At 38.8% G+C, this 576,716-nt stretch overlaps 22 protein-coding genes, 6 long non-coding RNA genes and 14 pseudogenes across 65 annotated transcripts, besides 26 other annotated features; 22 read left to right on the forward strand and 20 right to left on the reverse strand.

Moving 5' to 3' along the window:
• On the forward strand, window positions 1,919-2,863 carry OR52B5P (olfactory receptor family 52 subfamily B member 5 pseudogene; annotated as a pseudogene).
• Window positions 7,602-8,567, reverse strand: OR52T1P (olfactory receptor family 52 subfamily T member 1 pseudogene; annotated as a pseudogene).
• HNRNPA1P53 (heterogeneous nuclear ribonucleoprotein A1 pseudogene 53) lies at window positions 11,867-13,205 on the reverse strand (annotated as a pseudogene).
• On the forward strand, window positions 21,829-22,836 carry OR52B6 (olfactory receptor family 52 subfamily B member 6). Its single transcript, NM_001005162.2, has one exon. The coding sequence runs from the start codon at window positions 21,829-21,831 to the stop codon at window positions 22,834-22,836; it is 1,008 nt and encodes a 335-aa protein (NP_001005162.2).
• Window positions 22,071-22,365: a silencer, noted in NCBI's record as "tiled region #4920; K562 Repressive DNase matched - State 8:EnhW". NCBI's record gives its function as "weakly represses a minimal TATA promoter and a strong SV40 promoter by Sharpr-MPRA in K562 cells {active_cell/tissue: K562}" and the evidence as "EXISTENCE:reporter gene assay evidence [ECO:0000049][PMID:27701403]".
• Window positions 22,071-22,365: an enhancer, noted in NCBI's record as "tiled region #4920; HepG2 Activating non-DNase unmatched - State 24:Quies". NCBI's record gives its function as "activates a minimal TATA promoter and a strong SV40 promoter by Sharpr-MPRA in HepG2 cells {active_cell/tissue: HepG2}" and the evidence as "EXISTENCE:reporter gene assay evidence [ECO:0000049][PMID:27701403]".
• TRIM5 (tripartite motif containing 5) lies at window positions 29,587-126,026 on the reverse strand. Of its 19 annotated transcripts, XR_001748014.3 has the most exons (10): window positions 125,820-126,026; window positions 120,713-121,190; window positions 120,026-120,121; window positions 119,156-119,386; window positions 108,641-108,663; window positions 106,933-107,033; window positions 106,608-106,634; window positions 86,637-86,815; window positions 36,184-36,302; window positions 29,587-31,975 (listed from the first exon to the last, which is right to left on the reverse strand). XR_001748014.3 is itself a non-coding variant. In XM_005253183.4 (8 exons), the coding sequence occupies exons 2-8, from the start codon at window positions 121,127-121,129 to the stop codon at window positions 105,761-105,763; spliced, it is 1,482 nt and encodes a 493-aa protein (XP_005253240.1). In that variant the 5' UTR covers window positions 121,130-121,190; window positions 125,968-126,026; the 3' UTR covers window positions 104,147-105,760. The 19 variants fall into 19 exon arrangements, 12 of the variants coding, with proteins under 12 accessions (XP_047283739.1, XP_047283740.1, XP_005253240.1 ...); XR_007062518.1 differs by lacking the exon at window positions 106,933-107,033 and having other exon boundaries at window positions 125,968-126,026; XR_007062519.1 differs by lacking the exon at window positions 108,641-108,663.
• Window positions 36,911-37,205: an enhancer, noted in NCBI's record as "tiled region #11830; HepG2 Activating non-DNase unmatched - State 10:DNaseD". NCBI's record gives its function as "activates a minimal TATA promoter and a strong SV40 promoter by Sharpr-MPRA in HepG2 cells {active_cell/tissue: HepG2}" and the evidence as "EXISTENCE:reporter gene assay evidence [ECO:0000049][PMID:27701403]".
• On the forward strand, window positions 37,063-53,904 carry TRIM6 (tripartite motif containing 6). 4 transcript variants are annotated; one of them, NM_058166.5, is made up of 8 exons: window positions 37,063-37,133; window positions 44,198-44,687; window positions 45,486-45,581; window positions 46,289-46,519; window positions 49,324-49,346; window positions 51,097-51,197; window positions 51,487-51,513; window positions 51,729-53,904. In NM_058166.5, exons 2-8 carry the CDS (start codon window positions 44,265-44,267, stop codon window positions 52,292-52,294), a joined length of 1,467 nt encoding a protein of 488 aa, NP_477514.1. In that variant the 5' UTR covers window positions 37,063-37,133; window positions 44,198-44,264; the 3' UTR covers window positions 52,295-53,904. The 4 variants fall into 4 exon arrangements, with proteins under 4 accessions (NP_477514.1, NP_001003818.1, NP_001185573.1 ...); NM_001003818.3 differs by lacking the exon at window positions 37,063-37,133 and adding an exon at window positions 37,589-37,866; NM_001198644.2 differs by lacking the exons at window positions 37,063-37,133; window positions 44,198-44,687 and adding an exon at window positions 37,589-37,866.
• Window positions 37,360-38,277: an enhancer, noted in NCBI's record as "NANOG-H3K27ac-H3K4me1 hESC enhancer chr11:5617638-5618555 (GRCh37/hg19 assembly coordinates)". NCBI's record gives its function as "activates a minimal SCP1, AML or CMV promoter by ChIP-STARR-seq in naive H9 embryonic stem cells {active_cell/tissue: H9 hESC(naive)}" and the evidence as "EXISTENCE:reporter gene assay evidence [ECO:0000049][PMID:30033119]".
• Window positions 37,524-37,573: an enhancer, noted in NCBI's record as "active region_4326". NCBI's record gives its function as "activates an Ori minimal core promoter by ATAC-STARR-seq in GM12878 lymphoblastoid cells {active_cell/tissue: GM12878}" and the evidence as "EXISTENCE:reporter gene assay evidence [ECO:0000049][PMID:35858748]".
• On the forward strand, window positions 37,589-85,350 carry TRIM6-TRIM34 (TRIM6-TRIM34 readthrough). Its single transcript, NM_001003819.4, has 14 exons — window positions 37,589-37,866; window positions 44,198-44,687; window positions 45,486-45,581; window positions 46,289-46,519; window positions 49,324-49,346; window positions 51,097-51,197; window positions 51,487-51,513; window positions 73,207-73,706; window positions 74,756-74,851; window positions 75,583-75,813; window positions 82,119-82,141; window positions 83,358-83,458; window positions 83,769-83,795; window positions 84,096-85,350. Exons 1-14 carry the CDS (start codon window positions 37,850-37,852, stop codon window positions 84,659-84,661), a joined length of 2,529 nt encoding a protein of 842 aa, NP_001003819.1. The 5' UTR covers window positions 37,589-37,849; the 3' UTR covers window positions 84,662-85,350.
• Window positions 41,311-41,605: an enhancer, noted in NCBI's record as "tiled region #4679; K562 Activating DNase matched - State 5:Enh". NCBI's record gives its function as "activates a minimal TATA promoter and a strong SV40 promoter by Sharpr-MPRA in K562 cells {active_cell/tissue: K562}" and the evidence as "EXISTENCE:reporter gene assay evidence [ECO:0000049][PMID:27701403]".
• On the forward strand, window positions 60,896-85,350 carry TRIM34 (tripartite motif containing 34). 3 transcript variants are annotated; one of them, NM_001003827.1, is made up of 8 exons: window positions 60,896-60,975; window positions 73,207-73,706; window positions 74,756-74,851; window positions 75,583-75,813; window positions 82,119-82,141; window positions 83,358-83,458; window positions 83,769-83,795; window positions 84,096-85,350. In NM_001003827.1, the coding sequence occupies exons 2-8, from the start codon at window positions 73,284-73,286 to the stop codon at window positions 84,659-84,661; spliced, it is 1,467 nt and encodes a 488-aa protein (NP_001003827.1). In that variant the 5' UTR covers window positions 60,896-60,975; window positions 73,207-73,283; the 3' UTR covers window positions 84,662-85,350. The 3 variants fall into 3 exon arrangements, with proteins under 3 accessions (NP_001003827.1, NP_067629.2, NP_569074.2); NM_021616.6 differs by lacking the exon at window positions 60,896-60,975 and adding an exon at window positions 65,953-66,012; NM_130390.2 differs by lacking the exons at window positions 60,896-60,975; window positions 83,358-83,458; window positions 83,769-83,795; window positions 84,096-85,350 and having other exon boundaries at window positions 82,119-82,250.
• Window positions 62,385-62,993: an enhancer, noted in NCBI's record as "NANOG hESC enhancer chr11:5642663-5643271 (GRCh37/hg19 assembly coordinates)". NCBI's record gives its function as "activates a minimal SCP1, AML or CMV promoter by ChIP-STARR-seq in naive H9 embryonic stem cells {active_cell/tissue: H9 hESC(naive)}" and the evidence as "EXISTENCE:reporter gene assay evidence [ECO:0000049][PMID:30033119]".
• Window positions 65,562-65,641: an enhancer, noted in NCBI's record as "active region_4327". NCBI's record gives its function as "activates an Ori minimal core promoter by ATAC-STARR-seq in GM12878 lymphoblastoid cells {active_cell/tissue: GM12878}" and the evidence as "EXISTENCE:reporter gene assay evidence [ECO:0000049][PMID:35858748]".
• Window positions 65,732-66,001: an enhancer, noted in NCBI's record as "active region_4328". NCBI's record gives its function as "activates an Ori minimal core promoter by ATAC-STARR-seq in GM12878 lymphoblastoid cells {active_cell/tissue: GM12878}" and the evidence as "EXISTENCE:reporter gene assay evidence [ECO:0000049][PMID:35858748]".
• Window positions 66,372-66,471: an enhancer, noted in NCBI's record as "active region_4329". NCBI's record gives its function as "activates an Ori minimal core promoter by ATAC-STARR-seq in GM12878 lymphoblastoid cells {active_cell/tissue: GM12878}" and the evidence as "EXISTENCE:reporter gene assay evidence [ECO:0000049][PMID:35858748]".
• Window positions 73,129-73,368: an enhancer, noted in NCBI's record as "active region_4330". NCBI's record gives its function as "activates an Ori minimal core promoter by ATAC-STARR-seq in GM12878 lymphoblastoid cells {active_cell/tissue: GM12878}" and the evidence as "EXISTENCE:reporter gene assay evidence [ECO:0000049][PMID:35858748]".
• On the reverse strand, window positions 96,447-101,784 carry LOC107984302 (uncharacterized). The gene is made up of 2 exons (XR_001748100.1): window positions 100,162-101,784; window positions 96,447-96,641 (listed from the first exon to the last, which is right to left on the reverse strand). It is a non-coding gene; the product is annotated as an uncharacterized LOC107984302 (long non-coding RNA).
• Window positions 119,753-120,952: an enhancer, noted in NCBI's record as "BRD4-independent group 4 enhancer chr11:5700031-5701230 (GRCh37/hg19 assembly coordinates)". NCBI's record gives its function as "activates an origin of replication core promoter dependent on BRD2, P300/CBP, MED14 and CDK7 cofactors, and independent of BRD4, by STARR-seq in HCT116 cells {active_cell/tissue: HCT116}" and the evidence as "EXISTENCE:reporter gene assay evidence [ECO:0000049][PMID:35650434]".
• Window positions 125,784-126,033: an enhancer, noted in NCBI's record as "active region_4331". NCBI's record gives its function as "activates an Ori minimal core promoter by ATAC-STARR-seq in GM12878 lymphoblastoid cells {active_cell/tissue: GM12878}" and the evidence as "EXISTENCE:reporter gene assay evidence [ECO:0000049][PMID:35858748]".
• Window positions 130,422-131,414: an enhancer, noted in NCBI's record as "NANOG-H3K27ac hESC enhancer chr11:5710700-5711692 (GRCh37/hg19 assembly coordinates)". NCBI's record gives its function as "activates a minimal SCP1, AML or CMV promoter by ChIP-STARR-seq in naive H9 embryonic stem cells {active_cell/tissue: H9 hESC(naive)}" and the evidence as "EXISTENCE:reporter gene assay evidence [ECO:0000049][PMID:30033119]".
• Window positions 130,422-132,046: a biological region, named in NCBI's record as "MED14-independent group 3 enhancer GRCh37_chr11:5711125-5712324".
• Window positions 130,536-130,875: an enhancer, noted in NCBI's record as "active region_4332". NCBI's record gives its function as "activates an Ori minimal core promoter by ATAC-STARR-seq in GM12878 lymphoblastoid cells {active_cell/tissue: GM12878}" and the evidence as "EXISTENCE:reporter gene assay evidence [ECO:0000049][PMID:35858748]".
• On the forward strand, window positions 130,742-151,815 carry TRIM22 (tripartite motif containing 22). Of its 2 annotated transcripts, none has more exons than NM_006074.5 (8): window positions 130,742-130,851; window positions 137,119-137,607; window positions 138,200-138,295; window positions 139,267-139,497; window positions 147,546-147,568; window positions 149,125-149,225; window positions 149,529-149,555; window positions 150,005-151,815. In NM_006074.5, exons 2-8 carry the CDS (start codon window positions 137,185-137,187, stop codon window positions 150,598-150,600), a joined length of 1,497 nt encoding a protein of 498 aa, NP_006065.2. In that variant the 5' UTR covers window positions 130,742-130,851; window positions 137,119-137,184; the 3' UTR covers window positions 150,601-151,815. The 2 variants fall into 2 exon arrangements, with proteins under 2 accessions (NP_006065.2, NP_001186502.1); NM_001199573.2 differs by having other exon boundaries at window positions 139,279-139,497.
• Window positions 130,847-132,046: an enhancer, noted in NCBI's record as "MED14-independent group 3 enhancer chr11:5711125-5712324 (GRCh37/hg19 assembly coordinates)". NCBI's record gives its function as "activates an origin of replication core promoter dependent on BRD2, BRD4, P300/CBP and CDK7 cofactors, and independent of MED14, by STARR-seq in HCT116 cells {active_cell/tissue: HCT116}" and the evidence as "EXISTENCE:reporter gene assay evidence [ECO:0000049][PMID:35650434]".
• Window positions 131,179-133,706, reverse strand: LOC124902620 (uncharacterized). Its single transcript, XR_007062561.1, has 2 exons — window positions 131,630-133,706; window positions 131,179-131,248 (listed from the first exon to the last, which is right to left on the reverse strand). It is a non-coding gene; the product is annotated as an uncharacterized LOC124902620 (long non-coding RNA).
• Window positions 131,462-131,561: an enhancer, noted in NCBI's record as "active region_4333". NCBI's record gives its function as "activates an Ori minimal core promoter by ATAC-STARR-seq in GM12878 lymphoblastoid cells {active_cell/tissue: GM12878}" and the evidence as "EXISTENCE:reporter gene assay evidence [ECO:0000049][PMID:35858748]".
• OR52U1P (olfactory receptor family 52 subfamily U member 1 pseudogene) lies at window positions 160,242-161,218 on the forward strand (annotated as a pseudogene).
• On the forward strand, window positions 167,424-196,910 carry OR52N4 (olfactory receptor family 52 subfamily N member 4). Of its 3 annotated transcripts, XM_017017711.3 has the most exons (5): window positions 167,424-167,515; window positions 175,134-175,187; window positions 176,948-176,983; window positions 189,720-189,751; window positions 195,645-196,910. In XM_017017711.3, the coding sequence occupies exon 5, from the start codon at window positions 195,693-195,695 to the stop codon at window positions 196,656-196,658; it is 966 nt and encodes a 321-aa protein (XP_016873200.1). In that variant the 5' UTR covers window positions 167,424-167,515; window positions 175,134-175,187; window positions 176,948-176,983; window positions 189,720-189,751; window positions 195,645-195,692; the 3' UTR covers window positions 196,659-196,910. The 3 variants fall into 3 exon arrangements, with proteins under 3 accessions (XP_016873200.1, XP_016873202.1, NP_001005175.3); XM_017017713.3 differs by lacking the exon at window positions 189,720-189,751; NM_001005175.5 differs by lacking the exons at window positions 167,424-167,515; window positions 175,134-175,187; window positions 176,948-176,983; window positions 189,720-189,751 and adding an exon at window positions 195,195-195,257.
• On the forward strand, window positions 167,454-168,416 carry OR52P1 (olfactory receptor family 52 subfamily P member 1 (gene/pseudogene); annotated as a pseudogene). The gene has a single exon (NR_172915.1). The product of NR_172915.1 is annotated as an olfactory receptor family 52 subfamily P member 1 (gene/pseudogene) (transcript).
• Window positions 175,117-175,317: a silencer, noted in NCBI's record as "peak1182 fragment used in MPRA reporter construct". NCBI's record gives its function as "represses an SCP1 promoter by STARR-seq MPRAs in K562 erythroleukemia cells {active_cell/tissue: K562}" and the evidence as "EXISTENCE:reporter gene assay evidence [ECO:0000049][PMID:32103011]".
• Window positions 177,400-179,475, forward strand: OR56B1 (olfactory receptor family 56 subfamily B member 1). Its single transcript, NM_001005180.3, has one exon. The coding sequence runs from the start codon at window positions 177,469-177,471 to the stop codon at window positions 178,441-178,443; it is 975 nt and encodes a 324-aa protein (NP_001005180.1). The 5' UTR covers window positions 177,400-177,468; the 3' UTR covers window positions 178,444-179,475.
• A 5,194-nt stretch (window positions 196,911-202,104) lies between the features above and the next one.
• Window positions 202,105-210,032, forward strand: OR56B2 (olfactory receptor family 56 subfamily B member 2). Its single transcript, NM_001396057.1, has 2 exons — window positions 202,105-202,191; window positions 206,052-210,032. Coding segments are annotated over exons 1-2 (951 nt in total). The 5' UTR covers window positions 202,105-202,190; the 3' UTR covers window positions 207,002-210,032.
• A 7,084-nt stretch (window positions 210,033-217,116) lies between these two features.
• OR52N5 (olfactory receptor family 52 subfamily N member 5) lies at window positions 217,117-224,307 on the reverse strand. Of its 2 annotated transcripts, NM_001385662.1 has the most exons (3): window positions 224,247-224,307; window positions 222,485-222,708; window positions 217,117-219,609 (listed from the first exon to the last, which is right to left on the reverse strand). In NM_001385662.1, the coding sequence occupies exon 3, from the start codon at window positions 219,584-219,586 to the stop codon at window positions 218,612-218,614; it is 975 nt and encodes a 324-aa protein (NP_001372591.1). In that variant the 5' UTR covers window positions 219,587-219,609; window positions 222,485-222,708; window positions 224,247-224,307; the 3' UTR covers window positions 217,117-218,611. The 2 variants fall into 2 exon arrangements, with proteins under 2 accessions (NP_001372591.1, NP_001001922.2); NM_001001922.2 differs by lacking the exons at window positions 222,485-222,708; window positions 224,247-224,307 and having other exon boundaries at window positions 218,586-219,619.
• Window positions 224,308-227,422: 3,115 nt separating this feature from the next.
• Window positions 227,423-232,217, reverse strand: OR52N1 (olfactory receptor family 52 subfamily N member 1). The gene is made up of 2 exons (NM_001001913.2): window positions 232,063-232,217; window positions 227,423-229,812 (listed from the first exon to the last, which is right to left on the reverse strand). The coding sequence occupies exon 2, from the start codon at window positions 229,766-229,768 to the stop codon at window positions 228,806-228,808; it is 963 nt and encodes a 320-aa protein (NP_001001913.1). The 5' UTR covers window positions 229,769-229,812; window positions 232,063-232,217; the 3' UTR covers window positions 227,423-228,805.
• On the forward strand, window positions 241,316-242,273 carry OR52N3P (olfactory receptor family 52 subfamily N member 3 pseudogene; annotated as a pseudogene).
• Window positions 249,876-262,435, forward strand: OR52N2 (olfactory receptor family 52 subfamily N member 2). Its single transcript, NM_001005174.3, has 2 exons — window positions 249,876-250,006; window positions 261,234-262,435. The coding sequence occupies exon 2, from the start codon at window positions 261,288-261,290 to the stop codon at window positions 262,251-262,253; it is 966 nt and encodes a 321-aa protein (NP_001005174.1). The 5' UTR covers window positions 249,876-250,006; window positions 261,234-261,287; the 3' UTR covers window positions 262,254-262,435.
• Window positions 266,953-267,522: an enhancer, noted in NCBI's record as "NANOG hESC enhancer chr11:5847231-5847800 (GRCh37/hg19 assembly coordinates)". NCBI's record gives its function as "activates a minimal SCP1, AML or CMV promoter by ChIP-STARR-seq in naive H9 embryonic stem cells {active_cell/tissue: H9 hESC(naive)}" and the evidence as "EXISTENCE:reporter gene assay evidence [ECO:0000049][PMID:30033119]".
• OR52E6 (olfactory receptor family 52 subfamily E member 6) lies at window positions 281,880-282,849 on the reverse strand. The gene has a single exon (NM_001005167.2). The coding sequence runs from the start codon at window positions 282,847-282,849 to the stop codon at window positions 281,908-281,910; it is 942 nt and encodes a 313-aa protein (NP_001005167.1). The 3' UTR covers window positions 281,880-281,907.
• A 14,851-nt stretch (window positions 282,850-297,700) lies between these two features.
• On the reverse strand, window positions 297,701-298,642 carry OR52E8 (olfactory receptor family 52 subfamily E member 8). The gene has a single exon (NM_001005168.3). It carries the CDS (start codon window positions 298,640-298,642, stop codon window positions 297,701-297,703), a length of 942 nt encoding a protein of 313 aa, NP_001005168.2.
• Window positions 314,912-315,840, forward strand: OR52E7P (olfactory receptor family 52 subfamily E member 7 pseudogene; annotated as a pseudogene).
• Window positions 321,581-328,031, forward strand: OR52E4 (olfactory receptor family 52 subfamily E member 4). The gene is made up of 2 exons (NM_001005165.2): window positions 321,581-321,666; window positions 325,171-328,031. The coding sequence occupies exon 2, from the start codon at window positions 325,245-325,247 to the stop codon at window positions 326,181-326,183; it is 939 nt and encodes a 312-aa protein (NP_001005165.1). The 5' UTR covers window positions 321,581-321,666; window positions 325,171-325,244; the 3' UTR covers window positions 326,184-328,031.
• On the reverse strand, window positions 322,047-379,573 carry LOC112268071 (uncharacterized). Of its 7 annotated transcripts, none has more exons than XR_002957231.2 (3): window positions 379,312-379,573; window positions 378,353-378,454; window positions 322,047-322,381 (listed from the first exon to the last, which is right to left on the reverse strand). It is a non-coding gene; the product is annotated as an uncharacterized LOC112268071 (long non-coding RNA). The 7 variants fall into 7 exon arrangements; XR_002957230.2 differs by having other exon boundaries at window positions 378,353-378,457; XR_002957232.2 differs by lacking the exon at window positions 379,312-379,573 and adding an exon at window positions 379,017-379,298.
• OR52E5 (olfactory receptor family 52 subfamily E member 5) lies at window positions 334,160-343,682 on the forward strand. The gene is made up of 3 exons (NM_001005166.5): window positions 334,160-334,222; window positions 336,584-336,665; window positions 341,584-343,682. Exon 3 carries the CDS (start codon window positions 341,729-341,731, stop codon window positions 342,710-342,712), a length of 984 nt encoding a protein of 327 aa, NP_001005166.3. The 5' UTR covers window positions 334,160-334,222; window positions 336,584-336,665; window positions 341,584-341,728; the 3' UTR covers window positions 342,713-343,682.
• OR52Q1P (olfactory receptor family 52 subfamily Q member 1 pseudogene) lies at window positions 344,588-345,431 on the forward strand (annotated as a pseudogene).
• Window positions 363,642-364,841: an enhancer, noted in NCBI's record as "P300/CBP strongly-dependent group 1 enhancer chr11:5943920-5945119 (GRCh37/hg19 assembly coordinates)". NCBI's record gives its function as "activates an origin of replication core promoter dependent on BRD2, BRD4, P300/CBP, MED14 and CDK7 cofactors, with strong dependence on P300/CBP, by STARR-seq in HCT116 cells {active_cell/tissue: HCT116}" and the evidence as "EXISTENCE:reporter gene assay evidence [ECO:0000049][PMID:35650434]".
• Window positions 364,087-364,276: an enhancer, noted in NCBI's record as "active region_4334". NCBI's record gives its function as "activates an Ori minimal core promoter by ATAC-STARR-seq in GM12878 lymphoblastoid cells {active_cell/tissue: GM12878}" and the evidence as "EXISTENCE:reporter gene assay evidence [ECO:0000049][PMID:35858748]".
• Window positions 368,842-370,041: an enhancer, noted in NCBI's record as "CDK7 strongly-dependent group 2 enhancer chr11:5949120-5950319 (GRCh37/hg19 assembly coordinates)". NCBI's record gives its function as "activates an origin of replication core promoter dependent on BRD2, BRD4, P300/CBP, MED14 and CDK7 cofactors, with strong dependence on CDK7, by STARR-seq in HCT116 cells {active_cell/tissue: HCT116}" and the evidence as "EXISTENCE:reporter gene assay evidence [ECO:0000049][PMID:35650434]".
• Window positions 378,359-379,558: an enhancer, noted in NCBI's record as "BRD4-independent group 4 enhancer chr11:5958637-5959836 (GRCh37/hg19 assembly coordinates)". NCBI's record gives its function as "activates an origin of replication core promoter dependent on BRD2, P300/CBP, MED14 and CDK7 cofactors, and independent of BRD4, by STARR-seq in HCT116 cells {active_cell/tissue: HCT116}" and the evidence as "EXISTENCE:reporter gene assay evidence [ECO:0000049][PMID:35650434]".
• Window positions 383,203-462,962, forward strand: OR56A3 (olfactory receptor family 56 subfamily A member 3). Of its 3 annotated transcripts, XM_047426926.1 has the most exons (6): window positions 383,203-383,326; window positions 385,758-386,034; window positions 388,263-389,714; window positions 444,672-444,813; window positions 445,395-445,463; window positions 462,876-462,956. In XM_047426926.1, exon 3 carries the CDS (start codon window positions 388,299-388,301, stop codon window positions 389,244-389,246), a length of 948 nt encoding a protein of 315 aa, XP_047282882.1. In that variant the 5' UTR covers window positions 383,203-383,326; window positions 385,758-386,034; window positions 388,263-388,298; the 3' UTR covers window positions 389,247-389,714; window positions 444,672-444,813; window positions 445,395-445,463; window positions 462,876-462,956. The 3 variants fall into 3 exon arrangements, 2 of the variants coding, with proteins under 2 accessions (XP_047282882.1, NP_001003443.2); NM_001003443.3 differs by lacking the exons at window positions 444,672-444,813; window positions 445,395-445,463; window positions 462,876-462,956 and having other exon boundaries at window positions 388,263-392,299; XR_007062481.1 differs by lacking the exons at window positions 383,203-383,326; window positions 385,758-386,034; window positions 388,263-389,714; window positions 444,672-444,813; window positions 445,395-445,463 and adding an exon at window positions 447,347-447,700 and having other exon boundaries at window positions 462,876-462,962.
• Window positions 408,505-409,446, reverse strand: OR56A5 (olfactory receptor family 56 subfamily A member 5). Its single transcript, NM_001146033.1, has one exon. The coding sequence runs from the start codon at window positions 409,444-409,446 to the stop codon at window positions 408,505-408,507; it is 942 nt and encodes a 313-aa protein (NP_001139505.1).
• LOC124902621 (uncharacterized) lies at window positions 425,318-426,028 on the reverse strand. Its single transcript, XR_007062564.1, has 2 exons — window positions 425,859-426,028; window positions 425,318-425,475 (listed from the first exon to the last, which is right to left on the reverse strand). It is a non-coding gene; the product is annotated as an uncharacterized LOC124902621 (long non-coding RNA).
• Window positions 426,844-427,937, reverse strand: OR52L1 (olfactory receptor family 52 subfamily L member 1). The gene has a single exon (NM_001005173.3). It carries the CDS (start codon window positions 427,880-427,882, stop codon window positions 426,893-426,895), a length of 990 nt encoding a protein of 329 aa, NP_001005173.3. The 5' UTR covers window positions 427,883-427,937; the 3' UTR covers window positions 426,844-426,892.
• Window positions 434,772-436,161, reverse strand: KRT18P58 (keratin 18 pseudogene 58; annotated as a pseudogene).
• OR56A4 (olfactory receptor family 56 subfamily A member 4) lies at window positions 440,397-447,898 on the reverse strand. The gene is made up of 3 exons (NM_001005179.4): window positions 447,870-447,898; window positions 447,201-447,355; window positions 440,397-443,980 (listed from the first exon to the last, which is right to left on the reverse strand). The coding sequence occupies exon 3, from the start codon at window positions 443,942-443,944 to the stop codon at window positions 443,003-443,005; it is 942 nt and encodes a 313-aa protein (NP_001005179.3). The 5' UTR covers window positions 443,945-443,980; window positions 447,201-447,355; window positions 447,870-447,898; the 3' UTR covers window positions 440,397-443,002.
• Window positions 457,948-458,066, forward strand: RNA5SP329 (RNA, 5S ribosomal pseudogene 329; annotated as a pseudogene).
• On the reverse strand, window positions 460,288-475,290 carry OR56A1 (olfactory receptor family 56 subfamily A member 1). 2 transcript variants are annotated; one of them, NM_001001917.5, is made up of 2 exons: window positions 475,236-475,290; window positions 460,288-468,678 (listed from the first exon to the last, which is right to left on the reverse strand). In NM_001001917.5, the coding sequence occupies exon 2, from the start codon at window positions 468,642-468,644 to the stop codon at window positions 467,700-467,702; it is 945 nt and encodes a 314-aa protein (NP_001001917.3). In that variant the 5' UTR covers window positions 468,645-468,678; window positions 475,236-475,290; the 3' UTR covers window positions 460,288-467,699. The 2 variants fall into 2 exon arrangements, with proteins under 2 accessions (NP_001001917.3, NP_001375417.1); NM_001388488.1 differs by lacking the exon at window positions 475,236-475,290 and adding an exon at window positions 471,654-471,710.
• LOC107984303 (uncharacterized) lies at window positions 462,952-479,342 on the forward strand. The gene is made up of 4 exons (XR_001748102.2): window positions 462,952-463,040; window positions 474,008-474,268; window positions 475,359-475,449; window positions 479,258-479,342. It is a non-coding gene; the product is annotated as an uncharacterized LOC107984303 (long non-coding RNA).
• On the reverse strand, window positions 486,761-487,698 carry OR56A7P (olfactory receptor family 56 subfamily A member 7 pseudogene; annotated as a pseudogene).
• Window positions 498,171-499,282, reverse strand: OR52L2P (olfactory receptor family 52 subfamily L member 2 pseudogene; annotated as a pseudogene).
• On the reverse strand, window positions 507,665-508,844 carry OR52X1P (olfactory receptor family 52 subfamily X member 1 pseudogene; annotated as a pseudogene).
• Window positions 510,941-511,512: an enhancer, noted in NCBI's record as "OCT4-NANOG-H3K27ac hESC enhancer chr11:6091219-6091790 (GRCh37/hg19 assembly coordinates)". NCBI's record gives its function as "activates a minimal SCP1, AML or CMV promoter by ChIP-STARR-seq in naive H9 embryonic stem cells {active_cell/tissue: H9 hESC(naive)}" and the evidence as "EXISTENCE:reporter gene assay evidence [ECO:0000049][PMID:30033119]".
• Window positions 517,477-518,018: an enhancer, noted in NCBI's record as "OCT4-NANOG hESC enhancer chr11:6097755-6098296 (GRCh37/hg19 assembly coordinates)". NCBI's record gives its function as "activates a minimal SCP1, AML or CMV promoter by ChIP-STARR-seq in primed H9 embryonic stem cells {active_cell/tissue: H9 hESC(primed)}" and the evidence as "EXISTENCE:reporter gene assay evidence [ECO:0000049][PMID:30033119]".
• LOC124902622 (uncharacterized) lies at window positions 544,939-553,001 on the reverse strand. The gene is made up of 3 exons (XR_007062565.1): window positions 552,893-553,001; window positions 551,216-551,300; window positions 544,939-545,689 (listed from the first exon to the last, which is right to left on the reverse strand). It is a non-coding gene; the product is annotated as an uncharacterized LOC124902622 (long non-coding RNA).
• OR56B4 (olfactory receptor family 56 subfamily B member 4) lies at window positions 548,636-549,787 on the forward strand. The gene has a single exon (NM_001005181.2). The coding sequence runs from the start codon at window positions 548,731-548,733 to the stop codon at window positions 549,688-549,690; it is 960 nt and encodes a 319-aa protein (NP_001005181.1). The 5' UTR covers window positions 548,636-548,730; the 3' UTR covers window positions 549,691-549,787.
• On the forward strand, window positions 569,562-570,505 carry OR56B3P (olfactory receptor family 56 subfamily B member 3 pseudogene; annotated as a pseudogene).

Raw genomic sequence — 576,716 nt, forward strand, 5'->3', positions numbered from 1 at the left:
TGTAAGTGTTCCTTTTTCTCCACAACCTTGCCAGCATCTGTTATTTCTTGACTTTTTAATAAAAGCCATTCTGACTGGTGTTAGATGGTGTCTTACTGTGGTTTTGATTTGCATTTCGCTAATGATCAATAATTTTCTTTTTAATGAACATAATTAGCTATTTAAAATAATGGCTGGGTTGGGGATTTATTTTTCTTCTTTAGAGAGTATTTCATTATATGGCCCCTTTTCAGGGATAAAACCCATTTAGCATGGGTGTGGTTGCACAAAAATTACTGGGAGGGAAGATTTGAAGAAAGTCAATCACACTATGCTCCTTAAAGAAAAAAAAAAAAATTGCCAGGCGCGGTGGCTCACGCCTGTAATCCCAGCACTTTGGGAGGCCGAGGCGGGCAGATCATGAGGTCAGGAGATCGAGACCATCCTAGCTAACACGGTGAAACCCCGTCTCTACTAACTATACAAAAAATTAGCCGGGCATAGTGTCAGGCGCCTGTAGTCCCAGTTACTCAGGAGGCTGAGGCAGGAGAATGGCGTGAACCCGAGCGGCGGAGCTTGCAGCGAGCCACGAGAGCCTGGGCGACAGAGCGAGACTCCGTCTCAAAAAAAAAAAAAATTGGTTTACACTTTTCATTCAAATTCAGTTCTGCAGATATAAAGAAAACCGGAAACCTAATTTACTTGTTTTGGGGAAGGCAATAAATATTTTAACCATAATTCTGCTAGCCTAAAAAAATAAACCCCAAAACAAAACAAAAACCACTTGAAGCCTGGATTTAATGCAGGGGCCTGGATGTGATTGTTAAGATCTTCTCCTACTACAGGAACATGAGTGTAATAAAGGTAAAACAAACAAATTTGGTTCTGGCACACACACACACGAAACCTTTACATAATTAAAAACTAACAAAGAAATTATTAAATGTATTTTAAGTAAGAAGAGTTTAAATAAGTGGTTGATATACATATCCAATTATACTGACAACTTATATTTTGATAATTGCTCAAGCTACTTACTTCTGACAGTGTTTCTTTAAAGTCATGAAGTTTAGATGTATTAACAAGTAAAACTGAAATACAAATAATAGTTTTTAAAAGTCTGGGTAGACTTTGGTTCAGAATCTCATCCTGCATTTCAGGAAAGATAATCATCTTGTGCCACTGCTGCAGCTCCACCCATTCTCAAATAGCAGCATCCCCAAGTGTACTCGTAGTTCTTAATAATGTAATAAAATATTTCAAAAAAATTCATTTTTAATTAATGGATACTCATTTATTATATAGAGAAACAGACAGACAGCTATATTGTAGAACTATGGTTTTCATACATTATAATTCTATGTGAAGGATTTCTGTTTTGAAAGCTTTTACATTCATTTTTCCCTTTCCTGCCCATGTTGATTTTTCTGTACATATTATAGATGATCAATAAATGCTTAATCAATTAATAGTTGGTTAGGTAAATGTGTGTGCTAGATAACAGAATTGTTTAATTCAATAAGAAAAAACCTTTTGGTTTCTATTTTTTCCTGATATTCTTTATAAAAATTGATAATTTTCTCTCTTAAAATGTTTAGTTGCAGACTACAATTATTATTAAAGATTTTACAGTTTTGGATGGTCATAATTTTAATTTTATGTCAATTTTATGAGAAAATAGTACTGGCTTCAGGATTTTCTTTTGAAGCATCTGTTTAAAATTATGTGATCTTATTTTAAATTTTTAGAATATTTCTCTTCAAGGCTGAATACTACACATATTTAGGTCAGTAGTTAACAAAACTGAGTAGGTAAGACTTGTTAACCTGAGCTCATTGAGGGTTAATAAATATATGCTAATTGATTATGACCAATTGACTCTCTACTTTCTTTCACATTAGACAGAAAAGTGGTGAAAGTTCCTTACCATAATTCTGGCATGTCAGCTCCCAACCACTCCACTGCCAATCATGATATGTTTGTCCTCATTGGCGTTCCTGGCCTGAAGGAGCTGCACGTGTGGATCTCCATCCCCTTCTGTCTGATGTACCTGGTGGCTGTGTCAGGAAATGGTCTCCTTGTCTGTGTGGTGGCAGTGGAGCACAGTCTTCATGAACCTATGTACCTTTTCCTCTCCATGCTGGCATTTTGGGATCTGATTCTATCCACATCTGCAGTACCCAAAGCCTTGAGCATTTTCTGGTTTGATGATGTGGACATCTCCTTTGGTGGCTGTGTCACTCAGCTCTTTTTTATGCATTTTGCCTTTGTAGCGGAGTCAGGCATTCTCTTGACCATGGCTTTCGACCGCTATGTGGCCATCTGCTACCCATTGAGGTATAGCACCATCCTTAGCCACAGTGTTATTGGCAAAATTGGGGGTGTCGTGGTGTTCAGGAGTTTTGCAACTGTCTTCTCCATCGTCTTCCTTGTGAAGCGTCTGCCCTTCTGCCGGACAAACATCATTGCCCACACCTTCTGTGAACACATGGGGCTGGCAAAGCTAGGTTGTTCTGAAATCACCATCAATATTTGGTATGGAATCTCTGTACCACTACTCAGTGTTACGTTAGATATGGTGACAATAGTCATCTCCTAGGGGCTCATAGTTCAAGCAGTCTTCAGGCTGCCCTCCCTTGGTGCTTGGATGAAAGCACTCAGCACCTGTGGTTCCCATGGCAGTGTCATCCTCATGTTCTGCCTTCCAGGAATTTTCACTGTCATTGTTCAGCGCTTTGCCTGAAAATTTCCCAAGTATGTCCACATCCTGCTGGCCAATCTCTATGTTCTTGTTCCCCCCATGATGAACCCAATTATCTATGGAGTAAAGACTAAACAGATTCAGAAAGGGGTTGCCCTTGTGTTTTCTCCAAAAGGAAAATGTTGCTGAGGGTGACTGGATCTTACTGTGGCTTTTTAAAGAAGAGGAGGAGCGTCCTATTAGATGATAAGAAACGTTTGCCATGTATTTTTTCATGAAATAGGGATGACGCAAATTATATAAGTCTCTTATTTCAAAGGGAAGTAGGTTCTCAAAGGTTTGTTATTCACAGAGATAAACATTATTATTTTAAATATCGATAGGTTTTTTTAGTATTTAATGACAACATAATATTTCTACTTCTACCAAACAAATGTAAAATCAATATATAACACTTCTCTAATATTTAAATTTTAGATATCTCTGTGTCCTCCCGAACAGCTATTATAAATACAATTAGAAATAGTGAACCCCCAAATTGGATAAAAATAGGGAAAAGGTAGAGGCTTCCCCTTCTATCTAACTTTATTTGCAAACAAACGAGAATATCTGATAATACTAGATAGTGCCATTCACATATATGATATAATATTACAGTGTTATAAATATGTGATTTGGGAGAAAAAAGATCACATAATTAGATCAATCATTTTTGAGATATAAACTGCCCTGAGTGCTGGGTGTTCTAAGAGAGTTTCCTAAGCATTAAGCATCCCCTCTTCTTTAACTCCTTAACATCTTTCTCACAGGGTTGTTTAAAAATCCAATGAGAAAGTGAATATTAAAGTGCTTTAGAAGTTATAAAATTGTATCACTTTTTTATAAATGTGCTGTGTCATTATTATTAGTGTGATTATGTTTCCTGGTATGAGGTTTCATTCTCATTATGGTCAAAATTAAATTCAGGCCAGGTGCAGTGGCTCACGCCTGTAATCCCAGCACTTTGGAAGGCCGAGGCGGGTAGATCACCTGAGGTCAGGAGTTCCAGACCAGCCTGGCCAACATGGTGAAACCTCATCTCTACTAGAAATACAAAAATTAGCTGGGCATGGTGACGTGCACCTGTAGTGCCAACTATTTGGGAGGCTGAGGCAGGAGAAATGCTCAAACCCGGGAGGCAGAGGTTGCAGTGAGCCCAGATCATGCCACTGCACTCCAGCCTAAGCCACAGAGCAAGACTCATTCTCAAAAATAAAAAAATAAAAATAAAAAGTTAAATGTAAAACAGCAAAAACCTTATCCTTTGTCTACAGCCAAGTCCTCCTATCACCCTCCTTCTTTCTTTTCCCACCAGGGATCACTTAGCTATGGTGAAGTGTCCTCCTGTAGCTTTTCCCTATCAGTTGACTCTGAATGGAGGATGACAACACACTATTCGGCTGCTCTATCTGCACTGCTACTATACCAAGTGGTGTGACTGGCTGATGCCTCTTTGCACTTCCCATCCTCCAGAAACCCCTGTAAGGATTTTCAAAGAAATTTTACCTTGCTCCAGAACTATGGGACCTCCTTCTTCTCAGTTGTCTGTTCAGACTCTTGGCATCTTGTAGGGAGTAGAGGAATTACTTTTGTGTTTGTCCTGTGTTGGGGATGTTTGGATTAATTTTGCCAAAAACTTGGGATGCTTGGCTAACAGCAAGCCTCGGACATTGAATTTACAACTACACAGACATTGAGAGAACTCCAGAGGGATTTACCTAACTTCAGAAGTGTGGAGACATTTCGGGGTTGTGAAGCTTGTGAGAAAGGTCTTATTTTTTTCTGGAAAATTTATACCCTGGTAATATCTAAGGAAACATTCTGGGAAGGAGGGAGGTATGTGTATGGGGGTGGGTCTAGGGAATAGTCTCTCTGGCTTTCGTGAGCAAAGAAAATATATATTTCTTCATTCTTTGCTTATGATGCGCATATAGCATGCCATAGGACATTTGACCTGGCCTTCATTGCATTGTCTCAGGAGCAAGAATCAGCTGTGGGGGACCACACAGTTATTATTGTCTTTATAATTGAATAATAACAGTGTATCTTGTCCAGAATAATTTGTGTGTTCCTTCAAGATGAAATTGATAAAATGAATCTTCAAAACACAATATAATTCAGTGCAAACTTCTAATGTAAATGATCTTCAACTTTCACATAATTCAACCCTGTATATTTTGAGTGACCATTGTCCCTATGCTAATTCCTGAATCTTCTTCCCACTCTCCTTTCTTCTTCACTCCCTATAGTAATACAAAGCTATATACTTAAAAAGTTATATCTAAATCACAATAAAATAATGTGTTATCAAACTACTCTCAAAAATACGATCAAGTTTAGGAATATGAAAGGTCGTTGGGGTAAAACTAACCAAGGGGACATAAAAATCAGAGTTCAAAAGAAAAGAGCCAGTGAAGCGGTTGAAGCTCAAGTGCAGCCTTATAAGGCCTGCAGTCGTGGCCTGAGCCACACTCAGGCTTGTGAATTGGGCTTCAAGAGGACTATGGCCAGTGGTAAGCTGATGAATGCTTAACAGCCAATTCTTGGGGCTTGATTGTAGAGCAGCTGATTGAGAAAATGTAGATATTTCCACTATAGCTGACTTCAAGCTACCAATTTGATGTTGACCTGCTTGCAAAAGTCCTGAAAGTTAACATGTGGCTCTCATGAGCCAGTGGGAGCAGCCTCTAGCACATGACTCTTGTGACTCTAGTTAGACCTGACACACTGGGATTAGAATGATGTAACTCAAAAAGGATGTGATAATGAAGTCTCTGGGCTACAGAAATCCTGACTCATTCTGAGGTAGAATAGTGAGTAGGTAAGAACAAAAATTTTGGAATGAAATTGACTTATTTTCTATATATCATCATATATTTCTTGCATGATAATGAGCATATTGTTTAACTTTTATTAAGGTAAGATTCACATGACATAAAATTCTCCACTTTAAAGTATGTAATTTAGTAGCTTTTAGTACATTTCTAATGTTGTGTAACCATCACCAAAGTCTAATTTCAGGCCTTTTTATCACCCCAAAAAGAAAACCCATATTCACTAACTAGTCACTCTCCACTTCCTTTTCCTGCATTAACGTACTTCCTGTCTCTACAAATGTATCTCTTCTAGACATTTAATGTAAATGAAATTATGCAACATGTCAGCCATTTCTGTCTGATTCCTTTCACTTAACATATTTTCAAGATTCATTCATATTTCAGCATGTATTGAAACTTTATTCCTTTTTGTGGCTGAATATATTTTATTGTATAATTATACCACATTCATCAGTTGATATATATTTTACTTATTTTTACTTCTATTTTTGCTACTATGAATAATGGTCTTATAAGCAACCATTTACAAGTTTTTATGTGAACACCTGTTTCAGTTCTCTTGGGTATATACCTAGGAGTAGAATTGCTAGGTCAAATGGTATTTCTACATTTAACTTTTTGAGGAACACCCAAACTGTTTTCCATAGAGGCTGCACCATTTTACATTCCCACTACCAATGTATCAGGGTTCTAATTTCTCCTCATCCTCACTTGTTATTTTCCTTTTCATATATATATGAAATATATATATATGAAACATATCTATGAAATATATATATATATCACTGTCCTAGTGGATGTGAAGTAGGACAAAGTATTTTATGGAAAAAGATTACAAAATCATTTCCTCTTCTCCTCCTTGTTACCCAAGTTCAAGCTAAGCTTCATTTTCCAGAGGGAATAGCATGTATAAAGGTCCAAGTGGAAAGAAAACATACTTTGTTTGAAAAACTAAAAGAAATATGGTATGATTGTAACATAAGGGCATGTAAGAGTAAGAGAAAAGAAGGAGGTTGGGGCTAGTGGACACCAGACAATGACTGGTTGGCATCGAAATACTATAAAAGGCTTTGAAAACATACACGTTAGGAAATTTGGATTGTATTCAAAGCAAATAGATCTACTGTTGAATGATTTAAAGTAGAAGAGTGAGTCGATCTAGGTTTGAGTTTAGTAAGACCATGATATTTTCTGAGTAGCAAGTGGATGGGAGAGAAAAAAAGACTGGAGGTAGCAAATTCCTAAATTAGGGTATGGAAAACTTGGGAGAGAGAGACAATAGTGATCATATTTTAATGTGAAGTGTGTGGATAAATTCAAAGCATATTTAGAAAACATAATAAATAATAAACATATTTTTAAATAATTAAATAATTAAAATAAATAAGAAAAATAGACTTTGACATGGAAAACTAGTTAAATTTTATACTGTTTAGTAAGAGAGAATTCAAGATGATTTGTGGATCATGAAGCAAATAAGGAGAGAAAATGGTAATTTTTATTTGAACATGTTGATTTTGAAGTTTCAGTGGGAAATATAAGAGTAGACATCAAATAGGAAGTTGGCTATAGGGTCATATAAGGAATTTGATGTACAGCTTTAGACTTGGTAATTTTCAGCATAAATATGCTTACTGAATTTATGAGCTTGCTACATCTTAAACACACTGAGCCTCACAAGCCTATAAATTAATTTGTTTCTTTATTTGAAAAAGAGAAAATTGAAACAGGATGAAAGAACTAAAAGAAGGGTAAAAGTTTCTGCATTTATTTATGATTTGAAATAAGCAACACCTCATTTTAGGCCATTGAATGAGTGCTTCCCATATTTATGTTTTTGATGGTAGAAAATTAGAATGCCTCCATTTGATGCCTATTATTTTCTTGCAACTCGAATAATCTTTATCTCTCTTATCTCCTAATTCCTTTAATTGTACTGAGTTTCTCCAATAGCACTGAAATCTTAAAATTCATAAAAATTGGATCTCTCATTGGAAGACTTTCTGCTAGTGATTTACATAAGAATTCTTTTAAATTTTTCACAGCCCATTTATCCATATTCTCATCCTCATATCACTGCATCCCTTTAAGAAAGAATAATTCCAATCTGCTTTGTTTTTACTCCATAATTATGGAATTGAGTACAGGAGGGATTGCCCTATAGAGGCCCACAAACATAATGTAAAAAGTGCAAGAGATACTCTGGCCAAAGTGATGAGTAAGGGCAGAAAGCATGGCTGGTGTGTACAACATGAGAATGACACTGACATGAGAACCACCGGTGCTTAGGGCCTTCAGAAGGGCATCACTGGATGGAAGGTGGAAAACAGCATGAAGGGTGAGGGTGTAGGAAATATCAGTGAGGATCAGATCTGAGATAATAGTCATTACCAATATAGTAAAGTCATACCAGATATTGATGGAGATATCAGCATAGGAAAGCAGGGCCACACCTATGTGCTCACAGTATGTGTTAGAATTAATGTGTGTTCTGCAGAAGGGCAAATGCTTCCCCAGGAAATCAATGGGCAAAATGTTATTAAACCTTCAATCAATGCTCACCACAATCTTGCCAAGTGTCGAGGTGTCAAGCCACTGGTGTATCTCAGAAGGAAACCAATGGTCATGTAATGATCAAATGCCAGACCCAACAAGATGGCCAAGTCCAGAAAAAAAGCTAAAGTGAAGTAGACCAAAAAAAAAAAACCTGGTGAAGCATCCAGGAAATATTATTTTCTGAGCTTTCAGCTAGAATATCCCAAATGTTTTGGGGAAATATGTAATGCATAATATGAGGTTTGCAGAGGCCGGTATAGAGAGGAAGGAAAACATGGGTTTATGGAGGTTGTGTTCCACAGTGATAAGGTAGAGAAGGATGACATTCCCTACAAGGGAGACAAGGTAACTGGTAAAGGAGAGAATTCCCATCCAGATGCAGAACCACTCCAGCCCTGGGATCCCCAACAGAATGAAGAGTCCTGGATTGAAGCTACTTAAATTCAATGTGGCCATCGTGGTGATTGCCATTCACTGAGGACAAAATGTCACATTTGATTCTGAGACTGACTGGCCTTGAATCCATTTAAGTCTTTTTTATAACTTGGATCCCTTTGCCTTTATCATGTAACAAACACGAAGAAAAACACAATCTATCTATTGTCATAACCTTTACATCATTTATCAAAGGCTGACAAAAGGTATTAATTAAACCCACTATTTCCTGCCTATAGCCATTACCATGACCACCTTGTTAGTATATCTGGACCATGTCCCACCAGACCCATAACCTGAGAGAATACTGGCCCTTTGTTGTCAACTAAAATTCCAAGACTGTTTTCCTCTCACTAACTAATTCAGTCTGAAATTTCTCAAGGATGTAATCTGAGGGTTGACTATGACTCTTCCTCCTCCTTCAAACCCAGTATTTTCTTTTCCTACTTCTGTGATTTTCTTTTGGAACCCCTCTTTTATCTGCCTACTCCATTTCTTCACCACTGCCTCACTTGAACCCATCCTGATTATTAATTGGAACTGTAGAATGAGAATGCTGATTCTTATTCTGGTTCTGTCAATATTTTGCAAACCTTTACCTAATTGTGCTACCTTATTGGTCCCTGAAAACAGGAAACTATCAAGTCACTCACAATCTTGTGTAAAAGCACATAACTATTCCCTTTATGCCTACAGAATACATTTTATTTCCCTGCTCAACAGGCAATCTCTTTCCCGTATATATGGGTTCTACCTATGTGAATGTGTCTAAAACTCTCCCCTAAAGCATATCCATATAGGACTTCATATATTCTCCATCATTCTTACATCTCACTGCTTATATTTTACTCCAAAAGTGCAATCTTGCCTTCTCTCAATGTCTAAATTCTACCTATTATTTATGATTCTCGAAAGTGCTAATGTCCTCTGAAAACCTTCTCCAGGATTACTTAACCATGTTTTGAAAAGGACTGACATATCTGTGGGAATCCAGAAGTTCAGGTGCTTGTGAAGAGCTGCGAGGAGGCCCTATTCTTTCACCTGTTGCTCTCCTTAATACTCTGCAAAAGCAGGAAATGGAGGCAAAGAAAGGGTTGTAAACTGCACTGCTAAGTGTTTAATGTGTGCCTCAAAATGCCAGTGAAGCCCTTCAGCAACCTGGGACATTGATTGTTCACAAATATTTAAGAAAATCTCTGTTCATTAGCTGACCGCTAAGATAACTGAGTAGAAAATTCAGTGGCTGTACATGACAAACAAGAAAACCTTTACAGAAATAGTCCAAAAAGTGACTTAAAAAAGAAAAACCTATAATAATTAGCAACAACAGCAAATCCTGGGAATGGAGGAGAATCTACTTTCCAGGGTTATCACTTTACATTGTTTAAATTTTCCAGTTTTAACAAAAAAAATTATGAGACATTCAAAGATATAAGACATGTGATCTATACACGGGAAAAAGAAAAGTCAATAAAATCTGTCCCTGAAAAAACCCAGATGTTAGACTTATTACACAAAGACTAAATGAGCTGGCTTAAATATATTCAAAAAGCTAAAGGAAATCATGTCTATACAACTAAAGGAAAATATGAGAAAAACATCACACCAAATATTAAATATCAACAAACAATTTATAAAAAGAAGTCAAATAGACATTCTGGTGTTAAAATTTGGAAAAACTGAAGGGTGGCTGGCACGATGGCCGAATAGTAACAGCTCCGGTTTGCAGCTCCCAGCGAGATCAGTGTAGAAGGTGGGTGATTTCTGCATTTCCAACTGAGGTACCCGGCTTATCTCATTGGAACTGACTAGACAGTGGGTGCATCCCACAGAGGGCAAACCAAAGCAGGGTGGGGCATCACCTCACCCAGGAAGCGCAAGGGGTTGGTGAACTCCCTCCCCTAGCCAAGGGAAGCCATGAGGGACTGTGCCATGAGGAACAGTGCATTTCGACCCAGATACTATGCTTTTCCCACAGTCTTCACAACCTGCAGACCAGGGGATTCCCTCGGGTGCCTACACCACCAGGGCCCTGGGTTTCAAGCACAAAACTGGGTGGCCGTTTGGGCAGACACTGAGCTAGTTGCAGGAAGATATGAAATGATATGAACAGACACTTCTCAAAAGAAGACATTTATGCAGCCAACACACATATGAAAAAAAGCTCATCAACCCTGGTCATTAGAGAAATGCAAATCAAAACTACAGTGAGATACCATCTCATGCCAGTTAGAATGGTGATCATTAAAAAGTCAGGATGCAGTGAGCCGAGATTGCGCCATTGCACTCCAGCCTGGGTGACAGAGCGAGACTCCGTCTCAAAAAAAAAAAAAAAAAAAGGTCAGGAAACAACAGATGCTGAAGAGGATGTGGAGAAATAGGAACGCTTTTACACTGTTGGTGGGAGTGTAAATTTGTTCAACCATTGTGGAAGACAGTGTGGCGATTCCTCAAAGATCTAGAACCAGAAATACCATTTGACCCAGCAATCCCATTACTGAGTATACACCCAAAGGATTATAAATCATTCCACTATAAAGACACATGCACACGTATGTTTGTTGCAGCACTGTTCACAATAGCAAAGACTTGGAACCAACCCAAATGCCCATCAATAGATTATCCAATATGAAGAATTGAAAGAAAAAGACAAAAAATAAACAGAGACTCAGAAACATTTGGGACATACCCAAGTATACCACCATATTCATAGTGAGAGTCCTAGAAAGGGAGGCAAGAGAGAAAGATGCAGAAAGAATATTGCAAAACTAATGGCAAAAAAAACTCCCTAAATTTGATTTTTTTAATATGACTCTACACATTCAAGAAGCTCAAAGAACTCCACGTAGGATAAACTAGATATCCACATCATAATAATGAAAATGTTGAAAGCCAATAGCAAAAAGAAAATCTTGAAAGCATCAAGAGAGAAGTGAGTTTGTTCCAAAGCTTCTGAGCACATTTCCTTTAGAATCATTTTTATATGAAAATGCTTTCAAATAGTTCCTATTCCTCCTAAATTATTTGTCTTAATTGCCTTAGTGCCAGAGCTGGCACATAGTAAGCACTCTGGCATGGCAGTATTCACTTTCCATCTCAAAGAAGTAAAGCATTTAAATAAAATGTGTCACCTCTTTGGTAAAAAATAAAAAGTATAGACTTAAAAAAAATCGATAGGCTCATAATTCTTTGACCTTTGCTAGCTTGGTGGGTATATTCTATTTCTAGTGAGGTTGAAAATTTTTCCACACATTTCTTAGCCATTTTATTATCATTTTTATTATATTTTATAATTTCTAGTTATTTCCAGTCTTTTTTTAAGATATTTATTCAGCGTCACAATCAGACTATTACATTTAGAATTCAACAGCATAGGTGCAAAAAAAGTTAAAAATCTACACTATAACCCTTTGTTGGAATGCTTTACACTTTCCGCAGAACAGAAACTAAAATAACCTGTTATACAATTAGTCACAAATACAGTCCTCGAGTTTTTTGCCCATAAACATGAGTATTTGTCTAAAACATGTCTTCTTTGTAGCAGCTAGGCCCTGCCACCACTGTGCTTGGCTGAGTTCACAAATCTATTGTAACCTGTAGCTTCCCTGTCACTTCTCTTGCTCTCTTCTCCTGATAAGCTTTGTTTCCTAATTAAAATCTTCTGCCACTGCCATAGCTACTGCTACTACTAGAACCACCATAGCCACTTTAGTTTCGAGGTTTGGCAAAATATTGGCCTCCACCACCATAGGGGCCAGGGCTTCTGCCTCCAAAGTTTCCTCCCTTCATGGGTCTGAAATTTGAAGACTGATTGTTGTAATTGCCAAAATCACTGTAGCTTCCACCACCTCCAAAATTGCTTTCATTATTACCAAATCCGTTATAGCCATCCCCACTGCCACCATATCCACCAGCACCATGGTTGCCACCAAAGCCACCACAACCACTGAAGTTTCCTCCATGACCAAAGTTGTCATTCCCACCGAAACCACCTCCATACCACCATCAAAGTTTCCAGAACCACTTTGACCTCTTTGGCTGGCTGAAGCACTAGCCATCTCTTGCTTTCACAGGGCTTTCCTAACTTCACAGTTGTGGCCATTCACAGTGTGGTATTTCTGAATGACAATCTTATCCACAGAGTCATGGTTGTCAAAGGTTACAAAGGCAAAGCCCCTTTTCTTGCCAATGCCTCAGTCAATCACTTCAATTTTTCCATACTGGTCAAAATAATCTCTTAGGTGATGTTCTTCAGTGTCTTCTTTAATGCCACCAACAAATAACTTTTTCACAGTTAAGTGGGTCTTTGAGAATCTTCTCTTGAGACAGCTCTCTTTGGTTCCACGACTCTTCCATCCACCGTGTGTGGCCTTGCATTCATGGCTGCATCCACCTCCTCCACAGTGGCATATGTGACAAACCCAAAGCCCCTGGAGCACTTGGTGTTTGGGTCTCTCATTACCACACAATCCATGAGTGTTCCCATTGCTCAAAATGGCTCCTTCCTCAGCCTCTCATCGGTTGTTTCAAAGCTCAACCCTCCAATGAACAGTTTCCTCAGCTGTTCAGGCTCTTTAGGAGACTCTGACTTAGACATGAGGGAAGGGAGAAGAGAGACTTTGATGATGCTTCTTCGGCGGCATCCACAAGCAGAAAGGCATTTTCCGTTATTATTATTTTTTAAATTTTTTGGTTTTTTTAGACAGACTTTCACTCTTGTTGCTCAGGCTACAGTGCAATGGCATGATCTCGGCTCACCTCAACCTCCGCCTCCTGGGTTCAAGCGATTCTCCTGCCTCAGCCTCCCAAGTAGCTGGGATTACAGGCATGGACCACCACGCCCAGCTAATTTTGTATTTTTAGTAGAGAGGGGGTTTCCCCATGTTGGTCAGGCTGGTCTCGAACTCCCAACCTCAGGTGATCCGCCCGCCTCGGCCTCCCAAAGTGCTAGGATTACAGGAGGCATTTCCATTATTCATATACCTCTTAGTAAAACAGCAGCACCTTATTTTAAAAAGAGAGAGGAAAGAGAGAAGTGACTCATTATGTGCAAGGGATCCTGAATAAGATTAATGCTGATAGCACATGAGAAACCCTGAAGGTGAGCAGGCAGTGGGATGACATATTTAAAATGCTGAAAGAAAATAAATTGCCAGCTAAGAACTCCGTATCTGGCAAAATTATCCTTCAAATAGAAGATAATCTTCAAAAGAAGACACTCAACAAATTAGTATAGAATAAAACTCTCATAACCTGGTAAAGGTCATCTATGAAAAATTCACAGCTCAAATAAAAGAAAATAAAAGACACCAAGAATTGAAAATAGTAAATAAGATTATCTCTACTCACAGATGGCCTGATCTTATATATAGAAAGTGCTGGCCAGGTGCGGTGGCTCACGCCTGTAATCCCAGCACTTTGGGAGGCCGAGTTGGGTGGATCACGATGTCAGGAGATTGAGACCAGCCTGACCAACATGGAGAAACCCCATCTCTACTAAAAATACAAAATTAGCCAGGCGTGGTGGCGGGCGCCTGTAGTCCCAGCTACTAGGGAGGCTGAGGCAGGAGAATGGAGTGAACCCAGGAGGCGGAGCTTGCAGTGAGCCGAGATCGCGCCACTGCACTCCAGCCTGGGCGACAGAGCGAGACTCCATCTCAAAAAAAAAAAAAAAAAGAAAGTGCTAAATGATACACTTAAAAAATACTATTAGAACTAATAAATGAGTCCAACAATGTTGCAGATCAATATATAACACTCAGTCAATACACAAAACAAAGAGCAAAAATTATAAAACTCTTACAAGAAAACATAATGGGAGACCATCATGACCTTGGATTTGGCAAAGTATTCTTAGAAATGACACCAAAAGCATGAGCAACAAAAGAAAATATAAATTGTACTTCATCAAAATTAAAAAATAAATTGTTCTTCAAGGGACACCACTAAGAAAGTGAAAAAAAAATGACAGAATGAAAAAAAAATTGCAAATCATATATTTGATAAGGATCTTATATCTAGAATTAATAAGCAATCTTTGCCATCTTTAAAATTCAATAATAAAAAGGCAAATATCCAAAATAAGCAAAAAATTTGCATAGATATTTCTCAAAGCAGGTATGGAAATGACAAGTGAACCCATAAACAGATGATCAAAGAAATGCAAATCAAAACCACAATGAGATATCACCTCACACTTACTAAAAGATCTAGATTTAAAGTGTCAGGTAACAGCACGTGTTGGTGAGGATGTGGAGAAATTATAATCCTCATACACTGTTGGTGGGAAGGTAAAATGGTATAGCCACTTTTAAAAACAGTCTAGCATTCCTCAAACAATTAAACTCAATTTGAGTTAACATATAATTCAGCAATTCCACTTCTAGATCTATACCCAGGAGACATAAAAACATATCCACACAGAAACTGGCACACAAATGTTTTACGGCATCACAATTTATAATAGTAACCCCCAAATGAAAATAAACCAAATGTTCATCAATCCAAGGGTGGATCAATAAAATGCATTCTATCCATGCAATCAGATATTTGGCCATACAAAGGAATGAAGTACTGGCACATGCTACGAAATAGGTGAACATTGAAAACAGGTTGCTTAGTTAAAGAAACCACATTGAAAGATCACAATTGTGTGATTTGATTTAGATGAAATGTCCAGAATAGGAAAATCTATAGAGACAGATCATGGATTAGTGGTTTCCAGAGGCCAATGGGGAGGGAAGTATGTGGTGTGACGGCTAATAAGCAGGGAGATTCTCTTTGGGGTATAAAAAATGATCTGGAATTAGTAGTCATAGTTGAAAAACCTAGTGAATAAACCAGAAGCCACTGAATTTTACACTTTAAAAAAGTAAATTTTATGGTGAGTGAATTATCTATAAAAAAAAGAAAGAAAAACTAAGTTAAGCCTGGCCCAGAAAAATGAGTCATCTTAATTTTGAAAGATTCTGAGACAGATTGATACAATTTATTGTACCCTGAATACTAGTCTTTACTATTTCTGCCCTGGTTCTAATGTTATTATTTTCTTCTTACCCCTTAATCTATATTCTTGAAAGCATTGCCATTGTCATTTATTTCATCTTTAAAGTCCTTTCGTATTCATTGTTTCAATTAAGCACTCACAATAACCTTACATACTCTCTCTCTCTCTAGTACTAACTACAATTTGATACTCTTCGAAGCCTCCCCTAGCTATACCAGATGAATTATTTATCTGGATTCTGGACTCACAGCAAGTTGCACTCACTGCTGTATTGTGATTAATGGTAACTGTTCATGGTAAGGAGACATGATTTCTTCAACTATTGACCTCAAATGCTGACCCAATGAAGGGATCAATCAAGAATTGTCAAATGTTTCAGTGAGCAAGACAGGGGTAATAATCCCTGTACCTCCCTCCCTTTAGAATAATATATGAATGTAATAGATGTTTAGGGGCAGTGGAGGGGTAAATTAAAAGCTCTAAGGTAAAAAAGAAACATGGGTTTTCAGACAGACACAAAGAAGGTGATAAATTTAAAAACCCCAAGAGAAAAAGACTTTACGAAGGACACTAGGAAGAGAGAAACAAAGGTGGAATTGAAGACATGGAAAAGAACTAGTGTTGGAACAGGAAATGCAAAAACAAATTTAATGAACACTGTCAGGCCAAGAGCCTCTGAGTTGTTGCTGAGCCCTTCCCTTCTTCATATATTAAGAGTGTCTATCAATAATCTCTTCTATCTGGCTCTATGCCAAAGCATATACCATGTGCCTTAGGTCCTTGCGTTGAATGGGAGGGGGAAATCAGCCCTGATGGCGGGGGAGGGAATTGGAGCTGAGAAAGGGAAAGATACACAGAGGGAGGAGAATCCCTGCTCCCAGAAGAGAGGAGGGAATAAACACTGTATGAGGCAAGACCTGAGATTCGATTCTATATATTAAGGAAGACTGGCTGTGTATGAATTGTGGAATTGAGAAGCCGTGAATCTGAGCAGGTGACATCAGGGAGGTAAGTCTGGGTCAGATATTTTTAGGATGAAGAGGAAGTATTAATATGGAGGAATAGGATGAGAAATGGGCAATGTTCAAAGAGGGGCAGAGAGAATAATGGGTAGCTGGAATGAATTGTGTTTTCCTGAGGGGTGGAGTGGAAGAAGGGCAGTTTGGAGGGACACTTTCTAGGTAAGGTTGGAGAGACTGGATGAGTAAATAATCCTTTGCTCTCAAGGAGGATGCAAGAATCATAAATTACAGATAGATTATGTCCTGAGACACTGAGGAACAGTGGAAAGAAAACTACAGCATATGGGAGATCATGCATAAGGGATAAATGGGTCAAGTTCCTGGACAGAGGAGTCAGGTAAAGGATTCAAAAACAGGTGGTAGAAATTTACTAAAATAGCAGAAGCGATAATTTCTCCCATTAAAAAAAAATGAAAGAGAATTAGAGGATGAAGGAGGATTGCCAGAGTACAGAGAAAAGAAGATAAAGGAATGTTTGCTTGATGGTCTAGATTTCTCCGTCATTGCAGAGATTAGCCCATCTGCTGTATTGGGTCTTAGAGGAGAGGAAGGAAGAGAAGGTTTGGAACTAACATTCATATTTTGGGAACCCAATAAGGGATAAGTCAACAGATGACAAAAAAAGTTCTAATAGAAACTGCCTAGATTTGTAATAGATCGTATATATGAATTTATCAAACAAAGTATACTGCCTAAGAATGAAAACTAGGAATACAAGCCAGGATAAGGAATTGTTAGTGACTGAGGGAATTAAATGTGGTCAGTATTACTCAAGTTTCCAACCAAGGAACTCAGGCTTGCAGAGTTGAAGCCTAAAGCCAAGTGAAAGTAAATAAAATCTGCTTCCATTCTTGTAGTTAATGTATTTAATTTTGTATTTAACTTTGAATAGTCTATCTCTGACCTGATTCTACTCTAAAACATGTAAATTTCCATGGTGGCCAAGAGATGTTTAATTGGAAAAGATATATTAGAAAAGATAGGAGGTTCCAAAGATATCTGAAGGAGGAACTCGTGGACAAGGGGGTTAAGTATATATGGAGTGGAAGGTTTTTTTTACAAAGAGCTGCCAGATGGACACTTAAAGTGGCGTTACTCAGTTTTGAGGTGTGAAGACTTTAACGGATGCCTGAATTGGAGTGAAAACAGAAATTACTGGGATGGAGAACAGGGAGACACCAGATGGACACAGGCTACCTTGGAGGTTCATTATTTAGGAGGAGAACTGAAGTCAAGTTGGAGAAGAAAGATGTTTGCAAGCGCTGATGTCACCCACAAAGGTGGGAACATGTAGCAGAGGATGAACGTGATGAGTGATGGGTGCTGTGGGAAGAATGAGCACAATGGTGGCACCAACTACAGACACGAAGAGAACATGAGAACAGAAGATCTATGATAAGAAACCTGTGATTTTTGTGGTACTGGTGTGTGTTGTTGTCAGTGTAAACTTACATACATGGCTGAGTAAGTGGGAATGTACCTCCTCCACCTACTTTTGAACATTCATTAAGTGTAAATTCTAACCCAGTCAATAGCAAATGAGGCACAGTCCTGGCTCACAGAGAGCTCACAATATATTGGGACTGAAAATATTTTAGTGCAGTAAGTACAGATAGGGAGAAAGAGAGATGGCTGCAGGGGAATGCAATAGTACAGAGAAAGTTGCTGATCCAGCCATTTGGAGGGATGAGAAAAATCTTTCTGGATGAGAAATATAGACTGGCTATGTTAAAGAGGAGGATGGAAGTAGAAGAAGCAGAATGTATAAAAGACCACAGGAAAAAAAGAGTAGCTTCAGGGGCATACATGCTTTCCAGTATGAGCAAAGAAAAGAGAAAGCAGGGAGGGGGAGAGAGAGAGAGAGACAGAGAGAGAGAGAGAGAGTGTGTGTGTGTGTGTGTGTGTGTTAGTTGCATGAATCTTTCAGGCAACGGGCAGTTATTATCCTTAATCAAGATAGTGCATATGCAAAATTATCTTTTGGGAACATTGTTTAATTATGAGGAATGGTTTAGAGACTAGAAGAACTGCAGACTAGGAGACCAGTTGGGAGGGCTTTGGATAAGTGGATCTAGAGCCTGGAAAGCAACATAAATGGCAATGTAGATTTGGGAGATATTAGCACATGAAGGCTAAATGGAGCCAAGGTAGTAGACAAGATTGGTCAGAGAGAGGAAAGAGTGAGAAGAGGATTGCTACAGACCATTAGGAAACACAAACAGTAAACCATTCTGCAGGGAGAGAGATGACTTTAATGAGAGCAGGATCAGACCAGGGTACAAGAGAAGAACTGGTGGAAGGTAGAGAAATCAAAGTCAAAAGTGGTCTTTCATGGAAGAATGATTTTTAAAGGAAAGAAGAGAGACAAAACAGTAATTTAAAAGAGAGTTTAGTAGAATAAAATGTTTTTATTATAGCTGTTGTTAATTTTTTGCTTGTCTTCAAGTTAAAAATATTTGAATATTCTTTAATAAAGATCCAGGAAATCAGGAGAAGCTGAAGATAAAGACAGAGAATAATTGATGAAACAAAGTCCCTGAATTGGTAGGAAAGAAAGGTAATTCAGAGAATAGATGGGGAAATTATTCTTGACGATACAGCTACATACATTCATACACATAAACACATGTATATACATGCATATGTATATATGTACACATATGAATGCATGCATGTAAGTATGCATATGTATGTTTGTGTGTGTATAAGGTTGTTTTAAAAACAATCTAATATGTTAAATATTCATACACGAGGCCCTAGGTTCATTTCCCAGCACCTCAAAAAATAACTCAAGAAACTTGTCTTATATTTAGGTAAAGTAAAATATGTTCCAGCTATGACAAAAGAAACATTGGAAAATAGGAAAGATACTGGCACCTCTTTCTCTGGGACTGGAGGAAATGAGGGGAGGATGGATGCAGAGATAAATAAATGTACAGGAAAGGAATAATATGAGGGATATGTTCCTGATAGTCCTGAAATGTGAGTTACAAAAGAGAAACATTCAGTGGAGAGAGAAAAACAGAATTTGGGCAGTGATAAAAGTCGTATATGCCAGGTGTGGTGGCTCACATATGGGAGCCACCAGCACTTTGGGAGGCCAATGCCAGCATTTTGGGAGGCCAAGGCAGCTGGATCACTTGAGGTCAGGAGTTCAAGACCAGCCTGGCCAACATGATGAAACCCCATCTCTACTAAAAATACAAAAAAAAAATTAGCTGGGCATGGTGGTGGGCGCCTGTAATCCCAGTTATTTGGGAGGCTGAGACAGGAGAATCACTTGAACCCAGGAGGCAGAGGTTGCAGTGAGCGGAGATCACGTCATTGCACTCTAGGCAGGGAGACAGAGTGAGACTCCATCTCAAAAAAAAAAAAAAAGTCGTATATTCATTGTGAGAATAGTTCAATAGGACTAAGGAGGAATCATGTGTCCTAATATGTACTAAAGACTACTTATGTGATTGTGTCATTTTTTCACATCCTGACTATGTAAGCTGAGGATAACACTAGTTAGATTTAGTTGAAGTCTGAGAATTTACAGATGCAGGGGAAACCAATGGATACTAAAAGGTAATGATCCTGGTGGAACTGATAGACATCTAGAGTAGATAGGGAAGAAAGTTCAAAAAGTTCTTACATCAGTGGCTCACAAACTTCAGCATGAATCAGAATCACCTAGAGAGCTTGCTAAAACACAGAATGTTATCCCAACTCTAGGTTTTCTCATCCGTAGGTTTGTGGTAGGGCCGAAGAATTTACAAGTTCCCTGATGGTGCTGTGGAGACCAAGCTTCAGAAGCATTGTTCTACACCTTCCTTTCTGCTCTGGATGACAGTGCCACATTTCACAGCCACAGAGGTGACTCAGGAAGTCACACGCAATTTAATAAGCTTTCCACAGAGAAAATTTAGCTTAATATACCAACAAAACAACAATTATGCTCATTTTAAAAATTAGAAAATTGCTCACACCTGTAATCCCAGCACTTTGGGAGGCCCAGGTGGGTGGATCACGAGGTCAGGAGATCGAGACCATCCTGGCTAACACGGTGAAACCCCGTCTCTACCAAAAATACAAAAAAATTAGCCGGGCGTGGTGGAGGGCGCCTGTAGTCCCAGCTCCTTGGGAGGCTGAGGCAGGAGAATGGCGTGAGCCTGGGAGGCGGAGCTTGCAGTGAGCCGAGATCGCGCCACTGCACTCCAGCCTGGGCGACAGAGCGAGACTCCGTCTCAAAAAAAAAAAAAAAAGAAAGAAAGAAAGAAAATTGTTACTCAGAGAAGACAGTGACTTGTCCAAGATCAAGCAGCCAATAGTTAACAGGGCAGACCTCTGACCCAGGTTTTTTCACACCCTCTGCGGTGTTCTTTCTAAATGCCGTAGCTACCTTAATTGCCTTCATACTTAGCGCATCTGTGCCTAGGGAAAAATGGGTGTAGGGTTGGCAGTGCCCACCACCCCCAACCCTACTCTTTCACATAATCTGCTAATCAAATTGTTGTTTAGTCCTCTTGTTGTAGGACTGCAGTCCTCTCTGTAGGGCCTGGGGCTTTTGCAGAGCTCATTACAGTTCACATGCCCAAAGAGATTGTACAGATTGGTTTTGATGTTCTACCTATCCCTGTTCTTTTCTGGACCTATGGCACTGTGCTGAGTCTGGCAATGTTTTTGAGCCCTTTAGTTTCCTGAAAAAAAATTTTTTTTTTTTTGAGACGGAGTCTCACTCTGTCGCCCAGGCTGGAGTGCAGTGGCGCGATCTCGGCTCACTGCAACCTCCGCCCTCCAAGTTCAAGTGATTCTCCTGCCTCGGCCTCCCGAGTAGCTGGGATTACAGGCGCCTGCTACCACACCCAGCTGATTTTTTGTATTTTCAGTAGAGACAGGGTTTCACCATCTTGACCAGGCTGGTCTTGAACTCCTGACCTCGTGATCCACCAGCCTCAGCCTCCCAAAGTGCTGCGATTACAGGCGTGAGCCACTGCGCCCGGCCTAGTTTCCTGAAATTCTTAAAGCTGTGTGGAGAGCTTCTGAGTAAGAACACTGAGCCTGTCTGTGGGCAGGTCCTGTAACTGTGCAGAGCCTATGTGTAATTATTTACGGAGAATATGGCTGTGTGCAGAGCCTGTGTGTGATTATCTGTAGAGATATGCCTGTGTGCAGAAGCCATAACTGTCATCGGGCCTGTAAGTATATGCAGGCCTTGTGCATATGGACACTCTACTAATGTATTCAAAAATCTGAAGCTCTTTTTTCCCTATGGCACAGGTGAGGGCGCTGCATAAAATCATGGCCCTTTTTTCTGCTAACAGCATAGGTGCTATGAACAACTCTGACACTCGCATAGCAGGCTGCTTCCTCACTGGCATCCCTGGGCTGGAGCAACTACATATCTGGCTGTCCATCCCCTTCTGCATCATGTACATCACTGCCCTGGAAGGCAATGGCATCCTAATTTGTGTCATCCTCTCCCAGGCAATCCTGCATGAGCCCATGTACATATTCTTATCTATGCTGGCCAGTGCTGATGTCTTGCTCTCTACCACCACCATGCCTAAGGCCCTGGCCAATTTGTGGCTAGGTTATAGCCTCATTTCCTTTGATGGCTGCCTCACTCAGATGTTCTTCATTCACTTCCTCTTCATTCACTCTGCTGTCCTGCTGGCCATGGCCTTTGACCGCTATGTGGCCATCTGCTCCCCCCTGCGATATGTCACAATCCTCACAAGCAAGGTCATTGGGAAGATCGTCACTGCCGCCCTGAGCCACAGCTTCATCATTATGTTTCCATCCATCTTTCTCCTTGAGCACCTGCACTATTGCCAGATCAATATCATTGCACACACATTTTGTGAGCACATGGGCATTGCCCATCTGTCCTGTTCTGATATCTCCATCAATGTCTGGTATGGGTTGGCAGCTGCTCTTCTCTCCACAGGCCTAGACATCATGCTTATTACTGTTTCCTACATCCACATCCTCCAAGCAGTCTTCCGCCTCCTTTCTCAAGATGCCCGCTCCAAGGCCCTGAGTACCTGTGGATCCCATATCTGTGTCATCCTACTCTTCTATGTCCCTGCGCTTTTTTCTGTCTTTGCCTACAGGTTTGGTGGGAGAAGCGTCCCATGCTATGTCCATATTCTCCTGGCCAGCCTCTACGTTGTCATTCCTCCTATGCTCAATCCCGTTATTTATGGAGTGAGGACTAAGCCAATACTGGAAGGGGCTAAGCAGATGTTTTCAAATCTTGCCAAAGGATCTAAATAAATGCTTTCAACTTAGTCTCAACCCTTTTCTATACCTATCAATTGTCCCGTATTTAGCCCATTCTCACCTCTACATCTTCCAATTATCCCTGTGTTATTCTCATCGATCTCCCAATTTTTTTAAATATGTCACCTATTCAAACCCACCTCTGATTTCTTTTATTGGAAATCTTTAGTAAAATCTGTCTCATTCTCTTACTCTTCCTATTGAAATGCAATCTGATTTCCCATCACCTCAAGAAAAACTAGCTAGTTAGGGGAAATGTAAGAACCAAGTTTACATTCTAAGTGAAACCTTTTTCTAACTGCTTACATTGGCTTCCTAATGTGTTCTTAATCACTTGTATATAATTTTGACATTTGCCAGTTCAACATCTTTCTCATGACGGGAACCCCTGAGAACTGTCATATCTAAGAATTTATAGTCTCATGGAATGATATTTTTCTTACCAGTTGCACAAATTCACAATCACATACATGTATATACCCATGTTCAGAGATACTAACGCAGCAGCAGCATAAATAGGTGGACATATCCATTTATCAACTTCTATCAAATAACTCTGAACTAACCATTACCTGTTCTGGACAAAGTTTTCCCTGACATGTAGACAATTGTATAGGACTCTTTTCCATCCAAATATGCTTTGTATTTAAAAGTTATATTCATCATTAAAATTAGAAACAAAAATACCTACTCATATCTGATACCTATGGATGGATATATTATTTAATAAATAGTGAAAGAAATATAAACATCTATATGTTATTTACTAACTTGCTCAATTATAACTACTAACATCAGGAATTAGCCTAGGCTGATGTTCTCTAAGATTGAGAAGAGCAACTCAACCTGAATTTCAGCCCAAGACCAAACTATTCTTGAAAACAGTTCACATCTCAATCCTGCCCACTCCTATACTCAGCCCACAGTGAAAGAGCCATCATTTGAGATTCTGCCCCACTTTTCATCTAAATCACTATTTTGTTGGATCATTAGTATATTGCTTCTCGTTTTATTAGAAATCTCATCTTTGTGTCTTAACTCCCTGTCTAGAGTGTACAATTCTTGAGAAAGAAAAGATTATTTTGAAGGCTTTTTATCATATTGCCCCAAAGCATGAGAACCCTCTCATAGCGAATATGTAATATGAGTATATGTGTATAAAATTCTTCTTTAAAAAAATTTAACATCACTTTTCTGCTCTAGACTCATTCTTCTTTGCAGGAGTTCTTCCTCCTGGGAGACACTGGGACTTAATGTCACGTAGAGGAGAGAATTGTGCTAGGTGCCAGGAGACATGGATTTAAAAGTTAGATGTACTACTTGGTCAATAAGCTTGAGAGTCTGCATAATATCCATGAACTTAATTTTCTGCTCATCTTTGAAGAAGATGAGAATAATATAACATTAAGTATCTATTGCAAATAAGCATTCAATGAATGTTCAGTTCATTTCCACCTTTTTCTTTCCACGTAGCTCTCTGTATCCTCTAGACAATGATAATAAAAATTAGAGAGAGGAGTCATTAGCATCCTTATTATGTGGAAAAGAAAACTGTAAGATGTGGTGATCAAGTTTTGAGTTCTAGATCTTTTAGAAATTGACTCTGTTGGAAATGACTGTTCCATTTACTCACTGTGTGAGTCTGGGCAAGTGACTTTACTTCTCTGTATCTCAACTTTCTTTTTCTTTTTCATTTTTTTTTTTTTTTGAGACAGAGCATTGCTTTGTTGCCCAGGCTGGAGTATAGTGACCTGCTGTCAGCTCACTGCAACCTCCACCTCAAAGGTTCCAGCGATTCTTGTGCTTCAGCCTCCCCAGCAGTTGGTACTACATGTATGCACCACCACACCTGGCTAATTTACATATTTTAGTAGAAGTGGGGTTTTGCCATGTTGCCCAGGCTGGTCTCGAACTCCTGAAATCAGGTGATCCGCCTGCTTCAGCCTCCTGAAGTGCTGGGATTACAGACCTGAGCTCTCGCACCCAGCAACTTTCTCATCTTTAAAAGGGAAATAATAATAGTAACTTTCTCTTAATGATTTAATGAGAAATAAATATATATCCATCTTATAACAGCACTTTGCATATAAATAAGTGCTCTATAAAGGATAGCTTTATTTGTATTATTGTTTCAATTATTATTAATGAATGGCTCATCCGACATCATAATGGTTGTTCTGAGACCTAACCAGATTGTGTATCATACTCAAACTTTGTTTCTACCAGGAGGACTAGGAAAAAGAAAACAAGAATAAAACAAAAATATTTTAATCTAATATTTACAGTAACTAAATTCAATCAAATATAATTCTAACATGTCAAAATTAAATGTATTCTTTAAAGAATTGTAGAGATTTCTTTAAATCTATTTTTTAAAATTATTTATTTATTTTTTATTATCATACTTTAAGTTCTAGGGTACATGTGCACAACATGCAGGTTTGTTACATATGTATACATGAGCCATGTTGGTGTGCTGCACCCATTAACTCGTCATTTACATTAGTTGTATCTCCTAATGCTATCCCTCCCCACTCCCCCCACCACACTACAGGCCTCGGTGTGTGATGTTCCCCTTCCTGTATACAAGCGTTCTCATCGTTCAATTCCCACCTATGAGTGAGAACATGCGATGTTTGGTTTTTTGTCCCTGCAATAGTTTGCTGAGAATGATGGTTTCCAGCTTCATCCATGTCCCTACAAAGGACATGAACTCATCCTTTTTTATGGCTGCATAGTATTCCATGGTGTATATGTGCCACATTTTCTTAATCCAGTGTATCATTGATGGACATTTGGGTTGGTTCCAAGTCTTTCCTATTGTGAATAGTGCCGCAATGAACATACGTGTGCATGTGTCTTTATAGCAGCATGTAAATCTACTATTTAAATCAACTATGCCACTGAAGACATATAAACTTGACTGCTGTTTTACAGATACACCAAGCTCATTTCCTTCTTCAGGCTTTTGTGCTTGTTATTCCTGTTTCCTGAAACTTCCTTTTCCTGTATCTTTACATGACTCATTCCCACCTTTCCTGCATTTCCCTGTTTATATGTCTCTTCCACAGGAATTTCTCTATGATTTTCTAATAAGACATATACCTCCATTTCTTTCATGGGGAAAAAAAAAACCATCATAAGCAAAGAGACAAAAGTCAATGACAAACTGAAATCTTTTCAAGTTATATTGTAGATAAGACGCTTGCTTTTCCTAATACTTATAAGTTCCTCAAAATGTAGAGGAAAAAAATGATCAAAAGCCTGATAAACATAAAGAACAGATACATCATTAGAATATGCTTTGCATACTATTAATAAGAGAAAATACAATAAAAACTACACCAAGATACCATTTCTTACCTGTCAGATTAGTAAAAGTTGAAAGGATTAACCTCGTGCTGGCCATAATGTTAGAAAACAGAGCCTCTCATACTTTGCTTATGGATATACCATACAATAGAATTTTTAAACACCAAACAAAATGTGTATGAATTTATTATTTGATCCAGAAATCACGTTTATAGGAGTTACATTTCATATATGCCTCCTTATGTACAAAATGATGTGTACAAGGTTAAAGATTATGACAAAATTTTTGTAACACATAAATATTTGAAACAACCTAAATACAGTCTGAATTCCTAGGTTTCAAATCCACCCCCTCATGCTTACTAAAGTATAAAAACTTGTTAACATTTACCAAGTTACAAAAAGGCATTATAATCACACAGACGGGTTAGATTGCAGTCACCATATTCAGTACATACTACCTAACTGTTTGTCACCAGGCAATTTGGTAATTATCCTCTTTAAGCCTCAGTTACCTTCTCTGTAAAAAAAGAGTAATAATACCTGCTTCAGGGGTTGTTTTGTTTATTAATGAGATTAGCTAGATATAAGAAATAAATAACTGGCATATTAATAGATACTTTATTGCTATCAAAATTTTAACTAATATAAAATAGCTAGAATATGCTTTATTGCAGGTATATTTGTGTGCACCTCTGGTAGAACTGTATTTCCACTAGCTGAATGCCTAAAAGTGGAACATCTAGATCATAGATCATGCATATTTAAAATTTTGATAGATGCTGCCAAATTGTCTGTAAATATTAGCTAGTAAATTCATAGCAATTGAACAGTATCACTTGTGATATTATCACATTGTTCTTTTACTTGGAATTTAAAAAAAGACTATCTTTTAATAATTCGTATCTACATGTTATCTTCTTTGAATTATCTTTGTTCATTTTTCTCTAGTTTTCTTGATCTAACTGATTTTAATATTTGATATATAAATTATATTAATCCTTTACAAAATAAAAAATATAGCAGAATATATGCAAAATATAGAAGCATATACCAAAAATATATTTTCCAATTTGCTTTTCAATAGAAAAGTCAACAAGCAATTTCAAGAGAAATTTTTAATTTTTGTGTTTGCCAGTCTCCATACTTATAAAATTAGTTTCATTATGTTTCTCTTTATTTCAAGATCAAGATTTTCTTCTATAGCTTCTTTTGTTATTATAGTTTGATTACAAAATTAACACATTCTGTTAGTATAAAATAAAAATTGAAAAATATAATTTCCTGATGCTATCTCCACAAAGGTAATGTGTACTTGTTTAGAATCAAAGGAAGAATCTGTCATTTTTTATGTAAGAAGCAGTTTCATGTAAGAGATACCGCAAAAGGGCCTCCTCTTATAGATTGAAGGCTGAGACCCTGAGTGAGAGATTAAATAAGGGAGATTTATCTTAGAGGGTGTAACTAAATTTATAGGAAAAAATATCAAGGAATTTGAGACATTTCTTTTCACTGAGTTCCTAACACTCTCCCAAGTCTCCGTCTGAATCTTCCCCTAACATTACCTAGAGAGTTATTCTCAGTTATCCCTGAGAATGCTCAAATGAATGAAGGCATAGTGGAAAAAAAACCTTTTTTCTACCCTCCTAGATTCTCCAGCTAGGGCCCTGAAAATTAGACTGACAAAAGACAGATTAATAAGAGAAAAACAAACACATTTATTAATATGTGCATTAACATGGGAGAAACCTATTGATAACTAACTCAAAAGGGTGGTTAGAACATTGGCTTACATAACATCTTAACAAAAGAACAATAGATTTTTAAAAAGTGACAAAAAAGAGTTTCAGGCTTCTAAGGGTAGCAAACTGTAGGAAAGTAAAAATGTGGTGGAAACTAATGGAGGATAAGGGCTAATTAGTAAGGTTTGTGTAGGCTCTTTCTCAATGCCATATTGTCTGTGGTGATAGGTTGTTATTCCCTTTCTGGTAATACGGAGAAGTATGAGTCAAGGGGAGGGGGTCACCATCACAAGAGGAATTTGTGTTTAGCTTTTGGGCAGCTAGGAGGAGGGCAGAGAGCTCATCCTGTGTCTGCTTTTTCTCAATTACCTTCAGCTTAAAAGGATTCTTATGCCACAGTGGTACATTTTGGAGTAGCATATTCTAAACCTATCTCAGTCCATTTGGGCTGTTATAACAAAATATCAGAAACTAGATAACTTATAAACAACAGAAATTTACTGCTCAAATATCTGGACGCTGGGGAGTACAAAACAAGGTGCCAGCAGATTCGGCATCTGGTAAAGGCCCACTTTCTGATTCATAGATGGTGCCTTCTAGCTGTGTCTTCACATGGAGAAAGGGATGAGAAGGTCTCTCTTGGGTCTATTTTATAAGGGCACTAATCCGTTCATGAGGGCTCTAGCCTCATGACCTAGCCACTTCCCAAAGGCTCCACCTCATAATACTATTGCAATGGTGATGAGGTTTAAATGTATAAATTTTGTGGGGAAAGGGTGCAGCACAAACTTTTAGACCATAGTAGAATCCCTTCAACAGCTTTACCATTTCAACTGGACAGATGTTTAAAAATTTTTTTTTTCTTTTTGTTTAGGTGGAGTTTTGCTCTTACTTCCCAGGCTGGAGTGCAATGGCACCATCTTTGCTCACTGCAACCGCCACCTCCAGGGTTCAAGCAATTCTCCTGCCTCAGCCTCCCAAGTAGCTGGGATTACAGGTGCCGGCCACCACTCCTGGCTAATTTTTTGTATTTTTAGTAGAGATGAGGTTTCACCATGTTGGCCAGGCTGGTCTTGAACTCCTGACTTCAGGTGATCCACCCACCTCGGCCTCCCAAAGTGCTGAAATTACAGGCATGAGCCTCCGCGACTGACCTAAAATAATTTTAATTGAAGGAGCAATAAGAAGAAAAAGGTGGAACAGTTTCTTCCCCATCTCACTTGCAGTTTTCCTTTTCTTCTTCTTTTTTTTTTTTTTTTTTTTTTGAGACAGAGTCTCACTCTGTCACCCAGGCTGGAGTGCAATGGCGTGATCTCAGCTCACTGCAACCTCCACCTCCCAGGTTCAAGCGATTCTCCTGCCTCAACCTCCCAAGTAGCTGGGACTACAGGCACACAACACCACCCTCTGCTAATTTTTTGTATGTTTAGTAGAGATGGGGTTTCACCATGTTAGCCAGGATGGTCTTGATCTCCTGACTTCGTGATCTGCCTGCCTCAGCCTCCCAAGTGCTGGGATTACATGCGTGAGCCACTACGCCTGGCCACTTGAAGTTTTTCAAAACTTATGGTCCTCAATCCCCTTATTATTTTAATCTTTAACCCCAAACAAGACCATATGAAGACCTTTTTGGTTTTTTTTTTTTTTTTTTGAGTTTCAGGTGTCACAACCTAGATGGTGACCTTCTTTCTTTCTTTATACTAATTTTATTAATGAGAAGCTTTTTAAAAAGCACTTGTTTACATGTCTATGTTGACATCAATTGTGATTAGAATTAAACAATCCTAGGGTGTATGTTCCATTTTAGCTTTTGGTAACTCCTTCTACCTGCCCACAGATTTTTTTTTTTTCTTTTTTGAGATGGAGTGTCGCTTTGTTGCCCAGGCTGGAGTGCAGTGGTGCTATCTCATCCCACTGCGACCTCCACCTCCTGGGTTCAAGTGATTCTCCTGCCTCAGCCTCCTATGTAGCTGGGATTACAGGCACATGTCACCACACCTGGCTAATTTTTTTATATTTTTAGTAGAGGCAGGGTTTCACCATGTTGGCCAGGCTGGTCTTGAACTCCTGACCTCAGATGATCCGCCCGCCTCGGCCTCCCAAAGTGCTGGATTTACAGACGTGAGCCAGGGCCCCCTGCCACACATTTTTATCATACCTATCTCAGACAATTGAAGTTTTTCTTTTCCTCAAAAATCCAAGCTGAGAGGTTATAATAAATACAGTGGAGCATATTTATTTGTATTCTAAACTGGTCAAATAGTCACTGTAGATGGAATCTTAGAGGAAAAATTATGAAAGATTTTAAAATAAAAAAATGCTTACTCATCTAGTGTCCTCTTCTGAGTTTTCTTAGCTTTGTATCGTCTTTGAGGTTAATATAATTTATTATGGAAATTATATTGAGCTGAAAATCATGCAAGTGATTTTGCCCATAGAAATGCAAATTAATTGTCTCAAATAGACATGTATTTGATGATTCTGTTGTGGATGTTGACTTGTTTTCATCTCTTTGTAAATTCATTGCAAGTTTTTCTGATCACTTGTATTTATGTGTGTTTTTAAATTCTCCTTTGGGTTGGTTACACCATCTTGCTGATTCTCTCCTTAATTAACTAAATAAATCTTCGGCATGTGTTCATTTTATATGTCCATAAACTCTCATTTTTTTTAAAAAAAGAAAACATCTTTTAACAGAAATCAGGCTAAAACAAAAAAGACAAATTAGTGGACTATAGGAATGGTCTACTTGTGAGAGGTGACAGCGTGCTGGCAGTCCTCACAGCCCTCCCTCGCTCTCGGTGCCTCCTCTGCCTAGGCTCCCACTTTGGCGGCACTTGAGGAGCCCTTCAGCCCACCGCTGCACTGTGGGAGCCCCTTTCTGGGCTGGCCAAGGCCAGAGCCGGCTCCCTCAGCTTGCAGGGAGGTGTGGAGGGAGAGGCGCGAGTGGGAACCGGGTCTGCGCGCGGCGCTTGCGGGCCAGCTGGAGTTCCGGGTGGGCGTGGGCTTGGCGGGCCCCGCACTGGGAGCAGGCGGCCTGCCCTGCCGGCCCGGGCAACGAGGGGCTTAGCACCCGGGCTAGCGGCTGCGGAGGGTGTACTGGGTCCCCCAGCAGTGCCAGCCCACCGGCACTGCGCTCGATTTCTTGCCGGGCCTTAGCTGCCTTCCTGCGGGGCAGGCCTCGGGACCTGCAGCCCGCCATGCGTGAGCCTTCCCCCGCCTCCATGGGCTCCTGTGCGGCTGGAGCCTCCCCAACGAGTGCCACCCCCTGCTCCAGGGCGCCCAGTCCCATCGACCACCCAAGGGCTGAGGAGTGCGGGTGCATGGCGCAGGACTGGCAGGCAACTCCACCTGCAGCCCCTGTGTGGGATCCACTAGGTGAAGCCAGCTGGGCTCCTAAGTCTGGTGGGGACTTGGAGAACCTTTATGTCTAGCTCAGGGATTGTAAATACACCAATCGGCACTCTGTATCTAGCTCAAGGTAAACACACCAATCAGCACCCTGTGTCTAGCTCAGGGTTTGTGAGTGCACCAATAGATATTCTGTATCTAGCTGCTCTGGTGGGGCCTTGGAGAACCTTTGTATGGACACACTGTATCTAACTAATCTGATGGGGACGTGGAGAAGCTTTGTATCTAGCTCAGGGATTGTAAATGCACCAATCAGCGCCCTGTCAAAACAGACCACTGGGCTCTACCAATCAGCAGGATGTGGGTGGGGCCAGATAAGAGAATAAAAGCAGGCTGCCTGAGCCAGCAGTGGCAACCCACTGGGGTCACCTTCCACACTGTGGAAGCTTTGTTCTTTTGCTCTTTGCAATAAATTTTGTTACTGCTCACTCTTTGGGTCCACACTGCTTTTATGAGCTGTAACACTCACCGCGAAGGTATGCAGCTTCACTCCTGAGCTAGCGAGACCACGAACCCACCAGAAGGAAAAAACTCCAAACACATCTGAACATCAGAAGGAACAAACTCTGGACACGCAGTCTTCAAGAACTGTAATACTCACCGTGAGGGTCCGCGGCTTCATTCTTGAAGTCAGACCAAGAACCCACCAATTCCGGACACACTTGCATCTAAGATAGTAACAGTAAAGATGGAGAGAAATAAATCAAATGGATAAAACTTCTTCAAAAGGAGAAATTAAAAGGACAAAAATTGAATGTTGGGATGAGGAAGAGGAAAGAATTTAGGAGTTCATTGTTTCTGAGGAAACTAAAAAGGCTAGTTGTACCATTCATCAAGATAAGTAATAAAGGAGAATAAACAAGTTGGTGGGCAAATAAACACTAATATTATATACTGTTACTGAGCAATCAATGGGCTTGCCTCTTGACATACAAGCCAATACCATGGCACCTTTTGAGAAAAGCAAAGCTTTATTGCAAGTAGACTGGCAAGGAGACAGAAGAAATGGTTAGCCGGGCGTGGTGGCTCACACCTGTAATCCTAGCACTTTGGGAGGCCGAGGCGGGCAGATCACCTGAGGTCAAGAGTTGGAGACCAGCCTGACCAACATGGAGAAACCCTGTCTCTACTAAAAATACAAAATTAGCTGGGCGTGTTGGCACATGCCTGTAATCCCAGCTACTGGGGAGGCTGAGGCAGGAGAATCGCTTGAACCTGGGAGGCGGAGGTTGCACTGAGCCATGATCGTGCCATTGCACTCCAGCCTGGGCAAAAAGGGCAAAAACTCCGCCTCAAAAAAAAAAAAAATTAATGAGGTATGATCTGATTGGATCTTGCAATGAGGTGATGCTGGGAGACATGATCTGATTGGATCCTGCCATGGGGTGATGCAAGGGCTCATCTGATTAGATCCTGAATTCTGCCATGTGAGGTTCTTTCTTAATTCAGTCCCTACTCCTCAGTCTGAGCATTTGGGTTCCACCTGTGGTTGCATGCTTGGTTTATCTAGGCATGTTCAGGCTATGTGACCTTTAGCCCCGGGGGGCTGTGGCAATTGAAAAACAGCTCACAACTATGACACTTAAAAGTTAAACCAGATGAGTCCGCTGAGGTTATAACATCTTGTTTTTGTTCTACCTGTGAGTTAGTTACTCACATGGACTCTGGAGCCCAAAAGAGGTCTGATCTATAGTTAATGTTAGGACTTTGTCAGCTAGGAAACTGGATGGGATTATCTAGGAAGGGGATTTAGAGAAAATGAGATAATAGGAAAGAAACAAACAAAAAGCTATATTTAAGTGACTAGCTTGATTTTCTTCAAATTGACTAGAATGTGAATATATGCACAGCAAAATTCATGTTTTATTCATCGGTATTACTCCAGAGCCCTGCCAAATGCTTGGTACTTCATTATAGTTAATAATGCTACCTATCACTCACTGACGAGCTATTGTGTTTCAGGGACTGTCCTAAGTACTCCACATATACTTGCATATTTAGTCTTCACAATAACTCTATGCAGTAGGTATTTTACAGATAGGGAAACTGAGGCCCAAGAGAGGTTAAGTAACTTGCCCCAAATCATACAGATGGTAAGTAAATGAGCTAGGATCTGAATCTTGGCAAAACTGGTTCCAGAGTCCATCATCTTAAATACCATCTTAAATACCGTGCTATATGACATATATAGTTTAATATGTGTCTGCTGAAAAGAAAGAACAAAACAAATTTTTAAAAAGAAGGAAGGAAGAAAATATAAAATATCAAAGGAAAGATGGGGCCAGGCGTGGTGGCTCACACCTGTAATCCCAGCACTTTGGGAGACTGAAGTGGGTGGATCGCTTGAGTCCAGGAGTTTGAGATCAGCCTGGGCAACATAATGAAATCCTGTCTCTACAAAATACACAAAAATTTACCCGGCACGGTGGTGTATGCCCTTAGTCTCAGCTACTTGAGAGGCTGAAGTGGGAAGATCACTTGAGCCCGAGAGTTTGTGGCTGAAGTGAGCTGAGATTGTGCTACTACATGCCAGCCTGGGCAACAGAGTGAGATTGTCTCAAAAAAAAAAAAAAAAGAAAAAAGAAAAAGAAAAAAGAAGAAAAAATGAGAGGAAAGTAGGGAAAACAAGAAGGATGGAAAAAAGAGAGGGAGGAAAGGACCAAAAAAATGCATTAATTAGGTCCATGTTTGATGATCAGAAGCATCTGAAAACAAAATTGGTGGCTTGTTTCTCCTACATCCCTAAGCCTCTGGAACAAGAGGTGTTTCTCCCTGAAATTTGTTTTCATTTGGTTTTACTGAAGTTCTTCCTGTAATCAGATGTTAACAATTATCTTTCAGAAAATCCAGTTAGGCCTATCCTGAATTCTCAAGCATAAACTACCCTGATTCTTAATCTTAGCCTTGCAATATCTACTTTTTTCTTTTCTTTTGTTCCCATCAGCTCCCAGCTGGTAGTAATGAGTTAAGAAGGGTTTTCCATGAGAGGGGCAGAAACATTTCTGACAACAGGAATCATCTAACACTGCTTTCAAACAAGTTGTACTGAAAAAATATACTAGAGATTTTTTTCACAGGAAGTCTCTCTCCTGTGAATATATTAGAGATTTCCTCAAAGAAAATATATTCGAGCATATTAGAGATTTGCTCACAGAAAATCTATCTCCTGAGTTTGTATTTTTTTTATCACTATTTGGCTATGAGAATATTCTGTGACCCTTGTCATGGTCCTGTTTGCTTTTCCTGAAACCTCTTTCCTATCAAATGTTAATATCCACTTATTGCTATTAAGAAATCTTGACACCTCAACCTGTGCACTAAACAATATTCCTGGTATATACTGAGTATTTAATATTGAGTATTGTAATAATAACAGGCTGGCTCTGTTGATACCACCCTGAGTCTAGAACTGCAGCAGTGGGTCCTGAGTCTAGAACTGCAAGTACTCTGAGTATTCAGGAACTTGGGGCTGTCAGCAAATCTGTGCCCTCTTTACCTTCAAACCTGTCCTACTGGATGCATCATATTACCCCACCAAACCTCTGGATCCCACATACTTGGTTCCCTTTTAACACTAACAGTATTCCACTGTATTGGGTATACCACTTGTTTTTCAATACATTTAATACTTGATGAACAGTTGGGTTGATTCCATTTTTTAATATGAGTAAAACTGCTATGGACATTTGTGTACAAATCTTTGCACGGATATGTTTTCATTTCTTTTGAGTAGATTCCTACGAGTGGATTTGATGGATTATGTGGTAAATTTATATCTAACTTTTCGAGACCCCTTGAATTATTGCCAAGTACCTTCATTTCTTCTCAACCGTCAGAATGCCCAATCTCCCTGTTCAAGATGAGAAATTATAGAGAAAATAAAAACTGCCTTGGTTAGCAAACAAAAAGGAAAAATTCTGCACACTGAGAAACAGTCTTTCATTCTGTTTTTTGTTTTCTTTTTTGTTTTGAGACTGATTATCACTGTGTTGCCCAGGCTAGAGAGCAGTAGCAGGATCATGGCTCACTGCAGCCTCAACCTTCCGGGCTCAAGTGATCCTCCCACCTCTCAGCCTCCCAAGTAATTGGGACTACAGGCACGTACCGCTATGCCTGGCAATTTACTTATTTTTTTTAGACAGGGTCTTACTATGTTGCCCAGGTTGGCCTCAAAATTGTGGATTCAAGCTATCCTTCCACCTCGGCCTCCCAAAATGCTGGGATTACAAGCGAGCCAACATGCCCAGCCAACATCCTTTTTTTTTAACTGAGCCTACTAGCCCCAGAAATGAAGCCCTATGCTGACAAGACTATGGAGCCTGTAAGTTACTTCCATTTATATCAGCTCTTAGAAAATGGCCTGAGAAGGGACTCTGGGTTGGGCTTCTCCATCCCTTTTCCAATATTTCTAACCCTCTGGGTGTCAATCATACCATTTTGTATTCCAAGGGACTTAAATGTTGGCTGGGCCAGTGGCAGGGTGGTGTCCATACTGGGCAGTTTGGGTGGGGTCAGGAGAATTTCAGAGCATAAGCAGGCTTTGACCTGAAGCGTCATCCAGGGGCAATATGGAGGCAGCCATACCTAAAACCGTTGTGAAGAAAGCTACACAAAGGGTGATCTGAAATAACCTTTGCGTGGCTTCTTAAGCCTGCAGACATGAGGTAGTCACTGAAATAGTGACACATGTCTGCACTTACGAGATTCCAATGACCTTTCATTTGCCTGGGGACTGTCCAGAGAAATCTCTTGATACTTAACCCAGCTCTCTCCCTACTGCCCAATCCTCCGTCCAGACTTTTGTATGGACACCCCAGTCCCTTCTCTCTCTATACCTCCCTCCCCAAGCCACCTTCTAAGGCAAGGTGATACTCACCTAATCAGTCTCCTTAGGGAGGAACTTTGACATTCTTTTTCTTCTCAGAGTTTCTGTGCTATTGAAACCCTGTAGTTAGAGTTCTGAGGCTCAATAAGCTTTACATGTATTCATCAGACCTAAATAAAAACAAAGATTGTCTTCTAGTTATATAGGTCAAAATTACAGATACACACACACAGCTTTATACATACATACGTGTAATTTTAAACTGATGAATTTTAATGATCGTTTGGCAAAACATGCCATTATGCAAAGGGGCTTTTACTCGTATAACTTTATATGTTTATTTAGACATTTTAATTAATACGTCTATATGGAGTACAGGTGTATTATCAGTGTAATTAAACTCTGATATGATATTAGAAAGCTACAGTACACTGCAGACAATTTACAAGGGTCATCTCTGGCCTGGTGTTCTCAAAGGCCTCCGGATTTGCCGTTCATCAGGTAAGATGAACAGCTTTGCGTTGCTACCTTCAAAAATTCTTTTTTTTTTTTTTTGAGAGAGAGTCTCGCTCTGTCTCCAGGCTGGAGTGCAACCTCCACCTCCCGGGTTCAAGCGATTCTCCTGCCTCAGCCTCCCGAGTAGCTAGGACCACAGGCGCGCCCAGCTAATTTCTGTATTTTTAGTAGAGACAGGGTTTCATCATGTTGGCCGGGATGGTCTCAATCTCCTGACCTCGTTATCCGCCCGCCTCGGCCTCCCAAAGTGCTGGGATTACAGGGGTGAACCACCGCGCCTGGCCTCAGAAACCATCTCCATCTCCCTTACCACCTGAGGGGTCACTGGTGACCACACCCATGGAATCGGCTGGATCTCCTGCGGGGCTGGACAATTTGACCCTCCTCCTCCCCAGGCCCCGCCCCTTCCCCCCTGAGTCTTTCGGCCTGGGTGGAGGACGCGGCTGCTTCAAGTCCTTGGCTCTGATCCAGGCCACAGATTCCAGGTTAGTGAGCAAGTTTATTTTCTGGCCAGCTACCGCTGTCCCCACTTGTCTGGAGAGTTTGACCCGCTCTGCAGGTCGGGTTGGGGGTGGTTCACGGGTGAAAGAAGAATGAGGGAGACTTCTGCATTTTCAAGTGAACTCAAGTTTGGGAAGGGAGCACAGAAGAGGCACCTTTGCAGCTGGGAATAGGCCGTGTAAAGAGAGTTAAACCTCTATTCTACAAGCTGAAGTATGTAGAGGAGGCAGCTCTGGAAACTGCTTTAGGGAATCACTGCAAACCATTTTGTCAGGCGTGGATTCAGAGTCAGCATCCCTTCCCCCCTTCCCCCGTTCTCCCCTTCCCCCCTTCCCCCTTCCCCCTTCCCCCTTCCCCCTTCCCCTCCCCCATCTCCAGCCTGGCCGCTCCAGGAAGTGAGCACCGTTTATCCCCCACCCCAGGCGGCCCGACTCCTCCCAGAAGGAGTTGGGAGATGAGCCTTCCGCAAACTCCTGACCTGTGGGTCCGTCCGTTCAACGGCCAAAGGCTGGCGGAGGAGGGATCCCCTGCCTTTCTCGGAACGGAACGGAGCAGAGTCGTGCGTGGTTGAGTTTAGATAAAAGCCGAGTGAGCGCGCTCTGTTCCTTAAGATTAGTTTAAGGTGCCTTGGATTGCTCTGAAGAGCTTTGACCACCTGATATTGCTTACATCTGGAACTTCTTGGCTTCTCATTCCCCAGATGTGCGGGTCAGAGAGGTATGTCTACCGTTCTGTTGACTGGCTCTTATTGTCACTTCTGGCAGAGGTGACAGGGCAGTGAAAGAGATAAGGTCCTTTCCCTTTCGGAACTCATTATATCTTTATTTCTTTTTCTTTCTCACTGCAAATGACCCCACTGAGGTTAGAGACATTTTAATCAGTCAGTCAATAGAGACAGAAATGTGTGGTTAGGAGCATAGATGCCGCAGCCAGACTGCATGTGTTCAAATCCTGACTCTGACAGACACTGGCTGTGTGCCCGAAGACTGTTAACTTGACTTCTTTGAGCTTTAGTTTCTTCCATCTATAAGATGGACGGAGTAATATGTATATCTTAGAGTTTTGGTGAGGATTGAGTGAGACAGATTTAAACACGTAGGAGGCTGCCTGACACAAATTATGGTCATTATTACTGGCAAACTCCATGCCTAGCTTTAAAAAAATGCACAATCAAAACAATTTTTAAATTATAGGTTTCTGAAATGCAGGGGGTAGAAATTCTTTTGAAGTGGAAATTAAATTTTTTGTTTTGAAACTGATTATGTTCCAATTCAAATATTTATTGAGTCCTGTTAGATAATCAATTGCAGATAATAGGTTAAATATAACCCTACACAAAGATAAAAAAAAATGTTATTCCTAAAGTGCAAGAACTCATGCCCAACTCACTTATAAATGCAACTGCCACCTATTTTATTCCACTTTCACTAGGGCTCCCAGCTGGTGGACGGGCCCGCTCTGTCATTCCTAACTCTGAACCCCCAGCCTACACCAGCCCCAGTATCCCCTGCTGAGTCACTGATTTTTATTCTGAAAGCCATTTTGATATCGATGCAAGCTTCCATTCTAAAAGATGCTTCGTATCTAAATAGCAGGCCATTCTCTGTCCCCCTCCCTCTTCTAGCTGTTTTGCACCCTAAATTGTATCCACCTGGGAAAGAAGGTCCTTTATCTAAGGCAGTGCTTCTGAAGCCTTAATGTGCGTAAGAATCACCTAGAGAACTTTAATATTAAAGTGCAGATTCTGAATCATTCCAGGAAAGACTGAGATTCTGCATAAAGAACTCCAAGTGCTTGCAGTGTTGCTAGTTAGCAGACCTTTTTCAGGCGTCTGGTTCTGATTTAATTGGTCCCACCTGGTTGTGAATTTGGGCTCTTTCTTCTGCTAATTTGATGCACTGGGCTCTGGGACTGCAGGCTCTTCTCGTCTGCACTCCTCACAGTCAGAATGCCTTCTCTCAGCCCGTCCACACTGCTCTGGAGACTTGGCCTCAGTTGGAAACTGGCAGCCTCCCATATCTCCCTTGGGCTGCACTTAGCTGCAGTGGGCAGTCAGGGCTTGCTGGTGTGTGGGCAAGGGTCACCTATGCTAACTGTATGCTCCCCTCCTTCACAATTTCTTTCCCAAGCCTCAGCTTTGACAAGAGACCTCAACTCTTACAAATCTTTTTTCTGCTCAAGAATTTTTCTCTGTCTAAAGAGAGTATTAGATGAATATCTACAGCGCATATTAGATAGGAAAAAGACATATAATGAACTAGAAATAGAATGAAGCCACATATGTAATGTTACATACTCAAGTAGCCTCATTAAAAATAAGCGGGTGAAATTAATTTTAATACATTTCATTTAACCCAATACATGCAAAATACAATTAGGACATGTGATCAACATAAAAAAATTAATAAGATCCTTTAACTTTTTTAAACTAAATCTTCAAAATCCAATGTGTATTTTGTACCTAAAGCAACCCATTTCTGAGTAGCCACACTTCAAATGCTCAAGAGCCATATCTGGCTACATGTTTGACAACACAGTTCCATTATGCTTAGAAGATCAGAAACCAAGCTTTTAATTTTTCTTGTATTTTTTTGTTTCTGTCAGTTTATTGAGTTCTATCTAGTAAGTTACAAATTGTAAGCATACAGTTCTGTGAATTTTCACAGTTGCAGTCAGCTGTGTAACCACCACCATGATCATGATACATAAAGGGCATTTCCCTTTATGTATTCACCCTTCAAATTTCCTTATGCCCTTTGCAGTTCAAACTTTTCTCCCACTCCTGGGCCCTGGCTTCCACTGATGTACTTTCAAATACCATAGCTTTCTCTTTTCTAGGATTTCACATAAATAGCATCATACAATAACTTAAATTTGATGTTTGGGTTCTTTCACTTTGCATGCTTTTGAGATTTATCTTGTTGTATATATTAACAGTTTAATTGTTTGGTAATATGCCACTGTATGGATACACCACAGTTTGTTCATTTACCAGTTAGTGATGTCATGGATTCTTTTCAGTTTGGGACTATTACTACATTGCATTTATGAGGCAGTAGTTCTCCTTCAAGAGAATTGGGTACGCTAAATACAGTTTTGCCTGAAATGAAAGTGTGCATGTGTTTGTTGGGGAGGATGAATTGGAATTGGACTTTCAATTAAAATATAATACCAATACAATTATTATATTTATTTATTTATTTATTTATTTATTTATTTATTTTGAGACGGAGTCTCGCTCTGTCGCCCAGGCTGGAGTGCAGTGGCACGATCTCGACTCACTGCAAGCTCCACCTTCCGGGTTCACGCCATTCTCCTGCCTCAGCCTCCCGAGTAGCTGGGACTACAGGCATCCGCCACTACACCCAGCTAAATTTTTGTATTTTTAGTAGAGACAGGGTTTCACCGTGTTAGCCAGGATGGTCTCGATCTCCTGACCTTGTGATCCGCCTGCCTCAGCCTCCCAAAGTGCTGGGATTACAGGCTTGGGCCACCGCGCCCGGCCAACACAATTATTTTTTAACAGTAACACTTTGATAAGATAGCACATTTATTTCTATACTCTAGTGCCAACATCAAGGCCAACTATAAGCTCAGCAGTAAGCTATAATTTTCAATCCATTATAAAGTTAATTGATCATTTCCTGTGTTAGCTGCAGTGCTAAGGTCTGGGGCACCTGGAAGATAAATAGAGCCTCTATTGCCTCTAGAGCCTCTATTGCCTCTATTATCAAAGGCAATAGAGCCTTATAGTGCAGTGTGCTAAGTGAGATGATGTGGGTATGGTAGGAGATATTAACAAAGGAAATAATAGTGCAGTTCCCACAGGTGTGATTAATTTGGTTAAACAGACTCTCAGATGATAGGTAAATACGTCTGTAACACCAATTAGTACTACCAGTTAGATGCACAGAGTTCATTAATTTGTTAATTATATTTTGCACCCTTTATGGAGATGAGGAATATAAGGGAGTAATAAGAGCTCCAGCTCTGCAGCCTGCGTATCTGCATTCAACACCGGCCCCGCCACTTGAAAGATCTACTAAATACCAGTTTATACAACTATGAGATGAGATTTAAGGGACATTCATAATGTTGTTATGTGGAATTATTGAGTTATTATGTACAAAATAATTAAATTCTTGCTGAATACCTAATGGGCTTTCTGTAGATATTTGCTGTGAGCATCGCTGCTGCTAAGCATGGCAAAGCTGAAGAGCCAGGCTAGTACTTGCAGAAGCACCACAGAACACTAGATGGCAGCGCCAAGAACCTGTTTTCGGCTCGCTAGATCCCCCAGCAGGGCCGCTAGGAGGCTTATGCTTACATCCCATGACTTTTTCTTACCCTTATCTGAGACACTTTCTCAGGCCCTTTCTTCTAAGGGGAGTGTTGTTATTGGGAGGCAGTTTGATATACTTTTTAAATCCACCAGGTCCTCAAGATGGGGGTAAATTGGTACAATTTACAGGGCCTTGTGTTGAGGCCCACACGGACTGTTTTTTACATCAGTGTACATTTACTTTTGCTGGGAAACCAGCCAAAGACAAGTTAGAGAATTCTGCCTGCTCCCTACGCACTGTGGCCTGTTCAGAACAGCGAGGTCACGCCTGGAACCAGGGCCAGAGCTTCACATAGGCAGTGTTAGCTGGCTCTTCTTTGGTGGCCCAAACACAACTCCAGGTAGACAAGCAGAACAAATGGCTCCCAGTGAAAATAACTCAGTGCTGGAAACAGTTTTAAAAATTTTCTAAAGAGTATTCTCAGTGTGATTTTAAACAATGGTAACGTAATTTATCAACAACTCTTCCAAGAAAAATAGACAATAAAGGTCATATTTCTCAATGAAGATATAAGGTCTCAACTGCCTTACCGGCCACCTCTCCTTACATATGGACCCCCTTAGGATCCTGCTGAAGTTTAAGACAGGCCCTGGCAAAATCCCATCATCAAATAGGATCTCTCTCATTTCCATACTTCGAAAGCACTTGGTCCATGCCTGACTTTCACAGCCTTTACCACTGACTGTCTTTGGTCAAAGTTATGAGTTTGAGGACGAAGCTTTGAACTAGCACCCTGGAAAGGTTAGGTTATGCCAATTCTACAACTTACAAGGTGCATGATTGTGTAAAGTCACTTAATGTCTCTTCTTATTAAAGAATGGAGAATACTCTTATTTATGCAGAGTTGTCCATGAGGGATAAAGAAAGCAAGAGAATGTGATTTCTAAATCACAACTGGTTACAGAATCATGAGTTGTAAAAATATTACCTCCCCAGGCTGGGCGCAGTGGCTCACGCTTGTAATCCCAGCACTTTGGGAGGCCAAGGCAGGCAGATCACTTGAGGTCAGGAGTTCGAGATCAGCCTGGCCAACATGGTAAAACCCTGTCTCTACTAAAAATACAAAAATTAGCTGGGCATGGTGGCGCTCACCTGTAATCCCAGCTACTCAGGAGGCTGAGGCACGAGAATCGCTTGAACCCGGGAGGCAGAGGTTGCAGTGAGCCGAGATAGTGCCACTGCCCTCCAGCCTGGGCGATAGAGCAAGACTCAGTTTCAACAACAACAAAAAAATTACCACCCCTTATTGTGGCCATTGCTGTTTCTTTGGTTTTTTTCTGAGAAGGCGAGCATGTGGTGAGAGGGCTCTATGTGGAGCAGGGCCGTTAAGAAGTGGAAGTGTTTTCACAGTCTTAGAGATCAGATACCAGAGAGTGATGCAAAGGTGATGGCAGAGAGGTGAAAGAGCTCATGGAAAGGTCACAGATGATCACTGTAGAGGATGAGGGGGTTCTGACCCCCTCATTCATCCAAAGTTGAGGACCTATATGTCAGGCTCTATGCTAGCTGCCGAAGATACAACCATGAACAAAAAGTCTCAGATCTCATGGAGCTTACATTTCACTGCGAGGATTCAAACAAGTAAAGATCTGTATTAAGTGGTGTAAGAAGTAAAATAGACCGGGTGCAGTGGCTCATGCCTGTAGTCCCAACCCTTTGGGAGGCCAAGGCGGGCGGATCATGAGGTCAGGAGATCGAGACCATCCTGGCTAACACAGTGAAACCTCATCTCTACTAAAAAATACAAAAAAAATTAGCCGGACATAGTGGCAGGCACCTGTAATCCCAGCTACTCGGGAGGCTGAGGCAGGAGAATGGCTTGAACCCAGGAGGCGGAGCTTGCAGTGAGTCGAGATCACGCCACTGCACTCCAGCCTGGGCGACAGAGCAAGACCCCCTAATGAGGTGAATATGTGGAGAGTGATTGTATGGTGGCTGTGCTCTAAATAGACTAGTCAGAGCAGACCCTTCTGATAAGGGAATAGGTAGGAAGCTAGTAAGTCATGCAGATAGCAGAGTAAAGGGTCATCTTTACATCACGAACGACAAATGCAAAAATCCTGAGGCAGCAGTGTGTTTTAGGTGCTTTTAACATTGAGGATATGTTTTGGGTGAGAAAAGGTCACACAGTCTCCAGGTGCGGTGGCTCATGCCTGTAATTCCAGCACTGTGAGAGGCCAAGGCAGGAGCATCACTTAAGGTCAGGAGTTCAAGACCACCCTGGCTAACATGGTGAAACTCCATCTCTACTAAAAATACAAAAACTAGCCAGGTGTTGTGGCACGTGCCTGTAATCCCAGCTACTCAGGAGGCTGAGGCAGGAGAATTGCTTGAACCTGGGAGGCGGAGATTGCAGTGAGCTGAGATTGTACCACTGCATTCCAGCCTGGGTGACAGAGTGAGTCTCCATCTCAAAAAAGAAAAAAAAGAAAAGATCACACAGACAGTGACTCACACAGGCCCCTCCTTTCCAGGGCCTCAGTTTGTCTCTATTCAATAGGAGCAAGAGGAAATTATCACTGCTTTAATATGGGGAGAAATTGGTGCCTTGTATGAGCCGGGATAAAGAACGTATTGGATATGAGAATGAGAAGCCCTTGTTACCCCAGGTGTCTGACCTCTTTATCCAGGACTGGGCAGTCAGTATTCCCTTATTCTCCCTCCTTTCTTACCCTGATCCTTTTTTTGTTTGTTCATCTACCTAGGATTCTACAGGCAGGAAACATCTTAGAAATCAGGGTTGGGCAGGCAGGAGCCAGGAGAGTAGCTACAATGACTTCACCAGTACTGGTGGACATACGAGAAGAGGTGACCTGCCCTATCTGCCTGGAGCTCCTAACAGAACCCCTGAGCATAGACTGTGGCCACAGCTTCTGCCAAGCCTGCATCACACCAAATGGCAGGGAATCAGTGATTGGTCAAGAAGGGGAAAGAAGCTGCCCTGTGTGCCAGACCAGCTACCAGCCAGGGAACCTGCGGCCTAATCGGCATCTGGCCAACATAGTGAGGCGGCTCAGAGAGGTAGTGTTGGGCCCTGGGAAGCAGCTGAAAGCAGTTCTTTGTGCAGACCATGGAGAAAAACTGCAGCTCTTCTGTCAGGAGGATGGGAAGGTCATTTGCTGGCTTTGTGAGCGGTCTCAGGAGCACCGTGGTCACCACACGTTCCTCGTGGAGGAGGTTGCCCAGGAGTACCAGGTGAGACCCCAGGATGGAATGGGAGACAGAGAAACAGGGTCTTTGGCAGGTTTTAACGTTTTATCATGCTCTGATCTAATCTCTTTGTAGTCTTTATTTACCTAGAGAATGAACCTGGAAACTGCCTCCCTGATTAAGAATAGATTCTTTATCATTTACTTGCTATTCCAGATTGAGTAGATAGAGCTGCTTGGGGTAAAAGGGGTACTTGGTTGATTGAGTGTGGAGATATGTTGGCAGGGTAGGTAAAGGAATTTATTTACTCATGTATTTATTTTGAGAAGGCGTCTCGCTCTGTCGCCCAGGTTGGAGTGCAGTGGTGCGATCCCGGCTCACTGCAACCTCCGCCTCCCGGGTTCAAGCAGTTCTCGTGCCTGGCCTCCCAAGTAGCTAGGACTGTAGGTGTGCACCACCATGCCCAGCTAATTGTGTGTGTGTGTGCGTGTGTGTGTGTGTTTAGTAGAGATGGGGTTTTGCCATGTTGCCCAGGCTGATCTCAAACTCCTGAGCTCAGGCAATCCACCCGCCTCAGCCTCCCAAAGTGCTGGGATTACAGGCGTGAGCCACAGGTGCTTTGTGGTCAGGCACCTTCCCAAGGGGGATGGAGAATCAGCCTATCCCTGTTGGTTTTCATCCCATGTATATATATAAAAGATTTGTTGGCCCTCTCAAGTTTTCATCCTAGGTTAGGACAGGCTTCTTTTGAGGTTAGCAGAATCTCTGTCCCATTCATTCTATGTCTGGGTACTGAGTCAACTGAAGGCTTGATCCTGCTTGACCTGATTTGTTTTCTTCAAGGAGAAGTTTCAGGAGTCTCTAAAGAAGCTGAAGAACGAGGAGCAGGAAGCTGAGAAGCTAACAGCTTTTATCAGAGAGAAGAAAACATCCTGGAAGGCAAGGGAGACTTTTTCTGAAGATGTCCTGGGGCAGGAATCATGGCAGGTCATAGGAGCTGAGGGCAAAGGAGTCCTTGTCCTGTCTGTCCTCTGATGCCATGACTAGAAGAGCTTCCCTTTGCCTGGTCCTCCACTATATTCCTTCCAAACAGGGGGAGGAGAGGAGGTAAATAGCAAATATATCAAAACTGAACCTAGGAGACAATCACATAGCAGAGGAACCATGGCTAGGGGTCGCCCCAATTCATAATTCTGGGTCTTGCTCTACAGTTTCAGTCTCTTTGGCTTTTCCCTTGCATTCAGAGTACAAATGCAAGGGAAAATGCAGGTAAGGCTTGTGAAGAAGCCCAGATCTGAGACAGGTTAGTCACAGGCCAGTGATTTCCACCTCAGTACTCGAAATTGGAAGAGGAGGCTGATGCAGAGGTGAGGGAGGCTTCCTGGAATCTAAACGTCACCCAGGAATCACAGTTGATGTCTAGATGGCCTAGATAAAGCAGCCCGGGGCCAATGGTCTGGGCAGAGCTGAAGGGAGAAAAGAAGGAAAGAACAGGCTACAAAGGCTTTCTCCTGCAGCATTTACCCTCCCTCTCCCTGGGAGGCTTGGCCCAGGAAAGCAGTCCTGAGCCCAACTTCCCCGCTTTTAATAGAGGAGACCCTCAGTGTGACCGACTAGCAGCCTCTTTTTCTTCCCTGTTCCTGAAGAATCAGATGGAGCCTGAGAGATGCAGGATCCAGACAGAGTTTAATCAGCTGCGAAATATCCTAGACAGAGTGGAGCAACGGGAGCTGAAAAAGCTGGAACAGGAAGAGAAGAAGGGGCTACGAATTATAGAAGAGGCTGAGAATGATCTGGTCCACCAGACCCAGTCGCTGCGAGAGCTCATCTCGGATCTGGAGCGTCGATGTCAGGGGTCAACAATGGAGCTGCTGCAGGTAAGGCTTGTGAAGGAGCCCAGATCTGAGAGTCAAGGAAAAGAGAAACTAACTTTCCTTCCTTTCTGGGACATCAGACTACCATCGTTGCAGGGACAAGAGAAAACATTCCTTTGGCGCTATAGTGCCTATCCCCTATTAAACTGTTTAGAGGTATGGAGTAAAGCGTAAGATAATTCAGAGTACAAATGCAAGGGAAAGTCCCATTTTTATTTATAAAGGGTTGTCTAAAAGTTTATTTGATGCTGTGGAGAAGTTCTGTTGTATCCAGTGATGTTGTTCTTTCTTTCTCAGTCTTGGCACTATTTACATTTCTGGCTGGATAATTCTTTGCTGCGTGGGGTTCTCCTGTACATTGTAGGATGCTTAGCAGCGTCTCTGGCCTCTGCTCACTAGATGTCAGCAGCACCACCCCAGATGTGACAACCCCAAATTTCTTCAGACATTGCCACGATAGCCCCAGGGTGAACACAGTGCTCTCCCAGTTGAGAACCACTGTTCATTAGGCACCTCTCGTCTCTGATGCTGTGTTGGGAATTTGCCAAGTGCTTCTTACCCAGCTTAGTCACAGGCACACTTACGCCAAGCTAAATTCTTAGAGATGATGTATTACCAGCCCTTCTTTGTTTTCACTCTCTTCTCTAGAGCAGAATCATTTAACATACTGTAGCAATTGATATTTGAACTGGTTTTGGGGGTCTGGGCTCTGGTCTGTATGTGTGTAGGTCGCAGATTACAAGGTATCAAGCCTAGAGAGATTTGATGGAGGGACTTGAACTGAGGTTGAAATTCTAGCAGCTATTTTCTGCATAGAATGAATAGTGTGGTTGTGAATTTGAGGCATGATGTAGCTTGTGATATTCTGTAACCTTCAGAGTGTAAGATATTCTTTATATTTTGTTTGTCTTCGTGCTTTCCTCTTGCTCCTTCTTTCTTGGTGGAATAATTGTTTATTTACATATTCTTGGGTCTTAGTATTAGAGCCATGGGTAGCTACTTTCTGCCTGTTACAGCTTTTTCTCATTCACTGCTTCCTGCTTTGCATCTTCATTTTATTCTTCTTGCCTTTTTGTCCTCATCATTGATATTATTACCCTGATACTTTCTCCTTCACCTTTTGTTCTGGCTCCTCAACAGTCCTCAAACTGTAAATATTTTTTAAATGCAAATGAATCGTCAATTCATATTGCTAGTTTAGACACTTCCACATTCATTAGTATGACTGCCCCACGGACATTTAAACTTGAGTAGTCTTTTCTAAAAATAAACTTTCTGGAATTTTCCCATCACAGACATTGTTCTTTCTCTTTTCCATATCTGTGTGAATTGTTGCCCATTAAGATTTTATAGCCAAGGCCGAGCGCGGTGGCTCACGCCTGTAATCCCAGCACTTTGGGAGGCCGAGGCAGGCGGATCATGAGGTCAGGAGATTGAGACCATCCTGGCTAACACGGTGAAACCCCGTCTCTACTAAAAACACAAAAAAATTAGCCGGGCGTGGTGGCGGGCGCCTGTAGTCCCAGCTACTCGGGAGGCTGAGGCAGGAGAATGGCGCGAACCCAGGAGGCGGAGCGTGCAGTGAGCCGAGATCGCACCACTGCACTCCAGCCTGGGCGACAGAGCAAGACTCCATCTCAAAAAAAAAAAATATTTTATAGCCAAGATAAAAGCTTCAAAATATGGACATAAAGCCAACATAAGAGAAGTAGCCACATGAAATAGCACATCGATTTGATCATTTCAGTTCCTCAGTACAGCCACAATGTAAGATTGATACAATCCTGGATATTTACTGCAAATTGACACACACAGCACCTCTACCACATTCTATGTTCAAGCCAGTTTGAGTTGTGCCTCTATGAAATGCCACCATAAACAGCCCTAATACAGAGAAAATAGTTAATCCTGTATTATGTGGACCAAACTTAAGCTTTTCTTCGGGGTCATTGAGATGTATGGAGCACAAGATAAAAAGACCAAATAGAAAGGAATAGGCCAATTCCACAGAAATGAGACTAGCAGTGGCAGTGATAAAGGTGAACAACTGGTGACCAAATGAAATTGAGGATGTGAAGTGGACTGACTTGGGCAAAGATAGGATGCCAGGGTGAATATATGGTAGTTATTTCCTATTTTGTTTAAATTTGGTGACTTAAGTGGTTGCTAGTGTGATTCAGTAGGATGGAAGGGAGACAAGAGTTGCCGAACTAAGTTCTTTTAAACATCTTGCATTTGAGGTACCTGTGACATATTTGCTGGTGTATATATTAATCAAAATCATAAGGAAAGGGGGCTGAGCAGAAGTACAGATTTGAGAATCATCAACATGTGTACATTAAAATGAAGGAAATGGATGAAGTCAGCAAAGGTAGGGTAGAAGGTTAGAGAAGGTGAAGTTTGAGAAACAGCCATATATAAAGTCCATGAGCCTGTATCTTCAGCAACCAGAACAGGATGTAAGCTACTCAAGGATAGAAATTATGACTTCATCATCTGAGGTTCTCTAGGCCAGGCACAATGCCTGACAAATAATACATGCTATACATACATAACATTACACACACATATGCACACACACAATGTTGTGAAAATCAAGACACTGATGAGTCAATTGAGTTATTTTTTGATGTCTTCACATGGGTTCTTAGGGACAGTCTGCCCTGAGTTTTTTCTCTACTTTGTGGCCTCCACATTAGGATTATCTTTATTTGTATCATATCATGGGGTAGGGGACATGGAAGGAGAAATGTGGATAAGGGCATGACCTGTTACTCCTTGACTTAACCTGTCTTTTTCCTTCCTAGGATGTGAGTGATGTCACAGAAAGGTATGTGTAAGGAGAACATGAGGTAGTTCCCCTGGACTGACAAATGATTCCTTTACCCATGATCAGTGGGAAAGGGAAGAAGAATCAGAGTGGGGAAGATTCAAGAGAGTAGTCTTGAATCGCGCATCACATGGAGTTTTGGCATCCCCAAATAAAGGGGATGAACTGGCCTCTCTGGTAGGAAAATGTGGGTGATGGGAGGTCAGTAGGTGGGGACAGTACTGTTATTTAGAATAAAGAGTTGCAGTATTGCGCCACTGCACTCCAGCCTGGGAGACAAAGGGAGACTCTGCCTCAAACAAACAAAAAAAAATGAATAAAGAGTTGCAGTATCAGTGACTCCCCAAGTACCCTGTTAGTGTACTTTTCCATAAACCTCTGTGCCTGCTTTCATCCCTGATTCTTAAGTTTATAGTTACCTCAAAATACACAGGAATTTTCTTTGCCCATAAATTTTTTTTTTTTTTTTTTTTTGAGACAGAGTTTCACTCTGTCGCCCAGGCTGGAGTGCAGTGGTGTGATCTCGGCTCACTGCACCTTCCTGCCCGTGAATTTTATCAGAGTGACATTCCCATCTGCATTATTTCTCAAGGTCTAAGAATTTGGTCTTGGCACATCTGCCTTAAGTTTTTCTTTCTCCCAGGCCTTGCTCCCTAGTAGATTTTCTTTTGTCTCAATTCCAGTAAAAACGTAAACCCGAGCTCTGGAGGATAATAATTTAGCCCGGGAATCAAACATGTTCTCTATCACATACTCCAGAGTCTCATCCAACAAGGTGACATGTCAAGCTGCTTGCACACTTGGTTCCTCCATGCTCCTCACAGACACACGAAATGGGAACCCTATCGTCCCTTCTGAAATCTGTACTCTCCGTTTGGAGGTGAGGACATCTTTTCTCCAGCTAGTGGCATAACATTCCCAGAGACGGCAAATCCTAAAATGCTGTTTTGAAGGTTTTCTGAGAAATCCCAGGGCCTAAGCCCACAGACTCTTCTGAAGAAACCCCTTCATTTGATACTTTCAAAGCCCCAGCAATAGGCCCCTGGTGTTCTGCCTGTCAACCCAGACATCTTCAACCCCTCTGATTTTAAATATTTTATATCTTTTTTTAGAGGTAGCAAAAGATTTCCAAGCCATTATTTTACTGAACTGCATAACATCTCTAGGACACAGAAAAAGGAAAATTATAGTATTTTCTAAAAACAACAACAGAAAAACAAAATGAGACTTTAAGAAGTTAAATCTTGGACAGGCGCAGTGACTCACACCTGTAATCCCAGCACTTTGGGAGGCTGAGGAGGGCAGATCACGAGGTCAGGAGATCAAAACCATCCTGGCTAACATGATGAAACCCTATCTCTACTAAATATACAAGAAAATTAGCCAGGCGTGGTGGCACGCGCCTGTAGTCCCAGCTACTCAGAAGGCTGAGGCAGGAGAATCGCTTGAACCTGGGAGGTGGAGGTTGCAGTGAGCCGAGATCGTGCCACTGCACTCCAGCCTGGGTGACAGAGCGAGACTCCTTCTCAAAAAAAAAAGTTAAATCTTACACAAGTTTATGTAGATGGTGAGATGATAGTTTCTAGTCTAGCTCTTCTGGCTCCAGTGCCAGGGCTGTTTGCAGAATGATGCTAAGTGTATTCAGAAAGGAGGATTGGAATTCATCAGTAGGCTTGGGAGGTAAGGGAGATGGGTGGTGGAGGAACCCACAGTCAGCAGTGTGGGAACTCAGAAGTCCTGTCCTTTCTAGGAGTGAGTTCTGGACCCTGAGGAAGCCAGAAGCTCTCCCTACAAAGCTGAGAAGTATGTTCCGAGCCCCAGATCTGAAAAGGATGCTGCGAGTGTGTAGAGGTAAGGAGATTCAGGGGAAAGAGTTTGGATGTGAAATTACTGTCGTGGGAAGAAATAAACGGGATAGAGGCTATAGTCGGTATTTGAGCATAGTGGCAAAGAGGGAGGTCCCAGAGGGAGGGACATAGTGTGCTGAAGAAGATGCGGTTTGTATTTAAGGGGAGATGAAATGGCCAGGTGACATCCTCACAGGATTCCTCACCATTCCCCTCAATGTAGTAAGGAGAGAGATACCAGACATGAGACAGTTGGTCCTATTCAACATTATTGACTCTTTTCATCATTACAGAGCTGACAGATGTCCAAAGCTACTGGGGTAAGTAGAAGCCATGGCCTCTTTGGGCTGGCACATTCTGATCTCCTTTCACATGCCCTCCCCAGACATAGCCACACAGATCCTAGGTGTTGATGCCTCCCCCATCCCCGCCATATAGTTCCAGTTCCTCCAACCACTTCCTGTGTTTCCTCTTCTCAGCATAACGAGACCCATGTCCCCGTTCTCATCTGCTGATGTTGTACCTTTTCCTACAGTTGACGTGACCCTGAATCCACACACAGCTAATTTAAATCTTGTCCTGGCTAAAAACCGGAGACAAGTGAGGTTTGTGGGAGCTAAAGTATCTGGACCTTCCTGTCTGGAAAAGCATTATGACTGTAGTGTCCTGGGCTCCCAGCACTTCTCCTCTGGTAAGCATTACTGGGAGGTAGATGTGGCCAAGAAGACTGCCTGGATCCTGGGGGTATGCAGCAATTCACTGGGACCTACATTCTCTTTCAACCATTTTGCTCAAAATCACAGTGCTTACTCCAGGTATCAGCCTCAGAGTGGATACTGGGTGATTGGGTTACAGCATAACCATGAATATAGGGCCTATGAGGATTCTTCCCCTTCCCTGCTTCTCTCCATGACAGTGCCCCCTCGCCGTGTTGGGGTTTTCTTAGATTATGAGGCTGGTACTGTCTCCTTTTATAATGTCACAAACCATGGCTTCCCCATCTACACTTTCTCTAAATATTACTTTCCCACTACTCTTTGTCCATATTTTAATCCTTGCAACTGTGTAATTCCTATGACCCTGCGTCGTCCAAGCTCTTGAATATTCTTCTGTTCCCACCCACTTCTGATAAGTACCCTGAGGCTTATCAGCATGTGATTCTCCCTTCTGATCTTCTGTTTTTCTGTGTTCTCAATTCTTTTGTTGTTTTTTGGTTTTTGAATCTTTTTTGAGATGGAATCTCGCTCTGTCGCCCAGGCTGGAGTGCACTGGCGCAATCTCGGCTCACTGCAACCTCTGCCTCCTGGGTTCAAGCGAACCTCCTGCCTCAGCATCCCAAGTAGCTGGGATTACAGGCACCCACCACCATGCCCAACTAATTTTTGTATTTTTATAGAGATAGGGTTTCACCGTGTTGGCCAGGCTGATCTCGAACTCCTGACCGCAAGTGATCCACCCGCCTCGGTCTCCCAAAGTGCTGGGATTACAGATGTGAGCCGCCGCGCCCAGACAGTTCTTTCGTTTTAAACAGTTACTCAGTACTAGGATGCACCCAGTGGTGAGAGTAAGCATCTTTGACTGATGACAGGTCTTGAGGTGGATAGGGGGCGCTTTCAGTATTTTGCCATTAAGCATAGTATTTGATGCAGGTTTTTTTTGATTGATGCAGGGGATCAAATTTAGGAAGTTCTGATCTGTTAATTTACTACAAGTTTTTGTATAAAATGAAAACTCGTATTCTACCTATGTCTTTTCTGTAAATTATTGAGACAATTGTGTATCATTTTTGTTCTGTTAATGTGGCTTAGTACATTGATTTACTTCAATTTGTTACCACAACTTGCTGAAATACACCATTATTATTTGTTGTATGCAATACTGGATTTATTTTGATAACGTATTGTTTAGATTTTGTTCTCATCTATGTTAATGAAAGAAATTGGCCTGTATTTTTACATTCTTGTAATATCTTTGCCAGGTTCTATAAAATGCAATAATAAGCAAATAAATTACTTTGTTTTTGTATAAGTATGTATAGGATTGAGCTCTAAAACCAAACCATTATAATGATAATTTGGGTAGCTTCAAACTCAAATTGAAGAGAGTCTTCACTACAATCTTCACTACAACCTTTGGCCTTCCTCTCTACATTTAAGAGTAGCAATAGAACAATAAAAAAAAATACGTCTTTCAAATTAATTGCAGTAAAAACAAAAGAGTAGTGGGGAGAGAAAAACAATCCAATACATATTTTTCTCTCAGAATAGAAAGAAAACACAAAGAGAAAATATGAACAATATAAAGCACTTAAAGGAAGAGGATGATTTCTTCCAGCTTTTCCACACTCTCTTTATGCGCAGGAACAAACAGCTGTTGAGTGAGCTGCTATGACTTTGGTAGAGAGGTGCAATATGTTTTTTGAACCAGCTATAAAAGAAATTAAGAGGTACATGTGAGGGTAGAAACAAATATCAAGGATGAGAATGGCACTGGCTGTCCCATATGGTATCCAGGAGCCACCAATGTCTGTTGAGTACTTCATACATGCCTAGTCTGAATTGAGATGTGCTCAATGTATAAAATATATACCAGATTTCAAATACCTACTTCAAAAAATAATGTAAAATATCTCACTAATAACTTTTCCTTTGTGTATTGCAATGATAATATGTTGGCTCTATTGGATTAAATAAAGTATGTTATTCATTTTACCTGTTTCATTTTACTTTTTTAATGTGGATACTAGAAACCTTAAAATTACATATGTGGCTTACATTGTATTTCTATTGGACAACTCTGGAGTAGATCCTATAATGAAATTTCTGTCCCTAAGTGAGCCCTAGTGTAAAAGCCTATGGACTCAGGATACAGAGGAGGTTTCAAGGCACATATGTTTATCTCTACAGAACCTGCACCTTCCCAGCTGCCCTGAGGCATTTTTATGGAAGGTAATGACAGAGAAAAGAAGATCTCAACATATCTAGAAGTGTAGAAATTTGGAAGATCATAGAAAGGGCTCATGACCAGAGAATGATTCTGCAGACTCTGGCCCCTGCCGTTAGTCCTCAGTCTGTTGGGCACTTGAAGCTCCTTCATGGTTTGATGAAACACTGATTTGTTATCAAGGCTCAGCTTGGGTGTCTATGGTGAGATAAAGTAGTGCAGATTATAGTAAAAGCTCACTACTGGTTTGTTCTAAGGCACCGTTTTATAATATTTGGGAGATCATATCTGTGGAAGCCCAGAGGCTGGATGCAAACTCCTTATCCTGGTCTGCGTTTCAATTGGAAGAGATATAAAAGGAGATAGGGCCAGCTGACTGGGACCTATGGGGCTGGTGGAAGTTCAGGAAAGAGAAAGATCTGCTGGAGTAGTTATCCCCTTCCCACTTATTTTCCCATATAATAAGTAAGTTCTAGGCAAAAGAGTTAGCCCAGCTCTCTTCTGTAAACTCATTTTACAAGTAAATTTACTTTCCAAGTGAATTTACTTTATAAGTAATTTTTCTTTTTTGTCACCAGAGTTCTAGGGATGTGGTATAGTTATCCTAATATTTCCCAAAATGTGAGTGCTTGCTAGAGCCGATATTTAAGTTTGATGCTAACTTAAAAAGAAGATTTTGGAAGGGAGAGGGACTTTCTTAACAGCTTTATTGTGATATTTACTTCTTTATAAGTAAATTCACTTGGAGAACCCAAAGTATTGTCCAGTGAATGACTTTAGATAATAGTGAAAGCCAAACTAAGTACTTGCTGGAATTCTATAGGTAAGACCTGGGGAAGGTTGCTCAATCTGAGACTTGGGGACAATTATTAGGGTAAGTTCACAGCTCTGACCTTTTCTTGAGGGGTTATGGGGGCTTGACAGAGGCCTTCTGTTCTTGACATGTGATAGAGTAGGCTCAACTACTATGAAAAAGAACTCTAAAAATACATAATGGATCAAATACTAAAGAAATGTACTTCTTGTTAATGTAAAACAATCGGTCATGAGTGTATGTAACTGGTGGTGAGTGGCACTGTTCCATGTGGGATTCATGCACCAAGCTTGCTTTCATCTTGTGGCACTTGCTGTACCCCAGAATGGTAACAGCATGAAGCTGGCAGAAAGGTGAAGAAAACTTAGGGGAGAAAACGTGCTTTTTAAATCCTTAGTTCATAGATGGGATTCGTAATATCTGCTCATTTTCTATTAATGAGAATAGCCATAGGGCTAAACCTAACTGTAAAGATTTTTTAAATGTCTAGCTGTATGCAATCATGTACAATCAAATTTCAAGGAAAAGAAAACTCAGATTTTGGTGGAAACTGCCTGGAACCCTAAGTAATCCTTTTTCCCATTATAGAGGACTCAGGATCTCAGCTTTTTTCTGGAACTATGTTAATTCCATTCTATAGCCTAAAGTTTGTAAAAGAGAACTGTATTGTCACTAAAGTTCTAGACATGTGGTATAGTTATCCTAATATTTCCCAACAAGCGAGTGCTTGTTAGAGCTGGCATGTAAGTTTGATTCTAACTTAAAAATAATCTTTTTAGGGGAAGAGGACTGTCTTAACATTATTATTGTAATATAACTGACATATAATACATTTCATAAAGTATATAACTTGATACATTTTGACTTGTGAAACTCATCACCATCAAGGCAATAAATCAGATGGGGTTCTTTTTTGTATATATAGCACTTAGAGCTATACATTTCCTTCTGTGGCTTTAAATGCATCTCACAAATTTTGATATATTCTCCATTCTATTCAAGATTCTATTTTCCCTTTTGATTTCTTCTTTGACCATTGAATTATTTAAAATTATATTTTTTCCCAAATCTATGAGGATGTTCATATATCTTTTTGTTATTGGTTTATAATTTAATTTTAAATGGTCCAGATACAGACTTTATATGACTTGAATCCTTTTTAATTGTATTGAGACTTGTTTTACGGTAAAGGATATGATCTATATTGGTAAATGTTTCATTTGCACTTGAAAGAAATGTGTATTCTGTGGTCCTGGGGTACAGTGTTCAATTAACATCATGTTAGTTGATATTATTCAAATCTTCTGTATCTTTACTGCTTTTCTATGAGAGAGGGGTGTTGAAATATACAACTATATTTGTGGATTTGCCTATTTCTCCTGCAATTCTATGAGATTTTGCTTTCTGATTTTTGAAGCTCTTTTGTAAGGAGCATACACATTTAGGAATGTTACATCCTGTTGATGAACTGACACCCCTTTCTCATTATGGAATGACCCTCTATCTCTACTAATATCTTTTTCTCCAAATTCTACTTTGTTAGGTATTAATTTAGCCACTCCAGCTTTCTTGTTTTTTGTTTTTTTTTTGTTGTTGTTGTTGTTTGTTTGTTTGAGATGGAGTCTCGTTCTGTCATCCAGGCTGGAGTGCAGTGGCGTGATCTTGGCTAACTGCAACCTCTGCCTCCTGGGTTTAAGTGATTCTCCTGCCTCAGCCTCCCGAGTAGCTGGGATTACAGGCACCTGCCACCACGTCCGGCTAATATTGTATTTTTAGTAGAGACGGGGTTTCACCATGTTGGTCATATTGGTCTCGAACTCCTGACCTCAGGTGATCCACCCGCCTCGGCCTCCCAAAGTGCTGGAATTACCGGCGTGAGCCACCGTGCCCAGCCCAGCTTTCTTTTGATTATTGTTTTCATAACATATCTTTTCATTTTTTTTTTTTTTTTTGAGACGGAGTCTCGCTCTGTCTCCCAGGCTGGAGTGACATGGCGCAGTTGAGTGACGTGGCGCGATCTCGGCTCACTGCAAGCTCCGCCTCCCGGGTTCACGCCATTCTCCTGCCTCAGCCTCCCGAGTAGCTGGGACTACAGGCGCCCACCACCACGCCCGGCTAATTTTTTTGTATTTTTAGTAGAGGCGGGGTTTCACCGTGTTGGCCAGGATGGTCTCGATCTCCTGACTTCGTGATCCACCCGCCTCGGCCTCCCAAAGTGCTGGGATTACAGGCGTGAGCCACCGCGCCCGGCCTCATCTTTTTACTTTTAAACTATTTGTGTCTTCGTACTCCAGCCTGGGCAACAAGAGCGAAACACTGTCTCAAAAAAAAGAAAAGTATTTAAGTGGCATGTAGTTGCTCTAGGTAAATAATATAGTTATCTTCATTTTTCCCAACAAGTTACTGCTTGAGTTGGCATTTTAACTTAGTTTTAATTAAAATTTAAATATTTTGCTACTTTATATTTTGTCAGAAATGATCTTGATTCCATGGGACTCTCAGTTTTTTAAACATTTGCTGTATAACTGCTTTGTGCATACAGTCTAGCCCTTGCCTTCACAGAGACTCAGTCAGTTAGGGGATAAAACAAAGGCATATTCTGTGCAAGGTTTATTTCAACCATCTTTTAGAAGATAAATTTGGGGTTTTAGGGTTCCAAGATTTGAAACATTACATTTGATTGGTGAAGGGCTAGTTCTCAGGTTCTCATGGGGTTGATGTTTGAGGCCGAGAATAACCTTTTTTTTTTTTTTTCCTTGAGATGGAGTCTCCCTCCTGTTGCCCATGCTGGAGTGCAGTGGCACGATCTCGGCTCACTGCAACCTCTGCCTCCTGGGTTCAAGCGATTCTCCTGCCTCAGCCTCCCAAGTACCTGGGATGAAAGGTGCCTGCCACCTTCGGCTAATTTTTGTATTTTTAGTAGAGACAGTGTTTCACCATGTTGGCCAGGCTGATCTCAAACTCTCAGCCTCAGGTGATCCACCTGCCTCGGCCTCTCAAAGTGCTGGGATTACAGGCATAAGCCACCACGCCCAGCTTTTTTTTTTTTTTTTTAAATAAATGCAAGCTTAGGTACAGGCTCTTGTCAAATAAGGAATCAACAAAGAAATAAAATATTGATTCATTTTTATCCATCTTGAAAACATACTAGTATTTGAAGGGCAAATAATTAAAATATGAAAAACAATTAGGGAAATGGAGTCTATTTTGGAATCTTTGAAAAAGCAGAGGAGAAATGTTAGGAGAGAAATCAAGATAGAACTGCAAGTTTAAGGCATTATTGCCTATCTCAGCTAAGCATTGGCCTTTATTTCAAGAGATCGAAGGAAACCCTCACATTTTTGAACTGAAAGTCAACACATACATTTGAATCACACACATTTCCACCTGACCACTGAGGGTACTTGTATGAAGACAGCAACTGAGTTTTCTATATCGCTTCCTCTGTGTCAATCACGTTTCTATACATTATATATATGGACTCAATCTTTTTTTTTTTTTTTTTTTCAGGCAGAGTTTTGCTCTTGTTGCCCAGGCTGGAGTGCAATGGCACGATCTCGGCTCACTGCAACCTTCGCCTCCCAGGTTCAAGCGATTCACCAGCCTCGGCCTCCCGAGTAGCTGGGATTACAGGCATCAACCACCACGCCTGTCTAATTTTTGTGTTTTTTAGTAGAGACGGGGTTTCGCCATGTTAGCCAGGCTGGTCTCAAACTCCTGACCTCAGGTGATCCACCTGCCTCAGCCTCCCAAAGTGCTGGAATTACAGGCTTGGGCCACCGCGCATGGCCTGGGCTCAATCTTTATAGTGGTCCTATGAAAATAGGTACTGTCATTATCCTTTTTTTAAAAAAAATGAGAAAATGGAGGTACAGTGAGATGAAAGAATTTGCTCAAAGTTGGACACATATGAAGTGGCAGAATTGACCTACAAAACAGGGCAGCAAAATTCAGAGGCAACATTTTTATTCATTTCTGTCTGTTAGAAATCTGAAAAGGTCAGTGTGTGAGTCAAATCCTACTTTGATACCTATTTTTGTAAATGTACTTTATTGGAATATCACCATGCTTATTTATGTATCATCTGTGACTGCTTTCAAGTTACAACAGCAGTGTTGACTGGTTGCAACAGAGACTGCTTGACCTGCAAATCCTAAAATATTTACTGTTTGACCAGCCTGACCAACATGGTGAAACCCCATCTCTACTAAAAATACAAAAATTAGCCGGGCATGGTGGCCCGCGCCTGTAATTCCAGCTACTTGGGAGGCTGAGGCAGGGGAATCGCTTGAACCCAGGAGGCAAAGGTTGCAGTGAGCCGAGATCACACCACTGCACTCCAGCCTGGGCAACAGAGTGAGACTCCATCTCAAAAACAAACAAACAAACAAACAAATAGTCAAAGTAATGTATAATGCTCAAAATGTAATCTTAGGCCTAATGAAGGAATAGACTCCTATATTACTCATAAATGATATAAGTAATATTAAACTTGGGGTCTAGCTTACGTGACCAAGATAATGATGAAAACTTTAAGTTGAAAGCTTATGTTGAAAAACAAAATAAAATCATTTCATATGCAAATTTTAACACCACAGTCAGGAATGTCAATGGATATACAGGGTAAAAGAAGAGAGAAAATTAACCTAGATGATAAACTGTATACATTGCATATTGATTAATCTACTATAAAACAATGGCACAAGTACATGATTGTTTTGATTCTTGAACCTTGATTGATTATAGATAGCATCAAATGTAGTATACTCTGGGGGAGAAAAGATTGGACTATGAGAGGAAATTCTATTTTAAGCTTTGTACAATTATAAGACATAAGGAGGACACAAATCTCATTAAGGGCAGATTTGGGAGAGAAACAGTGACAAAGCTAAAACCGTGACTTATTTGGGAAACATCAGTGTAGCATGATAAGGACAAGCCATTTTATATCACTCACATGAGCAGGCTTCATGTCATTGGGTAAAAATTCACAGTAATCCTGGAGAAAATGAAGAATGTGTGAATCAATGTATTGTGTGCAAACGGTGATATGAGGGTAGCCTGAGTCATATGAACTCCCTGGGAAAAACGACCAGCTTTGTGTATGTAGCAAGTGGACTTGGTACTCCTATTACCTAAAAAGAGCCTCTGCAAGTACTTATTGACAAAAGTTGACATCTACTCTGCATATGGAATAGCTGTCCCTGCCTCTCAGGCATTTTGTACCATAAAGGCCAACAGATTGCCATTATCAATATTTTGATGTCCTCAAAACAGTTTCAGTGGTAACCACATGATCGTACAAGAATACGCCTCCTTCATTCTGTTGCCAGAGAAGTACAGGAATCTTCAGTTCTTTGTCTTATTTGGAGAAAGCATTCTGCTTTCCAGTCTTTTCCAGTGGAGAGTAGGCCTTTGTTATGGGGGATGCTCTGAACATATTTCAGAATGGTTCTTTTACTCTCTCTCTGCCAGAAAAGAAAGGATCTTTTTCTTGGCTTTCCACTATGGGAACTCACTTTGGTTTTTGGAGGTAAATTCCAAGCAAGTGGGGCGGGGGCGGGGCCCTAAGTCTAGGTGCTAGGAGTTTCTCTCTCTCAAGCTAGTCCATAATCAGCCTCCGGCAATTTGTCAGAACTACTATTTAAGTGTTCCTACCAGTATATGACTCAGGCAACTCCTGTTTTAAATTTTTTTTTTTTTTTTTTTTTTTTTTTTTTTTTTGAGACTGAGCCTCACTCTGTTGCCCAGGCTAGAGTAGTGGTGTGATCTCGGCTCACTGCAACCTCTGTCTCCTGGGTTCAAGCGATCCTCCTGTCTCAGCCTCCCGAGTAACTGGGATTACAGGCGCCCACCACCATGCCCGGCTAATTTTTGTATTTTTGTAGACAGGGTTTCGACATGTTGGCCAGGCTGGTCTCAAACTCCTGACCTCAAGTGATCCACCCGCCTCAGCCTCCCAAAGTGCTGGGATTACAGGTGTGAGCCACTGCGCCCGTCCTGACTCATGCAACTTCTGCTTCAGGTAAGCAGATTTAGGCTGTTTATTCTGTGTTTACCTGTCTCTACATTTTGGGGTGGCAGTTTTTTTCCTGTGACTTTATCTGATGAGACTTAGGAAAGTCATTGATTTTTAGTTGGTTTAGCTTTTTTTTCCTTTTCTTTCTTCTTTTTTTTTTTTTTTTTTTTTTTTTGTTGAGACTGAGTCTCACTCTGTCGCCCAGGCTGGAGTGCGGCGGCGGGATCTCGGCTCACTGCAACCTCCGCCTCCTGGGTTCTATGGATTCTCCTGCCTCAACCTCCCAAGTAACTGGGACTACAGGCGCGCGCCACTGCACCCAGCTAAGCTTTTGTATTTTTAGTAGAGACGGGGTTTCACCATGTTGGCCAGATTGGTCTCGAATTCCTTGGCCAGACTGGACTCTAACTCCTGAACTCGTGATCCGCCCGCCTCAGCCTCCTATAGTGCTGGGATTACAGGAGTGAGCCACTGCGTCCAGCCAAGCTTTTTTTCTCTTGTGAGGGTTGCAGTAATGAGTCTCAAGCTCTTTACATGTTGGAACTAAAACTGGAAGTTCCTGGTATTCTTTTCTACTTCTGTAGTAATTCTCTTTCTTTGGAAATCACTTTCTCTGTCTGCCCAGCTAAGTCTCCATTTTTCAGGTTATGGGTGCACATTATGCCTTACGGTGGGAGGGGCAGAAGTACTGTCATGGGCTCCCTCTGCAATGGTGTTTGTCAGTGTTCTCTTCCTCCAGATTAGCTTCTTCTTTCCATTAAGTGAGAGGCTCTGGTAGACCTCAGGAATGAAGCAAAGCCTGTTCTGCTCCTACAGTGAGATAGCAAGGCAAAAGCTGCTGTGCAGTGTTCACATAGTATATATGGTAGAGTCCCTGTGTCTTTTGGCATTTTTGTTGCCAACTATCCTTTCTCTGCTTCTAAACTAGTAAAGCAGTTACTGTTCTGGTCCCAGCTTTACTAGAATATTTTTAGTCCCCATATCTTGGTGACCTTTGGTGGGGGAAGCGATTCCAAGTTAGATACAGGCAGTTTCTCTATGTGTAGACACACATTCCTATCTCCAGCACTCATCCATAGCAACTGGAGGAAATTCACTTCTATCCATTTTCCTTTAACCCCTGCATCCCAGTCACCCCTTTATTGCAATGCCCGAGGCTCTGGATCACTCCAGGCTGCTGCACTCTCTTAAATTCCAGGTAACTCTTTTGGGATATTTATGACTTTCATTTTCAGGGCTTTGGGACCTGGGAGAATGGTGTGAGTAAAGCCAGAGGGATCTGAGAAGACAGATACTTTACTCCTGCACTGGTGTCTCTAGATAATTTCCCAGCTGGCTCTCTCTGCCTGTGTAAACAAGCCTTGAGGATATGACCCTTGCCAACTCTTGTTAGCCACTCCTGTTTACATAGAGCTCTAAGTACATGCCCATGGAAATAGCTGCATATTCTTGAATGACTAAACTTGCTCATTTTTCTGTCCAGGTCATTTCTGCTATCCAGAAGCACAGCTCAGCTGAGAGTGAGGCACCAGAAGAATGCCTAAGAGTTTCCAAAAGTGATGATTTTTCTACCATTAATATATTATATGTTGGTAGTATGAAAGGAAAATAAATCTTGGAGCTTCAAAATCACTAGGCCAAATAGAAAAGTCAAGCTGGGAACTGCTTAGGGCAAACCTGCCTCCCATTCTATTCAAAGTCATCCCTCTGCTCACTGACATAAATGCCTATCTGATTGACTCCTTTGAAAAGGCTAATCAGAAACTCAAAAGAATGCAACAGGTTGTCCTTCACCAACCTGTGACCTGGAAGCCCCCTCCCTGCTTGAGTTGTCCTGCCTTTTCAGATGGAACCAATGTACATCTCACATTTATTGATTGATGTCTCATGTCTCTCTAAAATGTATACAACCAAGTTGTGCTCTGATCACCTTGGGCACATGTTGTCAGGACCTCCTGAGGCTGTCAGGGACACATGTCTTCAGCCTTGGTAAAATAAACTTTCTATATTATCTGAGATCTGTCTCAGATTTTCGGGGTTCAGACTAGACAGTTGTTAAGAAAATAACAAAAAGACATTAAAGACATAGCATAGTTGCATGTCCATTGAACTCAGAGAAATGAGTTTTTTAAAAAGGAAAAAACTCAGCTGGGCGCGGTGGCTCACACCTGTAATCCCAGGACTTCGGGAGGCCGAGGCAAGCAGATCATGAGGTCAAGAGTTTGAGACCATCCTGGCCAACATGGTGAAACCCTGCCTCTATTAAAAATACAAAAAATTAGCCGGGCGTTGTGGCAGGTGCCTGTAGTCCCGGCTACTTGGGAGGCTGAGGAAGGAGAATGGCGTGAACCCGGCAGGCGGAGCTTGTAGTGAGCCGAGATCACGCCACTGCACTCCAGCCTGGGCGACAGAGCGAGACTACCTCTCAAAAAAAAAAAAAAGAAAAAAAGAAAAATTAGCTGGACGTGGTGGCGCATGCCTGTAATCCCAGCTACTCAGGAGGCTGAGGTAGGAGAATCGAACCTGGGAGGCGGAGGTTGCGGTGAGCCAAGATCATGCCATTGCACTCCAGTCTGGGCGACAAGAACGAAACTCCATCTCAAAAAAACAAACAAACAAATAAAAAAAACCGGAAAAAACTCAAGTGAACAAAATGAATGATGAAAAATTGAATGTCATCCACACAGAACTGATGGGCTAAGGTAATATACACATCTCAACACATGCTTTAACAAATCTGTCTGATGCTTTACTATTGTAAATGAAAGAGTATCTGAGAAAACTCTCAATCAATTTAGGAAGTTTATTTTGCCAAGGTTAAGGATGCACCCATGACAGCCTCAGGAGGTCCTGACAACATGTACCCAAGGTGGTCAGGGCACAGCTTGGTTTTATACATTTGAGGGAGATGTGAGACATCAATCAATATATGTCCGCAAAGGCGGGACAGCTGAGTCCGGAAGGGGGTTTCCAGGTCATAGGTAGATAAAAGACAAACAGGTTGCATTAAGCAATAGGGCAAAGGAAGTAACCAGATATTCATTTATCTCACCTGAGCAAAGGGGTGACTTTGAGTTCTGTCTGGAGCTTTTTTTTTTTTTTTTTTTTTATCTTAGTAGCTGTCTTTTTTTGGAATAGAATGGGAGCCAGGTTTGCCCTAACCAGTTCTCAACCTGACTTTTCCCTTTGGCTTAGTGATTTTTGGGTCCCGAGATTTTCTTCCCTTTTACACTATCTAAATGTATTAGTTACCAATATTGAAATAAGGAAAAGAAATCTGAAAGTATTAGGTTGGTACAAAAGTAATTGCGGTTCTTGCTATTATAATACTTTTATTTATTTTGTTTATTTTTATTTTTTTATTTTTTGAGACAGAGTCTTGCTCTGACACCCAGGCTGGAGTGCAGTGGTGCGATCTCGGCTCACTGCAACCTCCGCCTCCCGGGTTCAAGCAATTCTCCTGCCTCAGCCTCCTGAGTAGCTGGGATTACAGGCGCATGCCACCATGCCCGGCTAATTTTTTTTTTTTTTTTTTGTAATTTTAGTAGAGACGGGGGTTTCACCATGTTAGCCAGGGTGGTCTCGAACTCCTGACCTTGTGATCCGCCCGCCTCAACCTCCCAAAGTTCTGGGATTACAGGTGTGAGCCACCACAGTTGGCTTTATAATACTTTTAATTTCAAAAGCCGCAATTACTTTTGCACTAACCTGATAGTAATTGACTCCCTTAAAAGTAGTCAAAGCATATTCCCAAGGTATTGGATGTGGATACATTTTTGTGGGAAAGTTGTTAAACTTCCAACAAGTTTATAATTGTCCTTGATCACCATGCATGAGTCAGATGGAGAGGGCAAAAATGAAAATTGTACCTTGTCAGGTGGTTTCCAAAGGTGGCACCTTTTATTATGTAATGTGCTCTACAGGAGGTAGACTAGGATTGTTTTGATGCATACAGCACAGAAAATGAATCTATCAACTTATATTCCTCATGAAAATGGAGCATGCTGTTTGTGGAGGCACAATGTGGGGTCATCCTGTGACCAAACGAGTGGCAACTCTTGTTCAAGTTTCCTCCTCGTTCGGTTTGATTTCAAGGTTACCTCAGTTTCAAAGCAGCCCTTTCTGTCCAGGGCACAAAACTCCTGATTTACTACTTACAACTAGTGGTTCTCAGCCTCAGATTCGCGTAAAAATTACCTGGAAGACTTTTCATTTTTAAATAATGTTACTGATATATATGTTATATGCAATAATATGCACCCATTTACTGTGCACAGTTTGATGAGTTTTGAAAAAGTTTTACCCCTTTTAAAGATTTAGAGCATTTCCAACACTCCCAAAAGTTCCCCAGGTCCTTTGTAGCCAACTTTTCTCAGCACCATCCACCTCTCCGCCACCCATCCTCCATCTCCTAGCGGGTGACATGGTACTTTGGTAGGTAGCACACAAGTGGATCGTTGGAGCTGAAGGATAATTCAAATTGGTAAACTGATTCGAGGGACCATGTGCAACCATGAAAGTGGTAGGAGAAGGGGAGTTGGGTGTTTAGCTGGCCTGGGAGGCAGGGAAGGTTAAAACAGGGCTTTTCAAACACAGCACTATTGATGTTTTGGAATGGATCATTCTTTGCTGTGGGAACTGTCCCATACATTGTAGAATGCTTAGCGGCATCTGTGACCTGTACCCACTAAGATGCCAGTAGCATTCCCCTAGTTAACAACCAAATATCTCTTCAGACATTGCCAAATGTGCCATCTAGTGCAAATCCTCCATTCTGCCCTCGAGAATCACTGGATTAAGAGCATTACCTTCTGTCCAGAGGCTCTAAAGGACTACACAGCTCATTTCACCTAGACGCTCCTTCCCCTTTTCTCTTCCTGACAGCCCCAAAAATTTCACTTTCATTTCTCAGGCAGTTCCTCCTCAGGAGGGAGGGACTTCTTCACACAGAGGAACCTCATTTGTTGAATGAATCCTGACCACACCCACCCTGGCTTTTCTTCACCTCTTCAACCAGGAGCCGAGATTTCTGTTGCTCTGAAGGTGTGTGGGGAGGTTTGTGGGGGGTAGAGGGTATGAGACTCCAGGAGAAAAGTTCTCAGTGAAGTTAGGGGAATTTGATTTATGGCCCCAAGTCTCCCCTGCTCTGTCGGGAGCAAAGGCTAGCTTGCAGGCTTCCTGCTTTGAGTGCACACTGATAGCAGCCTAGAGTCTGGGGAGGGACAGCCTTGAAAGCAGTGTTAAAGAGGCAGAAGGCCGCCTTTGTTTTCTGGGGTGTCTTTTTTTCCTCCAGGCTGAATCTATTTCCATTCCCTTCCTATTGTATAATTTTGATTTTCTACCTTGCAAAGGAAACAATTCTCTCTCTCTCTTTCTCTCTCTCAAAGAGATGAACAGAAGATCTCTTATTTTCCACCTCCTACTCCCTCCTCAAAAGAGAAGTTGGTGAAAGGAGGTCTCTGTTTTCCAAGTGTGTGCAGGGCTTAGCTCCTAGTATGTGGCGTCAGATAGAATGGAGCCATGGGAGCACGGCCAGGGGTTGAAGTGGGTTCTTTTGCTGCCCTCCTGGCAACCACTAAGGGGCTTTCTGTGGCCATCCTCACGTATTCTTAGTCCTTGGCCTCCCTGACAATAGCAGGTTGAGTGATGTGACTGCCGCACACCGCTCTGTTCCCTCTGTTCCTATGTCTTTCTGCAGGTCTCAGGGCTCTCCTTGCACATCCCTGAACATACCTGTTTACTTTTACTTCAGTAACCCATGTGCTACCAGCGTCTTCACCTGTCTCAGAACTTGCTCCTCATCATTCTTCCTCTTAGACACACCTTGGCATTGATTTGTAACCTCAATTTGTTATTGCTTTTCTTTGCTCACAATTACTTAACAGAAGTTGTTCATTGTGGGCTCAGAAGGAGCCCACGGATTTAATCTTCTTGTTAAGAATTTGATATAGAGTATGTCCTATCTTAAGCTCACTTGTGAGCAATTTGCACCTTGATTGATATGTTACAGATATTCTGACACATGCCATTCTGGCCTCTGCTCTCACCCTTCAGAGTTCACTGTAACTGCCATCCTGTGTCTCTGCCTTACTCCTGGGTAGAATCCATGTCTGCCTACATACTGACTGTCTCCCAGAGGCGTCTAGTCAGGCACAAGACCCAACATATGGGATAAAATTGATTATAAAGCAGGCTGCTAATGTAAAAACGTGCAATTAGCATCCATTTAACATTCAATAAATATGAAATATACGTGGAAGCCTACATCCAAATAGAAAGTGATCATAGACCATATCGATGAATGTTAGAGTACACAAGAAGATGACTAATACTATGGAGTAACATCTTCAAGAAGTTACATTAGGGTAATGACTCTGTAAAGACCTCATGAAGGCCTTGCAACTTTAAATAGTTTTTATGAAAGTTTTAAATAGTTTTCATTGTAAGAACACATTTGAGTAGAATCTTAAGAATGCGAGGAAATTAAAGGCTTTAATGGTTTTTCCCACGGGCTTAAAAGGAGAACAGTGTGGAAGATTAAGATGGGAGTGTGCCTGGAGAGGCATAAAAGGTGAGTTCTTACCAGGCGCGGTGGTTCACGCTTGTAATCCCAGCACTTAGGGAGGACAAGGCAGGAAGATCACCAGAGATCAGGAGTTCAAGACCAGCCTGGCCAATGTGGTGAAACTGTGTCTCTACTAAAAAAATGCAAAAATTAGCCGGGTGTGGTGGCGGATGCCTGTAGTCCCAGCTACTCGGGAGGCTGAGGCAGGAGAATCAGTTGAACCCAGGAGGTGGAGGTTGCAGTGAGCCAAGATCTCGCCATTGTACTCCAGCCTGGGGGAAAAGAGCAAGACTCTGTCTCAAAAAAAAAAAAAAATATGGTGAGCTCTGAGGATTGAGGCAGTGGGAAGGCATGTGTGATGTGGACCTAACTGGACCATTATGAAGTCTGGCCTCGCTCTGGGTGGCATGGGTTTGAACAGGAGAGTGACATGATTGACATCTGCTTTAAGGTGATCACTCTGTCTACTGATGTAAGAACAGAGATGAGAGCAGAGTGAAGAAGGACAGTGATGGGTGGGCACAGTAGCTCACACCTGTAATCCCAGCACTGTGGGAGGCCAAGGCGGGTGGATCACCTGAGGTGGATCATGAGTTTGAGACCAGCCTGGCCAACATGGTGAAACTCTCTCTACTAAAAATACAAAAATTAGCTGGGCGTTGTGGCAGGCACCTGTAATCCCAGCTACTCGGGAGGCTGAGGCAAGAGAAGCGCTTGAACCCAGCAAGCAGAGGTTGCAGTGAGCCGAGATCATGCCACCACACTCCAACCTGGGTAACAAGAGCAAAACTCCGTCTCAAAAAAAAAGGAAGGGCAATGATAGTATCAGCAAGACTAGTGGAAGAACAATTTCCTGAATTCAGGTGGTTTCTACCAGAGTGGTGGCAGTTGAGGTGGTTGGAAACTAATTTGAAAAAAAACTCTTTCAGCATATTCTCACGAAGTAACAGACAGAAAAAGACATTAGGGATTGCTTAATGAAAATGATTCTATGTTAAAAAATAGCTTTTTGGAGATATATTGACCAGAACACTACAGCTCTTGGGGAGAGAGTCATTAATGTGGTATAGATTGGGCCCTGGACTCTAAGGAGTAGCTGAAGCAAGAACTCAGTGCACAGAGGAATGGGGAGGAGATGCTACAATGTTTCTGAGCTCTCAGGGTCTCTGGATGTCAAAACAGGCTCTACTTTCCTTATTGGCAGTTTCTGACCAAGAATCCAGAAGAAGTGTCTAGGATATTGTCTAGAAACTTCAAAAGACATCCTCCCCTAAAAGTCACTCGTAGAGACACTCTAATTTTACTATCTACCTGCAGAGAGACTTAAAGTTTGCATTATCATATCCAGATGTTAGGAGTCCAGATGTTAGGAGAAGACTCAAATGAAGGGTATAATCACCTGGCAGCTATGGTAACCAGGTAACCTGGGAGTTCTGTCAGGCCAATGGCACTCATGTTCCCTTCTCTACCTCCCTGACTGCTGCTGGGCTTGAGCCACACTGGGAAGTGGTGGGGTCATTTCTCACACGTGGGACCGTGGTTACTCTGCACTTTTCTCATTCTTTTGCCATTATGGTGGCAGCAGCTTTGGCATCAACATGCATCCTCACTGTGAACATGAAGTCACAGCCCGTGGCAGAATGCATGTTCTACTACTTCCTCTCCTGGAGCCCCCCGGTATTTCTAACTATTGGTTGGATACTGATTGGAATAAAAGATAACAAAGAACCCCACATCTGTGGTTGGCTCATGGCTTTAGCCATAAACAGGGGTGAATATTATCATATCATATAAACTCCTTGTCTTACTAGTCATCAGATCCTGGTCTGACCAATGGTCATTGTAGCCAGGGGCTACCAGTATATCTCTTTTGTATGATTTTTAGTATCTGTACCATTGGCTGGATGACACTCGCCAGTCAACTTTCAGCTTTTTTTCCTCCTTAAGGTCTTTTGATGGATGGTTAGAGGAGTAGACAGGTCTCGAGGCCTAGGTTTATCTCCATACAGCTTTTATTGTACCCCATCCTTTTGCCAAGCGTGGGAAAGATTCCTAAGTTGTCACACATCACAGATCTTTCTTTCACTATCAAACCTGTTCAATTATATTAGTTTCCTAGCACTGTTGTAACCAATTATCACAAACTAGATGACTTAAAACAACAGGAATTTGTATCACAGCTCAGGAGCCCAGAAGTCCAAAACCAAGATGGCGGCAAAGTTGATTTTTTTTTTTCAGAAGGCTCTATGTGAAAATCGGTTCTATTCCTCTCTCCTAGCTTCTGGTGGTTTCTAGCAAACCTCGGCATTCTTTGGCTTATATCTGTGCTATTCCCATCTCTGCCTCTACTGTCACATGGCTTTCTTTCCCGTGTGTCTGTATGTCTTCTCCTCTTATAAAAACACAGGTCAAGGCCGGGTGCAGTGGCTCACACCTGTAATCCCAGCACTTTGGGAGGCCGAGACAGGTGGATCACCTGAGGTCAGGAGTTCAAGACCAGCATGGCCAACATGGTGAAACCCCGTCTCTACTAAAAATCTAAAAATTAGTTGGGCGTGGTGGCATACACCTGTAATCCCAGCTACTCAGGAGACTGAGGCAGGAGAATCGCTTGAACCTGGGAGGCGGGGGTTGCAGTGAGCTGAGATTGTACCATTGCATTCCAGCCTGGGCGACAGAGCGAAACTCCATCTCAAAAAAAAACAAAAACTACAGGTCATTGAATTTAGGGCCTGTCTTTATCCAGTATGACCTCATCTTAACTTGATTACACCTGCAAAGATGTGATTTTCAAATAAGTTCACATTCACATAAGTGAACAATTTTTGTGGAGGGTATAAATCTATCTACTAGAACAAGTATCAAAATGTTACTGCCTACTGAGAGCCACCCTTTTTCCCTTTGCCTCACAGTTTCTTGTCTAAACTGACCTCAGGTTCTGAGAATTGGCATTGTATCATCATGCCACTACTCTGTGGTACACCCTCTGGCTGACCACAAGCAATAATTGCAGGTTTGTTTTGCCATTTGCACTCATGCAGCTTAACTCCACAGGGGGAATACAGGACAGGAGATATAGCATGCAGACAGGGCCGCTTCAGGTGAGCTCTCCGTGAGGATTCTTTTGTTTTGTTTTGTTTTTTGAGACGGAGTCTCGCTCTGTCGCCCGGGCTGGAGTGCAGTGGTGCGATCTCGGCTCACTGGAAGCTCTGCCTCCCGGGTTCACGCCATTCTCCTGCCTTAGCCTCCCGAGTAGCTGGGACTACAGGCGCCCGCCGCCACCCCTGGCTAATTTTTGTATTTTTAGTAGAGATGGGGTTTCACCTTGTTAGCCAGGATGGTCTTGATCTCCTTACCTCGTGATCCGCCTGCCTCGGCCTCCCAAAGTGCTGAGATTACAGGGGTGAGCCACCGCGCCCGGCCTCAGTGAGGATTCTTACGGTGGTACAAGACCATGTGACCATGTGGATGCGTGTGAAACTAACGTAGCTTAGGTAAATCTTACATCAACGGATTGATTCCCTTGTAAAGACCATGAACATAGCTTCCAGGGCCCTACAGAGAATATTTTGTTACAAGAGTCTCAATCCTCTTACGGAAAATGAGGTCTGTGCTTACCAAAAAGAATAAAAATAAAATAATATACCAGGGGATGGTGATGGCGATGTGTTTTTTATAGGAAGAAAGGACTTAAGCCTAATGATAACCTTTTTTTCCCCCACATGTCTAGTCTGACTTCCAATCTTATTTCCTTTACCTTACCCTACTTCCCACCCTCATCTGCTTCTCTCTGTTAACTTGTCCTGCATCCTCCCATCCCTGCCCCCACCTCCTATTCATTGGAAAGAGACTGTCACTTTTACTTCATTTAGGAAGTGTCACATATCCAGGTTCCTCTAGGCTCATGTGAGGCCAAGGCCTAGGGCTTTTTGCATATCAGCCACACATTTAAAAACTTTCGAACATGTTATGATGCTATGTCCTCCATGAACGGGGCATTCACTTCCATGATTCCTTCTGCCTAAAATATTTGTTTTCTTTCTCATTCTGTATTCCTTTCTCATTATTCAGCTTTCATTAAACTCTTACTTATCCAAGCAAGATATCTTGGATAGTTCTCTATTTAGCACATTATTTGGTCTTCTAAAAACCTATACCTCTCTATGATGGTGTTTTTTACACCTACCATTTTACATTTTATGAATGATTATATAATTAGCTTCTATCTTCTTAGGTGACTGTTTACTTTATTCTGGCTAATACCATCTGTTCATTACTCAACTTTGGATTTTAATCCATTTCCTGAATTTTAATCACGGAAGATAATATGTCTTCAGTGAGAATTTCCAAAATAAACACATGAATAATTGGCATTCAATTAGTGGATGTGGATTTAACACAGACAGAACTTCATCGCTCCTAAATGTGGTCTCCCTTTATGTATTGGGACATCTCTCTCATGGCCAACAGCCATCTCCTTGCTATTTCTATTCCTCGATGATCTGACATTGGTATGAATCTGTGATCTATGTGTAATTCAGCTGGTTACACCCCTCCCCCAACGAATACACACCTTTGGGTTCCTATCAACCTCTGTAACATCCTTCAGGCCAAGAAGAAATCCTACCATCTACAAACACAAGACCCCCCCAGAAATTCCCAACTTATGTGGTTTCCTCCATTTCTACACTCTCATAACCCTGGATCCCAATCTACTTCTTTCAGGCTTTACCTCGGCTTTTCTTTGTTTAAATAAGTGGAGTAGCATGGAGACCTCTGAAAGAGAACTCTGAGGGTATTATGTTCACTCCAATTCTACCATCGAATTGGGTGATCTTTGTAAATCATTTAATTTTATTTATTCATCTGAAGAAAGGGAGTACTCTTATTTCTCAAGAATTTTGGAAGGAGGAACAAACAGGCCAAAGTGATTTTTAAATTGTAACTGGTAATGAAATCTCCATATTGTGGTCATTGCTGTTTCTGTCGGTATCTCTGGAAAGTCTGTGAGGGCATGGGAGGATTTTGTGTGGGTAGATGTGTTAGGAGGCGAGCACTTCTTCACTGGAAACCACATCTGGGGTTCTAAAGTTCAGCTATTGAAGAATTTCCAAATAATGGAAGGAAGATAATGAAACAATGATAAAGTTTTAGTCATCTGTGGAGAGACAGGGAAGTTTTTTTTATATGTTTATCAAACATTGTGCTTCTCTGTGTTCTAAACACTGAGGCTATAGCAGTAAAAAGACAAAAGTGCCTAATCTACATGTAGATTATGTTTTAGAAAGAAGAGGTGGACATTTAAAAATAGATAATGATAATAAAAGAAAGATGGCAAATGTACACTGAATGATGAGTTTGTGGTTGTGCTGTACTTAAGTTTGTCTTAGCAGCCCTTCTGATGAAGGGACATGTAAGGAGAAAGTTGAAAAAAGTATAAACGAAAGTCATGCAAATAGCAACAGGATGGTAATTCTAGGCTGAGTAATGAACAAGTGCAAAAGCCTTGAGGCATTAACAGCTCGCCCAGACCACTTTCAGCCATTTTTGGTTTCTCTTCCTCATCTTCTTTGTTCTTTGATATTGCAGTCTCGGCCAGTCTTTATTGTCTGTGCAATTAGAATGCTTTTTATTTGTACCATTCTTATACCATCCCCTTTCAATCTTCTCAGCCATCCAGGGGTCTTTAACCAGAAGAGAGAGGAGAGCCTCAGGAGTTAGGACCAGAAGAAGCCAGGGAAGCAGTGCAATGGCTTCAAAAATCTTGCTTAACGTACAAGAGGAGGTGACCTGTCCCATCTGCCTGGAGCTGTTGACAGAACCCTTGAGTCTAGACTGTGGCCACAGCCTCTGCCGAGCCTGCATCACTGTGAGCAACAAGGAGGCAGTGACCAGCATGGGAGGAAAAAGCAGCTGTCCTGTGTGTGGTATCAGTTACTCATTTGAACATCTACAGGCTAATCAGCATCTGGCCAACATAGTGGAGAGACTCAAGGAGGTCAAGTTGAGCCCAGACAATGGGAAGAAGAGAGATCTCTGTGATCATCATGGAGAGAAACTCCTACTCTTCTGTAAGGAGGATAGGAAAGTCATTTGCTGGCTTTGTGAGCGGTCTCAGGAGCACCGTGGTCACCACACAGTCCTCACGGAGGAAGTATTCAAGGAATGTCAGGTAGGGCCCTAGATGGAGGGAGATGGGGCAGAAGATGGTAGTTGGTGGAAAATCTCACCTTTTCATCCTTTTTTTTTTTTTTTTTTTTTTGAGACAGAGTCTCACTCTGTCGCCCAGGCTGGAGTGCAGTGGCGTGCTCTCGGCTCACTGCAACCTCTGCCCTCTGAGTTCAAGTAATTTTCCTGCCTCAGCCTCCCAAGTAGCTCGGATTACAGGCGCCTGCCACCGCGCCTGGCTAATTTTTTTTTTTTTTTTTTGGATTTTTAGTAGAGACGGGATTTCACCATCTTGGCCAGGCTGGTCTTGAACTCCTAATCTTGTGATCCACCCACCTCGGCCTCCCAAAGTGCTGGGATTACAGGTGTGAGCCACCATGCCCGGCCTTTTCTTTCTTTTTTTTTTTTTTTTTTTGTGAGCAATAAAGCTTTTTAATCACCTGGGTGCAGGCGGACTGAGTCTGAAAAAGGAGTCAGCCCTTTTCATCCTTCTTTACCCCCTGTGGAACCATAATTCTGAGTCCCGTGATCTTCTCCATGTACATCTTTCACACTGTGCTCAGCTTCCAATGCCTGGGGTACACTCTTGTGTATTCCTTTCATTTACATAACAGATGATCCTAGAGTACAGTCTCTTAGCCAAGAATGAGAAATTTTTGTCTTGTTTTTTCCTTTTTCATTGTATAAGTGATAAATTCCTTCCCAAAGTTAGCTCTCTTGCTTCTCTAAGCAGGATAATTGCTAAGGAACATTGTGGATTGAATGAGGAAAGAGCATTGATAAGAGGAAAGGACTTTCTGCAGGGTAAATACTTACTCTAAGGAAAGACAGAATCAGGCTACTCCTTTTGAGGGGTATTGATTTTCATCACAATGAATGAACAATACATTCATCTCCTCAAAATTTTCCCCATGTCATAGATTCTAATCACCAGCTTCACAGTTTCTGTAAATTGCTTTTTTCTGGGATCAACTTGATTTTTTCCCTGTTTGTCCTCTATCCAGATACTAAGAAAGCTTATAGCTTGACTGTAGTGTGATTCCCTTCTCATAGGAGAAACTCCAGGCAGTCCTCAAGAGGCTGAAGAAGGAAGAGGAGGAAGCTGAGAAGCTGGAAGCTGACATCAGAGAAGAGAAAACTTCCTGGAAGGCAAGAGGAGATTCTGAAGGTTTTCTGAGACAGGAATCTTGACAGGACCTTAATCCAAGGAGGCCTCGTCCTTTTTATTCCTTGACATTGCATGAGTCCTGAAGCCATTTGATTAGTTCTCTTCTCTGTCCTGTCCCTGTTGGGGGTGGAGGCTAGAAAGTGGACATGTTACAATTACACATACATACCTGGAACTGAGCACAAAGATAGACTCTATGATGAGGAAGGCTAGCAAATACTGTGTTCCATTGCTCTTTTCCAACGGGGCTCTACTACTTCTGGTGGAAGACACTACATAAAGGACTATGGTTTTCCTCAAGATTCAAATTAGGAGTGTGGTAAGGCAGGCAGTCATGAATATCCAGGAAAGCTATCTAGAAGCTAAGCCTTATGTTTTATATTTTGTCTCAGGGTTGGCCTAGATAAGACAGTTTGAGGTCATTGTTTTGGTAGGTACTGAAAGGAAAATAGTAGGAAAAAATAGCTTCCCTCCAAGTACCTCTATTGCTTCTACTCCCTTGCTGATTTGAACTCCCTGAAAAAAAAAATCGATATATAGATAATACAAATATATATATACAGATAATATAAATACACACACACACACACACACACACACACACACACACACATATATATATATATATATTTCCCTACTGGCTCCTAATCCCTTGCACAATAGGCCTTAGCCTGACAAACTTACTACAACTCTCTCTTGTCCATCCTTGCAGTATCAGGTACAAACTGAGAGACAAAGGATACAAACAGAATTTGATCAGCTTAGAAGCATCCTAAATAATGAGGAGCAGAGAGAGCTGCAAAGATTGGAAGAAGAAGAAAAGAAGACGCTGGATAAGTTTGCAGAGGCTGAGGATGAGCTAGTTCAGCAGAAGCAGTTGGTGAGAGAGCTCATCTCAGATGTGGAGTGTCGGAGTCAGTGGTCAACAATGGAGCTGCTGCAGGTAAGAAGGTTCGCTCAATCTGAGATTCTGGGAACACAGTTCCCTCCTGTGTCCTTGCGTTCTCATCCTGGTGGTGACACTAAGGGGTTTCTTTGGCCTTGCAGTGCCGCCTTGTCGTCCATTCTAGATGTCATGGACATGAATGACATTTTTATTAATTTATGAAGTAAGGGAATACATTTTACCTTGCAGAAAAGATCCATTATATCTAGTTATAGTCTCTAGGCCCCTATTATATGTGATCTAGTGTCAAGCATTCATCAGACTTCTCTTTACTCTGGTTAGTCACAGGTAAACACATGCATTTTCAGGTTTAAGAGCATACACATTTAAGAAATGTGTTCTATTTAAGTTTAAAATATGCTTATTTGTTATGCAAATGTTCCCTGTTAATTTTTTTTTTTTTTTTTTTGAGACGGAGTCTCGCTCTGTCTCCCAGGCTGGAGTGCAGTGGTGCGATCTCGGCTCACTGCAAGCTCCGCCTCCCAGGTTCACGCCATTCTCCTGCCCAGCATCCCGAGTAGCTGGGACTACAGGCACCCACCACCACGTCTGGCTAATTTTTTTTGTATTTTTAGTAAACATGGGGTTTCACCGTGCTAGCCAGTATGGTATTAATCTCCTGACCTCGTGGTCCGCCTGCCTCGGCCTTCCAAAATGCTGGGATTACAGGCCTGACCCACCGCACCCAGCCCCCTGTTACTTTTTTTTAAACATAAAGTGATAGAATATTGAGCCTTTTGGGGAGAAAGATGGACAAATATATAGACAGACAGTGCTCTCCTTTCTTTGCTGAATTTCCAAATATTTCCTTTTTAAGATTTGGAACGAAGCAGGAGAGTAACTGATTTTCATTTGTTGAATTGTTTGCTTTGTCTCTGGTGCTTATATCCCAGCTTTTTTTAAATTCCTTTTTCCTTTTGTCTTCTTTTTTTGTTTAAATTTAAGATTACTCTGGAACAGAGGTTCCTAAACGTATTTTACACTCATTAGTATGGCTATAATAAAAAAAGATGGACAATACCAAGTGTTTGGGAAGATGTGAAGAAATTGAAACCTTCTTGAATTGCTAGTAGAGATGTAAAATAGTAAAGCTACTTAGGAAAAACTGCTTGGCAGTTGCTCAGAAATGTAAAGAGAGTTCTCATGTGGCCTAGCCATTCCATTCCTACCTATATACCTAGAAGAACTGAATACATATATTTGTGCATAAACTTATATATGAAAGTTCACAGCAGTATTGTTCATAAATAAAACAACTCGTATCTCCTTAAACTGATGATTGGATAAGCAAAATGTGTTATATCCAAACAATGTAATATTGTTTAGCTGTGAAAAATAATGAATTAATAATACATGCTATGACATGGATGCACCTTGAAAACATTATAATTGAAAGAAGGCAAACACAAGTTCTTTTTTGTATGATTCCATTTATATGAAAGTCTGTAAGTAGCAAATCCGTAATATAGAAACTAGATTAGTGGTTGCCAGAGCTCTGGGGAAGAATAGGAAGTAATTGCTAATTAGTGTACAATTTCTATTTGTAGTGATGAAAATGATCTGGATTTACTGTGCAATGACGGTTGCACTACATCGTGAATATTTTAAAGCCTGTTAAATTGTGCACTGTAAAGGGCAAATCTTATGGTATTTGAACTACATCTCAGTAAAAACAAAAACAAAAAGGTTCCGTAGGCCCTTTTTTATGGTTCTTCCTTAAGCTCTTCACAACCCTTTGAATCGCCACCTTCACAAAAGAACACTGTGTTTATGTCATTTGTCCAGGCATTTGTCCTATTTCAGTCAGTCTTAGTTGCTATTTGGTCACTTGGAATTTAAAAAAATATTGGTAGATCAAAAATTATAAATGCTGTGGGATTAACATTTCACTTCTAGATGTTAGCTTCAAAGAATGGCAAATGGAAAACTTAGGAACTTATTCTTTTATCTGAGTAGGGACTTTGGCTATTCCTCTCCAATATGTTAAGATATAATCTGTTGGCGGGGCGCGGTGGCTCACGCCTGTAATCCCAGCACTTTGGGAGGCCGAGGTGGGTGGATCACGAGGTCAGGAGATCGAGATCATCCTGGCTAACACAGTGAAACCCCGTCTCTACTAAAAATACAAAAAATTAGCCGGGCATTTTATAATATACAAAAAATTAGCTGGTGATGGCGGCTGCCTGTAGTCCCAGCTACTCAGGAGGCTGAGGCAGGAGAATGGTGTGAACCCAGGAGGCGGAGCTTGCAGTGAGCCAAGATGGCGCCACTGCACTCCAGCCTGGGCGACAGAGCGAGACTCAGTCTAAAAAAAAAAGATATGTGCTGTTGTATTTGTGGTATGTCTCCTCCACAATCCCATCTCCTGAGAGTCCCTGTAACAGCTTTCTTTCTATATGGATTCTCATGATGGCGATCGGGATGGATGGTGTTATCATATATCCATTGTTTGTTTGCTAGAGGGACTGATACTCATTTCGTAAGAGCTGCATTCAACACTTACTGCCAAAGAACGATCTAGACAGAAAGACGCTCAACTTGAAAACTGATGCAAAAATTAGATGAGATTTTAGGTTGTTTCCCTTATAAAGGAGATACTTTGATTTTTAATGCTTTCTGTAATAGTTTTATTATATTTGGCCATTTTTATTTTTGAAAGGATGGAATGGTAGGTAGCTAAATGAGGGAAAGAAGATGGCAGTTACTATTATTTAAAATTTTTTTTCCAGGTTTCTTAAAATTTTAGATTCAGGGGGCACATTCAATTCCATGGCATTTAGTACATTCAGATTGCTGTGCAACCATTAAGTGGGATCCCTCTCTGGACTTTTTCACCATCCCAAACTGAAACTGTACCCATTAAAAAACAGCTCCCCATTCCCTTTGGTCACCACTGCTCTACTTTGATAACCACTATTCTACTTTCTGTCTCTATGACTTTGCCTATTCTAAGTACCTCATGTAAGTGGAATCATAGAATATTTGTCCTACAGGTTTCTTATAAGGGTCTGTTGCATAATGCTAGGGTTTGGGCTACATGGTACTCATTATTTTTGTTTCGTCAATATCCATTCCCCATTTTTCTGGTAATAACACCTGGAATTACTCTTGCAAGAAAGACTAGCATGTCTATTTCCATCCTTGTACTTGTTTAGACCTGAGAAAATCAGCACTATCAAGAATGAATGAGTTAATTATATGTAAATCAGCGTATCCAATCCTTACATCCCTACCAGCCACACAGTGATTATTTTAAGTTGGACATCTGACCCAATCCTGAATGCTTGTGGGTGACAAAATTGTACTGTCATTGCAGTGAAGGGAAGTTCTCCTTTTTAGCAGAAAATAATATCAGTGAAGATAATTCAAATAAAGAGATTCAAGTTGCTATCAACTAAAATCTGAGAATACAGTCAAAATATAGGGAAGAAATGAGAATTAATAGGCACAGAGAGGCCAGAATTGTGACAGAGGTTTGAGCTTCCAGAGCCATCTGTGACTAAAGTAATACCTCTCTGGCCACAACCCTTACTTTCTTCCCAGTTAAGGCAATTTTAGTTGTTGAACAACAAAACTATGCTAATACAGAGAGCAAAACCATTTATTTGGTTGTACACCAGCTGGTGTCATGAAAGAGTTAAAGCCAAATATATTGGTACATCTTGCTCAAAACAAATTAACCCACAGTGGTGATGATGGGGGAATGCAGATGACTAACAGAAGTTAAGGATGGACTGGCTTGATAAAATGTTTTAGTGTCTGGGACAGGGACTGAGTGAATATTGATACCAGTTTGACAATACGGCATAAGAAAGGAAACAATATGGCTGGAGAACAGCTTATGTTTTAGATATTCTTAGTTACTGGTGCCGTTTTTTCTTCTTTGTGGAATGTAGTATTGTACCTGTACAGAATGAAGTCTAGCTGCTTTTTTTCACAGTCCAATGAGATGCAGACAGACTTGGAAAAGAAGGGAGTTTATTTTTGCAACTGGTTACAGGGAGAAGGTCAGAGTAACTATCAGACCAACTCAGAGTTACAAAGTTTTTTTTTTCTGGTGCTTATATACATTTTAAGCTCTATGCCTTCACGTGGGAGTGCACCTACATGCAGGAGTGTTTCAATCTATATCTATCTTTAACTAGGGTCTGGGGTCTAGAAAGCTTTCTCTAGAGTCTTGGAAAGTTTCTTAATCTTAAATGGGCCCTGGTACAAGTTGTATGTCTAAGAATGCTTTTATTATTCGATCAGACTTTAAGGTATGAGAAAACCCAGGCAGGGTCTTTAAAGGGTTTGTTTTCACATTTCAGCCCTGGTACTCACTCAGGCACCAGCTTTTCCAGTTCTTTAATGTTTAACTTACGCATTCATCAAAATTATAGTAAAGGGTTAAGGGAAACTGATTGTTCTGGTTGCTAATGGAAACCTGACCTGCCACAGTATTATAGAAACATGATTACAGACAAAAGACAATGATTAGATATAAAGGTTGACAAAAAACAGCACCTATGTGTGAGCTAAAATTAAGATTGGAGGCCAGGCGCGGTGGCTCACACCTGTAATCCCAGCACTTTGGGAGACCGAAGAGGGCGGATCATGAGGTCAGGAGATCAAGACCATCTTGGCTAACACAGTGAAACCCCGTCTCTACTAAAAATATTAAAAATTAGCCGGGCATGGTGGCACGTACCTGTAGTCCCAGGTACTTGGGAGGCTGAGGCAGAAGAATCGCTTGAACCGGGGAGGTGGAGGTTGCAGCGAGCCAAGTTCGCACCACTGCACTCCAGCCTGGGTGACAGAGTGAGACTCTATTTCAAAAAAAAAAAAAAAAAAAAAAAAAAAAGATTGGAAGAGGTTGCCTATAGGCGGTGGATAGAACAGGACTTTTCTGACTGTACATAAGACTATGTCATCTGTAAAAAGAGAGAGATTTACTATTTTCTTTCCAATATAGAAGCTTTTTTAAAAATTAGTTTTTATTGGTACTTAATAAGTATACATATTTATAGGGTACATAGATTTTGGCACAGGTATACAATGCATAATAATTACATCAGTACATCAGAGTAAATGATGTATCCATCACCTCAAGCATTTATCATTTGTTTGTGTTGCCAACATTCAGATTATACTATTTTAATTATTTTAAATGCATAATAAATTATTGTTGACTATAGTCACACTGTTGTGGTATCAAATACTAAATCTTATTCATTCTATCTAACTGCCAACATAGAGCCTTTTATTTGTTTTCTGTGACTAACTGCCCTGACTAGAACCTCCAATACCATGTTAAATAGAAGTAGTGAGAGCAAACATCCTTGTCTTTTCTGATCTTCGGGAAAAAGCATTCAGTTTTTCACCACAAAGTATGATGTTAGCTGTAGGTTTTTCATAGATGTGTTTTATCAGGCTGAGGGACCTCTCTTCTATTCCAAGTTTGTTACCATTCCTGTTTTGTTTTGTTTTTTTTATGAAAGTGTGCTGAATTTTGCTGAATGCTTTTTTTCATGTCTATTGAGATCATCATGTGGTTTTCATCCTTTATTTTATTAATATGGTATATTACATCAATTGATTTTTTTTTATGTTGAACCAACCTTGCATTTCTGGGATAAATTCTACTTGGCCATCAGGTATAATCTTTTTGCTGGATTGCCAGATTTGATTTTCTTGTATTTTTGTTGAAGAATTTTGTATTTATATTTATAAGAGATATTGGTCTATGGTTTTCTTTTCTTGTGATGTCTTTGGTTCTTTTATCAGGGTCCTTTATCAGGGTAGGATGAGCCTCATGTAATCAATTAGGAAGTGTTCCCTGCTCTTCTTTATTTTTGAAATAACTTATGAAGTTTTGATATTATTTCTTTTTAAACCTTTAGCAGAATTAGCCAGTGAAGCCATCTGGGTGAGGCCTTTTCTCTGTAGGAAGTCTTTGAATTCCAACTTAATCTCTTAACATGTTTTAGGCCTATTCATATTTTCTATGCGTTCTTTAATGTGTATTGATAGTTTCTGTATTTCTAGGAATTTGTCTGTTTCATTAAGATTATCTAATTTGTTGGCATACAGTTGCTCATTTTATAATCCTTTTAATTTCCTTAAGGTCAGTAGTAATATCCCATCTTTCATTCCTGATTTTTTTTCTTGGTGTGTCTAGCTAAATGTTTGCCAATTTTGTTGACATTTTCATATAACTCACTTCTGATTTTTCCATTTTTTTTCCTACTGTTCTTCTTTCTTTCATTAGTCTTACACCAGTCTTTATACACTTTGACTCATGTTTTCTCTTTTCTTTCTAGGACATGAGTGGAATCATGAAATGGTGCGTATGGGTGGCCAGGAGTGGTGCTTGTGAGTTATAAAGAAGTGTTTGTAGCTATTAGAGTTATTTGGTGGTCAATTGGAATAAAAAATCTCCCAGAGTAGTAAAATTTGGATGTATCGTTATCTTAAATTGCTGGTCCCCGATGAGTATTTGAGTGTTCCGTAACTATTAATGGACTCGATCCTATGTTAGTAAATTCAGTGGTTGAAGTTCAGAGCTACAGCCAAAAAGGATATTAAGGATGAGAGCTTTTACTGTCAGACTTCGGTGACTTCACTCATTTAATTCATCCTCTGTCCCTGCATCCAGCCCTGGATCTTTTATTTTATATGTGTTTGTCATACACATGGAGGGCCTTGTCAAATCCTAAAATAGGGCATGGAGACAGCTTCTTTATATGTACTTTGCTTACTTAGAAATAGAAGGTACCGGATCATTATGCAAGGTTCTCTTTAGATTTCCAAAAGTAGACTCGAGCCTCAGGACGGTAGCTGTGACTCTGGTGATGATAATTAATCTCTGCCAGTTCACACACTTTAGAAGCTCCTATGGAAAAGTGTAGTCCTTGTTCCTTGTGTCTACCATTGCCAACCCACTTGGAAACATCAAGTTTCTTACAAAGACATAAAATTCTAACCATTTTTAGTTAGGTTGTCATAACTTCTCCTTTGCCGAGTGTTCGTGTTTCCCAGGAATCTGAAATCTCAAATATGCGCCATTCCACTGGAGTTCAGGCTTTGAACTCGGGCACAGGCTGACAGGATTTCCCTACAGAGCCCCGTATCACAGTCAGGATCTACAGCTCAGAATACCACATCTCTGGCCCCTCCCAGAAGGCCCACTGAGATGCAGTGAGTTTTCCACATATCACATACCATTTCTACAGGTAGCAAAGTCTTTTCCTATCGTTTTATCCAATTTTTTATTATTTCCATTAGATATCAAAGGAGGGTTTAATTATTTCATTTTTAAGGAAGAAACTGTGCTTTCAAGAAATGAAGACCTTCTCAAGGTCACCCAGAGGATAAGAGGGAAAGTAGACACAGTCACATTTCTTCTGGATCCAGGGTCCGGCTCTCCCTTCTCCCCCTCCTCAGGCTCAGGGAGAAGGGTTCAAGTGCATCAGTGATGTGAAGGAGATGAAACCAGTGATGTGGGAGGGATGGACACAGGATGAGAGATGTGGGGGTCAAAAAATTTTTTTCATCCCTAGGAGTGAGATCTGGAGGCTGAAAAAGCCAAAAATGGTTTCCAAGAAACTGAAGACTGTATTCCATGCTCCAGATCTGAGTAGGATGCTGCAAATGTTTAGAGGTGAGGAGAAGCAGACAAAGACTGTGGATGTGGGATTGTTGTGGTGTCAGGTAATAAACTGTCTAGGTGGGATAACTTAAAATTGAGGACAGAAGAGAGGAGGGAGGTCAGAGAATAAGGAATATTCTGTGGTGAAGAGGATGCATTTATATGTAAGGAAAAATGGCTAGGTCTCTGGTTTATCTTTTTAATTCACTAGCTCACAGCTTCATGGTATTCCCTTCCCCTGTCCCTACTCTAAAGAATATATAGGTATCAGTGCTTACTCCTTTGTTTCTAATCAGCATCACTGAATCTTTTATTATTTCAGAACTGACAGCTGTCCGGTGCTACTGGGGTAAGAAAAAGTTAGTCTTTAAATAACTGTTTTCCAATTACCTTTCAGAAGTTTATGGTTTCAATGATATCTTCTGATCTTAGCCTCATGCATTCTCAGCACCTCCCAAAACATTTGCTAAATACATTTCTCCAGTGTTTTACCCCTCCAATTCATCAGTGCAAGTTTTTCAGTCACTTCCCAAGTTCGTTCATCACCATGTCACTAGATAAACCTACTCCATATCTGTCACCTAATCATATATATCACACAGATGATTATATTCATATACATATATATATATTTTTTTTTTTCTTGCAGTGGATGTCACACTGAATTCAGTCAACCTAAATTTGAATCTTGTCCTTTCAGAAGATCAGAGACAAGTGATATCTGTGCCAATTTGGCCTTTTCAGTGTTATAATTATGGTGTCTTGGGATCCCAATATTTCTCCTCTGGGAAACATTACTGGGAAGTGGACGTGTCCAAGAAAACTGCCTGGATCCTGGGGGTATACTGTAGAACATATTCCCGCCATATGAAGTATGTTGTTAGAAGATGTGCAAATCGTCAAAATCTTTACACCAAATACAGACCTCTATTTGGCTACTGGGTTATAGGGTTACAGAATAAATGTAAGTATGGTGTCTTTGAAGAGTCTTTGTCCTCTGATCCCGAGGTTTTGACTCTCTCCATGGCTGTGCCTCCCTGCCGTGTTGGGGTTTTCCTCGACTATGAAGCAGGCATTGTCTCATTTTTCAATGTCACAAGCCATGGCTCCCTCATTTACAAGTTCTCTAAATGTTGCTTTTCTCAGCCTGTTTATCCATATTTCAATCCTTGGAACTGTCCAGCTCCCATGACTCTATGCCCACCAAGCTCTTGAATTTTCTCATTTCTTCACCTACAACCCTTTGTCTTGACTTATCTCCTGCAACTGACTCATCTGCAACATTCACACCATTGCTTCCTTGTGGTTTCCCTTCTTTAGAACTTTTACTCATCCTTGAGATGTATGGTGTATTTGGCTTGAGTTATGAGAGATGCTTATTTATTCATTTACTCTTTTTCATATTTTCAGAGAAAGTTACCTAATCCCTCCTAAAGACACAGCAGTATGGGTATAACATCCTTGCCTTCCCATTTATCCATGTTTCACTTTATCACTGATATGAAGAGGCCCAAAGCCTGTTAGCCACCATCCATGCTACCTAGGTAGTCCATAGGAACCACCCCCATGACCACCACCAACATCAACTAAAGGTTCTTGGAGGGTATGTCAGTGTGTTGCTCAGGATACCCCAGGTACATCAAGGAATCAAGGAGAGGAAAATATGAGCAATATGTGTATTCAGAGTGAAGATTTTATGTCCAGAGTATTTGAGCTCAAACCTTGCCTGTTGTTTTCTAATCATGATGAATACTTTCTCAGTTTCTTTTTCCTGAAATATAAATTGGGATTTAAGACTGTACCTAACTATTAAGATCACTGTGTAAAACTAAGTGTCTCTAAATGTAATGCATCGATTTAGTGTCTGGAACATAATAAATATTTGCTCTCATGATTGCTAAAAAGTGTGAGCTGTAGTAATGTCCTGTGCAATAGTTTTGTGGCCTTCAGAGGAATAGTAGTTGATTTTACTGAAGTCTCATTTTTCAAGTTCCCAGACTCCACTGTTAAGACCACTCCAATTTTAGTTTTGTTTTATAGAACTTTTTATACTGAGAGTGGGACTGTTTTTTTTCTTTTTTATTGTACATATTTAAGATATATATACTATGATGTTTTGATACACACTTACATGGTAAAGTGATTACTACAGCCAAGTAAATTATACATCCACTGTATCATATAGTTACCGTGTGTCGGGGGGGTGGTGGTTAGTGCATTTAAAATCTTTCTTAGCAAATTCCCAGTAGACAATACAATATTAACTAGAATCCTTGAAATAGTTGGGATTTTTGTCCTGCCCAAATCTCATGTTGAAATGTAATCCCCAGTGTTGGAGGTGGGGCCTGGTGGGAGGTGATTGGATCATGGGGGCCTCATGGAGGGCCTCGCACCATCCCCATGGTAATGAATACATTCTTGCTGTGAGTTCTTGGGAGATCTGGTTATTTAAGAGTGTGGCACTTCCTCCTGTCTCTGTATTGTTCCCACTCTTGCCAGAGATGTTCCTGTTCCTGCTAATGTTAGGATAAAAAAGTGATTATATTTGACAAAAAAAATTTAAGTTAGTACAACAATAAAAAAGTACGATAGGCTGGGTGCCTTGGCTCATGCCGGTAATCCCAGCCAGCACTTTGGGATCCCAGCCAGCACTTTGGGAGGCCGAGAAGAGAGGATCACGTGAGGTCAGGAGTTCAAGACTGGCCTGGCCAAAATTGCAAAACCCTGTCTCTACTAAAAATACAAAAATTAGCTGGATGTGGTGGCGAGCCCCTGTAATCCCACCTACTTGGGAGGCTGAGGCATGAGAATCGCTTGAACCTGGGAGGCGGAGGTTGCAGTGAGCTGAGATTGCACCACTGCACTCCAGCCTGGGCAACAAGAGCAAAACTCTGTCTCAAAAAAAAAAAAAAAAAACTGTGAAAAAAGTGGTTTGTTATATAGATCACCAAAAAATTATGAAACATTGTCATACAATTCAATGCTAGGTTTTAAATCTCTGTAAAATGAATAGGTTAAAATTAACAATCTTACAATCAGGAAGAAGCAGAAAATTCCGTAGAACCACAATAATAAAATGATGTAAACATTATAAAATTATATGTGTTCAAGTGCATAGAATGAGAGTACTTTTGAAGGTCTAATGTTTTGGGTCAGTTCTACAATCAGGAAGAAAAAAAGACAGGCCTACCTTTCCTTCTTCAGAAGAGAGTGGGGACAGAGGAGATTTGATGAGGGTCAAGTCTAGGAAAAGCTTCACTTTTGCTCATTGTATGTTGATTCTCTGGATACATTCCCACCTGTTCTTTGCCCTGATGATGAGACTTTTACCCAGATGTGACAACTGCTCTCTTCATCTCATCTAGTCTTCTGGAAAAAAAAAAAAAATATATATATATATATCTATATATAGATATATATAGATATATATATAGATATATAAAACATGTATATTAAATGTATATTAATATGTGTATGTATTTATAACATATGTGTAATTTATAATTATATATAATACATATATACATATGTATAGTACACATAAATATATTAGATTATATATGTATAATACATATAAATGTATACATTTTAATATACATGTATATTATATAAATATACATATACACACGTACACACACACATATCCCCAAATACACCAACCACCCTCATGTTTCTTCCCAGAATTCCAACCACCAGAGGCACAGCTTTTTTGGAAATATCATTTTACCACAGTAGCACTGGATGTCTGTCCACTCTGAAATGATAAAAATTCATAATATTGACTATATGCAAAGGAGGCAGCACTGACGTCAATTTTTTCTCCAGAACAGAGAAAGAGGAGGGGACTATGTTAGGGCAATGAATTTGCGAATAATAGCATGAAACAGTCTCTTGGTTATTCTCCATCAAATATGACCACATCATCAGCACACAATGTCCATCCTCCCTTATCTCTTCCATCTACGCCTAGAAACTGCTCTCTTCCCTGTCTAGCACCTGCCACCACTAGACTACTGCAGATCTAGTTGTTCTAGCTCTTCTCATCTTTACACGCTTGAAGCATTCCTCTTAGATGAGAAGCTCAACACACTTCCCTTTATTCTTTGGGAAACGTTTTTAGCTTAAGTCAAATTCTCACCCCTAGGAATGAAAAAAAATTGACTCCCAAACCTCTGACTTTGTAACCCTTGGACACCACTGATTTCCTATCATTTCACCCCACTGATGTACTTGAACTCTGTTCCCTGAGAAGGGAGAGGGCAGACCCTTGACCCTAGAACCAGACAAAATGTACTCGTGTCCACTTTCTCCCTTACTCTCTGTATGACCATGGGATGGTCTTAACCTCTCAGAAGCACAGTTTCTTCCTTCCAAAATGAAATAATTAATCTCTCCCTCTCTACCTTCTTGAGCTCATAGGACATGAAGAAATAATGGATTTTAAAAAAAACAAACAAAAAAACTTTGGTGCCTTAACAAAACGATTTAATGTGTGGAAACATCATTGCTATGGATGTGGGTTACCAGAAAGATGGTTAGACAGTGAGGTTGCAGGACCTGGCTCCTGGGTGTTTGAGACGTATCAGGAGAGGAATCCTGTCTGGAGAGGCCTAAGACCTTCAAAGCCTATTTCCACTAGAGAAGTGCTCAGATAATATCTGAGGTTCCATGTTTTTTGGGGAAAATTACCAATACTTGGCAAAGGGGATTTTATGAATACCAAACTAATAGTGGTCTGAATTTTGTGTGTTTAGAAAAGCTCTATATTGTCAAGTAGGTGTACAGTTTTAGACACTAAGATGTCACCTTTTCATACTCTTCTAAAGTATCTGACTGAGATGAATCAATTGTTTACACCAAGGAAAAAAACTATTCCAGAAATGCATATCTCTTTTTTTAAATCTAAATAGAATCACAAGGAAGGATCTGTTCTCTTCTATACCCACAGGAAAAATATAAATATATAGGAGTTGTCTGAATGAAAAATTTGGGGTGCTTGGCAGACAAGATATAATTCTCTTATAGCAAATGAGACATCATTTTTTTGAGACAAAGTCTCACTCTGTTACCCAAGCTGGAGTTCAGTGGTGCAATCTTGGCTCACTGCAACCTCCACCTCCCGGGTTCAAGCAGTTCTCCTGCCTCAGCCTCCTGAGTAGCTAGGACTACAGGCACACGCCACCATGCCTGGCTAATTTTTGTATTTTTAGTAAAGAGGGGATTTCACTACGTTGGCCAGGCTGGTTTTGAACTCCTGACCTCGTGATCCACCTGCCTTGGCCTCCCAAAGTGCTGGGATTATAAGCGTGAACCACCACGCCCGGCTGAGACACCTATTAAATACAAAACCAGAGCTAGATGGAGGTAATGCAATGGTGATGTCACGGGGGTCTGATACTGCAACACCTTATCCCTAATACCACTATTGATCCACACACTCTGTGACTCTCCACCACCCAAATTTTATACCATAGAATGCGATTTATTCTCGGTAGTTTTAGAATGCTCAAACCCTAAATTGTGACCAGAAATTTACAATAATATTATATCTAAATTTCCTGTCCTGGGAGATGTTTTATTCTGATTGAACTCCGGGCAATTCTAATGGCTACACATCTTTTCTCACAACACAAAAGGACAATCTCTGTTCTCCCACATATATCACTTTATGATGCCATCCACATTCTAGGAAGAAGAAAGAAAACATAAATTAAGAAATAACAGCTTCGGGGCCGGGCGCGGTGGCTTACACCTGTAATCCCAGCACTTTGGGAGGCCAAGGCAGGTGGATCACGAGGTCAGGAGATCGAGACCATCCTGGCTAACACGGAGAAACCCCATCTCTACTAAAAATACAAAAAATTAGCCGGGCGTGGTGGCGGGTGCCTGTAATCCCAGCTACTCAGTTGGCTGAGGCGGGAGAATGGCGTGAACCTGGGAGGTGGAGGTTGCAGTGAGCCGAGATCGCGCCACTGCACTCCAGCCTGGGCGACAGAGGGAGACTCCATCTCAAAAAATAAATAAATAAATAAAATAAAATAAATAACAGCTTCTCCTCACACACGAGGCTTCATCACATTTCCCCCAGTCCCTGAGGTGCTGAGAATGGAGATAGGGCCAGTGTGAAAGACAAAAAAAATAAGCATAAGACCCAGAGCAATCATTCCAGTAGAGTCATGTGAGGCTGTCAAGTTCTCTAAAAAGTAGAAACAGTTTTCACCCTTGTGGAAGAGGCTTTTGGTATCTGCAGATGGGACGTGTTTATAAGGAAAAGAAGAGACCTACAATTATTTTTCTCCAAACATGTATGACTCCCCATGAAATGTTTTAAAACGTTAAATAATTAGTGTTTCTTTGATTTATTCAACCAATTTGCAAAATTATTTGTCAGATATTATGCCAGGATTCAAAGAATCAAAAATAAATAAAAAGTTGTCCTCAAGAAGTTTACATGGCTTTGCTGAGAGTATAAGCAAACAAGTGTACTAAACCAGTATAGGTGTTTGCTTCTCAAGCCCCTCTCTTCATTTTAGATATAAACTGTAACTGACCTCATTCATTTCCTTAAGATCAACATACACATATCTGTACTTGATTTCCAACTCTCTATTTTTACTCAGTTTTCACTTAAATGCAGTTTAATATATTCAGTAGTGAAGGAGCCATGAGGACCAGCAATTCAGGATGTCTATTATGTAACACCAACCACACTGTTTTCTTATACCAGATTATCTATAAAATGTTACCAATATCTATTCATAGTACCCCTTCTTCCACTAACCATTCCATATTCTCTTTCCTCTCAGCAAGCACCTCGAGTGATAGCGATTTCTACCTGATGGAGTGACCCAAACTTTCATTTCTGAAGGGGCTTGGCCATTCCTCGTCTTGCCTGAGCTGAGTTGTTGTCTTTTTTTATTGACTTTAATCACAGGGCACAATAATATTAAGAGATACCCTAAGGGATCTCCAGACATACATTTTCTTAACCTACATTGTGGAGTAGTTGTTCTAAGTGTCCTTGATAGTCAGGATTAATCATCCTAGCAAGCACAGTAATTCCTGTCTTTGCCTGTTGGTTCAGAGGCATGAGCACCCAAAGTGGCTGGGTGGCTGTCTTAACTTCTAGTTCAATGAAATCATTGTCATGTCTACTGGTGAAAGCATTCTTCCTTTTGGAACTAAGATCGCTAAGGCAGCAGAGCGTAATGTTGCAGAAGTAGAAGGCAAAATTTGCTAGTGGAGCACTAGGAATAGTAGTGAGTGGTATCTCTCCCCTATCCACCCCTTGATTTATAGTCCCATGAATCCTAGTCATGGGAAAAATAACACCATATGTTGGACACTGATTTAGAGGATATATGCCCTCCTAAAGAACTTTGCCCCAATCCGGGAAGATACTGCCACTTAACTGGTGCTTTTAGTTTGTCTTGTAAGGGCCACTTTTCTATCAAGACAGCTGCTCAGGATGATGGGGAACATAGCAAGTTCAGTAAATTCCATAAACATGGGCCCTTTGCTACACTTTATTTCCTATGAAGTGAGTTCCTTGATTGGAATCAATGCTGTGTGGAATACCATGGTGGTAAATGAGGCATTCTGTAAGTCTGAGGATGGTAGTTCTTGGAGAAACGTTGTGTGTATGTAAAGCAAATCTGTATCCAGAGTAAATGTCTATTCCAGTGAGGAGAAAATGCTGACTTTTCCATGATGAATGCAGTATGTAGTCAATGTGCAACTAAGGTAGCTTTCCAATTCCTTCACCATCTATTCAAACCATTGGCCATTGCCCGTGATTCAGTATATAACATACGTCTGGCTATTTCTCTTTCTAAGCAATATGAACAATTGGTTGCACTACTTTTTAAAGTTCTGCCTATTGGGAGGGCTTTCCTTCAAGGGGTACTTCAGGGATATCCCAGAAAAAAGCTTTAGTGCTATAGATGTCTCCTCCAGGTGATACCTTCATATCGTACAGAACCATCTGTAAACTGGATCTGAGTTTTTTCTTTCTTCATCAACTGATTGTAGATAATTTTCCATGAGGACATACCTGCAGGCTGGGTGAGAGTAGATAGTGCAGCAGAAGTGAAGACCATGCACATGTGAGCCACTTCTTTGTGTGACTTGTATTTTGTTTTAGGGCCTGCTTATGGCCACTCATGTAGATAACACTTCCGTTTTTTGTTGGAGCGCTACTGTGCACATCCAAATTTGTTGTTTGATGGATCAGCTAATACCTAGTTCATGATGGCCAGGTAGGGTCACATAGTAACTTCGTGGTCCATAGTTCAGTGTTCAGTCTCCACCAAGGCTCAATAGAAAGCCAAAAGCTGTTTCTTGAAAAAGATAGTAGGTATCTACAGAAGATAGCACCTACAGGGTCCTGCCAAATACTCCAAAATCTTCCTTATCTGCCACAGACATTTCAAGCACCATTGTATTGGCTTGATCATATGGTCCCAGTGGCAGGGCAGATTTAGCAACGCCTGTATCAACTGCAGAGCATTATCTTATTCCAGCTTCCACTCAAATCTTACTCTTTTCAAGTAACTTAGTAAATGGACTGGAGTGACACCTCAAAATGAGGAACATGTTGCCTCCAAAATCCAAAGAGGGTCACTAGGTCCTGTGCCTCTCTTTTGGTTGTAGGCATGGCCAGATGCAACAATTTCCTTTTCACTTTAAAAGGGATATTTCCATACACCTCACACCACCAGATCCCTGGAAATTTCACTGAGAAGATCCCTGCAGTTTTTTAATTAATTTAGGTTCAGGGGTACATGTGCAGATTTCTTATATAAGTAAACTGTGTGCTTTGGGATTTGGTGTACAGATTGTTTCATCACCTGGGTAATAAGCATAGTACCCAGTAGGTAGTTTTTCAATTCTTACCCTCCTCTAAACCTCCACCCTCAAGTAGGCTCCGATGTCTGTTGTTCCCTTCTTTGTATCTATATCTACTCAATGTTTTGCTTCCACTTATAAGTAAGAACATCTAGCATTCCATGGTGTATAGGTACCACATTTCCTTTATCTAGTCTATCATTGATGGCCATTTAGGTTGTTTCCATGTATTTGTTATTGTGAATGGTGCTGTGATGAATGTACAGGTGCATGTGTCTTTATGGTAGAATGATTTATATTCCTTTGTGTATATACCCAGTAATGGGATTGCTGGGTCTAATGGTAATTCTGCTTTGAGTACTTTGAGAAATTGCCAAACTGCTTTCCACAGTGGCTAAACTAATTTACATGCCCACCAGTAGTGTGTAAGCATTCTCTTTTCTCTGCAACCTCACCAGCATCTATTATTTTTTTTACTTTTTAATAATAGCCATTTAGACTGGTGGGAGATGGTATCTCATTGTGGTTTTGATATTCATTTCTCTAATGACTAGTGATGTTGAGCATTTTTTCACATGCTTGTTGGCCACGTGTATGTCTTCTTTTGAGAAGTGTCTGTTCATGTTCTGTGCCCATATTTTAATGGGGTTGTTTGTTTTCTGCTTGTAAATTTATTGAAGTTACTTATAGAACCTATATATTAACCGTTTGTCAGGTGGATCATTTACAAATATTTTCTCCCATTTTGTAGGTTGTGTATTTTCTCCGTTTTTTGTTTTTGTTTTTGGTTTTGGTTTTTTTTGCTGTGCAGAGGCTCTTTAGTTTAATTAGATCCCATTCGTCAACATTTGTTTTTGTTGCAATTACTTTTGGAGTCTTTGTCATGACATCTTTGCCAGGGCCTGTGTCCAGAATGGTATTACCTAGGTAATCTTCTAGGGTTTTTATAAGTTTTAGGTTTTATATTTAATTCTTTAATCCATCTTGAGTTGACTTTTGTATATGATATAAGGAAGGGGTCCAGTTTCAATCTTCTGCATATGGCAAGCGAGGTATCTCAGCCCATTCATTGAATAAGGGGTCCTTTTTCCATTTCTTGCTTTTGTCAACTTGGTTTAAGATCAGATGGTTGCAGGCTTGTAGCATTATTTCCGGGCTCTGTGTTCTATTCCATCAGTCTATATGTCTGCTTTTAAACCAGTACCATACTGTTTTGGTTACTGTAGCTTTGTAGTATGGTTTGAAGTCAGGTAATTGATGCCTCCAGCTTTGTTCTTTTTGCATTCTAATTCCTTGGCTATTTGGGTTCCTTTTTTTATTTCATATGAATTTTAGAATAGTTTTTTTCTAGTCCTGTGAAGAATGTCCTTGGTAGTTTGATAGGAATAGCACTGAATTTGTAAAGTGCTTTGGGTAGTATGGCCATTTTACCAATATTGATTCTTCCAATCCATGAGCATAGAATGTTTTTCCATTTGTTTGTGTTAATCTCTGATTTCTTTTTCTTTTTCTTTTTTTTTTTTTTTTTGAGGCAGAGTCTCGCTCTGTTGCCTAGGCTGGAGTGCAGTGGCGTGATCTCAGCTCACTGCAAGCTCCAGCCTCCTGGGTTCATGCCATTCTCCTGCCTCAGCCTCTCAAGTAGCTGGGACTACAGGTGCCCACCAGCATACCCGGCTAATTTTTTGTATTTTTGGTAGAGACGAGATTTCACCATATTAGCCAGGATGGTCTCGATCTCCTGACCTTGTGATCTGCCCGCCTCGGCCTCCCAAAGTGCTGGGATTACAGGCATGAGCCACTGTACCCGGCCATCTCTGATTTCCTTGAGCAGTGTTTTCAAATTCTCATTGTAGATATCCTTCATCTCCCTGCGTAACTGTATTCCTAGGTATTTTCTTCTTTTTGTGGCTGTTGTGAATGGGATTGCATTCCTGATAGTTTGAATCTAATGTGCCTTGAAGAAGACTTTTTGGGTTGAACATATGTGTTAGTCCTTGGGCTTCCTATATCTGGATATCTATATCTGTTGCAAGACTTGGGAATTTTTCATCAATTATTTCATTAAATAGATTTTCCTTGCTTTCTCTCATCTATCCTCCTTCTGGAATTTCCAAAATGGCAAACTGTTTTTTCCGATTTTTTTTTGTTTTTTTTGTTTTTTTTTTTTTGAGATGGAGTCTTGCTCTATCACCCAGGCTGGAGTGCAGTGGAGTGATCTCGACTCACTGCAACATCTGCCTCCCGGGTTCAAGCGATTCTCCTGCCTCAGCCTCCTGAGTGGCTGGGATTAGAAGTGCGCACCACCATGCCCGACTAATTTTTGTATTTTTGGTAGAGACAGGGTTTTTACCGTGTTGGTCAGGCTGGTCTCGAACTCCTGACATCGTGATCCACCTGCCTCGGCCTCCCAAAGTGTGAGGATTACAGGTGTGAGCCACCACGCCCGGCTAAAACTGTTTTATTTAATACAGTTCCATATGTCCTGTAGTCTTTCTTTATTTTTAGTATTGTTTTTTGTTTTTGTTATCTGAGTAAATTACTTTAAAAGACCTGTGTCAATTCAGAAATTATTTCTTCTGCTTGATTTAGTCTATTGTTAATGCTCTAGAGTGTATATTTTTTTATTTCATTCCTTGAGTTCTTCACTTCTAACATTTCTGTTTGGCTCTTTTTATGGTGTCTGTCTCTTTGTTGAATTTCTCATTCAGATCATGAATTGTTTTCCTGATTTCTTTTTATTGCCTACCTGTATTGTCTTGCATCTCACTGAGTTTCCATAAAATCATGATTTTGAATAATTTTTCAGGCATTTCATAGATATTTTTTCCTTGAAACCTTTTATTGAAGAATTGTGTTCCTTTGGAGGTATCATGTTTTCTTGCTTTTTTTGTTTCTTTTGTTCTTACATTGATATCTACACATCTGGTTAATAGTCATTTCTTCCAGTTTTACAGATTTTCATAGAAAAATACTTTTTGCTTCAGATAACTCTACAGTTTTGATTGAGTAGGGTACTGAGGCTTTGACTGGGTAGGCACAGTGGTATAGTGTTCATGTAATTTATTTGGCTGTATTCAACATCAGTACAGTCTGCAAATTTCTCAATTGCTTAGGCTGTGGTTGTTAGTGGAGGCTATGGTAAGGCTTTGCTGGGGATGTCAGGCAGGATGTTCCTTGTGACCCTGGGGAGCACGTGTGAGTACCAGTGGTGGTGCCAGGGGCCAGGCATGCTAGTCTTCGAACACCTGGGCAGCATACATGGGAGCTGGTGGTGGCAGATGTGGGTGAGTGTGGGTTTGTACCAATCACTTTTGACTATTTCTAGTTTCAAACACTATGCGGCACAGGAAAAATGTGCTTAGAGTGTTGTGTTGTGGATAGATTAACCACATGCATTGAGGTAAGTATCCAGATAAACTACAGGAATAAAATGGAGATGTGAAAAATTGTAGGTTAAAATTTGTCAAAAAGGATTACCTAAATGTTAATAACACCACAAAAATAGCAGAATTTCATTATGTACCACAGCATTTATGTTGACTGCAATATAAGAAATGGCATTTTTCTGGCCGGGCACGGTAGCTCCTGCCTGTAATCCCAGCACTTTGGAAGGCTGAGGCGGGTGGATCACCTGAGGTCAGGAGTTCAAGATCAGCCTGGCTAACATGGTGAAACCTGGTCTCAACTAAAAATACAAAAAAATTATCTGGGCGTGGTGGCGGGCACCTGTAATCCAGCTACTTCGGGAGGCTGAGGCAGGAGAATGGCTTGAACCTGGGAGGTGGAGGTTGCAGTGAGCAGAGATCACGCCATTGCACTCCAGCTTGGGCAACAAGAGCGAAACTCCGTCTAAAAAAAAAAAAAAAAGGAAATGGCCTTTTCTTGCCTTTAGGAAACTTACCATTGGTTGTAGAGCTGGGTGGGAACAATATTCAATGATAGTAGTATGTGATAAATAAAGAAAAAGACTTCCTGCCTCCCAGAATAATATTTATCTACAATTTAAATAATTATCATTTAATTTGAGAAACATGATGAATTTATTGTTTGTTAGAGCAAACTTCACTCAACCAAGAAACTGAAATTGTTATGTGGATCATTATACCAATATGATTTTGAGTTCCTCCAAATAGAAATAAGTAGGTAAAAAGGATTTTATAAGCCAGGATTAGTTTATTAGTCTATGGGTAACAAAAGATGCCAAAATATGTATTATTTCAGTAAGAAACATTCATTTCTTGGTCATCCTACATGAATAGCATTGGTTAAGGTGTGAAGATTGCCATGCTCCTCAGCGTCAGTAAGGAACCAATGTTATGGAGGCTTCATCGGTTTTTAGTGACGTCATCTGGCATATGCAGTCAAAAAAAGAATAAGATAGATAACCGGGCACAAAAGTATGTGCAGGACATATAAAATCATTCAGTGCTACATTTTAATTAATTGTGTAAAAATGAGCAAACTTCCATTGGTCTATAAATCTACAGAGCAGAGGCCTCAGAAATAATGCCACACATCTACAACCATCTGATCTTTGACAAACCTGACAAAAGCAATGGGGAAAGGATTCTCTATTTAATAAATGGTGTTGGGAAAACTGGCTAGCCATATGCAGAAAACTGAAACTGGACCCCTTCCTTACACCTTATAGAAAAATTAACTCAAGATGGATTAAAGACTTAAACATAAGACCTAAAACCATACAAATCCTAGAAGAAAACCTAGGCAATACCATTCAGGACATAGGCATGGGCAAAGACTTCATGACTAAAACACCAAAAGCCATGGCAACAAAAGCCAAAACTGACAAATGGGATCTAATTAAACAAAAGCGTTTCTGCACAGCAAAAGAAACTATCATCAGAGTGAACAGGCAACCTACAGAATGAGAGAACATTTTTGCAATCTATCTACCTGACAAAGGGCTAAAATCCAGAATCTACAAAAAACTTAAACAAATTTACAAGAAAAAAACAACCCCATCAAAAAGTGAGCGAAGGATATGAACAGACACTTTTTTTTTTTTTTTTGAGAAAGAGTTTTGCTCTGTTGCCCACACCAGAGTGCAGTGGTGTGATCTTGGCTTACTGCAACCTCTGCCTCCCAGGTTCAAGCAATTCTTCCTGCCTCAGCCTCCCAAGTAGCTGGGATTACAGGCATGCACCACCATGCCCGGCTAGTTTTGTATTTTTAGTAGAGATGGAGTTTCTCCATGTTGGTCAGGCTGGTCTCGAACTCCCAACCTTAGGTGATCCGCCCACCTCGGCCTCCCAAAGTACTGGGATTATAGGCGTGAGCCACTACGACAGGCCATGAACAGACACTTCTTAAAAGAAGACATTTATGCGGCCAACAAACATTTGAAAAAAAACCCATCATCACTGGTTACTAGAGAAATGCAAATCAAAACCACAATGAGATACCATCTCACTCCAGTTAGAATGGCGATCATTAAAAAGTCAGGAAACAACAGATGCTGGAGATGATGTGGAGAAATAGGAACACTTTTACACTGTAGGTGGGAGTATAAATTGGTTCGACCATTGTGGAAGATAGTGTGGCGATTCCTCAAGTATCTAGAACCAGAAATACCATTTGACACAGTAATCCCATTACTGGGTATATACTCAAAGGATTGTAAATCATTCTACTACAAAGACACATGCACACATATGTTTATTGCAGCACTATTCACAATAGCAAAGATTTGGAACCAACCCAAATGCCTATCAATGATAGACTGGATAAAGAAAATGTGGCACATATACATCATGGAATACTATGCAGCTACAAAAAAGGATGAGTTCATGTCCTTTGCAGGGACATGGATGAAGCTGGAAACCATCATTCTCAGCAAACTAACACAGGAACAGAAAACCAAACACTGCATGTTCTCACTTATAAGTGGGAGTTGAACAATGTGAACACATGGACACAGGGAGGGGAACATCACACACCAGGGCCTTCGATGGGTGGGGGACTAGGGAAGGGATCGCATTAGGATAAATACCTAATTTAGATGACAGGTTAATGGGTGCAGCAAACCACCATGGTACGTGTATACCTGTGTAACAAACCTGCACGTTCTGCACATGTATCCCAGAACTTAAAGTGTATATATATATAAAATATTTATATATAATGCATTTATATATATATTTATATATTATATATAATGCATTATATATATTATTTATATATTATATATAATGCATTTATATATATTATTTATATATTATATATAATGCATTATATATAATATATATTTATATATTATATATAATGCATTATATATATTATTTATATATTATATATAATATATATTTATAATATAATATATATATATTTATAATATAATATATATAAATATATATATATATTATATTGTATTATATTCTGGAATAGCTGGGACTACAGGCCTGCACCACCATGCCCGGCAAATTTTTGTAGTTTTAGTAGAGACAGAGTTTCACCATGTTGGCCAGGCTGGTCTCTAACTCCTGACCTCAAGTGATCTGAGAGCCTCGGCCTCCCAAAGTGCTGGGATTACAGGCCTGAGCCACCATGTCTGGCAAAATCCTTTTATTTAGAAAAATAAGTTTATTTTTCCCATTCAGAATGACAGCTGCTAATTATATGAGAGGGGTGCAGGGAAGTGCTGAAAAGAGAAAGGCACGGTCCCTGACAAAGCCTCCACTCCTGGGGCCTGGGCCCACAGACTTAGGTGAGGACAGGAATTTCCGTTTTTGTGCCCAAATGTTGCATTTTCCAAGATCACCCTGGCCTGCTATGCCCCCATCCTGTGCCTATAGCAGGAAGAGACACAAGCAACTGAATGTTAAGAGTAGCAAATTGGTAGAAGAACACACCAACAGGCACCAGCACATGCTGGAAGGCCAGCGACCAATGGACCGATGCAGAGATTGGTCGGGGATGTCAGAGGACAGCCTGGCTGCTGGGTGGCCCAACTCCAGGGAAATCCACCTTCCTACTCCATCTTCCTTCTGGCCTCTTCATCCACCTCGCTGAGAGCTACTACCACTCGATAAAAAACCTTGCACTCGTTCTCCAAGCCCACGTGTGATCCAATTTTTCTGATACGTTAAGGCAAGAACCTGGGATACAGAAAGCCCTCTGTCCTTGCAATAAGGCAGAGGGTCAGAGCAGATAAACACAAGCCACCTGCAGGCAGCAAAGAGGAAACTCCTCCAATACTGTTATATTTTTCTAAGTGTCTATTACCCTGAATATTCTGACTGCTTTTGTCACTTTCTAGTGCCTTCAGGTTTACTTGATTTTCACATTTTGTGCAAGGTTTCTAATGTTGATCTATGGGTGAGGACATGAAGTTTTGTTAGAAAGAGTACAGTGTGTGCATGTGTCTTTATAGCAGCATGATTTATAATCCTTTGGGCACATACCCAGTAATGGGATCGCTGGGTCAAATGTGGCACTATACACCATGGAATACTATGCAGCTACAAAAAAGGATGAGTTCATGTCCTTTGCAGGGACATGGATGAAGCTGGAAACCATCATTCTCAGCAAACTATCACAAGGACAGAAAACCAAACACCGCATGTTCTCACTTGTAGGTGGGAATTGAACAATGAGAACACTTGGACACAGGGCGGGGAACATCACACACTGAGGCCTGTGGTAGGGTGGGCGCCTGGGGGAGGGATAGTATTAGGAGAAATACCTAATGTAAATGACGAGTTAATGGGTGCACCAAACCAACACGGCACATGTATACATATGTAACAAACCTGCACATTGTGCACATGTACCCTAGAACTTAAAGTATAAAAAAAAAGAGTACAGTGTAACACATGTCCGCGGGGCCCACAGGAGCTGTAAACACTCACCCCTAGAGGTTGCTGTGGGGTTAGAGCCCCACAGCCTGCCCGTCTGCATTCTCCCCTAGAGCTTTGAGCAGCAGGGCACTGAAGCGAGCCATTCCCCCTGTCGCATGCCCTGCAAAGGGAACAAGGGAACTTTTCTCATTTCACTAATAACTCATTTTGTCAGCCCAAATTTGCAGAGCTTTATAACTCAGTGTCTTCCCCATCAGATTGCATTTCAAGATGCTAGGTGTCAAGTTGTTCTGGGTCATTATTCTACATGCTTAGAGCTTAGGTATAAGATAACTTCAACTAATAATTATAGAATTGCATGGAAATTCTAAGTACTCAGGTAAAGCACTGTATATTCAAAGCTGTAGAATGTATAACTGTAATTCATATTCTTTTAATTCAAATATTCTTGCTGTAGTAAACTGCACTAAGAATAAAACTGTAGTGACTGAGTGCCTAGATGGTACAGACCATAGAACATACTGAAACATTACCATCCCCAGGTTTTATTGTTTTGTAAGCTCCTGTTCTGGATTCTGTATAATTCTCTGAAGCCTTTTTTTTTTTTCAGGTAGTTAATTTGATTGAAATTAAATTCTTAATTTTTCCCTGCTACATACAGCAGCTGAAATCTTTAGCCTATTTTGGGCTGCTTCACATCTGTCTCAAACATGTACTTTAGAGACTTGACTAGAGTTTATACAATTTGGTATTTATTCCTCTATATCTCTTCTTTACGGGTACTCTACCATCATTTTCTAGTTGCTATGGCAGGCACAAATCATTCTTTTTTTTTTGAAACGGAGTCTCGCTCTGTCGCCCAGGCTGACGTGCAGTGGCGAGATCTCGGCTCACTGCAACCTCTGCCTCCTGGGTTCAAGCGATTCTCCTGCCTCAGCCTCCTGAGTAGCTGGGACTACAGGCGCCCACCACCATGCCCGGCTAATTTTTGTGTTTTTAGTAGAGACGGGGTTTCACCATATTGGCCTAGCTGGTCTCGAAATCCTGATCTTGTGATCTGCCCACCTCAGCCTCCCAAAGTGCTGGGATTACAAGCGTAAGCCACTGCGTCCGGCTCATTCTTGTTTTTCAAAGCAGCAAGTACATATATTGTTAACTGAGTTTTTAGTGTTCTACCCAGTAACAACTGAGGTCTGCCTTCAAGTGAAAAGCCACAGAAACAGGAAACTCCCCCAATACTGTTGTCTTTTTCTAAGTGTCTATTACCCTGAATATTCTGATTGCTTGTCACTTTCTAGTGCCTTCAGGTTTGATTTTTACATTTTGTCCAAGGTTTCTAATGTTGGATCTGTGGGTGAGGGCATGCAGTTTTATTAGAATATATACCTTCATTAATGGAAATAGAACCTCAGTTTTGCTCACTCTAGACAATCTTTAACTATATGTTAAATTGATTGATTTTACGCTTTCTTTCTCTACCAAACTGCCGGATTTTTTTTTCAGTGTGGTTGTAATGTTTTGCACTGCCACATAATTCAGAAAGAAAATAATGGTGGTGTTGGAGTATGGTGGTTAATACAAAGATATTATTAAGTTTAGATAGGCCGGGCGCAGTGGCTCACGCCTGTAATCCCAGCACTTTCGGAGGCCGAGGCGGGCGGATCTTGAGGTCAGGAGATCGGGACCATCCTGGCTAACACGGTGAAACCCTGACTCTACTAAAAATACCAAAAATTAGCTGGGCATGGTGGCAGGTGCCTGTAGTGCCAGCTACTCGGGAGACTGAGGCAGGAGAATGGCGTGAACCCAGGAGGTGGAGGTTGCAGTGAGCCGAAATCGCGCCACTGCACTCCAGCCTGGGCGACAGAGAGAGACTCCGTCTCAAAAAAAAAAAAAAAAAAAAAAAAAAAAAAAAAAAAAAAAAAAAAAAAGATTAGATATATGTTTAGGCATATTATGAGATTTAACTTATGTATCTTATTGATACTGAATAGGATCAAGGAGCTCAGAACATAATTGTTACCTTGTGACAAGTATAGCATCAAGAAGGAGTATTGGTTGCAATGTCCAAAGAAAAAAACCAAAGAGATCTCTTTTCCAAAGAGCTCTCCTCTGCCCGATGCTTATTCCATCCCATCCCTCCAACACATCATATAAACGTTCTTTTACTTTTCTCTCCCTTTGAATCTTAGAATTGGCTCTTCATCAGGGCACCTTCTCTTTAGCCCCTACGAACTCTCATTCTGCTTCTTCGTATTCTTTGTCCTCCCACTGGTTTCTGCTTGAGGCCTGCTCCCATTCTTTACTCAGTGTCCTGCAGAACAGTCTTCAAGCAATCCCTGTTTTTTTTCACAACCTCTTTTCTCTGTGCTTCTCCCCAGATTGTACCAAAATTCTAGCCAGATATGCCTAATTAATGGCCCAGCATAGATCTGAAGTCTCAGAATAGAAGACGACATAATTGTTACTCAGAGGTTCAGAAGTGATGGGGAGGGAACATCCTAGAACTGATACACAGGCAGAGAGAAAATCCACAGTTGACGTCCATTAGCCTTTTGGAGCACAGGTTGCCTTCTTCAGCCTTTTACTGAGAAGACGGAGTGTAACTCAGAGCAATTCATAAGCTTCATATTCTTTTCAGCTGAGAGGTTCATTACTAGGGCCAGGAGCATCTGTTTGAAAAAATCCTTCAGTGTGCAGATCTTTTCTGTTGTATATACAAATTCAGGTCTTTATTGTTGTGTAACTGGGTACTTCATCCTGAGCTGTGGGACTTGGCTTTCCAGGAAATGAAAAGGCATTAATGTCCCTGGAGAGTCACTTGCCAATAATTCAAGCTAGTCCAGACTGTTCCCAGTGAGTGAAAGCCTCAATCTTCATAGCATTGGGTGACAGGAAAGCAGAGGTAAAAGGGAAAATTTATAGCATCAACCTCCTCGGTTTCCCTGGATGGTGCTGAGGTAGAGAGGTGTGTGCACACACATAGTTACTGAAAATATTCACCTTGGAATCCCTTCTCTGACTAAAGTTACCACAAAGATAGAGACCTTAAAATTTCTGTGGGGAAGCAGGGTGAAGAGCAGAGACTATTTGATGAGGTAGACCATTAAAACAAAACAAAAAACTTCAGCTCAAAACTTGGGAAAGAGTTGGAAATAAAAATGCCAATAGACATAGGGATCCTACCATGCCCTTCATAAACATCCGTTGCAAAAATAATTCTCCTCACTGAACAAGGAGAACAAGTATTTTTTTGTCATTTATGAAAATTACCATGCCTTTGTTACTTTAATGAAGAGTCAGGCTAACCTGGGCTCACAATTCACTTATCGATACCATTGTTGAGAAATGCCACATGTACTTCTGACTTTATCTGCATCACTGTGCAAAATACGTTTTTACTACTTGGCAAACAGGAAAAATTTACAATGAAATTAGAGTACTCAGAAATACTTAAAACAACTTAAGACTAGGCAGCTATGAAATTAAGAACAAAGATTTTTTTTCCCATTTATAAACACTTATTTTAAAACTTTCTACAAGAAAAATCTGTGATTTTTAACTTAGTTCTTGTATTTCTTCAAACGAAGGGAGAAAGATAATTTTGAAAAGAACTATTACATATTGTTAAAAATTATTGCTTTCAGTCACAGTGAGAGGGAACCAAAAATTAATAGACACCATAATGAGGCCGGGCATGGTGGCTCACACCTATAATCCTAGCACTTTGGGAGGTAAAGTGGGCAGATCGCCTGAGCCCAGGGCTTCGGGATCCGCCTGGGCAACATAGTGAAACCCTGTCTCTACCAAAAATACAAAAAATAACCAGGGCGTGGTGGTGCGTGACTGTAGTCCCAGCTACTCAGGAGGCTGAGGTGGAAGGATGAACCCTGGAGATGGAGGTTGCAGTGAGCCGAGATCGTGCCATTGCACTCCAGCTTGGGTGACAGAGACAAACCCTGTCTCAAAACAAACAAACAAACAAACAAACAAACAAACAAAAAAGCCCAACACCATAATGGATTACCCCTTACATGCTAGAAATGAGTGAAGCTATTCAAAAAACTCGTTTAACTTTTAAAAAACTACATCAGCTAATTTTATTATAATTATTTTTTACAATTAATAAACTGATTCCCACATAATTCAGTTTGTTTGATAAAGACTAATATGTAGCAACACTAGAATTACAATAAAATCCTAAATATATGTGTGTATTATATATAGAAGGCAGAATTGAAGTCATTTTGACAGTAGTATCTGAGATCTAAAAAATGAGAATTTAGTAAATCCAATCCTAGTTTCCCTGAAGGCACAACCTGTTCCATGAGACATTAACAGAGTTTATGTTTTTCAATAATTTGTAGAACAAGTACTTATTAGATCAAGACACTTAGATAGATGCTTTATACTTCAGGAATTTATTTTTTCACAATGATCCAAAGTATTAGATGAAGGTTTTTTGTTTTATTTTGCTTTTAATTGACAAATAATAAATATACATATTTATGTGGTACAGTGTGATGTTTTGATACATGTATACATTGCGTAATAACCGAACCAGGGTAATTAGCATATCCATCACCTCAAATATGTGTCATTTCTTTGTGTTGAGAACTTTCAAAATCCTCTCTTCTAGCTATTTCAAAATATATGCAATAGGTTATTGTTAACTCTAGTCACCCTACTATGCAATAAAACATTAGCACTTATTTAATGTGAAGTTTTTAATACAAAAATTATTTTAAGAAAATAAGCACAGGCTGGGCGCCGTGGCTCACGCCTGTAATCCCAGCACTTTGGGAGGCCGAGGCGGGTGGATCACCTGAGGTCAGAGGTTCTAGACGAGCCTAACCAACATGGGGAAACCCCGTCTCTACTGAAAATACAAATTTAGCCAGGGGTGGTGGTGGGCACCTGTAATCCCAGCTACTTGGGAGGCTGAGGCAGGAGAATTGCTTGAATCTGAGAGGTGGAGGTTGCAGTGAACCGAGATCGTGCCATTGCACTCCAGCCTGGGGAACAAGAGCAAAACTTCATCTCAAAAAAAAAAAAAAAGAAAAAAGAAAAGAAAAGGAAATAAGCACAGCCATTTAAGTATGTTATTCACAGTTACACTGCTGGTATATGGAGAGACAGGAGTTGAACTGAGATCCTCTAGATACAAAACCTCTATACTTAAGAGTATACCATTTATGATATTTTCTCTTTAACTCACAAATAAGGGCATCGAGGGTAAACTGACACAGGGCTAAGGACTCATTCATTGGTGAACAATTATCACACGATGATATAGAAAGGCTGTTGAAAAGCTTTTCTTCATCTTCTTAGTCAGTGTCAGAGGCAATTGGGTGATAAATATCTGGCAGAAGTAATACCTAAATAGCGGTCTCATTTTATGAGGTATAGGTCAGTTTTCCTTAGGAGTACGGAAAATGATGAAAAAAATTGCTATCAAATGTCAATAAAATATTGGGGACAATATGGCACAAGGCAATTATTACATTTTACTGATGAGTGAAGGACGTTCAAATAGAAAGAAGGGAGACAGCAAGGAAAAGATGGTTAAAATGATGCAAATGAGTTCAGGTGTATGAGATGCACCTGGACAAGAGGTGCTGTACAGAAGGGGCTGAGTGTGTAAGAAGGTTCAAGAGCTTGGTGAGCACAGAGTCATGGGGACTCCACATTTTCTAGGATTTAAATATGGAAATACAGGCTGAGAAAAAGAACAGTGAGAAAACTTATAGATGAGAAATCCATGGTTTGTGATATTGAAGAATGAGACAGTGCAAGCCTCATAGTCTAGGAAAACTCCAACACGATCAGGACAAATAATCACAGAGAGGGGCACAATGAAAGGAACAGAAGGAGTATGGAAGGAACTATCCTGGAAAGCACTACATTTAACTCCTTCCTCTAACCCTATAACCCAGTAGCCGTATTTAGGTTGATAATTTTCATTTTTTTCAATATTACACATTGCATCAGGTTGGAAGCCAGCACATACCCCCAGGATCCAAGCAGTTTTCTTGGACACGTCTACCTCCCAGTAATGTTTCCCTGATGTGATACTTTGAGAGCCCAGGATGCCAGTACAATAATTGAAATTCACAAATGTCTGGTATCTTGTCCCTCGTGCCCCATATATTATCTGTGGTTTCGGAGAGCTCACTTGTCTCTTATCTTCAGAAATGACAGCACATGAAATGTTGTTTGGAGCCACTGTCACATCAACTGTAGAAAAATTAACAGGTCAGCTAAGGGATATAATGTAACTTTATTTGTGATATGAGAGAAATCTTGATAAAGACTTGAGAGAAAACTGGGAGGAACCTTGTTTAGAAGTTATAAGGAGGGGTAAGTTATGTGTGTCTTGGAAGGAGAATCATAAATCTTAAAACATGAGCCTAATAGAGAACATAAAATTCTAAAAGATAAAGATAATAATAATGATAAGCCGCAGGGTGGCTTATGATAATGTGACTTCTCCTTACCCCAGTAGCGTCGGACATCTGTCAGCTCTGAAATGATAAAAATGCACAATATTGAATACAAACAAAGGAGTCAGCACTGAAATTCATTTTCTCTCCAGATTAGGGAAAGAGTAGGTATGCCCTATGGTAGGGCAGTAAATTGCTGAATGATGAGATGAAACAGCCACCTAGCCATTTCCCATTAAATATAATCCCATCAGCAGCAGACAATATCTATCCTCCCCTATCCCCTCTATCCATATTTGGAAACTGCACCCTCTTCCCTATTTAGCACCCTAACACCACTTGAATTCCATAACCCTGTTGTTGATCTAGCTCTCCTCACCTCTAAACACTTCTAGCATTCCTTTCAGATCAGGAGCTCGAAACACTCTCCTTTGATTTTTTGGAAAAGTTTCTGGCTTCTTCAAGGTCACGTTCTCCGTCCTAAGAATTAAAAAAAAAAAAAAAAACTTCCAAACCTTTGACCTTGTGTCCGTGGAACACCCCTGACTTCCTATCATTTCAACCCATTGAGGCACTTGAACTCTCTTCTTGGGGATCCTGAGAAGGGAGAGTGCAAACTCTTGACCCTGGAGGCAAACAAAATGTTCTCATGTTTGCCTTCCCACTTACTTTCTGTGAGAACGTGGGAAGATCTTAACCTCTCAGAAGCACAGTTTCTTCCTTCTAAAATGAAATAATTAACCTCTCCCTGTCTACATTCTTAAACTCATAGGACATAAAAAAAAAAAAAAGGATTTTAAAACAAAACAAAACAAAACTTTGGTGCCTTACAAAAGAAACCCTAACATTTAATGGGTGGAAACATCATCGCTATGTATGTTGAGTTCCCAGGGAGATGGTTAGAAAGTGAGGTTGCAGAACCTGGCTCCTGGGTGTTTGACACATATCAAGAGAGGAATCCTGTTTGGAGAGGCCTAAGACCTTCAAAGCTATTCCCAGCAGGGAGGTACTCAGATAACATCTAAGGTTTCAGATTTCCGGGAAAAATTACAAACACTTGGCAAATGAGAAATTATGTGCACTAAACTATTACTGGCCTGAATATCGTGTGGTTAGAAAGAACTTGATACCACCACGTAGGTGTGCGAGGTGTGCGATTTTAGACACAAGAATAGCACCTTTTTATGCTCTTGTAAAGAATGCAACTGAGGTGGATCAATTCTTTGTACCATGACCACATATTATCCAGAATATTATTTTGAAATATTATTCCGGAAATAAACATCTGATTTTGGAAATCTAAATATAAATGAAGAGGAACTGGTCTTTTTCCAGGAGGAAAATATAAACATGTGGGAATTGTCCCAATGGACAATTAGGGGTATATAAGAGAAAAAGAAGATATGGCCCATCCAAAATAAATCAAGAACCTATTAAATACAGAAAGAGAACTAGATGTAGGTAATAAAATGGTGATGGCGCAGGGGTCCAACACTGCAACACCTTCTCCCTGAAACCACTACTGACCCACACTCCGAGTCTCCACCACCCAAATTTTCTACCATAGAATCTGGTCTATTCCTTTTCTTTTTTTTAATTTTATTTAATTTTATTGATTTTTCTAAGACAGAGTCTCACTTTGTCGCCCAGACTGGAGTGCAGTGGCATGGTCTTGGCTCACTGCAACCTCTGCCTCCTGGATTCAAGCAATTCTCCTGCCTCAGCCTCCCGAATAGCTGGGATTACAGGCACGGGCCACCACGCCCCCCTAATTTTTGTATTTTTTTGATAGAGACAGGGTTTTGCCACGTTGGCCAGGCTAGTCTCAAACTCCTGATCTTCCTGACTCGGCGTCCCAAAGTGCTGGGATTATAGGCTTGAGCCACCACACCTGGCCAAATCTGGTCTATTCTTAATAGTTATAGAACATTCGAATGCTGATTTATGACCAGAAATTTATGATAAAACAATATCGAAATTTTTCTGCCCTGGGAGATGTTTTATTCTAATTAAACCCAGGACAATTCTAATGGCTATAAATCTCTCCTCACTGCACAAAAGGACCATCTCTGTCCTCCCACACATACCTTTTTATGACGCCATCCACACCCTAGGAAGAAGAGAGAAAACATCAATTAAGAAAGAAAGAGTCTCTCCTCACTTATAAAGCTTCATCACATTTCCCCCGGTTCCTAATGTGCTGAGAATGGAGATGGTGACAGTGTGAAAGACAAAAAAGCAAAGATAAGACTCAAGGCAATCATCCCAGAAGACTCATGTGAGATTTCCAAGTTCCCTTAAAAGTAGAAATAGCTTTCATCCCTGTGGAAGAGGCTCCTGGTTTCTGCAGATGGGACATGTTTAGAAGGAAAAGAAGTGACTGACAATTTGTTTTTCTCCAAACGTATATGGCTCTCCATGAAATGATTTAAATAATTAGTGCTTCTTTGATTTATTAAACAGATGTACAGCCTAGGCAACATAGCATGACCGCATCTCTACAAAAAATAAAATAAAAAAAAATTAGCCAAGCATGGTGGCATGAGCCTGTAGTTCCAACTACTTGGGAAGATGAGGTGGGAGAATTTGAGCCCAGAAGTTTGACTGAGGCTGCACTGAGCTAGGATCACACTACTGCACTCCAGTCTGGGTTTCAGAGTAAGACCCCACTTCTAAACAAAAAGAAAATCACAAAAATAAACAAGAAAACATATATATATAAACTTATTCTCCAGGCATTATGTCACATTTTGAAGAATCAAAGATGAATGAATAATAGTGCTCAAGATGTTTACGCGGCCTTTGCTGAGGGTATAAGCAAACAAGTGTACTAAACAAGTATAGATATTTTTCTTTCTTTCTTTTTTTTTAAGAAGGAGTCTCACTTTGTTGCCCAGGAGTGCAGTGGCGTGATCTCGGGTCACTGCAACCTCCGCCTCCCGGGTTCAAGCCATTCTCCTGCCTCAACCTCCCGAGTAGCTGGGATTACTGGCGCCCACCATAATGCCCGGCTATTTTTTGTATTTTTAGTAGAAATGGGGTTTCACCATGTTGGTCAGGCTGGTCTTGAACTCCTGACCTCAAGTGATCCACCTGCCTTGGCCTCCCAAAGTGCTGAGATTACAGGCATGTGCCACGACACCCGGCCTACGTACTTCTTAAGGTTGCTCTCTTTTCATTTTAGACATTAACTGTAACTGACTTCATTCACTTCCTTAAGTTTGACACACATATGTGCAACTGATTTCCAATTCCCTACTTTTACCCAACTTTGTCACTTAAATGCAGTTTAATACATTCAGTAGTGAAGGAGCAACAAGGACCAACAACTAAGAATTTTTATTATGTAACACCAACCATACTGTCTTCTCTCTTATACCACATTGTCCATAATATTACTAATATCTACTCAGTCATTGTCCTAAAAACTACATTTACTCTGAACTCTAGTCTCTAACAGGACAGTTTGGTCTACATTCTTTTTTTTTTTTTTTTTTGATACGGGGTTTCGCTCGTTTCCCAGGCTGCAGTGCAACGGCGCGATCTCAGCTCACCGCAACCTCCACCTCCTGGGTTCAAGCGATTCTCCTGCCTCAGCCTCCTGAGTAGCTGGGATTACAGGCGTGCGCCACCACGCCTGGCTAATTTTTGTATTTTTAGTAGAGACAGGGTTTCTCCATGTTGGTCGGGCTGGTCTTGAACTCCCAACCTCAGGCGATCCGCCTGCCTCAGCCTCCCTAAGTGCTGGGATTACAGGCGTGAGCCACCGCACCCAGCTAGTTTACATTCTTAATGGTTTTAGGTAATCTACTCCTCTTTATCACCACAAATACTGTTTTGTTTTAGCAGATATGTACCAATGCAATGTCTTTGGTCTCCTTTATGCCAGACACAATTTTTCCACATAGATTTTTTTTCAAGAACAAAGCCAATAGCTGGATCTACACATACAATCAAATAGTTTTGCTTTTTGTATTAGTACTTTTATGTTGTATGTAACATAAACCAAATAAAACTGGATTAAGTGGTGAAAAAAACTTTGGAAAGGGTAATTACAATTTCAGTCACAGCTGAATTTTGAAACTCAAACCTTGTCATCAAGATCTGGTCTATGGGCTGGGCGCAGTGACTCCTGCCTGTGATCCCAGCACTTTGGGAGGCTAAGGTGAGCAGATCACTTGAGGTCAGGAGTTCAAGACCAGCCTGGCCAATCTGGTGAAATCCCGTCTCTTCAAAACATACGCATGCCTATAATCCCAGCTACTCAGGCGGCTGAGGCACAAGAATTGTTTGAACCCAGGAGGCGGAGGTTGCAGTTATCCAAGATCACACCACTGCACTCCAGCCTGGGCAACAGAGCGAGACTTCATCTGAAAACAAAAAACAAAAATATGATCAATGTCCTTCTCCAAATTCTCCCTATTCCTCTACATTGAGTTTATTCTCTGTACATGAAGGAAATGTAACTCTCCTGATATAAACCCCAGCAGAAAGGAGAACTTCTAAGTTTTAACATAAAAAACTTTTAGGCTTGCATGGCATTTGTCTGTGTTGGATCAGATGCCCATCTTTTTTTTTTTTTTTTTTTTTTTTTGAGATGGAGTCTCACTCTGTCACCCAGGCTGGAGTGCAGTGGTGCGATCTCAGCTCACTGCAAGCTCTGCCTCCTGGGTTCATGCCATTCTCCTGTTTCAGCCTCCCGAGTAGCTGGGACTACAGGCTCCCACCACCACACCCAGCTAATTTTTTTTTCTTTTGTATTTTTAGTAGAGATGGGTTTTCACCGTGTAAGCCAGGATGGTCTCGATCCGCCCGCCTCGGCCTCCCAAAGTGCTAGGATTACAGGCATGAGCCACTGCGCCCAGCCCAGATGCCCATCTTAAAAGCACTACTGCACTGTGGCTGGAAACAACAGGAATTACATATATTAACTTAACTAGGAGTAAGTTATATGCAACCCTGGCCATGCTAAAGACACACACATATGGAAAGGATAAGTGAAACAACACATCAGTGAGAAAATTGTAGCAGATTTTTAAACAGCCTTAACTTTGAATTAATCTGGGCAATCTCACTTACCCAAGCATAGATTCATCAGGAGACGACAGAAGCCTTACTGCCTTGAGGGGATTGAACATAACTTATATTCGAGATTAGAGGCAAACCAAAGATACATGGACACACAGGACAAAGCTAGGATCCTACACTTAAAAATTATATTTTAGCTTTCTTTAAACACAGCAGAGACATTAGCAACCACAGGGAAGTAAATAAATGAAGGTACAGAAACACTTCTTGCTGGGTAGAGACTAGAGGATGGGAATTCTCAGAAACAACAAAGTAACAAAAATGTATGTTTTGGCCAGCTGCAGTGGCTCATTCCTGTAATCCCAGGACTTTGGGAGGCTGAGGCAAGTGGATTGAGACCAGCCTGGGCAACATGGTGAAATCCCATCTCTACAAAAAATACAAAAATTAGGTGAGCATGGTAGTGCGGAGCTGTAGTCCCAGCTAGTCTGGGGTCTGAGGTGAGGGGATTGCTTGAGTTCAGGATGTCGAGGCTATAGTGAGTCAAGATCGCACCACTACATACTAGCATGGGCAACAGAGTGAGACTCTGTCTAAAATATATATATGTTATTTACAAAAGAAATGTGTACACATACAAAGAAACAAGATAGAATACCACAGCTCAGGGGGATTAAAAAAAAAACACAAAAAAACCCCACAAAACAATAAATAGAAAATATCCCCAAGTGACCCCAGATGTTGGAGCTAGAAGATAAAGACTTCAAAGCAACTATTGCAAATAGGTTAAAAAACTAAGGAGAACTATGCTTAAAGAATTGAAGTATAAAAACAATGACTCAAAAAATAGATATGCTCGAGAGATAGAAATGATAAGGAAATAAAAATTCTGAAAATTTTAAGTAAAATAACAATAATGAAATATTTGCTAAAAGTGCTCCACAGCACACAAAAAGATCATTGAACCTGAAAAGCTGCATCAATAAAAATTTTCTGATTTAAAGAACAGAGGGAAAAAAGACTTAAGAAATAAAAAGAGCCTCAAAGACATGTCAGATGTCATAATGTAGCAATGTACATGTAATAGGTCTTCCAGAAGGAAAGAAGAGAGGAAAAGGTTTTAAAACCTGTTTTAAGATCTATTACATGTATGTTGCTACATTTTCAAGTAGAAAAAAATAATTGGGGAAAAATTGTTACATTCTATAAAAATTAATATTTCATCTATATTAATATCTAAATCTATGTTCAATGAACCCCAAGTTAAATAACTAATATGAGACCCACATATCATAGAAAAACTTCCAAAGGCTACAATCAAGGCAAAGAAAAAACTAAAGCAGCAAGAGAAAAATTAATCATTACATAAGGAATGCTTTCAACATGATTAATAGCTGACTTCTCATCTGAAATAATAGATGAGAGAAAAGACTGGAATGACTTATTGAAAGCACTAAAAGAAACTGTCAACTCCAAACTCCATATAAAGCAAAAATTTTCTTCAAATATGAAGAAAAAAATATTCTCAGATGAAGACTGAGAGAATTTGTTGCTGGAAGATGGAGAAAAAATGTTTTTTCCTTTTTTTCTTTCTTTTTTTGAGACAGAGTCTGACTCTGTTGCCCAGGCTGCAGTGCAGTGGTGCCATCTCGACTCAGTATAACCTCTGCCTCCCAGGTTCAAGCGAGTCTCCTGCCTCAGTTTCTCAAGTAGGTGGGATTACAGGCACGTGCCACCATGTCCAGCTAATTTTTGTATTTTTAGTAGAGATGGGGTTTCTGCATGTTGGCCAGCTGGTCTTGAACTCCTGATCTCAGGTGATCCACCTGCCCCAGCCTCCCAAATTGCTGAGATTACAGGTGTGAGCCCCTGCAAAATATTTCTTCCCATAAATATTTCTTCCCAAAAATAGTTTTTAAAATTTCTTCAGTTGAAATTAATTTCCTCCAAAGATTTACCCAAATTCATAATAAACCTAAACAAAATGGAAATACTATAAAATGTGAGTTAAGATAAAAGAATCTATAGTTTATTTCCCAAAGTATTTTCTTAATAACTTCAAAAGACATTAAGTTTATTACAAAGTAATTCAATACTATATTAATAGGTTATGACATATATGCATGTGAGATATATGACAAAATGATAACCAAAGATGAAGAAAATGAAGCAATATTGAAGGGAAGTTTCTGTATTTTACTGGAATTAAGTTACTATTAATCAGAAGGTGGCTGTGATAGGACAAGATGCATATTGTAATCATTAGAGCAAGCACTAGGAAGAGTACTAATGTCATACAGCTGAAAAAGAGAAAAACTAAAAATCTACATTGGAAAATATTTATTTAACACAAAGGAAGCCAGTTAAGGATGCAGAAAATAACAACATCAAAAAAGACAGGAGAAATATAGAAAACAAATAGCAAAATGGTAAATTTAAGTAAAACTATATCAATAATTGCATTAAATGTTATAATGAAAACCCAAATGAAAAGTCAGAGACTGTCAGACAGACTGGGTAAAGAAGAAGATTCGGTTATCACTACCTATAGGAGAGCATATATTAGATTCAAAGCATAAATAAACCCAAAGTAGAAATAAAAATATATATACTATGCAAGCAGTAACCATAAGACAACTCAAGTAGATATATTAATATTAGACCAAAGATACTTTAAGGCAAGAACTGCTATGTGAGAATAACAGGAATATTTCATAATGAAAGAAAGGTTCAATATGTCAAGAAGAAATAACAATATTAGTGTATCTTCACCTAACAACAGGGCTTCAAAATACTGAAAACAATACATAAAGAATTAAGAAAAGGAAAACTGACAACTCAATAACAACTGGTGAAGATTTCAATAATTTACTCTCAGTAATTAATAGAAAAACTAGTATAAAAACCATAAAGGATATAGAAGACTAACACTATCAGTTAGCTTGACCTAATGGACATCTTTAGATTATTTCACCAAATGAATGCAGAATACATATTCTTTTCAAATGCATATAAAACATTTTCCTGCTCATGTAATGTTCCATACCATAAGATAAGTTTCAATACATTAACAAATGATAAAATAAGTTATCTGATTACCAAGGAATGGGATTTGAAATCCACAGCAGAAGAAACATTAAAAAAATTCTTCAATGCTTTAAAATTAAACACTACTTTTCTGAATAACCCAAGAGTAAACCAAAAAATCACAAAGAAAATTAGAAAATACATTGAGCCAAATGAAAACTCAAAAATTAAAATGTATGAAATATAGTTAAAGCAATTCATTTATTAAACACTATATCAGAAAAAAAAAGATTTCACAGCATCTAAGATTTCACCTTAGAAAAATTAGAAAAGGAACAACAAAAAACTCAACGAAAAAGATGAAATAATAAAGATCAGAGCAGAAACGATACAGAAAGGTTAAAAAAAGATAAAATCAATGCAGCAAAAAGCCTTTTTAATTTCATAAAAGTTAACAAAATTGACCAAATATAACTAAAAGGACAAAAAAAGGGAGAGAAAACAAATCACCAAAATCAGGAATAAAAGAGGAGACATAAGTGTGTGTGCTGTAGATAGAAATGAAAGGAATTGCAGATGGATGTCAGCAAAATAGTATCATAGGAGTCTCTAGCAGTTGTCTCCCCTCAAAAACAATTTAAACAACCATCCAAGAACTAAAACACCTCACCAGAACTAAGAAATAGGGTGGGAGCATACAGCATCTGGGTATAACACAGAAAGAAGAAAAAGACTCATGGAAGAATGTAGGAAGGACAGTTTTACATTTTCCATTTCACCCCTCTTACAACTCTAGGCAGCATAGCGTGTGAGAGGTACCCTCCACAAGGAGAAAGAGGGGAAAATGAGCACCAAATGTTACCTCAGACCCTAACACTGGGCTCAACCTAGTAAAACCCAGCCTGGCAGGTCTGAAGACACCAGACTCCAGACTGGTATCTATGGATAAGCCTCCAGGCCGTATCTCACAGCCTAGGCTCTAGATCTGTGCAGTGGACTCAGTCTACGAGCTATCTAAATGCGAGGTTGCCCTCAGTGGTAGGACCATTCTCAGTTGTGTTGGAACAACTGGATAGCCATATGCAGAAGACTATCTCACACCATGGAGGACTTTAAGTAAAGTAAGTCAGGAACAGAAAGACAAATACTGTATAACATCACTTAGTATGTAGATGTAAAAAATAGTTGAGCTCATAAAAGTAGAGAGTGGAAGAGGGGTTTCCAGGAGCTGGGGTGTAGGGAGAGTTGAGGCCGATATTGGTAAAAGGACACCAACTTCAGAATGAAAAGATGACTATCTTCAAGAGATCTATTGCAGAATGTGGCAATTATAGTTAACAATGTATTGTATTCTTGAAAATTGGGATAAGAGCAGTTTTCTTTTTTTTTTGAGATGGAGTCTCGCACTGTTGCCCAGGCTGGAGTGCAGTGGTGCAGTCTTGGCTCACTGCAAGCTCCGCCTCCCGGGTTCACACTATTCTCCTGCCTCAGCCTCCCAAGTAGCTGGGATTACAGGTGCCCGCCACCACGCCTGGCTAATTTTTTGTATTATTTTTTTTCATTTGTGGGGTACAATGCAAAATGAAAATATGCGGCCCCTTGTTCAAAATTTATTAAACATTTCAAGATGATGACAACAGAGCATTAAATCAAATGCAGGTGAGAGAGGGGTAGACACATCCTAAGGTGCCCTGGGGTTCCGAGGAATACAGCATGAGAAACACTGAACGTAGAGCCTGAGACAAGGACCTGGGTCCAGGTGATTTACCTGACCCCAGGAAGCAGGAATGAGGGAGCAGGGAGGTAAGACAGGGAGGAGGAGAAGCCAATGTATGAGTAAGCTGTTGGGGTTGTTTCTGGGCATTATGGGATCATGATCCCACCAAACCTCCTGGGAATGCCCCAGAATCTCTGCCCGAAACACTGAGAGCTGAGGCATTTCTCCATCAACTCCCAACCCCATTGGTTGAAGGATGCCCCTGGGGGTGCTAGCTTTCTTGCATTTCTTTTTTTTTTTTTTTCTTCTGTTGTGTTTTTTTTGTTTTTGTTTTTGTTTTATTATACTTTAAGTTTTAGAGTACATGTGCACATTGTGCAGGTTAGTTACATATGTATACATGTGCCATGCTGGTGCGCTGCACCCACTAACTCGTCATCTAGCATTAGGTATATCTCCCAGTGCTATCCCTCCCCCCTCCCCCCACCCCACCATAGTCCCCAGAGTGTGATATTCCCCTTCCTGTGTCCATGTGATCTCATTGTTCAATTCCCACCTATGAGTGAGAATATGCGGTGTTTGATTTTTTGTTCTTGCGATAGTTTACTGAGAATGATGATTTCCAATTTCATCCATGTCCCTACAAAGGACATGAACTCATCATTTTTTATGGCTGCATAGTATTCCATGGTGTATACGTGCCACATTTTCTTAATCCAGTCTATCATTGTTGGACATTTGGGTTGGTTCCAAGTCTTTGCTATTGTGAATAATGCCACAATAAACATACGTGTGCATGTGTCTTTATAGCAGCATGATTTATAGTCCTTTGGGTATATACCCAGTAATGGGATGGCTGGGTCAAATGGTATACTTCAGCAAAGTCTCAGGATACAAAATCAATGTACAAAAATCACAAGCATTCTTATACACCAACAACAGACAAACAGAGAGCCAAATCATGAGTGAACTCCCATTCACAATTGCTTCAAAGAGAATAAAATACCTAGGAATCCAACTTACAAGGGACGTGAAGGACTTCTTCAAGGAGAACTACAAACCACTACTCAAGGAAATAAAAGAGGATACAAACAAATGGAAGAACATTCCATGCTCATGGGTAGGAAGAATCAATATCGTGAAAATGGCCATACTGCCCAAGGTAATTTACAGATTCAATGCCATCCCCATCAAGCTAACAATGACTTCACAGAATTGGAAAAAACTACTTTAAAGTTCATATGGAACCAAAAAAGAGCCCGCATCACCAAGGCAATCCTAAGCCAAAAGAACAAAGCTGGAGGCATCACACTACCTGACTTCAAACTATACTACAAGGCTACAGTAACCAAAACAGCATGGTACTGGTACCAAAACAGAGATATAGATCAATGGAACAGAACAGAGCCCTCAGAAATAACGACGCATATCTACAACTATCTGATCTTTGACAAACCTGAGAAAAACAAGCAATGGGGAAAGGATTCCCTATTTAATAAATGGTGCTGGGAAAACTGGCTAGCCATATGTAGAAAGCTGAAACTGGATCCCTTCCTTACACCTTATACAAAAATCAATTCAAGATGGATTAAAGACTTAAACGTTAGACCTAAAACCACAAAAACCCTAGAAGAAAACCTAGGCAGTACCATTCAGGACATAGGCATGGACAAGGACTTCATGTCTAAAACACCAAAAGCAATGGCAACAAAAGACAAAATTGACAAATGGGATCTAATTAAACTAAAGAGCTTCTGCACAGCAAAAGAAACTACCATCAAAGTGAACAGGCAACCTACAAAATGGGAGAAAATTTTCACAACCCACTCATCTGACAAAGGGCTAATATCCGGAATCTACAATGAACTCAAACAAATTTACAAGAAAAAAACAAACAACCCCATCAAAAAGTGGGCGAAGGACATGAACAGACACTTCTCAAAAGAAGACATTTATGCAGCCAAAAAGCACATGAAAAAATGCTCATCATCACTGGCCATCAGAGAAATGCAAATCAAAACCACAATGAGATACCATCTCACACCAGTTAGAATGGCAATCATTAAAAAGTCTGGAAACAACAGGTGCTGGAGAGGATGTGGAGAAATAGGAACACTTTTACACTGTTGGTGGGACTGTAAACTAGTTCAACCATTGTGGAAGTCAGTGTGGCGATTCCTCAGGGATCTAGAATTTTTTGTATTTTTAGTAGAGACGGGGTTTCACCGTGTTAGCCAGGATGGTCTCAATCGCCTGACCTCATGACTGGCCCGCCTGGGCCTCCTGACCTCATGACTGGCCCTCCTGGGCCTCCCAAAGTGCTGGGATTACAGGCGTGAGCCACCGCGCCCAGCCTTTACTAGTGAATTCTATTGAGCATATAAAGAAGAAATGATAGCAGTTATTTAATTCTTTTCAGAAAATTAAAAAAAAAGGAAAAAGTCTCAATTAATTCCATGAAGGAAAAAAATAAAAAGCATCTTGTATTTTGACGTGTATTTGTTTGCCAGTGGCTAAGCTGAGCAATGAAAAGCTGCACTGGTAAGTCTCAACACTAGAATACAGAGAATAGGAACCTATCAAACATGACTAGAGCTAATTGATCATCTCCACTACGTCAAATTTTTCTACTGCTCTGGATAAATTAATAAAAATGGGATTATCTCTTGCTACTTCTACATTCAATTATTCTTATAACTTCAGCAATTGATTCAGAAAAGCGGTCCTGCAGAGAACATTGTTAATATTAGAAAAAGCACAGCAACGCAGAGAAGGAAATAGCCTTCACTTTTCTTTAATCTCAGTGCTCAGGCTTCTTTCCACTTTTTACCTGAAGCAGCTCCATCACTGACCCCTGCAGCCGATGCTCCAGATCTGAGATGAGCTCTCTCAGGGACTGGGTCTGCTGCACCATCTCAGTTTCAGAGTTCGTAAGGCTTTTCAGAATGTCTTCCTCCTCCTTCTCCAGGTTTTGCAGCTCATTGCTCTCCTCCCAGTCCAGGATGTCTCTCAGTTGCTCAAAATCTGCCAAGACGTTGGTTTTGTCATACTGTATTTGAGTCTTCAGAGATAAGAGAAGAGAAAGGGGCACTCAGTCTACCAGGCAGAGGCTGTTAGCCAGAAAAGGAGCTGTTTCTTTTGGGGAGTTCTCACAAGGAGGGGACATAGTAGCAGGAGAGTAGGTCTTAGGAAAGCTGCCTTTTCCTATTTCTTTTCCTTCATGACATTTTAAAACAATGACCTTGAATGGGTATATTGAGGTTCATCCTGCATCAAAATGGGTTACCTGGATGTAGCTTACCTTTCACACAGCTATGCAGGACACTCATGCCTGCCTGTATTACTTCTCAGCCCAAGCTCAAACTCCCTGCCAAAAGTTGAACACTGAGGACAGAATCATGAGCCATTGCCAAATGTCTTCCCCAAGTAGAGTCACGGACTCAAAAAGTAGCACAAAAATAGAATGCAGGATTCACTAGCCATCCTCACCAGAGAGATCCTTCATGTAAAGAGCTCCCTACTGTGTTCACTGTGACATATTCACTCCTCAGCCACCACACCCCATCAGGGAAAGGATGAAGAGGACTAATCAAATGACTTCTGGACTTATCAAATGTCAGGGAATAAAGAGGAAGAAAGCTCCTTCCCCTGGTCCTGCCCAGATTTCTAGCTAACTCCTTCGGGAACCACATCCTCTTGCCTTCCAGGAAGCTTTCTCTTCTCTGATGTCAGCTTCTAACTCTTCAGCTTCCTGCTGCTTCTGCCTCAGCATCTCCAGAGCTGCCTGGAGCTTCACCTGTGAGAAAGGAATCACACCATAGTCAAGCTATGAGGTTTTCCAGCACCTAGATAGAGTATAAACATGAAATAAATCAGGTTGATCTCAGAAGAAACAAATTTGCAGAAACTGTGAGAATGGCAATGAGAATCCATGACTTGGAAGAAAACTTACATTGGTGAATGTGCTCCCTACATCTCAGGTAATAGACCTCCCCATCTCCTCACCATGAGTAGACTGATTCTTTTTGTCCTAGAAGAAAAAACTAATCCTGCAGCAAGGAAAAAACTTACATCTCAACCCACTCCTGTTACTCTCCTGCTGAAAGGGGTAATCAGAGCTTTTCTTGGACACCAAATCTCTACCCATCTAACCCAAGGTACAAAATATTTACTCCCGGCCAGGAATATATACTCTAGGATTATTCTCCTGTAATTGGGTGAAATGCAAAAAACCATCCTTAAAGCCTCAGAAGTTAAGCATAGCATGAAAAAAATAATCCCGGGTCTCAGGTCTATCATGACAAGGCAGTTAATGTCAAAGGCAAAGTGAAAATTTTCCATCTGGTCCCATTTTCTGCCCTCTCTTCCTTCCATCCCAGTCTCTTACTTGGTACTCCCGGGCAACCTCCTCTGTGAGGAACGTGTGGTGACCACGGTGCTCCTGAGACCGCTCACAAAGCCAGCAAATGACCTTCCCGTCCTCCTGACAGAAGAGTAGAAGTTTCTCTCCATGGCGTGCACAATGATCAACTTTCTGCCCCTCTGGGCTCAACTTGACCTCCCTGAGCTTCTCCACTATGTTGGCTACATGCCGATTAGGCCGTATGTTCTCAGGCTGGTAACTGATCCGGCACACAGGGCAGCTACTCTCTCCTTTGTCTAGCATGGACTTCTTGTGGTTTGCAGTGAGGCATGCTTGGCAGAAGCTGTGGCCGCAGTCCAGGCTCAGGGGTTGTGTCAGGAGTTCCAGGCAGATGGGGCAGGTCACCTCCTCCTTTACATTAACCAGGATTCCAGAAGCCATAGTAGCTATTCCACTGCTCCTGCCTGTCCTGGCTGCTGAGGTTCCTCTTGTTCACAGATCCCTGCATGATTGGGAAGGTTAAAATGGGACCAAGTAAGAAAGGTAGAAATAGAAAGGATATTGATTGTGCACAATTAGAAAATGGGCAAGATGAAAATAATTAAGGACAAAAAAAGGGGAGAAATAAGAAAAGGTGTTTGGTTACCTGGTAATAAGGGCTTTTCATAATCACCTTAAATACTTTACTGCCAGTTCATGTCATATGACAAATTCTGTTCTTATCTGTGCATTGGTTATCATTTTTCTTTACTTTCAATGAATAGAAAACAGACTGAGGTCTTTTCTACCAAGATCTTTGTGTGACCCATCATCTCTCCTGGCTTTTCTTTCCCACGCCAAAACACATCCTCAGTATTAAAATCACCAAACAGCTTATGCCTCAGGGCTTTCACATTTGCTCTTCTCTCAGCATGAAATGTTTCTCTGATGTTAGTACGATTTTATTAAATTCTCTCCTTACATGTTATATTATCAAAAATACCTGCTCTGACTACCTTATGTGCAGTGTAACAAATCTCACCATGCACTGTACGTTTGCAATGATTGCTCTTATTATCAGCAGAGTGAATGACTGTTTCATCAAATGTATAAATAGACATAATAAGTGATTTACAAAAATTATTTATCTTCAGTATGGTGACCTGAGATGACCTCGTATTCAGGGTCCTCTTTCACTGGCCTCTTTGCTACTCTTTTGGTTAATCAATGACAAATGGAGATAACAGCATATATCCAATTAATACCCAGAGCAATTGGGGTGTGGAAGTAGAGGAATCCACAACAGCTGGGAGGTTCTGAGGAGTCTCATCCTGAAAGTTTGCCAAGGACATTTATTGGAGCCTAAAGGTGTAGACATGGTGTAGAGGGTGATGATAGAGAAATACTCAGTGGACCACACATGTTGGATACTTGAAAACTAGAAGCACAGAGGCAGTGGATATCAGTCTTGAGAGAGAAGTCTCAAAATATTAGATGAGATGATTCTGTTCCCGGAACAAACGGAGGGTCGGCTGCTGCTTCTTGCGGCCCAATAACGAGATGCAGATTTACTGGGAAAGAAGCGAATTTTTATTTCTGCGTACAGGGAGAAGGCCTAGAAAATATCTCCAGACCAACTCAAAATTACAAAGTTTTCCAGAGCTTATATACCTTCTAAGCTATACGTCTACGTATAGGTGTGCATTATTCATCTAAAAACATAAGTGATTAACTTCTTCAAATCTATAACTAAGGTCTGAGTTTTAAGACCTTCCTCTGGTGCCTCAGTAAATTTACCTAATCTAGATGGGTCCGGGTGCTGGGGTGATTACCCTTATCTTGTCTCTCCTGCTAAATCATTAAGGTTTGCGGAGTTCCTTCAGACCCTCAATAAACTTGTTTGTGGAGGCCTGGGAGTTCCTTCAGACCCCCATAAAACTTGTTTAATCCTAAACAGGTCCTAATCGATTCCTTCGTTATCTTGTCATGCTTCAAGGCCCAGGAAAGGCCTGGGCAAAACTCTCAGTGGGCTTCTGTTACATTCCAGCCTTTGTATAAGGGCACTGGCTCTATCAGCTTTTAATATTTTTTTTTCTTTTTTGAGACGGAGTCTTGCTCTGTCGCCCAGGCTGGAGTGCAATGGCACAATCTCGGCTCACCACAACCTCTGCCTCCCAGGTTCCAGTGACTCCTCTGCCCCAGCCTCCCGAGCAGCTGGGACCACAGGCACGCACCACCACACCCGGCTAATTTTTGTATTTTTGGTACAGATGGGGTTTCACCATATTGGCCAGTCTGGTCTCCAACTCCTGACCTTGTGATCCACCTGCCTCGGCCTCCTAAAGTGCTGGGATTACAGGCGTGAGCCACCGTGCCCGGCTTCAGCTTTTAATATTTAACTTAACCAGACGGGTGTGGTGGCTCACGCTTGTAATCCTAGTACTTTGGGAGGCCAAGGCAGGCGGATCACCTGAGGCTGGGAGTTCAAGACCAGCCTGGCCAACATGGTGAAATTCTGTCTCTACTAAAAATACAAAATGAGCTGAGCTTGGTGACAGGTGCCTGTAATCCCAGCTACTTGGGTATTCTTTCCACATGCTTCTCCTGCTCTTCGTATCTCACCTAAGCTCTGCTTTTGGGGGGCAGATACGGCCCACGGAGAGGGAGGAGCAAGGTTAATGATTTTTAAGAAAATCCAGTAGTTCCCTGAGTCTGGACTTGGTGCCCTAGTAGAGGCAAACAGATGCTGTCACCAGGGAAGCCCTGATGAAATGACTGGGAAAGTTATTTTTCTTAACGTTTTTCTTTATTCCCTTTATGTATAGACAAAGTTGCTTAAGAAGAAGCCAGACTGCCCAGCATGGTCCAGATCTTGACCCCTGACCAGATCCAAGGGGGAAATTAGACCCCCGAACCAGCGTATATACTGGAACTGACAATCCCTAATTGCCTTTAGATCATTAACATATCACTAGAGTGTTAAGTTACCCCCTCCCCCACACGACACCAAACAAGAAAATCTCCACCATTTTGTGTGCCTGGGTTGTATTGAGAGGTGACAGCATGCTGGCAGTCCTTGCAGCCCTCACTCGCTCTTGGCGCCTCCTCTGCCTGGGCTCCCACTTTGGCGGCACTTGAGGAGCTCTTCAGCCCACCGCTGCACTGTGGGAGCCCCTTTCTGGGCTGGCCAAGGCCGGAGCTGGCTCCCTCAGCTTGCAGGGAGGTGTGGAGGGAGAGGGGCGAGCGGGAACCGGGGCTGCGCGCCGCGCTTGTGGGCCAGCTGGAGTTCCGGGTGGGCGTGGGCTTGGTGGGCCCCGCACTCGGAGTGGCCGGCCGGCCCCGCTGCCCCGGGCAGTGAGCGGCTTAGCACCTGGGCCAGCAGCTGCTGTGCTCAATTTCTCGCCGGGCCTTAGCTGCCTCCCCGCGGGGCAGAGCTCAGGACCTGCAGCCCACCATGCCTGAGCCTCCCCACGACCCCTTGGGCTCCTGTGCTGCGCGAGCGTCCCTGACGAGCACCGCCCCCTGCTCCACGGCGCCCAGTCCCATCACCACCCAAGGGCTGAGGAGTGCAGGTGCGTGGCATGGCACAGGACTGGCAGGCAGCTCCACCTGCGGCCCGGTGCAGGATCCACTGCGTGAAGCCAGTGGGGTTCCTGAGTCTGGTGGGGACTTGCAGAACCTTTATGTTTAGCTAAGGGATTGTAAATGCACCAATCAGCACCCTGTGTCTAGCTCAGGGTTTGTGAATGCACCAATCGACACTCTATATCTAGCTACTCTGGTGGGGACTTGGAGAAACTTTATGTCTAGCGAAGGGATTGTAAATACACCAATCGGCACTCTGTATCTAGCTCAAGGTTTGTAAACACACCAATCAGCACCCTGTGTCTAGCTCGGGGTTTGTGAATGCACCAATCGACACTCTGTATCTAGCTACTCTGGTGGGGATGTGGAGAATCTTTGTGTCTACACTCTGTATCTAGCTAATCTAGTGGGGACTGGAGAACTTTTGTGTCTAGCTCAGGGATTGTAAATGCACCAATCAGTGCCCTGTCAAAACAGACCACTCGGCTCTCTGTAAAATGGACCAATCAGGAGGATGTGGGTGGGGCCAGATAAGAGAATAAAAGCAGGCTGCCTGAGCCAGCAGTGGCAACCTGCGCTGGTCCCCTTCCACACTATGGACGCTTTGTTATTTTCCTCTTTGCAATAAATCTTAATACTGCTCACTCTTTGGGTCCACACTGCCTTTATGAGCTGTAACACTCACCGCGAAGGTCTGCAGCTTCCCTCCTGAGCCAGCGAGACCACGAACCCACCAGAAAGAAGAAACTCTGAACACATCCGAACATCAGAAGGAAGAAACTCCGGACATGCCGCCTTTAAGAACTGTAACACTCACTGCAAGCGTCCGCGGCTTCATTCTTGAAGTCAGTGAGACCAAGAACCCACCAATTCCGGACACAGTATGAAGACATGTGTTTATAAACAGAGGTGGCACAACTGGAGTTCCACCCTATAGGCTAACACTCCTTTCTCTCCCCGTACTCAGTTCTTTTAAAGCCAATGCTTTCCACTGTTTTGGGGGAGGGGGCTTTAGAGAAGGAGCTCTCTTACTCTCCACTCCTAGCAAGAAATAAAACCTGCTTGCCTTTTTTCCCATTATCTTTGTAACCAATATGAACTAGGGAAAGAACTCCATTTACAGTGACAATGACAGGACTACAGAACTGGACAGCTGTCACACCATGAAGGCTGATGTCACAGAGCCAGGCCAAGGTGATGAGAACTGACCTGTAGAGTTATGCAGAAACACTACATTAGTAAACTAATAGGCATTAAATCATTAGGATTCCAAGGCCCCTGTCTTTGCCCTTGTTGTTGGGAGAAGACACTGAAAGAGAGAATTCTGGCTCTCTACAGCAAAGTTCAATTAAAAAGTATAGAGTAGGGAGGGGATGGGGAGAGAGTCAGCATGGAAAAATAACCAGCCTTCGGGAAACAAAGCCCTTCACTTTAAAGCTCTCCCTTCTTTCAAATCTGCCTGCCCGCCAGGCGGCTCTGTTCCCCTCAGTCAGCTCTGGCAGCAAGAAGTCTGTGAACTGTGTCTTTTCCCCACCCCCGCACAGCTTTTCAGATAAGTTAAACTCACCAAGGTAAATACAGTTTTGTCCCAAAGACTTCCTACTTCTGCCCTCCACAAAATCACTCAATACACCTTCAGACACCAGTGCAGAAGTGGTGATTCTGGGGAGAAGAGTGAAGACAGGCCAGGGAAGACGTGGTTAGGATTCACTCACCAATCCACGGGCCTGATCTGCACAAAGGAATTTTCCTAGAGGAACCGCAGGAAATTCTTGCTCACACTCAGGGCAGGAAAGTGAAAGATAAACTATGGGCCAATGGCATTTCTCCACGTAGGGCCTGGTGAGTCCCGCCCTCTGAATGAATCAGCCGGGCCGTGTAGCTGTGCTGTTCACAGGAGGAGCCGTGGGAACTAGAGGCATTCCCACTCAATCTCCCTTTTCTCTTGAGTCTCAGGATCTTGTTATCATGCCACTTCTTCTGACATAGTTTCAGATTAACCCAGCCAAGTATTAAAAATTAGAAAAGGTGCCCTTTTTCGAAATTCTTCCAATGTGCTCCTCTTGCTCCTGATCTCACAGCTGAGTTCTGCTTCTGGGTGACAGATATGGCCCAAAGAGAAGGAAGAACAAAGTTAATGATTTTTAGAGAATTGCAGTAGATTTCTGGTCTGGACTTAAAAATCTTATAGGACCTATGAACAGAAAAGGAGCTGCAGGTAGGAGAGATGTCATATTATTAAGACTCCGAAACCCAGAGAGGACAGGATGCTAGAAATTTATCTGGAGAGGGCCGGGCGCGGTGGCTCACGCCTGTAATGCCAGCACTTTGGGAGGCTGAGGCGGGCGGATCACAACGTCAGGAGATCGAGACCATCCTGGCTAACACGGTGAAAACCCATCTCTAATAAAATAAAATAAAATAAAATAAAATAAAAAATTAGCCGGGCATGGTGGCGGGTGCCTGTGGTCCCAGCTATTCCGGAGGCTGAGGCAGCAAAATGGCGTGAACCCGGGAGGCGGAGCTTGCAGTGAGCAGAGATCGCGCCACTGCACTCCAGCCTGGGCGACAGAGTGAGACTCCGTCTCAAAAAAAAAAAAAAAAAAAAAAAAAAAAAGAAGTTTATCTGGAGAGCGATAAAGAAATACCACATTATTTCTTTCAACTATTCACTTTCAAAGAACTCTCCAACTTCCCGCTGTTGTCTTTTCCAAAGTATCTATTGCATCCCTGAGCAGGGCCAGGCCTTCCTCTCTCTTCTCTTCTGGTTACTATGCAAAACTGGTCCAAAAGGCTGAACTGTGGTCCATGTACCATAGCCTCCCTTCTAAGCTTTCCCTTACTGGAACATCTCAGGAAGTCCACACTGGAACTAGGATCATTGGTAGAGAGGAGTATTTAGTTTGAAAATGAAAATGCCTCAGGAGAAGGCAATGGGGAGCACTGCAGTGGGCAGCCTGTTATCACTTAATTCCATCATCAGTAACCTCATACCCCCTCCACACTGTACCCCCGCAGCTTTCTGTTTCATGAAATCAGGTAGGGGGCTTTTGCATTTTGTTCTTTATTGTCTCAGATTTACTAGAATATGGTGTATATAAGGAGTAATATTTAAATAGATATGAAGATATATAGCTATTAATCTAATTTTAATTGAATATCTTGATGTCACATTTCTGTTCTATTCTTGCTGTAAAGATAACTGCTGTGTCACCTAGTTTAATTCAAATATTCTTCTGGCATTAGTAATAATTATGTGGCAGTAATAATTATAGTAATAATTATAATAATTAGTATTATTAATAATTACAATTATTAATAGTTACAATTATAATTAATATTACTAATTGTTATTTAGTAATAATTATGTGGCATTAGTAATAATTATGTAATGATTACATTTGCAGTGGCTCACACCTGTAATCCTCGCACTTCGGGAGACCAAGGCGGGTGGATCACTTGAGGTCAGGAATTTGAGACCAGCCTGACCAACATGGTGAAACCTCATCTCTACGAAAAATACAAAAATTAGCCAGGTGTAATGGCAGATGCCTGTAATCCCAGCTACTCAGGAGGGTGAGGAAGGAGAATTGCGTGAACCCGGGAGGTGGAGGTTGAAGTGAGCCGAGATCATGCCACTGCACTCCAGCCTGGGCAATAGAGTGAGACTCTGTCTCAAAAAAAAAAAAAAAAAAAAAAAAAAAAAAAAAAAAAAAAAGTAATTATGTAAATTTTTAAACAAATTTTAAACGATTTTTTAAAATATCCTCTCTGTTTTCTTCCTAAGTATTATTCAGACTCTAACCATATTTACTCTTATTTTGCTCTTTTTCTTGAAGAGAAAAATGTTAAATATCCATGGACCCAAAGGTAGAGATATTTCATTTGATTCCTTTTCAAGCAGGAAAGCAGGATATATAAGGTTTACAGGCTGGGCGCGGTGGCTCACGCCTGTAATCCCAGCACTTTGGGAGGCCAAGGTGGGTGGATCATGAGGTCAGGAGATTGAGACCATCCTGGCTAACAAGGTGAAACCCCGTCTCTACTAAAAATACAAAAAATTAGCCAGGCGCGGTGGCGGGCGCCTGTAGTCCCAGCTACTCGGGAGGCTGAGGCAGGAGAATGGCGTGAACCCGGGAAGCGGAGCTTGCAGTGAGCCGAGATCGCACCACTGCAGTCCGCAGTCCGGCCTGGGCGACAGAGCGAGACTCCGTCTCAAAAAAAAAAAAAAAAAAAAGGGTTTACAGAGAAAACACAGAGCTCCAACAATAATATATTTTTTCTACAATTTAGAACATAGGTTAGAATATGGAGCCTGCCAACATGCTCTACTCTGGTGATAAACTGTGTGTGGTGCATTCAGTTTTTCTATTGGCCCACGTTTTCTGGTATCTTGTCAGGACCTAATATTACTACTGTTTTCTCTCAGCTGCAATTAATACTTCATGAGATAAATCAGACCAGGATGAAAGTTCACTTCAGATGTTCAAAGCCAGACGAGAATAAAAGGATGGCTATGAGATCTATGGAAGTGCTGAGAAGGGAAGAAATAATGGACAGAGAACAGGTCTCTGGATAAATGAGTTCATTCACTTTGTCCATTGTGGTTGACACTCGGACTCCACTCTGTGCACTCCAGAAAAAACACATTCACTCACTGAGCGCTCACTCCCCTACAAATGTCAACAAGATATTCTATTCAAACATGGAATATACCTAAAATTACATCTCTTGCTTATTTATCTTCAAGAAGAAATAAGAAAATTTCACGCCTGTCTTAGTCAAGGTTCATCATAGCAATAGAACCACTAAACTATGAATTTATTTGGAAAGAAACTTGAGAAATGTCTCAGGTGATTCTGGAGACTGGCAAATCCAAAGTCTGCAAGGTAGGCCAAGAGGCTCTGGATCCAAGAAGGAGTCAACGTTATAGCTCACGCCTGAGGTTTGCCTGCTGGTAATATTCCCTCTTCTCGGGGAGAAGTCAGTTTTTTCTTCTATTCTGGCTTTCAGCTGATTGAATAAGGTCCTCATAGATATAAGTGAGTAGGAAAGAATTTATAGCCAGGATTAGCTTATTATTCTGTGAGCAACAAATAATACCAAAATATCTATTATTGAAATAATAAACATTGATTTCTCAGTCATCCTACATGTGTATCATTGATTAAAGTATGAAGATGGCCATGCTCCATAGTGTCAGTCAGGGATCCATGTTATGGAAGCTCCATGAGTTGCCTTTTTTTTTCTTTTTTTTTGGGTGTGTGTGTGTATGTGTTGTGTGGTGTTTGTTTGTTTGTTTTTTGTAGAGACAGGGTCTTACTATGTCACCCAGGCTGCAGTGCTATGGTGCAATGACGCAATCTTGGCTCAATGCAACCTCCACCTCCTGGGCTCAAGCCATCCTCCCATCTCAGTTTCCTGAGTAGCTGGGACTACAGGTGCACATCACCACACCCAGCTATTTTTTTTTTTTTAATTTTTCTTAGAGATGGGATTTCACCATGTTGCCCAGGCTGGTGTTGAAGTCCTGGACTCAAGTGATCCACCCACCTGGGCCTCCCAGAGTGCTGGGATTACAGGCATGAGACACCACAGGCCTCCATCAGTTTTTGATGGCATTATCTGGCACATGCAGTTAAACAAGAATACAATAGACAACAGGGTACAGAAGTATGTGCATGACGTATAACATGTTTCAGTGCTGCTTTTTAATTGATTGTGTAAAAATGACCAAACTTTTCTTAGAGAAGCAGGGAAAAGTGGAAAAATTATGAAGGCATGAGAGTAACTCAATGAATGATTATAATTAAACAGCATCATCTGTTAACTTCCATGTTCTCACCTGCCTCAGTGGCTGGGTAACATGACACTGACACAGTTTTACCTCTATTACTCTCTGGAATCCATCCTCATCTGGTCTGTCTGGATTAGGAGCAGGAAGTGATAATTAATTGATGGACTCTTAAGATTTAATGACATTTTGAGAACATTTTTTTCAATGGGCTCACACTAAAGATCCTTTTATTTATAAAAATAATTTTTTTACCATTCACAATGTCAGCTGCTAATACTCATCTTGTCAGCCCAAATTTGTAGAGCTTTATAACTGAGTATCTTCCTCGTCAGACTGCATTTCAAGAAGCTAGGTCCCAAGTCTCTGGATCTTTATTTTCCTGGCTTAGGTCTTAAATATAAGATAAATTCGACTAATAATTATAGGACTGCATTGGAATTCTAAGTATTCAGGCAAGCTGTATAACTGTAATTCACATTCTTTTTATTCAAATATTCTTGCTTGAGTAAACCACAGTAAGAATAAGGAAGTAGTGACTGAGTGCCTTGCCAGTACAGCAGATGCTAGAACATAATGTAGCATTACTTTCCCCAGGGTTTATTGTTATGTAAGTTCTTGTTCAGCTTCCTTTGTTTTCTTTCACTTCTGAGAATTTAACTTTCGTTTCTCACTCAGCTCCTGTGGGGAAACTCATTTGTGGAGACCAGCCCTCTGGCTTGGTGAGTGAATCTGGTTTACACCGGCTCCTGCCCTGCCTTCACTCTTCTCCCCTGATTCAAGACTCCTCTGCTTTGGACTGAAGGTGAGTGGAGCAATCTGTGGGAGCATAGAATGGGAGGCTTTGAGAAGAATAGATTGATTGTGTCTGGGTGAGTTTAATTTGTAGTTCTGAAGCTGCTCTGCATAAACAAAAAGAGGCAGCTTGTGAACTGTCTGCTGAGATGGCAGAGGAAGAAAGCACTGAGTCTGGGAGAGGGGTAACCTTTAAAGAAGAGAGGTTTGCAAAAGCAAAAAGCCTTGCTTGTTTCCTAGAGGGACCATTCATTTCTTCAATCTAGGTACCTCCATCACCTTCCTTGTTGGAAATAAAGCTCAGAATCTTAAGGGAGACGAGCACTCAAACAAAGGATTTCTCAGCAAAGCAATTTTATTTCTGTGCAGAGGGGTGCTTCTTCTTTGCCAGTCGCCATGAGAGCACACTAGAACAAAGGAGGAAGAAAGTTTTTATTCCTGACGCAAATCCTACCCCTTTGCCCTTTCCCCATTGGCTGGAGTCGGCCACACAATCTAAACTAGACTCAGTTGGCTAAACATTTTAACTTTCTTTAGATAAGGTGGGCACGTGAGGGAGAGAGGGGAGATGGGGAAGGGGTGTGTGTGATGAGCTAGATAACTAATCTTCTTCCAAAATAAGGAAAGGAATGTGAGTTGGTACTGATAACGCCTGGTACTGTGACATGTCTAGGCATGTAGCAAAAGCAGAAAGGAAAGAGAAGAGAAGAAAAGTGAAGTGGGGAGGGGCACTGTGAATTAAAGAATAAAGGATTGATCAGGCTATTTGAAGAGAAACCTTATCATACCCCACATTCCTATTCTGTCATTTTGATTTTTCCATTTTGCCAACGTGGATCAGAATTTTCTTTTATTCAGAGGCAGCAAATTCCTTCCTCCTTTCTCCCGAAGAAGCCTGTGCAATGAAGCTTTGTTTTCACTTTTCATAAAGCAACCTCATGATGAGGTTCAGCAGGGATGAGAGCCCTTATCTGGATCTGGGTATGAGGCGAAGGAGTCTTAGGTACTCAGTCTTCAGAAGTAAGGCCCTTTTGAAGGTTATCCTTTTACTTGCCTTCTGGTAACTTTTTGGATGCTGTCCATAGCTTTCCTGATAAATTAGCAGCCCTCTGGTTAGTCCGAGGAGAGAGGCCGCAGGACGGGCAGACTGCTGCTCATCTCTGCAGCTCCACTTTGGTCTCTTGTCTCTGAAGGTCCAGTCACAGGGAACTTGTTCTTCTGAGTACCCACAGCTTACTCTTCCTTTGTAGCAGGACCAGCCACAGAAAAAACTCCTCAGACACCGAGGTAAAGAAGGAAGGGGTTTATTCGGCCAGGGGCATAGGCAAGACTCCTGTCTCAAGAGCCGAGCTCCTCGAGTGAGCAATTCCTGTCCCTTTTAAGGGCTCACAACTCTAAGGGGGTCCGCGTGAGAGGGTCGTGATCGATTGAGCAAGCAGGGGGTACGTGACTGGGGGCTGCATACACCGGTAATTAGATCGGAACAAAACAGAGTAGGGATTTTCACAGTGCTTTTCTATACAATGTCTGGAATCTATAGATAACAAACCAATTAGGTCAGGGGTCCATCTTTAACTACCAGGTCCAGGGTGTGGCCCCGGGCTGTCTGCTTGTGGATTTCATTTCTGCCTTTTAGTTTTTACTTTTTCTTTCTTTGGAGGCAGAAATTGGGCATAAGACAATATGAGAGGTGGTCTCCTCCCTCAACTTCTGTAGCACCCAATGAACCTCTGGTATCCACTCCTGTTTTAGAAGTTGCTATTATTCTAGGTACACCTTTTCATCATGAGTTACCTCAACTCCCTACTCAATTTTCCCTTGCACAGAGCTAAGGCAAGGAGTTGGTAATTTCTCCTGAGTCTTATCTCGATCTTATCGCTGAGCATTTTGTACCTTGATGCCTATGTCACCCATATTCTGATGTGTCCTTTTCTTTGTTTCACTTTTCAGAGGTCCAGGTAACTGTCTCCTTATGTGTCTGTACCGCACATCTTGTCAAGGTCCATATCTAGTATTTATTCATTGTCAAGTCTAGTACAGGACCCAATAAATAAAACTGTACTTTTAATTTTTGAAAAATATTTTTGACTAAATTCACAAAACAAAAGCATACAGGTATAGTAAAAAAACAAAAACAAAAACAAAAAAACTATCTATTCGATATATAATCAACATTAAATACCGGTAAGAGATTATGCTCTGGACTAGGGAAAAGGAAGTAAACACGCAGTCAAAAAAAGGAAGTAAACCAGCAGTTTTAATGTAGCAAAAAGGTAGCAGTTACTAGAGGATAAATGTAAAACCAATAAAACAAAAGCAACAAACTAAAAGGGCTGCAATAGGATGTGGTATCTGTAGTGCTCTTGTCAAGGGCTTTGCAACTTTAAATAGATTTCACATTAGGTCTCACTGTGAGACAATGATTTTGAGCAGTCTTCAATAAAATGATGGATTTAAGAACTGATGAACTAACTGTGAGAGAAAGAGATGACACTGGGGTAGCTTTATGAAATCTGTCCTCTGTTACAAAATGACTTATCTGAAACATATTGACCAGAGAGTTAGAACTCTTGGAAAAAGGGTCATTACTTGGGGAAAACTAAACCCTGGACATTTTAGTGGGTCATTGAAAAAGGAACTCTGAGTTTAGACAAATAAGAAGTGGTAACGGTGTTTCTGAGTTCTCCAGGTTTCTGCATGCCAAGAACAGGACCTATTTTCTCCATTGGTAGTTCCTGACCCAAGGAACAGGGGAAATTTAAAAGATGTTGGCTAGGCCAGGCACCTGGTGGCTTGTGCCAAAGCCTAGCCAAAAATCCCAGCACTTTGGGAAGCCAAGACTGGAGGACTGCTTGAGTTGAGGAGTTTGAGACCAGCCTGGGCAACGCAGTGAGACCTTGTCTCAAAAAAAAAAAAAAAAGATATTGATGGCTAAACCCCTTATAATTTTTCTCCTTATTGTGTAGCCACACTAATTTAATTTAATCTTTTTTTTTTTTTTTCTTTTGACGGAGTCTTGCTCTGTTGCCAGGCTGGAGTGCAGTGGTGTGATCTCAGCTCACTGCAACCTCCGCCTCCTGGGTTCAAGTGATTCTCCTGCCTCAGCCTCCAGAGTAGCGGGGACTACAAGCAACTGCTGTCACACCTGGCTAATGTTTGTATATATATATATTTTTTAGTAGATACGGGGTCTCACCATAGTGGCCAGGCTGGCCTCAAACTCCTGACCTCAGGTAATCTGCCCGCCTCGGCCCCCCAAACTGCTGGGATTACAGGCTTGAGCCACAGCGCCTGGCCATCTTTTTTTTTTTTTTTTTTTTGATTTAAATTGCACAGATAAAGAAAGCTTCTGTGCAGGTAATCAGAGTATTCTGAAACAAGGAAGCTACGGACCTAGTTAGCCTTCACCGTGTCATAGAAACTTCTACATTCGCACCACCTTCAAAGGGGAGCATGCATTTTGTTTATGTGTCTGTCTGTCTACCTGTCTTAGGTCGGAAGGGTTTCAATGGGGCTACATTTCTTCAATGTTAGAATAAAGAATGAATAGGCCGGGCGCGGTGGCTCACGCCAGTAATCCCAGCACTTTGGGAGGCCGAGGCGGGCAGATCATGAGGTCCGGAGATCGAGACCATCCTGGCTAACACAGTGAAACCCCGTCTCTACTAAAAAGACACCAAAAAATCACCCGGGTGTGGTGGCGGGCGCCTGTAGTCCCAGCTACTTGGAGGCTGAGGCAGGAGAATGGCGTGAACCCGAGAGGCGGAGCTGGCAAGGAGCCGAGATCGCACCACTGCACTCCAGCCTGGGTGACAGAGTGAGACTCCGTCTCAAAAAAAAAAAAAAAAAAAAAAGAATGAATAAATCAAGAAAAATAAGCACTTGTATTAGTTTTCTAGAGCTGTCATAGAAAAAGTACCAAAAGTGGTTGGCTTAAATAGCAGAAATATATTGCCTTACAATTCTGGAGGCTAGTTATCCAAGATAAAATGTGTTGACAGGGCTGGTTCCTTCTGAAGGCTATGAAGGAGGCCTCTGGTCCATGCCTCTCTTCTAGCTTCTAATAGTTTCCTGGAAACCTTTAGCATTCCTTGGCTTATAGGTGCATCACCCTGATCTCTGCTTTCTTCTTCACCCTGGCATATTCCTTGTGTATAAATGTCCCTTTTTGATAAGGACACAGTCATGTTGGATAAGGGTCTACCCTAATGAGCACATGGTAACTAAATAGTATTTAAATATACTAGTTTCAAATAAGAGCACATTCACACATTAGGATTTCAACATCATTTGGGGAGAAACAGGACAGACTTTATCTCTCTGCTACATATTCTCAATGTACTTGGCCTCCTTTATGGATTGAGACTTTTCTCCCATGACCAACAGATGTTTCTTTGAAATGTATATTGAGTCTATATCATGTGTGTGATCCTATAACTATTTTAGCCTCTTTTCCTCTTCCCAAAATATATACATCTTTAGGTTCCTATCACCATCCTTGCCATATGTCCAGGCCAAGGTGAAATTTCAACATTTAAAACCACAGCATGCCCCAGAACTACATAGCTGGTCTGGATCTCTCCATTTCTATACCCCCAATAGCACTGGGTATCAGTATAGCTCTTGTAGCCTTTACCTTTGTTGTCTGTATAAATCTGTGCTGCAGTGGAGAGAACTCTGAAGGAGGACCTTGGGGACAATACATTCACTCTTACTCTACCTATTAGATTAGAATGAGTGATCTTTGTAAGTCACTTGATTCTATTGACACACCTGAAGAAAGGGAGTATTCTTATTTCTCAAGGGTTTTGTATGAAGAATAAAGAAGTCAAAATGATTTCTAAATTGTAACTGCTTATAAAATTGTTCATGATAAAATTATTTTCCTATTATGGTGTTGGTGGTGGTGGTGTGTGGGTGTGTGTGTATGTCTTTGGGGATGGAGTGTGAGGTCATGGGAGGACTTGCTATGGGTAGATGTGTTAGGATGTAAACACTTCTTCACTGGAAACCATAATTGTGGTCCCAAAGGTCAGCTATTGGGAAACTGCTAATTGATGGAAAGAAAAGATGAAAATCTGATTAAAAGGTCTAATCATCTATGGAGGGATAAGGAAGTTGTGGCTTTATATATTCGTTAAATGTTTTATTCCTGTATGTGATTCACTTTTCTAGGTATAGAGGACATATCAGTGAACAAAAAAAGTCCCAGGTCTATGAATGGATTACTTTTCAGGAGGAAGAAGTAGACATTTAAAGAACAATCTTATATATTACATAGTAAAAATAAGAAGCTAAATGTGCAGTGAGTGACAGTACTGGTGGTTTTGCTATAAGTAAATTATAGTATGTCCTTCTAAGAAGAGGACTTCTAAGAGGAGACTGAATTAAATGTAAGAGTGAGTCTTGCTAACATCAGGGGGAGGATCATTTTATGCAGAGAGAGGAGCAAGTGCAAAAGCCTTGAGGAGCCATAGATTTGATAGTTTAATTGAGGAGGTATTTTTTACATGGGGAAAAAAGTCAGAGGAGATAAACCTTAACAGTATAAGTAAAATAATTCAGACACCAAAGACATATATTATGATTCTATTTTTATCAACTGATTAAAAACCCAAAGGATATTAGTAGTGGTTGCCTGGAGCTTGGGATCAGAATAGGAGTGATGGCATTAGGGTTTTTTTTTTTCAGGTGATAAAAATAATTTTAAATTGGGTTACAGTAATAGTTATATAGTTCCACAGATTTACTAGAAATTATTGCATGATACACTTAAAAATGATGTTTGATGCAGTGTTTGATGCTATGTAAATACAATTCAATAGCTTAAAAATATGCAAATATTCATGAATCATGCAAATATTGGGGATACAATCATGCCATTCAGAGAGAAAAGCCTGTGTGCAAGCCCAGGGGCAGGGGTGTGTTTAGTGCATTTAACATGGAAAATGTGTTTTGGGTTGGGGAACAAAAGGCAGGACAAATGATGGGTTACACGAAGCTCTTGGTAGAAGAGCCTCAGTTTGTCCTCTCCAGTAGAAGAGAAAATAACAATAATTGCCTTGATGGGGTGAAATTTGTCCTGAGACAAAAATTAAGAATAAAGTGTTTGAAATTACTACAAAGTCCATTTTATTCTGTCATTGGTTTATTCTTCATGCCTTTCTTTTCTCCTTTCTCTGTTAAATATTAATGTTTTGTCCTGTTCTAAATCTCTGTAAAAGCAGTATTCTTTCTATTCCTTCTTTTCTTACCCTGTCCCCTTCAACATTCTCAGCACTGCAGGAGTTTGTGACCAAGAACTTCAAGAGTCAAGACAGAAGGAAGCCAAGGGAGCAGTGCAATGGATTTCTCAGTAAAGGTAGACATAGAGAAGGAGGTGACCTGCCCCATCTGCCTGGAGCTCCTGACAGAACCTCTGAGCCTAGATTGTGGCCACAGCTTCTGCCAAGCCTGCATCACTGCAAAGATCAAGGAGTCAGTGATCATCTCAAGAGGGGAAAGCAGCTGTCCTGTGTGTCAGACCAGATTCCAGCCTGGGAACCTCCGACCTAATCGGCATCTGGCCAACATAGTTGAGAGAGTCAAAGAGGTCAAGATGAGCCCACAGGAGGGGCAGAAGAGAGATGTCTGTGAGCACCATGGAAAAAAACTCCAGATCTTCTGTAAGGAGGATGGAAAAGTCATTTGCTGGGTTTGTGAACTGTCTCAGGAACACCAAGGTCACCAAACATTCCGCATAAACGAGGTGGTCAAGGAATGTCAGGTAGGCTCCAAGATAGAGGAAGAGAGAGCAGAGAGCAGAAGATGGTACCTAATGTGAAATCTCCACTTTTTTTGTCCTGCTTTATTCCCCTTGTCACCATAGAACGGAGAGCCCTGTGATCTCTTTCCATACTCTTTGCTTAGTTTCTGATGCCTGAAGGACACTGCTGCACATTGTTTTATTTAAAAAAGAGTACAAATTTTTAGCAAGGAAAAGTTGAATGAATGGAGAATTGCTTTGTAAGATAAGCTTTCATTGCCCCTCCAAGAAGAACAGTATTTTTGGGAACACGTCTGGTTAGATGTGGGAAGAGTGGCAATGAAAGGACGTCTTTCCTTACTGCAGGGTCTGCTTTTTCTCTAGGAAAAGAATCAGGCTACTCTTGATAAGAGGATGGTGACTTCCATCATCCAGGAATAAAGAATACATTCATCTCCTCAGATTTTCCCCCATGCCATAGGTTCTAATCACCAGCCTCACTGTTTCTGTAAACTAGTTTCTTCTGAGAGCCATCCAATTTCTTCCTTGCTGTCCTCTATTCAGGTGCTGAGAAAGCTCATAACTTTACTCTGGTATAATTTATTTCTTACAGGAAAAGCTGCAGGTAGCCCTGCAGAGGCTGATAAAGGAGGATCAAGAGGCTGAGAAGCTGGAAGATGACATCAGACAAGAGAGAACCGCCTGGAAGGCAGGAGGAGACACCTCCTAAGGGATAATTAGACAGGAATCTGGGCAGGACCCTGGGCTCTATCACAAGGAGACCCCTTCCTCTTTGCTGTGCTAGAATTAACAAGCATAGAAGTCATTTGATTAGGTCTCAATTTAACTCCTTCCCTGTTGGAGTTTAGGGGCTGGAGAGTAGACATATCATAAATCAACACTATATTTGGAAGTGAAGGCATGGAGGGAAATATCTGTGAAAACGCTTCCTGTGAATCCTGTGTTCCATTTGTGTCATCAGGTTTGAGGCTCCAATCCTTCCAGTAAACACCCTGGAGAAAGACCCAGGATTCCCTGTTTAGGGGGTTTCAGTAGGGGGATTTTTTTGTTTGTTTGTTTGTTTTTTGAGACAGAGTCTCTCTCTGTCATACAGGCTGGAGTGTAGTGGCGCGATCTTGGCTCACTGCAACCTCTGCCTCCCTGGTTCAAACGATTCTCCTGCCTCAGCCTCCCGAGTAGCTGGGACTACAGGCATGTGCCACCATGCCCAGCTAATTTTTTGTATTTTTAGTAGAGATGGGGTTTCATCATGTTAGCCAGGATGGTCTCAATCTCCTGACCTTGTGATCCACCCATCTCAGCCTCCCAAAGTGCTGGGATTACAGGCATGAGCCACTGTGCCAGGCCAGGTAGAGGGATTTAAGATACAGAAAGGCAAAGTTGTTCAGGACAGGTGTCTACAATCCAAGCCTCACCCAGGCATCACATTTTGTCTCAGATTAGGCCTCAATAAAACTGACTTGAGTGTATTGCTTTGGGAGGAGCTCAGGTTAAAAAGTAGAAAAACATGGCTTCACCAGAAATTGTGTATTGGCTTTTGCCTCCTATTCCTTTTGAGAACTCCCTGAGGAAAACTGTTCTTATCCTGTCTCCCAGGCTCATACAAAGCAGGCCTTCAACCAGCCAGACTGACTGCCTCTTTCTCTTTTCATTCCCAAGAATTATATCCAGATCGAGAGACAGAAGATTCTGAAAGGGTTCAATGAAATGAGAGTCATCTTGGACAATGAGGAGCAGAGAGAGCTGCAAAAGCTGGAGGAAGGTGAGGTGAATGTGCTGGATAACCTGGCAGCAGCTACAGACCAGCTGGTCCAGCAGAGGCAGGATGCCAGCACGCTCATCTCAGATCTCCAGCGGAGGTTGAGGGGATCGTCAGTAGAGATGCTGCAGGTAAGACTTGGGATGGAGCACCTACGTAAGAGATTAGGGGAAAAACACAGAGGCCGATTTTCCTTCCCTTCCCAGTCTCTAGGCTTTCTTCTGTGTGGTGACATGAAATGGTTCCTTTGGCCCGGCATGCCCCTTTTATGCCCATCATTTCAGGGGTCACAGAGATCATTAAGTGTATGAATGGGAAGGGAAATTCCCATTATTATTCACTTATGAGAGCAGTGTAAAAATTTGAGCTTGGAGAGGATTCTTTGTACCATGAGCATATCAGTTTTAGAACTTTCCCATCACATCAAAAACATTTCTCATGCCTGTTTGCAGTCAATATCTGTTTCTACCTCCACCTCCTGGCAGCCTATCTGTTTTCTGTCTGTATAGAATTGGCTTCTCTGGACCTTTCAATATGAATTGAATTATAAAACATGTAGTCTTTTGCATCTGGCATCTTTAACTTAGCATAATATTTTGAGGTTTATTTATATTGCAGTATGTATCAGCATTTTGCTCTTATTGCTAATACTATTCCATTATCTGAATATATCATATTATGTTTATGTATTCACCAGTTGGTGGCTATATGAATATTTTCCAGTTAGGGACTATTATGAATAATGCTACAGTAAACATTCACTTACATGTCCTCATACAAACATGTTTTCATTTATCTTGAGTAGATTTTAAGAGTGTTGTATGTTGTGGCCGGGCGCGGTGGCTCACGCCTGTAATCCCAGCACTTTGGGAGGCCGAGGCGGGTGGATCATGAGGTCAGGAGATCGAGACCATCCTGGCTAACAAGGTGAAACCCCGTCTCTACTAAAAATACAAAAAATTAGCCGGGCGCGGTGGCGGGCGCCTGTAGTCCCAGCTACTCGGGAGGCTGAGGCAGGAGAATGGCGTGAACCCGGGAAGCGGAGCTTGCAATGAACCGAGATTGCGCCACTGCAGTCCGCAGTCCGGCCTGGGCGACAGAGCGAGACTCCGTCTCAAAAAAAAAAAAAAAAAAAAAAAAAAAAAAAAAAAAAAAGAGTGTTGTATGTTGTTTATGTATAAGTTTTAAGTTGTCGTACTATTTTCCAAAGTTGTTACTCACTTTATATGAGTAACAATACAAAAGCTTATAAAAAGCAATATAAAAAGTTTCTAGGTTCTTCACATCCTTGTTAATACTTGATTATTTCCTTTTTTTTTTTTTTTTTAGTTACAGCCTTTCTAGTGGGAACATAATGGTATCTCAATGCAGTTTTGATTTGCTTTTTCCTAATAACTAACACTGCTGAAAAGCTTATTATTTCCACATGTAGATTCTGTACCTTTTTAAAGAGTTTTTTCTGTTTTACTTTTGGTGCTATTGTAATTTTTTTTTTATTTCAAATTTCAATTCTTCATTGCTGGCACATAGAAAGGAAACTGACTTTAGTATTTTAATCTTGTATATTGCAACCTTGCTATAATTACTTATTAGTCATAGAAGAGTTTTTTTTTTAATGTCAATTCTTTGGCATTTTCTACATGGAGAATCATGTCATCTGAGAATAAAGTTAATTGTTTCATACTCTGCAGTTTGTATGGTTTTTTTTTTTTGGTGTATTTTTTTGGAGACGGAGTCTCTTACTGTTACCCAGGCTAGAATGTGGTGGCACAATCTCACCTCACTGCAACCTTCACCTCTCAGGTTCAAATAATTCTCCTGCCTCAGCCTCCCAGGACTAGCGCACACCGCCACACCTGGCTACATTTTTTTTGTATTTTAGTAAAGACAGGGATTCACTGTGTTGCCCAGGCTGGTCTCGAACTCTTGAGCTCAGGCAATCTGCCCGCCTTGGCCTCCCAAAGTGCTAGGATTAAAGGCGTGAGCCACCGCGCCTGGCCAGCAGTTTGTATAGTTTTTATTTGTCTTTGCTTGTTTTATTACACTAGCTAGGACTTCTAGTACAATGTTCAACAGGGATGGTGAGAGGGGATATCCTTTCCTTTTTTCTGACCTTAGGGGGAAAGTACTCAGTCTCTCACTTATAAGTATGATGTTAGCTATAGGAGTCTTTTTTTTTTTTTTTTTTTTTCAGATTTGTAATGAAGTTGAGAAACTTCCTCTTTTTTTCTTTTTTTTGAGACGCAGTCTCGTTCTGTCACCCAGACTGGAGTGCAGTGGCACGATTTCGGCTCACTGCAAACTCTGCCTCCCGGGTTCAAGCGATTCTCCTGCCTCAGCTGGGACTGCAGGCCGCCCACCACCACATCCAGCTAATTTTTGTATTTTTAATAGAGACAGGGTTTTGCCATGTTGGGCAGGCTGGTTTTGAACTCCTGACCTCAGATGCACCCGGCCGAGAAACTTCCTCTTTATTCCTAGTTTGCTGAGACTTTTTATCATGAATGGTGTGAATTTTGTCGAATAGCTTTTCTGCCTCAGTTGATATAATCATATGATTTTTCTTCTTTATTGATATGGGAGATTACATTAATAATTTTCAAAGATTGAACCAGCTTGCATACCTTGAATAAATCCCACTTACTTGTGGTGCACAATTTTTATATATATTTTGTTGGATTTGTTTTACTAACGTACTGTTGAGAATTTTTGCATCTGTGTTCATGAGAGATACTGGTTTCTGGTTTTCCTTTCTCATAATGTCTTTACTTGGCTCTGGATTAGGGTAATGCTGACCTCATAGAATGTGTTACAAAATAGTCCATCTCCTTTCATTTTCTGAAACAAATTTGGGGAGAATTTTAATAATTTCCTTCTCCAACTTTTGGTAGAATTCATCAGTTTACCAATAAAACCCACTAAGCCTATTTTTAAAGTGTTGCTTAATATTTTGGAGTATTACAGCTGTCTGTTACTGATTACTAGTTAAATTCTATTGTTGCGTAAGAAAACATTTTGTATGAGTTCAATTGTTTACATTTGTTAACGTGTATTTTGTGGTATAGAATGTGTTATAGCTTGGTTAATTTTCAATGTGAGCTTGAGAAGAATAGATATTTGCCTTTAGATGGAATATTCTATGAATGCCATTTAAATCAGTTGCTATATAGTGTGCTGTTCAGGTACAACTGTAGCGGTAATCATTTCCTGTGGCTGCTGTAAGAAATTGTCACAAACTTTATAACTTAAAACCTCATACAAAAAAATTGTCTCATAGTTCTGAAAGCTCAGAGCCCAAAATCAATGTACCAGCAACCACCAGAAGCTAATAGGGAAGCGTGGAACAGATTACAGCAGGGACCAACATTACCAATATCCTGATTTTGAACCTAGCCTCAAGAACTGTGAGAGACTAAATCTCGGTTGTTTAAAAACCATACAGTTTGTGCTGCTACGTTGTTAGAGCAACCCCAGAAAATTAAAACGCCTACCATTTTTCACTGTTTTCTATTGACCGTACTTGCTCTTTGCTTTTTTTTCCCTTCCTCTCTTTTTCTGCCCTCTTTTAACTATTTTGTATTATTCAATTGATTATTTTATATTATTCAATTTTCTTTCCTCTCTTAGCTTATTAGTTATATATTACTAATATACATCACAAATATAGCTATATTAGTTATATATAATATACATAACTAATATATATTAGTTATATATTACATATACATAACGAATATATATTAGTTATATATTACATATACATAACTAATATATATTAGTTATATATTATATATACATAACTAGTATACATAACTAATATATATTATATTATATATAGTTATATATAATATATAACTAATATGCCTAAAGGTATATATATAAATATAACTAATATGCCTAATAATATAACTAATATAACTAATAATAATATAACTAATATGCCTAAAGGTATATATATAAATATAAAACAAACATACAAATATATTTGAAATATAAAAATATTTTAAAAATATAAACTTTTTATAAATATATAAAAATATATTTTAAAAATATAAATAACACTATACATATATATATAAAGGCTTAGTGGTTTCCCTGGAGTTTGCAATATGCATTTACAACTAATCTAAGTCTAATTACAAATAACACTATACCCCTTCACATGTAGTGCAGGTACCTTAGAGCAGAGTATCCTCAATCTTGAGTAACGTTGCTGTCATTCATTTCACTTATCCATAAGCTGTAATCGCCCACTACATTGTTGATATTATTACTTTAAGCCATTATCTTATATATTAGTTGAGAATCAGAAAAACAAAATATTTTATTTACCTTTACTTCTTTTTCAGTGCTCTTTCTCTCTTTGTGAAGATCTGAATTTCAGACATATACTCTTCTTCCCCCTGAATAATGTCTTTTAACGTTTATGGCAAAGTATTTCCTTCATTATTGCGGGACAAAATTTCTGAATATAAAATTCTTGAGTCATGGGTGTTATTCTTTCAAAACTTTAATATTTATTCCACATGCTGAACTTTTACTAGTTTTAGTAGTTGTGTGTTTGTGTGTGTATATTCTTTGAGATCATTTACATACTGAATCATGCTGTCTGTAAATAAATATAGTTAATTTTAAAACTGCAACTTTTATTTTAGATACAGGGAGTATATGTGCAGGTTTGTTACATGGGAATATTGGGTGATGCTGAGGTTTGGGATACAGATCCCATCACCCAGGTAATGAGCATATTACCCAATCAGTAGTTTTTCAACTCACACACCCTCCTCCCTCCCCTAGTGTAGTCTGTAGTGTCTATTATTTCCATATTTATGTCCACGTATGCTCAATAGTTAGCTTCCACTTATAAGTGAGAACATGCAGTGCTTGATTTTCAGTTCCCGTGTTAATTTGCTTAGGATTATGGCCTCCAGCTGCATCCATGTTGTTGCAAAGGACATAATTTTATTCTTTTTTTTTCTTTTTTTTTTTGAGATGGAGTCTTGCTCTGTCACCCAGGCTGGAGAGCAGTGGCGCAATCTTGGCTCACTGCAAGCTCTGCTTCCCGGGTTCAGGCCATTCTCCTGCTGCATCCTCCCGAGTAGCTGGGACTACAGGCGCCTGCAACCACGCCCGGCTAATTTTTTGTATTTTTAGTAGAGACGGGGTTTCACCTTGTTAGCCAGGACAGTCTCGATCTCCTGACCTCGTGATCCGCCCACCTCAGCCTCCCAAAGTGCTGGGACTACAGGCATGAGCCACCGCGCCCGGAAATTTTATTTTTTTTATGACTATGTAGTATTCCATGGTGTATATGTACCACATTTTGTTTATCCAGTCTACTATTGATGGATACCTGGGTTGATTCCATGTCTTTGCTACAAGCAAGAAAACAAAGAACCCCATTAAAAATGGGCAAAAGTCATGAACAGACATTTATCCAAAGAAGACATACAGGTGGCCAACAAACATATGAAAAAATGCTCATCATTGCTAATAACCTGAGAAATGCAAATCAAAACCACAACGAGATACCATCTCACAACAGTCAGAATGGCTATTATTATAAAGTCAAAAATTAACAGATGCTAGTGAGGCTACAGAGTAATGGGAACATGTACTCTGTTGGTAGAAATGTAAATTATTTCAGCCATTGTAGAAAGCAGTCTGGAGGTTTCTAAAAGAACTTAAAACAGAGCTACTGTTAGACCCAGCAATCCCCCTGCTGGGTATATACCCAAAGGAAAATAAATCATTCTACCAAACCAAATATAGTTTTACTTCTCTTTCATGCTAGATGTCTTATTTCTTTTTATTTTTACTCTTTTCTTCTTTATCTTTCTTTTTTTTTCTTTATTGCACTTGATAAAACTTCCAATACAATGTTGACCTTAGTGGTGAAACCACACACGCTAGTCTTTTTCTTGATTTTAGGAGGAAGTAATTCAGACTTTCACTATTAATTATGTTATTAGTTGTATACTACTTATACATGTTTCTTATCAGTTTTTAGGATGTTCTCTTTTATTATCAGTTTGTTGAGAGGTTTTATCTGAATGGATGTTGATTTTCTTGTTGAATTTTAGGAGTCATTTATAGATTCTGGATATTAATACCTTATCAGACATATAATTTGTAAATATGCTTTCCCATTCTGTAGATTGCCTTTTCGCTCTCTTCATAGTGTTCTTCATAACTTAAAAGTGATTTTTTTAAAGTTTCATTTTGGTAAAGATCTGTTTATTTATTTTTTTCTCACATTGCCTTTACTTTTTGTATCATAGCCAACAAATCACTACCAAATCCAATGTCATGCAATTTTCCCCTTTTCTTCTAGGAGTTTTATATCTTTAGGTCTTTGATTTATTTTTAGTTATAGTGGTTATATGGTATAAGTTATCTATTTTTAATGTTATTGTAGCCATTGTATTATATTGTGCCCTGTTTCACAAACAGTTTGGTAATAAGGGTGAAGAGGTGGCAGAGAGCTGAGGAATGTGCCATTTTTTGCAAACAGTTTGGTAATAAGGCTGAAGACGTGGCAGACAGCTGAGGAATGGACCATAGAGGACAATATTTGTTTGTCTGTCTAACCTCTATTCCTTTTGATTGTTTCTTTATAATAACTTTTGAGGAACCATCCCTACCCTGCCTCATTCCCTGCAGTTGGTTAAAGTAGACAAAATTAGTAGCATTAGGCATGTATATGTTACTCAGTTCTGGCAAATCATTATATCCAACTCTTATATTTTTACCAACTTTACAGTAATTATTTTAAGATATATACTTGACTCAATTGGAGTCGATGGTTTGCATGCCTTAGAATTTTACTGTCATGAGTAAAAAGAGCCGTTGTCTTTTCTGATGGGTATCATATCAGGGATAATAATTTAAACCAGGAGAGTCAAGCTGATGCCATAATTAATCTGAAAATAAGTCAATATAATAGGTATGAAATATAATTTTTAGAAGAAAAACCAGATTCTGATGGCAAGATTTTAGTTTAAAGATGTAGCTATGAGTAAAATTATACTTGACCCCTTGAATTTGTTTTTTAAAAATTTAAACCAGTTTTAGTTGGTTTTGTCAGATATTACAACAACAAAAAAGCTAATACAGGCAGTGAAACTATTTCTGAGGGTGTGAAGTCAACTGGAGGTCAAGTCTTTGTTGGTATAAAGGGGGTCAGATCAGACAGCGGGAGATCAAATATATTGGTACATACTTGTTCAAAAAAATAAAGGAAATAATGGTTATGGTGAGAAAGAAAAGATAGCTAAAAACAGTTAAAAATGTAAACTAGTCTAGGTTAATAAAATGTTGGAATCCAGGATAAAATTTTATAGTTTCAAAGATGATGACTAAGTGGATATTGACACTATTCGGGACAGTGGGGTGTAAATAGTTGGGAAATAGTAAGTTACATTTAAGACCTACTCAGTTACTTGGTCCTGTGGCTTGTTTCATACTGAAAAATGTATGAGATCACCTACAGTGGAGTTTAGTCAGCATACACAGTGAGTACATGGAGGCCAGACAAACTTTTAGTTGAAATGCTTGCTTGCTTTTGCTCACGGCAACAGTACACTTCTTAAGGACTTTTATTATTAATTTTCATCATTAGATCCCTAAAGCCTGAAAAAATATAGGGCAAACGTATTTCGCTGTTTTGTGTCTGTTGATGTATAAAATAAAAACACAATGAATTAATGAGGTTTTCTCATTAAAAATGTATAAAAATATTAGAGCTCCTCCCTCTTTTTAAAATATATTCCTTCTTGAGATACTTGAAGCATCTTCCTAACACCCTCATCTTAGTCCTCTGCAGTGGTCAGTCTGAATCTTATCTCCACACTTTGTCCCCAGTCTGTGACCATCTATTTATTCCCACCATATCCAGGGATAGTAAGAGTGTGGGGAGGAAGGTGGATAAAACTTTGTAAGATAGGAGGGCCTATTACTTTTTTGAGCATTGCTAGACAAAATACAGGATGCTCAGTTAAAGTTTAATTTCAGATAAAAGAAATGTAATATTTTTAGTATAAGAATATCTTAAATATTATAAGGGTCATATATATAACAAAAAATATATTGTTTATCCCAAATTCTAATTGAACTAGCCACTTTTATGTTCTAAATCTGGCAACCCTATCTTGACTCATGTTTTCTATCTTTTCCCCAGGATGTGATTGACGTCATGAAAAGGTATATGTGGAAGAGAGATGTGGTCTTATTTGTCTGAAAAGAGAATTATAGTCCTGAGAGATATCTTCCTTCAATCAGAACAACTTAAAAAATCAAAAGGCTGGGAAATTTGTGTATTAAATTGTCCCAAATTGCTAGTCACAGATTAAAGTTTTCAATTGTAAGAAATTTTGGTGTTGGGAGATCACAGAGTTAGGGTCGACGGAGGCCTTAGGAATAAGAGTTTGCAATATCAGAACCCCATGACTTCACTCACTTTATTCAAACCTCTGTCTCTGTTGTTTCCATATTGCATAGATGCCTGTCTTATTGCAGTGAGGCTCTGCCCTTTTTATATGCCAGACTCCAAATTTTTCAGAGACAGCGCCTTTATGTTTGTTTTCCTCCCTGAGAATAAAATAAACAATAACTTTCTAGGTGGTGCTTTTTAGATTTCTAGAAAAATAGATTCAAGTCTTGAGGAATAGTGGCTTTGGTCCTGGTGCTAGCATAACCTTTTCTTGCTCACATACTTTACCGTCTTGTAGGAAAAAATAATATTCTTGTGTCTAAAGTTGCCCACCTACTTGGCAACATCAAAGTTTTTTTAAACACATGAAAATCAGACCACTATTAATTAATTTAGTCATCGTAATTTGTCTTTCCCCAAATAACTTGAAACCTCAGACATTATTCTCTAGGTCTCATATTGGGATAACAGATTTTGGAAACCCTTTAGCTCTTCAATATAGGATCCTACTTTGATATCTCTCAACAACTCAGGAGACAGATTCTATGGCCTCCTTAATGACCACCTGTCTAGGAACCCACATCTCTGGCCTCTTCCTGGTGGACCCACTGAGATGGCAATGACTTTTCTAAATATTAAATAAGTTTTTTAGAGGCACTGAATATCTTTTAAAAGCATTATTGGCTGGGTGCAGTGGGTCACGCCTACAATGCTAGCACTTTGGGAAGCCGAGGCAGGCGGATCACTTGAGGTCAGAAGTTCAAAACCAGCCTGGCCAACATGGTGAAACCCTGTCTCTACTAAAAGTACAAAAAAATTAGCTGGATGTGGTAGCAGGCACCTGTAATCCCAGCTACTTGGGAGGCTGAGGCAGGAGAATGGCTTGAACCTGGGAGGCAGAGGTTGCAGTGAGCCGAGGTCGCGCCACTACACTCCAGCCTGGATAACAGAGTGAGACCCCATCTCAAAACAAACAAACAAACAAACAAACAAAAGCATTATTATTTTATCTAATTTTATATTCATTTTTAAGAGGTAGAAAGCATGGGGTTAATTATTGCATTTTAAAAGTAAGAAAGCGAACATCGTTGAAGTGAAGACCTTCCCAAGATTACACAGAGGGGAAGACCTTCCCAAGATTACACACAGACAGGTAGACATGAGCACATTTCTCTGGACTCCAGTGTCAGGCATCTCCCCTCTACTGTCCTCAGGGAAGAGGGTCCAAGTGCGTCAGCAAGTATGGTGAAAGGTGAAAGAGACAGTGATCTTGGATGGAGAGAAATAGGGCAAAGGTGTAAAGGTTATCAATTTTTGTTATCACTAGGAGTGAAAGCTGGACATTGAAGAAGCCAAAATCTGTTTCCAAGAAACTAAAGAGTGTATTCCGAGTACCAGATCTGAGTGGGATGCTGCAAGTTCTTAAAGGTAAGGGGATTCAGGGGAAGGCTGTGAATGTGGATTTCTTAGTATCAGGGCTCAATAGGGAAGCGGGAGGTTTTTTTAGGTTAGGATATAGGAGAGGAGGTGGGCCAGAGAAGGAGGAAAATCCTGTGCTGTAGATGTGGTCCTGTCTTAGGGGGAATGACCAGGTGTCTGATTCATCCTCTCATTCACCAGTGCAAAGAATCCCAGTATTCCCCCTTTCCTTTCCCTACTCTGGAGAAGAGACAGGTGTCAGTACTTACTTATTTGCTTCTAACAACATCACTGAAACTTTTGTCGTTTCAGAGCTGACAGATGTCCAGTACTACTGGGGTAAGATGATATGGGGTTTTCAAATCACTTCCTTTCAGAATTGTGGTTACTATTAGATCTCATAATCTGAGTCTCATGTGTTCCTCCCCAAACATGCTTAAACCATGTAGTTCTTTTTTTTTTTTTTTTTAAGATAGATTTTTGCTATTGTTGCCCAGGCTGGAGTGCAATGGCGCGGTCTCGGCTCACTGCAACCTCTGCCTCCTGGGTTCAAGCGATTCTGCTGCCTCAGCCTCCCAAGTAGCTGGGATTACAGGCGTGTGCCACCACGCTTGGCTAATTTTTATAGTCTTACACCCTGTATTTCTTAAGGGTCCTACTAACCTCTGACTATCAACACAAGTTCCGTTTGATATCGACACAAGTTTCATTTTCAATATGTCTCTTCTCAATGCTGTAAGACACACCTATCCCATATCCTTCACTTGACTTGGTAATTTTTTCTACAGTGGACGTGATGCTGAATCCAGGCAGTGCCACTTCGAATGTTGCTATTTCTGTGGATCAGAGACAAGTGAAAACTGTACGCACCTGCACATTTAAGAATTCAAATCCATGTGATTTTTCTGCTTTTGGTGTCTTCGGCTGCCAATATTTCTCTTCGGGGAAATATTACTGGGAAGTAGATGTGTCTGGAAAGATTGCCTGGATCCTGGGCGTACACAGTAAAATAAGTAGTCTGAATAAAAGGAAGAGCTCTGGGTTTGCTTTTGATCCAAGTGTAAATTATTCAAAAGTTTACTCCAGATATAGACCTCAATATGGCTACTGGGTTATAGGATTACAGAATACATGTGAATATAATGCTTTTGAGGACTCCTCCTCTTCTGATCCCAAGGTTTTGACTCTCTTTATGGCTGTGCCTCCCTGTCGTATTGGGGTTTTCCTAGACTATGAGGCAGGCATTGTCTCATTTTTCAATGTCACAAACCACGGAGCACTCATCTACAAGTTCTCTGGATGTCGCTTTTCTCGACCTGCTTATCCGTATTTCAATCCTTGGAACTGCCTAGTCCCCATGACTGTGTGCCCACCGAGCTCCTGAGTGTTCTCATTCCTTTACCCACTTCTGCATAGTAGCCCTTGTGCTGAGACTCAGATTCTGCACCTGAGTTCATCTCTACTGAGACCATCTCTTCCTTTCTTTCCCCTTCTTTTACTTAGAATGTCTTTGTATTCATTTGCTAGGGCTTCCATAGCAAAGCATCATAGATTGCTGATTTAAACTGTAATTGTATTGCCGTACTGTGGGCTGGAAATCCCAAATCTAGATTCCAGCAGAGTTGGTTCTTTCTGAGGTCTGCAAGGAAGGGCTCTGTTCCATGCCTCTCTCCTTGGCTTGTAGAAGGCATCTTGTCCCTATGACTCTTCACATTGTCTTTATGTACATCTCTGTGCCCAAGTTTTCCCTTTTTATTAAGACACCAGTCATACTGGCTCAGGGCCCACCGCTAATGCCTTAATGAAATCATTTTAACATTATATTCTCTACAAAGACCTTATTTCCAAATAAGATAATATTTGGAGGTATTGGGAATAAAAACTCCAACATATAAATTTGAGGAAGGCACGATTTCACTCATAACAATCTTACCCTTTCTTGCAAGAGATGCTTGTACATTATTTTCCTAATACCTTGGTTTCACTAGTAGTAAACATTATTATTTTTTTTATATTTGCAAAGGAAACATATCTAATCCTTCCTATAGAAAGAACAGTATTGCTGTAATTCCTTTTCTTTTCTTCCTCATTTCCTCTGCCCCTTAAAAGATTGAAGAAAGAGAAACTTGTCAACTCATATCCACGTTATCTAGCAAAGTACATAAGAATCTATCACTAAGTAATGTATCCTTCAGAATGTGTTGGTTTACCAGTGACACCCCATATTCATCACAAAATTAAAGCAAGAAGTCCATAGTAATTTATTTGCTAATAGTGGATTTTTAATGCTCAGAGTTTCTGAGGTCAAATTTTATCTTTTCACTTACAAGCTCTATGATCTTAAATAATTTACTTAATGTATTTTGGTGTATTTTCCTCAAATTAATATTGGTGTTCAAGACTATATCTAATTCCTCTGATCACTTTGAGAAACAAACTTTTATTAAATGTAAGGCACTTTTCTATGAATTTTAAATATAAAAATAAATATTGTTCTGATTATTACTGAAAAGATGTCAGCCATTTCAATGTCTTGGGAAACAATTTTTTGTTTTTGTTCTGTTTTCTTTTTGCTTCAATAAAACAATAGCTGGCTCTACTGAAGTCTCATTCTTCAGTTTCCAAAATCTTGCTGCAGATAATATGAGTTTCCATATGTCCAGTAAAGAAGGTCATGTCTAGGCTCAGCTGTCCTTGATAAGAGACAGCCTTATGCTGTTCAGATCTGTTTCTCGTAATGAAACACTTGTGTGTACCATTGCATTTACCATCCTAGGTACTTTTCTTTTTTTTTTTTTTTAAGTCTTTTTTCAAACACAGGATGAGTAGTAGAACTACCTAGGATAGCAAAGACACAAAACATTCTTGAAGAAATATATTGTATTAGTCGGGGTTCTCCAGAGAAACAGAACAATAAGAGATATGTATTTATTATGAGGAATTGGCTTACTTGATTATGGAGGCTAAGACTTCCCATTATCTGCCATTTGGAAACCAGAGACCCAAAAGCTGGTGATATAAGTCAGTGTGTCTCTGAAGCCCTAAGAACCAGGGAGCTGATGGTATAAATGCCAGTACAAAGGCAGAAAAAGATGAGGTGACATGTCTCAGCTCAAGTACTGCGGCAGGAAAAGAAGCAAATATCTTCTTCCTCAACCCTTTCTCCTACTCAGATCCTTTATGGATTAGATGATGTCCAGCAACTTGGGGGAGGGCAAGCTTTGGAGAGGTAGCCATTACTGAGTCCAGCTATTCAGGTGCTAATCTTTTTCAGAAACACCCTTACAAATACAACCAGAAACACCCTTACAAATACAACCAGAAATACCCTTACAAATACCACCAGAAATAATGTTTAATCCGGGCAATCTATGACCAGTCAAATTAGCATGTAAAATTAACCATCATGTATACATTATAAATTAGGGCAGGTTATGCCATTGTACAGAATTCACATCAAGATTTGTTGGACTTTGAAGAAAGGAATAGTGTGAAAGTGCCTGGCTTGAGATTGATATAGACATGTATACACATTCATTCATATATCTATACATATAGGTATATATACATATAATAATATGTATAAATATATTATAGATACACACATGAACATTATCCAAGATAATCTGTACAAATATCATAAAAAGGAGATTTTTTTTTTTTTTTCTGAGACGGAATTTTGCTGTTGTTGCCCAGGCTGGAGTGCAATGGGACGATCTCGGCTCACTGCAATGGCACAATCTCTGCTCACTGCAACCTCTGCCTCCTGGGTTCAAGCAATTCTCCTGCCTCAGCCTCCCGAGTAGCTGGGATTACAGGCACGTGCCACCATGCCCGGCTAATTTTTTTTGTATTTTTGGTAGAGATGGGGCTTCGCCATGTTGGCCAGGCTGATCTCGAACTCCTGACCTCAGGTGATCTGCCTGTCTTGGCCTCCCAAAGTGCTGGGATTACAGGCGTGAGCTACCGTGCCTGGCCAAAGAGAAATTTATATAAAGGGGTTGAAGGAGTCAATAAGCTGTTAGAGTTTTCCTGATGGTCCCAAAGCTATTGAGTAGAAGAGGCAGGATTAATACCAGGCCTGTGTTACTAAGCACCTATGCTCACTCCTCTGTACCACACTGCCATGGAGAAGGCCGCAGCCAATTTCCCAGGAGATGGGGACAGAAGGGAGAGCCCAGGAAATGCTGATCTGCAGGAGTTTTAAGAAAAACTTTAGGTGCCATCAAATGTAAATTGATAATCTGAATACATATAGCCATAAATGAGGAAGAAGGACATGGAAGCACTTTATGACAAGTAGGCTATTGCAGATGACATGACGAAAATGTTCCCTCCTCTTGGTGTAGAGGATGAACTTTATAATTGAATGGTTACAAACTTGCATTCTGAAAACAGGTGGAATTTTACATAATGATGACATAGCCACCTAGTGGCCCTTATAAGACCTACCTGGCAGTGATATTATGAGAATTAAATAATAGTATATTTGTAATAACTTCTGCTATTTCATGGAACATATGCACTGACACAAGAGTGGTATATGTTATTTTTTTTCTTGGATTCTTTTCTCTGACTTGAGAAAAATAATTTTAAGAATGCATACTAATTTAGTTTTGAAATAATTAACTGTTTTAAGAAATAGAATAATCTGAGTAAAGAATCAAAGTCCTTAACATTTTTCAATTGAATTATTAATAAAGATTATATTAATGTACAGTATTTTACCCATGCAGGTAAAAGTTGCATTAGCTTTCTTTGCTGCATTAAAATAGGCTATTGCAAATTTAGTAGCAAGATAAATGTAAGATAACATTTGTTATGTTACAGTATCTGTGGATCAGAAGTCTGGACCCAGCTTAGATGGGTTTTCTCCTTCACGATCTCTCCATAATGAACTCACAGTGCCAGCTGGGATGAGTTTTCATGTGGAGGTCAGAGTAGGGAAGGACCTATTTCCAAGCTAACTTAGGTTATTAGTAGAATTCAGTTCCTTGCTCGTGTAGGACCTAGGCCCTCTGATCCTGAAGACTGCCTGAAGTTTCTTGCTACATGAACCTCTCAATAGGTAGTTCATACTATGGTTGTTGCCTCTTCAAGGCCAACAGGAGAAGAAGACTATTTTAGTGAGAAGGCCTTACATAATATAAGACAACCATGGTAGTAACATCCCATCACTTTTGCCACATAATGTTGCTTATAAGGAATTCAGAAATTCTGCCTACTCTAAAAAGGAAGAAATTTTATAAAGGCATGAGTATAAAGAGGTGGAAATTAGTGGGTGTCTGTTCGTTACAGAGGGGTTTGGAGAAAGCTAGTGAAACAGTTCTCTAGCCACTGCTTAGGGCCCTCTGTCAATGGGAATGGGCAGTGGGCTTCTGCAAGCCACATAACTCTACTCAGGTCTCTGGCCCTGATAAACACCCTGTAGTGCAGCAAGTTGTTGCAATTTCATAGGAAAGAAAAGAGGTGTAGAGCTCCTCGAGATCACTTTGCCCAGCAGCCCTAAAGAGACCTTAGAGACTTACGTAAATGCCCTCCAGAGGTAATCTTGCTATAGTTAGTAAGCAAGACTAGCACAGTATAGGGTGACTTATTACAGACCTCATTCTTTAGAGCGCCCTGACAGCGGCTGCTGCCTTGATAACAGCACACAAGCAGCAGCAGCAACCACATCCTTCTGGGCAGTGCCAGAAAGCCTGTGGGAAGCCTAAGCTGAGCTCAAATCAGCCATCCCTGCACGGTTCCCAGAAGTTCTGGCCATAAAACAGCCATCTACCTGGGCCACTGCTCCACTCAGCTCTCCAATCTCTTCCTGCACCCCAGAAAACATGTCTAAATCTTTATAGACAGCCTCTGTGACTCATCTAGGGTGCTTTTCCCCTGCCTCTCTCAGTGGGTCTGGGGGTGAGTTAGAGGGCCTTGTTTTGCCCAGATTTCTCAGCTTGCAGAAATAAACAAAACTGATGGTAGTTTGCATTTCTGTGGGATCGGTGGTGATATCCCTTTTATCATTTTTTATTGCGTCTATTTGATTCTTCTGTCTTTTTTTCTTTACTAGTCTTGCTAACGGTCTATCAATTTTGTTGATCCTTTCAAAAAACCAGCTCCTGGATTCATTAATTTTTTGAAGGGTTTTTTTGGTCTCTATTTCCTTCAGTTCTGCTCTGATTTTAGTTATTTCTTGCCTTCTGCTAGCTTTTGAATGTGTTTGCTCTTGCTTTTCTAGTGCTTTTAATTGTGATGTTAGGGTGTCAATTTTGGATCTTTCCTGCTTTCTCTTGTGGGCATTTAGTGCTATAAATTTCCCTCTACACACTGCCTTGAATGTGTCCCAGAGATTCTGGTATGTTGTGTCTTTGTTCTCGTTGGTTTCAAAAAACATCTTTATTTCTGTCTTCATTTCGTTATGTACCCAGTAGTCTACCATCAGAGAATACTACAAACACCTCTATGGAAATAAACTAGAAAATCTAGAAGAAATGGATAAATTCCTCGACACATACACCCTCCCAAGACTAAACCAGGAAGAAGTTGAATCTCTGAATAGACCAATAACAGGAGCTGAAATTGTGGCAATAATCAATAGCTTACCAACCAAAAAGAGTCCAGGACCAGAAGGATTCACAGCTGAATTCTACCAGAGGTACAAGGAGGAACTGGTACCATTCCTTCTGAAACTATTCCAATCAATAGAAAAAGAGGGAAACCTCCCTAACTCATTTTATGAGGCCAGCATCATGCTGATACCAAAGCCGGGCAGAGACACAACCAAAAAAGAGAATTTTAGACCAATATCCTTGATGAACATTGATGTAAATATCCTCAATAAAATACTGGCAAACCGAATCCAGCAGCACATCAAAAAGCTTATACACCATGACTGAGTGGGCTTCATCCCTGGGATGCAAGGCTGGTTCAATATATGCAAATCAGTAAATGTAATCCAGCATATAAACAGAACCAAAGACAAAAACCACATGATTATCTCAATAGATGCAGAAAAGGCCTTTGACAAAATTCAACAACCTTCATGCTAAAAACTCTCAATAAATTAGGTATTGATGGGTCGTATCTCAAAATAATAAGAGCTATGTATGACAAACCCACAGCCAATATCATACTGAATGGGTAAAAACTGGAAGCATTCCCTTTGAAAACTGGCACAAGACAGGGATGCCCTCTCTCACCACTCCTATTCAACATATTGTTGGAAGTTCTGGTCAGGGCAATTAGGCAGGAAAAGGAAATAAAGGGTATTCAATTAGGAAAAGAGGAAGTCAAATTGTCCCTGTTTGCAGATGACATGATTGTATATCTAGAAAACCCCACTGTCTCAGCCCAAAATCTCCTTAAGCTGATAAGCAACTTCAGTAAAGTCTCAGGATACAAAATCAATGTACAAAAATCACAAGCATTCTTATACACCAACGACAGACAAACAGAGAGCCAAATCATGAGTGAACTCCCATTCACAATTGCTTCAAAGAGAATAAAATACTTAGGAATCCAACTTACAAGGGACATGAAGGACCTCTTCAAGGAGAACTACAAAACACTGCCCAATGAAATAAAAGAGGACACAAACAAATGGAAGAACATTCCATGCTCATGGGTAGGAAGAATCAATATTGTGACAATGGCCATACTGCCCAAAGTAATTTATAGATTCAATGCCATCCCCATCAAGCTACCAATGACTTTCTTCACAGAATTGGAAAAAACTACTTTAAAGTTCATATGGAACCAAAAAAGAGCCCACATCGCCAAGTCTCAATCCTAAGCCAAAAGAACAAAGCTGGAAGCATCACGCTACCTGATTTCAAACTATACTACAAGGCTACAGTAACCAAAACAGCATGGTACTGGTACCAAAACAGAGATATAGACCAATGGAACAGAACAGAGCCCTCAGAAATAACGCCACATATCTGCAACTATCTGATCTTTGACAAACCTGAGAAAAACAAGCAATGGGGAAAGGATTCCCTATTTAATAAATGGTGCTGGGAAAACTGGCTAGACAGATGTAGAAAGCTGAAACTGGATCCCTTCCTTACACCTTATACAAAAATCAATTCAAGATGGATTAAAGACTTAAACGTTAGACCTAAAACCATAAAAACCCTAGAAGAAAACCTAGGCAGTACCATTCAGGACATAGGCATGGGCAAGGACTTCATGTCTAAAACACCAAAAGCAATGGCAACAAAAGCCAAAATTGACAAATGGGATCTAATTAAACTAAAGAGCTTCTGCACAGCAAAAGAAACTACCATCAGAGTGAACAGGCAACCTACAAAATGGGAGAAAATTTTTGCAACCTACTCATCTGACAAAGGGCTAATATCCAGAATCTACAATGAACTCAAACAAATTTACAAGAAAAAAACAAACAACCCCATTAAAAAGTGGGCGAAGGACATGAACAGGCACTTCTCAAAAGAAGACATTTATGCAGCCAAAAAACACATGAAAAAATTGCTCACCATCACTGGCCATCAGAGAAATGCAAATCAAAACCACAATGAGATACCATCTCACACCAGTGAGAATGGCAATCATTAAAAAGTCAGGAAACAACAGGTGCTGGAGAGGATGTGGAGAAACAGGAACACTTTTACACTGTTGGTAAACAGTACTGAAACAGTAGTTTACAGTACTGTTTACAGTAGTAAACAGTACTGAAACAGTAGTTTACGGTACTGAACTGTAAACTAGTTCAACCATTGTGGAAGTCAGTGTGGCGATTCCTCAGGGATCTAGAACTAGAAATACCATTTGACCCAGCCATCCCATTACTGGGTATATACCCAAATGACTATAAATCATGCTGCTATAAAGACACATGCACACATATGTTTATTGCGGCACTATTCACAACAGCAAAGACTTGGAACCAAGCCAAATGTCCAACAATGATAGACTGGATTAAGCAAATGTGGCACATCTACACCATGGAATACTATGCAGCCATAAAAAATGATGAGTTCATGTCCTTTGTAGGGACATGGATGAAATTGGAAATCATCATTCTCAGTAAACTATCGCAAGGACAAAAAACCAAACACCGCATATTCTCACTCATAGGTGGGAATTGAACAACGAAAACACATGGACACAGGAAGGGGAACATCACACTCTGGGGACTGTTGTGGGGTGGGGGGAGGGGGGAGGGATAGCATTAGGTGATATACCTAATGCTAAATGACGAGTTAGTGGGTGCAGCACACCAGCATGGCACATGTATACATATGTAACTAACCTGCACATTGTGCACATGTACCCTAAAATTTAAAGTATAATAATAATAAAAAAAAATAAAAATTGGATTGTTTTCTTTTTACAGAAAAAAAAAAGAATGCCAAAACTGCTAGTCCCCAATCTAGTTATCAGATTCAACTTTGTTTTAAAAATAAATTTTATTGTGTATATTTAAGGTATACAACACGATGTTATAACATATCTATATCTGTAGTATATATATGTTCCACTGTAGTGGAACAAATTAACATATTCATCATCTCACATAGTTATCCATTTTTCCTCATGTAGCGAAAGCAGCTACAATCTACTCATTCAACAAAAATCCTGATACAATATACTGTTATTAACTATAGTGCCCATGTTGTACATTAGGTGTTTTGACTTGTTCATTCTGCATGTTTGCTATTTTGTATCTTTTGACTAATATCTCTATTTCCTCTCTGTGACCCCGACCCTGGTAATCGTTTTATTCTCTATATGTTTGACCCCCCGTTTTTCCAAATTTCACATGTAAGTGAGGTCATGTGGTATTTGTCTCTCTGTGATGGGCTTATTTAATTCAGTATCATCTCCTCCGGGTCCATTTATGTTACGTCAAATGGCAGGATATCCTCCTTTTTTAAGCCTGAACAATATTCGCATTCTACATATACTCCACAGTTTGCTTATTTATCCATCCATCCATTGATTCAGTTTTATCTTCACCCTCTCTCTCTTCAAACTCCTCCAAGATTGGCAAAGTCTGGAACATTTCCTGAATTCCTAAGACTAATTATCCTCATCTCTTGGGAGCTCAGGCAACCTCCAGGGTCAGTTTTACACATAATAATAGTTGTGCCTTGTCTTTTGGGAGGTGGAAGGTTGGGGTTGGCAGAAGTAAGCAAAGAGCTAATGCTGGGCACCCTGAGGGCCTTTACTTAGGTTACTTAAAAGACCACACCGTGGATTCTGGGTGCCCAGAAGTGAAGTATGGAGAGATGCAAGGCCACGGGTGTGCTCTCCAAGAGTCATATGGGTGTTTAAGATATACCTACATACCTATGTACACACTCACACATACACATTCTCAGAATGTGTCTGGGACCAGCTGCCTATCCTCTCACTGCCTCTCTTTCAGGTAAGTGTTCTTGATGAGGGTGGGCTTTATGTTCATATTCTGGTGAGCCTCAGCTGTCCAGCACCCCATTGCCCACTTCATTCTTCATCATCATTGCACCATTCTCATCAATAAGGTTCCCACTCCCTCATATCCTGTATCTGCTGAAAATGTGTATTCTTTAATTTTTGGATGCATAATTCTACTATAAGCTTTTAAGTCATCTTAATTAAAAAAAAATCTGTTGTGTTGAATACATTTCATCTTTTGGTTTCCGAAAGGAGTATATTGCATTTTGTCAGCTCCTCTTTGTATGCCATGCATTTTTGCTGTACATACTTCAAGTTCTGTTCTTTAAGTTGATACATGTTTATTTCTTAATATATTAAAATTTATTTAATATTTTATTAATAATGAATCATTTTGTCCTTAATAAAAACATTTAGCATAAAATATATCCTCTTGGATATGAATGAAGTTATACTTCATTATTGCTACTGTACTATTACAACTATACCCTATGATACATAGCGTCATGATTTCAGAATCATTTGTGTGTATAACATTTCGATCTTTGTTTTCCATGTTGAAGCTCTTTTTTTAAATTGAAGCTCATGTAGCCTCTTTGTTGTTCTCCACAAGTACTTCGGCAGGGTGCCACCATGACTGCTTGCAATGCCTCACAGGGCCACCCTTCTTTCTTCATTCTCCAAGGAATTCCTGGCATGGAGGACAAACACAGATGGATATCTATCCCCTTCTCCTCCATGTATTTCGTTATGGTGCTTGGGAACTGCACCATCCTCCTCACCATCTCCACAGAGCGCTCCCTGCACAAACCCATGTTCCTGCTCCTCTGTCTGTTGGCCCTCACAGACCTGGGCATGTCTACAACCACCATTCCCAAGGTGCTGTGCATTTTCTGGTTTGGCCAGAGTGAGATCAGCTATGAAGGATGCCTGGTTCAGCTGTTCTTCATCCACTCCATCTCTGCCATGCAGTCAGCTGTCCTGATGACCATGGCCTTTGACCACTATGTGGCCATCTGCAAGCCCTTGCGCTATGCCACCATCCTTTCCAATAGTTGCACTGGACTCATTGGCTTAGTGAGTTTGGTGAGAGCTATCCTCTTTATTCTCCCCATGCCCATCCTCCTTCAGCAAATGCCCTATCATGCCAATCGTGTCATCCCCACCACCTCCTGTGAGCACATGGCTGTGGTGAAGATGGTTTGTGTAGATACTACAGTCAACAGGATATATGGCCTGGTGGTGGCCTTGTTGGTTGCTGGCTGGATCTCTCAGCTATTGCTTCATCTTATGTGCTAATCATCCAGGCTATAATGCATCTCTCTTCTAAGGAAGCCCACCACAAAGCAGTCAACACCTGCACCACACACATCTGTGTCATGCTTATTTCTTATACTCCCTCACTTTTCTCTTTTCTCGCTCACCGCTTTGGCCAAGGCATTCCACCCCATGTCCACATCATTCTTGGCAACCTTTACTTCCTTGTACCTCCAATGCTCAGTCCTATAATTTATGGAGTGAAAACTAAGGAGTTCTGGGACAAAGTGACCAAATAGGGTTGCTGGAAAGAAGAACCCACAACCACTGACCATGGTCAGAAACTTGTCTGGTAATCCAGCAGCTGTGAGTATGAGGAAGGAATGTTAAGTAGATGCAATTCCTGGGGGAATCAGCTAGTGGTAGAAATATGTTATGTTGGCAGATTTAGCTGCCAAGATGTTTATCCTTGGTCAGAGAAGCTAAGGGACAGGAGACCTTCTTGATCTCAGTAATTCCAAAGCAAGGAAATTATCCCCACTGTGAAATGAAAATAATGACATCTGCTTTCTATACTTGACAGAGGGGTTGGACAAATTACATGTTATAATGTCTGTAAAAGCATTTTGAACAACACATGCTGAACACACATAAGATGAGGTAGAATGTTTCCATATGGAGAGAACACATGGGCACCCAATGACTTGCCCAGCATCAAATCAATGAGTTGTAGAATGCTACTTACTTTGCCAAGATAAGGCTAAGCTGTGTGTGTAGGTGTGTGTGTGTGTATTTGTGTGTTCAAGGGGAAGGTAAAATGGAGAAGATTGCTTAGGAGGAGTCAAAAAGGACAATGAATGTTCAAGATTGAATTTAGTCACTATGTTATCCTTACTGCAGAAGACTTACACTTGAGCAACAGAACTGGTTCCTTCCTTATAAGCCTAGGGAATATGTACAGAAAACATAATCTGAAATTCCCAGAGAAATTTCAAAGGAAAAGGAGAAAATGGGAAACTCTTACTCTTAGAAGGTGGATATGCATTCTAACAAATTTTATATTTATAAAAATTCCTAGAGTCAACTGTTCTGCTTGTCTCAACTAATTCCAGCATATGACAAGAATCTCTAGCAAAGAGAAAATTCTGAGAATGTTCTGTGAAGGGTCATAGTTATAAAAGTCAGTGTTATATTGGAAGTCTTGGTTACAGAATTCTGCCAGGCCATTTCTCTGGAAATCAAGGAAGAAATCATGAACAAGCACTTGGAGTGGTGTGTAGAGTTCAGATCGTGTGCCAAGATATGTGAATACATTAAGTTCAGGAGATATTGTTTATCACTTCCAGACATTGATTTGGAATATAGTGGCAAATATTTTAAGACTCATGAAGTTTGTAGCCTGAAATATTTTAGGATTTTTCATCATATTGTATAGCTAATATGTAAAGGCAGAATTCAGTGAAAAAGACACCTACTTTAAAAGCCACATGACCACTATTTAAATGAGACTCTTAAAATGTCAGGAAAATAAATGCAACTTTTCCAGAGTGTTGTTCTAGTTATACTAATAATTAAGGCTTGAAGTAAACAAAAAATTTAATAACATAGGCTCAGAAAGGTGGGATATTTCAGAGCTTGAAACAAACAGTCCAACCTTCAGGAGAAAAAAAAAAGAGAGAGAACTAACCAGGAAGTGCCTTTTCTATAAATGGAAGACCAGAGATCAAGGAAAATTTGCAGGAGCATTAATGGCTGAAGAACAGAGTACTGCTTGTCTGAAATAAGTACTAAGCACATATTTAAGCCACTACAAACCTACAAAGAAAAAAAAGTCGTCAGCAAAATGTTGTGCTTAACAATTTTTTATTTTTATTTTTATTTTTTTTTATTTTATTATTATTATACTTTAAGTTTTAGGGTACATGTGCACAATGTGCAGGTTAGTTACATATGTATACATGTGCCATGTTGGTGTGCTGCACCCATCAACTCGTCATTTAGCATTAGGTATATCTCCTAATGCTATCCCTCCCCCCTTCCCCCCACCCCACAACAGTCCCCAGAGTGTGATGTTCCCCTTCCTGTGTCCATGTGTTCTCATTGTTCAATTCCCACCTATGAGTGAGAACATGCGGTGTTTGGTTTTTTGTCCTTGCAATAGTTTACCGAGAAAGATGATTTCCAGCTTCATCCATGTCCCTACAAAGGGCATGAACTCATCATTTTATACTCATAAAAAATTCCATAATTTTTTATAATTTTTGCTTATCTCTTTATTTTGAACTTGTATCTATCAATCTTGTTGAAATCTTTATAGACTAACAAATTCTCTGTAGATTCTCTTATACTTTCTATGCAAATTGTAATACCATTCATGCTTCCTATTTTTTAATTATCTTTTCTTCTTATTGCATGGCTGTGACCTTTGGTACAATACTCAATATGGAAGGAGCAGGGGGATTGCGTACTCCTTTTTATTCTTGCTTTAGAAGCATTTAGAAATGCTTCTAACATTTTTACCATTTATTACACATTTCTAATTTTTTAGTTCAGCAATATCTCATACTACTTGTGTCTCGTATTTTCTTAAAAAGTAATATAGTCAGTCTAAGATTACATACAGATTTTCACTGGGCTTCTGTAGTAACATCATATTATACTTCCATTTTTGCAGTGTCTGATTTGTGTCTTATTTCCATTTCTAGTGCTTATTGCTAACACCCCAAATTCCTTGCAGAATACAATAATGACATAGTAAAATAAATGGAGAAAACACATTGGTTTCTTTATTAGTCAAGATTCAATCACAAACACAAAACCATTAGGAGAGATATATACATACACATACACATTCAAGGGATTGGCTTACATAACTGTGGAGGCTGGCTAGGCAAGTCCAAAGTTCACAGAGTGGACAGTCAGAGAAAGTAAAAATCACGAGCATGCTGGAATCTGCCCAGGCATGGGATGAAGCTGGTTTCTAGAGGTATGAGTCTTTCTTTTTCCAAGGAAGCCCTAAGCCCCTTTTAAGGTCTTTTAACCGATTAAGTCAGGCCCACCCCAGATAATTCACCTAACTTAAAGCCAACTGATTAGGGTATTCTGGTATATCTCCGCAACAACTTTGCAGCAACACCTGTATTCGTGTTTGAATAACTGAGAGTGGTGTGTGTGCAATGCAATGGCTGTTATTTCCCTTCCATCTTAAGTCTCACAAGAGATTATTTCCAGTAGTCCACTTATCTGAAAAGATAATAGAAAGTGAATTCCAGGGAATATAGTTTTGCCTGTGCAAGTTGACACTCCACAGGGCTATTACATTCTCCATAGAATGCATTATTCACAAATTTTCCCAGAAGTTGCTGAGAGGTAGACTTGTTTTGTGGGATGAACAAAAAAATTCCCAGTGGGTTGAAGGCTTTTGGAGGCATCTTTAGCTCTAGAAAGGTAAAATTTTTCAGGTCAAGATTCTAGGAAAGGAAAGTTGCTGCAAGCCTATTCTGCTCTAGATTTTTAACATGACTTATTAAGGATATTTGTGGTAGCCAAATTGTCCAGTAGAACTCATGAAGAGTGCAGACCAGATAGCAGTTTGGGGAGAAAAACTCAATCAAAAAACTTAAAAAAAATTTTTTTTGGGGGTGGTGTTTCTTTAAAGTATGATCTCTTGACCAACAGCATTCCCTTTAATTGGAAATTTGTTAGTAAAGGAAATTTTGAGGTCGTGCTCCAAACTCACTGAATTAGAAACTCTGGGGATGTGGACTAGCAATCTGCTTAACAGGAGCGGTAAGTAGTTTAGAAGTACAAGAACATTTTCAAACCACTGGCTTAGAGAGCCTCTCAGGAGCTAAGATAGAGTATGATCACCAGAATTCAGATCCAGTCCAGGTGTGGGCACTGTTCATGGTAAGGATAGATCTCTTTAGATAGGGTGTGGCTGAAGGAGAAAATAACCAGGGGAGCTTTTGGAAAGAGAATAAGGAGACCGACTTAAGTAAAGATGATAAGGAGTCCAACTGCCATAAACTGTGGAAAAAGACTACAGTTCTACATTGACAATTCTCCAAACTCTCCCTGCATAATGTGGAATCCAGATCATGGCAGGAGCTACTTTTCTGAGAGGTTTAAGACACTCATTCATAACTTGAAGAAGGTCAGGGATGCATGGTGGAGTAAATTACAGTAGTGGTAGGGCTATACCAAATAAATATTTGAGTATTAGAGTATTGGTACCAAGAGTAAGTTAGTCCATAGAAAAATTAGGTTTTAGGTTTAATGCAAATGAGCTCTTTGACAATATAGTTTACTGAAATAAGTACAGTGGACAGGTTTTCAGCAAAGGCCACCAGGAGATATAGGTTTGGTAATGCTTAATGCATGTCTTCTCTGGTGTGCTCAGTTCGTAAGATAATTACTTTATATGGTGAAAAATTGTCTTTAATAAGTCACATCTCCTAGATATCATGTATGGGTACAATTTCCTATTGAGTTTCATTACCATCTTGCTACATCATTCACAGGCAATATAAAAAAATCAGCAGAGCATTTTACAAAGCCAGTCAGCAAGTCTGGGAACATGTGTAGTAAATTCTCTACAGTATTAGAGTCTTAGGAAAAAGTAAACATAGCAGAATGCGCCAGAGATAATCACAGAAAAGAGTGGAGGGGAAAGAAAGCATGTCCTGGAATCCTTTGGGTGGTAGAACTGCCTTCAAGTAACCACAGTATTTGTATCCTCAATGACTCTAAAATGTTAGCTGCCCTTATGGAAATGGTGCCAGTACTGATATGTGGGGAGTTAAAACCAAACCAAAACAACAGGAAAAGAACTCCAAGGGAACAGACTACAAATATGTCTTCCCTGAATCTTTAACAAAAGCCTCTGGCTTCACCTTCACATTCTGATCTGGACTGCATTCAGAAGAGTAGGGCGTGAATGCCCAATTTCCTAGGGAACACAGAGGCTCCCTAGGCAGCTCTAGCCTTAAACTCAGTGCAAGCCAGTACACTCCCAGGGGGCTGTGAAATGTATTTCAGATAGTTGAGGGTGAGCAGAGACTTGTAATGTTCTTGCAATCTTCTGAGGATGCTTCTACACTGTGGTGCCTTCTCTTTTCTGCTCTCCTGGAATCCTGTGAGTTTGGCTAGGAAAAGACTCTGGAAAAGGCATTTCTTAGCCCTCAAGAGAAGTTTTTCTGTGCAAACTGGTTATGGAAAGTTTGCTTGAAAGCATGGAGAATAAGATTTAAAATAAAGATTTAAAGATTTGCTTGAAAGCATGGAGAATATCCAGGAAAGGAAATTTCCCCGAGTAACACCTCTGTAGAGTCTAATTTGGAATTTTAGTTAGCAGGCATCCTGAAACAGAAATTATAGTTTGGCGTTAAGCTGAGTAGTTGGAAAGGGGAACACAGTGGGGAACTACCTGGAAAGGAAGAAGCAAGTGATATGTTAACCAGATGAAAGACATGCGAGGCATTGTGAAGAAAGTTTATGGCATTCACTATAATATTCCTGAAATTACTAACAAGCAGTAATTTCTCATGAAGCATGGAAGGGGGAATTTGTGTGCCTAGTGAGATGGACAGACGCTATAAAGATGAACAGCATGAAACTAGGCAGAGGGAATCAGCAGAACCTTAGATTTCCTTGAGCTTTTTTTGCCCCTAGTATTCTGACATCAGGCACATTAGTCATCACTGTCCAGGTAAAGTCAAAGTACTCTTGTAAAATCGCTTCTTGCCACTGTGGAATGGTAACATTGAGAAGGATTTGACTATGCCCTTTCTTAGAAATTACCAGGTACAGCAGATGGAATGTGAATAAAGGATTGACCAAGATGTGGGCTGAAAAAGCTTGGAATTTTCAGTTTCATAAATAGAATGAAGTCCAAAAGGGTTACCTTCAACATTTTGGGGAAAGGATAGCTGAAGCATCTTATGAAATTTCAGATGAAGATTGAGCGGATATATGTGAAAATATATCTATAGCTTAGTAAAAAGAGTGGAAACGACTAGAGTAATATTAAGTTCAAAAATAATTACTAAGTACAGGGTCCCAAATTAGAATCTATTCCAACTTAAAGGACAAGAAAAAAAAAGTCCAAGATTACCCAGTGAACTATGTTTGTAGTTTGTGTCACCAAACTGATAGTCATGCCTAATTTCTTCTTATACTCCATAAAAGACAGTGTGTATGTATGTGTGTGTGTTTCTTTGTGTGTATGTATGTATTCAGGTATATGTGTATAGCCTTAGCTAGGAGACAATTCTAGTTTATCTAAAGGCTTATTTGAGCCTTTTCTCACGTTCATTTATTTTATTTAATAAGCATTATATATCAGGTATTATTCAAAGCTCTTTAGAAATCTTTAGACATATTAACCCATATAATTCTCTTCTCTATAGGGAATAGATATGATTATTATTGCTATTTTATGGATGATGAAGCTTTCTAAACATGATATAGCCAGTAAGTGTTACTATTCTCTCATTCCTATCTCTGTTCTATCTTGTTCCTCCAGATAATGTGATACTATGTGGAGGTTTCTGACCACAGAGAATGTCCAGCACTCTTGGCCACAACATGGAATCTCCTCATCACACTGATGTTGACCCTTCTTGTCTTCTTCCTCCTGGGCATCCCAGGTCTGGAACAATTTCATTTGTGGCTCTCACTCCCTGTGTGTGGCTTAGGCACAGCCACAATTGTGGGCAATATAACTATTCTGGTTGTTGTTGCCACTGAACCAGTCTTGCACAAGCCTGTGTACCTTTTTCTGTGCATGCTCTCAACCATCGACTTGGCTGCCTCTGTCTCCACAGTTCCCAAGCTACTGGCTATCTTCTGGTGTGGAGCCGGACATATATCTGCCTCTGCCTGCCTGGCACAGATGTTCTTCATTCATGCCTTCTGCATGATGGAGTCCACTGTGCTACTGGCCATGGCCTTTGATCGCTACGTGGCCATCTGCCACCCACTCCGCTATGCCACAATCCTCACTGACACCATCATTGCCCACATAGGGGTGGCAGCTGTAGTGCGAGGCTCCCTGCTCATGCTCCCATGTCCCTTCTTTATTGGGCGTTTGAACTTCTGCCAAAGCCATGTGATCCTACACACGTACTGTACATGGCTGTGGTGAAGCTGGCCTGTGGAGACACCAGGCCTAACCGTGTGTATGGGCTGACAGCTGCACTGTTGGTCACTGGGGTTGACTTGTTTTGCATTGGTCTCTCCTATGCCCTAATTGCACAAGCTGTCCTTCGCCTCTCATCCCATGAAGCTCGGTCCAAGGCCCTAGGGACCTGTGGTTCCCATGTCTGTGTCATCCTCATCTCTTATACACCAGCCCTCTTCTCCTTTTTTACACACCGCTTTGGCCATCACGTTCCAGTCCATATTCACATTCTTTTGGCCAATGTTTATCTGCTTTTGCCACCTGCTCTTAATCCTGTGGTATATGGAGTTAAGACCAAACAGATCCGTAAAAGAGTTGTCAGGGTGTTTCAAAGTGGGCAGGAAATGGGCATCAAGGCATCTGAGTGACCCTGGAGTATAGAGGGACTTAATCCAAAATAAAAAAAAAACCTTTTCAAGATAATCCTCAGTATGTGAGACCAGAAAGAGCTTTTAAGAGGGGGATAATGTCTTCTGCAGAACTTTCTAGACCATTTCCAAGAATGATAAATCACAGAGAAGGGCATTCTTTCTTTCCTTTCAGAGAAGTGTAAACATGGGAAGATTCTTGCAACCTGGGTAACGTGCAGATATTGAAAACAACCCACTGTGTTCTGGAGGGTTTCTACCCTGCTGCAGTTTAGAAGAGTCCCTGCATAGCCATAAGATCTCTTCTCATTTCCTGGCACCCTTCCAATATTCCAGGCATGGATTTCTAATTTCATACCTTAGGATATACCAGCTATCTTACCAGCTGCAAGAATCAGAAGATAGGACAATATAGCCACAGTTAAAGTAGTTAAAGCCGCAAAAAATTTATCATGCTTTTCCATAAACCCTGTATTTCTCCATTAGAGCTTCAAACCAAGAGGAGAAAAAGATCCACCAGCATCCACAATGTTACTTAGTGGCAGAACAAAGCTGTGAAAACTAGAATCCTTTAGGACTTCTATGAATGAGGGCACAAGAGAGGTTAGGAATAACTCTTCATTTCTAGACATTTTCTATTTATCTCACAGGTACACTCCTGTCTCCAGCCTCTCAGGAACTAACCTAAGTCTGAATGACCTTGGATATCATCCCTCACAAGCAGTTTCCAATTATTCTTGTACATACATACAATGGGAGGACCTTTCAGAAGTCATTGACTTATCTCCTGAACCTATAAGAAATGGCCACTTACCCAAACCACTCAGAATGGGAATTCTTAATTATGAAATTAGTCTGTATTTATTAATTCTTCTATTTATTTATAATGAAAAGAAGATTAAGCTTGATTCTAGTAACTCCATGTGGTGATGGAAAGTTCCTAACTATATCCATGAAACTAAGATTGGAAACCAGTTACTGTACATACTGAGCTTTCTGTCCACTCCTCACCAAATAGCTTCAGACAATTTATCAAACACATTCTCTTAACAAATTAGCATTTTCAATTTTGAGTTCGCCAATAGTACACATTTTTTGCTTGTCATCCGCTTATATGCCATCCTACCCTGTTAGGTGGAGGGAACACAAAACTCCCTTGTGGAAGTTCACAGACACTCCTGTCCTGGGAAAGTATCAGTCCTGAGGTAGAAAGCCAATGCCCAGCTCTTCAAAGCTCTGTCTCTGTCAGGAATATAAGTGTTTTATTGGGACACTTCAAATATGTTGGGATAAACAGTGCACAAATAGTGAAACTCAGTGAAGTAGGCTGAGCACTGTCCATTTTTCAGAGAAAAAATAATCACTTTTTATAGGGAGAGTACTAGTATATGGGCTGTCACTGGTTTTAATTTTTTTATTCTAACCCTCAATTTTTTTTATTATACTTTAAGTTCTAGGGTACATGTGCACAACGTGCAGGTTTGTTACATATGTATACATGAGCCATGTTGGTGTGCTGCACCCATTAACTCGTCCTTTACATTAGGTATATCTCCTAATGCCATCCCTCCCCTCACCCCCACCCCACAACAGACCCCGGTGTGTGATGTTCCCCTTCCTGTGTCCATGTATCTAATCCTTAAATTGAGATTTTTTTTTTTTTTTTTTTTTTTGAGGCAGAGTCTCGCTCTGTCACCCAGGCTGGAGTGCAGTGGCATGATCTCAGCTCACTACCAGCTCCGCCTCCCAGGCTCACACCATTCTCCTGCCTCAGCCTCCCGAGTAGCTAGGACTACAGGCACCCGCCAACACACCCGGCTAATTTTTTGTATTTTTTAGTAGAGACGGGGTTTCACCGTGTTAGCCAGGATGGTCTCGATCTCCTGACCTTGTGATCCGCCTGCCTCAGCCTCCCAAAGTGCTGGGATTACAGGCGTGAGCCACCGTGCCCGGCCGAGATATTCTTAATAGATTTTTAAGATTTATATACAATTCTAACACTACAGTTCATCAACAAAATTACTTTTGTGTTCTCCAAATTGACCATTTTTCTAGCACAGAAACCTACAACCCCAACTGTGTAACAATCTTATACTGTATCATGGGTTTCTATACTTTGTAGAACGTTTCTAAAGTGTATTGTAAGCAATATACTTATAAGCACTGCTTGTTCATAACTTCTCACTTTAATGTGAATCTCAATGCTAGATGTCTATGTGTTCACCTTTTATGATTTACAATAATAAGTTTATATCATGATCAACCCCTTATACACCTCCGGCCACTCATGTTTGTAATATTACATTGATTTCAATTCCATAAAAAATGAAATGACAAGGAATAAACTGTCTCCAATTATAATCCTCATATAAACTTTTGATGTGTATAGCCATTATTTCCTCCTTTCTTGCTATATTTATTTATTGCCAATTTCTTTTTCCTCTCAAGAAAGCCTCTTATAATATGCCTTTGGGATCCCAGACTATCAGTTACTTCTTGGATGTCTCCTGTTTATAACCCATTTGAATTTACTGGCACATTTGCCCCATAGAAAAATTTCTCATAACCTTAGTGATTTTTTTTAAATGAAAGTTCATGAAAAATATTTTTGGAACTAATTATTGCTGCATTCTTATGTCCTATTCTTTTCTTATATTACAATCTAACTTCAACCAGAAGTTGATGTTTCCAGAGAAATACCTGTCATCAAAGCCAGCAGTAACCATTTTTTTTTTTTTTTTTTTTGAGATGGAGTCTCACTCTGGTGCCCAGGATGGAGTGCAGTGGCACAATCTCAGCTCACTACCAGCTCTGCCTCCCGGGTTCATGCCATTCTCCTGCCTCAGCCTCCTGAGTAGCTGGGACTACAGGTGCCCGCCACCATGCCTGGCTAATTTTTTGTATTTTTTGTAGAGATGGGGTTTCACTGTGTTAGCCAGGATGGTCTCGATCTTCTGACCTCGTGATCCGCCCGCCTCAGCCTCCCAAAGTGCTGGGATTACAGGCGTGAGCCACCACGCCCGGCCAGCAGTAACCATTTTTAACAGAACTACCTTAAATTGTGTTATATTATGACTTACTTCTCCAAAATCTATCCACTGTGATTTCTATGATCCCACACAATCCCAGCTTTTCTTTCATGTCTCTAATGTTTTTCATCCTCTTCCCCTTATTTTATTTTTAATGAACCTGACTTTTAAATGTTGGTGTTTCTCAGAGATCCATCTTTGGCTAACTTCTCACTCATTCCAATCTAAGTCCATAGCAATGGGGACCATGAAAGGAAGAGCTGAAAATCCAGAACAGTGTCAAGGCAGAGGGCTTCCTGCAGGAGACAGCAACTAGATGTCTATGCAGAAAACACTGTGCTCTTCATTGCATTAGGAAACTTCTCTTGCCTTTTTGTTTCTTTCAATTATGACCGATGGTGTGCTTAACTAATTCCTTCCCACTGTCATTATTTCTTGCTTCTGATGATATCATCTTGAACTCACCTTGACTATAAGCAGACTTCAAATTATATTAGTATTTGGAATCTGTTCCTTGTAAGAGTAAGCAATGTAGGATGGTCAAAAGGTACAGCCTCATCCCTTCCATTCGTGTATACTGTTCAGTTAATAGAGAATTTAGTCATAGTGTCTAATTTGAAGAGCAATGAAAACTAAAAACTTTCAGGAAGAATCATTTTCTAAGTGAGCACTGGACTAATGGACTCACATATTTGGCAGATTATGAAAAGGACATTGAGGAATTACTGCTCTATTACTTCATATTCTGCAGTCTAAGCGCTCTAAGTTGCTGAGGGTCGGATAAGTTCCTACATCTTATCCACTTCTCATTCATTGTAAATGAGCTTCTTTAAGCATTTTGTATGTTCAAGAAGTTTACTGGAAGAAAGCAGAGAAACCAGCAGGGGAGGCAAGAATTGTGATAATATCGAATTATTATTTGATGTAATACAGTAAAGGGTTTTCTGGCACCTCCAGAATTGTTGTGTACGTCTCAGAATTGTAAGCCTTTTCTCTACATTAAAAATAAGTTTCTCATTAATCTGCAGCTTCCTTCCTGTTCTTGGTCCAAACATTTCCCTAAAACATTACCAAATGGTAGCTCTTAATTTCCTCTAACTAAACATAACAAATGTATTATATCACACCTACCTACATAGGCAAACATTTAACCACATTTTCTAAGGTTAATTGACAGGTACCATTCTTCCAATTTGAGGTAGGTCCCTGCCATGTGAGCCATGGAAAGTGGCTCTCATCACCCCTCCTTTTTTCAGCAACCATATGCTCTTATTTATCCAATTCTCTCTGACTTATCAACAATCTATTTTTCTCTCTACCAAATAGTTCATACCAACCTCCAAAGATGCATTATTTTTCCCGATTTTAAAACAAGAAATGCTTTTTAAAATTTAATTTTTATTTTTGATGTATATTTTCATTTTTAATTGACTAATATATATAAGGGATGCAATGTGATATTGTGATATATGTATACTTTGTGGAATGATTATATCAGTCTAATTAACATAACTATCACCTCATAAAGTTATTTTTTTTGCAGTAAGAACATTTTACATTTATTCTTTCGCAATTTTGAAACATACCATATATTACTATTGACTGTGGTCACCACGTTGTACAATAGTTCTTGAAAATTTACTCTTCCTGTCTAACTGAACCTTTATACACTTTGGTCAACATCTCCGCATCCCCCAGTTCCCCACCTTTTATCCTTTTCAGCATCTGGTAACCACCATTCTACTTTCTACTACAAATTACTCTAAACCCCAACTTCCAACTCTAAACTTCCAACTTCTGCCCTACATTTTCTTGTTTGTACAAACTTCTTTAAAATGTTATGTGCATAAATTTTTCTATTTCCTAGCCTTTAACTTACTCTTTAGCCCACTCCAATATGACTTTTTCTTATGCACTCCAAAAATAGACAGTTCTTTTCAAAAAGTCATTTGTAACCTCCAAGAGACTGAATCCATCAATATTACTTTAAACTATGTTTCATTAGATCTGTCAGTACAGTAAAATTATGAATCAATTTCTTTGCCTTCTTCTTTAAAAATCAATCTGTCTTTTCCTATATAGGTTATTTTCGGTCTCTTTTTCTTTCTCAACATTTACCTAGACATCATGATGAGTTTCTAGAAACTACATGCTAGACCACCTTCTTTCTGTCACTATCCTCACTTGCTAAAACATCTATTTGTGCTAATAGCATTAATTCAAATATTCCAGTAATTTCCAAATAAAATACTAGTCACTCCAGTTTTTCTCAAATTGTTCCTTTGCTCTCTGGAACTACTTTTTCCTCTCTTTGCTAAATAATAATCTCTTGGATGCTTCAAAGGTAGGCACCTCATATTGGTCATGACCTCATTTGAACTCATTCTCTTCCCTTATAATCTGGTTCTTCTCCAGTCATCCTTAGGTACATGAATGACATATTCCATTCCAGTGCATGTATGAGAAACTTAGAGTTATTTTGGGGTCATAAATATTATAAAATTTACATCCAGTATAACTTCTATATCCATCCATTTCTCTATATCTTCATAGCTTAAAATAAAGCTGTCTCACCCTTGAAGTACTGTTGTCAGTGCTCATCCAACTTACTTATATTTATTCTTGCCATGTACAATCTGGTCTTCACATTGCTGCCATGCCTAAATTATCCTAAACCTTTTCAGTGGCTCCATATTGCTTTAGCATAAATTTGCTTAAAATTATCTGACCACTATGACCTCAACAGCACCATCTCACATCACCTCCCATGTTCCACCACACCTTGAGGTTTCCAGACACATTGTTGTCACCTTGAGGTTACCTTGTTGTTACACTGAGATTACCAGACACATTGTTGTAACACTCTGTTGTTACCTTGACTATGCCTTGATCCCTCTCATTTTAACATTCAAAGATTCCTGGATAAAAAGTCTTTTTTATCCCCACCCCAACACACACACCATAGTTATCTTCTACTCAAACAATTGCCCTCAGAACAAACATTTTTTCAGGATATCCTCTCTGACAACAAGAGATTATTTTTTTCTTCATGTGAACTCTTATCACTTGGTACTTTTGCTTTAAAGCACTAATCCCAGTCTATTATTATATATTTGCTTGATTTTGTTGTTATTATTCTCTCCCCCCACCTCAACTAGACCACAATTTCAATGAGAACAGGAACGATGACTGTTCTATTGATCACTTTATGCCTAACATGTTTTTCAAACACAGACAGAACTAAATATGTATTTTTGAATGAAAGCTTTCTCCTTTAAAAATGTTTAAATAAATCTCCTAGCCACAGAATTTAGAACACCCAGAGTTTGTGTGCTTAAAAACCATTCAAACACTCTAAAATTTCTCACCTTTATAGGTCCATTTTGATTTAATAAATGAAGATATTCTTCTATTCATGTAAATTCTTAGGTTACATTAATAGGATACATGTTTTTGAGTTAATCTGCTTTCTATTCTAGTGGGATTTAACATCCTAGGAATTCAGCTTTCTCTATAGGTCTTTCATCATGTCTGCAAATGAGATCTATTATGCTTAGGTCACTGAGCTGCTTTACTACTCTCCATAAATTTCAGAAGTTTATAATTTCTGTGCCACATCTTAGCTGACAACACATTTTTATCTTGTGTTAAAGCATCTTTCTCATAAAGTTCTGTCTTTGCCCAGTAGAAAACTTCTGCCACGCCTAGGATCCCAGACTGTGAGTCTGTGTTCATAAGCAAGGTAAGTGATAAAATCTTCTCATGGTCACTTTGGCTAAATTCCAGAGAGTTCAATGGCTTATCCTAAACATTATGTTGTTTTGTCAACATTCTGCAAAAAGATTGACATTTCTCTCTGTTTTAGTAGCATATAGAGGATTAGAGGGCCTTTCCAAAAAAGGTTGAAGTCAGAATTAGAAAATATTAAGGCTCACATGGTGCACTAGAAGTTACCTTGTCTGTAATCAAAAAACAACACTGCCAGATTATCTTCAGGGTTAATATATTAACTGTTTTATATAGCAGAATCGTATTCTATGTCATGCTAGAATATAATTGTAAAAAAAATTAAAAACAATTCTTTTTCTGTGAGCTCAAACATACTACTTCTCTTAATTGTATCACACATATACAAATCAGAAAAAAATTTTAATAGAGAAAACATCAAAGATAAAATGTTATGTGATATTAGGATGTAAAGTAATAAATGAGTATTAAGTAAAAATGCCAGGCCTTGTACATCAAATGGGTTACATACTTCCACGCATCCAGGATAAAACTATTGTGTTGAACCCCTTCAGAATTCTCCTCTAAAAGCTCAAAGTCAAACTAGCTTTACCTCCATTATTGCTTGTGCTCTTTAGTCATTGAAATTTTCTGTAGATACATTTAGATAATTTTACTCTTTATCAAATTACATTCACCATTAAAGAAGGATGATTTACTCCATCATTTGGGAGTATATGTTTATTCAAACATACAGGCAGTAAGAAACCTCTGAAAGGAAATACATTTAGTTTTTAATAAGAATTGATACAACAAAAGAATTTTATTTTCTTCCAGATTTTTTTGGTATTTAACAATAATTATATCAAAAATCAACCCATAACTAATATATTAAAAATAACATTTTAACCTTTGAACATAGCTTTCCAGTTTTTGTTTCTTGCTCATAAACCTGCAATAGCTTCCACCATGGCAAAAATATTGGAAATAAAATGCCTTGAAAAATTACTAATTTTAGCATAGAGTAAGTATTATATGTATCTGCAGTGTAAAATACAAAGAAGTTCAAAGCAAGAGATTATATTCACTTCGGTTTGAGTCATATCTGAGAGTGTTTTATGCAAAATAAAGGATTGTAATAGTAAATAAATAATAAATGGTAAATAAATAAAGGATTGTAATAATAAAGTATTGTATTTGAAAGAAAATGTGAAACCATGAATTATTTTAAGCAAAGGAATACCAGTGTCTGAAAGATCAGATTGCTAGCAGAAAGAAAGAATTATGGAAAATCAGAAACATTTGCTCCAGGCAGGTTGCAGAAAGCATACTGAAAAAAAAGAGTGCATATGAATGAAGTAAAGAAAAGAAATCAACAATATGATAAGCAATTATTTGCAGTAAGGGAAGGTTAGTTTTCTAGATTCAAGCTTGTCTGGTCGAGCCACCATGCAGAATAAAAAGTAAATGGATAACAACAAAGTTGTAGAAAAGATAATGAGTCTAATTTTAACCATGATTTTTGAGCATTGAATGGCAATTCCTTCAACATTATGGACAAATAATTCTTGTTTGTTAAATAAGTTAAAATTACTGTTCAATGGTTAGAAGGTTTTAGTTGTACAAGATGAATAAGTTCTAGAGACCAGCTGTACAACATTGTGCCTGTATTCACTAAAAAATGAATAGAGTTGATCTAATATTGTGTTGTTATCACAGGAATCTTTAAAAGCTTCTTATTAGTTTTACCTAAATCCTGTATTTATGTCTTTATAGGTTCTCTAAGATTCAACTATAAAAAAACTTACTAAGGTATGTCTTCATTATATGACTTCTCATATGGAGAAATTCAGCCATAATCACTAACTTCCTTTTAAGCTACTCTTTTGCAACCTCCTCAGAAGTGCATACAAAATAGAACATGAAAGAAAACTATCCCCAAATCCTCAATATAATTTATTTCTGGAAACCTTTACAAGTCCATGATATCAAAATTTTGAAAGGCTATGTAAGACGTTAATGGACATCTATATCAACTTGAAATGATGTAGCTATAAATTTCATCTCCCATAATTCTTCATTTAAAAAATCTAGTTATTATTAGTTAATAAACCTCTGCATCAAGTCAAGTAACACTGAGATAAATATGAAGAAAACAAGCACATCCATTTAATCTATATAATTTCTAAAGAGATGAAGAAAGGCTTAGAAAAATACTACAATTTTATTTCTGTGGTGGTTCCAACCTGTGATAACTGAGAACAATACAAATAGAGATTTGAAATTCATGTTGAATCATGAATCATATGTCTGCATCTCTCAAAATCTCCAATAGCTCCAAATTCCAGGTCTCTGAGTTCATCCTGCTGGGATTCCCGGGCATTCACAGCTGGCAACACTGGCTATCTCTGCCCCTGGCACTACTGTATCTCTCAGCACTTGCTGCAAACACCCTCATCCTCATCATCATCTGGCAGAACCCTTCTTTACAGCAGCCCATGTATATTTTCCTTGGCATCCTCTGTATGGTAGACATGGGTCTGGCCACTACTATCATCCCTAAGATCCTGGCCATCTTCTGGTTTGATGCCAAGGTTATTAGCCTCCCTGAGTGCTTTGCTCAGATTTATGCCATTCACTTCTTTGTGGGCATGGAGTCTGGTATCCTACTCTGCATGGCTTTTGATAGATATGTGGCTATTTGTCACCCTCTTCGCTATCCATCAATTGTCACCAGTTCCTTAATCTTAAAAGCTACCCTGTTCATGGTGCTGAGAAATGGCTTATTTGTCACTCCAGTGCCTGTGCTTGCAGCACAGCGTGATTATTGCTCCAAGAATGAAATTGAACACTGCCTGTGCTCTAACCTTGGGGTCACAAGCCTGGCTTGTGATGACAGGAGGCCAAACAGCATTTGCCAGTTGGTTCTGGCATGGCTTGGAATGGGGAGTGATCTAAGTCTTATTATACTGTCATATATTTTGATTCTGTACTCTGTACTTAGACTGAACTCAGCTGAAGCTGCAGCCAAGGCCCTGAGCACTTGTAGTTCACATCTCACCCTCATCCTTTTCTTTTACACTATTGTTGTAGTGATTTCAGTGACTCATCTGACAGAGATGAAGGCTACTTTGATTCCAGTTCTACTTAATGTGTTGCACAACATCATCCCCCCTTCCCTCAACCCTACAGTTTATGCACTTCAGACCAAAGAACTTAGGGCAGCCTTCCAAAAGGTGCTGTTTGCCCTTACAAAAGAAATAAGATCTTAGAGACCTTCTCCATGATGTACATGAACCTCAGCTTCTCCTAAACTGGATAGTAAAATTTCAAAGAGGATAAATGAGTAAGTGAATACCTTTGGGATTCCCTTTTTATATTTGTATGTAAATAATTGTGAAAGCTTCAGAAAAGATACAAAAAATCACAGTAGCCTAAAATATTGACAAAAGCTAAATATTTAAATATATTTGAGAATATGGAAGAAATTTCTGCCAAATCAAATTGGATTTAAAGAACTTAATGATTGATATCTATCTCTTAAAATAAAAATGAATATAATCACACACCCACAAATACACACACAGACACACATACATTCAATCAGACAAATGAGTGATTGGGACATGAATCACAGGTCATGCTTGCGCATTGTTAGCTGTAACTTGGGAGCTGTAACTTGGGAGCAAAGTCAGTCTGCCTAAACAAGCATTACTCCAGTAATATGAAATACAGAGGTCGGAAAAGAAAATAATTCAGATAAAGCCAAATCAGTCAATGATGAGGATTTATGTGGAATATGAGATGACTCAGCTTGGACAGACAGAACCCAAAAGATTCATCTAGCTAGAAGGATCTGGTGCTTACGCCGTTTGCCTCCCCAGATTTGCTGTCTGCCCTTTGTGCACTGCTCTGTAAACTGGAGGGCTGACTTTCACATATTGTAAGCCCAAACTCCTTTGTCTTTCGGTGTTCAGTTGAATTGAGCCAATGTGATGCGTGACAGATTATAGTTCAAGAGGAGACAGCATTTGGGCTATTTATTATTCTACTCCCAGCCTGCTTTGACATGAGGGTTTTCACTGGATATGTCCCTTCTCTGGCCACCCACCTGCTACAGCTACAGCTTTTATGGAAATATAGTAACAGGCTTGTCTTGCCTTCTTTCTTCAGGCCAAGGGGCTGATAAAGGCTTCCTGATAGTAGTCTCTGAGTGCCCAGCATCCATTATTTTTTAATATCCACTTGTTTTCTTAAACAACCTACTACTCAATACCAACTTCATTAAATTGTCTTCAAACTCACATTTCTTTGTGCCTTTTTTTTTTCCCTTTCTGAGACCCTGACTGACTCACTGGCTTTATTTATATCACCAGCATCTATCTCTACCATAGCTACTCATCCACTACTACTACCACACCCACATAAGAATGTAGGCAGCTTCAGCAAAATCTTCAGATGATCAGATATAAAGACACTGCAGGCAGGAGGTCGATATAGAAATTTTTCCCTGTGAAATTTTTACTTTGAGAGTTTTCTTTTCTTTCTTTTTTTTTTAAATAGTCCTAAACAATGAATGGGCAAAATAAGGCTTAATCTATTATTGTCTTGTATTTCAATCTTTTCCAGGCTACTTTCCATTAAACACATGCTCAGATTAATGCCATTAAATAGCTAGGACATTCCTTGAAATATGAGTATTAATTTTGGGTGCAGGAATACCAGTTGCTAGAAAGTCTGTTATACATTATATAATGTCAACTCCTCTTCCAGTTAGATTTCAAAAGTAAACCCTATCAGTTTTCAGGTAAAATGAAAATAATATAATGTATCTTTCTTATTAGTCTGGCCTTTCACACAAACTTCAATTTTTTTCATTTAAAAATTAATGAAGAGAAAAGACTCCATGCCCTTTGTATTCATAAGACTACTTTTTTTTTTTTACTAACAATATAGTTGAGAACATTAAGATAATTTAAGAAAATTTATGTTTGACATTTTCTATAAAGTTACAAGAAGATAGTGTTCATATTAAATAAGAATCATCAGCTGGGCACAGTGGCTTACACTTGTAATCCTAGCACTTTGGGAGGCCAAAGTAGGAGGATCACTTGAGGCCAGGAGTTTGAGACCAGCCTGGGCAACATAGTGAGAACCTATCTCTATAAAAAATACAAATAAATAAAAATAAAATTAGGCAGGCATGGTGGCTCATGCTGATAGTCCCAGATACTCGGGAGGCTGAGGTGGGAGGACTGCCTGATCCCAGGAATTTGAGGCTGCAGTGAGCTGTGATCACACCATTGCACTCCAACCTAGGTGAAAGAGTGAGACTCTGACTCAAAAAAAAAAAAAAAAAAAACCATGATAAGTGGGCAGTTCAATGAAATTAAATGAGATGATATGTTATTCCAGCAGGAATAACTTACATATTACAGCCTAGAAAAATTAAAAAATTTAAAAATGTGTGTGCACCTTTCACACGTCCCTTCAAGGGAACCTGATATAAGTAGCATTGTTGACTGACATCCTCTGGCTTCTACACCATTAGATGCATCTGCACCTTCACACAAAGCTCATGCTTCCCTTGGCTGCTCCCAGACAGTGACCAGACACAGTAAGAGGACGAGAGCTAGGCCATTCTGGCCAGAAATGAAACTCCTTTAATGGTCAACTTTTGCATGAGGACTCTGAACTGGCCCGGCTAAGACTTTCTCAGAGCTGCACTGAGGGCTGATACTTTTCTTAGGCAATCTTTCCTTCTCTTTCTCTTTTCTTGGTTGTCAGAGCTGCATCATGGTTTAAAGATTCTCTTAATCTTTTCCTCCCTTCTTATCCTTTACATTTCACATTTTCCCCCCAATAAACCTATCTGATGACTAGTCCTATCTAGTTGTCTGCTTTGTAGAGGACTAAACCCAACACAGATCATAATAGGAGTGAAATCATACAATACGGGACACATTTAATCCCCTAGTACAAGGAATTGACTCAATTGTTGAAAATTTTACCAATCGTAATGTGACAAAACACCCTTGTGGAGGGAAATGCCCTGGCTGGTTCAACTCTTTAAGGCATTTGAAAGGTATGTGGAGGGGTGGACAATGGCAGGAAAGATAGTGGAGTCGACTGATTACTGCTGTGCTATATGGAAACCACGTAGAGTAATAATGACAAAATGAAGGCAGTTAACAAATAGTAAAAATGAAGTGTGATAGATTGCAAAGCTTGTAAAGATGCTCTTATCTCCTGAAGTAAAAAGGGTAACAACAGCGGGGGAGTACACTTGGGCATGAAATTTGAGTCTCAGCTGGGTGCAGTGGCTCATGCCTCTAATCTTAGTATTCTGGGAGGTTGAGGAAGGGAGGTCTCTTGAGCCCAGGATTGAGACCAGCCTGGGCAGTGAGGGAAACCCCGTCTCTACAAAAAATACAAAAATTAGCCAGGTGTGGTGGCGCGTGCCTATAGTTCCAGCTACTCAGGAGGCTGAGGTGGGAGAATCGCTTGAGCATGGGAGGTGGAGCTTGCAGTGAGCCAAGATAGTGCCACTGCACTCCAGCCTAGTGGAGCGTACAGTAAGCCAAGATGGAACCACTGTACTAAAAGAAAGAAATAAAAGGAAAGAAAAGAAGAAAAAGAAAATTGCATCTCAGAACTCCATGACTGTTTAATGCTTAACAAGACAGAACTATTATACCAAGGTGTGCACTCTGGTTGAGAAAATCTGGGGCAATGAAACATGGGATGTGGATATCTGAAAGGATGACCTTGAAGATGTATTTTGCAAACTAGCTCACTCCTTTATTTATAACATGAGAGCTAACACTCTCATGCAGGAAGATAATAAAGAAGTTTATGCAGGAAGATAATAAAGGAGTTTATGCAGGAAGATAATAAAGAAGTTTCTCTCATACAAGACTATGGTTACTGCCCTCTCTACATTGTCAGGCTGGTAACTAAGGTTAAGTTCCAGTATGATTACAGCATGAACAAGCTGCAAGAATCCAGGGGATTGAAAATTAAGGGAGCTTAATCAAGAGGATAAGATCTTAAGACATAAGAACATAGAGAATAAGCAATAATTTTTTGACTTGGGAAAATTATTGTGGACACTGTATTGAACACCCTGGTCAGAATTCCTGGAGATGGGTCAGACTCACTGTGACAGTGACTCTTAGAAGCCTGGAGAATGTGATGGACGATGATGAGTCAAGTGGTAATGCCTGAGTTGCCCTGGCAGTTGGGCATTGCATTGCACTTGGGCAATGCAAAGATGAAGCAGCTGGGGATGCTGAAATCGACATATTATATGAGGCCAAAAGAGTCACCAGAAAAGTATGTTCTATGGAACGCCCCAGAAAACACAACATTCACCAATGAATGCACAAATGAGTGGGGGCACCAGTATTACTAAAATGTTCAGCTATGGCTCTCCTTTTCAGAGCAGGTGTGAGGATAGGAGAGACAGTCAAAGAGCTGGATTGTCTAGTAGTTGTGGGGGTGATAGACCTTTGAAGTAACAGATAGCAAGTTGAGGCAAATAACTGCCAGAAGCCAGGGGACAGCAATTACTTAAAAACCAGCAAGGGTAAACTAGCTGCCAAAGAGGCTTCACCTGTAGGGAGTTATGGAAATGGTGTCCTTAAGAGCAAATTAATAGGCAGCCAACAAGGGTGACGCCTAACATCTGCAATCACAAGAAAGCAGGAATGGAGGAGCTGAAAAACAGGTAGATGATATTTTAAAAAATAAAGAATTTCTGAAACCAAAAATTCACTGAAGGAATTACAAAATACAGTTGAAAGCTTTAAATGAGACCAAGCAGAATAGTACATTTCAGAGACTGAAGTCGGGTTTTTAAATTAACCTAGAAGAAAGCAAGCAAACAAGAACGAAAGAGAGAGAAAGAAAGAAAAGAAAGAGAGGAAGAAAGAAAAACAGAAAAAAGGAAGGAAGGAAGGAAAATTTAAAAAATGAACAAAGCCTTTGAGAAACATAGGTTTATGTAAAATGATAAAACCTCTGAGGTATAGGCATTCCTAGGGAGAAGAGAAATAAATAAAAAGTTTGGAAAACTTATTTGAGGAAATAATTAGGAAAATTTCTCTAGTCTTGCTAGAGGTGTAGATATCCAGACACAAGAAACTCAGAGAACACCTGAAAAATACTTTGCAAGATGAACATCACCAAGGCATATAGGCATCAGACTATCTAAAGCCAATATGAAGGAAAAGATCCTGAAAGCAGCAAAAGAGGCACATCAAAACACCTATAAAATAAACCTCGTCAGAGTAACAAAGTACTCCTCAACAGAAATCTTACAAGCCAGAAGGGACTGGGGTCCTATTTTTAGTCTTCTTTAACAAAAGTACTACCAGCTAAAAAACTACCAGCTAAAAATTTTGTGTTCTGCTAAATTGAGCTTTGTAAATGAAGGAGAAATAAGTCTTTCCCAGATAAGCAAACACTAAGGAAATGTGTCACCACTCTACTGGCCCTACAAGAAGTTCACAAAGGAGTTCTAAACAAGAAAATAAAAGGGTGATACTTGCGACAATAAAAAAACAAGTGAAAGTAAAAAACTCATAGATCTTCTAAAGCAACCACAAAAATGGAACTACAAAGCAATTAGGTAACAATGAACATCATGACAAGAACAAAATCTCATGTATTAATATTAAGCTTGAACAGGAATGTACTAAATGCTCCACTTAAAACATATAAACTGAGAAAATGGATTAAAAACAATATTCAAACATGTGCTGCCTATTAAAATGCACCCAATGAGCACAGACATTCACAGGCTCAAAGCAAAAAGGTATAAAAAGATGTTTCACACAAATGGAAAACAATAGCAAGCAGGAGTAGTTAGCTATACTTATATAAGCCAGACTTTATATAAACAACAGTGAAATAAGACAAAGAAAGACATTGTGCAATGTTAATCAATTCAAGAATACAATGTGACAATTCTGAACATATATGCATCCAACATCAGAGCAACCAGTTTCACAAAACAAATACTATTGGACCTAAGTAAAGTGGTAGAAACAATACAATAACAGGAGGGGACTACAATACACCAGTGACCACCCTAGACAGATCACTGTGGCAAAAAAATCAACCAAAAAAACCTTCTGAACTTAAATTGCCCTCTAGATTAAATGCTAAACAGACATATACAGAACATTCTGCCCAAGAACCACAGAACATACATTTCTGTATATTTCTGTTGGCACATGAAACAGTCTCAAAAATTGCTCAAATGCTAGGCCAGTCTCTATAAACTTAAAAACTGAAATAATATCAAGCATATTCTTACACCACAGTGGATTAAACTAAAAATTAATACCAAAAGGAAGTCTCAAAAATATACAAATACTTGGAAATCAAACAACCTGCTTCTGAATAATCTTTGGATACACAACAAAATCAAGGCAGAAATTTTTTAAACATTGAAACACATGAAATAGAGACACAATATACTAAATCATTTGGGAAATGGCAAAAGCTGTTTTAAGTGGGAAGTCTATAGCATTAAATGCCGACATTAAAAATATAGAAAGATTTTAATTTAAAACTCTAACATTGTACCTCAAGGAACCAGACAAATAAGAACAACTAAAACCCAAAGCTAGGATAAGAAAATAAAGAACAAATATCAGAGAAGAGATAAATGAAATTGAGACAGAAAAATACAAAGATAAAGAAAATGGAAAGTTGGTTCTTTGAAAAGATAAACAAAATTGATAGACCACAGCAAGATTAATGAAGGAAAAAGAAAATTTGAACAAACAAAATCAGAAACAATAAAAGTGATATGACAAATGATGCCACAGAAATATAAAAGATTATTAGAGACTATAATGAACCTCTCTGAGGGTACAAACTAGCAAGCCTAAAAAAGACGGATAAATTCTGGTTAACATACAACCTCCTAAGATTCAATCAAGAAAAAGTAGAAATACTGACCAGACCAATAACAAGTAGTGCAACTGAATCTTCTAACAAAAAATGCCTAGGACCAGAGGCATTCACAATCAAATTCTACCAGACATATAAAGAAGATTTAGTCATAATCATACTGACACTGTTTCAAAAAATTGAAGAGGAGGGAATCCTCCCTAACTGGTTCTATGATGCTTGTTTCACCCTGATTCCAAAGCCGGGTAAGGACGCAACAAAAAAGAAAATTACAGGCCAATCTTCCTGATGAGAATTGATACAAAAATCTTCAGCGAAATACTACAAGACAATCCAACAGGACATTAAAAAGATAATGCACCACAATCAAGTGGGTCATATTCCAGTGGTGCAAAGGTAGTTCAACAAATGCAAAAGTGGTTCAACAAATGCATGCCCATATGCCCCTGAGGCCTAACATATGGGCATAACACAATTAAAAACAAAAGGCTGGGTGTGGTGGCTCACGCCTGTAATCCCAGCACTCTGGGAGGCTGAGGCGGGTGAATTACCTGAGGTCAGGAGTTCGAGACCAGCCTGGCCACCATGGCGAAACCCTGTCTCTACTAAAAATACAAAAATTAGCTGGGCATGGTGGCGCATGCCTGTAATCCCAGCTACTAGGGGAGCTGAGAGAGGAGGATTGGAGGATCTCTTGAACCTGGGAGGCAGAAGTTGCAGTGAGCCAAGATTGTGCCACTGCACTCCAGCCTGCACAACAGAGTGAGACTCCATCTCAAAAACAAACAAACAAACAAAAAACATATAATCATTTTAATACATGTGGAAAAAGCTTTTGACAAAACTCATCATCTCTTCATGATAAAAACTGTTAACAAACTAGGCACTGAGGGAACATACTTAAAAAATAGTAAAAGCCATATACATCAAACCAACAGTCAACATCATATTGAATGGGCAAAAGTTGAAATCATTTCTCCCAGCAACTGGAACAAGCCAAAGATGCCCATGTTCACCACTCCTATTCAACATGATATTGGAAGCTCTCTCTAGAGCAATCAAGGAAAAGAAATAAATAAAAGGCATCCAAATTTAACAAGAGAAAGTCAAACTATCTCTATTTGCTGATGATATGATCTTATATGTAGAAAACCCTAAAGACTCATCCAAAAGACTCCTAGACTTGAAAAGTGACATCGGTAGCATTTCAGGATATAAAATCAAAGTACAAAGATCAGTAGCATTGTTATACACTAATAACAATCAAGCAGAGAACAAAATCAAGAACTCAATTTCATTAACAATAACTAGAAAAAAATATACAATACCTAGGAATACATGTAACTATGCTGGTGAAAGATCTCTACAAGGAGAACTATGATACACTGATGAAAGTAATTTTAGATGACGCAAATATGAAAAATCACCTCATGCTCATGAATTGGAAGAATCAATATTGTTATAATGACCATACTACCCAAAGCAATCTACACAGTCAATGTGATCCCTATCAAATTACCAATATCATTTTTCACAGAATTAGAATAAGCAATTCTAAAATTCACATGGAACCAAAAAAGAGCCAAATAATCAAAGCAATCTTAAGTAAAAAGAAAAAAATCTGGAAGCATCACATTACCTGACTTCAACTACAATGCTATAGTAACCAAAACAGCATGGTATCAGGTAACATCACATTACTTGACTTCAACTACAATGCTATAGTAACCAAAACAGCATAGTAACCAAAATGCATGGTAACAACATTTTCTTTTTTGGTGTGTCCTTACCCAGCTTTGGTATAAATAAAGACACATAGATCAGTAAAACAGAATAGAGTATTCAGAAATGAAGCCACATACTTATGACCAACTGATCTTCGACAAAGTCACTAAAATAAACACTGGGGAAAGGTCACACTATTCAATAAATGGTGCTGAACAATTGGATAGCTGTAGGTAGAAGAATGAGCCTGAACCTCTATCTCTCATTATATGCCAAAACTAATTTAAGATAGGTTAAAGACTTAATCATAAGATCTAAAACTATAAATATCCTAGAAGAAAACCTAGGAAAAATTCTTCTGGAGATTTAGGCAAAGAATTTACGAGTAAGTTGTTGAAAGGAAATGCAATCAAAACAAAAATAGATGAATGAGGCATAATTAAACTAAAAAGCTTCTGCAAAGCAAAAGAAACAATCAAGAGAGTAAGCTGACAACCTACAGAATGGGAGAAAATATTGGCAAAGTATGCATCTAACAAAGGAGTAAATCCATCATCTACAAGGAACTCAAGCAACTCAACAAGAACACAAATAACACCATTCCAAAGTGGGCAAAGGACACAAACATATGTATATGCTCTTTCTTTTCAAAAGAAAATATACAAGTGGCCAAGAAACATATGCAAAAATACTGAATATTGCTTATCATCAGAGAAATGCAAATTAAAACCACAATGAGATATTGTCTTACACCAGTCAGAATATCTGTGATTAAAATGTGTATAAACAACAGATTTTGTCATGGAGAAAACTTATATACTGTGAGCGGGAATGTAAATTAGGAAACCTTTATGGAAAACAGTATGGAGATTTTTCAAATAAATAAAATTAGAACCACAGTTTGAACCATTAGAACCACCAGCAATTGCACTACTCTGTATTTACCATAAGGGAAATGAATCATTACATAAAAAAGATATCTGCATTTGTATGATTATCTCAGCACTATTCATAATAGCAAAGATAGCGAATCAGACTAAATGTACATCAATGGATGACAGGATAAAGAAAATGTGAGATAGGCTGGGCACAGTGGCTCATGCCTATAATGCCAGCACTTTGGGAGGCCAAGATGGGCGGATCACTTGAAACCAGGAGTTGGAGACCAGCCTGGTCAACATGGTGAAACCTGTCTGTAGTAAAAATACCAAAAAAAAAAAAAAAAAAAAAAAAAAAATATGGGGTATGGTGGTGCTAAGCCTGTAGTCCCAGCTATTGGGGAAGCTGAGTTAGTGGTGAGAGAGAGGATTTGAAATACATTGGTCAAAGGTAACAAAATTAGTTCCAGCTATTTGGAATTCCGAGGGGAAGGAATCGCTTGTGACCAGGACTTCAAGGCCAACCAGCCTTTGCAAAATAGACAGACCTCCTATCTAAAAAAATAAATAAAATAAAATAAAACAAAAATGCAGTTATATAGGAGGAATAAGTTCAAGAAATTTATTGTACAGCATCATATCTACAGGTCATAGAAATGTAGTGTATTCTTGGGCAATAAGGGAGATTTCAAATGTCCTCACCACAAAAATGACAATTGAGTTAACATATATGTTAATTAGTTTGATTTAGCCTTTCCACAATGTATGTGTATATATATGTATATATATATTATATTTCAAAACATCGTGTTGTACATGATAAACATCTACAATTTATACAACAATTAAAAAAGGAACACAAAAAATCGGTAAACCTAATAAATGAGGCATTTCTTGTGAATATATACTGAGCCTATACCCCAGTCATAGACAATATTTATTCTTCTCAATCACGTGTAAAACATTAAACCAATCCAGATCTTATTCTTGTTAATGAGATCACTCAATACCATCAACAAGTTCTGTAAAGAAAAATAAAGGAAAATACTACAAGTAACTACTGTCACAATGCATTAAAACCAATAATATAAAATTTTTAAATACAGTGTACTTACTAAGGTAGCATAGTTAAATGACAATTAGACAACTGTATCTTATCAACTTGGCACATAACTATTGTCATGAATAAATGGGGACCCTAATACATAATAAAAATCTATTTTGAGGAAAATATCAGGTAAGAAATGTCACAGCAATTTCATACCCATGTTCATTTATCATATTTTTCTTTTGAAAGGATCTACATACATAAGATCAAGCTGTTACATAAATCACACACATCTAACATGAACTTTTAATCAGCTATAGTAATTCTGTTTTGAAATGGACTAGTTTTATAATGTTAAATTAAAATTGTAATATTTATGCTATAATGCAACATGATGATTTTTGTTAAAACATATATAGTTAATGCATAGCAATACATATATAGGATTTTAATTAAGGTAAATCTATACCATAACTTCAAGTGTTAGAACTATGAGTGCTTTTTAATTTCCTTATAAATACCGTTATGTTTTTTCAAGTTAGCATATGTTATTATTTTTATTTTCATAAAATGGATATAATTTATAATCAGTTATTTTTAGCAATAATAATTATTTTTAATTATTGTATCATAATGATGATTATTTCAAGGTTTGTATATTCCTCTAATTTTTCCTAATTTAATATATAAGTGTAATAAGTTTAAACTTTTGATTACATTTTAGAACACCCAACTATTCATAATTCATTTCTCTCACTTGAAAAAGTAAAAATTTTATTAAAAAAATAAACTTTTTGAACCAGGGGCCATATTTGCATAGTTCCCAGCCTGCTGTGGAAAGCAGAAAGTTCTAAATAAACGTTAATTGAAAGAAGTAAAATGATACATTAATATAAAAAAATTTTAAAAATGGATTAGTTTATGAATGAACAAAACATTCTCTACTTCTGTGCTTTTGATATCTTTCCCATAGGGTAGTGGAGAAGAAGAAAACATTAATCTGCAGTAAGTATTAAATCCTAGTCTTTACTAAAATAACTTGTGTTCATTTTCATTCTCTCCCTGACTCATATATACACTCTAATACACAAACACACACATATGGGATTATTTGCTTATATACGTATCATTATTTGGACACTGAGAATGGAAAGTTCTTGTTCTTTCTCCTCTTCCCATAGAGGTTATCTTGATTCTCACACCAACATCTGTGTCTCTGAGATTCTTAAATATCCCCTTGGGACACATAACATGTATTTTTTTTAAGGCTCAGTTCAATAGTTCAGACATAAAGGAATTTATAGGCTGATAGCTGTGGATACATATATTAATTCTAGGATTGTGAATTTTTTTTGACCAAGATTGTTAACACCTGGAGTAGATTGCGTTTACAGATCACTGTTCTGCTATCCAGAAACGAAGGTACTAAAAATATGCAAAAGAGGGGATAGTGACAAAATTTATTTTCTGTAGTCAGCAAGATAAAGTGAAGAGGAGCTTTGGGTATATCTCAGTTGTTTATCATTTATCCAGCTAAGTCATTGATTCCAATCACATAGTTGGAAGGAAGAAGCATTGTGTGAGGTTGAGTTCTTTTGGAAAACATTTATTTTCCCAAATCAAGCATTAAAATTCAGTGTGAATTATAATGATTATGATTATCTGTGTATTTCTCTGTTTAAATGGGAATCCTTTTTTACTAGTGGTGGAAGTCAAGTGTGGATTACCCCCACAATAAGGAGAAATGAAAGACTAGCTAGAGAATATTTACCCATTACTCTTGCTTCTTACTTGCTCTCCTTTACTTCCCCCAAACCATAGTCTAATTTTCCTTGGTTATTTCCTGGAAAGACTGAGATAGGACTTTTGTTTCATGTGTTTGCAGTAGCAAAATCTAATCCACACGGAGCAAGCAACCCTCATATGAGAAGTTGGGTCTACTAGATTGGAGATGGTTGAACGAAAACAAAACAAAACAAAACAAATTTATTGGCCTACAGAGTTTAAGAATGAGGTTAGATAGAAGATAACATGTATCAATATTACTTTTCCAATGACTCTTTCCACACCCCAGCATAGCAAAGTCAAATTTCTTTGCAGAAGAAATTAAACTTTGATGTGTACAAACTATTTTAAATGTTTTAGGAAGAAAATTGCATACGTTTGTACTTATTAATAATACTTAGATAGTTATGTAGTTCTTGGAGAGCTTTGTAAATGTGTTGAAGATGGGACCTAAATTGTTGTGTAAGCATAAAACCAGTTTTAGTGACTAAAGGTATGCCGAAAACAAGAAAATATAGGAAATACTAATAAAATATTTATCTAGTATTTAGATACAAGTGTGCATGTAATCTCAGAAGCAAATTATTCTATTTTCGGTTTAGGAGATATTTATGCTTCCCCTAATTTCTCTACCTACTTCTAACACATGGATACTTATTTCACATGCAGTGGAACCATGAACACATACTTGGATATGTGCAGGTTCAATACAGATCTACAAGTATATTTTTCTCCACCCAGGTAATTGTTCTTTCCACACATAATTCATTAAGACATTAAAAATAGCATTTTCCATTACTTGAAATGGTCACTTTAACTCCAAGAAAAGCTGCAAAAGTGCATCCTGAGCTGCTATTTACAAAGCAATGTATAGCCCAAAACAAGCACTGAGCATCACATTTAATAAGACACTGTTCAATATATTAAAGTGAGATGGAGAAAAGAATCGTGACACTATTGAATAGTTTATACTAAATTTTTATAAATTATTGAAAAAGTAGTTTTATAAATGGATTATTGCCACTGTCACTGTCAGTTATTTTGCTTAATAATATATTGTAAAACATCTGAAAAATGAGGTATATGTAAAAAATCTGAAAAATATAATAGTGACTACAAATATAAAATATAAATTCATAGTTTATAAATTCTGTCTGAAAGGCAGAATCCTGTAATTTTGATGTTCATAGAAAAACATTTCATGTATTGAAGACTATCTTTTATGCTTTTACAAAATAATAATTAACATACTTCTGAAAATTCCAAAGCTAAAATTTCAATTTTTGAACCATTCACTTACCTTAATTAAAAATTTAAAAATGAGTTTATAAGCTGCTATGTAATGTAAGTGTAACTTTGGGAGGTCCTCATATTAACATTGTCCCTCCATATCAACAAAGTGAGAATGTGAATTTAAGTGCTTTTCGTTATTTGTGTTATAGAAAAACCTTATCAAACTTGGAAAAAAAACAATTTGGTACAATTACCTTTAATTACACAATGCTAAGCGTTTTGTCTTCTCAAAGTGATCTTGACTTGAGTGTTTTAGCTTTGAATTCTTTTTTCTAGTATTAGTATATCCTAAGTATGAGGTATACTGTTTATCTAAAAATATTATGTTTGTATATATTTTTAAACCTTTGTGTATAATTTTCATTCTGATGAAATCTTATACTGCATATATAATTTTTAAAAATTAGTTGGAATTATTTCAACTTGATGGGAAGTTTAAATTATTTTTATATCCAAAACCAATGTTTGTTCTGCCTTTGTCATCTTTTTTTTTCCACTTTGTATTCTCTGTTTCTCTACTTTATGAGAGAGATGCCTTATGTTGTTTAGCTTTTCTAGTAATCTTAAGTAAAACTTTCTCTTTTTTTTCCTTCTAGTGGTTTCTTTTATACATTCCAAGTAATATTAGGTTGGTGCAAAAGGAATTGTGGCTTTGCCATTACTTTTAATGGTAAAAACCGCAATTATGTTTGCACCAATCTAATAATACTTAGATTATAATTTAATAATTATCAAAATAAAGTGTTTCGGGTGAGTCATTCACTTTTTCATTTACTTATTTGTTTATTTATTTTAAAATTGACATTTATTGAGTATCTAATATGAGAGATTTGATTTGCTCGGCTCTGAGGATGCTTTACCAGACACTGTCCTTACATCGGTGATTTCACTGAATTTTGGAGAATTCCTAAATATAAGTTGATTTTCATAATATCATGAGGGAAATATTATTAAAGAGAATAATTGTTTGAACAAATCAATTTCTTACCCCTAGTCAAGGCTATTGGTAGCTACATTATCTTAAAATAATTTAAAGGATGGGTCGCTATCATGTCCAAAGGACATTTGAGACCTCCTGATGATGGTTCTGCTTGAAGAATGTATAGGGATTAGCTACATTTGAGGGGAGTGGGCAAAGGGAGCACCAAGGAGATAGAGGTTTGCCTATCACAAAGCTGAGAATGTCAGTGCGATATGAGTAGGAAACAGCAAACAGCAACAGAAGAAAATGCTGTTCCTACCACTTTGACCTGTCAGAATTCTAATCATGCTCCAGGTCTGGAAGCATCTGTCCTCTTCTCTAGGAGCATCTCCTGAGGCTAGGTTAGACACACAGGTGCTCCTATGACACCCAGTATAACTCTGACATTTTGTAATGACTTGAGTACATATCTTTGAGGAGCATGCCTATTAACAAGTTTAACCTGTGTTTTTCTACTATTTTCAAAACAAGTTGCCTTTTGATAAATCTGATCTGTCCTCTTCATCTTACCCAATAAGGCAGAACATGTGACTGTACTTCCTATCAGATGCTAATCTTAAAACAGTGTATTTTATTAATGGAGGTTAGGATGAATACCTCCTCTGATGGGGCACAAAAGAGAGTTCATTTGGTGGCACTCATGATTCCTATGGTGTTAATTTTTGTAAGCATTGCCAAAATGGCTGCCAGCCTGAGTAGAAAATACAAATATGGGTATTGAGCACTTAAAATGTGGTAGCATGTTTTAACATATTACGTCCTTTAATCCTCTTGGCAATTTAATTTTTGTTATTATAAATTCTAACATACATATGCAATTTTACAATTAATCCAATTACATGTTGATTGATTTTTACAACCTGAATCTTGTATATCTCACAACCAAATCAAGTAAGGGAATATGACCAGCAACTAACAGGACCCTTCTACCACATACTGCCTTTCAGTTATCACTCTCTCTCACTTTTTAAAAAGATTTTTCTATTTCTAATAGCACAGAATAATTTGATCCGTTTTTGTATTTCATTTAAAGATCACAAGATGTTACATCTATTTTAAGTCTTTCTAAAAAAAATTAACACATATTGTGAGATTCGTCTATATTATGCATATAGTCATAGATTGTTTATTCTTATTGTTACGTGGTATTTCATTGTGGGAATGTACCAAAATTTATTTACCCATTTGATGTTGATGAACATTTAGGTTTTTTCCAGTTTTAGGCTATACTACAAATCATGTTTCAATAAGCATTCTAATTGATGTATTCTAGTAAATATATATACATAGTTTTGTTGGAAATGGCAATGGTGGTCATGTGTATGTTTATCATTATGAGATATCTAATAAAGAGTTGTTCTAATTTACATGTCTACCAGCAGTAAATGAGAGTTCCAGTTGTTCTACATCTTTGCCAATGCTTGGTATTTTTAGTTCTTTTCATTTTAGCTGTCCTGTTTGGTATGTCACTACATACCAAAAAAAGGTGCTTTGTCATGAGAGATACAATTTTTACTTATTTTTCTGATTAATATAAAAGTTTGTGCCTATTTACCTGTTCATTGGCAATTTTATTTCTCTTTTGAAGTGTATGTTTCTTCCTGCAACTTTTTCTTACTGATGTTGTTGAAGTACTTTATATATTTTCTGTATGTATGCATTTGGATATCTTCTAGTTTGCGTTGACTAGATACATAAAGAACAAGAAAGATATCTTGAAAAGTGAAAAAATTGAATCAAAACTTCATTGACTTTTTTAATTTTAAATTTTTGTGGGCACATAGTAGGTGTATATATTTATGGGTGTATGAGATATTTTGATAGAAGCATACAATGTGTAATAATCCCTTTTAAAGGGCCGGGCACAGTGGCTCATGCCTGTAATCCCAGCACTTTGGGAGCCTGATGTGGGTGGATTACCTGAGGTCAGGAGTTGGAGACCAACCTGACCAATATAGTGAAACCCCATCTCTGCTAAAAATACAAAAATTAGCTGGGCGTGGTGGCATGTGCCTGTAGTCGCAGCTACTCGGGAGGCTAAGACAGGAGAATTGCTTGAATCCGGGAGGTGGAGGTTGCAGCCAAGATTGCGCCACTGCACTCCAGCCTGGGCAACAAAGCAAGACTCTGCCTCAAAAAAAAAAAAAAAAAAAAAAAAAAATCCCAGTAAAGTAAATAGGGGTATCCATCATCTCAAACATTTATCCTTTGTGTTACAGACAACCCAATTATATTATTTTAGTTATTTTAAAATATACAATTAAATTATTATTGAGTATAGACACCCAATAAATTTACTAATTTTTGAGACCCCAAGCTTCATTGAGTAATAATTTAATTAAAATTTCAAAATTCTTTGAACAGTGCCTGAGTACCCAAGAATAAATATCAGTCAGTCATTAAGAATAAAAATTAAAAAGTCAACATCTCATCTCTCAGATCATCAGTGAGGTAATCAAATGACTCTTCTTTAAAATTATATCTATATTGAGATGAGTATAGTTATAGTTAAGTAAGATATTCTAATAAAAATACCATTTGAAAAGTCAGAATTATACTTGATTATAAATCTATGAGATTGGGAATATGTCTTTTTATAAAATAATTGATGTTTGATTGGCATCTGTGTTGAAAACTTAGACTGCTCAATAAGAATTTTTTACTGAATCAATTAATTAATCAATCAATAAAACTAAACAGACAAACAAAATTATTTCTTGGCACTCAGAAATTTGGTTGTTGGACCATTAAAATGCATTATGGAATTTTTAAAAGTTGGGGGAGAGGGAGACAGTAAAAATAACCTATATTTTCTCTTGTTTTTTTTTTTAACTCTAGGAAAGCCCAGACAAATTTTGAGCTATTTCATAACCTACCAGACTTATCATGCTAACACTGAATAAAACAGACCTAATACCAGCTTCATTTATTCTGAATGGAGTCCCAGGACTGGAAGACACACAACTCTGGATTTCCTTCCCATTCTGCTCTATGTATGTTGTGGCTATGGTAGGGAATTGTGGACTCCTCTACCTCATTCACTATGAGGATGCCCTGCACAAACCCATGTACTACTTCTTGGCCATGCTTTCCTTTACTGACCTTGTTATGTGCTCTAGTACAATCCCTAAAGCCCTCTGCATCTTCTGGTTTCATCTCAAGGACATTGGATTTGATGAATGCCTTGTCCAGATGTTCTTCACCCACACCTTCACAGGGATGGAGTCTGGGGTGCTTATGCTTATGGCCCTGGATCGCTATGTGGCCATCTGCTACCCCTTACGCTATTCAACTATCCTCACCAATCCTGTAATTGCAAAGGTTGGGACTGCCACCTTCCTGAGAGGGGTATTACTCATTATTCCCTTTACTTTCCTCACCAAGCTCCTGCCCTACTGCAGAGGCAATATACTTCCCCATACCTACTGTGACCACATGTCTGTAGCCAAATTGTCCTGTGGTAATGTCAAGGTCAATGCCATCTATGGTCTGATGGTTGCCCTCCTGATTTGGGGCTTTGACATACTGTGTATCACCAACTCCTATACCATGATTCTCCGGGCAGTGGTCAGCCTCTCCTCAGCAGATGCTCGGCAGAAGGCCTTTAATACCTGCACTGCCCACATTTGTGCCATTGTTTTCTCCTATACTCCAGCTTTCTTCTCCTTCTTTTCCCACCGCTTTGGGGAACACATAATCCCCCCTTCTTGCCACATCATTGTAGCCAATATTTATCTGCTCCTACCACCCACTATGAACCCTATTGTCTATGGGGTGAAAACCAAACAGATACGAGACTGTGTCATAAGGATCCTTTCAGGTTCTAAGGATACCAAATCCTACAGCATGTGAATGAACACTTGCCAGGAGTGAGAAGAGAAGGAAAGAATTACTTCTATTTGCCTCTTATGCAGGAGTTCATAAAATCTTTCTGGAAGCACTGTATTGATCACAAAATGGAGTTTGTTAACTGGTGCATTCTCAATAAGTACCTTGGGAATCTCAACATCATTGGAAGGCCCACCAACATTTCTATAAATTTTTTACCTTCTCACTCATGTGAAGGACCAGTCTAATAATTAAACCATATTTTATTCGACAAAACCTAATGAGTCCATTTTTTATGAAAAGACAAATCTAAGTAGAAGGAGATGATGTGAGTCTTCTTTTCAATGATCACAATTTTCAGATTAATATTTCAGATTAATAGCCAGTTATTACTTTTGTCTAGAAAACATGTGCTATATATTTCTCATAACTACCAAAAACCTGTTTCTTCAATGACATTTTCCTGAAGGAGAATCTAGAGTGCATGCCATAAAGTCTAAAATGAGTTTTAAGTCTCTAAGCATCTAGCTAAAATATTATTAGGCTGAATAGGTCACATAATTATTTCACAACAGAATAATTGGATATTTCGTTTTCTTTAAAGGGGCTTTTTAAAAAGCACAGAGCCTGGAAAGAGAGGTAGAGATCTTAACCAAAAATAAAAAACAGTATAATTTTTTTCTAAGACCTGTATGAAAGGGGATCAAAATCTACTTGTTTCATTTTATCTCTAATTGTGAATCTAATAAGGAAAATTAGGTATATATTTCTAATATTTAAGATTTATCTAAATTAAAAAACAAGTGAGAAACTATAGAACATAGTATTTTCATATTAATGTCTCATAAACTAAGCCAATTATATAAGGAATATAAACTCAACTTTTACTGTTATTTTTCTGTGTCCAACTGACAAGAAAACATGTACTTCCCTGAAATTTAGTTAACTATAGTCGTCAAATTGCATTTATTCACTTAGTGAATCCTTCTTGACTATGTTGCATTTTACAAGCTGGCCAAACAGCAGTACCCACTAAAATATTATTATCCTCCATGTATCGCCCTATTTCAATATTTGCTACCCTAAAGCTAAAAGTCATCAGTATTCTCTTTACTTCCTCAACCTGACATCACTCTTCTCCTAGTTTGTCTTTCTCTTATCCCAGTTGTTATCTGAAATTGCTATTGTCAACTTCACCAATGCTTTTCCATGTTAACAAACTAAATAGTCCTCCTTCTTTGCTCATCTCACACTCTCTCAGGAATATTGATTTCAACTCAGTATTTCCAATATCTTGAAACACTATATCATTTTTATTTACTTCAGAGACACTACATATTTCATTTATGTAATACACTTTGTTTAACTTTGATTTGTTTTCTACATTCTCTTCCTAGGTGTTCTCCTTTAGTGTCATGGTCTTAAGTATTGGCTATAAAACTAATGATTCCCCAAAGGAAGCTAAGGTTCAGAGAACTGTTTTCCACGTACTTATTCTTCATGGCATACTATCTTTCTTAGACAGGTCAATATCTCCTTTTTCCCCCTGCATTCTCCATGTCTACTCCAATTTTCCATGTCCTGCTCCTCCAGTTTATCTCCCAGTGATTTTGGCATAACGTTTGTTATATTTTAGTTTCCTTAAAAATAGATGTTATTATTCAGTGATTTTATGTGTTTTAATTTAAATACATTTTATTGTGCTAAACAACTTAATCTGCTAATTTCTCACTCAATACTTTAAGATGTATTTATCTTAAATATCTTGGAACATGTATTTATATTTTATACTTGTCAATGTAATGTATATTACTTATTTCAAAATTGTTAAGTTGGCTAGATACAGTTTTGATAAAAAATTTGCATCTACTAACTTCACAACACACAAAAATCACCTGTGCTTCCATACACTATCTTGAACAATGTGAAATGGAAATTAAGAAAACAATCTTTTTTACAGTAATAATATTAAAAAGAATATAACACTTTGGAATAAATTTAACCAAGAAGGCAAACACTTATAAACTGAAAACTACAAAACTTTTTTTTAAAGAAGATGCAAATAAATGGAAAGATATTTTATGTTCACATTTTAGAAGACTTGCTAGTGTTAAAATTCTCGTACTGCATGAGGTAACTATGAACTTAGTGCAATCCTTATTTAATTCCCAATGAAAATTTTTATAGAAATAAAAAAGCAGTGCTAATATTCATGTGGAACCACAAAGGACTATAAATAACCAAAACAATCTTAAGAAAGAACAAAGTTGAAGGCCTCACACCTCATTATTTAAAAACATATTATAAAACGACAACAATTAAAACAGTATGTATAAATAAGTGTAATAAATTAAAACAGCACAGTATTAAGACACATAGACCAATGGAATAGAGAGCTCAGAAATAAACCCATGCACATACGGTTAATGGATGTTCAACAAGGGTGGCAAGAAAACACAATGGGGAAAGACATTCTTGTCAACAAATGAATTTGGGAAAACTGAATATCCATATGCAAAAGGATGAAATTGGACTCTTATCTTACACCACATACAAAAATAGATTCAAAGTGGATCAAAGACTTAAACCAAAGAACTAAAACCACAAAACTCCTAGAAGAAAACAAAATAGAAACATTTCATAACATTGGTCTTGGCTATGATTTCTTAGTTAGGACATTAAAAACACAAGGAAAAATAGCAAAAATAGGCAAATGGGACTATATCAAACTGAAAAGCTTTTGCACAGCAAAGAAAACAATCAACAGAGTAAAAGAGCAACTTACAGAATGGGAAATAATATTTGCAAACCATATATCTGATAAAAGATTAAAATCTAAAACATATAAAGAACTTCCAAAAATCAACAGCAAAAAATTGGTGAGACTATGAGTATTGGAAAGATTGTTTTCTCTTTTTTATTACTCTTTTAAAATTGTTCTACCTGCTCTGTAGTATATCTGTCATACTACTGGCAGGTATGTAAATTTAACTAATTATTTTTTGCATATCTTGTAATGATAAAGATACGCATAACCATCAGGTCCATTTCACACAAAACTGTAAATATATAATTACCAGAACCCATCAATTAGAATGCTTACTGCAACATGATTTGTAGAATAAAACTTAAAACTGGAAATATCTAAATGTCCATCACCATCAGATGGGTTAAATGAATTTTGGTACATTCCCACAGTACATTCCCACAGTACATTCTGTATGACAGTAAGAATATAAAATCTGCAACTTCAGGGACAGACTTTAACTCACTTCTCTTAACAATAAAAAAAAACAATTATACAGAAAGTTAGCAATGATATATAAGAACTTATAACACAATCAATCAACCTAATCTGAAAAACACTTCTAGAACATGCTACTCAACAAGAGGAGAATACATTTTTTTTTTCAAGTGCTCACAGAACATAGCCCTAAATTGTACTGAACAATGAAAGAAACCCAAACTTTTAAAAATAATTTCAAGCATACAGAGTGTATTTTCCACATAAAATGAAGTAAAACTGGAAATAAATAAATATATTATTCATTTTATATATATAATATGTATATATAATGGTAGTATATATATAATATATATATATAATGGTAGTATATATATAATATATATATATAATGGTAGCATATATATGTAATGAAAATCTCCAAACAGTAGAAAACTAAACAGCACATTTCTAAATAATCTTTGGGTCAAAAAGGAAGTGTCAGGGATATTTTAAAAAATATATTGCCGGTCACAGTGGCCCATGCCTATAATCCCAGCACTTTGGGAGGCCGAGGCAGGTGGATCACCTGAGGTCAGAAGTTTGAGACCAGCCTAACTGACATGGTGAAACCCGCTACTAAAAATTAAAAAAAAAAAAAAATTAGCCGGGCATAGTGGCCCATGCCTGTAATCCCAGCTACTTGTGAGGCTGAGGCAGGAGAATCCCTTGAACCCGGGAGGCAGAGTTTGCAGTGATCCGAGATCATGCCACTGCACGTCAGCCGGGGCATCAGAGTAAGACTGTGTCTCAAAAAAAAATTATATTGAAGAAAAATGACAATTCAACATATCAAAATGTGTGGGACACTGCGAAAGTATTACCAAGAGGGAAATTCATACAATTAAATAATTATATTAGGAGAATTAAAAGTCTCAGATCAATAAGCTCAGCTACCACTTCAAGAGTATAGAAAAAATCAGACTATAAATCCAAAGCAAGTAGAAAAAAGAAAACAACAAAAATAAGAGTGAAATCAATAAAACTGAAAACAGAAAAATAATAGAAAAAATCAATAAGGCATGGAGCTGCTTCCCTGAAAAAAATCAACAAAATTTATAATTTCTCACAATACAGTCATCTGTCTGATTCATTTAGAGATATGAAAAAGCCTCGGAATTGTGTAGATAGGATCAATGGGAGCGTGAGAATTCCAAGTTCAGCTATAACATGTACTGTGTGATATCAGGCAAGTTTCTTAAAATTTATGTGCATCAGTTCCTTTATCTATAAGATGTAAAGATACTGGTGCCTAACACAATGGAGGTTATTATGAATGATAATTTTTAAAATATGTAAGACACAAGGAATGATTTCTGTCATATAAGAAGTACTATGTAAGTGTTTGCTATTTTTGTTATGAAATAGATAAAGTAGTTCTGAATCTAGCTTGCATTAAGGGAAAGTTTTCTGTTAATTGTGTGACATGGTTGGGGAAGGCGTGCTGTGTACACTATGCATATGCATTGATAAGCTTAGACTATGGAATATTATAAAATCATATGGATTTCTTATTTGCATATGTTTGTGTGAGGTTAGAAGAGGGGATAGGTAGGATGGAGTTGACAAATTGAATTCTTCTGCAAACTATTTCTAGGGTTACCCAGAGAGAATCAGGCTATTCTACAACCTATCAGAGAGCTAAGCACCTCATCTTCCCTTCCTTTTGTGTAATGAAGCTCAGACTACCTAAACTGAATACAAGAGGATGCAAGAATTTTAAGCCTCTATCCTATGGTTGTTCATCAATTACTTAATATTATTTGACCTCTAGATCTCACTACCTGAATTATTTTTGGAGTGCTTTCCTCAATATTGTACAAGTCCTAGAGATACAAATTGACAGAAAATCCCTCTGAAATTTCTGTATGTATAAAACTTAAAAATGTAGGAAGAGGTTTTGTATTGTGCTTTTCCTTAAAAAAAAAAAAAACAACTTTCCCAAAGCCTTCCTCAAAGAGAAAATTATCATAAAATTTAGATATTTAACACTTTTATGCCTATATTTAATAAAAGCTAGCTCTACCATACCCAAATTAAGATTTTTAGCAAAATGATGTGACTTGTTCCTAATTACATCCACGCCCTAGATTTGACTTGCTTCAGGCTAATTGGGTTTTACAACCCTAGGGAATAGACTTTTCCTCCACTTAAGCAGGTCCCTGAGTTTCTCTGCACTGGTCATAATATCCTAGTCCATCTTCAGTGGCTGTAAACCAGCTCTGGGTATACTGAAGATCACTACATATGACAAGTCTTTCACAGGACACCACAGTAAGTACATAGCTGGGGCCAGAGTCAGTCTTTTTAATCTTCGCGGAGATTTGGGAATGCCATATAGAAGGGTAAGCCTCAGCTATGATGGAGGCATCTACATAATGCTTCTTTAATGACTGTGTAGAAACCATGAAATACACTTCATGTCAAATTAATCTGAATATTGGAAAACTTTATGGAACCTAATACAACAAAATGTTAGATATTTCATAACCACTATGTCTTAATATGTAAAAATAAAAGTATATTACCACCAGCATTTTTAGAATGATATTTCTTGTTTATTTATTGTTTTGGCATATTTTATTTTATTAGATACTTTGGAGCTTTGTAATTCTTCACAAAATTTTTTCAAGCTCAATATTTAGCTTTTGTATTAGACACTGTAACTCTCCAGCTCCGTTGAGTTTTTATGCATATTCCTGCACATGTCTTTCTTAGCTTGCTGACACATAATACCTGGTACCAGTTTCATGGTATTAGGCATCAAAGGCCCTCATTTAAATTTACCACATAAATATTAATTATCCCATCTTGCAAGAATTTTAATTAGGCATTTTAATAGAATTGTTAACACACTCCAGAATCTAGAAATGAATTATTATATTTCATAGAATAGAATCAAGAATCCTAGAGGCTAAGACTTTTGTTGAAGTTCATAGGGCCACACAGAATTTCATTTTCACCCAAAGTATTAGAATTTTTGCTGAACTGTGAGAATAATATATTTACATGTGTGTCTTTCAATTGGAAATACTAGAATTGGAAAGACAGAGTCTCACATACACCTGCCAAGAAGTAATATTAATGTTTAGCAATCATCAATATATAAATATAATCCATTGTAAGAATAAATTGTACAGTTTTCTTCCAAGCAGTTTTTCATTATAAAAGATTTATCTTAAATTTTCCTGGTATTTCAAGCTAGATCATTGTATTTTCTAAGATAGATGCCACATGTATTTTTTTTCTTTACTAATCTATTGAACAGTGGACCCTTACTTCATTGAAGAAAAATAATTGATTTACTATACTCTCTAGCAATTTAAACAATTTTTCTCTGGAGGCCATGTCCAATACTATTTTATATTTGATTCATTTATCGTTTAATGCCCTTGCTAAATTTTTCTAAATATATGAATGTCATTTGTTTTTTATGGCTTTCGATAATTTTGCATGTTGTTTTATGAAATTTATGATATTCTTTGTTACTTCTCACTCATTACCCAAAGCATCACTGATATTCATGCATCTTCTTTATGTATTTATGATCGGTAATCTCTTATTTTTTGCAAGAGATTTACATTTAACTCCTTTGGTACAAATATACAGTTATATAGAATGAATAAAACCTAGTATCTGATAGATCAGTAGACTGACTAAAGTTAACAATAATCTATTGTACATTTCAAAATAGCTGGAAGAGAATAATTTAAATGTTCCTAGCATCAAAGTATCACATGTACACTGAACATCTGTACATTTATGTATTAATAAAAAAAGACAAAAACAAATAATTCAAGAAAAAATCTATATCACTGCCAGTTTTTGTTTACGTATTTATTTAAAGAAATATATTTAAATATACTTTACCATAACCATACTTTGTCATTTTCTACTAGAATTTCAAGTTTAGGTTATGTGTTTGGGATCAGGCTAGTCACAAATACTATATTATCCTGTTAATGTTTATTATAATGTTATTATCATTTCACAATTATTATTTTAACTGAATTACTAATTTTATATATGACATTGTTACATTGGTTTTCTTATCTAAGAATACCCGATTTATTCTGCTTTCAAATTTTGTATTAAAGTTTCTTTCAAAAATAGTACAGTTTTAAAAAATGTAACCTGAGTCTCTTTTTTAATTAGCAATTATAATCTATAAGAATCAGTATGTTTACAGATGCATATGAATTACCTCTTTCATGTTTTATAATATGTATAATTTTATTTTTAGTTTTCATCTTGTCTTGATGAGATATCCGCTATACTCTTCTACCCCTTGATTGTTTCAACATGATTCTCCTTTCAATCCCTGTCTCCTTCCATTACATTATATTTATTTATTAATTTATTTTTGAGACGGAGTTTCACTCTTGTTGCCCAGGCTGGAGTGCAGTGGTACCATCTCAGCTCACCGCAACCTCCGCCTCCTGGGTTTAAGCAATTCTCCTACCTCAGCCTCCTGAGTAACTGGGGCTACAGGCACACGCCACCATGCCCGGCTAATTTTTGTATTTTCAGTAGGGACGGAGTTTCACCATGTTGGCCAGGATGGTCTCAATCTCTTGACCTCCTGATCCGCCTGCCTGGCCTCCCAAAGTGCTGGGATTACAGGCGTGAGCCACTGCACCTGGCCTCCACTATATTTTTAACGTGCTTATATGTCAATAGCCCTAACCTCCTCATAAACAATACAAGACTCATGGACATAAAACTGCTTATTTCTGCTTCAGTATTCATTCACATAATATAAATTGAGTGCTTATTAAGTGTCTGTCTCTTGGGGAAAAACAGTGACATAAATAACAAATATCCCACGCCTTTAGGTTTCTATGGGAGATACGTATATCAACTCAATGACCTACACACTGATATATATTTTTCCTTCTTTGGGCAGTTAGACACAATACAGTATTCCCCAAGCCACATTTTAATTAAGCATTAAAATTTGTAGAAACAATTTCATCAATTAACCTTATTTTGTTACAAGTAGTATAAGATGTTATTACCTAAAGTGAATATATCGACCAAGTCAACATAACATTGCCTCCTCTGTAGACTCTATAATTTTAGCGCACAAATTTTAAAAATAATTTTTTGCCTTTATATTGTATCCTTAATATTTTAAATACTTAAAAGGAAAGAAGAAATAAATAGTGCAGAGTAGCACAAGTAAAACATTTCATGAAAATTTGTTCTGAATATTTTAATTCAAATATTAACAAAAGAATATAGAAAGGAGGTGTCAGATACAGAGAGATTAGATATTAGGAGGCCTTATGCCAAAGCATTGCTCTCAAAATCACTGATTTGCGTGCATGTCTATGTTTGTGTGTGCATGTGCGTGCATGTTTTTAACTTCTACGCCAGTCATCATGGCCATATGGCCATTAGAATACTCCAAAAACCAAAAATATACGCAAGTAGAAATAAGTAACACAAAACTACAACCAACTGAATTTACAGAACACTGGTATTTCCAAACCACATTAAACTCTTTCATATTTGCATGAATTTATACACGTTATTAGAATGCTTACACATCAATTACATGACTATAAAATGGGTATACTAACTTAGCTCATACATTTTAATAAAAAGTAAATAATATACATCAATACTTCATAAATGTTTAAGTACGTGAACAAAAAATAGTTCACTTCTATATACTCTATCATCAAATATCTTACCTAAAAGGCCTCCATGCATAAAAAACCACTACTCTGAGTTTATACATTAGGTCTCTAAAGAAACCAACTCGTTAACAAAGACAAACTTAGGAAACCGGGCTGCAATACCAGATCACTTTCAACTTGTCCTGCTCCTGTGACTTACTGTAAGGAAGCTCTTAAACAAGGTCCTGATTTTATAATGTCGTATACCTTAGATATGAGAAAATGGAAAAAATATGACCTACCTTATAGAGTATTACAGATGATTAACTGAGTTATCACAGAGAATGTACCTAATATCACATAGGATAATACATGTCCAATAGATGTAAGTGACAACATGAGATTAACGAGGCTGAGTCACACCTCAATATCATGATGCTAGGTAATTATTTTCTCAATACTTCCATAGAGATTATTAGAAATACTAATATCAAATATTTTTCCCCTTAGTGGTGCTCCAGGAGCTCAGAGATTCCAACAGCTCTAAGTTCCAGGTCTCTGAGTTTATCCTGATGGGATTCCCTGGCATTCACAGTTGGCAGCACTGGCTCTCCCTGCCCCTGGCTCTGCTCTACCTCTTAGCTCTCAGTGCCAACATCCTTATCCTGATCATCATCAACAAAGAGGCAGCACTGCACCAGCCTATGTACTATTTCCTGGGCATCTTGGCTATGGCAGACATAGGCCTGGCTACCACCATCATGCCTAAGATTTTGGCCATCTTATGGTTCAATGCTAAGACCATCAGTCTCCTGGAGTGCTTTGCTCAGATGTATGCCATACATTGCTTTGTGGCCATGGAATCAAGTACCTTTGTCTGCATGGCTATTGATAGATATGTAGCCATTTGTCGACCGCTACGATATCCATCAATCATCACTGAATCTTTTGTTTTCAAAGCAAACGGGTTCATGGCACTGAGAAACAGCCTGTGTCTCATCTCAGTGCCTCTGTTGGCTGCCCAGAGGCATTACTGCTCCCAGAATCAAATTGAGCACTGTCTTTGTTCTAACCTTGGAGTCACTAGCCTATCTTGTGATGATCGAAGAATCAATAGCATTAACCAGGTCCTTTTGGCTTGGACACTCATGGGAAGTGACCTGGGTTTGATTATTTTATCATATGCTCTAATACTTTACTCTGTCCTGAAGCTGAACTCTCCAGAAGCTGCATCCAAGGCCTTAAGTACCTGCACCTCCCACCTCATCTTAATCCTTTTCTTCTACACAGTCATCATTGTGATTTCCATTACTCGTAGTACAGGAATGAGAGTTCCCCTTATTCCAGTTCTACTTAATGTGCTACACAATGTCATTCCCCCTGCCCTGAACCCCATGGTATATGCACTCAAGAACAAGGAACTCAGGCAAGGCTTATACAAGGTACTTAGACTGGAGTGAAGGGCACCTGATATGGAAAAGATATTCATTTTTTGAAAATTTTCTTCACATGTTTTTATATCATATTCTCCAACTGCTGCAAATGGCAGAACAACAAAGAAATAGCATAATGAATTGGTGGCAACAACTGACACTTTAGAACAAAGGAGATAGAAGTAATATTTGAAATATTTGGGAGTCAAGCAAAAATCTTCATCACAAAGGGTAACAGTGATGCTATTTGTCTCAAGGAATTCAAAGAAAAGACTAATGTAATCTACATTTCATGTTCTTACCCACTTGTCTTAGCTAAAACTTCCAGACAGTGTTGAATAGAAGTAGTTAGAGCAGATATTGTGTCAATCTATTCCTTTTAATTGAAGAGCTTAATATTTTACATTTGATGTAATAATTGATAAAATAGGAGATACTTCTGCATTTTCATGATTTGCTTTATTATGTGTCTTATATTTTTAATTTGCAAAGGACTTGAATAGACATTTCTCTAAGATTATATGCAAATGTCCAAAAAATACATGAAAAGATGCTCAACATAACTAGTCATTAATCATTAGGCAAATTCAATCAAAACCACAATAACACACCCCTTTACCCCCTATATTATACAACACCACAATAACACACCCCTTTACCCCCATATTATACATATAAATGTACTGCAAATTTATTTTTTTGCAATAAGAGATTAGTGTTTGCAAGTATATGGATACACTGAAATCTCAATACATTGTTGGGAAGTAAAAATGGCACAGTGGCTGTGGAAGAGTTTGGCAATTACTAAGAAACTTCAGTGCCATTAACATATGACCCAGGACCCAACTTTTAATAATACACCCAACATAATTGAAAAAAATGTTAATACAAAAACCTGTACACAAATGTTTACAGTAGCATTATTAGCCAAAAAGTAGAAACAACCTGTATATCTATAAGCTGTGTCTTGTTCTGTTTTGTGTTGTTACAACAGAATACCTAATACTGAGTTAGAAATATAGGTTTATTTAGCTCATAGTTCTGCAGGCAGGGTACTTCAAGGACATGTCCCTGGCTTCATCTGAGGACTTTGGTGTTGCCTCATAACATGGCAGACAAGGTCAAAGGGAAAACAGACATGTGCAAAGAGACAAAACCCAACGGGCTTCCCAGCTTTATAACAACTCACTGTCATGACAAATCCATCTCCCAGAGAACTGATCCAGTTATGTAACAGAGAAAACTCAGTAACTGCCACAAGAATAGCACCAAGTCATTCATGAGGAATCCATCCCCAGGACCCAAACATCTCTTACTGGGCCCCACTTCCCAATACCACTACAGTGGGGATCAAATTTCAACCTGATTTTTGGTGGAGACAAGCAAACCCTATCCACACCATAGCAGCTACTGAATGGATAAACAAAATTAAGTGTATCTATACTAGGAATTATTATTTAATAAAAAGTACCTATATGAGATGATAGATATACTAATCAGCTTCACTATAATAATTATTTTGCTGTCTCTATCCCATAATTTCATGCTGTAAATCTCAAATATATATAGAATAAAACTTATCTTACAAAAATTCAACTTGATTGAATTAAAAATTGCTAAATTTAACAAAATGACATGGAAAATTTTGTATAGTAAAGAGGAAAAATATAAAAAGAATAAATTCTCCCAACAACAAACAAACAAAAGTAAATGAAGTACTCGTACAATCTGCAGCATACATGAACTTTGAAAACATTATGCTTAGGTTAGTGAAGAAAGCCAAACACAAAAGGCCACCTAGTATCTGATTCCATTTGTATGAATATCCAGAATAGGTTAAGTCTATAGAAAAAAAAAGCAAATTAGTTGTTAGTAGGGAATGGAGACTCCAGGCAATAATGAGAGACTAACTAATAGTTATGAAGTTTCCTTTTGAGGTAATGGAAATATTGTGAAATTAGATAGTGGCAATGGTTGCACAGCATAATGAATGTAGTGAAAGTCACCCAATTGTACGTTTTCTTTTTTCATTTTATATAAAATTAAGGGGTACAACTGCTTTTTGATACATGGATGTATATCCATGTATAGCCTGGCTGTGGTGAAGTCTGGGCTTGTAGTGTACCCACCATAGTGGGTACCACCAGCATAGTGTATATTGTACCTACTAAGGAATTTCTCATTCCTCATTCCCCTTCCATCTGCCCATCCCCCAAATCTCCAATATTTATCTATTTCACACTCTATGCCTATGTGTACACATTAGGTAGTTCCCACTTAAAAGTGAGAACATGTGGTATTTGCTTTTCTGTTTCTGAGATATTTCACTTAAAATAATGGCCTCATAATCTATGCACGTTGCTGCAAAAAACATTATTTCATTTGTTTTCTTGACTGAGGAGTATTCCATTGTATATCATACCACATTTTTTTTATCCAGTCATCTGTTGATGGACACAGGTTGATTCCGTATCTTTCCCTGTGATAAACATACTAGTGCCAATATTTTTAAGTGTAATTATTTTAAATGCAATTATCTTCTTTTGGGTAGATACCTAGGATTGGCATTGCTGGATGGAATGGTAGTTCTAGTTTTAGTTTCTTGAATATTTCCGTACTGTTTTCCATAGAGGTCGTACTAATTTACATTCAATATAAAACAATATAAAAAACTGCAAAAATTATTCTCTACATGTATATTTGTTATATAACTTTCTGTAAATTAAAAGAACATAGATGTCTGAGAACAGGAAAATACTTAAGGAAGTGTGTAAAACACATAATGTGCCTTTATTTAATCATAATACTGAACAATCCTTTTTTGAATGTGCTTAATATAAACATTAACTGAAAATGATAGAATTTTTGTTTAAAATTTGATGTTATCCAAACGTTTGTCAAAAGTATATATAGAAATTGTATATAAAAGAAAAAGTATCAGAAGTTACCTCTACATTATAGAATTAGGTTCTAATTATCTCTGTGATGTCCTCATTTTTATTTTTACACTTAATAAAAACAAACATTTTTCTTCTAAATAAAAATACATAAAATTAGATTAATTATTGTCTTTTATTATTGCGTTTATTTGCATCACTATTATTATCTCAAAATTAAGGCATCTATTTATTGCTAGTTTAATATTTATATGTAATAAGTCTGAACTTTTGATTAATTTTTACAATTCCATAATATTCATCACCAATCTTCCTTGGAAATAAATTGCTTGAAAACCAAGGCCCATGTTTTCTGATGCTTTTTTCAAAGTTCCTAGACTAACTCTGAGAGTATGAAGCACTCAATGATGTTACTTAATACATGAAAACATAAAAAAAGGAAGATGCAAAGTTGTCTGTGTGAGCAATTAACACATTCTGTGCTTGCTTCCAATTTGTATGCCACAAGGCCTTAAGCAAAAAGAAACAACTCTGCAATCTTATTAATAACATAATTTTTAAAATAAAAACATCCTGTGTTCTTTCTCGCTTCCCCCCACATATACATGGCCACACATAAGCACATGTACAGATACATTCATAGGAAAGTATTCACTAGTTACTTATGAGGCATCATATAGGTGATGAGCATGGAGTGTTTCCACCCTTTCATCTCCTGTGAGCGTTGTCTTAATTCCAACACTGTGACCCTAATTATATGAAATATCCCCTTGGGACATATAACACATAATTTTCTTTAAAGGCTCATATCAGTAGTAAAGGTATCAAGGGATTTTAATGTTGGGGGGAGTACATGTACATATATTGTAGGATTCTCATGTGTTCTTTGACCAAGATTCTGAACATCTGGGCCAAACTGCATTCAGCTCATTCTATTGGCATCTGGAAATTAGGTATTAAAGGACATAAAAAGGAGACAGGGGTAGTGACAGGATTTTTCTTGTTGTAGTTCATAGTAGATAAATTGGAGAGATGTTTTGCCAAAGTGTACAGAATCTTTGAGTGTATACTATTATTATTCTCAGAAATTCAGACTTGATTTCATCCACTTAGTTTGAAGGTAGAAGTGTTGCAGACATTTGTTTTGCAGAATGTTTATTTCCCCAATTTTCAGGTTTTCATTCAGCGAAATTTTTATGATGATTTTGAATATTTATAAACAAAGCAAACAGGAATCATTGGAAATGATGAAAGTCAGGTATGAACCACCCGACAACATGGAGAAAAAATAGAAAACAGTTCTTGATTATGGTCAGAATTCTTCCATAATCAAGTTCTTACCTGCCCTCCTCTTGTTCCTTAGAATAAGAATCTAATTAACTGGCTTTATTCCTAGACAGACATAGTTGTGACTGTGTTTCATTGATTTTGGACAGCAAACATACTTGGATGAACCTACAGTCATTTTGAGAAAAGAGCATGGTCTGTAAAGACTGAGCATGGTCAAGTGAGGAAACAAAGTTACTATTTACAGAGTTTGGGGTGAAAATGCACAACCGATGATATCAAAATCATACTTTATAAATGGTGGTATTTGTTTTTAATGTTATCACTTAATAGACCTACTCACTCACAGCATAATACAAATCTATTATTCTTGCAGAATTATAAAGTAATATAGTATTAAAAGCATTTTATAAGCTTATATTTCTTGATGAGACTCATCACTTTTTAAAAAAAGTTGTGGCCCTCAGCTTCAAATCCTGATAATCGGGAACTCAGCGTATTGGGGACTAGAAGGTATTATAATTTCCCTTTTTCATAAAATATAAAGCTGAATTATCTTTCTTTCATCACCAGCAATTAGATAGATTTGTGTAAATTTACATTGCCACAGCAGTCACATTGCCCAGCTGAGTTTCCAGCAAGTATAAATATCATTCTCAGAGGCAATTTATAGTACAGTTCAAACAGACATCTTTCTCAATCGAAATCTCTTTCCCTTTGACTCTCGGGAAGCACAAATTAGAGAAATACAGAAAGCGGCATGTAAGATAAAATTAAAATGTAGCTGCTGTATTAAAAGAAGAGAGAATTAACAAAGTAAAATAAATTTTTGCTAACTTTAAAAAAAGCGTTTTTAATTTGTTTTGGAGAAAGTATTATATAACTTGTGCTTAGTGCTATATTATTTTGTATCAGCAAGATCTTTAACTGAGATGCTTATAAATGTAATTGAGATGAGAACTAAACTTCTCATGTAACAATAAAGCCAGTTTTAGTAATTAAAACTATATAAAAAGGAAACACAAGAGACATAAATAGGATATTTATGTGTTTCCCTTTTATAGTTACAGTTTTAATATATATTAATATAAGGTATATTAAATATATGAGATATAATGTAATATATATTAAATATATAATGTGAGATATTATATATGTAACATAAGATAAATATGCAATGTGAGATAAAGACAGCATAACTCATCCTAAAGATATATTTTTTATTTTCAACCTAGAGGTATCTTTACGTTCTCTAATTTCTCTACTTGCTTCTGTTACAGACATATAGAGTTAAGAGTTGACTGCTTAAATGAATCGATCAGGAAAAGCAAGCAATAATTCAATATTTTTCAAATATTTATGAGAACTTGGCATATATTAGTCAAATATTTATCAAACTACATTAGAAAATCTAGCTTATTTTCACAGTAATCTATACAATTATGTATGTATGTGTATAAATTATTAATTTAGTTTCTTTAATAATAAATTGTAAAGGAAATTTGAAAAATAGAATACACAAACATGAAGAACAAATTTACAAGCTTCACAGAAAGAAAATTGATAATTTTGTTATACAAGGAAACACTTTCTCATTTTGTAAGCACATATTTTTCTTATAACCAGAATACTAATTACAAAGCTTTTCTTAGCCTTGAAATTATTTGTGTAAATCCATACCAGTGTTGCTAAGTCGAAAATTGAAGATCAGCCAAGAAGTTGTGTTAATGTAAGTGGATTCCCCATTTTAAAATTTTCATTGTGTACTAATAATGTGAGAAAAATAACTTCAGTGTTTTCCATTATTTTGCTTGAGGGAAACTGTGTCAGACAGGAAAATGAAACAATTTGGTTCAATCAGTTTGATTTTTTTTTAATTTTCAATTTTTTGTGGGTACATATTACATGTATATATTTATGGGGTATATGAGATGTTTTTATACAGGCATGCAATGCATAATAATCACATCATGGAGGATGGGTTATCCATTCCTACAAGCATTTATCTTTGGTGTTACAAACAATCTAATTATACTACTCATTCTTAAATGTACAATTAAGTTATTATTGACTATAGTCACCCTGTTGTGCTATCAAATACTAGGTCTTATTCATTCTTTATAACTTTTTTTTTTGTACTCATTAACCATCACCACCTTCCCCGCCAGCTCCCACCCCAACCCACTACCCTTCCCGGCCTCTAGTAATTATCCTTCTATTCTCTATGATCATGAGTTCAATTGTTTTGGTTTTTAGATACCACAAATAAGTGAGAACATGTGATGTTTGTCTTTCTTGCCTGAACATAATTATTATGGTATTTTACTTCACATAATAATCTCCAGTTCCATCCCTGTTGTTGCAAATGACAGGATCTCATTCTTTACTGTGGCTGAATAGTACTCCACCGTGTATATGTACCAAATTTTCTTTATCCATTCATCTGTTGATGGACACAGGTTGCTTCCAAATCTTGGCTATTCTGAACAGTGCTGCAATCAGCTTTAATTGCATGGTGTCATGCATTTCATCTATTGTTTATCGAAAGTTGTCTCTACCCAGTACTTACTTTCTTTGGTTTCTACTTTGACTTTAATATTTCCTCAAAAAATTTTGGGGAAGGTTTTTAGTATGTTTAGTTTCTATTTCTATGAAACTCTTTGTGCATATATTGTATATAGTTTTGCCTTTGTACTTTTTTATTGCATATGTATGTATGTATGTGTATGTATGTATATGTGTGTGTATATAAATATATTTTATATATATATATTTTATATATATATATATATCCTAGCCCTGTGAAATAGGATCAACTTGTGGTAGAGATTAAATAATTAACCTTTACCTCCCAAACCAAAATATTTGTTTGGTTTGCCACCTTATTTACTTATTTATTTATTTTACCTTTTGGGGTTATCCTTTGTTTTCCCTAGGATTTTTCCAGGAATATTTTTTACAACATTATTAATCAAAAAGTAGAAATGACGTATATATCCATCGATTGCTGAAAGGATAAGCAAAATAAAGTATACCCATAAAAGGAATTATTATGGAATTATTATTCTGTCACCAGAAGAAGTGAAGTATGGTACATGTTGCAACATATATAACTATTGAAAACATATTAAGTGAAAAAGTTAGACTCAGTTGCCCATCTCTTGTGTGATTCCATTTATATGAATACCTACAATAGTCCATAGAAACAGAAAGCAAATGAATTGCTGTCAGAGCCAAGGGGGACAGGATGATAAGGACAGACTGACTAATGGTTACGGAGTTTCCTTTTGAGATGATGAAAGTATTCTGGGCTTACATACAGGTGATGGTTGCACAGCATTGTAACCATATTTAAAGCCACTCAATTGTACACTTAATTTTATTATTTTTAAATTTTGTGGATGCATAGTAGGTATTTATTATTTGATAAATGAGATGTTTTGCTCTAGACATGCAGTGTGAGATAAGCACATCATGGAGAATGGGGTATCCATTCCTTCAAGTATTTATCCTTTGAGTGACAATCCAATTCACTATTTAAGTTATTAAAAAATGTACAATTATTATTGATAATAGTCACTGTGTTGTGCTATCAAATAGTAACTTTTATTCATTCTTTCTATTTTTGTACCCATTCTTTCTATTTTTTAATTCATTCTTTCTAACTATTTTTTGTACTGTCTCCACCTCCCATGCCCAGACCTTCACTACACTTGCCAGCCTCTGGTAACCGTCCTTCTACTGTGTCCATGAGTTCAATTGCTTTGATTTTAGATCCCACTAATAAGTAAGAATATGAGATGTTTGTCTTTCTGTGCCGGGCTTACATCACTTAACATAATGATCTCCAGTTCCATCTATGTTGTTGCAAATGACAGTATCACTTTTTTTTTATGGTAGAATAGTATCCCACTGTGCATATGTAACACATTTTATTTTATTTATCCATTCATCTATTGATGATCAAAAGAAAGGAAATCAGTATATATTGAAGGGATATCTGCACTCTTATGTTTGTTGCAGCACCGTTTACAACAGCTAAGATTTGGAAGCAACCTAAGTGTCAACTGTATATTTTTAAAATGGTTAGAAAGGTTAATTTTATGTTATGTAGCTTCTATCACAAAAAAGAAAAAGTTGTATTTAAAATGTTCTCTACATATATATTTGTTGCATCACTTCTTGTAAAATAAAAATCCACAGATGTCTAAGAATAGGAAAGTGGTTACATAAATCGTGTAAATATATTGGTGTATTTTTTATATATTAGTAAGAGAATGAAACTGAAAAAGGCAAATAATGCCTTAGTATTACTATGAAAATTGTTGTGACTTCATATGTCTACACAAATGAACATGAAGCCCTCAACAATCCATGGATAACACCTCAACAACTGTTGCATTAGATATTCCAGAGGTAAAAGTGGAGGGAACAGGTGATAAATCACTAATGAGCAGTGAGCCAGGAAAGAGATATACAACTTAGAGATTATAGTGGAGAAAGTATATTCAAGACTTTTTTACACATCCGGTAGTTGTGAGCTTTATGTATTAAGGTATGAATATTCTTAATAGGCTATTTTATTCAATAGAGAAAATGTCATAAAATTAGTAAATGACTGATCAAAAATAAATCAATATTTAAAAACAGTATGTGTTTTGAGTCATATTCTGCATTTATTATTTTTGAGGCCTAACATGTATATTATATGTATTCCTTATTCCCTGAGTAAATTGGCCTGCAGACCGTTTTACAATATGACATTTACTAAAGGCCATTTTCAATAAATCCATGAATGCTATTTTTACCTGTATATTATCAGCATAATTCTTTTTCTTTTTTTTTTTTTTTTGAGAAGGAGTTTCACTCTTGTTGCCTAGGCTGGAGTGTGGTGTCACAATCTTGGCTCACTGCAACCTCCACTTCCTGGATTCAAGCAATTCTCCTGCTTAAGCCTCCCAAGTAACTGGGATTGCAGGCGCCCACCACCATGCCCAGCTAAGTTTTTGTATTTTTAGTAGAGACGGGGTTTCATCATGTTGGTCAGGCTGGTCTCGAACTCCTGACCTCAGGTGATCCACCTGCCTCGCCCTCCCAAAGTGCTGGGATTACAGGCATGAGCCACTGTGCCCAGCCCAGCATAATCTTTTATTCAACCATGAGCAAATATGTACCTGCTTTTAATACCTCTTCTGTTATATTTGCTGATTTACAAAATTTTTAAGATAATAGGTACATAAATATTTCATTATAAAGGTTTTTATAAATGGAATACATTTAGCTGGAAGGAATTATACCACCAGGCAAGAAATAGCCTTGGTGAAGAAAAAAACAGAACTCTTTGTCTCCCTAGTAAATAGGGTTTTTTTTTCATGATTTATATTCTGGTTTAAATACCATCTCTCTGTGACTCTCTTACTCTCTCAAGGTTAGAGGATCATTTTCTGTGCTGTTTCAGCACTTGTGCAAACTCTCTTATAAAGCTCCTCTAAACTATAGTTTAATTGAATGTATATGTTTACTTGAGAGATTAAATTTTCATTTACTCTTTTATTCATCTCCTACTAAAATGTTCCAGTTAACATGATCACTCCTTTTCTTTTTTAGTTTGAATAGACTATTTGACTCTATCACCCTGCTTTCCGTTAAGATGATTAGCATAGCACTGAATTCAACACATTTTTATTAATATTTCACCCCTTAGCTAGACTGTGGGCTTCTTTGTAACAAGGAGAATGTTTATATTTTTCTAATGGTTAATATCTAACATAAGGCCTAACTAATGTAGACTCATTCATCTAGTCATTTAATGAATATTTGTTTTATTTATACCTTTGAGTTGCATTTTGTCAGAGCCTGAAATACAAAGACAAATACATACCTAGTGCTTTCAAATACAACATGTTGTAGTATACAATGAACAGATGTGTAAACAAATAAACTTATTATAAGAGTGTTGTGATAATATAGTGTGTGTGACAACCAGGAAGAGGTAATGATAAGTTCTATTTTAAGATTTAGCTGAGTTGATAAAAATATTCAGAAATATGGGAAATGAAATAACTAACAAATGAAGCATGAATGAATGAATCAGTGAATCAATGATTTAATCAATCATTTCACCAATTGGTTGACATTTAACTGGGAAAGCCATACCATATACCAACTAGCTCCTGCACTGACTTCTGGTGTACGCAAGCCTTGAGGTAAATAAGACTTGTCTGTCCATTCTAATATATACATAAAAATATTTCTCAAAATTAATTCATAAACCTAATTTTAGCTTCAAAGACTGACTGGGCTGGAAAATGTTCTATAGGAAAGATTATCAACATAGACAAGACACTTAAGGACTCTTTCAAAGTTTAAGAATATATCCAAGATGAATATATTAGATAAAAGTTGTGTGAATTCATACCAACGACTTGATTAAAACGGGCAATGTAACTTTTGTCTTTCTGTGGCTGGCTTATTTCATTTAACATGCTAATTTCCAGCTTCATCCATGATGCTGCAAATTACAGAATTTCATCATTTTTTATGATGCCACATTTTCTTTATCCACTTCTCTGTTGATGGACACAGGTTGATTTCATGTCTTGGCTATTGTGAACAATGTTGCAACAAACATGGGAGTGCAGGTATCTGGTATCTCTTCAACATATTGTTTTTCTTTTTTTGGATATATATTGTTGTTCTCATTTATATGTGGGAGCTAAAAAGGTGGATCTCAAGGAGATAGAGAGTAGACTGGTGGTTACCAGATGCTGGGAATGGTGGGAGGAAGAGAGGATGAAAAGAGGTTAATTAATAGGTACTAAAATACAGTTAAAAAGAATAAGACATAGTGTTCAATAGTACAGTGGATAACTGTAGTTAACAATAATTTATTACGTGTTTCAACATGGCTCAAAGAGAATTTGAATGTTTCCAATAAAAAGAAAAGATAAATGTTTGAGGTGATGGATATTCTAATTACCTTGATTGAATTATTACACATTTTATGCATGTATCAAAATATCATTTGCACCTCCCAAATGTGTAAAACTATTATGTATCAATTTAAAAAATTTAGAAAAATAACACGTGATTTTTAAAAAAACACCATTCTACTTTTTACTTCTATGAATTGAACTAGTTTTAGCCATTCTGTAAGGTTTATATATATTTAAAACATTATGTTATATATGACATATTTAACTTTATGTGTCAATTTAAATAAATTGAGTTAAACTCATTTTTTAAAAACTGGCAATAGACAAAAATTAAGGGAAAGGCACTGAGATATACATCCAGAATGGGCTATAAATTTCCCCAAAACAGTTTCAGAAAACATAGACTGAGAGAGAAAATGTATGATACTACACATGAATAAATGTAAAATATCACACGTAAGTTTATTCTTTGTTATTTTTCATTTATCTTTCTTCCATCTGAATTAAGTTGCCTTGAATCAACCTGCACCCTTATCACCCTGGAAGAACTTTATGACACTCTTGCGTATCTGTTTTGTCTTTACTCCATAAACAATAGGGTTTAGAGTTGGGGGAAGAAGAAGATAAAGATTAGCCACAATGATGTGAAGAGAAGGGGGAATTGTGTGTCCCCCAAAACGGTGGGCAAAGAAAGTGAAGAATGCTGGAACATAGGTGATGATGATGGCAGATATATGGGCAGTGCAGGTGCTGAAAGCCTTCTGCCGAGCATCTGATGAAGAGAGGCTGATCGCTGCCTTGAGGATCAAAGTGTAAGACAAAGATATACAACAAATGTCAAACACTCCAATCAGGAGAGCAACCATTAGACCATAGATTACATTGACCTTGATGCTGGCACAAGATAGCTTTACTACAGACATGTGGTCGCAGTACGTATGGGAGATAATATTGCTTTGGCAGAAAGGCAAACGCTTAACCAAGAATGGGAAAGGAATCATCAGCAATACACCCCTCAGGAAGGTGGCAAGCTCAGCCTTGGCAATGATAGGGTTGGTGAGTGTGGTAGCATAACGCAAAGGGTAGCAAATGGCTACATAGCGGTCTAGAGCCATGAGCATGAGCACCCCAGACTCCACACCTGTGAACCCATGAACAAAGAACATCTGGGCCAAGCAAGCATTGAAGTTAATTTCTTTGAGACTGAACCAGAAGATGCAGAGTGCATTGGGTAGAGTGGTGGTGCAGGTAAGGAGGTCAATGAGGGAGAGAGCATGGCCAAAAAAAAAATACATCGGATGATGTAAGGACTCCTCATAATAAATGAGGTACACAAGACCAAGATTCCCCACAAGGAAGATGATGTACATTGTGCAGAGTGGGAGGGAGATCCATACATGTACTCTTTCCAGACCAGGTATTCCATTAAGAATAAAAGATGGAGGAGTCACATGAATTGTTGGAAACCAGCATAATGAATTAAATAGAGGCATTCTATTTTTCCAGAAGTTTCATCCTGAAGAGAAGGAATTATGAAACAAATTTCATTCAAATTTTCCTTGCAAATACAAATTCAAATTTAGAATAAAATTAAGTTTATAATGGCACCAACAATTATACATAAGTGACTATGAAAATATACAATGTATTGAATAATACTGTATTCCAGATAACATTTTAAAAGTTTCATAAACAGTCTAAATGTAATTCCATAGCCATAAGTAAAAAGTTGTATTTTTTTTACCACAAAATAAAAGTAGAAACTGGGGCGCAGAAAGATTGAATAATATTAAATGTCACACAACTAGATTCAGGAACAGAAACAGTATTCATATATGACTTCAACATTCATGCAGTCTTTTTACTGTGCATCCCGGCTTCACAGAGGACATATCCTATGACAGCATGTGAAGCACGGTCCAAAATTTCTTCAGTAAATTAATGTTGTGTGCCAATACACAATAGGAAGATTATGGTTATTTCTACCAAATAGCACATTATTCATATTTCAGTTTTTTCTATACTAACTGTGTGACTTGATAAGCTTTATGTCACTCTCCAAGCCTCAGTTGCTCATCTTAAATGGGAAGCAGGTGATACCTACCTCAAAGAGTTCTGAAAAATAATCAGAAATTTATTTACTCTTAGGTTAATATTCTGATGGATTAGATATGCTGATTATTCAAAATGCAGGTATAGATTCAAAATGGATATAAAATACAGGACTAATGACCATAAATGTCAATCTGATTTGATGGTTACAAGAAGGAAGAAGAAAGAAACCTCTTTTTCTCAAGTACCCTATAATCCTTCAATGTCATTGAGATTATCTATTTTCTTTCCATATCTTCTCTTTTTATATAATTCTCAAGAAGCATATTATCTAGACTCTCACTTTATTCTCTTTTTGGGAAATGTTTTTACTCTTATGACCTCAAGTATAACCAACATGAAGATAATTTTCAGATAATTACTTGTATAAATAAGTTATGCCACAGCTGTTGAGTCCTTCTAAATGCATGACGACTATTTTCATCAGAAATATCCATAAAATTTTACATTTATTATGTCTAAGACTACACTTATTGCTTTAATCTCTACCTGTGCCCAAAATAGACTTTACCTCTAAGTTCTGTCTTTTGGATAATGGTGTCATTATCTACTACAATACCTAAACTAGTGTATTTATGATCTTCCCTGGTATTTCTCCACCTCATCTTGGATATAATTCATTTACAGCTCAAAGGGTCCAAATTGTTACTCCACCCAGGTCACATCAACATATCTATTTTCTGTAGTCTATCTTCAGAAAAAAAACTTTTAAATCAGAAAATTTCTTATATCAGCTCTTTCTTTCTAACACCACTTTCAGCGTAAAGACCACCTAGCCACATCCATTTATTTCTTGGCATTGCCTCTTTAGTATTTCATAAGTGAAATTTTTCCTGTAGTACAATTTTGAAGATGTTTTAATCCACTGCTTAATAATCTTCAATGTCTTCCCATTACTTTGAGAACAGGGCTCAAATTCCTTGGTATGACATTTAATAAAAGGAAATTTAGGTCTTATCTTTTCTTTCCTGTTTTATTTCTTTCCATTTTCTAACCACTTATAAGTATCCTGGCTTAAACAATGCATTATATAGTCAATGTAGTTTAGCATTTCGGGTTTAAATACTTGCTAATCCCCCCCAGATACATATACTTAAAGTCTATGTTGACTTTTCTCAATTTCTTTCATTTATTTGCAAATATCTCTGCAAAGTAAAGAATATTATAGCTGAAGTAAATTAGAGACTAGAAAAATAATAGAAAAGATTGACAAAAATAAGAGTAACTTTCCTGAAAACACAAAATGAAAATTAACAAACATTTAGCTAGATTAACTGAGGGGGGAAAAAAGAGAAAACTCAAATAAATAAAATGAAAATGAAAAAGGAGACATTACAACTGATACAACAGACATACAAAGGTTCATAAGAGACTACTATGAACAATTATACACCAATAAATTGAATAATGTAGAAAAAATGGATTATTTGACTCAGTAACATACCAAGACTGAAAGATGAAACAGAAAAGAAAGCCCAGAAAAAAGCCCATATATCTACAGCCAAAAAATTTTCAGCAAAGGTGCCAAGAACACACAATCAGGAAAGACAGTGTCTTCAATAAATGGTGTTGGGAAAACTGAATATCCACACTCAGAAGAAAAAAATTAGACCCTTATCTCATACCACATACAAAAATCAACTTAAAATAGATTAAAGACTTAAATGCCTGATGCTTATCTTAGTAACACTGAGATAGGATGTTACTTTCTTTGAAGAAGACTGTGGTTTCCAGAGTCCAGAATGAGCTATTGCCGTTAAACACCCTGATTTAGATACAGGATGTTTAACTTGCTTAATCAAGGCTATTAGTGATTAACTCAGAATGAAACATAGGTTTCCTTAGATCAGACTTTCACATATGCTCCATTAAAGCAAATCCCTTATAAACAGAATTAATGCAGAAGTTGTGGACTAACATGTAGTAGTTCAGTGATTTATTTTCTCATTTGTTTGATTTTGTATTTGTTTTCCTATTTCTTTGTTTTCCCTGTAGCAAGATGAGGCTTCATGTTTCTAGCATGTGACCTCTAATGCTCCTGCTTCTTAAAATTTCTTCCTTGTCCAGCATTGCAGTCATTGTGAAGGTAAATAGTAAGAAAGTTGTGTGGGATGATTTATATTTTTTTCTTTCAAAGGAGAAGGTAATTTGGTTACAAATACTATGCGGACTCACCCTGAGCCTACCCGACTTCTTTATTCTTGCTTGTGGTTCTGGGGAATTAAAAAAGGCAACAGAATGTAGGCACGCATTTGAGGTATAATAATAACAAAACATACCACATCAAGATATGCTGCAGCTTACGACCTTGTGTCAATCACAATTGCTTGTCCATCCTTGATGACAATGAGTTCCATTACCTGATGTAGATGTCCACGCCTCCAGTATCTGGTGAAGGGTGGAGTGATTGATCCTATCACTGTTGCATCCTGTGCGGCCTCCTCATCCCACGCTGGGCAGCCATTTGACACAAAATACATGTAGCATCCATGGTTGCCTCTGGCTGTTTACAACAGAAAACAGGCTCCTTTGAATTACCACTTTATCCTAACCTCCAGAAAATGTGGATGAATCAGGAACTGCTTAGAAGTTAGGAAAGCCAAGGAGACTTACTTTTTCACTTCCTTTTAACTTCCACGCTATACTTCTCTAGTGATGGCTTGGAACAGTATTTTTTCAAGGAATTCAGGAACCAGTACACAGAATAAAATCCTATCAGGCATCTGAACGACCTATCCTTGATTCTCTGGAGAGGAATGTCAGGATAAAGCTGGATCCAGAAAAGAGACTTCTAGATTCTCTTATGCTATTTTATCTTTTCTGTTGTTGCTCTAAAATGTTTTCCCAGAAATGTCAAATCAACCTTTTAATGACACAAAATGCTGTAATTGAATCTGAATGTCTCAAGTGTATGGACTCCAAATTAAACTGAACATATTTCATTTGTAAAATTAAAAAATATATATATATTATCGACTGTATCTGTGCCAGGCAATGTATCCTTTGGCACTTAGCAGAAGGACTTTCTCCATCTCTACTCTGGTGTTTTTAGGTTTACCTTGCACATAAATAGCAGATTTGCATATCAACTCCAATATTTATCCACACGACTAGACAAAAAAAAGTAATAGTAGTACTATTTGATTGTCTATATTTACCTGTTTAATATATTTGCTTAATATTTGAATTAACTGGTGAATTTAATCACACTCTTATAATGCATCTGCTAATTAAATAGTATCTAATCACTATCTAATCAAGACTCTTTGTTCAATAGCTTGCCAAAGATACAGAATTTTGTGCTGTCTACACTAAATACTGGTGAGGCACAACCCCATCTCTCTTAAACCAAACCAGAATTATTATTTGAAATTCACCTTTCTTCCTCCTTGCTACCTTCACATTTTCTCCATTTTTATGATGATGATAACTTGGGCACCAGTGCTCAAACAATTTATATTTATCCTGTCTCCTTACTGACCTGTGAGCTCTTTTAGTCTATGGGCCAAATCTGCCACCTATTTTATCCCATGAAAAAGGACAGTACCCAGCTTAAAAAAAGAATACTCAACAAATTGGAGTTGTATTGACTGACTCCAAGTTGTATGACCCAACTTAAGAAAAGGGAGGGACTGGGAAAGGATGGGCTAGTGACTTGAAGGGAAAAGTTTGTAGCTATTTGTTTTTTCCTGATTTAAGAGACAGTAAAGTTCTTACTGTCCACTTCTCTGACCCTGGCATTACAGCACATATTAAAAAAAAGAAGAAGAATAAATATAACGAGAGGAGTTCCTTAAATTCTAAAGGAGATTTTGAGGGCATCTAACCTGTACCTTGTCCACCAAGAACACATATCCCTTACAAGTACTATCTCTGCTTTGAATGTGGAATGAACATACTCTTCCTAATTTTCTCAGACTAAGAAATCACCAACAACATTTTCTGCAAGTCAGTGTCTTTGATCCTTATGATGACACAAACTGGCTAGAACAAGACAAGGCTTTGTCACACAATAATGTCTGGAAGGCAGAAATCTCTTACCCACAATATAGCTCCTGAGGAGAAGTGATGTGAAAGGTGTTCATGCCAGGGAGAGGGCCCAGGAATGCATGTGATGGCAGGACCCTGGCTTCAGCTTATAGAGTTTGGATCAGAAGTGCTTAGTCCAGCCGAGTTCCCACAGGAAACAGGCATAATCTCATATGCTCGAGAGTCTCAGTGTGAAACTGGGCTTCGGAGACCCCAGAGACCACAGAGCCCTAAGGGAAAGATTCCTATATGTGAGGGAAAAAACTTCTGTGACTATAGCTGGGCTCCAAAAAAGAGCAGTCAGGAAAGCAAATCCCATGCCACAGCTATCCCACCATTAGGACTAGAAGTTGGCAATTCGTGTCTAAGGCAATTAAAAATAAATAAAAGATGTATATGAGTGTGATATCATAAGTGTGTTGTTATTTATTATTGTTAATTCTAAAATAGTAAATGCTTATTAGTCGAAAAAGAAAAAAGTAACAATAAAGGCACTTCTGAATAGTACATACTTCAGATACTCAGAAACACTTGCTATTAGGATTTTGTGTGTTTTTATTTCCAGGTATGTGTAAATTTTTTTTGAAAATCACAGTTTTCAGAATATTCATAGTTTAGAGGATATTTTATCACGGTTTTTTCCATTATGTCATGAATATTTCACTCTTTCACTCCTCTGCAATATGTCAAAGTCAGCAAAGCTACTTTATGGCTATAAACTTTCCTTTACGTATTTTTAAAATTTAAAACATTGAGTTAATTTCCAATATGTTACAACTTGATGGTGAACATCAACACAATCATGATTAATTCCATTGGAAAATTTATAGACCTGAATAGATATTGAGTAAAAAATATGCTAATTTTAAAGCTTTTATGTTGCTAGACTTTTATCCCCCCAGAAAGATTGCACCAAAACTCTACTGTATGCTCTTGAACACAATCCAAGTATATATGCCACCTTATTCAGTAAGGTTCTCTATGAGTAACTGGTCTCCCCCAGCTATAGGTGCCAGATAATGGAAAGTAAAATAGAACAGGCCATAAGTAGATGTAAGTGGGACCAACCTTACCCATAGTCAGAATTGAGGGTCATTGTTACGTTGGATTTCTTGGTGTGCTGAAATTACGATTTAACTTCCCGATAAACTACCTTTCTGAGCGTGAAGATTTTCTACTTAACATTCAGTAATTTCAGGGCCAGCTGTGGTGGCTCACACCTGTAACCCCAGCACTTTGGGAGGCGGAGGCGGGCAGATGGCTTGAGGTCAGGAATTCAGGACCAGCCTGGCCAACATGGTGAAACCTCAGATCTACTAAAAATACAAAATTAGCAGGGCGTGGTGGCAGGCACCTGTAATCCCAGCTACTCGGAAGGCTGAGGCAGGAGAATTGCTTGAACCTGGGAGGCAGAGGTTGCAGTGAGCCAAGACTGCACCATTGCACTCTAGCCTGGGCGACAAGCAAGGCTCCGTCTCCAGAAAAAAAAAAAAAAAATTCAGTAATTTTGATAAGCATTGTAGTTTCTCAGCCTCCACTTTTTAAATATGAACAAACAAGTTATCAGTAACCTAGTTTATTCAAATCATTTTCTTTAATTATTCATTCAAGAAAATAACTATCAAGAAAATTAAAAGAAAGATGCAGTTATGAGCTAAAATAAAGCAGAGGACTATCTGTATTCCTCCTGGCAAGTGTGTCAATAGGTGAATGGATAAAGAAAACATCATATATATATATATAATAGAATATTATTTAACCTTCAAAAGAAAGAAATTCTACCATTTATAACAACATGGATGAACCTGGAAAACTAAGTGAAATAAGCCAGGCATAGAAAGATAAATACTTCATTATCTCACTTACATGTAGAATTTTTAAAAAGCCAAATTCATAGAAACAGAGAGAAGGGTGGAAACAGATTAGAAGCATGTTAGGGGGTGAGGGAAATGAAGAGATGGTGGCCAAAAAATATAAGCTTACAGTTATCAAATGAGTACATTATAAAGACATAATGTGCAGTATGGTGACTAGAGTTAATAATAATGCATTGTATATTGAAATTTGCATAAAAAGTAGGTCACATATTCTCACAGTTGTATGTCCGGGTTTGAGTCTTCTATCAACAATTCTTCTAGGTATTTTGGCATTTCTTGGTATTTCTTAAAAATCACATTTTGAATTTGGTTCTTAAAAATTATTTCATAGTGGTTGGGATAAATTATTCTTTGCTTTAGCAGTTTTCTCTTTTAATAGCAATCATAAAGTCAGACATTTGACATCCTGAGGAGATGATCTATATCATTACTTTTATGTTTTACATTGCCTTGCCTTTTTCGTGTCCTTTTTGTGAGATTTTCACAACTTTATATTTCTTTTCTTGGATATTTTTGCTATCATTCCTTCTTCTCTGTTATAAATGTTATTTTCTAATTGTCTATAACTCCTTTCCTTTTTTGATTGGTCCAAAATATTCTCAGAAGTCTCTGAAAAAATATTGATACTGGAAACATACTTCAAGAATAATGAAGATGATGATACTGAACTAATGAAGAAGAAAATATAATCCCTACTTTGCTGTAAAGTGATTAGCATTCACATTCAACACTCATAAAATTATTTATATAATTATAGTAATTCAAATAGTATTTATTAGTTTTCCGTTATTGCAACCAAACTATAAACAAATCAAAAAGATTTCCAGAATTAATGCAAGGTGGTAATTATCTTGTAACAGAAAATTAAAGATATAACATTGATGTTTTATATGTGTGTGTGTGATTATATACATACACATTTACACATAAAATATTTTGAGGGAAAGGGCAGGTGACAGATATAGATACAGGTATTAAATTAAATCCTCACTGTGTGTAACAGAGTAGTTGGTAATCTATTAAAGTTTAAACATAGCTTGGAGTAAAAGACATAACCACCAAAAAGAAGAACAACAAAAACATACACATACACAAACAATATATATATATTTTTATATTTTTTTTATTATACTTTAAGTTCTGAGGTACATGTGCACAACGTGCAGGTTTGTTACATATGTATACATGTGCCATGTTGGTGTGCTGCACCCATTAACTCGTCATTTAACATTAGGTATATCTCCTAATGCTATCCCTCCCCCCTCCCCCCACCCCACAACAGGCCCCGGTGTGTGATGTTCCCCTTCCTGTGTCCAAGTGTTCTCATTGTTCAATTCCCACCTATGAGTGAGAACATGCAGTGTTTGGTTTTTTGTCCTTGCGATAGTTTGCTGAGAATGATGGTTTCCAGCTTCATCCATGTCCCTACAAAGGACATGAGCTCATCCTTTTTTATGGCTGCATAGTATTCCATGGTGTATATGTGCCACATTTTCTTTATCCAGTCTATCATTGTTGAACATTTGGGTTGGTTCCAAGTCTTTGCTACACAAACAATATTTTTAAGAGGCCATCACTAAAAAGGGACTAGATGGAGGACATTTTCAAAAGGAAAGTTTAATTTTTTTATGATGATGTTGTCTTTGTTGTTTTATTATGATTTGTATAAATATGCACATATTATTTATGCTAAAGTTAACATACTTCTGAAAGAAAAGAAAGTATATATACTTTGTAAACTATAGACAGTTTTCATAGGAAGCAAGAAAGAAATGTCTCACAGCTTAGGGAGGTGAGAGTATGTGCTCAAGACATATTATTTTAAATAAAAATGTTGAAGCATAGTACACAGGCAAAAAGAGCAGATATTACAAATAATAGGCTCATGAAATATCACTAAGTTGATACACCCTGCAACTACCATCCAGGTCAAGAACTAATCAACGGTGGTACCTCAGAAGCATCCCCCTCATTACCTGGTTTCTCATTCTCAAAGTTAAACATTATCTCAGTTAGTTTGGCCTACTTCTGAACTGTACATCAATGACAATATATAATATGTGTTTTTATCTCTTTCACCTAATACTATATTTGAATAGACCACAATTATTTATTTATGTTGTCTAATGTTGATGGACATTGGTGTGATTGCCAGCTTCTGGGTATTACAGGCATGCTTCAATTTACAACTTTAGAAGTTTTCTGGTTAACATATGTATGGGTTGCTACTGGATAGATATACAGCTGGCAAACTTGGGATAGAAGCAGAATAAACTCTAAGTGATTTTGGCAGGAAAATGATGAGCTAAGTAAGTTAGGACAGACATAAATGAACACGGCTCATGTTTTGCCAGAGATTTAAATTTTTTAAAAAGTTTCACTCCAGTGTTAGTGATCCAACCACTGTGCTGCAAATTTGTGTAGACTGTCATTTAGGAGAGAAGATGATGTCTGTGAAGATTAAATGCAGTGAACTTCGAAGTCCTCTATAGTAAAAAGGCTTTAAAGAACATGGAATAACATAAGAGAGGGTATTTACCTATTTGAACATGATGGTACCCTTTCCAAAGATGTAGAGTAATCCGAGTATCATAAAAATATTCCTGTGGCCAGATTTCTGGTGTCATTTAAAGAGCTCCCTATTGACTTGGTGATCTCAACCTGGCTAAGAAAATTCTAACATCTCAGAAGACTTTAAAAGTTATGAGAATTGTCCTTTCCCTTAAGAAAGAACCTAATGACACTTTCTCGTACCTGCCTGGTTTTCACCCCATACACAATAGGGTTCATTGTGGGAGGCATTAGTAGGTAGAGATTAGCCATAATAATATGTATGTGTAGAGGAATGGTGTGTCCCCCAAAATGGTGTGTAAAGAAGGTAAAGAAGGCTGGAACATAGGTGAGGACTATGGCACAGAAGTGGGCAGTGCAGGTGCTGAAGGCCTTCTGTCGAGCATCTGCTGATGATAGACTCACAACTGCTTGAAGAATCATAGTGTAGGAGATTGTAATGCACAGGATATCAAAGCCCCCAATCAGCAGGGCAACTATCAAACCATAGATGGCGTTAACCCTGACATTACCACAAGATATCTTGGCCACAGACATGTGGTCACAGTAGGTGTGGGGTATGACGTTGCCCTTGCAGTATGGAAGGCGCTTGGTGAGGAAAGTGGAAGGGATAACAAGCATCACACCCCTAAGAAAAGTGAGGAACCCAGCTTTAGCAATGACTGAATTAGTGAGGATGGTGGCATAACGCAGAGGGAAGCAGATGGCCACACAGTGGTCCAGGGCCATGAGCATGAGCACCCCAGACTCCATCCCTGTGAAGGTGTGCACAAAGAACATCTGGGCGAGGCAGGCTTTAAAATCAATCTCCTTGAGATTAAACCACAATATGAAGAGAGTGTTGGGAAGGGTGCTGGTGCACATGAGCACATCTGTGAAGGAAAGAAGGGCAAGGAAGACATACATAGGTCTGTGTAAGGCCTCATCACAGTAGATGAGGTACATAAGGCCGAAGTTCCCTGTAATAGCAATGCTGTACATGGTACACAGTGGGAAGGAGATCCACAAATGCACATCTTCCAAACCAGGGATGCCATTTAGGATGAATGAAGCTGGAGTTAGGCTGGTGCCATTTAGAAATGACATAATGACTGTTGGAAGTTCATTGTATAGCAGTTATAGCATTGCCTCTGTGAGCAGGAAATAAAAAAAAGAGTAATTTCAAGGAGTGACTGACCATCAGTCTTCTTTCCCATAATGGCTATTTTGTTTTCCTTGTAGATCAATGACTATATTTGTTCTATTATGTTTAATATGTGATATATACACTGTCTGGGTGTGTGCCTTAAGCATTAGGTGTTGACAGGAAAAACTGAGTCTAGTCAGTACATTTGGACCTGAATATCTGGGGTCTTTGTTATCATGTAGTCCATTCTCCAGGCCAACGTTGGCCATGAACTGAACAACTCTGTGGTCAAGAATTGATTAAATATTTGCTCTATTCTAGGTGCTCACCATCTTAGAGATCTCCGTTGTATTCTGAAATGTTAACAGACTTCATTAGTTCCTGTGGGCTTACCTTTCAAATTAAATCTGTCCTAATGGACATACTGACAATATTTTCAATCTAGTTTTAGCCCAAACTCCACCCTTTTGGTTTGCAGAAAACCTAAATACAGAAAAATATGAATCATCCCCTTGTAGCTGTAGTTTTCTTGAAGCGAAATCATAGAATGATCTTAGAGGCAAATAAATAATAATAATAATAATCCACTTTCTAATATCAGCAAAAGACCACTTGTTTTATAAGTACCATGATATATAGAGGATGAAGGATCATTAAAAATGCAAGAACTTATGAGAATCCAATGTTTTCCTAAGATTACAGTCTAGTCTAATTGACTCTAGAGTCAATTCAGTGAAAATAAAGATGCTTATCATCTTAAACAAAATAAATTGACATTCCCTTTAGAACATAGTGCTTTATATTCTACCCATATCAAAACTTCAGCCATAGAATCAAATATTTTTGAGGCTTAAAATAAAGAATATTTTTATCAAATATTTTTGAGGCTATGTAATCTCCAAAACTAAGTTTCTTTTGTATACAGAAGATGTTCAATACGTTTTTCAAGGCCCACAGAAGAACAGGCAGTGGTAGAACAAGGACCAACAAAACACTTCTGAATAGTAAGGGAGAGAATATTTGGTGTGATAGTGTGCTGTGAGAAAATAAGAACAAACTCAAAGTTATGACCACAGAATAGATGAAAATAGGCTTCACGGGTCTGAAGAAGTGGGCTATATCAGCCGGAATGTGTTGATTAAAATTTTTTAAAAGGAGCAAGTTGTGTGATGGGGGCATATCCCATATAGAAGGATATTGGAGGAAAACTAAGTAGGCTTTCTAATTTAAAAATATCAATATTGATATTTATAGTTCCTCCTTGACATATTGGAGGTGACCCACCTGTCACTTCAGGGATGTCACTATTGAAAATTTAAGGTTGTATAAAACTGGCTATCCTATTTTCATATGTGTCTTTTATAAAATTTTTATGTCCTTATTTTATGAAATATTAGGGCTGTATAAATGAACTCTTGTCACTTTTCTAATTGAGATATAATTCAAATAACATTACTATCATGTGAAATAGAGGCAACTCACTGAAAAGAAGACAAAACACAGAAAAGTATGGAATGAGGCTGTCATCTCTCTTTTTTTCAGATCACAGAAAAAATTCTTTTCTCTCAGAAATGCTGCTTTTAGCTTTCACAGCCAGAGGGAATAAATAGAATACTTCCTGCAAAGATTGTTTCAGTAATTGAAATGTGAATATTTTATCCAAAGTGAAAATGGAACATACAAGCCAGTTTGTCTGCTGCACCATTTTAAAAGCTAGGAGAATAACTCTTCTGACAACTCTCTTACTCATCCTCATTTCTCAGCTACTGTAATCTGCACCCATCCCTTTAATAAGAATAAAGAAATCTCAGTTCAGAAATCTGCTCACCCTAATGATCAGTGATGTTGAGCTTTTTCTCATATGATTGTTGGCCACATACGTGTTTTCTTCTGAGATGTGTCTGTTCATATCCCTTTCCTACTTTTTAATAGGTTGTTTTTTTCTTCTAAATTTAAGTTCCTTAAAGATCTGGATATTAGACCTTTGTCAGATACATAGTTTGCAAAAATGTTCTCCTATCCTGTAGGCTGTCTGTTTACTCTGTTGATAGTTTCTTTTGCTGTGCATAACTCCCATAGGAGGGAGAGAATCAGGAAAAATATCTAATGGATACTAGGCCTAATACCTGGGTGATGAAATAATCTGTACAACAAACCTCCATGACACATATTAACTTATGTAACAAACTTCCAAATCCTGCACATGTAAGCCTGAACTTAAAATAAAAGCTTAAACAAAAGTAAATCTGCTTACCCTGAAAACTACCGGAGTTCCTCAAGAAACTGAAGACCTATCCATGGATCAAGTCATATTTATGTCTATATGATCCTCTTGGTCCTGAAGGAGAAATATAATACCTACATTGAGACCTTGGGAGGCAAGTGGAGGAGGGAACATTTCTATTATCTGTCCATATGTGTGTGTACGTGCATGCATGCATGTGTGTATGTTGTGGATGTTTTATATTCTGAAGTTGAGTAATGGAAAACACTTGGTTGTTATTGTCTCTACTGTAGTCTCAGAAGAGAAGTGATTTCCCCGGTGAATGCATTTGTGTATGTGTGTATGTTTAGAATATGAACAAAAGAGAATTAAGAATCAGGTATATCTGGGTCCTAAGGATACTGGCTAAGCCAGTGGGAGCAGTCTTCAGAACTATTTTGACGTCATTATAGTCTGGGACTCCTGGGGACATAATTTTTTACAGGTACAGCAGAGATACATATGTCTGAAACCACTTGGAGTATCATAATTAAATCCTTTTGAGAGGCACACCTGCCTCTTTTTTCAAAACTTAGCACAATGTCATGCACAAAATTAGTACTGAAAAAGATGTTTTTAAAGAAAACTTAAATAATGCCGGTATGCAAACAATTGAGTTGTATATGTGAACTTTTATTTCATGTCTCCAATATATTTGCTTATTATTTATAACATTTTTATGAACATGATTTGGAATTATCTAGACATATTTTTCACTCTGTGAAAAATGAGTAATTTGCTTCTTTCTTTCCTATTTGTATGATTTTTTCTTGCCTTATTGCACTGGTTAAGATCTTCCTTCTATGCAATGTTTACCAAGAGTAGCAATAATGAATATCTTTGCTTCATTACTAAGGACTGGGTATAATGATGCCTACTGAGGGTAATGAAACTTAGTTCCAAATGATTATATAAAGACCTAGACTAATGGTACAGTGCAGAAGCATAGCTATGCCATAATAAAAAATAATATATTTCACTTAACAATGCCCTCTAGGTTCATCTATGTTGTTGCTTGTGACAGAATTTTCTGAATTTTTTAAGGCCAAATAGTATTCCATTGTGTACATATTCCATATTTTTAAACCCATTCATTCATTGATGGACACATTTTGACTATTGCAAATAATACTGCAATGAACACGAGGTTGCAGACATCTCATTAACATATTGATTTCAATTTCTTTGAGCATATACCCAGTGAGACTGCTGGATCATATGGTAATTCCGTGTTTGATTTTTTGAGGAACCTCTATACTGTTTTCTAAAAGAACTATACTAATTTAAATTCCCAACAAGAGTGTATAATGGTTCACTTTTCTCAACATTTTCATCAACAGCTCTTATCTTTCATCCTTTTGATAATAGCCAATGTAACAGGTGTGAGGTAATGTCTTATTATGGTTTTAATTTGCAGTTCTCTAAAGATTAGTGATGTTGAGCATTTCCTCACATACTTTTTGGCCACTTGTATGTCTTCTTTTGAGACATTTTTATTCAAGTCCTTTCTCTACTTTTTATAGGGTTTTTTTTTTGGCAATTGAGTAGTTTGAATTCCTTGTTTATTTTGGATATTAGTCCTTATCCAGCATATGATTTGCAAATTTTTTTTCAATCTGAGAAGTTATCTCTCTATTGGTATTTTTGGCTATACAGAAGCATTTTAATATAATCCAATCTCAATTGTTTATTTTTGCTTTTGTTGCCTGGTGCTTTTGGGGTCACAGTCATTAAATCTTTGCCCAAACCAATGTCATGGAGCTTTTCTCCTATGTTTTCTTTTATTAATTTAATGTTTCAAGTTTTATATTTGAATCTTTAATTTATTTTGAGTTGATTCTTGTATAAGAGACAAGCTAAGGGTTCATTTATATTTTCTGTATGTGGATATCAATTTTTCCCAATACCATTTATTGAAGACAGGTCCTTTTCTTTTTAAATGTGTGGTTTGCTTCTGGGATCTCTAGCCCATTCCATTGGTCAATGTATCTGTTTTTATGCCAGTACCATGCTGTTCTGATTACTATAGCTTTGCAATATATTTTGAAATTCTGTAGTGTGGTGTCTCCAGCTTTATTCTTTTTGGTCAATATTGCTTTGACTAATTAAGGTCTTTTATAGTTCCATAGAAATTTTAAGATTTTTTTCCATTTCTGTGAAGAATGACATTGGAATTTTTATAGAGATTGCATTGAATCTGCAGATTGCTTTGGGCTTTATAGACATTTTAAGAATATTAATTCTTCCAGTCCATGAACACGAGATATCATTCCATTTATTTATGTCATCTTCAATTTCTCTTTTTTAACTTTTATTTTAGATTTGGTGGTACTTATATTTCTAATTTTATACTGTTACTATATTTTATTGATTGTCATAGCATTATAATACATTTTTAAATTAGTGTAAGCACTGTCAATTAGGTCCTTCTTTAAAAAGATTCTTTGGATATCCTTTGTCCTTTGCATTTCCATAGATAATTTAGAATTAATTGTGTAATTTCTACAAAAAGCTGTCTTGGATTTTTGTGAAGACAATATTGAACCTATAGATCAATTTGAGATTCCACAAACTGCACTCATAGGATGGCAAACTTAATTTATAAATGTTGTATGTATTCTCATTGCTACACTGGCCAGCCACTCTCCTGTCTCTCTCCCTCTTCTTGGGCCCCCCTATTCCTTCAGGCACAACAATATTGAAATTAGGCCAATAAATGACCCTGCAATGGTCACTAAGTGTATAGTGAAAGGAAGAGTCACATACCTCTCAATTTAAATTAAAAAATATATATATAAATGATTAAACTTAGTAAGAAAGGCATGACAAAAGCTGAGATAGACCAAAAGCCAGTCCTCTTATGCCAAACAGTTATCCAAGTTGTGAATGCAAAAGAAAAGTTATTGAAGGAAATTAAAGGGATACTGCAATGAACACATAAATGACAAGAAAGCAAAACAGCCTAATGGCTGATATAAAGAAAGTTTAAGTGGTCTAGACCAAACCAGCCACGATATTCCCTTAAGCCAAAACCTAATCTAGAGCAAGGCATCAACTATTTTAATTCTTTTAAGCCTGATAAATGTAAGGATGTTGCAGAAGAAAAGTTTAAGTTAGCAGAAGTTGGTTCATGAGGGAAAGAAGCCATCTCCATAACACGCAAGTGCAAGTGTTGATGTAGAACCTGCAGCAAGTTATCCAGAAGATCCCACGATCATTGATAAAAATGGATTCACTAAACAACAGATTTTCAATGTAGATGAAACAGCCTTCTCTCTCTCTCTCTCTCTCTCTCTCTCTCTCTCTCTATATATATATATATATATATATATATATTTATTTATTTATTTATTTATTTATTTTGAGACAGAGTTTCACCATTGTCACCCAGGCTGGAGGGCAGTGGCCCGATCTTGGCTCACTGCAACCTCTGCCTCCCCGGTTCAAGTGATTCTCCTGCCTCAGCCTCCCAAGTAGCTAGGATTACAGGCTCCCTTGCCACGTCTGGCTAACTTTTTGTGTTTTTAATAGAGACAGGGTTTCACCATGTTGGCTAGACTGGTCTCAAACTCCTGACCGCAAGTGATCCACTCACCTTGGCCTCCCAAAATGCTGGGATTACAGGCATGAGCCACCGTGTCTGGCTGAAACAGCCTTCTTTTGGAAGAGCATGTCATCATAGAGAGGATAAGTCAATGTCTGTCTTCAAAACTTCAAAGAACAGGCTGACTATCTTGTTAGGGGCTAATGCAGCTGGTGACTTTAAGTTGAAACCAATGCTCATTTACCAATCCCCAAATCCTAGGGCCCTTAATAATTATTCTAACTCTATGTTGTCTTTGCTCTCTATATAGAACATCAAAGCCTGGATGACAGTACATACGTTTAGAGCATGGTTTATTGAATATTTTAAGCCCACTGTTGAAACCTACTGCTCAAGAAAAATGGATTCCTTTCAAAATATTCCTGCTCATTGACAATGTGCCTGGCAACTCAAGAGCTGTAATGGAAATGTACAGGGAGATTAATTTATTTTCAAGGCTGCTCATACAACATCCATTCTGCAGCACATGGAACAAGAAGCAATTGTGACTTTCAAGTCTTATTTATTTAAGAAATACATTTTGTAAGACTATAGCTGCCATAGATGGTAATTGTTCTGATGTGCATGTGTAAAGTCAATTGAAAACCTTCTAGAAAGGATTCACCATATTAGATACCATTAACAACATTTATAATTCATGGGATGAGGTCAAAATATCAACATTAATAGGGGTTAGAAATAAGTTAGTTCTAACCCTTATAAATGGCTTCGATGGAGTCAAGACTTTACTGGAGGAAATCACTAAAGATGTGATGTAAATAGCAAAAGAAATAGAATTGAAAACGAAACCTGATAATGTGACTGAATTGCTGCAATCTCATGATAAAACATGAATAATGTGGAGTTGATTTTTGTGGATGAGCAAAGAAAATGGTTCCTTGAGATGGAATCTACTCTTGGTGAAGATGTTGTGAACATCGTTGAAATGACAACAAAGGATTTTGAATATTACCTGGATTTAGTTGAGAAAGCAGTAGTATGGTTTGAGAGGATTAACTCTGAAAGCTGCTTCACTGTGGGTAAAATGCTATCAAATAGCATTACATACCACAGGCAAATCTTTCATGAAAGTAAAAGTCAATCAATGGGGCAACATTTATTGTCCTATTTTAAGAAATTGCCACAATCACTCCAAACTTCAGCAACCACCACCCTAAGTAGTCAACAGCAGTCAAAGACTCTCCACCAGCAAAAAGATTATGGCTCACGGAAGGCTCAGATAATCGCTAGCGTTTTTTAGCAATAGCATATTTTTAAAAAGGTCTATATATTTTTTAGGCATAATGCTATTGTATACTTAATAGACCATGGTATAGTGTAAACATACATTTTATGTGCACTGAGAAACCCAAAATTCATGTGACTCACGTTATTGCAGTGGTCTGAAACCAAATCTGTGCTATGTCTAAGGTATGCCTGTATTATAACCAGATAAATAGACTTCATTTTAATTTCTCACACCTATTCATAAGTATATTATTATATATGCATAGCATTTATAAGCAGATATACCTGCTTAATACAGTTTTAATTCAGAAAACAAACAAAAAGCAAAAAAAAAAACCGAAGTAAGGATATTTTTCAAAGATTTTCTGACTTGAGGAACTTTGTAGCAGAGTCTAGGACTTGAAGCATTACCTAGCATCTGATAGCTTACTATTTATTTAAGTATTATTTTAAAAATGCTATTAATATTGTAACTCAGCAAGTTTTAAAAGGAAAGCTGACATCTATGTTTTTCATTTATTAGCTATCTGCTCTGGAATAAAGCTACACACCACCATATTGTTAATAATTGAAGACTCACTCTGGGCTGAAGCTCTATGGCATAGAGCTTATTTTATGTGTTTCGGTAAGCGAGCTGGCTCACTGAAAAAGAAAAAAGGACCTACATTTGTGGGGATTCTGTCCATCGTAGCTGCTTGTGCTAGAAGAAAGATGTGCCATTACATCATATTACTGTTTACCGTTTTCTCCTCTCCATAGACTGCATTCATTCTACAAACCCAAGGTATTAAATTGTGGTCACGATGTTCTTTGATTCCTTTCCAGACATCTGTCTACTTTGAGGATAATTTCAATCCCAGCCTTTGATGTTTCCTTAAACTTGATCAAGATGTACTAACGGGGATTGCAACAGAAAAGAATGCTATATTTCTACTGAAGTAAAGGGGAACAGTGATGGAGAGACAGTGCATTTAACAGTGTTAACCTTTCAAATAAAGACATAACTCAGCCTTATTGCAGAATATATATTTTAATGAGCCCCTAGCATAAAACATTCTGAAATTGTTTACTCAATATTTTTGAGAAAGCTTTAAAATACCCACATGGCACATGAATAAATATATAAAATGTTATGAAACTGGAATGGAACTGCCCTAGGGAGTCAGGTAAAATTCCAGGTTTATGATTCAATAGATGCTAGACACTTCACATGTCCCATCAATAATAAAATTTGAGATTTTTTTCTGTCAGGCATAGACATATTCTAATTATAGATCTATTTTCAACAAAGGTAAATTCACCTCCTTTTCAGAGACCTATGGGACATCTATCTGTAAAGCCCCAAAGAATTTTTTTACCTTGGCTTGGAAAATCCCCAGAGAAGATATTAAGTTTGTTACATAGGGTTCCTCATCAATATTGTGCAATTATTTCTAAGTAATATCAGTCATGAATGGGAATTTAAAAACATCTGGCACCAGGGTGAGTTTGGATGAAAATGGTTCAGATAAAAAGAAAACAAATATATAAAATGCACAAAATTGCTACTATATAGGAGGGATTTAAATGAGAGAGCAGTTGAATAAGGAAGTTCTGAATTACTTCACTCTTTAGAATTTTGAAACCAAGGAATTTGCAAATTGCCTTGAGGAGGGAGAAGAGGGAGAAAATTAAATGTAGTTTAGGTCCTGAAGGAAGGGGATTCCATGAGGCTGATGTGACAAGGACCAAAGAGATATAGGCAAGCATATTTCTATACAATAATAGAAAAACTTCTCTGCCCTCCATAGATGGAAGAGTATTCCTCAGGAAGCAGTAACATCTCTACCATTGAAAATGAATTAGTGTAAGAGTTAGGATGGAGGGTGGGAAGACGGAAAAGATCAGAAAAAATAACTAATGGGTACTAGACTTATTACCTGAGTGATGAAATAATCTCCACAACAAACCCCCATGACAAAAATTTAACTATGGAACAAACCTGCACTTGTATCCCTGAACTTAAAAGTTAAAAAAAAGAACACTTGGAAGAAATTCTAGTGATCATGTAGCCCAAGTTCTTGACGACATTAATGACATATGCCGTTTTCCCACTGCTTGATACCTCAGATGGCAGTGATCCCATTATCTTATTAGAAAATTTTATCTGTGTGAATGGGCAACATTCCTCAAAGCCAAATTTACATTTCTGTAACATTTTTCTATTTATAATATGTTTATTTTGGGGATATGCAAAATAATACAAAAGACAATTTGCATGCATCTACTACATGTACTCTTCCCAATTCTAAATATCTCCGATTTCATTAATTTTTAATTTTTGTAGATAAGATTAAGGACATCTTGAAACTTGAAATCATGTCTTCCTAATACGTTTTTATTTTTCAAAGTTTATTGTGACACTAATTTGTTAAGGTATTTATGTATAAGCAGGAGAACCATCCAAAAAGGAGATTTTAGAATTTATTCATCCATCCGTTCATTATACAGCTTGGGATGAACATAGCAGGCATTGATACTGCAAGTAGAAATATCTTTAATTGTACATGTTTGTTAAGCTTGAGAAAACTTCAGTAGGTATGGATGGACTGAGAGAATGAGAATTAGAATACTGGGAGATACATTCAGATATTTAAAAGAGCCCTAATTGTGTAGGATTTTGTAAACAAATATAAGGATGTTGGTGTTTGCTCTGAGTAAGACGGAAGTATCCAGGAGGTTTTAAGGGATGGCTGGATATAATTTTATTTTCACTTATTTTGTAGAGCGATATAATGATAATAATACTAACAATAATTGTGATAGTATTACGTATTTTTCTTATTATGTTCCAGGTTGTGCTGAAAAATTACATGGTTTACTTTACTTAACATTAAAAGTATTTTGCCTTAAAGCAAAATGCTTTAAAAATAATCAGTTCTATTTTTTATTGTTTTCTAGAAGGTTTTACTTTTATCTTTTTTATATACTGAGATTATTTATACAGCAACACTTGAAAAGATTTCCACTGATTAATGGTTAAAAAAAACTCTGTAGAAAACTCTAGGTTAAATCCCATCACAGCGATAGAGACAGACGGACACACACACACACACACACACACACACACACACACACAGAGAAAGAGAGAGAGAGAGAGAAGCAATCAAAATTAGAACTTTGAAGAAGGAGATTAACATATAACAGAAGATAATATAAAATAATTTGTTAAACTGCAATGATATGGAAAAATGAATAATTCAATTTGGTAATCTAAAGCAACCAATAACTGGGGAAATATTTTTAAAAAGAATGAAAGAAAGAAAGAAAGAAGGAAAGAAACAAAAGGTAAGACTATGGAGTCTCACTTTAATCAGAAAAGCTTACAAGGTTAGATTCATGTTTCAGACTTCAGAAGAAAGATGGAAAGCTAACCATTCTCAAAAACTGGACTAAAAAATTAGTAAAGATTTTATCCTACCCAATATAATTGTCTATAGTTATTTGGGGGCTAAAAATGATACATCAAAAGAAGGTATAAAATTATGATCATAGGTAATACATGTACTGTATATTAATAGTATATGTAAGCACACTTAAAGAGTGATATATATCATGGATTTATCATATGTATCATGCTTATATATATCATGCTTATCAACATAGAGATTTGAGGAGAGTTAACAAAAAGCATGAAAATTACGTAGAGCTTAATAATGTTATTAGCTAAATGCAAACATTTCAAAAATATTTCATGCTTACCATCAAGAAACCTGAAAGAATACAAAAAGAGACGAATACAAAATACACATGGCCATGATTTATAAATTGTAACTTATTATGTACCTTTTTGGCCCTTCCCATCTCTGTCCTTGATTTTTCTGACTTGGAAAATCCAGACCTGCCAGGTTTACACTTGTATATAGATCAAGCTGAATCATAATAGAAGTGCATAATTGGTAGGTGCTGACATAATTTGATTAACTATAACCCAGTGGACACATCTCAAAGTATTTCTTGAAAGAAGGGATAGTTTGTAGTGAATTAAGAAAATCAATGTTACTTAAATAGAGTTTATAATTTGGAAATTGGTTGAGGTTGCAAAGTCAAGCATTACTAAATGGCCCAGGAATGTAAGCAGACACATATAAACAGAGTTTCCAGTAGAAAACCAAGCCAGGCCAGGGCTTTGGCACTATGTTTACAATATGTTTTTATTCTGTTGGTTCAGTTACAGTCATAGGACCATTCAATAGAATCAAAAAACATAGTTTGGATACAAAATGATTATTTTTTCCTAAATTTATTATTTAGATTGTGAAAAATGCGTTTTTATATTTTTTTCTCTGGATGAAAATAATCTCACTACTCTCTCCTTATACAGGACAACTTTATTGGCACAAAAACTAGCATGTTTTGTAATTGGTGAGCATCATGAATGGAGCCAACAGCTCCAGCCTGACACCAAGATATTTCATTCTCAGTGGCGTTCCTGGGCTGGAAGCTGCACACATCTGGATCTCCCTGCCTTTCTGCTTCATGTACATCATTGTTGTTTTGGGGAACTGTGGACTTATATACCTCATTAGCCATGAGGAGGCCCTGCACCAACCCACCTACTACTTCCTAGACTTGCTGTCTCTTACAGATGTTACTGGATGCACCTCATTTGTTCCCAATATGTTATGTATTTTTTGGTTTGGCCTCAAGGAAATTGACTTTAATGCCTGCCTTGTGCAGATGTTTTTCATCCACATGCTGACAGGCATGGAGTCTGGGGCGCTCATGCTTATGGCTCTAGACCGCTATGTGGCCATTTGCTACCCTCTACACTATTCCACCATCTTCACCAACACTGTAATTACCAAAGTTGGGCTTGTCACCTTCATTCAAAGTGTGTTGCTTATGATTCCATTTGCTTTCCTGATCAAGTGTCTTCCCTATTGCAGGGGCAACCTCATCCACCACACCTATTTTAACATATGTCTGTGGCCAAATTATCCTGTGGTAATGTCCAGATTAATGCCATCTATGGTCTCATAGCTGCCATATTGATTGGGGGGTTTGACATGTTCTGTATCTCCATGTCTTACACCATGATTATCCGTGCTGTAGTGAATTTGTCATCTGCAGATGCTGCCACAAAGCCTTCAGTACCTGTACAGCACATATATGTGCTATTTTCATCACTTATGTCCCAGCCTTTTTCAACTTCTTCACTCACCGCTTTGGGGGACACACCATACCTCATCATGTTCACATTTTTATAGCCAACCTTTACCTGATGCTGCCTCCCACCTTAAATCCAATTGTCTATGGAGTGAAGACCAAGCAGATCCGTGAAGGAGTGATCAAATTGTTTTTTAGAGAGAAAGGTATTTTAAGTATGACATAAATCTATGATATAGAAGTCTGAATCAGCATAAAGATAAAGTTATAGAGGAAGAGAATAAATGTAAGATTCAAAAACTATGAACTCAGGAAAAAATGTGAATATTCTGCCATAAATTTTATTAAATAATCACAAAATGTTTAATTCAAGACTTCAATGTGATAAAAGACATAAAATAGACAAGACATAATTATACATTTTACAAAACTTAACTTTAGTTAGACCTGTCGAATGGACTGAATCTCAAATGTCCTGTTATCCTTTCTAGTCTATATTTATGTGAAACTTGTATAACTTTAGAGAAAAACATCTTTGCCTGCTCATTTATCTCTGACATCCTGCTGCCTGGGTAAGTATTTGGATTTATATGAATGCTCCAGTGCACACAAAAATGAAGCTGCAATAAATGTGGTTACTAGAGTGATAACGATTGGGGAAATACTCTTTGCAGTTAATGTCAAGAACAATTTTGAAAGATTCAATGGATACTACTTGAGAGTTGTTTGAGGACAGGAGAGATGTAGAGGAAAGAAGACTTGAAGAAATCTATATACTTTGCCAATCAAAGATGTCTGGGCTTGACTGACTGATCTGAGTTTCATGTAGATGGAGAAGCAGCAGAGTGGTCAAGGACAATGGAGAAAGTAGTACAGTTGGCCCTCCTTATATGTGGGTTCTGCACCCTGGGATTCAACCAGCTGCAGATCAAAAATACTTGGAAAAAAATAATACAACCATAAAAATGATAGAAACAAATAATACAATATAACAACTGTTTACATAGAATTCACATTGCATTAGGTATCATAAGTAATCTAGAAATGATTTAAAATACACAAAAGGATGTGTGTAGGTTATATAAAAACACCACACCATTTTATATAAAGGACTTGATCATCCACAGATTTTATTATGGGTCGTGTCCTGTAACCACTCCCTCATGAATACTGTGGGAACACTATACTTTATTTAGATTTCTGGAAATAGCAGAGATAAAGTGCATGGTAGTATTAGAAGGATAAATGTATTTAGTAATAGCAAGATTGAATTAAACGTGAGAAAAATATTAAGAACATAATCCAAGAGAAAATTGAAGTAATAGACTGTGATCACAAAATAAATATAAATGGATAAGCAGGTCAAGATGTTATATTGATGAAAATTATATTCTTATTTGCTAATATAAATGATATATTTTAATATCATGTTATATATAGTCAAATAGCAAAATAGTAAAATAGATTAATCACACCATATATTTTTGCAATAAGATTTTCATATCTGGGAGTAAAACCTGAGTTTTATTTTTTAAAAAAGCTAAAATTATGAAGTGTCTCTATGTAATGTAAATCATAAGCTTATCAATAGTAAAGTTTTTATATCTCAGAATTAGGTTTTTTCATTTGGTAAAGTTTGTTTATCAGGTAACTTCATTTAAGCCATTCAAAACACTACCAAACAGATCAATAAATTACTTTTCCTAAATTGTTGTTTTAAAACATATACATGGTCTAATATTATAATAATGTTTCATATTTATTATTTCACCAAACTTTTACTTCAAAACTATGAGATAGGTATAATTGTCTGCATTACATAAATGAAGAATATAAGGTACACAAGTGGAAAGACTGGATGAATCTTAGAATATTACAATTAAAATTTGAAAACAATAATGTTAATAGACCTATGCTGGGGTTGGGGGAAGAAACAACAGCAAGAGCAACAAAGTAAAACAAGAATATATCCTTAAAATCTGGATAAGTAAAATGCAATAAATAAGATGTATTTGAGGCAATGAGTAACAATCGCAAATTAATTTTGTTATCTTCATCATTACAAATTCAAAAGTATGTTTCATGAAAAGAAAAAAGACTCTGAAAACTAAGACTCAAAATTGAATTACAGCCAGCAGGGCAATATCTTTGAGAAATTTCAAAAAGAAGTATAAGTTTGATGGCCATAGAACAAAATTCTACTTAGTATTCATGGGAGAAGAGACAGAGAGATAGATAGAGGTAGACATAGAGATAGAGATGGAGATAGAGATAAAGATAGAGATAGAGACAGAGATGATAGAGATAGAGAGAGATGGGAGAGAGAGACAGACAGACAGATAGGGAAGAGGGAAGGAAATAAAAGGGAAGCAGGGGGAAACCAAGAGGACTGGGAAAGATAGTGGAAAACATTTTATTTTAAGTTGCATCTTGTGCCCTAGAGACCAAGTGTTGGGTGGCAGAGATCAGCAGGCTTTCTGAAACAGACCCCAATATTTCTACATCAACTTCACACAGTTACATTAGATCTAGAACCAAGGTATCAAAGAACTCACATTGAGATTTCAATTTGTTAAACCATGTTTCCTTTTCAAACTCTAAGAGATATATTAATATTCCCAAAGGAAAGGAAGAAAAAGAAAATGACAAAGTGATACAAAGTATAAGGAAGATTATCTTGTTTTTACAGAATCTCCAGAACCACTTGGTCAATCATTTCAGATGGGCCACATGTGCAGAGATAAAGAAAATGGAGCAAAATAACAATACAGGTGGGAGGACACAAAATACAGCAAATATTCCACAGGAACTGCTTCTGCTCACAAATCTCTACTAACAGTTATGTTTCGTGTTTTACTAAACTGGCAAAATTAAGCCAAAAATATAACTAATATCTTATCTCACTCTTTCCCTGAGTTCTGTCTCTTTCAAATTAATGACAAATGTGCTTTCCCTTAAATTAAAAAAAACTATAGATATAGCTTGTTGTTGGGTATAAAAATATTCTGGGAATAAATGCTCGGTGCCACAAAGTGAAACCCGCACTCAGGCAAAAGTTATCTTAGCAAGGCAATTTACTTCTGCAGAAGGGTGCCACTCACATCAATCAAGATCACAAGAGCACAGGGAACAAAGGAGAGCAGCGAAGTTCTCTCTCTAATGGTAGTTTCTACTTCTGTGTCACTCCCCCATGGGCCGGGGTCAGACCGCACAGTCTGAGCTAACCTGATTTGTTACTTGCAGATATCTTTCTAAATATGGAAGGGAAGGGGGACTTGAGGTACAGTGGTGAGGCCTGTGAGATGTGCAGTTTCGGGGGAACAGTGGGTGCAGATAACTAAGGGAACAGACGTGAGTTATTGATTAGAGCTGATGGGAAGCAGGTAGGCTGTTTTACAGTAACTAGGGACAAGGGGGAACAGGAAAGTTGAGTTTGAGAACAAAAGACAAGGAAGTTAGCAGGCTAAATCTTTGAAGAGGAACTCAGAGAAATTCATTGTATCTTACAATTCCCCCCTTTTAATTTTCTTATGATTCTTTCTCTTCAAACGTTTTTAACATGTCTTGGCTTTGCCATTCGATTTGATCTTCTAAAAGGAAAAGCTTACTTGAATAAGGTGGAGGAGAACTAAGGGAGGCTTTAGTAAGTGCTGTTTGTACAGTCCTTTGTATTAGCCTATGGATGCGTGGTATGACATAACACCTAACAAGAAAGAGTACACTTATTACAATTGCAAGAGAAATAAGAATTAAGGCTATGATTCTTTTCCGTTTACTGAACTACTTTCTTAGCCATCCTGAAATAGGGTCAGTGACTAGAATTTTTAGCTAGTTTATTGGATAAAGTGGTAAGTCTTTGTAAGGCCTTTTTTATGCTCCTATCGGGGGCAGTGTTGTTTGGGATTAAGGTAAAACATTGGGTTTTAATCATAACACAAACCTCACCTTTTTGGCTAATAACATGTCTAGTGCTATTCTGTTTTCTTAAGCTCTTTGGTTAGTAGGCTTTAATTGGTCAGCTATTCCTTTGATGGCATCCCTGGTGTAATTAATAAACTGCTGCTGATTATAATGGATGTAATTTATCTAAGCTACATTTTTATTAATAGTTACTTGTGGAAATATGGATTCAAATTCTGCAGCTATTTGGTCTCGGGCTTTGAACCTGTCAGGCACTCCTCGTGGGACACTAATGGCATCTATGTAAACTTGAGAGTTAAAAGACTTATAAGGGGCTTCTCTTATTTTTCAGTGTTGTGGTTTTTCTTTTTCTGGTTGATGAAATTCTACAGTGAAAGGGATAGCCAACTGGACAAAAGCACAAGTGCCGCTCCCATTACTTGGCAGAGTGTCCGTTAAGGGTGTACTGCAACACCACCATCTATCCTCTGAAGGATGACTAAGGGCAGACTGATGGGTAAGCTCTTGGAAGGGCCTAAGCTTGCTGCAACGTGTTAAGCTTCCAAGGAATGCCAAGTTCTCCCCATGTTGTGAGAGACATGAGGTGAAATTGACGTCAGGAGGTGGAAGCTGAATGGCCCTCGGGGGCTGACCTCCAGGGTGTTGGACTTCAGGATATAGCAGAGAGAGAGCTTGGCATGATTTGTTGCCTTAGGCTGTGGAATCTTGGAAAACAGCTACTATACAGCCCATGTCTGGTCGACTGAGGGACTATCCTAGCGGAAAGGAGACAATCTGGGCCTCTGGTCTGCTGTGCACACAAGAATAACAATTGCTTTTATTCAAAGTGCGGACAGAATATTGAATCCATCCCAACTAAGCATTTATATCTTGATACCTTGTTTCAATTGCTAGAGTTTGTCTTAGATCCTTCACTTCTACAATATTTACTTTGGCATTGTTGTTGGGCAGGGTAGAAAGTTTAGAAGGTGAAGGAGGGTCAATAAAGCGTATTTTAAAGAGGCCTACAGGGTCGTATCCATTGGCCTCTGCCCCTAAGCCGTAAAAGCCTTCTAAAGGAAGCGTATGGTTGGTAGAGGTAGCAGCATTAATAGAGATAGTTACTGGGTTACAATGGTAAAGTTGGCAATTAGAGGGGGTGGTTCATTTGGTAAGGAGGAGGTAAGATTTTAGGTTGGTACAGCCTTCTGGGGAGGTCTCGCCGTGTTCATTGGCAGTCAGGATGACATCTGCTCATTGAGAACGTATCTCCTAACTTAAGGTGCCTTGGTACCCCCACCATGAGCAAGGTGTGAGGTCAGTGGTTTCTCTGAAGGGGCAGAGGTGTTTTTCTAAAGGAGAGACATACCTTTGCCATTGTTCGTCCTCTTCACAAGGCATAACAAGGCAAGCCTCAAAGGTAATGATTTGGGATGAGTCTGACTTAGTTACATTGATAATAAGGTCAGCAATAGAATGAGGAAAGAAGAAAGGGTAATAGAATAGATAAAAGAGAGTTAAACTTTCCTTAACTTTAGTTTGAGGGGTTTTTTCCCTTGAATAATGGTCCATGACTTTGGGGATGGTGGTGCTTTCTTGACTCGGGTATGATGGGTCCATCTTTTCTTGCTGTTTGGACTGCAGTTTCAGTGGTTTGAAGCACTAGGCCAGCTCCTCAGGCTGGTGTCAATATACTGGGAACTTTAGGGGTGGCACCTGTACCGGAAAATTTTGAGTTCTGAGGGAAGAGAAAGTGGAAGATAAACCAAGTATGTAGGAATGTTGGCAGTAGATTGTTTTGGGAGGTAGTTTGGACTTACTAGGGTAATAGGAAGATAGAAGACATTTCATCTATGGCAACCAAGTCTCTAGACTTGTTTGGCTAAGGGTATAAATTCCTAAACACATATAAACTTTGACTGTGTTATACATCGCTTGGGGTCTTTAATGGGTAATGTTTTTCTGAGTTCCCTTTAGTGCCTACAGGAGAAACAGCAGCCTGTTCGGCTTATCTGATTTGCTAGGTTATTTTAAAAGACAGGCTTTTCTGGTGCTTGGGGACATGGACAATAGATACTTGGGTGATTAACTCCTCATGAACAAGGCTTTGACTTTTACTATTAATCCAGTCTGAAATTTGCTAAATGTATTAGCCACTGTAAAGGCATATTTAGAATTAGTACAGATGGTTCTTTCCTGGTCCTGCAGGTAATTTAAAGCTTGACTAAGTGCAGACAGCTTATAAATTTCTCTAGGAACTTCTTTATTAATTACTGAACACCTGTTGCGTTCTTTTTCCCTTAATCATTCCTGAAGAGGGTTTCTTCTAAGTTTGGCCGAACGTTTGTAATCAGTTAAATCTAAACACGTGTGCTTTCTTTTTAGCTTTGGATATCTCATTAAGAAACTTGCTAGATTAAGCGAATTATCAGTCATTAATGTTAAACTATACTTTTAAACTCGTACTTATACACATGTAATACTTTTCTGGTGGTACATTTTAATATAAGTGACTTTAAATAATCAAAGTCTTTTCTGGTGGATATTTTCACTTTTAATACTGGCCTGACCCATAATAAATGCTAGCGGATATATCAGCTGAAAGATTATCTACTACTTGTTCAGGAAACTTAGCCGCGGGGATGCCTAGCTGCTTGGAGCCGCATCTGAAGCCTGTATTACTTGACCCTGGCAAAAGTAAGGCATATGTCCCATAATGTAGTCTGCTTAGGCATAGGCTGCGGCAGAGCATGGGCTTTTTCTGCTGTGGGGGCGCACTAGAGGCTGCACGACAACGACAACATGTTGAGGCAGATCCTTGATGTCGCTAGCCTGTCAAAAGCCACCTGGCGAATGAGGAGCTTGGATTCCTTTCACAGAGGAGGACTTAGGCTGGGCCTGAGGGGAAGGGTTGGGGGTATTAGATGGGGGACTAGGGGCATTAGGTAAAGGATGGTCCAGGGAATCCTATGTGCTGTTTTCTTTGCTAGGATCCTCTGAGAACCCTCCTTCACTGTCTCCACAGTAGGGGCAGGTGCATAAGGGAAAGGGAGGACAGGTCTTTGCCTCCAAAAAAGAGCATAGTCCAGTTCTTCTTGAGAAACTGGGCTTTTATTATTTACATGTTAAACTGAAAGTTGACATAGTATATCCTCAGTTGACCCAAACTTTGGCCAGAAGATTGACGGATTGAGGTTAGGTCTTTGAGTCCAAATAGAAAAGCAATATTTTATCATTTGTTGCTTTTTCTTATGTTTAGTTCTTTCATTATCTTCCCAACATTTTAGCATGAGACTTAGGGGACTATCAGGTGGTATATCTTTGTTACTATTCATATCCTTTTTCATGAGACTTAGGGGACTATCAGGTGGTATATATCTTTGTTACTATTCTTACCATTTTTGCTTGTAATATTTCCCATATTGGGTCTTGGCTAGGCGCAATCTCTCATATTAGGAATTTCTTGCCTAACGGGGCATTGCTGTGGCTCAACCCCATCATATTAGGGATTTCTCGCCTATTTGGCGAGGGATTCCTTGTGGCTCAACCCCTTGTGTTAGGGGACCTCTTGCCTATCCTTCACTGGAATCGTAACTGAGGCTCAATTCGCCTATCCTTTAGCCCCACCTGCTGGAGGCTCTTTGCATCCTTTCGCTTTGTCCACTCTGGCCGCTTCCCTCGTGGGAATATTTCAGGTTCCTCTTAGCCTTGATGGCGGGTCAGCATAAACCCCTGATGGGACCCCCATATGAGGTGACCACAGAACCACAGATTGGACTCATTCATTCTGCGCAGCAGGAGCGCTTGCTACCATTCACGCACTTTCAACCTCCAGAATGCCCCGACCCACGGCCCCCAACCACCAAGGAAGTACTTTGTCGCCCCTGTGACGTTTCCTACCTTGATCTGTGCACAGAGTTTACCTGGTCACCGCGGTATTGCAAGCCTCTCCTCCTCGCGTTGCTGAGAGTCCGAGTTTATTCATCACAATGGGTGGGTCCCGATCTCCCCTCCCTGAGACTACCGCAACGGGGCATTGGAATGCGTCTCCCCTGGGTAGGATGACTGAAGATCCCTTTCTGAAGGAGAGTGGGGATCCCAGATGAGCCCCCAGAGTTGTTGGGTGTAAAAATGCTCTAGGAATAAATGCTCAGTGCCGCAAAGTGAAACCAACACTTAGGCAAAAGTTCTCTTAGCAAGGCAATTTACTTCTGTAGAAGGGTGCCACTCGCATCAATCAAGATCACAAGAGCACAGGGAAGGAAGGAGAGCAGGGAGCTTTTATCTCTGACAGTTTCTACTTCTGTGTCACTCCCCCATGGGCTGGGGTCCCCCATGGGCTGTGTCACTCCCCCATGGGCTGAGCTGACCAGATTGGCTACTTGCAAATATCTTTCTAAATATGGAAGGGAAGGGGAACACGGGGTACAGTGGTGAGGCATGTGAGATGTGCAGTTTCCGGGGAACAATGAGTCCAGGTAACTACGGGAACAGATGTGAGTTATTGATTAGAGCTGATGGGAAGCGGTAGGCTGTTTTACAGTAACTAAGGAAAAGGAAAGTTGAGTTTGAGAACAAAAGACCAGGAAGTTAGCGGCTAAATCTTTGAAGAGGAACTCAGAGAAAATTATTGTATCTTACATTGTCTTTCAAAAAAAAAAAAAAAGTAAAGCTATTTTCAAAGCAGTTCTATAAAAAAGCTGAAAAATGATTACCATTGCCCAAGGATAGTTTCACTATTCTGTGGGCTAATTAAAGACAAGAAATTTAAATGTGTCCCAGAGATTCTGGCACATTGTGTCTTTGTTCTCATTGATTTCAAAGAACATCTTTATTTCTGCCTTCCTTTTGTTATTTACCCAGTAGTCATGCAGGAGAGGCTATCACAATCTGAATTTAGTACAAGAAGATACTGTATTATGAGAAAGAACAAATAGCAGTAAGTTTAAGGAAAGGAAGAGAGATTTGGGAAAACGGTATAATTAATTATTCTACACTTATTACTTCAAGTATAAGGACTTCATTTAGAACAACATTCTTCTTGTCATAACTCATTCCTCTGAGTGGGAGAAGCATCAGATATCAGTGAGCTATGGGTGAGCTATATGCTGAGCCTTGACGCTTCACAGAAGTCAATCTCCCTGCCTGAATAGGCCACGCATTCTGGTCTGTCCACATTAGCAAAGTCAGTGGCCAAGCTTTCCGAAAGAGACTTGTATGTGTCTATGCTAGGGACTGGATGAGCAAGCTAGTCTAAATCAGAGGCAAGGCAGAACAAGGTATTTTGCCTGAAAAATCTAAAGCCTCATTTTCCCAGATGTATATCATAAAATTGTTGACATTCTCTGTCAACTCCTTGTCTCCTGTGTGTCTCAGCTCTGAACTGAGGAGGAAAGTACAAGGTTGTATTAAGAGGCCCTCAAAAATCCCAAAACATTTTAAAATGGAATTATGATGGAAAGATAAATAAATAAGGTAGGGGAAAAGTCAAATGAAGCAAAAACGCAAAGGAATGTGTTATAAGTATGAGATGTAATGTCACAAATTACAAATACCAGAAAAGACTTTCAGAAGGAACAAATGCTCAAGGTGGTACAGAAGATAAGCTGGTGTTAACATTGTGGAAGGGGGATGGGAGGTAAGAACTGTTTAAGGAAGAGGAAATGGCCGGCATGGAGGTTTTGAGGAATGAATGTGCCACACATGAAGGGACTGAAAACAAGATTAAGTGGGCTCAAATCAGGGGCCAGTTCTATCTGAGTTTATAGTACACAATCTTTTTTTTTAACCTAATATGTTACCTTTTTGTTGTTTTGTTATTGTTGTTTTGCTTCATACTAAACCTAGAGCCCTATGCCTATGATGTCAGGTAATTTCATAGAGTCATTTTTGGGTTTATGGTAAGAACAAGAGAGACAATGAAAAGGTTTAAGAAGATGAATGATAAAAGCTTTCTACTTGGAGATAAAAATTTTTTTATTGTAATACAGAAAGTTGAGAAAATAATTTTTGAAAAAACTATTGGCAAAAGTGGCTAAACACAAAATATATTAAAATATTTATAAAATATGATATATAAATATAATTTAAACTTTGGCCACCTGTTTTATTCTTGATATGTAAGATTTAATATAAAAATGAAATTCAAAAGCTAAGAGAGTGTATTACTACCAGACCTGCCTTACAAGAAATGCTAAAGCTGAAAAAACAGGATGCTGATTAGTGACATGAAAACGTATGAAAGAATAAAAGTCACTGGCAAAAGTAAGTACATAGTGAAACTCTGAATAATACTGTTATGGTGGTATATAAATCACCTATATCATTAATATGAATGTTAAAAGACAAAATTAATTTAAAAAATAGACAGCTACAATAGTTTGTTAAGGGATATACAATATAAAAAGAAGTAAATGTGACATCAGAAACATAAAATATCAGGGAGAGTTGAGTAGAAGTATGGAACTTCTTTATGCAATTGAAGTTGTTATCAGCCTAAAATAGCCTTTTATAAATATAGAATGTTTTATGTAAGACTTGAGGTAACCACAAAGCAAAAACCTATAGTAGATGCACAAAATATAGAAAGTAAAGAACGAAAGCACACTATTAGAGAAAATTATCTATCACAAAAGAAGACAACAAGAGAAAAAGAAGGGAAGAAAGAATGTAAAAAACAACAAGAAAACAACAAAATGGCTGTAGTAAGTCCTTACTTATCAATAATTACCTTGAAAGCAAAATGATTAAATTCTTCAATCAGAAGACATAGATTTGCTGAATGAATTAAAAATAGAAGACCCAACTATTTGCTGCCTGTGAGGGCATCACTTCACCTCTAAAGACACACACACAGGTTGAAAGCAAAGGAATGGAAAAAGATATTTTGGGCAAATATAAGGCAAAAGAGTTCAGAAGTAGCTATATGTATATTGGCTAAAATAGCATTTAAATCAAAAACTGTTAAGGCAGGAACAGAAAATCAAACACTGCATGTTCTCACTCATAAGTGGGAATTGAACAATGAGAACACATGGACATAGAGAGGGAAACAACACACACCAAGGCCTGTTGGGGGTTGGGGGTTGAGGGGAGGGAACTTAAAGGATGGGTCAATAGGTACAGCAAACCACCATGGCACACGTATACCTATGTGACAAACCTGCACATTCTGCACACGTATCCTGTTTTTTACTTTGAGAAGAAATGAGGAGGGTCGGGCAAGGTGGCTCACACCTGTAATCCCAGCACTTTGGGAGGCCGAGGCAGGCGGATCACGAGGTCAGGAGATCTAGACCATCCTGGCTAACACGGTGAAACCCTGTATCTACTAAAAAATACAAAAAATTAGCTGGGCATGGTGGCGGGCGCCTATAGTCCCAGCTACTCAGGAGGCTGAGGCAGGAGAATGGCGTGAACCCAGGAGGCGGAGCTTGCAGTGAGCCGAGATCCTGCCACTGCACTCCAGCCTGTGTGACAGAGCGAGACTCCATCTCAAAAAAAAAAAAAAAAAAGAAATGAGGAAAAACAAAAATTTAAAATAGTGTAAAGGTAATTATATATTGATACAGAGGGCAATTAATCAAGCACATTAACCATTGTAAATATATATGTCTGTAATATCACAGCACCTAAATATATAAAGAAAATATTAATAGAGCTGAAGGGAGAGATAGACTGCAATAAAATAATAGTAGGGGATGTCAACACCGCATTTTCAACAATGAAAAGATCACCCAGATAGATAATCAACAAGGAAACACTGGACTTGAACTATACTTCAGACCAAATCAGTTATATTTTAGGCTGGAAAACAAGTCTTAAAAAATTTAAATTTTAAATAAAAATTTAAAGACTGAAATCATATCAAATATATTTTTCTATCACAATTATATAAAACTAGAAGCCAATAATAAGAGGAAGTTTGAAAAATTTACAAATACATGAAAATTACACTCCTGAAAAACCAATGGATCAAAAATTAAATAAAAGGGGAAACTAAATAATATATTGGTACTAATGGAGATGTAAGCACAACAAAGGAAATCTCATGAGATGCTATGAAAGCAGTTCTACAAGGAAAGTTCATAGCAAGAAACACCTACATCAAAAAAATAATAAAGATCTCAAATAAATAATCTAATGTTATATTTCAAGGAACTAGAAAAAGCTTAACCCATGTAATTAGAAGGCAGGTAATGATAAAGATCAGATCAGAAATAAATGAAATAGAAATTATAAAAAAAAAGTAAAAAGATTCAAATGAAATAAAATTAGAAATGAAAAAAGAGGCATTACAACTGAATCCAAAGAAATCCAAAGGGTCATAAGAGACTACTACAAACAATTATATGCCAACAAACTGGATAACTTACAAGAAATGGATAAATTCCTTGGCACTTACAACTTACAGAAAGTCAATAAGGAAACATTGGACCTGAACTGCACTTACAACTTACCAATACTAAATCATAAAGAAATAGAATATCTAAACAAACCAAAGATAAGTAAAACAATTGAATCAGTAATAAAAAATCTCCCATCAAAAAAAATAAAAAAAATCCAGGACATGGAGGCTTCACTGCTGAATTCTACCGAACATTTAAAGGGGAATTAATACCAAGTATTTTCAAATTCTTCCAAAAAGTGAAAGAGAAGGGAATACTTCCAAACTCATTTTAATAAGCCAGCATTACATTGACATCCGCCAGACAAGGACAACAAAAAAGAAAACAATAGGCCAATATCCTGTTAAACAGATGCAAAAATCCTCAACAAATTCTAGTGAACCGAATCAACAGCACAGTAAAAGGATCATTCACCATGATCACTTGGGCTTTATCACCGGAATACAAGGATGTTTCAACACACACAAATCAATAAATGCAACACACCTCATTAACAGAATGAATGACAAAAATATATGATCATTTCAATAAATGCAGAAAAAGCATTTGACACAATTCAACCTCCTTTCATGATGAAAACTTTTATCAAGTTAGATATTAAAGAAGTGTACCTCAACACAAGTATCAGAAGCCCACAGCTAACATCATACTCAGTGGTGAAAAGTTGAAAGCTTTTCCTCTGAAATTAGACAAGACATAGGTATCCTCTTTCACCACTTCTATTCAACATAGTACTGAAAGTCCTAGCCAGAGCAATTAGGCAAGGACAAGAAATAAAAGGCCTCTCAATTGAAAAAGAAGAAGTAAAATTATCTTTGTTCACCGTTGAAATGATCTACTATGTAGAAAACCCTAAAGATTCCACAAAACTTGTTAAAATAATAAATGAGCAAGGTAACAAGATACGAAGTCAGAATGCAAAAATCAGTTGCCTTTTTATACGTTAACAACAATCTGAAAAGAAATTTAGAAAAAACAATTCACAATAGCACATAAAATAATAAAATACATAAGAAAATACAAAATACATAATAAAATTATATTTTATTTTTAATTCCATTGTAAATTAAATTATTTTCCTAATTTCCTTTCAGATTGTTTGTTATTAATGCAAAAGCAAGAAACTTATATAATTAAAACTGTAAAATATTGCCGAAATAAATTAAAGAAGACATTAATAAATGGAAATACATGCCATGTTCAAGGGGTGGACGATAGTATTGTTAGGATGTCAGTACAACCCAAAGTAATCTACAGATTTAGTAAAATCCCTATCAAAATCCCAATAATTAATTTTGCAGAAATAGAAAAATCCATTCTACAATTCATATGAAATCTCAAGGGACCCTACATAGCCAAAGCAATCTTGAACAAAGAGAAAAGCTGGAGGACTCACATTTCTGATTTCAAAACTTATGACAAAGTGACAGTAAACCAAAACAGTGTGGCACTAGCACAAAGTCAGAACTGCAGACCAATGAAGTAGAACAGAGAGCCCAGAGTGAACCCTCACATATGTGGTAAAGTTACTTTTGACAAGAGTGTCAATATCATTCAATGTTGAAAGGACATTCTTTACAATAAATAGTGCTGAGAAAACTGGGTATCTACATGTACAGAAATGAAGTTGGACTGTTACATAACAGCATGTCCAAATATTAACTCAAAATGGATCAAAGACGTAAAAATAAAACCTAAAATTATGAAACTCTTGGAAGAAAACAAAGAGAAAAAATTTTATGACATTGGATTTGGTAATGATTTCTTGGAAATGACACTAAAGGCACAGGCACAGGAAACAAAAGAAAAAAACAGATAAATTAGACTTTATGAAATTTGTTTTTAAATTGTGCATCAAAAGATTCTATAAACAAAGTAAAAAGGCAACCCACAGACCAGAAGAAAATATTTATAAATTATATATCTGATAGGTATTAATATCCAAAATATATATAGAGCTCCTAAACCTCAACAACAACAACAAACAGCTTAATAAGAAATGGGCAAAGGATTAGAATAGACATTTCTCCAAAGAAGATATACAAATGGATAATAAACACATAAAAGACACTGGACATCAGTAATCATTAGGGAACTGCAAATTAAAACTACAATAAAAAACCACCTTACACCAATTAGGATGGCTACTATAAAAATAAACAGAAAATAATAAATGTCAGTGAGAATGTAGAGAAATTGGACACTTGTGCCCTTTTGGCAAAAATGTAAAATGCTACAGCTGCGGTGGAAAACAGTATGGTAGTTCCTCAAAAAATTAAAACTAAAAATAGCATATGATTCAGCAATCTCACTATTGCGTGAGATCCCCAGGAGAATTGAAATCAGTATGTTGAAGAGGTGTCTGCAGTCACACGTTCATTGCAGCATTATTCACAGTAACCAAGATATAAGAACAATCTAATTGCCCATCAATGGATGAATGAATAATGGATAAGCAAAATGTAGTATGTATGTGTATGTGTGTATATACATGTGTGTATATACGTGTGTATATATACATTATATATGTATATATATATGTATGTGTGTATATACCTGTACATATAATGCAATATTACTCAGACTTAAAAAGGAAGAACATTCTGACATCTGCTACCACATAGATGAAACTTAGGACATTATGCTAAATAAAATATGCCTGTCACAAAAAGACAAATATCATATGATTCCATTTATATAAAGTACCTAGAAAGGTCAAAATCATTAGACAGCAGAAAGAATAGTGGTTGCCAGAGGCTGGTGGGAGGGCAAATGGAGAGTTATTGTTTAATGGGTGTAGAGTTTCAGTTTGACAGGATGAAAAGAGTTCTGGAGATGGAGAGTGGTGATGGCTGCAAAACATGATGAATGTATTTAATGCCACTGAACTGTATATACCTGAACATGATTAAGATGGCAAACTTTGTTATGTATATTTTACTACACTACAAAAAGAATGAATCGGGCATGTCAATAACTAAACCAAACACAATACAAATATTTATGAGCAAAGTGATAAATTATAGGGCACCCTATGAACTTTCTTTTTAAAGAACTGCATAGGAGGTCTTCATGCAGTTGAGTGTAAACAGTGCGGAGGCCATGTATGGTCTCCAATTTAGGAAGCCTGATCTAAATCTTCTTTTTTTGAGAGACACGGTCTCACTCTGTCACCCAGGCTGGAGTGCAGTAGAGTTATCTCAGCTCACTGCAACCTCTGCCTCCCAGGCTCAAGCGACCCTCCCATCTCAGCCTCCCGAGTTGCTGGGACTACAGGCTTGCACTACCACGCCTGGCTAATCTTTGTATTTTTAGTGGAGACGGGTTTCACCATATTGTCCAGGCAGGTCTCAAACTCTTGGGCCCCCCAAAGTGCTGGGATTATAGGTGTGAGCCACTGCGCCTGACCTCCTGATCTAAATCCAACCAATGTTTCATACCAATTCTCATTTTTCTACATTTTTAGATCTAAAAGAGAAGAGTTTACACTGAAACTCATATATGTATTTTTGTAATAGCTGCATTAATTTAAATTTTGACAAAATAATTTTGTGTGTATTCTATTGTTTTATAAACACAACTAAATTTTTCATTTAAATGAAAGTTTTGTTTCCAAGGAGTCGCAGGAATCTTTATACACCTGTATGTAATATTGCTAATGCTGAAAGCTAAACAAAACAACAAAAGGAATACATTAATTTTTTAAATACTTATAAAAGAAATTTCTGGAAATACATACATCAGACTTTAGGTTTTAATAGCATTTACTTCAGAAGTGGATTAAGGTGAAATGTGAGTTTATGGGAATGTTATGACTATTTTCTACTTCATATCATTTCATACAAAAGAGTTTAAGTATAGAAAAATTGTGTTTTGTGGGGTTTTTTAGTAAAAAGGAAGAAAGGTCAAAATATACAATTACTTTCCACTATAATATAAAATTTAAAACCAATACTACCTTGAAAAAAAAGTTTGCAAATACAACAGACAATGGGTTGATAATTTTCATTTTGAAAGTGCTTATCATGCAATGAATAAACACTAACACCTCCAATGAAGATGGACAAGGAGGTGGATGACTAATAAATATACAAAAAAAGTTGACCAAGAACGCTTGAAAAAAGTGACATACTTACTACTAGTGAAGTTAATTTTAATTCAATTTAAAATACAAGTGAGACAGTATTTGCACTAGTGAAGCTTGGGAAAGAAGGTATATAATAGTATTCTTGGGGGCATGGTTCAGTCGCTTTGCATGGAAATGAACATCACCACAGATTTTATTGAAATGATTTTTTCTAACGTTTATCAACACAATTAAAATTGTGCATGCCTTTTGAGCCCATAAACTTCAATAACATTTCTATCTATCGGTAGAGAAGAAAAATCAGAAATGCATACAGAGTGGATTAAGATATTCATTGAGGAATTATATTTGATAGAAAAATTTGGAAACAAATATTCAAGAGTAATAAAACACATGATTAAATTTGGTACAGCTATTGGATGGAAAGAAGGTCTAGCTATTAAACTTTTTAATTCAAAGCATATACAATGTCATGATGAAATGTGCACAAAATAATACTAGCTGGAGATAGAAACAATGTATACAACTCCATATCATCTGCAATTTACTTTTTTGAAATATCGGAATATTATACATAATAATTATAAAGTGATTGAATTAAGCACAGAAAACTTTTTAGAGGGCTTATTCCTCTGTTTTAGAATTACAAGTGATTTTCAACTCTTTATTATACTTTTCCATAGTTTCCAAATTTTCTATATTAAAGACATACTTCTCTTGTTGTAAGAGGAAAAAAAAAGTTTTAAAAAATTATGTTTTTCATGACCAGACTTGGTGACCATATTTCCCACTTGGGAAAAGGCATTAAACTTTCTCTACTCAAAAGCTGCTAAATATACATCTATTACCAGCAGGCCCAAAGTTCACTCTCTTTTAAACAGAACCCACGGAGACACCTAATTGTGGAGACTAAATCAGCCTGGGGCATCTTGTTGGAAATTCCCCAGGGAAACAAAAAATTTTATGTAAGAAGATGTCATCCTAGATTTCAAACAACTCCTAAAGATTCTCAGCCATGCACAGAGATTTGATTGTGCCTAGCACTGAGGTGAGATTGGTCAATTTTCATAAATCCCTATTTTAGGAAAGGGTAAAGACATTTTTGGCAAAGAATGCAACAGCCTGATACACTGAAACAGTTTTAAAAAGTAATAGCAGTAAGGGGCAATGTTTTTTACTTTCTCTTTCACTTCTTAAGAGGTAATGGCTCTTTTTCTTTCTGGGTGGCTTCCACTGGACTTAATCTTATTTTCTTTTCATTCCATTCATTTCAATGTGGTGTACACATAAAAGATGGTAGACACTAGAAATTTTAATCTTTAAGTTTGTCTTGTCTAAGAACATAAAATGATGGTTTCTTGAAACAGTGACATTCTGGAGAGGTACTGTGAGAACTTCCTTATAAGAAGGGATTATTTATATGAGATCCAGTCAGGTAGTATTCAGAGATCACGAGCTTCTGAAACATGTGGTTGCTTTACATTTCCCTCCATCATTGGAAATTTCCATGTACTCTAGCCAGTGGACATGACAACTGCAGTGATTTCTAGAATGTTTCGGTCACAGAACTCTAAGCCTTGTGGATTCACAACCATGTAATCCATGCCATCACACTGCAAATGTATATCTATTTCTGCTAGATAGTGAGGAATGTTTGGCATTGGCTTTGCTCCATGGGGTCTACTACAGAACTTAAGGATTAGGGTTTTATTCCGAATAAAAAAAAAATTGAATAATTAGGACACTTCAACTTTCTTCAAACACCCCTGAAGCTATAAATTCCTTCAAATACTATTCAATTCTTTCTACTGCTCCATCAAGAAATAGCAATCCAAAGATGTGGTGCTATTTTTTAATTGACTTCCTTTCAGTTATAACAAAAATAATACTAAATTAAAGCAGTACAAACAGTCAATAATCCCAGAACTTCAAGGGCTTTTTGAGTGTAAATTTAGTATTGAGAATGGATAGGGAACTTGTGAAAAGATAGAGAAGCCAAATTTTATACCTAATTGAATTTAGATCTTTAGCAAAATCACTACTAAACTTACGTAAAACTTGTTAATGATTTAGAATTGTAAATATCTTCCTGTTTCTTGTCAAGAACTTCCTTTCAAATTCCATGGTATAGAAAAACATGATTTTGACATCAGATAGAGTTTGAGTATCAGACATACCAAATTCTTAACTCATGTATTCACTCATTCACATATATTTTATTATCTACTATGTATTATCTTGAGTAAGTTATGTGGGACATTACTGACATCTTATATATAGAATACAAGCATTTTTTGTTATCAAGGCAGGGGAAAAGTGCTAATATTTGAGATATTGTTAAAAACGGAAAGTTAAGCTACTGATAAGAACTGGTCATATTAGGGTGATGCTGTAATTATACCCATGTGATTTCAGTGACAAGACTCAGGTACAATTAGAATGGGAAGATTCTGAGAGCACAGAATAGAAATGGACTTATTGAAGGAGGAAGACAGTTACAGCCTAACTCACAATTTGTTATCAGAATGTAGTACAGTATAAGAGTTGTGCTGGGGAGAGGTGTGGTAAGTGAGGATAGTTAATCAAAGTTTGCAATGGCACATTGAGTAGTGGTAAGACTGTACTGCTTAGTGACTTTGGACACTGTAGTTCAAAGTCTTTCTTGCTATAGTTGGAAGAAAGAATTTCTGGTTATCAATGTAAGGTGAATGTACATGGCACTTGAGGTTCACTTTGTCCAAACCAGTACCTCTTATCTCGTCTCTAACTCTCCCTCTCCCTCTCCTAGGCAGAAAGCAATGGCTGCTAAAGAGTATAAAATGCTCTCCTCCTGTCAGCCATCATGTCTGGGGACAACAGCTCCAGCCTGACCCCAGGATTCTTTATCTTGAATGGCGTTCCTGGGCTGGAAGCCACACACATCTGGATCTCCCTGCCATTCTGCTTTATGTACATCATTGCTGTCGTGGGGAACTGTGGGCTCATCTGCCTCATCAGCCATGAGGAGGCCCTGCACCGGCCCATGTACTACTTCCTGGCCCTGCTCTCCTTCACTGATGTCACCTTGTGCACCACCATGGTACCTAATATGCTGTGCATATTCTGGTTCAACCTCAAGGAGATTGACTTTAACGCCTGCCTGGCCCAGATGTTTTTTGTCCATATGCTGACAGGGATGGAGTCTGGGGTGCTCATGCTCATGGCCCTGGACCGCTATGTGGCCATCTGCTACCCCTTACGCTATGCCACCATCCTTACCAACCCTGTCATCGCCAAGGCTGGTCTTGCCACCTTCTTGAGGAATGTGATGCTCATCATCCCATTCACTCTCCTCACCAAGCGCCTGCCCTATTGCCGGGGGAACTTCATCCCCCACACCTACTGTGACCATATGTCTGTGGCCAAGGTATCCTGTGGCAATTTCAAGGTCAATGCTATTTATGGTCTGATGGTTGCTCTCCTGATTGGTGTGTTTGATATCTGCTGTATCTCTGTATCTTACACTATGATTTTGCAGGCTGTTATGAGCCTGTCATCAGCAGATGCTCGTCACAAAGCCTTCAGCACCTGCACATCTCACATGTGTTCCATTGTGATCACCTATGTTGCTGCTTTTTTCACTTTTTTCACTCATCGTTTTGTAGGACACAATATCCCAAACCACATACACATCATCGTGGCCAACCTTTATCTGCTACTGCCTCCTACCATGAACCCAATTGTTTATGGAGTCAAGACCAAGCAGATTCAGGAAGGTGTAATTAAATTTTTACTTGGAGACAAGGTTAGTTTTACCTATGACAAATGAAACATAGAATAGACATATTGTTTCAGGTGGTGAGAAAATAATGGAGACAAAATTTCATAAAAGATGTGAATAAAATGGTATTAAAATCATGACATGTAATTTACCCATGTAACAAACTTGCACGTGTACCTAAAATAAAAATAGAAATAAAAAATCAAAATAAAGACATAAATTTGTAAGTCACCATAATATGTCAATTTTCTGAAGTCTCTGCAAGTTCTTGAATTTGTGTGTGTTGGGAGTGGGGGCAAGGATCTGCCAAAGCAGAGAATGCAAAATAAAGAAGTAATATACCCATTACTTAAAGAGTTGATGCTTTTCCTAAGCGTTTATAGACTCACATGTTTGTGAGACCAGAAAGGTAGTAAAATAAGGACAGCAGACCTGCTGACAATCCCTGCGTTGCGTGTAAGTGGGGAGGCTGTAGAGACATAGAGAAACGTGGGTCCAGTGTTCACTATTTTTCAGTATTTTTTAAAGACAAGCTAGATTTATATGTTCTATGAAATCTCCCCATTTTAATTGTCAGCAAAATATGTGTTAAAATACCCTATAATTCACAGAAGAATGTCCAAGGGTTCTGTTTTTCCCAAGTCATCAGTTTAGGGTCTCCATTTAAAATGGATCTAAATGGGAACAATAGACTCCAGGTTCTTCGAAAGGAGCGGGAAGAATAAACACTGAAAAGCTTTCTGTTGGATACTACATTCACTATCTGGGTGAAAAAATCTACAGAAGCCCAAACTTCAGCATCATGTAATATAACCTTGTAACAAACCTACACATGTACACTCTGAATCTAAAGTAAAAATAAAATAAATAAATAAATTATAAAATGGATCTGAAAATATAATTGTCATGTTATTGACCAAGCAGGCAAACCATTAAGCTATTAGTATATATTATAATTTATTTATTCATTCACTCATCAATTCATTTTTTGAAACACTAATTTAAGCAATATTATTAGTCATATCTTAGATTTATTGAGAGGGAGGCAGATGATACGGTTCCTGGTTTCAAGATACTCAGAATCTGGACTGTAGCCAGGGATGTGTGAGAAGAAATACATATAAAAGAAAGGGGAGAGAGAAAAAATGAATGCAGTGTGAAGGAAATAAAAAGTTTGTAGGAAAGAATTGGGGGAAATATAACATCAGTTTCAGATTCAATTCATCTCAAGTGTTAAGTCCTCTGTCTTTTAATTTCTAGCCACTAGAGTTGGACAGGCTACATAATCTCTCTAAATTTTGACTTCCATATTTTCTTCCAAATGTGAAAAAGAAAATGTATCACAGAGATGTTTCTTCTAATTAAATGCTCTGATGCAAAAAAAGCTTGTAGCACAATCTCTGATGTATACTAACCATTCAATAAATTTTAGTTATTTTTATGAGCTATTAGTTTCAACTCTGATTCATTATGAAAATCATAGTTTGAGGATAAATCTTTCCAGTTGTACAGGCAGTGCACAGTGCAGTATCAGTTTTGTGTGGACAAGCTTTCTTTTCTTTTTTTTTTTTGAGATGGGGTCTCACTCTGTCACTCAGGTTAGGCTGCAGTGGCATCATCTCGGCTCACTGCAACCTCTGCCTTCTGGACTCAAGTGATCCTCCCACCTCAGCCTCCTGAGTAGTTGTGACACAGGCATGCCCCACCATGCCCAGCTAATTTTTTTGTATTTTTGGTAGAAACAGGGTTTCACTATGTTGCTCAGGCTGGTCTTGAACTCCTGAGCTCAGGAGATTCGCCTGCCTTGGCACCCCAAGGTGCTGGGATTACAGGTGTGAGCCACTATGCCCAGCCATGGGCAAGTTTTCACTGAGTTCTCACAAACATACTATCAATGTCAGCCAACAAGTTTTTCTGGGTACAATCATGTGCCTGACTCCATGTGCCTACTCCACGCTGAGAAATGTAAATGAAAACAAAAACACTAGCTAATTCCTTGTCTAGTAGAGGATATAAAATGCAATGGAATCATTATAAAATGATAACAAGGTAATTGTACATCACAGATGTTCACAAAACTCATGAATCCTGAGAGCATGATCATCAATATCTATTGGAGGTAGTGAGTAAAGATTTTACAGGGAAAATAGTATATAGGGTCAATCTCGAATTATATGTATAAGTGTCCTACAAGGAAAAGCAGATGGAAATTATTTGGAAAAAAATAAACAACCTAGCTCTAATATTAAGGCTGAACAAAGAATAGCAAGTTTAGGTTCACAAAGGTTTTTGTATATTCAGAGGTAAAAGAGAAAGGGTGAGGAGTAAAAAATGTGACTAGAAAGGTAGACAGAGGTCCTATCAGGAAGTGCTTTGTGAGTCTTGTCACAACTTCAGGCATGCCCCACATTGCTCTTCATCTGAGAGATACTAAGTATATTAGAATCACCCTTCAACTTTAAGCAGCTGTTGCCCCATTCGTTACCCTTCTGGACTGCTCACATCTCCGCCATAACCACTGCCTCTTAAATCCTGTCTCCCTCTGTTTTTTCCTCCCCAACTTTCTTCTTTCTTCCACTAAAACTCATTTTCTTAGTTTTTACTTGCTTTTTCATGCACCAACCCAGGTTCTTTTCAGAACTCAAGGCATTCCTGTGTAGAGATCCCTTATGTCTTCCTCCATACTTACTTACTTTCAAAGTGTTAACTGTTCTCACACACACAAACACACACACACACATACACACACACACACAGTTTCAAGATAATAGCAACAACAATAACAACAAAAAGTACATAGCATTTATTTTCCAGAAATGTATTACTGTATTGCATTCTCATTTAATCCTAAAACCAACTGTAAGGATGGTACTATTTTATGTCCAGTTTACAGATAAGCAAACTTACAGATAAGATAATCTCTCTGAGCCACAGAGAGGTTAATAAGTTAATGAAAGTCATATAATCAGCGAGTGGTAGGTCTTGAATTTAAACCCAGGCAGTCTGGTTCCAGTGTCTTTAATTTTAATGACTATAATACACTGGACCATTTCTACAAGGAATTTAAAAATTTAAAGAATTTGTAGTATGCACTTTATGATTGGGATGGTATAAAGTCCTCCAGTGATGGCCCGGCACTGGACAAAGTGACAGATTTTTTTTCAGAAAATGGCTTATTAGAATATGAAGGGCTGCCATTGAGGCAGGAAGATAGGGTCTGGAGGCAGGGAACATAAGGCTGATCCACACTTCAGCTATAGAGGAAATACCCTCTCCATAGGGCATACACTGAGTAAATGACTTTGTAACTTTACTTGATCCTCTTCATTTACATACAGTGTACCCCAACTAGTGGGTATTTAAACTCACAAAAACTCTGTAACAGGGCCTTTGAGCCTCTATGCTCAGGCTGCTTCTACACTGTGGAGTGTACCTTCATTTTCAATAAATCCCTTCATGCCTTCCTTGCTTTGTTTGTGCATTTTGTCCAATTCTTTGTTCAAGACGCCAAGAACCTGGACACCCTCCACTGTTAACATCAAATTCTGAAAGTGCCACATGGTATTACACAAATGTACATAGTCATAAGACTAAACATTTCTGCATTTTCTAACTCATCCTAACAAATGACTTCTACAAAAGCCACGAAGACAAATTAGAGGAGTTAAATACTTTATATTGCAACCTCTGAGTTTCTTCCCGCTATGAACAGAAGCATAATTTCTTGCTCAGTGATGACCACATCAAAGATTTATACCTTGAACACCATATTTAAAAGTGTACCTAGTGCTCCCAAGTTTTTCTTACTCTCATATTTTTATAGAGCACATTCATTTCTAAATCATTATAAAATTTTATATATTTATTATGTTAACTGTTATTGGATGTCCTCTCCAATCATGCTCTTTAAATTATTAGTACCACAAGGCCAGGGACACTGGTTCGTGCCTGTAATCCCAGCACTTTGGGAGGCCGAGGTGGGTGGATCACTTGAGGCCAGAGTTCAAGACCAGCCTGGCCAACATGTATTTTAGTCTCTACTAAAAATACAAAAATTAGCTGGGCATGGTGGCACATGCCTCTAATCCCAGTGATATGGTTTGGCTGTGTCCCTCTGGAAATCTCATCTTAAATTGTAACTTCCACAATTCCCACATGTCATGGGAGGAACCTGGTGAGAGGTACTTGAATCATGGGGGTGGATCTTTCCCATGCTGTTCTCATGATCGTGAGTATGTCTCAGGAGATTTGATGGTTGTAAAAATGGAAGTTTCCCTGCACAAGCTCTCTTCTCTTGTTTGCCACCAGGTGAGACATGCATTTCACCTTCCACCATGATTGTGAGGCCTCCCCAGCCACGTGGAGCTGTGAGTCCATTAAACCTCTTTCTTTTGTAAATTGCCCAGTCTCAAGTATGTCTTTATCAGCAGCATGAAAGCAGACTAATACAGTGAACTGGTACCAGAACAGTGGAGTGCTGCTGAAAAGATACCTGAAAATGTAGAAGCAACTTTGGAACTGGGTAACAGGCAGAGGTTGGAACAGTTTGGAGGGCTCAGAAAAAGACAGAAAAATGTGGGAAGTTTGGAACTCCCTAGAGGCTTGTTGCATGGCTTTGACCAAAATGCTGATAATGATATGGACAGTGAAATCCAGGCTGTGGGGCTCTCAGATGGAGATGAGAAACTTGTTGGAAACTGGAGCAAAGGTGACTCTTGTTATGTTTTAGCAAAGAGACACAGCATTTGGCCCCTGCCCTAGAGATTTATAAAACTTTGAACCAGAGAGATGATTTAGGGTATCTGGCAGAAGAAATTTCTAAGGAGCAAAAAATTCAAGATGTGACTTGGGTGCTGTTAAACGCATTCAGTTTTAAAAAGGAAACAGAGCATAAAAGTTCAGAAAATTTGCAGCCTGATAATGAGATAAAAAAAGAAAAACTCATTTTCTGAGGAGAAATTCAAGCTGGCTGCAGAAATTTGCATGAGTAACGAGGAGCCAAATGTTAATCACCAAGACAATGGGGAAAATGTCTCCAGGGCATGTCAGAGACCTTTGAAGCAGCCCTTCCCATCACAGGCTGGGAGGTTTAGGAAGAAAAAAATGGTTTCATGGGACATGCCCAGGGTCCCTTTGCTGTGTGCAGTCTAGGGATTTGGTGTCTGTATCCCAGCTGCTCCACCCATGACTAAAAGAGGCCAAGGTACGGCTTGGGCTGTTTCTTCAGAGGGTGGAATCCCCAAGCCTTGGCAGTTTCCACATGGTGTTGAGACTGTGGGTGTACAGAAGTCAAGAACTGAGGTTTGGGAACCTCCATCTAGATTTCAGAGGATGCCTGGATGTCCAGGCAGAAATTTGCTGCATGGGTGGGGTCCTCATGGAGAAGCTCTGCTATGGCAGTGTGGAAGGGAAATGTGGGGTTGGAGCCACCACACAGAGTCCCTACTGGGGCACTGCCTAGTGGAGCTGTGAGAAGAGGGCCACAGTCCTCCAGATCCCCCAGAATGGTAGATCCACCAACAGCTTGCACTGTGCACCGGGAAAAGCTGCAGACACTCAATGCTGGCCCATGAAAACAGCCAGGAGGGGGCCTACACCCTGCAAAGCCACAGGGGCAGAGCTGCCCAAGACCATGTGAATCTACCTCTTGCATCAGCATGACCTGGATGTGAGGCAAGGAGTCAAAGGAGATCATTTTGGAGATTTAAGATTTGACTGCCCTGCTGGCTTTTGGAATTGCATGGGGCCTGTAGCCCCTTTGTTTTGGCCAATTTCTCCCATTTGGAATGGCTGTATTTACCCAATGCCGGTACCCGCATTGTATCTAGGAAGTAACTAACTTGGTTTTGATTTTACTGGCTCATAGGTGGAAGGGACTTGCCTTGTCTCAGGTGAGATTTTGGACTGTGGACTTTTGAGTTAATGCTGAAATGAGTTAAGACTTTGGGGGACTGTTGGGAAGGCATGACTGGTTTTGAAATGTGAGGACATGAGATTTAGGAGGGGTCAGGGTCAGAATGATATGGCTTGGCTGTGTCCCCACTCAAATCTCATCGTGAATTGTAACTTCCACAATTCCTACATGGGAGGAACCTGGAGGGAGGTAATTGAACCATGGGGGTGGGTCCTTTCTGTGCTGTTCTCATGATAGTGAATAAGTCTCAGGAGGTCTGATGGTTTTAAAAATGGGAGTTTCCCTGCACAAGCCCTCTTCTCTTGTCTGCCACCGTGTTGGACATGCCTTTCACCTTCCGCCATGATTGTGAGGCCTCCCCAACCATGTGGAACTGTAAGTCCATTAAACCTCTTTCTTTTGTAAATTGCCCAGTCTCAGGTATATTTTTATCAGCAGTATGAAAACCGACTAATACACCTAGCTTCTTGGGAGGCTGAGGCATGAGAATCACTTGAACTTGGGAGGCAGAGGTTGCAACGAGCCAAGACTGTGCCACTGCACTCCAGCCTAGGCAACAGAGTGAGATTGTCTCACAAAAAAAAAAAAAAGGAGAAAAATAATAAAAAAAAAAGATTATTAGCACCTAGCACCACAAAGACAGGGATCTTTACCTGATTTGCTTACTGAAGTGTCTCAAATACCAGGATAATTGTCTGCTATGTGGTAGATGTAATGAAAGCCTATCACAAGGGCTCTAACTTAGACAAGGTGGGTAGAAAACTCATTATTGAGAAAAGAACATTCAAATTGCCACTTGAAAGTAGAGAAGGAGCCAACTAGGCAAAGGGAATAAAGATCTTAATGTGACATTTTTTAAAAAGTGTGATTATATTGTAAATTTTTATAGCACTCATTTTATAATATATTATGAACTTTTTTAGATTTCACGTATAAATGAGATTATACAGTAGTTGTCTTTCTGTGCCTTTTTTCACTTAAGCATAATGTCCTCCAAGTTCACTCACATTGTCAAAAATGACAGGGTTTCCTTCATTTTTAAGGATGAATAGTATTTGTGTGTATGTATCACATTTTCTTTATCTGTTAACCTGTCAATGGACACCTGCATTGTTTCCACCTCTTGGATATTTTGAATAATGTAACTATGAATATGGTTGTGTAGACATCTTTTTGACATATTAATTTCATTTCCTTTTGATATAATCCCAGAAGTGGGATTGCTGGATCTTATGGTATTCTATTTTTTATATTTTGAGGAACCTCCATACTTTTTTTTTTCCATAATAGCTATATTAGTTTACACTTTCATCAACAATGTACCAGAGTTTTTTTTCTTCATAGTCTCATCAGCACTTGTTCTCTTTGTCCTTTTAAAAAATGTGAAGTCAAGGTATCTTTTCTGATTTTGCTGTGTAAGATGTCATACTCAGAAAATAGCTATGTCATTTTCATGATGAAAATGTTTCTATTTTACAAATTTTGACTCAATCTAGAGTTTTTCAAACACCCTGTAGCAGCTACTCGTTGGATAAAATTAGAGAAGGGGAAAAAGTTTCAGGAATTAACCTCTCTACAGGAAAAATTCAGTAGAGATGTTAGTGGTCATTTAGCCATTTGCAGTTTTGGGGCAGCTATTCCAGATTTGAGATGAAAACAAGGCCAAGAAATAAAGTCAAGTTCAGGGACCCTATGGTGTTCAAGCCTGTGATCTTAGCCCTTACTAGATAGTCTCACCAATATTAGGAGCTGTGTTGTAGTGAAAGCACCTGTTTGGACTCAAGTTTTGCTTACTGCTTCATGAATTCTGAATGTGAGTACTCTGTATTTAAAAATATGAAGACTTTGCTAATATGAAAGAGGAGTAGATTCTAAGAAATTTGAGAATAAGGGCTATATTGTACAATTTTTATTTTAAATGATAATTCTTTAAAGACACATTTAACATTCAATTATTCGTAATCACTGATTGTAGAATGTGATGAATGTTTTAGAAAATAAACCTCAAGCCTAAAAAAGACGTTCTATGAAGAAGAATAAATGTATGTTGTCAAAATCCTGAAGATGCTATGAGATAAAAAAAATTTAAATAAGAAGAATTAAAAGAAAAAAATAAAATAATTTCTGAGAAAAGATTGTAAGACACCAACATAGATTTTAAAATCCATACATTTCTCAGAGGAAGTTTAAAAATCATTTTCTGGGAATATTTTAGACCTACTACAATATTAAGACAAAAAGAAGTTCTATTAAAGAAATTCAAGGCCATTCCAAATGATAGAATTTTTAGCAGCTGTAGGGTGATTTCCCATGATATAGACACATGGTGTCAGGTCCTGGAAGAAGCACAGCACTCAACAGGACATGCTGCCTCTCCTGGAAAAGACAGGAATCTTTTTATTGTTAATTCCTGAGAAATAGCCAGATAAAGCAGAGCACCCTGCAGTGGGATGGGGAATAGCTACACAAATAATCTGCTCACAGTTGTTCAAAGTGGAGAGGAAAATTAGTGGCAATTCCTCAGGGATCTAGAACTAGAAATACCATTTGACCCAGCCATCCCATTACTGGGTACATACCCAAAGGATTATAAATCATGCTGCTATAAAGACACATGCACACGTATGTTTATTGCGGCACTATTCACAATAGCAAAGACTTGGAACCAAGCCAAATGTCCAACAATGATAGACTGGATTAAGAAAATGTGGCATATCTACACCATGGAATACCATGCAGCCATAAAAAATGATGACTTCATGTCCTTTGTAGGGACGTGGATGAAGCTGGAAGCCATCATTCTCAGCAAACTATCGCAAGGACAAAAAACCAAACACCGTATGCTCTCACTCATAGGTGGGAATTGAACAATGAGAACACATGGACACAGGAAGGGGAACATCACACACCGGGGCCTGTTGTGGGGTGGGGGCAGTGGGGAGGGATAGCATTAGGAGATATACCTAATGCTAAATGACGAGTTAATGGGTGCACCACACCAACATTGCACATGTATACATATGCAACAAACCTGCATGTTGTGCACATGTACCCTAAAACTTAAAGTATAATAATAATTAAAAAAAACAGTAATGAGACCATGTCCTTTGCAGGGATATGGACGGAGCTGGAAGCCATTATAAAAAAAAAAAAAAAAAATTAAGAAAAAGCATCCCAGAGACTGAAAGGAGAAATTAAACATCAGAGTAGCAAAAAAGTGATTACCTAAGTGTTCAGCATTACATCCACAGACATAATTGGGAAGGCCACTTACCTTAAAAGGTAAGGGAGGATAAGTAGCATGCCTTGTTAAAAGAAGTAATTCAACATGTTTTAGATTCTACCCACCATGCCCCATCCCCAACACAATTACCAACCTAACCAGCAAAAAGAAAGCAGGATGAACTTGAAAAGTAGTTATTTATCGCAGCGATCTCCAACCTTTTTGGCACCAGGGACTTGTTTTGTGGAAGACAATTTTTCCAGGGATAGGGGAGCAGAGGCTGCGGTTGGTTTCAGGATGAAACTGTCCCACCTCAGATCATAAGGCACTAGTTAGATTCTGCTGAGCGGCTTGGTATTCACCTTTCTCTGGTGCCTCCTTAAGTAGTTTAATAATTGACCTTCTGAATTCTTTTTCTGGCAATTTAGATTTCTTGGTTTGCATTTATTGCTGGTGAGCTATTGTGATCTTTTGGGGTGTTATGAAACAGTGTTTTGTCATATTACTGGAATTGTTTTTCTGGTTCCTTCTCATTTGGGTAAATTATGTCAGAGGGAAGATCTGGGGCTCAAGGCTGCTCCTTAGATTCTTTTGTCTCATGGGGTGCTCCTTTCATGTGGCACTCTCCCTCTTTCCCTAGGCATTGGGCTTCTTGAGAGCCAAACTGCAGAGATTGTTATTTCTCTTCTGCGTAGCCACCCAGCAGGGCTACTGGGCTCCAGGCTGGTCCTGGGGAGTGTCTGCAAAGAGTCCTGTGATGTGATCCATCTTCAGGTCTCCCAACTGTGGATACCAGCAACTGCTCCAATGGAGGTAGCAGTGGAGTGAAGTGGACTCTGTGAGGGTCCTTGTTTACAGTTTTGTTTAGTATGCTGGTTTTTTTGTTGGTTGGCCTCCAGTCAGGAGGTGGTACTTTCAAAAGAACATCAGCTGTGGTAGTATAGGGAGGACGCAAGCTGATATATATACAGGGAGAGAGGATACTAGCTGTGGTAGTATAGGGAGGATACAAGCCCCTCCTTAGGCGGGGCTTGCTCTGGCCTCTGTAGGGGAAGAGGGGGTTCTCAGGCCAGTGGAGTTATGTTCCCAGGGGGATTATAGCTGCCTCTGCTGTGTCATACAGGTTGCCAGGGAAGTGGGAGAAAGGTGGCAATGACAGGCCTCACCCAGCTCCCACACAGCTCGAAAGGCCAGCCCAACTTCCACCATTCATCCCTAACAGCACCGAGTTTATTTCAAGGCAGCCGGCGAGCAGGGCTGAGAGCTTGCCCCAGGCTACAAGCCTCCCCACTGAGAAAGGAAGCAGGGCTTTCAGGTTTCATGCCTCCCAGAAACTGCTGCAGTTTCTGTGCTCATATCTGTGATCCCTGTTTGTCTCCTCCCCCAGATTCTATCCAAGAAACTTTGCATTTGGTTGAAATTATTACAAAGTTAAGCTGAAAGTTTCCTTCTCCCTGTGGTCTTTCCCCAATTCCGCTGGCAGTCAGGAATGGCTTTCCTGGGGACTGAGAGTGCCCACAGGGCTCTTTTGGCTGCTTCCTCTACCCTTTTATTTCACTCGGCTCTCTAAATGTGTTTCAGCTCCAGTTAAGGTCAAATCCTTCTCCCATGAACTGGACCTTCAGTTTCCCCAGTGAGGATGTGTGTTTGGGGGCAGACATTTCCCCTCACACTTTGGGCACTCAAAGTTTTTTGGCTGTCTCACAGAGCCTGCAGCGGTAAACCTTTGTACACTGTTGGTAGAAAGGTAAATTAGTACTGCCCTTATGGAAAATTTTATAGTGGCTCCTCAAAAAACTAAAAATAGATTTACCATGTGATCCAACATATAGGTATTTACCCAAAAGGTTTGAAATCAGTTTGTCAAAGACATGTGTGAACTCCCATGTCTACTGCAGCACTATTCATGTTAGCCACTTTACAGAATCAACATAGGTGTCCATCAACAGATGAATTAATAAAGAAAATGTGGGAGGCATACATAATAGAATACTATTCAGCCTTAAAAAAGAAGAGAATTCTGTCATCTGCAACAACACAAATGCAGCTGGATAACATTATGCTAAGTGGTATCAGCCAGGCACAGGAAGACATATACCGCATGTACTTACTTACATGTGGAATCTAAAACAATAGAACTCATAGAAGCAGAGAGTAGAATGGCGGTTACAGAGGCCGGGCTTGGGGGTAGTGGGGAGATGACGGTCAAAGCATACAGAATCTCAATTAGAAAGGAGGAAATTTTTTTAGTTCTCTTACACCGTATGATGAATATAGTTAAGAATAGAGCATTGCGCATTTCAAAATTGCTAAGAACATAAATTTCAAATCTGCTCACCACAAAAATGTTAAGTATTTGAAGTGGTAGATATGTCAACTATCTTGATTTAATTATTCCACCATGGATTTGTAAATCAAAATGTCACTTTGTACCCCATAAATTTATACAATTATAAACTGTCAATTTATAATAGAAAATTTAAGAAGAAAAATGAGTGCAAATATATTGGTTATCTTAGTGTATTTTCAAGAAAGATATTTTTAGAATATATTTAATTATGTAATCATCATTGCCTAAAAATTTCAGAAGATTAGGGGAAAATCAAAGAATAGTTTGTATGTTGATGTCTCTCTCTCTCTCTTTTTTTTTTTTTTTTTGGTGATACAGTCTCACTCTGTTGCCCAGCCTGGAGTGCAGTGACACGATCGTGGTTCACTGAAACCTTGACCTCCCAGGCTTAGGTGATTCTTTCACCTCAGCCTCCTGAGTAGCTGGTAGCTGGGACTATTAGTGTGCACCACCATGTCTGTCTAATTTTTTGTGTTTTTAGTAGAGATGGGGTTTTGCCATGTTGCCCAGGCTGGACTCAATGATAGCTCTCTTTAAGAGTTTTTTATGAAAATATAATAGGAGGAAGGAAAATAGACGGTTCATGTCATTTGAATCAGATGGAACAGTATGTGAAAATTTCTAGTGGTGAGAGAGACCATAATGCATTTTTAAAATGCAAGCAATTCATTGCTACTAAGATATAGAATGTGGATAGTGTTTTAGTGAATGATAAAGAAGTAAGATAGAGTCAGATCATATAGGATCTGCATGCCAGACTAAGGTTTTGGATTCTATACTGAAGATAATAAGAAGCCAAATTAAGTGTTGCTAAGCACTGGGGAAATGTAAGATTCACATTTTCTCTTGCCAAAAGTAAAACGAGGGAACCCAGAAAGATGTTTTATTTCTGTATTTCCTTCCCTGTTCCAGACTGTCAGTTTATATGGGCTATATCTTATATCTATATCACTATTGTCTAGAATAGCAACTAACATAATGTTGGCACTTGATACGTTTGCTGTTGGATTAAGAATTGTAAGTGTGATTTGAAGCAGCATGGCATCTGGTATTGCCACTTTCCTCTAGATATTCTTCAGATGTCCTCCTTCCCAAATAAAAGTAATGGAGCACTCTTGTTATTATTTTGTCATCTTTTCTGAGGAATTGATGTACAATAAGCTTTGTATATTAAATGTAAATTGATAAGTTTAAGATACATTTATAGGCATGAAAGCATCACCACAATTAAGTTAATGAACACATTCATGACCTTCGGAAGTTTCCTTGTACACCTTTTAAAATAATATTTTAATCTATTTTTTATTTTAAACTATTTTAGAAGTTTATGATAGCAGGTCTCAAGATGGCCCTAAAGACACCCTTCTTCTCAACATTCACACCCTCACGTAGTTCCCTCCTACAATCATACCAGGGCTGCTCTGTGTGACCAATAAAACGTGGCAGAAGTGTTGGGGAGTGATGTCAGCAAGATGATGGAATTAGAGTTTTCTATTGTCATCTGACTACCAGCATTGATTTTGACAATAACTCATGAGCAAGAGAATCCTTGTGTGAGTCTGGGAGTCCAGTGAAAAAGTTCTAGCACATTGTTGGAGCAAAAAATCTGAGAGTAGGCGCATTGAAGAGAGTAAAATGAAACATTTTCCCTTTAGCAGTGATACCCTTTTTCTAAGGCAGCATAGCTCAATGCCAAGAAAGCCCCTTTGGCAAGCAATTCCTCTCACGAGGGAAAGTGAGTGTGTAGTGAATGATCACCTGGTTTCCTGAGCTGTACAGGACACTAGTTGCTGGGTGTCGCTGCCTCTCTTCCTTGCTCCCAGCCTTCCCCAGCCACTCAGCCATGCTAAGCCCCTCATTATTCTGAGTGGGACTAGAAAGAGGTGGACCTCTTGGACAGTGGGGAAAATAGGGAGATGTTGTTGAGGGTGTACAGACTTTCAGCTATAGATGAATAAATTCTGGAGATCTAATGTATAGCATGGTAACTATAGTTAAGAATAATGTATTGTATATTTGAAATCTGCTGAGAGTAGGTTTTAAATGTTCTCTTCAAACACAAACACACACACACACATACACTCAAAGGTAAATATGTGAGGTGATGGATATATTAATTAGCTTGACTGTGGTTCTCATTTTTCAGTATATGCATATATTAAACATTACATTGTACATATTAAATATATGCAATTTTCATTTGTCAATCATACCTCAATAAACCTGGAGCAAAAGAAAATTAAACTAACTGTTGGTATGTCACTTCTGAGATTAGATTATAGTAGATACTCTATATTTCACCTCTCTCTTTCTCTCTTTCTTCCCTCTTTCCTCCAGCCCCACTGTGGTTCACTCACTTTTGGAGAAGCTGTGTTATGTCCAGATCTAATGAGAGGCTCACCAGATAATGAAGTGAAGCTTCCTCCCAAGAGCCATCTGAATGAGCTTTGAGGAACACCCCCCGGCCCTGATCAAGTCTTCAGACACTTCAGGCAGGTCCAACAACTAGTTGTAACTTCTCAAGAAAACCTGAGCTACACCTCCCTAGTTAAACCTTTACTGGATTCCTGACTCTCAGAAAATGTGTGAGATGATAACATCTCTTGTTTTAAATTGATTAATTCTGCGGTGATTGTTATACAATAAAAGATAACCAATACATTGTTTTCAATTCTTTAACTACATTTTAACTATTTTTAAAAAGATAATATCTCCACTAATTTTGAAAAAAAACAACATAAGCCCAGAGGAGTTTATAAAGTCTTTATCACTGACTTTTGTTCCCCAGATTCTCTTTTTTTTTTTTGACCTTACCCCCCCATCTTTTTTTAAATTATACTTTAAGTTCTAGGGCACATGTGCACAATGTGCAGGTTTGTTACATAGGTAGGTATACATGTGTCATGTTGGTTGCTGCACCCACCAACTCATCATTTACATGAGGTATTTCTCCTAATGCTATCCCTCCCCCAGCCCCCCATGCCACGACTGGCCCCAGTGTGTGATGTTCCCCTCCCTGTGTCCATGTGTTCTCATTGTTCAATTCCCACCTATGAGTGAGAACATGCGGTGTTTGGTTTTCTGTCCTTGTGATAGTTTGCTGAGAATGATGGTTTCCAGCTTCATCCATGTCCCTACAAAGGACATGAACTCATCCCTTTTTATGGCTGCATAGTATTCCATGGTGTATATGTGCCACATTTTCTTAATCCAGTCTATCATTGATGGACATTTGGGATTTGGGTTGGTTCCAAGTCTATGCTATTGTGCATGGTGGGAGTATAAATTAGTTCAAGCATTGTGGAAGACAGTGTGACGATTCCTCAAGGATCTAGAACTAGAAATACCATTTGACCCAGCGATCCCATTACTAGGTATATACCCAAAGGATTATAAATCATGCTACTATAAAGACACATGCATGCATATGTTTATTGTGGCAGTATTCACAGATTCTCTTTTTTTCTATCCATGAACATGGAATGTTTTTCCATTTGTTTGTATCATCTCTGATTTCTTTGAGCTGTGTTTGTAAGTTTCATTGTAGGGATCTTTTCCCTTCTTGCCTAGCTGTATTGCTAGGTATTTTATTCTTTTTATGACAATTGTGAATGAGATTACATTTCTTATTTGGCTCTTGGCTTGGATGCTGTTGGTGTATATGAGTGCTAGTAATTTTTGTATATTGATTTCATGTTGTGAAACTATGCTAAAGTTGTTTATCAGCTGAAGGAGCTTTTGGGCTGAGACTGTGGGGTTTTCTAGAAATAGAATCATGTCCTCTGCCAGCAGGGGTAGTTTGTCTTCCTCTTTTCCTATCTGGATGCCTTTTATTTATTTCTCTTGCCTGATTTCTCTGGCCAGGACTTTCAATACTATGTTGAATAGGAGTGGTGAGAGAAGGCATCCTTGTCTTGTGCTGGTTTTCAAGGGGGAATGCTTCTAGCTTTTACCCATTCAGCATAATGTTGGCTGTGGATTTGTCATAGATGGCTCATATTATTTTGAAGTATGTTTTTTCAATACTTAATTTATTAAGGGTTTTTACCATGAAAGCATGTTATATGTTATCAAGCACTTTTCCTGCATCTATTGAAATAATCATGTAGTTTTTGTCTTTAGTTTTGTTTGTCTAATGAATCGCATTTATTGATTGTGGATGTTAAACAAACTTTGCATCCCAGTGATAAAGCCTACTTGATCATAATGTGTTAGCTTTTTCATGTGCTGCTGGGTTCGATTTGCCAGTATTTTATTGAAAATTTTGGGATCTATGTTCATCAGGGATATTGACCTGAAGTTTTCTTTTTTTGTTGTGTCTCTGCCAAGTTCCGGTATCAGGATGATGCTGGCCTCATAGATGAGTTGGGAAGGACTCCCTCCTCAATATTTTGCAATAGTTTCAGTAAGAATGGTACCAGCTCTTCTTTGTACATCTAGTAAAATTCAACAGTGAATCCATCTGGTCCTGAGCATTTTTTTTGGTAGGCTATTTATTACTGATTCAATTTTGGAACTTACTATCATTTTGTTCAGGATTCAATTTCTTTGTGGTTCAGACTTGGAAGGGTGTATGTGGCCAGAAATTTATCCATTTCTTACAGATTTTCTAGTTTCTGAGCATAGAGGTATTCATAATAGTCTTTGATGGCTATTCATATTTCTATGGGGTCAGTAGTAATATTTCCTTTGCCATTTCTAATTGTGTTTATTTGGGTGAATATATATTTAGGTTAGATCTTCTTGTTCAATTTAACCTTTACCATTATGTAATGCCTGTCTTTGTCTTTTTTTATCTTTTGGTCTGAAAATAGGATTGCAATCCCTGCTTCTATTAAATTTTCATTTGCTTGGTTGATTTTTCTCCATTCCCCTTTTATTTATTTATTGAGCCTGAGTGTCATTTCATGTGAGATGAATCTCTTAAAGACAGCATAGCTTTGGCTCTTGCTTCTTTATCCAGCTTGACACTCTGCCTTTTAATTGGGGCTTTTAGCCCATTTACATTAAAAGTTAGTATGATATGTATGGATTAGATTCTGTCACTGTGTTGTTAGCTGGTTATTATGCAGACTTTTTTATGTGGTTGCTTTATAGTGTCACTGGTCTATGTACTTAAGTGCATTTTTGAATTAGATGGTAAGAGTGTTTCCATATTTAGCACTCCTTTCAGGAGCTCTTGTATGGCAAATCTGGGGGTTTTAAATTCTCTCAGGATTTGCTTATCTAAAAATAATCTTATTTCTTCTTCACTTATAAAGTTTACTTTGGCTGGGTATGAAATTCTTGGTTGGAGATTTTTGTCTTTAAGAATGTCGACGTAGACTTTCAATCTTTTCTGGCTTCTAAGGTTTCTGCTGAAAGGTATTTTGTTAGCTTGATGGGGTTTCCTTTGTAGGTGACCTGCCCTTTCTCTCTAGCTGCCTTTAACATTCTTTCTTTTACTAAAACCTTGGGAAACCCGATGATTATGTGACTTGGGGACGATCTTCTTATGTAGTACCTTGCAGGGGTTCTCTGCATTTCCTAACTTTGAATGTTGTCTTCTCTAGCAAGGTTGCTGAAATTTTCATGGATGATACCATAAAATATGTTTTCAAAGTTGTTTGCTTTTCTCCCAGTGTCTTTCAGGGATGCCAGTTGCCAGTGACTCATAGTTTTGGCCTCTTTATGTAATTCCTTATTTCTTGAGGGTTTTGTTTATTCCTTTTTACTCTTTTTTCTTTACGTTGGTCTGACTGTCTTATTTCAGAGATCCAGTCTTCAAGCTCTGAGATTCTTTCCCCATCTTGGTCTATTCTGCTGTTAATACTTGTGACTGCATTCTGAAGTTTTTGCAGTGTGTTTTTTAGCTCCATCAGATCAGTTACATTCTTTTTTATACTGTCTATTTCATCTGTCAGCTTCTGTATCATTTTATTGTGATTCTTAGCTTCCTTGGATTGGGTTTCAACATTATCCTTAATCTCAATGATTTTATCTATCTATCGATCTATCTATCTATCTATCTATCTATCTATCTATCTATCTATCTCTCCTGGATGGCATTTTCAGGCACTAGGAAAGTCATAGCCATGCTGCACAGGCCTTTAGATCTTATAATATTCACGTCATATATCTGGGAAATATATGAAGAAATGTATACCTATACACAATGGATTATTATTCAGTCATGAAAAAGGATGAAAAAGGATGACATCCTGTTATTTCAAACAACATGGGCCAGGTGCCGTGGCTCACGCCAACACTTTGGGAGGCCTAGGCAGGCGGATCAACTGAGGTCAGGAGTTTGAGACCAGCCGGGCCAACATGGCAAAATCCTGTCTCTACTAAAAATAGAAAAATTAGCTGGGCTTGTTGGCGGGCGCCTGTAATCCCAGCTACTGGGGAGGTTGAGGTGGGAGAATCGCTTGAATCTAGGAGGCGGAGGCAAAGGTTATAGTGAGCCAAGATCACACAGCTGCACTCCAGCCTGGGCAACAGAGGGAGGTCTCAAAAAAAAAAAAAAAGAAAAGAAAAGAAAAAGAAAGAAAGAAAGGAACGAACAAACAACGTGGATGGAACTGGATGACATTATGTTAAGTGAAATAAATCACGCAAATATCACACGTCCTCACTCTTATGTGGAGCTTAAAAAAAATTGATCTCATGGAGACAGAGTAGAATGATGGTTACCACAGGCTGTAAAGGGTAGTGAGGAGGGCAGGATAGAGGGATTGGTTAATAGGTACAAAAATACAGTTACAAGGAATAAGATCTAGCATTCAGTAGCATAATTGAGTGACTATAGTTAACAATACTGTATTATATATTTCAAAATAACTAGCAGAGTAGAAGTAGAATTTTCCTAACACAAAAAAATTATAAATTCTTGAGGTGACAGATACACCAATTTTTCTAATATAATCATTACACATTGTATCCTTGTGTCAAAATTTCACAATACCCCATATATATGTACAACTAGTATGTGTCCACAAACTATTAAATAAATATGCTGAACAAATTTTATGCATAAAAAGTTGACACACATTAGACATGTTATGAAATGATAGAATTCAAAGTACCAATTATAACAGAGAAAAAATACATAAGAGTCAAGAATATTTCTCCATCTCAAAATATAACTTCAAAATAATTGCAACAATGGTCACTGAAATTAAAAATATAATTGGTATATCAAAATTTGTAGAGACTTTAATGCAACTCTTATAAAAACAAGCTGTTTGAGAACGCAAAAGTAAGTAAAAGTAAAGAGAATGTGCATTTAAAAAATAATTGGAGAATGTATATTGCTTTTAAATACATCTGAATTATTGTTAAATGTCCATTTTTTAAAGTCACATACACACACATGCACACACACACACACGTGCCCCAAATTATAAGCCTATATATCACTTGAAATTCAAAATAAAATCTAACCCCACTAACTTATTTATCTGCGGATTAAATACATAATAGAAAATAATCAATGGCTTAAAATGAATGCCCAAACAGAAATTAGGTTACATTTTAATTTGAACAAAAACAAAGCTCAACATAGAAAAATGACTGGTGTTCATTCAAATCAGTACTGAGGAGGAAATGTCAGTTACTAACTTATTTTTCTCCTAATTACATTAGAAAGGTCATAATACAAGAAAATCTCCACTATCCCACAAATAAACCATGTGTACCACACCCTACCTGATTCATAAGTCTGTCCTTTGATTTATCACTCTGCATTAATATATGTTATGTGCCTTTCTCTCTCAAACTGGATAAGGAGACTTTCTGGAAGAACAGAGCATCAGGAGAAAAAGTCTTGCCTATCAATAGAAAGTGCTGGTTCAAACAATTAATACAGGCAAGGATTCAATCCATACTGGTCAATTTAATTGCCTTCTACCAGTTCCTCTCTATGAACATATGAACATAAACACATATACACACCACATTTTCTAAAAGATTACAACTATTTATCCAGAAACAAAAAGACAAAGCAAACCCAGCAAAAACATGAAAACAAACAAATGGATATATTTTGTGGTTGGGACATTTCACTGAAGGTGACTGTGAAATAATATTTATCTACCAATACACTCATAATTATTTTAAATTTTATTCAGGGTATCTCACTTTCTCTGTACCCAAATTCCTTGGTGTCTCTTCTCTCCTCCCTAGTGGCTGCTTCATCATGAATGCTAAGAGAGACCCTCCAAACTCCAACTGGTTAGTGATCTGTCTTGAAGAAAATCCTCAGCACTGTCTCCCTAATATGTTTGGTTCTGACCCCATAGATTACAGGATTGAGGGTGGGAGGAACAACCACATATAGATTAGCCAAGAAAATGTGGATATATTGGGGAATATCATGGCCAAAGCAGTGTGTAAAGAAAGAGAAAAATGCTGGTGTAGAAAAGGCTAAGATAACACCAATGTGAGAGCCACAGGTGTTGAGAGCTTTGAGTCGAGCTTCCCAGGAGGGCAGGCAGAAGACAGCATAGAGGATCCTGATATGGGAGAGAATAATAAGGAGCACATCCAATAACAAGAGAGAAATACTGCCAAGACCAAACATAATGTTGACTTTGATGCTGGCACAGGCCAGACGGGCAATGCCCATGTGCTCACAGTAAGTATGAGGGATGATACGATGTCCACAGAAGGGCAACCTTAAGAGGAGAAACACCAGTGGAATGACCATGTACAAGCTCCTCAGGACAGCAATGCCTGCAATGAGGCTGATGATTTTGCTGGTGAGGATCATGGTGTACCAAAGAGGTTTGCAAATGGCAATGTAGCGGTCAAAGGCCATGGCCACCAATACGATGCTCTCCATGACAGTGAAGAAATGGATGAAGAACATCTGAGAAAGGTAGCCTCCAAAAGATATTTCCTTGATATTGAACCAGAAGATGCCCAGCATTTTGGGAATGGTGGCCGTAGACAAGCTCAGGTCAATGGAATCCAACATGGCCAGGCAGTAGTACATGGGCTCATGGAGACTCTGCTCAGTTTGGATCACAAAGAAGATAGCAGCATTTCCCAGGAGTGCAATAAGATACACAGAGAAAAAAGGGAATCCAATCCAGATGTGCACATCTTCTAGCCCTGGGATACCCAGCAGTAGGAATGAAGAAGTATGGAACTGGGTGTCGTTAGCTATAGGCATTCTTTCTGTCACAAAAAGCTGTTGTGTGTATCAGTGACAATTATTGACTTTCCATTAGTGATTCTTGCTCCACTTCTCACTTTATCCTGATTCCTGGTAAAATAAAAAATAGCATTGTACTCTTCTTGGTTCCTTTCTGAAAAAGAGTAAAATACCTCTTACTCTGCTAGGGTCATATGAGCATGAAACAGAATCAATAATTAAATCAGCTTCACCTGATTGCCACTTTTCCTACCAGAATTTATTACACATGAGGAATAAAGTGGGGAGAAACCTCTATCTGCCTGACAGAAATTTATAATGAAGAGTCTATGCAGAAACTAATTTTAAAAATAAGATTTCAGAACCTATGAATCTGATCGTTTTACACTCATTTTTCTTAACTTTCAGGCTGATTTTTATCTGTAATCTCTGTTAATCCCTTACTAGAGATCCTGCTAACAATAAAGTTTATATTTGTGCACTGAGTGTGTGTTTGTGTGTATCTATGCATTTCTACATGAATTGTAGAGTACTAGTGGGTTTACTTTTAGAGCAGAGAGAAAAAGCCTATATTTACACATACATGTAATATTTATTATTTATTTCTTTTTTTATTATTATGCTTTAAATTTTTGGATACATGTACAGAATGTGCAGGTTTGTTACACAGGTATCCACGTGCCATGATGGTTTGCTGCACCCATCAGCCCGTCATCTACATTAGGTTGTTCTCCTAATGCTATCCCACCCTTAGCCCCCAAACCCCCGACAGGCCCCAGTGTGTGTTGTTCCCCTCCCTGTGTCCATGTATTCTTATTGTTCAACCCCTACTTATGAGTAAGAACATTCATTGTTTGGTTTTCTGTTCTTGTGATAGTTTGCTGAGAATGATGGTTTCCAGCTTCATCCATGTCCCTGCAAAGGACATGAACTCATCCTTTTTTATAAGTGCATAGTATTCCATGGTATATATGTGCCACATTTTCTTTATCCACTCTATTATTCACAGGCATTTGGGTTGGTTTCAAGTCTTTGAAAAGCGTATATTTTTTATATACCACTTAAGAGTTCTCAATTTTAAATGTTAATCAAGTTAATAAATTGAAAACCAGACAGCAAAAAATTTTAATGTGATGTTTCAGAAAATAAACAACTCCTTGATCATCACAATTTCTTTTGCAAAAAGAATACTGTATCCATCATTTTTGGAAATTGGGTAAAGAAAATTAAAGGAAGATAATTAATGAAAAGTATTTTGCACTTAAAGCTAAATATGGAATAAAAGATTAATTTAGATAAATACACCATATATAGAACCCATAAAAAAACACATACATTGAAGAAACTCTAGAGAGTGGGTTTTTTCTTCTAGAGAATTTTAAATATTATCTCAGACTTACATGGACAGGGAGAAGAATTTTATTTTACAATATATTTCCTACCAATGCTGTTCTCCATCTGGTATGTTAGTGTCTTTATGGAACTTTGCTTTTCACGGCACAGAAATAAAAACATTTATATGATTTTGTTTTGTAACACTCTTTCTGTCTATGGAAAGATTCCGGGCTCATTTATAATAAATTAAATGTTTCAAAAATCAATGTGAGAGATGTTTATTATTGAGCAAATTCTTTTCTAAAACTAGTTGTACAGATAATGTGGAGTGATTGTGAATTACACAATTGACCAGAACACTTTGATTCAAATTTGGGAATACGTGGAGGCTTGAAGAAGTCAGAGTCGAGAGGTCTCCATTAGAAGCAAATAAGATCAGTACGCTCTACTTTAAACCTGTAACAAGGCAAGTGTCTAAAAAAAACCTACCATTTGAAGCTAATGATGGCTAGCAGAAATGGGAGAAAATTGGGGAAATTACCTCAAGAAGGAGAATATATACATGGTTATTGAGGCTGTTGAGAATAGCTTTAAAGTTCTCAGATCTGTAATAGGAAAGTCAAAGATAAAGACACAATTCTTTCTTTCCCCATTAGTGAATAATACATGAGGGATGTAGAAGGGTACACTTCACAATTTATTCCATCAAATATCTAAGAGGTCCTATATTTGCCAGCCAGCATTCATTTGAATAATACCTGTCAAACACTCTCAAAAAGACCACAGTGCAGACAGAGACACAATTCCAAAGAAGAAATTTGAAAGCTGCATTGCAAGTACTATGATAAAAACACCCATCAAATGTTGTAGGTGTAGAGATGGGGCAATGAAAATTCCAGGGAAGAAGTTGGGCTTTGGCTGTGACTTAAAGAGAAAATCCTTAATATATATATTTTATATATAATATATATTTATATATATATTTTTATATATAATATATATTATATATTATATATATTATATATTATATATATTATATTATATTATATATATTTATATATATATTATATATAATATATATTTTATATATTTTTATATAATATATATTTATATATTATATATTTTATTATCTATTTTTTTTTATATATATATAATTTTCTATGGAGGAAAATACAAGGACAAAGTGAGGAAAAGAAACATATTGTCCAGCCAGGACAAAATCCTGGAATCTTGGTCCTCTGCATTGCTTTTTACAGTGACACAGTAAAATGTCCACTGAACTCTGTGTATGCACTTCTATGTCCTAAGAAATATCTGGTATCTTAGTCACTCTTGGTACAACAGAAATTTGTAAAGATAAAATAAGGCTATATATTATGAAAATCAATTTATCACATGTATTTTGTGGATTTTCCCAAATGAGTTTTATAACTGGGACTTTTATTTGAGAAAACATCATTTCCAAGTCTACAAACATTTCTCAAAACATCTAGTCTCTTAGTCTATGACTGTACGCTGACCTATTATTCCAACACACATTTGTACAGTCTCCAATCTGTGTTGGGTTCAGAAATAAAACTAGGTCCCAGCACCTTTGTTTGACCTTCTAAAACTAAGGTTTTCATAGAATTATATCTGGTAGACATTTTCTGAAACCTTACTTATTTTTACTGCACCTTAATCCAATAACCCTCACAAAGTCTTCATACACACCTCATTTCATGTCCCATGTCAGATGAGGGTAAGCAGAAGAGAAAATATGCATGTTTTAATTTTATAACTGCTTAATCTCCCAGTCTTATGCCCGTCACTCCCGCATCAAACCTCATTTCCTTTATCAGCTTCTTTGTCACCTTAACTTTGGATTATCTTTTTGAAAGACTCTATTCCTCAGGCCCATGCTTCACAATTCATTTCTTCAAAAATGTAATTATTAAAGACATATTTACTGATTACCTTTACTGTACCTATTACTATCCTATAAAACCAGGAAAAAAAATCTTGCCCTCTTACTATCACATTTGAGCTCCCGTACATAAGGTTCAGAAACAAGAGCTATAGGATATATCGCTACATTACCTTCCTCATCAGCTTTGAAGTCTTGTTGGTTTCATGTGTGAAATTTTGCAGGATCACAGGTATATGTGAATGTGCAAAAGCATGTGTAGTCTTGAGAGGTCATGAGTATGATTGTGCTTTCTCTGTCCATACTCTGTCCTCTATCTCTCCTTATAAGTTTGACATAAGCCTTTCCTCATCTCTTCTCTTGCATTTTGCAGCTGAATGTTGATATGACTTATCTTGATCTCTAAATCTCTAAGAAGCATTATTTTGAACACCATTTGGCTTCTGCATGAGTGCACAATTTAACATGCTGAAGAGAAGGCATTTATGTTTTCACTAAAACTTTGATTCCTTTGGGATAGGAACTGCTGTATCTATGACACATTGGCATGGTTTACTTAAAAGGCACTGCAAATTTGTTTTGTTTTGCAGTCCCTTTCCCCCTTCACAGACTAGAGAAAAAAAATTCTTCATTGGTTCAAATAATTCACATTTTTTACCAACAAGAATTTGTATGATTTCTTCTTTTTAAACTTAATTTCAATCCCCTGGTGAATGCCTGATTTATTGGCTCAGATCCAATCCTGTACTCTTCATTACTTTATAAATCAATCCTCTCTTTTTCTCACTCTCTCTTCTCAATCTCTCTCTCTCTATCTCTCTCCTCTCACTTGCTCTCTTTCTCTCTTCTCCCTCTGTACTTGCCTCTCACTTCCACTCTCATGTATCTTGAAGCATTAATCTACAATCTTTTTCTGTAATCCATATAAAAAGTGCAAGTTTACAATGCAAACCACCTCCTGATAAATGTACTTCATGGAATAAAACTTTACTAATACATTCGTCCCTTTTCCTTCTGTATTCATAGTATTTGATAAAAACTTCTTACCAAGGTTGGTTGCCCTGGAATTACTCCTCAAACCCATCTCTTGCCACTCACTCCTTTCTTCCCTCCACTCCAGGCATGTACTTTGTGCCATTTCTCAATTCTAAGCTCACTTTTATCCCAGGGATTTTGCCTTTCCTACTCATAAGACCTGGAATATTGTTCTCTGATATCTTCCAAAGTTTTGTTCCCTTACTTCATTTATCCCTCCTCAAATATCTAGGACTCAAACAAGAATTTTCTGGCCAATGAATTTAAAAGGGTCATTCTTCCAACTCTATTTTCTTAGCTTGCTTTACCTTGGTTCCTAACATTTATACCTACTTGAAATTATATTGTATTCATTGGTTTTTCTCTCATTTTGTAAGTATATTCATCTCATGAAGGCAGAGACTATGCCTGTTTTTCATGGTTATATTCCAAGTCATTAGGGTAGTGTCTGTAATGTAGTGGCTGCATAATTAATACTTCCCTACTAAATAAATAATAAATCCAAAAGGAGAAGCCTAAACTCATTGGAACACACTCTTACTAGGTGCTGTCCCCTCAGTGCCTTAATGGCCCTCTTTTGTCATAGTACAATGTAAACAGATGCTTTCAAGACACTTTTTTCATTCTCTCTCATGACTTCTCTTGCAGATCACCGTATCAATCCTTCACTCCTTCAAAACATGGTGTCCTTAACAGATTTCTGTGAAAGACAAGTCTTTTATGTATTCACATAACTCACTGGTGACAGTACAAGTACACATTCCATGTTCAGATAGTGTTGGTTCCTAAAGCTTGCCTAGGAAACTACAGCTGCATGTAAAAGAAAGAGGAAGCTCATAAATGCATACATTTGGAAATAAGAAATGCTGAAAATAAGTCATCCAATGTTGACTTTAACTGATCAGAATGAAATGGTAAATAAAATACAAAGATAAGAAAATAGTAAAATAGTTAATAAAATAATGTGGTAGAAAGAAACATAAAATAAAAAGTCTCAAAAAGGTACAGCATTGATTTTCAAAAAAATTAAAATTTCACAAGGCTTAGCAATATCCATTTTGAAAAAAAATAAAGTGATTTCAAAATACAAATTATAACCTTAATTTTTTTTATTATACTTTAAGTTTTAGGGTACATGTGCACAACATGCCGGTTTGTTACATATGTATACATGTGCCATGTTGGTGTGCTGCACCCATTAACTCGTCATTTAACATTAGGTATATCTCCTAATGCTATCCCTCCCCCTTCCCCCCACCCCACAACAGGCCCCGGTGTGTGATGTTCCCCTTCCTGTGTCCATGTGGTCTCATTGTTCAATTCCCACCTATGAGTGAGAACATGCGGTGACCTTGATGTTATGAATAATTTTATTTAAACAAATTTGCTACTTGACATCAATTTTTAAATTCCTAGGAAAACACTTTTACCAACAAACTATAAGAATAAGTATAAAATCTGCACAGTGCCTATGTTTCTAAGATGCCACAGCAAATATCATACTTTGAAAAGATTTTAAAATATATTCCCCATGGATGAGAGATAAAATAGACATATCAATTATTACCACTTTTATTTCTAGTTGTATTGGTGGTCTTAGTCCTTTTAAAAAGCACAATAATAAATACATCAAAAAGTAAGAGATATGAAACAACAAGGGCTGCAGTTGTCTCATGGCTCCACTGTAGACATGCACTTCCAAGTCAGTCACACAGCCACTGAAAGGCCTCAGACCCATCTGGTTGTTGGCTTGTGGTATATAGGTTTTTTTTTTTTTTTTTTTTTTGGCTTATGGGTATCTCCAGGAAGCAGCTAACAGTTAGTTCTTCTCAGAGTAAGAGCCTGAGAGAGCTAATAAAAACACACTCAATTCACTTTTCTCTAATGACCAGTGATGATGAAAAGAAAATGTAGCACATATATACCACAGAATACTATGCAGCCATAAAAAAAGAATGAGTTCATGTCCTTTGCAGGGACATGGATGAAGCTGGAAACCATCATTCTCAGGAAACTAACACAGGGAAAACCAAAGACCGCATGTTCTCATTCATAAGTGGGAGTTGAACAATGAGAACACATGGACACAGAGAAGGTAACATCACATACCGGGGCCTGTCTTAGGGAGGCCTCCCCTCCTGGGAGGGAGAACATTAGGACAAATACCTAATGCATGCAAGTCTTAAAACCTAGATGACGGGTTAATAGGTGCAGCAAACCACCATGGCACATGTATACCTATGTAACAAACTTGCACGTTCTGCACATGTATCCCAGAACTTAAAGTAAAATTAAAAAAAAAAAAAGAAGGAACTCAAAAGACGTAGTCTTGTGAAAATCTAAATCAAGACGTGGCATCTCATCACCTCTCCCTATTCACATTGCTAGAAAGAAATACCTAATTAAACCCACCCCCAAGGGGAGGGGATGACACAAGGACATCCATATCAGGAGGTAAGAATCAGTGGGTGCCATTTTAGTGGCTGTTTATCAAAGGCCCAAAGTGGGAACAACTGTAATGTTGGTGGAACAGAGAAAGAAACTGTGGTGCATTCACATGACAGAATAACATACAGCAGTGAAAATAAGGAAGCCACTGCTACATATAATGAAGACATACAAAAATGTGTTTAAATTTTTAAAGGCCAGATATAAATGTGACAATTCAGTAATGTTTCCATTTATATAAAATTAAAACCAGGTAAAACTATTTGATAGTGATGAAAAATTTAAATAGTGGTTATTTACTTGGCAGGTAGAGACTGCAAATAAAATACACATAAATCAGTAGATGCATGGTGCAAGTTCGAGTTCATTGGCCTGAGAGCAAGGAGAGTCAGTGGTGTAAGTTCCAGTCCAAGTCTGAGCTTAAAAGCAGAAGACTGATGGCGCAGCTCAAAGACAGTTTGGCTGAAAACATTCTTTAATATTCAACATCATACTCTATTCAAGCCTGCAATGGATTGGATGAGGCCCAACCACAGTAGGTAAGGCAATCAGCTTTACTCAGTCTACATTTCAAATGTTAATGTCATCCAAAATATCCTCACCAACACACCCAGTTATTAATATCTGAGCCTGCTATAGCTCAGTCAACTTGACACATAAAATTAAACATTAAAATATATTCTGTTTCTAAATTTTGATTGTGATATCATAGATTTTATCACCCTGTGGAAATTTATTGAACTGAATATTTGTGTTTTGAATGTTTTCTGTACTTACTATGCTTTTACATGAAGTTATGCCTTATAAGACTATATCCTCTCTTTCCTGTCTCTATTTTATCTCTAAATAAATTTTGTCTAACAGTATGAAACAAACTTGGCCACTCACAGGACACTGATAATCATATAAGGAAGTGGGTGCAGGTAAAATTTAACTTTACAAATGAGAAGTCTCATTGTTACTTCCTGTATCATTAATTCCACCTAGCATCATTCTGGGAATAACTGAGCATTCTGTACATCCTAATGTGAGACAATAAAAAGTTCAGAGTGCTGCATATGAAGTGGTCTCAACAAAATGTGCTTAATTCATATATAATAAAATAATATATAGTAGAATAGAATAAAGTAAAATAGACTAGAGAACAGAATAGAAAAAGTGATGTGGTTCCTTCCACAATTTCACCCAGACACACAAAGAGACATGCACATACAGGGACACATACAGCAGAGATTAATGGTTATATTGCAAAAATTTATATTTTTGGATAAGTATACTTAGTATTATGGTGCATTGTTTTGACATCTGTAATTTATCTTAAAATATTCTAATAAGTTGTGTTTTTGCATATGTGTGAACATGTAAGAAAATATTTACAGTTATTGACTGGCTATGTGTGTGTTCTCTGTTCTATGTATGACAAATTTTTATGAATAGTTTTTAAATTACAAACACTGTTAAATATATTTACTTTGTAAAACATACAGGGCAAATTGAAAAATGTAAAAAAGGTGTTACACCAGTACACTTGTTACAAAACAACAGAATTCGAAGAATTCTTAGGGAAGGATAGATGAGAATCAAGAATATTACCCACCTTGAAATATAACTTCAAAATAATTGTAACAACAGGTAATTGAAATAAAAATGTAATTGATATATCAAAATTTATATAGAGAGATTTTAACTCAACACTTCTAGAAATAAACTAAGTACACAAAAGTAAGTAAAATAAAGAGAATGTACATTTAAAAACTAATTGGAAAATGCATGTTACCTTTTAACACATCTAGAATATTGTTAAATGACCATTTCTTAAAGCCACACAAAAAGAGACAGCTACACATACCAAATGATAAATATAAATAACATTTGAAATCAACAATAAAATCCAACCCCACTAACTTATTTATCTGTAAGTTAAATGCACAGTTGAAAATAACTGATGACTTAAAATAAGCAATGAAAAAGAAATTAGAATACATTTTTGTGTAAATTTAGGGAGTAAAAATGCAGTTTTGATACATAGATATATTACATGGTGAAATCTGGGCTTTTAGTGTAACTATCACCCAAATAGTGCACATTGTACCCATTAAGTAATTTCTCATTCCTTACCCCCCTTCCACTCTCCTATCCTTTCAAGTCTCCAATGTCTATTATTCCACACTCTATGCCATGTGTAGACATTATTTATGTCCCACTTACAAATGAGAATATGCAGCATTTGACTTGCTGTTTCTGAGTTAGTCCCTTAAAATAAGGACCTCTAGTTTCATCTGTGTTGCTACAAAAGATGTGATATCATTCTTTTTGTGGCTGCATAGTATTCCATGGTTTACATATACATACCACTTTTTCTTTATTCAATCATCCAATGATGGACACTTAGGTCAATTCCATATCTGTGCTGTTGTACACAGTGCTGAGTTAAAAATACAAGTGCAAATATCTTTTAAATGTAAGAAATTCTTTTCCTTTGGGTATATACCCAGTATTGGGATTGCTGAGTCAAATAGTAGTTCTATTTTCAGTTTTTGAGAAATCTCCATACAGTTTTCCATAGAGGTTGTGCTAATTTACATTCCCACCAACATTGCGCAAGTGTTATCTTTTCTCTGCATGCTTGCCAACATCAGTTATTTTTTGGCTTTTTAAATACTAACTACTCTGACTGGTGTGGCATGGTATCTCATTGTGGTTTTAATTTGCATTTCTCTGATGTTAAACATTTTTTATATGCTTGTTGGCTATTTGTATGTCTTCTTTTAAAAAATATCTGTCATGTTCTTTGCCCACCTTTTAGTGGTGTTACTTGGTTTTTGGGTTGTTGCTGTTGGATTGTTTGAGTTCCATGTATATCCTGGATATTAGTCCCTTGTCAGATGCATAGTTCACAAATATTTTCTCCCTTTCTTAGGGTTGTCTGTTTGCTCTGTTGATTATTTCTTTTGCTCTGCAGAAGCTTTTTAACTGCAATTAAGTCCCATTTATCTACTTTTGGTTTTACTGCATTTGCTTCTGAGGTCTTAGTTATGAATTCTTCGCTTAGGCCAATGTCCAGAAAAGTTTTCTTAGGTTTTCTTCTAGAATTTTTATAACTTCAGGTCTTAAATTTAAGTATGTAATGTAACTTGAGTAAATTTTTATATACAGTGAGCGATAGTGATCAAATTGCATTCTTCTGTATGTGGCAATCCAGTTTTCCCAGCACCATTTACGAAGAAAGTGTCCTTTCTTCAAGGTATGTTCTTGTCAACTTTGTCAAAGATCATTTGGCTGGAGGTATGTGTCTTTATGCCTGGGTCCTCTGTTCTTTTTCACTAATCTATGTCTTTTTTTATATCAGTATCATGCTGTTTTGGTTACTATAGCTTTGTAGTATAATTTGAAGCCAAGTAATGTGATGCCTGCAACTTTCTTCTTTTCATTTAGGATTGCTTTGTCTATATGAGCTTTTTTTGGTTCCATATGAATATTAGGATTTTCTTTTCTAATTCTGTGAAAAAAAGATGTTGGTACTTTGATTGGAATTGCATTGAATCTGTAGATTGCTTTGGGCAGTGCAGTCATTTTAACAATATTAATTCTTCTAATCTATGAACATAGGATTATTTTTCCATTTGTTTGTGTCATCTGTAACTTACTTCATCAGTGCTTTGTAGTTTTTCTTGTAAGGATCTTTCATCTCCTTGGTTTAATATACTCCTAAGTGTTTGTTAAGCTATTGTAAGTGGAACTGACTTTGTGATTTAGTTCTCAGCTTGAATGTTATTGGTGTATAGGAATGCTACTAATCTTTGCTATCTTTTATTTAAAAAAAAACTTTTATTTTAGATACAGAATGCACATTGTTACCTGGGTATATTGGACCCAGGTAGTAAGCATAGTACTCAATAGGTAGTTTTTCAGCTGATGACCCCCTCCTTCCCTCCTCCCTCTAGTAGTCCTCTGTGTCTGTTGTTCCCATGTTCATGAGCATGTCTGCTCAGTGTTCAGCTCTCACATGTGAGAACATGCAGTATTTGGTTTTCTGTTCCTACATTAATTTCCTTAGGATAATGGCCTCCAGCTCCATCCATGTTGATTTCATTCATATGATTTCATTCTTTTTATGGTTGCTTAGTATTCCGTAGTTTATATGTAACACATTTTCTTTATCCACTCCACCACTGATGGGCACTTAGGTTGATTCTATGTCTTTGCTATTGTGAACAGCACAGTGATGAACATATGAGTGTTTGTGTATTTTTGGTATAATGAGCTATATTCCTTTGGGTATATATCCAGTAGTAGGACCACCAGGTTAAATGGTAGCTCTGTTTGAAGAAAACTATCTCTCTTTGCAGATGATATGATTCTATACATAGAAAACCCTTAAGGTTCTGACAAAAGGGTGCTAGAACTGAGAACCCATTTTATCAGGGTTCCAGGATATAAAATCCATATACAAAAATCAGTAGCATTTCTATATAAAAATAATGTTCAGACTGAGAATCAAATCAAGAACACAATCCCAATTACAATAGCCACAAACAAAATGAAATACCTAGGAATACAGTTAACCAAGGAGGTGGAAGATGTCTACAATAGGAATTACAAAACAGCATGGAAGAAAATCAGAAGCAAAACAAATCAATGAAAAAAGATCCTATGCTCTCATGCTAGATTGGAAAAATGGATTGGAAAAATCAATATCATCAAAATGACCCTACTGCCCAAAGCAATTTATAGATTCAACATTATTCCTATCAAAATACAAATGGCATTTCTCATAGAATTAGAAAACTATTCTAAAATTCATATGGAATCAAAAATGAACCCAAATAGACAAACCAATCTTAAGCAATAAGAACAAAACTGGAGGTGTCACACCACTTCAAACTATACTATGAGGCTACAGTAATCAAAACAGCATGGCACTGGTATAAAGCAGATACAAAGGACAACGGAACAAACTAGAAAACTCAGAAATAAAGCTGCCATGTACAACCACCTGATTTTTGACAGGGCCAACAAAATGAGGAGTGGGGAAAGAATTCCTTATTCAATAAATGGTGCTCAGATACCTAGTTTGTATTTATTTCCATAAGTAGAGGAATAAAACTAGATCCTTACCTTTCACTGTGTGTAAAAATTAACTCAAGATGAATTAAAGATTCATGGTAAGACCTCAAACCATAAAAGTTCTAGACAAAAAGCTAGAAAATACTCTTCTCAACATTGGCCTTGGCAAAGAATTTTTGGGTAAGTCCCAAAAAGCTATTGCAACAAAAATAAAAATTGACAAGTGGGACCTAATTAAAATAAAAAATTTCTGCACAGCAAAAGAAACTATCAACAGAGCAAACAGACAACCTAAGGAAAGGGAGAAAATCTCTGAAAACTAAGCATCTGATGAAAGTCTAGTATCCAGATTCCACAGGAAATTTAAACAAATCAATAAGTAACAAATAATCCCATTAAAAAATGGGCAGAGGACATAAACAGACACTTCGCAAAAGAAGGCATAAAAGAGACAAACAAACATATGAAAAATGCTCAGCATCACCAATCATCAGAGAAAACAAATCAAAACCACAATGAGATACCATCTCATACCAGTCAAAATGGCTATTATTAAAAAATCAAAAACCTGGAGAGGCTTCAGAGAAAACGGAATGCTTATACACTGTTGGTGAGAATGTAAATTATTTCAGGCACTGTGGAAAGATTTCCCAAGGAGCTCCTGGTTTTTGAACATTCATTTTCTATCCTGAAACCTTACTGAATTTATTTATCAAATCTAAGAGTATTTTGGAGGAGTCATTAAAATTTTCTAAACATAACATTATATTATTAGCAAACAGAGAATTTGACTTCCTCTTTTCCAATTTTGATGCCTTTTATTTCTTTCTCTTGCCTGTTTGCTCTGAATAGTGCTTTCAGTAGTGTGTTGAAAGGAAGACTAAAAGTGGGCATCTTGTCTTGTTCTGGTTTGTAGGGAGAATGTTTTCAACTTTTACCCATTCAATATGATATTGGCTGAGTTTGTTATATATGGATCTTACTATTTGGAGAAAGGTTCCTGCAATGCCTATTTTGTTGAAAGTTTTTATCTTGAAGGGACGCTGAATTTTATGTAATATTCTCTACATCTATTGAGATGATCATGTTTTTTGTTTTTAATTCTCCTTATATGGTGAATCACATTTATTGATTTGTGTATCTTGAGCCATCCTTGCGTCCCTGGAATAAAATCTAGAAAAAGTCTTGCCTATCACTATTTAGAAAGTGCTGGTTCAATCAATACATTCAAACTGATATATCCAATTATTCAATCCATACTGGTAAATTAAATTGCCTTCTATCATTTCCTTTCTATGAACATATAAACACAAACACATACACATTTTTAAATGATTAAAACTATTTATCCAGACACAGGAAGACAAAGCAAACCCAGGAAAGATACAGAAACAACAGAAAAATGAATATATATTTTGTTTATCTGGGAGATTTCTCTGAAAGTGATTGTAAAAGAATACGTATCTACCATTTCACTCTTATAATCCTTTTAAATTTCATCCAGAATATCTCACTTTCTCTCTACCCATATTCCTTGGTGCTGCTTCTCTCCTCCCTAGTTGCTCCTACTCCCTCAGTCCTGAGCCCTACCTAAATTTTTCCGGCCCTACCTTGTCTACTGAGATGTCTTTAGAATACACTCAACTGTCTTGCCATGGCCAGAGAATCTTCTCCAAGAAAGAAACCATCAAGTACTTCCACAGCCTTCCATCCTACATTCTACCAGTAAACACCTGCCCAGTTGCAGGGCTGTGACCCTGAGGAGGAAAGATTTATACGACAAGTAGAACCTCGCCTGAAGCCAAGAGAGGGAGATCCTCCATGTCATCACTCTCTGGAATCTCCCATAAGAAAATGGTAGACTCTGGTCCTAAACCCTTAATTTCCACAGAGCGCATTCTGCTCCTATCTGTTCACCCAGTGATTGACCTAAGGGCTGCTTTCTATAGGAGATCATTGAATCACAGCTAAATTTAAGTGTCTTTGCTTTATAGTCTGCACATGCCACTTGTTGTGGTCTACTGCCTAATCCTATATCTTAACTGTATAAATGGCAGGCAGAGCAGCAATAAAGAACTTACATTCAAGGTGTTCTTCCTGCAATTATCTTCCTCCAAGTTTTTTAAGGGATTATAAATTTCATTATGAATGAAACTGCTAATAGCCACACAATTTCCAAATCTCCTGAAGAAAAAAAAAATATGTCTCAACACTACTTTAGAAACAACTTATTATTTCTTTTTTCTCAAAGTATATAAGTACTTAAAGACAATACACTGTGTCTTCGAATGTTCCTACAGCTCATAAACCCACACATGAAACATAGTAGAAGTATGCACACGCACACGCACATATATTCATATATGTAAAAATATATTATGTAAATATTATTTAAATAATTAAACAAGCAAATGAATGAAATATTTACGAATGTATATGTCATGCTCATGCTGCATTATTTCCTTTTTCCTTTAATATCTAATTTTATGACTATGCTTGCATCTCTAGGTGCATGAGGGAAATTATAGTAACTATTGAATAAGATTATGGTGGGCATGATATGAGTATATTCATGTGTGGTATACCTGTCAATACCCATATATCTACACTGCATCTATGGTATGTTAATATTATTACTAGAGTAAGCTATTATTATTATTTTAAGAATTCTAGAAGCCACTTATTCTGTTTATTATCTTTTTAAAGTAAGAATTTTATTCCGTATTCTGTTATTTCTTAAACATACTAAAGAAAACTATAAGGCAGTCTATTTGGCTTAAATTACTACTTCCTATTAAACATGTAGTTTGAGTAAATCACTCAACTTTTCCGAACATAAGTATATTAATCACAAGAATGGAAAAACTAATACATACTTTATAAAACTGCCTTGAGGATCCAGCAATAGAAATAAAAGAACTTGGAAAAGGAGAGTTCGACAAGGGTAAAATTCTCATTATTATAATTAAAGTCAAAAGCTTCAGTTAACAGATAAATAATGTTATTGGCTGCAGCATTCCCTTCTGTTTTTCTGCTTTCTATTAGGTTAGAGTGACAGACTCTCCAACCTCCAACTGGTTAGTGATTGGTCTTGAGAAAAATCCTCAGCACTCTCTCTCGAATCTGCTTTGTCCTGACTCCATAGATTACAGGATTGAGGGCTGGTGGGACAACCACATACAGGTTGGCTAATATAATATGTATATACTGTGGGATATTATGGCCAAAACGATGTGTCAAGAATGAAAAAAATGCTGGTGTAAAAAAGGCTAAGATAACACCAATATGAGAACCACAGGTGTTGAGAGCTTTGAGTCGAGCTTCCCAGGAGGGCAGGCAGAAGACAGCATACAGGATCCTGACATAGGAGAGAATAATAAGGATAACATCCAGTAACAAGAGAGATATGTTGCCAAGGCCAAACCTAATGTTGACTTTGATGCTGGCACAGGCCAGACGGGCAATGCCCATGTGCTCACAATAAGTATGAGGGATGATACGATGCCCACAGAAGGGCAGCCTCAGAAGGAGAAACACCAGTGGAACAACCATGTACAGGCTCCTCAGGACAGCAATGCCTGCAATGAGGCTGATGATTTTGCTGGTGAGGATCATGGTGTACCGAAGAGGTTTGCAAATGGCAATGTAGCGGTCAAAGGCCATGGCCACCAACACAATGCTCTCCATAGCAGTGAAGAAATGGATGAAGAACATGTGAGAAAGGCAGCCTCCAAAAGATATTTCTTTGGTATTGAACCAGAAGATGCCCAACATTTTGGGGATGGTGGCTGTAGACAAGCCCAGGTCAATGGAATCCAACATGGCCAGGAAGTAGTACATAGGCTCATGGAGACTCTGCTCAGTCTGGATCACAAACAAGAGAGCAGTGTTTCCCAGGAGTGCAACAAGATACACAAAGAAAAAAGGGACTCCAATCCAAATGTGCACATCTTCTAGCCCTGGGATACCCAGCAGTAGGAATGAAGAAGGATGGAACTGGGTGTGATTAGACGTAGACATTCTTCCTGCCATATAAAGCTGCTGGGCACACCAGCGACGATTATAATATTCCTATTAGTAATTCTTGTTCCACTTCTTCTTTTGTTCAGATTTCTAGTCAAATTCACAATAACATATTAATCTTTCTTTATATATATTCATGAGTAAGGTAAAATACTCTCCACAATTTCTCCTAGCCTCTCCTGAGCAACATTGGTACCAGGAATAGAACCAGTCTTATTCTACTGCCCCTTCACCTAATATCAAAGACTAATATAAAAAGAAATGGCAGAAGAATGTCATCTGCCAAATAAAAATGCAAAATCTGGAATTTAGCCAGAACTAAATGAGAAAAATAAAGTTCCAGGGTCAGTGTCTATAGAAATGTTACACATATTTTTGCTTCACGATCAAGGTATTTGTAATCTCAACTATTCCTCTATTTGGGAATCAAAAATGTAGTGTGTAAAACCGTTTCTGTGTTGTTATGCATTTTTACAGGTATTTGTGACTACTAGACTGTATACTTCTATATACAATTTAGACTATACTGTATACAATTTGGGACTACTAGACTGTATACTTCTGTATACAATTTAGGCTGTATATACTGTATACAGTTTGTGACTACTAGACTGTATACTTCTGTATACAATTTAGACTGTGTATACTGTATACAATTTGTGACTACTAGACTGTATACTTCTGAGAGAAGAAACAATTTATCTTGCTCATATGCAGGAAAAAGATCTGCTACATAATAGTTCTCAATTTAAAACCTCCACAAATAGACATTGATTACAAGGAGGCAAAACTGTGGGTAATTTTAATGTCATATTTTAGGAAATAAATAATTTAGTTTCCATCACACCTGTGTTTGAGAAAAGAAGCTTATCCATCGGATTTGGAAAATGGGTAAAAACAAGGAAAAGAAAATACTTGACAAAGAGTATTTTGCAGCTATGATGGAACATGGATGAAGAGATAATTTTAATCTAGATAATCCTATTATTTGGAGAGTGCATAAATACACGCATTCAGTAAAGAAACTGTTTATATATAGGCCAGCTTTTTCTGTGGCAAGGAAACTAAATATTCTGGGCTACAAAATTTTCAAATATATCTCAGTCTTATATTCATGGGAAGAAAGTAGAAGCCCTTTGGATGACCTACAGTTTAGCTGCTACTCAAATTCTATCCCAGCTGTTTTGTCTCTATGGATGTCTCCAATATAGTAAATCCTGAATTTACAGATAGTAAATCCTGAATTTACGGATAGTAAATCCTGAATTTACAGATAGTAAATTCAAAATTTGAAGCAAAAAGTTCATTACTGCGCAACTTACTTTTACTTGGGAAAAACTAGTTTTACAGATAATGCGGAATTGGTTAAATGTGACGTGGCAACTACACAAAAAGCATTGATTACAATTTAAGAATACTTGAACATTGGGGGAAGTCAGAATTGAGACGTACGCAGCAGAGATAAAAGTGTGTGAATGTCAGCAAGTTCTACTTTAATCCTGTAACAACAAAAATGCATTGCTGGTAGTACCTATTTGAAGCATACGAAGAATAGCAAAAATGAGAGATTATTTGATAATTTGGGAAATTATTTCAGAGAGAGAGAGAGAGAGAGAATGTGTGTGTATAAACTTGGGTGAAACTATCAGAGATAAGGGTATAAACTTCCTGTTTTTCACTAATTGAGAATACACAAAATAGGCAGCGAAATACCTTTCACAATTTATCCCATCAAATATTGAAGAGGTTCTCTATGTATCAGTGGTAATTAGGAAGTTTAAATACAAAAAATGAATAAAACTGGTCATATATCCTTAAGGAAATCACCACGTAGTAAAGAAGATAAAATTCCAAACATGAAATTTAAGAACTGTACTGCAAGTGCTATGGTAGAAATGTGCACAGGATGTTTTAAATGTAGAGGTGAGTCAAGAAAAATTGTATAGAGGAAGTTAGGCTTATGCTGACTTACAGAGAAATTCTTCTGACAAAAAAGAAAGAAAATTTTATTCTGTATAAATAAGCAGGGGCAAAGTGGGAAAAAAAGCACAGTGGCCACTTAGGATATAAAAATGAAATCAGTCATCCTCTTCAATGGTCTTATCCAGAGATTCTTATTAAGTCTGATGTCTTGGTCATGTTTAGGGGCTCCATACAGCATGAACTGAAAAAATAAAAATATGGCTACATTCCAAGGATAGCAACTTATCCCATGTATCTCTGTGGATTTTAAAAGAAGATTTGGAAATTAATGCTTCCCTTCTCCCTAGGACAACATCATTTCCAAGTTTATAAATACTGATCAAAGCAACCAATCAATTAATTATCCAATAAATGTTTACTTAACCATTATTTCAACACATATTTACATATCTTCCAATCTCTGCTGGATTTAAAAATAAAATTGGTTCTCAGCCCCTGTTTTGACTCCCTAACTCTAAGGTCCTACATGGAATTATATCCAGCTATCCAGCAGCCACGTCCTCAGTGTGTCATCTTCTTAATCTACCCTATTGCACCAACCTCCACCACACCCTACCTATCCATATTCCCACATCCTGGAACAGATGAGCATAAGTAAAAGAGATAATGTACACCTGTTTTCTCATCTTTATCTAATCTCACAGTCTCATGACCAGCCTGCTATCATGTAACCTTATTCCATTTCTCAGATGTTTTATCACTCTAGCTCTGAGTCTATGTTCATAAAAGTCTATTCCTCAGGGCCATGCTTCTTCCTGATTCATTTATTTATAAATTAATTTAAAAACATATTTTTAAAATTTGTATTTTTAATTTTTGTGGGTACATATCATAGATATATATATTTATGGGTACATGAGATGTTTTGATACAAGCATGCAATGTGAAATAAGCACATCATGGAGAATGGGGTATCCATCCCCTCAAGCATCTATCCTTTGAGTTACAAACAATCCAAATGCACTCTTAGTTATTTTAAAATGTATAATTATTACTGACTATCTTCACTCTGTTATGCTATCAAATACTAGGTCTTATTCATTCTTTCTATTTTTTGTACCCATTAACCATCCCACCTCCCCCCAGTCCCCCACTACCATTCCCAGCTTCTGGTAACCATCATTCTATCTTCACCTATGCTATATTTTGTATGTTCTAGAAAATACAGAGAGCTAGTCTTGCTCTTTTGCTGTTCACATGTGTACATATATATATAGAGTCAGAAATAATAGCTAAAGAGATATGGGATATATTGGTACAATTTCTTCCTCATCAGCTTTCACACTTTACTTTTGCATCTGAGACTTTGCATGGTCATATGTGTGTGTAGGCAAAAATACAGTTTGAGGTGTTTATCAGTATGAGTGTGTATTCACTCTTCATCTTGTCATACTTTCACCTTTCCTGCATCTCTCCATACTAGCTTGCCATGAGCTCTTTCTCCATCCCTCCTGGTATTTTTCACAGCCTAACCATGATATAACTTACCTTAGTCTCAAAATCTCTACAAAACATCCCTTGGCATATTCTTGGGGTACACCATTTATTATGCCAATAGGAGATATTTATACTGTTCTTGTAGCCCCACTTCCCCTGGGATGGGTACCATAGTATCTTGGAGGCGTTGATGTAGTATAGTTAATAGACTCTGGAGAATTCCTCTTCTCAATCTCTTCCTCCTTATACTGAAACAATATGGCAAGAGTTTATCATTGTTCTCTTGTTTTTCCCAAATTTTATATTCATTTACTGACACTGACAGAATATGTTTAATTTCTCACTTCAAAATTAAATTGCCAAACTCTTGGTAAACACTTGGGATTTTGTCTTTATTCTTCTATCACATCTTCTTCAGTTAGTTCCCTGACTCTCTCTTCTTCAAATTTCTCTTTCTAGTCCTAATAAAATATTTTATTTTCTCATTTTAAAACCCCCTTGATAGAATTTTTCATGAAATCAATATCTCATCATCTATTCCATTGTACTTTTCTTTATCAATTCATCCACCAATGGACATTTGATGGCAACTCTCTGGAAATCTCTTCTACAGTGTGCATATCTATTTGACACCACTCAAAGCTTAGTCTTTGTGAACAAGATTTTTGTTGGGCTATGAGTCAAATACAATCAGCAGAAATTGTTTAACATCACAGATTTCTGAAGCAGGAATAACAGTGGGAACTAACAAAAGGCTATCCGAAAAATTTAAAAGAAAAAATTGGGGAATGAATTGATCATAGGGGATTTTTCAAAGCTCTGAAATGTTCCTGAGAAGCTAAAACACACCACATGCGTACATGATTATGAAAATATCCAGAAAAGACTTGAGAAGGCCCTAATCTGTCATCTCTGGTAAAATAATATTAAAATATAGAATGCAAGTTATACTACAAGAAAATGCCTAGTACATTCAAGATGTCATACAGACACACATACATAGACATAAACCTAGTGGGATTTTTGTTATGTTGTAGAATATAAACATTTTAATAGCAAAACCCAGAAAATTCCTCATATAAAGGGCATTTATGAAAAACCCGTGGCTGACATCATACTCAGTGGTGAATATCCAAAGGGATAATTAAGCTTTTCCCCTAAGATCATGAACAAGACAAGGGTGCTTGCTTTTATGACTACTATTTAACATTGTACTGGAAGTTCTTGCCAGAGCAATTAGCCAAGAAAAAGAAAGAAAAATTATTCAAATTTTAAAGGAACGAGTAAACTACCTTTATTTGCAGAAAACATAATATTACATGTAGAAAATCATAAAGAATTCACAAAAAACTATTAGAACTGATAAATGCAGCAACTTTGCACAACACAAGAGCAATACTCAATCAGTTGTATTTTGCTGAACACTGGTGAAGAAAATTAATGAAGGTCTAAATAAATGGAAAAATATTTATGTTCATGGATTGGGAGATTTAATACTGTTAAGGTGGTCACTTTCATAAAAGTTATCTATATATCATGTTAAATTCCTATTAAAATCTCAATGTCTTCTTTTGCAGAATGGAGAGAGATAAAACTAAAATACATATAGAAGAGAAAAGGCCCTTGAATAGCCAAAACAATTTAAAAATGAAAAACAAAAGCGACTCACATTTTCTTATTTTAACACTTACTGCAAAGCTATTATACTCAAAAAAGCATGGTGCTGACATAAGAATAGTCATAAAACTCACTGGAATCAAATTGAGAGTTGAGAAATAAACCCATATGTCTCTGGTCTATTGATTTTGGGCCATGATTTCATGACCATTCAGTGAGAAAACAAATAGTCTGGCTGAGTTTAACACAGCATGATGACTGTAATTAATAATAATGTACTGTTGTACTTTGATTTTGTACCCTGAAATTTTACTAAAGTCGTTTATTAGTTCTAGGAGCCTTTTGACAGAGTCTTTAGGATTTTCTAGGTATAAAATTACATAGTCAGCAAGGAGATAGTTTGACCTCCTTTTCTATTTGGATGCTTTTTATTTCTGTCTTTTGCCTGATTGCTCTGGATAGAACTTCCAGTGCCATGATTAATAGAAGTGGTGAGAGTAGGCATCATTGTCATGTTCTGATTCTCAAGGGAAATAATTTGAGCTTTTGCCCATTCAGTATGATGTTGGCTGTGGATTTGTCATAGATGGCTCATTATTTTGAGGTATGTTCCTTCATTGCCTAGTCTGTTGAGGTTTTTTTTCTCTTATCATGAGGGGATGTGTAGTTTTATCAAAAGCTTTTTCTGTATCTACTGAGATGATCTTATGGTTTTTGCTTTTAATTCAGTTTATATGGTGAATCATGTCTATTGATTTGCCTGTGTTGAAACAACCGTGTATCTCAGGAAAAAAAGCCTACCTGATCATGGTATATGAACCTTTCAAAGTGCCTCTGAATTTGGTTTGCTAATCTTTTGTTGAGGATTTTTGCATTTATGTCCATAAGAAATATAGCCCTGAAGTTTTTTGTTGTTGTTGTTGTCTCTGCCAGGTTTTGGGATCAGGCTGATGCTGGCTTCATAGAATGAGTTAGAGAGGAGACCCTTCTCCTTGATTTTTTTGGATAGTTTCAGTAGAATTGGTATCAGTTATTCTATGGATGTCTAGTAGAATTTGGCTGTAAATCCGTCTGGTCCAGGACTTTTTTTTTTATTGGTAGTTTCTTTACTACTGATTCAATTTCAGAAGATGCTATTTGTCTATTCAGGATTTTAATCTCTTACTGATTCATTTTAAGAGATTGTGTGCTTCCCAAAATTTAAACATTTCCTCCAGATTTTCTCATTTGTGTGAACAGAATTGTTCATAGTGGTGTCTGAAGATCTTTTGTATTTCTGTGAGATCAGTTGTAACACCACCTTTGTCATTTCTGATTGTGCCTATTTAGATCCTCTCTTTTTGTTTGTTAATCTAGCTGGGGTCTATCAATCTTATTTTTTTGAAGAACCAAGTATTGATTTCATTAACATTGTGTATATATTTTTGCATCTAAATTTCATTAAGGTCTTTTCTTACTTTATTTTCTTCTGCTAGCTTTGGGGTTGGTGTATTCTTTTTTTTCTAGTTCCTTTAGGTGCAAAGTTAGTTTGTTAATTTGAGATCTTTCTACCTTCTTGATGAAGTTATATGGGGCTATAAACTTTCTTCTTAACACTACTTTGACTGCATGCCAGAGATTTTGGTAAATTGTGTCCCTATTTCATTAATTTAAAATAATTTTTCATTTCTGCCTTAATTTTGATGTTCACCTAGGAGTTATCCAAGAGTAAATTGTTTAATTTCCATGCATTTGTGTGGTTTTGAGAGCACTTTTTAGTAATGATTTCTATTTTTACTGCACTGTGATATGAGAGTATGTTTGGTATGATTTCAATGTTTTTGAATTTATTGAGGCTTACTTTATGACTAAGCCTGTAACCAATCTTAGAATATATTCCATATGACGATGAGAAGAATGTATATTCTGCGGTTGTTGGGTGGGGTGTTTTGTAAATGTCTATTATGTCCAATTGGTCAAGGGTATAGTTTCAGTGCAGGGCTTTGTTGTTAGATTTTTGCCTTAATGATCTGGCTAAGACTGTCCGTGGGGTGTTGAAATATCCCATTATTGTGTGGTTGTTTTACTCTTTCTGTGGGCCAAGAAAAAGCTGTTTTATGAATATAGATGCCCCAATGTTGAAAATGTACACATCTAGGATAGTTAAGGCTTCCTGTTAGATTGTACCCTTTATCATTATGTCATGCCCTGTGCTGTCCTTCTTAATTTTTATTGGTTTAAAGTCTGTTTTATCTGATACAAGAATAGTGATCGATGCTTTTTTTCATTTTCCATTTCATGGTACATCTTTCTCCATTTCTTTACTTTGAGCCTGTGGATATCATTACATGTGAGATGGATCATTTAAAGACACCAGATGGTTGGGTCAGTGTAGAAAAATCAGTAGCATTTCTATACACCAATAACATCTAAGCTGAGAATGAAATCAAGAGCACAATCCCACTTACAGTAGCTGCAAATAAAATGAAATACCTAGGAATACAGCTAACCAAGGAGGCAAAAGATCTCTACAAGAGAACTACGAAACACTGCTGAAAGAAATCAGAGATGACACAAATAAATGGAAAAATAATCCATGCTCATGAATTGGAAGAATCAATATCATAAAAATGGCAATACTACTGAAAGAAATTTGCAGATTCAATGCTATTTCTATCAAATTATGAACATCGTTCTTCACAGAACTAGAAAAAACTATTCTAAAAAGAGTTTACACTCATAGAACAGAATAAAAAACACAGAAATAAATTTGCATGGCTACAGTAATATGATCTTCTTGACACTGACAAAAACAAACAATGAAGTAAGGACCCCCTATTAAATAAATGGTGTTGGTGTAACTGTTTATCCATATACAGAAGATTGACGATGGATCTGTACCTTTCACCGTATACAAAAATCAACTCAAAACGGATCAAAGATTTAAATGTAAGACCTCAAACTATAAAAATCCTAAAAGACAACCATAGAAGTACTCTTCTTGACATTGACCTTGGCAAAAAATATTTGGGTAAGTCCCCAAAAGCAATTGCAACAAAAACAAAAATTGACAAAAGGGACCTAAATAAACTAAAAAATATTCTGCACAGTAAAAGAAACTATCAACAGAGACAATCCCCTACAGAATGTGAGAAAATATTCACAAACTATGCATCTGACAAATATCTAATATCCAGAATCCACAGAGAACTTAAATCAACAAGCGAAAAACAATCCTATTAAAAAATGGGCAAAGGACATGAACAGACATGTCTCAAAAGAAGTCATATAAGCAACCAATAAACATATTGAAAATGCTCAGCATTACTAGTCATCAGAGAAATGCAAATCAAAACCACAGCAAGATACCATCTCATATAAGTTAGAATGGCTATTATTAAAATGTCCAAAAAAACACACACACACAAAAAAAAACAGGTGCTGGTGAGGCTGCAGAAAAAGGGAAACCTTATACACTGTTGTTGGGAATGTAAATTAGCCCAGCAACTGCGGAAAGCAAACTGGAGATTTCTCAAAGAACTTAAAAGAGAGCTATCATCTGACCTAGGAATTTCATTACTGAGTATATACTCAAAGGAAAATAAATAATTCTGCCCAAAAACACATGCACTCATGTGTTCATTGTCATCGCTGTGGTATTCACAATAGCAAACACATGGAATTAATCCAGGTGTCCATCAATGGTAGATTGGATTAAAAAAAGTGGTGCATATATCCACCATGGAATACTATGCAGCCATAAAAAGAATGAAATCATATTCTTTGCAGCAACAGAGATGGAGCCAAAGGTCATAATTCTAAGCAAGTTAACACAGGAAACGAAAATCAAATGTTGCATGGTCTCACTTATAAATGGAAGCTAAACAACACATGGACATAAATATGGGAACAAAAGACAGTGTGGACTATTAGAGGGTGGAGGGAGGAAGTAGGCTGAAAAACTGCCTATCAGGTACTATGTTCACTACCTGAGTGATGGAATTCACACCCCAAACCTTAGCATCATGCAACAGCCCCATGTAACAAACCTGCACAAGTACCCCCTGTATCTGAAATAAGAGTTGAAATTTACTGTATATTTCAAAATAGCTAAAAGAGAGGATTTTCTTTTTTAAATTTTATTATTATTATACTTTAAGTTTTAGGGTACATGTGCACAATGTGCAGGTTTGTTACACATGTATACATGTGCCACGATTGTGTGCTGCACCCAATAACTCGTCATTTACATTAGGTATATCTCCTAATGCTATCCCTACCCCCTACCCCCACCCCACAACAGGCCCTAGTGTGTGATGTTCCCCTTCCTGTGTCCATGTGTTCTCATTGTTCAATTCCCACCTATGAGTGAGAACACGCTGTGTTTGGTTTTCTGTCCTTGTGATAGTTTGCTGAGAATGATAGTTTCCAGCTTCATCCATGTCCCTACAAAGGACATGAACTCATCATTTTTTATGGCTGCATAGTATTCCATGGTGTAGATGTGCCACATTTTCTTAATCCAGTCTATCATTGTTGGACATTTGGCTTGGTTCCAAGTCTTTGCTATTGTGAATAGTGCCACAATAAACATACGTGTGCGTGTGTCTTTATAGCAGCATGATTTATAATCCTCTGGGTATGTACCCAGTAATGGGATGGCTGGGTCAAATGGTATTTCTAGTTCTAGGTCCCTGAGGAATCGCCACACTGACTTCCACAATGGTTGAACTAGTTTACAGTGCCACCAACAGTGTAAAAGTGTTCCTATTTCTCCACATCCTCTCCAGCACCTGTTGTTTCCTGACTTTTTAATGATTGCCATTCTCACTGGTGTGAGATGGTATCTCATTGTGGTTTTGATTTCCATTTCTCTGATGGACAGTGATGATGAGCATTTTTTCATGTGTCTTTTGGCTGCATAAATGAATTCTTTTGAGAAGTGTCTGTTCATATCCTTCACCCACTTGTTGATGGGGTTATTTGTTTTTTTCTTGTAAATTTGTTTGAGTTCATTGTAGATTCTGGATATTAGCCCTTTGTCAGATGAGTAGGTTGCAAAAATTTTCTCCCATTCTGTAGGTTGCCTGTTCACTCTGATGGTGGCTTCTTTTGCTGTGCAGAAGCTCTTTAGTTTAATTAGATCCCATTTGTCAATTTTGGCTTTTGTTGCCATTGCTTTTGGTGTTTTAGACATGAAGTCCTTGCCCATGCCTATGTCCTGAATGATATTGCCTAGGTTTTCTTCTAGGGTTTTTATGGTTTTACGTCTAACATTTAAGTCTTTAATCCATCTTGAATTGATTTTAGTATAAGGTGTAAGGAAGGGATCCAGTTTCAGCTTTCTACATATGGCTAGCCAGTTTTCCCAGCACCATTTATTAAATGGGGAATCCTTTCCCCATTTCTTGTTTCTGTCAGGTTTGTCAAAGACCAGATAGTTGTAGATATATGGCATTATTTCTGAGGGCTCTGTTCTGTTTCATTGGTCTATATCTCTGTTTTGGTACCAGTACCATGCTGTTTTGGTTACTGTAGCCTTGTAGCATAGTTTGAAGTCACGTAGCCTGATGCCTCCAGCTTTCTTCTTTTGGCTTAGGATTGACTTGGTAATGCAGGCTCTTTTCTGGTTCCATATGAACTTTAAAGTAGTTTTTTCCAATTCTGTGAAGAAAGTCATTGGTAGCTTGATGGGGATGGCATTGAATCTATAAATTACCTTGGGCAGTATGGCCATTTTCACGATATTGATTCTTCCTACCCATGAGCATGGAATGTTCTTCCATTTGTTTGTATCCTCTTTTATTTCATTGAGCAGTGGTTTGTAGTTCTCCTTGAAGAGGTCCTTCACGTCCCTTGTATGTTGGATTCCTAGGTATTTTATTCTCTTTGAAGCAATTGTGAATGGGAGTTCACTCATGATTTGGCACCCTGTTTGTCTGTTATTGGTGTATAAGAATGCTTGTGATTTTTTCACATTGATTTTGTATCCTGAGACTTTGCTGAAGTTGCTTATCAGCTTAAGGAGATTTTGGGCTGAGATGATGGGGTTTTCTAAATATACAATCATGTCATCTGCAAACAGGGACGATTTGACTTCCTCTTTTCCTAATTGAATACCCTTTATTTCCTTCTCCTGCCTCACTGCCCTGGCCAGAACTTCCAACACTATGTTGAATAGGAGTAGTGGGAGAGGGCATCCCTGTCTTGTGCCAGTTTTCAAAGGGAATGCTTCCAGTTTTTGTCCATTCAGTATGATATTGGCTGTGGGTTTGTCATAGATAGCTCTTATTATTCTGAGATACGTCCCATCAATACCTAATTTATTGAGAGTTTTTAGCATGAAGCGTTGTTGAATTTTGTCAAAGGCCTTTTGTCACCACAAGGAAATGATAAATATTTGGGTGACAGATATGCTAATTATCATGATTTGATAATTCTACAACATACATATATATCAAAACATCACAATTCACCCCATAATATATACCATTATTATTTATCAACTAAAAATTTAATAAAACTTTAAAACAATTGTGCCAGGACAACTGGATATGCACATGATAAAAGAGGGAAGTTGGCTGAGGTGCGGTAGCTCATGCCTGTAATCCCAGCACTTTGGGATGCTGTAGAGGGCGGATCACGAGGTCAGGAGATTGAGACTATCTTGGCCAACATAGTGAAACCTCATCTCTACTAAAATACAAAATATTAGCCAGGTGTGGTGGTGTGTGCCTGTAATCCCAGCTACTTGGGAGGCTGAGGCAGGGGAATTGCTTGAACGCAGGAGGTGGAGCTTGCAGTGAGCTGAGATTGCACCACTGCACTCCAGCCTGACAACAGAGCAAGGCTCCATCTCAAAAAAAAAAAAAAAAAAAATTGAAGTTGCACCCTTAAATAACACTATGTATATACAAAAATTAAAATGAATCAAAAACTTAAATATAACTAAAACAATGAAACTCTTAGAATAAAACATAGGGTATGTCATGACTTCAGATTTGATTTCTTACATAGGGCAACAAAAACAGAGCAATGAGTTATAAATTAGTGAATGAAGCATTAAGATCAAAAACTTTTGTGAATTAAATAACACTGTAAAGAGATTGAAAAGACAACTCATAGAATGGGAGAAAATATTTGAAAATCACATATCTGTTAAGAGTTTAGTATACAGAATATACAAAGAAGGACTCATACAATGCGACCAAAAAAATTGTAAAAACAATTTTAAAATGGGCAAACCACTTCAATAGGCATTTATTTAAAGATATACAAATGGCCAATGTGCCCAGGCAAAGATGCTCAATATCATCAGTCACTGGGGAAATGAAAATCAAAAAGACAATGACACATCATTGGACATCTACTATGATTACTATAATAATTTTAAACATGGAAAATGGCATGTGTTAGAGAGGATGTGATAAATGGAAACACTCATACATTGCTGGCAAGAATGTAAATTGATGTGGTCACTATGGAATAGTTTGGAACTTTCAGGGAAAGTTAAATGTAGAATTACCATAAGACCCAAGATTTCTACTTCTTAAAATGTACTCAAAGAATTGAGGCCGGGCGCAGTAGCTCACACCTGTAATCCCAGCACTTTGGGAGGCGAAGGCGGGCAGATCACAAGGTCAGGAGATCGAGACCATTCTGGCGAACAAGGTGAAACCCCGTCTCTAGTAAAAATACAAAAAAATTAACCGGGTGTGGTGGCAGGTGCCTGTAGTCCCAGCTACTCAGGAGGCTGAAGCAGGAGAATGGCATGAACCTGAGGGGCAGAGCTTTCAGTGAGCAAAGATCATGCCACTGCACTCCAGCCTGGGCAACAGAGCAAGACTCCATCTCAAAAAAAAAAACCAAAAAAAAAAAAACCAAAAAAAAAAACAAGGAATTGAAAACAGGTGTTAAAAAAAAAAAACAAAAAAACAAGAATGTTCATAGCAGTATTATTGACAAAAGCCGAAAGATCGAAACAACCCAATATCCATCACTTGATGAATGTATAAACGTGTGATATATCCATACAATGGAATTTTATTTAGCCATAAAAAGAAATGACGTACTGATAAATGCTGCAACACAGATGCAATTTGAAATCATGATAGGTGAAAGAAAGCAGACACAAAAGCCTACATATTGCATGATCTCATTTACATGAAATATCCATAATAAATTGGTAAAGAAAATGCACAGAAATAGAAAGTAGATTACTGGTTTTCAGGGGCTGGAAGAAGAAAAGAATGGGGAGTGACTGCTTAATGGGTACAGGGTTCACTTTTGGAGGGATGAATATTCTGAAGCGAGATAGTGGTGATAGTTGCCAAAATTGTAAATGCTCTAAGTGCCACTGGATTGTAAACTTCAAAATATATAAAATGGTAAATTTTATGTTATATGAATTTTGTCAATGTAAGTAAAGAGTTGCTGGTTATACTGGATACCCAACAGAGCCCAAAGGAATAATCCAAGCAACTCATAAAATGAAAGACAGGAAGATAAGAAATAAGGAAGGAGAGAAAAAGATAAAATGAGACCTGTTATAAATATTATCTGAAATAACAAGAACTGGAAATTGAACAAGTAATGGGCACAGGGTTCACTGAGATCTCCCTAGAGCTTCCCTTCATCTGGTGCAATAACAAAGGGGAACTACTCTTCATTTTAACCTCAGTGTCTCAGACACTGTGGCACTTGGAGACTTTATTAAAACTCTTCTGCGCCAGCAAACACACACAGACATTTCGTTAACATTTTTCAGGGTGCACTGAAGCTCTATGCTAAACCATTTATATATATTTCAAGAACTGAATGCATAGTTGTTACTTGACTCCTTAAGACAGAGGAAGAAATCTTGGTAAGGGTTTCCAATCAGCAACTTTGTGTAATATATACTTAAGATTGGAATTTGAATTAACAGAAATTGAGTTAAGACCTGGAGAATCGGGGTGGAGAATAAAATAGTACATATCAGCAGTCTAAGAAGAGGTAAGATAAAAAAAACGGGAAGATATTGGGGAGAAAAATATTTGCTAGACACCTTCAATATTTCACGCATATGTGACTTTATTTATCCCACTTGATAATAATATCATGTAGAAATTACTATGCTTATTTCTAGAAGAAACTTAGACTCTGAACATAGTGTAACTTATGTAAAGTCAGAAAGCCAGAAATAACAGAATCAATACTCTATTCCATGTCACAGTGCCAATAATATTAAAAATTCTGTGCTTTTGCTTCTTTTTCCTACACAAAATGCCTTATAATGAGATAGTGAGTGATACAGAGAGTGACAAAATTCCATAGAAGGCAAAGAAGAATTGCTTAATGAGCTTGAATTTGTTTATACTTAGAAAGACTATGAATGTACCCTGTTATAGAAAAGGATACAATATGGTGATTAGCTGTTGGTCTTTCTTCATGCTTCATATTTCAAATGGATTTAACTGAACTCAAATTTGATTATTAAGAAACCTGAATTTATAACTGAGCCCAAGGCCCATATAAGACATGAGGTAAAAAGCTCACATATAGCAGTAGTAAATAATATATTTGGAACTAAATAAGCAGATGTGTGCTAAAAAATTTGACTTTACCCAGAGAGAGGTCTGTCCTTTGCTCCTGGCTTCTAGAAGGAAATATACACAATACCTAATAAGAGAGTCTTTGTTTATTAGACTGGGGATTGGTCACACTAGATCTGAGGGTAGGGACTGGCCATGTCATAAAGATCAACAATATGACTTAGTGTGGGGACTTTGGGTCATGTGACACCAGTAAACCTGGAGACGGAGTTCAACCACATTTGCAATCAATCCAGCCATCATACCTATATAATGAAATCCCAATAAAAACTCTGAACACCAAAGCTTGGGAGAATTTCCCTAGTTGGCAATATGACTTCATGCATATTGTCACACATTAATGCCATAAGAGTAATGCATGTTTACTCCATGAAAGGACAACAAATTCTTCAGATTTGGACACCTCAGTTTCTTTTCTAAGCATCTCTTTATTTGTCTAATTTTAATCTGTGTCCTTTTCCTGTAATAAACTGTAACCATGAACATAATAGCTTTCAGTGAGTTCTATAAGTACTTCTAGTGAATTATTGAAGCTGAGGGTGGTTTTGGAAAACCTCTGAAATTGCAGTTAATGACAGAAGTGAGGGTAGTCTTCGGGACTGTACCCTTAAGTTTTGAAGTTTAGAGAGCTCCAGGCTAATCTAATTTGATGTCACATTTCTTTAAACTGTTAGCAAGGTCAATAGGCTCTTGTAAAAGAACTTCATATGGTGGAAAACCTTCACAGATAATCATTCTCCCTTACCAATTTACTTTAAATTCCCACTAAGGGATACCTTCCTTCTAGATACCTAGACCCTAGAAAAGGTGTGGATCTGCTTCTTGACTCAATTCTGTTGTATTGTGTTTTTTTTCTAATAAAACACTGTTAAAATTATCATCACTTTATAAGAAGACTCAGTGTCTGATAGTGTAAATCCTGCAGATTTTTTCTTCTTTGAAGAAGTTTTGGCTCTTCTAAATTCTCGTATTTTTCCTCATACCTTACTTTTCTTTCTTTTCTTTCTCCTTTCACTATACCTGACAGCAAATATTGCAAATATAGAGCCAGATTAATGTTACATATCTGAATTTCAACCTAGTTTCAAATTTTGAATTTCCTACCTATTAGCTGTAAATGATGGGAAATTACTTAACTTAGCAAAACTTTGCTGTTCCATAAAATCAGATACCAGTAGAACTTGTGTCATGAAATTTGGCGAGAACTAAATGAGATAATATATGTAAGTAGCAGTAGATGCAAAGACTGAAAAATAGTAGATATCTAATCAATAATAGCTATTATTACTGTGGTTCTTATTATCATAAATTTTATTTTCATCAACTCATAGTGTCTATATCTTGAGAAAGAAGGGAATAAGTACATTTATTTACTCTGAACTCAAAATTTTAGGAGAGACATAGTTCAAGCTTCTACTTGGCAGTTCAGCTTCTCACATTCATGGTGCGGGTAAGGAGTGATACTAGGATTATGTATGGAAAATGAAAAGAAGGAGAAAAAAACAAAGGCCTTTACAGAAAGGTATTCTTAATATCAATCCTTTGTTTGAGGATTTGTTTATTTATTTGTTTTAGATCTCAATTAAGTCTCGATGAATTGCCCGACGGGAACTGAAAAGAACTTTTAAAGCCATGGCCGCTAGCAGTTGGCAGAAGAATGTCTTCTCCCAATGTCACTGAACCCCACCTCTCTTCCTTCCTGTTGGTTAGGAATTCCAGGATTGGAAGCTGCACAACGCTGGCTAGGCTTTCCCTTCTGTGTTGTATATCTGATTGCTCTTGTTGGAAATCTTATCATTCTATTTGTTATCTGGACTGATAAAAACCTTCACCAACCCATGTTCTACTTTCTGGCCATGCTGTCAGTCATGACCTGAGTCTTTCTACATCTACTATCCCCAAGATGTTGGGCATCTTCTGGTTCAGCCTTCAGGAGTTGTGCTTTGGGTGCTGTGTTGCTCAAGTCTTTTTTATCCATTTTTTTTGCAGTCATGGAGAGCATTGTACTTCTTGTCATGGGATTTGATCGCTATGTGGCTATTTGCAACCCCTTCAGGTAGACCAAGATCCTCACCAACAGAATTACTGGTGTGATTGCTATGGTTGTGGTTCTTAGAAGCTTATGTATGATTGCTCCCATCATTTTTCTCCTCATGAGGCTGCCTTACTGTGGACATAGAATCATCCCTTATACCTATTGTGAGCACATGGGAGTGGCTCGTCTGGCTTGTGCCAGCATCAGTGTCAATGTCTCTCATGGTCTTGGGAATATTTTTATCTTGTTTCTGGATATGTTTCTTATCATCATCTCCTATGCTAGAATTTTATGCACAGTCTTTCACCTCCCTTCCCAAGAGGCCCACCTGAAGGCTCTTAATACCTGTAGCTCCCATATCTGTGTCATCTTAGCATTTTTTGGCCCAGCTCTCTTCTCCTTTCTCACTCATCGCTTTGGTCATGGCATCCCACAGTATATCCATATTCTCCTGGCTAATCTCTATATATAGTCATTCCCCCTGCTCTTAACCCAGTCATTTATGGAGTTAGGACCAAGCAAATCCAGGAGCGGGTAGAAAGTCTCTTTACTAAAAATTGATTGAATGGGAGAGAATTTCAGGTTATAAAAGTGTAAGTCCTAAAAAGACAAAATTTGTGATAAAATTAATAAATTGTTTTTGCCAAAATGGACCATCAATTTTATACATATATATATTTTATACAGATGTGTGTGTATATTTATTTATTTATACATATGTATGTATGCGTGTATGTTTAAAAACATATTGGCAGCAATTGCTAGATGTATGTGTGTTTATGCATGTCTGAGTGTGTATTTGCAATAATGTTATCTATTGACCCCTAACACAGAATATGCCATATAAAAGTAAGTTTCAAGGAGGATCACTTTAATTCACTGAAAATGTCTTCATTTTTCTCTCAGATATGAATAATGGATTGAATGAGCATTGAATTCCAAGTGCAAAATTATTTTTTTTGGACATGATTTTTTTAACATTCACTTTTGCATTTGAGATTTCGGATCCCAGTCAGATTATGTTCCCTTTAATCTATGCTCTTTTCTCTGTCTCTCTCACTTGAACTTTTATTCTCTTTCTCTCAACTCTTTTTCTGTGAAATGGTTTAAGATTTTCTTTTTATTTTTTGTGTTCACAATTTCTACCAAACAGTAGTACCTAAGTCCCTACTGGGCCTCTATTGAAACTGTCAATATTAAGCCTTAAATAATTTTTCAAATGTAGAAATTTTCTTTATTATTCTCTCCTTCTTTATTTTTATTTCACCTTTTGAAACTTGTATCTATGTCAGAAATAAATACGCTCAAAAATACCTCGACACAGAAATTTATACAGTATTTTATAATAAATACCCAGTCATAAAATAGCTTTATCAGGTGAGTAGTTGACACCTCATTACTTTAAGGAATAAAGAATATTAAACTATATATGTGAAATTAAATTGATGATTATTAAAACTTGTGGACATTTTTTTTTTTTTAGTTACTTTGATATTAACTCTTCCCATTGAGTTTGCATGTATTTTGTATGCTAAATTAGTAAAAAAAAATCACTAGGAATGTCATAGAATTGGGTGAAATGATTGTGGTAGTAATATTCAAAATTGAATTTGACCTTATCTCGCTTGAACAATATTCCACTTAGGTCATTCAGGTCTTTAAAATGAACCTTAGACTACCATTTTTTATTTTCTATTGCCATTTTTGAAAACCATGAATGTGTTGTTTATGTCAATTTTGGCCATATGCAGGAGGGTTACTTAAGCCCAGGATTTCAAGACCAGCCTAGGCAACTTATGGAGACCCTGTTTCTATAAAAAATAATAATAAAATTTTTTAAATTATATTTTTATATACTAATAAAAAATTTATAAATTAAAATCTTGAAAATTATATATTTTTAAATGGCATCGATCATTAAAAAGTCAGGAAACAACAGGTGCTGGAGAGGATGTGGAGAAATAGGAACACTTTTACACTGTTGGTGGCACTGTAAACTAGTTCAACCATTGTGGAAGTCAGTGTGGCGATTCCTCAGGGATCTAGAACTAGAAATACCATTTGACCCAGCAATCCCATTACTGGGTACATACCCAAAGGATTATAAATCATGCTGCTATAAAGACACATGCACACGTATGTTTATTGCGGCACTATTCACAATAGCAAAGACTTGGAACCAAGCCAAATGTCCAACAATGATAGACTGGATGAAGAAAATGTGGCACATATACACCATGGAATACTATGCAGCCATAAAAATGATGAGTTCATGTCCTTTGTAGGGACATGGATGAAGCTGGAAACCATCATTCTCAGCAAACTATCGCAAGGACAAAAAAACCAAACACTGCATGTTCTCACTCATAGGTGGGAATTGAACAATGAAAACACATGGACACAGGAAGCGGAACGTCACACACCGGGGCCTATTGTGGGGTGGGGGCAGCGGGGAGGGATAGCATTAGGAGATATACCTAATGTTAAATGATGAGTTAATGGGTGCAGCACACAATCATGGCACATTTATACATATGTAACAAACCTGCACATTGTGCACATGTACCCTAAAACTTAAAGTATAATAAAAATAAATAAATAAAATAAATAAATAAATAAATAAATGGCATCACAGAACATCAAATGCTTTGACCTAACTCTAACAAATGATATGCAAAACTTCTAAAATAAAAGCATAATAATCCTTCAAAGGAACTTTTTAAATACATAAATACATGAAAAGATATACCTAGTTCATGATTTGGAATAATCAATAACCTTTTAAAAACATTCTCTAAAATTGAACTATATATTCAATGCAATAAATATTTTAATGAATTTGTTTGCTTATTTGTCCTCTTGTTTTTGTTTTCAAAGTGTTATAAACATTTTAAAAGAAATTGGCTGGAAATCCTGAAGAACAAAATTTTAGGATTTATGTTATTATATTCCATAATTTATTTTATAGTATCACTTATGAAAACTGTGAAATACTTGTACAAGAACAGACAAAAAGCAGAACCACACAGTCCAAACACAAAAATACACATGTATAAATGTATAATTTATGACAAACAGCTTTTTAATAAATGAAGCAAGATCAAATGAATAGCCAAAGTAAATCAATTATATATTGAAAAATAATTGCCTCTATGTCACTGCCCTTTCAATGTGATAGTTAATATCCTCTCATCAAGGGGTTAATCTTGACAATGTGAGCAAGATGGACTACTAAAATGTTCCAGCTCTTAGTTGCCTCACACCGATAGCCAGAACAATGAATTAATAATTACATTTTAATGAAAGTAACTGAAGGAGAGGAGTGCTCATTTGTGAGACCCTGAGCCTAGAACCCTGGCTCCACAGCCACTCCAAGCCACTGTACTTCGAGCCCAGCGCTGCTGCAGCTGCTTATAGGCCATGTCAAATCTGAGGGATTCTGTCAGCTGAGTCCCCTCACTGCGGGAAAAATTAAAAATAAGAGGACCCCAAAAGCCCTTGACACTAAGGACATAAACAAATTGTGCCACCACTACTGCTGTGCCACTACAAACTTCTACAGTCTAAGCCACTGAGGCACCCACAGTTATTGCTGACATTAAACTCAGCTCAGGAAGCTGCACGGAGACTATGCTACACCCATCTGGAAACAGAGTCACCACACTCTTCCCAACTGGCACACTAAAACCCAACTGCAGGTGATAGTTGTCCTGTATAAAAACCACTCTGGAAAGTTTGGAGATAAGCAGATACACAGGCATCAATATAGAGACACAAGAAACATGAAAAGGCAAAGACATATGATACCACCAAAGGAACATAACACTGTAGTAACAGACTCCAGTAAAAAGAAAATCAACAAATTGCCAAAGAAAAAAAATCAAAATAATGATGCTGAGAAGACTCAATAAAATACAAGAATATACAGCATAGACAATTCAATAAAATCAGGAAAACAATTCATGAAACAAATGAGAAATTCAACAGAAGATAAAAATCATAAAAATCAAATAGAAATCCTGTAGCTGAAGAATTCAATGAATAAGTTTTCAAGTTACAATAGAGAGATTCAATAGCAGACTTGGTCAAGCAGAAGAATCTGTTGACAGGTTGTTTGAAATAAGTCAAAGAAAAACAAAAGAAGGATTTAAAAAAGTAAAGAAATAATGGTGTTCCTTAATGGGATGCCATTAAGTAAACAAATATTTGTATTATGAGAATTCTAGAAGGAGAAGAGAAAGAAAAGGACAAAGGAAACCTATTTAATAAAATAACAGCTGAAAACTTTCCAAATATGAAGAGAGATGTAGATATCCAGATCCGAAAGCTCAAAATCCCCTATGTAAATTCAACTCAAGAAGGTCCTCCCCGAGGCATTATAATGTCAAACTGTCAAAAGTCCAAGACAAAAAGTCTCTAGGCCTTTAGGCTATTTGGCATGAGGAAACAGTGAAAATAGTGGGAAAATATATCCAATCCTTCAACACTTTTCAGAAGTAATGTCCTCAGGGAACAGCTGGGTTTCTGTTTCAAAAGGAAGAGAAACAGAACATCAGAAGTGGTTTAAGGCCAAAAATAATATCACTGCTCATAAAAAATTGATTCTAGAAGTCACAGTGAAATAGTCTTGGGAATAGGAGAGGGGTAGGTACAGTGACCAATTAGGAGATATATGATTATATGATATGACCCTAACAGAACTAGAATTTTTATGTTTTAAAAATAATGTAATTCAATGCCAGAACACCTCCTACAATCAAAGCACTATACTAAGTGAACTGAAGGATAAAGTTGACTTAAACATCACTCTAATATCAATCCATAAAATAATGGAAGACAGAAAACACAAAACCAACACAAAATAAAATTTGCCTGTTATAATAGTGGCACACACTGATGTGAAAATACAAAAGACACAAAGATTATATCAGATTGATTCATATGAAAGGTCATTAAGAAGTATAGGACAATTGAGAAAGTGCTGAAGCAAAGTAGAAATGAGATGAAGTTATTTCATATGGAGGACTTTTGATTATCAAAGACAAGATGTGTGTTCGGGAGTCATGTAGTATAATGAAAGTATAAAAAGTTGATTGGGTATTGAGTGAAGGACTTTGGCAACAATGGTGTTTGCCCCTTATTACATAAAGTCTACAGTATACAATGGAGAATGTAGGGGTCATGGGAAGGAATTTTAAGCAGAAATTGGATAGAGTCAGACTTGATTTGGGAAGATAAATGTGGATACAGTAAGGAAGATGGACACAATGAGGGAGAAACAGGAACCTCAGGAGTTACTTTCTCATTAATCAAAAGAGAAGTAATGAACACAAGAACGTGGCAGATCAAACCAGAATCTCTCTTGGACCACAGACGACATTGCTGTTTCTGTGCTAACAACTCAAAATAGTCTGAACTTAGGAGGCAAAAAATACCAACTAATTGTCTAATGTACTTATTTTTCCCTCAGTCTATTTCTAACTATAGTCAGGAAAACCAGGCTCTGCAGCATGTCCTGGTAGTACTATCGGGTCTACTATGTCATCATTCAGGAAGGGAGCCTCTCAGGAAACACTACCTCTGCTCTGGCTGGAAGGGACAATATAATATGTTTTATAAGGAAAACGTAGAATTTTCTTCACTTTCTGCCAAAAGAGCTGAAACACATGAAAGCCTCTCTTCAAAGACTATCTGTTCACCATTAGTTATAGACTGAGAAGGAGAATCTTGGTGGGTTGGAAGAAAGTTGCTGCTATTATCTGCAGGCATGCACACTGCCAATAAACAGAGTTGTACCACAGAGTCTAATTTGTCTATTTGAGATGTCTTCTCCTTCATCTTTTGAAGCCTCAATTGTAACAGCTGTGAAACTACATCAGGATTTACACAAACATATTAAAACAGAAAAGTTGCTGAGAACAGTTTCATGGTCACACTGTGAAGAGTTAATGGTCCAAAATCAATGCTTTCATGGCTCCTGAGGGAAGCGGAATTAACATCATTCCCCAAACAGATTCCTCTCTCTTCAGGATAGCTCCCTTCCCATCCTTTCATAACACATCTGCTCCCCTGAGCTAAGGAGTTATATCTAGCATGGTGTTTCTCTGCAGATGCAGTGAAGAGGAATAAAGACTTACTATGACTTAATGACCCTCGAGTCCATGTTTCTGCCCAGAGGATTCCGAAGACTAGGCTCGGGGATTCTGGGACATGCCTGGTCATAGGGATGCTCTCACTCACTATAAAGTTGCCTCCACTTTACCAAGCAGGCTTGTTGCTCAGAGGCTTCAAGGGGAACCTAATCACGGTCTTTAAGAACCTGGACTCATGCTCCAATTCTGCTCCAAGTGAGGGCTGGGAGAAGAAATATTACAGAGGTAAGAATGCTTGTGCAGGAGAAGTGAAAAGATACACAGGAGAGAAGAAGAGGGCAAATGAGGATAGAGAGGCCAGATTCTTCCACTTTTCTGAGGAATTATCCTAAGCACCATTGCACCATTTTCTTCACAGAGGAACACAACAGAGCACATGGGATTGGTGAGGGCAGTGGTGTACCAATTAGTAATGCACAGAATTTCTGTCTGTGTATCTCTCTCTCTCCCCCCTTTCTCTCTGCCCCTCTCTCTTACACACACATACACTCATACACACACATTCTCACAGAGTACACTGTTCACAGCCGAAACACCACAAATACAGTCATATAGTAGCATGGCCATACTTGTTGTCAATAAGACAAAAGGATGTTATTGCAGACTTCTTTTGTATGTGTTTATTTAAGGTGGTGGGTGGGTATCACATGTCAATATTCAAATACAATTACATAGGCATTAACATATTTGGTCTGTAAAGTTTTATTCTCTGTTTCCCTCATTGTCTGAGTGAATTTAATGTTGCCAGTTGTAACTTGGTTCCCTATATCCCTACTACTTTATGGAACCATCCCCAAGCCATTTTTATTGTAAGCACAATACCCCTGCTAGATCAGCCGGACTGAACCGCCAATGGCACAGTTATGGAAGAGCCTGAATGAAGGTATTTATCCACTTTATCCATTCATCAACTGCTTTGGTCTCACCAAGATTGGGAAAGCTGTAAGAATAAGAGGAGAAAATTGTTTCTTTTCTAAATGAGCAGTATTGGGTCATATTTGTATCCATAAAAATCTAGACATAAATATTAATGTCTGACTCTGTGCCATTTCTTCACTTTGGCCTCTTCTGAGCCATTCCTCCTTTATCTAATCTTAGGCCAAACTGTGACATAATTTGGACTTTTTACAATGAAATAACTTCTTTCTGCTAACAGGTGAATTATTTTAGCTATCTTGCATTTAAATAAACAAAATATTTGGGAGCATTAATAAAATAAGTAAGTATAATTTGTTGAGGATACACTATGCACTAGCACCTATACAAACATTGGTCTTATTTATCATTAAAATAAACCACATTAGTTATAATTTATCATCTCATTTTTACAGGAGAAAAAAAAACTGATCTATCTGGTTAAAGAATCTGTCCAAGGGTCTCAAGCAAGTAAATGGTTTAGCAGGTTTTCCAGCCATGTCTGAAAAGTTTTAAGGTCCACAGAAGACTTCTGTAATATTCTACTACAGTCAGCAAAAAAATAAAAATCCAACAAAGTAAAAAAAATCACAAGTTCAAAATGTGAACTTTGGTGAGCACAATAAGAGAAAAATTGCTAATTGTTATGAATTTGTCTTTTCAGATGGACTCCAGTAGGGATCTTTGTCAATGTGCATATCTAGAGAAGAACAAACTTAATAATTTGCCCTCAAAAAATGATCTTGAGGTTATTGGCCATACACTGTCTGCTACTGTGGCATATAGTTATAACAGAAAGAAGGCAAGAATTCAGGTAAAACTGTGAGAGGGTGGATGTGCTGGCAGCTTTGAATTTTACTGTCAGAGAAGCGTCCTCTTTGCCATCTCCCTGGGAATGTTTTTCTCAGCTGGCAAAGTATCATGTTGAGACACAGCCACCCTTAAGATTGGGCTGACTCTGGACTGTAAATCTCACAACACATCATCCTAGCTATTTCCTCAGACTCTCCCAGGTGAAATCACAAAAACCACTGCCCTCTGATTTTTCAGCCTGGCATCTTTTCCTCAATACTGGCAAACATTATGTTCTTTTTTCAATTTTCTCTCAGCTTCTCGGGGACCAAGAAATGCTCTTGTTCTTCTCATACAGAATGGGGAATTATTAACTCCTTTGCTTGTGTACTTCTGCTGTAAAATAGCTACCTGGCAAAGTTACAGGACAACTGATGTATGCAGCCACGTACATAATAAAACATGATTTCTCTCTCTACTCCTATCTCTCCAACCTTCTCCGTCTCTCTCTCTCTCTCTCTCTCTCACTCTCTGTCTCTGTCACACACACTCACACACAAACAAAAGCACACTTATTACAAACCCCAACTCTGATTCAATTAAATGCTGAACAACTGGGAACCAACATTCATGTGGCAGTTTTGAGAGTATTACAATGATTACCCCTGGTTCTCAACTCTTAGTTGCAGCTATTCTCTTTGTAGAAATAAGGCCAGTACATGCATAAATATTATACAATCCAGGTTACATTAGTTGCTACAGAGTTGTACAGTGTCTTTAGGGATGCAAAGTTAAAATAAGGTAATTTTCCTTGTTATTGTCAAGGAATCAATGAAGAGTCCTTAAAACATTTTAATTTCAATATTAAAATTTGCTAAATATTTGATCTGTTTACACCTGAAGGTAGGCACAATTTTGGGACATGGGAATTTTTTTTATGTTACTAACTGATGTTATAGATTGTAAGGAAGATAAACATAATTTGGCAGATACACACAAGGCATTTTATTGGAAGGATATCAGGGAATCAGAATGACAGGATCTTGGAGAAACTGGATTGTTCATGAAGATTTAGAAGCATCAAAATTAGTAATTAATCCATAATAGAAATGCACTTATCAGTTTAGCTGAGTTAGAACCAGGAAAGTTCTAACAGAGACTGATTAACTACACTTATGTGATGTCACTGTATAAGATCCTTACGTTTATATTATAATAAAACATAGAAAGTGGTAGACAGTAGTACTTCTCCTTTGTACTAGGAATCTTTGTCTCATCTAGAAACTATTGAGATACTCAGAATTTTAGTTTCTCTGAATTACATCCATAATATTTATATTATTAGACATTAGAGCAAAATTTAAATATTTAATATTAAAATAATATTAACAAACTATTATATAAAACATAATTTGGTACTTTTTGTTAAAATCACTGTTTTTCAAGAAATTAGTTGTAAAAATGGTATCATTTTCCTTTGCAAATATTTTTATTGTCTAAGTTAAGATAATAGAGCTGAAATCTCACAACATCATTTACAATTTCATTTAATCTGTTATGGTAGCACCTCATATAACCTCTGGAAAATTTCACTATGTACTTATGAGAGAATGAGAGTGAGAATGGCTAAAAATTTTCTATTATAAAAATAGTTTTGAGCTTGTGAACTTCTGGAAAGGTACTTAGAAAACCCCAGAGATCTCAAGACCACACTTCAAAGAACACATGGAATGGTGATTTCCCAAAAAGTAAAGAAGGGCTACTTAGGAAAGTAATGGAAGGGAATGCCGTAATATAAATATGCATTGCATTATGAAATTTTTCCCATTCTTTCAAATATCTCAAAGATTACAAAACATAAAGCCATAAGCAATATTGCCTATGATGGATCTCAGAACAATAATCTGTGTTGAGAGGCTTCCTCGATTATCCTCTGGAAAGAAGTGAGTCTTGAATGTTTGTAAATTAACCACCTATACCATTACCTCTAGCACACTGATAAGAGTCTTTCTGTTTCTTCAGGAACTTGACAAGAGAGGACCTTAAAGAAAGTGAGATCCTTCATACTTAGGAATTCAGTGACACTTGCTGGGAGAATGCCTTCTATCAATGACACCCACTTCTATCCCCCCTTCTTCCTCCTGCTAGGAATACCAGGACTGGACACTTTACATATCTGGATTTCTTTCCCATTCTGTATTGTGTACCTGATTGCCATTGTGGGGAATATGACCATTCTCTTTGTGATCAAAACTGAACATAGTCTACACCAGCCCATGTTCTACTTCCTGGCCATGTTGTCTATGATTGATCTGGGTCTGTCCACATCCACTATCCCCAAAATGCTAGGAATCTTCTGGTTCAACCTCCAAGAGATCAGCTTTGGGGGATGCCTTCTTCAGATGTTCTTTATTCACATGTTTACAGGCATGGAGACTGTTCTGTTGGTGGTCATGGCTTATGACCGCTTTGTTGCCATCTGCAACCCTCTCCAGTACACCATGATCCTCACCAATAAAACCATCAGTATCCTAGCTTCTGTGGTTGTTGGAAGAAATTTAGTTCTTGTAACCCCATTTGTGTTTCTCATTCTGCGTCTGCCATTCTGTGGGCATAACATCGTACCTCACACATACTGTGAGCACAGGGGTCTGGCCGGGTTGGCCTGTGCACCCATTAAGATCAACATAATCTATGGGCTCATGGTGATTTCTTATATTATTGTGGATGTGATCTTAATTGCCTCTTCCTATGTGCTTATCCTTAGAGCTGTTTTTCGCCTTCCCTCTCAAGATGTCCGACTAAAGGCCTTCAATACCTGTGGTTCTCATGTCTGTGTTATGCTGTGCTTTTACACACCAGCATTTTTTTCTTTTATGACACATCGTTTTGGCCAAAACATTCCCCACTATATCCATATTCTTTTGGCTAACCTGTATGTGGTTGTCCCACCTGCCCTTAACCCTGTCATTTATGGAGTCAGGACCAAGCAGATCCGAGAGCAAATTGTGAAAATATTTGTACAGAAAGAATAATTCTGTATTAAAGTTTGGATAAATATATCTATATACAACCCAAATTATCATCATCTGAGCTCCCTTTTTAATCTTCTGTAACAGTTGGTCATGCTTGTCAGATTTTTTCCTTTTGACTGGAAGTGCTTTAGTGTTGACAGATAATGCAAACTTAAAACCTTTGCTGCCTGTTTCCCCTACTTCTCTCCAAGTACCTGGACAAAGGTTAGAGATTAATGGAGAAGGTAACTATGCTGAAGGTTGAGGTGGCTTTGGAGTAGAACTGCTTGTAAACAAGGGTGATAGGTAGCTCCATTTTTTTCCATATGTCTTCTCTCTAGGTAAGTTTAGATCCTGAAGGATACTGATCAAATAAATCTCATTTTATAGATGAACAAAATAAGCTGTAATCCAGCAGTAGTGTCCGTTTCATAGCTTTGTATTCTTTACAGAATCCAAAATTTTGTTGTTCTTCTCCAAAATCTTTGACTCCCATGTTTATTTTAATGCTCTCTCAGTCTTGCTGTTACTGCCATTTTTGCTCCTTTCCTTCTTTCAGATTCCTGCTCTCTCTCTTTTTGTGATGGTTAATACTGAGTGTCAACTTTATTTGACTGAAGGATACAAAGTATTGATCCTGGTTTTGTCTGTGAGGGTGTTGCCAAAAGAGATTAACATTTGAGTCAGTGGGCTGGGAAAGGCAGACCCACCTTCAATCTGGGTGGGCACCATCTAATCAGCTGCCAACGCAGCTAGAATATAAAGCAGGCAGAAAAATGTGAAAAGACTAGATGGGCCTAGCCTCCCAGGCTACATCCTTCTCCTGTGCTGGATGCTTCCTCCTCGAACGTCGGACTCCAAGTTCCTCAGTTTTGGGACTCAGAGTGGCTCTCCTTGATCTTCAGCTTGCAGATGGCCTATTGTGGGACCTTGTGATCATGTGAGTTAATACTTAATTCCCCCTTTGTGTGTGTGTGTATGTGTACACACACACACACACACACACACATATATATATATATCCTATTAGTTCAGTCCCTCTAGAGAACACTGACTAATACACTTTTCTTTTACATTCGTTCTCTGATAAAGTAAGTCTTTGTGAATTTAGGGATATGAGAGACTACAGTGTGGGTATTACGGAGACATGTTTTCTCACTTGAAGCAAAGTCATTTTAGATGTGACTACTTGTATGTGTCGCCTGTCTAATTCTAATTCTCAATTCTATCTGACAATTTCCCTTCAGACAAAATATATAAAACTTATGAGACTTTATAAAACTTAGAAAAACAATTAGGCTCAAGCTATGGTAAGCACAGGGCCAGACTTGATATCGACTTCAAAATAATATCATTATAATTTATTAATCCTGTAGATCTCCAATATTTAGTCCTATTTTCAAACTTCAGATATGGCTGGAGAATGTGGTTTGCTTTAAAATAGATAAAAGAGACATTGAACTGAAATTTGTGACTTATCAGGGTACTCATGCTTCAAAATCAGAAGAAGTCTCCCTCATGTTCTATAATTTAGAACCACTGTGTAGTTTGTATGACAATATACAAAATACTCAAAAGTACGCAGATAACGATTTTAGGAAATGGGGGCGGATATAGCCAAGTAGACAAGAAAAGCAACATCACCTATTCAGTATCTGTGAATCTGGACAGTTCTTGGTCTTAACACTGGCTAAGCACAATTCCTGAATTCTATAGTATTTTGTAGATTTTCTTTAGGTCTGTATGCATGGGTTCTAATTTGATTTTTGCAGCTTCTGCTTCATGTACTTAACATTTTATGGGAACATAGGGTTTTAAATGTGGAAATACATTGAAACTTGATCTATTCCCTTTGTCTTACAAATAAAAAAAACTGAGGTCTAAAGAAAGCAGGTATTTGTGTGCATAAAATATACCCATCTTTAGCATCATTCTCATGTAACAAGTGAAGGAAGATCACTCAGATAAATCCTTTTGACTACAAATTCTTAACTCTTGCAGGAGATTTAAGTAGGAAATATTTTATTTATACGTGAGAGGCTTCATCATGGGTCCCAAGTGGAGATCAAGTAAAAGGAGAGGTAGAACGAGTAGCCTGGGTTTGGTGTTGGTAATGAGAAGAGGGAGACCACAGAAACTGAGTACAGGTGCAAGTAGTATAGTGATAAAGAGAAGCTGAAATCAGCACAGTCTTCATCACTGTGGTCCACAGTACTGAGTGGTAAGCACAGACGAGCATCCAGGCCCTCAATAGCTGTACCATATATAAACATGCTAAATAAAGACAAAGTTTTTTTCTTTTCTCAGTGATATGAAAGCATCTGTGACATGTATAATGCAACTTTCTGGTTAAATATATTGATGGGAGTCGGAAAATTTTAATATAAGCGTAATAGTGTCCACAGTGTAGATGGGAGTGCACCATAATGCTGGCCCTGAAATGGTTCATAATCAAACTGGAACACCACACTTAAACATGGCTGAGCAGAGTCATTGTACTGGGATCCCTTCTCTGGACAGTAGTTTTCTTTCACGAAATCAAACAAGATGGGACCAGAAGGGTGCTGACAAGCTGAAGAAAAAAGACACAAAAGATAAATATAATTGAGAAAATGGTGACAAAAGGAATGCCAACCTGAAATAATAGTATGAGAATCCAGTGTAAGTGTTTATTCAAATGCAAAGCTAAGGATGGCCATCTGGGAAACACAGAATCCAAAGAAATGAGGTCAATGCTCCAAAGTTGAAAAGTTAAGGTTTTACTTATGTAGGCAGAAAGCAAAGAAATGTAGCAGAATTAAAGATTTCCCCATACAAACTTGATTTATGAGTTACAGCACATTGATTAGTTATAGCTTGTTTTCTTTTTCCAATTTAAATGAGTATTTTTAACATTTTAACTTTGACAATGTAATAGTCATGAGGTCTTTGTGTAAAACAAGGAAGAAGGAAGTTAATCAATAACGAAGATCAAAAATAAAGAGGGAAAGGGTCTTCTCTGGCACTCGTTAGTCTTTTACAACATTCTAAAAAACAATGTAGGTAATGGAAAAAGGCTAATTTATAATCAGGCAAACAAATACTACAACTTCCTAGGTTACAGCTATCTGTTAGTGACTCAAGTCCTATAATCACATTCTTTTAAGGCTCAAAATAATTTAAAGTTTCAACAGCTTTGGTCTTGAATTACTTATTTTCATTAAAAAAAGACATCAATGCCAGAGTTAATTATATTCTACTGGTATTGAATATTCGAAGACTATGCCATTTTCCATAAACCTTGCTCACCCCGTCAAGCAATCCTTCTCCTTAGGAACCCTTTATGCATCACACGGTATTCTACAGAATATGGAAACCAGCCTAGCTCATAGACTCTTATGGGATAGTAAGTGTGAGAATATTAATGCTGTTTATCTCTAACTTTATGTTACCCACCAGCACTTTGGGAACAGACATAATTCAGTGTAACTGAAAATAAACTTCCATGAAGTTCAATTCAGATACAGTATCTTCTTGAATATGTTCCAACATTGCTCCATTCAATTGGTTTATTGATCCATAACTCCTATATCAGTCAGAGCCTTGCTATATTATCCTGGTTTCCCAAAAAAACCTTTTTAAAATTCCAGATGCCTGCAGACTTTTCCATTTTTCTGGTGCCAAATTTGAAGAAAATTCTCAACAGTTTTCCAAAGTGATTTCACCATTTTACACTTCTACCAACAAAATATGAAAATCCCAATTGCTCGACATTCCCACCAACATTTGGTGTTGTCAGTCATTTGAATTTAGCTACTCTAGTGAGTAAAAAGCATTATCCCATTGCAGTTTTAATTTTTATTTCTCTAATAACTAATAATGATGTCAAGTATATTTTTAGCTCTTATGGGCCATTTTAAAATATTCGCTTGTGAAGTATCTATTATTCTTTTCCAACAACTACAAAATTAGCTACTTTGAGATATATTTGAATGTAGTTCAAAAGTCTTAAGAAATTAGAATCCAAAGATAAAACTACCTATTTCAAAATAAACAATAAGAGCAGTAAATTTTACCTATACTTATACATGTTTCTATATACACATGGATATTTATAAATATACAGATGATCCTTGATTTACAATGTTTTAATTGGACAATTTTTTGACTTTAGAATAGTTTGAGTATATGCATTCAGTACTTTCCTTGACTTACAATGGAATAAAGCCAAGATCAACCCCTGGTAAGGTGTCTGTAATACCATTGTTATTACTAACAATGTCATGTCTCTTGAAGACAATCTAGATCTTCTTACCTCTTGCATTTCCAAATTCCATTTATTTCATGCTAATTGCATCATTACTTTGGATGCTGCATTATCCATTGTCCTGCTCAAGAATAATGCCTTCAAAATATTGAACAATATTTTCAATGGATTTGTTTCTTTTTTAATTTTTATGGATACACAGTAAGTGCATATATTTATGGAGTACATGAGATGTTTTGATACAAGCATGAAATGTGTAATAACCACATCATAATCCAGCAATCCCACTGCTGGGTATACAAACAAAAGGAAGAAAATCAATATATAGAAGAGATATCAGCACTCCAGTGTTTGTTGCAGCACTGTTTACAATAGCTAAGATTTGGAAGCAACCTAAATGTCCATCAACAGATGAATGGATAAAGAAAATGTGGTACATATATACAACGGAGTACTATTCAGCCATAAAATATTTTCAAATTATCATGGGTTTATTGCAGCATAACCCCATTGTAAGTTAAGGAGCATCTATATATAATATCATATATTATGTATTGTATATTATTACATGTGATAAAAGTAAGTTTAAATAGAAGAATCTACAGGAAAATCTAAGGCTGCTTATTGGCAATATTAGTGAAGGTTCTAGAAAGCATAGTTAGCAAACTCAAGCTGACCCCTTAAACTAAGACAAATATATAGGCACAGTTTAGAAATTCCACAAGAGACTATAAGGATAGTAAGTGTGGGAATGTTTACTCTGGGGTCCAAAGAGGAGAAGGAGTTCCTGGCATCTGGAGGCCCAGAGAGCATTGCAGATAGAAGTTGCAATTTATTTGGAGGTACTCACAGAGCCCGTGGTGACCTGCAGGTCACCTGCAATGAAGGAGCAGGTGGGAACCAGAATAAATATCTCGACCTCACTCACTTCCCCCTCACCTGCTGGTGCTTCCTATTTTCTGAACCCAAGCAGATTCTATGGGACAAAAGAGGCTATTGATACAGTACATAGTCATGAATCTCTTAGGACACAGAGTATAGAATGGACCTAGAGAGGCCGAAAGGAGATCTCCAGCACATTGGCCCACATAAACAAAGGGCTGGAGGAAAATTCTGAACAAACATGAGGCGGCCAATATTTTTATATATTCTCCTTTCAATTACTATTGTGTGCTATTTATTTCAGTATTTATTTATTTGTAGCATTAGATACTCTCCTTTTTGTTCTCAGAATCCTCTTAGAATCATTTTGAATTTTTTTGTATTCTTTTAGACAGCCCAAGAATTATAATGCTGATAAAAAATCATTTGGACTAATATACTGTGAAATATAATCTAGTATGTTTGCACTGAGAATTGAAATGAGAATAAAAAAGTAATGGAATAATCACCAGGCATATTCTTAGTTTTCTCATAATTTTAGAGTATTCTCTCTGTAAGGCCAAAAGTAAAATGAAAGAACATTTTATATGCTAGGGGTATTCTTCTATGTGGTTTATAAGATTCATGGGTATTAAGGAAAACTTTGGGCTTTCCAAAGCTTTAATTAATATTGTAATTCAAAAAGATCAATATGATAATGCATAGTAAGATATATCCAATTTTATAGGAAACATTAGAAATAATCAAGAAAAGTCACTAACTTTTCATCCTTTACATTCTTTTATTGTAAAAGAAATCAAAGCTCCCTGAAGAAATGATTTTGAACTCAGAGGTATACAAATAGAGATATAACAAAAATATCTTGAAAACTTAGTTAGCACAATAGCTCATGTTCAAGAAATGTAGCTGATTTGACTTTCACGTATACATAATGCTCAAATGGCACTTGCTGATTTAGCCTGTATTTAATGAGCATCTAATTATTATGTTGTCTAATTCATATCAGGAGCTCAATAAAAGAAGGTTGAATCAAGGAACATTGGCTTGTAGGATGAGCATGACTGACATCTAGTGGTAAAAATAAATACTTTTTTGTAAAATTTATTTATTTATTTTGTAATTTCAACTCTTAGATTTAGGGGCTACATGTGTGGGTTTGTGACATGGGTAGATTGTGTGATTCTGAAGTTTGGGGTATGAATGATCCCATCACCCACTGATATGGTTAGGCTCTGTGTTCCCACCCAAATCTCATCTTGAATTGTCCGCATAATCCCCACATTAGGGTTGGGACCTGTTGGGAGGTGATTGGATTGCAGGGTTGGTTTCCCCCATGCTGTTCTCATGATAGTGAGTTATCATGAGATCTGATGTTTTTTTAAGTGTTTGACAGCTCCCCCTGCACGGGCATTCTCTTTCTCTCTCACCTGCTGCCCTGTAAGATGTGCCTCTTCCCCTTCCGCCATGACTGTTAAGTTTACTGAGGCCTTCCCAGCCATGTGGAACTGTAAGTCAATTAAATCTCTTTTCTTTATAAATGACCCAGCCTCAGATATTTACTTATAGCAACGTGAAAATGAACTAATATACGCAGGTGGTAAGCATATTACCCTATAAGTAGTTTTTCAACCCTTGTCCTCGGCCTCTCTCCCACCTTTAGTAGTCCCCAGTGTCTGCTGTTCCCATCTTTATGTCCATGTGTACCAATAAATACATTTCCTGAACAAATAAATGACAGTCATTTAAATGAACAATCTAATGAACTAAAAAGGTAAATAACTTTTTCTACTGAATATTTATTTATGTTATTGAACACCAAAAATTCTACTTCAAATAAGGAATAGAAATAATGTCCATTTAATAATATTTAGATATATTGTCAAACACTCTGCTGTTCTAGTCAAATGCATGATCTCACTTACTCTGAAAAAAAAAGTGTGAAATGTGTTTTGTCATTTCCGTCAGCCTTGTGAATCTATAAGAAGGAACAAGAAGCTGATAGAGGTTAAGAAATGTTTTCCCAGCTACAGAATCTAAGAAAAAAATATTTAAATTTATGTTGCCTAACTCCAAAGTGTTAACTTCAGAGATAATGTTGTAAAAGATTTGTGAAAATGCATAGCCAGTGTTAATGTATTAATTAATTTCTAACAAGTAAGTGTTGAGCACCTTCCAGACATTACCTTATTATACTGTTACAATATTGATATAATTTTTTCTCATTTTCCATTTGAGAAAACCAAGACTTAGAATGGCAAATGTAATTGAACAAGATCACAGAATAAGAGAATCAAAAGATCATGTTCTTAATCTGTAGGTTAAACTGCTTTTCTTTCTGTATATATATATATTCATTTTGATATTTCTATTAATATTATGTATCGTGTTAGATGCATTACACACTCACAAAAATCATGGAATGTAATTCTTGTAACAGATATATCTCATGAATTGGAAACTGAAGTTAGAATTCTATCTCTGCCATTTATTAATGTACATATATTTCAGAGATGACTTTAAGGCGATGCTGGGTTCCTTCTTACAGGGCTCTTTTCTTGCCTCTCTGTCAAGAGTAACTAATCACCTGATACCACAGTCAGATTTAAGGTGTAAGTGTGAGGTCATTATGCCTCTAACTGAATAGACCCCTGGGACCTGTGCAGGGAATGTACCCACTAGAGGATGCACAGATCATCAGCAAGCAGAAGGTATCTCTGACAAGATAACCTAGAGCCCTATCCTCAGGAGTAGGGAAATTTTCTGTTTTCTCTCCAGGTCCAGTGACACAGCCCACACTTTAGGGAAGCCCTTCCCAGGGGACAAGAATTCTCATATAACTCCTTGGCTCTGAATAGTAAGAACTATGTCGCATACAGGTTGCAGTCTGGGGTATCCGGTCCTTCACAGACAATTTCTCAGATGCGGGGCAGAGGTAGGTGAGTCAGCTCCTGGTTATGCTGAAAGAGGGTCCTCAATGACAGTAACTAAAGTGATTTGTGGGATGATGGAGCTCCAGTGACTCGGCCAGAGTCTCTGTAGATAGGGCCATCTTCTAAGGAAGTAGCAAGAGAAAGAGATAGTAGTTAAGAAAAACCCAAATTCATAGCTGTAGTCAAGAACAGACTATTACTTAAGGACATGATAAAGGAAGAAAAGCAGTAAACAAACTTCAAAGAGCATTCTGAGAGTTAAAGGAAAAGAGAAGGATAAGTGTTTTAAAATTAAAAAAAAAAGAGCATTTCATGAAGATGAGAAGGATGTTAACAGATCATTCCCTGGTTATAGCTGTGTGGTCTGCTTTTCAAGACCTATGCACCTATGACTAGTTGTTAGGAATCTCAGATGCTGAAACCTCAAATTTTCACCCGTCCCTGGAATTGCCCTCAGATCCAAGGAACTGCCTCATCTGAGGTCATGTCGCATCACACAGTGTGGCCCATTGCCAACAACTAGATAATATAGAAATACAAAAAAAATAAAAAAGGCTTACTTTTTTTGTGTGTGTGGGACAACTTAGAGAGATCAAACCATCTCCAGAGCTTCATATCGTATCATTTGAGGCTTCAGATGTAACTACATGATAAAGAAGTTTGTCTTCTGATCCAATCCTACCTTCCTGGCTTCTTTATAAGCATATTTTCCCAGAGCCTTTCTCAAAAATCTTTCTGCCCGCCATTCTCTATCTCAGATATGTTTTTAGGAATTCAATCTAAAATACTATATATAACAATAGGGAAGATTATTATTTGCACTCAACTTTCAATAGCCATTTGTGGATCCTGGCATTAAAAAAATCATGTTATCATGGAGATAAATATGACACTAGTTTTGCCTTCAAAGAAATTATAACCTAGTGGTAGATATTCGCCAGTGGTTCTCAAATTGGAATAAGCATCAGAATCACCTGGAGGGCTTTTTAACAGATTACTGGACCCCTCTTCAAGAGCTTCTGATTAAGGTGGTCTTAGTTAGTGTCCAAGAAATGTCATTTATAACAAGTTACCAGGTGATGCTGATGCTATTGGTCCAGGGAACTCATTTTGAAAACCGCTGATAACTCACGTAACAGAAAGATAGATTGGCCTTTGGAAAAATAGGAAAAAAAAGAATGGATAATCTTGAAATAAGCAGATTGAGGCAGGCTATGTAGATTGTATGTTAATAAATCTAGGCTATGTACTATAGTGGTGACTAAAGCTAGACAGGAAAGTCTCCTCATAAGAGGAAATATGAAGAAAGACATAGAGAAGAAAGCATGCAGAAAGTTTGAAGTGCAGTTTGACTGCAGTGTGGAGATGATAATACTGTAAAGATAGGTTAAAATTAATGTTTAAGATTCTTCACTGCATTTTATGGAATAAAGACTTTTTTCATAAGGATATGGAGCACTACTGAAATTTTATTCTTATGGCTCAGGGGTCGGTGCCCTTTTTCTATAAAGAGAGAGAGAGTTAATATTTTTAATATTTTCCTGCCATGAGATCTCAGTCACAACTCCTCAGATCTTCCATTGTAGATTAAAAGCAGCCACAGACAATACATAAATGAATGAGAATAATTTTGCCCCAATAAAATTTAATTTACAAAAACAAATGGTGGGCCAGATTTGGTCCATGGGCCATAGTTTGTGTTCTCAGAAAATACTTATGATAATCTGATTTCAAAAATTATTTTAATTGCGGACTCAATGTAAAGAAAAGATTGCTTTAGACTTTGAGTGTAGAAATGTTTTACTTCACTGACAAGAGAACCACTACACATTTTTTTCAGTTGTTGTGTTTAATTATGAAAAGATTGCTAAGGCCATGGTGAATTAAATGGCTGTGACAATGTCAGGAAATTCAAAGTCCTACACCAAAATTACTTTAAGTGAACAATACAATTCTCCAAAGCTAATATTTTAGAAAATAAAATTCTTGTAACAAGCACTGTCTTAAGGTGAAAAATAATAGCTGTTGGATTTGAAATTGCATATCACAAAAGAAAAGCTGGATTTATATTCACAGGAAACAGTGAAAATATAAAATTAAACATAAATTTTGTTCCTTTGGCTGATTTTTCTCCATTGCACTCTTAATTCTACCAAATTTAGGTATTCTTTATTCTTCCTTATTTCAGTGACAGATTAAATAATTTAGCTCTGTACTTTAATTTTTCTGCAAACAAAATTCTCTATAGCTTATTCATTAATACAATTAATCATATTGTGATATATAACCTCTATTTTTTAATCTTTGTAAATAGCCATGAATAAATTTAATGTTTTAAGCTAATCATTGTATTCCACCATTAGCAGGATGATCATCTTATTGGCATTTATGGTTGACCCCTGCGGAAGCATTACATTGGAGGAAACACAATAACTGAAAAACCAAGTAAGACAATTTGGTAATAATTCAGATGAACAATGTTAGTCTATGTATATCAGTGAAAACAGAAATAGGCCAGGTGTGGCGGCTTACGCCTGTAATCCCACCACTTTGATAGGCTGAGGCAGGCAGATCAGCTGAGGTCATGAGTTCAAGGCCAGCCTGGCCTTGTCTCTACTAAAAATACAAAAATTAGCCGGGCGTGGTGGTGGGCACCTGTAATCCTAGCTACTCAGGAAGGTGAGGCAGGAGAATCGCTTCTACCCAAGTGGTGGAGGTTGCAGTGAGCTGAGATTGTGCCAGTGTACTCCAGCCTGGGAAACAGAGAGAGACTCCATCTCAAAAAGAAGAAAGAAAAAGAAAGAAAAGAAAAGTAGAAAAACTAAAATGTAGGTAGGAATATAAATAGAGATTTTAAAAACAGAACAGGGTATAATAATCAGAGAAGACTTTGGGAGGCTGAGGCGAGCAGATCACGAGGTCAGGAGATCAAGACATCAAGACCATCCTGGCTAACATGGTGAAACCTCGTCTCTACTAAAAAAAAAAAAAAAAAAAAAAAAATTAGCCGGGCGTGGTGGCAGGCACCTGTAGTCCCAGCTACTCAGGAGGCTGAGGCAGGAGAATGGCGTGAACCCGAGAGGTGGAGCTTGCAGTGAGCTGAGATAGCACCACTGCACTCCAACCTGGGCGACAGAGTGGGACACTGTGTCAAAAAAAAAAAAAAAAAATCAGAGAAGAAGAAAAAATTTGAATGAAAAATTATTCAGTTTTCAAATCTTTGTAACTGTAAGGATGTTACATATTAATAGAGATATGAAATACATTGTATGAGAAATAAGGATTTAAAGGCAGCAAGTGGTGAGTACAATAAAAAGAGAGGGTCTGGAGAAATATTTCTCCTTCTCCCTATTGAAAGTAATAATCATGATGATGATTACAGTTATTTAAAATCCATGTGGAAAGTAATCACACCACATGTCTATAACTTCTAATTTTCAGGACAGTCCCTGCATGATGTGGTGATCATGTGATTAATTTTATTACCCCCAGCTTACATATAAAAAATTACTAATAGCAGTAGCTATTGAGTAAGATATAGTTTTTAATTCCCTGGCCTGAATCTCATTTACCTCCTCTGTAAATGGGGACAGAAGTGCCAATTTCAGAACTGCTTTAATCTTTAAATAAAATCACATTTCAAAAGCACTGAAAAAATACCTGGCACATAATGTCAGCTAGACGTTTTTTCCCTCTAACATAAACTTAGTTATTATTCCTTTTAGTAAAAGACAAAATGTAAAGAATTCTCTGACAGATCGGATGCTGGGGCAGGGGATAGATGTAAATAGAAAGATAAAGCTAATTTGTGGTTATTAGTGGGTGAAAGGTATTGATACTGACTCTTTTGTATTGTAAACATAACTTTTTTATTTTTAGACATTCAAGGGGATACACGTGCAGGTTTGTTACCTGGGCATATTGCATAATGCTGGGGCATAGGCTTCTAGTGAACCCATCACCCAAATAGTGAACATTGTACCCAAAAGGTAGTTTTTCAACTCTTGCCTCTCTACCTCCCTCCCCACCTTTGTAGTCTCTAGTGTCTGTTGTTTCCATCTTTATGTCCATGTGTACCCATTGTTTATCTCCCACTTATAAGTGAGAACATATGCTATTTGGTTTTCTGTTTCTGCATGAATTCACTTAGAATAATGGCTTCCAGCTGCATTCATATTGCTGCAAGGGACATTATTCTTTGTTATGGCTGTGTACTTTTCTATGGTGTATACGTCCCACATTTTATTTACCCAATCTACCACTGATGGACACTTAGGTTGATTTCATGACTGCTATTGTGAATAGTGCTGTGATAAGCAAATCAGTGCAGGTGTATTTTTGATCAGTCCATTTTCCTTTGGGTAGATATCCAATAGCGGGATTCCTAGAAATAATGATAGTTCTATTTTTAGTTCCTTGGGAAATTTTCATACTGTTTTCCATGGAGGTTGAGCTAATAAATCCCTAATACTGTGTAAGTGTTCCTTTTTCTCCACATCCTTACCAACATCTGTTATTTTTTCACTTTTTAATAATAACCATTCTGACTGGTGTGAGATGGTTTCTCACTGTGTTTTTGTTTTTGTTGTTGTTTGTCTGCTTGTTCATTTTTGAGCCAGAGTCTCATTCTGTCACCCAGGCTGGAGTGAAGTAGCACAATCACGGCTCACTGCAGTCTTGACCTCCCAGGTTCCAGTGATCTTCTCACCTCACCCTCCTGAGTAGCTGTAACCATAGGCGCACACCACCACACCAAGCTAATTTTTTTTTTTTTTAGATGAAGTCTCCCTATGTTTCCCAGGCTGATCTGGAATTCCTGGGCTCAAGTTATCCTCCCACCTCGGCCTCCCAAAATGCTAGGATTACAGGCATAAGCCACTGCACCTGGCCTCATTGTGGTTTTAAGTTGCACTTTTTTGATGATTAATGATGATGAACATTTTTTCATATGCTTGTTAGCTGTTTGTGTGTCTTTTTTTGAGAAATGTCTATTCAACCTTTGCCCACGTTTTAATTGGGTTTTGTCTTTTGCTTAATTATTTAAGTCCTTATTGGTTCTTGATATTAGTCTTCTGTCAGATGCATAGTTTGCAAATATTTTCTCCCATTTTGTAGGTTGTCTGTTTACTCTGTGAATTGTTTATTTTGGCTGCACAGAATCTTTTTAGTGTAAGTAAATCCCATTTGTTTATTTTTGTTTTCATTTTCATTGCATTTGCTTTTGAAGTCTCAATCATAAATTATTTGCCTAGGGCCAATGTCCAGAAAAGTTTTTCCTAGGTCTTTTAGGATTTTTGTAGTTTGAGGCCTCATATTCAAGTTTTTAGTCCATTTTGAGTTAATTTTGTATATGGTAAGAAGTAGGGGTCCAGTTTTATTCTTCTACATATGGCTAGACAATTTCCCTAGCACATTTACTGAATAAGATATCCTTACCCAGTTGATTGTTTTTGTTGACTTTACCAAAGATCAGTTCGTTGTAGGTGTGTGGCTTTACTTCTAGGTTCTCTATTCTGTTCCACTGATTTTTGTGTCATGTTTCCAGCAATGCCATGCTGTTTTGGCTACTGCAGCCTTGGAGTATAATTTGAAGTTGGGTAGTGTGATGCCTTTGGCTTTGTTCTTTTTGCTTAGGATTGCTCTGTCTATTTGGGCTCTTTTTTGGTTCCATATTAATTTTAGAATAGTTTTTTCTAATTTGAAAAAATGGCTTTGGGAATTTCATAGGAATTTCATAGAATCTGTAGATTGCTTTGGGTCATTTTACTGATAGTGATTCTTCCAGATTATGAGTGTGAAATGTCTTTCCGTTAGTTTGCGTTATCTGTGATTTCTTTCATTGGTGTTTTTTAGTTCTCCTTGTAGAGATCTTTCACCTCCTTGGTTAAATGTATTTCTACATATTTTATTATTGTGTGGCTATTTTAAATGGGTTTGAGTTCTTGATTTGGTTCTCAGCTTGAAGAATACTGGTATATAGAAATGCTACTCATCTTTGTATGTTGATTTTGTGATACTAACTTTCCTATAATCAGATCCCATAAGGAGAAAAAGATGATTAATACAACTCAGGAAATGATCATATCATAAAGTATCTTCCCTCCCTTTAGCAGAATCGTGACATATCTTGGGAAGCAATTCCACACCATGAAATTGGACAGAATCTGAGAAGATACAAACCCAAATACACATACCACTATACTTCCAAAGCAGTTCTTTGGGCCTGCATTATAGCCAAGTCATAGGGATAGTTTTTCTTTAGGATTAGTAGCACCATATTAGAAATCATTGCACTCAAATGAGCATCAAAGTAATTTGACCCATGGCACTGATATGGATATGGCACTGCCCGAATCTGACTAACCCAATAACTGAATGTATTCCATCCATGGCCCAGAGCCTACCACAGAATACACCCTGTAGCAGCAAAGTTTCTAATCAAGTCCTAGTCTCATTTGCACACACCCAAGCACCCTACAGGCCTATTATGTTGCAGATTGCATCCATTGCACAGAGCCAGTTACAAACCAGACTCAACCACAAGGCACACCAGAAAGACTCAATTGTGACGGTAAACTAGCCTGCTGTGAACTTAAACATATCACTGTCCATCAATATACCAGGGAAACTATTACAGCATTAATACAAACTAGACTGTCCCCAATCTGAGGCAAGTATCTGACCTCAGTATCTTTTAAAAAGATAGAGACAATTACACTGCCACTATCTAGGTGGCATTATGAAGCGATTGCCCATTTATATAATGCGAAATGGAGAAGACAGAAAAGATCATAAATCACAAAAGGCACTGCAAAGTATCTGAGAGCATCCAGTGTTTTCTATTCAGGAAAGAAAACATAATATAGTGAAGGGCCTTTGAAGTTGTAAGAGGGAGCATTGTTTTTCTGGAATTATGCAATAGTTACCCTATGTATCTAAATTTAAAAATTTTATTTATTATCTCAAATCCAAACACCAACTAACCAATCCTCCACCTTTACTGAGTCTCCTCTCACAGAGAATATTCTTAATTTCTCAGATCTAATTTGCAAGAATGTATCATTCCTCTTATCATTTTCCTCCTCAATCTCAGTCCAGTGACATTTTACACACACACACACACACACACACACACTTCACCTTGGCTACTCTTTACATCCTGATTAACAAGTATAATTAGCAATAAATATATGCTAATTTAATGCCATATGGAAGTTTTTTCTTAGAGACTGAAGGGAGGAAAGACATGGGAAGTGCAGGATTGCTATATTTTGGAAACTTTCTGCATGGTTTCCTGTGTAAGTGAGGCAAATATTTAAAAGTGAGAGTGTCTTTTTAACTATATTTCATATTCCCTCTCTAGGTCTCTTATGCTATATTATGGAGTTAAAGAATGGATTTTCTGTTTCCCCAAGAAATAGACACCATGCTGTGAAAGAAGTTATGGTTTCTCACTGGAAGCAAGAAAACTCATGCAAGAAATGTGTCTGTAGGGAATGGCCACCAATATGCTTCATACCAACAATACACAGTTTCACCCTTCCACCTTCCTCGTAGTGGGGGTCCCAGGGCTGGAAGATGTGCATGTATGGATTGGCTTCCCCTTCTTTGCAGTGTATCTAACAGCCCTTCTAGGGAACATCATTATCCTGTTTGTGATACAGACTGAACAGAGCCTCCACCAACCCATGTTTTACTTCCTAGCCATGTTGGCCGGCACTGATCTGGGCTTGTCTACAGCAACCATCCCCAAGATGCTGGGAATTTTCTGGTTTAATCTTGGAGAGATTGCATTTGGTGCCTGCATCACACAGATGTATACCATTCATATATGCACTGGCCTGGAGTCTGTGGTACTGACAGTCACGGGCATAGATCGCTATATTGCCATCTGCAACCCCCTGAGATATAGCATGATCCTTACCAACAAGGTAATAGCCATTCTGGGCATAGTCATCATTGTCAGGACTTTGGTATTTGTGACTCCATTCACATTTCTCATCCTGAGATTGCCTTTCTGTGGTGTCCGGATTATCCCTCATACCTATTGTGAACACATGGGCTTGGCAAAGTTAGCTTGTGCCAGTATTAATGTTATATATGGATTGATTGCCTTCTCAGTGGGATACATTGACATTTCTGTGATTGGATTTTCCTATGTCCAGATCCTCCGAGCTGTCTTCCATCTCCCAGCCTGGGATGCCCGGCCTAAGGCACTCAGCACATGTGGCTCTCACGTCTGTGTTATGTTGGCTTTCTACCTGCCAGCCCTCTTTTCCTTCATGACACACCGCTTTGGCCACAACATCCCTCATTACATCCACATTCTTCTGGCCAATCTGTATGTGGTTTTTCCCCCTGCTCTTAACTCTGTTATCTATGGGGTCAAAACAAAACAGATACGAGAGCAGGTACTTAGGATACTCAACCCTAAAAGCTTTTGGCATTTTGACCCCAAGAGGATCTTCCACAACAATTCAGTTAGACAATAATGAGATCATAACAAAATAAACACTGGAAACATTTTTTTTACTACTTCTCTTGCATTCCCACATGAGCCAATAGCATTATATCCCCTACAACGTCTCATGATTTCAGTACGGTCTGTTGGAAGTTATAGCTCAAAGATTCCAAAACAATCTCTCTGTTTCACCCATTAAAAGTGCAAAAAGTACTCACACTTAAGCCCCATGATACTACAAAATGCCTAAAGAGAAACAAAGGCTTTGTAAAAGTTATTGCCCAGTAATTGTCTTGAATAGCCTTTCCACATGAAGATTCTCTGTATTTACATATCCAAAGCTGAAGTTCATGACGATTAAAATGATGTGGTATTTCATCAAAACCAGGCAGGATACAGTGGCAAGAGAAATTAACTAGGAGTCATAAGATCTAGATTTAAATACAGGTTATGGCCTTACCTAAAATTTTGACCTGAGCATTTCACTTAGACTCTTTGAGTTCACAATAACAAATTCATACTGATTTATAGCATTTTATGAGCAGGGATATTGAAGCTTAAAGTGAATGTTGTGAAAATCTGTGCAGCTTGTAAAACATTAAAAGATTTGGAAACAAAATGAGTGCTTACTAAACATAATTATAGTGTAATTGTTATTTCTAATGTATGTAGATTTCATTTACTAATCCACTCTAGTATACAATCCCTGGTTTGAGGTCAGCTCTCCAGATCCAGATTATCCCAACGCATGGGCCTCTTCATGGACCTCTCAGCTCTTACCTTCGTGAAAGAGACTTTCAGTCAGGAGACTATAAAGCTTGAAGAGTTAACAGGTTTCTGTCTTGGGCTTAAGGACTCAGGGAAATCCCATCCTCCACAGTCTTTGCTAGAGTGGGTTTTAGGGCAGACTGTAATAGTGTGGCTGCTGAAATAATATAAAGTCATTCTTAATAAGGTATAGAAGATAAATAGGACAATTTATTTCTTTGGGTATTCTAGGAGCTGCAAAAATGTGAAGTTGGCTCCTAATTGGAAATGGAGCCCTGATTGAAACTCAAGGTAGAATGAGCAGAAATGTACAGAGAATAGTGCGAAAGTAATAACAATATAAATAACAGTATAAATTGACAAGTGGAAGTAAACTGAAGTGATATGTCATATAAATATATAAAGAAAAAGTAACCAAGTAATCATTTTCTAAGTAGATATTTTGAAATTGATACAGAATTTAAAAAAAACTAAACAGATCATTTAACAAGGAATAAAGATGACAAAAAATTCATTGTGGAGTGTCTTCTAAGTAAAATACCACTTTTCAATTATAGTTTATTTAATGTATTATTATATAATATTTCAACTACGAAAATCTCATTTTAGAGCCTGAATATTTACATTTGTATATTTAAAGGCTCTAATATGTTCAATTTTGTTCACTCTACCCAAAATATGTTAAACCACCAGACCACTTAATTTTGGTATCATACGTTAAGAACTTCGACTAAGAGTTTTCCTGTATCATTTCTGAGACTTTGCTAAATGTCACGTGCTCCAGAAAGTGAGTAATCTGAATGGAAATGGGTAACAGAGAACTTTAATTTCTAAGGAGCATAGAAGCTAATACAGAAGAGAAAACCCCATTCATTACCAAGTATATGTTCCAGGGGCTGTAACATGGGAGCCAGGAGCATATTTGAAAACAGCACAGTGTGCACATAGAATTCCCAAGAAAGGAAAGTTGTTTAGGGAGTTTATCAAGCTCTAGAGTTTTTTTTTTTTTTAACTGAATTTGTACAAAGCCATCAATACTGCAAGTCTTGGAGCAGGTCGGCTGAGCTATGCCAAATGCTATGGTAAACACTGAATATTGGTCATCTTGGCTGAGTCCATGTCTGTGAAACATTGGCATGCTTCAAGCCAATCTAAAAGAATTCAACTTTGTTTATTATTTCAAAATTTCAAGGCTGCTGAAAGGTAGGTCTTTATACACAGTCACTTTATTTGCTAGCTGAGTATTTTCATCGGGGGCAACTGATGAAAATGTTGACTTCCACTAACCTAAGCCTGTCCGTTGTTACTATCGTATCTTCCAGTTCAACGTCAGGGAAATAGTTTTTGGTGCTTTCCTTGTTTATATACAGATGTTTATGACTTATCTATGCACTGGCCTGGAATCTGGGGTACTGATAATCCTGGCCATAGACCACTATGTCGTAATTCGCAATCCACTGAGATATACCATGATTCTCATGAACAATGTGGTAGCCATCCTAGGAAGTCATGATAATTAGATCTTTAATCTTTATCATCCCTTTTGAGTTTCTCATCTTGCTGTTGTCATTCTGTGCTGCCCATATCATCCCCCACACCAAATGTGAGCACATGGGCATTGCCCATCTTTCCTGTGCCAGTATCAGAGCCAATAATATGTTTGGGATGGTTGCCTTTTTGTGGGATTTATTGACCTTATTGCAATTGGTTTCTCCTATGTAAAGAAACTACACACTGTTTCACTTACCACCATGGAATGGCCAGTTCGAGGCTCTCAATACCTGTGGTTCCCATGTTTGTCATGCTCATCTTCTACATCCCAGTATTTTTTTTCTGATACACTGCTTGGTGAAAGCATCCCTGCTATATTCGTATATTTCTGGCCAATGTATATACGGTTGTTCTACCTGTATTCAACCCTGTTATCTATGGGATCAGGAAAAAACAGATCCCAGACTAGGGTATAGACCTAAAGACATTTGATGATCAGTCACTTCTAGTCATGATGATATATATATTGGGATATATATGCAAATATATATACACATATATGTGTGTGACTATATATGTGTATATGTATGTATATATTTGTGTTTGTATTATTTTTTTATTTCAATAGGTTTTGGGGGAACAGGTGGTGTTTGGTTATACGAATAAGTTCTTTAGTGGTGATTTTTGAGATTTTCTTGCACTCATCACCCGAGCAGTGTACACTGTACCCATTGTGTAGTCTTTTATCCCTTGCCCTCTTCCCACCCTTTCACCCAAGTCCCCAAAGTCCACTGTATCAATCTTATGCCTTTGTGTCCTCATAGCTTAGCTCCCACATATGAGTGAGAGTATATGAAATATGATTTTCCATTCCTGAGTTACTTCACTTAGAACAATAGTCTCCAATTCCATCCAGGTTGCTGCAAATACCATTATCTCGTTCCTTTTTATGGCTGAGTAGTATTCCATGGTATATGTATGTAACCCATTTTCTTTGCCCACTCGTTGACTGATGGGCATTTGGGCTGGTTCCATACTTTTTGCAATTGCAAATTGTGCTGCTATAAATATGAGTGTGCAAGTATCCTTTTTGGTATAATGACTTCTTTTTCTCTGAGTAGATACCCAGTAGTGGGATTGCTGGATCAAACAGTACATCTACTTTTAGTTCTTTAGGGAAACTCCACACAGTTTTCCATAATGGTTTTACTAGTTTACATTCCCACCAACAGTGTAAAAGTGTTCTCTTTTCACTGCAACCAAACCAACATCTATAATTTTTGATTTTTTGATTATGCTCATTCTTGCAAGAGTAAGATGGTATCGCATTCTGGTTTTGATTTGCATTTCCCTGGTAATTAGTGATGTTGAGCATTTTTTCATATGCTTGTCGGCCACTTGCTTATCTTCTTTTGAGAATTATCTATTAATGTTCTTAGCCCATGTGCTGATGGGATTTTTTTTTTCTTGCTGATTTGTTTGAGTTATTTGTAGATCTGGATATCAGTCCTTTGTTGAGTGTGTAGATTGTGAAGATTTTTTCCCACTCTGGGGGTTGTCTGTTTGCTCTGCTGATTGTTTCTTCTGTTATGCAGAAGCTTTTTAGTTTAATTAAGTACCACCTATTTATCTTTGTTTTTGTTGCATTTGCTTTTGGGTTCTTGGTCATGAAGTCTTTGCCTAAGCCAATGTCTAAAAGGGTTTTTCCGATGTTATCATCTAGAATCTTTATGGTTTCAGATATTAAAGTCTTTGACTCATCTGGAGTTGATTTTTTTATCAGGTGAGAGATGAGGATCCAGTTTCATTCTTCTACATGTGGCTTGCCAGTTATCCTAGAACCATTTGTTGAATAGGGTGTCCTTTCCCCACTTTATGTTTTTGTTTGCTTTATCAAAGATCAGTTGGCTGCAAGTATTTGGGTTTATTTCTGGGTTCTCTATTCTTTTCCATTGGTCTATGTGCCCGTTTTTATACCAGTACAATGCTCTTTTGCTAACTGTGGTCGTATAGTATAGTTTGACGTCGGGTAATGTGATGCCTTCAGATTTGTTATTTTTTGCTTAGTCTTGCTTTGGCTATGTGGGCTGTTTTTTGGTTCCATATAAATTTTAGGATTGTTTTTTCTAGTTCTGTGAAGAATGATGGTGGTATTTTGATGGGAATTGCATTGAATTTGTAGACTGTTTTTGGCAGTATGGTCATTTTCACAATTTGATTCTACCCATCCATGAGCATGGGATGTGTTTCCATTTGTTTGTGTCATCTATGATTTCTTTCAACAGTGTTTTGTAGTTTTCTTTGTAAAGGTGTTTCACCTCCTTGGCTAGGTATTTTCCTACATATTTTATATATATTTTTTGAAGCTACTGTAAAAGAGGCTGAGTTCTTGATTTGATTCTCAGCTTGGTCACTGTTGGTGTATAGCATAGCTACTGATTTGTGTACATTAATTTTGTATCCTGAAACTGGTGAATTTGTTGACCAGTTCTAGGAGCTTTTGGATGAGTCTTTAGGGTTTTGTAGGTATACAATCATATTATCGGCAAACAGTGACAGTTTGACTTCCTGTTTACCAATTTGATACCTGCGATTTCTTTTTCTTGTCTGATTGCTCTGACTAGGACTTCCAGCGCTATGTTGAATAGAAGTGATGAGAAAGGGCATCCTTGTCTTGTTTCATTTCTCAGAGGGAATGTTTTCAACTTTTCCCCATTCAGTATAATGTTGGCTGTGGGTTTGTCATAGACGGCTTTTATTACATTGAGGTATGTCCCTTGTATGCTGATTTTGCTGAGAGTTTTAATCATAAAGCGAAGCTGGATTTTGTTGAATGCTTTTTTTGCATATATTGAGATGATCATGTGATTTTTGTTTGTAATTCTGTTTATATGGTGTATCACATTTATTGACTTGCAGATGTTAAACCATCTCTGCACACCTGGTATAAAACCCACTTGACCATGGTGGATTATCTTTTTGATATGCTGTTGGATTTGGCTCGCTAGTAATTTGTTGAGAATTTTTGCATCTATGTTAATCAGGGATAGTGGTCAGTAATTTTCTCTTTTTGTTATGTCCTTCCATGGTTTTGATATTAGTATGATACTGGCTTCGTAGAATGATTTGGGGAGGATTCCCTCTTTTTCTATCCTGTGGAATAGTGTCAATAGGATTGGTATGAATTCTTCTTTGAATGTCTGAGGATTCAGCTGTGAATCTGTCTGGGCCTGGACTTTTTATTGTTGGCAATTTTTAAATTACCATTTCAACCTCACTGCTTGTTATTGGTCTGATCAGAGTTTCTATATCTTTCAGGTTTAATCTGGAGGGTTGTATATTTCTGGGAATTTATCCATCTACTCTAGGTTTTCTAGTTTATCCACATAAAGGTGTTCATAGTAGCTTTGAGTAATCTTTTGTATTTCCGTTATGTAAGTAGTAATATCTCCTGTTTTATTTCTAATTGAGCTTATTTGGATCTTCCCTCTTCTTTTCTTGGTTAATCTCACCAATGATCCATCAATTTTATTTATCTTTTCAAAGGAGCAGCTTACTGTTTTATTTATCTTTTATATTTTTTGTTTGTTTGTTTCTTTTTTATTTAGTTATGCTCTGATCTTGGTTATTTCTTTTCTTCTGTTGATCTGGGGTTTGGTTTGTTCTTGTTTCTCTAGTTTCTTGAGGTGTGACCTTAGATTGTCTATTTGTGCTCTTTCAGATTTTCTGATGTAGACATTTAAGGCTATGAACTTTCCTCTTAGCATTCTTTGCTGTATCCCAGAAGGTTTGATAGGTTGTGTTACTACTGTCATTCAGTTCAAAGAATTTTTTAATTTCCATCTTGATTTCACAGTTAACCCAATGATCATTCAGAAACAGGTTATTTAATTTCCATGCATTTGCATGGTTTTGGGGGTTCCTTTTAGGGTTGATTTCCAATTTGACTCCACCAGGGTATGACAGGGTACTTGATATAATTTTGATTTTCTTAAATTTACTGAGACTTGTTTTGTGGCCTATCATATGGTCTATCTTGTAGAATGTTCCATGTGCTGATGAATAGAATGTATATTCTGCAGTTGTTGGGTAGAATGTTCTGTTAAATATCTGTTAAGTTCATTTTTTGTAGGGTATAGTTTAAGTCCATTTTTTTTTGTTGACTTTCTGTCTTGATGACTTGTCTAGTGTTGTCAGTGGAGTATTAAAATACCCCACATTATTGGGTTGCCATCTATCTCATTTCTTAGGTCTAGTAGTAATTGCGTTATAAATTTGGGAGCTCCAGTGTTAGGTGCATATATATAGGATTGTGAGATTTTCCTGTTGGACTAATCCTTTTTTCATTATATAATGTCCTTCTTTGTCTCTTTTAACTGCTGTTGCTTTAATGTTTGTTTGGTCTGAATAGCTACTTCTGCTCGCTTTTGGTGTCCATTTGTATGGAATACCTTTTTCCACTCCTTTACCTTAAGTTTATATGAGTCCTGATCTGTTAGGTGAGTCTCCTAAAGACAGCAGAGACTTGGTTGGTGAATTCTTATTCATTCTGCCATTCTGTATCTTTTAGGTGGAGTATTTAGGCCATTTACATTCAATTTTAGTATTGAGATGTGAGGTACTCTTCTGTTCATTACGCTATTAATTGACTGAATGCCTGTTTTTTTTCATTGTGTTATTGTTATATAGGTCTTGTGAGATTTATGCTTTAAGGATGTTCTATTTTGATGTATTTTGAGGATTTGTTTCAAGATTTAGAGCTCCTTTTAGCAGTTCTTGTAATTCTGGCTTGGTAGTGGCAAATTCTCTCAGCATTTGTTTGTCTGCAGAAGACTGTATCTTTCCTGCATTTATAATGCTTAGTTTCACTGGATACAAAATTCTTGACCGATAATTGCTTTGTTTAAAGAGGCAAAAAATAGGATCCCAATTTCTTCTAGCTTGCAGGGTTTGTGCTGAGAAATCTGCTGTTATTCTGATAGGTTTTCCTTTGTATGTTACTTGATGCTTTTGCCTCATAGCTCTATTATTTATTTAGTTAGTTAGTTAGTTAGTTGGACTCTCGTTCTGTCACCCAGGGTGGAGTGCAATGGTGTGAACTCGGCTCCCTTGCCTCCAAGGTTCAAGTAATTCTCCTGCCTCAGCCTCCCCGGTAGCTGGAACTACAGGCACATGCCACCACACCCAGCTAATTTTTGTACTTTTAGTAGAGACAGGGTTTCACCATGTTAGCCAGACTGGTCTTGAACTCCTGACCTCAAGTGATCCGCCTACCTAGGCCTCCCAAAGGGTTGGGATTACAGGTGTGAACCACCACTCCCAGCCTTGCCTCACAGCTCTTAAGATTCTTTCCTTTGTCTTGACTTTAGAGAACCTGATGACTGTGTGCCTAGGTGAAGATCTGTTTGCGATGAGTTTTCCAGGTGTTCTTTGAACTTCTTGTATTTAGATGTCTAGCTCTCTGGCAAGGCTGGGGAAGTTTTCCTTGATTATTCCCTCAAATATGTTTTCCAAACTTTGAGATTTCTCTTCTTCCTCAGGAACATCAATCATCCTTAGGTTTGGATGCTTAACATAGTCCCAAACTTCTTGGAGACTTTGTTCATTTTTTTAATCATTTTTTCTTTGTCTTTGATGGATTAGATTAATTTGAAAACCTTGTCTTTGAGCTCTGGAGTTATTTCTTCTGCTTGTTCAATTCTATTGCAAGACTTTCCAGTGCATTTTGTATTTCTCTAAGTGTGTCCTTCATTTCCAGAAGTTGTGTTTGTTTTTTTATTTATGCTGTCTATTTCACTGAAGATTTTTCCTTTCATATCCTGTATTATGTTTTTGATTTCTTTAAGTTGGATTTCACCTTTTTCTGGTGCCTCTTTGATCAGCTTAATAATTGATCTTCTGAATTCTTTTTCTGGTAATTCAGAGATTTCATCTTGGTTTGGATCCATTGCTGGTGAGCTGGTTTGATCCTTTGGAGGTGTTAAAGAACCTTGTTTTGTAATATTACCAGAATTGTTTCTCTGTTCCTTCTCATTTGGGTAGACTATGTCAGAGGGAAGATCTGGGACTTAAGGGCTGCTGTTCACATTCTTTTGTCCCATAGGGGTGCTCCCTTAATTTGGTGTTCTCCCCTTTCCCCTAGGGATGAGGCTTCCTGAGACCTGAACTGCAATGACTGATTTTGCTCTTCTGGGTCTAGCCACCCAGTGTAGCTACAGGGCTCTGGGCTAATACTGGAAAGTGTCTGCAAAGAGTGCTGTGATGTGATCTGTCTTCAGGTCTTTCAGCCACAGATACCAGCACCTGCTCCGGTGGAGGTAGCAGGGGAGTTAAGTGGAGTCTGTGAGGGTCCTTAGTTGTATTTTTGTTTAGTGCACTGGTTTTGTGTTGGTTGGCCTGCAGCCAGGAGGTGGCATGTTCAAGAGCACATCAACTACAGTACTAGAAGGAGGATGTATACTTGCCCTGGGGTTGTCTGGTTACGTATTCAGGTTTCTCAGGTGGTGGGCAGCGCCATAGAGCTCTCAGGATATTATGTCCTTTGTCTTTGGCAACCAGAACGGGTAGAGAAAGACCACCAGGTGGGGGCAGACATAGGTATGTCTGAGCTCAGACTCTCCTTGGGTGGAGCTTGCTGCAGCTGCTGTGGGGAATAGGGGTGTGATTCCCAGTCCAATGGAGTTATGTTCCCTGGTGGATTGTGGCTGCCTCTGCTGAGTCATACAGGTCACCAGAGAAGTGGGACAAAGACAGCAGTCACAGGCCTCACCCCATTCCCATGTAGCCACAGTCCTAAATGCTGGTCTCACTTCCATCATGCCCCACCTACCACACCAAGTGTTTCCAGGCAGCTGGTGACCAGTTCTGAGAACTTGCCCCAGACCGTCAGCCACCCCACTGAGAAAGCAAGCTGATTCAGAGTTTTTTGGCATCTCAAGGAGCCTGCAGAAGCAATCCAGTTCCTTCAAAGGGTCTGTGGATTATCTCAGCTTACCTGGCATGTTCCTGCAGTAATTCTTGGAGAAAAGTTAATGATGTGAGTCTCTACATGCTGCCCTGTCTCTGACTAGCCTCCTATTTGCCATCTTAATCTCAGTCTTGATTCTGTGTTTGTATTTTTATCTTTCTTGACTGAATAGTGTATAAAGAAATGTATCACACTATGATTTTTTTTCAAAGTAGCACATTTTTGGTTTTGTTTTTTTTCCTTTTTCTGTTCATTTTCTATCTTATTGAGTTCGGCTCATTTCTATTATTTTCTTCCTTCTATTTTTTGAATATGCTTTTCCCATCTTTTTCTAGATTTGTAAGGCAGAAGCTTATAGAATTGATTTCAGACTCTCATTTTTTTCCTAATAAAAATAATTAATATGCTTAATGCTCCATTCACAGCAATCTGGGCTTTTTCTACCTTGCTTCTCCAAATTCTTCAAGCTTCTATCTATTACCCAGTTCAAAAACCACTTCCATATTTTCAGGTATTTGTTGTAGCAACAACTCTACTCCCAATATCAATCTTCCTGGTACTGTTTTGTGCTACTATAACAGGATATCAGAGACTGGGTAATTTATAAACTATAGAACTTTATTTGGCTCACAGCTCTGGAGGCTAGAAAGTCCAAGGTCAAGTGACCTGCTTCTGGTGAAGGCCTTGTCACTGGGTCATCTCATGGCAGAAGGCAGAAGGGCAAGAGTGTATGTGCATGAGAAAGAGAGAAGAGAGAGAATTAGAAATGGAGAGTTGAATCTGCTTTTATAACAAACCCACTCCCACGATAGCAGCACTAATTCATTCATGAGGGCAGGGCCCATGTGACATAATCGCCTCTTAAAGGTCCTACCTCCCAATACTGTTGCATTGGGGTTTAAGTTTCCAACACATGAATCTTGAGGGACATTCAAACCATAGCAGCCATATTATACTGCCATCATTCTACTTTAAGTTATTGTGCCCTTCTTTATACAATTAATTCCCCAAAAGCAGAGATGAATAACATTTGATCTTTTCTCACAAGACCAAACAGTGATTGTCACTTAATCTGACTGAGCAGATTATTCTGTTATGTAAAACTTTTTAAAACTAGTTTGATGCACTAATACTTTCCACAAACCTTCTTACATGATTTCCCACATATTTAAATGACTTGTTTATGAAATTTTTCCTCTTTGGTCAGTTGCTTGACGATCTGATCAGTGCCTTGTTATTGCTTAGCAACGACTGTTGTATTGAGGTTTCCAAGTTTCTCCAGAACTGTTTTGCCAGGTCCCAAGCTGGCAGAACTGAATGCCTTTAGCGTCCTATTTCTCCTGACTATGCGGCCAATGTCATCCTCCATTATTTTGTTTCCAAATAAGCAGCCAGATCCTTAGTAGCTCATTGACTTTCAGAATTCATTGAGAACAGAAAGACAAGGTATCTTCTGGTATTTTGAGAAAATATATGTCCTTTGAAAAGTTAGCTTTAGGAGATACACCTAATGCTAAATGACGAGTTAATGGGTGCAGCACACCAGCATGGCACATGTATACATATGTAACTAACCTGCACATTGTGCACATGTACCCTAAAACTTAAAGTATAATAATAATAAAATAAAATAAAAAATAAAAAAAGAGAAAAGTTAATGCTAAACAGAGAATAGAAGTAAGAAAATGCAGTGTCTTTGAATTGGAAAAAGAAAGATTGTACTTCCTCTCCACCAACAAAAAGACAGAAGAAAGAGGAGAACAAATGAATTTTCTGACTTGAAGTTATAATCCTACGAGGGAAAAAATGCTGCTCAGTAACTGCAGGAGTTCTTGACCACTGGAACCTCCCAGGTGTCAGCTTTTTCACAAAATATTGGAATATTTGAATAAATCTGGGATTATCTAAGGGAGGGCAGTTGGGAAGACCAGTTGGGTCAGAGAAGCAATCATAACACATATTTAATATACCTTTATACTGATGGATGAAGCTTCAAATTGACAGTTGAGCAGATTGTCATTAAATAACGAAAAGTACCTAAGTTTTTATCCAAAGCTTAATTGTTCCTCTCTTTGCTCCTAAAACTCAACATGCTTTCTCTCTTAGTACAGAACCTCTGCATGTGTGTAGTTTTCACTGCCTAAAATAATCTTTTCATCCTTCTTTGCTTAGGTGATTCCTATTTTTCTTTCTTGTTCAACCTACTTAGGTTTACTTAAAATGACCTTACCCAACCTTCAATATTATGTTAGGCTGTCAGGCTCCACTGTAACAGGCTTCTACTGTAGCACCCAGAAAGTTTCTTTCTTTGAAATAACTGACCACAACTGTATTGAAGTGAGGCTCAATGCCTACTTTTCCATTATACATTATACTTCCTATTAATGGGGACAGATAATATTTACAAAGTACCATATATCAGGCACTATGATTAGTATTATTCATGTTACATCATTTAATAAATGCAATTAACATGAGATACATGCTAAGTTTATGACTATTTTCCGGAGGAGGAAATAGATGCACAAAGACATAAAAACAACTTGATAAAGGCTTCACACACAGCAAGTAGTGAAACCAAAATTTGAACCCAGGAAGTATAATTCCAGCATCAAGGTGTTAACTACCACTTCACCTTCATTTATGAAAGTACAAAACAATGTAGTTCATCTTTGTAAATAAGAAAAGCTCAATATTTATTACATGAAATATCCACCATACCTCTTTAACTGCTATTTCAATCAGAATTCTTACTTTCAAGCAACAAAAAATAATTCTAGATATTTTAAGCAAAGAAAAATTATTGAAAAGATGATGGATACCTCACAGAATCACTAGGAAAACAGAAAAGTAATAAAATAAAAGAAAATAAAAATACAAACCAAGTAACAACCAGGACCTCTGTAAAATTAATCCAGAGAACTAATTCTGTGCTGAAGTGTTATTGCAACCACTGCTGAACTTCAGATGACATGGTTTATATAAATAGTTCTTTTGTGTTTATTTCAGATGGTTTTCGAACATTGATCAAGTAACTATATATAATAGTGACCACTGTGGAAAATCATTTTGATTTAAAATTTTAGTAGTTAATACATATGATTCAGTTATAATTTTAGAAATTTTTGAGGATTTATGTCTCGAGAAACTTCTCTGAAGTTCAATTTACAGTTAAAAGCATCATAAAAGCGATTTTAAGTGAATGTTTTATAGTGTATTTTAATATAGTAGACATTATAATATGTTTTAACAGAATAAGTAATGAAAATAATGTTTTTCTAACTAACACACTCAATCCTTTTTGTTTGTTTGATAGCCCTCTTTTTACACTAGCATGTACTAGGAAACCATAGGTAGACAGTAAATGCAAACAAGAAAATAATTTTTCTACTAATGTACATACTGATATCAAAAGGACACAAGTCCTAACTTTTTTACATTTATAATATTGTCTTTCACAAGATTGTGGGCATAGCTCAACTAATGTTTACTGATTTATATTAATGATAGCAAAATGTTAGAATACGGTAACTTTTTGAAGATGGCCGAATAGGAACAGCTCCAGTCTACAGCTCCCAGCGTGACCAATGCAGAAGATGGGTGATTTCTGCATTTCCAACTGAGGTACCGGGTTCATCTCATTGGGGAGTGTCAGAAAGTGGGTGCAGGACAGTGGGTGCAGCGCACCGAGCGTGAGCCAAAGCAGGGCAAGGCACTGCCTCACCCAGGAAGCGCAAGGGGTCAGGGAATTCCCTTTCCTAGTCAAAGAAAGGGGTGACAGACAGCACCTGGAAAATCGGGTCACTTCCACCCTAATACTGTGCTTTTCCAATGGTCTTAGCAAATGGCACACCAGGAGATTATATCCCGCGCTTGGCTTGGAGGGTCCTACACCCACGGAGCCTCGCTCATTGCTAGCACAGCTGTCTGAGATCAAACTGCAAGGCGGCAGTGAGGCTGGGGGAGGGGTGCCCGCCACTGCCAAGGCTTGAGTAGGTAAACAAAGTGGCGTGGAAGCTCAAACTGGGTGGAGCCCACCGCAGCTCAAGGAGGCCTGCCTGACTCCACCTCTGAGGGCAGGGCATAGCCAAACAAAAGGAAGGAGAAACCTCTGCAGACTTAAATGTTCCTGTCTGACAGCTTTGAAGAGAGCAGTGGTTCTCCCAGCACGCAGCTGGAGATCTGAGAACGGGTAGACTGCCTCCTCAAGTGGGTCCCTGACCCCTGAACCCCGAGCAGCCTAACTGGGAGGCACCCCCCAGCAGGGGCATACTGACACCTCACACAGCAGGGTATTCCAACAGACTTGCAGCTGAGGGTCCTGTCTGTTAGAAGGAAAACTAACAAACAGAAAGGACATCCACACCAAAAACCCACCTGTACATCACCATCATCAAAGACCAAAAGTAGATAAAACCACAAAGATGGGGAAAAAACAGAACAGAAAAACTGGAAACTCTAAAAAGCAGAGCACCTGTCCTCCTCCAAAGGAACGCAGTTCCTCACCAGCAACGGAACAAAGCTGGATGGAGAATGACTTTGACGAGCTGAGAGAAGAAGGCTTCAGACGATCAAATTACTCTGAGCTACGGGAGGATATTCAAGCCAAAGGCAAAGAAGTTGAAAACTTTGAAAAAAATTTAGAAGAATGTATAACTAGAATAACCAATACAGAGAAGTGCTTAAAGGAGCTGATGGAGCTGAAAACCAAGGCTCGAGAACTACGTGAAGAATGCAGAAGCCTCAGGAGCCGATGCGATCAACTGGAAGAAAGGGTATGAGCAATGGAAGATGAAATGAATGAAATGAAGCGTGAAGGGAAGTTTAGAGAAAAAAGAATAAAAAGAAAGAACAAAGCCTCCAAGAAATATGGGACTATATGAAAAGACCAAATCTACGTCTGATTGGTGTATCTGAAAGTGACAGGGAGAATGGAACCAAGTTGGTAAACACTCTGCAGGATACCATCCAGGAGAACTTCCCCAACCTAGCAAGGCAGGCCAACATTCAGATTCAGGAAATACAGAGAACGCCACAAAGATACTCCTTAAGAAGAGCAACTCCATGACACATAATTGTCAGATTCACCAAAGTTGAAATGGAAAAAATGTTAAGGGCAGCCAGAGAGAAAGGTTGGGTTACCCACAAAGGGAAGCCCATCAGACTAACAGCAGATCTCTCAGCAGAAACTCTATAAGCCAGAAGAGAGTGGGGGCCAATATTCAACATTTTTAAAGACAATAACTTTCAACCCAGAATTTCATATCCAGCCAAACTAAGCTTCATAAGTGAAGGAGAAATAAAATACTTTACAGATAAGCAAATGCTGAGAGATTTTGTCACCACCAGGCCTGCCCTAAAAGAGCTCCTGAAGGAAGCACTAAACATGGAAAGGAACAACCGGTACCAGCCACTGCAAAAATATGCCAAATTGTAAAGACCATCAAGGCTAGGAAGAAACTGCATCAACTAACGAGCAAAATCACCAGCTAACATCATAATGACAGGATCAAATTCACACATAACAATACTCACCATAAATGTAAATGGGCTAAATGCTCCAATTAAAAGGCACAGACTGGCAAACTGGATAAAGAGTCAAGACTCATCAGTGTGCTGTATTCAGGAAACCCATCTCATGTGCAGAGACACACATAGGCTCAATATAAAGGGACGGAGGAAGATCTACCAAGAAAATGGAAAACAAAAAAAGGCAGGGGTTGCAATCCTAGTCTCTGATAAAACAGACTTTAAACCAACAAAGATCAAAAGAGACAAAGAAGGCCATTACATAATGGTAAAGGGATCAATTCAACAAGAAGAGCTAACTATCCTAAATATATATGCACCCAATACAGGAGCACCCAGATTCATAAAGCAAGTCCTTAGTGACCTACAAAGAGACTTAGACTCCCACACAATAATAATGGGAGACTTTAACACCCCACTGTCAACATTAGACAGATCAACGAGACAGAAAGTTAACAAGGATATCCAGGAATTGAACTCAGCTCTGCACCAAGCAGACCTAATAGACATCTACAGAACCCTCCACCCCAAATCTACATAAAATACATTCTTTTCAGCACCATACCTATTCCAAAATTGACCACATAGTTGGAAGTAAAGCACTCCTCAGCAAATGTAAAAGAACAGAAATTATAACAAACTGTCTCTAAGACCACAGTGCAATCAAACAAGAACTCAGGAATAAGAAGTTCACTCAAAATCACTCAACTACATGGAAACTGAACAACCTGCTCCTGAATGACTACTGGGTACATAACAAAATGAAGGCAGAAATAAAGATGTTATTTGAAATCAATGAGAACAAAGACACAACATACCAGAATCTCTGGGACACATTCAAAGCAGTGTGTAGAGGGAAATCTATAGCACAAAATGCCCACAGGAGAAAGCAGAAAAGATCTAAAATTGACACACTAACATCACAATTAAAAGAACTAGAGAATCAAGAGCAAACACATTCAAAAGCTAGCAGAAGGCAAGAAATAACTAAGATCAGAGTAGCACTGAAGGAAATAGAGACACAAAAAACCCTTCAAAAAAATCAATGAATCCAGGAATTAGTTTTTTGAAAAGATCAACAAAATTGGTAGACCGCTAGCAAGACTAATAAAGAAGAAAAGAGAGAAGAATCAAATAGACACAATAAAAAATGAAAAAGGGTATATCACCACTGATCCCACAGAAATACAAACTACCATCAAAGAATACTACAAACACCTCTATGCAAATAAACTAGAAAATCTAGAAGAAATGGATAAATTCCTCGACACATACACTATCCCAAGACTAAACCAGGAAGAAGTTGAATCTCTGAACAGACCAATCACAGGCTCTGAAATTGTGGCAATAATCAATAGCTTACCAACCAAAAAAAGTCCAGGACCAGATGGATTCACAGCCGAATTCTACCAGAAGTACAAGGAGGAGCTGGTACCATTCCTTCTGAAACTATTCCAATCAATAGAAAAAGAGGGAATCCTCCCTAACTCATTTTATGAGGCCAGCATCATCCTGATACCAAAGCCTGGCAAAGACACAACCAAAAAAAAGAATTTTAGGCCAATATCCTTGATGAACATTGATGCAAAAATCCTCAGTAAAATACTGGCAAACCGAATCCAGCAGCACATCAAAAAACTTATCCACGATGATCAAGTGGGCTTCATCCCCGGGATGCAAGCCTGGTTCAACATACACAAATCAATAAATGTAATCCAGCATATAAACAGAACCAAAGACAAAAACCACATGATTATCTCAATAGATGCAGAAAAGGCCTTTGACAAAATTCAACAACCCTTCATGCTAAAAAAAACTCTCAATAAATTAGGTATTGATGGGACGTATCTCAAAATAATAAGAGCTATCTATGACAAACCCACAGCCAATATCATACTGAATGGGCAAAAACTGGAAGCATTCCCTTTGAAAACTGGCAAAAGACAGGGATGCCCTCTCTCACCCAACATAATCCTATCTCTGCTGCATTCCTGCTACCTTAGTGTAATGGTTCTGTTAATGAACTGTAGACATACAAACCTCTTGGTCTTATAACAAAATGGTATAGGTTTAGTTTATCATTGTTATTGATTTTAGACTGAGGGAATGATGAAATCAGTGCCATACATGGAGTGCTTAAAACTGTAATGCCAAACTAACGGTCTTTCTTTATCTGTCATGGAGAATTAGAGGACAAAGTTTGGGACAACAACAGCTGCTAGAAAGAAAGACAAAAATTTAGAAAGTATAAAGCCAAGTATGGAAAGCTCAAATTCTATATATAAACTTTGCCATGTCTTTGGTTAATTCCTGAACCAAGCATGCATAAAGCAGACACAAAGACATTCAGATAAAAATAAGAGGTGAGCAAGACGGCTGAACAGGAACAGCTCCAGTCTAGGGCCCAGCGTGAGCGACGCAGAAGATGGGTGATTTCTGCATTTCCATCTGAGCTTTGAAGAGAGTAGCAGTTCTCCCAGCACACAGCTGGAGATCTGAGAACGGGCAGATTGCCTCCTCAAGTTGGTCCTTGACCCCCGAGCAGCCTAACTGGGAGGCACCCTCAAGTAGGGGCAGACTGACACCTCACATGGCTGGGTACTCCTCTGAGACAAAACTTCCAGAGGAACAATCAGGCAGCAGCATTTGTGGTTCACCAAGATCCGCTGTTCTACAGCCACCGCTGTTCTGCAGCCACCGCTGCTGATACCCAGGCAAACAGGGTCTGGAGTGGACCTCTAGCAAACTCCAACAGACCTGCAGCTGAGGGTCCTGTCTGTTAGAAGGGAAACTAACAAACCGAAAGGACATCCACACCAAAATCCCTTCTGTACGTCACCATCATCAAAGACCAAAAGTAGATAAAACCACAAAGATGGGGAAAAAACAGAGCAGAAAAACTGGAAACTCTAAAAAGCAGAGTGCCTCTCCTCCTCCAAAGGAATGCAGCTCCTCACCACCAACGGAACAAAGCTGGATGGAAAAAGACTTTGACGAGCTGAGAGAAGAAGGCTTCAGATGATCAAACTACTCCAAGCTACAGGAGGAAATTCAAACCAATGGCAAAGAAGTTAAAAACTTTGAAAAAAAATTAGACAAATAGATAACTAGAAGAACCAACGAAGAGAAGTCCTTAAAGGAGCTGATGGAGCTGAAAGCCAAGGCTCAAGAACTACGTGAAGAATGCAGAAGCCTCAGGAGCTGATGTGATCAACTGGAAGAAGGGGTATCAGTGATGGAAGATGAAATAAATGAAATGAAGCGAGAAGGGAAGTTCAGAGAAAAAAGAATAAAAAGAAATGAACAAAGCCTCCAAGAAATATGGGACGATGTGAAACATAGTGTTGGAAGTTATGGCCAGGGCAATTAGGCAGGAGAAGGAAATAAAGGGTATTCAATTAGGAAAAGAGGAAGTCAAATTGTCCCTGTTTGCAGATGACATGATTGTATATCTAGAAAACCCCCATCGTCTCAGCCCAAAATCTCCTTAACCTGATAAGCAACTTCAGTAAAGTCTCAAGATACAAAATCAATGTGCAAAAATCACAAGCATTCTTATACACCAATAACAGACAAACAGAGAGCCAAATCATGAGTGAACTCCCATTCACAATTGCTTCAAAGAGAATAAAATACCTAGGAATCCAACTTAAAAGGGATGTGAAGGACCTCTTCAAGGAGAACTACAAACCACTGCTCAATGAAATAAAAGAGGATACAAACAAATGGAAGAACATTCCATGCTCATGGGTAGGAAGAATCAATATCGTGAAAATGGCCATACTGCCCAAGGTAATTTATAGATTCAATGCCATCCCCATCAAGCTACCAATGACTTTCTTCACAGAATTGGAAAAAACTAAAGTTCATATGGAACCAAAAAAGAGCCCGCATCACCAAGTCAATCCTAAGCCAAAAGAACAAAGCTAGAGGCATCACGCTACCTGACTTCAAACTATACTACAAGGCTACAGTAACCAAAACAGCATGATACTGGTACCAAAACAGAGATCTAGACCAATGGAACAGAACAGAGCCCTCAGAAATAATGCCGCATATCTGCAACCATATGATCTTTGAAAAACCTGACAAAAATAAGCAATGGGGAAAGGATTCCCTATTTAATAAATGGTGCTGGGAAAACTGGCTAGCCATATGTAGAAAGCTGAAACTGGATCCCTTCCTTACACCTTACACAAAAATTAATTCAAGGTGGATTAAAGACTTACATGTTAGATCTAAAACCATAAAAACCCTAGAAGAAAACCTAGGCAATACCATTCAGGACATAGGCATGGGCAAGGACTTCATGTCTAAAACACCAAAAGCAATGGCAACAAAAGCCAAAATTGACAAATGGGATCTAATTAAACTAAAGAGCATCTGCACAGCAAAAGAAACTACCATCAGAGTGAACAGGCAACCTACAAAATGGGAGAAAATTTTTGCAACCTACTCATCTGACAAAGGGCTAATATCCAGAATCTACAATGAATTCAAACAAATTTACAAGAAAAAAACAAACAAACCCATCAACAAGTGGGCAAAGGATATGAGCAGACACTTCTCAAAAGAAGACATTTATGCAGCCAAAAAACACATGAAAAAATGCACATCATCACTGGCCATCAGAGAAATGCAAATCAAAACTACAATGAGACACCATCTCACACCAGTTAGAATGGTGATCATTAAAAAGTCAGGAAACAACAGGTGCTGGAGAGGATGTGGAGAAATAGGAACACTTTTACACTCTTGGTGGGACTGTAAACTAGTTCAACCATTGTGGAAGTCAGTGTGGCGATTCCTCAGGGATCTAGAACTAGAAATACCATTTGACCTAGCCATCCCATTACTGAGTACATACCCAAAGGATTATAAATCATGCTGCTGTAAAGACACATGCACACGTATGTTTATTGCGGTACTATTCACAATAGCAAAGACTTGGAACCAACCCAAATGTCCAACAACGATAGACTGGATTAAGAAAATGTGGCACATATACACCGTGGAATACTATGCAGCCATAAAAAATGAAGAGTTCATGTCCTTTGTAGGGACATGGATGAAGCTGGAAACCATCATTCTCAGCAAACTACCACAAGGACAAAAAAACCAAACACCGCATGTTCTCACTCATAGGTGGGAATTGAACAATGAGAACACATGGACACAGGAAGGGGAACATCACACACCAGGGCCTGTTGTGGGGTGGGGGGAGGGGAGAGGGATAGCATTAGGAGATATACCTAATGCTAAATGACAAGTTAATGGGTGCAGCACACCAACATGGCACATGTATACATATGTAACAAACCTGCACATTGTGCACATGTACCCTAAAACTTAAAGTATAATAATAATAAAAATAAATAAAAAATAAAAGAGGTGAGTTAGTATTTGAACTGCTATTCAAGAGCATGATTTTGTAGATTGCATTGAACCAGGTTAATTCCCCTGCTAAAACAAACACTTCAACACTGTTTGGAAGACTATAACAGAATCCATAGCATCCACAACATAACATTTACAGTATTCAGCACACTATCCTAAATTTCCCGACATACAAAGAACTAGAAAACAATAATCTGGTCTCAATAGAAAACATAATCAAATGAGACCAAAGACCAAATTCAAGATTACTCAAATATCAAATTAGCCACTGAGAAATTTCAGAAAGCTAATATATCTATGCCCATTGAAGTGAAGGAAAATATATAGTGATAAATGAAAAGATAATAAATTTTAGAAGCGAAATAATATCTTAAAAACAAGTGAAAATTCTAAAACAGAAAAATACACCTTACATTAAAAATCTACTGAATGTGCTGAGCAGCAAAGTGGATATGACAGAACAATGAGCCAGTGAACTTGAAGATGGCATGATAAAAATTATCTAATCTGAAGATGGCAGAATACATGCCTACCCCTTTCATCCCCCCAGCTGGAACACCAAATTTTAACAACTATCTGCACACAGAAGAGCACTATCACAAGAACTCAAAATCAGGTGAGCAGTCACAGTACCTGTTTTAAACTTTATACGATGGAAAGAGGCATTGAGGAGGGCAAGAGAGACAGTCTTAAATCAGATTCCACTCCTCCCTCATTACCCCCTCACCCCCTACAAATGGCAGCGGCTGTGCTTTGTGGAGAGAGAATCTGTTAACTTTGGGGAGGAAGAATGCATTGACTGGGAGACTTTACACTGAACTCAGTGCTGCCCTTTCACAGCAGAGAATAAAGCTGTGCTGGGCCCAGCCAGCACCCACAGATGGCGGGAGCATATGGACCAGCCCTAGCCAGAGAGGAATTGCCCATACCAGTGGTCAGAACTTGAGTTTCTTGGCAAGCCTTGCCACTGTGGGCCAAAGTGCTCTAGGGTCCTAGGTAAACTTGAAAGGCAGTCTAGAACACAAGAACTGAAATTTCTAGGCAACTCCTAGTGCCAGGCTGGGCTTAGAGTCAGTGAATTAGGGAGTCATGTGACCTAGGGAGACACCAGATGGCATGGCTAAGGGAGGGCTTGCACATTCTTTCCCAAACCCCAGGCAGTGCAGCTTGCAGCAATGAAGGTGACTCCTTCCTTCTGCTTATGGAGAGGAGAGCAAAGAGTAAAGAGGGCTTTGTCTTGCATTTTGGATACCAGCTCAGCCACAGAGAGGGCACCAGGCAGAGTCATGAGGCCTCCATTACAAGCCCTAACTCCCAGACAACATTTCTAGACACACCCTGGGCCAAGATGGAAACCCCCAACCTTGAAGGGAAAGACCTGATCCTGGCATGACTCATCATCTGCTGACTAACGAGCCCTTGTGTTCTGAATAACCACCAGAAATACCCAGGGAGTATGCCATGGGCCTTGGGCCTTCAGACATACATGCTGGCTTCAAGGGTGACCTAGCACATTCCTAGCTTTAGTGGTTATGGTAAAAATAAAAATAAAAATAATAAAACACCTCCTGTTTGAGGAAATCAGAGGTAAAAGTAAAGGGTAACTTTCTCTTGCACTCCAGGTACCAGCTTGGTCATAGTGGGGTAGAGTAACAAGCAGCCTCTTGGAGTCCCTAAGTCCAGGCCTAGGCTCTTAGACAACATTTCTGGACCTGCCTGGGCTAGAGGGGAGCCCCCTGCCCTGAAGGGTGAGTCCCAGGCCTGGCAGCATTCACCATAAGCTGACTAAAGAGCTCTTGGGCTTTAAGTGAACATTGGTGGTGGCTGAGCAGTTATCTTGTAGACTGGTGGTGACAGTGGCCACAGGGAGAGGCCTGTGGGAGAGGCTTTCCTGCCTGTGGAAAGGGGATGCATGAGTGTGAAAAACTTTGTATTGTGGTTTGAGTGCTAGCTTAGTTGTACTAAGATAGAACATCAGGAAAACTACTAAGGTTTTTGACTCTAATCCCTGGCTCCCAGATAGCATCTTTGGACATACCCAGATCCTGGGGGAACTCAGCACCCAGAAGGGAAGGGTCTTAAGCAAGGCACAATGCTGTGCTGATGTCAGGTCTGACTCATCACAGTCCCAGTGCTGGTGGCCCAGGGATGCTTGCATCACCACACTCCCAGATCCAGATGGCTCAGCACAGAGACAGAGACTCCATATGTTTGAGAAAAGTAAGGGAAAAGAAAAAGAATCTTTGTTTGGTAATCCAGATAATTATTCTGAAACATATCCAAGACCACCAAGGTCATACCTCTACAAGTCTGCAAAAAACAAGTATTATTGGGTTTGGGCCCCAAGTCCTTTTAATTACCTGGAAATTGAAGGATAGGTACAAAGAGACTGTGGAGACCACAATAAATACCTAACTCTTCAATGCCCAGACACTGAAGAACATCTAAAGCATCAACACCATCCAGGAAAACATGGCCTCAACAAATGAACTAAATAAGGCACCAGGGAGCAATCCTGGAGAAACAGAGATATGTAATCTTTCAGATGGAGAATTCAAGGTAGCTGTTCTGAGAAAACTCAAAAGAAATTCAAGATAACACAGAAGGAATTCAAAATTTTATCAGATAAATTTAACAAACAGATGGAAATAATTAAACAGAATCAAGCAGAAATTCTAGAGTTGAAAAATGCAATTGACATACTAAAGTGCATCAGAGTCTCTTAATAGCAGAACTGATTAAGAAGAAGAAAGAATTAGTGAACTTGAAAACAGGCTATGTGAAAATAGTCGGAGGAAACAAAAAAAATAAAAGACAATGAAGCACACCTACAATATCTAGAAAAAAAAAACCCGAAAAGTGAAAATCTAAGAGATATTGTCCTTAAAGAGGAGGTAGAGAAAGAGATAAAGATAGAAAGTTTATTCAAAGAGATGATGTTAGAGAACTCCCCAAACCAAGAGAAAGATATTAACATTCAAGTACAAAAAGGTTATAGAATACCAAGCAGATTTGACCCAAAGAAGACTACCTCAAGGTATTTAATAATCAAACTCCCAGATGTCAAGGAGGTAGTAGACACTGTGTCCTGTGTAATAACAGGACCCTTCTTAAATGCTGTGGCTTCCTCTGGGGGCTTGTTGCACAGGATTGTAGATAAGCTGGAGCTTTTCCATGGAAAATTAACAAATGTGTTGGGATAGCTGAAAAATGGGAACCAATTAAAGAAATTGAACGTTTTTAGTCTGAAATCTGGAACTCTAGTAGCCCTACAAGAAAAATGTCTGTGTATAAATACTTGATTTATTTATTCAGGGGAAGAAATAAACTCACTTTGTATTGTAAAAAAGACTAGAAAACAAAGACGTGTATAAGAGTGATGAGACGGAGAATAACATATCTCAGTTCAATCTAAAGAATCTCTAAAAACGAAATGCTAATACAAAAAGGATCTGTCAGAAAAAGCCATTCCCTTTCTGTCACTGGATCCAGTCAATAAAAGTTTGAAGGATAGATTGAAGGAAATACTTTTGACAAATTTACAGTAGCCAAAACAGCATGGTACTGGTACAAAAACAGACACGTAAACCAATGAAGCAGAATAGAGAACTCAGAAATAAGACCGCACACCTACAATCGTTTGATCTTCGACAAACTGGACAAAAACAAATGTGGAAAGGATTCCCTATTTAATAAATGGTGCTCAGTGAACTGACTAGCCATATGGAGAAAATTGAAAGTGAACCCCTTCCTTACACCTTACACAAAAATTAACTCAAAATGGATTAAAGACTTAAATGTAAAACCCAAAACTATAAAAACCTTAGAAGAATATCTGAGTAATACCATTCAGGGCATAGGCATGGACAAAGATTTCATGACAAAAATGTCAAAAGCAACTGCAACATAAACAAAAATTGACAGATGGGATCTAATGAAACTAAAGAGCTTCTGTACGCAAAAGAAACTATCATCAGAGTGAACATATAACCTACAGAATGGGAGAAAAAGTGTGCAATCTATCCATCTAGATATTAGACAAAGGTCTAATATCCAAAGTCTACAAGGAATCTAAACAAATTTACAAGAAAAAAACAAACTGCCCCATTAAAAAGTAGGCAAAGGACATGAACAGACACTTCTTAAAAGAAAATATTTATGTGACCAACAAACATGAAAAAAAGCTCAACATCACTGATCATTAGAGAAAAGTAAATTGAAACCACAATGAGATACCATCTCAAGCCAGTCAGAGTGGTGATTACTAAGAAGTCAAGAAACAACAGCTGCTGGTAAGGTTGCAGAGGAAAAGGAATGCTTTTACACTGTTGGTAGAAGTGTAAATTAGTTCAACCATTGTGGAAGATAGTGTGGTGATTCTTCAAAGACCTAGAGGCAAAAATACCATTTGACCCAGCAATCCTGTTACTGGATATATACCCAAATGAATATAAACCATTCTATTATAAAGATGCATGCATATATATATTCATTGCAGCACTATTCACAATAGCAAAGACATGGAATTAACCCAAATGCCCATCAAGGATAGACTCTGGGTAAAGAAAATATGGTACATGTACACCATGGAATACTATGCAGCCATAAAAAGGAATGAGGTCATGTCCTTTGCAGGTACATGGATGGAGCTGGAAGCCGTTATCCTCAGCAAACTAATGCAGGAACAGAAAACCAAATACCACATGTTCTCACTCATAAGTGGGAGCTGAATGTGGTAGAATAATGGTTAGAGAAAAATTCTTATATATATATATATTGTCCAATCAGTTTACATAAAGATACTTTGCAGTCTCAAGGTGCCATTTCTTCCAGTTCAATACAGGCAGCATTTCTTCACTATCTTAAACTGTCAAATGTGCCATTCCTAACTAATTCTGTATTTTCCATCACAAGAAAATTGAAGCAATGCTGCTATTATTCACAATACTATGACCCTTTGGAATATGTTTTGAGGAAATTATACAGATCTTCTTGCCTCCACAATACCCTAGTAGCATTTATTTAATACTAGCCTCAGCATTACTCATGACAATGCATTATCCATTGTGTCGCCCACAGATGCTGGCTTCTGTTCACCTTCTCAAAGGTTCTTACCCTTCTCAGTTGATGGTGACCACAAATGCAATTCTTGATCAGAATATGCAGGAAAATGTGAACAATAATTCATTTTCTGGACATGTTAAATTTACTCTTCACTTGACCACATATACTCTTTAGGCCATAATCACTGCATTCCCAAAGTCTTTCAATATTGATCATGGTCTCTCTAAGGATTCATATAATAGCATGCTCACAGGTATCTTCCATAACACTCCACAACAAAACAAATGTCTAAAAGAAAGACATTTTCATTTGTTCTTGGATTCAACATAGAAAACTTTTGAATTTTCAGAGCAATAAGCCGTGTTGCAATGTATCATGTCAAGATAAACTCATTAATATAAAATACTCAAGTGGTAAGGCTAAAATTTGAATTACAAAACAATATTTATTTTATATGTAAGATTACATATGTCAGGAGGTTCTATTCATAAACAGTGGATCTAACACATCAAGTGACATCTAAAAATCATTAGTTAATTATAAGTTTATTCTGAAAAATTTATTTTTATTACTTTTATTTCCACAAAGTCATTGTTACTGAAGTCCAGATTTTTACATGATAAATATTCTGTTGACATTAAAGCCAAATTAGATAAACTCTTCTTGAATCACTGTAGTCTTAAAGTAGATTTTTTTTCCTAATTTAAATTTAGAAAACTTCATTCTGCTAAAGTAGTAGTAACTAGAATTGTCACTAAAATCTTAAACCAATTACTGTAATTTGAAAATAAATGAACTTTACATATCATATCTAAATCTTGCAATGGTGTTGCATACAACGATGTATCTGTCGCAGAATATCTTAATTTTATCAAATAAAGCCCTACCAATTAAATTGTAAATATTTTCATTCCTTAATTCATTTCTTAAGTTTTTCTGCATTCAGAATTTTCATGTTTGTACAGAAAACTGAAAACAGCAGTGTGTTGCTACTTTATTCCAAATTTGGAATGGGAAAGGTTTGCATCCTGAAAGAGCACCTGGAGTGGAAGGGAGAGTCAGGTGAAACAGGTTCAGTGAGAGGCTGTGTGCTCAACAGGGTGGAGTCCTGCTTTGAAACCAGCCTGCTGCTCTGCACACATTCTTCCAAGATGGGCCCGGAGGTTCCTTCAAAGCAACACGGACTATGGATTTAGGGGTTCAAGACTCCTCCAGCTCTCCCTCTGCTTCTGCCGCTGCAGCAGGGATTGGAGGCGTTGCTTGCAGTGGGCTCTCTCCCCATTTCGCCTTCATGTCTCCCTATTCTGTTTTGCCTTTTGATCCTCCTAATCCTAGTCTCATTAATTTCTTCCATTGTATTCCTTCAGCGTCTTCCTTTTCCTCGGATTTCCCACTTTCTTACTGATTGGATCCCAGTGAAGACCCCAAGATTGCAGCCATCTTGACTGCCCTGACTCAGCATTCCTGGATTCGCCAGTTCCCGCCATCCCAGCGGCCATCTTGGCTACCCTGACTTGGCATTTTCACCTGTTCCCGCCATTTATTCCCGCCATCTCGGCAGCCACCTCGGATACCCTGACTCAGCATTTCCGGGTCCACCTTTCTTGTTCCCGCCGCCTCAGTGAACACGCATGCCCACTAAAGCACATCACTAAGGCACATCACTCATCTATATAAGCGCGCTGCACCTTTGGCACAGCGCGACTTCCCTGACCCTCCCCCTGCAGACCACTGAACCTCGCCGGAGAGCTCAATTAAGAAGATTTTTGCCCTCTTTGTCTCGCCTCTCGGCCTTATTGATCCACGGTGCCCTTCCATTGCCTTTCATTGGTGCCAAAACCCGGGAAGGGACACCTCCTAAGCCCCCCAGAGGCTCGAGGGGACTCCCCTCCTGGTCAGATCAGGCTTCTTCCCCACGGCTACCCATCCGTTTCGTTCGGTTACTTGCCACCAGGTTGCAGCTGCTGCAGCCACTCCAGTCCAATTCGGCTGACGCTGGGTGAGTACCCCTCCTTTTTCCTTTTGTCTGTTCCTCCCTGGCTGAGAGTCATGCACATGCCCAGGGAAAGTTTCCTTCCTCAAGGGAAGGCCAGTCCGGGCCACCAGGTGACCCAAGTTTACTTCCCCAGGGGAAGTCCAAATCGGCACTGACTACTCGGAGACGTCTGTGTCTGAAGTAGCCGATCCGAGGCTCCAGGAGCCACGTGGTCTGAGTGACCCCAGAAGGATGCTTCTGCTGTCCCTCAGACCGTGGCCATAAAGGGAAGGGGATGGGGTCCACCCAGTCCAAAATCGTGCAAAACACCCCCTTAGGGTGCCTCCTGCGCAACCTCCCAACTTTACAACTCGACCAAGATTTAAAACGAAAGCGACTAATTTTCTTCTGCACAGTTGCCTGGCCGCAATATACCTTAGACAACCAATCTCGCTGGCCCCCCGAAGGCACACTCAACTTCAATATCCTAAACGACCTTACCAATTTTTGTCAGAAGCAAGGCAAATGGTCAGAAATCAAATATGTTCAAGGGTTCTGGGACCTTCACTCTCCACCAGACCTCTGCGCCCCGTGTTCACTAGTGCAAGTCCTTTTAGCTAAAACCTCTCCCAAAACCTCTCCTGATCCGGACAAAGATGATCTTTCTCCTCTCTCAGACCCCATAGATAACTTATCTTCCCCTCCCCTCCAAACTGCAGCCCATGCTCTGCCGCCACCATACGCTTCCCCACCCCCCTCGGCTCCACCTTCAGGTCACGCACCGCCCACTTCCTCACGGGTCCCTCCTTCGCCAATCACGCCACCTCCTCCTCCACCTCCATCATCTCCTCCTCCTCCACCACTACCCTCACCTGCCCCTCCCAAGTCCCCTGTGGCCGCACACACCCAGGCCAGGCCGGCACTCCTTGCCCCGCTGCGCGAAGTGGCTGGAGCAGAAGGCATTGTTCGAGTTCATGTGCCTTTCTCCCTCGTTGATTTGTCCAAAATAGAAAGACACCTAGGCTCTTTCTCCACCAACCCTACTCTTTTCACAAAAGAATTTCACTATCTCTGTCAGGTTTATGACCTCACTTGGCACGATATCCATATTATTCTTACCTCCACCCTTTCCCCTGAGGAAAGAGAACGCATTCTAATTGCAGCACGGCAGCATGCCAATCAATTACATCTAACAGACCCCAACGTACCCGTTGGAACACAGGCGGTTCCATCCACCGATCCAGAGTGGGATTACCAAGTTGGGCAAGCAGGGCGTCGCCGCCGGGACATAATGGTTCAATGCCTCCTGGCAGGGATGCAGGTGGCCTCCAATAAATCAGTCAACTTTGACAAACTAAAGGAAATTGTACAATACCCGGATGAAAATCCGGCAGTCTTCCTAAATCGGCTGACTGATGCCTTAGTCCACTATACCCGCCTAGATCCGGCCTCCCCTGCAGGGGCAACCATCTTGGCAACATATTTTATTTCCCAGTCAGCAAGAGATATTAGAAAAAAACTAAAATAGGCGGAGGAAGGCCTCCAAACCCCTATTCAGGACTTAGTAAAGCTGGCGTTCAAAGTTTTTAATTCCCGAGAGGAGGCGGCTGAGGTACAACAACAGGCAAGATTAAAACAAAAAGTTCAGCTCCAAACCCAGGCCCTGGCGGCTGCCGTGCAACCGGCATTCCCTAAGAGCCCAGGCAAGAAAGGTAGAGGTACAATCTCCCGGGCCCCATCTGGCGCCTGCTTCAAGTGCGGCAACTCGGGACACTGGGCCAGCCGGTGCCCTAGCCAACAGCAACCGTCCTGCCTGCCTTACAACTGTTTCAAGTGCGGCAATCCAGGTCATTGGGCAAAGCAGTGCCCAAACCCCAAGCCGCCAATGCGCCCGTGCCCTAACTGCCGACAAATGGGGCACTGGAGGTCAGACTGCCCCGGCCTCAGAGCGGCCGCTGTGTCTCCACATGGCGACCCCTCCCCGGATGGTGAAGGCGCCTTCCAGCTCCTCCAACTGGACGATGACTGAAGAGGCCCAGACTCGGGAACCCCTCTCACCCTTGCCAAGCTCAGGGTAATGCTTCAGGTAGCAGGTAAGTCCATTTCCTTTTTACTGGACCCAGGGGCTACCTACTCTGTTTTGCCATCTTTTAGTGGGCCCAGCCAACCCTCCTCAATCTCTGTTATGGGGATTGATGGCACTCCCTCCACCTACCGCCAGACACCTTCACTGCCCTGCCGCCTAGACCACTCGTTCTTCACACACTCTTTCCTCATCATCCCTTCATGTCCAGTCCCTCTCCTAGGGAGAGATCTCCTGACCAAGTTAGGAGCCTCAGTAGTCTTCCGGCCCGGCCCATCCACCCACCTAGCTCTTCTCCTACCCCTCCTCTCAGCCGATACAGCAGCCCAGGCCTCTCCAACCCTGCCATTAGTCTTCCCTACCCCCGTTGACCCCAAAGTTTGGGACACCAACACTCCCGTTGTTGCCACACACCATAAGCCAGTCCTTATTAAGTTAAAGGACCCACTCAAGTTCCCTGCCCGACCTCAGTTCCCCATTTCCTTAGAGCACCGTCGAGGACTAAAACCCATTATTATTCGGCTTCTACAACAACACATCCTAATTACCACTAATTCTCCTTGCAATACTCCTATTCTGCCGGTACGAAAAGCCTCTGGGACTTACCGTCTAGTACAAGATCTTCGCCTCATCAACGAGGCAGTCATCCCTACAGTCCCGGTAGTTCCTAATCCATACACACTCCTCTCTCGCATCCCCCCCAACAGGTCTCACTTCACTGTTCTGGACCTTAAAGATGCCTTTTTCTCTATCCCACTAGACCCCGCTTGTTACTTCCTCTTTGCTTTCACATGGGAGGACCCAGACACTGGCGTCTCTAAACAACTCACCTGGACGGTTCTGCTACAGGGGTTTAGAGACAGCCCTCATTTCTTTGGACAGGCACTGGCCCAAGACCTCGCTCGCTGCCCTTTGGAGGCCAGTACTGTTATCCAATATGTTGATGACCTGCTCCTTTGCAGCCCCTCTGAGACAGATTGCCTTAAGGACACTTGTACTCTCTTAAACTTCCTAGGAAACTGAGGCTATAGAGTCACCCCGTCCAAAGCCCAACTATGTACCTCTAAAGTCACCTACTTAGGTATACGTCTCACCCCAAACTCAAAAGGCCTAACCTCAGACAGAATCAGCCTTTTACAAAATCTTCAGCCTCCACAAGATGCTGAAGATATTCTCTCCTTCTTGGGGCTAGTCGGCTTTTTCAGACATTGGGTCCCCAATTTCGGAGTCCTAGCAAGGCCCCTGTATCAGGCCACCAAACAGACCCCCCTTGGCCCACTGTCTGAGCCAAAACTAGTAGCCAATCTTTTCAATAAGCTTAAAAATTGCCTCATAACAGCCCCAGTCCTCTCACTCCCAAACCCGCTACGCCCATTCCATCTCTTTACCGATGAGCGGGAAAAGGTTGCTACAGGGCTCCTGGCCCAACTGGTAGGAAGAACACACCAGCCAGTAGCCTACCTTTCCAAGCAGCTCGAGCCCACTGTCCAGGGCTGGCAGCCGTGCCTGCAGGCTTTGGCTGCGGCAGCGAAACTCACCAAAGAGGCTCTTAAGCTTACCTTAGGGCACCCTCTCACTGTTTTCTCCTCACATAGGCTACAAGACTTACTCTCACACAAGTGCCTGAGTCACCTGACCCCCTCCAGACTCCAGCTATTTCATCTCCTGTTTATTGAAAACCCACACATCACACTTACTACCTCTCCAACTTTAAACCCAGCTACCCTCCTCCCCTGCCCAGAAAAGGACCCTGCATCCTTACACTCGTGTTCTTAAATCCTATCAACCCTACCCCCCGCGCACCTAAGCCTCCAAGACAACCCCATCCTAGATCCCCATCAGACCCTGTCTGTGGATGGTAGCTCCATCTCCACGCCGCAGGGCCAACGACGAGCGGCATACGCCGTGGTCACCTCATCTCAAGTAGTTGAGGCCAAACCACTTCCCACTGGTATAACCTCCCAGAAGGCAGAACTCATAGCTCTTACTAGAGCTCTAATTCTATCTAAAAACAAAAAAGTAAACATATACACTGATTCCAAGTATGCCTACTTAATAGCGCATACCTACTCCATTCTCTGGCAGGAACGGGGGTTCCTTACCACTAAAGGTACTCCTATTGTCAATGGACCCCTCATTGAGAAACTCATCCAGGTGCTAAAAGCCCCCACACAGGTAGCCATCATCCATTGCAAAAGCCACCAAAATTCTAAAGACCCTATATCATTAGGCAACAATTTCGCCAACACCACTGCCCGGGCCACGGCCCTCTTGGCCCCTTCCCCCACTCCTGTGTGCTTCCTCTCTCCTGCTTACACTCCCGATTACTCCCCTGAAGAGCTAGTCCACCTCATGGGTCACTCAGGAGTAAAAACCAACTCCAATGAGCGCTTTCATAGCCACACCCCTAACAAGAGTAATCAGGGCTGGATATTCGTGGATGATAGAGTAGTTCTCCCGTGCAGTCAGAAGAAACTCATCCTCACCGACATGCACCGTTCGTTACATATAGGCCCAAAGGCTTTATATAACTTTCTTGAACCCATAATCTACCATCCTTCCCTTTATTCCTTACTGAAGCAAATACATCAGGAATGCCATGTTTGCACAGTGGCAAACCCTCAGGGAAAACTTAAGCTCCCAGGTCCCTGTCACCAGCTAAGAGAACATCAGCCAGGAGAAGACTGGCAAGTTGACTTCACCCACATGCCTAGACACAAAAAGTTCCGTTATCGCTCCTGGTCCTTCAGATTTCAGCTCCTCAGACTCCTCTACAGGGAAAGCCCTCCCTGACTCCCCCAGCCAAGATGGGTCTCTTTGTTTTCAGATGAGATCGGCAGCTTGGGGCCAGGTGCAGTGGATCACGCCTGTAATCCCAGGACTTTGAGAGGCCGAGGCGGGCAGATCACCTGAGATCGGGAGTTCAAGACACAGCCTGAGCAACATGAAGAAACCCCGTCTCTACTAAAAATACAAAATTAGGAGCTCTCCCTCTTCCTCTCCCTCTCCCTCTCCCCACGGTCTCCCTCTCCCTCTCTTTCCACGGTCTCCCTCTCATGCTGAGCCGAAGCTGGACTGTACTGCTGCCATCTTGGCTCACTGCAACCTCCCTGCCTGATTCTCCTGACTCAGCCTGCCGAGTGCCTGCGATTGCAGGCTCGCGCCGCCACGCCTGACTGGTTTTGGTGGAGACGGGGTTTCGCCGTGTTGGCCAGGCCGGTCTCCAGTCCCTAACCGCAGGTGATCCGCCAGCCTCGGCCTCCCGAGGTGCCGGGATTGCAGACGGAGTCTCGTTCACTCAGTGCTCAATGGTGCCCAGGCTGGAGTGCAGTGGCGTGATCTCGGCTCGCTACAACCTCCACCTCCCAGCTGCCTGCCTTGGCCTCCCAAAGTGCCAAGATTGCAGCCTCTGCCCGGCTGCCACGCCGTCTGGGAAGTGAGGAGCGTCTCTGCCTGGCCGCCCATCGTCTGGGATGTGAGGAGCCCCTCTGCCTGGCTGCCCAGTCTGGAAAGTGAGGAGCGTCTCCGCCCGGCCGCCATCCCACCTAGGAAGTGAGGAGCACCTCTTCCTGGCTGCCATCACATCTAGGAAGTGAGGAGCGTCTCTGCCCGGCCGCCCATCGTCTGAGATGTGGGGAGCGCCTCTGCCCCGCCACCCCGTCTGGGATGTGAGGAGCACCTCTGCCCGGCCACCACCCCGTCTGGGAGGTGTGCCCAACAGCTCATTGAGAACGGGCCAAGATGACAATGGAGGCTTTGTGGATAGAAGGGCGGGAAAGGTGGGGAAAAGATTGAGAAATCGGATGGTTGCCGTGTCTGTGTAGAAAGAAGTAGACATGGGAGACTTTTCATTATGTTCTGTACTAAGAAAACTTCTTCTGCCGTGGGATCCTGTTGATCTGTGACCTTACCCCCAACCCTGTGCTCTCTGAAACATGTGCTGTGTTCACTCAGGGTTAAATGGATTAAGGGCGGTGCAAGATGTGCTTTGTTAAACAGATGCTTGAAGGCAGCATGCTCGTTAAGAGTCATCACCACTCCCTAATCTCAAGTACCCAGGGACACAAACACTGCGGAAGGCCGCGGGGTCCTCTGCCTAGGAAAACCAGAGACCTTTGTTCACTTGTTTATCTGCTGACCTTCCCTCCACTATTGTCCTATGACCCTGCCAAATCTCCCTCTGTGAGAAACACCCGAGAATTATCAATAAAAAATAAATAAATTAAAAAAAAAAAAAAAGTTCCGTTATCTTCTTACTCTAGTAGATACTTTCTCAGGTTGGATTGAAGCCTATCCCACCACTCATGAAACAGCAGAGGTGGTAGCTTCAACCCTCATTGAACACATAATCCCGAGATTTGGCCTCCCTCGGACAATCCAATCTGAAAATGGGCCTGCTTTTATCTCCAAGATAGTCAAACAGGTGACAACCACACTTGGCGTTAACTGGAAGCTACACACTCCATACCATCCACAGTCTTCTGGAAAAGTGGAACGCGCCAACGGCCTTGTCAAACAACACCTAATCAAACTGGCTCTGGAGACACGCCAATCGTGGGTAACCTTACTTCCCTTTGCCCTCGCGCGGCTCCGGGCAGCACCCCGAAGCCCCACAGGACTTAGCCCCTTTGAACTCCTATAGGGGCGCCCCTTCCTCTTTCAAGAGCTCCCTGTGAATACCCCACCTCTTAGCACGTACCTGCCCTACCTCACCCTGTTAAGGGAGCTGCTAAGAGAGCACGCCGACCGCAGCCTTCCAAAGCCCGGACCACTCGGCCCAGACAGTCTGGCCATAATAACCCCAGGAGATCAGGTACTAGTAAAAGACCTCCAGGCAAGAGGCCTCTCCCCCCGGTGGAAAGGCCCCATACGGTAATTCTTACAACACTGACGGCAGCTAAACTTATAGGCCTTCCTTCCTGGTACCATATTTCCCATCTTAAGAGGGCACCTACACAAGATCAGGCCACTTGGACTGTCACCTCCCTCTCCCCAACCAAACTGAAACTCTCTAAATCAAATACCGCATGAATTCTCCGTGTGACAGGCTCCAACAATTTATTCAAGTTCTTCTCGAGGAAAGCTGGTCATTCCCTACTTTTGCTAACACACTTCACTGGCCTGAAAATCTGTTAGCCTATATAGACGAACTAGTGTGGCAAGGCTCCCTCCAGAACTTTCACCAACAAGAAGTTCGCTTTTTTTGTCTTGTCACTCTTCTTACTCTTGCACACCAGTCGTAGTAGACAAGCCCCCTCTCAGACTCCCTCTCACTGGGTTTTTTTCCTCACTGAGAATTGGAATTCCGGACAGGCAGTCTCCTCTAGACTAGTAGCCACGGCAGCATGCCCGCCAGCAAGGTGCCAGGCACCCATAACTTTCCTAGGTCTAAAATTCTCCTCCTTAGGCCCAAATACAAAAAACCCAGCGCTTTGCTTCCTGTATGATCAAAGTAACTCCAAATGCAATACCACCTGGGTCAAAGAAAATGTAGGCTGCCTGTGGCACTGGTGCAATATCCATGAGGCATCCATTTATAGAAAGGATACCATGTTCTCTGTCAACACTTCAGGAGGCTTTAACGGATTTAACCTCCAAATCTCTGACCCTTGAGACCCCCGCTGGGCCTCCGGTATAGATGGAGGACTATATGAGCACAGAACTTTTATGTATCCGGTAGCTAAGATCCGCATTGCCAGGACCCTTAAAACCACTGTCACAGGGTTATCCGACTTAGCCTCCTCAATCCAGTCGGCCGAGAAGGCTTGCCAACCAGCTTCAACTGGCAGCTGACCAGGCCATGTCCTCCCCCTTCTCGTGGTTAACTTTAATCTCAGAAGGTACACAACTGCTCCAATCCACAGGGGTACAAAACCTCTCCCACTGCTTCCTCTGTGCGGCCCTTGGAAGACCTCCCTTAGTGGCAGTTCCTCTCCCTACCCCCTTTAATTATACAAGAAATTCATCCACCCCTATACCACCGGTCCCGAAAGGACAGGTCCCACTATTCTCAGACCCTACAAGACACAAGTTCCCGTTCTGTTACTCCATCCCAAATGCCTCTTGGTGTAACCAGACCAGGATGCTTACCAGTGCCCCGGCACCACCCGGAGGCTACTTCTGGTGTAACTCCATGCTAACTAAAGTTCTTAACTCAACTGGTAATCACACCTTGTGCTTACCCGTCTCTCTCATCCCTAGCCTGACCCTATATAGTCAGGACGAACTTAGCCATCTGCTAGCCTGGACCGAGCCAAGGCCGCGAAATAAAAGCAAACGGGCTATTTTCCTACCCTTAGTACTAGGCATCTCCTTAGCCTCCTCCTTAGTGGCATCAGGGCTAGGAACAGGAGCCCTCACCCACTTAATCCAAACATCTCAGGATCTGTCTACTCACCTGCAGTTGGCCATTGAGGCATCGGCTGAGTCCCTGGCCTCCCTACAGCAACAGATGACTTCGGTAGCACAGGTCACGGCACAGAACAGGCGGGCCTTAGACCTGCTTACGGCAGAAAAAGGAGGGACATGTTTATTCTTACAGGAAGAATGCTGCTATTAACGAGTCAGGGGTAGTTGAGACTAATTTACAAACTTTAAAAAAGATCCAAGAGGAGTTAAAACACTCCTACGACCCTCTCCGCCCTGGTCCTTCCTGGTGGTTTTCACCCGTGGTTCAACAGATGCTCCCTTTCCTTATCCCAATTATAATTCTCTGTATAATACTGTGTTTTGCCCCAATCCTAGTACAGTTTCTCCGCCAGCGGATACAAGAAATCACCAGGGTCACTTTCAACCAGATGCTACTTCACCCTTATGTCCAACTGCCAACCTCTGATTTAGGCCCCCTCCCCAACGACGCCCCTTAACAGCAGGAAGTAGCCAGACGAATTCGTCGCCCCTTTTCTATAACCAAAAAGAGCTTGGACTGATTGGATCCCGGTGAAGACCCCAAGATCGCAGCCATCTTGGCTGCCCTGACTCAGCATTCCCGGATTCGCCAGTTCCCGCCATCCCAGCAGCCATCTTGGCTACCCTGACTTGGCATTTTCGCCTGTTCCCACCATTTATTCCCGCCATCCGGACAGCCACCTCGGATACCCTGACTCAGCATTTCCGGGTTCACCTTTCTTGTTCCCGCTGCCTCAGTGAACACGCATGCCCACTAAAGCACGTCACTAAGGCACGTCACTCATCTATATAAATGCGCTACACGTTTGGCACAGCGTGACTTCCCTGGCCTTCCCCCTGCGGACCAGTGAACCTCGCCCGAGAGCTCAATAAAGAAGATTTTTGCCCTCTTTGTCTCGCCTCTGGGCCTTATTGATCCACGGTGCCCTTCCATTGCCTTTCACTTACCGGGGTGACCCTTCCGGGACTCCGCTGGGATGTGGCGTCTCATCTGGAGCTCACCTCCTGAAGAGAAGCGTCCACAGCTTCACCGCCATGAAGGGAAAAAGGAGAGAGAGGCGGGGAGGGCCACGGAGTCCTGGTGGCACTCCGTGTTCCTTCACAAGTCTTTGTCCAGCGGGACAAGGTTTACAAGAAGCGCCAAGCTCTTCGCCAACCAAGTTCCTCCAGAGAAACTGAGAAGCGCGTTTGTGTTCCAGCAGAACGGAGTAAATTGCTTTGGGCTGTGTGTATTTAAAGGGGCAAGGAACGCAGTCTTCTGATTGGTGTGCGTCCGCTCGCCGTGTCCATGGTAACCAGCTAGCGCCCTGACCCGGCCCGGACCTCAGCTGCGGGGAGACTACCGGAAGCTAAGGAGAACAGCCCGCAGCCTACGCCGCGGGGCCCTGGTGACCGGTTTGGTTAGTCTCGGGCTCTCGAGTCTGCCAGGAGTCTAACAACGCAGTTCTCCTCTTCGGCGGTCTTAGGTTTCCTCTTCAATGGCACAGATTTTTGCCCATCTGTCCTTCTTTTTCTCCCTACCTTTAGTTCCTGTGATTCAGGTGCCTACAGCAGGGAGACCTGCCACGGCGCGCAGGTGATGTCTTGAGACATGGGGCTGGGGTCCAACAGAGTAAAGGCCAGGAATTTCTTTCTCCTGGTGATGAATAATTACTGGCCGCATTGATTGATAGCATATTCCATTCTAGACGCAGGACACACCTATGAAGTATGGTCTCTCTGATTAAATTTTATCAACGCATTGTGGTTAAGGAATGTGTCCAAGGTATAGACTGAGCAAAACCAAACAGGGACGGGGTCAGACCATGTCTTAACCATGCAGGCAGGTTGTGGGAACGAGCTTGAGAAGTACATTTCTGAGTGCCTTAGACCAGATTGCCTGGGAGGGGAATGAAATGAGGATGATGAGGCTGGAAGGTCAGGCTGAGATCACCTGGGCTCCTGATCCCACCATTCTAGACCTGATTTCCACGTGGCCCCAGGTATCCCTGAGATAGCTCACATGACTAGAATGTAGGAACGTGGTCCTGCCTCTCTTGGGAGGCAGTCTTGGCCTAGTCCCAAGGGCTCATTTGGAGAACAAGACAGATTTATACTTCACTGAGCACCACTAAGTAGCATTAGGCCCTTTCAGCATCTAACTTGAAGTGGTCACAGTGAGAAGTCTATATCCTGTTCTTTTCTCTGCTCAGGTGTTCTTGGGATTCTCTGGGTCCTCTGGCTCACAGCCTTACGCACCTGCTCTTCCCTTCACAGCCTAGGAGACCTGGTCTTCTCTGGGTCAGATGCCCATATCATACAGTAGGAATAGGGGCTGTTCGATTTCAGAATGATTCCATCAAATCCAAGACAACAAGTTAGCTTAATTTAGGTATACTCCAACATTGTCAAAGCCTATTCAATAGAAAATATGTAACTTGTTTGTGCAAGTCTTTCATAATTATTTTCATGCCATGTTTCCGTTTCAATCTTAATAATTTCTTGCTTCTGTGATAAGCTAAATCCTTCAAATCTTGGACCCCATAAGGTGTCAGAGACCAGGGCCAGGGCCCTGCTTTCCAAGGCCTAACAGGATCTGACTGTTGATTTCTATTCTGGTTATCTATTGGTGTCATCTAAAAATAAGCATTTATTATACTAATGAATTTGTGCATTGTGAATTCAGAAAGGGAACAGTGGGGAAATCTTGTCTGCACAACAGTGACTGGGTCATGAGCTGGGATGGATTGAATTACTGGATGTGACCGTGACAGCTACGCTGTACCGTGTACCTGTCAGCTGAATTTCTTGGTTCTAACTCGTGTGACATGTACTGCAGCTGGGATGTCCAATATAACTTTTTTACTCACATGTCTGAGATGGTTCAAACATCAGAGCATGACTGAGCAGAGGCCTCTCTTTGTGAGTCTTTTCCATATAGCTAACTGGGGCTTCATCACAGCAAAACTGTCTCAGTGCAGTCAGATATCCCCCTAAACAACTTAACTAAGAGATGCTGGTAGAAGCTACAAGGCCTCTTAGGAGCTTGTCTCAGAATTCAATCAGTTTCACTTCCAACACATTCTTTTAACCAAAAGTGAATCCAAGACTCATCTCAGATTGAAAATAAGGGGATCATACAAAGTATTGATTCCTCACTAGCATGCTACATTGGGGGCGGGCATCTTTTGAGATCAGCTACAACAAATACTGATGAGGTGAATTAAATTACTCTAAAAATTCTCATATTATTCAGCTTCTAGCCAAGATATGATGAAAGGGACTGAATTTGCTTTCCTAACTGACCTAAAACAAAACAAACCAAAAGTGGAATAAAATATAGTAAACAATGAGTTTCAAGACAGTAGACATCAGGCAAGTAAGGACAGTTATCCCTGAAATATGTGAAACAAATGAGGCAGGCCCTACAACTACCCCAGTTTTCTGTCTTCAAAGAGTTTCCAGGCTGCAGTGCAGGGAAGCAAGACCAAATGGAACTCAGTGGAGTCCCTAAGTGGAGGAGATGTAATTGGAGTACAGAAAGACCAAACCCGCTAAAGCTCGCAAGAAAGAATACTGGAGAAAAGAAAGCTGCACACAGAGAGAAGCCTGAAAACCTACAGAGGATCTTCCTCAAGTAATGAATGAATGTGTGCAGATGAGGACACTAACCAAGGTGGAGGAAGGGAGGAGGGCACCTAAAAGAATTAGTGAGAACAGTATCCAATCAACACACAGGGCCTGAAATAGTATCTGTTTCCACCGTCGAGAAAGGAAAGCATTATAATTCATAAGGCATTGGGGAAAATTCTCAAATGGTCTTTCTTAGTAGTGAACAGCAGTAAAAAATAATAAAGTCAACTTACACATAGCAACATGTATAAATTTGAAGATATAGCATTGATAGAAAAAGAATAACAGATTTACAACCCAGTGACAGTTATATAAATTCAATTTTAAAAGAATTTTTTCATAAATTAAGTATATCCCTGTATAAGCATACTGAAAATTAATTAGAAAGATATATTTTAAATCCACTGGAGTTTTCACTTTCCTAAAGGGAAGGGAAATAGGAGGAATGTTGGAAAATACAGGAAAAGAAATAAAGCAAAAGTCTTGAAGAAACTTATGATGCTTGTTTCCATTAGTTGATAAGTGTGAATAATTCATATAAGGTTCAAAATGAAAATAAAACCTAAAGGAAAAACATAGTTGCTAACTAATATTGGGTTATTTATAAATTCCATTTTTAAACCTCTCACCACAAAAAAAATTATTATAGGTCTTTTTTCTCTGAATATCACATTGCATTTTCTCAGTAAGATTTTGTTCAGTTTTCTCTTGCATTTTTATCATAATACCTTCATAAAAGTCATGATAGATTAACACCAATCCATTCAATAGCATGGTTTGGGCAGTGCCTATCAAACAAAACAAGCAGGAAGCCCACAAAAATTTCCATTCACTTATTGGATCCACAGAAGCTGCTCAGTGTGCATAGGCAGATGAATATGAACACAGATGGATGTGAACATAAGATCCCTGTACCCAGGAGACGTACTTACTGCCTACAGGACAAGCAGTCAGTGTAGCACTGGATTACCGGGGGTTTTTTGTCACAGAAAGAAAGAGAATAATTTTCTTCTCCCATCTAACTGCCTGTTTTTCCCAGGAGGACCTTTTGGTCCTACGGGAAGAGGGATTAAGAAGTTCCCAGAGGTCAGAGTTTCTGAGGCACTACAATTATAACTGCCCCAGATACTTCTGAAACTAACAAGAGCTCCAATATTAATGGAGCCAAACCCCATGCTTCACATTTTCTGTGAGTCTGGCTAGAGGATGTTAATGGTGGCTATACAAAGATTAGCCAGAAGACTAGAGAGATCTCTGTCTTCAGTCCCTATCTGTGCTCTTTTCCATTCCTGCGTCAATACTGCTGAAGTAGTCTGAGAAGGAAATAAATAAAGACTGCACCCTGTCTCAGGTAAAGAGGCTTATGTGCTCTGGGACCTTCTCTCTTTTGCCATCCTCTGGGTGCTTGGTGGTAGCAGAAATGCAGGAAAGTTGCAATTTGTCTATAGAAGATTAACAGGCAGTATGAGAGCTAAAAAGTGCATAATTTGGAGCCAAGTAAAGAAAATTTGGAGTTTTCAACTCTGAATATGGAAATTTAGTGGCTTGAAAACAAAGAATATGCCTACCAGTGTCTGAATTATAAAGTTAGAATTACATTAGTTTCTATAACTTCAGAGGTTGAAGACAAAGACCACAGTTCAGGACCAGTGGAAGTCAGGAAGTAGTTCAAAATATTTCTGATCAAAATTGCTAAAATCTACTTCTGACAAGAACAGAAAACTACGCCCAGAAGAGCAGCTAGCTACCTGTCACTGGATGCACTGAATAATATCTGAAACTACACCTGAGAGAGGTATCTTACAGGCCTGCCTGAATTTTACCAAGATAGAACCCTAGCAACTCTTTTACTTTTTAAAACAGGGTTTCTTTGGCACTATTCTGTGGGCCTATCTTGCAACCTGGGAAAGCCTAGGCTGATGGTCTCTCCTTTAGTCTTTGAGCTTCAACTTCTTTGGCTTTCTCATCTTGTTCCTGGCTGGAACTGGAAACCATTAGCTCCAGTTCCTAAGCCCTAGTGTGCCATTGGCAAGTTTTGATTACAAACCAAGATTGAATAATGAAAGGAGAAAAGGAGCAAATGTGTTTCCAGATGCTTTACTTCTAGGGATGAGTACTTTATTGATGCTTGTTGAATGATTGAAAAACATGCAGAAACATTAGAGAAAATAGAAGGAAAAAGGAAAAGTCAGTGAGTTAGAAAAATAAAATAATCCTCCCATGTAATCCTCAGAAATTTCATCTTAGTGCTAAAAATAATTATCCCAAAGCTCTTCAAGAGACAGAAAATATACTTTTTCCTCTAGGCTTCTCTATGGATACTCATGCCTAAGTCACTAGATCTTCCATTTGGCTCTACCCTGCAAAGGTCATTTCAAGATTTTCTCTACTTCCAAGCACAAAACATTTAATTCCTTCTAGGAGTCCTTTGTGACCCCTGGAGAAGAAAAGCTACTTGGAAAGGTAAGATTTGGGGCTGTGATTTTCTTTAAAAAAAAAAAAAAAAAAACCACCTTATTTGCTTCAGGTTTTTTAAAATAAAATAAAACATTTCTGAAGTTTAAGTCCCCTTCATACACTGCAAAAGGCTCCTAGAACAGATAAAGGACTCCAGGATACAAAATCAATGTACAAAACTTAGTAGCATTTCTGTACGCCAATAAAGTTCAAGCTAAGAGCTGAATCAAGAATGCAATCCTAGTTACAAGTGCCACAAAAAGAATAAAATACCTGAGAATACAACTAACCAAGAGGCTGTGATTTTTAACTGTAAAAATTTTGCAGAAAGTAGGATCAGAGGATGCAATGAGCAAAGGAATAAATGACAAGAAAGTAATGCAGAAGATAGTGTTTAAAGGGAATATGTGGAATTTAACAGCCTATAGTTGTACTTGCTGTGGGTGCAAAGTTAATTGGGGTTGGGTCAATTATGCCAAGTTCTAGGCTTAGAAGGTCTTACTGGTTTTTGTTCCACACTTACAAGTTAATGTATTCAAAGACAGAGAAGGAAAAGAAGTGAATGAACATAGTGCCCAGGGCATGAAGAAGGGTCGTTAGTCACCAACTGGAGGCTGGAAGTTTTGTTCTAGGGGTTATTATCTTGAGGACCTCCTGTAACTCCAGTATGTCTTACTCTCAGTGAGCCACTCTATCAAGGAAAATGGCAAAAATATTAGAAAAGAGAAAGTAAGATTGGAGGGTGGCAGGTATGAAGTGCATAGAGAATGATTTTATAATCTTTATTTAACCTTGAAGGGGTTGTTCCTTAAGAGTCAAAACCAGGAATACAATAAAAGACACAATACAAAAGGGGAATAAGGAGGGAATTGGAGCCTATGAGCTGTGGGAAGCAGGAGTCGGAGTTGCAAGAGGAAGGAAGAGGGAGAATCTCCAGACTGCTGAAAAACAGCCCTTAGAATTGTATGTGTATGGAGAGTGTGGGTGGAAAAGAAAAACCTACAAAATATATAAAACAAAATCCCAAATAACATAAACATGTATGCATCACTATGGTGACACAGGGCACAGGCGTATTCCTATTTTCACTGGCTTGGACCTGAATGAATTATTTAGACCTTTATTTTCTCCACAGCTGAACCCTGAGAAACTGTAGGAAGACATGTAAAACCACTAAAATATGATTTGCCTATGTGAAAGATAACTGCTAAAATAATCAACTTACCCTACCTACTTCAAAGTATTATGAATCACAAATGAAACGGTATGTTTAAAATTCATTTTGAACTTATCAGGTCATTACTAATATACCCTATTATTTACAGGAGAAAAGAATTGGGAGAATATCTAAATCTCTTCTATATATGAGGTGAAGGGCCATGCCTGGCAGACTACATGGGGAATCAGAGGATCAAGAGGAGTGAAGAGAGGATCCCTGGAGGAATGCCCGTCCTCCCTCCACTGACAGCAGCCACAGTTACTAACAGGGTCTTTCTGATGAGGAGAATCTGACAGGACCCAGTTGAGCAAGGACTGGAACTGCTTTTGGGGAATAGGAAAGACAACTGAAAACAAAAAGCCTACCTGAACCTCTTCCAAAAAGTATGTTTCCATCAGTAGGAAAATATCATACAGTTTGGAGTTCACAGTTTAATTATAACTTCCTTCCTTGTCACCCTGTCCCTACCCCAAAACTTTTTTCCTCGACAGATTCAATTCTTAAAACTATCAATTGTGTTTTGGGTAAAGTTTGTTTTCTTTTTTATAGGATCAGTGGGGCAAATACGTATAATAGAGTTATTTATTGGGTTTGGCCGGGCACGGTGGCTCACACCTGTAATCCCAGCACTTTGGGAGGCTGAGGTGGGTGGATCTCGAGGTCAGGAGATCGAGACCATCCTGGCCAACATGGTGAAACCCCATCTCTACTACAACCACAAAAACAAACAAAATTAACTGGGTGTGGTGGCGTGTGCCTGTAATCCCAGCTACTCTGGAGGCTGAGGCGGGAGAATCGCTTGAACCTGGGAGGCGGAGGTTGCAGTGAGCAGAGATCACGCCATTGCACTCCAGTCTGGCAACAGAGCTAGACCCCATATAAAAAAAAAAAAAAAAAAAAAAAATTATTTCTTGGGTCTGAAGGAACCCTAGAAATTAATCCAACCCAACCTCTATATTAGGTAAGATTAGGATTAGAATAATAACATATGGGCAGTTAAGAACCTGGATTTTGAAATATCACTTCCCTTGTTTGTAAGTGGTGATAATGAAACATATTTCACAGAATGTTGAATAACTAAATGGGATGAAGTGCTAAAACAGAGCACAGTTCCCAGCAAGTAGAAAGAATTACAAAAATAACCATATAATTTTGTTATATTAGTGAGCCAAAGTGTGAGAAACAGGGCATTTCTTAAACATTTGATGAAAAGGAATTTCACACACTTGATCTTAGCCAAAAGGCTGAGAAGCGATAGAAAGGAATTTTTAAACCTACAAAATAACATCTGAACAGAAACCTCTGTCCCAGTAGACAGAAATATGCACAATAAAACTGCATGATTTGGAGGGCCCCCTGAAGACCTGACCTACACCCTTGCCAAGCTACAGTGTTCTTTCTATGGGCTGTCTTTCACAATGCAGGGGAGGGGAATCTTAGAATCCTTTACCTTTAATGTAAATGTGGGTACCACATCACCCTATTTATAATGATATTTTTCCAGCCTATCCCCTATGTCACACTCAACTCTCCTCTGCAGTCTCCTAATAATTTGTGCATATCTCTGACATTGCTCATATCATTCATTCTCGTTACACCCATCATCTCCCAGAGTAGTTATAGGTTTGTTTTAGTGAAAATAAGGACAGTTTCTTATTAAATTTTGTGATGCTGGTACCTAACAGAATGCCAGGGAAGAGGGTTAAATGATAAGGGAATAATGGCAACACTGAACTACTGTCAGGAGAGAGGGAAATGTGTGGCTATATCATTACAGTCAAGATGGAAAAGGAAACTGGAAGGAGACGGAAGGACTTTAAAGGTGAACTTCGTCACCCTCACACAATTACAATAAGAAGAACCAATTTTTCATCATGTCTAATGACAAGCATTTCTCCCTGTTAGCTATGTGGAAGTGCCCACTCTCCTTTTAAAGCTGTTTCTCCCAAAAGTTAGGAAGCCTAAAAATATGAACATCTAAAAAATAGAGAGATATTAAGGCAATTATTTGGTGGAACCTATGCCTACTAAATAAAAATGAACTTTTAGACAAAATACAAGTTAACTAAATTTATTTTAGATGTATGATTTAAAAAATCTCTAAGCAAAATAAGTGCAGCAGAAAGGTTAGAATAAGGATGTCATGGGGACATGGGGACTAGGGACATTTATCTGAGTCCCTTCCTTGTGCCAGGCTCTGCTATTTATTTGAGCTTATTGCAATAGTCAACTTGTAGATATGGTAGGCTATGTGTACATTAAAAAGAAAATTGTGAAGAAGAAACCTATGGGTAGAAATTTAGAGTCTCACCTGTCACACTAAAGTTGTTTCCTAAGTGTTTTCTCCTTTTTAGTTTCTCTAAAAAAAACAATTCTATTGAAAATGGACATTGAATAAAGTAAACATGTATAGAGGAATCATGTCACCTCAGACAGCTGTACTGTTTAAAGTGATAGGAATACCCCAGTGACATGACACTGAGGAAAAACAGATGAATTCGCTTGGCTCTACATAACCTGCTAGAAACCACAAGTTGTACCTATGACAAACAAATTGTGCTATCTTTGTGTATCAAGAATCCACAGCTAGTTTGTAATCATAATTTTCCAGATCACTGAAAGAAAGCAGTAAAATATATGGGAAAATATGACAACACACCGAAATGACACCCTCTCCACTGAAGCTTCAGACTTCCTCTTGAATTGTTTTGTCAGATCCCCCAGCTGGCAGCACTGGCTGTCCCTGCCCCTCAGCCTCCTTTTCCTCTTGGCCGTAGGGGCCAACACCACCCTCCTGATGACCATCTGGCTGGAGGCCTCTCTGCACCAGCCCCTGTACTACCTGCTCAGCCTCCTCTCCCTGCTGGACATCGTGCTCTGCCTCACTGTCATCCCCAAGGTCCTGACCATCTTCTGGTTTGACCTCAGGCCCATCAGCTTCCCTGCCTGCTTCCTCCAGATGTACATCATGAATTGTTTCCTAGCCATGGAGTCTTGCACATTCATGGTCATGGCCTATGATCGTTATGTAGCCATCTGCCACCCACTGAGATATCCATCAATCATCACTGATCACTTTGTAGTCAAGGCTGCCATGTTTATTTTGACCAGAAATGTGCTTATGACTCTGCCCATCCCCATCCTTTCAGCACAACTCCGTTATTGTGGAAGAAATGTCATTGAGAACTGCATCTGTGCCAATATGTCTGTTTCCAGACTCTCCTGCGATGATGTCACCATCAATCACCTTTACCAATTTGCTGGAGGCTGGACTCTGCTAGGATCTGACCTCATCCTTATCTTCCTCTCCTACACCTTCATTCTGCGAGCTGTGCTGAGACTCAAGGCAGAGGGTGCCGTGGCAAAGGCCCTAAGCACATGTGGCTCCCACTTCATGCTCATCCTCTTCTTCAGCACCATCCTTCTGGTTTTTGTCCTCACACATGTGGCTAAGAAGAAAGTCTCCCCTGATGTGCCAGTCTTGCTCAATGTTCTCCACCATGTCATTCCTGCAGCCCTTAACCCCATCATTTACGGGGTGAGAACCCAAGAAATTAAGCAGGGAATGCAGAGGTTGTTGAAGAAAGGGTGCTAACAAGGACCACTGGATCTCTGAATATCTAAAATAAGATAATTTATTAATCACTTAATGAGTGAGTGGGCTGAAATTCATATCTGTGACTTATAACCTCAAACTGGGTACACTAGATATTGTGTGTGCTTTTCAAAAACATCGGTTTTAATTTAAGTCTATCTTCCTTTTCACCCTTTTCTCAGAAATATTCTTGGCCCTCTCTCGTTTTATTCCATGCTTATAATCATATTTTGTCCAAAACACTGACATTCCTTAAAGCAGATTTTAAAGTGAAAAATGTATGTTTCTGAACACACAACTCAATATGTCATGAATTTTGTATCATTAAAAATACAACTGCGGTTATTTTGTTGTGTCTGTTATGTGTAATGTCCTTTTATTCTTATTTTCAGAAAAGGGAATACATTGGAGAAAAAAACACAGTAGTTGAAATTTCAGTCCTCAGTGGTGGAAAGTTGCTACTGGTCTGTAAGTAGGTCTTTTTCTCTCACCCTTCAACCACATCATTGCCTTTCTCTAGTTCTCTTTCTCCCCTCACCTCCTCTCTCTCCCTCTCCTTCTCTTTCTCTGGAAGACAAGTAAATTTTTGTAATGTGCATTGCAAGAGGGCAAGGGTTTTGCCTTGATTCCTCATGAGTAACAATTATCAATGAGTTTTACTGGATATATGAGATTCTTGAATCCTCTTCCCCAATGTGTCTGTGCTTAGAACATTTATCTTTCAGATCCAATATATCACAGGTTTTGATATGCAAACAAATCTTTATTAATGAGTCAAAAGATTGCTGGTATTAGAGCATACAATCTAGCAATAATATTGACACCTAAAATACTTTTCCTGAACATTATTTTCTCATTAATTGGACAGCTTCTAAGCACACATGGTGTCCTGTGAATTATGTTAGCTATTAAGAAACAAAAATAAAAAGAATATTGTTGTTGATTTGAGGACCTCAAAGTTTGGGTAGGAAAAATACAAATATGCACTCCAGAACACATTCTTCTAAACTGTAGAGCAGTGAGGAATGGGATAAAAGATATGTATGGGCAGTAAGATACTTGGTCCTGTAAGGAAACATTAGATAAAGAGAAGGTCTGGGCAGTAGGCCTTGCACAGCCACACACCCACATGCACACACATACATACCCACAGCATAAAAGTTGTGTCCCGCCTGGGAAGAAATCAAATAAGAGAATTCACTGTGTTTCCCATTATTCATCCAATACCTGATAATAGTGAGCGATTTGTTTTAGAATATTCTTCTAAATACAAGATTCTGTGCTTCAGTAACAACTTACAAGTATGTGTTACTTTGTTTTGACCATACAAGGAAAATTTCTCAAGTATCAAATACCAAGACTGTCCCAAATGTCCGAATGTTTTAAATTTAACTGAAAGCATCTGAGATTAAGCCCTGTCCTACTCAAGCAGAATTCCGCAGAGCTCTCTCCGTTCATTTCTCTTCTCCATCTTGCAAAAAAAATGATAAATTAGTATTTAATTCCTGGATATCCTGGAATTGAAACCTACTGATTGAAAAATAAGCATGTACCACATATAAGAAGCAATAGTTAAAAGCATATAATCAATAATTTAATTAGAAATTTCTCAAAAGTGAAAAGCCATCTGTTAAGATCCGAGTAGATACACCTTTTTCTTTATTACTCAAAGAAGAAGGACTCTCTAAAATCTCATTCTCTCATACATTTCAACATAAGAAAAATGGCTTGACTTGAAATGTGAATAACCGTATACCATGGAAGAATCTTACAATTATAAAGATATAACATGCTTGTAAGGTAAATTTAAGCCACCACCTCTTAGGAAATATTAAAAATCTGAAAGTTTTAACAATATGCTATATTAACATATACTTATCAAAACACCAAAACTTTGAGGACTAGTTATTTTCAAGATCACATCGTTTGTATGACAAATCCAGATGTCTACAGTAAGCTGTTAGAAGATAACCTTGGGTGCCAGGAAAAGGACATATTGAGGGATTTAGAGTACATACCTCCCTGAGATTAAGAAAATTTTCCATAAGTCTTGTCTTCCCAAAGAACATGGTAAAAAGTTCATATTTTAAAAGTATTTGCCTGAAAAATCTGTTTTGCTTCACTTATATGTAATTTTTAGACATTTATAAACAATGTCAAAACAATATCGGCATATATTTATTTGAAAAACAAGGTGAACAAGTTAACTATGGTTTTATCTCACCAAAATAGGTAATATTAGTGAGGATTTCCTCTAGAACTGTGCTGTGCAATATGAACCACATACTTAATTTTAAACTTTTTAGTACACATGTTGAAAAAGTAGAAACAGACAAAATTAGTTCTAATAAGATATTTTATTTAGTCCAACATATCCAAAATATTATCATTTCAACACATAACAAATACAAGATAATCATTAATGTGATATTGCACATTCCTTTTCTGTACTAAGTCTTTGAAACACCCTGAGTATTTTACACTTAACATACATTTTAATTCAGACTACCCAGATTCCAAGCATTCAATAGCCACGTGAGGCTAGTGACTATGGTATTAATCAGTACTACTCTAGAAATTTTGCTTTGAAAGTCAGATATGGATAGAAAATAAAGTTAATTAGAAAATATGTATTCTTCTTGAAATACATCTTATAATACAGTTATATTTATATTATTTTGTTTTGGCTATAATTTTTCTTTTTTATATGTTTTGCCAAGGAAGTCAGGGTTTTAGAGGAGAGTAAAGTTTTTTTTGTTAATGCTGCAATAACATGAGTGCTAAATCTTGGAAACCAAGGTGAGAAGATTTATTTTTAAAAGAAGTTTTAGTTACTGGGTTTTTAAGACATATGGTCCTGAAATCCCACAGTGACAGACTTGAAGAAGAGTTAAACTTAAGATCCTAAGGAAGAATGTAAATGGGTATTTACTCATAACAAGTAAGGAATATTAGCATTAGAGTAATCGACAGACATTAATACGTTAAAGGTTTATCAGAAGGTAAATGATAAACATTATTTGTAATTCATTAAATTTTTCTTTACATCATTTACACACACATAGATCTGAGTATTTGAAACTATTTAACTATTTTTTGCTGTGTTCTTTTAATAAAATGTATTTTATATGAAAAGTTTAATAGTGAGATTGTTATAGTATATTATAAATATATATAAATAAAACATGAGTGAGAAAGCTGTCTCTTCAAACCAAATAGGTGTTATTCATAAAATGTTGAAACTCAGATTGTGCTGGTGAGACCTTGCATTTTCCCACACATTACTCATAATTAAGTTTTTTCTCCTGTATCCAGAAAAAGCAAGCAGATATTTGAGAGGGCAGGCCCAGCTGATGCTAGTCACTGGGTCAAAAAGCAAAGCAAAACACAGACAGAGGATGGCAGTGGCCCTTCAGCTCAACATTTAACACCATATGTATTTATCAAAAATACGCATTCACACTTAATGTAGGAAACTCCTTATTATGGTGCTGGGGTTGTAGTAAATAGGTAAGATATGCAAGGTCTCTTTATATATTCTGGTGGGAAATAAATACATAATAAATAGGTAATCAAAAAGTAAGGTAATTTTAGAAAATGTTATGAAGAAAATAGTACAGGATTGTGCATTAAGGAATGATTTGAGATGAAGGACGGAAAGTAATTTAGATGATGTGATTAGCATAAATCTCTTGATTTGATTAATTTGAAATAAGATAATGAAAAAAGAAAATAAGCCACTATTTGAGAATATAGATATGTTCCAAGTGGAACTTATATAATACATCAACTGCAAACATAATGCATAAAATAACACATAATTACATTAAAACATATATAGTAACTGTGAAGCCTCTGAACCTAGAATAAACAGAAACAGTAAAAAATGTCAACAATTTGAAAGTACACAGCCATGGAGAATCTAAGGCAGAGGTGCAAGGCGGTTGCCACTTGGCAGAAAGGTAGACCCAAATCTAGAATAGTGGAAGGTGTAGGAAGAATATTATAACAGGAACTCACTTTTGAGCCAAAGCAGGAACAGAATCCTATAAGCTGAAAACATACAGAAGAGATTGAGGCTGAAAAACAGAAAGCCCTTCATCAGAAAGAAGGACAATCCAGAGAAAATATATCACAAATTATTCTAGTAGAAATTATGATTCAATACTAAGACATTCACTTTCCAAAATATCAATCAAATAATTACATTATTATTGTTTGTTGTGTTTTTCTCAACTTTTATTTTAGATTCAGGGGGTACATGTAGGAAACTCATTATTATGGTGGGGGGGTTGTAGTAAATAGGTAAGATATGCAAGGCCTATGTATATATTCTAGTGAGAAATAAATAATAAATAAGTAATAAAAATAGGTAATTTTAGAAAATGTTGTGCCAGGTTTGTCACCTGGGCATATTGAATGATGCTGGACTTTAGAGTGCCAATGATTCTGCCACCCAGATCCTGAGCACAGTGCCCAACAGTTTGTTTTCAACATATATCCCTTTCCCTCTCTTCCACCTCTAGTAGTCACCAGTGTCTATTGCTGCCATCTTTAGGTCCATGAGTATCCAATGTTTAGCCTCCATTTATAAGTGAAAGCATGCAGTATTAGGTTTTGTGTTCCTGTGTTAATTTACTTAGGATAATGGTCTCCAGTTGCATCCATCTTGCTGCAAAGGACAAGATTTCATTCTTTTCTATGGCTGCATAGTATTCTAAGGTGTATATGTACCACATTGTCTTTATCCAGTCCACCATTGATGGGCACCTAGGCTGATTCTATGTTTTTGCTATTGCGAATAGTGCTGCGATAAATGTGCAAGTGCATATCTTCATGGTAGAACAATTTGTTTTCTTTGGGATAAATACCCAGTAATGGGATTGCTGAGTTGGATGGTAATTCTGTTTTAAGCTCTTTAAGAAATCTCCAAACTGCTTTCTACAGTGGCTGAACTAATTTACATTCCCACCAACAGCTTATATGCATTTCCCTTTCACTGCAGCCTTGCCAATACCTGTTGTTTTTTTGACTTAACAACAGCCATTCTGACTGATGTGAGATGCTATCTCACTGTGGATTTGATTTTCATTTCTCTTGATGATTACTGATGTTGAGCATTTTTTCATACTTTGCTGGACATTTGTATGTCTTCTTTTGAAAAGTGTCTGCTCATGTCTTTTGCCCATCTTAATAGAGTTCCAAGTAATTAAATTATTACTCTAGCATTCCTAGGTTAAGTGCCATATGATTGAAAGCTGACACCATTGGTAGAAGATCAGTAGATCTGGCTGCATACTGTAGATCCTAGGTAAAGAGTACAGACCCAAATCCAGGACCAGGACACATTGTTCTTTCAGTGAGAGCTTTAAAACTTCCCTGTCATTGACATAGTACTTATTTATATTTTACTTTTTCCATAAATTTAAATCATTAATGTCATTAACTCTATTTTGTATTTATGAAGATAAGTTTACTTGTAGTGCTATATTATTTTAATAAATGTTTTTATTCTTATAAAAGCTATACTACCTTTATATCAAGATTTCATAATCCAGATGGTGTTTATTAGAAGCAAAAGTGCTTGTGAGAGATGGGGGGGACTCATTGATTAATTAATTAATTGACTGAAACTTTCTTCTGTAATAAGCACTATATCAAAGTTGCAGGGGAAAAAAGGTGAATTAAACACAGTCCTGGCCGCAAAGAGCTCAAAATATAGTGAGAAAAGGGGCATCAGGACAGACAAATGTGGATTTTGGAACCTGTGCTATTGAACCAAAGCTTACTCATTAAAGAGATGGTCAAGTTGATCATTGGTAAGCCCCAGAACTAACTCTTTAATTGCATTATTGCTTAGGGAAAACAATGATAAAGTGTGTGTGAGAACCAGCACAACTAAAAGACTTGTTTATGCCTTGCATTTTGGTCTTCAAGTCACCCTATTTAATTATCCCAAATCTTGTAAGACTGTGCCTTTTTATCTCTCTTGATCACTTTTATTTGAGGAAAAATCAAATGTACCTCTGACTAAGGCTCAGATCTTATCCCACAATCCAGGGCTAGGAACACAGATTTGCTGTTTTGTCATTGTTATTTATTGCTAGAGAGAAAGGTTAATGGAATGAAATAAGGTGGTTGAGTCCTGGGGAGTTAAAGTGTGAAAATAGAGCTGGAATTATACTTTCAAAGTCTGCAAGTTTGAATTGAATAATTTAGTAATATTTGTTCCCTTATAAGTTGATCATTTTTTTAAATAAAATTCATATTGTCTTTTTAAATAATGTTTTCATTGGAAAGTGGGATCATACTGGCAATATTAATATTTTTGCAAGAATATTAATTCTTAAAATTGCATTAAAATTAATTATTTCCAACCTTAACAAAGTAACTGGTACCAAATTTTCACTTCAACCAGAAAGAAATAGGAAATTAAACAGAAAGTATGAAACAATTGTTCCAAGAACTGGAACAACATACAGCCCTAGATTTCTCCTAAAGGAACTTTCCTGATCCTAATTGCAAGGAAAGCAGAAGGTAGAAGAGAGCATAAAAGTCTTCCCAAGTTTCAAGAAAGACAGCAGATCTTGGGGACATTGAAGAAGTTGGAATTTGTAAAGCAAAACAGCAAAGAAGAGGGAGCTACACAAAAAAGGACTCCAAAGATACAAAGGGGTACCATTTAGTCTTTGAATGAATGATAACATGCATCATAAGCTGCAAATATACAGGAATAAAGAACAATCACTGGGGAAAGAATGATTAATGGGGACCTTAAACAATTCTGAAAACATATGCAGGGCCAGAATGTGTTTAATCTTGGAACAGTCATAGTGGAGAGACCATACTGAATACCTGGGGCATTCAGTAGAATTGCTGAAGTGGCCATTAATCTGTAGTAGTATGTAACTAGCACTGGAATAAAAGCTAATCTACATAAAAAGTAAAAAGATTAAAATCAAGACTTGAAAGAAACAAGCTGATCAGCTTGTAACTTATGATTTTCCAAGACAAACTTCCAACACTCTAAAGGAAAACAACTAAATGTAGACACCCAACAATGTAAAATTTCTTATTATTAGCAGTGGAGAATCTGTATGGGTCTACAGCAACCTGAATTCTTTCCTCCTCAGAAGAAAGAATTCAGCTGAGGGGCATAAGGCAGAATGAGAGACTGAGGCAAGTTTTAGAGCAGGAGTGAATGTTTATTAAAAAGTTTAGAGCAGGAATGAAAGGAAGTAAAGTACACTTGGAAGAGGGTCAAGCGGGCACCTTGGGAGATTAAGTGCACAGTTTGGCCTTTGACTTGCAGTTGTATACATTGGCATGCTTCTGGGGGGTTACATTCCTTCTCCCCTGGTTCTTCCCTTGGGATGGGCTGTCTGCATGCACCAGTGGCCAGGCAGCTCTACTAACAGATGTACCGTAGTTCTTGAAACATAATTTTTCTCTTTTCACTCTTCATTTTTATTAAAAACAAATTATGATAAGATGATTTGATTGCAAAATAAGCTCTAGTCTTGTTATACTTGGTCTGATTATTTGGATAAAGCACAGCAAGAATAATTATTTGCCATATAGCCTCCTTTTTAACCCTTTTCCCATTTGCCCTACGAATACTTGCTGGCAGCACTTGCAGCTGCAGCGTTTACCCCAAAATAACTTTGCCATAAAATACCTCACTTTTATTATTATTTTCACATCACTCTAGTATATCAACTGTGGAAACAAAAGACATTATTCTATTTATAGCATTCTGTTTTAATAGAGGTATTTCCATTTACACAATGCAGTAATTCTCGATCATAGAAAATGTCAAATCCTAGAAAACATAGCATTCTTATGCATGATGTTATCATTCTCGAACAATTGTTGGCCAAAGATGTATTTGATGAATCCAATTTTTCTGAAATATAATGATTCTGATGATTCAGAAGATTATGATGTTAGTTCTATTTAGAAATAACTCTAAGAACAGATTTTATATTTTATTTTCACATTAAAAATCAATCAGATTTGCTTCAGCTTCAAAGAGTGTGTTTATGTAAAATTAAATGAGTACTGGCAGTCTCCTCTCTAGGTGTAGATCTGAGCTGCACTTTACATGTTTTGGGTTGACTCACAGACATCCTAACACAATTATGTCTTTCTCACGTCAGTGTCTTTGAGTCCTGAAAGACCAATATCTAGGGAGTGCATTCTGTTATACAAGCAATGAAACAACAACTATAAAACAAAGTATTATTTCTGCTAAGCCTTTAAATAGGTGTTTCACAGAGGTGCCTATACAATGTTTTCTCCAAGCTAATGTCTTATTAAGTTCATTGTTGAGAAGCCAATGTGACTCCTCAACTTCTCACTGCTTTATGCTCATGTTTGGAGTTCACAAAATTTCACAATCACAGTATTGCTTCTCCCATAGGTCAAAAGATACAAAGATGTTTTGGGTTTCCTGTCCTCGTGATCTCCACTTTCTGAAATATTGTACCTGCACAAACATACCTACCTGCCTAAGCCTACACATATTTCTACACACTTCCAAAAATGAAGGAGATGTGTGTATATTTAAATATAAAGAGAGGCCTGGCGCGGTGTCTCACGCCTGTAATCCCAGCACTTTGGGAGGCCGAGGCAGGCAATTCCCTGAGGTCAGGAGTTCGAGACCAGCCTGACCAACACGGTGAAACTCATCTCCACTAAAAATAAAAAATTAGCCAGACATGGTGGCTTATGCCTGTAATACCAGCTACTCAGGAGGTTGAGGCAGGAGAATCGCTTGAACCTGGGAGAGATTGCAGTGAGCTGAGATCGCACAATTCCATTCCAGCCTGGGTAACAAAAGTGAAACTGCATCTCAAAAATAAATAAATAAATAAATAGAGAAAGACAAATTAGTGGCTTATAGCACTTCTCACAGAGTATCTTAAAACTTTATGCACTGGAGTGTTTAACAGAAGAATATCAAATATTTAGGAGTCTATCCTACTATAACTTATACTGCTGCCACATTGTTATACTGTATACATCATTCCATGTGTCATTCTATTCTCCCATTCTACTGCATTTTATACTTTCTTAATCTATCTCATAAGCATTTACTAAAAATCTTTTATGTTTTGTTATTTTTCTTGACTCAGTATAAAATTAAACAGTGAGTGAAAACATATAGGGGAATAGCTTCCTATTCCCCGGTGATGTGGTTTCTCCACTATCTTGTAACTTAATAGAATTTACAAGATAACGGAGAAAGCACATCATTGGAGAATAGGAAACTATTTAGAAAAGGACATGAGCAATATACCTCTTGCAGAGCTCTGAAGCCCGCAAGATTCTAAATGAGACATTGCTAAAACTTACTCAGGCTACCACTGGAATTTTAATTCCAGAAAGTGTTTTCCATATGGGCCCAAATAAGAGTTGCAAATAAGTGAAAGAAACATTTTTTTAAAGATTTTTAAAACTTTTTTTTAAAGAGAAGCAGGTTTTCTCTTCCAAGTGCTAGAAGACAGTTTCTTGTCACTAGTGGGATTTAAGCAAATCTTGGATATCTATTTAGCAAAGAATCCTTAGAGAAAATTCCAAGAGAGTTCTAGATTTGATGAGTTTTAAAAGTCCTATAAATATGAAATTCTAGTTATCCAGAAATCAGAAAAGTGGTGGCCAATGTGGACAACCTTCTAAGTATTTTTGTGTGTTTCAAGAGAAATTGTAAATAATTTAAAACTGTCCAATTTCAAAAAAGAGAAGGAAATAGTGATAATGACATGACAAATTGTAGAGGTATATGTAGCAAATCTGTGAGCATCCATCCCTCAATGGTTGATTTGAGATCTCTTTTTTTTCTATTATCTCTTCATGGATAGCCTATAATCTTTTATTTTGAAGAACAGTACTTTTAGTCTGCATTGATTCCAACTAGACTATAAGCCAACTGTCAACATCTGATATGAGGCAGCAAAACTAAGATTTTAATAGATGACTGCAAACAAGGAACAACTGAGGGTGCCATAGCATAACACCATGAGACTCAAATAGGAAAGGATTTTATAAAAGAGGCTACACGAGAAATTCCACTGGAGACTAAGAATGACACATGGAGTAGGGCTGTTACCTCTCTGAAGTGAATGATGTATAAAATAATGAATATCCTCTACTTTTCTGTTTTTTATTGTTCACTTATTACAAGTAATAAGAATAAAAGCAGTCTTTCTAAAATGGACAGTGTATGTATTTTTCATGTACAACAGGATGTTTTGAAGTATATATGCATTATAAAATGCTTGAATCTAGCTAGTTAACAAATGCATTACTTCAAATAGTTATTTTTATGTTGACTATGGCATGACCTCCACTCTCTTTGGGCTTTTCAACAATACAATGTATTATATCATTATTAACTATAGTCAACATGCTGTACAATAGATCTCTTGGACTTATTTTTTCTATCTAATTGCAATTATGTATCCTTTGACCAATCACTCTTCTAATGCCCTCCTCCTCCCTGATCACCTCATTTGTGGTAATAGCCTTCTAGTCTCTACAAGATCAGCTTTTTTAGATTCCACATATAAATGAGAAAATGTAATGTTTGTCTTCCTGTGTCTGGCTTATTTCACTTAACATAATGCCTTCCAGGCTCATACATGTTGTCGCAAGTGAGAAGATTCCATTATTTTTGTGGCTGAATAGTATTTCATTAAATATACATACCACATTTTATTTTCATTAATCTATGGATGAACACATAGGTTAATTCCATAGGTTGGCTATTGTGAATAGTGATGCAAAAAACATGAGACAGCAGCTATCTCTTCAACATATGATTTTCTTTCCTTTGGATATATACCCAGTAGTGGGAATGCTAGATCATATGGCAGTTCTATTTAATGTTTCAAGGAACTTCTGTCCTGTTTTCCACAATGGCTTTACTAATTTACATTCCCACCAACAGTGTGTAAGCATTCCTTTTCTCCACATCTCCACCAATATTTGCTATTTTTTGTGGTTTTTTTGTTGTTGCTGTTTTGTTTTCCTTTTTGTTTTTATAATAGTCATTCTCAAAGGAGTAAGGTGACATCTCATCATGGTTTTGATTTGCATTTCCCTGATGATTACTGATATTAAGCATTTCTTTCTTATACCTGTTGGTCATTTTTCTGTCTTCTTTTGAGAATGTCTACTCAGATATTTTGCCTGTTTTTTATTATTTGTTTCCTTGCTATTGAATTGTCAGAGTTCCTTATATATTTTAAACATTAATCTTTATCAGATATATATTTCACAAATACTTTCTTCCATTTAGCTCTTCATTCTGTTAAGGGAAGATTGTTTCTTCACTCTATTGATTGCTTTCTTTGCTGTACAAAACTTTTTAGTTTAGTAATACCATTTGTCTATTTTTACTTTTGTTTTCTATGCTTTTGAGGTCACATCTAAATAATCATTGCCCAGATCAATGCTGTGGGATGTTTCTCTTATGTTTTCTCTAGTAGTTTCAGAGTTTGGGTTCTCATATTTAAGTCTTTAGTTTATTTTGAGCTGAATTTTGTAGATGGTGAGAGATAAGGGTCTAATTTGATTCTTCTGAATATGGATATTCAGTTTTTCCGATACTATTTATTGAAAAATCTCCTTTTCCTCATTGTGTGTTATTGGCATCTTTGTTGAAAATCATAGATTTTAAATGAATAGATTTATTTCTGAGCTCCCTATTCTGCTCCAGTGGTCTATATGCCTGTTTTTATGCCAGTACCGTACTGTTTTGATTATTATGGCTTTGTAGCATAGTTTAAAATAAGGAAGTGTGATGCCTTCATTTTTGTTTTCTTTCTCAAGATTGCTGTGGCTATTCAGTATCTTTTGGGGTTCCATATGAATTTTAGAATTTTCTATTTCTGTGAAGACTGTCGTTGGTACTTTGAAAGAGATTGCATCCCTCTCCCCCTCCCCCTCCCTCTCCCTCTCCCCTTTGCACGGTCCTCGTCTCCCCTTTGCATGGTCTCCCTCTGATGCCCAGCTGAGGCTGGACTGTACTGCCACCATCTCGGCTCACTGCAGCCTCCCTGCCTGATTCTCCTGCCTCAGCCTGCCGAGTGCCTGGGATTGCAGGCGCGCACCGCCACACCTGACTGGTTGTCGTATTTTTTGGTGGAGACCGGGTTTCGCCCTGTTGGCCGGGCTGGTCTCCAGCTCCTGACCGCGAGTGGTCTGCCAGCCTCGGCCTCCCGAGGTGCCGGGATTGCAGACGGAGTCTCGCTCACTCAGTGCTCAATGTTGCCCAGGCCGGAGTGCAGTGGCGTGATCTCGGCTCGCTACAACCTCCACCTCCCAGCCGCCTGCCTTGGCCTCCCAAAGTGCTGAGATTGCAGCCTCTGCCCGGCCGCCACCCCGTCTAGGAAGTGAGGAGCGTCTCTGCCTGGCTGCCCATCGTCTGGGATGTGAGGAGCCCCTCTGCCCGGCAGCCCAGTCTGGGAAGTGAGGAATGCGTCTTCCCGGCCGTCATCCCATCTAGGAAGTGAGGAGCGTCTCTGCCCGGCCGGCTGCCCATCATCTGGGATGTGGGGAGCGCCTCTGCCTCGCCGCCCCGTCTGAGATGTGAAGAGTGCCTCTGCCCGGCCGTGACCCTGTCTGGGAACTGAGGAGTGTCTCTGCCTCACCGCCACCCTGTCTGGGAGGTGAGGAGCGTCTCTGACCGGCCGCCCCATCTGAGAAGTGAGGAGCCCCTCCGCCCGGCAGCCGCCCCCCGTCTGGGAATTGGGGAGCCCCTCCACCCGGCAGCCGCCCCATCCGGGAGCTGGGGGGCAGCCCGCGCCCGGCCAGCCGCCCCGTCCGGGAGGTGGGGGGCAGCCCCCGCCCGGCCACCGCCCAGTCTGGGAGGTGGGGGGCCCCTCTGCCCGGCCACCCCGTCTGGAAAGTGAGGAGCCCCTCTTCCCCGGCCGCCACCCCATCTGGGAGGTGTACCCAACAGCTCATTGAGAACGGGCCATGATGACAATGGCGGTTTTGTCCAATAGAAAAGGGGGAAATGGGAAAGGAAGGAGAGATCAGATTGTTATTGTGTCTGTATAGAAAGAAGTAGACATAGGAGACTCCATTTTGTTCTGTACTAGGAAAAATTCTTCTGCCTTGGGATGCTGTTGATCTATGACCTTACCCCCAACCCTGTGCTCTCTGAAACAGGTGCTGTGTCCACTCAGGGTTAAATGGATTAAGGGCGGTGCAAGATGTGCTTTGTTAAACAGATGCTTGAAGGCAGCATACTCGTTAAGAGTCATCACCACTCCCTAATCTCAACTACCCAGGGACACAAACACTGAGGAAGGCGGCAGGGCCCTCTGCCTAGGAAAACCAGAGACCTTTGTTCACATGTTTATCTGCTGACCTTCCCTCCACTATTGTCCTATGACCCTGCCAAATCCCCCTCTCCGAGAAACACCCAAGAATGATCAATAAATACTTAAAAAAAAAAAAAAAAAAGAAAGCGATTGCATTGACTCTATATATAACTTTGGGTGGTATGGACATTTTAACACCATTATGTTGTTTCCATATAGGGACAATTTAACTTCTTTCTTTCCAATTTGCATGCCTTTTATTTTTCTCTTGCCTAATTGCTCATGCTAAGACTTCCAATATTAGTAAAGAGAAGGGGTGAAAGTGGGCATCCTTGTCTTGTTCCAGATCTCGGAGAAAAAGCTTCTAATTTTCCTTGTTGAATATGCTAGCTGTGAATTTGCCATATGTAACCTTTATTATGTTGAGGTAAACTTCTTCTATACCTAATTTATTAAGTTTTTATCATAAATGGAGTTTAAGTCTTGCCAAATGATTTTTCTACATAGTGAAATGATTCGATGATTTTTGTTTTTCATTTTGTTAATGTGATGTATTACATTTAATTGATTTGCATATGTTGGTTAGCATTTATTCTTGCATCTCTGGATTGGATCTCACTTGATTGTGGTAAATGGTCTTTTAATGTATTATTGAATTCAGTTTGCTAATGTTTTTAAAGATTTCTGCATCCATTTTCATCAGGGATGTTGGCCTGTAGTTTTCTTTGTGTGTGCGTGTTCTCATCTAGTTTTGGTATCCCGGTAATGCTGACCTCTTACAATGAATTTTGGAGAATTCTCTCCTCTTTAATTTTTTGGAATAGCTTGAGAAGAATTGATGTTAGTTCTTCTTTAAATGTTTGGTATAATTCATCAGTGAAGCCATCAGATTCTGGGCTTTTCTTTTTTTTTTTTTTTTTTGAGACGGAGTCTCTCTCTGTCGCCCAGGCCAGACTGCGGACTGCAGTGGCGCAATCTCGGCTCACTGCAAGCTCCGCTTCCCGGGTTCACACCATTCTCCTGCCTCAGCCTCCCGAGTAGCTGGGACTACAGGCGCCTGCCACCGCGCCCGGCTAATTTTTTGTATTTTTAGTAGAGATGGGGTTTCACCTTGTTAGCCAGGATGGTCTCGATCTCCTGACCTCATGATTCACCCGCCTCGGCCTCCCAAAGTGCTGGGATTACAGGCGTGAGCCACCGTCTGGGCTTTTCTTTAGTGAGATACTTCTACTACTATCTTTATTTCATTACTCATTATTGGTCTGTTAACATTTTCTATTTCTTCATAGGTTCCTGTAGGTTTTATGTGTCCAAAAATGCTTCAATTTCTTCGAGATTAACTAATTTGTTGGTGTGTAGTTGATCAGAATCATTTCTCATGATACTTTGTATTTCTGCGATATCAGTTGCAGTGTCCCCCTTTTCATCTCTGATCTTATTTAAGTCTTTTCTCTTTTTTCTTAGTTTAGCTAAAGGCTTGTTAATTTTATCATTTTAAAAAACCTCCATTTTGTTGATCTTTTATATATTTTTCTAGCCTACATTTTATTATTTCTGCTATTGTCTGTAATATTTTCTTCTTTGTGTTAATACTGGGTTTAGTTTGCTTTTATTTTTCTATTTCCTTGAGGTGCAACATTAGGTTGTTTATTTGAGATGCTTTTTCTTTATTCATGTATGTGTTTATTGCTATAGCCTTCCTCTTAGAACTGCTTTTTCTGTATCCCACAGGTCTGTAGTAATGAATTCCCTCAGCCCTTATTTGTCTGGGAGTCTTTATCTCTCCTTCATTTTTGAAGGAGAGCTTTGCTAGGTATAGTATTCCTGGTTGGCAGATTTTTTGGTGTTTTTTTTTAAATATATTTTTCACTCAGCACTTTGAATATATCATTCTACTTTCTCCTGGCCTGTAAGGTTTTTGCTGAGAAGACTTGCTAGACATATTGGAGCTTCTTTATATGTTATTTGCTTATTTTCTCTTGCTGCTTTCAAGATCCCCTTTTTGTCTGAGCTTTGACAGTTTTATTATAATATGTCTTGGAGTAGTCTTAGGTGTATTGAATCTCATTGGTGATCTTGATCTTCTTTTACCTAGATATTTATATCTTTCCCTGGGTTTGGAAAGTATTTTGCTATTGTTCCTTTAAATAATATTTCTACCCTTTTATCTTTCTCTACTCACTCTTGAATGCCAATAACTTGTACATTGTACATTTCATCTTTTGATGCTATCCCATAAACCCCATAAGCTTTCTTTATTCTTTTTAGTTCTTTTTTTCTCCTCTGTCTATATATTTTTCAATAACCTACTTTTCAATAACCTTTCTGTCTACAGATTCTTTCTTCTGCTTCAGCAATTCTGTTGTTGATGCTCTATTATATTTTTCATTTTATTCATTGTAATATTCAGCTCAGCATTTCTGATTGATTTTTATATTATTCTTTCAATTTCTTTGTAATATTTTTTATTTTGGTTACTTATTATTTTCCTTATTTTCTTGAATCGTTTCTGTGTATTTTATTAAAGTTTATTAAGCTTCCATAAAATAGCTGTTTTGTATTTGTTATCACTCAATTTATACATCTCCATGTCTTCAGGGGCAATTGCTGGCACCTTACTTTGTCCATTTGGTGATGTCATGCTTCCCAGATTGCTCTTGATCCTTATGGTTATAAGTTGATGTCTGCCCATTGAAAAGGTAGGTAGTTATATCAGTCATCACAGTATTGCTTTGTCTGGGAATATTTTTCAACAATAAGCCTGTCCAGAGATTTTGAACCAGTCATCTGGTGTGGTCCCTAAGCCTGTAATCCCTGCAGTCATTGAAGACCTGGGGGTACTCTAAGCCTATGATCTGCACTGGCCAGTGCAGCAGTGGGTTGGAATTCCATGGCTTCTGAGGCTGGTATAGTGCCAGGCTAGAATTCAGTGGTCCCTTCTGAGGCTGGCACAGCATTGGGGTGCACCCAAACTCATGGCCATTCAGATCTGCATGTAGTTATGGGTTATTTGGAGTCCAAGGCTACTATAGTCAGCCAGTGGTGATGCAGGCCAGAATTCAAGTCCATCTCACACATGGCTACGGGTTTCTATCTGGCACTGAGGCAGACCTAGAGGTTCAGTTTACAGATATTGGCATGTAGGTCTCTCTGGTGCTGGGTTTAACTGTGGCATGGCCCAGGATTGAGGTCCAAGCAAAGTCCAATGCTTACTTATGTGTCTTTCCCCTAAGATAGTATCTCTCTCTTTGCACTGTTCCCTGATGTTGGGGGAGGGGTAACGTGTAAGGTAAAATTGTCCTTCCTACCTTCTTCAATGTGTCTTTTCTTATCATTATCTTAAAACCAGGTACTGTGATCACTCACCTGGTTTTCTTAGCTCTTGTAAAGGTATTTAATGCATGGATAATTGTTCAAATTATCCATTTCCTATGGGAGGAAAAAATTATCCATTTCCCATGTTCTTATAGGAGAATGGTCACTAGAGAATCCTATTCCAATATTTTGCTCCACTTTCCTCCCAAATAAAAAGAAGACATTTGAGAAATCAACGTGCATTAGAAAATAATAAAATTAGTCTCCACATGTAAGTTAACAGCATGTTTTAGGCTCTGGTTAAAAAATGTTTTATAAATTAGGTCATCCAGTTTATCCAGCAAACAGAAATCAAATAGTAAGGGGATAATTAATTATTACTCTTCTTAAATGAGAAAATTAGAACTCATATTGAGATTGGTGAGTCAAAAGTAACACATCTTACCCGTGGCCAAATCAGTATGCCTGGAACATAAATAAAAATCAGTGTTATCCCAATAAGCAGGCTTAGGTTCTATGGTAGGTAAGATTGCATTGAACTGTGAGTTATATAAGGCTTTTTGTAAGTATCTTTGGAGAATACATTATATTAATAATTTGATTCTTTCCCTAAGAAGGGAAAATAAGAAAAAAATAAGAAGATGTGCACACATAATATTCACTTTTATTCATCAAAATAACTAAATATGTAAAGCATTATATTAAAGCTCTAGAATATACAAAGTTGAAGAGATGAATAAAACTCTTCACCAGACTCAGAGGAGTTTATAATCTACTACCAAAGGGAGATACACACATGACTCAAGAAGGTCAGATTAATTCCATTGGGGTAAATAAAGGATGGGTTTGTGGAGTAGGTGGAGTTTAAACTGAGACTCATAAGATGGGCATAATTTTCCAAATGAAAAGAGTGGTGTTGTTTTTTATGTGGAAGAGGATACTGGAACACAGACTTTAAGAAAAACATATAGGAGGGACATAATGTTAAAAAAAATGAGCTGGGAGCTGACCTGCATGATAGGTAAACAGAAGAGTGAAAAATTTTGTATTTTGATTAGGATCAGTCTTTGAAGTTGAGAAGGAGGGAAGATAGAAATCAAAACTATTGTTTTGGTGAAAGACAATACTATAGAAATAATAAATTGGGCCAGTCGTGGTGACTCACACCTGTAATCACAGCACTTTGGGAGGCTGAGGCAGGTGGATCGCTTGAGCCCAGGAGTTCAAGACCAACCTCAGCAACATGGTGAAACCCCGTCTCTACAAAAAAAAAAAAAAAAAAAAACCGGGCATGGTGGTGCACACCTGTAGTCCCAGCTACTTGGGAGGCTGAGGTGGGAGAATCACTTAAGCCTGGGAGACAGAGGTTGCAGTGAGCCAAGATCATGGCACTGAACTCCAGCCTGGGCGATAGAGTAAGACCCTGTCTCCCTATCTCAAAAAAAGAAACAAGAAAAGAAAAGATAAACTGACTTATAAGTCTTCCAAGAATAATTTGATTATCATAGATTAGGAGACATTCCGAAATGATTCAAAAATAATATCTATGAAGTGCTCTATTACTAACCAAAAAGGGGCCTAGCTACTAAATGTTACTTAATCCCAGGAAATATTGGTCAGTATATAGGTCCTACCTATATACTGATCAGAGCATGATCAGGATAAAAATTGCAAAGTGTAAAACATACTTATCCTTGTTCTAAAAACTCACTAATTCAGATGTCTGGATCCTATGGGAAGCTATGCTGGCCAGGGACAGGACATGAAGATTGAGACAAGAGGACTGAAAGTAGGATGAGAAAGACGGTTTAACTGTATATCTAAGACAAATAGGAAAGAGTAGGAATAAGATGGTGTCAGAAATCTGATGGAAAAGTCAGGTAGGATAGTATGAAGTCAGAAGTTGGTAAAATATATCTTAAAAAAGGACACACAGATTCACTTAAAGCAACACACACACACACACACACACACACACATAAATATGAGTCATTTTAAGATGTAAAAATCACTAGGAAAAAAAACTATAAGAAATTCACACTCCAAATAAGTAGCATTAGATAAAAATATTAACAAGATCTGTCAAGGACAGAGGAGGCAGTGAATGTCACATGTTATTCACTCTACATAAGAATCAAAGTTCTTGAGTCAACATCTATATGTCCACAAGAGATCCATTCATGGCAAAAAAAAAAAAAATTATTCACGTTGAGCTGAGTCAGGGAAAACCAAGACATCTAACACATATGTATGTATTAAACAATACAGGAATTGAGAAACATTTAAAATAATTGGAATTATATTTATCCTTTGTTTGAAAACCATACAATTCTAAGCTCCAGTGATTATGGCTTGTCAATTCGTACTCACATAGATGAAGTCAAGAAAAACTTCCAAACAATTCTAGAATGCCAAAACACTAAGATTCCAGTCAGTGAAACAGAAAGCAGGATCCAACGAGTAGATATCCCTATAATCAATTGAAACACTGAAGAAAGCCAAGTCTAAACTTATTCTCGCAGTAACAATTTAAATTTTCTATGCATCATAACAATTATTCTCCAATATCAATTTCTGTTTTCAAGGTCAGGTTGCATTCATTTTATTTTTTACAACCTCCTCAGCAGGTTCTGGATTCCCTGCTTGATCTCCTTGGTTCTCACACCATAAACAATGGGGTTCAGAGCTGGGGGAATAAGGTGGTGCAGGATGTTGAGCAGGATGGGGACATCCGGAGGAATTCTCTTCCTGGCCAGGTTAGTGATGACCAGAACCAGCAGGACTGTGGTGAAGAAGAGGATGAGGATGAAGTGGGAACCACAAGTACCTAGAGCTTTGGCCATATCTCCCTCACCCTTAATCCTTAGCACAGTTTTCAAGATAAAAAAGTAAGAGAGAACAATAAGGATGAGGTCAGAGCCCAGCAGGGTCCAACCTATAACAAACTGGTAGCTCTGATTCAAGGTGATGTCATCACAAGAGAGTTTAGACACAGACACGTTAGTACAGATGCAGTTCTTGATGATGTGTCCTGCACAGTATCTGAGTCGAGAAGAAAGTATGGGGATAGGCATAGTAAGAAGGCCATTCCTGGCCACAACAAAGATGGCAGCCCTAGCGACAAATTGATCAGTGATGATGGATGAGTACTGTAGGGGCTTGCAGATGGCCACATAGCGGTCATAGGCCATGATCATGAATGTGCAGGACTCCATAGTCAGAAAACTGTTCATGATGAACACCTGAAGGAAGCAGGCAGGGAAGCTGATTGATCTGAGGTCAAACCAGAAGATGGCCAGGACCTTGGGGATGACGGTGAGGCAGAGTACGATGTCCAGCAGGGAGAGGAGGCTGAGCAGGTAGTACAGGGGCTGGTGCAGAGAGGCTTCCAGATAGATGGTGATCAGAAGGGTGGCATTGGCCCCCATGGCCAGGAGGAAGAGGAGGCTGAGGGGCAGAGACAGCCAGTGCTGCCAGCTCTGGAAACTGGGGAAACAAATGAGGAAGAATTCAAAGACTGGGGAAGTGGAGTTGTTGCTGGGTAATGTCATGAAATAAATCCTCAGCTGAGAAAATTTCACCTGAAATTGTGTTTGATAAGACACAGGAATTAGAAATAGAAAACAAAGCTGTTAAAATATTTGCTAACATTTTCTAATTTATAAAATGTATGAGATACAGATGACCAATCCCAAATGAAGGCAAAGTTTAGTAAATATTAACATAAATAGTGAAAGGTTTAGTAAATTATTTCTGAAGTTAATTTAGAAAAGCAAATAGACTAGACAAAGGTTTAGAAGGAAAATGATTTAAAAAAACCTCATTAAAACATACTGTAAAATACAAAAAAAATTCCAAATTATACTGACAAAGCAAATTGAATAATTATAGATCCACAGGCTAGAAACACTCATAAGTTTACAGAGTAATCTAGAATTAATAAATATGTCATAAAATAATTTAATTGCAGGGTCCTTTCAGTAAGTAGTGCATAATTTGTTAGATGGGGGAAAATAATTATTCCTCTCTTTTTATTACACACCAAAGTACATTTGAGATGGAAAAAATATATAATATACTCCCAACCCTATTACAAACCTGAGGAAAATAAAAGCAAATATTGATTAAATATATAGAGGAACTCCCAAACTCCCTATCACTCTGACATATGGTACTGTGTCACAACCCATCCTAGACATATTTAATCCAAGCCTGCACAAGTGCAATTCAATGTTCCTATAGAAAGATAGGCTCAAAGGTTATGCTGTTTTCATTAACATTTATAACCACTAACCTAAAATGAGAACTTAACACACATATTCATGACAATAACCTTCTCTGGTTAATTCATTCCTCTATCTGCTTCAAGCAATTTTCCATATTTTCTATTATTTTCAAATACTAAATCTCCTCTTCTCTCAGATAACCTCTCTAACTGCTTCATAAAGACAGTAGAAACATCAGATGCAAGTCCTCTACTTCCCATGATAGACTCATAAACTCATCAGCATCTACATCCTTGCTCTCCTTATTGCACCAGCAGAATCGAGGCTCTATCCCTTCTCTGAATGGCAATCCTTGACCTCACAATTTGATTCCATTCACCTTGACCTTTTTAGGAACCCTGACTTATGGATTATCCAGCCCATTGCCTATGTATTCAACCCTTCCTAAATCCTTCCCATGGATATTCAAAATGTTCAAGTCTCTCATATCTTAATTATTTTCTTCATCTATCCCACATCCTCATTTGGATAAAGACCATGGTTTCATTTTTTGGAGAAAAATACTAATCTATTTATTCTTCCTATTTCACACCCAAACTTAAAGGACCAGAGGAGGCAAAGGACATCTAAAAGGGGACAAGTGACTGTTGGCTTCAGTAGTCCAATTGAGAAGTGATCACTGTGTGAATAAATAGCTCTGAGGATGAGAAAAATGGGCATATTTTAGAGGTATAAATATAATGATAGTGATATAAAGACAGTGAGACTAGTTGCGTAGAAGAAGAGAGGGTAGAATTCTAAGACTGCACTATCTGTTCTGACTCAAATGACTAAGAAAGTTTCACGAAACAAAAAATAGCCTTTGAAAAGATTTGATATATGTTGTGGAGGCAGAGATTATGGATCCAGTTTTGACGTGTTGAGTTTATTGGATCTGTAAACTATCAAAATACATGTGAAATAAAATGTTAGAGAAAGCAATTTAAATTCATTTGAAAGTTAAAGAATTGGAAATCATCAACACATAACATATAGTTCAAACCATAGGACTTTAAATAGATATACTTATGGAGAATATATAAATTAAAGACAAAAAGAGCAAAAGAGGTAAAGAGATTGCAAGGAGACCTAAAAGGAATGAACAGAGACATAATTGAAAATCAAATGGAGTGGACAGATATGCTCACATGAAGAGTTTCAGTAATGTGAGAAAGAGATTATCCATTGCATTTGGCAATTAGGTAATCATTGGTGGTCCTAGCAAACAGTTTCATGTGAAGAGAGAAATAGAATGCGGGAGGACAGGGAGCCAGCAGGACTGGAATGAATGGACACAGGGAGGACTGATCACCTCATTGGAAATCTTCACTTCAACAAACAGCTTCACATGGAGGGAAAACTGAATGCACAGGTAGAACAGTATGTATTAATGCATAGATTTTTTTTTACAAAAAGCAATGTGAATACATTTAAACTGAGGGGCAAAAGACTAGGAAGAAAAATATTGGTGATAAAAAGGAAAAAAAAAAAGATAAAGCAACAGCCCTGGGGAGACAACTACTATTTCCATTTAAATACTGCACAAATCACACCACTGCCTAACTTTCTCTCCTTTCTCTCCCGAATCCACTATAAAATCTCTGAAGTACATATAATGTATTTTCTCTTTTTATTTCATGTTGTTTTTACAGTATCCAGAGCTTAGTAATTCTTAATAAATGCTTGTGAGGTAAATGTCTTAATTTGGGGAAGGCTGTTGACTTTTAAAGACTGAAATAAGAAAAAATAAAAAAGGAAAATATTAACCAAAGAAACAAAGGGAACTGATGTGGAAATTGAGGCAAGCCACGAGGAGAAGCTCAAGATAATAGCTGAATGAGCTGTGGGCCAGAGGTAGAGACAGTGACAGCACAAAGCTCTTGGGGAAGCTTGGGGAATCTTAAACAAGTCATTCACTTTTAGTGCCCTCTGGCCCCAAAGCCTGACACTTGGTGGGAGGGATACTCCTGATTCACCCCACTGACCTACTAGGTCATTGCCTTCATACATACAGCACCACCAAACTACCTTGTATTTCCTCCAAATGAAGAGAATGTCTTAGAGATCTTGCAATCCACCAAGGCAGAAAATATCCCAACACCCTAAAATATTCTCATTTCTCACCCTCTGCTCATTTTCTTTTCCTTAGTCCACTGTCGCTGAAAGATTCTTTCCTTAACTTGTGCTTTTTCCTGCCTCTTATGTGTAGTCCCCATCTACGATTGTGCTTTACAATTCCCAGACTCTGATCCATCCTCTTCAAGTCCTCATTCCTCCCTCACATTGTGGAGAATTATCTGATTCAATTCCTCCTCTGCTACCTGGATTTTACTAAGAAGACTGTACTTAGTATAAAGGATAAGAGAGGAGGGTATGACGAGGAATGGGAGTAGAGAAAAAGCGGTTAGATACCTGAACATACTGTCAGATGGAGTTATAGACATAAATATGAATCAAACTTTTGATATATTGTTAACAACTATTATAAAGGAACACTGCACTAACAGAAGTAACAGTGATCAGAGAGAAATGGATAACTTTTACTCTGCTTTGCTTTTGTTCAACTATGCTTTGAATATTGTGTCCAATTCAATGCACCTTGATTTAGGGACCACTTCTGAAACTGTACTACACAGAAAAAAGTACCCAGGATAAAGAAGATACTAAAAGCTCATTACAAGAAGTAGATATTTTAACCAAGTGAAGCCTTCCAAAATATATGACTGACCTTCAAGGGGAAGAAGAAAAAACTAGGGCTATTAGGGAAAAAAAGTCACAAGGAAGTCTGTTTCTGCTGGCTATAAATCATGTCTAATAATGAGAGGAAGCTTTTTCTCTCATTAACACTGGAACTTGTTGGGAGAAGGCAATGAGCACATTTCCTCACCAGCTTTTGCCCTAAGCCTCTTGGACTTGTGTCATAATAAACTCAAAATGCTGTCCCAGAACCATTCTTTTCCTCTTTTAAATCCCTAGATTGCTATTTCTGGGCACACATGCATGAAGTTCTCAGCCACAGAACACATGGGTCCCTTGTATGCAATAATATGAGATTGCTGAGACTGCAGAAGAGGCTTCCAGCAGGAAACTAGGATTCCTAAATCTTCATGCATTCGGTATCAGAGCCCATTGACTTTTTCTTCTTTTTTCATGGGGATTAATATAAGCATGAGGAGAAAGTCTCCTGTTGAGTCCTCTGGTGACCCAGGGTCTCCTGGCCCAACACAGCATTGCTCCCCTCCCTTACCCCTGAAACTCACAGAGGATACAACAGATTAGGTCCTGCTTGAGGAATCTACTGCCTGCATCCAGTAACCAGAGCTGAGACTGCTTCCGAATCTAGAGGGTTTTATGATCTACGGTCAGTTCCTCACACTGTCCCATCCCCTTCTCCAAGCCAGCTGGGAGCAGTAGTTTGGGATACTGGGACCCAGCAGCTAAGTTAAAGGTTCCCATGAGAGCCAGGCTGGAGTGCGGTGGCGCGATTTCGGCTCACTGCAATCTCTGCCTCCCAGGTTCAAGCAATTCTTCTGCCTCAGCCTCCCGAGTAGGTGGGATTACAGGCGCCTGCCACCACGCCCAGCTAATTTTTGTATTTTTAGTAGAGACAGGGTTTCACGTCAAGAAATCCGCCTGCCTCGGCTTCTCAAAGTGCTGGGATTACAGGCATGAGCCACCGTGCCCGGCAGGGAACAGGATTTAAATATGAGAGAGAATTCAATTCTGCATCTGACTACTTGACTACACAGACCATCCTCCTAAACATTCTCTTATTCTACATTAACATCATAAGATGTTATATTGACAGATTTCCTTGTATTAAAACTTTTCAGAATTTCTTAAGAAACCTACAAGATTTCCTTCTTTTTATAGTAACTGAAATTCAACTCCACTATTTGATATCTGTATGAATTTTGACAGCTAATTTACTCTATGTAATCTCGGTCATTAATAAATATTTATTTAAAATTATCAACTATATGTCCAGAATGAGATTAGTCACAGGGATAAGAGATTATGGTCCCTGCTCTCATCAAAATTTTATTATGGCAATTGCATTACATTATAGTATCAATAGCTTCCCATTGTTCATAAAATAAAACCAACTTTCCTAATATGGACTACTGAGAAATATATATGAACTGGACTGTAAGCTTCATGAGGACTAAATTCCTGTTAATTTTGTTCCCTATTAATATGATGTCTAGTACAGTGTTTACAGTGTGGTAGAATCAACATATTTTTGTCGAATTAATTCAAGATCATACATACTCTATCTCCTCCTTACTTCTCCAGTGTATTTAGAACCACCTTTTTTCAGTGGATGATTATTCCTGCCATAGTCATTGTTGAATGTCTCTTGGGGGTTTGTGATTATGAAGTTAAAGTGAAATCAGTCAGTTGATTTTTTTTTCCTTCACCTCCTAGGTCCAACCACAGAGAAGACGAACAGTTGGGTTTAATCCAGCATGTTCTTAATTTTCTATCTGACCACAAATCTCTTGTATTCTTTGACCTATTTTGTGGTTGAGCAGGCTGATCTCTATGGCCTAGTTCAACTGAGCTTTCTGAAATGACTTCCTGGCTTCCAGTTCAGATAATAGTAGCCACCTGAAGGAGATGAAAATATGGAGGGACAAGATTGGGTATTTATTATTATTCCTATCCTTTGCTTTGATACAGTTCTGCTAGTGGCTGCTTCTTTGTAGCCAGAGGTCCTATTGGGAAGCATATCTTCCAAAGCTCCAGTGCTTACTAAGTTTGAGGAATGTTGCTGCCTCTCCATTGCCCTTCAGGGCTGGGGCTGGTAGTGAGTTCCTGCTGTTGCTATCTCCTACGTGCTTCTTATTGATTCCCTTGACCCTGCCAAGACCTGTATAAATAGTCTCTTTATTAAACTCTTTTTTTTTTTTTTCGAGATGGAGTCTTGCCGTGTCACCCAGGCTGGTGTGCAGTGGCACGATCTCGGCTTATTACAACTTCCACCTCCTGGTTTCAAGCAATTCTCCTGCCTCAGCCTCCCGAGTAGCTGGGATTACAGGCATCCACCACCACGCCTGGCTAATTTTTGTATTTTTAATAGAGACGGGGTTTCACCATGTTGGCCAAGCTGGTCTTGAACTCCTGACCTCGTGATCCGCCCGCCTCGGCCTCTCAAAGTGCTAGGATTACAGGCATGAGCCACCGCACCTGGCCTCTTTATTAAACTCTTGTCAGTGAAATCCTTTTCCTGTACTGTCTGTTTCCTGCTCATATTGTAAATGGTACAGTAGTTAGTACCAGAAGGGTACTCAAGAATGGACACTTAACATGAGATGCTAGGATTCGGTTATTCACATATTGATGAGAATGTGGATAACTAACTTTCCAAGGCAAAATGGAACATTAAATGTAGCATGGAATGGCATCCCAATAATGCAAATCACCAGCAGTGTGTGTAGAACGACAGGCAGGTGGAGGACAAGGACCTATGGTGAGAAGGACTGTAGGCTGTCTGGGTGAAAATCCTAGCACCATCACTTACTAGCCATGGTACTCTGGACAAATCACTTTACCTCTCTGGGTCTCAGTTTTCACATTTAATATGACGATAGTAATAGTGACCTATTTTGTAGAATGCTTGTGAAGATTAAAAGAGTCAATATATAAATAGCACTTAAAACAGTGCTGAGCTTATAGTAAGCACTATATGAGTTAGTTACTATCAATTGCACTATTTTATATGAAACTGATTGATTTCTTTGTGTCCTCCACTTTTCTTTTTGGTAATGACTCCTCATATACTCTTCAGACTTTTTTCCTACTGGGAACCAACTGTAAAATATAAAGTTCTACCTCTTATGCCTGTTTACTCCACTAATATGTATTTTTTTCTCAGTATACTGTCATCAGTATAAAGAGAGAGTCCAGATCATATATTGTGGAGATAAAATACAAAGTCTGGGGCCTGGGCCTGGACCTGCTAGGAGTTCCTATCAGACAGCCTCTTAAGGCCAGGGCTTGTGAAAGAAGACATTCTTTAAGTTCTAGGGAACATGTGCACAACGTGCAGGTTTGTCACATATGTATACATGTGCCATGTTGGTGCGCTGCACCCACTAACTCATCATCTAGCATTAGGTATATCTCCTAATGCTATCCCTCCCCCCTCCCCCCACCCCACAACAGTCCCCAGTGTGTGATGTTCCCCTTCCTGTGTCCATGTGTTCTCATTGTTCAATTCCCACCTATGAGTGAGAACATGCAGTGTTTGGTTTTTTGTCCTTGCGATAGTTTGCTGAGAATGATGGTTTCCAGCTTCATCCATGTCTCTACAAAGGACATGAACTCATCATTTTTTATGGCTGCATAGTATTCCATGGTGTATATGTGCCACATTTTCTTCATCCAGTCTATCATTGTTGGACATTTGGCTTGATTCCAAGTCTTTGTTATTGTGAGTAGTGCCGCAATAAACATACGTGTGCATGTGTCTTTATAGCAGCATGATTTATAGTCCTTTGGGCATATACCCAGTAATGGGATGGCTGGGTCAAATGGTATTTCTAGTTCTAGATCCCTGAGGAATCGCCACACTGACTTCCACAATGGTTGAACTAGTTTACAGTCTCACCAACAGTGTAAAAGTGTTCCTATTTCTCCACATCCTCTCCAGCACCTGTTGTTTCCTGACTTTTTAAAACTTAAAGTATAATAATAATATTAAATTTAAAAAAAGAAATATAGAAACATCCACATTCTGCAAACCAATTTCCTTTCTAAATACAAAGAGAAACTTTAAGTAAAATACTAGGAAACCAAATAAATATGTTTTTCAATTAAAAAAAAGAAGACACTCTTAGTGACTGTAAAGGGGGCAGTTCCAGAAAGGAAGATGGTAGAGATACCTGTTGTCTTGGGCTTGTCTCTAGGAGCAGGAGGAAAGGAACTGGGAGAGGGAGAGGAAAAGGGAGAGAAGGAAGGAGGATGGGAGACAGAAAACAGGGAAAGAATAAAAAGAGGGAAGGAGGAAGGAAAAAGGATTAGAAGAAAAAGGAAAAGAAAAGGAACTTTAAGGAAAGAGAAGGAATAGGAAGTGAAGGGAAGAGAACAGAAGGGAAATAGGAAGGGGTAAAAGAAAAGAAAGGGAAAATAAAAGATGAAGAGAAAGGGAAAATGAAAGGAAAAGCTATCTTTTGAGAATTTCCAGTCACAATTCTTTCCTTACGGTGTTTGGTGGCTGGAATTCACATACCTTTTGTGTCCTAAAATCTATAAATAAATTGGTGTTTTGTTGGCTTAAAGTTATTTGTAACACTTATTTTACTATCCTTCTAATATCTAGTATAATCTGTAGTAGTAACACTTGTTCAGTCATCATTTTGATTACTTGTGATTGTTTTTCCTTCATAGTTCTTACTCGGGCTTTATTAATTTTATCAATCTTTTCAAAAAATCCAGTGCCGAGATTGGTTAATTTTTCTCTATTGTTTCTGTTTTCTATTTTATTGACTCTTCGCTTGTCTTTTTTTTCACCTTATATTTTAGGCTCATGGAGTATACATATGCAGGTTTGTTACATGGATAAATTTCATGTCGTAGGGGTTTGGTGTACAGATTATTTAGTCATCCAGGTAATGAGCATAGGACCCCGTAGATGGTTTTTTGACCCTCACCCTTCTGCCACCCACCACCAAGTAGGCCCCAGCGTCTATTGTTCTCTTCTTTGTGTTCATCTGTATTCAATATTCATTCCTGCTTGTAAGACAGAATATGTGGTATTTGGTTTTCTGTTCCTGCATTCACTCACTAAGGACAATGGTTTCCTGCTGCATCCATGTTGCTGCAAAGGACATGATTTCACATTTATGGCAGTGTAGTATTCCATGGTGTATATGTAACACATTTTCTTTATCCAACCCACTGTTGATGGGCATCTGGGTTGATTCCATATCATTGCTATTGTGAATAGTGCTCCAATGAACATTCAAATGCATGTATCTTCATCGTAGAACTATATATATTCCTTTGGATATATATCCAATAATGGGATTTCTGAGTCAAATTGTAGTTCTGTACTATGTTCTTTGAGAAATCTCCAAACTGCTTTCCATAGTGGCTGAACTAATTTACATTCCCACCAGCAATGTATAAGTGTTCCTATTGCTCTGGTATCTTGCCACTATCTGTTACTTTTTGGCTTTTTATAATAGCCATTTGACTGCTATAAAATGGTATCTCATTGTGGTTTTGATTTTCACTTCTTTAATGGTTAGTGATGTTGAGTATTTTTTCATATGCTTGTTGACCACAGGCATGTCCTCTTTTGAGAAGTGTCTGTTCATGCCATTTGCTCATTTTTTAATAAGGTTGTTTGGGTTTGTCTTGTTGATTCATTTAAGTTTCTTATGGATTCTTGATATTAGACCTTAGTCAGATGCATAGTTTGCAAATATTTTCTCCTATTATGTAGGTTATCTGTTTACTGTATTGATAATTTATTTTGCTGTGCAAAGTTCTTTTGTTTAACAAAGTCCCACCTGTCTATTTTTGATTTGTTGCAATTACTTTTGGAGTCTTCATCATAAAATATTTGCCAGGGCCTATATCCAGAATGATATTTCCTAGATTTTCTTATAGGATTTTATAGCTTAAGTTTTATACTCAAGTCTTTAATTCATCTTGAGTTGATTTTTTGTGGTGATAGGAAGGTGTCCAGTTTCAATCTTCTGCATTTGGCAGCCAGATATCCCAGCACCATTTATCGAATAGGGAAACTTTCCCCCATTGCTTGTTATTGTTGACTTTGTTGAAGATAAACTGGTTGCAGGTATGCAGCATTATTTCTGGGTTTTGTAATCTTTTCCATTGGTCTGTGTGTCTATTTTTGTACCAGTACTATGTTTTTTGGTTACTGTAGCCCTGTAGTACAGTTTGAAGTTGGGTAATGTAATGTTTCCAGCTTTGTTCTTTGTGCTTAGGATCACTTTGGCTATTCAGGTTCTTTTTGGTTCTATATGAATTTTACAATAGTTTTTTTCTGATTCTGTGAAAAATGTCATTAGTAGCTTGATAAGAATAGTATTGAATCTCTAAATTGCTTTGGGCAGTATGGGGAATGTTTTAACAATATTGATTGTTTCTATCCATGAGCATGGAATGTTTTCCCATTTGTTTATGTTGTCTCTAATTTCTTTCAGCAGTGTTTTGTAATTCTGGTTGTAGAGATATTTTATCTCCTGGTTATCTGTATTTCTAGGTTTTTTATTTTTTTATTTTTTGTGGCTATTGTAATGGGATTGCATTCTTGACTTGGTTCTCAGCTTGGATAGTATTGGTGTGTATAGGAATAGTACTGATTTTTGTAATTGATTTTGTGTCCTGAAATTTGCTGAAGTTTTTTTTAATCAGATTTAGGGGCCTTTAGGCAGAGAGTATGGGGTTTTCTGGATATAGAATGGTATCTTCTGTGAAGAGAGATAGTTTGACTTCCTCTCTTCCTATTTAGATGCCTTTTCTTTCTTTTTCTTGCCTGATTGCTCTGTCCACGACTTCCAGTAGTATGCTGAATAGGAGTGGTAAGAATGGGCATTCTTTTCTTGTTCCATTTGTCAAGGGGAGTGCTTCCAGCTTTTGCTCATTCAGTATGATGTTGGCTGTGGGTTTGTCATAGATGGCTTTTATTATTGTGAAGGATGTTCCTTTGATGCCTAGTTTGTTGCAGGTTTTTAACACGAAGGGATGTTGAATGTTATCAAAAGACTTTTCTGTCTATTGAGATGATTACATGGTTTTGTTTTTAGTTCTGTTTGTGAGATGAACCCCATTTATTGATTTGCATATGTTGAACCAACTTTGCATCACAGAAATAAACCCTATCTGATCATGGTGGATTAGCTTTTTGATGTGCTGCTGGATTTAGTTAGCTAGTATTTTTTTTTTTTTTTTAGGATTTTTGCATCTATGTTCATTAGGGATATTGGCCTGAAATTTTCTTTTTTCATTGTGTCTCTGCCAGACTTTGGTATCAAAATGATGCTGGCCTCATAGAACAAGTTGGGAAGTCACTCCTTCTCAATTATTTGGAATAGTTTCACTGGGATTGGCACCAGCGCTTCTTTACACATCTTGAAGAATTCATCTGTGAGTCCATATGATCTAGGGCTTTTTCTGGTTGTTAGGTTTTTTTTATGACTGAGTCAAATTTGGAACTCAATACTGGTCTGTGCAGGGTTTCAATTTCTTCCTCATTTAATCTTGGAAGGTCGTATGTTCCAGGAATTTATCCATTTTTTCTAGGTTTTATCATTTGTGTCTGTAGAGATGTTCATAATAGTCTCTGAAAACTTTCCGTATTTTTGTGGAGTCAGTAGTAATGTCCTCTTTGTCATTTCTGATTGTGTTTATTTGGATATTCTCTTTTTTATTATTAGCCTAGCTGATAATTTTTCTTTCAAAGAAAAACGTTTTGGTTTCATTGATCTTTTGTATAGTTTTTTGCATCTCAAATTCATTCAGTTCACCTCTGGTTTTGGTTATTTGTTTTCTTCTGCTAGCTTTGGGGTTGTTTTCTTCTTGTTTTTCTAGTTCCTCTAGGTGGGAAGTTAGGTTGTTAAACTTTTGATGTGAGCATTTAGCACTATATGCCTTCCTCTTGACATTGCTTTAGCTGTGTCCCAGAGATTCTCATATGTTATATCTCTGTTCTCATTAGTTTCAAACAATGTATTGATTTCTGCCTTAATTGCATTATTTACCCCAAATCATTCAGGAACAGATTGTTTAATTTCCATGTAATTGTATGGTTTTGAGAGATCTTCTTGGTATTGATTTCTATTTTTGTTGTGCTGTTATCTGAGAATGTAGCTGGTATAATTTCAATTTTGTTTAATTTATTGAGAATTGGTTTATAGCTGAGCATGTTATTGATTTTAGATTATGTACCCTGTGCAGAGTAGCAGAATGTATACTCTGTGGTTGTTGGGTGGAGTGTTCTGTAGATGTCTCTTAGGTCCATTTATTCAAGTGTTGAGTTTAGATCCTGAAGATCTTTGCTAGTTTTCTGCCTCAGTCATCTGTATGATACTATCAATGGGGTATTGAAATCTCCCATTATTATTCTGTGGTTATCAAAGTCTCTTTGTAGGACTCTAAGAACTTCTTTTATGAATGCTCAGTGTTGGGTGCATATATATTTAGGATAGTTGAGTCTTCTCGATGAATTGAACTCTTTATCATTATGTAATGCCCATCTTTGTCCTCATTGATCACTGTTGGTTTAAAGTCAGTTCTGTGTGAAATAAAAATAGCAATGCTTGCTCTTTTTTGTTTTCCATTTGCTTGATAGATTTTTCTCCATTCCTTTGCTTTGAGCCTATGAATGTCATTGTATGTGAGACAAGGCTCTTGAAGACAGCATATAGTTGGGTCTTGCTTCTTTATCCAACTTACCAAATTGAACATTTTAAGTGGGGTTTTTACCCCATTTATTCTCAAGGTTAATATTAATATATGCAGATTTGATCCTATCGTGTTTTTAGTTGGCTGTTATGTAGACTTGATTGTGTACTTGCTTTGTAGTGTCAATAGTCTATGTACTTAAGTGTGTTTTAGTGGTGGTCAGCAACAGTCTTTCATTTCCATGCTTAGCACTTCTAAGGCAGGTCTACTGGTAACAAATTTCCTTATCATTTGCTTGTGTAAAAAGGATTTTATTTCTTCTTTGCTTATGAAGCTTAGTTTGGCTGGATATGAAGTTCTTGACTGGAATTTCTTTTCTTTAAGGAGAGTGATAATAGGTCCCTCATCTCTTTTAGTTTGTGAGGTTTTTTGCTGAAAGAACCACTGTTAATCTGATGGGCTTCCTTTTGTAGGTGGCCTGCCTCTTCTTTCTAGCTGTCTTTAATACATTTTATTTCATGACAACCTTGGAGAATCTGGTGAATATGTGTCTTGAGGATGGTCATCTTGTAGAGTATCTCACTGGGGTTCTCTGCATTTCCTGAATTTGAATGTCAAACTCTCTACTGAGGTTGGGAAAATTTCATGGAGAATATCTTCAAATGTGTTTTCCAAGTTGCTTGCTCCCTCTCCCTCTCTTCCAGGGATGTCAATCAGTCATAGGTTTGGTCTCTTAACATAATTGCATATTTAATAAAAGTTGCATTTATTCCTTTTTATTCTTTTTTCTTATTTTTGTTTGAATGAATTGATTCAAACAGTAATCTTCAAGCTCTGAGATTATTTCCTTAGTTTGTCTATTCTGCTGTTAGTATTTCTAATTGTACTACAAAATTCCTGTAGTGAATTTTTCAGCTCTATCAAATCAGTTTGGTTATTTCTTAAAATGGCTATTTGTCTTTCAGCTCTTCTATCATTTTACTGGATTCCTTAGATTCCTTGAATTAGATTTCAACTTCCTCCTGAATCTCTGTGATCTTTGTTGCCATCCAGATTCTAAATTCTATGTCTGAGATTTCAGCCATCTCAGCCTGGTTAAGAACCATTGCTGGGAACTAGGTGGTCTTTTGGAGGTAAGAAGATACCCTGTCTTTTTGAGTTGACAGAGTTCTTATGCTGGTTTTTCCTCATCTGTATTGGCTGGTGTTCCTCTAATGTTTGGATTTGTCCTTAGGATGAGGCTTTTTGCTTTTATATTCTTTGGCGCCCTTAAGGGTTTCACTGTGGTGTAAACTGGATTCAGTCAACTAGCTTCATTTATGGATATATTCAGGGGGCCATGGTTCAACTCAGCACTCCTGGGTTGTGTGCTCTAACCCTGAGGAGCTGGGACAAGGCCCATGGCTGTGTTCTCTGGCCCCTCTAAGCTAAGCACCTACTGCACTGGAGGAGCCAAGGTGTTCTCCGTCCCGTGGCAACAACAGTCCAGTGGAGGGTGCTGCCAAAAGTGCTTCATCAGGGAAGTGGCAGGAGAGTCCTCACTTACACGTGTGTTCAGGCAGTGTCAGGGCAGCACATGTGCTGGCAGTGGCAGAGTGATGGCATGGTGGCAGTGGCAGTGCAATGACAGTGGTAGTTTAATGGCATAGTGGGGTCCACGCATACGTGTGCATTGGCAGTGGAAGGGTGGTGACGTTGAGGTTTGTGTACGTGTATGTGCATTGGCGATGGCGGGGTGTCAATGTCTGCATGACTCTAGCAAAGCAGTGGGGGCAGGGTGCAGGTGAGTGCATGTCAGCAGGGGTCGGGGGGCTTCTGCCAAAGCTCTCTGACAATTAGGTGGAGTCTGCTAGTGAAGGAGCTATGGCAGTTGCCACTGGGAAGCTCCCTGGTTTGGCAACTGAGGCTGTGATGAAGCACATGGAGCCATGCTGGGACCCAGAAAGAGGCTGGCAGACAGGGCAGCACTCAGATCAGACTTGCCTGGTCGCACAGGCAAGATATCCCTGTTCTCTACAGGGCCAACAGTCAACAAGGTCAAAGCCACCTAGAGGAGCATGGCAAGCCTTGGGGGATGGGTGTCTCTGTGTTCCACTGCAGCCAGTCCCATGCCAAACCCTCTGGGCTCCACATAGACTGGAGTCCCGTTCCTTCCATGTCTCCAAACACTTCTCCCTGATAGCTCAAATGTTTATGGGGGTTGTGGGGTCCCCTGCAGCTAGGATTCCAGAGGTACATGGAGAGTGGGCCACACATTGCCTATTTAATTCACTCCTTCCCCAGGAGCCACTCAAGGCCAGAAATGAGACCTGGTGCTCAGCAACCCCATGCAGGATTTCCAGCTTCCTCCTCTTTCAGCCCAGCGTCTGTGTCCTCCCTCAGTCTGCTCTCAATTCCTCCCTTCCAAAGATCTGCCCAAAGTGTTGTCAGTATTCTTGATGGTTTTGTCTCTTGGTGGGAGAAGCTCTTCCTGGCTGTGTCTAGTCAGCCATATTGGCTCTTCTCTATTCTGCTCTCATCACTATGAATACCTTACTCTTGTTTACCTTGGACTTAATTTATTGTTCCTTTTCTAAATTCTTAAGTTGTTAACTTAGATAATTGATTTTACAACTTTACTCTTTTCTAATATAGGCATTTAAAGTATAAATTTTTCTCTGTTTTCTCTTTGGCTACATCTCACAACTTTTGCTATATGTACTTTTCAATCAGTTTGAAATATTTTCTGACTTCCTCTGTGATTTCTTAGTTGATCCATGGGTTATTGAGATGTATTTAGTTTAGTTTCCAATTATTTAACTCTTTTCATGCTACCTTATTGTTATTGTTTTCCAATTTAATTCTGTATTGGTAAGAGACTATGACCCTGCACACATACTAAAAAAAAAAAAAAATCTCCTGCCCCTGCTCCCCATGCCTTTCTAAACCCCCATGTGACATTAGCAATAAGCCCAAAGTTCCCTCACCCAAAGGATGAGAAGGCTCCCTCATACTGCCTATTAGAACAAAACTCATTCTCTACACTTTATACTTCCACAGAGGAAGGCTCTTCTTCCTCTCCCCACAAGGGGGACATATGGGAGTGAATACTTCTCTCTTCTCTCCGGTTTCTTCTCTCCTTTGCTTGCTTTTCCATATGGGAAGAAGGGTCACTAATACAATTGGGCAGAGATCATTGGGAGCAATGGATGCAATGGATGGGGTTATTGTGTTTCAAAAGTACAAAACATGTTCTGATCTGTTTCACTGCCTGCCTCATGGATATGTAAGGATGGTAGTAAACACTCTCTTTTTTTGTATTTAAATACCATAGCCTAACCTGCATAAGAGCCTGTGACCTGCTTTTTAGAGAGAAACCTGGAAAACAGCCACTCACTGTTTTGCATTTTATATTCCGCTAAGGTTCCATTTATGAGATTTTGCGATGTCTTTCAGATGGCTGGATAATTGTGCTTGGAGTCGAATTTTCAAATTAAATTGCCTCATGTCCAGGTGGAATAAGGTAGTAGGAAGAGGTGCAAAGATTTAGAATTAAGAGTCTCTCCTCTATCCTCTGGTTCCACTTGTATTTTCTAATTATGACTTACCAGAGAACCCTGCATTAAAGACATTTTTAAACAAACAAAAACTGCAAACCTTTACAAGAGGGAATTCTAAAAGATATACTTCAGGCAAAAGAATACATATCCCACTTGGAAGATCTGAGATGAAAAACGTATACTTTTTAGGCTGTAGGTTGGTCTGTTACAACAAAGATTACCAAAAAAATGGTGGTTTAACCCAGATACAGGTTTATTTCTGTTTCAGGTTCAAGTCATGGTTGGTGGCCCAGACAGTGTCAGGAACACAGCTCTTCTGTATTGTTACTCTTCCATCTTCAGTTCACATTTCTGTCTTGTGATCCAAGAAAGCTGCCTGAGATGAAGCTTAGACTCTCTAGGGTTAAGAGAGTTTGTTACAATAGATGTAATACATCATACCCTGATTTTCTCTAGGACAATTTACCAGAGTTTAAGCCCTAGACTGGGAATGAAGCTGATTAGAATGTGCAATTCCTCCTGCAATAAAAACAGCTCATACCAGTCCTCCCTAATTCATCTACTTGCAACGGCCAAGTTAAAGGCCTGATACTAAGCCTCTCAGACAGAGTACTAGTTATTATGAGTAAAATTTACTAAGAAAAGAAAAACTAGAAAAAACAACTATTAACTCTACCCCTCCTACCAATATGAAATCCCAAAATAAATCTTATCTCCCGAGCATCTTACATCAAAGTAGCAATGACTTGACTTCTTCCATGACTAAACAAAATGTGTTACCTTCTAGGAACAAAAATAATTAGGCCAGATCTCAGGGCAACATCAACAAACAGGTTGCAATATATCAATTGTAGCAGTCATCTTTTAAGTTTTCACCCAGTTCCTATTAACAGAAATAGAAGATCTAATTGACACCACTCCACATGCCCTATTTCCAAAAGAGAAACCCATTTTTAAGTGTCCATAACTGCTACTATACTTATTGCTTTATTTATTATAGCTATGTTTACCAACACCGGGATCTAGCACATTTTGTAGTTATTAGATGCTAATAATTATATGGTTACTTTTGGGTTTTTTAATGAATATTTATAAAACAAACATATACGCAGTACTTGGTCTTATTCCTTCTTTATCCAAAGCATGAATATAAATAAGTTGAAAATACAAAGAGATATCTTTTAAAATAAATTTCCTAGACACATATAGATTTCTTCCTTGAAAATAGAAATTATATTTTATTATTCCTAGAGCCTATTACCATAACTTCTCCACTTATGTTTGTTTTAAATAAATAAGTAATACCCATATTGCAATAAATGCTGTTTTCTTACACTGCGACCTTCTCAGCTGCTTTGAAGAGACCCTATTGGTAAACAGGAGCCAATGATCTGGGGATCCCAGCACTAACTTAGAGGTTTTGAAGAAACTCTAAACCTAAAACCAACCAAAGGGTGGGACTTTACAATTCCAGACAGTGTTGCATGGCCTACCATTGGGCAAAGGCGAGAAAGATGACACATTCAGAGCTATCATCTATTTCTCCTATCCCCAAGTCCTACTGACACAAGGAGTAGAGAAATGTTGAAATCAAGAGCAAAAGAAAAAATGGCAAAAATATTCACAAATCCAGATATCCAGGTACATCCCAATAAGCCAAGTATCTGTGGGTGTTCTTTAGCATGGCACTAGTAAGACTAGAAGGAATACTCACTGCAAAATGGTCTGTATTCATGTAATCTACACCAGTCACAGGCTCCTGGCTGTGGTCCGCAGAAGAAGCCTCCGAAGGAAACAATGAGAATATGTTCAGATCAATCCTTTTGTGTAAACACTCTGAGCACTCGCTGGCGGATCTGCTGAGTCTTCACTCCATAGACAAGAGGATTGAGCGCAGGTGGCATGAGGAGATACCGTGTGGCCAGAAGAACATGGACATGATGGGGTACATGATGACCAAAGCGGTGAGTGAGGAAGGAGAAAATTCCAGGGACATAGAAGACCAGGATGACACAAATATGAGAGCCACATGTGCTAAACGCCTTAAGTCGGGCCTCACTCCCTGGTACCTTCAGCACTGCCTGGAGGATGTGGGCATAGGAAACACCAATGGCCAGAACATCCAGCCCAATCACAAGCAAGGCCATAGTCAGCCCATAAGCTCGATTGACTGTGGTTTCTGAGCAGGCAAGTTTCACAACAGCCATATGTTCACAATAGGCATGGCCTATGATGGTGGCTTGGCAGAAGATAAGTGTTCCCAACAAAATGGGGAAGGGGATAAGGAGTAGTAATCCCCTCACCAGCACCACCATTCCGATGCGCCCTATGACCCCTGGATGCAGGATTGTGGAATGGTGCAAGGGGTGACAAATGGCTACATAGCGATCCAGAGCCATGGCCACAAGTACCCCTGACTCCATGGAGGAGAATGCATGGATGAAGAACATCTGGATCAGGCAGACGATGTACCCAATCTCGTGGGCATGAACCAGGAGCACTGCAAGGGCTTTGGGTGCAGTGGAGGAGGCCAGAACCAGGTCGATGGCAGCTAGCATGGACAGGAAGAGGTACATAGATTGGTGCAAGGATGGGTCCATCCAGATGATGAAGAGAATGGTAACATTGCCCACTAAAGCAAGGAGGTAAAGGATGCCCAGGGGCAGTGCAATCCAGTGCTGGCTTTCCTCTAAACCTGGAATCCCTACCAGGAGAAAAGAAGGCTGGGATAGCCTCCAGCTTGAATTGCTAAGGAGCATTATCAATGGCTTGGAGAGGAAAGAGAAAAAAGAAACCAAAGTCATGATTTCTGCATTCCTGCTACATTATCACATTGTCCAAATGGGGCAACCATCATCCTGAGAAGAATAAAGTGACTTCAACTGCAAACGAAGGGAATAAAGTTAGCTACAGGGAAGAAAATCTCCTTTGGTGGAGATAATTCTTTTACAAGTGAGACATCCACATGTCTGAATTAATACAAGCTTAGTTTTGTTTAGAGATAAGAGTAAACATAAGCTGCTTTTGGAGAGATGCTTAAACTCTACTATTCAGTTGCTTATATTTTGGAACTGTCAACTTCAAAGAGTTATTTTTATTAGCCTCTTGGTATTACTGACCACTGTGAATCAATCTGTTGTTTTTGAAATTAGTCTTCCTCAGTTTCCATGACATGGCACTCCAGAGTTGTTCCCCCTGTAGCCTTGGTCCCACCATTTTCTCTATCTCATTATGTCATTGATTCCAGGGATCCATCCTCTCCTGTATTCCCTATTCTGTGCATTATCTCTTAATTGACTTCATTTATTCCCATGGTTTTAACTGTTTATATACTTTTATTTCTTCCAAATTTATGTCTGTTTACCCAAATATCCTTCTGAAATATAAATCCATTTTTCCATTTGCTTTATGAATATCTATACACCACATCCTCAACATATTCAACATTGGATTAATTCACCTATTTTTCCCAAATTTGTTCTACTTATGTTTTGGCAATAATTTTTAATTACATCCCTAGCTACCTACACAACCCAATCTAAAAACTTGGAACCTGTCTTTACTCATAATCCTCATCCCCTTTTATTCATTCACCAATTCATGTTGACTTTATGTTAACCCCTCTTATATCCACTCCTTCTTCTCAACCCCCAATATCACTACCTTAGTTTACACCCAACTTCTCTCACCTGGACTATTTCATAACATCTTTCTGCCTTTGCCATAAACACCTTCCCAATTCACTCTCAACCCTGAAGTCATGGGTTTTTTTTCTAAAATGCAGATCTCATCATATCACTCCTAAGATTAAAATCCTTTGGTGAATTTATTGCATGGAATAAAATCATACTTTGAGACTGGCATAAAAGATTATCAAAAGTTATCTTTTTTGCATTACTTTTGTCTTACAGTTGATATATTTCTACATATGTTTTACTAACCATCCCTGCATTCTTGGAGTTACATGTACACACCAAGCTTACCTATGCCTTTTGTGTAGTCTGTCTCCAAATTCCTTTATCTGAATTGGTCCTTCAAAATTCAAAGTCCACTGTCACCCCTCAAAAGGACTCATTGCCTATGTCAGATGAATATTGATTATGTTCAGAGCACTTTATAATCTTCCTTTATTCATCCATAACTTTCTGACTTATCTCTAGAAATTCTATCAGTGTCTTAATGGTTTGTTTTTTTAAAGAAACATATCTTATTATACTTTATAATTATAACATAGCATGGTGAACATTTCACAATGTAGTGAGATAAATAAAAGCAATGGAGGAAGACAGACTTAGTTTAAATTTTGTCCATTTCATATTCTAGGAATAAAACCTTGGCAGGATACTAAAACTCTCTCAGTCTTGATTTCCTTATTTTATAACTAACATCAATCTTACAGGTTTATTGTAAACATTAATTAAGTAATATATGTAAAGTCTTGATATCTAGATTAGTCTACAAATTATAGTTATAATTATTTTAATATTAGCAATAGAAGATGACTGAGAATTAGACCACAGGCTTCTTTCTTTTCTTCTTTGTCTCCATGACTCTGCTTCTCTTTTTCAAACTTTTGATATGTTTACCTCTCATCATGATATTATAACAAACAATTCAGTGTCTTTGACAACCGCATGTTAACATGAAGTATCAACTTTGTCCATGGGATTCACCCTTGAAATTTACTAAAAGAAAAAACTTGAAACTGGATATGTGTATGTAGGTATGTTTGTCTTAAAGGACAGGCGTAGTCTGAAATAACTGTATTTTTCTCTGTTGGAGTGGTGGTGCACATGTGCGTGTAAAGATTAAAAAGTCAAGAATGACTTAGTTCTTGTGGATAATGCATCCATAGATTACTCAGAGCTCTTTTTGTACAAATTAATGATGACAATCATATTGCCCTAAAACTCTGAATATGATAGCTATAAAGTCTGAAATGCCACGTGGGCATATATCTCCCAAGTTTCTCTGTTTTTCTTCTAGAATCAACTTGAAATAACAATGACATTTTTATTGAGACATCCAGGGGAATCTCATAATCTTACAAAAATTCACCTCTCAGTGCTTAACATTCCACATAGAGAGAAAGTCCATTGTCTTTTTTGCCTACCTCCTTCTGTTGCACGCTTCAGCCCATTTCTCATTTTTTAGCTAAGGAGTCAGAGAACAGCTGTGCATTTGTGGAAGGCACTCAAGACTTGAATAGTAGCAGTGTGAGCAGAGCAGTGAGGCTAAAACCAAACTAGCCCTGGGGCTGCTGAAATAAGTAAATAAATAAGTAGAGAAGTAAATAAAGTAAATAAAGTAAGAAGTAAGTAAATAAAGCAGAGAAGTAAATTAAGTAAACAAATAAGCGGAAAAGCAGAGACACATGTAACTGAGTATAACCGGCTTCTACTTTGTGTTGCTTGGCTCGTAAGCCTAGGGTAAAAGTCTGCAAGTGCTTAGTAAATGTTAATTTTTTAACTTATTTTAATTTAATTTCTGACTCAGAGTAGGGGAGGGTGGGAGGTGGATAAGGCATAAAAAAATCCCATATTGGGCACAATGTACACTATTCAGATAATAGGTACACTAAAAAGCCCAGACTTCATCACTATACAATTCATCCATGTAACCAAAACCACTTATACTCTTAAAGCTCTTGAATTTTTTAAATAAATTGCAATTAATTGTTATTAAAGTAAACAGGAGGTCCCGCTATGATTCTTAGAGGAAAAGCAGAAAGGACTTTATTCCCAGGAACCTAAAGGCAAAGCTGTATTTAGTTATTCAACTACAAAGCAGAGGACAATTACCAAAGAGTAGATGTTGTTCAATTGGTACTTATTCATCTAATTCAACCCAAGCAACCTTTCTTTTGTGAAGTTGTGCTCAAATTCTGTAAGGTAGTATGACATGTCTCCTTTTCTTTCCTATTGTAATGCCTTTACCACTTTGTCCCTGCATTAAGACCTCACACTCTAAGCCAGGCATCATGTCAGTCTTTAAAGAGCAGGGACTCTGCATTACTTATTTCAGCAGCCCCAGAGCAAGCTCCAGGAGCATCCGGAATCTAGTGAGTAATCAGTAATGTTGGCTGAATAAGTAAACACTCATATTATTAGATTAAAAAATAAATAAGTGCACTAGTGTCTTAAAAGACTGAGAATCACAGGAAGGTGATAAGGCAGAGGCTAAATTTAAGCATAGGAATCATGTAGCAAACAGTGGCGTGTCTTTTGAGGGTGTCACTGATTGAGCCTCGATATTCCTCACCTTAAGTGATGCTCTGGGTGCTTCATGGCAGAAAGAGATCTGCTGAATCTCTGCCATAAGAGAAGATGGTGAAATCCTGGATGTGTTCAGAAATAAGAGGGTTTCTTTGGTCCCTAGTAATCACTCTGCACTGCTTCTAGCAGGAAGAGAGGCTCCATCTATGGGATATAATCTATCCCTCTCTCCTCAATCTCCTTCTTAACAGTGGCCTGATCTCTATGATAATAGGGTAAAAAAGAAGAGGCAAGAACTTACAGAAACAGTAGGGGAGGGAGGGCACAGAAAGAGTGGGTCCATGACAATGACCTAATAAAAGACGAAGATACAAAAATCAAACATTAAGAGGCAGAGCTCCACTCACAACATGGATAATAAAGTAAGCCTGGCACAGGGCACTGTCCTTCTGGTCTCTGGGCTGTCTTTGATGATGTGCCCTTTAAAGACTCAGGTCAGCCTGGAGGGAGACTGCAACACAGAGAGAACTAGGAAAGGGAGAAAATTCTCAGACTCTGGAAGGTCTGGGAATTTTCATGAAGAGTTTTCTGGAAAATTCAAGAAGGTTCCACTACAGCCCTCCCTGCTTAGCCCCAGGAACTCCCTAAGTCTCCAGTTCAATCTCCATGATGAAATTCTGCCCTAGCTTGTGGGGAACAATGATGAAGAGGATTTTCTATTCAGAATGGCTGCACAGCAGTCTCTGAATATCAAAGAGGACATCAAATGCATCCCTCAAGGTCTATGCAGCTAAAATTTTCCAAAGATATGAAACATGAGTACTAGCTCTGGCAAGACTTGAGTAAAGGTAGCAAATCAGCTGTATCTACATACGCAATACATATGGTGAGGATGCCACCTAGGACCATGCCAAATGGCCCTGTGAATGCCTCAGGCTGACCATGAAGGGTTAAAGACATTGGTAGGTGTCCACAGGCTCACAGGTTAGCTCTCAGCCCTCCCCTAATCATTTTCCATCTATATTCTTTTCTCTCCCTTTCCCCCACTGTCATAGAGTCCAGGCCACTGTTAACAAGGAGATTAAAGAGAGAGGGACAGGTCACATTTCATAGAAGAGCCTCCATGTCCACTAGCATCTAAATGGTAGAAGCCAGGAGGAGAAAGTTTGTTTGAGGAGTCAGGCCAGGAGAGAACAACTATTCTAACTCAGAGAAATAAGCTTAAGACTACTAAGAAGTGTCAGACCAGAGGTATTGGGAGAGCCACACTACACAAGCTGAGAAATAACCCCTGTCACAAGGGCTCTGAGAAGGGCAGAATTCAGCTGGCCATAGTCTTCCCCCAACTGTAAACCCAGAAACTGACCTCATTTTCCACTGCTGAATTCCTGTGCACCAACTTGTCACTGTTTCTGTCATCTTCATCTGAAAGGAAAGTTTATCCTTGATACTTTCCCAGGGCAGTGGTGGTGACTGTGAGCACCACTGGGCAAGCAGGATATTATTACCAATTGGCAGGTCCCAGAGGACTCATAGACAACCTGCACAAAGCCTAAGTTAGCCCCCAGATTGGCTGGAAAGGCACAGAGCTAAGGATACAGCCCACAGGGGTAGGTGATTGGACAGAGAGGCCAAGCAGGGAGTGGCTCCTGCACCTAACCACGTGGACCGTGTCTGTCCAATGTTGGTCATTACCTGTAAGCCTGTATGTCCTGACAGTGTGCTAGGAAACCTCATGCAGTGAGCTGGGAAATTTCACATTGCTCTGTGAGCTCAGACTTCTCATTCTCACGGAACAATCTTGGACCCCAGTAAATTATTTAGTGGATGCTGTTGTTCAATGTGCTCATTCTTTCAGATGCTAGGAGTGTCGCCTGCTGGAAGTTCATAACTAAGTCACTCCCCTTTGGCCAAAGAGAGAGCCCTCACCATAGTTTACTTTTCCTTCTCCAACGCAGTTCACACCCAATGACTGCTGATATAAGAATACAAAATCTTGGCTCCCTTTCTTCAATCTTAAACAACACTGAAGAGTCATCCTAGCTTGAGAGGTCCCACTGGGTTAGCTGAGTCATCTGAGAAAACTAGATCATAGTTTAATTTCTTCTTCTGCTTCATTTTGCTCCTCTCACTCCCTGACAATCATTGTTCTCCTGTATGTTTCTCAATAAACTTCCGGCATGCAAATCTCTGCTTCAGAGTGTGTTTCTGAAAAAAGACAAATGCTGCCTGCCTCAGGTGAGTTGAGCATTTTGCCTCTCCTCTGTAGGATTGTGACAAACCCAAGGGCCTCAACCCCCTTGCCATGGTGCATGTAGGACAAATAGGGCTTCTCCAACAGTCCATCCCAGCAAGTTCCCAATGAGATGGGCTGAGGCCTTCTCTATCTTATTTTTCCATCACCAAGCAGATCTTTTCCTTGGTCCCATCTGTTACCCAGTAACAAGCTTCCCACTGAAATAACAGAGCTTCTCCACTAGGTGGAGCGAAGCTTCCCACTCCACCTAGTAGCCACAATCTCCTTGGGAATAAATAAGCAGATGGTAGATTGGTAGATTAGGTATCTACCAATTCCAGGTAGTCTATTAGATGTTCATAAATATCTATATGATAAAAAGGTTTTCACTAGTCATGGGATGACATATATTAAGTACATAGGACCTTCCCAGTCTGGGAAGTTCGGGAAAGCCCTCCCTATTCAAGTTAGTGCCCATAAGAATTGGTTAAAAGTGAAGGGAGGTGTGGGGATAGGATGAGGATACAAACCTGTGAAGCAGGAGGAAAGGGACCTTGGTATTTTCAAAGACCTAAAAGGATTGTTAAAATTTGCGATTTTAGTACTCAGGAACTGAGCCTAGAGTTTAAGCAGGAACTGGAGCATGCTGGGTCTTTTAGGCCATGTCAAAAGGCCGTGGAGCACCATGAAGAATTTTAAGCAGAGGATTGAGACATGATCAAAATCTCATTAGCAAAATATCCTATGAGAATGGATGAGAAGAAGTCAAGCATAGATGGTGGGAGGCCTGTTAAAAAGCAAATACAGCCATCTCTAGAAAGATGATACTCTTTCTTTAACACTCTGAGGAAGTCCACCCTCACCCATTTTTTTCATCAACAATGGCAGTTTTCCTAATGAGTGTTGGACCCTCCTAGACTCAGTTTTCCTCTCTTTTCTGAGAATGTAAAAACCTGTTTCTCAAAGGTGAGAATTAAATGTAAATATAAGAATGTATATAGGTTGGAAGATACAAATTGGCCCTTCCATTTTGCCTAATATAACTTTCCCTATACTCTATAGCAGCCCTATAATGACTATAAGAGAAATATTAATATAATGCAAACCACATGTCATTTTAAATTTTTAGTAGCCATCTTTAAAAAGTAAAAGAAAACATGTAAAAATGAATTTAATATGTTATTTTACTCAGCATATCTAAAGTATTATCACTTTAACATGTAACCAACATTTTTTTTAACTTCTGAACTTTTTATTGGCCTCCTGCTCCCTAAAGGGTACTCTGCCTCTGCTGGCTTAATGTCTCAGAACTTTGGTGTCATTGGTCTCAGACACCACTTTGCTGTCCACTCTGTGGCGGGTGGTAGTCTTTTGAATGGTTCGCATGGAGTTGGGGGCTGTCCAAGGCAACAACCAAGATTGAAATCTTTGCTGTCTTCCAGCAGGCTGCAGTAGGTGGTGATCTCAGCCTCCAGCTTGACCTTGATGTTCAGCAGGGCTTCCTACTCGTGGGCCTGGTGCTGCCTGTCTGCTTAGGTCTCTGCCAGCTCCGACTCCAGGTGCAGCAGGATCCCATTGAGCTGCTCCATCTGCAGGGCATAGCAGGCCTCCACCTCCCTCAGGCTGTTCTCTAAGCTGGCCTTCAGATTTCTCATCCAGTCCAGGTCTATCTCCAAAGACTGGACTGTACATCTCAGCTCCATGAGTGTCATCTCAGCAGCTCCGACCTTGGCGGACTGCATGTGACCACTGTGGTGCTCTCCTCAATCTGCTGAGACCAGTACTTGTCCAGCTTCTCTCTGTTCTTCCCAGCCAGCTCGTCGTATTGTTCCTGATGTCTGCCATGATCTTGGCATGGTCCTGAGATTTGGGGGCATCTGTCTCCATGGTCAACCCAGAGCTGGCAATCTGAGCTTGTAGGCCTTTTACTTCCTTTTCATGGTTCTTCATGAAGAGCAGCTCCTCCTTGAGAGCCTCGATCTCTGTCTCCAGCTGCAGCCGAGTGACATTGGTGTCATCAATGACCTTGTGGAGCCCATGGATTTCGCTCTTCACAGACTGGCACATGGCCAGTTCTGTCTCATACTTGATTCTAAAGTCATCAGCAGCAAGACGGGCATTGTCGATTTGCAGAATGATGCGGGCATTGTCCACAGTATTTGCGAAGATCTGAGCCCTCTGGTCCTCAAAGGTCTTGAAGTAATGTCCCCAGTCTACCTGGGGTCCCTTCCTCTCCAGGTGCTCCCGGATTTTGCTCTCCAGCTTCTAGTTCTCAGTCTCCAGGCTCCTCACTCTGTCCGGGTAGGAGGCCAGGCAGTCATTCAGGCTTTGCATGGTCTCCTTCTCATTCTGGATGCCTCCCATTCCTGCCAGACCCCCGGCCATCCCTGCAGCCAGGCGCCCGGACCCCAAGCCACCTGGAAGCTGGTGGACCAGAACATGGAGATCCGGGAACCTGAGGCCCCGGCGCCTGCATAGACGCTGGCCGCACTGCTGACTGGCCGGGTGCCATAGCTGGGCGGCTGGACGCAGCCCAGGGACCGGTAGTTGGTGGAGAAGGTGGAGTGAGTGGTGAAACTCCTGCTGTGCAGGTAGGAGAGTGAGAGAACAGGACTCAGACTTAGCTGACGACCACTTTAACATGTAACCAATATTTTAAAGTGTGGAAGAGCTATTTTGTATTATTCATTCTTTTTGCACTAAATCTTCAAAATCAGATGTGCACTTTACACTTATAGCGTGTTGCAATTTGGACTGGCCACATCTCAAGGGTTCATATGGCTCTTAACTACTGTGTTGAACAGCAGAGGTCTAGAGTTATGGGAAACTAAACACACCTCCTTTTATTTTCCTTAGGATATAAATTTAATCTTGGTGATGGTCACATGGCACCATGACTCTTGAGTTGGACAGGATACAGGAACTTGTTTAGTTTGGTTCGATTTCTGGGTCAGCTCAAAATTACAGTTTTCATTGTCTTTTTCAATACTACCCATCAAGGTTCCTTTAAAGATTTCTTTTAGTATGTTTTTAATTGACAGATTAAATTTCATGTGTTTATTGTGTACAACATGTTTTAAAGTATATATACAATGTGGAATAGTTAAATCTAGCTAATTAGCATATACACTACCTCACATAACTATCATTTTTGTGGTGAGAACACCACCAAACGTTCACTATCTTTTCATTTTTCAAGAATACAATATGTCATCATTAACTATAGTCACCACGCTGTGCAATAGATCTCTTGAACAGCCTCCTCTAATCTAACTGTAATTATTTATCTTTTGACCAACATCTCTCAATCCCTCCCTCCCACCTACCAGACTCTGGTAACCACCATTCTACTCTCAAAGACTTTATAGAAAACTTTTTCATATTCTTCATTTGAGTGAGATCATGTGGTATTTGTCTTTTTGTCTTAATATTTCACTTAATATAGTGTCCTCCAGGCTCATCCATACTATAGCACATGACAGGATTTTGTTTCCCTATTAAATCAGTATGTCAAAGGGATGTCTATACTCCCATGTTTATTGCGGCACTATTTGCAATAGCAACATATGGAGTCAACCTAATGTTATCAACAGATGAATGGGGAAAGAAAATTTGGTACATGTAATATATACACATATATGTATGTGTGTATATATATGTGTGTGTATATATTACATGTACCAAATATTTTGTGGCTGAATAGTATAGCAACAAAAATCCTTCAGAGATTTCTTAGTAGACTGGTCTTTCAGATTTCATAATGGGAAGACCTCATTAAGAACAGAGATAATCAACACATCCAAAGTTCCCAGCTTAGCTCCTCACAGAATCTCTACCAGGCATTAGGACTTTCCAGTAACCTGTAGCCCAGCCTCTTTGTCTTAGGGTAGATATTACTCTTCCTCTACTCCTACCTTAAACCAGTGAAGTTTTTTTTTTTTTTTAGAACCAATGTGGCTATTCAGTAAAGAACTCCAAAATTTCTAGATTCCTCCAAATGTGGTAATAAGAGCACCGTTCTTTCACATAAGATGTATTTGGAAACTACAACTAGATGTTGTTAACAAAGGATGACGAAAGGTAGAATTGGAATTAGAAACAACTACAGCTTCAGATATACATCCAAATAGTCAGACTATACAAACTTATTTGTGGCCAGATTCCAAAGAAATAAGTCTATTTCTCTAGAGACATTGGCTTTGTTTCCAGTTGGTTATTATATTCTTTTTGCTGGGGCAATGAACAAAAGATAAAAATTAACCCCATGCCCAGTCTGAAATTTTCTGAGGAGTATAGTCGCTTGAGCAATGGAAAAGGTTTTCTGTCCCAGACAGAGAAGCAGGAAAGAGCACTGAGAGCAAGGCAGGATGAGATGGGAAGCCCAGGAGGGAGAAATCAAGGTAGCTGAGATTAATGGCCCTATCTTTTCTGATGCTTCCATGGCAATCTTCTCTAGGAGGGGTGAATTATAGTTGATAACATAAACTCACTGAGTCTCCTGGTCTACAGCTGTCATAGACAAGAATGAACGAATTCAAGAACCTTCACTCTGGAAATCTCAGTTCTGTTTAAATGGGTAGTGTACAGCTCACATTAAAAAACTTTGCCCCCATGGGAAAGCAGGGCTACAGCAGATTTTGGGATATTGGCAATATTGGCAGAATCTGAATCTTCAACCCCAGACTTGCTGCATTTCTACCAGAAGAATGAATGCTTCCTGCTTATATGGAACACCTGGGTCCCTACATGACTCTCATGCTCATTATTTTCCTAGTTCCAAAGCAGACCTAGCAGCTCAAGGATGCTGTACTGTAATTGCTATTTGTGACTGTTTAATGCACCATCAGACCTACCCCCTCTGAGGTTCCAGAAGCTATTTTCCTGTCCTAAGCTCCACTCTGCCACTTCCCTCCCCACAGCCCACCAGGGCTAAGGCTATTTTAGGCATCTGAACCTAGAGCATAGGCCTATTCTTCAGGGAGGCATGGGTAGAAAACACAGAAGATAAAATCCAATATTGGGATAGTGATTAACAGGAAGAAAATTGAGGAAACATCACGGAGACTTGAGGCATTACAAATAAAAATTAAAATCTTATATACTTGAAAAACAAATATTTCTAGACTTAGGAGAGAGAGAGCTTCATTTCAGACTTTAGGTATACTCTTAGGAAAATTATGTTTAAATGAGAATTACACAGTATCCATAAACCGGGGTCATTTTATTATAGCCAGTATACAAAAATGGGCTATAAAGCCTAACATATTACAGACATATCATTTCCCTATTACCTACATCACAATGGCTTCAAAATTGGAATGGGCAAGTGGAATATTTGTTATTAATGATAAGAGCATGAAAATCCAACTCACTCACTGGACAGGTATAAGATTTGTCCAAATGTGTGTGACAGTGAAGGAAAAATGCCTTGGAAAGCCTCTCGGTACCAGCAATAGGAGTGAGGAAACTGGAGAGGATGCTGAGACACAATCCTCTGTCTCACCTCACAAGTCTGGGCTCCAAGAATGAGATGGTGGGATGACAATTGTGTTGCAGACAATGGTGCATAACTGGGTGAGATTTTACCTATGTCACTTTGAACTTCTCTCTCTGTCTTCCAAAGGAAACCTTGGGTTGGGTATCAGCTCACCTCCTCTGGCCAAGCTATGACTGACCATAAATAATGCCTGAGGATAGAGATGGTTTCATTACACACTACCTGTTACCCTTCCAACCCTACCACCTCTTCCTAGAGAAAAGAAAAGATCCCAGGGAGACTCCTGCTAGAGTCTGATTTATGTATTGTCTGTGTGCCTGAATCAGAGGCCCTCACTTAGAAAGAGTCTAAATTAGGAAGGATAATAAAGCAAAAAAAGGGGAAATTATGATAGAAGGGAGAGCGGCAGACAAAAGTGATAACACCAAGGGAAGGGACTATCACTCTTTTCTATTGAAAATATTTCAGAAGCAGCGAGTAATAACCGACCAGTTTTTCTCAGGTGAAGTGCCAAGTGACACCTGATTTTGAGAGAAGTTGCAGAAGTTATTCTACCCCAAGAAGAAAAGTTGGACTAAAATAAGAACCCAATAGGACACTCTGGAGAAAATATGTAAGACAGCATTTATGGACTCTGTTTCATTTGCTATTTTATAGGTAAACTGAGAGTGAGGATTCTTAACACTGCTTTGAGCAGGGATTGCAAAGCAGTCAAGCCTCTGCACACTGTGTGGTCATGAATTACGAAGATAATTTACCAAGACAGCTGCTTGGACATGGTGAAAACAGTTTCCTATTTTATGATTATTGTGTCATGCTCTCTCAAACATACAAGATGGGATTGTTGGTACAATTTGGAGGGGCAAGTGGCATTGGAAGCCTGGTAGCCTTAAAGAATGTGAGCACTGGAGTGGTATTATAGCCACATATCTTCAATGGCTGTCCCTACGTGTTTCCGAAGGGATGCTTGTGGAGAGCCTCGTGGTGCACCCAGACTGAAATGGATATAAATAGGCTATGTTCAACTAAAGGTCTTATGGGGCACCCAATAGTTTGGAGTTCCTACATGATAACCCTCACATAAGCAAGAGAACTTCTCAAGAAAATAAACTAGTGACAAAAATAACTAGAGGGAAAGAGGAGGACTCAAATTCCATGGATACCTTAATGCCCCAAGGTAAATAAGGTGTGCAATAACGGTCAGCCTATTATTCAGAGGGCAGCAGGGGAAGCAGCAAGCTTGGGGAAATAATAATAATGATAAATCATTCAATGTGTATATAATTTAATGTGTATATACTTACTGTACAAAAACTTTTATTAATTCACTCTTTGAAAAAACAATAAAAAATAAATTAACACCATTTTCAAGGTAATTAAGCCAGAATTTATGAGTTTAACCAAAGTTCACAAAAGCGGAGTACACAAATTTAGCCAAATTATTTTATCTGAGAATAAAATTCCAGTTCTCCAGACTGTCTCAATCCTAATGGTCTTCACTATATAAAGGTTCATTTTGTGCTGGCTAAAAATATGGCTCTCTGTTAGGTACTATAAGGACATATAATAGTATAAGATTTTATTGTTGTTTCCAAGTAGTTATTAAAGAAAATGAGAGATGAGAGATCACTTATAAAATGTTCTACAGATTTTGTTCAACACATTTTTATTTTAAATTTATCTGTATGTATAAGAGACAGTAAAAGTAGCCATGCAGAATTTTAAAGATGAATAAAATACTCTCAACCTAAAAGAAGCTTATGACAGTGTCAGAGAAAGAAATACAGCCACACAAGATGCAAGAATAATGATTCCAGTCGGGAGGATCAGGGAAGGAAGACCTACTGTGGGAGATGGCATTTGAATTCAACCTGGTAGGAAGGAAACAACAGGTGCTGGAGAGGATGTGGAGAAATAGGAACACTTTTACACTGTTGGTGGCACTGTAAACTAGTTCAACCATTGTGGAAGTCAGTGTGGAGATTCCTCAGGGATCTAGAACTAGAAATACCATTTGACCCAGCCATCCCATTACTGGGTACATACCCAAAGGATTATAAATCATGCTGCTATAAAGACACATGCACATGTATGTTTATTGCGGCACCATTCACAATAGCAAAGACTTGGAACCAAGCCAAATGTCCAACAATGGTAGACTGGATTAAGAAAATGTGGCACATCTACACCATGGAATACTATGCAGCCATAAAAAATGATGAGTTCATGTCCTTGGTAGGGACATGGATGAAGCTGGAAACCATCATTCTCAGCAAACTATCGCAAGGACAAAAAACCAAACACCGCATTTTCTCACTCATAGGTGGGAGTTGAACAATGAGAACACATGGACACAGGAAGGGGAACATCACACACCGGGGACTGTTGTGGGTTAGGGGGAGTGGGGAGGGATAGCATTAGGAGATATACCTAATGTTAAATGACGAGTTAATGGGTGCAGCACGCCAACATGGCACATGTATACATATGTAACAAACCTGCACATTGTGCACATGTACTCTAAAACTTAAAACATAATAAAAAAATAAAAAATAAAAAAACCTGGTAGGAAAGATGGGGTTTGGCAAATGGTGATAATGGTAAAAGAAGGCTGATGTGAGAAGCATCAAATGATTGAAGAGAGAGAGCAAAATGGGAATAAGTAATTTTCAAGAAATAATGAGCAGCTCATTTTGGCTACAGTGGCAGAGAAAACAAAGTTTAAGATAAGTCGAAAGTATGTTAGGGCTAGAATATAGCAGGTCTGTAATAAAAAATGCTGTAACATATTAAACATTTTAAACACTGTAGAGATATTTATTTTAATGCAAGTCATTCAGCAAAGATAAGCTTCAGTACAAATGGAAGTAGGATAGTCCAGTTGGGACAGTTGTCAAACAATGCCTGGACAAATGATGGACTTGAAATCTGAATTTGCATCCCCAAAAGAGACAGATTAAGACTGTTTATATTCCTTGGAGATACTGAACTGTGTGGCATCATTAAGAAGGAAATGCCAAAATAGTAGAATACACTATTCTGTGAAAAACAAACCTAGAACTTTCATGTCTGGGAAACTGTTGGCAGCTTTGCCAGCCACAGCTCAGGAGGGAGGATGCAGCAAACAGCATCAGAGGGAATGAACAGGATGGCTCATTTGTGCCTAGGATGGGGACTTCAAGGTGAGATAGGAACTAGGATTATAACGACATGAAGATGAAGATGATGAAGAAAAGAACATACAGCACTTCAAACAGTACAACTCCTCCCCAACCTAAAAATCCTAAAACTTTATCAACCTCATTTACAAACCAAAAACTGAAGAAAGAAAATCTAAGTAGAGAGAAAGAATAGAAAACGCTGCCCTCAGAGAGGTGGTACAGACTGAATATCTTAATTGGGTCTAGGAGAATTTTAGGAGCCAGTGAATAGCACATCTGCCTCAGGTGCCATGGAAGAGAGTCGGGGTATTCAGGGCAAGGCACTCAACCCCAAGTTGTTCCAGGGTGGACATCTGGACTTAACCCAAGCCATGCCTTCATCGCACACAAGCCAGGTAGCCGTCTACCAGGCTGAATCAGAGACAGGGAAGGAATCAGTGTCATTTGCAAATCAAAAAACAGGCTGATCTTTTTAAGGGCATTATATAAAGTTTGTTTCTTTAGTGGTCAAACACTTCCATTCTAATACAGCTCCATTTGTCAAAGTCTTGGCAAGATTCTTTGTTGCAGATTAGATCAGGAAAAATTCCAAAGTAACCATAGAATCCAGAAAAGGGAGGTTTCCTTTCAAGCAACAGAAAACAAAGATTCACAAATAAATGTGTTCATTGTTGCCTGAGATATTGAGAACAGAAGAATCCGAACTCAGGCAGGATTTAAAGTGAAATTTCCTTTCCAACATAAAATTAATTCCCTATTTCCCAATTTTCACTAACAATTAACAACTCTAAAGGTGGATCTAATCCTTTTTATTCTTACAACCTCTTCAGCAGGTTTTGGATTCCCTGCTTGATCTCCTTGGTTCTCACACCATAAACAATGGGGTTCAGAGCTGGGGGAATGAGGTGGTGCAGGATGTTGAGCAGGATGGGGACATCTGGAGGAATTCTCTTCCTGGCCAGGTTAGTGATGACCAGAACCAGCAGGACTGTGCTGAAGAAGAGGATGAGGATGAAGTGGGAACCACACGTGCTCAAGGCCTTGGCCACAGCACCCTCGGCCTTGATCCTAAGCACAACTTTCAATATAAAAGAATAGGAGATAACAATAAGGATAAGATCAGAGCCCAACAGAGTCCAGCCTGCCACAAACTGGTAGAGCTGATTGAAAGTGATGTCATCACAAGAGAGTTTGGACACAGACAGGTTACTGCAGATGCAGTTCTTGATTATGTTTCCTGCACAGTATCTGAGCCTGGCAGAAAGCATGGGAACAGGAAGAGAAACAAAGGCATTCCGGGCTATAACAAAGACCACGGCCCTAGCCACAAACTGGTCAGTGATGATAGACGGGTATCTCAATGGATGGCAGATGGCCACATAACGGTCATAGGCCATGACCATGAACGTGCAGGACTCCATGGTCAAAAAACTGTTCATGATGAACATCTGGAGGAAGCAGGCTGGGAAGCTGATCGACCTGAGGTCAAACCAGAAGATGGCCAGGACCTTGGGGATGACGGTGAGGCAGAGCACGATGTCCAGCAGGGAGAGGAGGCTGAGCAGGTAGTACAGGGGCTGGTGCAGAGAGGCCTCCAGCTGGATGGTGATCAGGAGGGTGGTGTTAGCTCCCATGGCCAGGAGGAAGAGAAGGCTGAGGGGCAGAGACAACCAGTGCTGCCAGCTCTGGAAGTTGGGGAAGCAGATGAGGAGGAATTCAGAGACTGGGGCAGTGGAGTCATTGCTGGGAGATGCCATGTAAAGTTTCCTGATCAATCTGGAGACCCAGTGTACCTTAAAACGTAGTAGAGAAGTACAGAAACATAAAAAGTACATTCTAGACGTAGTAGAGTGTGGGTTTCCACTGAGGCCCTGTATCTGTCCCAATAAAGTTTTTAAAATCACTGTCATCATCCTCCCTTATATTTAACCAAGTATGTATCATATGCCAGCCACAATGTTTTATATTCATTATCTCATTTCATCCTTTTAAAAAATACTAAGGAGTAATTAATATTGTTATCCTAATGTTACAGGTAATAAAATAGAGATAAGGGAAAATTGTAAGAAGAATCTTCTACCACCACGCAGTTTAAAAACCAGCAATCACAAGTATCATTTATTGTTGTGCGTTTATATGATTTCAGTACACTTTACTAATATTTACTTTACAATGATTTTCATTCATTCATTCATTTCTCAACCCACTTATTCCAGTTCAAGTTTACAGGTGGGCCAAGCTTATCCCAGCAGCTTTGGGTTGGTTCCCAGAAGCTCAGGGAACCAGGACGCCATTGCATTACAGGGAGCACTCACACACACAACCACTCAGTCACACTGGGACAATTTAGACTTAAACAGTACATCGTTGGGATGTAGAAGGAAACTAGAGTACCTAGAAAAAACTCAGGGAGACATGGAGAGAACATGCAAACACCACACAGACAGTGGCCCCCACCTGAAATCCATTTTTTTTCCTTGTCAGTGTTATAATGACACAACGTTGTGTGAAATGATGTTACATGAGGACCTGCTGTAATCAAATGAGCTGAAGTTCACCAAAGATGGAATAGAAGTCAGAGAGTGAGTTTTAGGCAAGTAAATATATGCAAGAACCCACTTACCTGGTAAGTAAAATTACCTATTCTTCCTTGTGACCAGGATCCAATTATCCTTAGCATATGTAATCTACATTCTGTAAACTCATCTGCTTTGATTACAGCTGTTTCTTTTGTGGGGTATCATTTGTTTTCCCTGACTACTAAACAAAGAGAAAGAGGCCAAATACTAAGAAGGGTAACAGCAATGACTGTCACAGTCAAAGAGGCAGAATGTAGCCAGGGAGTCATTGCAGGATAAGAGAGGGAGACTAGCTTTGGGAGGCCAAGGGAGGCAGATCATGAGGTCAGGAGTTCAAGACCAGCCTGGCCAACATAATGAAACCTCGTCTCTATTAAAAATACAAAAATTAGCTGGGTGTGGTGGTGCATGCCTGTAATCCCAGCTACTTGGGAGGCTGAGACAGAATTGCTTGAACCAGACCTGGGGGGCGGAGGTTGCAGTGAGCCGAGATCACGCCACTGCACTCCGGCCTGGCAACAAAATGAGACTCCATCTCAGAAAAAAAAGAAAAAAGAGAGGGAGATTAGGAAGTGTGTAATCAGCATAGCTACAATGACTGATCTTTCACCCCTGTCCCATCTGACAGGTCTTCTGTAAGAGGATTGAGGTGTGCATGAGAAGATATTAGAAGACTTTAGCTGCCAGAGAAGATAATGTAAGTATTTATTTAATCCAAGAATTTTCACCTTGAATATTCCAGACTTTCTAAACATAAATTATACAATATACATTATTTAAAAAAATTTACCCATTGTAGGGCCTTAAAACAAACCAAGAATTCAGGAGTTAAAACTGGAATAGGCACAATTATGCATCAGTTCTGCCCTGCATTTCAATATCTGATTAGGAAAATGACCCTCAGTGTGAATTTGAGAAATCAGATTGAACTAATTCACCTTATCTGTAAAGCCTTCTCCTTTCCAATAATCTCAAGTATAGCTACTCTGAATGGCTTAATCTATTTGAACAAGTGAGAAAATAGTGTTTTCTTAGTTCCTCGTCAGAATGCTAAAGACAGCAGTACGTTGCATAATTAAGCAAAAACCATTATCTTTTGAGAGCTTACCTAATTAGTAGAGAAAATTGACTTGCAAACATTTATAGTGCAATACAGTTGTGGCTCTAATAATGACAATCATAAAATAAGGAGACAATATTTCACATAATGAAGCAGTGTAATGTGGTTTAAAAGTTAGCCTCAAGCAGAAACAAATGACAATTCTGGCTCTTATACTGATCATGTAAACCTAAAAGCTATTTCAATTCCATATTGCCCAGTTTTCTCACAAATGAAATAGAATAAATGATACGTAACTTTAGGTGTTATTGTGGGAGGGGAAAGGGGCTGTCATATTCTGAAGTTCTGTTAGGTCAAAAGATGCAACAAGCTAAGAGCATCAAAGGACAAAAAAAATGAGGTAACATTTCGTGGGGGAGAATAAAGACTGTCCTTTTAGGCAAAGGTAAGAACAAAAAAACCTGCCTTCATGGATGTTAAGTAATGACTAGTAATTAGGCATTAGGGGCTACTGCATCCCAAGTTCTTTGGGGAAAAGGAGGCGGGAGAGTAGAGTGTCAAAAGATGTTCAAAGGGAAGCAGTGGCAGCCTTGAGAGGATCCTTAGAAGTCTGTCTGATGGTAGGCATTGTCACGTACATTGTAGGAAATCACAGAATATTTGAAAAGGAACGTGATATGCAATAGATGGTGTCTTAGACCACTTTAACCGCTAAAACAAAATGCCATAAACTGGGTGGCTTATAAACAACAAACATTCAAATCTTGTAGTTCTGGAAGCTAAGAAGTATAAGATCCAAGTGCCAGCAGATTCCTTGTCTGGCTAGAGCTCATTTCTTAGTTCAGAGGTGGCACCTTCTCATTGTGTCCTGACATGGTGAAAGGGGCTAGCTAGCTCTCTACCATCTCTTTTATACAGGTATCAGTCTCAACCATAAGCCCTCATAATTTAATTATCTCACAAAGTTTCCACTTTCTAATACCATCATCTTGGAGGTGGGAGGGAGGTTAGGATTTCAACATATGAATTTTCCGAGGACACAAACACTGAGACCATAGCAGATAGGTCAAAGGCGAATCGTGGAAGGTAGGGAGGCTTTTTGGAGAGTCCCAAATAGTTCAAAGGAAAAGTGATTAAGATCTGAACAAAAGTAATAACCATGTAAATGGAGAAGAAAGAGTAATTTTGAGGGGTGAGGAGGGCTACAAGAAAATTCAGTGTAAGAAAGATTAAGGAGACAGAGAAAGGCTGCAGTCAGGAATGCCTCCCAGATTTTTTAACGAATACAGGAAGACATATGTTCTTTTGGACTTCCAGTAGCACTGATAGATTCTTCCAGGTAATAATATATTTTCAGCCTTGTTTCATAGTTACCTTGTAATTCCTTAATAGCTGGAATGATTTTTCCTCCCTCTGAATTTTCCTTAGTGAAATTGAGGCCTCCTAATCTGAGAAATGAAGAATTGTTGACCATCTGGGGCATTGTTTTCGATCTTCAGTATGCCAACTCCATCAGTTCATACCCTAGACTGATATTCACAAAGGAGTGGTCATTGTGGTTATTCATTCTAGGTGTCAATGAGCAAAACATGGTATCTGACCATGAGTCATTAACAGTCTGGAAAAGTCAGACAGATTCTGAACTAACCAAAATGGCAATGGAAGATTTGAGCCCAGCTATGATTGCCTAGAAGAAGCAGTCACCTAGGTTCATAGATGAATGTAGGGAAGAAAGGAAGATTATGACCTAGCTAGGCACAGAGCCTTGACCTCATAGCTATGATATAGTTAGGAGTCTTTGAGCCTACAGAAGTTTTCAGTCTACAAGCCATGAAATGACTTAGCCTCAGCTCTGAAGGAAATCACAGCCATAGGTCAGTAATGCTTGTACCAGAACCTAAGTACTGTGGCAAGGTTGTCATCTACTACACTAGGCCTTATTGAAAGAGTTCTATATCCTTTTCACACCAGGCTCCTGGATTCCCCCTCCACTCATCAGCATCCTCTTCCTCATAATTTCCTTGGCCCCACCTTGAGACTCACCAAATTCAGAAGGCTGTACTGCTGCTATTTCTTGCTGTTTTCTACAGGAGCTGCAGAGGCTGATTTTATGGACCCTGACTCCACTAGTCCCTTCCCTCCACACTACTCACAAGAGTTAGTGCCATTATTAGGCACCTGGATCCTGGGGCCCTATGGTCCATGTCCCAGGAGAGTATGTTGTGAAAGGTGTTCAGCATTGGGAGTAGAGTGAGGGTGAAAGAGTTCAAAGGCACTTGGGAAGTCTAATTAACAAAAATGGCATTCATCTAGGTAAAATAAGCCAGACACAGAAAGAAAAATATTGCATAATTTCACATCATGTGTGAAACCTTAAAAAGTCAAATTCACAGAAGCAAAGAGTAGATTGGTGGTTACCAAGGGGCAGGGAGAGAAGGAAATGGAGAGATGTTTGTCAAAGGATATAAAATTTCTGTTACAAGTATGAATAAGTTCTAGAGATCTAATGTGAAGTGTGGGGATGGGAATAATATTTTATCATATGGTTAAAATTTGCTAAGACAATAGATCTTAAGACTTGCCACCACAAGAAAAGGTAACGATGTAAAGCAATGGATGTGCTAATTAGTGTGACTGTAGTATTCAGTGTGATGCACTCTATGTGTATCAAAACATCACTTTTTACACTTTATATATAATTTTATTTTAAAAATAAGAAAGGAAAGATAGGAAGAAAGGAGGGAAGAGAAAGAAAAAGAAAAAGAAATCCTAGAAAAAAAAAGTGTAAGGAAACTGAGTGATGGGAATTCTTTCAGGATAATTTCTCTGAATACACCAGTAAGGAAGAAACTGAATCAGGCTATCCTCAGCACTGTAACTCTAGAGGGAAGTACTAGAGGAACATTCCCACCAATGAAAGGAGCATGGACCGTGGCCAGTTGAGGGGAGCAGAGAGTGCTTTTCCTGTGAACCTTTCTCATGCAGTGGGAGTATCAGTGGTCTGGACCCCAGAGATCCCTGGGAGTGGCCCTCTTCATGCTCATGGTGTCATGTCCAAGATTTTATCTTCATGGCTTTTCTTTGTCTAAACTTTTTGTTTCGTAAGTGTGGTTTCGGACAATGCAATTGTTAACAATACTCACTTTCCATAGAGCAATGCCTGGCATTGCTTCCTTGAAAAAACAAATGGAATGGTCACCAGAACAGTCACCACTCATGCACAATAGGACCTAGAATATAGGCTCTCCTGAAGAATATTCAGGATCATGTGGGCTTTGGGCATAAGAATCTTAGAGAGAGAAGAACAAGTCTTTTTCTAGGACTCATGGTTTCCTCCCCACAACTTCTGAGAAGGAGACATTAGGGCAAAAATGTAGATGGAATATAATCCCACTCCTTACATACAGTAACTCTGGCCGCATCTCTATCTTGCTATGTAGGTGTCTGAGGTAAAGCTCCAAGGACAATGGAAGCATCAAATAAAGTTAGTAGACATGCTAAATGAAGAAAACTATTTCATGAGTGAATAATTGCTCAAGGAAATGTATATTGCTAAGAGCATGCAGTTTAAACTGTGCAAAATATTCTTATCCTCAGAATTTCTTATAAATAAATAATTCCTCTCCACTCTCAGATCATGGGAAGGTTGGGAAGAGAAAATGTGATGCTTTTGTTCGAATGCTTGTTTTACCACTTTCTGGCCGCTTCTACTTGGGCAATGTTAGAGACTCTCAGAACCACAATTTCCTCATCTGAAATATGAGGATAATGAACCTTTCAATACATGGTAGTTGCGAGGATAAAATTCAATTTATTTTTTCATTTAACAAACATTAATCTTGACTCTATAATTTACTAAGCCCTATACTACATGTTATAAATGCAGTACAACAAAGAATCATTCCTGCCATCTTAGAGGGAGACCAAAATGTAACATATAATTACACCAAGGATTGTATTATCCTGTATTTATATCCTGTATATATCCTGTATGTATTTATCATAATAAATCTTCATTGAGATATTAATGGGTCATGTTATTCTGATTATTACCTGTTATTTCATCTAATCCGAATATTAACCAAATGAGAGATATATTATTATAATCCACAATTTACTGATGTAGAATCTAAGTAATGCATGTTGTGAGTTGAATTGTACCCCTAATGAAGATATGTTGAAGTCCTAACCCCTAGCATCTGTTAATGTAATCTTATTTGGAAACAGGGTCTTTGCAGATGTAATAAACTTAAAAGTCACCAGTTAACACAAAGACTGATACATTTCCAGTTCAACCACATCCTGAGAGTATTTACCAAGATCCCATCAGACTCTGCCGTTGATTTTTCTTTCCTCATGCCAGGAAATTGCCAAATTTTTGCTCCATTTCATACTGGTTTCTTCTAGATTGGCAAAAGTCTTCAGAACAAATGAAGCTGTAAATCCAGGGTTTCTCTCTCTCAGTTTTTAACTGCTCCAAAATTTTGATTTTTCCTTCTTAACTCTTCAGTGCTTTTACAAATATGTTTATGTTTGATTAATTCAAGCAGCTTTTATAGTGATGATTTAGCTGGATAAAAATCTGATTATTGACAAGTATTTTACATGTGTATTCAAATTTAATATATTCAATTCAATATATTTCAATTTATTTGAGTTACACACACATACGTGTGAGCACATGCACACACACACACATAATACATTATATATTTCCACAGACTTCTGATGTCTATTGCTGTTAAGAATTGCATTGTCTGTCAAATTGCCGCTCCTCTATAGGTAATGTACTATTTATCCGGCTCTATTCAGAACTTTTTGTCTTTGGGGTTTTGGATGTTAGTAAATGAGTCTAGATTTATTTTAAAAGTTATTCTCTTTATGATTAATTAAGCTCCTGAATCTGAAGATAATTCAGCCATTATCCCTTTGAATGTTTCTCCTCCTCCCTATTTTCTACATTCTTCTGTGCAAATCCAGTTCCATCTATATTGAACCTTCTTTTTAAATTCTCTTTATCTTTTAACCTCTATTTCCCATTCCATTCTGTTTCAAATTGTATTGGTTTCAGATTAAGCTCTTCAACTTTAGCTCCATTTTATCAGTTCTCAACTAAGCTATATCCATCTTTTGTAATTTGTCTTAATGTCAGTGATTACATTTTTTAGATATTCTAGAAGTCATAGGTGTTTTTTTAAAAAAAATACCTGGTTTTCCAATAAATTAGGACTTCTTTCTCATGCTTTTTTACTCCATCTTTAATTTATTTAACCATTTTAAACATAGCTATGTTATATATAACTTGTGACTGATAATCCTGTTTTCCAAAATTCTGATATCTAATTCTACTGACTCTTGCTCATGCCGACTTTGTAATTTTGAAATGCTACCTTATGATCAACAAAGCTATTTCTGTTAGATCTCTTAGGATCACCCTAAATACACTGCTATGGTTTGAATGTTTGGGTCCTCTTCAAAAGGTACATTGAAACTCAATCCCTACCTAATACAAAAGTATTAAGAGGTGTAGCCTTTGGGAGGTGATTAGGGCATGAGAGATATTCCCTCATTAGGATTAGTGCTTTTATAAAAGAGCTAGAGGAAACTAGCTAGGTCGTTTTTGCCTCCTTTTGCAGTTTCACCATGTTAGAACAGTGTTAAAAGTGTCATCTTAAAAGCAGAGACCAGGCTCCCATCAGACATTGAAATTGCCAGTATCTTGATCTTGGATTTCCTACCCATCAGAAGTGTGAGAAAGAAATTGTTATTCTTTGCAGATTACCCAGCCTCAGGTAGTTTGTCATAGCAGCATGAACAATCTAAGACAGACATTTCATACTAATTTCTCCCCTTGGGATTCCCCAGACCATATATTATAAATATCAAATCATACCTATCTGAGGGATTTTTTTATTCTTTCTAATGCCTAGTTCAAGACAGAAATGTGTGTGTGTGTGTGTGTGTGTGTGTGTGTGTGCACGTGAATGTGTGAGTGGTTTCTTTTGTCTGCCCCTTCATTAAAAGTACTGATCCCTGGTACTGTGAGTATCTGGGTGCCTTAATTTTATCTCCTCCCCTTGTGAGTATTCAAATTCTTATTTTCTGTATGTGTATAACCACTAAAATGTGTTTGTGTTTTAAGCTGTGTTATTATAAAAGAGTCAAAAAGTTAAAATGCAAACCCCTTTGTGTAAAAACTAATAAATGCTCCTATCACAGCCATAAATACAATGTCTATCAGTCTTATTACATCTCTCATCACTTTTTGATCACTAACTAGCAAATTACTTTCTTGCAAACATAACTGTGCTTTTGAGAGGAGATTTATTTTATATATATATATATATACACACATATATTTTATTTAACAGCTGGGGAATTTTTTATGCTGCATAGTCTGCCATGAAAAGGAAGTCAGGAATGCTCTTTATATGGAGGGCAGCACTCATATACTAATGTAATGGACGGAATAAACCTTCAGTGTGAGACATTGGAAAATGTTCTTAAACAATAAATTTTTGCATTTTAAACCCTTGTTAGCTCTGTTCATGCAATTTTTCTCTCTTTCTCTGGATCAAGCTGGACAGGTAATGAATCTAGATACCTGTATTTTATCTGCCTCAGTTCAAAACATGTCCTGACATTATCCAGAGCATTCAATTCATCCTGAAAGTACAATCATGTGGCAAATGACAGATGATGGCATTTTAATCAATGACAATGTTATGGGATCTTTGGGGTGTCGCTTTTATGGCTAGAAACTTCTGGCCAGTGGTGCCTTTGCCTGAGTTTTGCCTGGGCCCACTCGGCTCGTTCTGTCCATTTGGCCTGGCAGGTTACACTCAACTCATGCTACCAGCCTGGATCCCACACCTCCAAGGGAGACTGGAGTCAGGCACAGAGCAGTGAGGGGTGGGTGTGAGCGAGCATGGGGTCTGGCCACTCTGCAGTCAGACATGCCAGCTGCTGCCACGGGCAGACAGATTCAGGTGCCAGGATGGGCACCAGCTCTCTATGTGGCTGCAGCTGGACTAGGCACACTGCAAGCAGCTTCCCCGGCTGGCACCAGGGAATGTGGTGGTGCCCAGAAGCTTGGAGACACCAGGAACCATAGGGCCCCAAAGAGGGAGTCACAGCCCCGGCTCAGGGAGCTCCCAGATCTGGGCTCCCGAAAGGGCTGTAGCTCCTCTTTTCACCTGCAATGTGGTGAGCAAGGAGCATGTTTCAGCCCTATTTCTGTTACAGCAACTCTTTTAGCCTTGCCATTCAGCAGGTCCCGAGATTTTGTCCTGTGACCAGGAAGAATGAAGTATACAGACAAGCGGAGGTTGAGCAAGATGAAGAGGAGCTTTATTGAGCAATAGAACAGCTCAGAGAAGACCTGAAGTGGGCAGTTCCTTTCTGTAGCCAGGGTGTCCTCACAAGTGTTTAGCTTCTAGCAGACAGGGTAGCTCCTTTCTGCAGATAGGTCATGCCAACAAATTGTCAGTTGTCAGCAGAGAAAGTAGTTCCTCTCTGCACCTGGTCATCCCAGCAAGTGTTCAGTTATCAGCAGAGGGGGTAGCTCCTCAGCTGGTCATCCTGTTGTCTGCAGCTCTCAGCAGAGAGGAGGCATAGAGTGTGTGGCTCCTCTCTGCAGGCAGGTCATCCCATTGTCTGCAGTTCTTAGGGGAGAGGGTAGCTCCTCCCTGCAGCTGGTCATCTCATTATCTCTCGATCCTCTTCTCTGCTCTGGCTGATCCAGGGGCTTTTATGGGCCTTATAGGAGAGGAAGTGTGCATGACTGGTCCATGGGCAGCCGGGGGCAAGCCCAGAAAAGGCACCACAAGTCCTCACTCCAGTCCATCTGCCTCCTGCCGCCATCCATGGTGCTCAGGCTAATTGCACCAAGGGGCACCTTTAGGCCACTGCCAAGCCACCCTCAGCACCTCCCTCAGCTTTCCTCCAACACTTGTCAGTGTCCAAAGTCCAGGGCAGCCAAGGTGGCAGGGCCTGAGCATGTGCACACCAGCTGGGCTGTGATAGCACCCAAGCTCAGCCCCAACTCTGCTCTGAGATCTGTGTAGGTTCTGGGAGTGTGGAGAGGCCATGCAGCAGGAGCAGGCACCTCTGAGCCTGCAAGGGCAGAGGGTGGCCTTCCTGAGCCCCCAAGAGCGCAGAAAGGCCCGGGTCTACAGCCCCAACTTGGGTGGCTGCATCTGTGCCCAGGGGTGTGGGACTCCTGCCCAAGAGCACAGGGAGGTCCAGGTCCACAGCTCTGATTTGGGCAGCTGCAGCCATGCCTGGGAGGGTGGGGCTGCTGCCTGCTCCTGGCTCCTATCAGCTCCATGGAGCATGCAGCCTCAGCCACATCCCCTCACAGCCTGTGGCAGGGGCTCCAGGCCCTTGCTGGGCACAGGCTGGCATTGGAGGCAGGGGTGACATCTCCACAAGCTCCCGCTGTGATCCTGATGGTCAAGGGCAGCCCAGAACTCCCCCTTGCCCAGCTCGCGGCCCTGCAGGGGGAGGCAATTGTTGGGGGGATCCTCCAGGAGCAGATCATGGGCCCCAGGCCCAGCTGTTGGGAGTGTCAGGCCTGGCAGTCACCCTGATGTGGGGTGGAATCTGGGGACACTGCCCCAGGTAGCCCTGCACAGAGCATCTTCCTGAGGTGCAGGAACCCAGTGCCCTCAGCAGGGTGGGCATGGCACCCTGAGTTTTGCTTGGGCCCACTCAGCTGTGCAGTCCAGGAACCTAGGGATCAACCCACTCTGTCTTCTGCTTCTGGCACATGTGTGCACCATCAGAGAGCCTAATAATGAAACAAAAACCTGAGGCTGATGCCCAAGCACACATCTGGGGGTTTGGAAATCATTCTACCCCACTCATCATAGCTTGTGCCCATGTGCACCATCAGAGAGCCTAAAGTCAGGCCAGCATTGTCTGCCACCACCGGCACCCACCTATATGTGCTACCTGGGGGCCTGAGGACTTGCCTTCCCAGCCTGTCACCAACACTCCCAGCAACCTGTGCATGCCACCTGGAAGCAGACGGATGCCCTGCAATCACTGCTACCACTGCCAACACAATGCATGCTACCCAGAGGCCCAAGGATCAGCACAAACACCTGGCCCACCACTGCCACTACCAGTACCCAAACAAGCTGCCTGAAGGTTTAAGAATCAGCCCATCTCAACTTGCTAACACCAGAGTCCACGTATGCTGCCTACTGGCCCAAAGACAGGAAAACACAGCCCACTACTGCCACCACTGATGCTCAAAGCCCAGCACATCTGACATCATTGTCCCCAGCAAAGCCTGAAGTCTTCAATAACAACCACAGCCTAAGCCACTGAGAAAAAAACACAAAAACTAATGACACTATGATATAGTTTGGATCTGTGTCCCCACCCAAATCTCATGTTAAATTGTAATCCTTAATGTTGAAGGTAGGGCCTGGTGGGAGACGATTGACTCACGGGGGTGCTTTCCAAGAATGGTTTAACACCATCCTCCGGGTGCTGCTCTCATAATAGTCAATAGTTATCATAAGATCTGTTTGTTTAAAAGTATGTAGCACCTTCTCCCTCTTTCTTGGTCATGCTCCTTCCATGTAAGATACCTACTCCTTCTTTGCCTTCCTCCATAAGTAAAAGCTCCCTGAGTCCTCACCAGAAGCAGATGCTGTTATGCTTCCTGTACAGCCTGTGTAACTATGAGCTAATTGGTACCAAAGAGTGAGGCATTTTGATAAAGATACCTGAAAATGTGGAAGCAACTTTGGAACCGGGTAATGGACAGATGTTGGAAGAATGTGGAGGGCTCAGAAGACAAGAAGATGAGGTAAAGTTTGGACCTTCCTAGAGATTTGTTAAATTTTTGTGAGCAAAATGCTGAAAGTACTATGGATAATGAAGTCCAGGCTGAGGAGGTCTCAGATGGAAAAGAGGAATTTATTGGGAACTGGCGTAAAGGTCACCTTTGTTACACCTTGGCAAAGAGCTTTGTTGGATTGTGCCCCTGTCCAGGAATCTGTGGAACTTTGATCTTGAGAGAGATGACTTAGGGTATGTGGCAGAAAAAATTTCTAAGCAACAAAGCATTCAAGATGCAGCCTATGCTCATATTCATGGGCAAAAAAAAAAAAAAAAAAAAAAAAAATGACCTGAAACTGGAACTTATATCTAAAAGGGAAGCAGAGCATAAAAGTTTGAAAAATTTGCAGCCTGGCCATGTGGTAGAAAAGGAAAGCCCATTTTCAGGGAGGCATTCAAGCAGGCTGCAGAAATATGCATAAGTAAAAAGAAACCAAGTGCTAATACCCAAGACAATGGGGAAAAAAAATCTCAAAGGCATTTCAGAGACCTTCACAGTAGCCCCTTCCATCACAAGTCCAGAAGCCTAGGAGGGAAGAACGGTTTTGTGAGCCAGGCTCAGGGCTCTGCTGCCCTGCACAGCCTGGGGACACTGCTGTCTGCATCCCAGCTGCTCTAGCTCCATCCCTGGTTCAAAGTGGCTCAGGTATACCTCAGGCCACTGCTTCAGAGAGTGCAATATGGGGTTGGAGCCTCGCACAGTTCCCACTGGGACACTGCCTAGTGGAGCTGTAAGAACAGGGCCACCATCCTCCAGATTCTGGTATTCTAGGGCTGCCAGCAGCTTGCATCCTGTGCCTGGAAAAGCCATAGGAACTCAATGCCAGCCTGTGAGAACAGTGGGGGCTGAGCCCTCCAAAGCCACAGGGGCAGAGCTGTCCAAGGCCTTGGGAGCCCACCTCTTGCATCAGTGTGCCCTGGATGTGGAACATGGAGTCAAAGGAGATTATTCTGGAGCTTTAAGGCTTAATGACTTCCTTGCTGGGTTTCAGACTTCCATGGGGCCTGTAGCACTTTTCCTTTGGCCAATTTCCTACTGCCTGTACCCCCGTTGTATGATGGAAGTAACTTGTTTTTGATTTTACAGGTTCATAGGTGGAAGGGACTAGGCTCGTCTTAAATGTGACTTTGGACTTTGGACTTTCAAGCTAATGTTGGAATGAGTAAAGACTTTGGGGGACTGTTGGGAAGGCATAATTGTATTTTGCCATGTGAGAAGGACATGAGATTTGCAAGGGGCCAGGGATGGAATGCTATGGTGTGGATTTGTGTCCCCGCCCAAATCTCATGTCGAATTGTAATCTCCAATGTTGGAGGTGGGACCTAGTGAGAGGTGATTGAATTATGAGGGTGGTTTCTCATGAATGGTTTAACACCATCCCCCTGGGTGCTGTTCTCATGATAGTAAATATTATCATGAGATATGGTTGTTTAAAAGTGTGTAGCAACTCCCCACTCTCTCTCGGTCCTGCTCTTGCTATGTAAGATGGCTGCTTCTGTTTTGCCTTCCTCCATGAGTAAAATCTCCCTGAAGCCTCACCAGAAGCAGAGGTTGCCATGCTTCTTGTACAGCCTGAGGAACCATGAGCCAATTAAATGTCTTTTTTAAATAAATTACGCAGTCTTAGGTATTTCTTTCTAGCAGTGTAAGAATGGACTAATACTCACTGATTACAACTGAAGAACTCCTAGGGAGACTACACTACTGCAAGCACCCAAAATCAAAGCTAAAGTGCCCTACCCAACTAACACTATAGTTACATGCACACACACAAAAATTCTTTCCTTACAAAAGTGAATCTTAAAAAAAATGAAAAAAAGAGACTGTTACACCAAATGTGCAGATACCAATGTAAGGAAGCAAGAAGTGTGAAAAAGCAAGAAAACATGACATCTCCAAAGTAACACAGTGATTCTACAGCAACAGATTCCAATGAAAAAGAAATTTATTAAATGCCTGAAAAAGAATTTCAAATAATATTATTAAAGAAGTTCAGTGAGATACAAGAGAACACAGATAAATAATACAAAAAAAAACCCCAGAAAATCAATTCAGAATCTAAATGAGAAATTCAACAAAGAGATATCATTAAAAAAAAAAGAAAAGAAACAGAAAACTTGGAACTGAATAATTCAGTGAAAGAAATAAAAAACACAATAGAGTTTCAACAATAGACTAGGTTAAGCAGAAGAAATAACTTCAGAACTTGAAGACAGGCTTTTGAAAATAATTCAGTCAGACCAAAAAAAATAATAATATTTTTTAGTCTATGGCCATACCACCCTGAATGCATCCAATTTCATTGGATCTTGGAAGCTAAGCAGGGTCAGGCCTGGTTAGTACTTGGATGAGAGACCTCCTGGGAATATTGGGTGCTGTAGGAAAAAAAAAAATTCTGAAAGATGAAGAAACCCTTTGTGATAAATGTGACACCATTAAATGGTCAAATATTCAAATTTTAGGTGTTCTAGAAAGAGAAGAGAGAAGAGATAAGCAAATGCAAATAAAACCTATTTAACAAAGTAATTGCCGAAAACTCTCCAAGTTTCACAAAAGATTTAGATATCTAGATATAGGAAGCTCAAATATTCTCAAATAAATAAAAGCCAAAAAGGTATTCTCCAAGATATATTATAGTTAAACTACTAAAAGTTTAAAACGAAGAAAGAATTCTAAAAATAGCAAGAGAAAAGCATCAAGTCACATCTAAGGGAGCATCTGTCAGATTAAGGGTAGATTTCTCAGCAGAAACCTTACAGGTCAGGAGAGAATAGAATGCTATGTTCAAAATGCTGAAAGAAAAATACTGCTAACCAAGAAACCACCCTCATAATTCAATCGCCTCTCACTAGGTCCCACCTCCAACACTGGAGATTACAATTCGACATGAGATTTGGGTGGGGACACAAATCCAAAAAAGGAGGAAAGGATATACAAAACAACTAGGAAACAGTTAACAAAATGGCAGGAATAAGTTCTCATCTGTCAGTAATAACTTTTAATGTAAACAAATTAAATTTCCACTTAAAAGATGTAGACTGGCTGATAAGATTTTTTAATCACCCAACTATGGGCTTCCTACAAGAAACTCACTTCACCTATACAATAAATATAGACTGAAAGTGGAGAGATAGAAAAAGATATTTCATGCAAATTGAAACCAAAGGTGGACGGGAGTAACTATACTTATGTCAGATTAAACAGATTTTAAGTCATAAATATTATAGTAAAAAGAGACAGAGAAGGTCATTATATGATGACAAAGGGATCAATTCAGCAAGCAAATATAACAATTATGTGTGTGTGTGTGTATATATATATATATATATATGCACTCAACACTGTAGCACCCAGATATATAAAGTAATTATTATTAGGTTGAAAGGGAGGGATACACACCAATACAATAATAGGCAGAGACGCCAACGCCCAACTCTCAGCATTAGGCAGATTATCTAGACAGAAAGTCAACAAAGAAAAATTGAGTTCAAATGCACTTTAGACTAAATTGAAATAACACAAAACATTTTATCCGACAGCTGTAGAATATACATTCATCTCATCAGCACAAAGAACATTGTCCAAAATAGAATATGTATTGGGCCACAAAACAAATCTCAACAAATTTTTTAAATCTTCTCAGATCACAGTAGAATAAAACTAAAACTTTGGAAACTGTACAAATAAATGGAAATTAAACAAGCTCCTAAATGATCATTGAGTTAATGAAGAAATTGAGAATAAAATTTTTAAAATTATTGAAACAAATAAAAATGAAAACACAATATACCAAAAACTATGGAATACAGCAAAAGCAGTGCTAGGAGAAAAGTTTATAGCAGTAAATGCCTATATCAAAAAAGTAGAAAGATTTCATGTAAACAACCTAATAATGCACCTCAAGAAATTAGAGTAGCAAAAACATGCAAAATCCAAAATTTGTAAAAGAAAACAATAAAAATCAGAATAGAACTTTAAAAAGCCTCAAAAAGACAAAAAATAAAGTGAAAATTTGATTTTTGGAAAAGATAAACAAAATTGATAAACCTCTAGCTAGACTAATCAAAAGAAAAAGAGAGAAGATGCAAATAAAATCAGAAACAAAAAAGAAGATATTACAACTGATACCATAGAAATACAAAATATTATCAGTGACTATTGGGAACTATATACTAACAAACTAGAAAACCTAGAGGAAATGGACAAATTCCTGGACATATACAACCTAATGAGATTGAACAAGGAAGAAATAGAAAACCTGAAAATACCACTAGTGAGTAATGAGATTGAATCAGTAATAAAAAGCCTGCCAACAAAAAAAAGCACAGGGACACAAAGTTTTACTGCCTTATACTACCAAATTTGTAAAGAAGAAATAACACCAATTCTTCTAAAACTACTCCAAAAAATTAAAGAGGAGGGAATTATTCCTAACTCATTCCTCAAGGCTACTACTACCTTGACACCAAAAACAACAACACGACAGAAAAAAAAAACTACAAGCCAATATTCTTGATGAACATAGATATAAAAATCCTCTGCAAAATACTAGCAAATCAAATCCACCAACCCATCAAAAAGATAATACATCATAACCAAGTGGGATTTATCCCAGGAATGCAAAAATGGTTCAACGCATGCAAATCAATAAATGTGATACATCATGTATTAGTCCGTTTTCTCATGCTGCTGATAAAGACTTATCTGAAACTGGGCAATTTACAAAAGAAATAGGTTTAATTGGACTTACAGTTCCACATGGCTGGGGAAGCCTCACAATCATGGCAGAAGACAAGAAGGAGCAACTTACATCTTGCATGGGTGGTGGGAGGAAAAGAGAGGAGCTTGTGCAGGGAAACTCTAGTTTTTTTAAACCATCAGATCTTATGAGATTCATTCACTATCATGAGAATTATGGGTGCAGGAAAGACCCACCCCCATAATTAAATTGCCTCCCAATTGTCTTTCCAATTTAAAAAGACAATATGTCAGGCAACAGCATAACTAAGATACTAAACCTGACTTCTAAACTTAAAATTCAAGTTCTCATTAAGCCAAAAGTGAATGTCAGAAGGCTTTTTCTCAAAAGCATTTAGGCACAGTATTCAATTCGTCAGTCACTCTGTGAATTCAAGTAAAAATGAGACCTTGATCCCTCTCTTGGCTCTATCCACAGGCAAACCAGCATTTACTTTTCCAGGGATAAGCATAGGTTTAAGGAAAGTCTCTCAACCTCTTTCTTAAATAGGACACAGTCTTAATTCTATTATAAGCATCCTGGTAAATGTAAGAGCTCTAGTGACTTTTTCAGAAAATGTATCAAGGTTTATTTTTTCCAAGAGTATTGACTCAGGTATCTCTCCTCCCCCACCACATACTAACAACGGCATCTCTTGACAGACCACAAGAATTCTGCATAAACTCAAAAGCTAAGCAGAAAATACATTGTTTCCAATCAAATACCAGGATCTTAACATAATCATAGCAGAATGTCAAGGCAGATTTCAAGTATATGTTTGAACAGTCCTAAACTAGGAACTGAATTTCTTTGGCTATTCAGGCTCTTTTTTGGTTTCATATGAATTTTAAAATAGTTTTTTCTAGTTCTGTAAAGAATGTCATTGGTAGTTTGACTGGAATAGCATTGAATCTGTAAATTGCTTTTGGGCAGTGTAGTGATTTTAATGGTACTGATTCTTCCTATCCATGAGCACGGGATGTCTGTCCATTAGTTTGTATCTCCTCTGATTTCTTTGAGCAGTGTTTGGTAATTCTCACTGTAGAGATCTTTCACCTCCCTGAGTAGCTGTATTCCTTGGTATTTTATTTTTTGTGTGGCAGCTGTGAATGGGATTGCCTTTCTAATTTGAATCTCAGTTTGGCTGTTGTTGTTATGTAGGAATGCTAGTGATTTTTGTACATTAATTTTGTATCCTGCAACTTTACTAACGTTTATCAGCTGGAGGAGGTTTTGGGCCTAGACTGTGGGGTTTTCTATATATAGAATCATGTCATCTGCAAACAGAGACAGTTTGACTTCATGTCTTCTTATTTGGATGGCCTTTATTTCTTTCTCTTGCCTGATTGCTCTGGCTAGGACTTCTAATACTATGTTGAACAGAAGTGGTGAGAGAAGGCATCTTTGCCTTGTGCCAGTTTTATAGGGGAATGCTTCCATCTTTTGCCCATTTTGGAGGTCAAAAGTTAAGAGAAAATTTTAGAATTTCTTTGAGTAAAGAAGACTCACAGAAATCCAGCCTGAGAAAAAGTTAGATGATGTGTATAGCAGTCCTTCTCAAGTCTGACAGCCTTAAAATAAACATCATTAAGTAGAAAAAGAGTGGCATGGAGAAAGGGAGAAGACAATATAGAAAAGAAAAGTAATGGAAATTATGCCTAAGAAAATCCTTTGAGTGTGATCACTAGCACATTGAACTGACCTGATACAGATAGATCAAAAACCTATTAGGCCTTCGAGGGGGTTTATTGCCAAAGAAACATGAACTTGACTTTTGAAGAAAGTTTTTGCTTTAGAATTTAAAAAATGTATTGATCCTACACAAATTACAATTAGAAAGGAGAAACAAGTACTAGTGTTTTACAGAACTAAAGGATGATAATAGTCAACAATATATTGTATATTTTCAAATAGCTAGAAGAAAGAATATTGAATATACCCAACACAAAGTAATGATAAATGTTTGAGATGATGGATATGCTAATTACCCTGATCTGCTCACTACACGTTGTATGTAACTTCATAAATATGTATAATTATTATGTATCAATTTTAAAATGAATAATTAAATAAAAAATTATTTAAAGTACTGATACTAATATTTTATAAGTAGAAAGTAGGTTCAAATGCAGTGTCACTCCAAAAGAAGTCACATTGTTCGATGCCTGCTTCATTTAGGATAATGGGAACATTAATAAAGGCACATTTAGGATAATGGGAACATTAATAAAGGCACAAACCCCCAAAGGCAGATGGCATTAAAAAAACAATAAAAAGCAATGATCAGGACATTGAAAACAATGATCAGGAGAGTTCCTCCTAGAGAACGCAAACAATGTCTAGTCAAGAAACTTGTCCCCCTCTCAGTAAGTAAAAATATTGCAATATCTGCTCCTAAAGCATTCTCGCATTACTATTAAGTTACTGCTAACTGAATTCTACACTTCATTTCCAGTTGGAAATCATCTGCTCCGCCATTAATAGAGAGACAGAATATCACTGGTGAAAGAGAAATCACAATGGGATCTGATGGAGAAGGCCACACACATCTGTAGGTCTTGGATTTTTTGCTGCATAGAGTAATCAGATGAGAGCTTGGGTGGTCTCCCTTGATAAGGAGGTAAGCCTATTGTCTATGTAGGAAAAAGAGAAATGAAAATTTATGATCAAGGCTCTTTTGCAAGCAGCTGGATCTATGTGAGGAGTCTGGCCGATGAAATGATAGAGAAAGTGATGTGTCTCCTAGTTTGGGGCCCTAAAGCTTACAAAATCCTGCATATTCTTTCTCTTTCTGGCTTGCCACCCAGATTCAGAAGCACCAGTGAAGGTCTCTAAGAGCCCAGAACATGGAGGATCCACATAATAAAAAAAGCATGGGTCCCTAAATGTTGATGTGGAGCAAAGCCCTCATGCATTGGAATGAGGTGTGGGTGAGAAGTAAATTTTATTGTGTTAGGCCACTGTGCTATCATTGTTACAGTAGCTAACTTTAATTGCATTGACTAATTCAATGCGTGTGGGTTTTTAGTGTACTCTGCCTTTGATATCTATAATCTGGAGTATGAAAAACTTAGGAAACTACAAAGCTATCCAGTGAAAGATTAAAAATATACCTCAATCCCTAGACTCTGAAGAAGCAAAAATGGGTTTATGTAGCAAAATGCCTTACTTCTCAATTTTAACTCTGGTCCCTATTGATTAAATGACTATGTATAATTTATCATTTTGCTCAGTTGCCTCATCTGCAAAAATGGGAATTATAATTCATGGGCTATTTTGACCATAATCTCTCTAAAACTTAGTTTTCCTGTATGTTCAGAGTGCTAATCACACGTAAAGAACTCAATAACTAATTTTTGGTTGAATAGGTGCAGAAATGTTGTTATTATATACAGTACTCAGCCAAATGCTGATAGTGTAATATGTTATGAAACACTAAGGATATTCACTATTCTTATGAATACCTGACTCATGTCAGTGATTTGGTATTGACTTTTAAATGTTGCTGAAGAAAAGAAAATCATGGTATAAATTGGTATGTCTCTTTTATTTGTTAAATTAATCACTCAAGTCCCTATGTGCCCTATGAGCAGGAAGTACAGGAGTTTTCTAAACGGACTTGTCACGTTCTCTTTCAAACACCTGAGACTGAGAACTGGCATTCAATACAGTACCGTTATTCCCACAAATAGCCACAAAGGGGCAATGTTGACTTGCCAACTATGAAGAGTTTGCTTAACTTCAGACGTTGCTGTTTAAGTTCTACAGTTGCAGTCTTGATGCTATAAACTTTCTCTGATGTCTCAGAACTCTCACTGCCTAGAATATACACCAAAGCATAATAAAGTATCAGGATGGCTAGGCACTAAAAAGCTTTCTGTGATAAATGGAAAGTGTAGTATTGTTCCCTCAACAATACTTAGGTGTTTGTTTTGAGCTTTGGCTACCAACATAGGGTCCCTTCTTTTTCCACCTTAATTCCAGAGGACTTGCTATTCTTTCTTTCCACTGGCCTTGATTTAAGTCAGCTATGGTATTGAATAGCAATGTGCAATGATATCAGATCTTCCTGCTCAAGAGGCTGTGTTCCTCACACAAATATGACTAACCTGCAAACCAGGGAGTGAGGGGAGTGACCTTTGGAAAGCTACTCCTGTCTCTCTTCTCATGTTCTGAATGCACCCTCTTCCAATGCAGTTGGAACATATTCAGGTTGTATCAGCAAAGCAAATCTTCATAGACTTCCTCAGTTTTGAAAAACTGACAAAACATTGGTACCCCATCCATTTAAAATGCCTTTAATTTATACTACTTCATTATATCCACTCAAGACAGTGCTTGAAAACCTTTACAGAGAGGACATGTTTTAACATTTTGCTATGGGAACTTCACAGCAGAGTTGGGTCTGCCCTTCATGGTCTGATTCTTTGGTTATCTTGCTCCTTTATCATCTGTATGAGGATTTACTTCAAAGCCTATCTAGGACCCTTGAGACCAGTTATTTTACCACTTGCAGTGAGCTTGACAATTTTGTGAGAAATCTGTGGTCCTCTAAACCTCTATACTTAGAACCAGAGCAGAGAGCCAACTTTTCAAGTATGTGGTTTATCCATTTGTTACGTTTAGGACTCTACTACTGGGGAACTAGAGATTAAAGATAGACATGATTTTTCAACTCTTCTTTTAGCCAATTCAATATCATAAGTAAGGAAATGTTTACTGAGCCCCTCAATATGTGAGAGCTGTGCTAGTTACTGTGAGGGGTGATCACTGTTGTCCCACTGCTGTCTTGGTCCCTCCATCCTTTACAAATCCCTACAACAAAGTTGGTAGTTTCTATCCCTATGTACACCCAGTTTGAGTCAAGCATCTCATAATTGTGTTGGCCATTTGCATTGATCTACAGAAGTCTGGTTCGGGAATTAAGATCTGAGTTTTGGCCAAATAACATAGACTCCTCTTTGAGTTCATTCTGGGCTTGCTTCCGGGTGAAATCATGGCAGATGCAGGGAAAGCACTCCTGGAAAGACGAATGGAGTTGACCAAATGCTTGAAAATATCACCTGATTACAGATGTATTATATTCCTATGAATTATATCCTATTAGATTCCTTTTTAAAAACTCACTTTTATGATCACGTATAGAAGGCTCTTATGAAAATTAAATATTATTATTCATAGACATTGGTATATTGCAAGTGCTCAAAACACATGAACTTGGATTTTCATTATAAGTATTATTTTAGAAAATCAGTGGTGAAGTTGGCCTTTATATCATCTAAGGGACAATAGGAAAACAGTGAGAGATAAAACTCTCTTAGCAACTGTGAAATGGAGAGAAGTTCTATTAGAGAATTCTGTGCTTAAAATATGACAAATACTGAGTTGAACCTGTGGCTCTGGCTTGAGACAATGAGAGCCAAGCCTGAAGGTACTAAGAGCCCCTTCCTGTAAGCCAATGGGTATAATTTTTCTTTCCTACTGTTGTTGAGTGACTGGAAGAAACTCTCCTCCTAGAGCCCACACCAGCATTGGGTTACAGTTACTTTATCTAATCCCCACAATGTGGGGCAGTTGATCTTACTCCTCTTACCAGCTTCATGTCAATTCCTTCATAGCTATGAATGCTGCCTCTAAACATGATGTCATGTTTCTCCACCCACCTGCACTAGGGGACTTGATTCTGACTCTAATTCCCTGGTAGGAACAGTGCACTGCAGGGTGATGTTATAGGTGCTCCTCAGTAGTCACAAGCTTTCAGACCCACATAAGATTGGAGCTGCGCCAGTTACTAACACTTATCTCTCAGTCCCAAGCCTGCCGTCCATACTGTACTCTGTCATGCTGGCACTGGGAGTCAAACCCTTCTTTGCCAGCTGTCTCTCTCTGAGTTTCTACCTACAGAGAGCAACAGAAACATTAGAAGGTTGAAACATGGAGAGGGACACTTGCTCTTTCTGTCTGTTCCTGTCTTGTCAGTATTCCTTAGCAGCAACTCTTTATCTTGGAAGTGGAATTGATTCTAGTCTCCAGATTGGTTGGTTGGTTGATTGGTTTTGGTTTTTGTTTAACTCCCAGCCTTATTGAACTCTCTCAAAAATACCAGCACCATCAAGGTAGTGTCCCATCCTCAAAGGTTTTAGTCCCAGCTCTGAGGGCCACATCCTCTGAGGTCCTATGGCATAAGTACCAATTAGGGACAGCATCCTTCCTCAGATATCTGAGATCCAGTTCTATGGGCCACTTCCTAGCCTTTTAGGTTCTAATGACCCAACCTCTTTCCAAGTGGAGGTTTCTTCCCATAGATACTGTTTATCTGTTACTTGAACCTCCTTTTTTTCATCATTGTCTCCAATACCCACTTAAACAATTGTTTACATTAAATTATCTGTAAATAACCAGTGTAAGGTTTTTTTTCACCTAACTGGAACCATTATTATCCAGAAACCTGACACTATGACATATCTTTCCACATTCAACTACAGCACTTGGGCAGTCAACAGATCAAGTAAGACTTGATATTCAGTTCACTGAATGTGTAGCTTAAACATATAGGGAAAGTGGCCAACACAATGTCCTAGTCAGCTTTCCTGTTTCCTACTCTCTTAGGGTCCCCTCTACCTGTCTGCATCCATCCTCACTTTCAAGACTCTCTCTAAGGTGATGAGGCTGTATAGGATAGAATAGAAAGCTGACATTGCTTTATATTGTTATAAAGTTCTTTTCTTCTTGCCCAGCAGAAGTTTTGTCAAGCAAGACTCTGCCTTCTCTGAGAAGTCCCTTTGGTCTCAAAGAAGTAAGAATAGGCAGAAAATACCTGTCGACATCCAGAAAGACAAAATACAGGTCAAAGGAAAGCAAAGGCTGGTCTTGAGCTTCAATTGCAATTGATGAGGCATTTCAACTATGTAGAAAGAGCCTAGGTTTTATTGTTTTTGCTTCCCACATATGTGATCTTTGGTCATTTCCCTTCCTAAAAGCATCTCTTTTTCTACTATGTGAAATGAAAGTAACAATGCCTGCAGAGATGTGTTGAAGATTAAATTACTTAAATGTAACTGCCAAGGTTCAAAGCAGCCACTCAATAAATACGAGTTTCTTCCCCTTGCCTACCTCCACCTGAACTAGGCAAGGAAAGTAAAGGAAGGAATCTGGTTCAGTAATGAAGGGAGCCTCAGTGCATGCAATAAACACTCACTAACTGACATTTCTCTACTTCGCTGCCTAGGTAAAATCACTGAAGAGGAAGAACAGGAGGTATTAGAAATGCTTTACATATTCACCTCCCTCTCTGCAGTAACTTCTGAATTCCCTGTTTTATCTCTTTGGTCCGAACCCCATACACAATAGGGTTCAATGCAGGAGGAATAAGGTGATGAAGGACGTTCAGCAGGATCAGGATGTCCATGGGGACCTTCTTTCTGGCCACGTTTGTCAACACCACAACCAGCAGTATGGTGCTGAAGAAAAGAATGAGGATGAAGTGGGAGCCACATGTGCTCAGGGCCTTCACTGCCGCCCCCTCTGCTTTGAATCTAAGCACAGCTCTTAGAATGAAGGTGTAAGAGAGGAAGATGAGGAATAAATCTGAGCCCAGCAAGGTCCAACCAGCCACAAATTGGTAGATTCTGTTAAGGGTGAAATTATCACAGGAGAGCCTGGACACAGACAAGTTGGCACAGATGCAGTTCTCAATGACATTTTCCCCACAGTAATGGAGCAGGGAAGTGAGGATAGGAATGGGTGCAGTAAGAAGCGCATTCCGCACCACAATGAAGACACTAGCTTTGGCCACAAATTGATTAGTGATGATGGATGGGTACCGCAGTGGGTGGCAGATGGCCACATAACGGTCATAGGCCATGACCATAAACGTGCAGGACTCCATGGGGAGGAAACTGTTCATGATGAACATCTGGAGGAAGCAGGCAGGGAAGCTGATCGACCTAAGATCATACCAGAAGATGGCCAGGACCTTGGGGATGACGGTGAGGCAGAGCACGATGTCCAGCAGGGAGAGGAGGCTGAGCAGGTAGTACAGGGGCTGGTGCAGAGAGGCCTCCAGCTGGATGGTGATCAGGAGGGTGGTGTTAGCTCCCATGGCCAGGAGGAAGAGAAGGCTGAGGGGCAGGGAGAGCCAGTGCTGCCAACTCTGGAAGTTGGGGAAGCAGATGAGGAGGAATTCAGAGACTGGGACAGTGGAGCTGTTGCTGGGTGACGCCATAGGCTGAATCATGAGCTGAGTAGGCTTCTGATGACTATGTTTATGGGCAGATACAAGAGGTTATTTTTACAAATTGCTTTGAAAAGTATCCCTTTCACTTACTCTTTAGGAAGCCAATGATAGGTAGTTCACTTTTGCCAAGTAAGGCAAATTTCAGCCAATATTCTAAAGGTAGAATTGTGAGACTTGATAAATAATGGTGTGGTCTATGAAGAAAAATGAATGAATGAAAAACCTATGAAGTTTAAAAAAAAAAAGGGTAGTGACAGGCAGTAACCTCACTATATGTTAAAACATATTACAAACACGCAACAAATTAGGCCAGTATGTTACCAGTGTAAGAAAAGCAATGGTAGATGATAAGTTTTTTAATAAATCATTTTGGAGAAAAATAGCTTTAATTAGGTCTTTGCTTTCTACTATACACCAATATAATTTGAGATGGATATTTTTGTTACATCTCTTACCCAAACTCATGGTATACTAGAAGAAAATAGAATATAAATTTGATTAAGTCATCCCTTTGCTAAAACTTCAATCTATATGAATATAACTATTCATTTCCCACAACCTGAGCCTGAACATCCTAGTGCTCCTGGAATAAAACTGAAAAAAAAAAAAGGAAAGAAGAGGCTAGTTTTACTATAAATTTGTGATCATTAACCTTAAATGTGCCTTCAATAAATATTGCACCCTACAAATCTTCCCTAATCAACTTTCTCCTCTAGAAAAAATTATTTCCCAAATGTCTTCATTTTTTTCAAACCTGAAACTCTACTTCTTTCAGAAGGTGACATCAAATACCACGTCATGGAGAAAGTAGAAAGTAATCAGTAAAATTTTCCTCAACTTTTCAAAATAAAATCTACAAATCTAAAATCATAGTGAGATACATATTACCCTAGTCAGAATGGCTATTATCAAAAATACAAAAAATAACAGATATTTGCAAGGATGCCAACATGTATAAGGGAACTTTTATATGCAATTGGTGGGAATGTAAATTAGTACAGCCTCAAAGGAAAACAGTATGGAAATTCCTGAAAGAGATAAAAATAGAACTACCCTTACATCCAAAAGTCCTACTACTAGGTATCTACCTAAAAGAAAAGAAAACGATATATCAAAAAGATAATTGTACTGGTATGTTTATCACAGCACTATACACAATAGCAAAGATATGGAATCAACCCAAGAGTTCAACAACAGATGATAGGATAAAGAAAATATGGCATACACACAATGGAATACTACTCAGCTATTAAGAAGAATGAAATCATGTCTTTTGCAGCAACGTAGATAGAACTGGAGGCCATTATCTTAAATGAAACAAGCCAGACACAAAAAGACAAATATTGCATGTTCTCACTCATAAGTATGTGTTCAAAATGTGTACATATAGATGTAGAGAGTGAAATGATTGACAATGGAGACTCAGAAGGGTGAGGCGGGTGAGAGGGGGTGGATAATGAGAAATTACTTAATGAGAATAATGTACATCATTCAGGTGATGGATACCCTAAAAGCCCTGACTTAACTACTATACAATCTATGCATGGAACAAAATTGCACTTTGATCCTATAAATTTATATAAAATTTTGTAAGACTTATAAATAATGTGTATATACTCTCATCCTTTTCTTGTTTCCTTTCATTAAAATAAATAATCTGTCCATCTTCAAGAATTGATCCCATCTCTCCCAGCTTTGAATTCTGGCTCTTTCTCTAACTCTCCCCTTCCCTTCATGCACAAACCTCTCACAAGCATTTACACTCACTGTCTCCATTCCCTCACCTTACATCCATTCCACAACTCACTTCAATTTGGCTTCCATCTCCATTAGTTCCACAAAATAGCTCTCAGAAATCACCTACAGCTTCCCTATTGTTAAATCTTGTTGAAACAGTTGATCAAATCCTCTTCCTTGAAACACTCTCTTTGGCCTAATTCATATATCACAGACTTCTAGTTTACCTTGTACCTCCTGGTCACTCCCTCTCATTTTCTCGAACACATCCATCATCCACTACCTTGACGTCAGTTTAAAGCTTCAGTCCTACATTTTCTTCGCTTTTCTTCTTTCCTCTCTGATATTCTGTTTTCCCTTCTTCCACTTCTTTTATCTTGTCTATGTCATTAGACAATTACCATCTCTATTACTAAATTACTGAATTATGTTTCTTACTTAGACCTCTCCAGAAGCCTACTTTATGTATCAACCTGGGTTTCCCAAAGATATTCAAAGCTCACCAAGTCCAAAATTTAAAAACCTGGTCTTTTGCCAGCATCTCAGTGACTGGTGTAAATATTTGTCAGTTTTAGAAGCCAGCGCCCAGAAAATGTCTTGAACATTTATTCTACCCATTGAAAATGATACGAAGTACATGATGAAACCACTAAGACATGTCATTTTCCCTTTTAATTAGCCCTGGAATCCATCCACTTCTCCATATCCACTCTCACCATCCAAGTACTATTACCTCGAGTAAAAAGTAAATATTGCCTCCTAATGCAGTCTAGGTTTCTTTATAAACCATTCTCTACATTGAAATCAAGGAAATGTTTTTAAATATAAATATTACCAGTCATCTGATTAAAATATTTCAGTGGCTTCTCATTGCTAATATTATAAAAAGGAAATTTTTTACTTGAACTTCATGAGACCATAAGTTCATGAGGGAAGAAACCATGTGTGGTTTTTCTTTTATCATCACTATATAAACAGGGTATAGATAGATTGCTAGGTACACATAGTTAACTGACTACATTATGAAAGGAAGGAAGGAAGGAAAAGGAAGGAGGAAGGGAGGGAGGGGAGGAAGGAAAGCAGGCAATGCCATATATTATCTACCTCCTTCCTCATTTTCCAGTTCCATCTAACACCCCATCTCCCTTGCTCCCTGAGCTTCAGCCACACCGTCCTTTCAGATCTTCGAACGTTACATGAGCTTTCTGATCCCACTTCTCTTGGAAGGCTGTGCATCTTATGCTTCTACACAACACTTACTTTCTCCTCATCCTTTACATCTCAATTCAAATACTCTCTTCTCTGAGAGGTTTGTTCTAACCCCCTTTACACAAGATCAAGTCCTCCTATTTTATGTTTCTGTAGTACTTTGAACCATCCTCATCATCTGTAGTTATACATTTATATGATAAGTTGCTTACATACTCCTTCTTCCAATGCCCAATTAGACATTTCATGCCATGAAAATAACATCAATTAGCCCAGTGCTTGACATGAAATGGCTAAAAATATTTGTAGAGTGAGTTAATTAGACATATGAGCAGAATAATAGGAAGGCACAAAGGAAAATTTCTGAACTCAACCCTAGAGGAAAAGAGAAGCTTTCCTAAAGCTGCTAACAACTTAGCTGAGTTTTATTTCAATAGATGTGGAGGATTTACATGCATTAAATCTGTGTAGTGTATTGAAGATATAAAAAATGGATTATGTGAAAGCATGGAGATGAGTCTGAGAATAACTTTGGAAGGAAATTCTATGCAATATTTAATCTGACTGGAGCCAAAAGGATGAGGAGTTGAAAGAAAGAGCCAAAAATGGAGTTGATAAAAGAAAAAGCCAGATCTTAAGTACATTTTCTATGCTGAAGATTTTAGAACTAGTCATATGGATGAAAAGAAATGGAAAAAAATATTTCCATTAGAAGAGAGACATGACCAGATTTAGGGTACGTACAGAAAGATCACTCTGGACACATTATTATGCATGAACTTGGGTAAGGCAAGAGAGCAGAAATAGAAAGAATGGCGGCCGCAATAGCCAAGGTGAGAAGTGACGTGCAACTGAACAAAGGCTGAGGCACTGAGGATGGGAAGAAGGTGAATCTTCCAGAAGTCATATAGACAGAACTTATTGACAGATTTGTTTTAAAGGAGAAAATAGGTGAGAAGCCCAGAGTGACCCCCGGTTTACTAGCTTGAGTAAATAAGTTGCATCACCAAGATGTAAAATACAGCTAAATGAGTAAGATTAGTGTGTACTGGGATATGTCAAGAACGAGGTGTTTATAATCGCCACACATAGATTTGTTTTCGGCTGTTTCAAACTGAAGAGTTTGAGAAAATTAGAAGGATCGTAGTTTAGGACATAAATTCAGAAAGCATTAGAACATAGCCTGTAGAGTTGGAATAGCACAAGGCTAAGATTGGAACCCTAGAAAATAGTAACATTGAAGGGGTGGAAAAAGAAAAGGGAGACATAAATGGAAGGGCTAGAAAGGTATAAAGAAAATCTTAAGAATAAGATGCCCCAGAAAAAACCAAGGGGAAAATTTCAAGAAGGGTTTTACTAACTTGTTAGTCAAGTAGAAGTTCAATAACATAAGGACAGTGAATATTCATTAAATATTATAATAAGGGTGTGTCATTGGTAACCTGGCCAAGAGAGATTCATTTGACTGGTAGCAACAGAAACCAGAATGAAGGGAGCTGGAGAACTAGTAAGTGAGGAAGTGTAGATGGGGAAAGTTGACTGTGTAGCTAAAGTCCATTTCAAACTTATAATAGAAGAAAAAGCAAGGCGGAAATGAAAGATACTGTGGTATGTTTATATGTTCAGGGAAAGAGTAAATATTCAGAAGGAAAGTAAGATAATTGAGGTAGCTACTTCACTGAGGAAGCCACTTCTACTATTAATAAATTTTATCTGTAAACCTTAGCATGTTGTTTTTGTACCTCTCTATCTCCCTCCACTCTGCTGTGAAATAGAGGGCAGATAAAGGGTACTTTTCCATTTGTACATACTACATTCTCTAACACCCCATAGATTCTTAATAAAAGCCCACTGAAAAATATTTTGGCATTACTGGCCCTGGTGTTTAACATAGATAGAAAATTTTAAGGAGGAAGAATGAGAAAGGAGAATTAACCACAGTTTCAGTGGGCTGAGGGGCAGTTCTGATCAGTGTTGTAAAGGGTAGCCACAGGGGGGTTGTCTGGTGGACTAGAGGGAAGCGGGGCATGGCACAGAATACATGATGGAACTCAGGGATCTATTTATGCCACTGCTCACAGGTGCCCCCCAAGATTCACCCACTTACTTGATGAAAAAGCCCTGTGCTAGGTTTCTGACTTAATGGGTCTTCTCCTTTTCCTAATATAAACATAAAATGATCCACTTGCTCCTAATGTTGGTAAGAATTGTTTTGAATTTCATCCTGTCAAAATCATTACCAATTTATCCAAACAGAAATCTCATCTTCCTATGTGAGTCTTCCCTCTGTTTGAACCTCATCCCCCAACATTCTATTTTACCATCCCTGAGGTACATCCCCCTTAATGCTCTGTCCTTTTCTAGCATTGTTTGACATAATCTTCATATCTCTTCATGCTCCTCAGATGACATTTGTGGATCAATCCTCCTATCTGCTTCCAGTCATCACACATTAGCCTTTTACTCATGAAGAGTCAAAGCTCTACTGCCTGAATGAGCCCAGGACACTTGCCTCCACCCATCCAGTGTTATCACCTAGGCTCTAACTCTGTTAAAGTCCATTTCTTCACTACTGAACATTGGAAAATGGGTGTGGACGAGTGAGAAAGTCTGGAACAGGAGGAAAAGAAAAGGGAACAGATTCCTAGATGTTCCAGCAAGTGGAAGTACGTATATAAACATAAGTCAATAATGTGGTCCATAGAGTAAAAACTAATTTATTGTTTCTAAAACTGGATTGGCAATATTAACCAACATGAACCAAGTATCTAGTATGTACCAGACATTCTTCTGAGTATTTGATGTGTATTAATTTAATGTCAGAAGTACAATGCCAAGAGCAAAGTAGTTGAGAATCTTTCTCAATCCGGTTCCAATTAGTACATCTGGAGTGGACTATCCAATACAGGGCACTATGCATTAAAAAGTTTTTTGGCAAACTGAGACACAGTCATATAGTCACAGGATGATAAGAGGCATTGCTCTCTACTGAAGGAGGAGGGTCATTTTTACATTGTATGTGTGTGGCCTCCAGAAAACAAGAATATCAATGATAACATTAACATTTATGAATGGCTATTAGGGGAAAAGGGCAAAATAAGGACCACTAGAGAGAAATCACAGAAAAAATGATCTTGATTAAATATGAAGAATGTTCTAACAGTCTAAAGAAAGTTATATTTTTCTATTTTAAACTGCTCTTCTGAGACAGAATTCAGGGAAATATTGACCAGCTTCTTCATCAATACTTTCTTTGAACCCATGATCCAGGTGACCAGTGACATAATTGACCCAGCATGCCTGGCTCTGCTCTATCTCTATACCCTTTATCCCATTGTGGGATCTATAGACCTTCTGTTCCTGGTCAGGCAAGATGAAGCCCAATCTTTCACTTGCACTACATACCCTACCCAAGTAAGAAAATCAAACCCTCTTATCTGAAGGCAGAAGGAAGAAATACAATCTACGAGGCTGTTTACTGAAGTGTTCAGGATCAAAATGCATCGAGTTGCCACACTTCCCACCTCTCTGCCTATAAGGAAAGGATCCCTGCCTGCCTCGTATCCTCCTGGTCACTCTTCCTATCTAGGTCCAATATAGCCTAGGCTCCCCTCCCTTGGCCCTGGGACTTACAGAGGATGCAAAAGAACGAGCTCTTAGTGTTGTAACTGCTGCAGGGGTGGCCATGCTAGGATTTTGGTGAATAAATCATGAGGGTTTTATGAACTCTTTACCCTCTCTTACCCGTCTTCTTAGACACAGTTGGGAAAACATGGCTTGGGAAGCAGAGACTTGGAGGAGGAGGAACTGTGTCCCTGGGGAAACCCGTCTTATTGTGCTCCAACAGGTAGGAAGTGGGGGTGTGAGGGATGAAGTGGTTTGAAACTAAGATAATAAATTCTCTAGAACCCAGAATCCAGGAATCTGGTATGTAAGTCTGACACACAGACATGGATGAAAATACAGAAAAAGAGATTATAGAGCAACTCCTTTATAATAACTCCAATGTTTTGAGTGCTTTCTGAGTGACCTAAATTACTGAAGTTTTATGTACTTTTTTCTCATTCAATCATCTCCCTTAGATATGAAAAAGCAACTCTTCAGGTTAGAAACTATTATCCCCACTGTGTAGGGGAGAGACAGAGAAAGCCTTGCCCCAAATCACATAGCCAGCCACATTTAAACCTCCTCTACCTGATCTAATGTCTGTTTTCTAAATGACTCCTCTCTAGTCTCCACTTACACTGATGAATATGACTATACGTATTGCAATTCTAAACAAGATTTTAGAAAATCAAGTTCAGTAAACTATTAACTTTTCTAAACTAACAAATATATTTATCTCCTAAGGAATGTGAAAAGAGTTGAATACAGACAAATCTACCAACCTTGTTTATTATATTGAGGTTGTGGATAAGCATAGGAATAAAGTCATTCAATTTGAATGCAAATTTGAATCCCAGCTCTGAAATTATGTACTAAGCTCTTCAAACTTTGACATTATATACAATGGTGATAAGACAAGCATGGCTCCTGCCTTCAACAAGATTTTATTCTAATTATGTGATTTTTAAAAGAAAATAGGTATCTCTAAATGTATTTGCATAATTCCTAAGATATATTGTTCAGCAGAGATGCGAGAAGAACAAACAGAGCATAGAAAGCCACACAAAATTATGTTGTAATGCTGCACAAATGAACTCATAAGTGTATGTATCCATAGATACAAATACATCCAATACATGTAAATATTTTTATACTCTATATATAAAAATACATAAGTATGTGTGTATATAGTCTCATATTCTTATGTATAATCAAGTTGCTTCTGGAAGGAGACACAAGTAATTTGTAATAATTGGCCCTGGGAAGGACAAATGTGTGCTTGAAAGACAGAAATAGAATAGTATATTAGAGATTGCTAACTGCTTACTCAATATTCCCTATTATTCCTTAGTAACAAACATCATGATTTTATTGGGGTACCCACATATACTGCAAAAATATGACACTTCCCAGACTCCAGATGTTAATTGATGTCATGTGGTGGAGCCTCCAAGAAGACTCTTTGATGTGAACTAACTCAGCTGAGAAATGAAGATTATATGCCCCACCATCTTCTGAACATAACAAAGCAGAAATAGATAAACTGGGGCATTGATGTCTTTGTGATGATCTGATTTTGGCTCTAGATGTCCACCCCTGAACTTCCTTTACACGAAGGAGAAGAAAATTCTAATTTGTTTAAGCCACTGCTATTTGGGCTTTCTATTATGTGCAGTCAAAAATAATACTAACTGATACAGAGAATGAATTACTTTTAATAAATAACATTTTTAGCTTTTAAAATTTGAACCATGTGCATATATTATGTATTTCTAAATTAAGTTTTAGATTTTACTATTTTGATGATAGAAATAAAATATAAAACACATAAATTCAGAAACCTTTGGTAATTATACAAAAGGACATATATGAAATCCTGATGCGGTGATCATTTCAGGTCAAGTGAGTCAAAAAGGCCTTAGCACAGAGAGATATGGAAACAAGAGCAGAAGCAGGGCAATCAGGGAAAGGCTGTCATTTAATCCAGGCAAGAGATGGCCTGAAGCAGGTTGGTGGCAGAGGAAATGAAAGGGAGTAGACAAATTTGGGGAGAACAGTCAAGCAGATATACTGGTGAAGAAGAAACGAAGAAATTAATGTAGAAATCAAATATGATTCTTCCGATTCCATCTTGGGAAACTTGGTGGATATGGGCCCATTTACCTTAATGACATCACACAGTAAGATTTCTGAATAGTGTTGAATTTACATCTGAAGTTTGTGATGATATATTTAATGTGAAACCAATAACTTTATTAAGGGATTTTTTTCTGACAAGTTTCAAACTCTCACAGAGGAGACAGGTATTTGTATTCAAACAGAATTTGGGTGTTTTCAAATAATACAATGGAGGGAGCAAAAAAAAAAAGTTGGGCTATTTCTTCTCCAGGAGAGTCAGGCTATTTCCAGGAGAGTCAGTCATGAAATGGTGGGCCATACAATCTAAGCTAAGCAAGAAATAACTTCAAGACAAGAGAAGGATGAGTTGGTAGTCTTGACATTCAGCAATTGCAATTTTGCTAGGGATCCCTGAAAAATTGAGTCTGAAGTTAGAAAGTGTACAGTGTTTCAAATCTAAATTTTAGAGGGAACTACCCACAAAGATGAGATAAGTCAAAACTGGGAGTGTAAACAAGAAAGGTTAAGTTTTGGGTGCAGGCTGAACTAAGCGCACAAACATTTTCCAGTTTTATCAGCAATGGGACTCCCATTGCATTCTCATTTCATCCAATGACATTCTGATGAAAAATAAATGCATACCACAGAAATGAAAATTGACAAATGGGACCTAATTAAACTTAAGAGCTTCTGGAAAGCAAAACAAACTATAAACAGGGTAAACAGACAACCTACAGAATGGGAGAAAATATTTGCAAACTATGCATCAGACACAGGTCTAATATCCGGCATCTGTAAGGAACTTAAACAAATTAACAAGCATAAAACAAAAACTCCATTAAAAAGTAGGCAAAGGACATGAACAGACACTATTCAAAAGAAAATGTGGCCAAAAAGCATGTGAAAAAAATGCTCAATATCACCAGTAATTAAAGAAATGCAAATAAAAACCACAATGAGATACCATCTCACACCCATCAGAATGGCTATTATTAAAAAGTCAAAAAATAACAAATGCTGGTAAAGTTGTGGAGAAAAAATGGAATGCTTATACACTACCAGTGGGAATGTAAATTAGTTCAGCCACTGTGGAAAGCAGTCTGGCAAATCCTCAAGGAACTTAAAGCAGAATTACCACTTGATTCGGCAATCCCATTACTGGGTATAGAGCCAAAGGAATATATATATAGTTTCACCATAAAGACACATGCATTTGTATGTTCATTGCAGCACTATTCACAAGAGCAAAGATACGGAATCAACCTAGATGAGCATAAGTGGTAGACTGGATAAAGGAAATATGGTACATACACACCATGGAATACTACGCAGCCATAAAAAAACAAGTTCCCATCTTTTGTAGCAAGATGGAAGGAGCTGGAGGTCATTATCCTGAGCAAACTAATGCAGGAACAGAAAACCAAACACCACATGTTCTCACTTATAAGCGGGAGCTAATTTGAGTACACGTGGACACAAATAAGGGAACCACAGACTCCAGGGCCTACTTGACAGCGGAGGTTGGGACAAGGGTGAAGATCACTGAGCTACCTATTGGGTATAATGCTTATTATCTGGTTAACAAAATGATCTGTACACCAAGCCTCTGTGACATGTAATTTACCTATATAACAAACCTGCACATGTACTCCTGAAACTAGAAGTTGAAAAAAAAAAAAGAAAAAGAAAAGCATACAAATTAAGTAATTTATAATTATAGGAGGAACTACATACAGTACAATTACTTAATTTAAGGCAAATCTGAGGGGAGTTTGGAAGTGGTTTAAACTTCAGCAAATAATATGTTCAGAAACAATTTTAGATCTGTTTTAATGCTTAGCCTATAGTATATCCCACTGACTTTAGACAAATTATTTTGTTAGGTAATAATTTATTTAATGTCTTTGTTGTCTCATCCGATCCACCTATAGACATCAAAGCCTGGAAGATACCTGAACTAGAAAATGGGAAGAAAATTATTCTCCTGGTGGCTTTTGTAAATTCGTTTGTATTCGGTGTAATTGTCACCTGCTGCTTCGGTGGAACTCCCTGTCCCTTTCTGTTGGGCAGAAGGAATGGGCCCATCCGTAATAGATACGGAGAGGAAAACAAAGTGATGACAACTCAGTGGGCAAGCAGGGCAAGAGCTGTTTCTGCAGAGAGCTTAGTAGCACAGCCCTATTCACTTTTGCTGGGATGTATGCGTCTGGGACATAATGGGGCTGTGCAGAGATAGCACTGGAACAGACTGATAACCAAAACTGAAATTTCAAAAGGGAGGCTACAATCGAGCCAATAAAAAGTGAAAGGGCTGCTTTATAATTCCCAGTTCTCCCATTCTTATTTTTTTCTGTTTTCCACAGGTTCCAAGCTGAAGAGTTTTAAATGTGTCCATGAATTCATTCAGTTCTTGCATTTGTTTACTTATAAATACTGATGCATTGTTTACTTATAAATACTGATGCATTTCTCTCATCAATCCAATACTCATCCTTTGAACTACCACTCTGAACAATACAGCACAATCAATAATAATTTTTAATTTTTTCTCTGATTACAAAATAATATGTCAATATCCTAAAATGCAAATTATATAATATTGTATATCATTTAATATCCAACAAAATCCCACCAATCTTCACTTAAATACTTTAAACATTATTTTAAAATAATGGAGACTGACGATAAGACTCCAGTCTCCTCCACAGCTGGCTGTGTGAATTACTCATTTCCTATTGCCATTGGCATTCCCCCGTCTTGATAAATCTGCTCTGTCTAGGCAGCGGGCAATGTGAACCCACTGGGTGGTTACAAATTTGGGGGCTTGTCTGGGATAGTCCTTGTGACTACCTGCCCATGGTTCCATAGTCTCCCCTCTGGCAACAGATCTAGAGGCCAGCCCAAGCAGAGGCCAGCCCAAGCAGCCGCCTAGTTCTCCTGGACTAGAGGCTGACTCTGGTACCATCTCTGCCAGCAGGGCACTGCTGACCCAATGTGTATGGATTTAAATGCAGTGGAAAAATAGTCCTGGGGAGATTTCCCATAACTGTAGCCCTATCACAGGTTGTCTGACTGTAGCCCCATGGTGGGGTGTCTGTAGCCCCATTGCAGTGTGTCTGGGTTGGTGAGTATCCTAGGTGCTGCCAGTGCCTCCTTCCTTCTCCTGGTTCTGTAGCGCCATGGTGGCGTATCTGTCTGTAGCCCCATGGTGGGGTGTCTGTTTGTAGCTCCGCTACTGGGTGTCTGTCTCGGTTTGGCTCTTTCAGGGGTCTCGTTTTGTCTGTAGCCCCATTGCTGGATGTCTGTCTCAATTCAGAACCTGGGGGGTTTCGGTTGGCTCTCCCTAACTAGTAAAGTCTTGGTTTGGGAGACTTCTCCTTATTCAGGAAGGTTTTGGGGAGATTTCTTAAACAGAGAATAGCAGGATAGTTTGGAAGGGATACGCTTGGAGTTCTTGGTTAGGGATCTGATTTGGAAGGCCTTCTGTCCGTCTTGTCTTTGTATATGTGTATATATGTGGAGGGGACCTCAGAAGGACTTGCTGATGGAAGTTCAGCAGGCCTAACTCAGAAAACCCTCCTTATTGGTCTGGTCACATTTGTTGAGCCCTAAAGGAAGCTCAACAGGCCTGTCTCAGGGTGACTATTTGCTCTGTGCCTTGCCCAGAGACCACCCATTGTGAGTTACCATTCAGAGGTCATCCCTTCTCACTTGGAGTGGATCAAAGACAACAGGGACCAAAAGGAGAAAGTTTGAGCTTTGCCAGGCTGATATTGGGTGCTGAATGAGGTGGCTAGTATCTGTTTTGTTATGTGTATTTTGCTGGAATTGAAAATGTTAATTCATTTCCCCACGTAGCCCATTGGGCAACATCTTGCAAAATTGAGAATATTTTCTCCATGGCTTCATCAAACAGAATTTTCTTTTGTAAAGTGGCTTGACCCTCACAGCTATGGCACAGATAGCAGGGTCATCAAAAGCTGCTCCATTCTTCTGGAAGCTACAGAGAAAGGGAACCTGGAAACCTGGTATGCTGGCAAAAAGGGTAAGAAATTCTTACCAGCCAAGTTTCTCGTCTCATTCTCTCTCTCTCTCTCTCCCTCTGTGTGTGTGTGTGTGTGTCTCTCTCTCTATCTCTCTCTGACTCTCTCTCTCTATTCTCTCTCTCTGACTCTGTGTGTGTGTGTGTGTGTATAAATGGTAAACGTCACTATTTGTCTTCTCTGCAAGAGTTTGATTGATAGAAAAAAGGATTTGTGAGACTAGTCTTAGGCTGTAGCAAATCTGATGCACGTTGTGCTAAGAATTTTTCTTTCTGTAATGGAGACAGGGGTATCACAGGATAGAATGTGGGTTTGAGATCCGTATAACCCTGCTTTCAAGCCAGGCCAGCAGGCTAATCAGCTACAAACTTTGTTGCGTGTCCCTGAAACCAATACCAAATGAAATTTCGTCTTGTTTTGTGTCCTTAAGAGCTTAACCCTGGGACTGTGTGGGGATATTTTCTCTTGGTCTCCACCATCTAGAGGACAGAAACTTGGGGGTTCACATTATAGTTAGCCCTAAAAATTATCTTGAGCAGTTAAAAGCCTTTTCATGCTTGAAATTGGCTGCTCTAGGCTTCTGGAAAGAGCAATAGAAACTGCTCAATGCTGTGTAGCTCAGTAGCTGACGCTTTATCTTTTGACAATTGTGGCAAGGGTTCAATTCTTGGCTTCCGGAAGCATTCCTTCCTGGTTTGTTATTTGTGTAACTTTGCCATTTATTGAGGGTTTTTTCGCCCATGGATAGCCTCTGATTTCCTGTCTTGAATTTTCCTTTCCCTGAACTACCCTTGGGGAGATTCTAAATCTTGTAAAAATAGAAACTACTTACCGTCTCTTTGAGATATCTTATGCATCCATAGTTAAGTTAACCTTAGTTAAAACTTATTAATTAATTTCATGTGGGAAATTACCTATGGCAGAATTCAAAAGCCAGAAATATTGGCTGTTCTAGCTAGAGTCTGGTAATAAAAGATTTAAAAGAATTTCTTTTTAGAAAAAAATAGCTCTATGGCTAAAATCAGCTTAATTAAAAACAGATATCCAAGTTAAATGTATTTAAGAGAGCTTTATCTTTTTCCTCTTCTGGAATCATGTTCTTCTGAAAGTTTTTTTCTTTTCAGTAGACTGAATTGTTTTTCTCCATTTTGTCTTCTTCCCACTCTTGATGCCCACATGAGAGAACCTAAGATAAATTCTAACAGCCTGGGACTCCTGGGGAAAAGCAGAGGAGGCACCACAGAAAAACCTAGGAAAAACCTCTGTTTTCGTCACAGAAGCCCAAGAATGGAAAGAGAATAGATCCCTCTCAAAATCTAAGACACTGTTCTGTTTTGCATTGTATTACCTGACAGTTTTGACTTTTGGGGGTATCAAAAATTACTTTGTGTTATGGGAGAGCTTTTAGCCTTGGTGTGTAATAACTAGGTAGGAAATATACTTTAAGGGATGGCTAATGGCAGTTATGGAGAGATACTTGGCTCTTTACATGCCTGGATCAGAGAAGCTTGCCCTTGGCCACCTGGAAGATATGGAAACATACCCACCTCCTACTGAGAGGTGAGACTCTCAGGGGAATGGGCTGATTACACAATGGACTGATTGGCTTTGGGTTGCCTTGCAATGAAATGCATGGTGAAAACACTGCACAGTTTGAATTGTCATTATCCAGTTTTAGAGACAAGGTTACTCTAGCTTCATAAAATAAGTTGGTAAAAATTTTCCATCTTTTTCTATTATCTTGAAGAATGCATGCATGATAGAGATGATCTATTTCTTAAAATTTTAGAACTCACCTATAAACCCATAGTGTACTGAAGCTTTTGTTGGGAAAAGGTCTTTAATTAATATTTCAAATTTTTAATGGTTATTTATATATTTGAGTTTTATTATCTGAAGCTACTGGTGATTTTTAAATTTTTAGTTTTTCAAATTCATTGGCATAAAAGTTATTCAGAACATTATGCAGAATTTTGTTGTTTTCTTATATGTTTGACTCTGTTAGTTGTCTTTTCAACACCCATTTCCGTCTCACTATCATCCCCTCTCCATTTCTTCCTTGATAGAAGATATCTAATTTATTTCAGATATTTAGCCCTTCATGAAGTTCCCTCACATGCATATGCTAATCAGTACATTGCTGAACACTCAAGGGGGAATTTCTATAAATCTTTAGGATTCTCTTTCTATGGAGTTTTCTCTTCCTCAATACTCTGCCTTGTGAACTCTAGCTTCTTTGGACTCCCTTCCCCTTCTCCTCGACACAGAAAGATTGCCAGGCTGCAGCTGAGTTTGCCCTCTCTTTGACGTAGCATGGAATCTCTCCCTAACGAATTGAAACAATCACTTTCCAGTAAACAAGACTCACCTTTTTTGTTTCCTATCTCTTGGGGATCACTGTCCTCCATTGCCTGATGTCCAGTGCCTTCAGAAACATTATTTCACATATTTTGTTCAGTCTTTTAGTTATTTCAAGTGACAGGGTAATCTAGCTCCTGTTACTTCATATTGACCAGCTAAAGTCCCTCTTGAGTATATAAAATCATGCTATACCAGCATATCAAAGCACAATTTAACTCTTATCTCCTCACTGGGTTCATGGTTGGATTTGCGGCTGCATGAGCCTCATCCTTCTCCACAGTCAAGAGAGATCAGGCCAGGCACGGTGGCTCATGCCTGTAATCCCAGCACTTCAGAAGGCCGAGGTGGGTGGACCACCTGAGGTTGGGAGTTCTAGACCAGCCTGGTCAACATGGTGAGACCCCGTCTCTACTAAAAATACAAAAATTAGCCGGGCATGGTGGCGTATGCCTGTAATCTTAGCTACTCAGGATGCTGAGTCAGGAGAATCTCTTGAACCTGGGAGGCAGAGGTTGTGGTGGGCTGAGATCCAGCCATTGCATTCCAGCCTGGGCAACAAGAGCGAAACTCTGTCTAAAAAAATAAAATAAAATAGAGTTCTATTTCACAGCTGAAGCTTTCATATCTTAGAAGGACTATGCATCACAGTGAAAGAAAATATACGTCTGTAGGAACCTGAGGTCAGAATGATTTGGGGACTCCAAAATGTATCTAAAACATTTGATAAAAATAAATTTTAGCATAGGAAAAGGGCAGCAGCATCCAGAAATGGGAAATCAAGTGAAATGCAACTAATGCAGGACCTTCAGGATTAAGAATGGCATTTGAATGTTTTTAAGTAAAACGTCTACCCAAACTTTCTTTCTTGTGTGTGCAATCAGATGTGTGACCAGAATTAACGAGACTGTCTTAGGGAAGACCATGTAACTATAAACCTTTTCTCAGGAAGCTAAGCAAGCACAACCTCCAAGTCAAAATTCCATAGAGTGAAAGCAAGGGCCAGCAAGGGCAACTGTCTTCTCACTGGGCTCATGGTTGGATTTCTGGCTGCATAAGCCTCATCCATCTCCACAGTTAGCAGAGATCTCTTCCCAGCTAAAGCTTTAGTTCATCTAATATTTGCAATTTTACATTCAAAAGATATTTCACAGAACAAAGAAGATCATATTTGATGGAAACAAGAGATTAAATTATAGTGGCCCTTACTTTCACCCTATGGAATTTTGCAAATAAGAATTATCTCTGACTTCGTTTGGTTCTGGAGAGCCCAATCTCTGTCTTAGCCCATAAAAAAGGGAAGCTTATATCAATATTTCTTGAATAACCAAAGAGTGAAGCTGACAAAACCCACAGAAGTGTCAGCATACAAACTTGAAAATGTAATCACCTTTCTCTTCCTCTCATCTACTCCACACATCCAATTGATAACCAAGCTCTGCTCATCTTTTAAATAAATTGCTTTAAAATACTTTATAACCACTTTTCCATTCCTTTCACAATTAAAGGAATCAAGCAACTCCCCTGCTTTCCACCATTCACCAAGATATTGTTATACTCTAATGCCAGATAGCATATATCTATTTATTCCATATTTGCAATTTGCAATTCAAAAGATATTTGATAGGACAAAAAAAATTATATTTGATGAAAACAAGGATTTAGTACCCTCTACATTTCTTTCATTATTTTTTCTTTCTTTCTTTCTTTTTTTGAGATGGAGTCTTGCTCTGTCACCCAGGCTGGAGTGCAGTGGTGGGATCTCAGCTCATTGCAACATCCACCTCCTGGGTTCAAGTGATTCTCCTGCCTCAGCTTCCTGAGTAGTTGAGACTACAGGTGCACACCACCACACCCAGCTGATTTTTGTATTCTTGGTAGAGACAGGGTTTCACCATGTTGGCCAGTCTTGTCTCGAACTCCTACCTCGGCCTCCCAAAGTGCTGGGATTACAGGCATGATCCACCATGCCTGGCCTATGTTTCAAATGCTTTTAAGTTAATACTTTTGGGATCTACTCACCAGAACTGGTGTTTAAGGACCTCTTAATACAGTGGCCCTTGCTTTCAGCCTATGGAATTTTGCAAATAAGAATTATCTCTTACCTTTGGGTAAGGTTCTTAAATGAGCCTGAACCTCAGTTTTCTATAACCCATGTAAATAATGACAGCGTTGCCTACCATCTACAATAATATGTTGTTTCTTCACCCATTTTCACCAGATTATGACATCCAGAAATTTAACAATATGCCATACATACATTCCCCACACTCCTGGTTCTTGAGCTCCAAAGCATATGGGGTGTGGTTTTGAGTACACAGAATGCCCCCAAATCACCACAGTCAGTTTGACCACTTCCCACACTGCTGGTCTTCTCATTCCTACCTCTGCCAGCTGGATCCTCAGTGTCCTGGTCTTGTCATAAAGAATTTCAAGGTTTGTGAGCCTTCCACTGGGCATAAACTAGTACTATGATTAATATCTTTTGGTGACAGAAGCCTGGGCAGTCAGAAAAAGATTGGCAACATCTCTGGGTTCTGTTCCTCTGTTTGGTTCTTTTTGACTCTGAAGGTGGAGGGTGATTAGAGAAGATCTATTGACAGCAACAAATTCATAAAAATGATGGAGAGATCCTGGCCTACAGAGCAGAACCAGGGCTTCAATGGTGTCTGAGGAATTGATGCCCCACCACTCATCAGATGTGACCTTTGTCAGTATTTCTCCCTAAACTTGTGTTTTCTAATATATAAAGTGGAATAATAATCCTACCCTGCAGAATTTTTGTGAGGATGAGATTGTTCAAATATGTAAATATCTAAACACAAAGTTAAATCTCTAAGAATGTTAGTTACATGAGCTAGGCAAATGAATTTATGTCAGGTACTAAGGAGCCCTCACTAATTCCTGATACTGGAGAGAGAGAAATGGGTAGGAAATACTCAGTATTTAAGCATTAGTTTATTTTCTGGAATCACAGCTTCTGAAATAGAAACAGTAATAGGTGCTTCTATGGAGAGTCCCTTCCGTGTTTTCAAAGGCCCCTCTGCAGCAACTTCTAAAATTCCTTCTTTAACTCTTTAGTTTGAAATCCACATATGATAGGGTTTAATGCAGGAGGACTAAAGGGATGAAGGACATTAAACAGGATCAGGATGTCCATGGGGACCTTCTTTCTGGCCACATTTGTCAACACCACAACCAGCAGGTGCTGAAGAAGAGGATGAGGATAAAGTGGGAGCCACATGTGCTCAGGGCCTTCACTGCCACCCCCTCCACCTTGAATCTAAGCACAGCTCTTAGAATGAAGGTGTAGGAGAGGAAGATGAGGATGAAATCCGAGCCCAGGAAGGTCCAACCAGCCACAAATTGGTAGAGTCTGTTAAGGGTGAAATTATCACAGGAGAGCCTGGACACAGACAGGTTGGCACAGATGCAGTTCTCAATCACATTTTTCCTACAGTAATGGAGCTGGGCAGAGAGAATAGGAACAGGTGAAAGCAGCAAAGCATTCTGCACCACAATGAAGACACTAGCTTTGGCCACAAATTGATGAGTGATGATGGACAGGTACTGCAGTGGGTGGCAGATGGCCACATAATGATCATAGTCCTTGACCATGAATGTGCAGGACTCCATGGGGAGGAAACTGTTCATGATGAACATCTGAAGGAAGCAGGCAGGGAAGCCGATCGACCTAAGATCAAACCAGAAGATGGCCAGGACCTTGGGGATGACGGTGAGGCAGAGCACGATGTCCAGCAGGGAGAGGAGGCTGGGCAGGTAGTACAGGGGCAGGTGCAGAGAGGCCTCCAGGTGGATGGTGATGGGGGGGGTGGGTGTTGGTCCCCATGGCCAGGAGGAAAGGAGGCTGAGGGGCAGGGACAGCAAGTGCTGCCAACTCTGAAAGTTGGGGAAGCAGATGAGGAGGAATTCAGAGACTGGGACAGTGGAGTCATCGCTGGGTAATGTCATGAAATAAATTCTCAGTTGAGAAAATTTCACCTGGATTTTTGTATGATAAGACACATGAATTAGGTCAATGGAAAACAAAGTTGTCAAAATATTTGCTAACACTTTCTCATCCAGAAAATTGATGAGATACTGATAGGAGATATAGATGAGAAATGGAAAAATGTATGATATACTCCCAATCCTATTATAAAGTAGAAGAAAATTAAGTTAAACACTGATTAAATATAAAAGAGAATCACTCAAACCTCTGTCATTCTGACTTCCTGTACTGCTGACACAACTCATCCTGGACATACTTAATCCAAGCCTGCACAAGTGCAATTCATTGTTTCTATAGAAAGTTAGGCTCAAAGACAGGCTCTTCTCATTAAAATGTGTAACTGCCAACCTCAAATGAGTACTTAATATACATATTACATACTCATCACAATAATCTTCTCTGGTTAATTCATTCCTCAACCCATTTCAAGCAACTTTTCAAATTTTCAAAGTTCTTTTGAAATACAAAATCTCCTCCTCTCTCAGATAACTCTCTAACCACTTCATAAAGACAGCAGAAACATCAGATGCAAGTCCTCTACTTCCCAAGATAGATTCATAAACCCATCAACATCTACATCCTTGATCTCTTCATTACATCAGTAGAATCAAGGATCTATCCCTCCTCCAAATAGCTATCCTTGACCTCACATTTGGATGCTATCTACCTTGACCTTAGGAACCTTGACTTACGAATCATCCTGCCCATTCCCTATGTATTAAACTTCTCCTAAATCCTTCCCATAAATATTCAAAATGTCCAAGTCTTTCATATCCTAATTATTTTCTTTATCTGTCCCCCATCTCCATTTAGTATAAAAACCATGATTTTATTTTGGGGGGAAATATACTAAATCTCTTTCTTCTTCTTTCACACCCAAACTTAAGGGTCCAAAAGAGGCAAAGGACATCTAAAAGGGGACAAGTGACTGTTGGCTTCAGTAGTCCAACTGAGAAGTGATCAGTGAGTGAATAAATGGCTCTGAGATGGCTCTGAAGATGAGGGAAAGGGGCATATCTTAGAGGTATAAATATGACAGACAGCGATTAGACTACTTGTATAGAAGAAAAGAGGGTAGGATTCTAAAACTGCACTGTCCAATCTGACTTAAATGACTAAGTAAATTTCACAAGACAAAAAAATAGGCTTTGAAAAGATTTGATGTATGTTGCAGAGGTAGAAATTATAGAACCAATTTTGATATGTTCAGCTTATTGGGTGTATAAACTATCACAATATATATGACATTTAATGTTGTAGAAAGTAGTTTGATTTCATGTGAAAGCTCAAAGATAGAGAATTGGAAATCATCAGCACATCATGTATAATTCAAACTATAGAACTGAATAAATTACTTAAGGGAAAAATGTAAATTTAAAATAAAACATGATAATGAAATTCTATGAAACACCTACCCTTAATCTTAGGACCAGAAGAGGTAAAGAGATTGCAAGGAAACTGAAAAGGAATGAACAGAGACATAATTGAAAATCCAATGGAGTGGACAGACATGCTCACATAAAGAATTTCAGCAATGTGAGAAAGAGATTATCCATTGCATTTGGCAATTAGGTAATCATTGGTGATCCTAGCAAACAGTTTCATGTGAAGAGAGAAACAGATGCGGGAGGACAATGAGACAGCAGGCCTGGAGTGAACAAACACAGGGAGGACTGATCACCTTGTCAGAGATTCTTTACTTCAGCAAACAGCTTCACACGAAGGGAAAACTGAATGCACAGGTAGAAGTGCCTATGTTAAAAAGAGGATTGTGTTGATTTTTTTTAAATAAAAGAAATTTGAATATGTTTAAGGGGCTAAAGACTGTAGAAAGAAAAATATAAATGATAAAAAGAAAGATAATTAAAGGACCAGCCCTTGGGGAAACAACTACTGTTACTACTTCATACAGTATAAAACACGTCACTGGCCTTTCTCCTCATCTCTTTCCCCAATCCACTATAAAATCACTAAAGTACATGTGATATATTTTCCATCTTTTTATCCCATGCTGTGTTTACAGTACCTAGCACTCAATAATTTTTTTTTTTTTGAGACAAAGTCTCACTCTGTCACCCAGGCTAGAGTGCAGTGACATGATCTTGGCTCACTGCAACCTCTGCTCCTTGGGTTCAAGCAGTTCTCCTGCCTCAGCCTCCCGAGTAGCTGGGATTACAGGTGCATGCCACCACACCCGGCTAATTTTTGTATTTTTAGTACAGATAGGGTTTTACCACGTTGGCAAGGCTGGTCTTGAACTCCTGACCTCAAGTGATCTGCTCATCTCAGCCCCCCAAACTGCTGGGGATTAGAGGAGTAAGCCACCACGCCCAGCCAATAAATTCTTAATAAATGCTAGTGAGATAAATATTTCAAGTTTACAGTTTTGAGTTTTCCAAGTCTGTCATATCTTAATTATTTTCTTTATCTATCCCACATCCCCACTTAGTATAAAGACCATGATTTTATTTTTGGGGGGAAGTATACTAAATATATCTCTTCTTCCTCTTTCACACCCAAACTTAAGGGACCAAAAGCAGCAAAGGACATCTAAAAGGGGACAAGTGACTGTTGGCTTGATTCAAAAAAGATTCAAATAATTCAAAAAGGAAAAAATTAATGCGAAAACATTAACCAAAGTAACCAAGGGAACTGATGGAGGAATTGAGGCAAACCACAAGAAAGAACTCAAAATATAAATAAGAGCTGAGCAAGCTGTGAGCCAGAGGTGGGGACAGCAATGGCACAAATTTCCTGTGGAAGCTTGAGGATCTTAAACAAGTCATTCCATTTAAGGGCCCTGTGGCCCCAAAAGCCCAAATCTTTGGGGTGGAAGGGATATCCTTGATTCAGTCCTCTGACCTACTGGCGATTTTTTCTTTATACACACAGCACCACCAAACTACCTTCTTTATGAAAAAGAATACCTTAGAGATCTTGCAATCCTTCACTGCAGACAATATCCCCTCACCCTACAATATCCTTATTTCTCACCCTCTGCTCATTCTTTTTTCTTTAGTCCACTATCTCTGAAAGATTCTTTCCTTGACATGTTTTTTTTCCAGTTTTTTATGTGTAGTCCCCATCTATGATTGTGCTTTACAATTCTCAGACTCTGATCCATCCTCTTCAAGTCCTCATTCCTTCCTCACATAGTGGGAAATTATTCCAGTTAAGCTCATCCTCTGCTACATAGATTTTATTAAGAAGATCACGCATAATATAAAGGATAAGAGAAGGGATACAAAAAGAAATAGGAGCAGAGAAAAAGTGGTCAGATACCTGGATGTATTGTCAGGTGGCAGTATAGACAAGAATACGAGTCAAATTTTGATGTTGTGTTAATGAGAAATATTAGAAAGGAATACTGTACTAACAGAAGTAACAGTGATCAGAGGAAAATAACTTCTATTTCATGTTGCCCTTGTTCAACCATGCTTAGAATATTGTGTCCAATTCAATGCACCCTGATTTAAGGACCAATTTAAAACTGTACCACCTAGAAAAAGTGCCCAGGATAAAGAAGACATTAAAAACTCATTATGAGAAACATTTCACTAAAGTGTAGATGTTTTAACTAAGCGACACCTTCCCAATATATGACTGACCTTTAAGGGGAAGAGGAGAAAACTAGGGCAATTAGGAGAAAATCACAGGGAAGTCTGTTCCTGCTGGCTATAAATCATGTCTAATAATCAGAGGAAGCTTTCTCTCCCATTAACACTGGAACATGTTGGGAGAAGGCAATGAGTACATTTCCTCACCAGCTCTTGTGCTGAGCCTCAAGGACCTGGGTGCCCTGTGTCATGTTAAACTCAAAATGCTATCCTAGAACCATTCTTTCCCTCTCAAATCCCTAGAATGCTTTTCTGGGCACACTTGCATAAAGTTCTCAGCCACAGAACACATGGGATCCCTTGTACGCAACACTAATGGGATTGCTGAGAGTATAAAAGGGCCTTCCAGGAGGAATACAGGATTTTAAATATTAGTGCATCCAGCACCACAGTTCCTAGACTTTTTTCTTTTTTCATGGGAGCCAGTATAAGCGTGAGGAGAAAATTTTCTCTTCTGAGTCCTCTGGTGACCCAGTATCTACTGGCCCAATGCAGTGATGCTCCCCTCCCTTAGCCCTGGAACTCACAGAGGATGCAACAGATTGGGTCCTGCTTGAGGAGTCAGCGGACTGCATCCAGTAACCAGAGCTGAGACTGCTTCAGAATCTAAAGGATTTTATGATGGACAGTCAGTTCGTCACACTGTCCCACCCTCTTCAACAAGCTAGCTGAAAGCAGTAGTTTGGGAGACTGGGACTCAGCAGCTGATGAGCTGGCTCCCTTGCAGGGGCCCTCCTCTTAGCTTATATTAAGGGGCTACTGAGTGCCTGTGGTTGAGATGCAGGGAACAGGACTTTAGCTTGTTGAAATTCCAATCTGTATCTATCTGCTTGACTACACAGACCATTCTCTTAAACATTTCCGTATTCTACTTTCAACATCTTGAAATATTATATTGATAGATTTCCTTATATTAAATCTTTTCAGATTTTGTTTGTTTGTTTGTTTTTTGAGACGGAATCTCCCTCTGTCGCCCAGGCTGGAGAGCAATGGTGCGATCTCTGCTCACTGCAACCTCTGCTTCCTGGGTTCAAATGATTTTCCTCCCTCAGCCTCCTGAGTAGCTGGGATTACAGGTGCCCACCGCTGCGCCTGGCTAATTTTTGTATTTTTAGTAGAGATGGGGTTTTGCCATTTTGGCCAGGCTGGTTTCAAACTCCTGACCTCAGGTGATCTGCCTGCCTCAGCCTTGCAAAGTGCTGGGATTACAGGCATGAGCCACTGCACCCAGCCAGAATTTTTAATATACCTATACAATTCCCTTCTTCTTACAGAATCCTGAACTCAACTCTGCTATTTGATCTCTGCATGAATTTTGGTAGCTAACTTACTATACATAAATCTCAGTCATTCAATAAATACCTATTCATTATCGTCAACTATATGTCCAGAACAAGATTAGTCACAGGAATAAAAGGTGACTAAAGTAGTTACAGTCCCTGCCCTCATCAAAATTTTATTACAGTAATTGCATTACATTATGGTATCAGTAGTTTCTCATTGTTCATAAAACAAAACCAACTTTCCTACTAGGGACTACTCAAAACTACACATGAACTAGACTGTAAGCTTCATCAGGATTAGATCCATGTCAATTTTGTTCCCCATTAACATGGTGTCTAGTACAATGTTTACAATGCAGTAGAATCAAGACACTTCTACCTAATTAATTATTCAAGATCATACATCTGTCTCCCTCTTACCTCTCCAGTGTATTCAGAACCACTTTTTCAGTGAATGATTATTTCTACCATAGTCATTGCTTAATGCCTTTTCAGGGTTTGTGATTATGAAGTTAAACTGAAGCCAATCGCTGCATTATGTGATTTTTTTCTTAACTTTAATTCCTAGGTCCAACCTTAGAAAAGGCAAACAGTTGGGTTTAACCCAGTGTGCTGTTTATTTATTACTTGACTACAAATCCATTTTCTTCTCTTATCTGCTCCGTGCTTGAGGAGGCTGATCTCTGTGGCCTGCTTCAGCTGGGCTTTCTAACATGACTCCCTGGCTTCCAGTTCAAACAATAGGGGCCACCTGAAAGGGATCGAGATATGGAAAGAGAAAGAGGGACCCCTTTGTTTTTATGCAGTTCTGTCAGTGGCTGTGTTTCTCTATAGCCAGAAATTTTACTGGGAAGCATCTCTTACACAGCTCCAGGGCTCCCTAGGCTTAAGGAATGTTGCTGCCTGTCCTTGCCCTTTAGGTCTGGAGGTGCTTCCTGTTCTTGCTAGCTCCTAGATGTTTCTTGTTGGTTTCCTCGACCCTCCCATCACCTCTACAAATTATCCCTTTATTAAGCTCCTTTTCGTGAAATCCTTTTCTTGTATTCCCTCTTTCCTGCTTAGATCATAAATGATACAGTAATTGGTAACAGAAGGGGACTCAATACCAAACCCTCCAAATGGGATGCTAGGACTGAGTTATTTACATATTTGGTGATATGTGGAAAACTACTTGCCAGAGCAAACTGAAACATTAAAATGCAGCATGGAGTGGCATCTTGATAATGCAAATTATCAACAGTGCGCATAGGAGGCAGGCTAGTGGAGGGCAAGGACCTATGGTGAGAAAGACTGTAGGCTGTCTGGATTAAAATTCCAGCACCATCACTTCCTAGCTGCGTTACTTTGGACAGATCACTTTCCCTCTCTGGGTCTCAGTTTCCGTATTTAACATGAAGATAATAATAGTGACCTGTCTTGTAGATTGCTTGTGAAGATTAAGAGTCTATATATATATAAATAGCACTTACAACAGCGCTGGTCTCATAGGAAGCACTATATGAGCTAACTATTATCAGTTGCACGATTTTATATGTAACTCATGTTAATTCCTTTGAGTCTTCATCTTTTCTTTTGGGTAGAGACTCCTCACACATGCTTCAGACTTTTCTCCAGTTTGGAACTAACTAAAAAATATAAAGTTCTACCTCTGATGCTTATGTCTTCCTCTAATATGTGGGGTTTTTTCTCATTATGCTGTCATCAGCATAGAGAGAGCTCAGAATGGGTTTTTCAGATAACATTTGCTGGAAATAAGATTCAAAGCCTGGAGCCTGAGGAAGCTAGGAGTCCATATCAGAGGGCCCTTTAAGGCCAGGACCTGAGAAAGAAGACATTCTTAGTGGGTAAAAATAGAGGAATTACAGAAAATGAATATGATAGGGATACCTGTTGTCTTGGATTTGGCACTAGATTAGAGAATGAGAGAGAGGCAGGGAAGGAAGGAGGGAGAGGAAACAAGGTAAAGGGAAGGAAATGATAAGGGAAGGGGAGAGGAGAGAAGAGGAGAAAAGGAAAGAGGGGAGGAGGGGAGGAGAGACTACCCCTTGAGAATTCCTAATCACAAGTCTGCACTTATGGTGTTTGATGGCTGGAATTCACATAACATGTGTGTCCTCATAGCTCATAAGTAAAGTACTGTTTTTACTGGTTTAAAGTTCCTTGTAACATTTCTTTTACTGTCATTTTAATGTCTAGTAAGATCTGTAGTAGTAACTCCTTTTTAAATCATCATTTTGATTCTTGGTGTTTCTTTCTTTTTTCTTGATAGGTCTTACTAGGGCTTTATCAACTTTATTAATCTTTCCCAAAAACCAAATTAAAGATTTGTTGATTTTATCTATTGTTTCTGTTTTCTGTTTTATTTATTCTGCTCTTCTCTTTATTAATTCCCTACTCTTGTTTACCTTGGGTTTAATTTATTGTTTCTTTTCTAAATTATTAAGTTGTCAACTTAGGTAATTAATTTTAAATCTTTATTCTTTTCTAACATAAGCATTTAAATTTATAAATGTCCTTCTATTTTCTCTCTAGCTGCATCCTGCAACTTTTGCTATATGTCATTATCAATCAGTTTGAAATATTTTCTAACTTTCCCTCTGATTTATTATTTGATCCATGGATTATTTATGTATATTTTGTTTAGTTTCCAAATGTTTAGGGCTTTTCATGCCATCCTGTTGTTATTGTTGTTCAATTTAATTCTGCATTGGTAAGACAATATATTCTGTAACATTTCACTCCTTTGGAATTTATTGAGATATGATTTATGAGCAAACACACACAAAAATGCCCCACCCCCTCCTTGTGGCTTTCCAAGTCCCCATGTAACATTATCAACAGGCTCTAAGTTCCCTCACCCAAAGGATGAGAAAGAGCCCACATTCTGCCAGTTAGGGAAGAATCTCATTTCCTCCACTTTACACTTCCACGGAGGGAGGCTTTTCTTCTCACCACAAGGGGAAACATGGGAGTGAATACTTCTCTTTCCTCTCCTCTTCTCCCTTCCTTTGCTTGCTTTTCCATATGGAAAGAAGGATCACTAATACAATTGAAGAGATTGTTGGAAGCAATGGCTGCAATGGTATGAAACATGCTGTACCTGTTTCACTGCCTGCCTCATGGATATGTAAGGATGGCAGTGGACTCCTTTGCTTTATACTCGAATACCATAACCTCACCTGCAGAAAAGCCCATGATTTTCCTTCTAGGGAGAGAAACCTAGAAGATAACCGTGATCTGTATTGCATTTTATGTTCTGCTAGGGGTTCTGTTTATGGGGTCCTATAGTCCTCCGTGCAGATGGCTGGCAAATTATACTTGGAGCCTAATTTTCCAGGTCAAATCTCCTCATGGATAGGGGAAGGGAGTAGGAAGAAATCTCAAGATCTAGAATTAAGGGAAGGGAATTGAGGGTCTCTTGTTTGTCCCCTGGTCCCACTTGTATTTTCCAACCATGAATAACCAGACAATCCTGGATATGGAAGTTACTGGGTTCTAATTGTTATGATTTTGACCCCTATTTAATTCCTTGTGGACATTCGCTACTGCTAAGAGTGTGAATGGGCTAGCGAGAAATCTGCACTTTTAATCTCTGACAGCACTACTGAGCTTCTTCCTCTCAAAAACGTACCCTGTCTCCTCCAGGTGGAGAAGGATCTAATTCTAGAATGGGAGATCTGTTCCCCTAGTCCTACATAGAAAATGACACTAAAAATTATTAAAAGGAAAAACTGAGCACTCACTGCAGAGGTATCAATTTTGTGTATTCATTGACTATAATATTTCTTATCACAAATAATTATTGAGGGTGTATATTGTGTTGAAAAATGACAGGCACTTGGTAATGAGAAGTACATGGAAGACAAAAGAATCCTGCCTCCCTGAAGCCTACAATCTAGCATGAAAGATATACACAGCACAAGTAATATCACAAATTTTGCTAGAATTGTAATCATTCCAATTCAAGACATTGGATTGCAAACACTGTTTACTTCCTCTCTCTCTCCCAGTGTACCCATTAAATTGCTAAAGAAATATAAAAATGAAAATAATGCAATAACAATATAGAATATGAGCAAATATACTTGGATTGCATCATATACTTTGAGAAATTTTTGGAATTCATAAATCAGACTAAATTGGATTCATAGAAAAACTGGGACCCAAAAACCTGCAAACCAATGTGTAGTTATGTATATGTGGAGGGTGGGAACTATAGGGGAAGAGGAATTGGAAAAGTTAAAGCTTGATGCAGGGCTGGGAAATGTTCTCATTAAGAGATTCAGGGTGCAAACCTCATCATTACACAATATATCCCTGTACCAAACCTGCATATGTAACCCCTGAATCTATTTTTAAAATCTAAAAATTTTAAGAGATCCCAAGGGATACTCCAAGTTTAAAATCAATAAAATGATAACAGTAATTGAAAGCAATTAATTAGTGCATTGATTAATTTATTGTTATTCTACTTCCAGCAATTGGATCAGTTTAGTATGAAACCTGGCTCCCTATAAAATGCAAGAGGCAACTTTGTATCTTCAAACCCTATAATTGCAGTGGGGCAGATGTAATCAGAGGCAATTACAAGGTAACTTTGGTTCTCCAAGTTACAAATAGAGAAAAGGTATGGAGAGGCAGCTCCACAGGTCAGCAAACTATACCAGATTATCTCTGATTGCAGATATAAAAGCTTCTCTACTTCAGCAAAAGATGAGGGAATGCAGCTCATCTTTCATTTTCCTCTTGACAGCCTGAGGAGAATTCTGTCTGTTAGCAAATCCGTGTACAATGACCTACAAAGTCCTACAATTGGGGCACAAGAGCAGTGACCTTTACAGGCTCTGAGAAAACTCACAGCGAGGACCCAACCATTTAATTCTCATCTACAAACAAATAAGAGTAAAAATCTACAAATAATTGAGAAAAAACTAGTATCGTGAAGAAAGGACCAGGCTGAACAAGCGGAGAAACTCATCCCTTAAAGAAAAGAGTAAATGCAAGAAAAAAGTCATTTATAATATGCATAATAAATATTTTAGAAATGTCCTAATTTATGCATTTTGATGTGGCAGAAAAGTAAAGGAATCTAAGTCATCCTAAAAGACACGAAAAGGTTCATCTAAAGGGTTAACACTAGCATTTAGCTGAATGGCTGTACCATGTAAATGTGCTGCCAGCACAAACTTAGAGGTTTGGAAGACACTCTAAACCTAAAACCAAGCTGAGGGTGGGACTTCCCATTGCCATTCCAGAGAATGTTGCATAGTCTATCACTGGGCAATGGCAGGAAAGATGACACATCCAGAGCTGTCATCCATTTCTACTGTCCTCAAGTCTCTCTGACACAGGAGTAGGAAAATGTTGGAATCAGGAGCAAAAGAAAGAATGGAAAAACTATTCACAAATTCAGGTATCCAGATACATCCCAATAAGCTGTGAAGCCAGGTGCCTCTGGATATTCTTTGCTGTGATATGTGACACTAGAAGGACTGCTCGCTGTGAAAATTACCCCATCCATATAATCTGCACCAGCCATGAGTTCCTGGCTATGTCCTGGCAGGTGCCTCTGAAGGAAACAGTGAGAATATATTCAGGTCAATCCTTTAGTGTAAACACCCTGAGCACTCACTGGTGGATCTTCTGGGTCTTCACCCCATAGACAAGAGGATTGAGTGCAGGTGGCACAAGGCGATACAGTATGGCCAGAAGAACATGGACGTGATGGGGTACATGATGACCAAAGCGGTGAGTGAGGAAGGAGAACATTCCCGGGATATAGAAGACCAGGATGACACAAACATGAGAGCCACATGTGCTAAACGCCTTAAGTCGGGCCTCATTTCCTGGTACCTTCAGCACTGCCTGGAGAATGTGGGCATAGGAAACACCAATGGCCAGGACATCCAGCCCAACCACAAGCAAGGCCACAGTCAGCCCATAAGCTCGATTGACTGTGGTTTCTGAGCAGGCAAGTTTCACAACAGCCATATGTTCACAATAGGCATGGCCTATGATGGTGGCTTGGCAGAAGATAAGTTTTCGCAACAGAATGAGGAAGGGGATGAGGAGTAGTAATCCCCGCACCAGCACCACCATTCCGATGTGCCCTATGACCCCTGGATGCAGGATCGTGGAATGGTGCAAGGGGTGACAAATGGCTACATAGCGATCCAGAGCCATGGCCACAAGTACCCCTGACTCCATGGAGGAGAATGCATGGGTGAAGAACATCTGGATCAGGCAGACAGTGTAACCAATCTCTTGGGCACGAACCAGGAGCACTGCAAGGGCTTTGGGTGCAGTGGAGGAGGCCACAACCAGGTCGATGGCAGCTAGCATGGACAGGAAGAGGTACATAGGTTGGTGCAAGGATGGGTCCATCCAGATGATGAAGAGAATGGTAACATTGCCCACTAGAGCAAGGAGGTAAAGGATGCCCAGGGGCAGTGCGATCCAGTGCTGGCTTTCCTCTAAACCCGGAATTCCTACCAGGAAAAAAGAAGGCTGGGGTAGCCTCCAGCTGGAATTGCTAAGCGCCATTATCAATGACTTGAGGAGGAAAGAGAAAAAAGAATCCAAATTCATGATTTCTGCATTTCTGGTACATTATCACATAGTCCAGATCACATTGTCTACCATCTTCATGAGAAGAATAAAGTGACTAAAACTGCAACCAAAGGGAATAAAGTTAGATACAAGAAAGAAAATCTTTGGTGGAGATAAATTTTTTTACAGGTGAGACATCCACATGTCTGAATTAGAATAGGTCTAGTTTTTTTAGAGATAAGAGTAAACATACACTGTTTTGGGAGAGATGCATAAGCTTTAACCATTCAGTTGCTTATGTTTTGAAGCTGCCAACTTCAAAGGGTTCTCTTTATTAGCCTCTTGGCGTTACTGAACACAGTAAATTAAACTGTTGTTTTTGAAATTAGCCTCCCTCAGTTTCCGTGAAGTGGCACTCTAGAGTTGTTTCTCCTATAGCCTCAGTCCCACCATTTTCTCCATCTCATTATGTTGTTGATTCCAGGGATCCATCCTCTCCTCTTTTCCCTATTCAGTACATTATCTCTGAATTGACCTCATCCACTTTCATAGTTTTATCTATCTACTTTTATTTCTTTCAAATCTGTGTTTCTAAGTCAAATATCTTTCTGAAACACAAATCATTCTTTCCATTTGCTTCCTGAATAGCTATACTATAGCCTCAACATATTCAAAACTAAATTAATTCATCTATCCTTCTTAAATCTGTCCTACCTACCTTTGGCAATATTTTTATGAATTACATTACTATCCATCTACCAAACCCAATCTAGAAACTCGGAAACTATCTTTACTTATTCTTATCTCTCATCCCTTTTCCCCATTCGCCAATTCCTGTTAACTGCATTTTTAACACATAGCTGTTATATCCACTCCTGTTTTCAACCCCCGATGTCAAACATCCAACTTCTCTCACCTGTACTGTTTCATTACATCTCTCTGCCTTTGCTGTAAACATCTTCCCAATTCACTCTCAACCTTAAAGTCAGGTTTTTCCTAAAATGCAGATGTCGTTATGTCGTGCCTATGGCTAAAATCCTTCAGTGAATCTATTGCATGGAATAAAATCATACTCTTAAGACTGCATTAAAGGTTTTCAAGGGTTATCTATTGTGTATTACTTTGGTCTTACAGTTAACATATTTCTACATGTATGTTTTACTAAACCATTCCAACATTCTTGGAGTTATATGACTAAACTCTCCTATTTTACATATGCCTTTTGTGTAGTCTTTCTTCCACTTCCTTTATCTGAATTGGTCTTCCTCACTCTTGAAAATTTAGAGTCTACTCTCTTCTGCTGCTCAAAAGGACTCATTGGCTGTGTTAGGTCAAGAGTGATTATGTCACGAGCACTGTATGTTATGATCCTTCTTTGTTCATCCATAACTTTCTTGCTTATCTCCATCATAGAAATCCTGTCAGCATCTTAATGGCTTGTTTTAAAGAACTGTATCTCATTACATGTCATGATTATAAGCTAGCATGGATGCTTCACAATGCAGTGTGATAAATACAAGCTTTGCGGGCAAAGTTTGTTAAAATTCTGTCCATTTCATATTCTAGGAATAAAATCTTGCTAGGCTTCTAAAACTCTCTAAGTCTTAATTTCCTTATTTCATATTAGAATAAATAATATTAATCTTAAATACTAAAAATTTTAACTAATGTATGTAAAGTCTTGATATATAGGTTACCTTATAAAGTATAGTCTATAAATTATAGTTCTTTTTTAATGTTACTAATAAAAGATGGCTATGAGCTCTTAGTCATCTTTTATTAAGTTGGTACAAAAGTAATTGTGATTTTTGCCGTTGAAAGTAATGGCAAATATTAATAGCAATATTATTAATGTTTAAAAAGATAACTATAATTACCTTTCCTTTCTTCTTTGTCTTCATGACTCTGCTTCTCTGATTCAAACTTTTGATATGTTTACCTGTCATCATGATGTTATAGCAATTCAGTGTCTCTGACACCCCACGTTAACATGAACTATTGAATAAACAGCTGTCTGTTTAACCTTCTCCATGGGATTCACCCCTCAAGTATTAAAATAAGAAACTTGCAACTGGTTACATTTGTGTCTGTATGTTTATCTTAAAAGACAGATGTAGTCTGAAACAACTATATTTTTCTTTGTTGGGGTGGTGGTTCGTGTACATGTACATGTGAAGATTTTTAAAAGTCAAGAATGACTCAGTTCTTGTGGATTATGCATCTATAGATCACTCAGTGTGTCTTTTTTACAAATCAATAATGTTTGGGAACTATCATATTGCCCCCAAACTCTCAATATAACAACTATAAGTTCTGAAATTCTAGGTGGGCATATGTCTCCCAGCCTTTGTCTTTCTTCAAGAGTCAACTTAAAATAATGATGACATTTTTATTGAGACTTCCAGGGGAATCTTATACTCTTGCAAAAAAAAAAAAAAAAATCACCTTTCAGTGCTTAATATTCCACATACTGAGGAAGTTAATTCTCTTTCTTAGCTACTCCCCTTCTGTTACAACCATCAGCTCATTTCTCATTTTATAGCTGAGAAGTTGAAGAACAGGTATGTGTTTGTGGAAGGCACCCGTGGCTTTAATAGAAACAGTGTGCATAAAGCAGTGAGACTGAAACCGTACTACAGAAGGTGAAGCAGAGGGGCAGAGACACGAACCTGAATATAATCTGCTTCTTTTTTATGCTGCATGGCTTGTGAGACTAGAGCAAAAGCCTACATCTGCTTATTAAGCACTAATTATTAAAGTAAATAGGAGATCCCTCTGTGATTCTTAGAAGAAAAGCAGAAGGGACTTTATTCCCAAGAACCTAAAAGTGAAGCTCTATTTAGTTCTCCAACCAGAAAGCAGGGGACAATTAGCGAAGAGCTGATGCTGTTGAACTACTACTTATTCATCTACATTCAATCTAAGCAACCTATCTTCTGTGAAGTTGTGCTTGAATTCTGTAAGACAGCATAATGTGTCTCCTTTTCTTTCCCTTTGTGATGTCTTTACCACTTTGTCATTGCATTGATGACCTTGCACTTTAAAAAGCAGGGACTATGCCTTGCTTATTGCAGCAGCCCCAGGGCAAGCTCCAGAAGCACCTAGAATCCAGTCGGTAATCAGTAATGTTGGTTGAATAAATATCCATATGATTAGATTAAATAATAAATAAATAAGTGTATGAGTGTCTTAAAAGGCTGAAGATTATGAAAATTTGATAAGGCAGAGACTGAATTTAAGTAAAGGAATAAAGTAGCAGACACTGGGTTGCCGTCTGAGGGGATTACTGATTGAGTGTTGACAGTCCTCACCTTAAGTGATGCTCTGGGTGCTTCATGGCAGAAAGATCCCTGCTGATTCATCACTATCTCGCATGCAAAGAAGTGATAAAGAAATCCTAGATGTGTCAGAAATAAGGGGATTCCTGTGGTCACTGGTAGTCACTTCTGCTCCTAGCAGGCAGGGAGGCCTCTATGGGATGTGACTTGTCTCTCTCTCTCTTTAATCTCTTTCTCAGCAGTGATCTGGACTCTATGATAGTCGGGAGGAAAGGAGACAAGAACCTAGGCAGAAAAAGAGCAGTGGAGGACACAGAAATAGTGGGTCCATGATAATGACCTAATAAGAGAGGAAGATACAGAAATCAAGCACTAAGAGGCAGAGCTTCACTGCACAAATCGGAGACACATAGATAATCAATAAAGTAAGCCTGGCAAAGGGCACTGTCCTACTGGTCTCTGGATTGTCTTTGAGGATGTGCCCTTTAAAGTCTTGGGTCAACCTGGAGGGAGACTCAGCAGCACAAAGAAAACTAGGAAAGGGAGAAAATTCCCAGATTCAGGAAGGTTCTGTTATAGCCCTCCCTGCTCATCTCCAGGAACACCCTGAGTCCTCTGTTCAACCTCCACAATGGTCTTCTGCCTTAGCTTATGTGTAACAATGATAAAGAGGACTTTCTCTTCAGAAGGGCTGCACAGCAGTCTCTGAATGCCAAAGAGGACATCAAATGCATCCCTCGAGGTCTGTACAGCTAAAGTTTCCCAAAGATATGAAACATGAGTACTAGCTTTGGCAACACATGGGTAAACTGTATCTACATGCATGATATTTGATGGTGAGGATGCCACCTAGGACCATGCTAAATGGTCCTGTGAATGCCTCAGGCTGATCATGAAGGCTTAAAGAGATTGGTAGGCACCTGTAGGCACACAAGTTAACTTGCAGCAATGAGCCGTCCCCTAATCTCTCTCCATCTGTATTCTTTCTTATCTTTCTTTTTTTCCCACTGTCATAGAGTCCAGGCCACTGTTAAGAAGGAGATTAAGGATAGAGAAATAGGTCACATTTCACAGAAGAGCCTCCCTTCCCACTAGCATCTAAATGGTAGAAACTAGGAGAGGCTTCATTTTGAGAAGTCAGGCCCGGAGAGAGCAACTACTTTAACTCAGGGGGAAATAAAGACTACGAAGAAGTGTCAGACCAGACGTATTGGGAAACTCAGAGTCACACTAGCCAAGCCAAAAAATAACCTCTGTCACAGGGAAAATGAGAAGGGCAGGAGTCAGCTGGCTGTAGTCTTCCCCCACCATGAGCCCCAAAACTGACCTCATTTTTCACACCTGAATTTCTGTGCACCAGGGGTCGCTGGTTCTGTCATCGTCACCCTGAAAGGAAGGTCATTCTTGATACCTTACCAAGGCAGTGATGGTGACTGTGAGCAAGGCACTGGGCAGGCAGGATGTTATTACCAACTGGCAGGTCCCAGAGCTCTCACAGACACACCTGGGCAAAGCCAAAAGTAGCCCCTAGATTGACTAGAGGAACACAGAGCTAAAGTTACAGCCCACAGGGATGGGTGATTGGACAGAGAGGCCAAGCAGGGAGAGTGACTCCTGCACCTAACCAGGTGGCCCATATCTGTTCAGCGTTGTTCATTACCCCTAAGCCTGTACATCCTGTTGGTGATAGGAAACCTTGTGCAGTGAGCTGGGAAATTTCACATTGCTCTGTGAGCTCAGACTTCTCATTCTCACAGAACAATCTTAGACCCCAGGAAATGCTTTAGTGAATGCTGTGGCTCAATGTGCTTATTCCTCCAGGTGCAGGTAGTGTTGGCTTCTGGAAGCTGATAACTAAGTCACTCTCCTTTGGCTAAAGAGAGCAGTCTCGCCTAAGATTACTTTTCCTTCCCCAAGCAGCTCATAGCCAATGACTGGTGATATAAGAATACAAAGTCCTGGCCCCCTTTCTTCATCTTAAACAACACTGAGGAGTCATTCTAACTCATGAGGTCCTATTTGATTAGCTAAGTCACCTGAGACAACTCGATCATAGTTTAATTTCTTCTTCAGCCCCTCTCACTCCATGACAGTTTAATTTCACTCCTCTCACTCCATGACAGTCATTGTTACCATATATATGTCACAATAAACTTCCTGCATGCAAATCTCTGCTCCAGAGTCTGTTTCTGGGGAAGCCAACCTAAGACAAATGCTGCCAGCCTCAGGTTGAGTTGAGCACTTTGCTTCTCCTCTATAGGATAGTGACAAACCCAAGGGCCTCAAACCCATTGCCATGGTACATGTGGGATAAATAGGGCTCCTCCAACAGTCCCTCCAAGGAAGTTCCCAATGAGATGGGCTGAGGCTTCCTTTATCATATTTTCCCATCATAAATAGACCCTTCTGTTAGTTCCATCTCTGATTGAAGCAGCTTCCCACTCTACCCAGTGGCCATATTCTCCTTGGGAACAATGCCTCAAGTGCACAGTCCTTCCATTCATCCAGTCAACAAGTATCTCATTCACAGCTTGTGGGGAGCCCTATTTATTCATTTATTCAATAAATATTAAATATATACTAATTCCATGTACTCTGCTAGATTTTGGAAAAAACAAACGATATGATAAAATGGTTCTCATGGGTCTTGGGATGATATATGTTAAGTATATGATCATAGAATTAATTACAGTTATAAGTGTTATATATTAAAACTATAATGTTTTAAAAGCATATAATAGAAGGACCTCCCCAGTATGGGGACTTCAGGAAAGCCCTCCCTAATTTAAGTTAGTGACCAGAAGACTTGGTTAAAGTGAAGGGCAATATGGAGATAGGGTGCGTACACAAAACATGAGCAGAAGAAAAAGGACTCTGGTAATTTCAAAGACCTGAAAGAATTTTTAAAATTAGAGATTGTAGTACTCAGGACTGAGCCTGGAGTGCAAGCAGGAACCCGAGCATACTGGGTCTTTTGGGCCATGTTAAAGGGCCATGGAAATCATGAAGGATTTTAAGCAGAGGATTGAGATATGATTAACATCTCATTAACAAAATGACATCTTAGGAAAATGGAGAGGCCAAGGCTAAGCATAGATGGCAGGAGATCTTTGGGGAAGAAAATTCAGTGATCTCTACAGAGGTTTAAGGATGTGTCATGAGAATGGGTAGATGAGGTAGGTATCTTTGGGAATAAAGAAATTGAGAATATGAAAAGCCAGAGTGTTCAATGGATTATCCACATAAATACTGATGTCTCCCACCAGGGTCATGGGTGGCAAAATAAAAACAGAGAAGATGTGGACCATGTCATCATTTAATGAAGGCGAGTAGAGGAGAGATAACAGTAACCAGAAGTGATAGAGGATGATATGAGTGAGTGACATGAACCTCAAAGAAGCACCAGTCTTTGCTTATTTGTTTGTTTGTTTGCTTTTACAGGAAAGAACTGAAAATTGTATTTGAGAACAAAGACACTAAACTTACCACCATGCCAAAAGTAGAAGAGATATGAGAAACTAAATGATCCCCACTTAGTAGGAAGCATAATATTGCATCAGAAATAAAATGGGAATAATTATAGCACCTGCTTTATTTGCATTTTGTGACCAATAAATGAAAGAGTGTATCTGCAAAGTTTTTACTTCAAGAACTCAAGGTACCATGTAGTAAGAGCTGAACACACAGGAGCTGCCTTTGTTATCAAGATTTCTCACTAATACAGCATATTCAAGATAGAATTCTTCAGAGCTAGTTTGCCCAGAGCACTTAGAGACCTCTAAGCCCTTATAGCAGTGATTCTGTCTTATAATAGTAACTATGCCCCCCAATGCCCCTGCACAGCATCCAAAATACCGCCATTTGAAACTACAACTTTTGCAAAGACTATTGAGGTTAAGGTGATGTTTGAAGTGATGATGGTAGTAAAGAAAATAGTGTTAGTAGTTATTGTTACAGCAATGTTTTTTCATTGCTTTAACAAAAATATATTGAATGTCCAGTCATAAAAATATTTGTAGTCATTTATTCAAAAGCACATACTATGTTAATATGACTAATGAAGAAATACGCTAGTGACCATTAAAATAATGAGACTTATTTATTAACACATGCTTATTGATAGCATATTATATGTCAGGAACTATTTTAAGAATACAGTAGAAATCACTATCTAGTAGGAATGCAGACAGAGATTATTTATCCAACAAAAATATATATAATTATAAATTATAATGAATAATAAAAGAAACACACAGTATTCTGAGATCAGAAAACAAATGATTTAATGTAATTAAAAGAATCTTTTCTAAGGAGATGAGGTTTGAACTAAGGTGAAAGATGAGTAGAAACAGCAAGAATAAGGACAGGGAAAAGCATTTGTATTAGGAGGAGCCTGGACAACCTGCCTGGAGGGAGCATAAATATTTGACGAAATAAAGAAGAGTATTTATGTATATTAGGAATACATAACACTCAAATAATACTAATATATTTCAAGGATATGCAAATACATAAGCACATAACACAAACACATTAAAATGAATGCCAGTGGTAGGAACTGGGAAGGAAATGAACAAGACATTAAGAAATAAAGACAGAAAATAAACAAACAGAACAATAATCAGAACAATAATCGTTGCATGCAATAAGCATACAAGTATGATTAACTCAAAGTCTTGCAGCTGAGACTAAAAATGAAGAAATGAAACTACAGGTATCATAGAGGGCCATTCATCTCAAAAACAGAATGAAAAAATACTGGAAATAGAGAAAACAACCTTAACCTGCAATTCTAGTCAGATGGAACATGAATATTTTAAAGTATTTCTTTCATAAATTTGAACTCAAAATTATCTCCATAGTTTGCCACCCTTCTTTCTCTGAAGCTAAGTAGGTGGTAGAGAGGCCATTCTCTTCCCATGGACTGGCTGTGAGTGAGAGCTGTGGTGGTGTGAGGTGCCCCATTTTTTTCATATGTCCAGCTCATCTCTTTCTGATCTCCTAAAACACTTGAATTCAGATTCATCATATTACCTGATGCATTTATCTTATCAACACAAATAAAACATAAACTTTCAGAAGAAAAAATATCAAAAAGATTTCCTGCTTATTGATCAATTGAGATATCCCAGCCCTTCTAATAGTTTTCCATCCCAATGTATAAATACCATAGACCTCAGAAGAGATTTCCTAACTTCCAAACACCTAGGATAACTTTCCCTGCTTTCTTTTTACTCTCTGCACAAGATAAATGACTGGGCTATGGGGCTTCCACCCAGTGAGAGAGGGCCACCCTGGACCCTGAAGTCCAGCTGGTGATAACTATACTCAGGTAAGCTCAATCTGCTTGGGGCTTAGAATCATCAATAGCCGCTCCTAGATCTGCTTGGTCTCCATGCCATAGACAATGGGATCCAGTGCTGGGGGAAAGAGCAAGTAGAGATTGGCAAGGATGACCTTGGCAGTAGAAGCTGTGGGTGCTCCAAAGCGCTGCATGACCACAGAAAGAAAGCCCAGTCCATAGAAGAAGAGGATGACACAGACATGGGCTGTACATGTGCTGCCTGCTTTCGCACGTTCCTCAGGTGAAGGAAAATGCATTACAGTCCTCACAATCAGCCCATAAGAATAGGCAATAAGACCACATCCCCCCCACCAAGAAAGATTGCCACCACAAAGGCATAGAGGTTGTCCACAGTGGTGGCCTCACAGGCAAGCTTCACCACTGCCATATGCTCACAGAAGGTATAGGCAATCATGTGTGAGCCATGGTAGTGCAGCCTATGGGCCAAGCTTGGAAAGGAGATGGTCAATCCCACCCCTCACAACACCACCAGGCCTCCAATCTTGGCAACAACAACAGGTGGAAGGATGGTTGCATAACGCAGTGGGTTGCAGATGGCCACAGAGCGGTCCAGGGCCATGGCCACTAGCACCCCTGACTCCATGGCAGAGAATGCATGGATGGAGAACATCTGGGAAAGACAGGAATGCGAGCTGATGGCTGTAGCACCAAACCAGAAAATGGCCAGCATCTTAGGCAGTGTGGAGAGAGAGAGGACCAAGTCGACAAAGGAGAGCATGGCAAGAAAAAGAAACATGGGCTGGCGAAGGCTGCATTCTGTCCGGATGAGAAAAAGCAGGACACCATTCCCAGTCAATGACAGGAAAAACATAAAGCAAAAGGGAAGTGAGATCCAAATGTGGGTGGCAGTCAATCCTGGGATGCCAGCCAGGAAGAAAGTATGTGGGAAGAGAACAGAATTATTGGAAAAAAACCATGGTTATCATGTCACATGGAAGAACAAAGTGACATTGCAGAGAAAGGCAGGCTGGTGAAATTCAGTGATGTAGCAGTTGGGAGCTCAGGACATATGCTCTCACTGACACCATCACCACCACATCACTCTCCCCTACAGTTCTCAGAAAAGAGTAGAAAATAATTTTCAGTTTAGTCAATATTTCTGCAAGGTCTTCAAACACAAAAGAGGCAAGTTAGTGGGAAATGCATTGGGTGAGATTTTTCCAGTGGCAAATAAATGCATTGGACAGGAAGTTCAGAAACCAGTTTCTAGTATTAGATATTCTACAATATGTGTGACCTGGGGAAATTCACACAAACAGATTTAAGTAGATGCCCAGGGCTTGTTGTTGCATAAAAATTATCCCATTAAGTTCATATCTCCAAGTTTTGAATTCAGGTGCTTGATTTAATCAATGCTGACCTCATATAGTTCTCCAGTCTTATCCCACTAAGCCTCATTTAAAATTGCCAAAAATTCTAACATCTGAAAAAATCCCTTAATTTAGAGACATTCCACTCTTCAAAGCTTCATTTGACTGTAAAGTTTACAGAATAACATATGGTCCCTGATAATTCCAACACTGATCAGGCTCTTCCTTGGATATTCCTGTCCACTTCACTTGCTCCTCTACCAGATATCTCAATGGTTGTCTGCTTTACCACCTCCTGTATTTTCTGCTCCTTCAAGTTGGTGTTGTATAGGGATAGACACAAAGTTCAGAGCTGTGGTGACCTGGATAAACAAAAGCTCTGGTAATAACAATAATGTGAAAGCCAAAAAATTCTATACTACCGCCACCTTACTGAGATCATGAGAGACCTTGGCAGATGTGCCCTCCAGTTCTTCTTTTCAGGTTATTACATTAAGAGTGCACAACATTATTCATCATTATTCATGTCCCTAGCATACACTACGTTCAACATATTCATTTTATTTATTAGAAAACTGAGGTCTGTAAAAAGTACATTTCCCAGGGCTATAGCTCTCTGTAGTGACAGAATCAGACCACAGCTCACATCCACTGACCTCCAAGCTAGGAAGCCATCCTCCTATCTCCATGTTAGCAGTGGCTATTGCAGAGCCAGGGAAGAAACTCCAGGGCCCCATGGCCAAAGGTAGGAAGTACAGAGTGATCAAATAATAGGGCAAACAAGGAATGATTTAGGGATCATGTGAATCCCCCAATATCCCCAATACCTCAAGTACCACAATACTCTCAGGTGAGAGACAAACACAGGACTCACATATACCTGGGTCTAGGGCCTGGTAGGGCTTTGGAATGCGAGACAAGTGATTCACGTTCTAGGCATAAAAGGTGCAGCTTTAATAACAGCAAGAAGAGGTCTCTAAGTGTGAGACAAAGGAGCAGAAGTCAGCCTGGAACATAGTCTAAGTAAGAAGAAACAGTACAGATTTAAAATGGCCAAAGTTTTGCTTTTCTCTCCAAGAGAACATATAGTTATTGCCCATACCTTCCACCACAGCTGCTGAGGAGACTGCAATGACAACAGACGGTGAGAGGGCTGGGAAGATGGGAAATCAATGTGGACCTATAGTTCTTATGTCATAGAATAAACTCTACAATAGAAGTCAAGATCCTGGTTTGAGGTACTATTTCTGCCATATATCTGCATGTGACTTTCAGCAAAGCATCTAACCATTTTCAAGCCTTAGTTTCTTCACGTGTGAAAGGAGTAAACTAAAATCTGCCTCATAGGATCATTGTGAGAACTGAAGGAAATATAATATGTGGAAATACTTTGTCAAATGCTGAAAATATTATTATTATATTCACTGAATTATAAGCAATAAATGGTGCACAGGGAGCACTTTAGTTAAGAACAAGAGAAATTTTTGAAATTCAGAGACAACGGATTTGATTTGGCAAAGGTGATCAGATAGATGCATCCCATGGGTGGATAACGTGTAGTAGTTAACTGGAGCAACCCAGTCAAAAACACTATATCCTCCCTCATGTTTCTCCCTTCATTCTTCCAAATTTTCATGCACGTCCATGTGAAGAGACCACCAAACAGGCTTTGTGTGAGCAACATGGCTGTTTATTTCACCTGGGTGCAGGCGGGCTGAGTCCGAAAAGAGAGTCAGCAAAGGGAGATAAGAGTGGGGCCATTTTATAGGATTTGGATAGGCAAAAGAAAATTACAGTCAAAGGGGTTTTGTTCTCTGGTGGGCAGGAGTGGGGGGTCGCAAGGTGCTCAGTGGGGGAGCTTTTTGAGCCAGGATGAGCCAGGAAAAGGACTTTCACAAGGTAATGTCATCAGTTAAGGCAAGGACCGGCCATTTACACTTCTTTTGTGGTGGAATGTCATCAGTTAAGGTGGGGCAGGGCATATTCACTTCTTTTGTGATTCTTCAGTTACTTCAGGCCACCTGGGCATATATGTGCAAGTCACAGGGGATGCGATGGCTTGGCTTGGGCTCAGAGGCCTGACATTCCTGCCTTCTTATATTAATAAGAAAAATAAAACAAAATAGTGTTGAAGTGTTGGGGCGGCAAAAATTTTTGGGGGGTGGTATGGAGAGAGAGTGGGCGATGTTTCTCAGGGCTGCTTTGAGCGGGATTAGGGCGGCGCGGGAACCTAGAGTGGGAGAGATTAAGCTGAAGGGAGGTCTTGTGGTAAGGGGTGATATTGCGGGGATGTTAGAAGAAATATTTGTCATATAGAATGATTGGTGATGGCCTGGATATGGTTTTGGATGAATTGAGAAATGAAATGGAATAACAGAAGGAGAAAAACAGGTATAAAAGGTCTAAGAATTGGGACGACTCATGATATCTGATTAGAGAGTGCCTAAGGAGATTCAGCACAGTCCTGCCAGCAAAGATTATTTATTTACTTCAAGAGTTAAGAGTGGCAGTTTGGGGATAGCACCAGGAGATATCAGCTGTGATGGCTTGGAGAAACAGTGTAAACTGGCAGTGTAAACAAGAGCAGGACATGTATGAGTAGTTGAGAACGGTGAATAGGAGTATGACTAGACAGAAGATAGTAGGGATGACAAGTTTTTTTGGGGCACAGTCTAAGTTGGTCTGGTGTCTGGAATGAGACTGGGGCCTAATAAAAAGGAGAGTCTATACAGGAGCTTAAATGGGCTGTAGCCTGTAGCATTCTGAGGACAGGTCTGACTTCTGAGAAGGAAAAGTGGTAAAAGTATTGTTTAGTCCTTTTTAAGTTGGTGGCTGAGCTTGGTGAGGTGTGTTTTTAAAAGACCTTTAGTCCATTCTACTTTTCTTGAAGATGGAGGACCGCAAGGGATATAAACGTTTCACTGAATACTAAGAGCCTGAAAAACTGCTTGGCTGATTTGACTGATAAAGGCTCATCTGTTATCAGACTGTATAGAGGTGGGAAGGCTAAACTGAGGAATTATGTCTGACAGAATGGAAGAAATGACTGCAGTGGCCTTCTCAGACCCTGTAGGAAAGGCCTCTACCTATCCAGTGAAAGTATCTACCTAGACTGAGAGGTATTTTAGTTATCTGACTCAGGGCATGTTGAGTAAAGCTAATTTGCCAGTCCTGGGTGGGGCAAATCCTCAAGCTTGATGTGTAGGGAAGGGAGGGGGCCTGAATAATCCCTGAGAAGTAGTAGAATAGCAGATGGAACACTGAGAAGTTATTTTCTTGAGGATAGATTTCCACGATGGAAAGGAAATGAGAGGTTCTAAGCGGCAGGCTAGTGGCTTGTACTATAGCATAACCTGCCTTTGCTGGTGTGTGGCGATTAGGCCTGGTGGAACGGCCATCAATAAATCAAGCGTGATCACGGTGAGGAACAGGAAAGAAGGAAATTTGGGGAAATGGGGTGAATGTCAGGTGGATCAGAGAGATATAGTCATGGGGGTCAGGTGTGGTATCAGAAATAATGTGGGAGGCCGGATTGAAGTCCGGGCCAGGAACAATGGTAATTGTGGGACTTAAAGAGTAAGTACAGCTGAAGGAGCCAGGGAGCAGAAAGTATATGCATCAGGTATGAGGAAGAAAATAGATTTTGGAAGTTATGAGAAATGTAGAGAGTGAGTTGAGCATACTTTGTGATTTTTAGGGCCTCTGACAGTATTACAGCAGTGGCAACCACTGCACACAGACATGAGGGCTAGGCTAAAACAGTAAGGTCAACTTGTTTGGACAGAAAGGCTACACGGTGTGGTCCTGGCTCTTGTGTAAGAATTCTGACTGCACTAACCATGCCTAGGAAGGAAAGGAGTTGCTCTTTTGTAAGGGATTGAGGTTTGGGAGATTAATCGGACACCATCAGCAGGGAAAGCACGTATGTTTTTATGAGAATTATGCCGAGTTAGGTAACAGATGAGGATGAAATTTGGGCTTGATTGAAGTAATGGGGGCTGTCTATGAAGCCTTGCGGCAGTACAGCCCAGGTAATTTGCTGAGCCTAATGGGTGTCAGGGTCAGTCTAAGTGAAAGCAAAGAGAGGCTGGGAAGAGGGGTGCAGGGGAATAGTGAAAAAAGCATCTTTAAGATCAAGCACGCAATAGTGAATTGTGGAGGAAGGTATTGAGGACAAAAGAGTGTATGGGTTGGGCACCACAGGGTGGATAGGCAAAACAATTTGGTTGATAAGGCACAGATCCTGAACTAACTTGAAAGGCTTGTCTGGTTTTAGGACAGGTAAAATGGGGGAATTGTAAGGAGAGTTTATAGGCTTTAAAAGGCCATGCTGTAGCAAGTGAGTGATAACAGGCTTTAATCTTTTTAAAGCATGCTGTAGGATGGGATATTGGTGTTGAGCGGGGTAAGGGTGATTAGGTTTCAATGAGATGGTAAGGGGTGCATGATCGGTCACCAAGGAGGGAGTAGATGTATTTTATACTTGTGGGTTAAGGTGGGGAGATACAAGAGGAGGACACAAAGGAGGCTTTGGATTGGGAAGAAGGGTGGCAATGAGATATAGCTGTAGTCCAGGAATAGTCAAGGAAGCAGGTAATTTAGTTAAAGTGTCTCGGCCTAATAAGGGAACTGGGCAGGTGGGGATAACTAAAAAGGAGTGCTTAAAAGAGTGTTGTCTAAGTTGGCACCAGAGTTGGGGAGTTTTAAGAGGTTTAGAAGCCTGGCCGTCAATACCCACAACAGTTATGGAGGCAAGGGAAACAGGCCCTTGAAAAGAAGGTAATGTGGAGTGGGTAGCCTCCGTATTGATTAAGAAGGGGATGGGCTTACCTTCCACTGTGAGAGTTACCTGAAGCTCGGCGTCCGTGATGGTCTAGGGGGCTTCCGAGGCAATCGGGCAGTGTCAGTCTTCAGCCGCTAAGCCAAGAAGATCTGGGAAGGAGTCAGTCAGAGAGCCTTGGGCGAGAGTTCCAGGGGCTCTGGGAGTGGCTGCCAGGTGAGTTGAACAGTCTGATTTTCAGTGGGGTCCCACACAGATGGGACGCAGCTTAGGAGGAATACCAGGCTGTGGGCATTCCTTGGCCCAGTGGCCAGATTTCCAGCACATGTAGCAAGCTCCTGTGGGAGGAGGTTCTGGAGGAACACCTGGCCGCTGCAGTTCAGGTGTTTGGAAGTTCTTGTGTGCTGGAGATGTGGCTGGGGTTTGTCTCACAGTGGAGGCAAGGAATTGCAACTTTTTTCTATTATTGTACACCTTGAAGGCAAGGTTAATTAAATCCTGTTGTGGGGTTTGAGGGCCGGAATTTAATTTTTGGAGTTTTATTTAATGTCGGGAGCAGATTGGGTAATAAAATGTATTTTGAGAATAAGACAGCCTTTTGACCTTTTAGGGTCTAGGGCTGTAAAGTGTCTCAGAGTTGCTGCCAAACAAGTCATGAACTGGGTGGGATTTTTATATTTGATGAAAAAGAGCCTAAACGCTATCTGATTTGGGATAAAGAAAAAGGAGTATTAACCTTGACTATGCCTTTAGCTCCAGCCACCTTTTTAAGAGTAAATTGCTGGGCAGGAGGGGGAGGGCTAGTCACGGAATGAAACTGTAAGCCGGACCAGGTGTGAGAAGGGGAGGTGATAAAAAGATTATAGGGTGGAGGAGCAGAGGCTGAGGAAGAATTGGGACATAGCTCGGCCTGGCGAGGAGCAGCCTGGGGAGGAAGGGAGAGGTCAGATGGGTCTGTAGAAAAGGAAGATTAGAAAGACTCAGAGATGCTTGGGGTTGGCACTGAGGGGACAGGCAGGAGGGAAAGAAGGAAGATTTGGTACGAGTTGCACTGGACACAGAGACTAGGAAGGGACTGATGTGTAAAAGACTGCCTGGATGTCAGGCACCTCAGACCATTTGCCTATTTTATGACAAGAATTATTTAGATCTTGCAGGATGGAAAAATTCAAAGTGCCATTTTCTGGCTACTTGGAACTACTGTCGAGTTTGTATTGGGGTCAAGCAGCATTGCAGAAGAAAATAAGGCATTTAGGTTTTAGGTCAGGTGTGAGTTGAAGAGGTTTTAAGTTTTTGAGAACACAGGCCAAGGGAGTAGAAGGAGGAATGGAGAGTGGAAGGTTGCCCATAGTGAAGGAAGCAAGCCTAGAGAAAAGAGAGAGTAGAGAAATGGAGGGAAGGGATTCGGGGGTTCTTACCTTCCAGAAAAGTGAGAAAAGGTGTTGGGGTGCAGAGATAAGAGGTCAGGGTGCGGAAATAAGGGATGGGGCACAGAAATAAGGGGCTGGGGCATGGAAATAAGGGGTCAGGGCATGGAAATAAGGGGTTGGGGCACAGAAATAAGGGATTGGGGCACAGAGATAAGAGGTTGGGGCACGGAAATATGGGATTGGGGCGCAGAGATAAGAGGTTGGGCATGGAAATAAGGGATTGGGGCACAGAGATAAAAGGTTGGGGTGCAGAGATAAGAGGTTGGGGTGCAGAAATAAGGGATTGGGGTGCAGAGATAAGATGTTGGGGTGCAGAAATAAGGGATTGGGGCATAGAGATAAGAGGTTGGGGCGTGGAAGTAAGGGATTGGGGGTTCTTGCCCCATAGAAAAGTGGGACTTGCCACTAAGGGTGAAGGAGAAGGGGTTGAGGGGTACTTGCCCCCTCCCAGAAAAGCGGGACTTGCCACTAAGGGTGAAGGAGAAGGTGTTGAGGGGTACTTGCCCCTCTCCCAGAAAAGCAGAGAAGCGATAGAGACAAGGAGAGAAGGGGTTGAGGTACTTGCCCCTTCCCCAGAAAAGTGGGACTTGCCGCTAAGGGTGAAGGACCAAGGCAGGCATCACTGCGTGGTCTGACACCCTTGAAACGTGGGTGTATAATCAGAGAGGCATCCCTGTAATGATTAAACACCAAGGGAAGGCTGTCTTCCCAGTCCATGACTGGCGCCGGAGTTTTGGATCCACAGATAAAACATGTCTCCTTTGTCTCTCCCAGAAAATGAAAGGAATTGAAATTAAGAGAAGGGAGAGATTGAAGAGTGGAAAGGAGAAGGTGGTTGAGGGACAGTGAGAGAGGTTGGAGAAGAGAGTAAGAAGAGGCCGCTTGCCTGATTTAAAATTGGTGAGATGTTCCTTGGGCTGGTTGGTCTGAGGACCTGAGGTCATAGGTGGATCTTTCTCACAGAGCAAAGAACAGGAGGACAGGGGATTGATCTCCCAAGGGAGGTCCCCCGATCCGAGTCACAGCACCAAATTTCATGCGCGTCTGTGTGAAGAGACCACCAAACAGGCTTTGTGTGAGCAACATGGCTGTTTATTTCACCTGGGTGCAGGCGGGCTGAGTCCGAAAAGAGAGTCAGCAAAGGGAGATAAGGGTGGGACCGTTTTACAGGATTTGGGTAGGTAAAGGAAAATTACAGTCAAAGGGGGTTTGTTCTCTGGTGGGCAGGAGTGGGGGTCACAAGGTGCTCAGTGGGGGAGCTTTTTGAGCCAGGATGAGCCAGGAAAAGGACTTTCACAAGGTAATGTCATCAGTTAAGGCAAGGACCGGCCATTTACACTTCTTTTGTGGTGGAATGTCATCAGTTAAGGTGGGGCAGGGCATATTCACTTCTTTTGTGATTCTTCAGTTACTTCAGGCCATCTGGGCATATACGTGCAAGTCACAGGGGATGTGATGGCTTGGCTTGGGCTCAGAGGCCTGACACAAATAATACATTCTTTCTCTCAGCAACCCCAGTGTGTGGTGTTGGGAGGAGGATGGGGAGTGTCAAGAAATATGACTCTGATCACTTCAGCATCTGCTTCAAATTATCCCCAAAGCAGCCCATCCTTAAGCCTCTGTCTTCAGAAAACTAATAGATAATTACACCTGATTGTTGTGGGAAGTCAGGGACCCCGAATGGAGGGACCTGCTGAAGCCATGACAGAAGAACAGAAATTGTGAAGATTTCATGGACATTTGTTAGTTCTCCAAATTAATACTTTTATAATTTCTTATGCCTGTCTTTACTGCAATCTTTGAACATAAATTATGAAGATTTCATGGACATTTGTCACTTCCCCAATCAATACTCTTATAATTTCCTATGCCTGTCTTTAATCTCTTAATCCTGTCATGTTCGTAAGCTGAGGATGTATGTCACTTCAGGACCTTGTGATGATTGCGTTAATTGCACAAATTGCTCATAAAGCATGTATGTTTAAACAATATGAAATCTGGGCACCTTGAGAACAGGATAACAGCGATTTTCAGGGAACAAGGGAGATAATCTTAAAGTCTGGTTGCCTGTGGGCTGGGCAGGACAGAGCCATATTTCTCTTATTACCGAAAATGGGTAAGAGAAATATGGCTGAATTCTTTCCCCAGTAAGGAATATTAATAATTAACAGCCCTGGGAAAAGAATGCATTCCCAGGGGGGGCCTCTAATATGGCTGCCCTAGGAATGTCTGCCCTATGCAGTTGCAGATAAGGGATGAAACATGCCCTGGCTTCCTGCAGGATCCCTAGGCTTGCTAGGATTAGGAAATTCCAGCCTGGCGAATTCTAGTCAGACCAGTTCTCTGCTCTTGAACCCTGTTAAGATGTTTATCAATGACAATGCATGCACAGTGGGACAGGGAACCTCATCAGTAATGCTAATTTCACCTTTGCCTTGTGACCTTGCCCTGCTCATTTGCCTTGTGATATTTTGTTGCCCTTGAAGCATGTGATCTCTGTGACCCACACCCTATTCATACACTCCCTCCCCTTTGAAAATTGCTAATAAAAACTTGCTGGTTTTGCAGCTCAGGGGGCATCATGGAACCTGCCCACATGTGATGTCTCCCCTGGATACCCAGCTTTAAAATTTCTCTCTTGTACTCTTTCCGTTTATTTCTCAGACCAGCCAACACTTAGGGAAATAGAAAAGAACCTACGTGAAATAATGATGAATTATCGGGGGCAGGCTCCCCCGATATCTGGCACCCACATGGTTTTTCGTTTTCCCAAATGCATGTGGGAACCCGATTCCTTTTGGTAGGTGCAGAGAAACATCATTGGTTTGGTCCACATAAATGCTTGTTTGACTCCCTGATGACTGGTGAGTAGTCTGTGTATGGTCTGGGTTAACTATGGGTCACATGGAGTATAAAAATTATACTTATCTCTTCTATATTACACTCCGGTTAAAACAGAAAAGGGTTTAAGTGCCCATGGAAAATATGGTCACTCTATTCAGGGCAGTGGGAAAATACTGTCCTTGGTTTCCTGAAAAAGGAACCTTAGATGTAGACCTGTTAAAACAGGGAAGGGTTCGAGTAACCATGGAAAATATGGTCACTGTATTCAGGGCCGTGGAAAAATACTGTCCTTGGTTTCCTGAAAAAGGAACCGTATATGTAAAAGTATGGGATCGTGTTGGTTCAACATTCTGGGAACTGGTCTCAACAGGGAATTATGTTCCCATCACTGTTTGGGGTGATTGGGCCTTGGTACGTGCCGTTCTGATACCTCCTCAACTTTCCTCTCCCACATGGCCTTTGTTATCTGCTCAGTCTCTCCCTTCGCTTACTCCTCCTCCAACTGTTGAAAATTCAATGTCTAACTCCGGTGACTTTGGCTTAATGTCACCCCCTGATGACCTTATTTCTTTTCACAAACAGCCAGTACTTGTAGCTCCCACGGCCCAACTCACACAGCCCAGGACCACATATATGCTAATTCTTCCCTTTACAAACCTTTGCAGCATTTGCCTTCGGGCGTCACCTAATGGCTCCGGGACCAAACTACCATTTACCTGTAATTCTCCAGGGCTTCCCCCATCCACTGCAGCCCTCCTGTCATTTCAGTTCCTCAACTGGTCTGCATTGTTATGTACCTCTCAATCTTACCTTTTTGAAAGAATTTAAGGATGCTTGTACTCAGTACATCCCTACTTCTCCTTATGTTAAAATGGTATTACAAACTTTGTACTGAGGTCATTTTGCTTCCTTTAGACTGGGACCTTTTAGCAAAAGCTGTTCTAACCACATCTTAGCCTGGTGGGCAGAGAAGGCCTGTCTCCAGGCTCAGCTAAATCGGACTAATGGCATTCTAATTACTCAGGCTCAGCTCACAAGCTCCAATAGTTTCTCTCATACTTATGCCCAATTAGGCTTTGATGCTCTTACCACAAAACAAGTAACAAAGGTGTGTATGAGAGCTTAGGATAAATTATGCACCCCAGGCCAAACTCCTGCTTCTTTTACTAGGGTTAAACAAGGTCACACTGAATTAGAGATTTACTGGCACAACAGGGGGCTGAAATTAATATTCCACATAACTCTTATGGTGCTCCCAGTCAGCATATGATGGAAAACATGGGGTTTGTTCCTGGACCCAGTCTCGGTCCAAAACATGAAGGGATTACTAAACCCCTCCCAGTTACTGTAAAAGAAAACAGGGCGGGTTTAGGTTATCCTTTCTAGTGGCAGCCGCTGCCACGCCTCCTGGTCCTACTCCTTTACAATGGAAATCTGACACACCCATTTGGATTCAGCAGTGGCCGCTCTCTAAAGAAAAACTGGAGGCTTTAACTCAATTAGTTTCTGAACAGTTACAACTTGGAGGTAAGTAAAACAGAATGTCTGGATCTACGTTGATACTGAGGGAGAGGGATGGTATCAGGGACAACAGGCAGAATAGTTTCCCCTTCCCAACTATAATCTCCCCAACTATCCCCTCAGGACCCAGAAAATGTCCTTCATTATATCCTTGTGCTTCAAGAAAAGTTTGACCCAGTAAGCTCAGCTCCTCTCCCTCCAACAGAGAAGTAGGTAAAGGGAGGCAGTGGGGGCAGGAATCAGGAGCTCAGGACTTAGGTGCTTTCATAAACGTTTCCCTGTGATTCACCTCATAGGCTTCAAAGAGGAGCAGCCTTCCAAATAGCTTACTGATCACCCAGGACTAGAATGATGTTTGCCTGCTTTGAAGTGAAAAATTCGCACATACTCCATCCCATCTTTGCCTGTTTCACACAATACCAAAGGTCCAGATAAGCTCCTGACAATGTACACAGCATTCCCTGTATTTCTGATTTTCCCTAGTGATATCAAGAGCATGTAATTATACCCCAGACTGCCTATCAAATTGTCCAGATCTGGGGAGGCTAGGGATAAGTTAATATGTGGATGTCACCTGTATTTATTTCTCTTCCTTGGGTCTACCCTTAGCCATTACTTACCAAAGAGCTGCATTGATTGACCTACAGGGCGACAAGAAGTTAAGCTACTAGTCAAGTGTGAAGAAAGGTGTATTTAATGGGCACTTTTTCAAGCATTGTCTATAGGGATACAAGGCAAATTTCCCATCACCTAGACACCAATGAGTACTTTTGCCTCCTCTTCAAACAAAGTTCTAACAAGATCTCTTTCTCTTATTGGGGCCCCAGGGAATAGCCCCAGCAGGGAATATTTTGAACAGCGTACTCCAGGGTGCCTTGCCAAGGCCCTGCACTGAGGAGGAAGGAAAGGCTTCCTGTCATGGGGACCGGTGAGGTAGGAGGCGGGATTCAACTCCAGAGGGTGAGCTCAGACACCAGACTAAATTGAGGAGTAGCTAAAACAGGGATGGGGCAGAAGCAGCTTTCCATAAGACATGCCCACTAGTTTGCCATGTCGGTTTACCATTGCCAGGACACCTTGGAGTTACTGCCCCTTTCCATGGCAATGATCCAACTACCCAGAAGTTACTACACTTTCCCTAAAAATTTCTGCATATGCTGCTCCTTAATCTACATGCAATTAAAAGTAGATATAGGGCGGGTGTAGTGGCTCACGCCTGTAATCCCAGCATTTCGGGAGACCAAGGCAGGCAGATCACCTGAGGTCAGGAGTTTGAGACCAGCCTGACCAACATGGCGAAACCCCTTCTCTACTAAAAATACAAAAATTAGCCTGGTGTGTGGGCACATGCCTGTAGTCCCAGTTACTCAGGAAGGCTGAGGCAGGAGAATTGCTTTAACCCAGGAGGTAGAGTTTTCAGTGAGCTGAGATCACACCACTGAACTCCAGCCTGGGTGGCAGAGTGAGACTCCATCTCAAAAAAAAAAAAAAAAAAAATAGCTGTAAATATGACTGCAAAGCTGCCCTGAGCTGCTACTCTCAGCACACTGCCTGTGGGGTATCCCTGCTCTGCCAGAACAGTCACAGAGCTGTGGCACTTCCAGAGCTGTAATACTGCCAAAGCTGTAACACTGCCACTTCAATAAAGCCGTTTTCTTCTACGCTACCATCAACTTGCCCTTGAATTTTTTTCTGGGTGAAGCCTCACAGGCTAAGCTCCACTTTGGGGCTCACCTGCCCTGTGTCAGTGGGACCACCCAGCTTGATGGCCCAGAAAAATCTGATCTAGGGAAGTTCAGTAAGAAGGCAAGGAGATGAGGAGGGGCACCCCCAGAACCAGCACAGAACATTCCCTAGAAAACTCCCACTGATACAGGTGGGACCATGGGTGGAAGAGTGAATTAATAAGTGAGAGCCTTTACAAGAAGGAAGAACCTGACCAGAGAATAAGTTTGGAGAAAACAGCAAATGTTTCCTATACCTGGAATTGAAATGGTAGGTACAAGGCTAGGCCAAGTCCTATAGGTATTGCTAGTCATACGCTTTCTAATCTTAGTGAAATTACTCAACGACTTTTGCTCATCTTAACTGTCTCCCTACATTTGACTTTCCTCTCATCCAAAAAATCCCTCCTGAAAATAGAGCTAGATTAATCTATTGGAAAGTATCCAAGAGCATAAAGGATTTAGACATTACAACATTACAATGGTAGGAAGAAACTCCTGGTGAGGGACAAATAATTTATTCTATGAAGCCAAAGGAAATGCAAGAAAAAAATGCATACCAAACCCTATGAAAATACCAGCAACATCATAGCAATAGAAAAAACAATCTTAAAGTTTGTATGGAACCAAAAGAGACCCTGAATGGCCAAAGCCATCCAAAGCAAAAAGAACAAAACTGAAGAAATCACATTACCTGACTTCAAATTATACTACAGGGTTATAGTAACCAAAACAGCATGTTACTGGCATAAAAACAGACATATAGACCAATGAAACAGAATAGAGAACCTAGAAATGAATCCACACACCTACAGTGAATCCATTTTTGACAAAGGTGCCAAGCACATACACTGGGGAAAAGCTAGTCTCTTCAATAAATAGTGCTGGGAAAACTGGATATACATATGGAAAAGAATGAAACTAGACCCTTATTGCCCACCATATACAAAAATCAAATCAAAGTGGATTAAAGACTTAAATCTAAGACTGCAAACTATGAAATTACTACAAGAAAACAATGAGGAAAATCTCCAGGACATTGATCTGGGCAAAGATTTCTTGAGCAATGCCCCACAAGCACAGGCAACCAAAGTAAACATGGACAAATGGGATCAAATCAAGTTAAAAAGCTTCTGCACAGCAAAGGAGACAATCAACAAAGTGAAGGGACAATCCACAGAATGGGAGAAAATATTTGCAAACTACCAGTCTGATATATAAGGAGGTCAAACAACTCTATAGGAAAAAAAATATAATAATCTGATCAAAGAAAGGGCAAAAGATTTGAATAGACATTTTTCAAAAGAAGACCTACAAATGGCAAACCGGCATATGAAAAGGTACTCAACATCAATGATCATCAGAGAAATGCGTATCAAAACTACAATGAGATATCATCTTACCCCAGGTAAAATGGCTTGTATTTAAAAGATAGGCAATAACAAATGCTGGTGAGGATGTGGAGAAAAGGGAGCCCTCATAGACTGTTAGTGGGAATGTAAGTTAGTGCAAGCACTATGGAGAACAGTTTGGCGATTCCTCAAAAAAACTAAAAATTGAGCTATTATATGATTCAGAAATCACACTGCTGGGTGTATACCCAAAAGAAAGGAAATCAGGATATCAAAGAGATGTCTGCACTCCTAATGTTTGTTGCGGCACTGTTTACAATAGCTAAGATTTGGAAGCAACATAAGTGCCCATCGGCAGAGGAATAGATAAAGAATATGTAGTACATATACACAGTGGAGTACTACTCATCCCTAAAGAAAGAATGAGATCCAGTCATTGGCAACAACATAGATGGAACTGGAGATTATTGTGTTAAGTGAAATAAGCCAGCAACAGAAAGACAAACATCACATATTCACACTTATTTGTGGGATCTAAAAATAAAAACAATTGAACCTGTGGTCACAGAGAATACAAGGATGGTTACCAGAGGCTGGAAAGAGTAATGTGGGGTTGGGGGGAAGGTGGCAATGGTTAATGGGTACAAAAGAATAGAAAGAATAAATAAGACATACTATTTAATAGCACAACAGGGTGACTATAGCCTATAATAATTATATATTTTAAAATAAAGAATGTAATTGGATTGTTTGTAACTCAAAGGATAAATGCTTGAGAGAATGGAGCCCCTATTCTCCTTGATGTGCTTATTTCACATTGCATGTCCCTATCAAAACATCTCATGTACCCCATAAATATATATACCTACTATGTACCCACAAAAAAATTTTAAAATAATTGAATTTTTTTTAAAAACAGAAAAAGTTAAAAAAATAACAAATGCATAAAACTATATAGAGTTCAGGATGCAGCCAGGTCTACGTGTCTTCAGAATAATAATCCTTTATCCAAAAGACAGAGGTCAACACAAGCTGTATTGGAAGGGAAAAGCACAGGTTTCATTGGGAATGGTCAGTATCCTGAATCAGGCCATCCATTTAGGAGGGCCACATTCTAAGGGTACTAACTCAGTTTCAAAGGGAATTAGAAGATATAGCAGGTGTCATTTCACGTAGAAGCAAGATTGTGGACCCTAACATGTTTTCTGGCAGATAAACCAACCTTGGTAACAGTGAATTTAGGATAAACGATACTATGATAACTCTGAGATGGCAGGAGACAGGTATTATGAAATAGCAAAATATCAACCCAGAAACCCAATGGAGAAGGAAAGAGTAGGCACGACAAGGAACAAAAGCAACAAAAAGATCAGTCCAAGAGGCACAGAGGAGATGAACAGATAACTCAAACAGGAATTGGGACCCAGGAAATAAAAGTCTTAGAACAGGGACATAGATTAGTGTGAATGAAGACCACGTGACTGAAACTCATAACCTTCTCCTAAAGTCAAACATTGCATAAAACATCAAGAGATGAGGACAAGGCTGAAGTTTCAAACACAGTCAAGAGTCCTGAGATCAATAATATAGATCAGAAAAATATTTTCTGAGTTCCCCTTAAAGTTCTGGAAAGAAATATAGAGATTTAAAAAAGGGTCAGGTAGAAGATACTCATCAAACTAAGACAAAATACTACCAAGGGGCAAAGCAGAGGTATGAGCAAAGATCTGTGGCCACACCTTGGAGAGATGGAAACACCTTGGAGAAAAATCATCTAATTAAGTCTATGGGGACCATGAAAAGCTTCTCAAATGAGGCAACATTAGAGAGAAAAGTTGAAGGATACCAATAGGATGTTCCAGAATCACTCACTAGTATTAAAAGGAACATTAAAACTTATAAAGTAAGGAATTCTTGATGAACATCTAAGAGATCCATGTTGAAAATTTGCATGTCAACCTCTGTGAGATTACATAAATTGTCATGGATTATATCCTCAAATATATTTCCAAATTGCTTACTCTCTCTCCATCTCTCTCAAGAATGCCAATGAGTAGTAAGTTTGGTCTGTTTACATAATCCCATATTTTTCAGAGGTTTTGTTCATTATTTGAAATTCTTTTTTCTATATTTCTGTCTGAGTTTATTCAAAGGACCAGTATTCAGGTTTTGAGGTTCTTTTTTCAGCTCTGTCTATTCTGCTCTTAATACTTCAAACCGTATCATAAAATTCTTTTAGTGAATTTTTCAGCTCTAGAAGTTCAGTTTGGTTCTTTCTTAAAACAGCTATTTCATCTTTCAGCTCTTGGATCATTTTACTGGATTCCTTGGATTGTGTTTCAACTTTCTCTTTGATCTCAATAAGCTTCCTTGCCATCCAGATTCTGAATTTTGTGTCTGTTATTTCAGTTATTTCAGTCTAGTTAAGAACCAGTGCTGAGGAGCTAGTGGGCTCGTTTGAAGGTAAGGGGTCACTGTGGCTTTTTGAATTGCCAGAGCTCTTGAGCTGATTCTTTCTCATCTGGGGAGGTAGTATTCCTTTAACTGTGGTGTTAGTTGACTGTACTCAGTTTGGTTCATTTCTAGATGCTATCAGAGGACCAAGGGTCTGTATAGGAACTTTATTTATAGATGAATTCTCAAGCTTGGTTTCACAAAGGGTATATATTAGCAGAATAATTTTTAGTGTTGTATTTGGGCTGTGATCCAGTAGATGGTGTTTAAGAGTAATAGCCAGTAGATAGGCTTTTAGCCCCACTAGGCTCTTTAGTATTTCCTCACATTTACAGGTGTGCTTTGTGGTGGGGGTAGGGGCAGACATGACTCCTTAACCAAGGGTGCCTTAGGGCAGCCCCCTCTGATCACTGGTGCCATGCCCATGTTTCATAAGTGTTCCAGACCTCAGAGCTTCCTCAAGCAGAAGCTGTGACAGGGAGATATGTCACACTCTTTCCGTACTAGCCCTGCAGAATGAGGCATGCCTCACTCCCACACTGGCCCACAGACCCACACATCTCACCTGTCTCAGTGCCCTGAGAGTGGCACTCCCTCCCATGCTTGAGTGCCGGCCACAGATCTCAGCTCTGCATTCTTGAGCTGTAACCACCAACCATGGGATACCTAGACAGCCCACGGGGTTGGGTTATAGCTGTGCTGGGGGATCCAACATGCACCCAGATGTCTGAGAAAATACTCAGGGAGAGGAAAGCACCCAGTCTGAGCAATGGAGGTTTCACTGTGCGCATGCTCCTGCAGAGCAACCAGGCAGGGGCCTTGGGAGAGGCTGGCAGGCAAGAGGGCCTGCTCATCAGAGGTGCCCCAGTTCCATAGAGAGCAGGAAGCTGGACCTGCTCTCTCCTGGTTCAACTCTCAGCTGGGGCTACAGCCTCTTGGATGTAGATGAGAAGCCCTAGGGGATGGGTGCCTATGGCAACACTCTGCTAGAGGTGCCCTATGCATGAAATCACCTGGCCTCTATGCCAGCTGAATCCCTGTCTCTGCCTACTCCCCAGACAGATCCCCCTGGCAGCTCACAGGTATGTGGGGGACATGGGGTGCCCTCTAGATAGGATTCCAGAGGACCATGGTGAGAGTGGGCTGTTCCTCAGTCCCCTCACTCACCCCTTCCCCAGGAGCTGTTTGGGGCTGGGAACTAGCACTGGTATTCAGGTGCCCCACGCAGGGTTTCCAGCTTCCTCTCTCTTCAGCTTCAGTGAGTGTCAACTCTCAATCCACCCTCGGTGTTTTCTCTCTGAAGATCTGCCCAAATTATATTGGGTTACTAGATGATTTGATCTCTCTCAGTGGGAGCAGTGCCTCCTAACTGTATCTAGTCAACCATCTTGTTCCCCTCCTCTACTCAATTTTTTGTAAACCTAAAATAATTCCTGGCTTCTGGGGTGTGCCAGCCCCTTCCCTACAAATCTCCCTGTACCTGCAGGCCACAGGCAACACAGGTTTTGGTAGAGCCATCTGGGACCTCACTGAACTGAGGAGACAGGGGAGCAAAGACGGAACACTGACCTCACTCGGACAGAGACCTGATTTCTTTTTTTTCTTTTTCTTTTTTTTCTTCTTACTGAAGTCTCACAGTAGTTCAGTGAAAAAGGATAAACTCTTCAATAAGCAGTGCTGAAACAATGGAATATCTATATGAAAAAACAACTTGAACCCTTACCTTATATTACACAAAAATTAACTTGAAATAGATCTTAAACTTAATGTAAAAACTAGAGCTATAAACATTTTAGGGAAAAGAGGATAAAAATGTTTGCAGAGATTTGGCAAAGATTTCTTCAATAGAACACAAAAAGCGTGAACTATAAAATAAAAATTGATAAATTGGAGTTCACTAAAATGTTTTAATTCCAATCATCAAAAGAGACCATAAAGAGAATAAAAAGGCAAGCTACAGACTAGGTAAAAATATTTGGACTACATATTTCTGATAAAAGACTTGATCCAGATTATATAAAGAACTATTGCAAAGCAATATGAAAAGCAACCAACTAAAAATGGTAAAAACGATTGAACAGAGACTTCTCAAAGGAAGATATCTGAATGACAAACGATCCCAAAAAGCATGTAAAATGATGTTCAATATCATTAGTCATCAAATAAATGCACATTAAAACTGCAATTATTTACAGCAAAAGACAAATTAGAATAGTTAAAATTGACGACACTGACAATACCAAGTGCTGATGAGGATGCAAAGCAACTGGAGATTTCATACATTGCTGGTGAGAATGTAAAATGCTACAACCACTTTGGAAAGCAACTTGTAGACTTACTTAATAAAACTAAACATACACTTACTATAGAACCCAGCATCTTCATGTTTAGGTATTTACACAAATAAATTAAAAATTTTAATTGCAAAATTATCCAGTTTTTTTCATCCTTTCCTTTATGTTTAGCTCATTTTTTTATTATTATTATACTTTAAGTTTTAGGGTACATGTGCACAATGTGCAGGTTTGTTAAATATATATACATGTGCCATGTTGGTGTGCTCCACCCATTAACTCGTCATTTAGCATTAGGTATATCTCCTAATGCTATCCCTCCCCCCTCCCCCCACCCCACAACAGTCCCCGGAGTGTGATGTTCCCCTTCCTGTGTCCATGTGTTCTCATTGTTCAATTCCCGCCTATGAGTGAGAACATGTGGTGTTTGGTTTTTTGTCCTTGCGACAGTTTTTTGAGAATGATGGTTTCCAATTTCATCCATGTCCCTACAAAGGACATGAACTCTTCATTTTTTATGGCTGCATAGTATTCCATGGTGTATATGTGCCACATTTTCTTAATCCAGTCTATCATTGTTGGACATTTGGGTTGGTTCCAAGTCTTTGTTATTGTGAATAGTGCTGCAATAAACATACGTGTGCATGTGTCTTTATAGCAGCATGATTTATAATCCTTTGAGTATATACCCAGTAATGGGATGGCTGGGTCAAATGGTATTTCTAGTTCTAGATCCCTGAGGAATCGCCACACTGACTTCCACAATGGTTGAACTAGTTTACAGTCCCACCAACAGTGTAAAAGTGTTCCTATTTCTCCACATCCTCTCCAGCACCTGTTTTTTCCTGACTTTTTAATGATCGCCATTCTAACTGGTGAGAGATGGTATCTCATTGTGGTTTTGATTTCCATTTCTCTGATGGCCAGTGATGATGACTGGATCCCTTCCTTACACCTTATACAAAAATTAATTCAAGATGGATTAAAGACTTAAATGTTAGACCTAAAACCATAAAAACCCTAGAAGAAAACCTAGGCAATACCATTCAGGACATAGGCATGGGCAAGGACTTCATGTCTAAAACACCAAAAGCAATGGCAACAAAAGCCAAAATTGACAAATGGGATCTCATTAAACTAAACAGCTTCTGCACAGCAAAAGAAACTACCATCAGAGTGAACAGGCAACCTACAAAATGGGAGAAAATTTTCACAACCTACTCATCTGACAAAGGGCTAATATCCAGAATCTATAATGAACTCAAACAAATTTACAAGAAAAAAACAAACAACCCCATCAAAAAGTGGGCAAAGGAAGGATATGAACAGACACTTCTCAAAAGAAGACATTTATACAGCCAAAAAACACATGAAAAAATGTTTAGCTCATTTTTATGCCCTATTTAAGAAAATATTCTCTGCCTCAAAGTAAAGAACAATTTCAAAGTCATGAACATATTTCATTATGCTATCATTAGGAAGCTTTACTGTTTTTAACTTTTCATGTTTGGTCTCAAAATGACTGTATATATTTGTGTATATATGAGGGATCAAGATTCATTTTTCTCTATGGATAGCCTGTTGACCTAGCACATTTTACAGAAAAGACTATCCTTTCCCCCACAGCTTATGACAAAGTTTTATCTTTGTCAGAAGTCAAGTGTTTATATGTATGTAGGTTTATCTTTGTACTCCCTAATATTTTTCATTAATCTTTATTAGGTTGGTGCAAACATAATTGCAGTTTTTGCATTGTTGAAATTTGCCATTTGATATTGGAATACATTCTTAAATAAATGTGGTTATGTTATACAACATTTTAATGCACACTTCTCACTTTATGTTTATTGTTAATGAGTTATTGCTTGCTGTTTATTTCATATTTACTTTAGAGTATGGAAATGATGTTAGACAAAATACAAATTTGAGCAATTTTCTTATTTGAATACCAAATGAGTTGTAAAGCAGCGGAGACAACTTGCAACATCAACACATTTGGCCCAGGAATAGCTAATGAACATACAGTGCAGTGGTGGTTCAAGTTTTGCAAAAGAGATAAAAGGCTTGAAGATGAAGTGTGTAGTGGCTGACCATCAGAAGTTGACAACAACCAATTGAGAGCAATCATCAAAACTGATCCTCTTACAACTACACGAGAAATTGCCAAAGAACTCATTGTTGATCACTCTAGTTGCTTGGCATTTGAAGCAAATTGGAAAGGTGAAAAAGTCTGATAAGCCCATAAGTGGGTCCCTCATGAGCTGAGCAAAAATCAGAAAAATCATTGTTTTGAAGGGTTGTCTTCTCTTATTCTATTCAACAACAATGAACAATTTCTCAATCAGATTTTGACACGTGATGAAAAGTGAATTTTATATGACAACCAGTCAATGACCAGTTCAGTGGTTGGACTGAGAAAGAACTCCAAAGCACTTCTCAAAGCCCAACTTGCACCAAAAAAGGGTCATAGTCACTGTTTGGTGGTCTGCTGCAGGTCTGATCCACTACAGCTTTCCGAATCCTGGTGAAACCATTGCTTCTGAGAAGTATGCTCAGTAAATCAATGAGATGCACTGAAAACTGAAACACCTACAGCCCGTGTTGGTCAGCAGGAAGGCCCAATTCTTCTCCATGACGGTGCCCAACCGCATGTCACACAACCAATGCTACAAAAGTTGAACAAATTGGGATATGAAGTTTTGCCTAATCCACCATATTCACCTGACCTCTCACAAACCAGTTATCACTTCTTCAAGCATCTCAACAACTTTTTGCAAGGAAAATGCTTCCACAACCAAAAGAATGCAAAAAATGCTTTCCAAGAGTTTGTTGAATCTGAAAGCACGGATGTTTATGCTATTGGAATAAACAAACTTATTTCTCATTGACAAAAATGTGTTGATTGTAATGGTTCCTATTTTAGTTAATAAATAAGTGTTTGAGCCTAGTTATAATGATTTAAAATTCATGATCCAAAACAGCAATTACTTTTGCACCAACCTAAATTGTTTTTAACTTTTATTTTAGGTTTGGGGTGCATGTGCAGGTTTGTTATATAGGTAAACTCATGTCACAGGGGTTTGTTATACAGCTTATTTTATCACCCAGGTACTAAACCTAGTACCCAATAGTTATTTTTTTTCTGATCCTTTCCCTCCTCCTATCCTCCACCCTCAAGTAGATCTCAGTGTCTGTTGTTCCTCTCTTTTTGTCCGTATTTTTCATGATTAAGTTCCCACTTTTCAATAAGAACATGCAGTATTTGGTTTTCTGTTCCTGCATTCATTTGCTAAGGATAATGGCCTTCAGCTCTATCCATGTTTCTACAAAGGACATTATCTCATTCTTTTTATGGCTGCATAGTATTTCATGGTATGTATGTACCACATTTTCTTTATTCAATCTGCCATAGATGGACATTTAGGTTTATTCCATGTCTCTGCTATTATGAGTAGTGCTGCAATGAATGTACGTGTGCCTTGGTCTTTATGACAGAACAATTTATATTCTGTTAGTATATACCCAGTAATGGGATTCCTGCATCAAATGGTAGTTCTGTTTTTAGCTCTCTAAGAAATGGCCACACTGCTTTCCACAATGGTTGAACTAATTTACACTCCCACCAGCAGTGTATAAGCATTCCCTTTTCTCTGCAACCTCACCAGCATCTGTTATTTTTTGACTTTTTAATCATAGCCATTTTGACTGTTACAAGATGGTATCTCATTGCAGTTTTTATTTGAACTTCTCTAATTATCAGTGATATTGAGTTTTTAAATATGCTTCTTGGCCACATCTATGTCTTTTTAAAAATGCCTGTTCATGTTCTTTGCCCACTTTTTAATGGTTTTTTTTTTTTGCATTCTTATAGATGCTAGATATTAGCACTTATGAGATTCATAGTTTGCAAATATTTTCTCCCATTCTGTAGATTGTCTGTTTCCTCTGCTGATAGTTTCTTTTACTGTAGAGAAGCTCTTTAATTTAAGAGCTTAGATCCCACTTGTCATTTTTTGCTTTTCTTGCAATTGCTTTTGGTGTCTTGGTCACGAAATCTTTGCTTTTTCCTATTTCCAGAATGGTTGTCTTCCAGGTAAGTTGTCTTTCAGGATTTTTATAGTTTGGGGTTTTACATTTAAGTCTTTAATCCATCTTGAGTTGATTTTTGTATATTGTGTGAGGAAGGGGTCCAGTTTCAGTCATCTGCATATGGCTAGCCAGTTATCCTAGCACCATTTATTGAATACGGAGGCTTTCCCCATTGCCTGTTTTTGTCAGGTTTGTCTAAGATAAGATAGTTGTAAGTGTGTGGCCTTATTTCTTGTCTCTCTATTCTGCTTCTTTGGTCTGTGTGTCTGTTTTTGTACCAGTACCATGCTGTTTTGGTCACTGTAGCCCTGTAGTACAGTTTGAAGTCAGGTAATGTGATGCCTCCAGCTTTGTTCTTTTTGCTTAGGATTGCCTTGGCTGTTCAGACTCTTTTTTGATTCCATATGAATTTTAAAATAGTTTTTCTAGTTCTGTGAAGAATGTCATTGGTAGTTTGATAGGAATAACATTGAATCTGTACATTGCTTTTGGCAGTATGGCCATTTTAATGATATTAATTCTTCCTATCCATAAGCATAGACTGTTTTTTCCATTTGTTTGTGTCATCTCTGATTTCTTTGAGCAGTGTTTTGTAGTTCTCTTTGTAGAGATCTTTCACCTACCTAGTTAGCTGTATTCCTAGGTGTTTTATTCTTTCTGTGGCAATTGTGACTAGGACTGTGTTCCTGATTTGGCTTTGGCTTGACTCTTGTTGGTATATAGCAATGCTAGCAATTTTTGTACATTGATTTTGTATCCTAAAACTTTGCTGACGTTATCAGCTTAAGGAGCTTTTAGGCCAACATTATGGGGTTTTCTATATGTAGAGTCATGTCACCTGCAAACAGAGATAGTTTGACTTCCTCTCTTCCTATTTGGATGTGCTTTCTTTCTTTCTCTTGCCTGATTGCTCTGACCAGGACTTCCAATACTATGTTGAATAGGAGTGTTGGGAGAGGACATCATGTCCTATGCTGGTTTTCCAGGGGAATGCTTCCACCTTCTGCCCATTCAGTATAATGTTGGCTGTGGGTTTATCATAGATGGCTTTTATTTATGTTCATGTATGTTTGGTCAATACCTAGTTTATTGGGAGTTTTTAACATGAAGAGGTGTTGAACTTTATCAAAAGCCTTTTCTTCATCTATTGAGATAATCATGTGGTTTTTGCCTTTAGTTCTGCTTATGTGATGATGTGATGAATCACATTTATTGACTCATTTATGTTGAACCAACACAAATGTCAGGAATAAAGCCTACTTGATCATGGTGGATTAGCTTTTTGATGAGCTGCTGGATTCAGTTTGCTAGTATTTTTTTTTTTGAGTATTTTTGCATCAATGTCCATCAAGGATATTGACCTGAAGTTTTCTTTTTGTGTTGTGTCACTGCCAGATTTTGGTACGAGGATGATGCTGGCCCCATAGATTGAGTTGGGGAGCAACTCCTCCTCAGTTATTTGGGAACAGTTTCAGTAGAAGTGGTACCAGTTTTCTTTGTCCATCTATAAGAATTTGTCTGTGAATCTACCTGATCCTGGGCTTTTTTTGATTGGAAGGCTATTTACTACTAATTCAATTTCAAAGTTTTTTGTTGGCCTGTTCAGACATTTAATTTTTCCTGGTTTAGACTTGGGAGTGTGTATGTGTATAGGAATTTTTCTATTTATTCTAGATTTTCTAGTTTGTGTACATAAAATTCATGGTAGTCTCTGATGGTTATTTGTATTTCTGTGGGGTCAGTGGTAACATCCCCTTTGTCATTTCTAATTGTGTTTATTTGGATCTTCTCTCTTTTCTTCTTTATTTGTCTAGCTAGAGGTCTATTTATCTTATTCATTTTTTTTCAAAAAACAAACTCCTAGATTAACTGATCTTTTGATGGTTTTTGATGACTGAATCTCCTTCAGTTCAGCTCTGATTTTGGTAATCTCTTGACTTCTGCTAGCTTTAGGGTTGGTTTACTCTTGCTTCTCTAGTTCTTTTAGTTGTGATGTTAGGTTGTTAACTTGAGACGTCTCTAACTTTTTGATGTGGGCATTTAGTGCTACCAATTTCCCTCTTAACACTCCCTTAGCTGTGTCCCAGAGATTGTGGTATGTTGTAGCTTTGTTCTCATTAGTTTCAAAGAACTTCTTGATTTCTGCCTTAATTTCATTTATTTACCCAAAAGTCATTCAGGAGCAGGTTGTTTAATTCCCATGTAATTGTACGGTTTTAAGCAAATAGTCTTAAATTCTATGTTTATAGCCCTGTGGTCCAGGAGAGTGGTTGGTATGATTTCAGTTCTTTGGCATTTTCTGAGGAATGTTTTACTTACGATTGGGTGGTCAATTTTAAAGTATGTGCCATGTGCAGGTTAGAAGAATGTATATTCTGTTATTTTGGGGTGGAGAGTTCTGTAAATATCTATCAATCAGGTCCATTTGGTCCAGTGTTGAGTTCAGGTCCTAAATATCTTTGTTAATATTCTTCCTTGATGATCTAGCTAATACTGTCAATGGGGTGTTGAAGTCTACCACTATTATTGTGTAGGAGTCTAAGTGTCTTTCAGGGTCTCTATAAACTTGCTTTATGAATCTGAGTGCTCCTGTGTTGGGTACATATATATTTAGGATACGTAGGTCTTCTTGTTGAGTTGAACGCTTTACCATTATGTAATGCCCTTTTTTGCCTTTTTTGATGTTTGTTGGCTTAAAGTCTATTTTGTCTGAAATTAGAATTGCAACTCCTGCTGCTTTCTCTTTCCTGTTTCCTTGGTAGATTTTTCTCTGTCCCTTTATTTTGAGCCTATGGGTGTGATTGCAAATAAGATGGGTTTCTTGAAGACAGCATACCATTGGATCTTGATTTTTTATCCAGTTTGTCACTCTATACCTTTTAATTGGGGCATTTAGCCTGTTTACATTCAAGGTTAATATTGATATGTATGGATTTGATCCTGTCATCATGTTGTTGGCTAGTTAATATGCATACTTATTTGTGCGGTTGCTTTATAATGTCACTAGTCTGTGTACTTTATTGTGTTTTTGTAGTGGCTGGTAATGGTCTTTCCTTTCCATATTTAGTGCTTTTTTCAGGAGTTCTTATAAGGCATGTTTGGTGGTAATGAATTCCCTTAGCAGTTTCTTGTCTGAAAAGGATCTTACTTCTCCTTTGCTCATGAAGTGTTTCATTTTTTGTCAATACCACACTATGTTAATTATTGTAGCTTAATAATATATCTTACTTGCATAGTATGAATTCTTCAATCTTGTTCTCTAATGAACTTTGATGTAAAACCTGTCACCAGGCTACAGATTATAGGTTAGCTTTTCCAGATATGTCAATAGGAATTTTCAAACATGTGAATGAAATCACAATAATCTCATTATATATTATCAAATTTATGAATATCATGCTGATGGGAAGGCATTAGAGTATAAGCAATTTTCATGAATCTGCCCTTTATTTTTTCACAAGCCAATAGTCCCAAGTTTTCTATTGATTGTAACTCTTAACACTCATGAAGGCTTGGATCAAAATGCCTGGCCATACAAATCTTAGCCAGTTTATTTTCAAAATTTTATTGTATCTTATTAAGTCTGAGTGATAGGAAGAAAGGGGCACTCTTTAGTTTGTAGGGCTTTACAGAGTTTCTTTATACTCATATGTAGGATGTGGGCCTCTCACTCAATAGATAAGATTGTCATAAATCAGGAAATTCAAACTTCCTTTAAAAACATAATTTCTGTTTCAACACTACTCATACAGGAAGTTAATAAGACGAGATTTTTTTGTCACCACAGTCCATAGTAACTAATCTCCAAAATATCCACAGATGTTATACTCAACCTCTGTCTTATGAATTCTTTCTTTCCTAATAACCTGAACCTTTCTCTTTCAGGATTTGTGCCATCTTCTTAATCTCCACCATCCAGCCTGGACTTGATACTTTAAATGGACTTAACACCTATATATGTACAAGTTTTATTATCTGATTTCTAGCATCATGAATCAATCCCCTTCAAGGAACAGATAAAAAAGCCCATCCCTTGATAGGACAGACAAAGTACAAAACAAATTGGCATAGAAATATGTCTCCATAAAAGTTTTCAATAATTTCTGGTTGATGTTTATTGTCAGTCATAGCAATGGATATTACCAAAGAAAATAATGTGGGTTGAAGAGAGACCAGAACACTGGACAGTACTTGCATTTGAGAGGTAACTAGAAAACAAATGAAAATGAAGAGTCCTTAATTTTCATTTGTTTTCTAGTTACCTCTCAAACGCAACTACTATCTCAAATGAAAATGTGTGGCACTGAATTTGGTAGCATTAAAAAGAGAGTTTATTAAAGTATTTGGATTCAATATCAATATGTTTACTGTATATTATTATACATAACAAAGTGTGAAGATATGGCATTATGGCAGCTAAGAGAAAATATGACTCCAACTTAATATTTATTGAACATCTATTATCAGCTTGCTACCCTGAAAGATACTAGGAATAAAACAGTGAATAAAACAGGCACAGTTGCTGCTATCTGACAATTTAAAGTAATGATGAAAAGAGAAACACAATTCCATCCAATAATATCTCCAAGATGGCAGACTGGAGGCATTGTTAGCATGCCTCTCCCACTTGGAAAGGAAAAACAGTGAGTAGAGATTCATGCTGTGAACTTTTTTCCAAGAAGCAACACTGGAATTTAACAGAAAAACTGAAGAAAACCACAGACCCTCTGAAAGAAGTGGTGGGCTACAGCCTACACTGTGATCCAGGCAGAAAACTGTAAATCCCCGGAGTGTGAGAGGGGAATAAACTGCCTTCGGGATATAAATTCCCACTGGAGAACCTGGCAATCCAGACCACAGGGGAAGGCCTTAACCCTACCCAGCGCTGGAGCTTAGCGAGCAGTCCAGAGTATATGAGAAGGAGCAACATCAGAACGTGCTTTACATGCACTCCCAGTCTCCAGAGGTGATGGAAAGAAGCCACTCTAGGACTTACCTCACAGGGGACCCCATAGAAGTCAGCCAGTTAACTCAGGCAGCAGTCACATGTTGAGAGAACCTCCCAACTGAGCTTCATGATATAATCTCAAGTGTGGACAAACTTCCTTGGCCTGAACTGAGGGGCGAGTGGGAAGTGGGTTGTAGCTACCTGCATAGAAACTGGGTGCCCCGGATTCATGGGCATACTGGGAGGGGCATGACCTGAAAGCTGCAGTTTCTGTCTCCCCCCTGGAAGGCTTGTGGCCTGGGGCAGTTTTGAGTTCTCAGTGCAGACTGCCTGGAACCTAGCTAGCTGATGCTAGTGGAACACTGAGGGTATGAGACCTGCCTTGCTATGCATATGGGAGCTGGGTGGGGCTTATTGCCACCTGCTAATCCCCACTCTCTGTGTGGAGTATTTTGTGCAGAAGAGACAGATGTGCTCCTCCCTGGAACATTACCACAGTGGCTACAGAAAAATCCCTCCAATTCTCAATGGGGCCACTGATTGTGCCTGCATGTGGAGAGACAGAGCATGGATTTATCTGACCCAGCCCCCACTGGCTTTGCCTCCCCACCTGGCTTTGCCTCTCCACCTGCCTTGGTAGCTTAACACAAAGGACAGAACCTTTAAAGAACTTTATGTACCTATCCATTCCCTGAGACACCACAGTATCTCTCCTGGGTAACATAAGGCAAGCACAAATTCCACCGCTACCTCTGCAGCTGATGTTCTTTTCCAAGTGCCATTTCCTGGATGGAAGCCAACCAACACAGTCCATTACAGCATCTGCAGGCAGAATAACAGTGCCCAAGAAGGAGAAAACTTGTATGTGACCTCAGCTATCACTATTGCCTGCATTACCCTGGATAACCAGGAGGTCCTGAGTCTGTCCACATGACCAGTTCATTACTACTACAGCTGGCATTTGAGAAAGCCAACACACCAAGGCTATTTATAACCAAGAATATCACAGAGCCTACATCACTTCCTGGCCACCTGCATCAGACTTGCTGCTGGTACCCGCTTCTGGGAGACTTGAGGAGAGGTCACATAACTAGATCTCTTGCAGACATTTCCCAGCGCTGTCCTGGAATGTGGCAGCCCCACTGGCTGGCTGCACCAAGAGGACCAGCAGCATTCACAGTAGTCCAGCCCCCAGAAACTTCTAATTCTAGGGGAAGAAGGAGTGCACAACATCAAGGGAGTACCCCATGGGACAAAAAAAAAAATCAGATGGCAGGTCTTGAGTCCCAGAACATTCCACTTATGGGAAGTTTCTTTCAGCAGAGGCATAGGTGCAGTGCTGGGTTTAGTGGAGAAGGCCTGTGGCTCTACCCTAATAGTCAGGCAACCCTGGTGCTCGTGAAAGTTCTTGGAAAAAGACACTTTTCTCCCCATCACTCACCATGGCAGGCACAGATAGAGTTTCTCCCATGAGATCTCAGTGTGGTTGCACGTGTTGTCGACCTTTCAGGAACACTTCAAAGTGACTACATACCCATAGGAGAATTGCCCTCCAGGTTCAGGATTGCTATGAGGGGATAGAGTCCCAATCCCTCTCTAAATGGAATATCAACATCATTGCAGATGAAAAGTGGTGCCTGTCTGATCTGAATAGCCAGCTCACTGGGTCAGGAGTGTGACCAGGAGGTGAAAGACTTTCTTGCTGGCCTGGCAGGGGAGCTGAGGCAGCTCCCTCCCTTTCCCCTGAAAAGACTTCAGTGCTTTTCACTGAGAACTCCCCCAGCTGCCTCTGTCAAGGCTGGAACCTCTGCCCATCATGGGGTATTGTATTTACCCACCTGCTTTATCCAAGCAAGTTTTTACCTATGGACACCTCCCCTACTGCCCTGAAGCCTGAGCTGTTCAACCCAGTAAATAAAATATTGGGAGGAAAATAAATTAAAAATAGTGTACACTACTGGGGAACAAGATAAGCTTCAAGAGATCTCTATCATTCCAAACCCACAGGAGACAGCGAACCTGCTCACACACCAAACACATTGCTACTGCAACCTGCATCTGAAAAAGCCATTATACAAAGACTCTCTATAACCACGGAACTTGTACAGAGTCTTCATTCCAGAAAGCACCCAGAGCCAAATTAGGTTACAAAAACTATAATCATTAAACTCACATCCTCAAGGGGAAAAAAAGAAACTACAAAAACCAGCTGAATCCAAAATAAATTCAAAAATTAATTAGAAAAAAATCGTGTACCCAAATGAGAAGGAACCAGAATAGTAATTCTGGCAGTATGACAAAACAGGGTTGTATAACACTCCCAAAAGATCACATTAGCTCTCCAGCAATGGATCCGACTCAACATGAAATCCTTTAAATGCAAGATAAAGAATTCAAAAGGTTGATTATTAAGTTACTCAAGAAGAAACAATAGAAAGGTAAAAACCAACAAATAAATCTAAAAATTCACAATATGAAGGAAAAACTTGCTAAGGAGATAGATATTTTAAAGAAAAACCAATCAGAACTTCTGGAAATGAAAGACACATTTATGTAATTACAAAATGCAGTAGAAAATTTTTAAACACAAACTACGTGAAGTAGAATAAATAATTTCAGAGCTTGAAGAAAAGGTTTTTGAATTAACCCAATCAGACAAAAATAAAGAAATAAAGAGAAGAAATTAGCAAAGTCTTAAGGAAATATGGGATTATGTAAAATAGCCAAACTTAAGAATCATTGGTATTCCTGAAGGAGAATAACAAGCAGAAAGTTTGGAAAAATTATTTGAGGAAATAATTGAGGAAAACTTCCCTGTCCATGCTAGAGATTTAGACATCCAAATACAAGAAGCCCAAAGAACTCCTAGGAGATTCACTGGAAAAAAGATATCACCAAGGCATATAATTATCAGGCTATCCAAAGTCAATGTGAAGGAAAAAATTCTAAGAGCAGTAAGACAAAACCATCAGGTAGCCTGTAATAGAAAACCTATGAGACCAACAGTAGACTTCTCAGCAGAAACCTTCTCAGCAGAAACCTCAGCCAGAAGGGATTGAGGTCCTATCTTTAGCCTTCCTAAACAGAGTAACTGTCAGTCAAGAATTTTGTATCCAGAAAAGCTAAGTTTCATAAATAAGAAATAAAGTATTTTTCAGACAAGCAAATGTTGAGAGAACTTGTCACCACCAAACCAGCTCTATAAAAATGTTAAAAGAAGTTCTAAATCCTGAAACCAAAAGTCAATATGCATCAGAATAGAACCTCTTGAAAGCATAAAACTCACAGGGCCTATAAAACCATAATGCAATGAAGAAAACAATGTATCTAAGTAACAATCGACATGATGAATGGAACAGTACCTTCCATCTCAATATTAATGTTGAGTGTAAATGGTCTAAATGCTTCACTTAAAAGATATGGATTGATAAAATAGATAAAAATTCACAAACCAAATATTTACTGTCTTTAAAAGACTCACCTAACACATAAGGATTCTTATAGACACAAGGTAAAGAGATGGAAAAAGATATTGCATGCAAATGAAAACCAACAGTCCACAGGAGCAGCTATTCTTATATCAGATAAAACAGACTTTAATGCAGCAACAGTAAAAAAAAAAAAAAAGGCAAAGAAGGTCATTATATAACAATAAAAGGATCAATCCAACAAGAAGATATTACAATCCTAAATATATATGCACCAAACTCTGGAGCTCCAGAGAGTAGATTTTAGGTCCTCCTACCACCAAAACAAAAAACAAAACCAAAAAAAAAAAAACAGAAAAGTTGCTACATGAGATGGTGGAATGTTAATTTGCCTCACTGTTAATAATCAACATGCATATATATATCAAAGTATGCTATACACCTCAAATATATATATATATATATATATATATATATACACACACACACATACATACATACACACACACACACACACACACACACACACACACAAATAATTTTTAAACAGCCATTGCCATTTCTAAGCCTGAAAAGCAGTGGGAAGAAATAGTTCTTAATACTGACAGGAGCTATGCAGAGGGGAACCACCTGACAGGATCAGTGGTTTTTAGTAGAGAAACACAGGCACTGTCAAACAGTGAGCCAATAGGAAGAGAGTCAGAAAAATAAATCCTCTACTTATAGTCCCTGCTGCCCTCTGATCTCCCACCAGTGCCTCCCCCTGGCCAAATCCAACAATAAACCAGAGGCCGTAGATTTTAAACTCTGTGGATACAGAGCAAGGTGGGAAAGACATCTGGAGAGACAGACAGGAAATAGCCAACAAAGGGGGCATCTGCATTTTATATATGTGTGTATATGGAGAGAAAACCCACGATAAAGGAAGTGGTAAAACATGAAGTATAGACTAGAAAATACATCCACTGGAAAATGGCTCCTGAAGAGGCTGAATTGAGCTGTTTGTATTGGGGAGAGGAACAGACATTCAGGGATTCACACCAGAAGGAGGGACACCTCCTCCCAACCCTTCATCATGACACAGAAGACTATCTAAGAGTGCTTCCCATGGGACTAGGGGCTGAGTAATTCTGTTCCCTAAGTTGAGTCTGATACTCCTCTAAAATCATGGGGAGGTCACTTGGGGTGGTGATGAGAAAACTCCAAGTATTGAGGCACACAGGAAGAAAATTAGAGGAAGCCTCATGGAGCACATAGGGAGTAGCAAAGAAGGTCCAGGGCATCTTGGTGCTCCAATTTGTTCAATAGCCCAAACCCCACGGGAGAGAATGAGACGTACTCTCAGCAACAAAGTGATAAAAGAGAGGTGTAGCCAAGAGAACAGAAGCAGCCACAGAAAGCAATTCCATTTAGAAAGGATCTGTCCTGGATCTCCTAGCAGGGAGGAACCAAGAGGCCAGAGATGAGAAGCTGTTTCCTTTTCTGTTCATAGGTCTCTGTCTTGGTTGCTGCTGCCTTTTTTTCTCCTTCCTCCCTGGCTTTCTCAGTTTGATCCTTCCAACTCTGGCCCTCTTTTCCCTCAAGATCCTCACCTGTGCAGAGACAAAGACCTGAGACCTGGAGAAAAAGTGAGAAAAAAGTGAGAAAAATGAATCTGAGGTCTTTTCTGGACATGCTGGAAACTTCCCTACCAGTGGAAGTACACACTCCTGCCTCATGGAGTCTGACACAGAGGAAGAGCTCTATAAATACTGAAGGAATGGTGAAAGCAGGAGATCCTGCCACTTAAATCACACATTTGAGACTCCCGAAAATAGTTATTGATTTCATCAATGCCCAATTAAAAAAAAAATTAAGAACTAGAAATAAACATCAAATCACCTAAATAAATAAAAACGTTTACCAGAAAAGGACTAGCCAGTGCCGTAGGAGAGAGAGCTCTAGAGAGGGTTTAAAGTTCAGAGCTAGAATAGATGTTGACTATCACCATTTCTTTTGTATAGTTTTGAAAATTCTAAATATTGTAATAATATGCAAAATAAAAATAAAAGTGTACATTATTCAAAACTATCGTAATGATAGGTAATACATTTTTCTTCCAAAAACAGAAAATTTGCAAGAGACAATAATTTAATAAAAAGCTGCTAGCTTTGGAAAGTACTACTGTAAAATAACTGTATTTTGGAAAACATTTCCTTAAAATTATAATAATCAGGTTTCTTAGGTAACAATAGCCAATTAGAAAGTATAATGGAGGGAGAAGGTAACAATAATGGAAAAAAAAATCCAAAAATACCTATGACAGAAAGGAAAAACATAATACTTCTGAATGGAAAGAATCAATGAGATAATGACATCACTTCTTCCATAATTGATTTACATGTTTTAATATAATACTCAAAAAATTACAACCAGTTTTTTATTAATTTTTAAAAAGTTATTTGAAGTTAGTAATAAGAATCTCTTCTACAAAATAGCAAATAAACTAATTCAATTGGTACATGCACTAAAACCAGAAAAGATTGTGCAGGCAGGCAGTGATCTTTGAATATATTTTAAAATTTAATATATGACAAAAAAAGGGCATTGCAAACTAATGGGGAAGAGAGGGGTTATTTACTGAATGGTACTGGAACAATGGTCTAGTTATTTGCGGGGGAATATTAATTTAGAGACTTTCTCGCTTTATCAGTTAAAAATTATTTTTTTAATAAATTTTTATAAAGAAAATGCAAACAAATGGTTATTGAAATACTGAATTTGGCAGGGTGTGTTGGCCCACGCCTGTAATCCCAACACTTTGGGAGATCCCAGCACTTTTGAAGACCGAGGCAGGCGGATCCTGAGGTCAAGAGATCGAGACAATCCTGGCCAACATAGTGAAACCCTCTCTCTACTAAAAATACAAAAATTAGCTGGGCGTGGTGCTGCACGCCTGTTGTCCCAGCTACTTCGGAGGCTGAGGCAGGAGAATTGCTTAAACCCGGGATCAGAGGTTGCAGTGAGCTGAGATCATGCCACTGCTCTCCAGCCTGGGCAACAGAGCAAGACTGTTTCAAAAAAAAAAAAAAACAAAAACAAAACTGAGTTTACATTATTAAAAGCTTACTAGTCATGAAATAATTAATTTTAAAAGTGCAAATGTTAGGACTACATAAAAGTTTAAATGTAGCCTGGTGCAGTGGCTCATGTCTGTAGTCCCAGCTTTTTGGGAGGCCAAGACGGGCAGATCACTTGAGCCCAGGAGTTTGAGACCAGCCTGAGCAATATGGTGAAACATCATCTCTACAGAAAAATACAAAAATTAGCCAAGCCTGGTGGTTCACGCCTGTAGTCCCAGCTACTCAGGAGGCTGAGGTGGGAAGATTGCTTGGGCCCATGAGGTCAAGGCTGCAGTGAGCCGTGATCATGCCACTGCACTCCAGCCTGAGTGAAATAGACCCTGTCTTTAAAAAAAAAAAAAAAAAATTAAATGTTTGCATGTGCATAATACATTTTTAAAGGATAAATAGAATTTAACAGAAAATGAATTGGAGGAAAATTTCCCAGAAAATTCAACAGATAGAGGTAATATCCTTATGAGACGAATATAGGCCAATTGCACTGCTACTTACAAGCTTTTGGCTATAAATTTGATTGGGAAGGATACCAAGTGGTCTGGAAATGCTCTGAATTTTACTTTTTCTACTCCCGATTAATCAGGAGTTGACAATGCCATGAGCACGACTATCTGCATGATTGAGGAGCATGTACTGTGTCTGTAGGGTAAGGTGGGAAGACAGGTTTGTGGAGTGGCACCAACAGGACTGATTGTGTGTGGGCTGCCCCACATTTCTTCGGGGGATGCTTATGTGAGAGTGGGCCTGGTGAAAGAGTTACCAAGCCACCCACACCCCTAACACTGTCCTAGATGGGAGACGAGAACGGACCGGCTTCTCCCCATGCTGTACACCTCTAGAGGAGCCCTAGGGCCAGACCAGGTTAGGTACACAATCTTTTCAAATTTTGTATGGTTGCCAGCTTATTTCTTTCACTTGTTTACTGTAATATCTGATGTTTTTTATAATTTTGTATTTAGTTATAACCATGGGAGGGGTAGTGAATAACAAGATAATACTGTGAATCTCCCTCCTTCATCCCCTCTAACTTCTTTTCTCTTCATTTTTCCCCCTAGCCTCTTGCATCCCTTTCTTTTCTACTTTGTCCTACAACTATCATATGAACAGCCTTCTCTCTTTGTGTGTGACTGTTATAAAATTTCAGTTTTCAAAATTAAATTCAGGTGTCTGCTCAAATGAGGGGAGTTGTTTTTTTTTTTAATGCTCAGCAGAGTACTTTTCTTTTTGTTTCCCCCACAAACCCATCAGTCTGGGAGAGCATTGGAAGAAGAAATCATGCTGCTTGGGATGCTATATTATATAAAATGTATGTAAATGTCTCTTCATTTGGGCTGGGGTTTGCATTGTACCCTTGGCTGTTAACCAAAGGGAGAGGCCAGTGGGCAAGCGGACCTCACCCTGCCTAGCAGTGACAGAGACCCCAGCCACTCTGTGTGGGCAGGGTGCTGTCAAGACCAAATTTCCAGGGGGAGGTCAGGGCAAAGGAGGTGGGGGGAACTTTTGGGAGTGAAGAAGTAGCTCTTTTTTCTCATGTGGAGTGTTTACACATTGCTGTAACATTTGAACTTTCTGAGATGTAATAATTTTGATAATAAAATTCTTAACCATAATAATCTTTAAAAAGAAGTCATATTCTCAAGATATAGTGAAACTCATACATATTAATAAGGTTGTGCTGCCAGACTCCATGGTAAGCACTTTACTATTTTTATTTTTATTGTTAATATTTTAATAGTTTTGGGGGAACTGGTGGTGTTTGGTTACATGGATAAGTTCTTTAGTGGTAATTTCTGAGATTTTGGTGCATCCATCACCCAAGTAGTATATACTGCAATGGTAAGCACTTTAAAAACATTATTTTCTTTAGTACTACAAGACAAATTGGATAAATAACAAATAGACAATAAGATAAAATAGAAAATTAATGAGTAAGCTTATAAATGGAAAATGAGTGCTTGAAAATTAAAATTTACTAAACAATGAAGTGAACACTAAAACAAAATTGATATATCAATTTTCATTCTATTATATTAATAGAATAATTAATAAATATTTTAAATTAAAATTCCCAGTTTTGGCATGGACATGATGAAACAGACACACTCATGAACAAATTCTGTGTGTGTAAAGTACTACAATGTACCTATTTTAGTATACATCATTTTAGTATACATCAAGAGCATTCAAAATCCCCATACTTTCATACAGGGTCAGAATAACCTCTTTAAAAGACAATTTGTCTTGTCAAATCAATATCGTTTCATTCCATTTGACCCAGCAGTTCAGTTCTTGGAAATTATTATGTGGAGAAACTTATACATATGCATAAAGATACAAGAAAAAGTACATTCACAGCTTCATTTTTTATAGTAGAAAATGCTGGAAACAGATTAAAAGCCCAACAAATATACAACCTACAGAATCTTTAAGAAAGTGAGCTTACATTTACTTTTTATGGGTGGATTTTTCCGTGGGCCAACTGACACCTATTGGAGGAAGAAACATGTCTGATAACTTTTTGATGTTTTCTTGCAAACTTCCTTCTGTTTCAAACTCACATGTTTACTGAAAGAAAAACAATTTATGAGGAGAGAAAGGGAGAAAATATTTGCAAAATCTCTGACAAGGGATTAATAACCAGAATATATATGAAACTCACTAGAAAAAAACAGATAATCCAACTAAAAAGGAAGCAGAGGCTGGGTGCGGTGGCTCACGCCTGTAATTCCAGCACTTTGGGAAGCCGAGGCGGGTGGATCACTAGGTCAGGAGATTGAGACCATTCTGGCTAACAGAGTGAAACCCAAAATACAAAAAATTAGCCAAGCATGGTGGTGGGCGCCTGTAGTCCCAGCTACTGGGGAGGCTGAGGCCAGAGGCAGAGCTTGCAGTGAGCCCAGATTGTGCCACTGCACTCCAGCCTGGGCGACAGAGCAAGACTCCGTCTCAAAAAAAAAAAAAAAAAAAAAAGCAGAATATCTGAACAGATATGTCAAAAGAAGACATACAAATGGTGAATAGCTATATTAAAAACTGCTCAACATCACTAATCATTGGGGAAATGAAAATCGAAACCACAAGAGATATCATCTCATTCCAGTTAGAATGGCTATTATCAAAAATATGAAAGTGCAAGCAAAGGTGCAGAGAAAGGGGAATGTTTGTACACTGTTGGTGGGATTGTAAAGTAGTACAGCCATTATGGAAAACAATATGGAGGTTCGTCAAAAAAACTAAAAAGAGAACTACCATATGGTACAGCAACTTCACTGCTGGGTTTATATCCAAAAGAAAGGAAATCAGTAAATAGAAGAGATATCTGCACTGTCATGTTTATTGCAGCACTATTCACAATAGCGAACATATGGAATCAACCTAAGTGTTCATGAATGGATGAATGGATAAAGAAAATATGAGATATATAGAGAGAGATATATATAGATACATACACACTATATATACACACACTGTATATAGTATAGAGAGTGTATATATATATCCAATGTGATACGCACACACACACACAGTGGCCTATTATTCAGCCACAAAAAGGAATAAAATCCTGTCATTTGCAGAAACATGAATGGAACTGGAGGTTATTGTGTTAAGTGAAATAAATCAAGTAGAGAAAGACAAATATTACATGTTCCTACACATGTTTGGGAGCTTAAAAAGTGGATCTCAGCTGGGCACGGTGGCTCACGCCTGTAATCCCAGCACTTTGGGAGGCCAAGGCAGGCAGATCACCTGAGGTCAGGAGTTTGAGACCAGCCTCGCCAACATGGTGAAACCCCATCTCTACTAAAAATACAAAAATTAGCCGGGTGTGGTGGCACACACCTGTAATCCCAGCTACTCGGGAGGCTGAGGCAGGAGAATCGCTTGAACCTGGGAGGTGGAGTTTGCAGTGAGCCGGAAAAAGAAAAAAAGTGGATCTCACAGAAGTAATGAATAGAATGGTGGTTACCAGAGGCCGGAAAGGGTGGGGGTAGGGGAAGAATAGAGGGTGGCTGATGGGGACAAAAATACAGTTAGGTGGAAGAAATAAGTTCTAGTATTCAATAGCACAGTAGGAAAATTATAGTTAATAATTTACTGTATGTTTCAAAATCGCTAAAAGAGAATTGCAATGTTCCTAACACAAAGAAAAGATAAATGCTTGAGGTGATGGATATCCTAATTACACTGATTCGATCATTACACATTGTATACATGTATCAAAATATCACATGTACCTCCAAAATATCTACAAATATGATATATCAATTCTAAAAATACAAAAAAAAATCATTAAACTATAGGGCATCTAGGTGGTAGAAAATAATGCAACTTAACTGCAGTATGGAAATATGGAGCAGTCTTCAAAATATTAAGTTAAAAAAGAAAAGGAAAGAAAAAAGGAGAAAGGTGTGCTAACAATTGATTATGTCTTTTATGAAAATTATATATATATATATATATATATATATATGTTTTTATCCATGCATAAACTATTAATGGAAGGATTCCCAAGAAACATATTACTGGCTGCCTCTAGTGAAAAGGAAAAAGATTTCAAAGCCCCAAGCATGAGAGTCTTACTTTTCATTGTTTATATTTTTCATTTTATTTTGATTTTTACCATGTATAGATAATATATCTTAAAATAAAATCAAAATTATATTTAAAATTTTAAGACTATTATATCCTTTGTATATATAATTTTTGCATCACTTTTGAAACTCTACTCAAGGAAAACAATATTAAAAGCAAAATACCTGTCAGTAAATTATAGAATAGCCAAATGCAAAAATTTAAAGCAGCAATTAAAATTAACATCACACTTTTTAAATAATATTGTGAAGTCTTTGGTTAATGTATTCATCCATGAAATAAAATTTTTGAGTGCTTATATTACATCTTAACACATACTGCTAAAAGACAAAAACAAGATACAAAATCATCTCTAGATAATGATGTAGACTGTTTAAAAATAAAATAGAAAATTGGAAATAAATCAAATACTAACATTTGTTATCTGTTAGTGATAAGACTGTTGTTAATATATGTGGACATGCTTATTAGACATACAAGTGGTGATGAAAAATAGTTATTCCAACTCTTCTGTTTAGAATTTTTTTGCTTTTTTTGTTATTCCTCTGTGGAATATTTCCAGAAGTCAAATAAAGTTGAGGGTCATTCATGAATAAAAGGAGCTGGTTCATTATTGAGGAGCTCTTACCAAGACACTTAACTTTTTGTTTTGTTTTGTTTTTTAAGACAGGGTCTCACTCTGTTGTCCAGGCTGGGGTGCAGTGGCACAATCTCGGCTCACGGCAACCTCCGCCTCCCAGGTTCAATGATTCTCATGCCTCAGCCTCCCAAGTAGCTGGGATTACAGACAGGCACCACCACACCCAGCTAATTTTTGTATTCTCCGCAGAGATGAGATTTTGCCATGTTAGCCAGGTCAGTCTCGAGCTCCTGACCTCAAATTATCTGCCTGTCTCAGCCTCCCAAAGTGCTGGGATTACAGGCATGAACCACGATGCTCAGCCCCTTAGCTGAACTTTTAAACAGAGATTTCTTCTATTTCAGACAGACACTGAGACTGAGGCACCCATTCCATGGATACCTCCACCAGTGTTACCTATGACTCCAGCCTCCAGATTTCCCAGTTCATCCTGATGGGATTACCAGGCATTCATGAGTGGCAGCACTGGCTCTCCCTGCCCCTGACTCTGCTCTACCTCTTAGCTCTTGGTGCCAATCTCCTCATCATAATCACCATTCAACATGAGACCGTGCTACATGAACCCATGTACCATTTGCTGGGCATATTAGCAGTGGTGGACATTGGCCTGGCCACCACCATCATGCCCAAGATCCTGGCCATCTTCTGGTTTGATGCCAAGGCCATTAGCCTCCCCATGTGTTTTGCTCAGATCTATGCCATCCACTGCTTCTTCTGCATAGAGTCAGGCATCTTTCTCTGCATGGCAGTAGACAGATACATAGCCATCTGTCGCCCTCTTCAGTACCCCTCCATAGTCACTAAAGCTTTTGTCTTCAAAGCCACAGGGTTCATCATGCTCAGGAATGGCCTGTTGACCATCCCAGTGCCTATACTGGCTGCCCAGAGACACTACTGTTCCAGGAATGAAATCGAGCACTGCCTCTGCTCTAACTTGGGGGTTATCAGCCTGGCTTGTGATGACATCACTGTGAACAAATTTTACCAACTGATGCTAGCATGGGTCTTGGTTGGGAGTGATATGGCTCTGGTATTTTCTTCCTATGCTGTAATCCTTCACTCTGTGCTGAGGCTGAACTCAGCAGAAGCAATGTCCAAGGCTCTGAGCACTTGTAGCTCCCACCTCATCCTCATCCTCTTCCACACAGGTATCATTGTGCTGTCTGTCACACACCTTGCAGAGAAAAAGATTCCCCTTATTCCTGTGTTCCTTAATGTGCTGCACAATGTCATCCCCCCTGCACTCAACCCCCTGGCCTGTGCACTCAGGATGCACAAACTCAGACTGGGCTTTCAGAGACTGCTTGGACTGGGTCAGGACGTGTCCAAGTAACTCCAGCTTTAGGAATCCAGTAAGATGTTAGGAAATGACAGAGGTTTTAGTTCTCAATAGATCAGGGTTATAATCTGCACTTACCACACTCCCTAGGAAAAAAATGGCCAATAAAATCATGAAAACTGTCAGCCTCACTAATCAAAATATGTATATTAAAATTACAAGAAAATTTCCTATTACCTGGAAAATAAGTAAGAACAAAAAAGTGAAATGTTTCTAACTATTACTGCTAGCCTACCCCGAGATTAACACTTTCCTACACAACTGGTAGGACTATAAACACACCAAAAAGCAATTTGGTAAAATTTATCAAAATGTTTATAAATGTTTAAATGTTCTTAACCAGTAATTCTATTTTAGAAAAATATCCAAAAGAAATAGTCTAAATGCAGTCAAAAAGTTATTCATAAAAATCATTATAATATGACTAATAATAGAAAACAAAGCCTTTAATATTTACACATATTTAACTCTTACATATTTATGTGCTTTTCATATGTAATTTTTATAATAAAAAGTAAACAATAAATGTTTATTAAAAAGGAGTAAAGTTTAATTTTCGTACCCAAAAAAATCTCAATAATTAATGAATTAATGGTTAACAAGTGTTAAATACTTCTTGTAGGCCAGAAACTTTGATAAAATATGTATGTAGATTATCTGACTCAATTCTCACAATAACCCTTTGGGCAGGTACAATATTATTCCCAATTTCCAGCTAAGAAAACTCAGGCACTGGAAATTATAGAACTTGCCCCCTGACAGCACAGTTTCTAAGTGGGAGAGCTGGGATTCAAGTCCTGGGAAGTCTGATTGAAAAACCATAGCACTATTCTTACTCTCAGTCTTGCTCTGTTCCAAAATTTCTGTGTGAACTTGAACAACTTATGAAACCTCCCTATGTTTCAATTCTTCTGATTAAAAGTGACAAAAATCATAACATTTTGCTGAGCCAAATCGCAAACATGCTGTGACAATCAAAAGAGATAAAGAATACATGCTTTGAAATAAGATATACACATGGAAATATAAATCTAACTATGTGGCAGTTTTCTTGCTAGGAAAGGAAGAAAATGGATCCTAGAAAATGCCCTATAAAAATAGTTTCAAATAACCTGTTAATTAAAGCTAACTGAATTTTTGCTGTTTGCTCACCTAAAAAAATTGCACACTTTTTGAGTACAAGAACCATTCATGTGTACTTTCAATGAGCCTCAGTCAGAACATTGCACACAGTAGGTGCTTAATTCATTATATAATCAGGGAGCATTATAGATCTGTTGAATTATGTGTATCAAAGAAAATACCTGGACCATGGTCTGAATAATGACCTCAGGAAGTTTGCACATGAGTCCACCTTGGAAAACAACTTCTTAGGAAATAGCACAAGGACTAAAGCAACATCAGAAACCATCAGCTCATCTCACCAGAGTAATGCATGCTGGGCAGCATAACAGAGCTGCAGGGGGAAGTCATCTGTGTGCGGGACAGGACTTCTTAAGAGTTATGCTTGGAAACTTACCCAAAAAGAGACTATCAACTTCCTCCAAAAGAATTGGCTGCTTCATTCTTTCTTGACAGTGATTCAAATGGAAGCAACTGATCATCTAATAAGAGGAGGCAAGAGAGAGACAATTACAGAAAGGATTTTAACTTAACTCAACCTCCCATGGTTTGTTACCCTGAAGGATCAGAGTAATAACATCTAATCCTGCAGAGTTCTTCACAGTTTGCAAAATACTTTCCCACAGTGGATTGAGTAATTTCACATAATTTTCATAGCAGTCCTCTTAATTAGGAAGCTGTTAAAGGATTACTATTAATTCTTTTCTACAAAGAAATAGGGGCTAAGTTTGGGTAATTATATAAATTCACCCACTGGGAAGTGGCAGTACTGAGGCTCAGGCAGTTTAGCTGTCTCTGGTAGATGGCAATAGTGTGCCATCCTCAAAGCTGCCTTTAAACTTTCATTCATACATACCTTTATTTATTTATTTGTTTATTTATTCATTCATTCAAAAATACATAGCATGAGTCTATGCACAGCAGCCCAAATTGTAGGCCACTCTCAACAACTTCTGTGGACATGTGTCTCAGTTCTTCTGAAAATAAATAAACACCTAACATTCATCTTGGAGTCAGGAAGATTTATGCAATTAATTATTCTCTCCTCTATATGTGCCATGAGGATAAAAAAAGATTGTGCATTGTTTTATTTTTATGAATTATTTATGTTTGTCATGTATTTCATATTTGCCCATATGCTTTGCTTTATATGATTTTAATACTGTCATACTATATTTGCCTGTTTGTCTTCTCTCATTCACTTCTTTCCATATTCCTTTGATATTTTAACTTTAGTCTGTCTTTTGGAAACACCGTTAGTTTGATCTTTATTTTTAACCATATTTGAGGAACTTTCCCTTTAAATAGGGGAACTAAGTCCATTCATATTTGTTATAATTCCTATGATTTTGTTTTGTTTCACCCTGTCATCTTATTTATTTTTATTATGTTTTCTGGCAGATTTCTCCTACTCCTGACTTTTGCTGAACTGATCTCTTTCACACATCTCCCCACATCCCCATTTCATTGATCTGCACATTTTATTAAATATATCTATTTGACAGGTTGTTGTATGCATAACTTTATTAACACATTCAAACTTATACTTTTTTATTAATATGCCCAAATTACATAATAGTTATGCAGTATTTTCTCATTCCAATTCCAAGCTCAAGATAAGAACTTTATCATTTTTATGTCTCTTTTATTCTCTGTTGAACATCTCACTGAATATGGCACATTCCAAAGACAAGCATAATAATAGCTCCCACCTCACATGCTCTTTTGCAGTGAAACATTAACAATTCCGTATCAAGAAATTGAACTTAGTTCCCCTTCTCCTTGAATCTGAGCCTCACTGATTCACTTTTAACCAAGAGAATGTGACAGAAGTCCAAAAAAAGCCATTCAGCATCCACTTGTGTCTCCTGGAAAATTTGCTCCCTGGTTGCTCCCTGGAGGATGCTCCCTGTCAGAATCCAGCTGTCACGTGATGAGAAGTCTAAACCACATGACAAGGCCAAGTATGGGGACTCTAGTCAACAGCCCCAGCTGAGCCCAGCCTTGGAATCATGCTAGCCCAGGAAGTCTAACATGTGAGTGAAGATGTCTTCAACAGATTCCAGTCACTAACCATTTGATCACCTCCAGCTGTCTGAGTCTTCTGAGCCAAGGCTGCATATTTGTGAAGTAGAAGTATGCCATCATCACGGCACTGCTCTTAAATTCCTGACACAGAGAATCTGTGAGCATGATAAAATAAGTGTTGTTTGATACCACTATCTTTAGGGTGATCTGTTAAAAAGCATAGATAACTAGAACACTGGATTTTACTAAAATAATTTGGAATTTTAGTTCTAAGTCATAATTACTTTTTAAAGCATGTCGCTTCCAATTCAAAAATGTCTTAGAATTTTTAATATTCACAACTACATTATCAAAATTTATTTCTATTTGACTGTGAAGCTTTACTAAATTCATTGTTCATAGCAATTTCTAGTATGCTTCATTCTTCCAATATATTATTTGGTGTCCAATCAGGAGAGAGAAACCACATGAATTTCAACAGGAGAAAGTTAATATAAATAATTTTTAATTATAACAAGGGATTGGAGTATCAAGAGATTGACTAGTAAGTAGAGAAAACGCTAAAGAATATAAGAATAGTAGATGCAGGGAGGAGCCATTGTCACTACAGATGAGAGAGACTACCTAAGATAAAGGACCCCTGGGCTGAGATCCAGACCTTATTGGAGAGGATACAGAATGGAGAGAAAATGCAATCATGCTGTGCTCATGAAACTTGCTGAAAATCTACATTCTAGGATGCTAGGGAAAGTTGTTCATAAGGAGATAGCTCACCAGAGACCCTCTGCTATAAAATCACCCCCAGGAAGCTACTGGGGGGAAGCTGCTGGCCACTGGATGCTGCTGACTGCCATGTACTGCAGGAACTGGGTATTGGAGAAACTGTACATGCTGCAGCTAAGCCTGACAGGCAAGCACATCAGAACCAGGAAATAAAATCCTCTCTAGTGACTTTAGTGAGAATAGTGAATTAAGAAATTCCAAGAGCCTGCCCCTCCACCAAACTAACAAATAAACAGGCACAAATTGTTAGAATGAACTTTAATGGAACTGGTCAAAGGTCTGCATCAATGAGGTGAACACTTGATCAAAAAAAAGATGACAATCTCAGTAGGAGACCTCTGTGGCATTCTAACTCACTCTGGCTCTGTTCCTTCTTCTCCAGTTTGGTGGTAGTCTTCAGAACAGCATCCCATGTTTCCTATGTGGGTTCACGGTACCAGAAGGAGCAGAGGAGACCTGTTCTCTAAGAATTATTGGTGTTTTGACCCATCTGATGGTTCACTGAAGGACAGGTGCAAAGAGCTTGCCTTTATTTTGCCTAACTCAGAATCTCTCAGGATAGAATGGCAGCTGTCTAGGGGCCTTGTCAAAAACAGCTGGTGAATGTGTTAGCCTCTGCCACCAGAGAGAAGGAATAACAGTCAGGAAATAACAGACACACTTAAAAGCTTGGACTGCTTATAATATTTAAGAGGTTAACTTTTTAACAAAAACTATGAGGCATGCAAAAAAAAAAAAAGAAAGTATAGCCAATACACAGGGGTTAAAAAAAAATAGAAACTGTCTGAGGAAGCCCAAGTATTAGGATTTACTAGACAAAAACTTCAAATCAAATGTATTTACTCAGTGAGCTAAAGGAAACCTTGGACAAAGAACTAAAGCAAACCAGGAAGGAGAACAATGTCCCACCAAACAGAGCATGTTAATAAGGAGAGAGAAATTATAAAAAGAAACAAAATAAAAATACTGGAATTGAAGTGTGCTTTTCTATATATCTAAGAGCTCAACAAATTCCAATTAGGATAAACTCAAAGAGATGTACATTGAGACATATTACAATCTAACTTTAGAAAGACAAAAACACAAAAATAAAAAGAAAAAAAAGAAAAATTTAAAAAGAAAGACAAAAACAAAGACAGATACCCAAAAGCAGCAGGAGAGAAACAACTTATTACATAAAAGAGATTCTCAGTATGATTAACAGCTGCCTTATCATCAGGAACCGTAGAGGCTAGAAGTTAGTGGGGTGATGTACTAAAATTGCTGGGAAAAGAAAAGGTCAACCAATGTTTCTATATCCAGCAAAACTATGCGCAAGAGTAAAGGAAAAAATAAGACATTCCCAGTGGCACAAAAACAAAAAAAAAAGAGAGAGTCCATAGCTAGTAGAGCTACCCTACAAAAAATGTTAATGGGAATCCTTCAGAATGAAATGGAAGGACACAATCGTAACTCAAATTTGCTTAAAGAAATAAAGAACGTAATATATTTATGTTATTTAAAAGATAATTACATAAACAAAATTATAAATATATGTTAATGGGCACACAATGTATAAAGATGTAATTTGTGATAATCACAAGATAAAGGGAAACAGCTAGACAGAAACAAAGTTCTTGTATACAGTCAGCCCTCTGTATCCATGGGTTCTATATATGTGGATTCAACAAACTATAGATTTAAAATATTTTAAAAAATAATGATTTTTTTACAGAGGGCAGAACTGAATAATTGAGAATGAAAAACATCTAAAACATGAAACAACAAGTAGCAAAATGACAGAAGTCCTTCCTTATCAGTAATTACTTCAGGTGTAAATAGATTAAACTGTCCAATTAAAAGGTATAAATGGCTAAAATGGATTAAAGGAAACATAATAGGTTATCTACAAGAGACTCACATTAAAATAAAAAACAAATACTTCGAAATGGAAAGGGTGGGAAAAGATATTCTATGCAAATAGTGAGCAAAAGAAAGCTATCCTATATTATACTAGAATACAATATATGAGTATACAGTAGTCCCCCTTTATCCGTGGTTTTACATTACATGGTTTCAGTTAACTGCATTCAACCATGATCTTAAAATATTAAATTAAAACATCCAGAAATAAACAATTCATAAGTTTGTCATTGCATACCACTTTGAGTAGCATGATGAAATCTCACACCACTCTATTTCACTCAGGACATGAATCTTCCCTTTGTCCAGGATATCCACACTGTATATCCACACTGCTATCCACCCATTAGTCACTTAGTAATCCTCTAGAGTATCAGATCAAATGTCACATATAGTGTACATAGGTTTTGGTACTATTTGTGGTTTCAGGCATTCATTCACTCGGAATCTTAGAGCATATCCCCCATAGATAAGTATATATAGCTAGACTAATATGTGACAAAACAGATTTTTTAAAACTGTTATGAGAGATGAAGAACAATATTATATAATGATAAAAGGCAAAAAGGCAAATCTGTCAAGCAACTTCAACAATTATACATATATATGCACCAAAAAACAGAGCCCCTAAATAAATAAAGCAAAAACTGATAGAATTGAAGGAAGACATAGACCAACTAAACCTAATAGGCATATATAGAACACTCTAACCCAACAACAGAATACACATTATTCTCAAGAGCATTTGTAACATTCTCCAAGGTAGACCATATGCTAGGCCATGATAAGATTCAATAAATTTTAAAACATTGAAATCATGGGGAAGATGCCAAGATGGCCAACTAGAAAGAGCCGCAGTAGAAAGCTCCCACCAAGAAGAACAAAAATGGTGAGTGAATCCTGCACTGGCAACTGAGGTATCCAGATTCTCTCACTGGGAGTGACTAGGCAGTTGGTGCAACCCACAGAGAGTGAGAAAAAGAAGGGTGGTGCAATGGTCCACCTGGGAGCCACACAGGGCAGGGGGAGCTTCCACCCCCAGCCAAGGAAGGCAGTGAGTGATTGAGCTACTCTGCTCGGGAAACCATGCTTTTTCCATAGATCAATGTAACCTGCATATCAGATCTCCCTCATGAGCCCATGCCACCGGGGCCTTGGGTCACAAGCACAGAGCCGTGCAGATTCTCTGTGGCCACTTGGCTAAAGACTGCCTAAGATTACCTAGTTCCTGGGGGAAGGGGCAGCCACCATCACTGCAGCTGCCTGCTGCCTAAGATGAGTGAGCTCCCAAGGGAAGGAGTGGCAGCCATCACTGCAGCTCCAGTCTGGCATTTTTCCCCTGCCAGTGCCAGGGAGATTGGATGGTTTGGACCCAGGATGAATTCCCCACAGTGCAACACAAAGGCTGTGGCAAATCATGACCAGACTGCCTCTTTAGGCCAGACCCTGAACCATCCCGGGCAAGGTCTTCCTAAGGGAATTTCAACAACTCCAGCCAGGAGTTTATGGACAGAACTCTGATCTCCCTAGTACAAAGCCCCTGGGGGGAGGGGTGGCCATCCCCATGGATCAGCAGACTTAATTTTTCCCCCTGCTGGCTCTGAGAAATCTGGGGAGTCTGGACAAGTGGGATTCCCCCCATCACAGTGCACCCCTTCCACCAAGGGGTAGCCAGAGTGCTTTGTAAAGTGGGTCCCAGATCTCATGTCTCCTGACTGGATAAGACCCTAACAGGGGTCACCAGACACCTTATACAGGAGCGTTCCCACTGGCATCACGGAGATCCCAGAGGAAGAAGCAGGCAGCCATCTTTGCTGTTCTACAGTCTCCACTGGTGACACCTCCAGGGATGGGAGGGACCCAGGTAAATAGGGTCTGGAGTGGACCCCTGGAAAACCACAGCAGCCCTACAGAAGAGGGGCCTGATTGTAAAAAGAAAAACAAACAGAAAGCAACAACAACAGCATCAACAAAAAAGTTCCCACAAAAACCCCATCCAAAGGTTAGCAGCCTCAAAGATCAAAGCTAGATAAACTCACAAAGATGAGAAAGAGTCAATGAAAAAATGCTGAAAACTCAAAAAGCCAGAGTGCCTCTTCTTCTCCAAATGATCACAACACCTCTTCAGCAAGGGCACAGAACTGGGCTGAGGCTGACATGGATGAATTGACAGAAATAGGCTTCAGAAGGTAGGTAATAACTAACTCCACTGAGTTAAAGGAGCATGTTCTAACCCAATGCAAATAAGCTAAGAACCACAATAAAACATTATAGGAGCTGTTAACCAGAATAACCAGTTTAGAGAGGAACATAAATGACCTGATGGAGCTGAAAATGAGAACACAACATGAGAACTTCACAATGCAACTGCAAGTACCAATAGCCAAATAAACCAAGCGGAGGAAGAAATTTCAGTGCTTGAAGACTGTCTTGCTGAAATAAGACAGAAAGATAAGATTAGAGAAAAAAGAATAAAAAGGAATGAACAAAGTCTACAAGAACTATGGGATTATATAAAAAAGACTGGACCTACGGCTGATTGGGGTACCTGAAGGAGATGGGGAGAATGGAAACAAGCTGAAAAACATACTTCAGGATATCATCCAGGAGAAATTCCCTAACCTAGCAAGACAGGCCAACATTCAAATTCAGGAAATCCAGAGAACCCCAGTTAGATATTCCATGAGAAAATCAACCCCAAGACACATAATCATCAGATTCTCTAAGGTTGAAATGAAGGAAAAAATGTTAAGGGGAGCCAGAGAGGAAGGCCAGGTCACCTAAAGGAAAGTCCATCAGACTAACAGTGGACCTCTCAGTGGAAAACCTATAAGCCAGAAGAGACTGGGGGCCAATATTCAATATTATTAAATAAAAGAATTTCCAATCCAGAATTTCATATCCAGTCAAACTAAGCTTCACAAGCAAAGGAGAAATAAAATCCTTTTCAGACAAGCAAATGTTGAGGGAATCTGTCACCACTGGGTTTACCTTGAATGAGCCCCTGAAGGAAACACTATGCAAAAGAAAAACCCTTACCAGCCACTACAAAAACACACTGAAGTAAAGAGACCATTGACACTATGAAGCAACTACATCAACAAATCTACAAAATAATCAGCTAGCATCATGATGACAAGATCAAATTTACACACAACAATATTATCCTTAAATATGAATGGGCTAAATGCCCCAATTAAAAGAGACAGAAGACAAGCTGAATAAAAAGCCAAGACCCGTTGGTGTACTATATTGAAGAGACTTGTCTCACATGCAAAGACACACACAGTCTCAAAATGAATAGAAGGAGGAAAATTTACCAAGCAAGCAGAAAGCAGAAAAAAGCAGGGGTTGCAATCCTTGTTTCTGACAGAACAGACTTTAAAGCAACAAAGATCAAAAAAGACAAAGAAGGGCATTACATAATGGTAAAGGGTTCAACAAGAAGAGCAAGAAGAGCTAACTATCCTAAATACATATGCACCAAATACAGGAGAACCCAGATTCGTAAAACAAGTTCTTAGAGACCTACAAAGAGACAGATTCCCACACAATAATAGTGGGAGACTTTAACACCCTACTGTCAATATTAGATCATTGATACAGAAAATTAACAAAGATATACAGGACTTGAACTCAGCTCTAGATCAAGTGGACCTGATAGATATCTACAAAACTTTCCACCCAAAAACAACAGAATATACATTTTCTTGGTGCCATGTGGCACTTACTCTAAAATCGATCACATAATTGCAAGTAAAATACTCCTCAGCAAATGCAAAAGAACTGAAACAATGGTCTTTCAGACCACAATGCAATCAAATTAGAACTCAAGATTAAGAAACTCATTCAAAACCACATAACTAGATGGAAATTGAACAAGTGATTGCTGAAAGACTCCTGGGTAAATAATGAAAGTAAGACAGAAATAAAGAAGTTCTTTGAAGCCAATGAGAATGAAGAGACCACATACCAAAATCTCTGGGGCACAGCTAAAGCAGTCTTAAGAGGGAAATTTGTAGCACTAAATGCCCACATCAAAAAGCTAGAAAGATCTCAAATTGACACCCTAACATCACAACTACAAGAACTAGAGAACCAAGAGCAAATAAACCCCAAAGCTAGCAGAAGACAAGAAATAACCAAAATCAAAGTGGAAATGAAGGAAATACAGACATGAAAAACATTTCAAAAAATCAATGAATCCAGGAGATGGTTTTTTGAAAAAATTAATAAAATAGATAGACTTCTAGCTAGACTAATGAAGAAAGGAGAGAAGTATCAAATAGACACAAAAAAATGATAAAGGGGATATCACCACTGACCCCACAGAAATACAAACAACCATAAAAGAATACCATAAACTCCTCTATGCAAATAAACTAGAAAATCTAGAAGAAATAGATAAATTCTTGGACACATACACCGTCCCAAAACTGAATCAGGAAGAAGTTGAATCCCTGAATAGACCAATAACAAGTTCTGAAATTGAGGCAGTAATAAATAGCCTACCAGCCAAAAGAAAGCCCAGGAGCAGATGGATTTGCATCTGAATTATACCAAAGATACAAAGAGGAGCTGGTACCATTTCTTCTGAAATTATTCCAAACAAGTGAAAAGGAGGGACTCTTCCCTAACTCATTTTATGGGGCCAGCATCACCCTAATACAAAAATCTGGCAGAGATACAACAAAAAAAAGAAAACTTCAGGCCAATATTCCTGATGAACATCCATGCAAAAATCCTCAATAAAATACTGGCAAACCAAATCCAGCAGCACATCAAAAAGCTTATCCACCATGATAAAGTCAGCTTCATCCCTGGGATGCAAGGCTGCTTCAACATATGCAAATTAATAAACGTAATTCATCACATAAACAGAACTAAAGACAAAAACCATGTGATTATCTCAATAGTTGCAAAAAAAGGCCTTTGATAAAATTCAGCATCTCTTCACATAAAAAACTCTCAATAAACTAGGTATTGATGAAACTTACCTCAAAATAATTAGAGCCATTTATGACAAACCCACAGCAAATATCATAACAAATGGGCAAAAGCTGGAAGCATTCCCCTTGAAAGCTGGCACAAGAAAGTGGGCAAAGGACATGAGCAGACACTTCTCAAAACAAGACATTTATGTGGCCAACGAACATATCACCACCGATCCCACAGAAATACAAACTACCATCAGAGAATACTACAAACACCTCTATGCAAATAAACTAGAAAATCTAGAAGAAATGGATAAATTCCTCGACACATACACTCTCCCAAGACTAAACCAGGAAGAAGTTGAATCTCTGAATAGACCTATAACAGGAGCTGAAATTGTGGCAATAATCAATAGCTTACCAACCAAAAAGAGTCCAGGACCAGATGGATTCACAGCCGAATTCTACCAGAGGTACAAGGAGGAACTGGTACCATTCCTTCTGAAACTATTCCAATCAATAGAAAAAGAGGGACTCCTCCCTAACTCATTTTATGAGGCCAACATCATTCTGATACCAAAGCCAGGCAGAGACACAACAAAAAAAGAGAATTTTAGACCAATATCCTTGATGAACATTGATGCAAAAATCCTCAGTAAAATACTGGCAAACTGAATCCAGCAGCACATCAAAAAGCTTATCCACCATGATCAAGTGGGCTTCATCCCTGGGATGCAAGGCTGGTTCAATATACACAAATCAATAAATGTAATCCAGCATATAAACAGAACCAAAGACAAAAACCACATGATTATCTCAATAGATGCAGAAAAAGCCTTTGACAAAATTCAACAACCTTCATGCTAAAAACTCTCAATAAATTAGGTATTGATGGGACATATCTCAAAATAATAAGAGCTATCTATGACAAACCCACAGCCAATATCATACTGAATGGGCAAAAACTGCAAGCATTCCCTTTAAAAACTGGCACAAGACAGGGATGCCCTCTCTCACCACCCCTATTCAACATAGTGTTGGAAGCTCTGGCCAGGGCAATTAGGCAGGAGAAGGAAATAAAGGGTATTCAATTAGGAAAAGAGGAAGTCAAATTGTCCCTGTTTGCAGACGACATGATTGTATATCTAGAAAACCCCATTGTCTCAGCCCAAAATCTCCTTAAGCTGATAAGCAACTTCAGCAAAGTCTCAGGATACAAAATCAACATACAAAAATCACAGGCATTCTTATACACCAATAACAGACAAACAGAGAGCCAAATCATGAGTGAACTCCCATTCACAATTGCTTCAAAGAGAATAAAATACCTAGGAATCCAACTTACAAGGGATGTGAAGGACCTCTTCAAGGAGAACTACAAACCACTGCTCAAGGAAATAAAAGAGGATACAAACAAATGGAAGAACATTCCATGCTCATGGGTAGGAAGAATCAATATCATGAAAATGGCCATACTGCCCAAGGTAATTTACAGATTCAATGCCATCCCCATCAAGCTACCAATGACTTTCTTCACAGAATTGGAAAAAACTACTTTAAAGTTCATATGGAACCAAAAAAGAGCCCGCATCGCCAAGGCAATCCTAAGCCAAAAGAACAAAGCTGGAGGCATCGGCCGGGCGCGGTGGCTCACGCCTGTAATCCCAGCACTTTGGGAGGCCGAGGCGGGTGGATCATGAGGTCAGGAGATCGAGACCATCCTGGCTAACAAGGTGAAACCCCGTCTCTACTAAAAATACAAAAAATTAGCCGGGCCCGGTGGCGGGCACCTGTAGTCCCAGCTACTCGGGAGGCTGAGGCAGGAGAATGGCGTGAACCCGGGAAGCGGAGCTTGCAGTGAGCCGAGATTGCGCCACTGCAGTCCGCAGTCCGGCCTGGGCGACAGAGCGAGACTCCGTCTCAAAAAAAAAAAAAAAAAAAAGCTGGAGGCATCACACTACCTGACTTCAAACTATACTACAAGGCTACGGTAACCAAAACAGCATGGTACTGGTACCAAAACAGAGATATAGATCAATGGAACAGAACAGAGCCCTCAGAAATAACGACGCATATCTACAACTATCTGATCTTTGACAAACCTGACAAAAACAAGCAATGGGGAAAGGATTCCCTATTTAATAAATGGTGCTGGGAAAACTGGCTAGACAGATGTAGAAAGCTGAAACTGGATCCCTTCCTTACACCTTATACAAAAATCAATTCAAGATGGATTAAAGACTTAAACGTTAGACCTAAAACCATAAAAACCCTAGAAGAAAACCTAGGCATTACCATTCAGGACATAGGCACAGGCAAGGACTTCATGTCTAAAACTCCAAAAGCAATGGCAACAAAAGACAAAATTGACAAATGGGATCTCATTAAACTAAAGAGCTTCTGCACAGCAAAAGAAACTACCATGAGAGTGAACAGGCAACCTACAAAATGGGAGAAAATTTTCGCAACCTACTCATCTGACAAAGGGCTAATATCCAGAATCTACTATGAACTCAAACAAATTTACAAGAAAAAGCAAACAACCCCATCAAAAAGTGGGCGAAGAACATGAACAGACACTTCTCAAAAGAAGACATTTATGCAGCCAAAAAACACATGAAAAAATGCTCACCATCACTGGCCATCAGAGAAATGCAAATCAAAACCACAATGAGAAACCATCTCACACCAGTTAGAATGGCAATCATTAAAAAGTCAGGAAACAACAGGTGCTGGAGAGGATGTGGAGAAATAGGAACACTTTTACACTGTTGGTGGGACTGTAAACTAGTTCAACCATTGTGGAAGTCAGTGTGGCGATTCCTCAGGGATCTAGAACTAGAAATACCATTTGACCCAGCCATCCCATTACTGGGTATATACCCAAAGGACTATAAATCATGCTGCTATAAAGACACATGCACACGTATGTTTATTGTGGCATTATTCACAATAGCAAAGACTTGGAACCAACTCAAATGTCCAACAATGACAGACTGGATTAAGAAAATGTGGCACATATACACCATGGAATACTATGCAGCCATAAAAAATGATGAGTTCATGTCCTTTGTAGGGACATGGATGAAATTGGAAATCATCATTCTCAGTAAACTATCGCAAGGACAAGAAACCAAACACCGCATATTCTCACTCATAGGTGGGAATTGAACAATGAGATCACATGGACACAGGAAGGGGAATATCACACTCTGGGGACTGTTGTGGGGTGGGGAGAGAGGAGAGGGATAGCATCGGGAGATATACCTAATGCTAGATGACAAGTTAGTGGGTGCAGTGCACCAGCATGGCACATGTATATGTATGTAACTAACCTGCACAATGGGCACATGTACCCTAAAACTTAAAGTATAATAAAAAAAAAAGAAAAAAAAAGCTCAACATCACTGATCTTTAGACAAATGTAATCAAAACCACATGAAAAGTAGCCCAAAACTTTATAGAATTGCCTACCGGGGTCACTGTAATGGAATTTATGGTCTTAAGAAATTACTAGTTGTATCATAAAGAAAAGACTGAATTGTAAAGTTAACTTCTAATAGCTTGTATATAAAATAAAAATGGACAGGAGAGAGAAGAAAATGGTTAACATATAGAAATAAAAGCATGCATATAAAAAGCAAATAAAAATATTTAAAACTGCTACGGTTCTTATTTCTATAATTGGTCACAAAGCCAAGCTGATATCTACCATATTTCCCCAACCTCTACCAGAACCTGGAGGAACCTTGTCTCCACTATATAGAAGCAACTCAACTTCCCCTTGGTAATTGGGATCAATCATTGCAACTGATAGATTAACGTCTTTTTTTTTTCTGTTAGTTATGTGGTATAAGGCAGTAAAATGAGCCCTTTGATATGAGAATATATAAACATAGGGTCCAAATTAAAATATTTTCTGTTCTAATCCTCTTATGACATTTGAAGCATTTGCTTCCTTTACTATACATGCAAATTGAAATCCGGAATATCTCCCTATCCCAGTTAGGAACTATTAGTAACCTCCTGGGGCCAATAAAATCCACTTGCTAGCGATATATCAGTCTAGACAGTAGCTCATAGTGGCTTAGGTCTCTCATTATCATGTTGACAAGCAAAACACTTTTGAACTTCAGAGGGATTCAGTAGATTAGATTTATCTATCTGATTTACCTATTTACTTACTTCTCATTACAGCATCGCTAGAATAGCCTCACGACCACTCATCTCAGAAACCCAAAAATACTCTTCCAGGAAGCAGATTAGAACATTCAGTTGTTGATTCTAGTCCACTTCTGAATTCAGAAGAGTATTTTTCTGATGAGCTGTAACATATGCCTCTTTAAATTCTCACTTTCCGAGCTCATAAAGTTTTCCATAATATACCATGCCGTAATGAGATTCCTGACATTATTCAGTAATTCAAGGTTCATCTCAGATCATATCAGCAATTTATTGTCTGTGATCTTAAAATGGTTATAATTCTATCTTACTAAATTGTTATCATTTAGCTCCTCTAATATCATGAAAAAAAATCCATTGAGCAGATTTATCTTTCTTTGGGGTAAGTTGATTGATTAAAAAAAAAAAAAACTATCACAGAGAACAATCTGTCCCAGAACAGACTAACATTTCTATCAGGGAAAGTAATTTCATCACTCTTTTGTTCCAGTTTAATTAACACTAAAAATATGATGTCATGAATCGCAAGAGAGACAAGTGATCCTAAAAGAAAGAACTGATCAACACGGATTAACTACTGGAGAGGATTCTGGTAAGATTAAGTTCTAAAATATACCTGTTATTTTTGACAATTTAAGGTCATTAGCAAAGGCAGTTTGTGTGATGTTATGACAAAAGTAAATTGCAGTGAGTTAAAACGCATTCAGGAAGTGAGAGAGAGAGCAAAATAAAGAAGCTACTCATAAAGTCTGGGAAAAGGGAAGTAGATAGGGGCAATCTCTGGAAGGGATATGGAGTAAAGATATGTTTGACGTGTGGAGACTTCAGAACCTTACTGTAATGAGGGGCAATATTCATCAGATAGGGATGAATTAATGCCTGAGGAGTCTGGATGAAAAACTATTTGGTGGGCTGCCCCTGGGACTAGGGCTAAAGGGGTATACTCCTAGAAATTAGTCAGCTAACCCCAAAGAGTACCTGGGTCCTATTCCCATTGCAATGTTAAAAGCGTTAGGCCCTCAAGGATGCTTGTAGAGTAGGGAGGGCATAAAGAGCAGCACAACAGGACCAGGTATCTCAGGGATCTAACTCACTCTAAATCCATAAACTCCAAGAGTGTTGAGCAAGGGCAGGAATCTGTTCTGAACAACAAAAGGGTGAACATAGGCAGCTGTGGCCAGGAAGGTAGAAGCAGCTACAGAAGACTTTGCCAGCCTGAGAGCTTCTTCATAGCCCTTCCTGATGTAGTAAGTAAAGCAGTCAATGACCTGAATCTTGAGAGGTAAGGGAACAGACATGGTCCATGTCCTGTAGTTCTGTCCTAATCTCTGAACTTGATTACGTGTCTTATCTTTGGTTTCCATAGTCAGCTTTCCTTGTTTGATTCTTCACCTCCAGTTCCCCACTTTGCCCAGACTCTTCACCTTTGTAGGGACTAAGGTCTGTGATCAGGAAACAGGAGAGAAATGAGGCTGAGCTAAGATGATCAGTGAATAAATGATAAACCAAGGGATCTAGAATAATACAATAAATTCTTTGTTCAAGATTCCCAGAATGAAAAGTAACTCCAAACAAAGGACTATTTTATTACATTTGATAAAATACATGCAACTTTAAAAACAAAAGACACCATATTTAATGTAAATTCTAGCTGCACTACCCGTTAAATTCAACCAAAAAGTCCAAGATGTTTGCCATCATAATTAGTTTACATTGATTTTGAATTTCCAACCATTTCATTAAGACAAGAAACAAAAATTAAGATGCATCAATATTTGTAAAGAAGGAATTTATATTATTGTTTGCAAGCAACTTTTTATTCTACCTAGAAAAAAATTTAATATAAATGGAAAAATTCTAAGAATTGACAATAGTTTAGCAAAATGGATGATACACAAGACAAAATAACAAAACATATGCAACTGCACCTCTATAAAATAATAAAGACAAGATGTTTACCAGCAACAGATAATTGGTTGCTATAATACAAAAAAAAATCACAAAACATTTAAAAATGACACAAGTTTAGAAAAGTAGGTAAATGCAAGAGGAAATAAAAACATTCTCATATATATTCTAATGCATCACATTAGCACAGATATGTAGATACATTGTAATGTATATTTCTGTGATATGGATCCCCCTGAATTCATCTTTTTTAGTGTTATTATATCAATTAGAATGTATAATGCGGGCTGGGCATGGTGGCTCACTCCTGTAATCTCAGCACTTTGAAAGGCCAAGGTGGGCAAATCACCTGAAGTCAGGAATCGAGACCAGCCTGGCCAACATGGTGAAACCCCATCTCTACTAAAAATACAAAAATTACCTGGGTGTGGTGGCATGCACCTGTAATCCCAGCTACTCACGAGGCTGAGGCAGGAGAATCGCTTGAACCCAGGAGGCAGAGGTTGCAGTGAGCCGAGATAGTGCCACTGCACTCCCGCCTGGGAGACAGAGTGAGATTCCATTTCGAAAAAAAAAAAAAAAAAAGAAGTATAATGCAGAAAAACATATTCACTAAAAACATTCCAAATACTAATAATGATAAGAACATTGCAATACAAAATTTTAATGAAACTTTTTTCAGATTTAAATAAAGGCAGACAGAATCTATATTATGAATGAGAAGGCTTGATAATGTAGACATATCAACTTTTTTTCAAAGTTAATCTACAGATTTAACACAATCCCAACCAAAACCATGCTATTTTAGAACTCAACACAGAATTCGAAGGGTAATCTGGAAGATAAATACATAAAAAGGGTTTTAAATTAATGAGAATAATAAAAGGAATATAGTTCTGTTATGTGTTAAATTTATTATAAAACTTAATTTTTAAATTTGGTTTAATATTGACACAAAAATAACCAGAAAGAAATAGAAACAATAGAATCCCAGAAATGGAATTTTATCTATATGTGTATAAATTCACTATGTGACAAATGACACGTAATAATCACTTGGTGAGAGCTGTAGAAGCCATTGTCTATTTGAAATCTATTTATTTACGTAAGTCTCATTAACAGCAAAAGTAATTCCATGTAAATAAGTTGTGTCACAAAACCAAAAAGCCAACTATTAAAAATATAGAGAAGTAAATATTGATCAAAATTTGAGTAAAGAATAATATTTTGTAATTGTTTTTTGTTTGTATTGTGGAATGCTTTGAGAATTTGATGAAAAACAGATCCTCTCTCTAGAAAAGTATAAATATAGACTTACAAATTTAGGAAGTTCACAAACTTCCATGAGACCATCTATAAATTCTTGATTAAAGAGTCCTATTTTAAGCATAAAAGATAAAAAATTCATAAAGGGAAAATAGTATAATATTGCATATATGTATATATTTACAGTACATAAAACCAAACAAAAATTGGGGGAAATGTTATAAAATGATTTGATAACATTTAGTAGTCATTGAAAACATGTTTATAAAAATTTAAAATGTCTATAAGGAGTTTTCCAGTGAATTGGAAAGTTTATATGCATAATGTTAAGAAAAAGCACAGTTTGAAAGATCCTATTTTCATGAAACAGGAACTGTGTAAGAAGACTGCAAAGAAAAATGATAAAAATTAAATATTTTGAAATGTTAAATCTTTGCTAGGATTTTTATTTATAGCTATTTTTCTGCATTTTTGTTTTCTAAAAGTGTTATTGTTTTATTTTTCTTTTTATCAATTTCATGCATGATATATGTTTATTATAATGAATAAATGGCATAGTCATTCATTCTTCTCAGAGGCAGTGAGGGATGGAGCCTTGATCTTACACTTAATACCATGAAATGAAGCAAAGGCAGAGATCTGGGAAAGATAATATTGATACCTAAATATTTAACAAGGTAAGATATTATTCATAGATAAAGGCAATATAAAGAATTCTCAGATATTCAAGGACTCCAGGCATTTTGTCCAAGTACACTTTTTGATACAATTACTTGAAAATATTTTGCAACAATTCAAGAATAAACAAAGTAAGAGGGAAAAGAACCAAGTGTTACAGGGCCAAAAATGAGCCATAAAATTACTTAATTTTAAAAAGTCAAAATGTGTGCAATAAATGCTTGCTATATTTCCAAATTATTCCACAGAAAAATCTGGATGTGGTTGGAAGTTCACTGGTGATTTTCTCTCCTTACACCTTTTATTAATAAAATCGATTATTTGAAAATATAATTTTAAGTATATCTTTAACATTAGCTTCATAATCAGAAGAGGAAACAAATGATATTCCTAAAGGGTACTGACCTATGGGCTACTATTTGATGGAGAGAGTGCTGGAATTAAATGTAAAAGATTAAAATTTTTTCTACAGATTAGTCACCAGTGTTTTCAACGTATGATTCTTATCTAGACGACTCATTCAACCTATTTCCTCATATGTGAGTAACAATATCTGCATGGCGAAGATTAAATGAGATGGTTTGTTTCAGAAACAATTTGCCAACCACAGGCATTGTTTAAAAGAAAGGCATGGTCAGGGTTTCCATTATGGCTACTTATTCTCTTCTCAAAGGTTCCCAAGAATGGAGACGACACCTCTGCCCTCTAACTTTACCTGCTGAAAATCAGGTTCTTTATACTGTACATGTCTCATACTTTCTATCTATATTCCCCACCTCCCGGAATTTCAGGAAAATAAAGCTAGAAAATTTTCTCTTTAATTCTACTCAATATTCTACTAAAATTTTTTATCTTAGCATCTATTTTGGCCTGTCTGTTCTTATCTGAACTGTTTCCAAGTGTCTCAAGAGTGTAGAGAATGCATTATGTTAAAAATGACTGAGGATTGTGGGTGAGCCTTATTTTTGTACAGAAATTTTGACCCTCAGCTGAGCTAACCACAGTCTTATTCTGTTTCCACTTAATCCACAGGCAGATGCTGAGAACAAAACATCTCATGATATGGATATTGGCCTGAGTATAGCCAATAGCTCAGGGTTTCAACTGTCTGAGTTCATTCTGATAGGGTTCCCAGGCATTCATGAGTGGCAGCACTGGCTCTCCCTGCCCTTAGCTCTTGGTGCCAATCTCCTCATCATAATCACCATTCAACATGAGACCATGCTACATGAACCCATGTACCATTTGCTGGGCATATTAGCAGTGGTGGACATTGGCCTGGCCACCACCATCATGCCCAAGATCCTGGCCATCTTCTGGTTTGATGCCAAGGCCATCAGCCTCCCTGAGTGTTTTGCTCAGATCTATGCCATCCACTCTTTCATGTGCATGGAGTCAGGCATCTTCCTCTGCATGGCAGTGGATAGATATATGGCCATTTGTTATCCCCTTCAGTACACTTCCATAGTTACTGAAGCTTTTGTCATCAAAGCCACACTGTCAGTAGTGCTCAGGAATGGCCTGTTGACCATCCCAGTGCCAGTATTGGCTGCCCAGCGACACTACTGCTCCAGGAATGAGATTGATCAGTGCCTCTGCTCTAACTTGGGGGTCACAAGTCTGGCCTGTGATGACACCACTATTAACAGGTTTTACCAGCTGGCCTTGGTCTGGGTTGTGGTTGGGAGTGACATGGGTCTGGTCTTTGCTTCCTATTCTTTGATTATTCACTCAGTGCTGAAGCTGAACTCTGCTAAAGCAACATCTAAGGCCCTGAATACCTGCAGCTCCCACCTTATCCTCATTCTCTTTTTCTACACAGCTATTATTGTAGTATCTGTCACCACCTGGCAGGAAGAAGGGCTCCCCGCATCCCTGTTCTCCTCAATGTGCTGCATATTGTCATCCCCTCAGCCCTTAACCCCATAGTATATGCCCTTAGGACCTAGGAGCTGAGAGCAGGCTTCCAGAAGCTGCTTGGTTTGGGCGAGTATGTGTCCAGGAAGTGAGCTAACTTTAAATAGCAGAATATTATATGCAATGCTGAAGAAAGAGCACAGTCTTTGGAGTCCAACACACCTTGGTTAAAATTCCATCTCTCCCAATTGCTAGGAAGATTGATTCACATTAATTTATCTCTTTTGTATAGAACATAGCATGTGCAAGGCATTGCTCTAAGCATTGCACATATATTAACTTTTTTAATCCTGTAACAACTCTATGAGGCAAGCACAATTGTTATTTATACACTTTGAGGATAGGGAAACTGAGTTGGGAAACTTGCCCAAGGTCACAGGGGAAGGAAGTTGCAGAGTAAGATTTGAACTGAAGCAATCAGCCTTCAGTGTCCCGTCTCTTAACTCTTTCTCTCTATTTAACCTCACTACTAATTTTTCTAAATGCAAATTAAGATAAACAAGGTGAAATTACATATTACTTCTTTTTAATAAAAGCAAATTCCATTTTAAAGTTGGCCAGTTTTTCTCTCTAATGGTAAAGAGAGTAGATTTTAAATCCTCTAGAAAGACTCGTTCTAGTGGACCTACTTATATAGATGTAAATCAAGAATTTGACAGGAATTATTTTGTGACTTCACAAACTCTTTACCAACTCTTGAGTTAATTTGCATTAGAGCTCCAAAAGGAATATCCCAACCACTTTTTTTAAACCCTCAACACTACTTGAACTTCTCTAATGAATTAAGAAATCTCAATGGGGCCAGGCTCGGTGGCTCACGCCTGTAATCCCAGCACTTTGGGAGGCCGAGGTGGGTGGATCACCTGAGACTGGGAGTTGGAGATCAGCCTGGCTAACATGGTGAAACCCTGTCTCTACTAAATATGCAAAATTAACTGGGCATGGTGGCGCATGCCTGTAGTCCCACCTACTCGGGAGGCTGAGGCAGGAGAATTGCTTGAACCCAGGAGGCGGAGGTTGCAATGAGCTGGGATCACACCACTGCACTCCAGCCTGGGTGAGAGTGAGACTCTGTCTCAAAAAAACACAAAAAAAAAAACAAAAAAAGAAATCTCAATGAAGTCTTGTAGTTCAATGACAGTATAAAGGACACCAAAGGTCTCTAAAGAGGAACTTTCCTCATAAGAAAAATGATATATGTTTGGAGACAGAGAGAAGAGAAAGTTAGTAAAATTGTTTCTTATTTATTTAAATGCTAGAGTATGTAGCTCAGCAAGGGTGAAATATTGGCTGCAGGATGAGGTTGGAAGTCTATCCTGACCCAGTCACAAGGCATTATGGCAGACTTTGTGAAGAGAAGCCTAACTTGTGCCAGTAAATTTGAAAGTCCATGTGTGAGAACCTTAAGCCATCACAACTCAGGCACTTAAATCATCTTCCCTTTGATAGAGTCAGATAGCGATAGCAAGGCATTATGGTATCTTTGGACAAAGCAGAATTGGACCCTGTGCTTTCACCTGTTTTTAACAGTGACCCCACATATCAAGAAGAGAAAGTAACTGCACTGTATCACTAAGGATCTTTACCTGACCACATCCTTATAAATGTCTCATTATAAGTATGCCCTCCTCAAAGTATTCAAATTGGAATGGGTTGGCTAGGTGCAGTGGCTCAATCCTGTAACCCCAGCACTTTGGGAGCCCGAAGCAGGCAGATTCCCTGAGGTCAGGAGTTCAAGACCATCCTGGCCAACATGGCGAAACTCCTGTCTCTACTAAAAATACAAAAATAAGCTGGGTGTGGTAATGCATGCCTGTAATCCCAGCTACTAGGGAAGCTGAGGCAGGAGAATTGCTTGACCCAGGGGGAGGAGGTTGCAGTGAGCTGAGATCGTGCCACTGCACTCCAGTCCAGGCGACAGAGGGAGACTCCATCTCAAAAAAAATAAAATAAAATAAAATAAAAATAAAAAATAAAAACAACTGGGTTATCTGTTTTGTAATAAGACTAACATTCTGCTCATTCAATTTGGGAGTATGCAAGTCATTAGAAAGAGCAGTTTTGCTGGGCGCGGTGGCACACGCCTGTAATCCTAGCACTTTGGGAGGCCGAGGCAGGTGGATTACCCGAGGTCAGTTCAAGACCAGCCTAGCCAACATGGTGAAACCCCGTGTCTACCAAAAATACAAAAATTAGCCGGGTGTGGTGGCAGGCACCTGTAATCCCAGCTACTCTGGAGGGTAAGGCAGGAGAATGGCTTGAACCCGGGAGGTGGAGGTTGCACTGAGCCGAGATCGTGCCACTTTACTCCTCCAGCCTGGGCAAAAGAGCAAGACTCAAAGAAAGAAAGAAGGAAAGAAAAAGAAAGAAGGAAGGAAAGAAAGAAAGAAAGAAAGAAAAAGAAAAGAAAGAAAGAAAAAGAAAGAAAGAAAGAAAAAGAAAAGAAAGAAAGAAAAAGAAAAAGAAGAAAGAAAGAAAGAGAAAAAAAGAAAGGGCAGTTTCAACACAGTGATAGGACAGATTTTATATGGATGGCCATAGATTTTAAAGATAAAGAAGTGAAGGCAATATACAAGAATGTCTCTTACAAGAGGTTGGGTCAGTGAAAAGTAGACCTTAGGGATACAGGAGAGAGACTAAGAAGTGCCATCGAAAGACCTAAGATGTATATGGAATTGAGGTATTTTTTGAAACTGGCAGTCCTTGGAATCTTTGTATACTAAGGAGCATGATTCAGGAGAGAGGAAAAGACTGTTAATATAGGAGAGGGAATACAATCACATCTGTTCTTTTATTTTGAACACACACATATGTTAGTTAACAACACTATTGATATATTAGTAAACAATTTAAGCCTAACTGAATTTTACATTTGCTTATGTTCAATTTCATCCACTAGAAATACTGACTGAATGCAGTGTCAAAAGACAAAATTACAATGAATTTAGGTTAAAAATACAATTGGCTTTGATTTATTATTCTAGAATCAGGTAACACCTCATTGTATAAAATATAATGAGGGGTTCTGATTAGCTCAGCAGAGGAGGTTGGCTTTTTAGCCATAAAAGAGCTGAAGAAAGTAGAAACAGAGAACAAAAAGCAGGTTGGACATTTCAAAGTTTCTTTCCTGATGGAATTAAAACAGAGGAGAATTCCATATTATGCTGACTCAGGTTGACTGAAATTTCTGTTATTTGATGGAAAACTGGCCCATTTCAAAGTTTGGTTTGATTACCTGGCACCTAGCACAAGTGACTCCATTCTGATTTGAGCTGGTCTGCTGGGGCCTAGTATAGAAGGCTAGTCCAAAACAATAGTATCCCATAAACTTTGTTTAACCATTCCCCCCGCTTTGGGTCATGCTCTCACCTAGGTTAGAGCATCAGTGCCACTCTCCATCACCATTGTTTTGAGTTTTCAGTCTCATCATGTTATTCATAGATTACAGTGTCCTTGTTATCATGCATCTTCTGGAGTTTGTCATGCCAGGCAGAGAGAGACCATTTAGCATTCAGCAGATGGCTGCATGTAGCTATTAAGATTTTTGAGAGTATACAGCACGCTAGGAAGATTACTACTACTACTATTGTGACTGACATGGTTTGGCTGTGTCCCCACCCAAAGCTCACCTTGAGTTGTAACAATCCCCACATGTCAAGGGCAGGGCCAGGTGGAAATAACTGAATCATGGGGGCGGTTTCTCCTATCCTGTTCTCCTGGTAGTGAATAAGTCTCACAAGATCTAATGGTTTTATAAATGGGAGTTCCCCTGCACAAGCTCTCTTGCCTGTCATCATGTAAGACATGCTTTTACTCTTCCTTCATCTTCTGCCATGATTGTGAGGCCTCCCCAATTATGTGGAATTGTGAGTTCATTAAACCACTTTCCTTTATAAATTACCCAGTCTCCGGTATGCCTTTATTAGCAGCATGAGAACAGGCTAATATGTTGACTCTAAAGAGGATAATACCAAAAGTTTGAGTATGCCCTTCGGCCAGAGTCCCCATGAACAAAACCAACTAAAATTAAATAGATCAAAGAATGAGCTACATGAGGAATCTACCCACTTTAACCAAGTAGCCTACTCATTTATTTTTTGAAACTGAATCTCGAAAATACCAATGCATTTATCCATGTTTAACGAGAAGTGTTAGCAACTGCACAGACTCCTCCCTGTCCAGCTACTAAATAGCAATTCTGTTATCTAGTATCTGATAACTAAGTTAAATAAAAGCAAGGAGTGAGAACATGTGGGTCTAGAAGTCTGGCTCTATAAAATAGAACACTAGTGTAATTTGAAAAAGCAGTTATATCAGGGCTGTTACTAGTTAGTCACTGGGTGGACTAGAGGATCTCTTAGGTCATGTAAAAAACTGGATTTAGCATGACATATCTGACATTTTGTCATGTCGCCTACAGAAGCTACTGATTGTGAAATTCTATAATAACTACAGCATTATCCTACCAAGAGAAAGAGGTAGGCACAAGTGAGAAAAACTTAAAGAGAGGTAAGGCCAAGTGCAGTGCCTCATACCTGCAATCCCAGAATTTTGGGAGGTTGAGGTGGGAAAGTCACTTGAGCCAGGGAGTTTGAGGTCAGTCTGAGCAACACAGCAAATCCTCATCTCTACCAAAAATTTAAAAATTACCTGGGCATGGTGGTACACACCTGTAGTCTCAGCTACTCAAAAGGCTGAGGCAGGAGGATTCCTTGAGCCCAGGAGTTTGAGGTTATAGTGAGCTTTAATCACGCCACTGCACTCCAGCCTCAGTGATGGAGTGAGACAATATATCTTTTAAAAAAAAATTAGGAGTAAGAGTCTCATTATGATAGGGAGTCTTGTCCGATGTCTTAGGAAAAGCTGTGCACAGCGTGAAGTTGCCAACTTCTTGTCCTAGTTTGCAGTTTGAACATCTGTGGTTATGACATCACATTTTGGTGGACTCTCTGAGTGGCCCAAACATCAGGTACAAGATTTGTCCCTTGAAATTTACATCTAGTTGTCCAGCTTCACCTTATATGGCTTCATGAACAGAGCATTTCTTGCTCTTAGCTGGAGAATTGTAGCCAGATACTGAAAGAAATTAGAATAATTCAGGATCCAGTCCAGTCTACAGGTAGATAATAAAAGCTCAAAAACAATGAGTATTAGCTACAATCTAATAACAGGTGTACTATAGTTTTTATCTTGGAACATAGTTTGTCTCTCTACAATCACCTCTATTTCTACAAAAGATACAGTAAGTCTAATTTGTTTGCAAAATAAGCTTAATGTCATCAAACTTGGCTTGATTATTTACATAAGTGACACAAAACTAGTGATTGACAACACGGCTTTGTTAAAGTTTGTTTTCTTGGAACTTTTGATAAGGAATCCTAGATTGCACTTTTAAAAACCTCAAGAATCGGAAGCCAAACCAAGGCAGACTTCAGACTTTGGCTGAAGTACTTATAGATTCATTTTGACTTCCTAGCCAAAGCATTGGTTACTTAACCAATATTTCCAATTACGTATCCTGTCATAAAGAGAGAAGACTATTCCTGAACTTATGCAAATAACTATATTGCCATGAAAATAAGAATGGTCATAATAATTTCCAAATTCCGAAGAGATCAGGTGGGGGGGAAGTAAATATTTTCATTTTTGTTTACAAAAATAACTTTACAAAATTGCTAGAAACTTTAGATAGCTTAAAAGAAAAAGGTTTCCTTAAATCTGGAAAACAAAACATCAAAAGAACCAGCACAATTCCAAAATGAAAAGTCATTAAAACATCTTCATCAGTTCATCCAATTCCATGTAATTAATTCTCATTCTGCTTGATTTTGGTTAGTAGTTTTATGAAGCCATTAGTTTCTTCATTAGAGTTTTGGAAATGCTTACCTAGTTCAAAGGTATTATCTGAAAACCATCAGAAACCTGTTTCTGTCAGAGTCCTTCCCATGAATCTCCTTAAGGATGAAGCACTTTAGGAATATAATGGCTTACAAAAAAAAAAAAACTTTCAGAAAAGCATCAGAATAAAGTAATTAACTGTGAACAAAATGGCATGGCTAAAGAAATGATAAGAGCTTACTATAATAATGACACAATTGGCAAAGAAATTTTGTTATTTTGTGGTGTACAACATCTTAACACAATCAAAATTATGGCAGATAGCCTTATACCAAGACATATCAGATTGCTAGGAATTTCAAACAGTTTCTGGAACACATATTAATAACATATTCATACAAATGTAACTCAAAGAAGGTTAAATATAATTTCTTATTTAATAATACTTCCCATATAATTTAA

Source organism: Homo sapiens, chromosome 11 (assembly GCF_000001405.40).
Source record: "Homo sapiens chromosome 11, GRCh38.p14 Primary Assembly".
In the NCBI taxonomy this organism is placed as follows: Eukaryota; Metazoa; Chordata; class Mammalia; order Primates; family Hominidae; genus Homo; species Homo sapiens.

What these genes read in the sequence shown, in the direction of transcription:
- OR52N1 (NM_001001913.2), bottom strand. Translation starts at nt 229,768, where the DNA reads ATGTCATTTCTAAATGGCACCAGCCTAACTCCAGCTTCATTCATCCTA.
- OR52E5 (NM_001005166.5), top strand. Translation starts at nt 341,729, where the DNA reads ATGCTTCATACCAACAATACACAGTTTCACCCTTCCACCTTCCTCGTA.
- TRIM6-TRIM34 (NM_001003819.4), top strand. An exon ending in CAACAATGGAGCTGCTGCAG is followed by an intron (nt 46,520 to 49,323) that starts GTAAGGCTTGTG and finishes TTTCCTTCCTAG; the next exon opens with GATGTGAGTGATGTCACAGA. An exon ending in AAGTATTCAAGGAATGTCAG is followed by an intron (nt 73,707 to 74,755) that starts GTAGGGCCCTAG and finishes CCCTTCTCATAG; the next exon opens with GAGAAACTCCAGGCAGTCCT.
- OR52B6 (NM_001005162.2), top strand. Translation starts at nt 21,829, where the DNA reads ATGGCACAGGTGAGGGCGCTGCATAAAATCATGGCCCTTTTTTCTGCT.
- OR52N2 (NM_001005174.3), top strand. Translation starts at nt 261,288, where the DNA reads ATGTCTGGGGACAACAGCTCCAGCCTGACCCCAGGATTCTTTATCTTG.
- OR56A5 (NM_001146033.1), bottom strand. Translation starts at nt 409,446, where the DNA reads ATGACATTACCCAGCAACAACTCCACTTCCCCAGTCTTTGAATTCTTC.
- TRIM5 (XM_005253183.4), bottom strand. Translation starts at nt 121,129, where the DNA reads ATGGCTTCTGGAATCCTGGTTAATGTAAAGGAGGAGGTGACCTGCCCC. An exon ending in AGGTTGCCCGGGAGTACCAA is followed by an intron (nt 120,122 to 120,712) that starts GTAAGAGACTGG and finishes CCTTTCTCACAG; the next exon opens with GTGAAGCTCCAGGCAGCTCT. An exon ending in AATGCTAGAAGTGTTTAGAG is followed by an intron (nt 106,635 to 106,932) that starts GTGAGGAGAGCT and finishes TTATCATTTCAG; the next exon opens with AGCTGACAGATGTCCGACGC.
- OR52N4 (XM_017017711.3), top strand. Translation starts at nt 195,693, where the DNA reads ATGCTAACACTGAATAAAACAGACCTAATACCAGCTTCATTTATTCTG.
- TRIM34 (NM_001003827.1), top strand. Translation starts at nt 73,284, where the DNA reads ATGGCTTCAAAAATCTTGCTTAACGTACAAGAGGAGGTGACCTGTCCC. An exon ending in ATGAGTGGAATCATGAAATG is followed by an intron (nt 82,142 to 83,357) that starts GTGCGTATGGGT and finishes TTTCATCCCTAG; the next exon opens with GAGTGAGATCTGGAGGCTGA. An exon ending in AGCTGTCCGGTGCTACTGGG is followed by an intron (nt 83,796 to 84,095) that starts GTAAGAAAAAGT and finishes TTTTTCTTGCAG; the next exon opens with TGGATGTCACACTGAATTCA.
- OR56A3 (XM_047426926.1), top strand. Translation starts at nt 388,299, where the DNA reads ATGACAACACACCGAAATGACACCCTCTCCACTGAAGCTTCAGACTTC.
- OR52E6 (NM_001005167.2), bottom strand. Translation starts at nt 282,849, where the DNA reads ATGCCTATAGCTAACGACACCCAGTTCCATACTTCTTCATTCCTACTG.
- OR56B1 (NM_001005180.3), top strand. Translation starts at nt 177,469, where the DNA reads ATGAATCATATGTCTGCATCTCTCAAAATCTCCAATAGCTCCAAATTC.
- OR56A1 (NM_001001917.5), bottom strand. Translation starts at nt 468,644, where the DNA reads ATGGCGTCACCCAGCAACAGCTCCACTGTCCCAGTCTCTGAATTCCTC.
- TRIM6 (NM_001003818.3), top strand. An exon ending in AGGTTGCCCAGGAGTACCAG is followed by an intron (nt 44,688 to 45,485) that starts GTGAGACCCCAG and finishes GTTTTCTTCAAG; the next exon opens with GAGAAGTTTCAGGAGTCTCT. An exon ending in GATGCTGCGAGTGTGTAGAG is followed by an intron (nt 51,198 to 51,486) that starts GTAAGGAGATTC and finishes TCATCATTACAG; the next exon opens with AGCTGACAGATGTCCAAAGC.
- OR56B4 (NM_001005181.2), top strand. Translation starts at nt 548,731, where the DNA reads ATGGATACCTCCACCAGTGTTACCTATGACTCCAGCCTCCAGATTTCC.
- OR56A4 (NM_001005179.4), bottom strand. Translation starts at nt 443,944, where the DNA reads ATGGCATCTCCCAGCAATGACTCCACTGCCCCAGTCTCTGAATTCCTC.
- OR52E4 (NM_001005165.2), top strand. Translation starts at nt 325,245, where the DNA reads ATGCCTTCTATCAATGACACCCACTTCTATCCCCCCTTCTTCCTCCTG.
- OR52E8 (NM_001005168.3), bottom strand. Translation starts at nt 298,642, where the DNA reads ATGTCTACGTCTAATCACACCCAGTTCCATCCTTCTTCATTCCTACTG.
- OR52N5 (NM_001385662.1), bottom strand. Translation starts at nt 219,586, where the DNA reads ATGCCTCTATTTAATTCATTATGCTGGTTTCCAACAATTCATGTGACT.
- TRIM22 (NM_006074.5), top strand. Translation starts at nt 137,185, where the DNA reads ATGGATTTCTCAGTAAAGGTAGACATAGAGAAGGAGGTGACCTGCCCC. An exon ending in AGGTGGTCAAGGAATGTCAG is followed by an intron (nt 137,608 to 138,199) that starts GTAGGCTCCAAG and finishes TATTTCTTACAG; the next exon opens with GAAAAGCTGCAGGTAGCCCT. An exon ending in GTGATTGACGTCATGAAAAG is followed by an intron (nt 147,569 to 149,124) that starts GTATATGTGGAA and finishes TGTTATCACTAG; the next exon opens with GAGTGAAAGCTGGACATTGA.
- OR52L1 (NM_001005173.3), bottom strand. Translation starts at nt 427,882, where the DNA reads ATGACTTTGGTTTCTTTTTTCTCTTTCCTCTCCAAGCCATTGATAATG.